Source organism: Ixodes scapularis, unplaced genomic scaffold (genome assembly GCF_016920785.2).
Source record: "Ixodes scapularis isolate PalLabHiFi unplaced genomic scaffold, ASM1692078v2 PGA_scaffold5__190_contigs__length_132052651, whole genome shotgun sequence".
NCBI lineage: Eukaryota > Metazoa > Arthropoda > Arachnida > Ixodida > Ixodidae > Ixodes > Ixodes scapularis.
Genome location: NW_024609880.1, coordinates 93,302,652 through 93,873,317, shown reverse-complemented (window position 1 = coordinate 93,873,317; position 570,666 = coordinate 93,302,652). Strand labels below are relative to the sequence as shown.

The 570,666-nt window shown below is 46.4% G+C and overlaps 12 protein-coding genes, 1 long non-coding RNA gene and 1 pseudogene across 24 annotated transcripts; 8 read left to right on the top strand and 6 right to left on the bottom strand.

Moving 5' to 3' along the window:
- The first annotated feature begins 18,673 nt into the window (after window positions 1-18,673).
- Window positions 18,674-29,923, top strand: LOC120837941 (annotated as a pseudogene). The gene is made up of 2 exons (XR_005715014.3): window positions 18,674-20,216; window positions 28,026-29,923. The product of XR_005715014.3 is annotated as a fibrinogen C domain-containing protein 1-like (transcript).
- A 237-nt stretch (window positions 29,924-30,160) lies between these two features.
- On the top strand, window positions 30,161-36,478 carry LOC120837947. Its single transcript, XM_040207598.3, has 3 exons — window positions 30,161-30,242; window positions 35,164-35,362; window positions 36,100-36,478. Exons 1-3 carry the CDS (start codon window positions 30,185-30,187, stop codon window positions 36,476-36,478), a joined length of 636 nt encoding a protein of 211 aa, XP_040063532.1. The 5' UTR covers window positions 30,161-30,184.
- A 5,119-nt stretch (window positions 36,479-41,597) lies between these two features.
- On the bottom strand, window positions 41,598-49,799 carry LOC121046129. The gene is made up of 3 exons (XM_040499945.2): window positions 49,506-49,799; window positions 43,531-43,791; window positions 41,598-41,753 (listed from the first exon to the last, which is right to left on the bottom strand). The coding sequence occupies exons 1-3, from the start codon at window positions 49,797-49,799 to the stop codon at window positions 41,598-41,600; spliced, it is 711 nt and encodes a 236-aa protein (XP_040355879.1).
- A 2,866-nt stretch (window positions 49,800-52,665) lies between these two features.
- On the bottom strand, window positions 52,666-62,167 carry LOC120837948. Its single transcript, XM_042294277.1, has 4 exons — window positions 62,159-62,167; window positions 61,961-62,016; window positions 61,573-61,745; window positions 52,666-53,387 (listed from the first exon to the last, which is right to left on the bottom strand). Exons 1-4 carry the CDS (start codon window positions 62,165-62,167, stop codon window positions 52,666-52,668), a joined length of 960 nt encoding a protein of 319 aa, XP_042150211.1.
- Window positions 62,168-88,627: 26,460 nt separating this feature from the next.
- On the bottom strand, window positions 88,628-91,623 carry LOC120837951. Its single transcript, XM_040207602.3, has 2 exons — window positions 91,555-91,623; window positions 88,628-89,404 (listed from the first exon to the last, which is right to left on the bottom strand). The coding sequence occupies exon 2, from the start codon at window positions 89,352-89,354 to the stop codon at window positions 88,785-88,787; it is 570 nt and encodes a 189-aa protein (XP_040063536.2). The 5' UTR covers window positions 89,355-89,404; window positions 91,555-91,623; the 3' UTR covers window positions 88,628-88,784.
- Window positions 91,624-92,046: 423 nt separating this feature from the next.
- LOC120837950 (CXXC-type zinc finger protein 1) lies at window positions 92,047-94,232 on the bottom strand. Its single transcript, XM_040207601.3, has one exon. The coding sequence runs from the start codon at window positions 93,987-93,989 to the stop codon at window positions 92,148-92,150; it is 1,842 nt and encodes a 613-aa protein (XP_040063535.1). The 5' UTR covers window positions 93,990-94,232; the 3' UTR covers window positions 92,047-92,147.
- A 215-nt stretch (window positions 94,233-94,447) lies between these two features.
- On the top strand, window positions 94,448-98,178 carry LOC8033601 (transmembrane protein 177). Its single transcript, XM_040207603.3, has 4 exons — window positions 94,448-94,508; window positions 95,027-95,201; window positions 95,312-95,363; window positions 97,344-98,178. The coding sequence occupies exons 2-4, from the start codon at window positions 95,047-95,049 to the stop codon at window positions 98,100-98,102; spliced, it is 966 nt and encodes a 321-aa protein (XP_040063537.1). The 5' UTR covers window positions 94,448-94,508; window positions 95,027-95,046; the 3' UTR covers window positions 98,103-98,178.
- A 5,072-nt stretch (window positions 98,179-103,250) lies between these two features.
- LOC8033606 (tyrosine-protein phosphatase non-receptor type 4) lies at window positions 103,251-348,607 on the bottom strand. 7 transcript variants are annotated; one of them, XM_042293877.1, is made up of 27 exons: window positions 348,444-348,576; window positions 266,087-266,169; window positions 247,025-247,181; window positions 242,609-242,722; window positions 242,428-242,470; window positions 238,329-238,407; window positions 238,011-238,108; window positions 233,870-233,990; window positions 232,446-232,539; window positions 229,917-230,005; window positions 225,497-225,560; window positions 224,670-224,833; window positions 223,841-223,909; window positions 222,584-222,604; window positions 215,995-216,189; window positions 212,998-213,082; window positions 122,221-122,475; window positions 119,363-119,426; window positions 117,718-117,869; window positions 115,962-116,052; window positions 113,764-113,831; window positions 113,583-113,666; window positions 112,793-112,984; window positions 111,110-111,394; window positions 108,837-108,882; window positions 108,706-108,739; window positions 103,251-104,810 (listed from the first exon to the last, which is right to left on the bottom strand). In XM_042293877.1, exons 3-27 carry the CDS (start codon window positions 247,163-247,165, stop codon window positions 104,789-104,791), a joined length of 2,670 nt encoding a protein of 889 aa, XP_042149811.1. In that variant the 5' UTR covers window positions 247,166-247,181; window positions 266,087-266,169; window positions 348,444-348,576; the 3' UTR covers window positions 103,251-104,788. The 7 variants fall into 7 exon arrangements, with proteins under 7 accessions (XP_042149811.1, XP_042149812.1, XP_040063544.2 ...); XM_042293878.1 differs by having other exon boundaries at window positions 232,452-232,539; XM_040207610.3 differs by lacking the exon at window positions 348,444-348,576 and adding an exon at window positions 340,056-340,444.
- Window positions 348,608-349,002: 395 nt separating this feature from the next.
- LOC8033608 (probable ubiquitin carboxyl-terminal hydrolase MINDY-4) lies at window positions 349,003-376,570 on the top strand. 2 transcript variants are annotated; one of them, XM_029977563.4, is made up of 16 exons: window positions 349,003-349,205; window positions 349,360-349,479; window positions 351,813-352,250; window positions 353,843-354,142; window positions 357,343-357,624; window positions 358,920-359,036; window positions 359,980-360,068; window positions 360,241-360,339; window positions 360,426-360,489; window positions 360,573-360,638; window positions 360,749-360,819; window positions 360,885-360,948; window positions 366,669-366,824; window positions 374,385-374,559; window positions 375,390-375,459; window positions 376,020-376,570. In XM_029977563.4, exons 1-16 carry the CDS (start codon window positions 349,107-349,109, stop codon window positions 376,066-376,068), a joined length of 2,259 nt encoding a protein of 752 aa, XP_029833423.2. In that variant the 5' UTR covers window positions 349,003-349,106; the 3' UTR covers window positions 376,069-376,570. The 2 variants fall into 2 exon arrangements, with proteins under 2 accessions (XP_029833423.2, XP_029833422.2); XM_029977562.4 differs by having other exon boundaries at window positions 360,238-360,339.
- On the bottom strand, window positions 376,498-456,989 carry LOC8033610 (phosphatidylinositol 5-phosphate 4-kinase type-2 alpha). 4 transcript variants are annotated; one of them, XM_029977564.4, is made up of 11 exons: window positions 456,714-456,976; window positions 399,518-399,615; window positions 398,755-398,775; window positions 397,153-397,249; window positions 396,033-396,185; window positions 394,105-394,251; window positions 390,282-390,347; window positions 388,830-388,868; window positions 388,613-388,726; window positions 380,332-380,638; window positions 376,498-379,456 (listed from the first exon to the last, which is right to left on the bottom strand). In XM_029977564.4, the coding sequence occupies exons 1-11, from the start codon at window positions 456,855-456,857 to the stop codon at window positions 379,272-379,274; spliced, it is 1,371 nt and encodes a 456-aa protein (XP_029833424.2). In that variant the 5' UTR covers window positions 456,858-456,976; the 3' UTR covers window positions 376,498-379,271. The 4 variants fall into 4 exon arrangements, with proteins under 4 accessions (XP_029833424.2, XP_029833426.2, XP_029833425.2 ...); XM_029977566.4 differs by lacking the exon at window positions 390,282-390,347 and having other exon boundaries at window positions 456,714-456,986; XM_029977565.4 differs by lacking the exon at window positions 398,755-398,775.
- On the top strand, window positions 426,371-427,495 carry LOC120850639. Its single transcript, XR_005718197.3, has 3 exons — window positions 426,371-426,463; window positions 426,530-426,738; window positions 426,994-427,495. It is a non-coding gene; the product is annotated as an uncharacterized LOC120850639 (long non-coding RNA).
- Window positions 456,990-497,101: 40,112 nt separating the features above from the next.
- Window positions 497,102-555,947, top strand: LOC120849588 (twist-related protein 2). Its single transcript, XM_042293806.1, has 2 exons — window positions 497,102-497,854; window positions 555,163-555,947. Exon 1 carries the CDS (start codon window positions 497,210-497,212, stop codon window positions 497,828-497,830), a length of 621 nt encoding a protein of 206 aa, XP_042149740.1. The 5' UTR covers window positions 497,102-497,209; the 3' UTR covers window positions 497,831-497,854; window positions 555,163-555,947.
- LOC121838189 lies at window positions 529,958-536,446 on the top strand. Its single transcript, XM_042294276.1, has 5 exons — window positions 529,958-530,141; window positions 532,728-532,831; window positions 533,196-533,430; window positions 536,198-536,269; window positions 536,340-536,446. The coding sequence occupies exons 1-5, from the start codon at window positions 529,958-529,960 to the stop codon at window positions 536,444-536,446; spliced, it is 702 nt and encodes a 233-aa protein (XP_042150210.1).
- Window positions 536,482-546,482, top strand: LOC120838338 (BEN domain-containing protein 5-like). Its single transcript, XM_040208200.3, has 7 exons — window positions 536,482-536,516; window positions 536,589-536,651; window positions 537,786-537,833; window positions 540,686-540,759; window positions 542,000-542,222; window positions 545,443-545,565; window positions 545,948-546,482. Exons 4-6 carry the CDS (start codon window positions 540,757-540,759, stop codon window positions 545,559-545,561), a joined length of 345 nt encoding a protein of 114 aa, XP_040064134.1. The 5' UTR covers window positions 536,482-536,516; window positions 536,589-536,651; window positions 537,786-537,833; window positions 540,686-540,756; the 3' UTR covers window positions 545,562-545,565; window positions 545,948-546,482.
- Window positions 555,948-570,666: the final 14,719 nt, after the last annotated feature.

Genomic DNA, 570,666 nt, shown 5'->3' with positions numbered 1-570,666 from the left:
GGAAGAGGTAAAAGGTTCCACAGCAGTTGAGAACGTGCTCCAACATGCTCACAACAATTTACTTGAGCCCCCTTTCTATAACGCTGGCCTTCACTCTGGTGCTGGCAGCGTTCGCCTATCCACACTTGCTCCTCAAACTCATGGCCCCCAAAATGAGCAAGTTATGGATCTCGAGGATCCTGAACGACGTGATCAGCGTTTCTGTGGGCATGGGCCTGACTAACTGGTACGTTCGAATGGTTCCTTACTCCGGAAAGCTAGTCTACCGATCTGGCCTCGCCTTCGGACAGCCGATGGGCGACGCCATCATAGCATCGGGAGTCCTTTTGGCGTACGTGGTGACTACCGCTTCGTCACTCTTCAACGTGGAACTCTGGCGGCCGCCTTCGGGCCACGCCAACACCGTCGAAAGATTTGTCATCGGGAACAAAGGACACTCGTACAACGTAAGACCTTTGTCGAGCGTAATTTACACGAAACTCGTCTTGCTATCGAGCATCCATTTCCTCGTCGAAGGCTTCAGCATCGGCAGTTCTCAGTACGGTTCTCTGAAGCTCTACTTTTCGACGCTGGTGCACCAGTTGATCATGGCTTGCGTGATGGGCGTCCTCGCTCTTCAAACAGGGTGCGGTGCCATGAAGGTGGCAAAGATCGCTTTGCTCTTCGTGTCAGCGCTTCCGCTTGGCATCATGGGCGGCCTGGCGACCGGCAAGGAGATCTTGCACTGGATCACTTACATGGTCCTCGGAACGGTTATGTCCCTTGTGTCGGGGTACTACCTCCACGTGATGTTCGACTCGGTTGTTCTGCCCGAGCTGGCGATGTTGAACACGGGCGCGACAAGCCTTCGTCTCTTTCTAGCAGGACCTGCCATCTTCGTGGCATGCGTATATATATTTTACGACATGTGATTTATGCGGTTTTGTCCGTGAGTGCACGTGGCGCATGTTTGTTCGTGGGAACAAGGACAACTTTCAGGCTTCAGCTCAGTGTCTCCGAAGGTCGCATATCACCGAGAAACTACAATTTACAGACTGACACTGGATGTTTCGATAAAACTAGCGTATACAATTAAACAAGCGAACAACCATCTTAACAATCTATTGCAAGAGTGTGTTAATTAAAGAGCAGAGATTTTGAATCGGATATTTGCGATTGCATGTTATTAAGGTTAGATATTATTTACATACACCGCAGCTAATTTAAGTATGTTCAATGGTATGGGTGGTAATAGCAGGGCCATCGCTTGAAAAGGTGGGCTCAAATCCGAGCTCGGAACGCCCTAACGACATCGATGTCCCGCAAGGCTCGGTATTGTTGCCAGACCTCTTCAACCTAGCGGTGACCTCACTCCTACGGAAGTTACAAGACACCGAAGGCCTTCAATTTACAGTATATGCAGACGATATCTCCCTGGGCCCCTTGGCATGCAGCAAATCACCCTCCAAAAATAATTAAAATTGGCCAAAGTTCATCACAGGAAGAGACGAAATTCATGCCACTGGGCAGAGGTCAAAACGAAGCCGCACAAGTCACTTTCTATGAAAAACCAGTCGAGAAGCCCAACGAACACAGGATCTTTTGAATCTACATCGGGAGCAACCCAACTTGGCACAATGACTGCGAACATTTACGAACTTGTGGTAACAAGGAGTTCAACTCATCCGACGCACTGCTGGAGCATGCGAACACGTCACTTCACTCAATCCGTCGTAATCTCCAAGGTAATGTAAGGTGACTTATCAGACGACTCTGAAACAAGCTAGAAGCCTTGCAGGATTGTGCAAAAAGAGCTCTCTGCCCTAGTAAAAATATCTTATATATATAAGAAATCTCTTGGTCAAATATACGTATATGATTAAATAAGGTTATAAAAGAGCATACACGAACCTTATAAGAACACATAAGAACAATATAATATTATATAAGCAGTTATAAGAAACTGATAAGAAGTTCCTTATAACTTCGTATATAATCTTATATTGTTCTTATATGTTCTTTTAAAGGGGGTGCGGAAGCGAAAATTGAAGTATATAAATTTCGTACGGAAAGGAGTCAAGCGATAAGAACCGTAAATGATAATCGTACGTTTGTATTTTGAACGACTGGCTATATTTTTCGTTCCAAACGGTGCACTCGAGCAAGCGCTCGAAGAGAAGCAAACGGAGAGCGCGATGCGTCATGGGATATCCGGCGCAAAGAAAAGATTCACAGCATTCGTGACGTAGAAAGGCGGGCATGGCTATGAGCTTTACCGTTTCTGGCGTTGTGGTGACGTAAACGCTAAGCTTTTAGTCAACGCGTTACAACCGAACTACCCGTAGGGCGACGAGCGTTGCGCGCGTCGTGTTCGTGTGACCCCCCGTCGTTCAAAACTCGGACAAAAATTGCTTCCCCCATCTCGTTCACCCGTAAGCTGACAGTGCGATGGAAGCATATACGTTGGCCGGACCAATCAGCCGCCCCCCTTCATCACCTGACTGCATTATATGCGCGTGGGTATGCGCGAGGGAGCGTGATCATGTGGCAAAAGTGTACCTGGCCCAACGAGCACGTAGCTTCCACAGCGCTGTCAGCTTAGGGGTGAACAGGGTGGGGAAAGCAACTTTTCTTTTTATTTTCTTTTATATTCGTCACTCACCCGTGAACAAGGGACCGGACTGGTCCCGAAACGTCGGGTGAATGTTTATTAATTTTTGGTTAGAGTCCCTATTTTTCGCTTCATGTCTATTCCTAACCAGGCAGAGGGCTGCCAAACGTTTACCTTCAAAGCAACTTTTGTCCGAGTTTTGAGTGACTGACGGGCTAATCTTCTAGGGGGAGAATGGCAGCGTCCGGGTACAGAAACGAGGGTCCGAGCAAGAAGGGGGTGCGCGATTTGTGAGTTGAGCAAAGCTAATAAGGAAAAAGTTTAAAAATCGTTTCATGATCGATTTAAAGGGGCCCTGCAATCCTATTTAAAGTAGCTGTGCAGCAATTTCATTGCTTTGCTTAATTAATTTGGGAGTTGGTGGCTCGACCTTTTTGAAGTAAAGAGGGGGAGAAACGCTTTTGCCTGCATGTCCTTGTTTTTATTTTAAAAATGGACAAAGATTGAGGTTCTCGGCACCTCTCTCTCAACTCCTTCACCATCTTCCGAGTCACGTGCGCTGTGACGTCAATGGGGGACGCGCGGGGTCCCGGTGAAGTTTCCTTTCTAGGGCCATCAGTGAGCAGCGAAAACTCACCCGCTCGCGACCACGTGACCACGTGCTTGGCGCAGCGGGATCAACATGGCGAAAGGAGGAAAGTCTCGTCCGGGTCCGGTCATCCCCATCCGGCTTTGCCCTCGTCCCCCTCCGGCTTCTGGCGGCTAGCTGTTCGCGGAAGCTGAGAGAGCTGACGGTTTTGTTGACCTCAGATAGATGGCGCCACTAAAACTCCGTATAATAAAAGTTTTGTAGATGATACTAGGTTTTTGACGGATTTATATTGATGCTGGAACGGCAAAATTTATAGAAAAATTACCTTTTATCGAGCAAGTATTTGCACAACTTCCTATATTTTTACAAGTCCCCCATTGACGTCATGCCGCGTGGTCCTTACGGCTGCCGCTCGCGGTTGCAGGTCGGCGAATAATATATTTTTTGCCTCGCGATTACGCGGCGGACTCGCAACATTTCGAAGGAAGGATATGTGTATTCTGTCCTTTGTGACAAGATAAACAATTTCATAAGTAGAAGTTGCAAATTCTTTCAACGTTAAAATTGTTGCACAGCTCCTTGAAGCGTCTACCTTTTTTGAGGTTTCCACGTCTCTTGTGGTTCGGGCAACCCAGCGGGCACGGAGAGAGCGACTAAATATCAGTGCGTCATATTTTGACCGGACGACGCGGAAACCTCCTCCTCCTACGGATACGCCCCGTGGTGTCCAACGCGCGCGGCATGTGACGAAATCGTGACGTTGTTGGTCCTGACGTCTGCCGAAAAGAGGGAGCTGACCCGTTCCCCGTTCCCGGGCAGTTCTCTCTCCTCGGCGTCACCTCCTTTCCCCGTCTTCCCCTCCCTCCCCAGATTTCTCAGCCCCCGCGGTCCGCGGGCGCGGGAAAAGGGGGGACAGAGGACCAAGAACGTCATGAAGAAGTAATTTTTTTCCTGTTTTTGTAATTTTAATATGCCTATAACTTTCAAGAGAAAGCGAATTGCGAGAAAAGAAAAAGTTAACTAAGTTACTACGTTCAGTGCGCTCAAATTCGGTCCAAATAAAAAAAGAAAAAAAAGGCGTTGCAGGATTTTTTAAACGGTGTGCGTCACTGATCTCTATAGAGATCAGTGGTTGTGCGTATATCCGAAGAGCGGCGCTGCTTCGATGTTTAGTGAGGCTACGTAACGGATCTTGCTACGTCATGATATGATCTTATTTAATCATATGCGTTTATTGAACCAAGACATTTCTTGTATGTATAAGATTTTTTACTATAGTCCGTTGCAACTCAAGAAGGTAGGGAGAGGGTAATTCAGGCCGGGGAGGAGGAAGCAGACGGTTGCTTGGATACTATGTCCTCGATTCGCTTAGATATCTCCTGTAATTGTTTATCATTTAAGTTATTCCTACCCTCTTGTTTTTCATTTTTCATTTCTGGTTTTACTCTGCCAAATCTGATCTTGATTCTCTTATGGTCGCTCCCTAGACTTTTTGTGCCTTCCTCATCTATTTCCATACCTCCTAATCTGTTCTGTATCTCGCGTAACATTAAACAGTAGTCAATAGTCGAGTGCGCGTTCTTTCTTTCCCATGTTATTTTTCCATCAGTATTTTATCTGAGTGTTAACCAATACCAGATCAAGAGCTTCACATAACTCCTCTAACATCCTCCCTTTTGTATCCGTATGTCCATCAAAGTCTTCCAAATGCGCATTCATGTCCCCCAAGATAATTATTTCCTTGTTAGTGCCGATTTCCCTAACGCCTCCTGATATGTTCTGCGTTTTCCTCCCCTGCACCACTCCCTGTCTTTAGATACACAAAACCCAGGATTGTGTCTAAACCCCCAATATAGGTTTTGATCCACATGAGTTCCCTGCAGCCCTCTCGTTCCCTTTCCCATTCCTGACCCTTCGCTAACACCCCTAATCCGCCTCCCTTGCGTTCCCCATTGGCCCGGTTGCATCCCATCCAATAATATCCCGGTATGTATGGTGGTTTTCCCATATCCCTTAGATGTGTTTGTGTTAATACATACACTGCAAAGTTTTCGCTTTCTAATTGCTCCTCGATCTTCTACCACTTTATTTTGTTCTTGTCCCCCTGTATGTATGAAAGCTATGTTAAGTAGCTTCTTTGTCCTGTTTCTGCGTGGCTTCCTTTCACCCTCCCTGGGCACCTCCCCCAAACGCACATCCCTGCTCTCATCTACCCCTTTGCTTTCCAATGTCCCACCGATGTGCTCACCCCGTCTCCCCTCTCCTACAGGCCTTTCGCCTCGTTCCTGACACGATTCCTCTCCTTGAGAGCTTTGGGGTCTCCTAAAAAAGCCACCGTTTTCCCTGCCATCCGCCACCCAACGGCCCTCCCCACGTAGGGGATGGTACAAATACCGCTTTCTTCAAAAGCCTGCTCTCTGTTGTTACGCACCTCCCAATTCATGTCAATCATGTTGAAACACATCTCCCTTCCCAGTCTCCAGATGTCCTGGTTTCCGGCTATCACAGCTCTCTCAATGTGAACGCCCTGACCCCTCACCCCTGGCACTGTGCAGACATGAATCTGTACGCTGTCCGATGTCGCCCTCAAGTCCCTCACCCCTCTGCGCAACTGTTTCCCCACCCCTCCCCCATTCCCTTGTAGTAGATCACTCGGTCTTTCCGGTATCATCACGAGGTTTTGGCCTTCTTTCGTCCCCCATAGTTTCATGGTTTCTTTTTTACCCTCTCGATCACCGCCTCACTGTCTGTCCAGCCAACACCCCAATCTGGACCCTGGCGTCCCCCTTCACCCTCTCAGTTATTGCCACCCTGCACCTTTCCATGTTGAAGTCCCCAGCTATGATCCATGTCCTCCCTACTCTTCGTTAAAGCAGGGGCTTTGTCCTTTGGCTTTTCCTCCCCTTTTCCCTTCTCTTCACCTCCCTGCTTCTGTGCTTTTTTGTACGTCCTCTCTCCATCCCTTTCTACGACCGTGTCATTCGCTGTGATGTCCGATGGCAAAAGGACCACCTCCATCTGCCAACTTCTCGTCCGCTGCCTGTCTTTCACTTCTTTCCTTTTCCAGTTCCAGTTCCGCGTCTAGTTTCACAATCATTGCCATCAGCTCTGTGCCCTCTGCTTCCAGCCTGTCCTGTCGTGCGTTTAGGACGCACATTCTACACATGAACTCTGTCATCTCTGCCTCCTCTACGCTATGAAACTTTGTGTGTTCTATGTCTACTGACTTTTCACTGTAAGTGTGTTCCCTTCCTCTGCCCGCCAAGTTCTCCCCCGTCCACCCCTTTGTTTTCGCCCTTCTCGTCCCTCAGCCCCTCCCTGGCCTCTATCATCTTCACCTCCATCCTCTTTCGTGCCTCGCGCTCTTTCCCGAGTTCCCCCCTAATCATCTCCAACATCCCTTCCATCTCACCAGCATTCACGCAGATTCGGCACTGGTACTCTTTGTCCGCTGCTTCCTCTACGCTCGTGAACGGGGTTTCCGTGAGGAAGCATCATCGTTCACAACTACCGCATGCCACGTTGGGCACATCCGGTTTGGCCTTGTCCGGCTTGGCGGGCTTGGCCATGTCCTGTTGTTTTTTCTGGATTTTGTGGACAGTGTAGCCAGACCTTGATACAAATATGTCTAGGTTTGGAGAAACCTTTTTTACGCAAAGGGTTATTTTAATTTTATGAACAGGTGCAATTAAAAGAGACTAATTCTAATCACTAAAATAGTAAATAACTTATTTTTTTTTCACTTTATTAACTGAAATAATTAAGGGCAGTCAGTGCTGCCCTTAATTCATCCCTTAGCCATCACCATCCAATCCGAAGCCAACTGGCCAGCCTGTCGCGCATGCGCATAGCAGTCGAACCTTTGTCGAACTTTTCACAAGGTCGAAAAAGTCGAACCAGGTCGAACTCGAACCTCGACCGGTTCGCGACATCCCTAGTTGCAACGGACCAACGTTACTAGATCCCCTCAGTTGGGAAGCTGCCATAGAGCCTGTTTTAAAAAAAGTGGCTCCGATCTGTACTCGAAAACCGAGCTAATGGCGATCGCAATGCCGCCATTTCTCCCGCAGCGTCCACTCCGGGAACTGCACGACTGCACGTCGAGTCGGGCAAGAGCTGGTGACGCCATCTCGCAGGGCCATCTCGCAGTAGCTATGTGAAGCAGCTTTCATGTTTCAATTCGTCGCTAAAGGGTGGCGCTGTTATCGTATTTAGCTCGGTCTCGGTGGACGCCAGCGTTTCCCAACTGAGGCTTTTTGTAAGGTTGCAACGGACTATAAGGGGCCCGCCGCCATTTTGTGACTTGAGCCTGCTCAGGACGCTTACCCTTTCCATGTTATCTTCCCCTGTGTGAACCAGGGAATACCAGGGCTCGTAGCGTGCTCGGCCTTCGCAGGAAACGAACGAAGAAGGCCAGCGCCAAGACATCGGCGCGGAACCGTTCGTAATCTCCGAAAAGCATTCCCGGACATGTTCCCGAAAAAAAAAAAAGTTTTTTGTTTCTTTAATATAATGCAAAAAAAAAAAAAAAAACAGTTTCTAGAAACGTGTTTCAAAACAAGCCCGATTCCGCCCGATCGTCGTGAAGTGTCTATCGATTCGAGACATTTCTCAAATCCCGTTCAGATGACGCGGCACCGTGGGGTATTTACAATATATGTTGTGCGATTGATGAGACTCGTTGAATTTCATGTTGGGAGTGGGGAATACCCATGCATTTCGGCTCTCCTGTGTGCTTGATGCCGTAAAATAATCAGCATAAAATGAAACAAACATTCCAGTTGCATTTGTTCTGTAGCGCACGGGCTCATCAAAAATAGCCTTCATTTGTTTGTTTTTATTCCTAAAAATAGTACAATGCTTTCTTAAAAACCTCGGGAATATCTCTTCGCCATAGAACAAAATATATATATATATAAAGCGTGGCAATTTAGCCGCAATCAGCGTCCGAAATTGCGCCTACGCAGACTCCACAACCCAATGAAGAGAAAACGGATGCACAGCCCAGCGCAGTCGGGCAACACTGACGTGCACTCTCAAAACCAGGGACGCGCGCTGTAAATCGTTTCGGTCGAGGCTGCCACCGGAAAGGTCTATATATATATATATATATATAGCGGTCGCGCCGCGACGTGGCTCGAAAGGATTTTCTCTGGCGGGAGGGCGTCACGTTCGGTCAGCTTGGGTATATATATATATATATATATATATATATATATATATATATATATATATGGGTGATTTCATCTCAACTCAGGCACGGATTAGGGTCGAATTTTTAATTTTGACAAACAAATATATGTTTTGGGGAAATTCCTATAATAAAAGAAGACGCAAACGGTTATTTCGTCGGATTTTTTGTTCTCAAGTTTTGGACCGTTGAAGCGGTCAAGGTGGAAATTGATGTTTTTCCAGCCTATCGGAGGTGCCATATTTCACTCTATCCCTTTCCCCTACTTTTTACGTTACATCAATATAACTTTTTGGGAACACTCTAGACATAGGCTTTTTCATGCTAATTAAGCGTCTAGGTCATAACATTCTTAATGATTTTTTGTTTATTTGTCAAACCGCCTCTCTGTGACGATATTTGACGAAGTTCAGCAAGCTGTGCTGTGTGATCTAATCAACATATTTTTATTATCTTTATATCACCGTAAAGCACCAATATTGCTCTTTCTTTTGAGTATAATATCAGTATTATGCCACAAGTATACAATGCGCTACATGTGCCTGAAAAACGAATATTTCGAAAAACTAGCAAGTTTGGAGTCGATTTTCTAAAAAACCCCACTTTTTATTTTTTTTTTCATTTTTTATTCACAGTTAGTTAATATAGTAGTCTATCAGGAACTACCAACAGAAATTGTAATATATTGTTTGTATGGCCGCTATTAAGACTCGAATCTCGTACTATGAGCGTTTTGAACGGGACTTCGCACAGGCGCTTTGCTGAGCAGAATTTTGGCCTATATAAGGTTTTCTATTTATCGTTAGCACTTACCTAATATCCAACCATAAACATTAAAAAAAATTTTGAGTAGTGCTCTTAAAGAAAAGTTACTTAGAAGTCCGTATTCACAAGTGCGAGCGCATCTTTTTCTCCCAATACGGGGGAATGCAGATCGTTAGGGAAGTCCTCTGAGGCCTTTTGCTTTCGGCTCCGAAATTTTACAGATGGCAGCCCAGTCAGGCGGCGTGTATAGAATACTTTATCTTGAACATCATGGGGCTACCGCCTCTATCTTCGTCGGGGTCCTGGAGCCTCTAAGTATTATGCCTTTGGATGCGACGGACACGGAAACCCTGATTGTCGGGAGAACAGGCGTTTCGAGGTTAGAGTTTACGTCGCAAGCCACCCCTCTGTCTCTCCAAGCTCCCCTCCTCGTCCTTCTAACACAACCGTGCCACTAATCCGCGGGCACTAAAAGACACGCCGCTGCTGCGTGGCACTCAGATTACGCGCGAGGTGGAGAGCAAATGTTTAAGTATGGATCGACGGGAAGATTGGGGACCCAAAGGAAGCCGAATCTTCACACGTCGTCTAACTGATAATAGCCTTCTCGGTCCCTTTCTGGCTCTTTACTTGAATTCCTAAGCCACGGCGGAAAGCTGGTACTCATTCTACCTCCGTGCTGTCTGAGCTGGATGAACTTAAAACTGCTCCTGTTTTCAGAAAGCCAGAAGTGTTCGTTACTGCCATGGCTAAAACATTATTCAGTTCAGACCGGAAAGTGTGCGCCGACTATTCAAGGAGACACAAGAGAAGAGTGTTTTACGGACGCCATTTTCGTCAAGTCTCGGAGCTAAACCTAAGTTTTCTTAAGCAAGTTCTACCGGCTGAGGACGCCCAGCGCGTAAGCCCTGGAGATGTTCTGTGCAATAACTGCTACACAATGTTCTTGGGTCAGATTGAAGTACATAAGCAAAGACAGGAAATGTTGTCATCAAGCTCATCGTCATCATCCTGAAACCAGCGGACAGATCATTCGTTGACGAGGAAGTCCTGGTCAAGGAGTGTCTGAAGCAATTCATGCTGCCGAAGTAAGTGTGACACCACTTAAACTCCCCTCTAGCGTGACTCCACGAAGTCGTACCGGCTATGTTAAGCGAAAAAAATCCAAGATAACCGCGGAATTCAAAAAGGAAATTGGTCGTAAACTAAGTGACGTGTACGGAGAACCTACGTCAGGTTCCATGCTCCTCGTGCTCCGACCATGCTCCTCGTGCTCCATCCATGCTCCTCATGCTCCGACTGGGTCAGCAATTTACGAGCAGCCTACGTCAAGAGCGCGTCGCGGCTAGAACGCTACCGCCTCTTAACTCTCTTTCTATCTAACCTCAAAAAGAAAGATATCCTGAAAGCAATTCCTGAAGTGACGAAGCATGCTTTGGACCAATCAAGAAAACTGAAAAACAAAATGGGGGTCTGGGCGTCACCTGACCCATACCAAGGACATGCTCTCAACGAAAACGATGTCGCTCTTGCGTTGACTTACTACACATCAGATGCAAAAGACTGCTCAAGACAAAGCCCGAACAAGAAGGATGTCGTAAGGCTTTTTATTGATGGTCAGGAAGTCTTCGTCACGAAGCGATTTGTGACGAGATCTATTAGGGAAATCTACAAAGAATTCAAGGCGGCCAATCCCGAGTCAAAAATGGGCCTAACAAAATTTTATTCTCTTCGGCCCAAGTGGGTTAAGAAACACCCTGCCTGTACATGAAGAGTGTGCGTGTGTATATGCTGCGCCAACTTCATACTCTGTCTGACATCACTGTCAAATGCGGCGGGGAAGACCATGACCTTTGAAGACGTAGAGAAAATTTTTCTTTGTGAAAATCCTTCCAAAAACGGCTTCTTGCTGAGGTGTGAAGCCTGTTCGAACCGGAAGGACATATCCCTCGAGATGCTAGGGATGAGCGCTGAAGATGAACTGGAGTTGGCACTGTGAGAATCTGGTGGCGAAATGGTGAAAAAAGATTTGGAGGCCACTGCTTTTCTTAACGAACTCAACAAGTGGACGAAGAAATACATACCCCACTATTATATTCGGCGCGCACAACAGAGAGCAATATGGCTTGAAAAAGCAAATGTGAAGCCACGTGTCGTAGTCCTCCACTTTGATTTCGCCAAAAACTGTATTGTGCTCCAACGTGCAGTGCAGGGATACCACTGGAAAACCAAGATGGTGGCAATCTTCACCTGCGTTGCGACGACCACGAAGGGAACACTAAGTTTCGGCGTCGTGAGTGACGATACCTGTCATGATTCTGCACACGCGCTCTTTGCGCTCACAATGATTGAAGACAGGCTCGAGGAACTCTTGCCCGTTTTTTTGGAGCTAATCTATGTTTCGGACGGCGCTCCAAGCCATTTCAAAAATCGGCACCAATTACACGAATTTCAGAAGAAGTTTGTTGTCAGCAGGTGGATATACTCGGCGTCAGGGCACGGCAAAAGCGCGTGCGATGGAGTGGGTGGTGTGCTGAAGCATCATGCGTCACTGCATAACTTGACAACAACTGAGCTGAGCTCCATAACTATATAAGGCGCGTACGTTCGTTGAAGCTCTCGGCCAGAAAATCAAGGGGATAACGCTTCTCTTCAGCGACCAAGAGGAGCTGTCCCGTTATCGGGAGCTTAAAAGGAAGGGGTGGGAGAAGGTAACCCCATCGAAAGGCATCCAATCTTCTCATGTGTGGAGCAAAGCAATGGGGGAAGGGGGAGGTGATGTGGTCTTAGAAAGAGCTTACCAAACCCCAGAATAGACAGAGCTAAATGCATGGTGGGACCGTGAAAAGGCCGGACCGTTTCAACAGTGAGTTCATCCTGTGAGTGCGCGCTGTGTGATCAGACGACGCGCCATAGACTTTGACACTGAACTGACTGCAATTTGGACAAAGTGAAAACTGGCTCAGAATCGCATCAACCTATTTTCTCGAAATGCGCTACGTCGAAAGATGACTATCCCTATCCCAGGTGTTTATCGCTGTTTTTGTGTTAGCAGCGCCGTGTAGTATTGAAAAGGTACTGCGTCGTCTATCCGTAAACCAGACGGAATTGGGCGGTGTTCAATTCGTTTTAAAGTTTATATTTGTATTAACTTTGAGTGTATTTTATGTTAATTAGGAGTATATGAGACATTTGGTCAACACATGTTGATATATTTTATGAAATTAACATGTTTAGGCTACAACATGAAATATTACTTCCCTTCTCTGGTTACGTGTCGCATCTTGAGTTTAAAATTCCGACCTTTATATGTAATTGTCATATTTTCTTATGTCAAACAGATATGCAGTGCATATACATATGTGCGATTTAGTATCTGACGCTTAGGAAGTACGGTGTATTTTGTGCACATACGGGCTCTTCCGTAAAATAACGAGCATGTCGTGGCGTGTAAGGACGAGCATTTCGTGGCGTGTAAGGCTTCAAATGCGTTAGTCATGTGTTTAGGTTTCATTTCTATTTGCAGTGATTGATGCCAGGTTACTTAGACTTTTCTCTCGTGACTTAAGTTTGACCGTGAGTTTACATGTTACGTACTTCTCCGTCAATACATAAGGCGAAGCTCACACACCTTTCAAATCACCCCAGTGCCAAGTAAATAAATATTGTAAGGATAAATATTACTACTTCACTTGCTTTTACACTCAGATATTGTGGTAAGTACTAACATTAAATAGAAATCTTTACATTGGCCACAATTCTGCTCAGCAAAGCGCCTGTGCGAAGTCCCGTTCAAAACGCTCATGGCACGAGATTCGAGTCTTACTAGCGGACATACGAACAATATATTACAATTTCTGATGGTACTTCCTGATAGACTACTATTTTAACTAACTGTGAATAAAAAATGAAAAAAATGAAAAGTGGGGTTTTTTAGAAAATCGACTCCAAACTTGCTAGTTTTTCGAAATATTCGTTTTTCGGGCACACATAGCGCATTATATACTTGCGGCACAATATCGAAATTATACTCAAAAGAAAGAGCATAATTCGTGCTTTACGGTGATATAAAGGTCATAAAAATATGTTGATTAGGTCACACAGCACAGCTTGCTGAACTTCGTCAAATATCGTCACAGAGAGGCGGTTTGACAAATAAAAAAAAAAATCATTAAGAATGTTATGATCTAGACGCTTAATTAGCATGAAAAAGCCGATGTCTAGAGTGTTCTCAAAAAGTTATATTGATGTAGCGTAAAAAGTAGGGGAAAGGGATGGAGTGAAATATGGCACCTCCGATAGGCTGAAAAAACATCAATTTCCTCCATGACCGCTTCAATGGTCCATAACTTGAGAACAAAAAATCCGACGAAATAACCGTTTGCGTCTTCTTTTATCATAGGAATTGCCCCAAAACATATATTTTTTTCGTCAAAATTAAAAATTCGACCCTAAATCCGTGCCTGAGTTGAGATGAAATCACCCATATATATATATATATATATATATAGTATATATACCGGGTGTTTCTGCGAAGACTTTCAAAAATCCTAAAAATTAAAGCGTCAAAAAAAAAAAAACTTTCTTCGGGAACAAGCTACCAGCCACGGCGGACGTCAGGAATTGCCAAAAACATAGTAATTAGCCAGCTAATTAATTAAAATTTGTTAATTAACTTTTTAATTAGTGGAAATAGACATATGGTTCCAATTAGAAAGTTGCTGAGCGTTATTGAAAACCACTAAATCAGTCATTTTCAAAAAGACTTTCGGCGCGTGAGAAGCGTAGTATTGTACTAAAGTTACCACTCGTGGAGCAGGTACAAGCTTGGGGCTAGATAAGAGACGGAAAAATCGCGCGGGCGCCTTATCGCAACCGTTAGCTTTGTACCTGCTCAAAGAGCGGTAACTTTAGTGCGCTACTACGCTTCTCACGCGCTCAAAGTCTTTCTGAAAACGAGTGATTTAGTGGTTTTCAATAACGCTCAGCAACTTTCTAATTGGAACCATATGTCTATTTCCCCTAATTAAAAAGTTAATTAACAAATTTTAATTAATTAGCTGGCTAATTAGTATGTTTTTTGGCAATCCCTGACGTCCGCCGTGTCTTTTAGTTTGTTCCCGAAGACAGTTTCTTCTTTTTTCAAACGCCCTAATTTTTAGGATTTTTGAAAGTCTTCGCAGAAACACCCGGTATATATATACCGGGTGTTTGTGCGAAGACTTTCAAAAATCCTAAAACTTAAAGCGTAAAAAAAAAGAAAAAACTTTCTTCGGGAACAAACTACCAGCCACGGCGGACGTCAGGAATTGCCAAAAACATAGTAATTAGCCAGCTAATTAATTAAAATTTGTTAATTAACTTTTTAATTAGTGGAAATAGACATATGGTTCCAATTAGAAAGTTGCTGAGCGTTATTGAAAACCACTAAATCAGTCATTTTCAAAAAGACTTTCGGCGCGTGAGAAGCGTAGTATTGTACTAAAGTTACCACTCGTGGAGCAGGTACAAGCTTGGGGCTAGATAAGAGACGGAAAAATCGCGCGGGCGCCTTATCGCAACCGTTAGCTTTGTACCTGCTCAAAGAGCGGTAACTTTAGTGCGCTACTACGCTTCTCACGCGCTCAAAGTCTTTCTGAAAACGAGTGATTTAGTGGTTTTCAATAACGCTCAGCAACTTTCTAATTGGAACCATATGTCTATTTCCCCTAATTAAAAAGTTAATTAACAAATTTTAATTAATTAGCTGGCTAATTAGTATGTTTTTTGGCAATCCCTGACGTCCGCCGTGTCTTTTAGTTTGTTCCCGAAGACAGTTTCTTCTTTTTTCAAACGCCCTAATTTTTAGGATTTTTGAAAGTCTTCGCAGAAACACCCGGTATATATTCACCACATTCGGTGGGAGTTGATACCGCGAGGGCGCCACAGTATTTGGTGCCCCAGTAAACTTCCGGTAGTGTATTTATTTATTCTTCAGCAACGCACAGCGGTCGGGTAAGAAGAGTTTCCTTCAGAGAAGTTTCTGTAGTGTGTTTGTAAGAACATTAGTGAATTGTACAAAGTAGTGCAAGTAACAAAAGAAGGAGAGACAAATGGAAAAGAAGAGGAAAACCGGAAGCGCGCAGGGGTCCGCCGATAGGGGGTGGTAGTGAGCTTGTTTGCAAACAAACATCGGTGAATATACCGGGTGTTTGTGCGAAGACTTTCAAAAATCCTAAAACTTAAAGCGTAAAAAAAAAAGAAAAAACTTTCTTCGGGAACAAACTACCAGCCACGGCGGACGTCAGGAATTGCCAAAAACATAGTAATTAGCCAAATAATTAATTAAAATTTGTTAATTAACTTTTTAATTAGTGGAAATAGACATATGGTTCTAATTAGAAAGTTGCTGAGCGTTATCTAAAACCACTAAATCAGTCACTTTCAAAAAGAATTTCGGCGCGTGAGAAGCGTAGTAGTGCACTAAAGTTACCGCTCTTTGAGCAGGTACAAAGCTAGCGGTTGCGATAAGGCGCCCGCGCGATTTTTCCGTCTCTTATCTAGCCCCAGCCTTGTACCTGCTCAAAGAGCGGTAACTTTAGTGCACTACTACGCTTCTCACGCGCCGAAATTCTTTTTGAAAGTGACTGATTTAGTGGTTTTAGATAACGCTCAGCAACTTTCTAATTAGAACCATATGTCTATTTCCACTAATTAAAAAGTTAATTAACAAATTTTAATTAATTATTTGGCTAATTACTATGTTTTTGGCAATTCCTGACGTCCGCCGTGGCTGGTAGTTTGTTCCCGAAGAAAGTTTTTTCTTTTTTTTTTACGCTTTAAGTTTTAGGATTTTTGAAAGTCTTCGCACAAACACCCGGTATATATACCTCAAGCTGACCGATTTTCGGCTGACCGTCACGTTCGGTCAGCTTGGGTATATATATATATATATATATATATATATATATATATATATTATATATATATATATATATATATATATATATATATATATATATATATATATATATATATATATATATATATATATATATATATATATATATATATATATATATATATATATATACACACCTCAAGCTGACCGAACGTGACGCCCGCCTGCCAGAGAAAATCCTTTCGAGCCACGTCGCGGCGCGACCGCTTGCTCAGGGCATCAATAATAATAGCTTTACTCACCATACAAGTATGCTGAGGGTTGAGGAAAAGAGCGTGTGCGTGTAAGCGAAATCATACAAAAGAATTTATTTAATACAAAGTACTTAACAACAAGAAACAAAACAAACCAAAGCAATAATCTGCTAGCTCATCAACAGCAGTAACAATTGCTTAATTTAAAAGGAAATAGGCGCACGTGTGTTGCAAGATTCAATATCAAATTTGGAGCCCATAAACGTTCCTCCAATCCAGTCCAATGCAATTATTTCCGATTGCATGTTGTGTAATTGAAGTTACCTGTTTACATACACTATAGCTCATTTGTCCTAGGTCGCTGGGTTAAACCGGTTGGTGTCACTTGACTTTGCCGGAGGTGTAAAACGACCAACACATGGTGCTAAATGATAAACACAACACCTATACAAACCATTTAAATGTTTGTTTCTCCTCGTATTTATAATGTTTGCTGCGTTGAAATGGCAGCACTAACTTATAATATTAGTTGAAATTATTATCAGTGAAACATAGCGGGGAGCTTCAGAGTATAGTTGACCGCGATGCTTTTGCGTCCCCCCGGGGAGCTTGGGGCGTCGCATTGCGCAGGCGCACAAGTTCCACGCATTTGCAGTGCGATGCCGGCCAAGCTCCTCGGGGGTCCCGATGCACTGGACTTGGGACCTCCTATTCTAAAACTACCTATTGTAAAAGCTCATAGATAGTATCTGCTTTATTTAACGTATATGGAATGCACTGATGTTTTTCCAGACTCGGCACAAAACGTTATGCTAAAGGAAAACACCTGAATAACATCATTTCACTAAATTTGAAATAAAACTTAAAGGACCCCTGAAAAAAAAAAAAAATTAAAACAGTCTTGTTGGGACACGGGTGTCAAAAAATAAATTTTAAGCAAAAAAATATATTTTAGAGATTTATTTGAAATTCTGCGCGCGAAGTCTATGACGTCACTGGTCATTCCGGAATGACCATCTCGGTCACGAAGGGGAAGCCGCTCCACCTCTCCTCCACGCGCCCGAAAAGCCTAGAGAGAAAACAAGCGGAAAGGAGGTGATCACTGCCACGCGTCTCGTGCCGTCAATATTGCATCTATTTTTTTTTTTTTTCACGTAAAATTTATATTTTGACACGCGTGTCCCAATTAAATGTAAAAAAAAAACATTCTTTTTAAGACACACGTACAGCCCACACCGCGCACGCACGTGCACACACACGCAAAATCAACTCTGTTGTATTGGCGCGCTATGTATGTATTTTTTTCCACTCCTGCAATGACCTTCTTTAACGTGCAGTATTAAAAAAAAAAAAAAAGAACAAAAGAACTACACAAAAGATAACATACTTATCAAGTTTTTTTTGAATCCTGCAACAGTGGAAGCACCAATAGAAACACTATGAGTCTAGTTATTCCAGCTGCTTCGATGGTTTCCGCAAGAAAATGTTCTTTACAGATATCAACATTCATGGGTAAACGAACTAAAAATATCGCTGTTTAAACGCCGGATTTCAAAGGGTTCTAAACGTAGTTTTGCAGGTGATCGCGTTCAACTGTTTAAAATACGGCAGATAAAAGTTTAAAAAAGTATACTTGTTCATGTTTTTTTTTAAATATTTGTGTTACTGTTGAGAATTTAAATAGTGAAAGAAAAATAAATATCCCAAACATTGCTCTGCGACGCCATGTTATTCAAATGTAAGGATAAAAAAAGACGGCATGATCCCCTTCACTAAATATTCACCATATAATTATAATTTGGGGGGAAACCAAGACATTACAGCATGATAAACGGCGAACGTACCCCTTGCCTCCTCCTCATATCACTCACATGTGGCATGGCATATACACGGATATACAAAAAAACATTCAAGCTAGTCCTTTTTTTTAATTTTTTTTTTAAGGACCCCGGGGGGCGGGGGGGGGGGGGGGGGGGGGGGGGTCGCTTGCGTAGTCAAGTTTTCGGAAGCATGGCGACCGATATAAAGACGTACTTTCCGACCCCACACCCAGAAACGTTGTCACTCCATTCTTAGAATGTTGCATGCTTGAATTAAAGAAGTTCCCGCCCCCCCCCCCCCCCCAACCCTTTTTTTTTTTTTTGTCTTATTTTTGATTTGCGGTGGTTATGTTTCGTTTTACATGCGGGCTGCCGTTGGAACCCCGCCATCGGCGCACTGAAGGCTCAAAAACCGTTGCTGCGTCATATTTTTTTTTTTTTTTTTTTGGCACAGCTTCGAGGAAGGCCCAAAGTGTCACCCGACCCTCGGCTGTCGCTCCCCTTAGGAGACGCGGACGCGAGGGTGTGCGCTCGTCTTCACTTTGGGCAATTGAGCCCGCGCCGGCCCCCCTCTCTTCTCAGAACGCCTCAGCAGCCAGAAGCTCACGAGGGACCGCTGTAAACACGTTGATTTCTTCGCCGACGAAGCCGCTCAGTTCTTGCTTATCTGTTGCGTGGACCGGAAAGACCGTCTTGGCCAAGTCTGCCCCCGCTCCGAGGGTATACGCCACTCTTCGTCACCGGGGGCTCCTCCAGATTTGTCATCGCGTCGTTTATCGGTTCTTGTGGACAGTTCAACGTCTTGGCCTTCCTCTCCTTCTTGCGCATTCGTCTCGAGTGCCTGACAAGATAAAACCTGGTCGAAGGTGCTCTCGTTTCCCCAGTAAGATTGGAGGCACGGACATGGCAGAACTCATCTGGATGCGTTTGCTCGTCACAGTGGCCCTGCTGGCGCTGTGCAATGGCCAGCACAGGCTCTACACTCGGCTCGACGAAGTCGAGAAACTGATCACCGATGTGAAGGACCAGCTTCAAGTCGAGAACAACCTGAGGACCACGCAGACTGTCCATTTCCAGATGTCCCTGGAAAAAGTAGAGAAGCAGCTCCAAGATGTCTCTTCCAAGATCTCAACGCTGTCCTCGGGTGGCGAGAGCGGTCAAGGCTCGGTTGAGTTTAGCAGCAGGTTGAGGAGCCTGGAGTCTGCATTCAACACGCTCCAGGGCGACGTCAGCGAGAAGGTGGACACCAGCATCGCGAAGCTGGGCGAAGTCGACACTAAGACGACAAAGATGAAGGACGACATGGACAGCAAGTTGAAGAAGGTGATGAACGGGATCAACACCATCTATGACATGAATAAGGAGATGAAGTCTTCGATGGCCTCAGCAAGGGGTCTCCCAGAGGCAGGGTCTAGAAGGGACTCTCCACCCGGAGGCGGAGACACGTCCATGTCCTTCCTTCTGGACACCATCGATGACACTCAACGAAAGATGCACGAGCAACTGGATCTTCTCAAGAACCAGATGGGTCGCAAGTTGGAAGGTTTGGAGGTTCTCACCAACAGCCTCATAGAGCAGAACGACGCTCTTCTAACGGAGATCGAGAAGATCCAAGAGCAGTGTCCAACTGGAAAAGAACGCCCAGCCGAGAGCACACAGCAGCCCAAGGGACCCCGGAGAACTATGGTCGGCCAAAACGGAACATCCGAGCTGTCTAACCGAGTCCTCATGGAGATCAAGATGGGGCAACTCGAGATGAAGAACGATATCAGCAAGATGATGAGGGAAGTCGAAAGCAGCATGGTAGATATCAGGCAGTGTCGTAGCGCAGAACAGGCTCCTCGCCCAACTGTCAGTCGTTTTCCACCTGTTGCTGTTAGAGACACCGACTTGAAACCTTCAGAGAGTGTGGTGAGCAGTGCTCGGCGAGACGCACCCTCGGGCACACCACAGCAGTCTGTTGGCGAAAAATGCGTGACGACAACGCACGTGATGAGTCCCCGAAACTGCGCAGACCTTAGGACTGGAGGGGCAACCTGCGACGGAGTGTACATTGTCTACACACAGGGTGTTCGCGCTGTCAGAGTATTCTGCGACATGAGCAACGATGGTGGAGGATGGACGGTAAGTGGTCGTCGGATACGCCTGCATGACACTTCTGTACTATAAAAGGGCACCCACTATTACAGCTTTACTTTGTGTCCCAAAATAACACACGGTTGCAAGGAGTCGGAACATCTTGAAAAGGGTCTTAATCCATCCAAGAGGCGTTCTGTGTTTTGATGGGAAAGGGGGGGGGGGGCATGTTTAGTTTATTAACTTTTCGATATGAGGCAATCGCGCTTCTAGCTTCGGTCGTTCGGTTTCAGTCACACGTGGGCACGTGGCCATTGTTGGTAGATCAGAAAGACGGCCGTGATCTGTGCTTATTTAAGTATGGCAGAACAATAGACCAATCTCACAGCCAGTTTCACTACGTCGGCGCTGCCGCCATGAATCGTGGGAACTGTACTGACTGTACTCTTTCTGCACGAGCGATAACCCCGCTGAGGGTCGGCGCGAGCAGAGCACCAAAACGGCACGAGCTGTCTCACGAATCGGCGCCTGCCTCCAACGGTACTCCAACGCAGGCTCTGCTCCAACGTTACTTTGCCCGCCTCCTATGAACTATGGTCGCTAAACTCGTCAAACACAAAGATTCTTTGTGTATGACATGGTGGGGGGAGGAACCGAAAGATTGCCGCGAAGTTTTCTTTTCTCAAAAACCAGCAGATTTGTTTATCTTTGTAACGTTTTTCATTGAAGGCGCTAAAAATCTTTACCACTCCATAGGCGCGGAACAAGAGCACCACGTTAGACAGCGCATAGAGATGACAGTTGTTCATACGTGTGATGTCACGACAAAGATTATCAGCTGCGACCAACATGTTTGATGGTCTCTAAAAAGCACGGCGGAGGATTGGGGTAATTGCATTCTACAATCAACACCGCCGAAGGTGACAGTCTAATATCGTTTTTATCTCTCCGCTTTGGCCGAATTTACTGAAAAACGTCCCTGCCGTTCCTTTAATTTTTGGCGGCCTTTTAGATATTATTGAAGTGTAGCCCGACGTGGCTAGGTCAGAACCAGCCGAGTAGCGTTGTTCGTTTTCGGGCGGATTTCGCCTCCGGGCAGCTGTTCCCTCATCGGTGGGATCAAATAATTTTACGGACTTTTTTCTAAGTAGTGACTACTGGCCACGTAGGCTACCAAAAGCGTCGGTGTGGTCGGCTTGCCAAGGTTAGCCAAACTGGTATTAGTTCTGCTGTTTTCATCAACGAAAATAACAGTAATGTCAGGTTGTCGATATTGACGGCGATGTTTTAAGAACGCGATGACTCCAAGCTTCCATCGTACACAATCAAACTTATCCCCATAGATTCGAACACGCACCATCGAATTCGACGTTCACAATTGATAACCCTGACACTGACGTCAAGGATAGGAGGCATTCACTGGACGCCATATTTGAGGGCGATGTTTAGGGCGCGTGCTCAGAACGAGCTTACATTAATAGCCTGCTAAGACCGGCAATCTTGATGGTGTGGAATGCACGTTGCAAAAGAACCGTGGAAGCTCGCCGTCAGCACGCGCTCAGCAACCACGCACACAGATATCGCCGGCAGTGGAGGTATTCACTGGACGCCATATTTGAGGGCGTCATTTAGAGCGCATGCTCAGAACGAGCTCACATTAATAGCCATGCTAAGACCGGCAACCTTGATGGTGCTAAATGCACGCTCCAAAAGGACTGCGGAAGCTCGCCGTCAGCACGCGCTCAGCAGCAGCGCACACGGATATGGCCGTCCAGTGAATACTCCTATAGGAAGTATTCACTGGCGGCCATAGATGTGTGCGCGAATGCTGAGCGCGTGCTAAAGGCGAGCATCCACAGTTCTTTTGTAACGTGCATTCCGCACCATCAAAAGTGCCGGTCTTTACAGCCTATTGATGTGAGCCCGTTCTGAGCATGCGCTCTAAACAGCACCAACAAATATGGCGTTCAGTGAATACTCCCTATACTCCGTTTCACCTTATGTTGTACCGCGCAGCGAAGGCTATAGGAGCGCGAGCTCATAGCGTTGGCAACTGCCCTTGGTGCACGAGAGCTTGTGCCGCCGAGATGTGCCCTAGAGCAGGGAGTTCGCGGTTGTAGCCATTCCTGCGGTACAACACAAGGTGAAACAGAGTATAGTTCACTCTATTTTAAGCAAAGCGCACATAAAGGCATCCTAAGTGGCGTCACGCGTACGTGGAACGCTTATTCAGCAACGCTTAGTGAGATCGGTCTATTCCGACGCCGTGGAATTTGAAGGTCTATAAAGTAACGATGAGAATGAAATGGACATCCGAACAGTCGTAATTATTGTGATATCTTGAGGCTCTCAATAGAGGGTTCAAATTGAGTTTTGGCGTGATAATTCCGAGTACAAACTCCGAGTGTGCGACCAGTGAGTCTCCTCTCTGCTCCGCATCCCTGGTTACCAATAAAGGCTATAGCCACGTCTCCTTCTGGTAAGGGACACCAATCGTGCGAATCCTCATCGCTGTGCTACGCTTGTGGTGCGACGAATAGGGATCCTGGCTCTTGTCCAAAATAACAAACCGGATATGCTTTGATGGCCCGAGGGTCGATCGGGCGGCAAGCCTTGATGAACGTGGCTGCGCCATTTGGATAAACAGATAGATAACGCGGTGGCGCAGATACGCAACTTTCAAGTACCGCATTTTCTAGGGTGCCCTTGGTAGTCAAGAGCACCACGACCGGCTGTCTCGAGAAGATGTGCACTCTCCTTTTCGATCGTGCAGTTCATCTCAAAACAGACACTGAACCGTCCTGCAGAGTGTGCATACACTTTTTTGCCCCCGTGTGCTGCGTGTTGCCGACGCAACTGCCGAGGTCTCCCCTTCCGTCGAACGTCAACAAGCTGTGTCATGGATTCCGTCATATCTGTTTGTTCCCTTTGAAGAGGTCCAGGGCGTGTGATAGGGCATCGCTTTTTTTTTCTTTGTGTGTATGTTTTTGTTCTTTTACTTATCGTAAATTTTAGCCTCAAGAAAAGCATCAGTTCAGTTTTTTTGTTTTTTTTTTGACTGCTCGTGGTTTTGTTGATTTATTTTGTTTGTATAGATATGAGTTGTTTACCACCACTTAGCAAGTATCTGTAAAGTATTTTACGCTCTAATTAATTATAACTTAAACGAAAAAAAAAGCTTGCCTTATAGAAATATCGTTTAAGGGACAGTGCGCCGCGGTTTTTTTTCTCGCAAAAACAAATAATATGATTCCAACATTAGAAAGGGGAAAACACGAACGAACGGATACTCAGCACTAAGAAAAATCTTAGCCCTCCGACCAGTATTTACGTTACTAAAAAAGTTAAATATTATGAATGGTAACTGGTGGTTTTGCGGTGGCTTTGGCGACAAATCTTTTATCGTGCGTTGTTTTTGACATTTTGTGTTTCTTGAATTTGGTCGAATAATGGGCGTTTGTTCGTGAGAAAAAAAGAGAAAGAAAGAAAAGGGCCGCTACTTTGTCTCTTTTATGAGACGCCGCAAGCATATCACGCTGTTGACGAATTTGAAGTATAAAAATCGATTTAATACAATTCGCTAAACACAGCGTGATGCCTAATCAAGATCAACAAGCACAACATTAAAAATCCCCCCCCCCCCACACACACACACGCGCACTTCTTCTCCCTTCCCCACACTTATTTTTTTTTTCATTCCCAGTTATTTGTCATCAAATGACACTGTTTTTCTTTTATATTGTAACTGATCTGTGGTATACTGTAATACCCCGAGAGATAGCCCACCTAAAATCAAAAGCAAATCGTGTGCGATAGAAAAAACGTTGAAAAAATGCTAGTCTTAGATTTTGTGACCTGCAAACCTTGTAATCGCGGGGAAAGGCGTTGAACTAAAGACGACCGTCCTTTCCAGACAGCAACGTTCGTTTTTCTCCCGCCGTGGCTAAGTAACACCATTTCTGCTGAGGCTCCCATTGGCCAAGGCTCTGCAATTTTTACAAGTGGGCTATCTTTCGGTGCTTCTAAAGAAATAGAAAATTGTGCCAAAAATAGGGCTGTGTTATCTTTCGGGGGTGAGGCATCTCTCGAAATTTTATTGTAGTTATAATTAGAGTTCCGTCTTTTGTGGCAGTTTATTTTTCTTCAAATTCGAAAATGTTTTTTCAGATTTCTTTTTTTTTTTTTTTTTCAAAAGATTCGGTGTTTTTTAGTGCTATTTTTTTATGTCGGCCAAAACTTTTGTGTTTGCCGGGGCTTGTGTTGAAAGAAAACAGAACGGGTCTAGGAGGTCACAGGTGAAGACGTTCGGTAGGCCAACTCGTCACAGGGCTTCTCTTACAAGGAATTTTTGTTTGGCGGGAATACCGTATTTTCCGGGCTATAGTCCGCGGACTATACATGTTTAAAAGTTGAAATTTCTGGCTGTGCGGACTATCTACGCGTGCGGACTATAAAGGAATTATGTTTTTCAAGATCGTTTATTATAACGAGACGTGACGAATTTTGTGCACGAAAGTGTATGTTAATGATGATTTATGCACATTCTAGGCTTTATTGTGAGCTAAAAAGCAGACTTTTGTAAACGTGTGCCGTCTATGAGAAGATTTTCGTGTCCACTAAGCACCAGGTGCGGACTATGCACCGGGTGCGGGCTATCTAAGCAAAATCTTTTATTTTTGACCCCAAATTTCCCCCTGCGGACTATACACCGGGTGCGGACTATAGTACGGAAAATACGGTACTCGTGTTAGGTCTTGATTTTTTTATACAACCTGACGAGTACTTATTTTTTTCTCGCGAAAGAAAAATCAATTTATTTTGGTTTCGTCATAGGAATAGTTAATATCCGAAAGAGTGATAACCACAATTTGAGTTGCTAGCAAAATAATTTTATCTACATACATTCCAGGAAATCTTATAGCGACTTCAAATAAAGCAGAGAATAAACGTATGCACACGTGATAATTCAATAATTTATGTACTGTGAAACACAAACTACAGACTAGGGTGTGTGTAATACTTTACAAAATGCCAATTCCTCGAAATGTATATATATATATATATATATCAGGGTGTCGAACCGGAACCGAACCGAACCGAAAACCGGAACCGAACCGGTATTTTTTCCGGAACTGAGCCCGAACCCGAACCGTTATATTGTTATCGCGATGAACCCGAACCGGAACTGAACCGGAAAAAAAAATAACGGTTACCGGCTCATGTCAAAACGGTTCGGCCACGCGCTGTTGACAATGAATGTGCTATCAATGCCATTTGTTTTTTAAGTGCCGTCAACTGACGCACACCTCGCTTACATATTTTTCTTCTCCACTCAGTCTTAGGAATATAAACGCTGCATCCATGAATCTTGACAAACGCTGCATCCATGAATCTTGACATAGGAACCAGTATTGCGCTGGTCGCGGCTTGCACGGAAAAAAGAAAATTGGAAGGCTGTGCAAAAAAAAAAAAAAAAAAAAAATCGCGTCACGGGATTTCATTTTCCTACAACCTCCTAAATGCTAAATGCTGCTGTGTGCTCATTTCATAACACGTTTCTAAAACGCGCGAGTTCTTGAAGCTTGCTTCCATCGGAATGAGAAAAGGCTGTGGAGTTTGATAATAATGTATCCGGTTTCGTATAGGCACTTAGAAGCTAACATATTTGTGAGACAGCGAAGTCTTCTATTTTAATATTTATCCTATCACGTCCTTCTGGCGTTGCATTCGGTGAAGTGTTTTTCATATTCCGTATCTTATTTAATGAAAACTTCTTTAAGGGTCTAATTTGAGTTACCGAAGGCTAGTTCAAATAAAGAAAGCTGTATTTCCTCCCCACTGTTCCTTATTGCTTACACGCCGAGGTGGCGGCATAGTTAGCGAGTTCTACTTGTAAGTGGGTTTGTAAGGAGGTCGCGGATTTTACAGCTACTGCGTCGGACCCAATTAGATGAAGTCCGAATGCGTAAACGTCGGTGAGGTAACCTTTGAGTGCACATAAAGAAACCATTCCTGGTATAAATCCCTGAGCCTTACACTACGATGTATCCCGTTTCGTATGTGCTGATTTCAGATGTTTTATTTGTAATTTATTTTGATGTTGCAATTTGTCATTCATAACTTCCGAACCGGTTCGCGAACCGGTTCGCGGATCGAATTAATCGAACCGGAACTGAACCGGAACAAAATAAATTTACCTGAACCTGAACCGTAACCGAACCCGTATTTTTTTCGGTTCGACACACTGATATATATATATATATATATATATATATATATATATATATATATATATATATATATATATATATATATATATATATATATATATATATATATATATATATATATATATATATATTTATATATATATATGAACAAAAGATAATAGTGACTTATCATGAGAATAAGTAGAGCTGAAAGTGAAATAAATATAACAGGCATATTGTAAACGGCCTGTAGAACCTCCCTCATTTTCCCACGTCGTTAGGCGGCAAGCTCTGCCTCTCGAGTGGGAGGCCTGGTCCCCTGCACTTTGCTTTATATATTAAAAATAATCGTGGTATTTATGTTTTCCTAAATAAAATATATAATTAGCTCAAAAATTAACGACGTCTACAAATCTCTGTAATGCGAAACTAAAGTGCAGCTCCCGAGGAGGAGGATTAGGGGAGGGTACGGAAGGGAGGGTATGCCCCTCCTCCTCCTCTCCCCCTCTCCTCTTACCCACCTCATCACCTTCCCCCTTATCCTCCCCTCCTCTTCTTCCCCCTCCTTCTCTTCTCCTTCTTTCCTCCTCCTCTCCTCCTGCCGCTGAATTTGTTTATGGGTGACGCGACACGAAGCCGCGGCGTCATTTTCCCTGAATGGGTGCTGAGGTCACGTGACGTCAATTTGCTTGCCAAATTTAGCAGGAAAATTTCCCCGCTAACTCTAGCGAGGAAACGTCCCATAATAGGGAGTTTTCGTGGACCGTTTTCGCCGTTCCGCAAGGCCCTCCGCAAGCCGCTACGATAGCGGGAACTCCACAGTCAAGGCTATCGGCGCGCAAGCGCAGTAGCAACTTCTTCGTTGCGGAACGCTTAGCGGAGGGGGCAACGCGGTCTACGAAAACTTCCTAATAGGGAGTTTTCGTAGACCGCGTTCCCACTCTGCTAAGCCCTCCGCAACGAAGAAGCCGCTAATGCGCCTGCGCGCCAATGGCCTTCACTAGAGTTCCGGGTAGCGTCGAGTGTTGCGGAGAGCTTCGCGGGACTTCGAAAGCGATCTACGAAAACTCCCTGAGCTTCGAAAACTCCCTAATGCAACGCGCGGTTACGGAGGAGGGGGGGAACACCCCCTCCTCCTCTGCTCCTCGTCTTTTTATTTCACAATACTCAGAGGGGAGTATTTCACAATACTCCCCTCTTTTTCTCATTTCCTCGTCGTCCTCTCTCCTCCTACCCTTCTCCTCCTCTGTACCTTTCCCTCCTCCTCCTCCTCCTCCACACGTGACGTCAATTTTCCCGCTAAATCTAGCAGAGAAAGTGAATTTGTCCATAGGTTTCGTGACACCAAGTCATATGTGACGTCATTTTCCCCGCTAAATTCAGCAGGGAAACTGAGTTGGTGTTGAGGTCACGTGACATCAATTTTCCCGCTAAATTGAGCGGGGAATTGAATTGCTGTCGAGGTCACGTGACGTTAATTTTACCCTGGAGAAACTGAATTTGTTCATAGGTGACGTGACACCAAGTTATGTGACGTCATTTTTCCCGCTAAATTAAGCAGAGAGTTGAATTGGTGTTGACATCATATGACAAGAAATATGTGTACGAAACGGGCCGTCAAACGAACTCCGTCCTTGTTCCTGCGCAGGTGCTGATGCGCAGGGGAAAATACGCCCAGTGGCCTCTCAGCTTCGAACACGACTGGAACGGCTACAAGCACGGCTTCGGAGACATCGAGAAAGAGTTCTGGCTCGGCAACGACTTCATCCATATGCTGTCCACGGAGAAAGACATGATGCTTAGGGTCACCCTGGAGACCTTCGAGGGCGAGAAGATTGACCTGGACTACGAAGCGTTCGTCGTGGGTTCTGAGAACGAGAACTACCGTCTCAGGGTCGGAGATTACCTGGGCTCCGACCCCAGGGTGGGAAACAGTCTGAGGAGACACAGCGAGCAGCTCTTCAGCACTGACGACAGGAACCCGGCGAGGAGGTACAACAACTGCGCCAAGACCCACAAGGCCGGATGGTGGTTCCACAGCTGCTACAGCGTCCTGCTCACGGGAGAGTATTCGCAGGACAGGAACACTCCATCGACCAAAGGTATCCGTTGGCCCTCCTGGAAGACTGTGCCCCTGAAGGCGGTGGAGATGAAGATCAGGCCCAAGAACTTCCGACAACCTTAGGAAGCTTGGCATCCCGAATTTCGTGAATCTTGGGTATCACACATGGAGACGCCATCGCTGCGCCATTTTTGGCGGTCATTACTACTTGTTCTTCCCGAGCAAAAAGAAATTCGGTGAAATGAAATGTACGCTGCAGAAGGGTACACGCTCGGCAGAAAGGCTACTGATATGTCGTTAATGCGAGCCATGTAGATGCATTCTTTTTCTCTTTATAAAAGACGACAAAAGGAGTTCACACGATATCGGGCTGCCATGACTATGTGGACAGGTTAGCTTACTGACCAGTCATATTGAATGTGTTGTGACGCGCAATCTTTATTGAGAATATCCCGGTTGTTTTTGTGCTACAAAGTTTGATAGCTTCAGTTTATATTACCGATAGGAAATGATAAAAAGGAGGGAAAGAAGAGAAAGTCGGGATTAATGAAATGTTGATTCAGAACTGTACTTTCAAGTCGAAAAGAAAATTTAAGATAAATTAATGCGCCATATTTAAACCCATCTCAGTCTTGCAAAATTTGTTCTTTTTTTTTCAATAATTGTGCCTGGCTTAAGTTTTCAAGGGAATGAGACATATCACCGCAAGCATAATACCAAACTTGTGCCGCATAACTTGCACCTGGGCAACACCGAGTGACGCAGCCTGTTTTCTCTCCGAGTAGCTATCAATACTTTCCACATAAAAACGCTGGTTATAATCGCAGGGTTTATCATCTGGTGATAAAAATTTAGAGATGCATTCTTCGCGTACACGAAAGAGTTCATTCCGACGAGGACAGCAGAAAACAAGCAAGATTATCTAAAAGAGGGATCTGTTTGGCAATCACTATTTTAAAACGTTTTATGTTTCAGTTCTTCTTCACATCTTTTCCAACGTGCCTTCGATTCACAAATAAAATAAGCATAATTGAGATGTTTTAGAGGACGTATATATAGTCATCTTATCCCGGTTGAGGTTCGAGCTTCATCAAACTGACCAGGTTTCGAGAGCAACAAATAACGAGTCTTCAAATTATATTTTAGTGGTTTTTTACCGATATAAAGAACCCGTAAAACAGCGTCTAAGACACTAATTCATTGATATTCTAGGGAACGAGTAATATATCCCTTCTTTTTTTTTAATGTGTGTACACTGAACCGTTTTACCGTCAAGTCCATGCTGTTGCTAGTACTTTACAATAAAAATCAGTGAAGCGTGTATAGCATGCCGCGAAATTGCGGCCATACTGTCGGTCCTTGCATGTAATTAGATTTTTATTGTTCGCGCTTTTGTCTTTGTTTGTTTGTTAAGTTATTAAGTGTACACTGCGTGCCGGTGGCCACGAGGAGATTTACGTGTTGAATAAAGGCAGCTGCTTCCACGTACCGTTCGTTCTCAGTTAATTTGCACGAATGAGCAAATGAGGCTGAAATTGTTGCTTTCTAAATGATGCATATATATATACAGGCGCTCGGGCCTTTTACGAGTGCACGTGTCTCTCAATCCACTCGCATTTATCGCCTATTCCGTCTTGGTCAAAGTGTTTGGCGAGTATCACGTTGACGCGCTTGAAAGCCGCAGGTACCGCTATCTGCGTCTCCTTAGAGAGTGCCGCCGAGTCGCGTCCTCGCGGCCACACGCCATGTTTGCCCTCTTGATATCTTTTGGTGTCTTTCACAAACAATTCTTCACTACTCGTGGTGAGTGGGTGCGCTTCCTCTTGCTTCCATTTATTTATTTTTTTTCTCTCGAGAATCCGGTTTAAGCCAGATGGACTCTCGATGAAAGCTCGAAGCCAATCCAGCATCACCAAAAGCGCATCGTCATGGCGCTCGTCCTCTTTGTTCGTTATGAAACCGGGTATAGACCACGGCTGGAGCTGGAAATCTACTTTGCCAGCCGAATTCCAGGCTGTTTCCACCCAGAAATGGAGAAATTTCTTGCTATACTCTGTTTCACCTTGTGTTGTACCGCAGGAAAGGCTAAACGCGCGAGCTCCTTGCTCTATGGCACATCTCGGCGGCACAAGCTCTCGTGCACCAAGGGCAGCTGCCAATGCTATGAGCTCGTGCTTCTATAGCCTTCGCTGCGGTACAACATAAGATGAAACGGAGTATAGAAATGACATGTACTTCCAAGCTGGAATTTTTTATTTTTAGCATGTGCAGCATCCATTTCCAGCTGTAAAGAGGATTTCCAGCTGCTGCTGTTTAATTTAGCCGAAAATGCGACTAGAAATCTTCATTTCCAGCTGGAAGCTGCAGCTTATTTTCATGTGGGTTGTCACGCAGCCCAGATTGTAGAAGCACTATCAAGGGCGAGCTACAGGTGAAGGGGAACATCCGGCCTTTATAGACCCCTTTCGACTGCCCTCTGTTGGCAGCTGTGGAATACCCGCATAACGACGGGCTAAAACCGCAACGTCACGGCACACCTTATGCGTTTGGTTGGGTTAGAAGGCAAAAATAGTCACAAAAAAAGGTGATGAGTTCAGTGACGTTGCACTTTCGATGCTGTTTGATTGGCTCGTCGGCTCCTAGCGTTGGCCGCACTCCGAAGTTCGCCATCTTATGGAATGACTTGCACGTTCCAGGATGCCAGTTGTTCCGCCATTAAGCAGTATCTCCGACCCTCTAATAATCGGCATGCAAATTTCGAAAGGGGTCTCTATTAAACCTCCTAAACTAATAAAATTCCGGAGTAAAAAACAAAACAAAATAAAAACAAACAAAAACGTACGCTTTGTTCTTTGGGCAGTGAGACACACTAACACTACTGTTCTCGTAATGCCTCGCTCATCGCTAAACACACCACTCGTCTATGACTGGTGCGTTTAATGTCCCTCTATTTGGTCACCTCGAAGCTCCCAGTGGCGGCGTCAAATATACCATATCGGTAATGCAGCGGCGTTTTCCGGCGTTCTTTTCGGTTAATACCGAAATCTTATTGTGTACGGCACTCGCACTCGCCCAACACCACCTATACCCATTTTCACCTCAAGAACCGTAGTAAAAAAAGTCCGGCTCCTCGCGGAGCATTACTGATTTTCCCATTTATGTGGACAATTAAAATATATGTACGTGCATTTTAGATTAGATATGTGTTAGCTATCATGACGTATGCGTTTCGAACACAAAAAGCATCGCTTTTTCCTCCGACAACCAAATCTCGTAAGAACTACTTCGCCCGGCGTATGAACAATACGCAGAGCGTCCTTTTTTCTTGAGATGAAAACGAGAGTAGACCAATGATTATAATGCAATTAAATGCAAAGGTGCAAGCGAGCTGGACATTAATGATGAAAATATTCCCTGGAGAAGGGGAACAAGAGGGACAGATGACAAACACAAATCTCCAAACACAGCTACGTGACTGGTGCGCGACCGAAAAAATCCGCCTGGTCCGCGTATCGAACCCGGGACCTCTCCATCACAGGTGGAGCGCTCTACCAACTGAGCTAACCAGGGGTTAGACGTTGGAAGTGCAAACGGGTTTTATCAGCTGCCACCAGTCTAACACCAACGAAGGTGAAGCTTGCAATTTAAGGTTATGGTTATAATGCAATTAAATGCAAAGGTGCAAGCGAGCTGGACATTAATGATGAAAATATTCCCTGGAGGAGGGGAACAAAAGGGACAGATTACAAACACAAATCTCTAAACACAGCTACGTGACTGCTATGTTTGGAGATTTGTGTTTGTCATCTGTCCCTCTTGTTCCCCTTCTTCAGGGAATATTTTCATCATTGACCAATGAAGGCCTCCAAACGTCCCCCTGTTCCTCCATAGTCCATACAGACCGTTATCTCAGTCGGATGGGCCGACTCGGTAAATGGACCCCAGCCCGACGCCGAGCGTCCTTCGACGACGCGTTGATTGGACACGAGGCCCAGCCGAGCACTGACGCAACACTCGTATCCAATCGGTGTCTTCGTTCCATCTCACTGTAATGACGTCAAACTTATAGTGCACAGGCTTCGATTGTTTACTCGCCATGCCTTGCCGTTTTAGCAACGTTACTAGAACAACCAAGTTGGAGAACTGAAATAAATCTTGCTTTGAAAAAGCGGCTTTGATCCTTTCTCGAGAACCGAACTAAGGCGATCGCAACGGCGCCATTTCTACCGCAGCGGCCACCCCGGGAACTGCACGGCTGCACGTATTGGTTTAGATCGAGTCGCGCAAGGGCCGGTGGCGCCATCTCGCAGTGTCATTTAGCAGTAGCAATATAAATGATATTTTATGTTTTGACTCGTCGCTAAAGAGCGGCGCTGTCTGAGTTTCGAGGGTGAGTTTCAAAGCCGAGTATTGTAGTAACGTTATCTATTAGTGGCTATAGCCTCCTCTGCAGCCGGTTAGTCATAAAAAAATACCAGATGCAACACTCTGTACCACCTGTACCCACGGTTAACAGACTCGAATCGTTGTAATGAATGGATGGCGAGTGCTTCGTTTGAATTAGACGCTGGCTTGCGCTACCTAGCCAGATATCTGTAATATTATTCCGTGGTACTCCGCCTAACGTTATTTAATCAAACTCAACCAAAGTCGCTTTCTGTCCTTCCCCTGATTTTAACCGTAAAGTTTAAAATTCCGCTGTATCCCCTGTCCTCACCAAATTCCACGGCTCCATGGCGAACGCCAAACGCTGGACGCCGGTTTCCGCCTTCTAACGCGTCCGACGAGTGCAGTGCAGACAAAGGCAGCTATAGCTTTAGGTCTACACACTGATCCTTCCAACCAAAGCTTGGCGTTCTGACGTCTCCTCCTCTCCCTCAGTTTCTTGTCGCATAGCTTGAAATAATAACGAACTTCCCCCTCTCTGGAATGATCGAACTTACCCTCCTTTCTAATTTTGGGAGTTCTAGTCTTGCACATTCATAAAGCTACTGCAATCTTCCTTCCCAAGCTGTAAAAAAAAAAAAAAAAAAGTTTTGGAAGGTTTTTTTTGACGCCTCAAGACCTCTTTCAGCTCATGAAGAAGGCTTTCGCCTTAAGGCCTTATTTCGCCTCAACCACTATCGCCCCCTGGCGCACTAGAAAGGCAACTGGGCGATGAAGAACTCTTTCAAATCGACGCGTATTGGTTTTTAACGAAGAATTCTTGTATTGGGGGTGCTTAAAATAACCTTTTTCGGGCGCAAAATATGAACAAGCCTAAAAATCTTTAAAAATTCTTTTACAACTTTTTTTTCTTTTTAGCAGTCAGGTCCGTTATTTAAGGAAAGACATGGTATCGAGCGAGGAAACAACAGGGGGACGGACAGCTACACACGAAGCTCCGATTTCGGAGCTTCGTGTCTGTCTGTCCCCCTTTTGTACCCTCGCTGTATGGAATATGTCCTTTTCCACGTTCCTTTCTCTGTTTTCTTTACAGCAGTATTCACTGATCTGGTTTGTAGGTCCTCCCCAGTGTTACCACATGACGAGGGTCTTCGGGTTCGTTTCCTCAATCTTGTGTCCACGTTGCTCATGTATAGGTACCTAAACACTCTTCCTGCCCGTCTTCCTTCGTTCACCTATATCAACTTAGTTAAACATATACAGGGTGTCACAAAAGAAAATTTACGCGGTCTTTTTTACCGCAAAAATAAACTAGGCATCGCCGAACGCTCATTCTCCACCCAAAGGTAGAGCTAGAGGTCTCAACCAGGTGGCAAAGTTTCAGCCCGATTCGATAACTTAATCAAAAGTTATAAGTGATTTTCTGAAAAGTTCAATGGGAAAATGGAGCCCATTTTTGCCTGTTTTCGGTTTCTGGTGCCATAGAGCCCCATGTGTTTGAAAACTCCGTCGGCCGCCATTTTCCCATTGAAAGTTTCAGAAAATAATTTATAACTTCTGATTGAGTTATCGGATCGGGCTGAAACTTTGGCATCTGGTTGTGACCTCTAGAGCTACCTTTGGGCGGAGAATGAGCGTTCGGCGATGCCAAGTTTATTTTTGCGGTAAAGAAGACCGTGTAAATTTTCTTTTGTGACACTCTGTATAAGATAGCGCAGAAAAGACAAGGACAAGAAGTATACAGGACAAGCACTTCTTGTCCTTGTTTATTTTTGCGCTATTTTATATGCTTAACTAAGATGAACCAGCTAGCCCAACAACGTACCCTACTAATCTCCATCAACCGTGCCATCAACCATCAACCGACGCTATAGTGGCAGGAGCGGCGCGCCTGCATCCACTCGTTTCCTTCGCCGATGCTTCTACAACCAACTGCCAGAATTGCAAGAAGGCGACGGCTCACGCAAAGTATTTAGTTGTCCCTTACAGAAACAATTTAATCCGGCGACCCGTTTGAAGCAAGTTGATTGACGTCACATCAGCTGCCATTACGGTGGTCTTGCTGATGAGCCTTCTACAGTATATGTCTGCTTCTAACACCACAGTTTTTTTTTTTTTTTTTTGAAAGGACAAGTAGGAATGGTTATCAGCATAGTGGGATGACGCCAAGTGGAAGTTATGTAAGGACACGGGTTCACATTTTTGACGCCAAAACGACCATGCATCGCTTTGGCGTGACGTCAAAAACGGGTCGTGTGCAGGTGCTTCGCTTCAGGGAAGTTTATAGTGCGTATGTATATCTCTATCCTGCCATGCTCATTCACCCGTGTTATTCCAGCACAGTCGAACATCATCTGTTTGGGTTCGGACGCATTCAGCAGCGTATTCGGCAGCATTCTAGACGGCTATCGGCCCGTCCTGACGGAGACTGCTCCTTTGTTCATCGGAGACGGGGACCCGCTGGGACTGTTCGACCTACGTCGGGGCAGAGTGCACAACGTGAACGAGACCTACTTCAGGGGGAAACTATCTGTGGAGTATGTCTTTGACTCTCTCGGTTCCTACACTACACCGACGTTCCTGAGCACGAACTAAAGTCGGCTTGCCGCTGCTGAGCTTGCGTTCCTCAGCCAATCCAAGATTCATTGGCTGAGGAAAGCAGACAATTTCGTTGAAAATTACGACCTAAGCTACAAAAATACCTTTAATTTTAAGTGGACTAACTGGGAGACTGACTTTTAGAAAAAAACGATTCCTAAAAAAAAAAGGATAATTGTTGGTCTTTAATAACTGAAGCGGCGACCAGAAGAACAACACTGAACTTATTGAGTCGACCTTTATTGATAATTAGCGAAATCACCCCGTTGCTTTTTGGTGCCTTATTCAGGTGATTGGTTCCTCCTTAGCGTCACCAACATGTCAATTATTCAACATTTTAGAAGAAAAAAAAAAAACGAAAAAACTAGCTCATATATTTTTAAGAAAAAACAAAGAAACGTGATCGGTTGACTGATTGATTCACCCTAATTCGCAAGTTTCTAAACCTCATTGTCTAACATATGTTTGAAAAAAAAAAGCGATTAACTGTACCTTATCGGCTCCACAACCCACCCCTCAAATCGGAGATCAACAAAAAAATGTAATTAGAGCAACAAATGCACACCGACGGCCAGAAGCAACATAAAGGTAGAGAAATGTTGGAAATAACTCGATATTCCAATAGCATTTATAACGAGCACTGGGAACCGTGCAGTGACGATCGCTGCCCACCCAGGTGCAACGATACCCACATGGACTTGCAGATTCCGCTCAAAGTAAAGCGTCCACGCATCGTGTACGACGTCCGGCAGTCGCTGCGAGAGGTCCCGTTGACGGGAGAGCTCCACATCACCATGGACCTGATCGACTTCGACGTGAGACTGCTCGCGACGCGCAAGAAGAGGTCCGCTCCTCCCCTGGTGTCTTCCATGGACATCTTGAAGCTGGTGCGGTTCAAGATGACCTTCCACGACATGGGACTCCTGGGCTCTCTCTTCAACTTGGCACTTCACACGACGCATGCGATGTACGGACAACCGCAGGAAGAGCTCTTCCGGATACTACTCCACAGGGCGCTGCAACGCTACGCCGACAACTATCCACTCCCAATTTAAAAAAAAAAAAAAGAAAGAAAGAAACAAGTTATATTTTAATAAAGTGAAAAAGCATATCCCTGCGTCATTTCCTCCTTTTATTTATTCGTGTAAGTACAACGAACGACACATGTGTGAAGGGACGTACTGTTTCTTCGCAACGCCATGCTTGCCTGGAAGCACCTGATTATCGAATGCCCATTCACGCCTAGAAATAGAAGTTCGCCCAGATTGAGGGGTGTGGTTTTTCTCCGAGTTCACCGCAGCTTCCCACGAAAAGCGGTCAACGTGCTTTTTTTCCTCCATAAATATACTTGTTTGGCAAAAACAAAAGTGCAGAACATGGGAGGCGTGCGCGTGCGCCGTAAACAAACGTTCGCAGGCAGTGTTGATTACAGGCCCTCACCCCGCGGTACAACCACGGTGGAAAGAGTACATTTAGGTGGTGACTCTGGCCGCTCTTCCCGGGGGGAGCGAGCGATCAGATCGTGTTCGGAACTAGGAGTATACTCTGTTTCACCTTATCATGTACCGCAGGAAAGGCTACAAGTGCGAGCTCCTTACTCTGGGGCACATCCCGGCGGCACAAGCTCTCATGACTTAAGAAGAGCTGCCAACGCTATGAGCTCGCGCTTCTAGCCTTCGCCGCGGTACAACGTAGGGTGAAACGAAGTGTAGTTGTTCCGTGCCGGCGCGGAGGGCGCTGAGGTGTGAGCACCGTGGGTATGAGGTCTCTCTTCGGCGGCCACGGAGTAGGGGGCGTAGCTTGCTCGCCTTTTCGCTGTGTGGTGGTGGTATGCGGTCAGTGGCTGACCTCATGTTTTGCTTTGGTGCTGTGTCAATCACCGGTGCCACCATCTTGCACGAAGATGAGCATTAACCCGAAAAAGAAGTTATGCTATAAGGATGGGAAAGACGTGCTTCGTTCCCAACTGCAATTCGGGGTACCGGAACTGCGCAGAGCGAGTGTCCTTGTTTAAAGCTCCATCGAATGACGCTCGCCTGGAGCAGTGGCGTCGTGCAATCCCGAGGGCCGATCGCCAAGTTACTCATCTCGTTGACCAAGTGAAGACCGAGCTTGACAGTCTAATTTCTGTCGTAGACTGGGAATGCGAAGATGTCTGGACAGAAAGGGCTTATGAAACCAAGGCTGTGGACTGCATGCTATATTATGTAACTAAGTTTTTAAACGTAAAAAAAAAAAGAATTACACGCTGCTTTGCATGCCGATCCGCTTTCAGCGTCGACAAGAACACTTCTACTGAAGCAGCACTGACAAACGTGAAGAACAGAGGAGGCCTTACACACCCCAACAAGAGCCTTTTCCAGCTACTGAAGAAAGCGGAACAGTTCTTCGTGCAAAATAAAAGCCACAAGATTGTCTACTGGGACACAATCGACAGTGTTCTTGACACATGCACAATAAAGTTTCCATGCGCTGAACACAAAGAAGAAACAATCGCCCAGTTGCTCCACTACTACTTCAGCATGCGAATGCGACAACACTGTAAGCATATTACAATGAGCAGGAAAAAAACAAGTTTAAGAGATATAGAAATCAGCAAAGCAGCGCTAGTCTTAGATTAAGGGCATGGGCGAGAAACAGTGTGTATGAGATGGCGTTCTTTGGTAGTATGTAGTGAATTCAGCTTTTATGTACATTTTAAAGCAAAAATATTTGTCAGGTATTGTTTTACCTGTAAGACGGGATGACACCATATTGTGCGAGTATAGATGAAAAGTGATTTATGTCTTATAACCGCTACAATTGTTTGACGTTCAGTCACTGTGTCATCATGTCAGTCAGTACGTCATCATACTGTGTCATCGTTTCAGTCACTATGTCATCATAAATAGGATTTTTTTTCTGCTCACAAGGTTTGTATGTTCCACAGTACAAGTTGACATTGTATGTATAAACCATTTGTAATGCTTAAACCTTTATGCGCATTTAAAGAATTATTTAGGCCCCACTATGTAACATTATTAGAATTTTTTTTTTGTCAATAAGAAGGCAGGAGCAGGGTGGAAAAAATCACCCGACCTCATATAAAGCCACGCAATTGTGTAAACGATTTATGGAACTGTTACCAAACATGTTGTTGGACAAAACATTCGAGCATGACCCAGGTGTTTACTCTAAATTATTGAAGGCCCAGTAGATTATGCCGGGAAGTTTTATATTTATACGAGTATTTTTGCCACGTTGAGTCATCATCAAAATGTTCTCGTTTAAAAAAAAAAAAACAAAAAAAACCGCACGGTGGAAAAGGCGATCAGTGCCAGTGCGCCAACATAAATCCATCATTTCACAACACAGTACACAGGGACCGAGTAAAGAATGCATAATTTCCTTCACAAGCCCTATAAACAAGCCTTCACAAGCCCCTCTATACTTGCGCGCCATCTATCCCCGTGCGAGTGAAGCGCGCTCGGTGCGCCGAACATAATGTGGTCGCCGCGCGTGACAGAGAGTCATCACCTAAATCATGGAGAATAGAAGGGTAGGAGAGGGCATGACGTCGGCCGCGTAGCCTCCACAAGCCATGCTCCCTTGACGCCTCGCCTCTTTCTCATTTTCCTCCTTACTCTCCTCACTTACCACGCCAACGTGACCACATCACATGACCGTAGCTAGACTTCGTCTTGCTGTGGGGTACTAGAATACACCACAGTCTAGACTTCGACCTGATAAAACCTACCGGACGAAGCGCGCGCAAGCCTGCAAGGAATCCTTCTACAATCAACCATCCACCTCCCACGTGACATGTCACGCGCACCAATCGCCAGAGAGATCTGCGGTCACGCTGGGCACAAAATCGTTTAAACTTTTTATGACTAGGCTTCACCAATATTGCAACGTGCCCCCTCCTAGTACTTCTAACCTCCTTGACCTAAATGTACTTCTTCCACCGTGGGTACAACACACCTTCGCATACCGATATAAGGCCGCGCCAGGGGCGGGAATCGAAGTTAGAACCCAGGATGTCTCTCAAGGTTTTCCAGTGCTCTGCCCGCAATGAGCTGCGATAAACGTACGTTTCCACGGTGCAGCCGGAATCTCTTCTGTTCTGCACTCTGTGGGAACCATGGGGTTCCCTCTATCCCTATATAGGCCTAGTTTCAAGCAGGCCGTGGGAGTCGTCGTCACCAATGGCGTCGACCTCCCGGATACAAGGAACCACGAGGCCGAATTCCCCGAAAGGGCCGGCTCTCCCTTGCCCATTTTGGGTGAACGCGCCATCGGCACACCCTTGGGAGTGATTATGGACGCGTCCCGTTTTCGAGTGACCTTCTACCTTCCTCCCCGGGCGCGTCTATTTCCCGCAGGCTACATAAGCCGGCCACCCACCTGTGGCCGGGGCTCTTGGTTAGGGGGGGCTACGCTCGACGGAGCATTCATCGTTATTTTACTGATCCCCCTTTTCCGTGATCCTGCCAGTTAAGGCAGCGCGGACGTTTCTCCTGGTGATCCTGTCAATTAAGGCAGCGCCAACCTCGTTTCTCTTTTGTTCCACCTACGGGCGCAAAGCGTGTGGCGTAAGCCTAATAAACACGTTTCTACGATATCCCAGTGTTTCGTGTGGTCTCCCGTCCATCGGAGCCTAACGGCAGGCAACGGACGCACCCGGCCGTAGCCGCCATAGCAGCGACCTACGGAGTGGGTGTTGCCTCACAGCGATCAGCAAGGTAAGTCGAAACCCGCTTTATTGCAACCGACGAGTTACGTAGTGGGTATTTGCCTCACTGTGGACTTCGGGGTAAACTAGAATCCCACAACTGGCTCCCCACGTTGGGCGCCAAATGTGGGAATTCCCCTTTGGGGGGTTACCACTTAGAAACAAAGAGTTCCTTGGGTCCGCATAAAGACGTGTTTATTGACTGCAATGTCAGCACGCTTCGCTCTTAGACAATGAAAAGTCTGGGCGCTGGCTCAATTGCCAGTATCACCCGGTCGGTTTCCCGCGCTGCCGCATTAGACAGATTCACGGGAAGTCGGAGGCCCACAAAGAAAAACCGAGCTCCGTAGAGCCAGGGCCTCCGCCGACGAGAGCCCCTGGCCCACCTTCGGGGCCAGCTTATGTAGCCTCGGAGAATGGACGCGCCCGGGGAGGCCACTAGCAGTCGCGTTCATTGTAACTCTCAAGGGTGTGCCGAAGGCGCGTTCACCCAAAATGTCCAAGGGAGAGCCGGCCCCTTCGGGGAATTCGGCCTCGTGGTTCCTTGTATCCGGGAGGCCGACGCCATTGGTGACAACGGCTCCCACGGCCTGCTCGAAGCTAGGCGTGGATAGGGATAGAGGGAACCCCATGGTTCCCACAACTCTTATCATTAGGGAGCTTTAGCAGTTCGTTAGGCCACCTCCGATAACGGTGCCCGACCAACGATACGATGTGCGTAAAGGCATCGGCAGAGTATCGGGTGTCGTACGTTATCGGAGGTATTGGAACGATCTATAGACCTTTGCAAAAATCGCTTTCTGTGCGCTGCTATCTTCGTCTGCTGGGCTGTGGAACGCCTTCATAGGCTGTTTGTCACCAGTGCGGTATATCAGACGCTGTGCATGCGTCCACAGCTCAGTGACTCAGCATTTTTCATTCGGGTGATAAGCGATGCAAAAGTCTATACGAAAGCAGCAATCACGCTGCTCGCACATCATAAAAAATAATAATAAAAAAAAAGTGTTCGCCACAGAGTCAGACACGGTGACAGAACTAAATGCTGACAGGCCTCACGCACGTTGCAAGCACGTTTGCTTCATACATATACGCACACTTCGGTGAAATTTTTTAGTTTTTGTTGCCCGATCAACCAAAGGTCATCCTGATGATATCCCAGACTGAGTGGTGATAGTTAGGGGGAGAAAATTGGCCTATGTTTGTCTTTTTAAACTTAGGGTAGGTGGCGCAAGCTACCGCCGGTTACAAAGGGTATAGCCATTAAAATCCATCCATCCATTCGTCATGACCATGGAACAGTCAAACATGGAAGGATTACGCCTCAGACCTTCTCAGACAGTGTTTGCAGTCTGTCTTTTGTATGACTTATTAGAAGTCTGACCGCGATATCCGTTTACACTGTGCGGTCTCCGTTTATTTATTATTTATTTTTTGTATTGCTTTATTATAGACGGTGTGAGCTAGAAAGGCAGCGGCGTGACTTCTAGGAACTGCTGCAGCACCCTGATCATGAGGACGCGGAAGAACTCCATGAGCGGCATCGGCGCCAGCGTGTAGACGAGGCCCAAGCCCGTCGACAGGGCACCGGTCACGGGGCCCAGGCCGGTCAGGGACAGCTGCGCACACAGACAAACGCCGTTCACACACAACTTCCCACTCGGCGTTTCTGGCTCCAGAGATCCGGTGTGCACGCACTCGCAAATAATGTCAAGGCCCACGTATATATATATACGGAGAGTTTTTTTTTTTTTTTTTTTTTTTTTTAATTCTTTCAAATTTGTTTTGAAAAAGCCGTGAAAACTGCACTTATGCGGTTTGTGCAGGTGTGAAATACGGCCAGGGGGACAGAGTATAGGGAGATAGTCGCAACTATCAGTCGGCTATTTAAGTAGGATTTGTTAATTAACTTTTTATTTAGTGCAAATAGACATATAGTTCCAGTTATAAACTCGCTCAGCGTCATCGGAAACCACTAAATCAACTCTTTTTAAAAGGGTATAACGCCGGGGAAGCATTTTACGGCGTTCTGTAAAAACTCTTCATTTGGACGCGTTTCTAGATTTCGGTTTCTTATCGGAGCGCATCTCCGCGCCCGCAGTCCTGCTCGATCCCCAGTGGCTCGCGCAACACACGTGCGCCCTACTTCTTTCCATCCTACGAGGGAGGCGAGGGGGTGGCTTCGCAACGCGACCACTGGGGAGCAGGACACCGGGCGACACGTTTCATAAAGTAATGGCTCAAAACTACTATAGGTTATCAGCCCAAAAATTTTACCCAGTTATTTTTCTTTTTTTTTTCTTTTTTACCGCAAAAATAAACTACGCGTTGTCGACGTGCAGGTGTAAAATATATAACGCTATAATTGAAGGTCCTTGAAATAAAGGCAAAAAAAAATTACTATCATAAAAAAAACTTTACATAAAGTGTGCAGTGTTTCTTTTTTTTTTTTTTTGTGCATATAGCAGGTTTTTTTAAGGTGGAAGGGATTTGGTCTTTCCCCCTTGAAAGAGCCCTTTCAGACAATTTTTATCCGAAAGCTCGCGAACTACCCATTGTCTACTACTGATGCGAGCAGGTACGTAAGCAAGATGACGTGCATACTGAGCATACTTACACAGGAGACACGAGTCAGGTTGTCATGTTTGCAACACCGTTCCACGTGTAATATGGCAGCTGCCACCTTGGATGATGATGCGTACATGCCACCAAGACGGTTATAAAAGCTTTTTAAGCTGGAAATAGCGCTCTGCAAATGAAGACGGATTTACCCGTAGCAAGATGGCGGCGAGCCAGACAAATACGGCGAGTAAGTGTTCCAAAATGCGTCTGCGGCACATCAGAACGCAATGAGGAGCACGCCAATAAAAGGGAAACAGAGAACGCATATTGTGGACGTATATGGCGAATAAATAAACGCACCAGGTGAGCAAGGAGCAGACGAACTTGCACGCGACACGCCGCCATCTTGGCAGAGCCAGAAGGCACGACTGACGCCTATTTTGCGCGGCTGACGGTGGTTCGCCCAGTTCAGGAGGATGCCTGGGGGGCGTAATAACGATATAGAACACGAATACAAGCACGACTGACATCTGCGTTGCATACGAATGTAAAAAGAGAGTACCAGTCAAACTTCGCTCTCTACCACTGGTACAGGCGTCTTCCACTCCAGAAAATATGCGTAAAACAATCTACTCGTTTGGTACGCGCTTGCCACATTGGCACAGCGACAAGTTTCATCTACTTAGACTCTAATTGTATTCTTTTGGTGGTACTCAAGAAAGTTTGAAGAAAAAGATTCTGCATTTGTAAGGCATTTGTAAAAAGAGAGTAATGGTACTCTCTTTTTTAAACAGCGCAGTGCTTTGGAGCGAAAATGTTTAAACAAACCTATACCTTAAAGCCCTCCGTGGACCAGAAGTTGACGTCCATGATGTACGGCTTGGCGGAGACGTTCCTCACCTTGGGCGTCCTCATGACCACGTTGGCCCCGAACAGAGCAAACTTGGCCCTCATCTCCCCGGACACGAGTCCTCCGGGAACCATGTAGTCGAAGATGACGTCCGGGTTGCGGATGCCTACCGGGAAGGTGAGCGTGATCCAGAAGCTGTCCTTGCAGTCCACGTTCACATCGCCATTGAAGAACGCCGTGTGGACCTGCCGATCGTTGGTGGTCGTCTCTTGGTAAGTGCGAGGTGAAGTTGCTCGAACAAAGGACTAGCTGTTGCAGCGAGAGTCAGGTAGAATGGTACGAGGAAAACGTTCATGGAAACCTCAGGGTTGAGTGAGTGGCATTGCGCTCGAATGTGAGAGTCTGCTGAAACGAGTGCTTCAGGTCACACCGACCGCGCGGGAGGGAGAGGGAAGGCCCTTTGAGGGTTGAACCCCCCCCCCCCCCCCCTCTTTTTCCAAAGTTCGTTTTTTATCCCACCGCGTCCCGTCCAGTTCTCCCTTCGTTTTCGTCCGTGTTGTCTTGGCGTATTACACCATGACCCTTTTTTGTTGTTGTTGTTTTTTATTTGACGCCCAAGGTTGGTAGGATGAGAGAAAAAAAGACATTTTTGCCTGACGGGTTGGAACGTTTCCGAAATTCAGTCTGCTCACGTTACTCGCTATCATCACCGAAGTATTCGACATCTGCGAAAACATGCTATACCCATTTAAAGAGGGTACTCACGAGCAACGTTACTGGAGCAAGCTCAGTTTCACAGCTCCGCATGCGTCAGGGGGGTAAAGGTGGGTGAGGAGGAGTGGCAAATCCCGTGCGCCGACACCCGGGGTCCCGAGTGAACGATCGCAAAAGAGAGCGACAGAACACGAGAGAAAGAAAGCAACGTTGCCATGGTAAACGCGAAGAGTGAAAACTCTCAGCAATATAAACAGTGATAATTTAACGTTGTAAACTAAATTCGGAGCTATTCTAACGCTTATAAAAAGCAATAAAGTCATTACGCTGCATTGACTTCCCTTCTGTCGAAATCTCGGAAATCTGGTGGTTGCGCAGTTTCGTATTTTTCAACCGCGCTCACCCGCCCCCCACCGGCGAAGCCGGGTATATGGTTTAGATTAGCGTTAACGCGAGGCCGTACATCTGCGCGCTATGCAAAAAGAAAGCTTCGAAAGGAACGCGAATATCTTTCCACCGGTAAGTTCGTGGATTGCTGAAGTTCACGAAACTGCTCTGATGATGTAAAAGTGTTTGGGACCCCGAGGGTCTGCCTGCATGATCCGCCGCTTGCGGCAGCCAGAGTGTATGGGAAAATGGCGGACCTTTTCCTCTAGAGTTAGTACAGGGTGTCACAAAAGAAAATTTACACGGTCGTTTTTACCGCAAAAATAAACTAGGCATCGCCGAACGCTCATTCTCTGCCCAAAGGTAGAGCTAGAGGTCACAACCAGGTGCCAAAGTTTCATCCCGATCCGATAACTTAATCAAAAGTTATAAGTGATTTTCTGAAAATTTCAATGGGAAAATGGAGCCCATTTTTGCCCGTTTTCGGTTTCTGGTGCCATAGAGCCCCATGTGTTCGAAAACTCCGTCGGCCGCCATTTTCCCATTGAAATTTTCAGAAAATCACTTATAACTTTTTATTAAGTTATCGGATCGGGCTGAAACTTTGGCATATGGTTGTGACCTCTAGCTCTACCTTTGGGCGGAGAATGAGCGTTCGGCGATGCCTAGTTTATTTTTGCGGTAAAAAAGACCGTGTAAATCTTCTTTTGTGACACCCTGTATGTATGATCTCTATGGCATGCGACGTGGGCTCAGTGGCGGTCACGAGAACTAGCAGCGCTGCAGTCGAGCCTCTTGCTTCCGGATTGTCTAGACCGCCAAGTTTGAATAGCAATACTTGAGCTAGGGCGAATTGTTGATTCATAATCTACTCCGTTTCACCTTATGTTGTACCGCAGACAAGGCTAGAAGCGCGAGCTCATAACGTTGGGAGCTACTCTTATTAGACGAGAGCTTGTGCTGCCGAGGTGTGCCCTAGAGCAAGGAGCTCGCGCTTGTAGCCTTTCCTGCGGTGCATCATAAGGTGAAACAAAATATAACACTTCACAGCGCAAAAAAAAAAAACAGCAAAAAAAACAGACGCACACAAAAGTAAATTTTAAACACTCAAGGAAGAACACTCACATTGCGCTGACTCTGATCACTGTGGTGTATCACACTATAACTTCATCATCTCTTTTTTTTTTTTTTTTGCAATTATGCACATGGAAGTAAAAAAAGGAAGAAAAGAAAAAGAAAAGTAAGCTCTCAACGCAGTGGTAGACAACGCGCGAGACAGGGAAGCAGGATCCGACTGCAGCGCTGCTAGTTCTTGTGACCACCACCTGGGCCACTCGCCTCTGCAGGCGAGGATAGGGAGCTGCGAAACTGAGCAGTAATGTTGCTAACGACATATATATACTGTGACCAAGAAGGCGACGACGCTGGGGCAGTGGCGTGCCTGACCATCACGCGCCAAGCTCCGCGCGCAGGAGCCCGGCTTCCACAAAATCCTTTCCATCTCATTGAGTGGACGCGTCATGGTCATTTGCTACCGGCCGCACATCTTCGTAACATTTGGTGGAGGTGCGGGGTACATCATCTTTCGTTCTTCGTCATCATCGCTCCGGACATAGGTTGCGGCAGTCCTCCGCCGCAGCCGATTGAGCTCCAGACCATAGCCCCGCCGAACAGCAACCTCTCCCCCCCTCCCCCGCGAGCTCCCTGAAATGCCGAAGTGACGGTGAGAGAGAGGTTCAACGACTGTGAGCTACGAGGATTTTTAGGAAGAGCGCCGTGAACAAGATGAACTATGGACGAAATCGAGATACAGGCGCGAGTTTATGGCCCCTGTCCCTGCAGCCCCGTCTGTGTTGATAGCGGTCGAATGAATTCCCCAGCCTGGATCGTGACGTCGTGGGGCTGTGGCTGGCACAGAGAGAGAGAGAGAGAATGACGTTTTAATAGTAAGCGGTTAGCCTAACATTGATGTGTTGGCTTTGTTGCTCACATATAACCTCACTCATACCTTTTCACATTCACACATATTGTCTTAAAGCAACACTTATGTGCGCTCCAAAGTACGCAATTACATCGGGAGCATCTTCGGTTAAGGAGATATGGTCACAAACGTGTGAGCAGAGTTGTCGATTTTAAGAAGTCGAGTAGAAAGCGCTGCGTCTTTTCACGGTGGGATCGTGAACCGATAGGAAAAGTCAGGTCATCTGCAGTCACGTGCCACGCCGATCGCCCGGTGACGCTGGAAAAGCGTATCTCTTTGTGATTGAAAGTTTGGGCACTCCAGAAGCAGGTGGTTTTGGTCGCAGTGGACGGCACATGTTGAGCAAAGCGGAGACTGCGTGGCTCCAATCTTGATAACCACGCGGATGTCCTAGCACTTCTTGCACGTAATCGAAACAGGGTTGTAGCTTAATTGGCAATGCCGTTGAGAGAGGCTGAAGGTTCTAGAACATTTTCATTCTACGCGGCTGGTAGCAGTCATTCGCCCATTCATATGTCTCCTGCCTTGTTTTCTGTCTATGTGTGTGTGTGTGTTTTCAGTTCACCCTCGTGGTTACTTCATTCATAAGCCGGGTCGTCCTCTTTAAAGGTAGGGGAAATGTGACGAAGAAGGCGACGACGCTGGGGCAGTGGTGTGCCTGACCGTCACGCGCCGAACTCCGCGCGCACGGTCCGGCTTCCCTAAAATCTTTTCTATCTCATTCAGTGGACGCGTCATTGTCATTTGCTGCCGGCCGCACATCTTCGTAACAATATATATACATATATATATTGTCACGAATAAAAACATAAGCTTGATTCATAAAACTTGAAATGAATGTTTAGTGCAGCGAAATTTTGCCGAGAAACATAACGTAACGAATACCGTCTTTGATGGCGACGGAAGGAGGACTGCCTCAAACAGCCATGAGAAGCTCCTTTTGTAAGCGCGTGGGTATCCAGAAGTTTCCGAGCTCGAAGAAACAACAAGATTCTCGAGCCATCCAAAATATTACAATCATGCAAAACAAGAAAAAAATATAAAAAGGACAAGCGCCATGACGTGTTTCCCGGGCCCCTCCTGCCCCGGAACGGAAAACATTTGGGACGTCTCCGGAAAGAGACGTCCCAAACGTGTGTAATCACCTGGATGACGTAGGATAAGCATGCTGACGGCATGATACCTAAACAAATGTTTGCTTTTGTGACCTTACTATAGCTGTCATTGTAGTTGTGATCAGTGAATTCCGCGGTTCATGCGCACTGATCGTAATGAATTGTTTCAACGTTTCGGAAAACATAATGGAGCTCAGAAAACGTATTATGTCGTCTACTTCCGTAGGCTGCAGGTCCGCTAGAGGTGCCACTGTCGCCATTCGCAATTACTTCCAATGGCTTTCGAAAGAATTTCCTGCATTCCTTTATCGTCTTCGCTGATAGTATACGTACAGTTTTCAAACAAGACTGCGCGAATAGTCATAAACATTTATCCACTCACCAGCTCTGGTCGCTTAGTGACTAGAACTGGTGAGTGGATCAATTTTTATTTATCCACTGGGCACCAGCTATCGATATGTGCGGGCACCAGGGCGCACAGATGACATTAATAAGGTGCACCCAGAGGTTCCGAAGACGATGGTACTTGTTTTTCCGAAGCGCTCGGGAGAGCCCCCCCCCCCCCCCCCCTCCCCCCTCCCCCCTCTCTTTAAATAATTTCGGGGAGGGGGGGGGGGGGGGGAGGCTTCCGAGCTCCTCGTAGTTGGCGCGTATGGTCACGTATGGTCACTACATAAGCTCCAGAATGTTTCTCTAATGGCGATGATAGAAGCACAAAATCGCCACCCACAATTTTACGAAATGAAGGCGACGTACACCGCGCGACACTCTTAACGCACACATGACATTGACATTTTTTTTTTTTTTTTATTCGAAGAGGGTTTTGACGAGCACCTAAATTTACCGTGTGGATTGGTGCCACAGGTGAGCCCTTTCCACCCCGCTATAGTAATTTTTGTTATAGGCTTTCGATTCTAAAAGCAAATGAACCAGCAGAAACGGCGATCGCTTGCTTGTGCTAACTGCGTCGCACTATTGTGGCAACCAATCTTCGAATGCATGCTGTATGGACGCCCCCCCCCCCCCCCCCCCCCCCACCCCCCTCCCCCCCCGTCCCGTACACACTTTTATTTGCTGCATGCAGTGCGGCGAGGCTGTGTGACGCCACCACTGGAATATGGGGTTCGTATGTGGGCAAGGTTGATAGAGTGACGTGCTGGGAAGAGATTTGTGCAGCGACCGCATAACTTTGATGGCGCTGGATGAACGCAGAGCGTAGCCAGGGAGGGGGGGCGAGGCAAGGGAGGTGGGGAGATTCAATGGTCAGTGGCCCCCCCCCCCCCCCCCCCCCCTTTTAATGCTAAAGCTATAGTGAAAGCGTTTTTTTTTTTGTTTTGTTTTGTTTGTCTACGCATTCTATATTTGTTTGATCAAGTTGTCCCATGATCGGAGCCGTTGTTTCAAACATCCCAACCGCACATGGATTAGCCTGTTGACCTCAAGGACGTTTTTCATACTCATTAGGAGAGTAGTTAAATAAAACCTAAGTAGTGAACTCACGCCGTTGTCCGCTCTGTACTCCCCGGTGCAACAGTGTACCTTTTTGCATGCATGAAAAATGGCGTTCCTATTTTCTTCTATGCGTATATGTGCGAGTCACATGTAAAACAGATCCAGATTCAGCAGTCAGATATATGTTCTTTTTTGTAAGCGTGGTTCTCCTCTCCTTGTTATACCCTCAGCAAACAAAAACGCCCCCTCGAAAAAGATGTCATGGCTACGTCACGGTAGCGCAGTGATATGTGTTTAATTACGTACTCACATTGACAGCCCTGCCGTTCTTGAGTTTCAGTAGTCCGAGGTTTTGTGTTCCGCCGATGTAGATCGGTTCGCTGGCTTTGATGCGTTCGCGGTTCGCTTTGAGGAGCTCGTTTACCAGCGACGTCACCAGCTCGTTGCCCAGGCACAGCAGCCTGCTTTGCCGTCGCACGCGTCCGGTCCGCTCTGTGTTTTCATCGAGGACTTGCGTGGACTGCCCAACCGTCAAACTTCGAGTGGCGGTAGCAACGAAGAGTAGTGCAGGAATCAACGGTTGAAGCGTGCAGAGAACTTTCATCGGTACAAAACGCTTCCAACCTGTTGACAAGTCGAGGAGAGGTTCTACGTGTAAATGACAACATTTTGGAAAATCATGCGTCCAGGTTATCTTGCACACGTACATCAAAATGACCTGAAACACCCGATCTGGCATTTCTTCTGCGTCGGCGGTCCCCACAAGCTCTATTATTTCTCTATATGTACCCTTTCCAAAATGCAGGGCCATCTGGTCCATGGCTCAGAAACCAGTTTCACGTTCATTGGCGCTCAGGAAACTGTATTTCATCCGGCACCGTCACTTTCGCACGTTTATGGCAGATAAGAATTGGTTCTTCGATTTCATAATCCTTTCCTAGCTCATTCGTTTCAGTTTCGATAGTTTGAACGTAAGAACTGACCAGTACAAGGCGGGCGATCCATGAGCCCCTCGATTAAATTTCCACAATTAAAAGGGTTTGGAGCCAAACTTGTGCCAAGGAATTGATTGGACCATACTCCGAAAGAAACGCATATGCAGCCGTTGTATCTAATTCGTGCGTTGTGTGGTACTGAAGGCTGGAAGGTACAGGCCTCATCGCCTTCGTGGGCCTCAAGAAAGCCGCTATTAGTTTGGCACATATGCCATACACTGAAATCATCATAGCAATCAAAGTTGCCAGACTGAATTTCTAAAAGGGTCTGCTCTGTTACCTCACCTTCGCTCCTATAGTTCGAACCAGAGCTCTTTCAAATACCGGCAGGTATTCGCCAAAGAAGACTCTTTCAGCTCATATGGAGTGCGATGGTATGTTCAAAAATTTATCGCGCTCTGCTTTTCATTACGAAGTTACGCTTTCTTCGCATCCAGATTTTTTTTTTCTTGAGTTGAAATTATGTTGATCGCTAAACGTATATTTGCAAGAATCACGAGCTGGCGTCTTTAAAAAGAAAATGTTCAAAATTTCTGAAATAGTATACTTACGGGCCGGAAAGAAGGCTCAATACTGCGTTCGAAATAGACTATTGTCACCTTAACGATCGTAAGCTCCGGACATGCCACCAGTTCAGCCTCTATAAGCCTGAATCCTGATAGTCAATATTTAGTAAAAACGACTATAAAAAAACCTCACTTGCCCGCGCCGCTAAACTGGAAGTACGTCTGTGCTTATGAAGGCCATCAGAATTGCATATCGATTCCGCTCACTTGATCAAGATCCCAAAGGCATTAATGTGTGTGTGCACAGGCGGTTCTCAGAATTAAAGTTTAGCAGTCCATTAAGTCAAGCCGCGCCGCGAATACAGCACAAAAAAAAAAATAACAATTGGAAATGGGTCTGGTTCATTCTTTCCTCAAGCGCAGACATTGATTGATTGAGGTTTATTGACTCACGAGTAACTTAGGCGAACCTCCTAGATGCTGACATTTGGGATCCATTCTACCTATCGGTATGGTGAAAATATAAATAAAATACGTAACATGTTTATGAACAATAAAAACTGCAGGAATATATTACAGGTGTCTTAGGAGCATGGGACTCTTTTTATATAAAATTGGAGTGTGGCGAAATTTTTTTTTTATCTGATATTCTTGAAAGACTTAGAAACTGGCTCAAGTTCGTGTTTTTTTTTTCTTGATGTCTTTCTTTTGTATTTTGTTCAAAATGCTTCATAGAAAAACATTTTACACTTTTCTTACAAGTAAGATAAAAATCACTTGTATAAGCGGTGCACACGAACTCTCCCCCCAGATTAGTATATTCTCTCGCCAGGTTTATGAGATGCTAGCCGTTAACGTTATGAGACGTCAGAAAAAAAAAGGAAACTAGCTTATATGATACTATAAGTTAGACATATGCGAAATAATAATTAAAATTAAATAACACTGCGTCAGATGGCCGGAGTCAACGCGGCCGCGTATTTCCTTGCATGATGGAAAGTGCGCAGCACTACTCCCTGTTGGAAATATTGTTCAGAAACCTCTAACAAAACAGAAAACAACTGGTATATAGAATTTACACAGTTTATTAACTAATCACAACTGCATGTGATCATTGCGGCTGGTCTTGTTTATGTCTTGAAACGTGAAGAGGGGATCTCACCAGCTCCACAAAAGTTTCAATGGCGACTCCCAAAGCTCTTTTATTTTATCTCAAGAAACGCAAAAAAAAAAAAAAAAAAAAAAAACTACTAACAGAGCGAATTTTATTCTACTTTACTTTGGCAAAATTGGGTTTGAACGAGCGTTTATGAAGAGAGCCACCGCAGTCAAAGCGAAAAGCCATGTTCAAGCCAGTCGTCCTAAATTCATATCATATAATTTGTACGACTATTGAATGACCTCTCTATCTCTTTTGGCCAACTCCGGTTTGTGCATTCCCTGGACGGTTAGCGACTCGTCCCTCACTGAAAGCCCGCATCCCTCCTGGCTGTTTCCTTTTCTCTGGAGATGGTACCCTTGCCAGAGCGACGCTGTTACAGGCGCGAGTACTGGCTCCTCTTTCGTTGGTATATATATATATATATACCGTATATAACATAATGGCTGAATCCTTCCTTGATACCTACTGGACATTTTCTGTATAGTTTGCTACAAGAGTACTCAAACTGCTAATGCGTGGTCGCAGTGTTTCTACCGTGGTCACGCGACTGTGGCCAACATGTAGCTCGCCACTGTAAAATAACGATACGGGAGGCATCTCATTTATACACCAGCGCGCCGTTTACACACAAGCCAGCGAGTGCCCACACCTAATGCGGGCACTGCGCGTGCGCAAAAACCAAATTTGCGTAAGATAACGCGTCTGCACATGCTCTGTGCCGACAGAAACGCCACAGCAGTGTTGTGAGGTCAGAGAGTTGAGTTGATGTACTATAAAGGAATATCTGCGCACGTGCCTCGTCATGCTTCACACGCAAACCACAAACTGTCTCTTATAGTCACAGGTAGGCTGTTCTCGGCGGTACAGAATCTTCACGCAAGGGATGCCCTCGATAGACATCTTGATGTCCAGCCCGGTCGCGTCCCCAGCTTCCGCCAAAAGCAGGCCAGTCAACCCCTTCTCCACAAAGGGCGCGAACCCATTGAGGAGAGAGTGCACAAGACACTCCGCAATACCCACGTCGTCCGCGTACACTATCCTCAGGAGGGCCATCCCACTGATATCCGTACTCACGATGCCGTACCCTACCACAGAGTGTCCGTGCACTGCGACCTTGAAGACGTTCCCGGGTTCCTTCAGGATGAGGTCCAGCAGCCTCTCCCGTCTGAACCCAGACACCACTTGATCATAGTCGATGACCTTGGATGTCAGGGTTGACGTAGCCGAGTCCACGATGTCGACGCCTGGTACTTCGGTCCTCAATGTCGAAATGTCGGCGGGTCCCGGTCGGATGTAGTGGATCGAAACGGGAGAAACGTAGTCGAAACCGAACCTGTTGTGGTACATGCACACATCGAATCCGCCGCAGATGAGAAACGCGTTGCGGTCCGGACCGAGGTGGGCTTCTACGGCTTGCCAGAGGCGCTTTCCCAGGCCCTTCTTTCGTAGTTCGGGGTACACGGCGTGCATCGTGACGTAGGAGATGCTGTCGCTCATTCTCAGGACGGCGACGCTTCCTAACACTTTTCCTGCAATTAGAAACGAAAGTGGGAAATGTGATATCCTTATATTCTCATGGATATGCCACAGATGACATTGAAACTTTCGTCTGTGGTACCCACCGCCTTATCTCTGTCATACGAGGAAAAACAATGAAAGGCGTTTACAATTCCCTGTATACAATGCCGAATTAGAGCGCAGCTCTTGAAGAGGAAGGGAGGGTACGGAGGGGAGGGTATGCCCCTCCAACCCCTCCGTAAGCTCCCCTCATCCTCTCCTGCTCCCATCCCATTTAGCGGGAAATTTTCGCCAAATTTCCCTCTAAATTTAGCGGAAAATATTCCCCGCTAACTTTGGCGGGGAAACGACCCATAATGCAACGCGCGGTTACGCCGACGCCGACGCCGACAGCGACCAGGGTTGGGCAGAAATACTCAAAAATGTATTTGGAAATACAAATACTGGGATACATTAATATAGTAGATAAAATACTGATACTAAGATACATCTGTAAAAATGTATCGCGATACGTATCGGAAATATATCTTAAAAAGAGGCCAAAAGTATTTGGAAATACAAATACAGGAACACATCTTAGGGAGGGCAGAAATACAAATACAGAAATACTGATAGTGCAATACATTTTCAAAATTTTTTTGAGAAGCCAACTGAGATGAAGCTTGAAGTTTGAAGTTGATGTTTTCGATCCCGAAATTACTTTCCTGTAGGCTTGGCACTTTGCCTTGAAGGTAGTGGTTTCGGACGACAAGAAGTCTTCCATGGGCCCAAAAAAACGTCCCATCAAGGGCTGACCACGGTCCCTTCCATGACATCCTGTCTGTCTGACGAGGGAATCCTGTCAGCATTGATCACATGATGTCACGGTGGAATGAACTAGTATTCTTTATCTGTAGGTGTGGCCTTGAACATGAAAATTTACCACGCTGCTGTATGAAAGGACAATACGTACGTCCGTTGTAGGTTACCTAGTTGAAGATCATGCATGCAGTATCATTTGGAATTTTTGAGAATAGTGGACCACCTGAAGCATCTTGGAATACATGTCTTATCTTCTGTTACGGTTGAATAAACGATACGGTAGCACCCCTGTTCTGAAGGTCCTTACTACCGACCCTCTGCCACCGACGCACGCATTGCAGTCCTAAATTTTTGCCTAGCATTATCCAAACAGAGACCTCGTGGATTGCGAGCTGATATTACCGGCACAGGTGCGAGCTGTCCGAGAAACAGCGGTCTCGAGACGAGTCGCGGGAGTACGTAGTATGGGATGGCACAGCGAGGCCACTTCTAGCCTCCTTCTGGGTTTCGGATCACCAGAGCAGGGGGTCACGTTCACGTCGGCTGATGACGTACCCTTGAGCCGTACAATGTTACGGGCGCAGCCGCAGATGCATTCGAATATGTGTTGAACTTCACAGCGTGAGTCTTCCTACTATTTCAAGTGAACCACCGCCAGGCTCGTGCTGCAACGGAATGTGACTCAGCTTTGCCGGCTGGGTGTTCTCTGAACGCTAAGGCGAGAGAGACGGTTAGCAGTGGGCATTGGATGCCAGCGAACAATGACTCAAGAAATCCCTACCTAAGGACCTGCGGCAGAAGATGCTCTGACTCCACTCCTGGCTCGCCACCTACGCAACACTTCTCAGAAGAGAGAAGAGGTCGCATAGGAAAATAGTTTGCAGAATCAAAAGGAACCTTGGTCAGCATAGTAACACTGCCCCAGCATCTCCTCGACTCTGGTGCCCTCAAAAGTAACAAAAAAAAAAAAAAAACGTTTGTACCTGTTTGTTTTTTTTTTTTCGGGGGGGGGGGGGGGGGGGAGTATTTCTCAAGAAATGTAACGAAATACATTACATCCTGATTGTATCGCGATACAAAGAAACATTCCAAATGTATTTCGATACACGAATACAGATACTGGTGAAAAAAATGTATCGCGATACAGAAATACAGATACGAGATGTGTTTCTGAAATACTATCGCGATACATTTGTATCCCGACGTCGCTCAACCCGGAAACGGGCGCCTAAGAGCTGCGTTCTAAAAAAAGAGCGCGAACTTTATGCTATACCGTGCGACTTTAGTCGGTAATACGAAGATCGCTTTGTCGGTCTCAAGATGAGTGTGCTCATAACCTAAGATGGCTTTGTCCACCATTCTTTTTAGAGCGCAGCTCTTAGGCACCTGTTTCCGGGTTGAGCGGCGTCGGCGTCGGCGTAACTGCGCGCGTTGCATTGTGGGACGTTTCCCCGCTAAAGTTTGTGGGCACCCTGGCGGCTCCCCAGCCCAGTTGCCCGACTGCAAGACAGGAGTGCCGAACTTTTCCCGCGTGGCGGCGACGTCACGCCAGCCACGCGCACATCGCGTGCGCCGCCTTGATAAGGCGCATCAGACGTGGCGCACGGGGAGTCGCTGCCTGAACTCCGGCAGCGCCAGTAGCAATGTTAATCGTCTTGTCCTGTCCAATTAAATGTAGTTTCTTGTTGTTGAAACCGTCGGCTCCGTGTTATTCCTTCGGGTCGGGTATGCAGCAAGGCAAACCGACCACAAGTTAACGAGGAAATTTTTCCGCTAAGTTTAGCGGGGAAACTAACGTCATGTGACCTCGATATCACTTCAGTTTCTCAGCTAAATTTAGTGGGGAAAATGACGTCACGACATCGTGTCACGTGACCGATGAACAAATTCAGCGGCAGGAGGAGGGGAGGGGAGGGAGGAGGAGGAGGTCATACCCTCCACTCCGTACCTTCCCCTCCTCCTCCTCAAGAGCTGCGCTCTAGTTTCGCATTACAGAGATTTGTAAACGTCCTTCATTTTTAGAGCCTAACTTATAAAGCTCTCCAATCCTAGGACTTCTCTCGAATCGCCTAATAATTTAAACCCAAGAGGACATCGGGCCCACATTGTTTTGTTGACTGTTTTATGAAATAACACGTGCACACGCACGCACAGACAAGCAAACATACACACACACATACATAGACACAAATATATTACAATGCCATGGCTTTGTCCTTCTCACCAATAGAAGTCGTATTCTGTGCACCACTATCTTTATCTGATATCACGCCCTGGCTAAAGTCCTGTCCGCGGTGAACAGTCACACTTGAGCGCAGGTTACGAACACTGCTCCACGCCGATACCATACGGATGAGCGTTGTGGGTTTGCTCGCGCGCGCCGAGATTGGGCACGTCGCACGCGAGTTTGCTTTTCCTCTTTTTATTGGTATCGCAGATACCCTCTGTAGATAGCCGCGAGAACAATAGGTAGTTTGGCCGCTGTAAGGTAGCGAGAGAAAGTAAATGGAAAAGGGAGGGGGGGGGGGGGGGGGCGGACGCAGCCGACGCTACGAGGTAAGGGAACCAGAGAGCATATATTGAAGAGACGGTCTATCTCAAATCATGGGGAGCGTTTACTATTTAATGGCGGACCCCTCCCGCGGAGACTGGTCACAGGTGCGCATGCGCTGCGTTCTTGCGTGGCGAGGGGGAAAGCAGGTGGAAAAGCGGAGACGTTTGCAGACGATCAAAACTGTCGGCTTTCTATGCAGGCTCTCTATCAAGAACCTCTGATGTGAGCGCCACGCCACTGCAGTGGCCAACCTTGGAAACACCCTTCGCAGTCGCGAGATGTGTTTCATTATGAGGCTAGGAGATGGTGCGAAAATCGGAGGTTCGCGTCGGCATCCTGCAAACGCGCTAATAAACCACGTGACCCCAAACAAACAGTTGGAAATTTTCTGTAATACAGGCTCTCTATCAAGAATCTCCGATGTGAGCGCCACGCCACTGCAGTGGCCAACTTTGGAAACACCCTTCGCCGTCGCGAGATGTGTTTCAATATGAGGCTATATGAGAGTTGCAGCTGCCTTGGCAGGGCGCGAAAATCGGAGGTTCGCGTCTCTCTCTTTTTACGGTCGCGACCTCTTTTTGCCCACCTGCAATTATTTACAGTATAGAACATTCCATTTAGCACTCTCAGGGCGGCGCCCTTTTGTTCGACCGCAGCGCCCTGTCCACACATTCGGGAAATTTAGCAGGTTCGGCCAACACCTCCAAGAAATAAGGCCGTAGAGCTCCCAGTGGTTACGTCACAATGTCGGACAAGGAAGGCCATAGCGCAACTACGTGACAAAATATCCGGTATCGGAGTAAAAAAAATGTTTCCTGTCGCGCGGCGCGGTGGTGTTCGTGCAAGTTTATACGACATTAATTTACGTTTTAAAAGCGCAGACCTGTACAAATTATATATATATATATATATATATATATATATATATATAAAACGTAATATACAACGCGTTACTATAGGCTGAAATTACTAAATTTATATTTACGATTATCCCCGTAACCGCGGGACTACGCGCAGTCCCGCAGCTCCCCACACTTTTCGAATGAACCGGCTGCGATCCGATATCCTCCCTCATACGGGCTCCGATTCTGGTAAATTTACGTTTTATGTGAGCTGCTGACTGTCTGAAAAGGAACGCTGAGACATCTCAGAAGGGAAGAGAACCGACAAAAAATCCAGCCATCGCCGCAGGGAGCGCACACGAGCAGAGATGAGTCGACAACGTTAATCGTCACCGCTGCTCTCGTGTGTGGTTCTTTTGCGACTTGTTTCCTTCTTCCCGTTGTTTTTCTGTCATCACCGCAGTCTCGGATAGATTTTTTTTTTTTCGCTTGATACTGTGGAATTTACGTGGAGTCGCGGGACAAGTCCTGCTACGGTTTGGGTGACATGTGTGGCAACTGTCGGCGATGACACTGGCCGATTATCGATAGACCTCTCTCTCGACAGAGACACTTCTTGGAGTTCGTGTTCAAATGTCTTCGTCGCGGATATTGTGGGACGTATGGATACGATCGACAGGTGAGAAACAACTTATTTACGGACTTTCTTGGTCAAGTAGGTCTCGAGCAAAGTGCTGCAGTAGATTTCTTTCTTAAATCTCGTGATAGAATGGAATTTTGTTCTTCGTTGTTATCCGCGTGCTGTTGCGTCGACATTTGTACATATGCGTGGTAATATTCTAGTTTTTACTGTAAGGTGAATAACAATTTTCTGTGATCATTGAAAGTGCGTTGTTTGTGCTTACGTGTTTATTTATACCAATGTTATTTTATTGTCTTTACCGCGTTTATACTAGAATCTTAACTGTATTAAGGTAATATTATTATTGTATACAAAATAAGGTATATTTTGTTCTAACACAGCTTGAGCCCATAGAGAGAAGTAAATTATTTTACTCTAAATAGTAAGTTTAGTACCCCCCTGCCACACGAAAAAGTTGATATATTTTCATTAAATGATAGGGCATTTCATCAGCTCGCGGTCTTGAGTTATACGAGCGTCGCAAGCTGATTTGTCGACCCCATAGTGTCATTCGATCGAAACTACAATTAATTTTGCTGTGTGGCCGGGGTATAATGCAAGCATTCAGTGACTGCACGCGATAACATCGCTTACATGATCGTAAGTTACGCTTGTCTAGCCGTGTCCGCATTGACTACGTCTACCAGATTTTTAACTGTGATCTGTATTGCTGTGTCCAATCACTGCGTGTCTCGCCAGTTTGTCGAAGTATTTCTGCATAAAATATGCATTCATACAAAAAAAAAAAAATTGCGGTGGCTTAGCTCGGCAATGCCAGGATATACGTAGCGTGAGCTTATGCGCACAAAATGAGAGGTGCTATCAAGCAGCTCCGGTGCAGCGTCAGACTTGGCTACTGCGCAACGGAGGCACACAGCTGGGCACACGGCGGCGCCAGTGCGTCTACCGCGGCTATGACGTCATTCCTCTGGAATGCAAAGACCGGCGAGGCGCGCGCGGTGGCGGCGGCTCCGGCACGCCAGCTGTGCGCCGTGTGACGTCACTGCTCCTCGCGCTTGCTCAGACCGGTGAGGCACGCGCGGTGGTGGTGGAGCCTGCGGCGACGGGGACTCCGCCACGCCAGCTGTGCGCCGTGTGACGTCACTGCTCCTCGCGTTTGCGCAGCACGGAGCACGGCTCATTAGGCGAGCCACGCGAAATTGCTCAACCTCGGCCAGTGTAGCTCACGCTTCAATAATTACGTGAATATGCTTTCGACTTAAAACAATCACATTTTTCTATAGACGTCTTTACGCATACCTGGTGCCATCTCGTACTGATTATTTAGCGGTGTAATGTTTTGCCCGTGTAATAGAATGTTTTGTAGACCCTTTTCTATGTGCAGCTTTCATTTTAGTTAATAAGATACGCGTATGCGACTAAAAGCGCGATACGACGATCGATCCACGCGCGTTGCCTTCGCTTCGACACGCGCCCCCGATGGCCTTCCTTTGCTACGTCACGAGAAGAGCGCTACGGCCTTAGTTTCTAGGAGGTGTTGGACCTGCTCTCCGCCCTCTTCCTCATACAGCGTTTTGTCATGGGCGCCCCCCGAATCAAAATCCTGGCTACGTGCCTGCCTCTTTCCTAGATGAGTGTCCTTTACTTAAAGAAAAAAAAAACAGTAAATGTGCAGGCGAGCTGGTGGTAATTAATCATGTAACATTTGAAATTGTGGTGCGAAAAAAAAAAAAAAAATTAAGGAACTTTCAAGTTGAACGAAAAGACCACAGAGTAGAACATCTCAAAACATTGTGACGTTCTCATCTGTTGTCTTTTTCTTCGACTTGAAACTTTGATTTCTCCGCACCACAGTCTCAGGTGCTACGTTACGGTTAATTTTGCTCCCCTAACATTTTCACGCTCCTCGTTAATTCTGGCCGATCGAGAAGTAGCGAGAGTTCGAAAATCTACGAAAAAGCCGCCCCCCGAAAAAAAAAAAAACGAAGCAATGTGCGTCGTCTGCTCGCTTTTCTGGTGAGAGTAGAATATCCCTCCCAGTATTTCTTCAGAGCTGATAAAGCCTAATTTTGTGATATAAATTTAACAAAACCAAATTTAGAGAATGTACTTTGAAGTCGGGAGTTGCACTTTCCTCGAAAAGTACCAGGAAAAAAAAATAATTACAAGTACATACTCAGTGAATGTACAGGGTGTCACAAAAGAAAATTTACACGGTCTTTTTTATCGCAAAAATAAACTAGGCATCGCCGAACGCTCATTCTCCGCCCAAAGGTAGAGCTAGAGGTCACAACTAGATGCCAAAGTTTCAGCCCGATCCGATAACTTAATCAAAAGTTATAAGTGATTTTCTGAAAATTTCAATGGGAAGATGGCGGCCGACGGAGTTTTCAAACACATGGCGCTCTATGGCACCAGAAACCGAAAACGGGCAAAAAACTCCATTTTCCCATTGAACTTTTCAGAAAATCACTTATAACTTTTGATTGAGTTATCGGATCGGGCTGAAACTTTGGCATCTGGTTGTGACCTCTAGCTCTACCTTTGGGCGGAGAATGAGCGTTCGGCGATGCCTAGTTTATTTTTGCGGTAAAAAAGACAGTGTAAATTTTCTTTTGTGACACCCTGTACTTCATGTAAAGTAGAGGTTTTCTAAACCTACTTGAAGTAGTACTTTAAGTCCAATGTATACTTAAAGTACTTTCCAACACTGCAAGAACGTGATCATATGGCTATAGTAGCGCCTTATTGCAGGCATAGATCCACAGACCAGTCTTTAGACTATTAATCCCCCATCACGGACCATTCGTACTGTCGAGAGTTCACTTTCTGTTTATTTTAGCATCACGTGAGAAGAAGAGAAAAAAACGAGGCGAATGCGATTTACAGTCCGACACTGGGAACAAGGCTGACACTTTTTCACGCTAATGACCAGCATACGAGAAAACGTAAAGGTATATTGATTAAGTTGTATTTTGGAACGACACCTAAGTTATCACGTCAAATATTGTCCGCCTAAGATGGGCTTAAGATACTAGGGACTTCCAGCAGCTAAAACCAAACTGGATATTGAGGTATTTAGCGCACAAGGTAGAAAGAAGAAGGACAAGACAGAAAAGAGCGCTCTTTTTTCTTCTTTCTACCTTGTGCGCTAAATACCTCAATATGCTAGACTACCGACTAGCCCAAATGTCAACTTTACTGCACCAAACTGGAATATGTTACATTATATAACTCTGACTGTAACTATACGAGAATGAGAGTGTTTCTTTTTAGGCCCAGCGCTATGGTAACAAAAGTTAGAGCTCGCGAAATAATTAAGCTCAGAAACACAGGACACGAACAGCACAGCTCACCGTCGTCCGTGACAGCCACAAAGATGCCTTCGGGGTCCAAATTCCAGAACGTGTCCATGGTTCCTACGCCCAACTGCTGCCCGTACAAGGCACGCAAAGCAGCAACTCGATCGAGTTCATCCGGTCGGGCGCGCCGAATTTCGCAGCACTCTAAATCCTTCTCCATGACGCACCTGAAACCGCGTGCCAGCTCACCCGCACTCCAACGGGGTAGCAACAACGCCGCAGTTGCAGCTTGAGGGTGAGACAAGGAAAAGCGCACAGGAGGGTAGAGGAGCAGCTGATATAGATCGCAGGCTGGATGGATCACACGCGTCGACAACGTATCTTTATGTGAGCTGATTTGGCTCACTGTTTACAGATCCCATCAGTCGCGGAGCGCGCTTACCCCGTATACAGTGGCAATCTCAGAATCGAGCTGTTTCCACGCGTATCGCAAATGCACTGTAAAAAAAAAAAGAAGTGTATACAGAATATATATATATATATATAATTGCGCGCACAGTTTACTCTCAACGCCCTTTCGCGTATTGTGTCGACTGTGACTTATCGTATAAAAAAAAAAAGAAGGCAGATAAGAACTTACCGTAATCATGTAAACAGTAGAAAGGGTCACTGTACTTTAAAGTTTAGCATATTTTCGAGCGAATTTATATGGCAGGCGCGCCAACCATCGTTTGTGAGACTTTACTTCGGAAACCCTCTCAAAGCCGCGATCACACAGTCATATATTATGCCAAAAACAGTCTGCGGACAGTCTTGGGCGTGCTTCTTCCTCGTAGGACAGTCGCACTGGCCTATGCAAAACAACCGTCTTTAGACATGTTCGAAGCAGACAAATACATGCATGAAGCAAACGCGCTTCCAGACATACGCTTGGGACGTGTCCGCAGACATTTCTGGCACCGTTTCTGCATGTCTTTTAGAGCCTCTAAATGAGCTGCTCTGAGAGTATCGGCACTAGGTTCCCCGACGTTGTTGTGGGTGCCGCCATGTTAGCTCGTATGCAGAACAGACGCAACTGCCGATCGTCATGATACAAAAGTGCGACTTCCTCAGTATTAGACTCGCTGTTAGGAAGGTCATGTATTATTGCTTTACTCTGTCGCGAACTGCTCAAACATTTGTGGAGGACGGAAAAGCGTATCCTGTGATTTCAGATAGCTGGCAGCCATGATTTGATGACACAATTTGGCCAAGTGTCGTTACTCTGAAGCGTAGCTTATTTAGTGGAACTAGGAGTGCTACTTTAACGCCGCCTCGCAAAACACGTTCACTTGAGTTTTTTACGCCATCTACCGTCGATGGAGCGCTGGGCACAGAGTAGACACCATCTGATGCGTCGGCGCTCGACTGCGACTCGTCGTGCTCAATCGGGGATAATTTGTTCAATAATTTCGGTAGAATTATACATGCTCGATTCATAAGCTGAAAAAGCTTTGTGCCAGAGACGATGGGGAAGTGAAAATCACAGTTTTTGATTAACCTGCAGGTAACTAAAGCTTCGATGAATACATGAAAAAAAAAATAATTAAAAAATTTATGGTTTCATTTTTTATTAATAATGTAAAAAACAGAACACGTACTTTCAGGAATAATCTTACGATGAGAATGTCCATAACAAATGCACGCAGCTCAGTTTCCGCTTGGGAACAATATCGCTTGTTTATGTTCAGTCATCAGGTATGATATTTCATAGATCTTTTTTTATGCAGTAGCCATTAAACAAAGCCAATACAAGGAGGCTGAGTAAACTCCATTACTATACAAAAGAAAAAATCTACTTTTTTTTTTGTACGTAGGCTGTGGCCTGCATACAAAAAGCTCTGGTCATTAAAACAAAAATGTGAAAAAAAGCATAATTATGCCGTCAATTCTTTGCGGAAGCAGTGTGCGCCGGTCGGCATCAAATGGTCGACGTTCACCACCAAACGCAAAATTTTTAACAGAAAACAAAGTATAATCTATGTTTTCTCAACCTCTAGTTTAAATATTTTCTCGATGTCCATCAACTTGTAGACGTGAGGATGATTCCAGTGTTATGCATCGCGGCCTTAGCTCTTGTTCGCTCAACAATGGCGGCTGGAAACCCTCGACCCCGCCGACAGACTGGCTTCCTGTGCAGTGGCAACGTCTTCGCGACCAAGCTGCTCACGACCGTGATCGAGGTGAACAGGGAAGGCATCAAGAGAGCCGAACCCATCGACCTGGGCGACAGCGAGAACCTCGGACTTATATCTCTGAAGCGAGGACGTGCCTCTAATCTCCACACCCTCTACATTCTCGGCGAAGTGGATGCCAACTGCGACAGCGAGCGATGGATTAGAGCGGTGCTCCCTATCGCAGTGAAGTCCATCTTCCTCGAGTTTGAGTGGGTGCTTCCAGGGCGGATGGCCAAAGGACCTTTCATGCTGTCTTTCGAGTTCGTGGCGGCCAACATCTCCCTGGAATTGCCCAAGCTGAAAGACACCGGGGACAAGGCCAGCCTGGCGGGTGTCAAGATCTTCGCGGCTCAGGGCCTGAGATTTGGCCAGCCTGGCGTCACGACAGGGCTTTCCGGTGTGCTCGCGACGCTGTTCACGGGACTGAACCTTGCGGCGCCGAATTTGGTGATAGATCTTCTCGAGGCTCTCGTGTCTCGGCTCTTGCAGAGATACCTGCTCAACTCGACGCTGCCAATATGATTAGCCTTTGCGCGAGTGTTAGTGCGTTGCATTCTACCGGTTTGGTTAATTGGTTTGTTTCTATCTCGAGTTAAAAATGAGAGCGTAGAAGGTATTAACTACTTTTGCCTACAAATACGTGGCAGGAGTCCAGGCGTGCTCAGTGGGACGGTGCCGCTACTGTGGGCCTCAATGGCCAGCTTAGTGAACGTCAATGTTCGCTTTCTGTGGTGGTGTAATCTCTGTATACTACCGAACACCGACAACACGCAATCACAGGAAAAATAGAAGCATGAGGTGTGAACCAAAATGGTGTCATAGCACAGGTCAAAGCTCGAGACAAGAAACTTCTCTAAACGCTTCAAGAAAAAAAAAAAAGAGAGAGAGACGCATTGTGTTTTGCGACATGACCTGATGTCTCAACTCTAAGACAAACGCGTGCACACTAAAGCCGGGGTGAGACTGCTCACACATGTCTGCTAACACGAGTCACCGTATATACGTGGTTCGAATACCGCCTGCCAAGTTTTCTCCCTGAACTCATGTCCGTCAGGCATTCGAAGCACGGATCTCGCGATGACTCGCTTTCGAATCTGCATGCAGACTGTCATTTGTATGATGTATAAGCAGTGTGACACCGGCTTTAGGCACCCTAGACCACACTCGTGTCACTTGAGCTTGTGAACTCTACAAGGGGCTCTGAGTCTGACTCTGCGCAGAAAGCCCTTGGACCAGCCAGCGCACGAACCTCAAAGCCCAATAAGGCATACACGCGTGAGTATGAAGAGAGCAAACCAGGGACTGCGAACATCCTTCATTCGAACGGGGCGTAGCAAACGGCCAGCAACACAATGTAATATTTACAGGCTGCTTTTATGGGGTAAGGTTTTTATTGTGTAGATAAACGTCTATTAACAAAATAAATTATGTTTATTTCTTTAACGGCGTGTTGAACTTGTACGAAGTACTTTTAATTCTTCAGAACTTATACTTCTAATTATAAAGAAACCATGAAACAACGTAAAAGGTATATCGTTTAGAAGGCAAAAACGCGTGTTGTGCAGGGTATCAATTTAAATGTAATACTTCAAAAGCTCTAAAAAAAAAAAAAAAAAGCAACAACAGAATTTTAGGACAGAATTGTCTGCAGAGGCCTGTTTCGGAATTACAGTAGAATCTCGTTAATTCTAACTCGAGGGGGACCGAAAGTTTGTTTGAATAAAGCAAAGTTTAAATTATTTACCGGAAGCTTCCTCTTATAGAAACACATATGATGAGACCTGCATGCTAGTTTGAATTATCCGCAAGTTCGAATTAAAAGAGTTTGAATTAACAAGATTTGGCTGTATTTTAAAGCAATATTTGAGGCTAACAAATTTTAACATAATTTAAAAGGCTGTCTGACTAGAGTGTATATAGACTACGCAAAAAAGAAAAAAGAAAAAAAATCGAGGATTTGTCGCAAATAGTTTGGGATCAAGCGCGATTCAAAGATGTTACAGATGACATTCATCGAAACCCCGTCGTCCTTCCCTGCTGTTTTGGGATTTTATGTTGTTAAAAATAAATACGACTTAATTTTCGCCTGATTATACTTCGCGTTTCGTGGAGTGCACGTCACATACACAAGCCTGAATAAAAAAAAAATGCGAATATACCTCAATTTATAAATGTTAGTCAGGTTGCCCGGGTCTGGTACAGGTTGATCTAATTGTCAATGAAAATTGAGCTCTACGTCTACCCAGCCATCAATCATTTTTCCTTAAAAAAAAAAGGATACTTTAAAGAACTGCCATTTTGGACTGCAGAAGTAACTAAAGCGGCAGTGCCGTCTTAGCCACGTAGTTTCGAACTGTTCGAAACAGAATAATTTCGAAAAGCTTGTTCTGCACCGACGGCACAAACGCATGCGTCAACCCAAGGGCAAAAGTGGCAAACGTCGTGGCGGGTCCCATGCCCCTAAAATCCAGTTTGAGATTAACGATCCTCTTGACCTCAAGGAACGACACTTCCGTCCTCCCTCCCAATTTCTTCTTCTTCTTCGGAGTGACAAGTCCAATGTCCAGGTCCAGGACGTCCATGGTCACCCAGAGCTGTCCGCCCACGGAAGCGGCGCCGTTGAGCGGGCCCCACCAGTCGAACTGGACCCGCGGTTTGTCCAGGTTGAGTTTGAAGACCAGGTTCATGGTCGTCTCGTTGCATTCACCCTCCAAGACCTCGCGGACCTTGACGGTGTGCAGGTTGTAGACGCGACCATTTCGCAGCCAGATGGGCCCTAGTCTCTCGCTGTCACCCACGGTGAGTGGTTCGGATTGGCGAATCACTTCCCGGTTTGCATCGATGAGGGAGGTGATGAGGCTTGTGAAACTGTCCGGTCCGTTGCAGATGACGCGCCATTGCCGGCGGACGCGCTTCAGCGACCTCGTGTTATTGACTAAGGGCTCTGCAATGGGAGAATAAAGACCTGATGATGATGAAGAAGGGTAATTGTGTACGCAATGAGGCGTGAGACTCATTAACATTCTGAGCGATTGTGTACTTTAAGGAATCTTTCAGGCAGCGTTCGATAATTTGTTTGCGTGCGTATGGTACATGCACGCACTCCCGGGCTCAGCAATTATTTTTTTTTATGGCGACGCAAGTAGTCCTTAGGAGATACCCCACATCTGCAGAAACAGAGACCAAAGAAACAGTGCTTCAAGCCGGCAGAGCGACATGATTGCACAAAGCCTTCCTCTTTTCATGCGGCTAAAAAACCAGAAACTAACATTAGTCACATCTTTTTTTAACCACAAATAAAATTAGGCGTGGTTTACAGATTACACTATTTTTTATTGAGAAATTAATAAGTGGCATATTGCAGTAAACTGTGAAAAAAATAAAAACAACAAGTACAACGATCGCTCTCGTGTGGTGCAGCACACTGCCAGTTATCTGAAATGGCTTCAGCCAACGTTGCATAGCATTATCTAATTATGAATCAATTTTATACTAAGTTTTGTAACGACGCTGCGATCTGATACCTGGGTTTATTTCGGAAGACCGAACTAAGCAACGCCCATTGCTTTCTGTTGAAGAGTCGCCATTTTGAGCTAAGACATCACTTTTTTCCCAGGACATCGAGGCGATAAATACAGTGTTTCAAAATAGGGTATTCACTCAGCTTGAAGCGACGGGGAAAGAAGTCACCTTCGACCACCATCTGTGGTTCTGCGGGGTCAAGGCCGCAATTCGCGGGTGGTGTTCGGTTACCTGCAGCTAACCCAGCACCACCTGTGAATTGCGGCCTTGACTGCCGACTACGGCGGCATGCCGCCAGTCGGTAGGAAAAGAAGCAGATATGAATGCAATAGCTCGCGTAAGCGCGCAAATATGCGTTTAGTTCGTCCCGATACGTCCCACAAGGCTCTGCGTCTCACGTAACAAACGAAGCAAATAAAAAAAAAAAAAAATATTGACCGGTCGTTTTCCCGAGTGGCTCTAGCGAATCCGCTGAGTGGCATAGGCGGAAGCGAAGCACCCGGTCTTCCTTAGCGACCAGTTTCTGACAAATTGCCCGTGCAGTATCTTCGTCAATGTCCTTTTACTAAGATAAATCACAAAATTGTCATTGAAACGAGAAGACGTTTCGCAATGTATACACCTGTTTGAAATTGCAGCGCATTTTATAAAGCCAGAGCATAACATTCCGGGCTGAAATTTCATTTTTATCGTTCACAGTTATACCATCGTTTACGAGGGAAGGTACCCAAGTTTAAAATTTCTAATCTGCCACAGATCACGCAAACGCAGATGATGCGATCACTGACGACAACGGCCGCCAGAGCTGTCGCATGGTATACTGCATGCATACATGCAAGTGCGTCCGGTCTGACTGCAAATTTTCCCGAGATTGCGCGTCTCTGAAGAGCCTTTCTAGTTCACGGTCACGCTCGCTCACTCTAGCACATGAACGCTAAAAGAACAAAGCAAAACAAAGAACACGATGATCGGCGAGGACACCACACGCCACGCGCTGAACGGCAGGCAGAAATGTGCCTCCGTATACGCTTCGCAGCGCACATCGTGACCACATCGGTAAGACCGCACCGAACAGGGACGTCATCTGAATAGGCTCTACAAATTTCTGCGTTCGGGCTCGGGGTGCCCGTGTGATGTTTTACGTGATAACCGGTATAGTGCTGTAATGCTATACGAAAGGGGGAGGGCCTTCATATTTTGCACAGAGTTAGTTTGTTCCTTCCGGTTTGAAAAAAAAAATAAATAAATAAAGGTTACGGAAAACCCGGATAGTGTACAACAACCTTTTTTTTTTTTTTAATAGTTCTAATAACGATAGGTTTCAGTTTGAGTTGCACGAGCAAGCTCCAAGACAGAAGCCATTCCATTGATCGCCTTCTGCGCTGCCATTTTTCTCTATGGGACTTCTGTGGAACGCGCTCTGGGCATGCGTAGTACAGAGCTCTCTTTTGCGAAATATTAGACGCCACCCTCGCGTCCACGGTCCAATGACTCAGCATTGTTTTCCCCGGGTAATAACAGCTGTAAAGGTTTATTTATAGAAGCTGTGCATATTGACATGTAACCGCAAACACGGCATAAATAATCATGAGAGACACATAAATCGTACTGACGCGTGCTAACTTTGACACCATATACATGTAGTGCTGAAGCTTGTCAAATTTAGTCGCTTTCATGTGAGAGCTTAGCACTAAAATGCATATGCATGTGTCTGTTAAAAAAAATTACAATGTCAACCGACCTGGAGGAGAGCACTGGGACGATAGAAAGAAGTAGGACCAAAAGAGCTGGAACGCACACTGCATCTTTGGCTGCATTTTGTCTGTTGGTCGTGAGAGATAAAGTCGAAGCGCACTGTAATTGTATCTTAGCTACACAAGGAATTAATATACAAAGGAGACAACGAAAGCCAAATGGTGTTTCAAATCACTTGCCTCGATGCCGCGGGCCCGCGTCGAGGAAGCACTGATATCAGTTCGTGACCTTCGCAGGACTTCCCGTCGATTTTAATTAATTCCTATTTATAAAATCAGTTGGTGTTTCCTTAAATTAATGATCTATGGTGTATCCGGAGACCGAAACGGTAATAAATTTTAATTATATATATATATATATATATATATATTTCTACCTTTTTAGGCGTATACCTTGAGCACAGTCACAGCAATTGAGGTTTGCTTTCTACCGTCGTCTATCATTCTCGGTTTTGGCAATAATACAAATTTCTCTGTTTCTTACGACTACTTGTTCTTATTTCTTTTATCTCAAAATATCACAATCCTTAGAGCTGTATGAACAGAATTAAGAATTCAAGTATTTCATCCTGATTTTATTTTTGGAACCGAATCACGGTTAGATGAAACAATACTGAATGCAGAATTTTTTCCTGTGGAATTTGACAGGTACCGAACGGACAGAACTGGGCACGGAGGTGGGGTGTTCCTCTTAGTTAACAGTTATCTGAACAGTGTGATGATTGATGCGGGAACAGAATGGTTGATACGGTAGGGCGTCGAATACAAACGCCTAATAAAGGAGATATGGCTATCGGAGTATTTTACCGCCCCCCTGTGGTGTCTAGGCTTTGAAAGATATTGTTTCTGGCTTACCTGACGAGGAGATATTCCAATTGCTAGAGAGTTTGATCTTCCAGTGCTAAAATAGCATAGTGATGACACCTTTGTGCCAACTGGGGCTGTTTATGCTGAATTTGATGATATTTTGACAACTTTTGGTTTCGAGCAATTTGTTCAGGTCCCAACTAGAGGCGAAAATGTACTGGAGCTACTGTTGTGTAACAGTGAAATTGTTCATGATGTAGCCGCCTCCCAGGAATTAGCGACCACAAGGTAGTAACTGCTAGCTTGACGTTCGCTCAGCTTTTCCTTACCCAGAATACTGACAGGAAAGCTTATATGTACGATAAAGGTAATTTTGAAGCTATAGAAAAAGGGCTGTCTGAATCTTTCGAGGATTTCGAGCGTTTCGCTTTAGAAAACGGTGTTATGGGAATTTTTTTTTTCAAAAATAATTTTTTGAAATTAATAAACAAATATGTTCCCGTTAAACTGATACGTGCAAAAGCAATGAATTATCAGCCTTGGATGACAGTTCCTGTAAAAAAAAGGTGATAAAGAAGCATAGACGTGGTTATCAAAATTATAAACTACACCCATGCATATCGGCAGCCGCAGAGCTCGAGAAACTCAATGTAACCTATAAGGAAGCTAATTTAATAGCAAAGAATCCTGGAAATACCTCAGAAAGACGCGAAAGGAAAATATGTGAATTCCAAATATATTATATATTGGGGAAGCAATTGAAGAAAGTTACAAAAAGTCAAGCTGTTTTAATAATACTTCCAGTCTATTTTTGTCTCTAACGTCAGAACTCATTCTTACCCTCATCTCAATGAGAAAAAAAAATGTGAATCAAATGGCTCCTGTGTAGAGGGGATAAAGAAGTGCCTATAGATGAGCTTGATATTAAAAAGGCTGTAGGTCTTGGTGGCTTGTCGTCCAGAGTTTTAAAATCGTGCTCATTTGTTGTGTCGCGCTACTCAGAGATATATATATATATTTTTTTTTTGTAAATCCCCACAGGAAAGTGTGCTCCGGGGTCAGTGGAGAGTGACGTGCGTTACGCCAATCCGTAAGCAGGGATCAAAACACAAAGTGGAGAATTATCGCCCTATCTCACTGCGCTGCATACGTCGGAAACGTTTAGAGCATATTATTGATAGCAATTTTGTGAGGCTTTTCAATGCAAATAGTTATTTCTCTTCTACCCAACATGGTTTTAGAAAGGGCCTCTCATGCGCCATACAGCTCGTAGAACTTTATCATGACTTAGTTTCAACGGCTGAGGGGGGAAAAGAAACGGGCGCCATCTTTCTTGATTTGAGCGAGGCTTTCGATAAAGTGTCTCACCCTTTGCTGCTACACAAACTGTGCTCCCTTAGCCTTGATGGAGACGTATAGCGTTGGATAGAAAATTACCTCTCTGAGAGAAAGCAGTGTGTCGTCGTAAACGGTGCAAGCTCAGACTTTGTTGATGTGACTTCTGGCGTGCCGCAGGGGTCAGTGCTTGGACCACTTTTATTTCTTGTGTTTATTAATGATATATCATCGACCATTAACTCGTCCATAAAGCTGTTTGCGGACAATTGTGTTTTGTGTAGCAGGGTTGACAGTGTTAGTGATTCGGCTTTTTTACGGTTGGACTTGGATAGAATATCGGATTGGTGCAGGATTTGCGAGTTAGGCTTGAATGTAGATAAGTGTGTGCAAATCATTTTTCGGAGAAAACTTAACCGTGTCCCATCATGTTATATTATTGATCATCACAAATTAAGTAATAACACTGAAGTTTCTCTAACTTATGTGCAAGGTACTTTTGGTGCGGATAATTTAGGAATTACCTTGCCAAGCACACTTTTTTTTTAATGTTCATGTCATCTGAAACTGCTAAAAAAAGGCCAGCCGAACTTTAAATTTTCTTATTCGAAATTTACGCGGTGCTCCACAGAAACTAAGGGAAACAGCCTACTGCTGGTTATACCAACATTGGAGTACGGATGTGTTTTGTGGGATCCGCACCAGAAGTACCTTGCAGATAAGTTAGAGAAACTTCAAAACCGTGCGGCGAGATATGTAACAGGAAATTATAGCAGAAACAAGAGCGTTACAGAGATTAAAAATGTAATTGGTTGGGAAACTTTATTATTAAGACGCGAAGCTTTTCAATTCAGGTTCCTGCTTGAAATTTTTAACGATTTGGCAGGTATTGATAAAAGCAAATACACAGAATTACCTAACTGTATATCAAATCGTGTGGATCACTCCAGAAAGATAAGGGAAATTTTCTGTAGAGCAGATTATAAGAAGTTTTCATTTTTTCCACACACAATCGCTCAGTGGAACCTGAAACCCGAGTCTTTTTATTATCATTATTATTATTATTGGTGACGTGGGACCATTTACCTTAGGAGATGGTCTTGATTTTTAATGTTGTTATTTATTTTTATCGTTTACGTATTCTCTTTCTTGACAGCCGAGGCTGTATATTCAAGTGTTCTGTAGTTTTTTTATTGAGCGTCCATGGGCTGTACCTGCTATAATGCCGAAGCTTCGGCGCTGCAGGTTTTCTTTTGTAAAAAATAAAAACATCAACCGTGTCAACCTCTCGTGAGGCGGCAGGTGACGGTTGCTCACAAACACACACAAATTAAAAAAAAAAAAGGCAATCGAACATATATTTCTTTCAATTATAGCTTTATCATTTCCTCCTTTCAGTGGTACTGGTTACGGGAACACTCTGGTTGGCTCAAGCAAACACGCCGAGCTGAAATTTTTTTGGTTGAAAACACTTTCAGAACGTCCGCTGTATGCACACACCTTGCACACATCTCCGAAGCGTTCACAAAATACTTTTCGGGCATATGTCAACCGCACACCGTGGGCCGAAACATTCACCTTGTGAGCGCACTCAAAATTTGAGACCGCCCTTGTCCAGGAACCTCTGAATTCCGCGATGCAACACGGTCCTCAGGATCGCCACCTCGGTGGGCAGAGCTCCGCGACTTCGGCGCCAGATGGCCGGCCTCCTAAACAAGGGCGTCAGGGTCTCTAGCTGCACTTCCAGTCCTTCCAGATTGGCAATCTCCAACGAGCTAACCAGAATCCGACGCACGGGCTCCTCCCTGGAAATGGTCAGTCCCAGATCCATGTCCAGATCGTTCAGGGACGCCGTCAGACGTCCTCCCGAAACAGGTCTGTTTAGCAGAAGACTCGGCCTGGTACTCCAGTCAATGGACACTGTGACGTTCCCCAGCTTGGCCGGAATCGTCACTTCGGCGACGGAGGCGTCACAGTAGGTCTCGGGCACTTCTCGAAGGGACAGGGTTTCCAGGCCGCGTAGAGTGGCGTTTTCGACTAGGATGATCCCCAGGTTCCCGCCAAAATCCAGCTTCCTGGGTTTCTCGAGGGACTCACGACCGAACGTCAGCAGCAAGCTCAGCGTATTAGTGAATTCCTGCGTGCCTTGACAGATGAGGTCTTCGAGTCCGGATTTGCGGGTCGCTGGAGTCACTGGCTTGGGACCCTTCGAGCGAACTTCTTTACCGGGGCTGGGCTCTTGCGCGGAGGCCAAGGTCGCTGCCAGCAGCCACAGAAAGGTCCGGTGCGAGGAAAACGTCATGGTGCGTGAAATACCTGGAGTACACTGAAGGCGTTTTGTTACTTACAGGCCGCCTCCAAGGGCGCAGCTGCGCAAACAGGACTGGGTGTTGGACTGCCCTTCCCATTTGAATCTGAATGAAGCGAAGCTGCTTCGTACAACAAGGACAATGGGAAGGTCTCGCACCGTTCAATGAGAAAGTTAAAGTCACGTGACAACAGGAACTACCACGTAAGAAAACGAAAACATTTCCATAAATAACCTATTGACACACCATTTCCCAGCAGAAGTCGCTCTTGACCTTTCCTTGTTGGCGCTTAGTTTTATTGCCAAGGTCAGTGATTCGCGCGTGCTTGACCAAGCTTATAAAAACTTATGCGACTTGCATTGCATAGTAGAAAAAAATATTCGACACGTGTGTATTTTATATCACTGTTTACTCACACAAATAATATGTCGCTCTGCGTTACGTGTTCTCTTCCAGTCTTTGTAAAATTTTGCTGCTTCTTTCACATGTAAAAGGGTGTGACGGTCTTCTTTCGAAAGAGAATCGAAACTGCATCGTGCCAGCTATCTTACCTATACACATACTAAACTAAAAATTTATTTCTTTGATAACTTGATCAATCGGAGATATATCTGTCGCCAGCTTAGTTTACATTGTGACCTTGCGCACTTCAGCCAGCAACACGAACAAGGCCATCTTTATAATAGTAACATTTATAGTGATCGCGACCGTAAGCTACTTGTTGATTGACCGATCTCACCAAGCGTTCAATGCATGAGTGGCGCCACCATAGTTTTCATCCACAGAAGGCAGAAGGCAGCGGACGAGATGGCTCGTGCCGTCTCATGCTGTGCACGCGCAGAGCTGAGTGAGGTTGTCGCAAGTACAGAAAGACTAAAGTTCCCCATATGTACCACGGTGGCGATGGCGTAGCCAAAATATCTGGAATATTTGTCTATATATACATTAAAAAAAAACTTGCGACAGCATACATAATTTAAAATTTTACAAAAATAATTTCATAAACACCATATCGAGAGCGATAAGACAGTGAGGTTTACCTTACCAGATTGTGGCGTCGGCCAGGGACGAAGAAATGTGTTTGCGCCTTGGCGAGACTTCCTCGAGGCTTTATAAAGTGCCCCCGGCAACCTTCCTAAAGGAAACCTGCCCAAGCATCCAATAAAGCGTTCCAGCAGAGAAGCAATCATGAAAGATTGCTCGACCGACGACTGATGGGGAGACAGTTACGCCTCCGTCTTTGTCAAATGACATTTTGACCAATTAAGGTGTATAGAAATGAGGCTTCCTTTATGATCATAAACAATTCCTTGCATATCGAAGTATTCAGAAGCGTTGCCAACGTTACTAATAAAGGAGTTTAGGAATTTACGCGTACCAAATGCAAAAAAAAAAAAAAAAATAATAATAAAGATTAAGGTCGTGAAACCGACACCTCGAAAGTTGCGTTCACTATATAAAATTGGCAAACAGGTAATCTATTGGTTCTTATTTTTTCTTTTGCATTCGAATAACGTAGTAATTATAACAATAATTCCATTAATACGAGCAACACGAATCAAAACTACTACGCCAGTCGTCTTGCGAGATATCATCTATAGGGAAAAATGGCGCATGAGTATAGCGTACATACGTATAGACGCTTTCACTTTGTGTGTGAGTAGCCATAACTGACCTTCATTATTTGTTTTATTTTATTCTGCTCGCTTCATTTCATCACTGTAGTTGTACCTCAGGCTATTGAACTCTTGGACACCTCGCGCAGTGTTTTTGATCGCAACTCACGCTTTGTATAAATTCGCCATTGCCCATTTAAGTAATTGGCAATCTCAATGTGGCAACAGCCCGAAACCATGGCAACGTATAACTACATCTCCCATGCGCGAACTGGCACTAACGCTGTTGTTGTTGTTGCTGCAATTGATGTTATTGTAGTTGTTGTTGTTTTTTCACATTAACTGAAGTCATTTCTACATAGTATTTTTCTATTTATACTGGAGAAGTGGAACCTTTTTTTAAAGAGTCCCCCCTAATAGCGCGCCGAGATGTTTCGGCGTCGCCCTCTTACGGATTCCGTTCGTGACGTCACGATAAGAATTTTCCTCTTCGTGGCGTCACGAGTTGTAATCTTCGACTACTTATCATCAGTTGCGAACCACAAGTTCGATGGTATGCGTAAAAGTAACAATGAAAGCTCGGAGTCATGGAATACTCTTAAACAAACATTGTCACAGTTGACCACTCTGACATTGCACCCCTTTCTGTAACTGAGGGAATTATTATTCCAGAAAGAGACGTCACAGTGAGCGTCTGACCAATCGCAAATTGTGACCATAGCGACGCTCCTGGTCGCGCACGTCGCTAGTGACGGCAACCCAAGTAGAAATACACTTAAAAGAGCGCACGCGCGGGATGATATATATGTCTATCGCGCAAAGAAAAAAATAGAAACTAAGTATATAAAAGTGGCTTATCTTCGTATTTTACTCAAACAAGGGATTGGGAAGCATAAATATGTACCCCTTATATTGTGGTGGTAACAATTAGCACTTTCCATCAGACTGTAATCAGTGTCAGCCTAACAAGCGCAGGGCGTGGCAAGGTTACCGATCCGCGCAGCCAGTTGCGGGACTAAGCCGATAAGAATGTAGAAGAACGAATCCCGAAGCGTAACTTAACGTAACGCAAGTTTGTCTTTGCAGGGGGTTGTGGTGACGTCAGAAAGACGCCGAGCTCTGATTGGCTCTGAATGAAGGGCAGTGGGTAGACCTCAAAGCAAGCTGCCTTGAGGTCTACCCACTATCCTTCCAATCAGAGCCAATCAGAGCTCGGCGTCTTTCTGACGTCACCACTTACCCCTGCAAAAGAAGCAGACGAACTTGCGCGCCGCATAAGCCACGTCCAGCGTTTTACAACGTGCAAGTCCGTTTGCTCCTTGCTCACCTCGTGCGTTCGTTTAAGCCCTCAAATGCGGCCACGTGCGTTTGTTTCTTTCCCGGCCTCAGCCAATGATGCCGCGAGCTTGGCTGCCTCGTCATCGCACGTTCTCTATGCTGCCCTTTGATTGGATTTCGCCTCTTTGCTTTTTCTTCGCGTCAAAAGACGCATTTTAGAACACTTGCTCGCCGTATAGTTGCTCGTTTGCGCATGTAATTATCCTCATTCGATTGTTGTTCAGTTGATAACACCTGCCGCAAATCGCTGCTTTGACCACGCCGACGGAGGTCTTAGGAAATTTTTCTTCCGCGCCATGCTTCACATCGGCCCACAGTTCTGCCGGCTATCCCTTCTTAGGTTAAATCTGGACTAAAAACAAACAAACAACTGACATTATCGATTTGTCGGAGGAAGGCGCTCTGGTACCTGGTGATATGAAAATTGTGGGTTCGGGAGCTTTTGGTGTACTTCTCATGGGGCGTAACGTTTACCCTCGATTGTAATATGAGCTCTGTTTATGGGAACAGGGCGAGCACAATCGATCTACTTAATGAGTTCACAGATTGGCGAAACACCGATGATGTTTCCAGTCAAACTATTAGGGAGTTTTAGTAGATCGTTTTCAAAGGCCCGCTGTCGCTACGGGCGCGCGCTACAGAGCGTGCATCAAAGTGGAAGCGCGAGCTCCCTCAACAAATGTCGTGGACTGAACCAAGGCCACTCGATTTAGGGGGGGGGGGGGGGGGGGGAGGGGGGGGGGGATTGAGTGGCCGTGACTGAACACACAATCTACTAAAACTCTCTAATATCTGTCTCGCACCATACATGCGTTGCGACGCTGATACGCTAATACTTGTCGCAATCGTCTAGACAAAGAACTAAACAAAGCAAGACGCGATTACTTCGCAAATCAATTCATTTCTGCGGCAGGCTGCTCTGAACTAATAAGGAAAATATTAAATTCCGTCTTAAAGCATAATGTCTCTCCGACAAAGTCAACAAGATAAGCACAAATAATGGTGAATTATTTAGAAAAGAACTTGCAGATGATTTTAACAAATATTTCGTGAATATTGTCAATAAAACCGTAACGAACTGTAGCCTTGTGAACATTCCGTCCAACCCGAATTCTATTTTTCTTAATCCTGTAAATAAACAAGAAGTTATTACTACAATTATAAATTTAAGCAACAGTAAGGCTAAAGACGCTGATGGATTTCTTGCACCTTACATAACGCATATATTTAACCTTTGCCTTAATCAGACTGTTTTTCCTCGAAGAATGCAAGTTGCCCATATAAACGTGTTGTATAAGAAAAGTGATAAGAATGACACGGGAAATTACCGTCCCGTGTCAATACTTCCAATTTTTTCAAAGGCATTAGAAAGAATAATTTTAAACCGTTTTATTGACTTTGAGCAGAAACATAAACCTCCTAAATTAATCTCAATCTGGTTTCCGTAAAGGACTCGGTACAGAGTCCGCATTGCTCCCGCAAAAAGAACTAATCTTGACTGCACTTGAGGAAGGAAAATTGGTTCTTGGTATCTTTGTCGATTTAACTGAAACATTTGATCACGTAAATCATACACTGCTTGTCCAAACACTTCAACGTTATGGTTTCAGAGGGAAGGCTGCATCCTTAATCATATCTTATCTACATCATCGCGTACAAACGGTCCGTATAGACGCGATCATTTCTCCGATCCACTTCCTGTTTCTTGCGGCGTACCACAGGGGAGTATTCTGGGTCCTTTTCTTTTCAATATGTATATAAATGACATCGTCTCTGTTGGATACGATGTTAATATGATTATTTACGCTGACGACACCCGCATATCTATAACCGGAAATATATCTAATGAGATAGTCAATAAAGCCAATTTAACGTTACGAAAATCAGACGAATTGACGTGCCAAAATAGCTCAAAAATAAATATAAGCAAAACTAAAGCCGTCTTATTTCGTAGTAAAAATTTAAAAAAAAATGTCGTGTTAAATCAACCAATAATGATAAATCGAATCCCATTGCAGTTGTATCTAGTTTTAAGGTACTAGGGGTTGTTTTTCAAGAAACTTTGTCTTGGGATACATATATTGATTCCGTAGCCGCTAAGTTGTCCCAAATAGTCAGACTTCTATATCGTAATCGACATATTCTGCCACGAAATATTGCGATTTTAATTTATAATAGTTTGTTTTCATCTATAGGCTTAACTACTGTCAATTAGTCTGGGCATCCACAACTCAAGCAAATATACATAAAATACATATCTCACTAAAACGGTTTCTAAGAGTTGTTGAAAATATTCCGTCCTACTTTCACACACATGAGTTGTTCGTAAAATATAATGTATTACCGATCCATAAAATGTACGATTATCGGGTTTCTGAAACTTTTAAACAAGAGGTAAAAAAATGAAAGCCGTTTACAACTCCCTGTAACGCCGGATTAGAGCGCAGCTCTTGGGGAGGAGGAGGGGAAGGGTACTGAGGAGAAGGTATAACTTTCCTCCCTCCTCACCTCCTCTTCATCCTGTCTGCTACTCCTCACTCCGAGCGGCGTCGCCGTCGTCTCACGAGGGTCACGTGACCCCTATGAGGTCACGTTACAATGCCGTCATCAGTGACGTCACTGATGACGTCATCAGTGACGATGCCGATGCGGATGCCGATGACGTTATCAGTGACGTCACTGATGACGCAATCAGGGACGATGATGAAGACAATGCGGATGCCCATGACATCATCAGTGACGTCACTGATGACGTCATCAGCGACGATGAGGATGACGATGCGGATGCCGATGAGGATGCCGCCACTGATGACGTCATCAGTGACGTCACGCGTCCGATAATGCACCGCGCGGTTACGCCGACGGCGACGCCGACGCTGCTCAAACCGGAAACGGGCGCCTTGGTACGTTTACACCTGAGAAGAAATCCGCTCCCGCGGGAGCGGATCCGCTCCCGGCGGCAGCGGCGACGAGCGGGTTGCGTTTACATCTATTTCCTTCGAGCGGCGGCAGCGGCGCCGGCTGCGGCATCTGGGTCGGCTTGCTAGAAGCAGCGCCTCGAATAAGACTGTCTTATCTTAGACGAAGAAAGCACTGCCAAGCCTGGGGCGTGCCAGCGTTTGAGACTAGACTTCACGTGCCACTCCGCTCGTGCGTTAGCTTTAGCAGCGCTTTTTTTTTTTTTTTTGTCTCAGATAAGGCAGCCTTATATTGCCGCGCGCAAGGCTGAGAAAGCAACGCTCGGTCACGGTCCTCCAGAAAGTTCCCGTTTATTCATGTACCGCACGTTACTTCTATCATTTATCCCTGCTTTTGTTTTCTAGAAAGTGCGTGTTCATTCTCGCCCCGATCACGCGACGCTCGAACCGCTTTCGCCGAATCTTCGAGATAGCGGCGCACTCTAGATAAGAGGCCGCCCGCGACCTTGTCGAGTCAGTCTCGCCCTAGCGCTCGATTCTGCTGACACGCCGACTTCGACGCCCGCGACGCTCTGCTTTCTTCTGTTTCCTTCTTTATTTTCGGCACAAGTTCGCCACATTAAACGTTTATTTCTCCCTATTTATTTCCTGTTTTCTTTTGGTCACCAACCGTGACATTTTGGTGGAGGTGCTGGGTACCGCATGCCCGTACAGCGTTCCCCTCCCGGGGCCCGCAGTGCAAGTCCGATTCCAAGCCCTGTGACAAGACCACTCAACGCGGAACCTGAAACTCGGACCAGTCGCCGAACCCAAGGTCTACACCCGGAATACGGACTTCTGCCACCCAGGACCAGGCAGCCTACGAGGCAGACGATGGACGACCAGCAATCGCAGTCCCCGACCGCCACCGCCGTCGTCTACCTGCCTGTTGCCCAGCGAACCCCGACGACCTTCCATGGCGAGACCCACGAAGACGTAGAGGACTGGCTCCTGCACTACGAACGTGTAGCACGCCATAATGGATGGACCACTGAGCAGCGCCTCCAAAACCTCTACTTCTCCTTGGAGGGTACCGCGAGGCAGTGGTTCGAGAACCACGAGGCGTCGCTTACGTCGTGGGACACCTGTACCGCTGGCCTGAAGGAGACATTCACGAACCAGACACGACGACAGCGAGCGGAAGACCTCCTTCAAGTACGAACTCAAGGGCCCAACGAAACGGTAACCAGCTTCGTTGAAGACGTCCTCCGCCTGAGCAGCCGCGCCGACCCTCAGTCCACCGAGGAAAAGAAGCTGCGTATCCTGATGCGCGGCGTGAAGGACGACATTTTCGGTGGCCTCGTACGCAACCCACCGACGACGATTCAAGAATTTGTAACCGAGGCGACGAACATTGAGCGTGCACTGCAATCCCGAGCCAGCCACTACCAGAGGCTACCCGGCGTCAGCGCGGTTCCGCCGTCCGCTTGCGACCTTGGCTCCAGCATCTCCAGCATGCGCCAGATCATCCGGGACGTCGTCCGGGAGGAAATTAAGAAGCTCCTGCCTGCTACCCACCAGCCGGCTTCGGTGTCAATAGCCGAAGTTGTCCGCGACGAGGTTCAGCGGGCAATTCAACTGGAGGCTCCTGCCAACGTAGCTGCACCCGAGGAGCCCACCGTGACCTACGCCGCAGTGGCCCGACGGCCACCGCCTCCTCCTCGCGCCTATGTCGCGCCGCCCCGACGCCAGTCTCCTGCGCCGCAGCACGACCGACGCCGCGACGACCAGCCCCAGTACGCCAGCCAGGAGCCCCGTGTACCCCGGAAGACCGATGTGTGGCGAACGGCCGACCGACGCCCGCTCTGCTACCACTGCGGGGAAGCCGACCATGTGTACCGCCGATGCCCATACCGACGACTCGGGCTGCGCGGATTCCACCCAAACGACCCGCGCCCCCGGTATGGTGAACGCCCTCGGGAGATCGACGAGTACCTGCGACGACCCCAGTCCCCCGAGCCTGCGTCCCGCCGAGAGTTCCGGTCGCCATCGCCCCGACGTCCAGCTTCGCCGATGCACCGACCCCGACGTGAAAGCCTGTCACCCCTCGCTCCTCACCGGGGAAACTAGGCGCGGCAACCCCTGGAGGTGGAGTTGCCGAAGACAACCGACGTAAAGAGCCTCCAAGAACGACGGAGCGCTCCCACTCTCCCGACCCCAAGCATCACAACGACGCTCCTGCATCGGTGTCTAACAACCTGAACGTTGTGATCGACGGCCTCGACGCATCGGCACTCGTGGACACCGGAGCAGACTACTCAGTCTTGAGTGGGAGGCTCTCCCGCCGCCTTCGAAAAGTCATGACGCCGTGGGAAGGACCCCAAATACGAACCGCCGGAGGACATCTCATCACACCAGTCGGGAGATGCACTGCTCGCGTCGACATCCACGGTGAAACGTGCCCTGTCAAGTTCGTCGTTCTGCAAGACTGTTCGAGGGACGTTATCCTCGGAATGGACTTTCTCTGCGAGTATGGCGCCGTCATCGATCTCGGAACAAACCGGCTGACGCTACGAAAACCTGCTCCACCAGCGGAGGGCCCCCAAGCGACGTCACCCACGGTCCGAGTCCTCGCAAACCACGTACACCTACCACCGCGGTCGAGTGTTTTCGTACTTGTCGGGATCGATGAAGCTTCCTGTGGCGAAGTTCTTCTCGAGGGAAGCCTCCAATTGCTCCTGGGAAGAGGCATAGGCGTCGCAAGGGGAGTAGCTGAACTTCAGGACGGGCGGACTGTGGCCCTCGTGACGAACTTCCGAAACGAAACGCAACACCTCACAAAAGGTGCAGCCGTGGGCCACATCGAGAAACTCCGAAACCCCGCCGAAATCACCGCGATTACTGACGAATCCTCGCCGCCCCAGCAAGACAGTACGTCGCCAGCGCAGCTCGACATTGACCCTAAGCTCCCGGACCCTAAACGGCGTCAGCTGGCTAACCTCCTCGCCGAATACCGCGACTGCTTTGCGACGTCGTCGAAGATGCGCCAGACCGCGGTTGCCAAGCACCGCATCGTTACCGAGGACGACGCGCGCCCTGTGCATCGATCGCCGTACAGAGTCTCCGCTAAGGAAAGGGAGGTGATCCATCAGCAAGTTCAAGAGATGCTGAATGACGACATAATCCAACCTTCAAGCAGTCCATGGGCCTCTCCAGTCGTGCTGGTTAAGAAGAAGGACGGAACTCTTCGGTTCTGCGTGGACTACCGGCAGCTCAACACGGTTACAAAGAAAGACGTCTACCCACTTCCCCGCATCGACGACACTCTAGACCGGCTGCGCCACTCTCGATACTTTTCATCGATGGATCTGAAGAGCGGCTACTGGCAAATCGAGGTCGACGAACGGGACCGAGAGAAGACAGCCTTCGTCACGCCGGATGGACTGTACGAGTTCAAGGTGATGCCCTTCGGACTATGCACGGCGCCAGCAACTTTCCAGCGTGTCATGGACACCGTGCTGGCAGGGCTGAAGTGGCAGAGTTGTCTCGTCTACCTTGACGACGTCGTAGTATTTTCAGCTGACTTCGACGAGCACTTGAGACGACTCCGAGCTGTTCTTCAAGCCATTCAGACCGCCGGACTCACACTCAAGCCGTCAAAGTGCCGGTTCGCCTATGACGAACTGAAGTTCCTTGGCCACGTGATTAGTAACGAAGGCGTCCGCCCAGACCCCGAGAAAACTCGCGCCGTCGCGGCATTTCCAGCGCCGACAGACAAGAAGGCCGTGCGAAGATTCCTTGGACTTTGTGCCTATTATCGACGCTTCGTTCGGGATTTCGCAAGGATTTCCGCACCACTTACGAATCTCACGAAGGACGCCGAGAAGTTCGAATGGGCCGAGGAGCAACAGCAGGCATTCGACGAACTGAAACAACGACTCCAGACTCCTCCTGTGCTTGGACATTTCGACCAGGATGCGGAAACAGAAATTCACACGGACGCAAGTAACGCGGGACTGGGCGCAGTACTAGTCCAAGTGCAAGAAGGCATCGAGCGAGTCATCGCCTACGCAAGTCGGACATTGTCCAAGGCGGAGAAAAATTACTCCACGACTGAGAAAGAATGCCTTGCGGTCGTCTGGGCAATAACGAAGTTTCGTCCCTACTTGTACGGGAGCCCGTTTCGTGTGGTCACGGACCACCACTCGCTCTGCTGGCTTGCGAACCTGAAGGACCCGTCAGGACGCCTCGCTCGATGGAGTCTTCGACTACAAGAGTTCAACATGACAGTGGTCTATAAGTCAGGCCGCAAGCACAGCGACGCCGACTGCCTGTCCAGAGCCCCCGTCGAAACCCCTTCCGGCTGCAGCGACGACAATGACGACGAGTGCTTCCTAGGAGCAGTGAACACCGACGATATGGCACGACGTCAACGGGACGATCCTGAGCTGCGCGCATTAATCGAGCACCTGGAAGGGGGCAGGAGTACCGTGCCACGTGTCTTCTCACGAGTACTGCCGACCTTCGCCATCCGACAAGGTGTACTCTACAAAGAGAACTTCGGGAACAACAACTCGCCGTGGCTGCTGGTAATCCCGACCGACCTTCGAGGGGAGATCTTTCAAGCATGTCACGACGACCCGACGTCCGGACACCTTGGATACAGCCGGACACTGGCCCGTATTCGTGAAAAGTATTACTGGCCCAAGCTCCCCAAGACCGTCCACCTGTACACACGATCATGCCACGAGTGCCAGCGACGCAAGAAACCTCCGACGAGGCCGGCCGGACTCCTGCAGCCTATTTCTCCTCCAACTGCACCCTTCCAGCAGATCGGAATGGATCTACTTGGTCCTTTTCCGCCTTCGACGTCGGGAAACCGCTGGATCATCGTCGCCACAGATTATCTCACGCGGTACGCCGAAACGAAAGCTCTTCCTTCGGGGACTGCTGTGGAAGTTGCCAAGTTTTTCATTGAGTCCATCGTCCTCCGGCACGGCGCTCCAGAAGTTCTGATTACAGATCGCGGATCATCGTTCATGGCACAACTGACCCAAGAAATCTTCCGACTCAGTCACACCAGCCATCGTCGTACAACTGCGTACCACCCGCAGACCAACGGGCTGACGGAGCGACTCAACAAGACAATCGCCGATATGATCTCTATGTACGTCGACGTAGAGCACAAGACGTGGGACGAGGTGCTGCCCTACGTCACGTTCGCCTACAATACGGCGGTTCAAGAGACCACTGGATTCACCCCTTTCCAGCTGGTACATGGTCGGAAGGTAACGACCATGCTGGACGCCATGCTGCCCCATGAGCCATCTGACAACGAGAGCGACGACGCCCAGGCGGTTGCTCAACGCGCCGAAGAAGTTCGCCAGCTCGCCCGACTCCTGATTCAAGACCAGCAACGCGTCGACGCCGGCCGCTACAACCTTCTTCGCAGGGACGTCCACTTCCAGCCCGGAGATAGGGTGTGGGTATGGACGCCCATCCGTCGCCGCGGCCTCAGTGAGAAACTGCTGAAACGGTACTTTGGACCATACAAGGTACTTCGTCGCCTCGGCGAGCTGAACTACGAGGTGATGCCCGACGGAACACGAACATCGTCACGCCGCCCACCACGACCTGAGGTCGTCCACGTCGTGCGCCTGAAGCCGTACTACGCTCGATAGGACTGTGGACCTTTTGTGCTCCAAAAGACTCTTTAGTTTATCGTTCTTTTTTTATTTTGATTTGTTTTACACTGCATCGGGGCGATGCACTTTTAAAGGGGGGAGTAATGCCGCGCGCAAGGCTGAGAAAGCAACGCTCGGTCACGGTCCTCCAGAAAGTTCCCGTTTATTCATGTACCGCACGTTACTTCTATCATTTATCCCTGCTTTTGTTTTCTAGAAAGTGCGTGTTCATTCTCGCCCCGATCACGCGACGCTCGAACCGCTTTCGCCGAATCTTCGAGATAGCGGCGCACTCTAGATAAGAGGCCGCCCGCGACCTTGTCGAGTCAGTCTCGCCCTAGCGCTCGATTCTGCTGACACGCCGACTTCGACGCCCGCGACGCTCTGCTTTCTTCTGTTTCCTTCTTTATTTTCGGCACAAGTTCGCCACATTAAACGTTTATTTCTCCCTATTTTTTGGTCACCAACCGTGACAATATGAGACGCTGGTTCTAGCAAGCCGGCCCTGTTCTCGTAGCATCCCGTCAAATATGACGAGAAGGCGCGAGAGTTCCCACCTCGGCTGTCTCTTTCCCGGGCGTTGCTGCTCCCGGAAGAACGCATACTCGTGACGTAGGCAGCGTCGCGCTGCGCAAGAGTGTCACACCCGGTCAGCCAAACGCCTCGTTCGGCGGCAGAAATAGGTCCCGAACCTATAAGGCTCGCCGCGGCGTTTTCCGCCCAGCGTTTCGTCCCAGCGGCAAAGGCTGGGCGGATTCGCTAGCGGATCCGCAAGTGTAAACGTAGTATACGTACCATAAGAGCTGTGTTCTAAAACTAAATCATCGTTTTTTGAAACGACTACCTAACTTACAAAGTAATACTGCAGCCTACACAACGCGCCATGGTGAGCCTTGGAATGTTAGCGCTTATAGAACAATCTATGGGCAAGATACGTTGAAAAACAAACTACCAGGGTTACTAAATAGATTAGCTGCCGAACATGTCGAGCTTTCAGATATTACGTTTAAAGCGTTGTCATTTCAGCTCCCAGTCGACTTGTCTTATGTGAAAAATGTTGTGTAATATTATTCAACTTTGAGAGTTTTTGTGCATGTAGGTGGTCTTGTTTTTTCTTGATAATGCCTTCCAAGATATCCTACGAATGCGTGGTTGTGACGTAATTTGACTCTGTCCATTGTTGTTTATCTTTATTTTCTTTATTCTTTTAATGCTGTAAACTGTATGGTATGTTGATTATTTTCTTTTAGTGCTGCATAAATGCCAATGTGGGAAGCTGTGACTTTGTCAAGCTGGTCTTGTGACCGCTTCCTTCACTATAGCCTCCAGTATCCGGTACGCTGTACTTGACGCAAATAAAAAATAAACAACAAACAACAACAACTTACTCGGAGTCTAAAGGCCTGACCACACTAGCGGCAACGGCGCTGCCGGTCGGTGCCGCTGGGCGGCACCGCCGTCCGGCGTCCCAGCTCGAGGGGGCGCCATTGGCGCTCCTCCGCCGGATTTCTCTCTTACGACGTCTGCTCTTCGCTAGATTCTTCCATTTCGGCTCCCACCTTCCGCATAAACCAGCGTCGAAACTGCACTCGCTGCCTACATAGCGAGTGTCGATGATGATCTGGTGATCAGCGTGAATGTGATCATCCTATAGCCTGCTCGTTGATCTTGCTATGTCGCCGCTCTCTAAAGGCAATGAGACGCAGGTTCTGGTTCCGGCCGATTTGGCGTTACCGAATCACCGAGGGACAGGCCAGTGCTTTGCTGCCCCGGTTGCGCGCCTGAAAGGAAGGTTATTCTCGAGAATGAGTGATAGAATCGGTTGCGACAAGTGTCCAACATTAACGTTGCACAGTTTCGAAGCCAGCGGCGTAGAATTGGGGGTGCTGAGCGTTACCTTTTCGCCAGAACTGGACATTGAAGCTAACGAAAGAATGCCATGGGATTCTATTTCCCATATATCTTGTCAATAAAGGCAATGTGGGCGTTATTTTGTTTAGATGCCACTACTAGAAGGTCGTTACATAGCACGTAAACAGCGTCTCAGTAAGCATCATGGCCCGGGCCCGGGGAGGGGGGGGGGGGGGGTGCTCTGCCCCCCTCCCCGGATCTCACCAGGGGGGGGGGGGGGGGGGGCACGAACCCGGATGCCTCCCCGAAGTCTACGCCTATGTTCGAAGCACCGCTCCGTTGGGAAAGGCGCATTGGGGGAAATGGGGGGCAGCAAACCAAATCAAGCTACGCTCCTTTGCAACGTGAAAGACGCACGGCGAATAGGAGCCTGCGCGTTGTGTGTGTGTCCGAACGTCACTATCTACGCCACCTCCCATTGGCTCCTTCCTTCTGCGGCAAGAAACGGCGAGCCCTCAACCGCGCGCGGTCCGGTTTGTTGTTGTTCGGACGGCGCTGGCCGGCAAGCCGCTGAGGGCGAAAACTGGTTTTGGACGGCAGCCCGCGGCAGCCGACGGCGCGCAGCAAGTTTCCGGGACGCTAGCGTGGCCGAGCCTTAACAAGAATTAAAGTTTTTTGTTTCTTCTAGGAACCCATACCTGATATAGCCGAGACAGCTTGCCATCTAAATGTCTTCTTATCTCGTTTATTAATCCATTCATGTCTTTGAGATTAGGCTCCAAGGTGCACATGAAACCGATCATATTAGTGAACAAAAAACAAGTCGCAGGTGTTTTATGTGCATTTTGACAAGTAATAATGTCAATTAATGAGACAGATCCATCGCGAACCTCAAAACCTTATAGTTGGATGAGCTGCGCGAGTTTATCAAACTATATTTTTGTTATAAATTTAGAAATAAAACCGAGATGTGTACACACAAGGAACGGGAAATAATTGGTACGGCCCCAATCAACCTGTGCATATGCCTCCACGTATCTTTAAAGGTTACCGCCGTGCTTTATTAACGTGCAGACAGTTAATTGTCAGTTCGGTCCCGGCAAAGGCCAAGCAAAGGATTCGCCAGAACGATGCGACTGATGGTAAATTGGGTCAGTCGAATAATATCCTGACCATATAACAGAAAAGCGCGTATGTGTCACCTGGTCATCGTCACCCGACTTTGAACCATCGACTGCTACATTTAGATAATATAGTAAGGGTGCAGGCCAGCTGGTGAATGTTAACCACGTTGAATAAACCTAAGACTGGGGCAGAAATAAACATATCAGTTGAAGGAACAGAAAAGGACAGAACGACGTCGTCCTGTCCTTTTTTGTTTCTTCGACTTATATGCTCATTTCTGCCCCAGTCTCAGGTTTATTCAACATGCTACATTTAGGTGGGCCTCTCACTCATGAGCGGTGCTCTTTAACTTTTCTTTTATCGGCGTGCTTCCACAGTATGGGCGAGCAGGCCACCACTCGATTTCTCCTTGTGCCGTGATAAACTGGTTTTACCGTTAACCCGTTCGTGTTTGTTTCTCCACCCCGCAACTTCAAAGAAAAATAATAAAAATAGGTGAACACGTTGACAGCGTCAAAGCCATACCAATAAGATACTGATCACGCAAACCTCTGGTGATTTCTATAAGCAGAAGTGTACAGTGTACGTGAATTCTCTAGAGTCTAGAATACTTGCGTTGCACCAAAGTTCACGCGTCACTGAAAAGCGCAATCGATATGAGCACAGATTAATTGGAGGACAAAATCTAACCACTACCCACCTCAAGTTCGAAGGAATTTGTTACCACTTCTCTAGAATATTCTGACGAGTTTTAAGAGGGCCACATACCACCTATCATGCTTCCGCACCAGAGGATGAAACAGTATGCTCCTTTATATCGGCAATTCCATCCGGTCCAGCACTTTCTGGACCATGGTCTGAATGAAAACTTCCAGAAATCTATAGAGGGTTTGCCGGTTCGTGTCTGACCAGCCGCGGATCAGTTCGATGATCATGTTGGCGTTCACCAGGCCTGACCAGGGGCCAGTAATGTCGGCGCGCAGGTCTTCCAGCTCAACGATCCGCAGCGATTCTAGCACGATCCCCGAGCCCTTCTCGGCGGGCAGAAGGGACACCACGTCGATTTCGAATCTGCCGATCTCGATGTCCGCGTGGCCCCGGAGGATCGTCCCGTGGGCGACCTTCCAGTCGAACACCAGGTGAGCGTCTTTCACACCCAGGTTGAGCCGACACTCCATGAAGCTATCGTTGCAAGTGAGCTTGGAGCCCTCCCGGAAGTACGCCTTTTGCAGCCCGTGCAGGTAACCGTTGCTAACGGTCAGATGGGGTATTCCCATGAGCTGGCTGTCCAGTGGGTAAGGCTTGCTGAGGAAGGCCTGATTTTGGTGCACGAGGGAATTCAATAAGGGACCCAGGCCCGCACCAACGCCGCAGAAGGCCATGACTGGGCGTGGGGGCTTCTTTGCGGATGGACCTTCTTTCTCCACAGTGGCTAAGGAAAAGACAGACGGTAATTAAAAGAAAATCGCCTGACTCAGACATTTCGTTAAATGCAGTGAAGCTTTGTAACAAGCCGCAGACTGTCGGAATTTAGCGAAAATAATTCACCGCTAAACTTAGCGGACAAATTGTGACGCCATGACGTGACATCTGTCAACCATTACGTCACGCGACATGACGACATCATGTGACGCTGACGTATGAGACAACACGACATCACGTGACATTAACATTATGCGGGTCAGGCAAATACGAGCAAGAAACGAAATGAAGCACCCTTAAACAATGCTGCTTTTGGCCAATAAGCGTAGCGCATATCGAACAACATTATAGAGATGAAAAGAATGTGTTCGGTCTGACTTTCCTTATTTTGATCCTCGATACCTATATTGTTCCGGAAAACACGAACTCGTTTTGCTTTCCCGCAGCAGCTACATGATAAATAATTATGCTGAGCGTTGTGATGCTGTCCGTCAGGGTTGACCAATTGACGTAGACGTACATAGAGTTTTGATGTCTTGCATAATATTTTTAATGATATGTCATGACCGAGCAATAGCAAAATATATATTAAAAAAAAACAAAAAAAAAAACGAAGCACTAGCAGCCACATTCCAGCCTCTCACCTTGTCCTGATTAACACCCAAAAGCAGGATTTAAGATAGTCACCGATAATTTTTTCCCTTGGATTCAAGTGATGTTACATGAATGCTTCATTGTAACACCCACCCTTTGCCATAATGCCTCATGGCGATGCAAGTTTCTTTGTCAATAAATATTAGTAATAATAATAAACAAATCAATCGCGGTAGTTCGGCTTTCGTTCAATGCACGCCTACGGCGCCGCGAAGTCAACCTGGGCCTAGGCTACGAAGTCAGTGCTTTGGATTTGCGCCATAATGGCCACATATTTTCCTTGTTTGTTTATGAACACTTGCGCAAGGTTATTCCTCATCACACGCACCTCAGCAAAATGAGCCTCTCTTGTGATTTCGATGAGTAAGAGACAGAAATTAAAGAAATAATATTAATTTCGTGGGAGGTTGTAAAATTTTATCAAACATAGATTCTGGGTTGTCACGCACCCCCCCCCCCCCCCCCCCCCCCCCTTTCTCTTAAAAACAAACAAAAGCAAACTGAGAAAGCGCAAAACTGAATGAAATAGCTATGGTCTCGGTCTGTTCTATTCATGGTATTAAAAACATTGCGCATTTGTCCTCTATATTTAGCAGTGTAACAAACTAATGTACAGAAACACGAAATTTTCGGCTGGGAAGTAGGCTCGAGAAAACTTGCGAGTGGCCTCACCTGTTTTCAAAAGAGATGATTTTGCAGCCACCACATATATGGTAAAGATAAATACCCCAAAGCAACTACGAAGTGGATTATGCATTTGTGCGTCTGATGCAGGGCCTCACTTTTCTGTGACGAGGAGTCGGTCCCCGTGCGCGCATTCCGTGTGTCCATTAGGATCCGTCACGGCGTATATGACTGATGGCTACCACTTAGTCTACTTGGACCAGATTTCTGAGAGCAGCTGTGTCAACAAGCAACCAGGAACCCCGAGAGGAAAAGTACCTCTGTAGCGAATGTATGCTTTTCTTTTAATTTATTTATTTTTTATTGAGGACTTGTTTTATTTTTTGCGTGTCCTTCCTGAAGGTGTCAATTCCTCCCTTGTCCGGTTTCGGAAAAAGGCGATAAAAATGTGAGAACTGATAGATGAATACAATCACAGAACCCGCTGCCCATTCCCAAATTGTTTAAATTAGTTCAGCCTCTTATAATGACTGCCTTTAAAGCTGACTAAATGATTCTATAATCACATTTAAATAAAAAAGTTAATGAACAAATTTTTTTGTGAATCACTAAATAATACCCCTACCCAGTGGCGTCACTAGGGTCAGCGGCACCCGAAGCAATAAGCTGCCGCCCACCCCCCTTTTGTGACGCCACTGCCCATATACCCAATGTTTATTGAGCTCAATGAGCACACAATGAAGATAGTACCTAAAAATAAATGATCCCCATTAAAAAAACAAAAAAAACAGTTCAATCTAGAATTTTAATTTTTGTATAATTTTATAGATGCAGAATGACACCCAATACAGAGGGAATTTTCATAGAGAAGAGACATCATACTGTACACCCTGATGGCACCTGTAAAAACAAATAAGGTCCTCTGCTACGAGGAAAGATATCATTTTTTTGGTGGGCAAGCATTCAGCTTCTCTTGAAAAGGCTCCAGGTCCCCTGAAAAAGAACAGAAATAATGTGAGCATTTTGATGAATCCATGAGGGTTGCCATAAAACGTAGCAAGCTCGATGCACTCAACTCTTCAAGTCAGCCTTGACTTCTGCCAAAGTTGATCTGAAGAATAAGTTGCTGTTTGGTTGCTGCTTGTAAACTGCCTGCAAAAGAGGGAGAAAGCCGCTTTATGTTTTTGACGCCTGGTGAGCACAAGCTCGTAAGACTCAACAGGAACCTAAACACTTACAGCATCTTGCCTCAAAGAGCCGAGTTCATGCTCCAACACTTTAAGTTCCTGCAACTGAAACAAAGTTACAAAGGATTTGAGCAATGTTACACAGCTAGCACTACACCCTTATTAATGAATAAACAAGTGAGAGCCCTGTCTTGGTGTTGTATTGTATTGTGAACCAGAAATAGAACTGCACAGAGTAAACGGAACCAGAGCTTGCAGTAGTTTAGCAATATCAGCCACTGCCACGGGTCACGCCTGGATGGGTTGAGGCATTTCGTAGATGTTGTCATGCGACACAGTCTGATGAAGCATGAGCCCTAGGACGCCACCTCGACTGGTCATCGAGGTGCACGTGCTGCGTTCCTGCTCGTACAACTCATCCAGCCTGAGCCACTGCCGCACTATCTCCATGTCGATCTCTGCCCTGCGGAACTTGTCCCAGCAATAGTGCTTGGAACACCTCTTCTTCGGCAGGTTGCAGAAGTCTCCCGAGTGGTCGAAGACATTGGAGACGAGTGGAAAGCCGCAGACCTCGTCGTCGTTCACTTTGGGCTCCTTGGAGTGCTCGGGGCAGAGGATGCGCAGACGTTTGCAGTAGGTCTTCTGGTGTGGGTTGTAAAAGTCACAGAACACATTGTCGCCCTCGATGCGCGTCTTGTAGATGGACCCGTACGAGCTCTGGCTCTCATACTTGTTGAAGCACTTCTCCATGTGGCGCATGGCAGACCGTGCACTGACCTCGTGCCCGCACGTGACACAATAGGTGCTCAGCTCGCTCTCTTCGTAGTCATCCGCTGTCTCTTCGTCTTCGATGAGCGGTGTCTGCTTGGCTCGCTCGATGAGCGCCTCGAGCTGGGTTCGCCTGGCCTCGAGAAGTTGAAGAGTGTTACGTGCGTCGAGCTGCTGTTTTCGTATCTGCTCGAGCTGCCTGCGACTCGTCTCATCCGCGTGGCACGAACTCGATTGCCACTGCTGAATGCGGTGCGGCACTAGTTCATAGATACGGTTAGTGGCCAGCTTGAGGCCACAGTCATCGCTGCAGTACTTGGATCCCGAGCGAGCGGCAGCCGTGCAGCCCGGGCCGTAACACTGCCTCGGAATGTCGTCGTCCTTGCGACTTTTTTCTTTCTCGCCTCGGTGTTCCCGCTTGTGTTCTTCTTTGCGCGCGCGCTTCGATTGGGTTTTGAGCTCGCCGCCTTTGGTTGGACTGCGCTTGTGGCGTGGTTTCTTCGGTAAGCGCTGGAACAGCTCAGGCTCGTAGTCGTCGTCTACGTAGTCATTTGGCAGGTCCGAAGCATCGTTGGCGAAGTCCGGGTCCGGGTCGTAGTCGTCGTCGTCGTAGAGAGACTTGGAGCGTTTCGGGGACATGATGGGCTTCTTGCCCAGAATGAGGCCGAAGTTGAGGCACTGTCTTTTACGGCACTTTTGGCGGATCTTGTTTGGACCGCCGAACTTGCGCATGTCCTTGCAGAAATCGCAGCGGCCGCAGTCTTCGGTCATGTAACAGGCGGTACACTCACCGCACTGCCGCGTCGACTTGCGGCGCTTATTTTTCTTGGACCGATGCGACTTGTCCTTGTGCCTCGTCGGGGAGTAGCAGTAGTCGTCGTCCCTGCTCTTGCTGCGATTCTTGTGCTCGCTGTGAGAGTGCGACTTCTCCTTGCGCTCCTTAAACTTGATTTCGAGTGATGGATCGCGGTCCCGACATATGAGGCAGAAGAACTTGAGGATGTTCTTGGCGTACGACTCGGTAATGCTGATGCAGTCGCCATGGTACCACTCGTTGCAGTTGTCGCAGCCAATCATAAAGCGGCTCGTGTCGTTGGTTCGACAGATGCAGTAAACCAACTCGTCTTCTTCGGAGTTGTGCGCTGCGCCTGGATCTTCCTCGCCAGTGTCGGTCTCGCTGTCGGAACGCACCGTTGGCGGCGGCTTTAGTTCGTCTATGTCTGGCTGGGAGGACGGCGGCGCCTTGCAGTAACTGTGCATGTCCTGGCCGCAGTGAAGCGTCGTTTCGATGTCACCGGCACTGTAGTCGGTGCCATCGCTGCTCAAGCTTTGGTAAATGGTTTCAGTTTGAACACTACACATTTTGAACGAGTCACAGGCGTCAACGCGAGGATATAAATCAGGCTCGCGATACCGCTTTACGAAGTGGCAGCATCCGCATTTAAAGCAAACGAGTACAAGACGCTGTATTTCAGAAGAAACGGAAAAGAAACGGTGCTTACGCGTCTGCCGTCGCAAGATGTTGTGCTTCGAGCAGCCATTTTGACTGAGAGAAAACTGAGAAAACAGATGCACACACACTGAATAAATAAATTACATAACATATCGAAATAGGCGGTTATACGCGCCCTCTAGCTAATGTTTTAAAATAAATACTTTATAGGTGCTTTATTCTTCTACGTCTGAACCGCCTAACTTCTTGTATATATATATATAAAAAAAGGTGTGATCATTTATTTTTTAGTTTCCTCTTTGTTTTGATATTTAACACAGCCGCGTTAAGAAAGCCCAGAACCAGAAAGCTTACGAATCCAATCCGATCCAAAGGCGACACATGTGGTGCCAATCGTGGCGATCGCGAAACTTCTGGGACCTCGAGCGGTGTGTTGCGTTTATTATGACGCCTTAAAATATATTTACTTTTTATGACAATGGGCACCCCTAGCTATGGGCACTTCTGCGCACTATTGAAATGCATAAAAATTTCGTTATCAAAGCTGATCACGCGCTTCAACTACACTGCCGAGCCGATCGTTCACTCGTTGGCTTGTGTGTAGAAGAGCCATTAATGTTTATTCATATATCTTTAGTTACTGGTTACCTGCATGTGGTGAGTCCGTTTCACTTTAAGCGCGAGCTTTGTCAAAGCTATAGTTTCACGAGCACCTTGAGCGCCGATGAGAGCTGTGGACGCGCACTTTTCACTACTACTGAAATGCCACAAAACGTTGTCCACAAGGATGCGAGAGCGACTCCGGGCTTTGAGCGTTTCTGTCAAGCACGCGCGCTCGTCCAGTGCAAGCATCGTTCAACACAACATGCTTCGACTTCGCTTGCCCATGAAGTGAAACTATAGTTGCACTCTTACACCACCTCCAAGCGTGTTTCTTTCTTTTCAGTGTTTCTTTTTCAAACAAGGATGACGACGCCGTTCGCGAGATTCATCCTGAGCGAAACTGGACGGCAGACCTGCGGATTCCTGGGTCTAACGGCTAGCTTCGCCGCGTTTCTCGGCTCATCACTTCCCCATACATACCTTCTGTACAAGTACAAGGAAATTGTACAGTTTTACGAGTAAGTTTATACTTGTGATGAAATCTCCTTTGACATCTTTCAAACAGTGAAGGTTAGAAGCTCGCAGTTCACAGGTTTGACGTTTCTTTTGTCACATTTCCTTTTTTTAGGGATGCCGTGCCGATTGATTTGAACCCAGAGGTTGCAGACAGAGCAAACAAAGTAAGATAATATTTACCCTTCCAGTTTCTGTATTTTTCGATAGAACGCATAGCTTCCAAAATGCTTTGTTGACCCCGGCATCGTGCCACTTTTCTTGCCACTCCAGTGACAAATTAAATTCTAATCGGCAATATTTCCACATGTCGCTTAGATCGCCATATTGCTGTTCATGCTGAAAATTGTCCTTTTCATCACATATACATAGTTTGCAGGCCTCGCCATAGCTGGGTACTGACGGTTATTTCTACTCACTGGTTTCTAGTCATGGGCCGAATCTGCCGAACTTCAGATTCGGCAAAGTTCGGCATATGTTGAACTTTTGAAGGAAAGTTTGGCAAAGATTCGGCAAAAATTCGGCAAATGTCTGCACACGTGCGAAAACGCTACGGGGCCATGGATTGCAAATGGACGCCGTGCGGTCATGTAATTACCATTGTAAAGTGTAGAACAACCAGCGGTTATGGCGAGGTATGAGAATAGGCAACACGGTAACTTTGTTTGTGAGCTTTTGCAAGTGTTGTTCTTTTCAATATTTTCTGCCTCAAGTACAGAAGATCGACCAGTAATTTACGCAGCTCACTGCACAAGTGACAGATGATGCGGTACATTCTGGATGACGCATGTTTCATTTGACCTTTTTAGTGATGCAACGAGGTAGTTGAAGCATTGACTCACAATTACTTCAAAGCACTCCTTGCAATTATAACAATCTTGTTTTCAGCTCACGAGAAGTTTGTGCCAAAACAAAATAATATTGCTTTTTAATTAGCATTATTTCATGGTTTTCATGTATCTACATAAAACTTACCACAGAGCTATTGTGCTCGATGTTACACATCCGACATTCCTAACTCTTCCCATCTTCCTAAACGTCCGTGTGTGTCCTAACACCAGAAACCGGCATTTTAAAGGTTAAAAACGAGACGTTGCGAATATGGGACGCACACTTTCATGCAAAGCTGACGTCAAGTGACTCAAATCGAAAAACATGCATATTGACAATAATATTGTTATCTTTTCTGGTGAAGGCTCAGTTACCGTTGCATTCATTTTCGCACACGAAACGGTGACTCCCAGAGAAAGTAAAAACGTGGTGTTATTGCGTTTGTATCTACACCAGACACACTTGCAAGCTTGCGCTGATGAGGCCTCTAAACCGAAACTCTGGTAGCGTGATTTGACTGCGGCCGCTATTACCCAACTAACCTTGTAGTCGCACCACCTCTGCAAGCAGTCACTAAAATTGCCAGTAAACACAAAAACGACACCGATACAATTATCTTGTAGAATATAACCTTATTTAGTAATAACTGTGTCAATGTGCATTACATATCGCATTTAAGTTAAGAAAAATACAACAAAACTTTTTTTTCGCCAGAAAAAACAAAATATCAACGTAAGTGTGGTAACAATGTATCTTTGCCGAATCTTTAGAAAAGTTTGGCTTTGCCAAATCCCAAGATTCGGTAATAGTTTGGCCCATCACTACTGGTTTCTTTAAACTACAACATCTGTGGTGTGAAACCAACACGGCGAACCAAATGCTCGCGGCGCATAAAATACTGGCATAACCGCAAATGATGTTGCATGCAAGCTATGTATAGTGGAATCTTGCCCATATCTCAAATAGCCGCCTCGGTGGCTCCAAGGCGAGAGTGCTGGCCTACGGATCCCCATGTGGCGGGTTCGAATCCCGGCCGAGGTGCCCGCAATTTGACGGAGGCTTATTGCGGAGGAGGCGCCGTGTAACCAAGCTTACGGTTGCACGTCACAAGATCCCCAGGTGGTCCAAATTAATCCTCAGTCCTCCGCTGGGGCGTGCCAGATGCCCGTCATTGGTTTGGCACGTAAAACCCCCCCCCAAATTTGACTTTTGCCTGTATCTCAAATAGCCATCTCCTGGCATCAGAACAACTTATGCCCTGTACCGGCTGCCCGAAAAAGGTGCCTCTGAGAAGAACCTTTCTCATTGCTTGACAGGTTTTGGAAGCCACCACCCTCTCTCCAAGCCGCAAGGCGAACGTAAGGTTCTTCCCGGTCGCTATGCTGGACACCTTCTTTGCGGGAAGCACCGTTGCCATTTGTGGCGCCGAGATTGGCTTGCCCGTTACCTTCGGCTACAAAAAAGTGGAAGACATTAAGACTAGCAATCTGTCTATCCGCAACGTAATGCAGCCCATGTGGAACACCAGGGAGGCACAGCAACTCAAGGACTCTCTCATCCTCAGCGAGAAAGCTCAGAAGTTTGCCATAGCGCGCGAGATCTACTGGTGCAACACCTACTATGTCCACCTACACTCCCTTATGCTGTCTTTCTCGGTGGCCAACTGCTACGTCCTGAGCCGCCTGCTCAATGACCGCTTTCAGCTTTTGCAAAGAGTACCGCGGAAAGCGAGAGTGCTCATGTACGGTCTCGTGGCCGCATTCAATGCAACCGCCTACATCTGCGTCAAGGATGCATCCAGTCAGTACTGGGACAAGAAGGCGGACGAGAGTGCGGCTGCCCTCGGACGAGAGTATGCGGAAGGAGGCGTCGAGTATTACCAGAAGACACTGCAGAAGAACAGGGCGCTGCGAGAGCTGATGGGGAAGGCGGGCGAGAAGACATACACGTCCAAAGGAAACATCAACAGGATCTTCCGAACTGACCACCTCCCACTCACCTATAGGTTGGATTGCCTCATGAACCAAGTGAAGTTGTGGGGTAACGAAGAGACGAAAAACCAAGTACTTGCATAGCTGGACTCCTATTGTGTACAGTTAACATATAGAAGTGTGCGTTGTAGAATTAAAATAAATGTTAAATACAAAAATAGCCCTCACTGGGTGTGAAATACCCTGCGTGCAAGTGATCACCAGTGGTGTTGATGCTTAGAAGTGTGGCCGTATGAAGCGTTCCTATGTTTGTTTCTAGCTCAACAATCATAACTGCCTTCACTATCTTGATGAGTTGCAGTGTTACATAATTCCTATGTAGACAGATAGTTTTACATATCGGACGCTACCTGCATCAGTTTACCGGAATTCTCTAAACATTGGTAGGCATAAAACCTACCCTCTGAGACTGGACAAGTGGCAAATCTTTCTAAAAAGTTTTAAATCTGCCCGAAGGGAGCAACCTCCTAACATTTTGAACAAGTCTACCTTTAGAGAAAGTAAAATCTGCAAGTGAGGCCTTTCTAGGACCTTGTTTTATATGGTCAAAGCAATTACGAGATAAAAAGGCAAGTGCAATGATGAAACTGCTCTGCCAAGATTTGCCATGAACGCATGTCTGCTACATGCTGCACCAAAATGTCATTTTTGCCTAACACTGTGCCACGATTGTGATAGGATAAGCTTAAGCAAAAAATAATTTAATATTGGTTGAAAATAATACTGAAAGTAGAAGTGAAGAAAAATGGTAAAAACACGTATTTCAGAATATTTTTAGTCACCGTAGCTAAAATTCCCTCGTCTACCGTGCTGGCCACATCGTCGTTTGAACTTCCAGACGATTATGTCGGCAATGTCAAGGAGCTAAAATTTCAAGAAAATAAGAGTAAAATGATGGTATGGCAGTTACTGTGATAAGACAGAACCAGGGTCTGTATCAGACCCTTGTTCTGATACAGACCCTGATGAGATCACTAGATTTTCCAGTGTTGGGTAAAGTACTTAAAATACAAAGTAAATGATAGGTTATGTACTACTTCAAGTAAACTAGTAAGTACATTGGGCACAATGTACTTGAAATAAAGTACTCTAAATACAATGCACTTCCAAAGTAAAGTACAAGTCCTTTTTAACAATCTTTCAATTTGGTAATTGGGGATTTTCGTGAAGGGCGGCGAATATTGGATAAAGTCAGGTGGCCACAGAGTATAGTTGTTTTACTCTCGCTGACAAACTATTTTAACACAATCAACTTATAAGGCACTTATTGGTATCCGTCTTATAGCCGCCATTACTTCATTTAGAGAAATGACCAGATAAGCGATGCATCATCTGCTCGGGTTTCTGGTGAGAGTAGAATATCCCTCTCAGTATAGCTTCAGAGTTGACATAGCAACGTTTTAGCAATTCAGATTTAACAAGGTTAAATTTGGAGAATCTACTTTGAAGCTGGGAGCTGTACTTTTCTTGGAAAGTACCAGAAAAAAAAAAAGAAATACTTGAAGTGAAGTACAATTACACTCGGTACTTCCAAACACTGTGATTTTCATCTCGGCCACATGCCTCCAAGTTGTGGCACTGTCGCCGCTCGTGTCAACCTTCACCCCCTCACTGGCGCGCATGCGTCGAGCTTCAACGCGTGGCATCAGTGTGTTGGGAGAAGTGGCTTATGAGGGGGAACACCCATGGATTAGTGCAATGGGCCAGGAAATTATGCCGGTGTATTACGGGTCAAACTTTTTTGGTCTTGACTGTAGGTCGACCTCTAATTTAACAGAGTGGTGCGGAGAAAAGAAAAAGAAACAAAAAACTCTGAACTATTTGAATAAGTAGTTAAGGTAGCTCCCGTAAGGTAGCTTGTAATATTTGGGAGGGGTTGCTGTCTGATATTAGATACTTCAGTTTTGTATGTACATGAATCTTGGTGGAACATATTTTATTTATCGACATGATAGCAGATGTGCTAGTTTTATCAGGAATATTACATAAACGATATTGACAGGCGACACAAAGCTACTACCTTCCTATTCTACATGGCACATGCTAAACCAACATTAAAGGTCTCAAAGCAGTTCAGGCACATGGTTTTCGTGGCTGTATAGGCCTGCCAGCTTGTACATCAGCTGTGGGCACAGTTTCCGAGGCACGTGCCAGGCCTGTAGAAGTGCTATGATGCAGGAAACATTAAAAACTCATCTAAGACACGTTACCAAACATAGACGTCACTTACTTGCACACCTTACTACCAAACGCTCAACTTGGAGTATTCTAAGGCATTGTTAAAATGAAGTAATGCATCCCTGTTCAACATGCAGATTTCCCCATGGACTCTCCCTTTCTTCGTTGTAGCACTTGAAATTGACAGCATTCGAAAGAAACCAAACATTAGCCTATATTTATGTGTCGAAAACTCGCATATATACAGACAAACCTTGTGTCGAAAATTGTTCCACTGCATTGAGATTCCATCATACGTCACAACGGAAAACGTCAAGCGGTCACAAGACATCCTCGACAGCGACCAAACAAGTAGGACTTCAAGAAGCTCTTAAATTTATATTGGCAAAGCCGGCTCAAACTAGGACAGTGTTTTCAGACACTAAACCGGCACTTTAAACTATATCCAGCATGTATACATACAACCAAGTGAAAATAAACAAAGTGTTCCTACACTTTTATGAGGTTTTCAGAAATAAGAGAAACTTCGTTGAGTTTCAATGGATTCCTGGACTCTGCAAGATAGCTGGAAATTAGGCAGCAGATGGTGCTGCGACTTCAACTAATCCCATTTTCCCCCAATGTGGAAACACCCTAGACTAGAGGCAACGTTACTTAGCTCATAAATATCTATGTCCAAACTGCAACAAAGCGTCTCTGAAAGAGTGCTGCACGCCATTACTCTCCTTTATATTTTTTGGATCCAGATCTCACCTAACGTGTCACGTAACCTACTCAAGCGAATTGAAGCTCACTGATTACGCCTGGGTATTTAATAAAACTCGCAAGAATTCCTGCACCGCATTCGGGAGATACAGAATCCGAAGTGCCCAGAGTGTGATTGTGTATAAACTGTACCCCATATAGTATGTGAATGTACTTTTTACGATGCAGAAAAGAAACTTCTAAAGAACACCCTGTCACATCTAGACGAGACGACCGACCATTGGCAATGTCTAAAATACTAGGGGCCTGGGACTCTCCACAAAGTGAAAACCGCAAACGCTCTCCTCCATCTTTTATCCGTAACTCGCCTGCAGTTGTTTGTAAAAAGAGTTATATTAGACACTATCTGTGTTTGCATACAGGACTAATAGTTCTATAATTTCGCCAAGGGTACAATGCTCAGTTGAACTTCACACTTTGGACAAACATTTGTGCCATGCAAAAAAGAAAAGAAAAAGTTCTTTTTATGCTCGTGTCCCACTAGAGCGACAGACAAACAAACGACAGCGACAAGCTACAAACCAGAGTCTTTCGCGATTTGAGAGGCTTTGTAGAATAAAGGAGGCTATGCTCAAACACGAGCATCATGCACGCAATGGTATCTTTGGCAGGCAATCGCTCGTGCTTACTTCACGAGCACCGAACGACTAAATGCCTGCCAAAGGTACCATTGTGAGCATGCTGCATGGGTTTGAGGCTTGTCGCTGTCTTTTGTTTCTGTCTGTCGCTCTGGTGGGACACGGGCATTAAACAGTCAGGTTGAGACACGAGCGTCAAAAACTAAATTTTACAAAAAAAAAAAAAAATCTTTTTTAAAGCGATATTGTCGGCGATAGATTTATTTAAAATGTATATTGCCGTGTGCGTGGCCGAATGGTTACTGTGCTTGGCTGTCATGCAGAGGATCCAGGTTCGATTGCAGTGTGTGGAATGTTCTTTTATCTATTCTTTCAGCTTGGCGTAAGTTCGAGAACCTTCTCGTCTCATCCGGTTACGAATGTTCTACGCGCGAAATGTTCCTGAAATCCACGTGTCTACAAAAGGTGCTCCGCGTGGCAAGCCAGAGTCAGTCTCGGCCCAGAGCTCGATTCTGCTGTTTCGCCAACATTGACGCCTGCAATGCTAGCCTTTCTCTGTTTTGTTTTGGGCACAAGTTGGCCCACTAAACGTTTAGTTTCTTTAGTTATTTGCCACCTCATCATTCGTCGTTCGTAACAATATTGTATTTGTATTACAATGGCTGCAAGATGGTCCGTTAATCATCCCACATCTAGGATATGGAAGAGACCTTTCCCCAAAATACTACATAGCACCATGTGATCCTTACCTTATACTCCATTTCGCAAACATCTGCAGTGAAGACAAAAGCCTGGGCATCAGTGCGTGGCTTTAGAAAGAGCCTCTTAAGCACAAGTGCTTGCACAAACAAAAGCGTGCTGCTGAGCTAGGCTTGCATGCCCTATACCTGTCTTCATTGCATGTATTTGAGAGGTTATAGTATGCTGAGGTCAGCTTGGGCACTATCCATGCCATAGGTGGAAGTGTTTCAGTCAGTCCTCTCTTATCATTGAGAGTTCAGGACACAAATTCCAAGTCGACACGGACCTTTTTACAATCGCCCCCCTTTTGCCTTTTGAACCCACCAAAGTGTTAAGCCATTATGCATTTCTTTCACAAGTACTATTCCAAATGCAGTAATCGCCCATAGCGCATCAGAAGACTGCGAGACTGCCACATATTTCCGGAATGGTCTATTGGATGGCAAGCTAGCACGACTACCGAAAAAGCATTCCTGGCAGGACGACCCAACCTAAACTGTCATGAAATAGGGAAAAGCAGTGCCGTGTTCCCAGGAACTGGAGTATCTACCTGCAGAAGAGATCCCAATTTCCTTGATTGTTTCTACCACGAAGAAAAGTGACTCGACTGTTTACGAATTTCGAATAGCTGAGCCAAGCATCAGTGTTCACTCGCAGTTTTTCAGGCACCCGTTTTTGTCTTTTTTTCTCTTAGGATCAAAGAGCTGTCATCGAGGCTACTGGTGTGTTGCCAAGTGCTAATTTGGGGCACTAACTCTAGTGATAAAATTTGATGCCCAGCAATACCTTCTCACAGTAATGTGGGAAAATGCAAAAATGTTGTGTTCGTGCTAACAGTGTTGTGCACTGTACATAGCTGTAAAATTTTCTTGCTGCTCCTTGTGCATCGGTCCCATTCATAATCCACTTCACAGAAACATGCTTTGCATGCCAATGTCATTGCAGTACGGTACACATTAAAACACTCGCATTTCATTCAACTTTTTTAATTGCATTTGCTTCTGTCCAAACACAGTATCTCTTTATATCTGTCAGGAGCAGACATTTCTCTTAAACAGTCAGACACATTGAAAGCAGGCAAAGTTCATTCAAAAACATAGTAGAGGATATTGTACAACAGTGTCCCCCGCAAAAATCTGGCACGCACAGGTAGATAGATACATTTGCACAGGGCTTTAGGTTAGACACACCAATGGCAAGAGCCAGCTGTACACCGTTCCCATCCAAAAGAAACTTTGGATGCACATTTTTAAAAACTTTTGGCTTGAAGCGGCATTCACCAGTCCACATTCCTCTGAACAGCCTCGGTATCCAGCCTACAGGGCACTGGTGTACGCTAAGTACAAAAGGGGGAGGACCTTGGCAGTGGGACAGATATGTGGCTGTGGATATGTCCAAACCAAGGAGAAATGCTTTGCACTAACAGCAATGGCAGTCTATAGTACTTCAAGGATCATCCTTGCAAGACACTTAAATTTTGTATACTTTGTTAACTTCATTTGAGATGCTTCGCAGATTGACGACACGCTCTGCAGCTCCTGGGAAGGACACTCTGCGTTCTGCAAGTTCAAAATGTGGGCTTCACTAAAACGTTCTCTGCCTCTGCTTGTTTTCAAACTCCCCGACACATTTGATGGTTGAAACCGATAGCTTCTATACAGCTTCGTTCCAACTCTGTTCTGGCAACGCCCATTCTTTCCCTTTACGTTGGCTTCATAATTTGTGTGCCAGGCAACGACACAAAGTATCATTCTGCACTGTGCCTGCTCGTACACGAGCACACTCTACGCCACCGCACGACACAGCACAAAAACCGCCAAATATGCCATGCCAGATGGAGAAGGAAATTTTTTTTGTAAGAAGGTCGGCATTCTCGCTATCACATGACGCATGCCAAACACACCGGTACACAGCTTATCTACAACGACAAACTCCACCTTTATGTACAAAAAGTTCTAGAAAGAACCAACCAACCTCGGGAAGGTCAAGAGGGGGCGGGGATGGGCGCACTATAAAAATACACCGGCACAGTTTTTTTTTTTTTTTTTTGAGGGGTGTTCAAAGTATAAACTTGGCAGAGAAGCTCGCACAACACGCCAGTCTCCACGAAAACATGAACACGCCACTTGCCTAGCCAACGTATGCGCAACACTGCTGCTTCCATTCCGGAGGTGCGAGGCATTTTCCACAACTCTTCGTGACGAAAGGCGGTGCAGTGAATGGCCTCCCTTCCAGGGGGGGGGGCTAGTGTGCCGCGATGAAGGAGAGCGATATTCTCCAACAATGTTTGCGCCTGAAGTCGGGATATCATACTTTTTTCTCTTGTTTCTTTTTTCCAGTCGAACAAGCTTCATACTTGTGTAAGTAAGGTGCAGGTGGTTTCAAATGGGCCGAGCGAGGAGAGGGTTATGCCGTCGGTAACACACGGGAACACGGTAAAGAGGAAAAGGAGAGCACGAAGCACAGTTCTCGCTTTTGGCTGCAGGCTCGATCTGATGTGGGCTTCCCTCAGACTGTGGTTGTTAGACATCTGCAACAGAAAAAGAACAGGACAGATACCCACATGTCAGCTTGCCTTATAATTAACTACCATTACAGTAGACTCATTATTCCAAACTCTAGGGAGCCACAAATTTTGTTTTAATTATCAGAAATTAATCTAAATATGATGAAAGACAAAATTGTGATTTGCCATATGAATGGCTACACATACAAAGCAGATATTTGATAATTTCCTCTACATAGGCCTGCTGATCATAAGCGGGTATGTCACACATGAAACAGTGAAATGTCTGACAAGTTTATTTATCCCTCAAAAAAGTTGTTTATCGTGGACTGTTTAGACAGCATGTGACAACTCTCAACAAGATTAAGTTTGTTCATCAGGCCAAGAAGTTGTCTAATGTTGACTATTCAGCAGGGTACATGAGACATAAAAATGGGCACTGCATGACAGTTTTCATAACAACTCGCGTGGATGCTGCGACATGCAGAGGTTGGCATTTTAGCCCACCCTCACAACCACACTTGCCTCAGACCCTCACAGTTATTCACCCTCAGCCCCTCACTCACCCTCACAGTCACAATCACGTTCAGCCCTTCACTCACCCTCACACTTATGATTTTTCGGGGTTCAGAAACTCACTCACCCTCACCTCACCTGTGAAAATGAGGGTGAGCAAGGGTAAGTGAGGACACTCATGGGTGAGGTTTGCCGAGGTATGCTGCCAACCAGCAAAACGCCGCCCGTTCAGCGGTGCCTTGCTGTCTGAATCGGCAAGCTTCCTCCCTCCCTCCCGACCATTCCGACCCAGCTCCTTTTATCTCACAAACGTAACGAAGAAAACGGCCAACCTAACGCTAGTTGCACAAACCACACTATCAAATAGCGCCAAGCAGTGAGCCTTAGCTCACACTAACTCCTCCTTTCTCATTTGTTACCCAATAATCAAACTGCACCATGCATCTGCGCAGCGAAATTGTTGCGAGGCGAGCGTCGACCCCATTTCCCGGGAGATGCCGTGAGAGGTCACAACACCCACTGCGACCCATCACAAAGTTTCTACGCCTTCAAGCATAATCGAGAGAACCCATCGTCTTGCACAAGCCTCGCACGCAAACGCAAGTGCTTCATCTTCACACACTCACTAGCCTCACACCCTCCACGCACCCATACCCCTGACGATCCTCACACCCTCCACACACCCATACCCCTCACAGTCCTCACACCCCTCATGCACTCATGCCCCTCACACTCTCACCGCCCTCACGCACCCACGATCCTCAACAGCCCTCACGCCCTCACAATCCTCACTCACTTTCCCACTCATGAACTTTCCTGGCTCAGAAACTCACTCACCCTCACCGCACCTGTGAAGATGAGGGTGAATGAGGGTGAGTGAGGGTCTTTATGAGTGAGGTTTGCCGAGGTATGGTGATGTGTACCTATGCCATGCTGTCACGTCATAGTGTTCGCGCAAGTTGCTACAAAAATTTTTTGGTGTCCGTTTTCATAGCTCATGTGTGCACGCTTGCGCTCTGTCGAATGCACTCATCATCTAGCACCGGTGCACTGCGGAGAAGCAATACCCACAAAAGCAAGCTCCGCGGGTGCTGCCCTTCAAAAGTGCACAGGTGCTCGGAAAGAAGCGCACTCAATGGGGGCCACGAAAACAAAATGTATGAATTACACGAAAACAATGTTCGAATTAAATGGTTCTAAATATATTAAAACAATGGGAAAACCAAAATTTTGAAATTTGTCCGATTTAGACGAAAGACTGAAATATCCTTATTTGAATTATTGCGAGCCTACTGTAATCACTCTGTGACCGTATTTTCCAGGCACTGACTTCGTCTTATGACGAAATGTTTGTAATTATGTCAAGTCATTTATCTGACTAACCAACCTTTGTGAAAATTGTTTAGGGAAATGTATGGGTTCTTTTAAACCAAACAAAGTTACCGAAGGCCTGCTAAAGAAACCTTTTTTTTATAGGTCGAAAATTAAACTTGTGTAGATTTGCAAAGGCATCGAAACATCATTAACCACCAGTGCTGTGAATTTTGTATGAAACTACTATTATGTCAACGTAAATATGAAATTCTTTCAAGAAAAAAAAAAAAAAGGCCAATTCATGCTTTTGGGTTATGTGCCTCATTAAAATCGCTACCCAGTAAGAGGAAATCTCATCTGTTTCTACCAGGTTTTTTACAATACTATACACCTTTCCAAAAAACGCTCCTAGGCCGCCGCCATGTTGCTGATGCTGATGTGGCTGGTGCGACTCTCGCGCCCTCTATCAGCTAAAAATTTTCTGCCACTCTCTTGGACTGTGAAGACCCGCTCAGCGCGGTTCTCTACCTACGTTTCTGCGGCTTTGCATTCAACGTTTTCTCGCCCCTCTTAAAAGCTCCCACTTAATTTTTTTTTCTGCGTGCTGCGTACCCTTTTTGTGTTATCTTCCATTCTGAGAAATGAGGCTGATAAGTGCCTGCCATTCAAGTTTTTCTGCTTTACATTCACGGGAAACGAAGGAAGTGAAGGACGTCGAACGACCCTCGACGCGATTTTGCGAACATTGTTCTCCCCCTCTTACAAATAATCCGCGTAGAATCCTCAGTCCCCTCCAAAAATAGTTGTCCGGGTAGGGGTGGGAAACGGGTCAGTCGCGTTCGTTCCTTTGTCTTGGTGCGGTTGTGAAAAAAGGAAGTTCTCGCCAAAACAAAGTCATCTCGGATTCCGTCCGATCGCCAAGATGTGGCTGTCGTCGACTGTGACAGCGTTATTTGAGATCTTTCTCAAATAAATTATTTTCGGATAACGCTGCATTGTGTGGTACGTACGATATATTGTTCGAATGTTAACACTTCCTCAATTGTATGTCCGTGTCCTGTCCATCGGTAAAAATGTTATTTGTGAGCGTGAAAAATGCATGCCTTTCGGCCCTCTTCCGTAGCAATTTATTTTTGACAGCAAAGCTCTTTGTCGTTTCACATGCGGCGAATCCCGCGGCGCCGTCAAAACTTATCATAAGAAAAAAACACAAATAACTAAAACTATACATTCCAGTCGCATTTGTTCTGTCGCGCGCATACCCAACAAAAATAGTTTACAGTTTTTGTTTTGCTTTTTTTGTTTTTTCAAATGTGGTACAATGTTTTCTCAATGTCCTCGGGAAAATACATGTACCATGAAACACAAAATATATGCGGAAAAGACGAGAATTTAGCCACCGGCAGCGTTTGAAACTGCGCCTACGCAGGCTGCGCCTACGCAGGCTGCGCCTACGCAGGCTGCGCCTATTGAAATCACAGTCCACTCGGTTAGGGTTAGGAGGGTCGCCGGTGAGAGTCTAGCCTCAAACTCAGTGACTGGGCTCGAAAACAGTTTGTTGCCACTGGGGTTGAGTGTATTTTGGAAAGGTGTATTGGAAGAGGAGAACAGTAGCTATCCTACAGAGGCAAAACCTCAAATTGAAGTAGATTGCAACTCTCTCTACAGTGCAGAACATGAATCGCCAGTGTGTTACAACTTGCCTCGGCTAAAGCTAGGGTGCCTTCTTCTTAGGGCTGCGCCTCTCTTTGTAGTACCTGGTGCTGACAGCATGGAGTTGCAGAGGAAGTATAAGGATATAACGAGAAACAAAACGCCGCCATAGCACAGGTCAAAGCTAAGGGCTCGAGTGGGGGGGATGCTTTTCCACATGATCCAGAGCAAAAAAAAAAACTAAACTTCATGTCACCACCCTAAGGTAGACACATAAAGATTGAAAACCTTGCATTCACAATCTACTTTAGATAGTTATGTTTTTTTTTGGAAAATTTGCAAGTTTTCTATAATGTTTGGTGCTCTCTTTCTAGAAGAGTGGCTATGAAGAGGGGGGGGGGGAGGGTAATGAAAGTGAGCAGTTCCGTATTCTCACCTCTGGTATTCGGGCAGCGGCTTCACTATGCCCTCTGGAAAGAGATTAGAAACGACACAGTTGTGAACAGTGAACAGAATGGTATCACTTTCTACACTGCAAGGAGAGGGTGAATGAAAGTCACTGCTTACCATTGTATACTTTAAGGATAGCTTCACACACGAATTTGTACTGACTCTGAAAAAAAAAGTAGAAGAAAAAACAACTTTAAAATGACATTTAACACTTGGAGCATACAGAATGGTGACCATTCTAAACTCTGAAAACACTCAATGTCTTGAGGCTATTGCAAAACGTGACTAACAGGTGGGGTGCAGGGACCCAGCAAACAAAACCTTATTGTTGCAGTTGCAAGCAGGAGCAGCCTTCCCCCTCTTCTGAAAGAAGGCTCTGATAACTTTGTTGAAATTTCTTACAACCTCTGCATACCAGCACACTTTCTCCCATCCTGCCTATTTGAAAGGCAAGCACTGGAACCACCTAAATATCTGCGGACATGTTGAGGTGGCAACAATGAAATCGAACTTTTATGGTTATGGTAGGATTGTGCAAATATTTTAAATTTTCCAATAGTAGTTTTAAATAATACACCACTTGATAATCCCTTCGGGATTAATTGCGACATTCATACCCCTCGAACTGTTGATTGTGGCAAATTAGCCCCGTTGAGTGCACTTCTTACCGAGCACCAGTGCACTGCGGAGAAGCAACACCTGTGAAGATTGCTTTGCTTTGCACGCAGCCACGTGCCAAAGAGAAGCACACCTTCAAAAAGGGATGGTGCTCATGCGCGACTATAGTATTAAAAAAAAGAAAAAAAGGAAACCGGAAACTTTGTGAATGTTGACATCCACATTTTAGTAAACCTTGAAACATAAAACTGTGGCTATTATGTAACTGTATATGTTAGGCGAAGGTGTCCTGACAAAATGTGTTCATCATTATTTTTTTTTATTTGAAATTGAAGAAAGGATATTTGCATATAGAAAGAAGATTTATAAATCCCTTCCACCAGGTCCACCAGGCATGGCTGGGGATTTTGTATAGGTTTAATTTTATGTCAGGTCGTTCCTTTACTTGCTGCCCCAATGTAGGCAAAAGATTTTTTGAAGACACAGATCGTAAATATAGTTGCATTAGAACTAACTTAGTTCAGAGAATTGGACAGGTAAAAACTTGGGAACAACCTTCACCAGTGCGGCTGGATTTTTGTTTAGGCATGATGCAGCAGTAGTAAAAGGCTTGGAAAATGGCACAGCAATTATTCAATATTCAATTAAAAATTCTTCGGCTAAACCCCACTACTATTCGCTCCAAACTAAAACTCCACTATTCGCACATGCCTATTTTATGGGAGTATTACTTCTGTTTATACTTTCTCAGTGTATTAGCAATAAAACCCTCTGCATTCCTCCCACATCCCGCCCCTTTTTCGCTTTGGTCATCCTTGGTGTCTTCTTCGGGCAACTAGATTGCGTTTATAGCACCAAGGACCTCTTTCAAAGAGAACACTTTATATTTCCCTCAAAAGGATAAAGCAACCCGACTATGTCATGCCCCTATTTCATTGTGTCCTCACTGTCAGAAAGCATAAAGCCATTATTTTGCGCGGGTGAAAAGGCGAATTTGGGGGTTTTACGTGCCAAATGTGACAAAGATTCAAAATCATTTTTGGCCACCCAGGGTCCATCAGTTAAAATTGCCTTTATATGGGAAACGCCAACACAATAGAAGCTGAATTTAAAGCGCTGAACCTTCGGCGTCGCAAAAAAGATGACAAAATTGGACACGAGTACAGCAGCACAAACGCCGATGTAGCGCTCCTGCTTAGTGTGTGCTGCACATTGGTCTTCTCCTCTCCTTCAAGCGACACCGAAAACTTGGCATTACGGCCTTGCCATCTCATGGTGAATTCCACTGGTCGTTCTGGAGCGCGCCGCGAATGACCTTTCTGGAGTGCACCTGTTTCACTGGGTGATTGGGATCAAGACGGACGTGTTCCACACATTGTTTTGGATCAGTTCCCACTCCAGAGCTCGATCTGGATCTGAGAAAAGTGGCTCTACTGATTTCGGCGGCTTCGACCGGAAGCCAGCCTGGCCAGTACCTAGCGTGCACATGTGACTTCTTTTCTTGCTGGGCACCTCGCCAGGACCGTGGGAGAGGGATTCTCGGGAAGGTGAATGACGGCAAGGCATCTACCGATCCCGGAGGAGTGGTCAGGTTCCACTGCGGATCCGGAGGCGGAACGGATCAGTTCAAATCGCGTGGTTCATCTTGGATCCAGTCTGTGAATTCCGGCACGCTCCAAAACAACCAGTGGAATTTGCCACATGTGTTGACGATCTGCCGAACCTCCCATAAAAAATGAATACGCATCGGGAAGGTGGAAGAGGGTGCTCACAGGGGTCTGCACGAGCATGGCCCGCTGGTCACGCATGTCCCGGGTGAGGTCAAGCGGGTAGACCGGCTCGTGGGCCTCCACCAGGCACATGGCTGTTTCCATGAGTACCAGCACTCCGGTGCGGCCGATGCCCGCGCTGCAGTGCACCACCGTGGGCTCCACCATGCCGTCCCGGCTGCGCCGCACCCGCTGCACAAAGGTCAGGAAGTCCGACGCATCGTCGGGCACCCCGTGGTCCGGCCAGGCCAGGTACTGCATGTGAGAGATGTGGCGCTCCTCCCGGTTCTGAAACGAGCGCAAATGCAAGTGGCATTTAGGATGAGGTCTGAAACATGAACGGGAGAATGAGACAAAAACTCGTTTGTCATATCCGCCATTTCACCGTTCCTGGGTTCGTGATACATGGGTTCGACTGTACTCGTGCCCCGGATTTGCTCCGTCAAAATGTGAATTCGAGTAATTTCTCTCCAAAAACCAATCTTCTGGACTATTTCGAGTCGTAAGAAAGAGAGCCTTGGCACCAGAATGTATGGAAGTGTCACAAAAGTATTAGTGCAATTCCAGCCCAGAACAACTAGTTGAGATCATCTTGAGTCTGGAAGGCCGTTGTGTGCATTCGGGGTCCTTCGCGTTTGGGTAAGGTTTATTCATTTGTGCCCCGAACTATAGTCAGTGACAGGCTCCCGTCGATGCTCCGCCTCCAGCAGGTACTTGTGGCCTTTCGTCGGGCTCTGGCTGCATTTGCAGCAAAGTTTTATGGAAGGCAGAATGCTTGTGCTCGAGGTAGAGCATCTACTCGGTTGTTAACCTGTCATCGACTATAGACGCTTTGCAGCGGCTCTGCATGGGCGCCGCCATAGCCGACCTTCAGAGTTTGCTTCCTCTTATTACGTTTACTTTGCTTCATCATTAGTGCAGTGGGGCTGATCATGACCATTCTAGATTCTACTGTGTCTTTCTACCCAGCATTGCCCTTTGTGGAGGCTCATCAACGCCCACTTCAGTGGTTCGGCCTCTGGGTGAGACGAGAGAAGGTCGGCAATGGCGTCTGTAACCTGGCACGTGTGCGAAGCGTCTATGGGTCCATCGAGGTTTGATTACGCATAATTTTCTTCAGGAGCAGATCATTAATGCACGCTCACATGCCAAGGGGGCACCAAACGAAGATGCAGGCTTGTGCAGGTAGCTTTGACAGCATTGGAGAACTGCTGAAGAAATGCTAACCTTGACAAGGCGGCACAGGAAAGTTGACGCAGAGCATAGGCTCACGCCATAACCTGTCATGATCCGCTTCTTTTGGAAGAACCGGTGCCCCGTGTAAGAAACTCGGTTTCTTCGAGTTTCATACTCGGGAGCTCACGGTCAATGAAGCCAGCAGGACCTATAGTCAGTGACAGGTAAAGTGTTCAGGAGAAACTCCTCCAATCGCATTCCACTTAGCAGGGTGACCGCTGGAGCAGAAGTAGCCTCCTCTCCAACGTTTGCTCTGCTGAAATGCAAAGGATGGGAGGAGTTTCCCCTTAATTCTCAACTTGTAACCGACCATAGCATTATCACTCAAAGAAACGTTTGTGCTCGCTCCTGCCATGCTTACAGTGCTTCGTGCCAGAGAAGTCTCACTCTGGGGGTTTGGAAAATGGTGTCCCTGTAGAAGTGCCAGGCGTACGGACTACACCTTCCTACCTGTGTGTTGATGAGGGTGAACTCCCGGAAGGCGAAGGAGGGGGTCTCCTTCTGCCGCACGCACGACACCTGCAGGTGCCCGTAGGTGTCCGTCTCGTACAGGTCCGGCCAGTACTTGTGACACTTGATTCGACCCCGCTCCACCAGCGTTGTCAGCATCACCACCAGGGTGCACTGCTGTTCCCACACCATCTGAAAGGCGGGAGAGATCAGTTTCCCACATGTCACCACGGGCAACATATCTGACACAAGTCGCGCTCGTGATGAATCGAACTGGCTTTGAATGCTTGGAAGTTTCTCATGTGCCCTCCAGTGAGCTAGAGCTCCCAGGTGAGTCATTCAGCTGGCTGCTATGTCGGCTCTTTACGTGATATATGTTTTGTTTACAAACAGATGCCAGTTTCCTGAAAAGCTTGGTTCCCAATATCTGACAACTAAAAAGATTTAAATGTTAGTCTGAATTTAGTTGACTATTATCATATTTGGTTCAAACTACTTTTCCTCCATTCGCAAGTGTTTCCTCGATGTGAGCTTAAAAGGGCTAGCTAAAAGGAGATTTAAGAAAGCTTTCCAGTATGATATGTTAACCAGAAGAACACCATTATTGTACCAGAAGTTTATTAGCAGGTCAAGCTACCTATGGCAGCATGAACATTGAAAGTCCCAAGGCAGCGGCTACTGGCCTTTTTGTCTGAAATTTCTTTTTCATAGTACACTCCAACAAAAAAGTGTGTTTAAAGCAACAGAGCAACTTGCTATCTGAGTGACACAGCATCTTTTTTATACTCACCTCCCAGAAGTCTATCGTTGTGTTGGGCAATGGACCTTGTGTGGCAATATATCTATTTACAATGCCCGATGTAGGGATGTTCATCTGAAAAAACATGTAAAAAAAGAAATGCACAACATGGTAAAATTTCATTTTGCCTTGTGCAAAACAATGCAAAGTAAAAAAAGTGTCATCAACTTACATTTACATAGCTAGCATTAACATAATCTCCCGATGTCCCCTCCTGCAGAATGACCCTTGTGGCATCATCTGAGAACAGAAAGAAAGAAAAAAAAGTATGTTAGAAAGAGTCATTTTCAGTGAACCATTCAGTGTAGAGCACTCCATGGGCTCGGACCGGGTAGGACATATTTTCTCGGGCCCAACCCAGGCTTGGGCTTGAACAAAAAAAATTTCTGGGCCGTGGCTGGACAAACGTGTGCTGCAAATTCTAAACTGTTGGTAACAAAAGCTGTGCTCATTGATCGTTTAGGTTCAATGAAAACAAACAAGTGAAATGCAAAATCACTACGGCAACTTTAAAAAAAAAAAAAAAAAAAAAAAAGACGTTTTTTATCTGGAAAGTTATCACGTGGTGAGAAAGCAACGTATATATGATTCCACCAGCATAGTGGCAATGTGCAGTCAAGAAAACGAGGGCACTCCAGTCGCAGAGCATGGGTGTCTTTTTCCTCCGCTTCTCAAGCTAAAAAGAAAGGGGCCCTACTATGACACCAAAGATAAGCTAACTACCATAAATAATGTGATGCTTATACAGCCTTTTGAAGATGCACTAGCATGATTGTAAATTTGCGATTGTTTCTTCACAAAAACATGTAGAGGAAAAGTTCTCCGTGAAACGAATTAAACAAAAAGTCCAATATCTCTCCAAGCAATGCATAAATAAAATATTGCCCACTTTTCTTTCTTCTCAAGATCACTTAGGAAGCACATATTTCGCCCATATTCTCAAAAATACATTGTCTAAATCAAATCATTTAATGAATAAAAAAAAAAAAAAAAAAAGAAACTTCGTCCAAGTTTAGAACAAATTTAAATTAAATATGCTTGCTTTATGCTTAGAAAGTTTTTAGGTTAAAGCCTGCAAACTTTTTCGAGCTTGTCTATATAATCTGTTGGGCCCGGGCTGGGCTCAGGCATATAATTATAAAATTTTATCAGGCTTCGGCCAGGCTCAAGCTTCCGTGTAAAAATTCGGCCGGGCCCGGGCAGTGCCTCTTCCAGACTGGGAAGGGCCGGGCCTAGAAATTAAATATTCTGTCGGGCTCGGGCCAGGCCGGGGGCGTTCCTCTACCGGGCTGGGTCGGGCCGGGCCTAGAAATTCTGGCCCGTGCAGTGCTCCAATTCAGTGTACAGAAAGAAAATTATAAAAAAAAAAGTATGTTTGCAGAAGCCACTTGCAATTGCAGTCAGTCAGCGACAAATGTACTACTACGGTAAGTGCATTTTGTTCACCAAGTTATGAGCAGAGTAATGAAAGGCAAGCGAGCAAGCCTGCAGTTTTGAAGGCATCTCAACTGCGTAAGTACCTCAACAGTCAGAGCCAACGTTCTTAGATTTATCAGTTGACAAGCTTCACGGAAGAGCGGCATCTGAAAATGGTTCTACTCTCTTGTTGGCACGCGAGCAGGTTCGGGTGGACAGTGTCGCCCTCCACGGGCAATGGAGAACAACATTTTCTGAACGACGTTTTTTTTTGCCTCAAGTATTGTGCAAACATTATGTTTACCATAAAAACCACAATAAAATTACTTTCCACCGGAGGTAAAGCACAACTAACGTTCCATCAGTTACGCCGCGTCTGTCCATAGGACGGGTTGATAGTGTAGCAAGCGCCACTGAGCGGACATGCCGCAGAAAGGCGTCGGGCGTTTTCCGAAGCTTGTCAACTGACCTAGATCTATGAACGTTGGACAGAGCACTTGCAGACAACCCAAGATATGCCTTCAAGCCTGCAATTTTAAGAATGTTCTTCATGTGGTTCAAAAAGGGTCAGTGTAAATCATAGTTGCCCCCATGCACAACCAACTGAAGTTTTAATATGCCCAGTTAAGTGCCAAGGGCACCACATAGAAGTGCAACTCTTTATCTGCTATTAAAGGGAATGAAATATCACACACCCCTCCCTTTCTGATATCGTTCACAAGCAGGGTCACCATCTTATACTTGCAAATCCCAGTCATAGCAGAATTCAAGTTTAATTTGGCTTCTGCCTGAATTTAGGAATCGGGCATACACAGCAAAAAAATGTCCGTTCAGAGCTCACTGCATTTTATGATTGTAGCTTTTAGTAAGAAAAAAAAAAAAAAAAAAACCAAGACAAAAAAGAACCTCGGAGGGAAGAACTCATGGCCCTGCATGAGGCACCCTGCCACTCACATGGAGAGATGTCTCTGTATCTGTTTTTGGACAGGTTACAAGGCAGCCTGGCACACTTCATCGTCATGTCCGGCTTCTTGCGGTAGAGTTGCTGCAGAAAAGCCGCACCGGTTGAACATGTGAAACTCTACTCGAGAGATCATAGTTTTTTTCTCATAGATTATAATTTCATAGAATAATGTCACTATGGTTGGGTACAACTTACTGTGGCATTTTTCCAATAGAGGAAGACTGAGTGTGCTTAGATTCGATTGGTGCTTGAGCGCGCGCGCTCCCAATCCTTTGACTTTACTGCCACAAAAAGGTGTCCCCGTGTACAGGGTGTTTCCCCAAAAAGATTTACGTTTTTTTTCACCGCAAAAATAAACTATGCATTGCTCTTTGCTCATTCTCCACCCTAATGTAGCGCTAGAGTTCCAAACCACATGCCGAAGTTTCACAACTAAACAGTCATCATACTCAAAAGTTATAAGTGATTTTTTGAAAATTTCGATGGGAAAATGGCGCCCAACGGAGAGCCGGAAACAGGCGAAAATGGGCCCCATTTTCGCATTGAAATTTTCACCCTTATAACTTTAAAATAGGATATCAGTTTCTGGAGAAACTTTGGTATCTGGTTTGGACCTCTAGCGCTACCGTTGGGCAGAGAATGAGCGTTCGGCGATGCATGTTTCATTTTTGCGGTTAAAAAAACACTAAATATTTTTTTTGGGACACACTATATTTGTAGCACTTGAAGCTAGACCTAGAATGCAGCTCCAATTCTCATATAACTCTACAGACTACACCCAAAGACAACTTCATAGTTTTCAAAACATTCACCAACTAGCAAACTTTCTTGGACAGAGCAACGACTAGAGAAATGACACAGCAGTGTTGTACATGGGCCAATAGACAATGGGAGCTGTGAAATGGCCACAAATGAAAACAACTGGTACCGTGGCTTCTGACACAATGAAGAATTTGTTTAGTATCAATTACATTCCCAAAAATTCCAGGAGGAAATGCAAATAGCTGAAATCCTTTTAGTTGGGAGCAACCAGTTTGAGCTTCAAGATCAACATGCTTTGTACTAAAAACCTTGAGTACTTCAATCAGTTTTCAACACATCTTTGGCCCGAAACAGTTTTCAAACGTTAGGCTACTTTCTCAAGTCACCCAAATCTTTCTTATACATTCTGTACAGGTCATGTTGTATGCCTCCCATCAGCCCCATTCACTGCACTACGCGGCACAGCAACATGTTGCATAAAGCAGACATAAACTTAACGCCACCACGAGATGGTTTGTTTTTGGCACTTTTTGTGCTATTTGTTCGCCTACAACACTAACTATGTGGTGAAGTCTTGGCTCAAAAATCACAAGCCAGCCCGGGGAAAACATTGTAGCTACTGCGGTGACCAATTTCGTGCTGTATGGCTTTGAATAAGAAAGAAGACGACGAAGCATCACAAATAAACATGTTGTTAGACAAGAAGCTATCCGGAGCATTCCGAGTCAACAACAACCAACACAAATTTAGGTTTGAATAGCTGGCAATAGATGAATATTTGGGTAACCGAGTGGTGGCGTTAGGCTTGAGGAGCACTGTACAATATCCTCTCATTCGTACGGAAGTTGCGTGCATAAAACTGTCCAGCACTCAACACAAAAGTGGAAGAACAGATTTATTTTTTTTTTGGCCATTGATTTTACGATGTTGAGCCTGGTTGCCGATAGTGTACACCCGGTTGTTTGAGACAGAAGTGGAGGTTACCTCAAACTGGGCGATGGTGGCTCCGCTCTCCAGACCCTCGGCAAGGAGGAGCATAGACTCCGCGAGTGCTCCGCTCCGTGCTCCCCTGGCAGGCACCGTAGAGTCCGGAATGTACTGGAAGTCTGGCTCCTCTATCTGCTCGCCGGCATAAACTGAACAGAACAAACAAAGATTGCAAGCTCACACGTGTGTCACTGCAGCCCAACTTAAGTTGCTTTAGAACCAAATCTAGCTGGCTCATGCTTGTCATGTGAATTCATACCAAAATTACATTTAAAATTGAGCAATCAAAAAAAAAAAAAAAAGAAAGGGATCTTGTTAAAGATTTTGATTTGTTAAGATCATCAATCTACACAACGGGACCGAGCGGGACTGGGAAATCGCCGCCTACTGTGATTTGCCAGCAGTGCGGAGCTGGCCAACCGCAGCAGGCGGAAATGTACAGGTCCCTTAATCCCGCTTGATCCTGCCATGTAAAGTAGGGCCCCAGGTGTCATTTACTAATTCCCGCCTGCCGGCGTAGCCATACACTTCATCTCCAGAGCTTTGTGCAGCATTGTGAAAGGGACGGGGACAAACGCGGGTTTTAAGAAAGCGCTTGCCGCGCTTAAATGCTTACGAAAACCATGTCTTTTTAAAAAAACGAAACTCTCTCACCTCTGTCTTTCAGAATGCTGCACGCAACTTTGATGGATTACAGTAAGAGCAATCCCCACAACTCCAATTCTCAAACCTCGAAAACTTAGCAACGCAACTGCGGACGAGACGCCTTGACCGACGAGACATGAAGCAGTTGTGGAATTTGAGGGCTGCGAAACTTCTCAACACATCACTCGTGCAAACTTAAACTACAAGCTTAAAAACAAGACAAAAAAAAAAAAATAAAATGTGAATTTACGGAGAATTTACAAAAACAGAGCTTTCACATTTGACTGGCGCGAGCCGCTCGAATACGGCCGCGCGACAGCAGTGAGTGAGTCTGAGCTGCCTAGACATTTTCATCCATGTCAAAGGTGCGCAGAGAACCTCCCTTCAATCAGGAAACCGGTTCCTTTCCGAAAACGAGGCGCGCGCGGGTCCGTGCGCCGCTTTTCGGTTGCCAAGCAAATTTTAAAGAAAGTCAAACGAAACAAACGGTTGCATAATTGAGAGAATCACGGTAACCCACTTCGACAAAAAGGGGGCGAGCGAGTGAGCCGAAAGAGGAGGAAGCCGGAAGCGACCGTAAAGCGCGCTACCCCGCACACACACGAGCGATGCGACAGAGCCAAACGCCAAGGCCGCGCCTCTACGCCGCGACAAATCGCAAGCGCAGCGCACGTTCGACGGAGGTCAACAACAACACTGACATCGCGAAGACATCCGATCTTTTATAATTCGGCTGTACTAACTGTCGATTGCGAACTTCACCCATCTTTCTTTTAATATTTCGCTGCAAAATCTGCCCCTTAGAACTATGTAAATCGTGGTTTTCGTTTTATTTAAATAAGTTCCGTTGCGTCGCGAGGTGCTTTTTAATATTCGCGGAGCGGCTATACCCCAAAAGATCGTTCCAGATCACCAGTCCTCCAAATCTTAGGGAGGCCGCTGACACCAACGACAAACCCAGACAAGCGAGGGCCCGATCGTTTCTGCCTGTACTCACCTTGGGGCTTGACCGTGAGCACGAGTTCCCCGTTGTCCTTGGGCGCCCGGATGAGCTTGACCACCTGGGAAAGCCAGAGTGCCACGCCGGGCCTCAGTCGCACGTACAGCACGCACAGCCAGCGGGGCAGGCAGCAATCCGCCGCCGCCGAACACACTTCGCAGGCCGTGCCGCCGCCGCCGCGGCCGCCCGTCGCCCGACGACCCCAAGCCGCCAGCACCGAAGCACCCACGCGACCGCAGTTCATTTTTTCCCCTTCTGTCGTTTTCTTTTACTGCAGGGAAGCCTCCAAACGCCGTAATCCAGACGCCATGGTCCTAGACACAGGGCCGCGGCACCGTCGACAACGCGCTACCTCAGGTAAACAAATGCGCCGCACCGCCCACTCGGACTGAGGTCGCTGTTGTGGTGGTCCGTTGCGAAGCGGCGAGCCCTCGCGGGTGGCTCGCTCCGCGACGCAGATCAGAGACGCGGACGACACTGACCGCGGCGAAAGCAAGCGGGGGGACTTTCGACGCCCCCCGCGTCCCTATTTTGTCCCCTCCCGTTAATCGGGGAAAAGAGGAATCGGCGGGAAAACGGCGGACGACGCGCGGCGGCAGAAAACCAGGAAGAGAGCTTGGACGGGCGCAGCTGATGACCGCGATGGAGTGCGACGGGAAGGTAGGGAGAGGAGGGAGGGAGGGCTCCTCGAGAAGGCAAAGCAGACGACAGACGGTCGCCCATGGTAACGCAAAGCGCAGCTCGAAACGGGAGGGAATAACAGCGGAGCTGAGAAGCCTGCTAGGTGCATCGCAGCGGGGGCACCGAGGGAAATGGGAGACCTGCAACGGTGCTTGCCGCTCAATTCAAACGGACTTTCTCACGAGTCCACTCCTCAGAAAGTTACGCAGCTCGTTCTTGACGTAGGAAACGCGGTGTTCCGAGGTTAGCAAATGAAATCTGGCATTACACACGACAAATCTCGGAATTCGTTCCTGTCTGTTTTCGGACGAATACTTTGATACGCGTTGACATGCGTAACTCACAGTAAACACATTGGATAGGTTTACGTTTACGCTCTTCTGGATCGACCCGTCTGGGAGTGTCAATGTATTACAAAAATAAACTCGCTTGCTTTCTCACCATTACTTCTTTTATTTTTATTTCAAAATTTTTCTTTTGTTGTTGTAACGTCGTCTCTTAACATGGTAATCGCAAAATGGGAATCAACGTGATCAAAACCACCACGCTCAAGCGCAAAAAAAAAAAAGAAAAAAAAAAAAGAAAAAAGAAAAACCAAGATGAGCTTGATTTATTTGCGAGCAATGCCAGCTTTCGCTGTGGGATGGTGCCCTACCGACTGCAGCGCCGCCACAAACACTAACGGTTTTCTTTATCCCAACAACCACAAACCTCGGAGCGCTCGATTTCGCTAGCCCAGACGGGCCCAGGTTACCTCGAGAGGCGCCGCGGTCGCCTAGACGCCAGGGCGCCGCGAAGCTCGGCCGCGGCATTGAGAATCGATGCCGAAGGACGCAATCGATAGGAGGTCAGGTGATTCACCTGGCCGCACGCACTGCCGTGTTTGGCGACTCGGGAAGCGCGTGCTTCCCACGTCGTCGCCGGTCAACGGACACCGAGCACGGTCATTGTCGCTGTTGAGTCGGAGGAGTGAAATAGCAGGTGCAGTGACCGCCACGAGTGTGCGGTCTCTGTTCAACGACACTGGTTATAAAACAAAAGAGAACATGGTTTCCATGGTTGCTTGTAACTAAACCTCAAAAGAAAAAAGAAAAAAAAAAAAAAAAAACGATAGTCGCACGTGCAGAGTAATTTGATTAAAGTTGGAAAAAGACGGTTCGGGCATATTTGGATGTCAACATCTCTGAAGTGACTAAAATTAGGAATTTAACTGAGTTGACACAAAGGATACGAATAATCTGCTTTAATCAACGAATGAGAACTATCTAAGAGGTATCCCCGAGACAAAGTCAAGCGTCCATTTACGGGGTCAAGATAAAAGCATCTTATGGATGTCATTCAAAGAGGAAAATGAGTTCGACACACCAGTACATCGTGGAAATTTGTAGTGTCGTTGTTTCTTAGTTGTTTTCTTTTTTTCTGCCGCTCCATAGGCATGCGACTTTCCAAACTGTAACGCCACAATTAATATTGTTAAAAGAGCCTCCCAAACGCGGAGTCTTACGCGATTTCTCTAGCAAGACTCCGCGCTTTTCTGGGCGGGCATTCTCTTGCGAGGCCTTACAAGAGGCCATCCACCAAGAAAAGCTGGAGACACTCCACCAGGCCACATTCCAGTCATACAAGAGGATGTTCTCGGATAGCGTGTGAGACCATGCGAGAGGATGCCCCTGCGTCGAGGAAAAAGCTGGAAACACTGCCAGGCTATACAAAAGGATGGCCATCAGATACCATGTAGGACCCTACGAGGGAATGCCCATTGAGACAAGCTGGAGACACTGCCAGGCCATACACCTGTCCTACAAGAGGATGCCCAGTAGATAAGGGCCTCGCACAAGGATGTCCATCGGATAGCTGTAGAGCCCTCCAAGAGGATGTTCACCGAGACAAGCTGGAGACAGTTAGCCAGGCCAAGCGTCGACCACATCGTCCATCACATATTCTACAAGAGGGTGTCCGCCAGACCAAGCATCAGTCGTACCGGATGCTGTCCACAATAAAAATCCGTCCGATCTCTACAAGATCGGACGGAAGAGATACCATTATATCTCTACAAGAAATCTAATTTGTACAGCCTTCTCCCGAAGAATATTACGCCCTGGTGCGTTGAAACCGTACGAGCGACCGCGGGCCTGCCCGTGCGTCAAGCCTTGCCAGAGAAGTCGTCTCCTCACCTGGTCGTGAGAGAGTCCCGCGACGTCCTTGCCGTTGATGAGGAGCACCTGATCACCCTCGTTGAGCCTGGGCAGGCAGGTGTCCGCCGGCGTGTTGGGCACAACCCGAGACACCAGGATGGGAAGGCTCTGGTCGGCGCCGCCCTTCACGTTGAAGCCGAACCGACCCTCGGCGTCCGCCCGCATCCTCACCCGCACCTGACCCCCACCGCCCGAGCAGGGCTCGTCCAAGGCCGGCCCCGCCGAACCGTTAGCCTGTACGAGGGACAGAACAACAGAGGATGCGCTCGTCAGTACACCATCAACTTCTCCAGCAGGACGGAAGATTCCAGACGGCACACACACACACACATGTCAAAGTCAAATAAAATCGGGTGGTTTTACGTGCCAGGCCAACGAAGGGCATCTGGCACATTTCAGCGAAGGATTGACGATTAATATCGACCATCTGGAGAGCTTTTCACGTACAACCGAAATTTCGGCTACATGGCGGGCACCTTTTTCGTCAGGCTGCGAACACTTCGGCTGGGATTCGAGCTCGCCAACTGGGAATACGTATGTCGGCGTTTTGCCCCGGAGCCCCCGAGGCGGCTGGCACACAAAGACGTCGAAACATTTGTCGATGAAATCATTGACCACGTTGAAAATTAAACGTTACGTCCCTTTGACGTAAAAAATAAAAATAAAAGTCAATATAAAGTTGGCATAACGTGTCATGTAACGTTCGTAAAATGTCAAGTATACGCCTGAATTATATCGACGTTACATCGACGTTTCAGAAAAGCATAAATATCACTTCACGTCCTAAAAGGGAAATCCGTATACAACGTCAAGTTCACGCTCCATTCTTATGCCTGGCCCCACGTATATAAGACACTACAAAACGTCTGAAATGGACATTGCGCTCACTGGAGACATTTTACTGGAAACGCATAACTATGAGCATATACGCAGGGGGAAACCGGCGGATCTTCGACCACGCCGAAAGCTAGGACAAAAACAAGCAACGGGTAGAGAGGGTGGTATGAGATCATTGGTGCAACACCCTGCACGATATGTGTACGTATGCAGCCTCGCGTTAATCGGCGTTACTGATATATATATATATATATATATATATATATATATATATATATATATATATATATATATTAACTCAGTATTCTCTTATGAAAAGTTGGGAGTTTTATTGTAGCCTCGCATTCAGCTATCCGCTCTTCATTGTGCTTGGAGACTACAGGGCGGGATCGGTACACTCGCGAGTGCCAAGGGCGACATCGAAGATTGAAACGGGCCAACATATAGGGACAATCAATTGCTTCTAACCGGACCTCAACTTTCAGGTGCGATTCACCTACATCCAATGTCTGTGAGAACATACCAGAGCCTGTTTGTAAAAGAGGACGAAGTGTTCGCGAACCCAACAAACTATAGGCAGCCACCTGGAAACTTGCAGAACCACGCCATCTCCGCACAACGAGCGCCGATATTCTGGGCTGCGTTCAACGACTCTGCCAGGGAAACATGTATACAATCGCCGTACGAACCTGGCCGTCGAGTGGCAGAATACGGCAGTCATCTCAAGATGTCCCGAACCGTCCATAAATTTCAATCGACGTTCCTTTGCATCCGTAAAACTATCGGAAGTCGTAGATGTCCTTTAGACGCCATACCCATATTATGTACGCAGGCTGGATGCTGGGCGCGCTGTGGAACGCACACAGCTTCCCACGCCGCGTACGAGAAAGAACACGCACGCGTTCAACGCACAGAAACGTTCTCCGTTTCCTCCACCACACTGGCACAAAATATGAAAGAAAAAAAGACTTTCCACTTCATTTTCTACAAAAGAAATACATAAGCGCACAGCGTACATGCAGATTCCAGCTACCAGAAGCCATATATACCACCAAGGGCAACGACGTCCCTTTTATTTATCTATAATACACAACGTTGTTAAAGAAGAAAAAAAAAAAAAAAAAAAAGGAAAGCGCAGGCTTGCAGTTAACAACAACGCAAGAAAGTAGCGAGCAGCAAGGCATTCATCGGAGCACTAGATATCACCCTCGGCATATTTTTACAGCGAACCAACCGGCGGCCCCTTCATTCATCCATTCGCGGAACCCACAGTAGGAGAGCGGCGGGGCAGCATCGGAGGCGACGGCCGGCTGAGGGCACAAAGACCAGGGCAACAACCAAATGCGAAAACCGTTGTTCCCTCCAAGAAAAACGGAAAGGATAGTTTTTCTTTCCTTCTTTTTCACGAATTGTCATAAGCCCCCTTATTCGACCGAAGCGTTTCTTGACAAGCGAGCGACACCGCGCCCACACCAGAGGTGGACGGGTTGCACGCAGATTCCACGAGCGACTGGAGGAAGGGGAAAAAACTGACGAATCGAAAGGCCGGGCGCGTCTTCCCAGATGGCTTGTCCTCGGAAATTTTGTATACGTTTTTCTTCGCGCAGACAGCGACCGAACAGCCGAGCGTGAGGATGGAATCCGACACCCGACTAAGCGCAAGCTCCGTGACAGCCCTTCTAGTATACTACCGATGACCTCGAGCTTCTCCGCTCAATTACCGCTCGAAATCACGCAAAGAAAGGAAACATGAAGACCTCAAACACTCCACTGTAGGCTAGAGCATTGAGCGAGAAAAAAGAAAAACCAAACAATTGCCCGTTTCATTTTTATGCCCCAAGGCAGTTCCTCTGAGACGTCGCGGTGTAACGATCGTCACGTCCGACCATGGCGTCGTGGAGGCTACATCCCAGGCGCCAGTGGGCACAAAAACGCCTAACGCGACAAATTCTAAGCATTTAAAACATTTCACACGATCCGTGCAGCGCTATACTAAAAACACATCTCCACTAAACCAACGAGCATTTGCGTAAGGAGGACACTTTCTAAAATCATGCGCTCGCACACGTACCTCGCACAACGGCCAGCGGAGACCTTCCCTTCGTAACACCGCTTGCCCAAGATGATATTCCAGACACCGAATGAACGCTAAAACGGGAAAACGATTCGACTCATCGGCTCTTCCGCCGAGCCAACACGCGGAACCGCAGACGCGCCTGTAGGGCATTCCAGTCGATCGCGGACTTGGCCGATTGCCGCCCTCGCGTCGCATCTTGCCAACGACGACGCGCGACTACATCCGCGTCCCCCGGGTGTGAGACAGCACCGCCGTACACGCGTCAGAAGGCGGCCGCAACGTCAACGGGGCACCCCCCCACGCCTGGGCAGACCGCGCCGGAAACGGGGGAGATATTGCGCGTCGTTCAAGGTGGTTGCCGCCAAAGCCAGACTTTCTTGCGCGGCGCACGGGCAAGCCTCCCCCTGGCAGAAAGGGGACGCTCGGACCACATCAGAGGCAGGCGTTGGAGGTACTCTAGGTCCGCACACGTATCAATTGTCATCACCGTGAATCATCGACGCCTTGTTCGTCGTTTGAGCTCTCACGGAAACCGTGCGCTACAGCCAAAGCTCAGCCAAAGCTACAGGGGAGAGCGCATCCCAACCTGTTCAAGAGGAGCAACAGGAGACAAAGGCTAGGGACTCTTCCTTTCCCTCCTCCTGAAAAGGTTAAGAAACGCTCTCTCCCCTGTGGCTTTGGCTGCATTGCACGGTTTTATTGAGACGGGGTATATAGTCGGCAAAGGTAACCCCTTTCCAGGCTTGAAGAGGCCTTTACAGTTTAGTTAGCGCGTCTAAACAACACTAAAGCTTTGCCGTTTTCCGTGTTTCCGAATAAAAAATCAGAAAAAAAAAATTACTTGCCTGTCAATTTTTTAATTCGGATTTATCTGCAAAACTCAAAATTTCGAAATCATAACAAAATAAAAAGCAGAAAGAAAGAAAGTCTGTTTTCGAGACAAACTTTATAAGAGCACCAGGTCAGTGGTCCTGAGAAGATGCAACTGTCCAGCGGTCACGCTAGACAGCGTGAACGCTGTCCGCGTCTTACGCGTTTTTGTGTGTCCCTTTTCTTCTTTTGCGTTCGCATACCAAAATGTTTCACCAACACGCTCTCCAAATTTCACCTATGGGTTTATTTTGTTTTTGAATTTTCAGAAATCTGGAACACAGTAAAATAAACTTCGAAGTTCAGAGAATTGGCAGTCTCACAAAAATAAACTCCGAAAAATCGAGATTTTTCAGCGAATAAATAAATTCCGAAAGACACCCCCCGAAATTCGGGAGAAACAAACTCCGAAAACACGAAACCCTACATGTGTTGATGTGGTAGAAAAATTACTTTGGTTCTTTACGATTACCTCCCTACCAGGCTCTTTTACCCCGGATAGGCCAAAGTGGCATCCTCTTCCAAAATAAACTTTAATTCATTCGTTCCTTTTTACTATTCGGATTTCTCCTAGAGAGCTTCATTTTATAAATTCCAGATTGTGACACAAAAACATGTATAGCTTGCCTTAAATTTTGAGCCGTGTATTTAAAAATCCCGAAGAGCCGAACTTCCAAGGGATCGCGAAAGGGTCAAGTTTTCGTCGCCAACACTTACCTACTCGGAGGTAATATTGAAATTGCGTCGGTGTAACACCTATAAAGTCCGGACATATATCAAGTGACCGTCTGTCCATAACACACGTATCACGTTGTGGCGAGAAAACACGAAACAACGCCCCATAACCCTTAAACGGCGCTTTTTACCTCAAAACGAAACAGAGTATATCGTGCCACAAATTCGAGTACAATGGAATTTCTCGAATAATAATAATAAAAAAATATATATACAATAGCCTTTTTTTTTTCTTTCTTGAAAGTCACTCGCTTCGTGGCCTAGCGCTACGCAAAGGCACGAATTAAACGATGAAAAATAGAAATCTATAGAAAATAAAATTACGACCGACCACACAAAGTGTGGTGAGATTGACAGCGGTTGCTGTTGAGTTGTTGATAAATGTGTTTTCAGATACCTGCTTTTAGTCAATGTGGTTTTATGACATTCGTTTTAGGAGACTCGCTTTTAGCTGAACAGTTGTAGCAGATGTGTTTCAGGAAACGTGAGAAAGAGGGATCAATAACCCGATAGCGCGTCTTGCCATAGATGACGCGGTTGTGCGCGGAGAAAATGAGAGCGCGGCGGTTGGTCCCTCGATACTGCTTTTTACGAGGAACGGCAACCAAGAAAAATGACAAAGCACATTCCGCTAGGAAAATATGGCGTCATTCAGTTCAGCTGTGCGCCCCTTATTCGCTTACTAAAACCTGCACCGTCACGCAGTCTACGCTTCAAAGAATGTCGCTACTTGCAGGAAGCTCTCATCTAGGAACTTTACTATCCCTCTCTTCCAGACCGAGTCCGCCGCACAAACAGCGAAGGAACGAGCGAGCAGTCCGCGAAAAAATAAACAAAACAAGCGCTTCTTTTTTTTTTCGTTGAACATTGCCGTTTTTTGCCGGAAAGGGTCACTAAAGCAGCAACTACCACTACAAAAGACAAGGGATTAACGACGATAAAACTACCCGCTGTTCCACTTCAACCAGAGTAGAACTTCGATGCAAGTGCACTATACCAAAACGACGACCAAACACTGTCCGGCAGCTCATCAATAGCGCCTCAAACTTTTTTTTTTTTTTTTCCAGACATATGGTTGCGGTATATGTCGTAAAATCTATGGATTGCCTTCGGGCAAATCCACAGCTTCTATACGAGCTACGCATTGGCCCGAATTATCGAATCGGCTCCGGTGCCGCTCGCATTTCGCGTTCCTAGAGGAGCCAATCCATCTCGAAGCGTGTCCCACGTGACCTGGACAAGGCACGCGTGGAGCGCAGGACTGGCGAACACGGCTCGTAATTGGGTCCGCTGCACTTGCAATAGTCAAACGCCCGCGCAGGAGAACCTCTGACGTCATCAAAAGAGAGGTGGAGCGAAGACGCCGATTGGACACGAGTGCCGCGTCAGCGTTCGGCTGGGGCCTCGTGTCCAATGAACGCGTCGAAGGACGCTCGGGTCCGATTGCCGAGTAAGCGGCATCCGACCGCGATGAGGTTCCATGAAGAGAGAGAGGAGCATGTGTCGGCGGGCTTGGTACGGAACTCATTACGAGCAATCAAATTTCTTGTCGTCAATCACATTTTTTTCGAGTAATTTTGTAATCCTTTGATTGCCTTTTTTAGGAAGTAATCGCGAGAGTAATTCGATTACTTTTCTGTATTAAAATTTCTCGTTACACCTCCCCCTCCCCTTTGTAACGGAGCGCCTTGCTTGTACAGGTTTCCTTGCAAGGAATCCTCGAATTGAGTCTCTGAAAAGCAGGAGCGTTTTTTTACAAAATTGGTAGATTCAGAAGCACTTTATAGTTCGCCGATTCTAATCCACTGTTAGGGAACCGTTGCTGCGCAACCGATACGGTACGCTGGGCTTTCCGATACGAACTGCATACACGTGTGCGAGTCTAGTGCGCTAGCGCATGCGCAGTTCGTACCGGAGGGCCCATTGTACCGTACCGGATGCGCAGAAACGGTTCCCTAAAAGTCTCCAATGAACAGTCCCAAGGAAGCGCCGTTTTCAAAACGGAAAAAAAAAAAAATCGTTTCGAAAATCCGAAGTAATCAGAAAAGTAGCTTTTACTTTTTCGAGCAACGGCTAATTAATTTTTCTTCTCGAGTGATCGAATCATCTAGTTGAATACTTTTTTTTTCTTTTTTTAACAGAGAGTAATTGTAGTTGTACTCGAGTATTTCTTTCGAGTAACGCGTGTACAAGACTGCTTCTCAGGTCTCGATTATCCTAGGTGGCGTTAATCTAGAGGCCGCCAATCGCTATATTGCCAAATAAATAGGAATGAATATACCTCACATCACCGATACCCTCGATGTGGCCACATCAAGGGGATTGGTGGCTTGTTGCAGGCTTCTTTCTTTTCAACACTTCTCTCTCTTTCTCAAGGAGATTGGTGGCAGAGGATGTTGGAGCACAGGAGCGCGAAACGTGTTGGATGAGCATCGTACCGGCGTGCGGTCGTGTATCACTACTGCGTGGTGCACGTTAAAGACCCCAGGCTAGCGGTTGTACTGCACAGGCTAAATTGCTCATCTACAGTGTAAACCAGTGTCGCCCCTACTGGCAGACCAACCTTACGCTGTATAAATCACTCAACGTCCAATTTGACTTTTTTTTTGTGTGTGGAGCGAAAGTTCGCGCTGCAGGAACCAGAGATTTTAATCCCCCCCCCCTACCCTACCCTACCCTACCCTACCCTACCCTACCCTACCCTACCCTACCCCCCCCCCCCCCCCCCCCCCCCCCGTTTTGAACAAAGACTTCATTGGGACCAAAAAAAGATGGATTCCGAAGGGACCAGCATGGTATACGGCCGTGCGGGGTTCGTGCATCAACGCTGGGCACGTTTCTCATCTAGAGCGTAAGCTAGTGTCATCCGCACCTCAAAGGCAAACCGACCTCACGTATACATGAACGCCAAATTCGGTTTTGTTATATTACCACATCAAGAATGAGGTAAGTAAGGCCACATATATATCCCTTTATATACGTGGCTATATATGGCCTTATTTGCCGGATTCGTAATGTGACCACATCTGGCACTTCGATACGGCCGACGTGTCGCCACTTTACAGGAAACCAAAGAACGCGCGTTAAGAAACAACCCAAAGACAAAGAAGCAAAACACTCACGGGCAAATGGAAGTTCGACGGAAAGGGGCAGCAGACGTTTGACGGTGGGGCGTGGTGCGAGGACGAGAGAGGGCGGCAATGAGACGATTTTCCGAGAAAACGAAACGGTTGCGCCTCTGCTGCCCACGCCGGATAACGGGGGATGACGAGAGATACGGTTCCGGCGACGGCTCCGAGAAAAAAAAAAAAAGGAATTATCCTTCGGGAGCCCACGGAACGCCGGCCTCCGCGATCGGGTCACAACGCAAACGGAGGCCAACGCCGTCGCCGTCCATCAAATTGCCCGGGCGTCTGCTTTGCCGGAAAAGCGTTTCCGCGGATCACAGACGCGGAACGAATAGCGGACGCGTATATCACGTTCACCCCTAAGCAGACAGCGCGGTGGTGGGTGCCACGCGCTCCTCAGCGGCCCAATCAACCCTTTCATCGCCCGATCCCGTTCTCTGCGCGTGGGGGTATGCGGGCGGAAGCGTGAGCACGTGGCGCAAAAGACAGCTGCGTATGATTGGTCCAGCGGGCACGTAGCTTTCCCCGCGCTGTCAGGTGGAACGAAGAGACTGCGGCCCTGCTGCGGGAAACTATCGCCAGCGTTCTTGGACGGCACTTGGTTCGATCGAACTGCCAAATAACTTCTATCAACGAACACAACAGATCTCCGCGAACGCGCGCGTGTTGTGGGGATTATATACGTCTCCCTTTGCGACCAAAAGTGAATGTCGGCGGTACACGCAATTTCTCTTCTAACCATTGGTTTCGTGCGCGGGGATGGAAGGGTCGATGGGTTGTAGTGACAAAGGGGGCGTTGTATAGGTTACCATGAAATGGATAAAGTCAATGGAAGGCTGTGGTGCTTCCAGGGTAGAACGATGTGGATCAGCGGCTTTAAACGTTGTAGGGTATGTGGTGTAAGCCAGCTTACTTTTATCTAGACTCTAGAGTAATGCAACTACAACCCCAGCTATGACACTACCAAATACCCCACCCGCTTGACTCCTGAGCGCCGCCGGATTTCAGGAAGGAAAAACAAAAGTATTTCTATTATATTCATTACTTTGAAGGAAACTTACGGGGACACGGATTGCACACGCTCGTTTCAAAATCTTATTATTATTATTTTTTTTTTTCATTTTGAATAAGGCGAGTTTTACGTACTACAAAGACAAAACGACCGGGCAGTGCAATCCAAACCTGCCGACAAAGGCAATCCGGGGTAGGGGATGGGGGACAGTTGAAAGGGCTTTGACAAACGACGTGTTTGTAATGTATTGATTAGCAGCCCGATTCGTTTAGTCCAACATGGAGTGTGATATGGCTGCTAGAAGCTTACCGAGTCGCCAACTTTTGCGGCTATACAGTCCGATCGTCCGGTGCCATCCTGAGTCGACAAAAAAGTGTATATCTCGGCATATCCAACACTTTGACGGCACTTCAAAAAAAAAAGCTAACACTTTTAGTAAAAAAAAAAAAAAGTTTGAGCGTTGAAATTGCAGTTGCTTTTCTTCACCCAAAGAGACAGGATAAGCCAACTGGATGCGAGACTAACTGCAACAAGACGAAACGAGCGACGTTTACCGCTTCAAATGTTTGCACCCCCTTCCCCTTCCTTTTCCCCCTCTCTCTCTCTCTGTCTCTCTCTCTCTTTCTCTCTCTCTCTCCCCCCCCCCCCCCGCCCCGCACACAAACACGACATTTGTCGCATATTCCTTAATTCGACTCCAACGACAACGATCCATTTATGAACTTGATTCGTAGGATTCAAAAATCGCAGTGCGCGTCGAAGTGAAACGGGCCTGCACGCATGCCAGCCATCATTCTAGCTATACGAGGAAAAAAAAAAAAAAAAAAAGACATCGAAATAACGGTTTTCTTTCTTTCTCTCTATTCGTTTCCCTTTCTCTATGCTCCGCAAAGTACGTTTTCCATCCGGGTCGTCCGAGATACGGCGCCAAGATGGCGACTGTCCGCTACAGCGCGCTGCCAAAAACAACAACAAAACGCAGCGGCGACTGCGTGCAGCGGCATTAAAAATGACCTCAAACGTGGAGAGACGAGATCGTGCCTACAATGCCCGTACTCCGCCAGAAAACGAGTGCAATAAAACCACAAGCCCCCCATTTTTTTTTCTCTTTTTCCACAGCATTGAAGCGGGAGTGACACCCAGGTAGGGGCACTTTCACTCACGGAAAGTCTGCCGCACCAGGCGTCGTTAGTACCATGGTTAATACAAGCTTCGCACTCCCAGGCACCTGTATAAAACTAAAAAAAAAAAAAAGAAAAAAAAAAGGACTGGACGGGTTTTGCAGATGAGCGGAGGCTGGTTTCGAACAAAGGGGCAGGCGATCCCTCCCAAAACGCGATCAATGCGATGCACTGATCGCACTGTGCCAGTGGTTACGGGCTTTGCACTCGACATACGAACGAAGTGTTCCCATAGCCGAAATGTACCGCGGGTGTTTGGGAGAGAAAAAGAAACCCGATTTTCTCATTCCAAAATTCAACTACGCGTTGCCCAGCGCACAGGACTCCGTCTGAACGCAGTGGTGGCCGGTGGCACCAGATGCCAAAGTTTCAAAACGACTCGTTACCTTAGAACAAAAAGTCTTAGGCGATTTTGAAAAAAAAAAAAAAAAAAATAATAATAAGAAAATTGGGACCCGTGCCCGGAAGCAGGCGACATTCATCTCCATATAATCGCACCCCCCCCCCCCCCCCCCCCCCGCACCCCGCACTTTTTTCTCTTTTTTTTTTTTTGTTGCCTTGACGTTTTGAGTGGTCGCTGACTTCGTGGGTAACCATCTTTCACACTAAAGATTCCCCCTAAAATCGTTTTAACTTAACCTAACCGCCATCACTGCATTTGGGCAGAGACTAAGCGATTGGTGACGTGTACGTTTTTTTTTTTTCTGCCGTAAGAAAACCGAGCTTCTCTTTTCCCTCAAACACTCGGTATACTGCAACTATAGACAGCCGGCAACGGCCAGGCGGCGCCAGCAGGGTTGACAGCGCACGGTTATACCCTGTCTCGTTATAACTTGGCAAAGGGTGAACGATAAGCCCCACATTGCACGCTTCGAAATGCGCGACGTATAGGAGCGCAACGCACACATATTGGAGCATGACGCAGCGAAAAGCCTGATAATTCTTCGGAGTTGAGGCGCGCTCCGGTGATACGCAGTCACGTTCTGAATGGCCCGCCAGGGCCGTAGCTTCCGCTCTACTGGCGCGTTACGCGATCACGGCTTCCTGGGATACCCAGTATTTCTCGCTTCAGACACTAGGCTAAGCGGCGCCACCAGAGCAAAAGCTCACGTATGAACAATGCAGCCGCCACTCCCAGGGGTACCCGATATTTCTAGCTTCAGTCGCTAGATGGCGCCAAACCAAACAACATTGCAGGTTCCCTCAGCATCCACGAACCTACCCTTGGACGAGACATTTGGGCCGAGTGCGACGAAGCACGCATTTGATCGGAGCTGCAGCGGCCGCAGACGAGGGGCTCGGGAGGTGCAGCGACTCGTCGGCGTGTCGGTCGGGAAGGCGTGGAGGCGCTTTCGGTGTTGCCCATAAGACGGGACGGTATCGGCCCATGTTCTTCCTCCTCGTCTTCGTCGTGTCCCCTCCGACATATCGGTCACAAACTGCGCGACACGAGCTAAAGGCCTCGCTATGCCTCGTCAGATGAAACGAACAGCGCACAAACAAAGCGTTCTTTTTTTCTTCCCCTCTGACCACTTAGTAGTGCCGCTTTTTCGTCGAACACGTTTCGTCGTCTATTTGAAAGAAAGGTGTACTGGATGGATCAATGCCTATTGAAACCACATAAAGGAAGAAGGGCGGTCGCACAATGGCACTGCCATTTTTTTTAAAAGGTAAAAATACAGAAATATACGTTTTACGTTATGTTTAGACAGTTGGAAGTTGGCCGCGGTCACTGTCTCCTACAGATCTAAAGGTAAACTGTCGATATTAAAAGAAATACACTGCACGAGGTAGCGCAAGTCAACACCCCATTTAAAGGGTTCAGCCGCGCTCATGCGTTCATTTATGTATCTATCCGAAGCGAATGCACTTTTCGATCAAAAACGTTAAGAGGGCCTCCTATTCGGACGCGGATGTCGCATCAGGAGAGCTCGCAAAGCAAACAGAGAAACAACAAAGTAACAAAAGCCCTTGGCCGAGCGAACGACCTGAAAAGCCTATCATCGACACGGCAAGCAACCGCGCAAAAAAAGCCGCGCGCGGCACCGCCACCACTCGGTAGGTGGCACGGGCCGCCGCCTAATTTAAAGGCTTCAACCGTATGCATTCATCCTTCCATTATCTCGTCGTGCGTATGTATAAAAAAAAAAAAAAAAGCGTTTTTACGCCGTTAGGCGGTCAAGGATCGGCATTCCTTTCTTTGTGCGTGGCCTCCCATCTTCCGTCCTGCAACATCCTTATCTGGTCGGGGATCGACGGCGCCGTCCCCCGAGTCCGCCAGCTCCTTTCCGCATCTCCGTCGGCAGGGCAGACAAAAGCGACCCAACGCCTGGGATGGCGACAACGGACGACGAGGCCAAAGACCCACGCATCCAACCTTCAAAAACGAGGACGTGGGCCTCAACGAGTCTGCCTTTCGTCAACACCATTCCAAGGACTAACGGATACCGAGGAACTTCATTTTCCCTTTCTTCTTTAGTTCAGATTCTGCAAAAGAGGCGTTTCCCAAAGCCAAAGTGGACTGCATTCCAACACTAGCTCTGTGCGTGCTACCCTTCCAAGGATGCGGATTAGATATTATCTGGCAACCGCATAATTGACCTGGGTGATGAGCACTCGAAAGAGCCATATAGACACAGTGGACCGATATTAATGCGTTTCCCAATACGTGCGGGCCAAGGATCAAATGCTTCCGAAATTTTAAGAAATTCTTCACTTCACACGCACAAACAACCTCACGTAAGAGCACTTTACGTAAACATAGTTTTGCAAAAAAACGATCAACGATCTTCTTCATCTGTGTTTCAGTACTCTCTCCAAATATGCAATTTACGTAGTCGACGTCGTCAAATGCCAAGCTGTATACATTCGGTCGGACTCGTTAATCTAGTAGCTTCATGTTGCGGCAAATAATATGGTGTCGATACGTCCGCCATCTAGTCGTACTGCCACAGGATAAATGTGTCATCTACGGCGGAGACTCGATCCAGACGTCCATTGGGGCTGACTAACCTCTCTCTTGCTGTTTTAACGGGAGAACAGGTCCACTCGTCACAGCCAACTTGTCATATAGGTGAACCGGTCAAAGACGGCATCTCGTCCTCGGTGATCCCGCAGTAGGGAGAGTGGTCGCATATTGACCTTTTCGTCAGAGGAAAAGTGGTCAAATGTTTTCAGTTCGTTCGTCACACTTTTTTTTTTTTAATCTTGTTCGCTAAACATTGTCATCCCACGAGGGAGTATTGTCTTTCGCTGTGACCCCTCTTTTCCACTGTAAGCCCTCTTTTAGAGTTCCTCTTAGAGGGCAGGGGAATGCTAAAGTTCAAAAGAAGAAATGAGTTTGCTGAACTGATTAATGCCAGCGTGCTGAAATGTAGATACTTAACAATTGAAAGAATAAAAACACGAAGGACAAGGACGAGACAACATTTCATTTAGCAACGACGTCCGATTACGTCAACAAAACTTCGCGCTGTGCCCGAGATCACCTTGATGAGGAGGTGTTGGAAAGGCAGAAGGGGTGAACGAGGGGAAAGGGGGGGAGCAGGGCGGAAAATTTATCATTGTCCAATTTCTACGGGGATCCATGACTGCCCAATTGCTACGGGGAGTTGCACATTCTTTCCAGTTCCGACCTGAAAAATATGCCGTCAGCCATGCAGTCCCTATTTGCTTTAACAGGGACAGGGAGCCCCAAGTCCAATACCACCTATTCGTCTTTCTACTCGTTATAATTTGTAACAAGTAGAAAAACAAATATGACATATGATAAACTACGCTAATGAAGCCTTGGAAACGCTTCCTGCAAAAGAAAAAAAAAATTAACGATATTGAAAAAAGTTTAGTCTTCTGCCGTTACGGGTTCCCCGCCGTTACGAGTACACCTAGACCCTGTTTGAACATACACAGAGACCAAAACGTCGGAGCTAAATTCCACGTTTTGGCGTTTGGGTAAACGATGTAAACTAAGCCAGCCAGCCCCCCCCCCCCCCCCCCCCCCCCCCCCCCTCAAACAGACAGGCAGCAACTAATCATATATTTAAATATAAAAAAAGAGGAAAGTCAAGGACCGAGACCGCAAACATCCTCCGCGAAATCTCAAGAATCCAGGAAGGAGCACAAACATACACATACATATATACTCCTTTTGCTTTTAAAAGTACAACAGATTCCTTTCGCACTAAACGCAGCTACCTCGCTTCCTCGCTCACCACGCCGTCAAAAAACATTAAAACACACACACACACAAATACCCACCGGGTTCACGTCTTTCTTCGCAACTGAACTCTACACAAACTTCCGCGGAGAAGCCTCTCTAAAACAAGGATCCATGCTCCTCCCTCCCCTCCCCCCCTCCCCCCCCCCCCCCCCAAAAAAAAAAAAAAAAGAGGGAAAAGAAAGAACAAAATAGAAGACGAAGCTCGTCAACCTTCGGTTGCTTTAAAGCGCCGCGTATGACGCCAATGAACAAGCAACCACCGAATCCGTCCCAGGCCATCTTTAGGACTCCTTTTTTCACGTTTTTCGTTTTCCACCTCCTGTCTTTCTCTAGCAGCAAGCAGCACGGATGAACAGCGAAGAGGCCACCGGCACCAAGCCGTGCGTAGACATGGAAGACTTCGGCCACAACGGCTTCCTCCTATCAGCGGCGTTTTCTAAACAACAACAACAACGAAAGGCAGAGTTCATTTTCTACGGTCCCCCGACGACGACGACTGCAATTCATGTAGCGAGGCAACAACGGCGAAGGCAAGCGAGACCGACTTGCATGCAAGCAGCGCCGCGTCCTTACTTGCGTCACGCTCGGCAACCTTCCTGGCTTTTATAATCGGTCGCCTTTGTTCTGCGGGACTCTTCTTGTTGTTGTCTTTTTTCCCGCAGTCTGTACGAAACGAAGCCTGAGGGAGACCGTCGGAGGCCGCGCTTCCGACTCGAGAAACTACGTTCTTTTTTGGTTTTGGCTTTCTAACAAGCTCAGAAGATGTGCCCCAAGAAAGCGAGGAGAAGCGCCGTTTACTAAGAAACAGTTGCTAATCTTCAAGGCGTCTCCACTGGTCCGCAATAAAGACCTAAGTGCGCCTGAAAACACAAGGTGTACAAAGGCGAAAGGCGCGAGCACATCCATAGACATAAAAGTATACTGGAAACATAATCTATCACGAAACGTACACGCCGAAAAGTTCTCCGAGAAAGCCATACACAAGCATTGCGGAAAGATCGATGCCGTACTCGCCACAGCCAAAGGACGCGCACAGCGCTCGCAATAATTGAGTGATAATTGGTTTTGCACAATCTAAATAATGCCTTTCATTTGACAAGGTAAACGCATGGCTTTCACATTCAGGTATACGTTTCAAGTGAGTGGGGCGCTGTACGAGACTTTCTGCCAACATGCCGCCCCCACAATCACGGCGACCCGTTCACACTAAACGTTCGTTCAAACTCCGATTTTATTTTTTTACATGCAGGGAGAAAGTAGAGCAAGGAGAATACCTTGAACACATCTGCGTACACGCGGAGAATCTCGTTACAATGCACGCAGTCAATTGCTGCGCATGTAACTGAGTTGGAGTGAGGTTTTCAGTGCACCCGAGGTTACATGCACATGTTACGCTGCGCAGACGAGACAGCAAGACACTCTGCTCTTACGTCCACAATTTGAAATTAAGGCATGATGATTCTACCCGCGCCGAGATGTGTTGGTGGCGCCCTCCCGTGGCTCCTATTCGCGACGTCACAAGGAGGATTTGCCCCGCCGTGACGTCACGAGTTCTCATTATGCTGCTTGTCATCGCTTGCGAACAAAAACTTCCATGGTGCGTGCAAAGGGCTCGGCAGAAGCCTGGAATAATCGCATTCTTAAACCAACACCGTCAAAGTTGACAGTCTGAATTTACCCTTATAGTTTTGCCCATGAAAAGAATTAATCACACTAAAGACGTCGTGGTCAGCGTCAGGCCAATCTTGGAAAGCCGACAAAAGAAACGCGTTTGGTCCCGCACGTCGCCAAAAATACGGCTGAGAAGAAGAATAGCGTACATACACGTGAGACAACTAGAAAGCGACCAGTACGGTTAAGGCTATGGGTACAGAGTTGATTACCCGGAGAAAAAGCTCGCCCAAATTAAAACTTCCGCTTTAGCCGAGGCAACACCCAAGCCGACTCGATATGAATGTAACGACGAACAGAGACTCATTTGTAGTCTGGAATCGTTCCCGACTTACTCAAACGGGAACCAAGCGCGCGTGCACACAAGGAAAGTACGCGACTCATTGCCGCAGCAAACGCACACCTTGCGATCCACGGGCAAAAGGCGCGCCCGGAACCGGCTAACTGCTTACTACTACTATACGCTCGCTCAATTCGCTCTCGAAAGCTTTAATCGATGCAGCGCGTGCATTTCGCGTGGTCAACTCGACTCGTTTAAGGGGTGGCGGTCCGGAAGTTGCCTATCTATATGCCACCGCAACGAATCGAAGTGTGCGTATACAGAGCTCAGTGAAAGCTTTCCTCGTCGCTGTTGCTGCGCGCGCTTCCCAATCTCGATTCCGGATTGCTCGTTCCAGCGGTAACGTTGATTGAAGCCGCGGTATTGGAGAGTGACCGAGAATGTCATCGATAATAAACCTTCCGCTCAATGATTGGAAAAACAAGAAGAACGCAGAGTCTGTATATAGGCACACGTGTTGCCGTCTGCAATAGCAACTTTTAAAGTGAAAACAGTCTATAAAAACAGCACTTCGACACGTGTATTCGACATCGTCTTACTCGGGGCATTTATGTACTTCGAGTGTCACAAATAGGGCAAGCAAGTTGCAGCCTGCGTGCCTACAAACCCATGGCACACGCACGGCGCAAAAAGAGGCGCGCGAATATGTACACCTTTCCAGCACGTATCCCCCTCACCGTGTGGAATAGCCCACGCACTTTATTCTTTACGTCTTGAATGTTTAACCGCTCGGTAAAGATGCAAGACGACGTCATTTTCATATTGCAACAGGACTGGCATAGTAGCAATATATAAATGTCACTGGAATGCTGGCGAGCCTCGAACACACCCTATATTCATTTCGATTATCCACTTTTCGCTTCAATGGCTGACTTCTTTCTGAAGACGTCGACACGAATAAATTTGACGATTGTTGTTGTTATTACAAACAACAATCGTCAAATTTATTCGTGTCGACGTCTTCAGAAAGACGTCAGCCATTGAAGCGAAAAGTGGATATATTTTTTTGGAATCACCCATACAACATACAGCACAGCATTCGTGCAAGAACAAGCACCCAAAACAAGCATTCAAACCATATAATTGATGATAAGGCGTTCCTGCTATTAATGCGAAGCACGTAGCGCATACCGCATACGTTTCCCGGTAAAGATTACTGCTGCGCAAGCTGCCGTGGCGACGGCAGCTTGCGACGTGGGGAGTGACGTCACTAGCCTGTCATATATAAAAAGGGTACAGTGCAAATACTTTTCTTTCGTAAATCATTTGGTATAGCGCGGTGAGCAATCGATGCAGGTGATACCGCAGCTTCGCTGGCCAATTACCTTCAGAGCGTGGATTGGAGTCCCGACGTTGTTTGCTTAGAATCGTCGCTTGTTTTTACACATCTGCTGGGGAACCGAGGTTTGGGCCTGAGATATAGCGAAGTTAAACGTTGTTCTCTGATGAAAAGAAATGCACTAGCTAAATCAATTACACTTTTACAGTGTTAATCAAGGTAATTGTTATTCGGTACGACCCAAATAACAAAAGAGTTCCACGTTATTTTCCGGCGAAGAGACAAAATGCACGTACGTTTTCCCATAGAAATGCCCAGGAGCACCGCAAAAGTGGACTGGTTGCTGTCTGCTTCAATTGGCTTCCCGGAAGTCGCACAGACACTAACTATAGCGCCATTTGAACCTCTAGCGTACGGCTGCAGTTTATATTTGGAAACGATCAGTTTGAGGCAGAGTTGTCGCATTTTGCTTCACAATATTGGCAGCCGACAGTATTAACCTCGTTTGTACGGTATCCCCGATGCAGTGACCGCCAGTGGTTAATGCGACCTTACCTGGTCCGGCTGTGTACACGTCATGTGTGACGAGACTTTTCCCACGAGTCCCGTCGGCGATTTCGACGAGCTAACCCGGAGCAAGGAGGCCCAGACTTACACACAGCGCACACACTTCTGTCCTCTTGACTGGATGAGTAACCTTCCCGCGTCACAAACTAAAGCGCATCGTTGACTTCCGTCATGCTGGGGCTGCGTGTGCCCGCTTAAGGCTCACGAGATAACGATGTGCTATCGAAGTTAGAAAGCACCCGCTAAGGGCGCGCTCTAAAACAATAAAAACAAAAAAATGTTCTTGGAAGGTTTTTCGACGCCCCAAGAACTCTTTCAACTCGTGAAGAACGGTTTCACCTCAAGCACTATCGCCCCATGGCGCACTAGAAAGGTAACTGGCGATGGAGAACTCTGTCGCCTTAAAAATGAGCCTAAAATAACCTTTAATGGGTTTTTCACGAAGAGCCCCTTTAGGGGGTGCTTAAAATAACTTTTTAGCGCGCAAAATATGGACAAGCTAAAGAACCCCCAAAAATTCTTTTACAACCATTTTTTTTTAGAGTGCGGGACGGTTAAAAGATTTTCCCTGTCCATTTGATAACAAGGTTAATTCAACATTTTCGAGATAAGTTTGTTCTCTTTCGCTTTGGTGATTTCGGTAGCAAAGAAATTCGAACCAGGTCGAGCTGAGAGACAAAATCGAAGCCCTAAAACCTGTCTAAATTGGGGCACGAAAGCCTACTGAATGAGCCCCACGAAATCGAGAAAGACTCACGTTTGTCCCTCAAAGCAAGACCCACAATAAACGTGGTACCACACGTGTAAATAGTGTCCTGTAAGGGCAATGCAATGAATAACAGATTCACGCGACAAAGATGCGAGCAGCAAAACGAGGGTAAACCAAAAAATAATTATATTTCATAACCCACCGTCTCGGACAATGTCTTACCAGTTCGGCCGCGCCCTTACTCTTCTAGCATGCGATAACGCAAAACAAAAAGAAAACAATACAAATATATATTATTTTAAAAAAGGAACTCAATGCTCACCTCTCCGAATATACGTAGATACACGATATTCGACTAGACGTACCACGACTCGATCGCAAGCTCAATGTTCTGGAAAAACAGCGTACTTGCGAATGTTTTCCCGAAACATTCGAAAGCTCATTTCTGGGGGGCCACCCATTTCGCCGGAGCTCAAGCCGCGAGGAAAAACAACAGGCCTGTGCCCAGACACTCTCGGGGTAACCCCCAGAAAGAAGAGAAACACGCCGCAGGAAGTATATCACTCACCATTTTCGTCATCGAGGTCGTGCCGACCCATCCGAGGTGAAAACTGAACGGAATCCGTCACACTCGCCATTTCGATAACTCTACCGCTGCCTCCCGTGCCAGATAACTTGGAATCAGCCCCGCTATATCAGTGTTCCCCGATCAGCGCACGAAGAGCTCACTCGGACAGATCAAGGGTTGCCCCGCAAGAGCGTGAATTTCGATTTCGTCGACTGCCGACGGTCGTTGTCCACTTAAGGGACAGTATGCTCGTCACGGGGCTGAGGACTCTGAATCCAAGTGACGCCGTGCCACGAGGGTGAAGCTTGCTGGATCCAAGTTGTCATCCCCCGCTACTGCGTTCGCGCACTCTATCCCCGGGCCGGCCGTGCTACCCGCTGCCGCCAGTTTCGGAGAACACTTCCCGCACGAACAGCCTCGACAACACCTATATTTTTGCGCGCATTTCGTCTTTTTTCGACGAGTCTCTTACAAGTGTCGGCAGCACGGGGCACGTAACGCTATGAAAACCGACACGAGGGCACGACGCCAATGTGTATGACAGGCACGTTGAGCTGCCCCTTCGTTTTCAGTTGGCAGACAACGTCCCGGACGGTTCTAGTATACCTCGAAAAAGGTCAAATTTAAAGGGCACCTCCGCGGTCAATATTTTTGAATTTAGAATTACGACTGTTTTCAGCTCGGGTAGTGTCCCCCGAATAACGATGTATAATTCTTTTTTTCGATATTCTGCGTAGTTTTATAAATATCATGGCTCAAAGTTTGGTTTCGGGCGTTTACGGCAAAACCGCAACTATCTGTTGGAGGGATGGCACCACTGATCATCAGCCGTAGGGCTGATGATCAGTTTTTTGCTGCTTGAGGCGATAAGGGGAGTTTTGAGGACGAGGAAGTATAGGGCTAAATTTCAGGAGACAGACACATTATGTGCCGCCTCTCCTAATGAGAGCGAGACACTTGAGCGCTTGGTTTTAAAATGCACGGAGCTTCGTCCTGCCCTCCCTGAAGGGGTAACGGATTTGGCCGGGGCCCTGGGTTTCGCTGGCAACGATGGAAGGACGGAAGAGAAAAGGATTACAGCCACAAAGAGTCGATTAGAAGATGGGTGGAAATTATCGAGGGAAAACTGAATGAGTCACAACTGTGGAGTACGCGGCTTCACTTCGACGTTATTGTTCGGCTGGATCATATTTCGTGCCGCTGCTAGTCATTTATTTTGGTTTCATTTTCGACCGGAGTTGCCCTTCAAGCGATCCACACTTAAAAAAAAAGGTATATACAAGTTTACTTTCTTGGAAAACACGGACATAGCCAATCACGGCAAACAATAGAAACATCCCAGCAAATGACGAAAGTCAAAATACAAGCAATAGATCATAAAAAAAAAAAAAGTAAACTGCAGAAAATGGGGGGATGAGCGAGTGAAACGCCATGTTCACTGCCCCCACGCATTTCTTGGTTCAATCTTGTTCCGAGCTTCTTCGTTCGATGGAATGCCAATTATTCGCTATGATCGGTTGTCTCCATGTACCATGTACTACGTTAAAGTAACCTCAGACACTTTTTTTCTTTCTCTTTTTGGTACACTTCTATTAAGGAGGCAACGCGCGACTCGAACAACCAATCAAAAGCAAGCGTGAAAGAGCAAGAGTTGAGTAACTCACGCCCAAGACAGCGCGGCGCTTGAGCAGAACAGGAGACTCAACTGCTCTCACCAGCCGCTTCACCCAGGCGCGTAGTACCGGCATGCGCACGGCCAAAGAATTCGCCCACACCTCAACGTCGCCAACAAAATACGCAACAAAGCCAGACAATAACAATAAAAAAATGTATGCCCAAAGATAAGATAGCACGGAAGCGACGAAAGCCGCCGCGTAGAGCGTACTCTCGCCATCAGGGTATTCCCTCGTCACAGCCTCCACCTCTCTTATCGGCAGTCTCTGGGGTCTTTTTCTTCGAAGGATTCGGCTGTCACGGTCCATTTTCGCCCTCCGCAAGTACTACGTGCGTGCGTGCCTTCTCACTGAAGAGAGATAGGATAAGATAGGGTGGGCAGTGTAAAGTGTAGCGTGAAGATGGCGTCATCGGGTCTGGTCGTAGCCGGAGCAGGGTGTAGTCTACGAAGATGAAACGGGAGATACGCGAAATCGTTCCTACCCGGATGTCAAGCCCGGCACCGTCTCGAGGGGCCACGCTAGGGTAGTTCGTACTTTCAGAACGACAATCGCAGACATTTCGCCCCGACTGTGCGAAGGTGAGCCGGGAACATCGGTGCAGGTCGCACGATGTGGAGGATGACATGACGTTTCGGCCTATTCACACGACGGATTGATCGCGTGATGACATCGCGTGACGACATGTTCGCGGTCCGTCCGTCTCCCAAGCGCATCCACACGGAGCGAGCAGACGCCAGCGAGGACGGACCGAGCCTGTTCGCCACCCGACAGTGCCGCGAGACTCCAAAATCGTACAGTGGCACCGTTGTCCTAGAGAGAAATCGACGTTTGCAACCGCGATAAAGTATCGTACCCAGCTGCTAAGTGCAGAGCGAGACAAAATATCCTGACGGGCTTCGCGCGAAACGCCACTAGCTTCAATATTAATAACCCAAGGAGTGACAGTGACACAGGCATGATCCTGGTCGAGAAGGCTTCGACGTAGAGGCGACGAAGCCCTGGGCTCGCGGAAGGGGCGTTCGGAGATGCCTTTAAGTACACCACAGCCACAGGAAAGGTATTGCACGGTGAAAGGCTGACTGGACGTGCAAGAATCATCGCAGCGTGCCAGACGAGTTTTGAAGGAAGCTTCTTGACACGGACCCGAAGTGCTTCGGAACCTGCGTCGCATCAGCCGGGCAAAGTTTCTGCAGTTTGTTTCACGCGTGGAACCAAGAATCGCGCAACAGAATGAACCAGCAAACACACAAAACACAACGACGCGCCATTTTCGCCCTAACCGTAAAAAAAAAAAAAAAAAAAAAAAAAAAAAAAAAAAAAAAATTTTAGATTATACGTTTTTCAGGTCAATCCCGCCAAAAATTCGCGAGTGAAAAAAGCGCTCGACTTTATTAGTCCGCGGACGAGGCGCGGATCGCAGGAATCGTTGACGTGACGATTACGCGGTCCGCTGACGAAAATCCCGATTCGGTCCGTCCAGTGAATCGGCTAATGTTGTAGCAGACCGTTTTTCTCCTCCGCTACGGTATCCTTAAAGAAAACGCCGCAGCTGCGCATGCGCGCCGCCAGCCTTCTCTGCATAGTTCAAGGTCTTGTGGCGGATTACGGAGCGCTATCCGGGTGCTTAGCGGGCTGCGGAAACGCTCTTCGGCGGAGCGCACTGTCCTTCCGTTGGTACCGCATCCAATGCTTCGGCGTCTCGTGATCCTCGAAAGTGAACGCGCAACCGAAGCACGACGGAAGTCAACGCAAGTGCGTGCTGGAGGCCGTGTATCCGAAAGAGACGTCCTGCCCTTCTCATTCGGGCTTTGAATATAATAACTTCAAACCACAAAGACCCCTTTTTGTGGCCGGATGCATTCCCAAGATCGTTTAGCGGGTACTGACCGACTTAGGTTGGTTAGCCCTTAAAAAAATACCGCCTTAAAAAAAAAAAAAAAGTTTTAGCGAGGTTGCCTGTTACTGGAAGTTGGTAAAACACGGGCACACGATAAGGAACCACGCGACATACCACGTACCTTAATAATGCATCAGATGAAAGCAGTGCGTTTTAGATAAACCTTTCGATTTGTTCTCCATTGACAAAAAAAGAAGAAAAAAAAGACACTTTACGTGAAAACACTGGTGCACTTGTTGGCATGGCCGGGTGACCGGCTGAGAGCAAAGGCCGGAAAGAAAAACGAATTCACAAATGTCTGCCGTCCTTGTCAGTTTGCGAGCAAGCGTGTCACCGGCATCGACTAAAATAGCCAAGATAGCAAAACAATGCATACGTTACAATCCCGGTAAGCCATATTGCACTCAATACAAAGATAAAAAAGGACGAGCGTTGTGGGTAGATAAATAAATTCTCGCTTATTCTGAGAATTTATGCAGCCCGTGCAAAAATAGGCTCGGTGAAGGGGCCTCTCCGTGTACAATGACTGGACCTTCAGCGTATAAAACGCGCGTCAATGCAAATAAAAAAAAAAAAAAAACACACAGACACCATATTTTAACATCGCTAAACACCATACACTCAGCTCCAAGATCGAAAAGCACCATAACTTAAAAGGCACAACATATTCCCCCTAATTTCTAAGGAAAAAAAGAAATCGATATAAAAAATATTTATAAAGAAAAACGCTAAAACCACGAAAATAACTAAGGACAAGGTAAGATTGAGGACCGGTTTCGAGCAACTCGAAAGAAAAGAAGAAAAAAAGAAAATTGCCAGTCAACGATTCTGCTGCATCCACTTCGCGCCGTGCACGGAGAAAATGAACCCGAACTCGGGCGAATAAGATCGGACGAAATATAGGTCCCAGGTGATTACTGCGCGGGTGCCGCCTCCCCTTTCCTCTCTTACCAAACAACAAAAGCGGACGGGATTCAGAGAGGGGCACTCCCCGTCCGGCTTTCTCCCCTTCATTACCCCCTTCAGTGGGCGCAATTTTCTTTCGTTACGCTACATCTGCCCGCGGCAATGGACTGCCGGCCGTTACAATTCAAGCACCGACCGCGACCAGCGACACGCAAAAAGAAAAAAAAAAAAAAAAAATCACGCAGTCAGCAGTCTTAAAAAGAAAAAAAAAAAAAAAAATGCAGTGAAATGCCTTTCGAAGAACAGAAAGAAGGAATCGAACAGATGGTGGTATGTAGGCCGGTGAATAGTTCCGTTAGGTTATGTAGTCCGACTCCGAATTACGCATCAAAAATCTTGAAAATATTATAAGTTCTCTCTCAGCCAAGGAGTCCCATGGCAAATACACCTCAAACTCAATTAAAAAAAAAAAAAAATACAAAAAACAAACTTACTCATAAAAAGATAGTGACACGGGTAAGGTGACTTTTGTATATCCCGCGCCATTCAATAAATTTCGACGTCCGACACAGCACATCGAAATCACGCACGACAAAATACCTTTTACGTACATAGAACGACACGCTTAAAGGTAAGAACAGAGATGGCCCCACACCACGTGGCCCACACTAATATCTGTTTTTATCGCTGTACCAATAACCAAACGTGACTCTTGGATTCCCTTAGACGTTATATCTAAGTCAATTTAGGGGTTTTTTACGTGCCAAACCAACGACGGGTATCTAGCACGCACCAGCGGAGGACTGAGGATTAATTTGGACCACCTGGGGATCTTGTGACGTGCAACCGTAAGCTCGGTTACCACGGCGCCTTCTCCGCAATAAGCCTTCGTCAGATTGCGGGCACCTCGGCCGGGATTCGAACCCGCCACATTGGGATCCCCAGGCCGGCGCTCTCGCCTCGGAGCCACCGAGAGACGTTATATCTGATGATAATTTTTATTTTCGTTCGCTCTCATGCATAGAGCGTTTCTTCCTCCCTCGAAGTATGTTTTTGTTTGTATCCTGCATATTTTCCCCGCGTTTTGTGTTTCTATATTACGTCATCATTGCATGTACCTACCTACCAAGAGGCGCACCCTTTCGTACGCCCAATGCCTGTTCACAGACACCGCAAAAGTTAAATAATAATAAATATAAAAAAAAAAATTCTTCCGAAAGACGTTTTAAAGGCACTGCCCCGCACCGTCACAACGCTTCGCTTCTAAGCGAAACGAGAGCGCAAGAAATATCGACGGAGCGTGGATTACGGTTTCCTCCCGGCGAAATAAGCTCCGTGCACGCCGACTCGGTTCAGGTCTTCGGAAGTCCAACCTCAATCGGAACGGAGCGTGGGAAAAGTGCTCACCAAACACGCTATATGGTCCCTGCTTCGCCGAGTACGGCAGGAAGTGCGCTACGACTGCGCCGAAGGCAAGTCAACGACGCTATATTGCAACGTGGCTTCGTTATGCGTGACATGCATACACTCATTCCGAAGTTCAAGCCGTGCCCCATACTGAGCGTCCCTCCCTATTCAGGCGCGGTTAGATCGCACAGAAAAGCTCGACATACTAGTGAAGAGATGGAAGATTCGTTTAGTGCTTTAGCAACGCATTCTCTAGACAACAAAAGCGCTATCAATGTTGCAAAAAAAAAAAAAAAAAAAAAACGCTAAAGGTATTTTGAAAAATTCCTCCGCTAAATTTGACGGAAAAATTTCCCCGCTAAATTTAGCGGAAACATTTTCCAGCTAAATTTAGCGGGGGAAACGTCCCATAATGCAACGCGCGGTTACGCCGACGCCGCTCAACCCGTAAACGGGCGCCTAAGAGCTGCGCTCTAAAACCGCTAAGTTTAAGGCGCAGGCCAAAACTTGCAGTGGTTTCAAAGGGAAACTGAAGCGGTTCTGTATTTGAGTAAAAACAAATAAATCGTCTTCATTTGGCCTCCAGTGTAAGGAATATCGAGATTATTTTTCAATTTGGTGCACGAAGGCTGCAGAAATTAATTTTAAAAGTGCCGCTGAAACCCTTCTTTCCCAGGGCGCGACGTCATATTAGGAGTTTTCATAATCTCCCATCTCGCGCATCTTCAGCGCCTGTCAAAGCTATGCACGCGCACTCTCGCTATTTTCAAAAAGGTCAGAAAGATACGTCACGGCTTGTGTCAGTGCGGGGGAATGTACGATGCAAGCTTGCACTTGCACGCAAAGATCCAAGCATGACATCACGACCTGTCGGAGGGTTTTCGTGTTTTCTCGCGTCTAGTCACATCTTCGGACAAAACGAACGTGATATTCAGATTAAGGGCTCATTCACAGTGGAAGCGGATCCGCGTTCGCAAAGCGGTTGCGAAGGCGGTTGTATAAGGATTCAGTACAATTGCACGCGCATTTGATGACATCAAATGCGCGTGCATTTGTACTGGATCTTTATACAACCGCGTTCCCAACCGCTTCGCGAACGCGGATCCGCTTCCAGTGTGAATGGGGGGTAACAGTGTTTTAGCGAGCTTCCCTTTAGCGCTACCCTTGAATAGGAAGTTTTCGTAGACCGAGTTTCCCCTTCCGCTAAGCCCTCCGGAACGAAGAAGCCGCTACTGCGCCTGCGCGCCGATGGCCTTCGCTGTAGATTTCAGGCCCTTTGGGGAATCGCAGCGGGTTGCGGGACGCCGAAAACGATCTTCGAAAACTCCCTCGTATCTCTGGTGTAGCACGATTGCCCCGCCTGCAGAATCCCCGCCGCAAAGGCCCGGCCTCATTAGTTCCACGTTTCGAAAACCCCGCGTTCAATTACTCCGTCCCATAATCGCGCCCCCCCCCCCCCCCCTTCCCCCCCCCCCCCCCCCCCCCCTCCCGGTGCCAAAAGCCCCGTCCCTACTGCGCCCTCTTCGCACTTCAACCAGCATTGTTCTGTGTCTTTATCTGATCCGCTGAGGGTCTACAAAGGCTCTTTTAAGTGATAGAAACAACAAGATAAGGGCATTTTGAACCAGGGAAAAACTTAAAATGACGTACAAGTGGCCAATTGCATAAATCTGCATAACCAGCGATGCACCCCGCTGCCATAGAGGTATACTACGACGTAGAATTTATTGATATAACCTACCTAGATGGATACAAATATATTTAGAACGACGCAATAATGGTGTTTGATGCTGTATACGTCATAAGTACGGCGCCAAGAGCTGCGCGTCAGCAGTTTTGACAGAACCGTCGGAACTGTGAATCCGCGCGTTCTTCGGGGTCGACGAATGCCTTGGTTCAGTGTTTATTCGTAAAAAACTAACTTTAAATGGTTTGCCAGTGACAGATATTTTCCGTTTGTTCTCACTTCTATACGTCACAAGACGTGAATGTGTATACCGAACGCCGGAAGAACGGGAAGCTTTACCACATTATTTCCTACTTGAAAGTTGAATCCCGGGTACGGCAGGACATGTTACACAAGCTCGCATGCATGCTTACTGTCTCTTAGTCAAAAGCAGAATGCTCCGCCCTCGCGCTGGGGACCCGGATACCCGACATCCGGGATTCGCGTCACCGGTTTCTGAAACTGGGGCTTTTGAAAGCGGGGCGAAAAGGTCGGGGCACTTGACGCGGGGCATTTGACACGGGGTTTTTGACATCGGGTGCTTTCGTGCGCAATATCTCAATGGCGTCGCAAGCGTTATTAGGGAGTTTTCGTAGACCGCGCTGCCCCCTCCGCTAAGCGTTCCGCAACGAAGAAGTCGCTACTGCGCCTGCGCGCCGATAGCCTTGACTGTGGAGTTTCCGCTATCGCAGCGGGTTGCGGAGGGCCTTGCGGGACGGCGAAAACGATCTACGAAAACTCCCTATTAAGGACTTTTCGTAGATCGTTTTCGGCGTCCCGCAACGCTCTCCACAACCCGCTACGATATCCGGAACTTTACAGCCAAGGGCATCGGCGCGCAGGCGCAGTAGCGGTTCCTTCGTTGCGGAAAGTTTAACGGAAGAGGAAACGCGGTCTACGAAAACTCCCTATTCTCACTGACAACGACTTTGTTGAAAGTAAGCAAAAATAACGATACCGTGACTCTACGGCTTACGAGGGAAATTAAGTTATGTACGATCGATAAATGCAAACTGGAGAACATTTCAGACCGCCCAAAAACACGCTAATGTAACCCGAAAACCGCTAAAAAAAAAGGGGGGGGGGGGAATATCTTGCCAACTGCAAAAAGGCAATTTCTGCAGCTATAGACAACTCAGACAACCACTAAATTTAGAGAGAAACCGCTAAATTGGCCACGCTGGTCAGAGTAACGAAACTCGGGCAATCTTGGTGACTACCTTGCGTTGCTGCAGTTATCCGAAGCTTCAACCGAAATCGCAGTAAACGGCTTTTTCGTTTCTCCAGAAACGCGAAAAACAGTTCACGATCGAGCACAGCGATAAATCGCCCAAGTTTCGTCACGCCGCGTGTTAAATTTATGCATAAAACTCAGAAAGTAGAATTTTTAGAACCATATAAGGATATCGCCATTTGCGCCCACTACGTCTGCACTAAGCCTAAACCCAAGCCCCCTCCCCCCCCCCCCCTCAAATAAATAAATAAATAAATAAATAAATGGCGGCGCCCTTTGGGGTGTGCCGATATGCTCGCGAGTTGCTGCTTATTTGGCAAAGACAGGTGCGCGAAAAAAAAAAAAAAAAAAAAAAAAGACAGAAATGGGCTGCGCGCGTTCAAAAGTTAGTGACCTGGAAAGCCGCGCGGCGACGAACGGGGCCGAGACTTCACGCACGCCTTGACGCGTCACGCATTCCCAAAAACCTGCAGCTCGAAAAGCTCCGAGGGAAGTGACAGGCGGCTGTGACAGACAGCTGGGTGTCTATAGGCCACAGAGGGTAGTATAGGCTGCACCGTTTCACTTTTCAGTCCGACGGTGCCGACGGCATGTACGGTATACACAATCCAACGGAGTCCATAGGGAGTTTTAGGGAATCGTTTGTGCACATCCGATACGGTACGATAGGCCTCCGGTACGCACTGCGCATGCGCTACAGGACTCGCGCATGCGCAGTTCGTACCGGAGGGCGGTTTCCTAAAACGCCCTAATAAAGCAGTGCCAAAAATCGTCACGGTGCTCATCACCTTCGTGCGTATCGCTATCGCCGACTAAACCAATCGCGCACAGAAAATGATTATGCAACAATCACGCGCTTCTTTTTTGTGTAACGTTGCTTTTTTGACGTTGTTTTGACTCACTCCATGGTAGCGGCGGCTGCTGTCTGAAAAAGTAAAACGGAGTGTATAGACCTTTGCAAAAATGGGCTTCTGCGTGCTGCCATCTTTGTCTGCTGGGCTGTGGAACGCCTCCTGAGCATGCGCTGTTGCTCTGTGTGCGGCATATCAGACGCTGCGCATGCGTCCACAGCTCAGTGACTCAGCGTTCTTGGCCCGGGTGATAAGCGATGGAAACGTCTATAGGAACGTAAACATATACATACAATAATACTATTGCTATCTAGATCTATGGTCGGTGACAGGTTGAACATTCAGCAGATCCAGCACGAGATTTCTGCCTTTGATAGCAACACTTCGCCGTCCGCGCAGCCGCCAAAGCCCGCGGCGAAAGGCAAGCAGCGCGTGCTGCGAGACGGAACAAATTCTACCGAAATGCTTGCCTTTCCAGCGCTTATCACTCGGACGAAAAATGCTGAGTCACTGAGCTGTGGACGCATGCGCCGTGTCTGATATGCCGCACAACAGAGCAACAGCGCAAGCTCAGAAGGCGTTCCACAGCCCAGCAGACAAAGATGGCAGCGCGCAGAGGGCGATTTTTGGAAAGGTCTATATTGTTGTACACCGTTCGAATGTCTCGGCTTACATACCTGCCCGTACGGCAGAAGAAGACCGGTGCGATGGGCTAGTCTACAGACCGGGACGCAGTAAGCACGAAAATAGGCGAGAACGGATTGAAGGGCTGCCGTCGAAATCCAGGTGCGTGGGGAAAGTGTATTCTTGTGGCGCATCGACACATGCCGAAAAATAGTCCGTGTTTTCGACACCAGCCTGAGCTGCTAAACTGCGAAAAGCTGACCCAATTCGGGCTTTCTCTGCGTCTGCAATCCCCACAACTTTCCAATATTGTCGGAACGAACTTCAAAGAGTGCGACCTTTCCATCGCGTTTTATCGAACAGTTCCGAGTGCGCCAAAAGAGGAACGAAACACCTGTTGCAGCTCGTCCGCGATAGTACATTAAATGATAAGTATCAAGTAAAACTCCCACGTAAGAGTTCACGGCTGCCCTACGTATATCTAGCCTAGAACAATTACGGGTAATGCCAGTCGAACCCTAACTATCCTATTTTTACCCACAACAGGTGATTGAAAGGAGAGGACAGAAACCGTTTGTGTATAGTTATCGCCATCGACTTACGTATTCCGCTGGCTGAACGCCAACTAGGCGAAACCAGAAAAGGAAGAGAACCCAACCCTAAGGAGTCAGTGAAAGCGGCATAACACTATACGCTTACGCGCGAGCAAGAAAAAAAGAAATTAGGAATACGAAGTGGACGAGGAAATGGCAGACAATATATCAGCCGTCGCTCGCGCGTCAGCCTGCTCAAGTGTTCTCTCCATAGACATGCAGATTAGGAAGAAAACTAAAAGAAGGCGACCCCAGCCCAGCAGCAACGGCTTAAAAGCTGTATACCAGAGCGATCGGGGAACGCAACCGTCCTTCGGGCGCACCTAGCACACACAGCCAACGGCGGCGACGCAGCCCAGCCTACAACAAGATCGCTCCCCACCCTTGGGGAACGCGCCCCGCCGACGAAAATAATTTAATCCAAAGCCAGACCAGAGACACAAAAAAGGACAAAAATCCATGGGCGGCGGGCAGCGACCTTCTTAACCAGTCAAGCTGGAGGGGGGGGGGGGGGGACCGGCAGAGCGAGAGAGCCTTATGCAACCTCGCCCCGCAGGTGTGTGTACCTCGGTCGCTCCCCCGGTCGATTAAGAAGCGAGTTTGACAACAGCCCCGGCTCTGTCGAGAGCCTGCGCGCAGCTCTTGGAGGTAGGAAAGGGAAGGGGCTCGGGTATTGGCCACGCAGGGAGTGTTCACCGGGCATTCTTCGGAATCGGGAACAAACATCCATTTGCGTTAAAAGAAAACGAGCTTAAACAAGAAGAACCCAACACAATTTCCTTTTCCGGGGAGTTAAACGACGTTGCGTCATTCAGATACCGAGTGCAAAGTGGTCGGGCAACCCTAACGACGTTTCCACCTACTCCTCACCAGCTGTGAGCATCTGCTCAGGCGCGAGTCTTGGCCCGATGTTAGCATATTGGGAGCATATGGTAACGTCGTGAGTGTTACCGTTCGAGGCATTATACCGACGTTACCGTATATACGCCGAATAGAGCTCCAACCTACTCGGGAAGCAGCAGCGACGGTTTCATCAACAGACTCGGCCATAAGCCCAAACAGCTCATTACACGAGACATCATCGGCTACCGGGCGTATAACTCAATCAGAAAGCCCTTCGCAATTGCGTACGGTGAGCCTGCTAAAGATGTAGCAGCGGATTCACTAAAGCGCACGTCGCCTTCCCCATCCCCCTATCGCCCCCCCCCCCCCCCCCCCCCCTTTACACCCAAGGAGGCAGCGGCGTCACAAAACAGCTGACTCCTCAACCACCTAGAATAATCAAAGCCCGTACGTTTTATCGTCGTCGCAATAAGGGGGACTTGAAGGAAACCGTTACCGTGTTCCTTGTACCGTGCTGCCGGAGTCTTTGAAGCATTTTCTTAAACACGCGCCCCGCGGTCACGGTATCGCCGGGCGGGCGCTTAAAAAAACATGTTTCAAAGGCTCCGGTACTGCGGTACGCGGAACACGGTAACGATTTGCTAAAAGTACTTAAGATCGAGCGAACGCACAGAACGAATACGAGCGCTGCTGCGTCACTGTTCGGCTCGGCCTCGCGTCCAGAAGCGTCGAAAGCCGCTTGACGTCGGGCCCCGGATGGGTGGACTCCACCCTAGTGTGCATGACGACGCTTCGTAGAGACTGGCGAAGCTGTTCGAAGGATTCGATCATTCTATGTGCGCTCGCCGCGTGCAGTAACGGAAGAGGATGGTTTCTGTCACGCGTTCAAAATGGGCCCATCAGGAACACAACTGAGGCGAGGAAAGTAAAATATTAAAATATGAGGTGCCCCAGTCTGATTTGGAGTCGACATTGCAGACTTAATTCAATTTAAAATAAATAAAAACTAAAAACAAGACAATTTTTTTTTAAAGAATTCAGTCGGCCAATTAAGGAGTCGGAATTGTCTCCATCAATTTACTCCACAGGGTTTTCCGACGCACTGCAGCGCAGCGAGGTGGCCAGCAGGCAGTCCGCCTTCGGCCGAGCCACCTTGCCCACTGGCCCCATCTCGCATGGTGCCGTGCCCCGACCCAACGCAGCTGCACGCGGCCGAGCTCCGGGGTACCGCAGGAACACGACGCCGGGGCGGGTCGCGAACCAACCAGCTCGGCCGGTCATTAGCGGCGCCGCGCCGCCAGAAGAGAAGACCCGCCCAAGTGGGCCATCATCACCCGCGGGAGGACCGCGGGTCAGCGGACCCTGCAACGCGTCCCTTGCACCATGCTGCGGTCAAACCTCTACCAAAGGGGCAGAACTCCTTTTAAAACGGACGCTTTCGGTTACAATAAAAACCAGCGTCCTATCATCCATCATACAAAAGTTCGTTGCAGAAACGATGAGAAAATAGACCCCTTTCAGAAGTCGGCGTCAACGCCTGTCCGCCATTGCTCGCTCACGTACTCCGAACATGTTATCGGACACGAGTGCTGACGTCAGCGTTCGGCGAGGACTCGGATCGAATCACGGGCTTCGTGTCCAAGCAATATGGCGACGAAAGAAACGTGCCGATGAAAGAAACGTGCCTCAGTCTGCAGATGGTGCGATGTGTGAAGCCAAATGACCGCGGTCTGGAACAGCGTTCACGAGAGCGTTCACAGACATGGCGGCAGCCGGTGCCTTCCGCACGACCACCTCTTCGGGCGTCGGAAGAGGAATTTCGGGAAAATTGGCATGCCACAACACGTCCTTATTTTTCAGTGTACCTTCCATATCGAGGCGTAACGCGCGTCAAAAGGGACAAAAAGGAGCTCTGAATGATAAACGGTCGTCAGGGTGAGTGCACCGATCGCGCATAGTTTATATAGTCACCGGACGGACACTCGTCACAACAGGGACATCTATACCGTGTTTATCCGTGCCCGTCACTATAGCTTCGCTAATATATCCTGGAAAATTTGGTGGAACCAAAATGTCTACAGTCATCAATGGCGTCACCAATGCAACACCTTGCACATTTTCGCGGATTATCTATTTATTTATTCAAAATTCAGCCTACACAGTCTCGTAGGACACCACATTTTTAAATCCACATCAAGAGCTTAAAAGAGTCTTAGGCTCCTGTTTATTGATAGCACTATACAAGCTAGCGATCGTCACGGTTTCAGGAATCTTTCGAATTCCTCTAATTTATACCAAAACAATTAATCGCCGTTGATTAGCTTTTTTTTCTTTTTCAACGGGGTTGAAGTTATTTTTTTCCAAATATTTCGGGAGTTTAATTATGTTTGTCCTACATCAGTGATATAGCTCAGACCAAATCACGCAAACTTCTGCCACACATTTAGGCTTTATTGTGTCATTAAATGTCTAGCCATAAAAAAAAATACTGGAAAAGGAAGATACGGAGTCATTGTGAATGGCATTCGTATAATGACCGGACGTACTCTATTATCGTTTCGCAGAAGAAAAAGAAAAGAAGGAAAAAAAGGTGTTTCACGGAAAACTCGTCAAACGTTCAGCAGGTGGCCACAGTGACCTTCCGTGAACACCCATTTCAGATGTCTGAATGATTGACGGTTGACAATCCTGTTGAGGGTGCACCAAGTGCGTCCACACTCGCGCAATCAGCTGATGCTCTTTCGGAAATAAACAATTTTGTAACGAAATTTGGAAAAATCGCAAAACTTTGATAGTTTTTGGTTTTTAGATTTAAGAAAGGGGGGGAAGGGGGGGGGGGGGGGGTCTGATTTTGGTTACCGGAAGAGCGAGATCTCATTTACCTCTCACGAAGCGAGCCAGAATATCGTTTTTGCAGACGCAGCGCCTGCATGCTGACGCGAGTGAAGAACGCGTACTTTGTCTACTGCGGAGCGTCAAACGCAGTAAAAAATAAAAAATAAAAAAAAGAAAAAAAAAGAAAGAGGACAAAAATAAGAGCGGGTTTTGCCACGAATTGAATGCCGCGGCGAAGTGAGATCGAACGCAGGCTGAAATTGTGATCGCCTGCTATTTCACGCTTGAAGCCACTGAAAAACCCGCACTTTCTTTGCGAATCCCAAGTTGTTTCGTGGCCGTACACGGGTAGATGAAGGGGCATCGAGGATATTATCAGAAGCCGCGAGACCTCTCGCCATTTGTGTGTTGGCGAGTTCTCACCAAATAGCCTGTCCGATCGTAGACTCGGGAACGGGTCAAATATTTCTTATGCGCCGATAACGCACGACCGGCAGGAAGTTGGGACGTCCCATCTAATCAGCAGGCGCCGAAGCTCTCGCTCTCATACTGAACGAAAATATTGACGAAACACGCGACGTTTTTCAGGTTATTAGGAGGAGGCGGGTTCCTTCTCTTGCAACCGACTTCTAGCGTTCACGTTACTTGTCGTTTCTCTCTGTCGATGCGCGTGGATGAGAGATTGGAGAGTTGACAAATAGCGCGACCCGAAACACCGCAGGTCGACGAAAAGCTAGTTCAAACATTTGCGCTTGAATATGGTCGACTTCATTACGACGGCGTGTAACTGCATACAACGAAAAGATTGCCATTGCAACCGAGGTCCGCGCAACGCGTCATAGTGAAACGCGTGTGAACCACGTCGACGTCAGATGACTTACTCAGCCCAAAACTGGCCTGTGAGCTGTGTTCAATCAAGGTCAGTTGACATGGCCTTCCCGGATCGATAGCTCACGCTGCTTCCGAGGAAGAAAACCACGAGAGAAACAAGCGACCACGTAAGCTCCGTTTGTCGACGAAGACGGGGCCTCGCAGCATACGTGAAAGCGGGAGGGAAGACCGTCGGGGCATTACCTCTGCGGGGGCGTCGTCGTCGTGCGTCGCCGCGGCCGGCTTGCGCGAGGCCAGGCTGAACACGAACAGCTTCAGGAAATCCAGGAGACCGCATTTCTCGGCGAACACCCGCAGGTAGACGAGGAACATGTCCGAGGCCGGCTCCAGCTTGCCACCCTCGCGGGCGGCGTCGTGATTCGTCGCCACGGCCTGTCCCGCCACGTCCGCCTCACGACCCGAGCAGCACAGGCAGCAACACAGGGCACGCAGAGACGTCCACCGAAACTCCTCGCCGTCCGCCCGCTTTTCGCAGACCCACGTCCGATCGTCGGCGTCGCTCACCGCGGGGCCGAACAGTTCCGGTGTCTTCTTGATCCGCTGTTGCACCTCGGGGTGTCTCGCGAGCCCTGGCATACACCCGGGCCGGTGAGTTTTGGGGGGAGGCACGAATCTCCAGAGGTGCGCACGACCTCGCCAACAACAGTGACGGTGTCGTCACCTCATTGACCAGCAGGAGGAGTGGAGGTAGCTTCCCGATTCGACGGGCAGATAAACGGGAGAAGCCAACTTCGACGAGGGTTGACCACCAGAATCCACCTCTCGAATCCGGTACCGAAGGTCGCTAGCTTCGCCACACGGGACGGGGGGGTTGGAGAGCCCGACTCCGAACGGGACGACGTCCGTCGGAGGTCCGGACGTCTCGCGAGTCGACACCAACCGGCGGCCGGGAAGGGGGGCTCCGCGGCGGCGGTCTCTCAGTCCGGAAGCGGGAAGTAGAGCCAAGCTCAATTCGGCGCATCCGGCGGATATCCTGCCAGGTTTGCCCCCCACACAGCGTGGCCGTACTCGGGGCGGCAAAACCGTTACGCTCCGGGCGGAACCCTCTCGAACACCGCGCAAACACAACACACACACGCGCGCACACCCAGGGTGACGCCGTCAAAGGAGCAGCCCCCGTCTACGCCGACCGGCGATCTGGGACGCAATGGGACTGCCTTTGGTCGGCCGCGAGAGCCTGCGGGCCTCGGCGGCTCTCTCCCTCGCTGCTCGTGCAGAAGGGGAAGGGAGGGAGCCGACCTTGCGACCGCGCCTGGTTGGATGGCCGTCGCTGCTTACAGCCCCTTCCTCCTCTCTGCCCCGTCCGCCCGAGCGAGCAAGCAAGACGGCAAAGACTCGGCCCGAGGAAGCAAGCGCGTTCGGTGATGCAGGGGCGAAGCCGCCGCGTACGTTGACTCGGCCCCGGCGCCGTTCCTTCCCTCAGCTGTCGACGGACCGACGAACGAACCGGGAAGGACGCTCGCTGCCGCCGACGTGAACCAGACCCACTGGCACCGCCGCCGACCGTCCACGCCGAGTCCCTCCGTCCGCCGGGGAACCCAAACACCCCTATCTTCTCTCCCACTCCTCCGCCGATGCGAGTGGTTCAATCACACACACAGAGTGGTGTTCAGGCCGTTTTCGTGTTTTTAACGCGACAGCGTTAATGAGCTCGTGTCGCGGAAAAGCCGGCGTCGGTGGCGTGACGCAAATATCCTGATTGATCGATAGGGTCATGACGTCGCAGTGACATGCCCTCACGCGGGAATTTAAAAAAAAAAAAACCCACGTCGCTCACGAGACGTCACGCGTCGATTAAATGTGATTAAAACGTGACATGGACAGCGCATTAAAGGTCGGTGTGTCCGCCGCACTTCCTGCTCACTGGCAGAGAAGAGCATAAGAGGCGAATGAGAAGCTGACGCGAACGGGGCCCGATAACGCTATCGCGTTCCCCTCTTATAAAGCCCCTAAAAAGAAAGTTTTCTTTAAACAGTTTGGTTTAAAAGGGACATGTGTGTCAAAAAAATTAATTTTAAGCGAAAAAATGTTAGAGCAATATTGACGGCGCAAGACGCGATTTAGTCGGTAGTCACCTCCTTTCCACTTGTTTTCTCTCTTGGCATTCCGGGGGCGTCGAGGAGAGGTGGATCGGTTTCGCCTTCACGTTGAGGTGGAAAGAGCGAATCACCATCTCGTTGAGTTAATGACCATTCCGCGACGTCATGGACTTTGCGCGCAGAATTTTAAATTATTCACACCCTGTGAATATTACCCTACATTTTTTTTTTTTTTTTACACTCTTTATCAGACTGTTTAAAAGAAAAAAGATTTTCTTTTTCTCTTCGGGGGCCCTTTAAAGGCGAAGCTTCAGCGTCCTCACACTTTTACCCCGAAGCTCGCAACTACAGAAGCAACCCGTTTTGTTTCTTAATCATGTTAAACTCGATTTTCATCACAGTCAGTGATAGAATCAACCAGCACCATTTATATTCGCCATCTAGCAAAAATATTAATAAAAAGGCTACGTAAAAAAAAAAAAAAAATAACAATCCTGCCCCTGAAGGGCTTCACAGGTCGACGGTCCCCATTAACATTAGTATTAACATCATAACTTTAAACAGACCATGAAACGATTTTTCAAGTTCTTCCTCCTTGGCTTTGCTCAACTCAAGAGCTAAATGAGAAATCACCTGGTCGTGACGTAGTATTTCAGCGGATGCGACGACTCCAAGCTCCCAGCGTGCTTTTTAAGCAAACACCGCGGAACTTGTCATTCGCAGGTGGTAAGTGCCGCCACGGCACTCGCTGGCCAAGAAGAAAGCGAACCCAAACATACGTCGACGGATGGGTTGTCGACGAGGGCACACACACGTCAGAGTGACGCGAGGCTCGTGTCCCATTCGTAAGCCATGGGTTCGGCTCACGTGCGTGTGCACCGCGGATGCATCACAGCGAAAAGGGGCAGAGAGAGCTTTCCAAGGAAAGGGAGAAATAGTCCGCTATAGACCTATTTCGTCTACTCTCGTCCCCAGTCACCTGGTAGCCATATGGGCGACGAAAAAATAACGAAACACCCCTTTCTGTAAATAGTATTATAACGAGCGAGGGGAGGCAAAACGAGAATGGGTGACGGACACGCCCATACTGGAAGTGACGACGTTTCAAGATGGCGGCGCCCCCTCCTGTCGGGTTAAGAGAAGTTTTCGAGGGAAAGCAGGGCTGGGAAGGAGGTAGCAAACGAAATGCAGCAGAGGAGGAAACCTCCTCCTCTCTCCAGCGTTCCGTCTGCTTCCTTCTCCCCAGCCTTCCTTTCCATCGAAACGTTTCTTAACCTGTAACTGACTATAGTTTTCTCTTGACCCTCTAAACGATATGCGATTTCATGTATCCCAGCCAAAAATTATTTTCATGGTCCAGCATCGATAGGTTCCAGCGTCGACAGGTTCGTCTAAACAAGGCACGGGGGGGGGGGGAGGCTTATGCCCCCCCCCCAATCTTCCATTTTGCTGGGACCTCCCTTGCCCCCTCCATCTCATGCAGCATTTTGTCACGCTGTATGAATCCGTTAGCATGACTCTCTCTCTCCCTCTCTCTCTCTCTCCTCCTCCTCCTCCTCCTCCTCCTCCTCCTCCTCCTCCTCCTCCTCCTCCTCCTCCTCCTCCTCCTCCTCCCCCCCCCCCGCCCCGCCCCGCCCCCGAAACAAAATCCTGGCTACGTGCCTGGTCTAAACCACAATCTTACCGTACACTCATTACAAACTATCAAGTTACTTGTATTCGATTACTTCTTGGGGTAATTTTGTAATAATTTGAATACATTTATTGGGAAGTAATCGCAAAAGTAATTTGATTACCTTTGCAAGTACTAAAATTACTTGGAACCGCGTTACTCTTTCTACTCCCTTCCTTAACGGCGCCCTTTTTCTTCTTTTTTTACAATTTGTTTAACTAAGAAATCTTCGAACCAAGTCTTTGAGAGGAGGAGGATTTACCAAAATTGGTGAATTAAAAAGATAAATCTAATACCTTATATATGTATTAATCGGTGCATTTATTGAGATTCACGGATTTATAGCTTCTTAACAAATTAAGAAGCTTATAAATTGGTTACTTTAGTCGAATATTGGACAGCACGAAAAACCCGTCTTCAAACCTGCAAAACAGTCTTGTCGTTTTAAAAATTAGAAGTAACCGGAGAAGGAAGTTCAAGGAACGTTAATTTTTCAAGAACTGGCCAATCACTTTTCTTCCCGAGTAGTAAAAGTAATCGAATTGAATATTTTTTAACCTAAAGTAGTATTTGTGGTCGATTACTTTTTTTTTTTTTAGTAACGTGTAGAATACGGGTCTAAGCACCACTGCGTGACGCGAGTAAAGAGGGCCCGGTCAGGTCACAAGTCATCCTGCGATTACACAAATTACTTCTCTACAATGAAGACACAGGACGCCACCTCGGAGAATGATAACCCTGCGCAGACAAAACCTCCGGCAAAAAACAAAAACAAAAAAAAAAAAAAACAAAAAAAAAAAAAACAAAAGAAAACGCGATTTTTAATTTTATGAATATAAACTTTTGCAACATTAAGCGTTGATGTTGCGGCTGTTGCAGCGCGGTACGACTTCGACGCAAGAAGCCCTTGACACGAACATGCACGCGCAAGGAAACGAGCCACGTCAATGAAACGTCCCACTCAAAAATAAAAACAATAATATATATATATATATATATATATATATATATATATATATATATATATGGGTGGTTTCATCTCAAATCGTGCAGGCAAAAAGGGTCGAATTTTTAATTTCGATGAAAAAAATATATGTTATGGCGTCGTTTCTAAAACCGCAGTCGACACAAACTGCAAGTTCGTCGGATTTTTAGTTCTCGACTTATGAATTTTTAAAGAGGCCGCGGCGAAAAGCAGTGTTTTTCACACCCCTCGTGGGTCGGATGTTTCGCTTGATCTCCCGCCATGGATTTTCAGTCCACATTATATTATCTTTTTTGAAGCACTCTGTGGACACATTTAAAAGGCTCCAATACCATGAAATAATTTTAGGCCTTTTGCTTTTTTTCTGTAAAAATGTCAAAAACGCCTCCTCGGTCAATTGTTGACGAACTTTGACAATTAATTACTGGCAATCTACTTGGGTTACACCGATATTTTTTATGTCCACGGAGAGCCCAAAACACGCTCTTTATATTTATTATAAAATGTCTTGCGTGTATAAAATATCCTTTGAGGTATGTTTACGTTAATATTATGCAAAAACCAAAAAGTACCATTTTTGAAATTGATTTTCTCAAAAAACCCATTTTTTATTTTTTTTATTTTTTGTTCAAATGTAGATATGATAGTTGTCTACACGAAAATCAAGCCTAGAAAGTGTATATTTTGTTTGTATGTTCTACATTTAAGCATCAATATCGTACAAAAACGTGTTTTTACGGCTCGAAATGGACTTGCGAATTGCGCGTCTTCACAAGCTTGGAAAGAGTTTTTTCTTTTTTTCAACGTTCCCACATAAAAATGAAATACAGTATTTCCACCCTGATATATTTATTGATTATTTAAATTTTATTATAGGCGGCAAGCTACATCGGAGGAGTTCCAAAAAGAGAAAGCAACACTTCTTAACAGACCAGCAGGTGTCGCAAATTTTTAACGTGTAGGAGTCGGCAGACGTCTTATTGATTCGGGGCCCTCATTGGCCTGCATGTACGTCCCGCCCTTTCAGAGCCAGCAGATGACCACGACCTTTCGCGCTCGTTGTGTTAGATGGGACGGCCCGTGACAGTAAAGCGAGCAGCGCACCCTGTGTCACGAGGAGTGAAATGGTACGATTGTGGCGTTGACGCGGCGAACAGTGACAGCCACCCAGGAGGAGTCTGTCAGAGTATTGCACAAGGGAAAGCAAAGGAATCGTTGCCTGAAAGGATGAGGACACCACGGCCTTACAATGTCGACAATCAACAACTGTTCTGCCAGCCAAAACAACGCCGCGTGCGCGCTAAAACCGGCGGCGCGGGACAGAAATCCCGCAGACGCACACACGAAGATGGGCCGGTTTCGTTAGGGATGCGGGGAAATTTGATACCAGCCATCCGTGCATGCGTGAAACGATACCGCATGTTTGCCCTAGCTTTGAGCGCCATATCCTTACCTTGAAACGGCCGTGCTCTCTATCTCTCTCCGGGGAGATCCGATAGCACCGAAGGGTTATCTATTAAACTTGAGGAAGAAAACGAGAAGGGAGTGTTTAAGTTTAATTATCCCCACCAACCCGCTCGTTCTGTCCTTATAAAGGGTTACCTCTTTTGGAAACAGCAAAGCCCAGAGACTGACATTAAAACGAGCGTGTTGGTAAATATACTTGTGTTTGTATTCTGCCCGGAGACTAGTTGGGTCGAAGTCAGCCTCCTTGTCAACTATAACCGTTTTTGAAGAGTGGGCTTCTCCCGAGATGAAACGTTAGCGCCGGCTGACGTGTTCTTTTGAAAAAGGGAAGAAGAAAGAGAAAGTTTGAGTAACTGCAGAAACTACCTCGAAAGCTCCTCTCCCGATATGAAGCTTGAAGCATAGTCTCGGCTACCTTCTCGCGCATCGCCTGCTCGAATCTATTCTTCACTTCCTTTCATACAGCCACTGTTCCGCACAGCCGTCGTGGATGTGCGTAATAGAGAGAGGAAAAGATTCGAGCATCATCTGGACGCCGTCATCCTGCCAGACTTCAATGTCGTGGGGCCGACTCGTGTGTGTTTCTTCGCCCCGCTGAACTTTGTCTCTCGGGTGCGGTTTTTTCTGAACGTTTTTTTTTTTAATGTTTTCTTACTAACTGTTTGTTAGCACTGTTCAGTTGTTGGGTTTATTTCGCCATGGCGTAGCGGCCTGGCGGTGATGTAGAGAGCGTGTTCGCACGCATTTGGTTGCGTCCCGTTTAGGGAATGCCTGCGGGAGTTGGTTTTTGTTCTTGCCATGTGCGGCTGAGTTTTCCCGTCTTTATTAAATTATTGATTTTTTTTTTGTTTTACCTTTACGTGCCGTCGACTTCTTTGTCTGACTCTCCACCAGGCGTGGACCTATCGCCTTGCCACCGCTCGAGCCTAAATACTTATTTTTTTTTTTTTAACGCAATTTTCGTTGAGATCGGAGTTGGGCAATTTAATTCCTATTTATTTAATTTTATTTCCTACCCCTCTCCTTGACACACTCTCCGTGTGTTTCGGACCGTTTCTGTGTCACCACTTTTGTGTATTACGGAAGTGGAAGGACATTCCCTGGTGACCTGTGCGATGTGCGGTGAACAAGCCCCAGTGTTTGGTTTCGTAAAGAATTGTATATAATATATCGACGATGTGGTGACTTTCTTTGTCTTAGTAATATGACAGCTAATATCTAGTCGTGCTAGTTTACTTTGAAAGGTTTATAAATCGAAACAATACAACGTCTGTGCCTTTTGGTTATTGAAAGTCTACTAGGCCTGCTGATTTGGTTAGATATGTATCTCATGGTTTCCGCTCTTATCAAAACATACATAAATATTCAATACCACAAAATCCGTTTATAATTGATTACAAAATGCAGAAGAAAAATCAAGAAAACTTTTTCACAATTCATAGAGTCGCATGGGTCGCTATGTCTGACTTAGGTCTTGCAAAACAAAGACGTCTTTTTCCGATATTGAGGCCTAAATATAAAACATGCAAACAAAATATACACTTTCTAGGCTTCATTTTCGTGTAGACAACTGTCATATCTACATTTGAACAAAAAATGAAAGAAATAAAAAATGGGTTTTTTGAAAAAATCGATTTCAAAAATGGTGCTTTTTGGTTTTTGCATAATATTAACGTAAACGTACCGCAAAGGATAAATTATACAGCCAAAGAATTTTATAATAAATATAAAGAGCGTGTTTTGGGCTCTCTGTGGACATAAAAAATATCAGTGTAACCCAAGTAGATCGCCAGTAATTAATTGTCAAAGTTCGTCAACAATTGACCGAGGAGGCGTTTTTGACATTTTTACAGAAAAAAAGCAAAAGGCCTAAAATTATTTCATGGTATTGGAGCCTTTTAAATGTGTCCACAGAGTGCTTCAAAAAAGATAATATAATGTGGACGGAAAATCCATGGCGGGAGGTCAAGCGAAACATCCGACCCACGACGGGTGTGAAAAACACTGCTTTTCGCCGCGGCCTCTTTAAAAATTCATAAGTCGAAAACAAAAAATCCGACGAACTTGCGGTTTGTGCCGACTGCGGTTTTAGAAACGGCACCATAACATATATTTTTTTCATCGAAATTAAAAATTCGACCCTTTTTGCCTGCACGATTTGAGATGAAACCACCCATATATATATATATATAAAGGTAACGTACTCCTTCATTCACACTTTTTTTTCTTTCTTTGCGCGAAAGATGCGGTCGATGGCGCGAAGGGTATGATCCTCCGGTCCTGCCAAGGTGTTGTCAGGATATTTCCGGCTCCCCGATCCCGCTTCGACTTCCGGGTATCTACACCAGATGCAAAAAACGAGGGTTGTACACGTCGCTTCCAATCGCGGGAGGCCAGAGAAACATAACCTACACACAAGATTGCACGCCATAACAACCGTGATAGCAACCCACATAGTCGAACAGAAGAAATAGCCGCCCCCGCCAACAAAACTTAAAAAAAAAAGAAAAAAAAATATTTTTCTTTTTTTTTGAAAGCTAATCATATAGTTCTAACTTTCGCCGCGTAATGTCCACCTCACGTAAATATATATATATATATATAAGTAGAAGCCACCAAGGGTCAAACAAACTTGGAAGCTTCCAAGTTTGTTTGACCCTCGGTGGCTTCTACTTTTATAAAAATACGCCTACAGCCTACTTAGCCCCAAGATGCCATCTATATATATATATATATATATATATATATATATATATATATATATATATATATATATATATATATATATATATATATATGCTATTTTTAAAAATCTTTTAATTGTAGCCGGATGAAACTCGACCTTCAAATACCCTCAATCTTATTGCACTTAAACATTGACAGGACGGGTTAGAGTATACAAATGTATAAAACCAAGAGAGAATCTGCATTTCTCTTCGTTCCGTTAAAAAAGCAAAGTAAAAAAAAAATATATATATATATATAGAAATAATTAACGGTGGTTTGAAGAAGCACAACGTTTTATTCATTTATTAATTTTTTTTTTCTTCCTCAAGACACTCCACATATTTTTATGGTAGTTTTCCATCGTTCGGGTTAACGACCCTGAGGAGAACCGACTCGTCACGAACCCACGACGACTTCACGCGCCGCGATTCAAGAAGAGACGCACGTCGCACGCGTCGAGCAAAAAAGCGTCAAGCGCCAGGGTGTCGGCGTCACGCGTCACTCGCGGCCGCACACGCCTTCAAGCGACACGAAGGAGCACACAAACACACACCACCGTATACGCACACCGACAGTCGCAGCTTTTCGCGTCGACCAAAATGACCAGCGTGAAACAGCGTCATCTCGAGAACATCGTAACGGGCCACGACAGCATTATTAGAGAGTTTTAGTAAATCGTTCCCATGACTCCGATAACGATATCCCGATACTCCGCCACCGCCTCCCTTGCGCATGCATAGTATCGTTATCGGGGCTATCGGAGGTATCGGAACGATCTACTAAAACTCTCTACTATTAGAGAGTTTTAGTAGATCGTTCCCATGACTCCGATAACGATATCCCGATACTCCGCCACCGCCTCCCTTGCGCATGCATAGTATCGTTATCGGGGCTATCGGAGGTATCGGAACGATCTACTAAAACTCTCTACTATTAGAGAGTTTTAGTAGATCGTTCCCATGACTCCGATAACGATATCCCGATACTCCGCCACCGCCTCCCTTGCGCATGCATAGTATCGTTATCGGGGCTATCGGAGGTATCGGAACGATCTACTAAAACTCTCTATTGAAGGGAACCGGAACCAAAACGATCGATACCTTGAATTGGGTGTGGGGACCGATCGTGTGCCTTGAAACCGCTTTGAGGGAACCGTATTTCCAGAGTAGTGAGTTTTAGGGAACCGTTTTTGCCCATCAGATACCGTACGATATGGGCTTCCGGTACGAACTGCGCATGCGTATACCACAGAAGACTCGCATATACGCAATCCGTACCATCGTATCATATCGGACGTGCGAAAACGGTTCCCTAAAACTCTATTAACATCAAACGATATCGAGAAAAATGGGCTAGTGTGACGCGCGCGCAGCGTCTGGAGTTCCGCAGAAAGCTAGTGCGCATGCTCAGAACGCGTTCCCCAGTCCAATAAAAGAAGATGGCAGTGAGCAGAAGGCGATCGCATTCCTGTCTTGTTCACACGGACACCCGCTATAGTATGTATAGACAACACTTTCGGGGACTAACCGGGAAAATACGTGCAATTCGATCTCGTTATTATACAGAAAACTCGCATTAAGGAAGCTTATTTCGGGGGAACGGAGGTGTCCGCATTAATGAGACATTACTACATTAAAAATGAGTATATTCCGCACCTTCGGATAGTTCGCACAATGTAGAATATATCACCTTTTAAACACGCATTTACTCGATAGACGCCTTTCGAAAGTCATGTGCCGAATATTGGAAGGTCGGAGCCAGTGCACAATGGCAGAACGACTGACATCGTGAAATGCGCAAGTAATTGCCTCCTAATCCGACTAAACGCATCAAGTGTGCCGTGACGTGGCAGATTTAGTCCGCCATTGTGCCGGGAATTCCATAGCTGCCAGCAGAGGGCAGTCTTTCAAAAGGGGTCCCTCGCGGACTATGGTCCAGAAAGTTCGGTACTCAAAACTAGGTGAAAAAAAATTCTAGCAAAGCTTCAAACTGTAAAGTAAAACAACGTGACAGGCAGAACGGCTGTAGCCTCTCATAAGCTTTAAAAAAAAAGACAAAAGTGTCAAGTTAAAAACGAAACAAATGCGACAAGACCAATTATAGTGCTCGCAGACAATCGACCGACCCTCTCGACCATCGAAAAATCAAACTAGCACACGAGAAAGACACTGACAGGTCTGTGCTCGTTGAACAGGGAACAAAGGGGGTCCTTTGACAACTCCGTCGGCTCTATCCGCTCCTCCATGCAGAGGAGGGCTTCTCAGTCGCGCTCTCCCCGCTCTCCGGGGTCGAGCAGACATCTGGAATAGATGTCTACCCTTGTTTCCTTCCTTCTTTTCCTTTGTGCGTGAAGGACTCGACGGCAAAGAGAGTTCGGACACCGCGTTCGCGGAACAAAGGGGAGTCAGTGTGCAAACATCAGAGCTGCCACACGTCGCACCGCCCACGTCAAGACGATTTACGCTACCCATATGCCTTGCGTTTAGCCGCTTCGTCATGCCTTCTTTTTTTTTTTTGGACAGCGTTTATTCAATGGCAAGCGAAACCCATCGAATAAACGTGCCGACACAGGCGAAAAAAAAAAAGAAAAAAAAATCACAGAAAGATTTATTGGTGGATTCTTAAGGAATCCGTTAACATGACCTTTGGAAACGCCACACACGTCCTCATGTGCCAAACGCTGAAGCTGAACCTTTAACTTTTCTCTTTTGGGCTTCCTTTTCGATTCCTTTAGTTTTTGCTTACTCTTTTTGGCCTCATTGCGGAGTCAGTGTTTACGTTTTCCCAAAGGTGGACGTCTGTGGCGTTTCCCAAGGGTCATGCTAACGGATTCCCTAAGAATCCACCAATGGATCTTCATGTAATTTTTTTTCGCCCCCCTTTCTGCACTCTGCCTGTCAGGGTACGTCGACGCCCTCGGATACGGTCATCCATATCACTCGTGGAGAGAGCCACATCCATACCATTCGTGGAAGAAACCGCCTCTATATCACTCCGGGAGCGAACCGCATCCATCGTTTTAACTACACACTTACACACACGTCACAGCCCACGCACCGCTACTACGGAAACCCACAGCGAAGAACAACCGGCGACGGCACACCGGCAACTGATCACGCCAGCATTTCACCGCGCCGTGGCGCGACACCTACTAGATAAAGCCGTAGTGCTGAATGAGATGGCGTCGTCAAATAAGACCAACGCTGGGCACGCATTGGACACGACGATCGCGTTACCGTTCGGCTCAAATTTGACTGGAAGCCGAGTGTTGACGCAGCACTCGTTTAAACTGTGTCCAGCGTTGGCCTTCTCCGATAACGCCATCTCATTCAGCACCACGGCTTTGTTATCAAGGAGGTGTTGCGCGGCGCCTCCTCCTCTCTTGCTCCGCGCCAGCTGTGCGCGTGATTTCGACGAAAATGAAAGTGCTTATTTTGACGAAAACCCGGCGGTGTCTGTCAGTTTGTCAGCGCCGGGGAGGGAGAAGTTGACACGTGTTGACGTCAGCGCTTCGGACCAATGGGAGCGTCGCACGCGTCACCTTCTCCCTCTCTTCCCGGGGAGAGAGGGACGAAAAACACCGCCTGGTTTTCGTCACAACGATCGTTCTAATGCTAACGCATTAAACAGTCTGAAGGGCGACGCGGCCACGCCTATGCTCATACACCGCCTGTCGGTAAACACGCTTGTTTGTTGTCGGTTGGTGACAAGGAAGCGCTGTAATGACCTAGCGCGATAGAACAATTTCTTTTAAGGATTCTCCAAGAACCCGTAAGAATGCTTTAAGGAACAATAACGTGACTGTTCGTCCACGGCGACTGGCGAAAACACCTCCCGAGCATCTCATTATCGCTCCCCAGCCAATCAGAATGCGGCATTGGCCGATGAGAAAGGCAGAGAACCAATCAGGGAGCAAGAAACGTGTCTCTTAATTGCCGCCAGTGACTGCAAAAGGACATATGCAAACGAGACAATGTGACGATTCCGTACTATACTTCACTCTGAACCGAAAACGCCTTTCTAAGAAACCGTCTAACTCACTGACCTCGCAGCGTTGATCTGATGGCACAAATAAAAAAAAATAAATAAATAAATAAATAAATAAAAAATAAATAAATAAAAAAAAAAGAGAGAAGAGAAAGACGTTTTAACTGGAAATGGGAAAAAAATTCCCAAAGGAGTCGACAACACCGGCCGAATGCAATACTTGCAAGGCCGTATCGTAAAAGAGAGGGCGGCACCTGAAAAGAGCACTCCCGTCCAGAAAGTATGGGCTTTTCGATCGGCACCCTCTTCTGAAAGGCCAAAAACCCATCGATCAATTCGGCTTCTTTTCCCACACTTGAGTTCCTCTTCCTCACACGCGCGTTTTGAGACAGCTGGAATCGAAGAGCTGCAACGCAATCATGCAACAACGAAGTTCCTTCACGGTTCGTTGGGGGACATAAAACAAAATTCGATACGGGCTTTTTCTTTACCCTTTTGCACCCCCAAATTCATAAATGGAGAGATGCCGGTTATAGTAAGATATTTATCCGAATCGCCTGTTTCAGACACGCACGTTTCCAGCGGGGGGCGACCTAACGAACGAAGCGCTAGCGGCATTAAAGATGTCGTAAGTGCTGCCTGGAACCTACCAATACTCCGTTCAGCCTTAAGCTGAGACTAGAAGCTCCGCCTTCAGCGCGAGCTCGCTGGCTTCCGCAGTGCTTTAGTTGCGCGTGCCTGCGCTTTCACACTTGTGTTAGCAAGGGCAGAAAGGTCGCGCTGAAGGCGGAGCTTCTAGTCTCAGCTTAAGGGTAAAGGGGGCGTAGTGACGGTTGATTAATTCCGCAAGAGCGATGTAGAATTATACGAAAATAAATGCACACCGAACCGATATACGAACGGGGGTACGGCGAACGGGGATGCAAGAGGCACGTGCAGCCCTTGGGAACATCATGGCGGCAGAGCGCAGCACTGAGCTACATTTCAGACGCCATGTTCTTCCCAGAAGCGGCCCGCGGCACGTGTCTCGAGCAATTCCATAACAATAAATTGCGCAACATTTACCAGGATAGAGGGGTTTTAACGGCTTTCAGCGCGTGCTGTATAGACGCCTGGCATCTTAAAGAGAAACGGGGATCGGAAGGTGTGCCTCATAAAGTTATTACACTAAACGCTAGAGGCTCAGCCGGTGCTAATGTCTACGGGACTTCCGGTTGCGAATTGAAGCAGACAGCAAACAGACTACTTTTGCAAACTTCCTGTGCATTCCTATGGGAAAACGTACGTGATATTTTTCTCTTAGCAGGGAATAATAGATATCAGCGTAGTTTCTTTGCTCGTGACGGGTACTATGTAGCTTTATTCACATTATAAAAGTGTTAAAGTTTTTTTTTAAATTATTATTGAGCGATATTTAAGTCAGCAAAAAATGAGGCCCAGGTTTATGCTGTACAGCATGATATGTCAATACAAGCTACCGATTCAAACAAAAAGAAAAATTAAAAGAAAAAAAACAAAACAAAAAAAAAAACACTCGGTTACTCCTTATTTTTGATTATTCATGCACAGTTTGTTACTAATCCAGTACGTGTTCTTTGTTTCATAACTCCATGCTTCATTCTCGTAGTCTGTTTCGATTGTTTGATTTGGCATATATTAGCATCCTTTTGGTGTTTTGTCAAGCTGATTCACTTAGTGGGCTTTACAGCATTAAGTCAAATTTGGGGGGTTTTACGTGCCGAACCAACGACGGGCATCTGGCACGCCCCAGCGGAGGACTGAGGATTAAGCTTTACAGCATTGACTACACGCGTAAATACGTGCGTTATAAGAGCAGTCTGCAACGTCAACAGCAACAGCTATACATCTGTATTGGGCTATTTTAGCGCAGTGTTCGATGCCGTGAATTCTAAAGAAAAACTCTCGAACTGACGCATATTTTTGTACATCCGATTGTAAAACGTTCCAAACTTCTTATTCTGTCACAACACTAAGCCATATTTCCTCTCATAATCGAGCGCGAAGAGAAAACGCATTTGCGTTTTCCCATAGGACTGCACTACCGGAAGTAAAATTTAGACTGGTTGCTGTCTGCTTCAAAATGCAACAGCACACTAGCGCCCCCTGAGCCTCTAGCGTTTATTGTAGTAACTCTATGGTGTGCCTACGTCAGCGATGAGCAAAACGCCCGCGCCCCGTGCATGCAAACGGCCCGGAATAAATCACTTTTTACTTTTTCTCCTTTTCGACGCGTAACGAAATCCAACGAGAAACAAGGCGCGTTTTCGTCGCCAGCTGTACACGTTCCGCGTCTTTCCTTTGGCCGTCTTCGAATCGGAAAAGTCGGCGAGGCAAGCGGGGCGCAACGTCACGGCTGGGCGGGCCGCCCGCGCTGCTCCAGCGCCCACCTCCGTTGCCGTACCGCTCCCCGAAAAGATGTAACAAGCCGTTGGCAGCGCCTCCCGTCTTTCCAATATAGAGCGCGCACGCGGCTGTAAAAACGAGATAGTGCCAGGCATTTCCAACGGAAAGTACACACGGTGTGGGAAACAAACGGGACGATTTTATAACGCTGGTGTACGTAACCATCTTCTTAAAACGATGGGTTTATATCGTATTCCATAATGATAAAACCAAATAATAGGTAAAAAAAAACAAAAAACGGACAACCATACGAAACGTCTTAAACAGAGCTACAGCTTTACTTCACGAAGTCAACCGTCTCCGAAGGTCGCCAAAACCTCCTGGCAAAAAGGGTAAGAAAAAAAGCGAACACACAAAACTGCCCTGGTTGAACCCAAGCCAAAAAGCATGACCAACAATTCTACACGTATACTTGCTCGTGTTGGTGTAAGTCGCTCCGCAGGACAAGGTCATAGGAGAGTGTCATCGACGGAGAGCAGGCAAAGTATTTGGTTTAAAGGCACGCTTCTAAATGTATTCTATTGGCGTGGCGACGGCAAAACAATGTTTTCGCCCATACTGGAAGTGACGATATTTCAAGATGGCGGCGAACTTGGGAAATAGATCAATAATTGTAAGAGATTGGTGGAAAGGGGGAGTTTCAACGTGCTAAGCGGATTCACTGAGCCAGGAAAGGTGACAGTGGCGAGAAGAATTTCGGGAAACATGAGGCGACACTGGGAATCTGGGGTGCGCGTTCGGGGTTTAGGTCAAAACTCGCACGGAGCCGAATCCGCAGTTTTCACAGCCCACCCCGTCGTGGCCGCCGCCGCCGCGAGTGCGGTCAAAAGAAAGTTTAAGTGCGTTCTGAATGTCGCCGCGACGACTACGTCACGTGCGTTGCTCTTAAAAGTTACGAAGAGTCGCAGATTTCAACTCCAGCGTGCCGAAATGAAATATCTGACTACATCCTTATCTAGAGATTGTGACTGGAGGGCATTTGTTAAGCTCATTGCCTCCGCTAGGGGAAAATTTGAGGCTAGTAATTGGTCACAAGAGCTGTACGTCAAGCATCCCGTCCAATGTAATTAAAAAAAAAAAAGTTCTGTTAATGACGGGACCTTATTTTCGCCCTATTCTTACCAACTAACGGCCAAACTCCCTACATATACGACTCTGGACGAGAGGACACCCTTGCGCCACATACCGGGTAACCGAGGAACACTTTTAGAGTGTATCTCAAAACGTCCCATTCGCATTTGAACCTTGCACATTTCAACCCATTCGCATTTGGTCCTCGTTTGAACTTTCTCATAAGATCCGAATCGTGTTTTTCGCAACTGGACCCATTTTCATTTCTCCCGTTCGCGCTACGACCGAATTGCACTAGTTCGGCATGCTTCTAACGTCGCTATGCCTTCGCGGCTTTGTTGATGAGCCTTACCTTGCTTGGGCCCCCAACATACCATCAGATATATTTCATGTGTAGAGGTACGCACTGATAATAGTACATTGACGCCTGCGTCCCTTCCTCTAAGCAAATAAGAAAAAAAAGGGATGAACATTTAATTTCGAAACTTTCTTTGAACAGAAATAGCTTACATAATAGCAGTGGTTCTCAACCATTGATATTTCGCTGACACCTTGTAGAAAAGCGGAGATGATGGAGGACCCGTTCGGGGTGAGGGGAATAGAGAGGTATAGGTTATCATGATAATGATTTAATAAATGGATATAACTAAGTGCTAGTGGGAAGTAGACTTATCGCGTTGGCATACACACGAGAGTACTCTCCCGAAAATTCGAACGTTTCTTCTCAACGCGAAGAAAGACGACTAATATTGCCGTGCCTGACTGATGAGACAGGGCTTCGAAGACCTCTAGGATGCCTTCGCAGACCCCCTTTTGAGAACCACTGCATCATAGAAGTGGTGGCATTGTCACAAGTCGAGAGACCTCAAAAAAACGTGACATATCGGAATATGATCTGGCTGCGATAAATAGTTGGTCTGTTTTATTGTCAGCTAGTAGCTTTTCGTGACGACCTCGACGCACTGCTAAAATCCTTAGCAGAGAGAGTGTGCATGTAGCGTGGCATACACACACACACACACAAACACACACACACACACACACACACAAACATACACACACAAATTATATCAATGCATTTATTAATATACCCTAAAAAAACGATTTCGGTATTGAAAGAGTCAAGTGCGACGGGTCAAAGCTAGATATTTTTGAGAATGGCTGTTTTGAAAGGGCCAGGTGAGAAGGGCGAAACGAGAACGGGCCCAAATGAGGAGGGTTGGAATGCGAAAGACGAAACGGGAAAGGACCAAGTGCGACAGGTCCAAGAGAGAAGATCTTTTTGAGAATGGTTGTTTTGAGGAGGGCCAAGTGAGAAGGTCGAAACGAGAACGGGCTCAAATGATAACCACCCCACTTGTAAGTCTATTTTTTTTAAACATAATTTCTTTATTATTTTTTGTGTCTTAAAAAAAAAAAAAAAAAAGTTTTTGCCAATGTTATTAACGACCATTTCTCGTATAGGTATAGTACGCATACATTTGACCATACAAATACCGACAAACCTTCGCTCTAGTGAAATGACGTTTCCAGGGTCACCGCGTAGATGACGCCAGGGTGTTGTTCTCTCGTTCGTCTGGGAGTTGCGTTCAGCGTTGGCCTTCTGAGTCCGACACCGAAACTTCGGCACTATACGGCCTTGCCATCTACACCTCGCTTCATTTTCGTCCAAGTCCAACCGAAGGCCGCCACACTGCGATCCGATGGAACCAATCAACGTCACGGCGCTCCTTGTCTTTATAAAATTTGCTAATACCGGCCTTTTTTTTCCGGGGGGGGGGGGGGGGGGGGGGGTTTGTTGTGCGTATTAATTACGACACAATCACCACCACAAAAAAAAAAAAGAAAGTGCACGCACTTTTGCGCAGTTTGTTTGTATGCATACGTGGATATTAACCACATACAGGTCTTTCGTTCCGAATGCGCGCGATTAAAAGGTCGTTAGCACTCATGTCTAGTCAACGCGTTCCAACGAAGGTTGGCGGCGTGACCCTCGAACGAGTTGCTCGCCTTTTTTCCGGCGCTGCGTTTCCCGTGCTCGATCATCGGGCCTGTGTGCATATCCTCGACAAATCCGCACGGAACGTTGTAGCCACCTGACAGTGCTCGGGTGTTTCGACAGCGCTAACTCGTTCAACTTAGTTCGCTCGTGCGCATCCGCTTCCGATGGCGTGCGTCAACAGACCCCGAGCAATGTAAAAAATGGCCAACCTTGGGCGTGTTTCCGAGAAGTAGACACACCTTCCACAAGGGCGCAGCCACCTTGAATGTCGTCGTCACTTGTGGTACCCGTTAAAACATAATTTTGGTCTCACTACGCCGCTGGAAGGTGTTCACGAAAAATGCGTCATTGTCACGCATTCTTGTTTTGCCTCAGCTATATTTTTTTCCCCCATATTCCACGTTGAAATGTCTTTTTATATTTTTGTCCCGCATACCAGACAGGAAACCCACGTTACTAAGAACGTAAGGAAACGGAAAACGCCTATACTGAAGGGTAAAGAAAAACGTAAAGAAAAAAACAGAAAAAAAAACAGGCTGCATTGCTAACGATGTTTATATTGAACATTGTCATCAAAAATGTTATACAATGTTCAAAAAAAAAAAAAAAAGATTCCTCGAAAACTGAAATTATTCGACGTCCGCGGGAGTTATTTGAAATGTCGAGGATATATCTAGTCCCTGCAGGGACGAACTTCAGTTGTCCGGCCCCCAGCACCTCCAACAACACTCGAGCGCGCGCGCTCGAAGATGTAGGCCGCGGGCGTCCCAAAAAAACACTCCCTGCCGTTGGCATTCCGGCCAGCAACTATAGTCGAACATTTACACGAGTCACGGCCGCCTACCGAGAAGACCGTGCACCAAAAAGAGTTATATTTCGCGGCGAACGTGTCTTGTCAGTAGACGCTCAGCACGGGCTCGTTGCCTTTTACCGGGCTTGGACGTGTGACGAGGGGTGTTACCTAAGCAGAAAGCTCGCGCTGGAGGCGGAGCATCCACTCAACGCCTAGCCTGTCACTGACCTACAACAATAATTAACACAAAAAACAACGCACGAATGCATTTATTTAGCATACACGAACACGCGAGGCGGTATATGAACTTATCTACAACTTATATAACTGGTATAGTTCTGGTATGCTCATTTGACAGATCCCAAACTTCTCCGTTCTCAATGGTGTCGTCTAGTACTACACTTAAGTATGGGCCAGTGCCACGACGGCCTCAACACGGAAGGCAAGCGATTCTAGCTTTCTCAAGGCTAATTCAAACGCTTGCGTTTGACTGCGAGCGAGTGATCTCTCGTAATCGCTTATACGATGGCGGGAAAGCACCACAGACCAGCGAACAGACTGAAATCTGGCGCCATCTGTCCAGCAGCCTTGAAACTGCATATTACTGGAGGCTTGTTTGCAGGTTGGCGTGACTCTGCTCTCGTCGTAAGCGCTCGCAAAAGATCACAACGCACTCCGTCCGCGCGAAACGAAAATGTGTGAACCAACCTTTACACGAGATGCGAATGGCCGCGCGAGCAAGGCACACAATGGATACTCCAGTTTTGCTAGAGAGATAGAGAGAGAGGCTACGATCAATTACTTTTCCCACGGCGGCGGATGGTGCTGCGGCCGTTTGGCGTTCTTCCTAGCGGAAGCGCATAACAAAAGGCCATCGGAAACCGCGACTCGTTCGAGGGATACCGTTATCGGAAGGCGCCACGGGGACCTCCATTCCCAATTGCAGCACCGACATCAGGACGTCGCGCTTCCGGATAAACAAAGGAAGCAGCAGGATCGCCGAGAAAATAGAGCTCGCCGTGTTTTACACCATCAGTACGCTACGAGGTGCCTCAGTGCTCAAAGTGTGCACCACGCACATATTAATCGAGCGCGTATCCCGCGGGAAGCCATTCAGCCTCAGTGGCCGTCTGGTGTCGCAGCTAGATAGATGAGCAACGTAGCCAGTGCAGTACCGCTGTATGCCCGGGCCGTATACTGATACACGACTGCGTGCCGGTACGATGTTCATCCAGATCGAAGCGGGCAGGGGCGGGAATTGAGCCCAGAATCTCCATGATCTGCAGCGCGAGCTTATGCTCCCCGTGCTCCGAACCGCGGTACGCTCTCCCTTGCAGCGCGCACAAGAACAGAGTAGAGATATTCGAGAATCTATAGCGGAGCGCCCGCGGCTCCGAGTAGATATGTTGCCTGGGCTTCCACCTTGTTCCCTTATATTGTTCGATCGGTGCAACACAGCGGCAGCTCAACGTGAAATTGCGGGAAGAACAAAACGACGGCGCGAGCAAATCAATTAGCTGAGCAGCGGAAAACCTCTCGCTACCTAGGGATTCCGGGTGTACCACGGCCGACCTGCATCCGCCTTTTCTGCTTATCATGACCAGAACGAAGTAAAGAAAAGTCGCCTCCGCGACTTCTAAGGCTAGAGCGTGCAGTTTTTAGCCACTCACGATTGGCACCGAAACGCAGATCATCGAACAATTCCTTTTTCGCTTCGTGGAATTCTATCAGCAGGGTTCAGGAAAAACGGAAGGCAGCCTTCCAAAACATCTCAATCCAACTCCCCCCCCCCCCCCCCCCTTTTCAAAAAAAAAAAAAAAAAGAAGAAAAAAGGCCTTTTTTATTGTTCCGACGTCCCTCTCGTGAGAGCTAACAGCCGATTCCCACACGTCCCTTCGAAGAAATGAGCGCGCATGCCCGATCCTGCACGAGCAGACCTGTCTGCTGCCCACTTCCGAGAAAGAAACAGAATGCTACAAGGCGGCCATCGACGACGCACGCGTTGTGCCCGCTCAACAACACCGAGGAAAACTGACAGACACAGAGGCGTCTGCCCCGCCAGAATCGACGTAATCTTGCGCGCTCTCCCCTCTCCCCCCTTTTCCAACTCTCTCCGCACAAAAAGAAGACGCCAAACAAGCGTGATGGCCGCCTTCCAAGGGAACCACCACCACCTCCTCACATCCCGACTCGATATGGTCCATGCGGGCGTCTGGTGGTCCTCCCGCGAAAACCGAAACACACACAGACACCAGGCAGCACCGTTTTACTCCAGCAGGCGGCATCACCCTCTCGCTCACACATCCATTCGGGGAATCCTCCGACTCCTAATATACACCCTTCGCCACGCACGCAGGCACGCACGCACGCACCCCCCGTTCCACAATCCACACACGCACAACTACGCTCCACCCCAGGCTGAGAGTGCGGTGGAAGCTACGCGTTCGCAGACCAATCAAACGCCTCCCTTTTATCCCCTGGTGCAGCTCTTCGAGCCTGGGTATGAGCGGGAGTCTGGCCACGTGGAGAAAGATAAACGTGCGAGACAAATGTACGAGGGGTCCAACGAGCGCTCAGCTTCCACCGCACTGTAGACTTACGGGTGAATGGAAACTACCCGTCTACCTCGAATCAAAAAAAAAGAAAAGAAACGAAAACACGAAACGATGAAAAGAAATCTCGCCCCCGGGCTATTTGCTTTTTCCCTTCTTTCGCTCGGACGAAGCACGGTTTAAATTTTTTGGGGGTGAAGCAGTCGTTTCCAAGAAGCACAACATTGACGATCGCGAGCGCTTTCGAGAAAGAGCCAAGCAAAACAAGAAGCCCTCCAGAGAGAAAGATATTATGGCACATGTTCAGCGAAGACGAGGGACAGAGTCAGCCGGCCAGCTTGCAGCGAGGGGGAGAGGCACTTTCGCTGGAACTCAGAGTGGAGTTCCTTCGCGGAACCAAACTCGCGTCACAGGGGAAGCAGAGGAGCCGCTGCCATGCGCGGTAGATGGTGGTGGCGGCACGCGACGACAACGAGACGTTTCGGGGTCGGACTCACTCTCTCTCCGCCGCGGGCAAGGTCCCGGAAGCGGAAAACCGAAGAAAGCGTGGTGGCGGCGAGGCGGGGGCCATTTTTCAGCGAACCGAGCAAAGGGAGGACAATGACAGCGTTGACGTCGATGCGACCCTAGCACGTCGAATCGACAGGGAACCATTACCACGCCAACGCCTCCAATATTCCATTTCGTCTCAAGTCCGAGCGGGTCAAAGGCCAAAAAGCTAGTATCAATTTTATCAACCCTAGCACAAACACACGTTCTTCGGACTAGGTTGGATCAGCTGGCGGTAATACGTACGTAGGCACGTGCGCGCGCGCGCGCGCGCACGCACACGCACACACGCACGCACACGCACACACACACACACACGGCCGTGATCTAGCGCTTTCCGAGAAGCTTGATTGGACCCATCGGCTTGTAACGGCGGTGAATTTTCGGCGTCACACCCAACGAAGGCCAAGGCGGGCCAGAGATATTGGGCACGAATGTTTAGCGTGGGCGTTTGGCACGCAGCACGGGACCTCGTGTTCTCACTGATGCAGTCGTGATCAATCTGTGTCCCGCGTTGGACCTGTTGGCCTGACGCTGACACTTCAATACTACCGCTCTGTTGTGCATCTAGTAAAGGGACAGCCGAAGAAAAGCGGGGCCCGACTCGAGCATCCTATCTCTCCGCAGCCAATCGGACGGCGGCACTTGTCGATAGGGAGACCGAAGCACCAATCGAGACCGTTACAAGCCACGCCCCTCGTTTCTTCAGCTGTCCCTGGGACTAGAGGAGCTGTTTACCCGTCTCCCTTCTTCCCAATCATAATCATCGAATATCTCGATTCGATGCACTACAACAACATGTAAGTAAAAAAAAAAATGCTCCCTATTTATTATTATTTTTTCGGCGGACAAGCAAGGCGGCGCCAATTAACGTGTTCGGTAAATTCAATAACGATTTATGCTACCGAATACATCGATAACACAACTGGCGGCTTTCTTATCGTTTCGAACCGAGTGACCAGGAGCGCGTTGACTATGCTAGCCTATTGCAGAATGAAAGAAAAGCACAGTTAAAAGAACCAGGTACGAAATGCCCGGACGTAAAAGGTCGTGCTACGACATTACTCGAGGTAATGGCTGGCCGCGGTGTAGGCACGTGGTTAAGATAAAGGCTTTATCTGACGCCGTAGTAGTGGGCAATACCGCTAGTGTTGCGGGTAAGAACAAGAAAGAAAAAAAAAGGGGGGGGGGGGCGCATTTTTGCTTCTAGGAGCTTAGTTTTAGGACAGATTTCGCACTGCCATATTCGATGATGAAGCTGTAGTGCCATGATCAGCAACAGTTACACGTTACGTCCACTGGCAACATTTCCTACTCTGCCAACAATTAAGCTTTCCCAGACTCTACAAGCATATCTTCCGTGGCACTTTTGCCGTTTAAATATTCTTGGGGGGGAAACGTGGCCGGCCTTATTTTCGTAAAAAAAAAAAAAAAAAAGACAACTGTCAATAATTAGTCCATACATCGCAAAAGCGTGAAGCTACAACACGGTTTTATTACCAAAATGATTACTTTCAAACTAAATCGATGCTGCGCCTTTCAGCACCCATTTAATGACTGTCTATCCCCCTTTTCTTTTTTTCAGCCAACGAGCAATATGTTTACAATGCAAGTAATGCAAAGGTGTAAGCGAGCTGGACAAGAATGACAACAATAATCCCTGGAAAAGGGGAACAAAGGGGAACAAAGGACAAACACAAATCTTCAAACACAACTCTGGTGCGCGACCGAACACATCCGCCTGGTCCTGGTATCCAACCAGGGACGTCTTCATTTATGTTACATGTGTCACACAACATACACATGTTACGGCAAAATGGTACAAGCAATAGCGTTCATAAGTGGCAACTTTCTGCATTTTTGTATTTCTTTTCCGTTCGACAGCGCACCCGAGCAAAAGACAGAAAGGAACCACGACAAGTTTCCTGCAACGAGCTAATCTCGCGATTCCTCGTCGGACGCGCAACGCAACGCGAAAACACTCCGCGTCACAATCGCGCCGCCCCGATTTCCCGGCTTCTCTCGCCGACCGATTGTCGCAGGAGATAAGGAAGGCCCTCGAACCCCAAAAGAGACAACGTCGCGGCCGTTCCAATCTCCGCTGCGTAGTCGTAGTAGTCGTCCGTCCTCCCGAGAAGATCCTCCTTCCTCGTCGAAAAAATAAATACATAAAACAAACAAACCGTAGTGCACGCACACAAAGATAAACAAGACAGAGCCAACAAGAAAGAATGAAGGCCACTATTGAGGCAACCGGGCGGCGTGCTCTCCGCTGCGCGACATTTTGCGACATGCGAAGACGACGACGTCCGCGCGCTCAACAATTTTCGTCCTTTTTTTTTATTTTTCTCATCTCGTCAGGGCCGTTCTCATCGCTTCGAGAAGTCGCTGTCGTCAGGAGACTCCTTCCACGAAAAGAAGTCGCGTGACGGCCGGCGGACCGAGTGAGCGTAATCAGGATGCAAGGATATGTAGGCGCGCGCGACGTTGGGAATCGGGGTAATTACGACCAGTCAGCCACCAGCCGTCGCCACTTGAGACGGTTGCTCCATTTTCCTACCTTACGGATTTCGTAAAACACGTTCAGAAGAAAAAAAAAAAAAAGGGTTAAAGAAGGTACAGACAACAGAAGGAAACCACCGACGCAACGGGGGCAGCCCTGCCACTATCACGGACAACCAAAGGAGGAAAAAAAGGCCACTACTATTATTACTACCGAACATACAGGATTTCACCGAGTGAAAGCAAGGATACGGGCCGAACTGGGGCCTCAGACTCGTCAAATGCGAAGTTGGGGGCCGAATTTTTACAGAGCGCGCCGGTGGTACTCTCGCCACGATGACGCCGCACTTTTGACCCCGATTCATTCATTTGTATCGATACCCTGTTCACAAAGTACAGAGAATGAAAAAAAAAAAAAAAAGAACATGATAGCAAGGATCTTTAATCAGGAACCACTCACTACTCAACGCAGACGATGGGAAATGGTTCGGTGCACTAGGCTTCTCCGCATCACAAGGAACCCGAGAAGGAAGCACGCTTTACAGGCGGACGCTTTCGGGCTCGTGTTACATTTTTCGACTATGCGGACAGGAAGTGAGGCAGAGGAGGGGACAAGAGGGCGCGGGGACTGTTCGAACGCGATGGGACACGAACGCCGAACGCGGGACGGCGCCGCTCGGTGTACGAGGCGCGTTCAGAAAGCGAGTAGAAACAAAGGCAGCCACATCTAGGCGTCTACCCACGAATCACTCCAGTCAGAGGTCGGCGTTCGGACGTCACCGCGCTCTCTTACCTCTCCCTCAACTGGTCACCAAAGGGCCAAAAGTGCCGAGTCACGGAGCTGTGGACACATGCTCGGATTCTGGTATTCGGCGCAACTACCGCGTGTATACTCAGAACGCCTTCCAGAGCCCACTGGGCAAAGATGGCAGCGCACAGAAAGCAATTATGGGAACGGTCTATAGAATGGTCTATATTTCGCGTGGTATGCGACTTTGTTAATCTCCCATTTCGAAGCATCTGTCACCGCTGTTGCCCACTGAACACTCAACTGTCTCATCACATACACACAAACGCACACACACACAGGCGCGCGCGCGCGCGGAGCGTTCTGCGCGAGTCAACACGACTCGACAAACGCGAAACGAACCAATTCGCAAACTCATCGTAAAATAGAGAAACGTTTCCGTCACGACGTTTGACAAACGGTTGTCGCGGACGGACGACATTGACGATACGCACGTACCGCGTCCGTCTTCCGCCCCCCTCTATTCCGGTCCCAAACGCTCTCCAGGACCTCGGAAAGCGGCCGACGACGACGCAAGGCGCCGAGTCCGCGTCGCTTCCCCGACTTCGAGGCCCGAAGGAGACGTCACACACGCCCGCCGCGATTACACGCTCGAGAGACTCCGTCCCCCAGCGAGGATACGTTGCACACGCGCAGCAACGCGTCGCCGACGAACGCGAATCGCGTCACACACGACATCCCTCCCTCCCTCCCATCCGAGTGACGACAGCGCCTGCTGCATACTCCGTTTCACTTCACGGTGGACCACAGCGCCTTCGAAAGCAATTCAATCAATCGAAGACCGTCAAAAGCGCAACGTCATGGTGTTCGTCGTGTTTCTAAACCCGTGTTTATCGACGCTAGACTAATCATGTACATGGAAGGCTCAGGGACTTGCGCGTGTGTGTTCGTGGTTGTAAACATGTCCGTGTCTTCGACGACACCACGCTGAGGTCGAGCGGAGACACCGATTGGACACAGGAACCGCACCGGCGTTCGGCCGGCCTTCGGGACCAATCCACGCGTCGAAAGACGCCGCGTCCGGCTCGGGTTTAACTCCAGAGTTGGCGCCATCCGGGTCTGATATGGCGCTGCGCGGAGATAGGGGAGGCTGAATTCCCGCGGGCTTCTATTATTTTAGGCAGTGTTGGCTGAGCGTCCAGTCACGTGACACGTTCGAAGCGCTCCGGTTGGCTGGGGCGGTTCGTAGCCTTCCGCTCCGGTCCATCGTAAGTTGAAACGGAGGACGTCGCCCGTGCGAAGGAGACGGTTCATTTCACGCGCGCGTCGAGCGTGCCAAGGTTAATGGAGGACTTTCCCCTCACAGCTTCGCACTGCGCCAGCGAGCGTCTCCGGCTAACGAACCGAAGCAGCAAGCCCTCCGCAAAAAATATTAAAAAAAAAGGTTACATGGATCAAATTTTGTCCGAAGTGTCCGTGACGGCGCAATGAGACGAGGACTTCCGAGACTGAGCCTGCGGCCCGTTTGTCATAATGACGGCTCGAAGGAGCCTGATTCTAAGTCAGGGTCCGGACACTGTCCAGCTACTTCGTCGCTCTGGCAGCAGACGACGGCCAAGTGTGCTGCTACAACCCCTCTCGCTCCCCCCCCCCCCCCCCCCAAAAAAAAAGTATATATATCTATATATATATAAAGTATCCCTTTTTTCATTTCTTCCCTGGGCGCCATCGCCTTCATCAATGACGTTCCCCAGACCCGCGACTGTCTGTGCGTGCGCGTGTAGGTGCGCTTGTGTGCGCAAATAAGTAACCCCCCCCCCCCCCCCCCCCCTTATGAGCCAGCCCCGACACTCGATCTGGATTTTTTCTATAGGACTGCGGTCGCCACGATCCCCATTTCTCGCTCAATTTGTCAAATAAACGGGAGAGTGGGACTCGAACTTCCGAGTTGTAGACCCTACGCGCCGAGAGACCAAGGGAGAGGAGACGGGAGAGCGCAGAGACATCAGAACGCCGAGCTCTGCTTCCAAGGATCAGTGGAGAGACGTAAGGTTCCACCTGCCTTTGTCTGCACCGCTCTCGTCGAACGCCTTCGAAGGAAGAACGCCGGCGTTCGCATTCGAAGGCGTTCGACGAGGGCAGTGGAGACAAAGGCAGCTAGCTTCAGGTCTACCCACTAACCCTTCCAACCAGAGCTCATCGTTTCTCCGGCGCACAGAATGAACCAGAGCGTGTCTGTAGACCGGCAGGCGCGTCAAATCAAATAAGCATGCCAGTCCCCTCAGGCTGATTTTTTTTTAATGGAGAGCTCGCTGATCACGGGAAAACGTCTTGTCCGTACCCTTTTTTTGTCTTCTTTTATTTCTAAAAATACTTATATTGTTCGCGACAGCACGTGTGAGCGATAGCGTACGTTGTCAAGCAGTGGCGTACGCAGGATTTCATTTCGGAGGGGGCCGGACCAACGGGGGACGAGATAAGGGGGTAAAGGGAGTAAAGGGGGTAAATGGGTAAAGAGGGACAAGATAAAAAGAGAAAAGAAAGTCCAAGAGGAAATAAAAGCATCTTGATTTTTTAAGGAACTATGCATTGTTCTATTAAATAATTAAATTAAAGTTGTCATATTGGTTTTGGGATGATTATGATACATAAAAATGGTGCCCCGGAAATTCCTCACCAGGGAGGCATTTCCACTTTACTTTTTTTATTTACAAGTCACGTCAACAGAAGGCAGCAGAGTTAGCAGAAAAAAAGAATCATAAAAACAAATATTATATAAAGCACGACTCCAATGCACGAAGCCGCCAGTCATCGGGGCTGATAAAGCAATGATGCATGAATAGGAACGCGGAACACTTTGATGGATTGACGATAAACACTGGAAAGGTGCTCCCCCATAAATTACTTCCCATCTTAACATGATCGAACCAACAAAAATCTCACGTGATTTGTTCGTTGGTGTCGATTTTTAAGGTTTTCGAAGTCCGTTCACAAAAGAAAGTCAACGAAGTCACACGACGCAACAAAGGAACGATGGAAAAGGGTTTGTACACTCACATATTGCACTTGGCTCTCGTCCTGAGGCAGCAGGTCAACCACTCGCGCCCCTATCTCGCGCGGTTCTCAAACTGCCGATGACAACTTCCGTACTCGAAGCTTGAACCGCAAATCCCGCGCCTCTAGGCGCCTATATTCACTTTGTTAAGAGTTATCCCGCCACCCAAGGAGCCAATCAGATATCTCTCTTTTTAGACCAATGGGAGCCACCGTGGTTCAAAACAAACATATATAATACAAAATAAAATTAAGAAAGTACATGTACACATACCCCCGAAAACTCCCAAAAACCTTCGCCCTAACTGTCGACCGTCAGCCGGACACCGCTTCCAGGAAAAAAACCTCGTCGGGGTGCAAGAGCAGTACCGACGCTTCTTCTCAAAATAAAAAAAAAAAGGTTACAAAATATCGAGGGGCCCCGCTGCGCTCGAGCGGGGCACAGCGCATGGTACGCACCCAGAGCGGGGGTTCTCGAGGAACAATTAGGAAGGGGAACAAGGGGGCCGCTCCGTGGCGACGACAAACCAGCCCCGGCGACTCCGCGCAATTGTGGCACTCGCGAAGCAGTAAAAGTAGAAGTAAACGAATATATTTTCTTTCCTGAGTAACGCTAGCAGTGCAGCCTACCTCACAATATATTTAACAAATGAGATATGCGGCCGATTATAGTACATATATATATATATATATGTAAAGTAAGGTAAATATAAAAACAATGGACCGGGAAAAGTTAATAAGTGAAAGATGCGTACTGTCGGAGTTACTAATTCGAAGTTTATTACGACGTTTCGAGCGGGGACCGCTCCTGATGAAGAGCTGATGAAGAGCGGTCCCCGCTCGAAACGTCGTAATAAACTTCGAATTAGTAACTCCGACAGTATAACTCCGACAGTACGCATCTTTCACTTATATATATATATATATATATATATATATACAATGTGTGTGTGTGTGTGCGTGCGTGCGTGCGTGAATCCCGCAGTGCCGGCTACTTCGCGACGACCGTTATATAAAACGATATTGGAACAGAAGAAAACGCAAAAGCAACAACACACATACACAAAAAGCAAATTGCGGAGGCCGCGACTTACACGCCCAATCGCGCAACCCGCAGCCCTTGGTTACGTTTGTCGCGATCTGTGGGGTCCCCACAAGCAGGACCGTTCTTATTAAATGTTTGATGTTTTTGTCGATTTTTCTTCTTACTAAAGGTTGTGTTGTATCGGTTCACAGGCGTGAAAATTCAGCAAAGCGTTAAATATTAAGTCCATAATCGTAGTGCTGTGGTTTGTAGAACCTTTGGTCCTACATATTTTTGTTATATCGCACAATCCATGACTTTCATAAAGCGTTGAATCTTGATTGGAGATAGGAAAAAATTCGTTAATTAAATATTCCTCACTCAGATTACACGAAAGACGTTAAAACTACACATTATTTTATTATTTGTACTATGTCATAAATGACATATTACATTCCCTTCCTTTCTTATTTCTTTTTTTTACAGCTTCTCCACAAACTTTGCTCTGCTGTTAAAAAAAAAAACAAAAAAAAAAACACCGCATTGATATTGATGAACCCGAGAGTCAGTGACCTTGACCACTCCCCCCCCCCCCCCCACCCCCCCGCTCAAAAGTTTCGGGGGGGGGGGGGGGCCGCGGCCCCTTCGGCCCCCCCTTGTGTACGCCACTGTTGTCAAGTAATGCACATGAGACGTTCCTTGCTTGTCTGGGCATGTCCGCGAGTACCTGCGTTGGTGCCTACCCTAAAAGTATACTACGTGTTCAAGAAATAATGTACGCATACAAAAACGCACTACTCCAAAGGGGCATCTGGAGAAATTACGTGCCTACTGCGTGTTTCACACAATTCTCCCTGCCCAATAAGGTTAACATGTTTCTTTTTTTTTTTTCTGTGGTCATCTTTATTGAGGGAAACAGAGAAACCGAAGAAACGAGGAAAGTGAGCACAGCGCCCCGTCGCTAAGCCCGAAAATACCGCCGCATGCCAGGGGAGCGAAGTCCGAAGAGCTCGCGAACTTCGCTGCGAGCAAGCACTCTTTGGAAGTTCGACTCGTAAAGGCCGTTCGTTTCGTCACTCCTATACCCGCTCCCGCAACCCGGCTTCCGAGCTATTCCTGTGCATTCGTATTACCCGTCCTTCAACGGAAAGCGCCGCGATGTTACGCCGACCTGAAAGTTGAAACAGAAGCCTCAGTTCGGCCTCCCCGACGGAACATTTCCGTTGGACGGGTACATGCAGCGAAAGGTCCAAACTAACCGCGCAAAACACACACACACACACACACACACACACGCACACGCACGCACGCACAAAAAAGAAAAGAAAAAAAGGCTATTTAGTCGATAAGTTACTTCCAATCCTTTGTTTTTTTTAGAAAAGGATAGGAGCTGTTTACGTGAGCTGTCGCGAGAAGTAATTTTTCCGTGGCTTCATTAACCTTCAAGCATTTATCCGACCAAAGCTGGTCGTGCCATGTGAATGTGTTCCTTTGGCGGAAAACGAGTGCGGCACATTCGTGCATTCAAACTGCCGTTTCTCATTCACATGCCTACACTCAGACACACTCACTGCCTCGTACACGATACAGACACATACCCAAAATACATGGGAACGTTCACGTTAACTGTATCGTTTATTACGCCACCAGAACGTAATTGTCGCACAGCAGGAGACAAGCACGAAATCTATAGTGGCATTCGTCCATGGTGGCTGTGCTCATAACACATTGCCTACGTACCACAAGATCGAACGAAGTCAAACCAATATGTTTAGAACATCGAGAGGACCGGGTTCCACATCCATGTGATGACCCTGACCGTTGCAGATTATAGTCTTCACATTTTCGCTAAATTTCCATAGCCTTCGTGACTTTAAAATGTAATATCTGGGAGGAAAAAAAAAAAAAAACTGTAGGGATGTTTGCTTACGCCTGTGTACACCGCGAAAAGAAAAAAAAAAAAAAAAAAAAAAAAAAAAAAAAAAAAAAACTCAAAGGAAAAAAGTTTTAATTTTCGGCAGAGATGAGCCGGGTCACTCCAAAGGCTGTAAGCGAAAATTATAGCGCGTGAACTCATGATCATTTCATCGAAAGCCTCCGAAATATTTACGCTTATTTATTCTTTTCCCCCAGCTAACCTCGAGAAAACCGGCCAAAGTGGCTCTTGGATATTTTCAAAAAAGAACTGCGAACTCAGCTATCACTAGATCAGACATAACACAGTAAGCTGAAACCTAACTTCTAGGAAGACTCATACCGAAATCAGAAGTCACAGGTTATACCAGCTAGAGGACGTACTTTTCGCCCCGCAGGTCGATAAAAAGAAGTCGAAATTCAGAACGTCGAATTACAACTCCCAACAACGACCGCAAAACAATTGAGTCACAAGTATACGACCGGCAAACTACGTAATGTTGAAACGCAAAAGTAAAAAGACGTTTTTTATTAAAAAACAAAAAACAAAAACACATGTAGGACTTTTGCGTTCCGCTCAATTAGTGCGCCGTTCCGATCTTCCGGCAGTTTGATTTGCCATCACTGCAATTTTCCGACACTTTGGTCCGTCGGGATTTGAGTATGTGGCGGCCATTCGATTAGACGGCAACCTCAGCGTCGTCCGGAATGCCGCTCGCCTCTTCCCAACACGACGCCACCTCCAACAAAACGAGGAAGGAGGTAATTTTCGCGGGAGACGCGCGGCATCCGAGAGAACGAGCCGTGCTGACCTCGTAACGCTTTTACGCCAAGTCGGCAAAATGAAGAGGACAAAAGTCCCCCGCGGTCCGTCGCCCATGCAGGAAACGACGCGACAAAGAGAGAAAAAAAAAGAAAAAAACGCAAAGCACTGCAACGTTAAGAAGGTCGCCCCTTCACGCGGTCTATAGGCAAATCTCTCACGCTCGGAATTTTCTACGCATTTTTAACATTGTGTCTACCTATACCACGTACCCCTCTCATGGCTTTCGGTGGAGAGCGGCGCATTATCGCTAAATAAATAAACAATTAAGCGCGGACTTCACGACCGGGAAATATGGAAACACAGCGTGCATGTCGGGAAACTTCCCCTCCAACGAAAACATTTTTTTTTTAATCTACAAAACTGCCTTTTGCAATTATCGCTAAAAAAAAAAGAAGAGTGCAGCGCTTTGATTTGACAAATGTATCGTGTGCATATGGTCCCTCAGAGACGAAGCAATTTCGCCGGGTCTGGGGCCAAGTGCCGTGAAGCTCTTTATCGCCCCGGAGCCTTTGAAATTCAAGGCTTTGCCATAAAAAAAAAAGACAACACCACGTTCTGCGGTTTTTAAGCTGTCGGAGACTGTTAGCAATGTGCGTGACCAAACTCGTCGCTGCGGGCGTGTTTGCTCGAAGGCCCTCTGTGCCGTCTCTATAGTGAGTAATTTTTTTCTTCATCGACGGAAATCAGCGCAACGTCAGACTGCGACCATGTTGGTTTAAGAATGCCACGACTCCGAGCTTCCCTTGTTGTCCTTGCATACGTCATCGAACTTGTAGTTTGCGATTGACGATAAGCGATCGAAGGCTACAACTCGCGTGACGTCACGGCGAGTCAAATTCTGGTCGTAACCTCACGAACGGACATCATAAGAGAGAGGGCGCTATCGAAGCATCTCGGTGCTAATAGAATACGTACGACGGTCACGACGAGGAGGAGGAGGAGAAAAAAGATGCGAACGGAAAATGCCGATGTTCTATCATATAATTAGACCTTAAAACTTCCCCGTCTTTACAAACAACAACAACGATGGACATCCATTCGTGTTAAACCTTCAAAAGCGGTTAATACCGAAAACACCGACCTCAGGAAAGTTTTCTGTACCTAGGACTGTTTGTTTTAATCTAAACCCTAAACTCTTAATTCTCTTAGATTTTTTAACAATTTCAAACACCGTTTTTACTGTAAGCGTCCGTTAAAAAAAATACACCGTTATTAGAAGAAAACCAGCGAAAACCACACGTCGATTTCTCCATATAAATAAACACCTACGGCCTTAATAGAATGCTCACGGAACGTGGAAGCTCTCGACGAGAGCGCCGCATCTAAGCCCATTGCGCGCACGAACGGTATAACTCCGAAGAACAGCAAAATCGGTTATTGTTCTCCTTCTCCTCCTCGCACCATCCACCAGACGGCCGTCGTGACCGCCGTACACAGCACGTACACACGCGACCGTCCCAAAACCCAAAGCCCATTAGAGCTTCTTCGTACCGCACGTGTACAACACACATACCTCCTATACGCCCGACAAACACGAAGCCGGGCCGCAACGGAGCGTGAAACCCAGAGCCCCGATCTGCGCGCCGGAAGAATAAAATGCAGATATGGAGCGCCCCTTGTGAGCAGCAACCCCAACATTTGAACTAGCATAGCATTTCCTCGATCGCCCTCGAACACGCAAGTTCTTTTTTAATTATTATTATTTTTTTTTCTCGGAAACATTCAGAAATCTAACGAAAACAAAAATCAATTACGATTCCGCGTTCTAAAAATACTGCGCTCCAAATCGAAACGAGGGATCGCTCCAAGTGGAGCGTGACTCTCTGGTGGGCAAGCAAAGTTCCACGATTTAAAAAGAAAAACAAAAAAAAAAAAGTTTTTTTAGATGCGATATATTTGGCCGTTTCGTGGTCGCTGTATAGCCTGCTCGTGCATTTCGTACGAGCACCAGTGTATTATTCTATGTCCGCCTTACCAGCGCCTCTCCTCCATGCAAACCCCCCCCCCCCCCCCCCCCCAAAAAAAAAACAGCTGTGTCATTGGGCGGTGAACGCTTGGCGTCTGACATTCGGCGGCAGAGACCCACTGCTCCTGCGCACAACGCCCGCAGACAGTATAGACAAAGATGGGAGTGCGCAGAAGACAATTACTGGAACGGTCTATACATACCCCAAACTGTCGTCCATTATAGTTTAAGGGAATGTAATTCCCCGCTTCGTTTCACAAAGATATCGCTCGAAGGCCGCGTTCACCTTCAGAAAACGCAACGCGAGATACTTAGCGTGCCCCAATCAGAGAGAGAGAAAAAAACAAGTTAGAAAAGAAATTAATAGCGCCGTTATTACGACCACCGGACCATTAAAAGCCTACGCGCGCTGGTCGATGAAGAAACGCCAGGCCGCACCTTAATTCTCGTACAAAACAGATTCACCGCAGCTGCCGAAGCGCGCGATACTCCCACACAGAAACGCCGCAGAAACACGCGAAGAGAGGGTTGCAAGTGCGCGCTGCAGCACCGCACCGACCAGATACTCATCAGCACACTCTAGGACTTTAAGTGGTGTCTAAAAAGAGTTGTCGGGCTTTCAGCTTCGTGCAACTAAAGCGCCCGATCTTTCGGGATCGAGCGCTCCGACCCGTAGAATGATCAGATAAATTCGCGCTAATGGATCAATCGGTTAAATGAATGGAATCCGACAATCACCTGGGTGCCAATCGAAAAAGCACACAGAAAGTATAATGCGATTTGGAAATTATGTTGATCAGTAGCATGTTTGGAGACTTACGCCCCTTCGAGGTCTCGTAAATAGAACGATCGAATGCCACCCTTGAAATCGGCACGCGACTTGGCCTGCACTTACAAAGCGAATGACTGTTCCGCTCTCCGCAGCTTCTCGAAAGGTCGTTCATTTGACGAGGAGACGCCAACCAGGCGACAAAGTTGTCGATACCTGTCGTGACAACCGGGGAGCATGGCTGGCCGAAATATCTCACCGGTTGGCACTACAACCTTCTGTTACAACCGCACACCCGACACTCGGAAATATCCTAACAGATTTCAAGAGTAACTAAAAAAAAGAAAAAAAGAACACGTGACAATCGGCAGAAATGAACGAAACAAAGGTATCAATCAATTCCTTCAAAGAAAACAATTCATTCGATTTCACGGAAGCACGTGCGCGCAATAGGCCACTTGCCAAAATCCCGAAAGGCCGCGCGAGGGACGTGCAACGAATTATGGGAACGTCCTGTATATGTTTCTCTTTGCTCCCTCAGCATGCACCACGTGACACTGAAGAGAATGAGAGAGGAAAAGAGATTACAACGCAGTTTTGCGGAGTTGTTCGCCTGCCATCGCTCGCGTCTTTTCCGCCGACTGTATAATGCCACAGACGATCCTAAACAGGCAGTTCCCAGCATTTCTTTCGGCGCCGCGGAGAGCGCTGCTAAGTCAGAACACCGCTCCGCGCTGGCCACATTAACGCAACTAACCACCAAAAAAGGCTTACCCCTGCCATTTTGTACACTCAATAGAGGTTACCTGTCGCCATTGAAAAAACACACCGGTAGATGGCGCAAGCCGCCACCCGATTTAGATAGCTCAGCCGTACCCATCCACCTATCCATCCGTCCCACAGAGCCAGCAGGGCAGACTACGTACCTCACTGCGGAGAAAGAGGTCCCAGGGGATGACATCCTTGGCCCAGTCGGCGCGGCTGACCACTAGGTCCCAGTAAGGGTCCAGGAAGCCGGCCAGGGGCGACGAGCCCCGCCGCGTCCGACGCCAGCGGGCCAGGGCGTCCGAACAGGAGACGCGGCCCTGACGGACCGCTCGAAACGACCGGGGCAGGGTAGCCGCCAGCGGGAACCGAGACGTGCGACCACCCCTTGGAAGTCCCAGGCAGTCCGTACGGTCTAGGGTCACACCAATGTTCGGAACCGATCGGTTTCCACACCCCGATTTATCTGGTGGATTTATCTGGTGTGGCAAGTGAGGCGCTCTTCGAAATCGGCACCGCGACCAATCAAAGTGTAAGCGAGCACGTAAACTCGGACAACTTTCCCACGCTTCAAACTAAGTTCGGGAGGATTTCGAGCCGTCAGTTAAGGGTGATTTCTCGTTTCGGATTCCTCGGAGGAATTTTGCGTCCTGGGAGGTTCGTGGCCAGCGTCGAAGACTTCGAAGAGTATTCTTCGAACGACCCCGTCTAAGTATAGATACTGTTTCGAAGAAAATCTGGCATCACTTCGAGGACGTCACTTTTGTCGTTTTAGGGCCGTGCTTCTTTGATGGATAGGGCAACGCACGCTTCGCGCAAAGGTAGACTGCGACTCTTTTCAACGATCCTCGAAGGTAACGCGCGTTACTTGATGCGACACAATACGAATTCTTGAACTTGCGTCTTCAGACGCGTGTTGTTCAGTTCTTTCAGTGAGAGCGGCTACCGCGTGCTTGCACAAAACACGCGTTTGGACGGAGCGCCGCACCAGTGCACTACACCTCTCGACGATGTATAGTTTTTTTTTCGAGCGAATTCGCTTTGTCAAACACGCTCCCCCGAAGTTGCAGCTCCAAGCACGCAGAAACGTTCCAAGTCTTCAGCCAGAGAACTATCGCACTTCGAAGGGTTTAAATCAACAAAGGAGCTCTTTGGAGAGTGACGTTCTTCCTTTCCAATTTCGATCCTCTGGCACCGAGATAATTCAGAGAGGGAGAATTAATATTTTCTCCGAGAGACAACGCCACGATGTCGCAGTTTGGAGTTCGCCATACTCCACCTAAGACTTCTAAAGAAAGATTCCCTCGGAACAGAAAACCGCACACGCTGTCCGACGACACAGACACACGAAATGGCGTCACACCCCAAGAAGCTTCCACCAACCGGGCGGAAGTCGATACGCGAAACCAATCCTTCGTTGTCGATCGCTCAGCACCAGAAAGAGCCACCCACCGACTTACAGGGGAATCTCCACCACACACGCGCACACCTCGTCGTTCCCAAACCGGTCGGTCGGCTTCAACGCACAAACGGTCATCCCGCGAGTGTAAACACAGTGTTCTAGTAAGACGGAACGAAAGTCTCCGAACCGCGCGGGCATCCGTCACGCGCGCGCTCTTGGCACGCACTTTCCGAGGGCTGTCGTTGTCGCTAAAGCGGCACACGCGGGCGACGTGGGCGAAGCACTCTCGGGCCGCAAGGGGTTGCGCGGCCGGCTAAAAACGGCCGCCGTCGCTGACCTTGAACACGGCTCTCCAACCCGGCCCCGCTCGCCCAACCAGAGGGCCCGCCGACAACAGCGGAGATCTCGCGAGCAGGAATCCCCGTCAACGACGTCGCCGCCGCCGCTGCCGAGGACGCCCGAAGCCTCCCACGGACACGTGCGAGCAAGCCGGGAATACCACCCACGGCTCGAACAAGTGGCCACCGGATCGGGGACCACGCACGGCTGGCTTCGGCGTCACGACGCGGCTATAAGCCGTTCAGTGATGACGTCAGGACGCCTACGCGTATGTGTCACGCGGTACACGTCGCGTAGCCGCTCTTCCAGTGACACAGTCGGTCGAACGTTGGGTCAAGAAACATCGATCGGGGCAAGGGAGAGAGATGACCCGTCACGGTCGAGTCCCATCACGACCACGGTCCGCGCTCGCCACTGGTTCGAAGGGAGACGGGCACCACGACGGTTCCCTGGCGGTCACACCACAGCACGTATACCGTAACATCCCATTCTATCCGAGCTCGCAAAGCACGCAACAAGAGAGGACGAGATGACGCCGTCGTCTCGTGGAGGGGAGATAAGGACGCCGCCGCATTCCGACGACGGGTGTTCGAACGCCACGGCGTCTTTTTGAAACTTGTCGGTCGAGTTATTTCTTGGCGCTCCCGCCGCCACCTTTCACGGACGCAGCAGAGTATCCCCGGCGCCAGAATCGGCGGCAATCACCGACCGGGTCCAGGTATAGAAAACACTCCGAGCTTGCAGGAGGGGAGAGAGCCCTCGACTGCGCAAGATCTCCAGCCGGTTCGGCAGGCCGCCAGCCAGTCTCGTCACTTCACCAAAACACGACGACGACGACGACCGTGAACTCCAGCAATCGGGCTTTCACTTCCCAAAACAGCAACTCGGAAAGCATGAAGACCAAAAAAAGAAAGAGCCGCAGCCGACAATACCGTCCCCGAATCAGACACGCGCAACGTCGCCCAAGCCCGCAACGCGCCGACTGAGCCGAACAACAAGAATAAAATGCAGCCCGCCGCGTGGCCACGCCGAGAGGAAGGAACAGCGGGATCGACAGCGAGACGACGAGCAACGCCGGAAGGGGTTCACCTGTTACGCGGATTAATAAAGCAGACACAAGCACGGCCGAACCGGGCAGGGCACGGCAGCCGGCCGGACGACCACACGACCTGAGCGAACTTGAAAAGCGGATTCGACGCCGAAACCTGAACCGCTCCAGGCGAGAAAAAAAGAAGAAATCGGTCGACCCCCGGATTAGAAGTTCGCTGTTACACCGCGCAATTTGGCTGTCCCGCCGCTTCCTGCATCTTCCAACGGAGGTCGACCACAGCGCCAATTCAGGAGTCCGTACTCCGTTTCTCCTTACGATGGAGCGCGGCGGACGCTGCAAGCCATCCCGGCCAATTCGGTGCTGTAAACGTACCACGTGACTACGCATACTCTAACGGCACTGGGATCCGTTAGAGTGTGCGTAGGTTACGCGAAGTTTTAGTAGATCGTATACCGACGACTCCGATAACGATGCCCGATAACCCGCCTTTGCGCACGCATCGGATCGTTATCGGGGGCCATACCGGAACGGTTTACTAAAACTCTCAAACGGCATTGGATTCGGTTCGATGGTTGGTAGCGTTCTCTGCGGCCGGGCCGGCGCTAAGCTAACCTTCGCTTGGTTAGCTTAGCTCCAGTGGAACGCGGAGCACGCCACGAACCAGCCAAGCTGATTCGTTCACGTGCAAGCGTGACACGTCCGCAGATCGGGATTGGCTGGGATGGCTGGTACCGTCCGCTAAGGTTCACCATAACTTGAAGCGGCTGAAACGGAGACTGCCAAGAGAGGTGGGCGTTGCGGAGAGCTGCAAGAACGTGACCGCCCGTCCGCGTGTCACACACGGGACTCGTGAGGGATGGCCACGCGACCGGCGAGGCACGACTGAGCGTGATCTCTGCCCAGCTACTCCTGGCGCACGCGTGCTCGCTCTTGCGTGTACTGCGCGCCTGGAGAAAAAAAGAAAATCGCTCCGAACGCGCGGAATAGAAACGGAGTAAAAAGATTCGCCGGGGGCTGAGGATGGTGGTGGGACTGCAGCTGCCGAACTTCCTTTTCCCTTCTCCCGGCCAATCGATCGAAGGATCAGAAACGTCTCAATCTCTTTCCGTCATTCCGCGTGTTCTCTATGTGTATACCTGTGCCACAGTCACGCATCAACGTGAAAGAGGCACACCGAGAGAAAAAATAAAGGACGCATTGGTGGGACAAGCAACTGGAAGCTCCGAAAGGGAACGGCTCTGCGTATAGTTTCGGTGGGACTGGTATGCTAAAACAATATGCTCCGCATCACTTTACTTTCTGTCTCTCGTGGCTGTTGTCTCCGAAAGGTATTGGCACCTACCCAAAGAGGGGATTGGCCAAGAGTCTTGATGGTTAGGTCGCGCGTTACTTTTGTTAATGAAAATTCCATCCAAACAGCACGTAATCTCGTTTGCTCGTTGCCCCTTGATCGATCAGAACCCGTTGGAACCTTAACGTTGCTCAGTTGAAGTTTCATAATCCCCCGCAGCTTTTCTAGCTAATCCATATATGAGAGCAAAGACCGGTCCGCTGTCAGAGCGATTTCTCGACTGCCTCCTCAAGACTCCGGTACGCGCCTTGTACACCTCAACTGTGTAAGCGGTGATGTGCGTACACGCCTTCCAGCTTAATAGGTCCACGACCGCACGCGAATTATAAAGACGTGCGTGGAGCAGGATCGGGTAGCTGTGTTTGTAAATAGACGAGAAAAAGAATATAAAAACTGCTAATCTTAAGATGAGTTTGGCAAATTTTCGGGAACGTGTATAATATGTCACGAATTCGTTTGACACTCATTTTAAAGGCGCAGGATATTCCACCGTCGTCATCGAGACTGCTAAAACGAACGAAAAAAAAAACATATAGAAAACAAGTATAGCCGCAACGAACGAACATAGATCTCCCAGCCCTCCCATGCCCCCTCCCCCAACCTTCTCCCTCCCTCTTTTTTTCTTTTTTTTTTCCCCTGCTGAATAACATTATTTAAAAAGACGAACAAAACAGCAACAGGACATCGGAGGAGTCCCACGATTAAACTACGGTCTCTAGAACTTTTCCCCTACTGCAATCAAAGCGGTTATATCTAGGATTCTGCGTTTTCGGAGTTGGGAGGGTATTTTTCGGAGTTTATTTCTTTTTCTTTTTTGCTGGAAATTCGGGATCTATCGGAGCTTCTTTTATATTCTCACCTCTCCGATAATTCCGGGTGTAATTTCACTCTTTTCTTATCTTTTTTTTTTTTTTTAATATAAATAAATCATATCTGGACATAAGTGTACCCTAAATTTACGAAAAAAATCACCGGTACCGAATTGCTTTCCGCTGCATTTGGCATTGGCGCCCTTCCGATTGGCAGTACTATGTATCTGTCCCGCTACAAAAATTCTTAAAAACAATGTTACTCCAAAAAACGTCGGTACTTCGAAGTAGCCAAACTCCCGGACGCATAAAATCTTCAGCTTCCTTTCCCATTCTATATCTACACGTTCCCATCCTTCACCTTTACCAAAACACAACCCCTCCTCCCTCTAAGAAGCACAAACGGTATGGTTCAAACTGGAACTAGGAACAGGGACTTATGTCGTGGTTCAGAAGTGTACTGGCCCGTTGTAATCAACGAACCTTGACAAAACAAACAAAAAAACTCGCTCTTGTCATAAAAGAAAATTAATAGTAATTTTTTAAGGTTTACTAACCTCCGTGTTCTAATAAACTTCGTAAAAGACAGTTTTTTTTTTCTTTGCCATTGTTATTTGGAAATTCGGAGGTTTTCGGATAAATCCGAATTGTCGAAACTTTTACCGGCGACTGTTTTTCCGAGTTAACTGAACTTTTCCGAAAACACGGAACCCTAGTCCTACCCTAGAGACATTAGTCATACCCTAGAGATATGACGAACGACTAAAACCGGAGATAAGGACGTTTTAGTAGATCATTTCGATGATTCCGATAACGATACCTGATACTCCGCCGGCGCCTTTGCGCATGCATCGTATCCAACGAGCTTGAGTAAACCTAGAGCGGTACACCGGCGGCCAAAAAATGGCACCCTCCCGGTTGCCGCCATCTTGCCTGTTTGTCAGATTAGTGAACACGTGACGTTAAGATGGCTGCGCCCATAGGTGGGCCAGATCAGATTGGCCAGATCACGGTCATCAGATGGGCCATCTGGGGTTGTGTTCCAATCTCATTCGAATGGATCCGAGTTACTCTGGCGGATCAAGTCACGTGACAAGAGAGATACAGCAATGCTGGACGCGGGTAGGTTTTTCAACGTGACGAGTACGAGACCTTCACCCAGGAGTGAGATGGAAGCTGCGTTCGATTTACAGTAAAGCGAACGCAGCTTCCATCTCACCCCTGGGTGAAGGTCTCGTACTCGTCCCGTTGGAAAACCTACCCGCGTCCAGCATTGCTGTATCTCTCGTCACGTGACTTGATCCGCCTGAGAAACACGGATCCATTCAGTGTTGTACGGAACGGCGTTCCTGGAACGCGTTCCTTTTAGGCGGAACGAAGGAACGCCGCCGTTCCATTTTGCATCCATGGAACTGGAACGGGAACGCGTTACATTTTTACTGGAACGAAAAAAGGAACGGCGTTCCTTTTTTCGTTTAGTGGGGTAATTTTTATTTTGTTTCTAACAGGGAAAGTATGAAAGTACAAAAACAATATATTTACGAAGTGCAGGATCTCTAACTTTTTGGCTACTAATCTTATGGATTATTCTGTGTGGTCCTCGCTTGCTGACAGTTTCGGGTGCAGGAAAGCTGGTGGGCGTTGATATTTTTTTGAGTGCCTGAAACTGCGGTACAAAAAGCAAAACTTTTAGTAGTAGGAAAAAACAAAGAAAGAGGGTTGTTTCAAACTCAGCTACTTTCTTTGATTCCACGAATCCTCATACACCCAGAAATCTTATTCCGACTACAGCCATTTTTGAACTTCAATAACGAGACCTACAATTACAACAAGATCACAGATTGCCAGATATCGGACTCACCCTTGTATCCCGAACATTATTCACTTCAAAGATACACAAAAAATACCCTTTATTCCTTCTCTTGTCCCCCACCTTCAAACTGAACAACAAATCCAACCTTCACAACGAAGTATTTGTAGCTTTCAAGACTGACTTTCCAAAAGCCCTACCCTCTCCTTCACTTGCTTATCTTGCGGAGAGCAACATCGAGAAGCAACTGTTGTTAACTTCTAACACGGGACTCTGTTAAATTGAAGCGTGTGAGGTTGTTGTAAAACGCTCGTGTAATCTTGGGTAAAAGTACATTTGGCTCGTCTGAATTGCCCACTACAAACATGGACATGGTTAATAGCTGAGATTTTTAACATGAATATATCAACAAATGAAACCCTACTTCAGCGTGTTTTCTACTCCTGGTGCCCTTCCATCACGACATACAAACTCGTATGTTGACTACTAATGGGATAGATAAAAAAAAAAAAAAAAAAAACTCTTCTTGATTTAACTAAATATGGTAATTAGCAAAAAATACAAATGTAAGGTATATGTAACGATAAGTTCCATATTTTAAACTGTAACGGGAATGAGTTCCTTTTTCAGATATGGAACTTGTAACAGGAACGCGTTCCAAAAATCAGAAGGAACGAGGAACGAGCTTTCGTTCCTTTTCTTGAGGAACGTATACAACGCTGGATCCATTCGAGTAAGATTGGAACACAACCATGGCCCATCTGATCACCGTGATCTGGCCAATCATGATCTGGCCCACCCCTGGGCGCGGCCATCTTAACGTGACGTGATCATGTGGCGAATAGGCAAGATGGCGGCAATCGGGGAGGGGGGGGGGGGGGGGGGGAGGGGGGTTGGGCGGGGGGCGTGCCATTTTTGCTGCAAGCCGTGGGTTCCGGTTTACCGCTCTTAGGTAATACTCAAGCTCGTTGATCGTATAGTTTTCGGGGGTATCAGAACGATCTACTAACTCTCGATAGATTAGTTAGTTTGTTTAAATAGGTAGATAGTTTGGATAGATCGTTTAGGTAGATATATAGTTTGGATAGACTGTTTAGGTCGATATAAAGTTTGGATAGAGAGTTATTTTAGATATACATATAATTATTTTAGATAGAAAGATAGAGAAGAGAGAGAGAGAGCGATCGACGCCCAATTTCGTTCGCCCCCCTTCTGGGAAACACTCCGATTCGATTAAATTTGGCACCTGAAACCGCGGCCACACAGATTGAGTGATACCGCGAACTCCCGGCATAGAGTTTCCTCGCTTCTGGGAATCGGCAGACCCGGGGATATTAGGGTGGGAGGGGAGGACAGGGTGGGAGGCATCGACGGACGGGCGCTCACGCCTGCCCCTCGCCAAAAATAGAGCGGCGCGGTCCGGCGAATGCACCCGACGAGCTTCAAACTAATTCGGCACAATGCTTTTCTTTTTACACAAAATGCGTTTAAAACCAAAACGTAAAAAAAAGTCAGAGCGTAACGAAAAGTGAGTGTATCGCGTAATTTCCCCGCAAAAATTTTGCGCGAAAACCTGAATTGGTGTATAATTACATACCTATTCAATTTTGCCGCTAAAATGTATAACGTAGACAGAAATTCCAAAACACATTCTGTGCGCATCAACCTCATTAAAAAAAAACAAAAAAAACAAGCAAGCAATTTTTTTTCGTTTCTTTTTTTTTTCAAAATACCATTGACATTACATTTCGACTGGAGTGATGCATATGGTGCAGGGCACGGGTCTAAGCAGCCACGCCGCGCGATTTGGGCGCAGCGCCTTGAAACTTTAGGACCACAAAAATTTGCATCCTTTTTTTTATTTTTATTTTTTTGAAGGTGTCACGCCCAATTTCTTATCATTTTCAAAACTCAAAACTTAAGGCAAAATAATACAAAAAAAAGTAAAGCCAACCCGTCTCTTCCGGCAACGTGAAACCTCCAGCACTCTTCAGAAAATGTCATGTTTTTTTTCCTTTGCAAAACTATTATTATTATTATTATTTTTTATGTTTGCAGTTCGGGTGGGGCACGGTGGTTTAGAAACTCGTAGACACTTGAGACTGAGTTCCTCCGAGATGATAATAGCAACTGTAATTCTTTCAAGAGCATTCAATTAACCTGCTTTCTTTATTCCCTATAATTCAAATTGTGAACAACAATACACGACGCGCGGCTAAAGTGACATCGGTGAAAACGGACGTACGTGCTCCGCGCTTAGCCTCTTAAACGAATGAAATTACTTTGCAGCACCTTCAAACAGCACTCAGACATGCAAAAGGTGAAGCGGGAATATGGCGCTATAAGCATACAATCCATACCTAAACTAACTAAACCGAGAACAGTTGAGTCAGCATCACTAAGACAACTTCTCTTCCACCAAGACAGAAAAAAAAAAGGGGAAGGGGTAAACATTCTCCAGAATATGGCTGCTTGCGTAAAGCCCGCGACGAGACGGAGCAAGCGGCACGTACTGCCGCTTCGCCGCAGTGCACCCGCGCGCAGGGAGAAGAGCCCTCGCGGAGCAGGCTTGAGCGAGCGTGGTGTTTGATTTGCGCGCGCAGCTACAGCGCGAAAATACGACATGCCGCAATTCTAATCGTCACTTAAAGGGACACTGACAGGGTATTTATGCTCGCCGAGGTTTTTAGTTGTACGTGACATATGAGAGCCCAACTACCCAGAGCACAATTGGCGGCTCGAAATTTGGTTTCTTTCCGCCCGAAAACCGCCGATTGAGAACCGGCCGGTTTGAGTCGTGCTCACACTCTTTTCCGTGGTCACGGGCCGTTTTCTATGGCTTAGACACAACCACCAAATTTAATCGAAGTCGTGGGTCATTTCACGCATACACTCAACATTAAAAAAAAAAAAAAAATATATATAAAACCCATTTTTTTTTTTTTTTGGTGGCTTTAAAAAACTACAAATACGCCGATTGAAAAAAAAAAAGTTGCACAAAGAATTGGAAGCATTCTGTGCGTGGCGCCCGTATCGCGTATCGTGGGACTCGCGGGCTGGACGGCGATGGCGGCGGGCGTGGGACCTCTACTTCAAAACTGCCCTTCGCGAATTCTGTCTTTCTTTGAAAGAGAAATTTCGGACCGATCAAAAGAATTAGGATTCATCCCGTACGACACGCCCGACCACCAACCCGATTCGCACGAAGACGTCGCCGAGTCGTCGCCCCTTCCCGTGGCTGAAGGCATCGCTCGTTTTACGAACACAAATTAGTAAAAGCTTGGAAAAACCCGCGAACGTCAAGTACGAAGTGCGTGCTTCGAGTTGAATATGCATGCGTACGATTTCTTCACTAGGTGCGAATGTGGCCAATACGTGGTGCTGCTCGACTTCGAGCCTGGGGTCTGCCTTTGCTGCGGGGAAATTGGCAGCAAACTTTCCGACCTACAGTCGACCGGCTGCATTACTACGAACGAGGAGTTCCTCTTTGTCTGCCTGAACATTACGATGTTGAAACTATCGTACTTCGGGCTCTACGATAGGAAGCTGCCTACGCCCTAGGGCATCCACAAGTTTATGTTGTTAGGAAGTGGATATTATGCCGCCACAACCCGGGAAAAAAATTGCCGGCAGTTGTCCCTTATTGGGTCAGTACAAAAACGAATTGTCGAAACGACTATTTAAAGCTGTAGGCCAGCTCAGTGGAAAAGTGTCCGCTTCACACGGAGCGGACCCAGGTTTGACCCAAAAAGTGAGCATACTGTTGTTGTTTTTTTCTTGTCAAACATTTTACGATATTTACACATTTCTTTTTTCAAATTGCCACTGAAAGAAAAAACGACAACAAATGTGGACGAAACGTCGCTGAACTATATGGTATGAGACTCCCTTTTTGACACCTGCAAACTCAATGCAGTCACTTTCCACAAAATGCAAGGAGCATATAAATCGGGTGGCGTCCGCTTTCCGAGGTACATATAACTGTTCTGCAATAATTGCAGTCAGCCATTGGTCCCAATCCCATTTATATTTCGGAAACTTGTGCAGACTCTGCTGCACAATGCCCCTTTTGGACCTGTGAGGCAGCTCTGATCACGCAACATCTTGGGGGCGTTCTTTTCGGGGCCTATCACGGGCACTCACTACTCATTTTCCAACTCTTCAACGTACAAAAAAACTCATCTTAAAGTGCAGAACAGCGAGGGAAACAAACATAACTGTAAAGCAATCGCACAGCAAACGGTACCTGCAACGATGTCAGCAATGTTGTCTGCTGCGCGCGACCAAAAAAAAAAAAAAAACTTGGTAGGGTGTAGCCAGGTGATTTTTGGCGCTCGCTCCTCTATATTTCTCCCACATCCGTGCGCAGGTTTCGGTTTCGAGCAGTTGCGTTTCTTGGCTTTATTAAAAAATATACGTGACTCTGTAGCAAAATATTATTTGGGTAGCAATGAATGAAAAACATTTTTGTTTTGGGGGGTGTCAGTGTCCTTTTAATAAACACCGGGAAAAAAACATTCTTTTAACAATATAGCAACGGGAAGTGCCAACAGTCCCTAGCAAGACAAGATACCCATAATAAATTATATTTTTTCTAAGTCGTTTGTAATCATTTGACTACTTCGGTTCTGCACTAATCACAGAGGAGACCCGGGTACATTTTGAAGTCTAAAGTAGTAATTTAATGACTAGTAACTGTTACAATTTCACCCGCTCCCTTATTTTTTGTTGCCATTGCAAGCTTGTCGTTGCCAAGTTGACGACTGAAAAACGAAAGTGATCGTCTAACGCAGATAAAGGTATGTAACCAGAACAGAGATGAAAATGAGGTGCAGATTAGGAACTTCACATAGTCCAAGCAATGCGGGGCTATTTAGCACCATGTAGCCAGCAAGGATCTTCACAGAGTTCAAAAGTTGCTTTCGTTTGCCACATATGGTCTGCTTGTCACAAGCAGAGCTTAGCTTTGGCAACACTAGCGGGTCGGTGATCCTAAAGTGGGCCCCCGAGGTTAAGGACAAAGCAAGGTTCCTTCAACTCCCTCCTAAAATCTCTTCAACGTCCAAATGGACACTGAATGGGGTCTACCCGATCCGTCGCAGTGGGAATGAAATGTTGGGAAACATTGCAAAGGGGAACTTAAAATGCTGCCTGCCACATGAAACGAGGGCTAACCCAGCCCTACTGGATCGGGTGTAGGAACCAATGGTACCGGAACTAATGGTGCCGGAGCTAAGGGTCCCAGAATAAATGGTCCCGGAACAAATGGTCGGGGAACTAATGGTCCCAAGTCCAAGGTAGGAAAAAATGGTCCCGTAAGAATATCGTTTAGAAACTAAGATACACCATGCAATATACTTAGGGTTCGGAGTTGTCGGTTTAAACCGATAAAAACCGATAAAAGTACGCCGAATTCATTTTTGGAAATTCGGTTTTAACCGAAAAAGGTCAGTTTGTAGGTTCGGCGTTTTAGGTTTAAACCGATAAAAGTACGTCTAATCCGTTTCATAAAATTCGGTAATAACCGAAAAAGGTTAGTTTCTTAGGGCCGCGTCGAGGTGGGTGGGGGAGGGGGGAGGGGAGAGAGGGCTTTGCAAGGTTCGACATTGTTTGACGCCTTCGTGATTGCCCTCTCCCAAGGTTCAACATGCAACAAAAAAGGTCTTGGATTGGCCTTCGCGGGACATCTGTGTCCTTTCTGTGATCGGGCCTAGTTTGTCAAGTTCCTGTTCCTAAAAAAAGTTCGGGAGTCATGCACTTAAGAAGACATCGAGGAAACCCGTTGATACCTTCTTATCACCCTCTCTCAAACTTCCATGTGATTAAAAACATAAATACAATGGATTTTGTTTTGCCATTTCACCGGTTTCTGTACGGTCATCACCTCAGACGGTCACGCCGTCAGAATGGGAAGGAAAAAGAAGCGTGCTGAATATTATGCCCGCGAATTCCGCGATTTTGAGGTGTCTCCTGACGGAAGTTGAAGCGAAGACCAGGTATATATATGTGCCGTTATTCTTTGAGTGTTCATCTGATCCAGTGTGCGATGGTGTTTCTTTCATTTTCACCGAAAATAACCGGTAACATTTTTTGAGAATACATATACACCGAAAAAAACCGAAAATTGAATTTTAAAATAAACACCGAAAAAAGTACGCCGAATTTTGAAAAAATAAAAACCGAAAACGCGGAACCCTAAATATACTTCATCCGTTATGCAATCAGTGATTTCCTGGTGGAATGAAGGATCTCGTCTATATTTTGAGGCCAGTTACTTCGAAGAAAGCGGTCGGGTATTGAACTTAATTTTCTTCAAAATCGTCACAATATCTTCGAAATGAATACTGTCCAACAATTATCTCCTAACTGTTAATTTAGTGACCTTATGCGATATTATAGGAGTTATCAAAATTTTCATATAAGGGGCTTTATGATATTTATAGTATCAATAGGCTCCTTTGAAACAAAAAAAAAATGAGTACCCTCATTCTGTTGAAGCCATGAAACTCGAATTACTTCCATCTCGCCATGACGCGTGATGGTAGCACACAGAACGAGCGGAGCTCAATGCCTTTATATGTGCATTAGGTTTCCATGCATATTTTATGTTCCTCCATATCTCTTTAACCAGATCAGCAACTGCACTAGCTAGGTTAAACTATATTTTACGACAAGATGTTCAGAAATTACACAATTTATTGATAACACATATATGGACGTGCCTTAACATCTTACACCTGGTGTTCAAAACTGAACAGTGCGACTGACACCTCGAAGGAATTCCTCCATCGTCTTTGCTCCCTGCTCCAACTGGGCGGAGAGTCTGCATGCAGTCGGCGCTGCATCTGGACCAGCGCTGTTTTAGAGCGCAGCTCTTAGGGGCCCGTTTCCGCCGCCGTCGCCGTCGGCGTAACCGCGCGGTGCATCATGGGAAATGTCCCATAATGCACCGCGCGAGCCCCCCACCGGGGTCACGTGACCTCGTGGGGGGTAACGTGACCCCCCCGAGGTCACGTGACTCCCCTGAGGTCACGTGACCCCCTCCTCAAGGTCACGTGACCCCCGCCGATGTCGCGTGACCCCCCGATGACGTCATCGTCACTGATGACGTCACCGGCATCCACATCGTCATCATCACTGATGACGTCACCAGCATCCACATCGTCATCATCACTGATGACGTCACCGGCATCCACATCGTCATCGTCATCATCACCGATGACGTCACCGGCATCCACATCGTCATCGTCATCATCACTGATGACGTCACCGGCATCCGCATCGTCATCATTACTGATGACGTCACCGGCATCCACATCGTCATCGTCATCATCACTGATGACGTCACCGGCATCCCCATCGTCATCGTCATCATCACTGATGACGTCACCGTCATCCACATCGTCATCGTCATCATCACTGATGACGTCACCGGCATCCACATCGTCATCATCACTGATGACGTCACCGGCATCCGCATTGTCATCGTCATCATCACTGATGACGTCACCGGCATCCCCATCGTCATCGTCATCATCACTGATGTCACCGGCATCCACATCGTCATCGTCATCATCACTGATGACGTCACCGGCATCCACATTGTCATCGTCATCATCACTGATGACGTCACCGGCATCCACATCGTCATCATCACTCACGACGTCACCGGCATCCGCACCGTCATCATCACTGATGACGTCATCAGTGACGTCACTGATGTCGTCACCGGCATCCGCATCGTCATCGTCATCATCACTGATGACGTCATCAGCGACGTCACTGATGACGTCACCGACATTCGCATCGTCATCGTCACTGGTGAAGCCATCAGTGACGTCACTAATGACGTCATCGGTACCCGCATCGTCATCGTCACGGATGATGTCATCAGTGACGTCAGTGATGACATCATCGGCATTGGGGGTCACGTGACCCCCCCCCCCCCTGGTTAGTTTACCCCCCCCCCCCCCCCGTGCCCTTCCCTCCTCCTCCTCAAGAGCTGCGCTCTAATTCGGCGTTACAGGGAGTTGTAAGCGGCTTTCATTTTTTGTTTCCTTCTCCGTAAAAACTCCTGAGCAGTTTTTATAGGGACAGATAAAGCTTCTGCCCGTAGAGCGTCGATCGCCTTTTATACAGTTGGATGGCTATGCACGACTATGCTGCTGAATCCCCTGTTACATGCCTCACAGTTGTTCTTGAGCATCATTTTTATATAGCAGTGTTTTTGAGCAATATATTTATATAAGCGAGCCCCATTCGATTATTGTCGTAGAGACGCTACCTAACTTTTTTTTAGATGGGCTGAAACTTTATTATTTTATGACGCTTGTAGCACAAAAGTTTAAATAAAAAAAAAAAAAGAAAATCAGCGCAAAACATTTTTGAGCTTCCCAGAAAACTATAAAAACCGGACGAGTTCGTGCAACCGGCAGCATCGAAATTCGGAGCTTTTCGTATAAATTGGAAACCGTAAAATGTTTTACCGGCGAGTGTTATTGGATTTTATCGGATTTATTCGAAAAAGCGGAACCCATATTGGCAATATTTATCTGGGACCATCTTTTCCTGTTTGTGCATGGGACCATTAGTTCCGGGACCATTTGTTCTGGGACCATTTGTTCCGTTTCCCAACTGGATCAGCTCATTATCTCTACAAGAGCGACTTTGTTAGAAACCGATAACAGAATTTACAAACATGTTGTTCTGTCTGCAGCATCTTCAAGTCGTATGGAGGTTCTTTTCTCCTCCTGCTTCCTCCCCACAGCAGGAGGATTTTACTTTGGTCCTCCGACAGAAGAGCGGTTAGACATGTCTGCCCCCGATCCGACAGACCAGCGAAAAGTACTTTGGGTACACAGAAGGAGCTCACACAAAAAAAAAAGAGCACAAAGGGCACACAGGATTCCGGGGGTCTGGGTGTACGATTCGGCAGTTCTGGTGGTTCTTTCCTCCACAACATTGGCTCCTTTGTATCTGATTGCTGAGCGTTGGACAGCTCCAGTTCGACAGGCGGTTCTCAGTGTACAAAATGGTGGTTGCTTGTACGAGGTAAATATGCTTGTTACTTTTGCAGCTGTGTGGCTGGCATTTCATTGCACACTCGGAGCCTAGCACACAGCTGCTATGGTGAACTGTCTGCATCGGTAGAACCACAATGCCTGGAACAAGTCCTTAATGGGTATGTGTTAAACATTCTATACCATCCACGCATCCGAGTGTACCGTAAACAGCAACAAAATGTTGCGGGAGCCGCTGTCAAATGCTACAAATTGCCGCAATCCTTGCGGTTGGTTGTAGAAGCGGCAACATCGGAGACAAATGGGCACCACTGTCGCAAACGCCATGAAATCCAAACCTGTGACTGCGGAATTTTTGTCGACTGGCTCGTTACAAAACGAGGTACAGCAGAACGCGCAACTGCTGCCTCCACCTCTATTGCTATGATGATATAATAATAATAATAATAATAATAATAATAATAATAATAATAATTATAATAATAATTATAATAATACTTTATTTACTGAAAAGAAAAAAACACACAAGATAGCGTAGTGCTGGCGAAAGCAGAAATGCTTGCGTGTGGATCCAGGCAGCCAACAAAACACTGCATGCATCATTATAAAAGGTTAAGAAAGAAACTGTGCACTAAGCAAACCATTACGTTTTATCCACAGGTAGTATCAGTGAGCATTTGACACCATTCTCTAACGCTTAGTTTTACCGTGCGAATGGATGTTAAATTACCTAAAGTTTCAGGCAACGCATTAAATAGGTAATGCACAGATCTAATATTTCCTTTCATTTTGGTTAGAACTTTCGTCAATATAAATCTCTCTGTACGCCTTAGATTTCTTTTATTTACCTCGTATTTGAAATTATTTTTATAGTAATTACTTGTTATTGCTAGATATTCATAAGATTGATAGAATGAGAGTATGTCTAATGCTTTCATTTTTTTTTCCAGTTCTAAGTCATGATGAACTGAACCATATGAAACATTATATGCAATATGCCTTATGACCCTATCAACTCCCTTTCTTTTGTACCCTGAACAATTCCCGTATATCGTTATTCCATACCACAAGATGGACTCTCCCAGAGCTCTGAAAATAGACTGCCATAATTTTGATGGAATGAGAGTATGTCTAATGCTTTCATTTTTTCTTCCAGTTCGAAGTCATGAAGAACTGCATGCACTTTTTGGTTTGTATATATATGCGGATACTAAACGGAGCTTTCTAGTGAAATGTTCTGATGGTTCCGCTAAAAAAAAATATACCTAAATATTTGACTGAAGACTTGTACGGTAATGGCTTACATCTGCAGATGGACTGATCTTGCTCATGAAGGTGGAGATATATGTTTGGCTTAAGTTAAATGCACTTGGGGGTTACGGAAACGAACTAGCTTTGTTTTATTGGTATTTAGAGAAATTTCATTGCTCGAGAACCAATCTATTAAAAAGTTTATCTCACACTGAGAAAGAGAAACTGCTAGCTCGTAGTCATAATGCAGTAATAATAAAACGGTTATCGTCAGCATACTGAAACAGTCTAGACTGCAACGGGATTGATCCTTGGTCGTTCACATAAATATATTAAAAACCAGTAAAGTGCTGCCCTGCGGCACACCACATTCAACTCTTACTTTTTCACTGGTGTTGCGACTAATTTTTACCATTTGAAATCGGTCTGTAAAGTAGTTTGCAAGAAATCGGTTAAAAGGACCTCTGAAACCGCGCTTATCAAGTTTATGTAACAGAAGTTTATGGCCTAATGTGTCGAATGCCTTAGATCAGTAGTTCTCAACCACTGATGTTTCGCGGACCCCCTATAGATTGGCGGAGATGATGGAGGACCCTGTTTGTGGTGAGGGGAAGGTAGAGGTATAGGCTAATTATGATAATGATTTATTAAATAGATATGACTATGGGCTAGTGTGAAGTAGACTTCTCTAATTGACATACACATGAGAAAACCCTGCGGAAAGTTGGAACGTTTCTTCTCAATCTGAAAAAACCCCACCTTTATTGCCGGGCTTGACTGATGAGGCAGGGCTTCGCAGACCCCTAGAATGCCTTCACAAAGTCCAAAGGGTCCGCAGACCCCCATTTGAGAACCACTGCCTTAGATAAATCCACGAACAAGGCAAGTGCTATCTTGTTATTTTCAAGTGTTTCATTTACAAACTGGAGAAACCTTCAAGTAGTGAAATTGTACTTCTTTGTCTTCGGATTTAATAACAGAAATTTGTCGCAAAATCCATTTATACATTGTTCAACCCATTTCTCTAGGATGTAAGCAATCACGAGAAATATAGACATGGGTCTATAATTTCCAACTTCTTTCTTATTACCATTTTTATAAAGCAGCCTTATTATTGATACTTTTGGTCCTTCTGGTATTTCACCCGTTGTCAAACAGCCGTTGATGATTTTAAGTAGGATCAGTTTTAACTTTGCATAGTTATACTTTAAATCCCGTACATGAATTTCATCTATCCCAGGTACCTTTGTAATTGACATTGAGTTGATAATATCGAACATTTCTTGTTCGTGTAGCTGTGCTACGTGTGCCGAATTAAGCAGCTGATCTGTTCAGCTGGCTTTTTTTTTTCACATGTCACATTATGTTTTGTTTTAAGGCTTTTACAGTACTAATAAAACTCTTATTGAAGAACAGGGCCAGTTCCGTGTAGTTGACTGTACAGGGGAAATTATTTCTTATTGTATCGTTAATGTTATTTTTCCTTTCTCTACCAATTAACTCATTTAGGAGATCACATGTTTTCCTTGAATTCCCTGCTGAAGAGAATTCATCTAAGTAATGCTTCTTTTTCGATAATCACATTTTAGCTGTTACTTTGTTTCGGAGTGCCCGAAATTCACTTTTAGATTTTTATTGCCAGGATTTTGTTTGCATCGTTGCCATAATTTATCTTTCTGATGACATAGTTCTAAAATATTGTCATTAATCCACACATTTTCCGTTTTTCTTTTTTTTAGCTTTGTAATCATGGAAGAGGTTTATCAGCCTCTTTAAATTTACTTACGAGCAAACTGTAAGTGGTGATGTGATCATACATTCCCAATGAATTCCAATCATATGTGCTAATCAGACGGCTAATCAGACAGGCTATCTTTTTATTATCTAAGACTGTTTTAAGCACTGTACGGTTGGACGTGCAATTGGTTGGGATTTCCCCCTAATACTGCAAGAGCAATGAAATAATAATCCGCGACTTTTTGTTTAATCACTGCAGGAACTAATATCACATTACCAAGTCTAGTTATTATATGATCAATACATGACTTCGTTATTTTACAACCGTAAGATTCTTTTCTCGTGCAATCTATATTACATTCTCTAGACCAAAAGAAGAAAGAACATCTAAGTAATCAGAAACTACGCATTTTGAATCGTCTGAAATATCTATATTAAAATCGCCGGCCAGTAGAACATGCTGACTGTTATCAACTTGGCGAAGCAGGACAGAAAATTCCTCACAAAACACGTTTATGTATAAAATAGGCGGTCCATAAATGGGGAACACAATATATGAAACTGAAGATTTATGAATCGAGACTGTGCAAACTCCTGCGTGAATCATGGATACGTTTTTCCTCTCTAACAAAAAATAATTTTTTACAAACATCAATAAACCACTTCCCCTTTTTTCTTCACAACACAGACAATATGAGTGGAAATCTCCTGGCGTAAATTCCAAACACAATTTTTCGTCCACGCTGATTTCGCTCAATATCAATACATCCAGCGATGCCAGGCTTCCAGATAATATAACTAAAAGTTTCTTCCAATGCCTGCGCAAGCTTCGGACATTTACGTCTAGAAGGCAAAGCTCTACGTTACTGCAGCTACTTTCCATCTGCACACGTGACCTATAAAGGCCCCACTAGCGTATTGAGTCGAAAGTGCTCTCCATTGCTACGTTAGTTTAGTTAAATCTCTTTCACATTCGGTGCGGACTGCGCCAGCACCTTCTTTCTGCTGTGAAAAAATCTTGCTGTTTCTCATTCACACAAACTTGTATGCCTTTGCTCTTGCACATTCCCTAGTTTGCCAAGGTAAACCTTTCAGTGTTTAGGTTAGATTCTCGTTAATGTAAATCTCTTCATTTCTTGGTGTCACTCGCTTCGTCATCCACAGGCCCCTCGTTCTTTTTTCGGCAAACCTGATAAGAACCGGCGCTATTTTCCCTTTTCACGCCCGGAGTCGGTGGGCCGCCTCAATGTCCTCTGCACCTCGGAACTACTGCCAAGACCGCTACAATCCGCATAATGTTTCTAACGTGACATCCCCAGGCAGGAATCGAAAGGAAAGAGATAGCGATTCGGTACACACACCAGACAGAGGTGCGTTCCGGGCACCTTAGTAAAACGTCGAAGGGGCACGGTGAGACACCCCAGGTCTAGGTTCCCTACGAGAAACTCGGAATATGTACGCAAAAGAGACTCACCAAGATGAGCTCAGGAAGGGAGTCGTCATCGGCGTATCTTATCATCTTTGGGGGAATGGCAGGTGTGAAGGCTTGGACTTCGCTCCTGCAGAGTAGTGCGAGAGAGAGAGAGAGAAAAAAATATGCCCCAGCATTTTCAGATAGCGAGGGTTGTGCAAAGACACTTCAAACCGATAAGAACGGCTGAAGGCATGCCAAAATTAGCGTGATAAGATTTGTTTTTTATGCATGTTGCTATTCACATTTAAATCGAGACATTTGACTGCTATAAATATGTGGAAAAATAGAACAGGGTGTCACACAGTTCCTTGAACTGAGATTTGAATAGTTAAAACACAAAAAATTAAAATATAATTTTTTATTTTTTTTATTTTTAGATGTTCTAGGGGTTTAGGATTCTCTTAAAAAATATTTGTGGAAACTCATAATCCTTTCAGTACATCCTCGAGTTTGTGTCAAAAAGGCAGTCAGTTAAGCTATTTTACTTTTCTGGAGAAGTAAAATTAACTGAGCAAAATAGATCCCAACTCGCATAGCTCTTAGAGAATGAAATGCAGTCATGCTCATTAATGAGACAATTATTAATCCAACACTCCCACCTTCTTGCCACTTAATAAACTGTCCTTTCACACGATACATTCACCTTTGGAAGAACAAGGAACGGAGATATTAATGGGAACCCACTGCATGTTAAACTCCCACTTCACCTCACAGAGTCGAACTTTTCAGAGGGTCTGTGCAAACACCATTTCTATTATAAACTATGTGACACTGATATAGTACTATAAAAGCTAACCATTAAAAATACAATACAACTTCTTTACAATAAAGGATGATATAGGAAAGACAGGGATATAGTGAACAAAGTTGAAGTAGAGTTGCAATACCATTACTATACACTCTGTGCAGGAACTATAGGGGACGCTTTGAAAAACGCGCGTTGCACCACGAGTGGAGGAGCTGATGTTCGACAATGAGATGCATTCAGCAGCACGCGGCGCCTTTTTGCGTGCAAAACCGTGGCGGTGGAAGCGTGCACGGACGAAACCTTGGTTCTTCAAGCCGATGCATTGAGAGTGTCATTGCATTAGGGCTGGGGCAAACCTAAGCAGAGCATTTAGCTGTTCTCCACTTCTTACATATCCCAGGAAATCAATTTAACATCTTGTAGCAATCACACTGCGGGCTGGCTTTTGATGAGAAACATTCCCGGCATCTAGACAGTGCAATCACTGAACTTTTCCGCAAAATCAAAGAGGCATTGTTATCCTGAAATTAATCTACGGCGAAATGATCGAGCTCAGGGTGGAGAATTAAAATCAAGATGTTTTAAATTGTGATTTAAGCAACACCAATTTCATTGTGATGACTTCCCACAAGAACACCCTTTACACAAATAATTTCCTGCAAAGTTAATACAATAAATAAGTTTTCACTATTTATTTTCTTTTTAATTAAGAAAACATCAAGCAAATAAAAATAAAAAGAATAAAAAGAAAAATCAATCTTTTTGTTTTAGTATGCCATAGTTTATATATAAAAAAAAACAGTTTTGAATTGATCTGCACCTTATGATGTAATTAAATTTACAGTGGATCTTTTTTTTACATTGTAAAAACGACTTTTCTGGCAAAGTGATTTAAATAGTATGTATAAACATCTGAGTTATATTTGATTTAAACAATAAAACTGATTTATTTAATGTTTTAAAAGTATAATTTTTTTTTTTTTTTTGTTGAGACATAATTAGTTATTTTGCATTAATGTAATCAAAGAAGTTTTTGGCATTTTGTTTAGCAGTCATTTACAACCTACCCACAACCCCATATGTGAAGAACGGCAATTTTCACGTTCGAAACTAGGTTGATCAAAAAAAACTTTCAGCCTTTCCGCACCGATGAAGAAGGAAAAGCAGTGGAGCTGTACAACGTGCTGCCATCTATGAGCGACGGCGGCAACCAGACAACCGGCCGCCCTCGCTTATAGCTGGCGGTAGCTGTTTAGAGGGTCGTGTCAAGATTTATTTTCCCACAGACACGAAACTGGGGAAACTAGCCCTTAATAGCTCTGCTGTAAAAAAGAAAGCACACCACCTAAACTGCCATACTGAAGTGTCGATTGTACAGTAATTCCAAGCATCAATGCAGTTTTCTTTAGATTCACACTTGACACTTTTTGTACCGTCCGAATCTTTCTTCATGAAGTACAATCTGCAGCCATACTGCTCCGGAAAGATCATCGACATGTACGATCGGAACGAAATGTCTTTGGAGGGCATCCCTCCAACGAAATGGGCGCTGCATGCCTATGAGCGTGGAATGGCTTTTCAGTTTGTTCCATCGGCGCCGACATATGTAGGCGTTACTGGGACAAAAACAAACACAGTGTGCAAAGCTGCAGTGTACGATATGTCAGCCAAGCTGACCCATGGCAGACATGAACGAAATACCAAATTTTTTGCATCGTACGGCACAGATCCACCAATGTCGCTGCCCCACAAAACAACGGTGAGTTGAAAAACTATGAAATTTCTTCCCCACGAGACACGACGTATAACTACTGGAGCACTTAATGACGCAGCAGCTCATGTTGTCAACCCAGGACAACCTCACTGCTTCGACTTCAATGCGTACCAATGTACGCAGAGTGGTTTCGTTTCGCTGAGGTTCTCACTGCCTACCTTTGGTAACGGCTGCACGGCGGCATGCTGGCTGCGTGTATAGGCATTGAATGTAATCGTGTAGGTACACTGTACCCTCAACTGCAATTAAAGGTCAGAACTGGTTTCTCCGTCCGCACAGTGCTTCCTCAGCTGGCATAATGGCTCCCTACTTGGCATTCAATGACTGACATCACAGTCAGAATTTAATGACCGGCATTTAATCTACGCAGCGCTTTCCCAGCTCTATTCAATGGTTGCTCAATGGCATTAAAGCCAGCATTCAACGACAGGGGTGGCAGCGAAAACTCTGGGCAGACAAACACGACGGCACTCACAGGGGAGTCTCTGCCCAGGCCTTGCGAGGCAGGTACTCCGGCCCGGATATTTGTACTTTGTGGCTGAAGCTGTCGTAGGGACGGACGTGGGAGTTGGACGTTCCGTTCATTCGGGGAATGCTCTTGGACGGCTTCTTTTCCCGAGGCTCCGTGGGCGTCGGGACGGTCTGGCGCACGCACCGCTTGCTCGGGGACCTGGGGGCACCGGAGAAGGGAAACGGCACGCTGAGTCACCCGTTGCACGCACTATTTCCGATTGAACCCCCATGTGCAGGAGTGGATAAGCACGGCCTATCCACTCCTTGCAGGTTTCCGCACAAGACAACGTATGTGTGTTTCATCATGAGTACATGGGGACGCACGGCAAGCGTCCTAGATTGATCGAGTTAATGTGGTTGCCTTTAGCACTTGTAGAAATGGCAGATAACCCTTCCTGGAGAGATGCAAAGTGCTACTATTGTACACCAACACTCTGAGAAGCACTATTCCCTCGCAACTTAAGTGGTAAGACCCTAGGCTCGATCGTCGTGCAATGAACAAACAGTCAAAACAGCACAAGTTTTGAAAATTTTGAATCTACAAGTGCCACACACCCACAGCTATTACTTCTGAAAGTCAGTGTATTGTAACCGACGTCTATTTTCGGTTCGGTGAAAACTACATGTATCATGTGTGCTTTTCAAGGAAGGAATGCTTATGTTGGTGAAACACAGAGAGTATACCTAACATCCCCAGCAGAATGCTTTCTTTGTGTTCTACCTTGGTTTTACTATAGCACTGGTTGCAGTTCCTTCATATTTATCATTTCTGTCCTCCTTGTTGGTAACATAAAACATGCAGGCCGACTCAGGACAGCATCGGAAATATAGTGATGCTTACCGATAACAGTCTGTTAAGTGACGCCTAAAGCATCATTTCAAAGTATCCCTAGAGCTCTTGGTCTAAAACATATGCCACAATACAGTTGAATTATGCAAATAATACTCGCTTTCTTACGAAGACAGATGCAAGCAGTTAGCCATGTTAGACAAGTGCAACCACCGTTCCCAAGACTATTTTTGACAGCCCACCAGCTTGTGATAAAGCTCAAACCTACGTTAAAACTGAAACTACAATTCTTCGGCTATCCACGAGATTGCGCAACATAATTCTTCGCACTAAATGTAGTTTCTTGACGGCGCTTAGCAACCATAGATTAGCCTAGTGGTTCTCAAATGGGGGTCCGCGGATCCTTCGGGGTTCGTGAAGGCATTCTAGGGGTCCGCGAAGCCCTGCCTCGCCAGTCAAGCCCGGCAATAAAAGTTGTCTTTTATCCAATGGAGAAGAAGCGTTCGAATTTTCGGGTGAATTTTCTCGTGTATATGTCAATGAGAGAAATCTACTTCACATCATCCCTTAGTAATATCCACTTTGTAAATTATTACCATAATTAACATATAACTTTCCCTTTTCCTCACCACGAACGGGATCCTCCATCATCTCCGCCAATTAACAAGGGGGTCCACCAATCAATGGTTGAGAACCACTGGATTAGCCTTAGCCTATAAGCATAGCCAGGAAAGAGATTAAAAAAAAAATTTTTTTACGCGTTTCAATTATATTTTTTTTTAAAGGGAACAATTTAGTGCGATAAGCAATAATTGACGTCCTCCTTGCCGCCTGCATCCACAGAAAAAAAAAAAAAAGGCCACGGGGCTTTATACACCAACTCAACTCTATGACGTCACGGCGCGGTGGTGGCGCGTCGGGCGCACTTCCGGTCTGGGGCTGTGGGCAGAAGTCCCCATGCCAGACGTGTATTCCTGATTAAAAGGATAAAAGTCGCGAACAACCAGGACGAAAAAAGAGACACGTACGACACGGACAGGCGCCAACTTCCAACTGATTTATTGAAACACGAATCATCGTCAAACTCGATCCCAATTGCCTAAACACATGCAACTGATAAAAATTCCTATCGCTCATTACACATATCCTTCAAGAAGCCCAATTTCTTTGGTTAACAGAAAAAGAGATGGCATGCTTACGCATCTGTCAGCTGTTTTGTGTATACAGAAAGCTTCGATTAGTTCTCTTTCCATTTTTTTCATTCCCTTTCTTGATAAACCTTGTGCGCTCAAACAAAGGTTCGCACCCACATCGTTGGCAGTACTCTGCCTGCCCGTGTTGTATGTGTCTCTTTTTTCGTCCTGTTTGTTGGCGTTTTTTAACCTTTTAATCGATATGAATGATATACGAAAGTTTTAGTGTATTCTTGCATTGGTTTAAAAGGAACCGGACAAAAACCTGCCCTCTCGTCAAAACGCTGGTAATGGGGCCATACCAAAAGAGTCGAGAAAGGTTTGAAGGTCAGTTTTCACGTGCTCGGTTCGTCCGAGAATCTGGATATGTGCCGTGAAAATAGAAAAGCAGACGCCGTAGGACAACCATTGCTTGGGCAAGAAGCACTTTAAGTTGAATTCACGAATGATTGTGGTCATAAGCTTTATTTGTTTTGTTCCAACATGAACGCCAGAAAACCATCAAGTTGTGCGGACCACCTGTGGACTATGTTCAGTGCGTCTTCAAGTTCAAACGGCCGCCTGATCGTTCGAACTGTCGTCTGCTCTTTCAAACGTTTCCGCTTGTCGTCTGCTCTCTTAGACGATGCCGGCCCGTAGACCAAATGTTGGCCCGGTACTTGCGATAAGAAGTAAGTGCAGGCCTCAAAAGACTCAAATTTGAAGGTTGGTAAGCAGGCCCGATGTAAACAGTAGATAGTACAAGGAGATGTTGATCATTGTTACCAGTGACTATCACCGACTTGCTATGCCTAACTGACTTGGTCCGATTATGCTTGCGATTTTCAGTATCGACGTCGACCCATCTCAGCTACGGTTCACACTTTTGCCGCCCGAGCGGCGTCGCGACTGAAAATTGCGACTGAAATCTCATCATGCGAATCAGGTTTTAGCGTCCAAACTGCGGCGTCTACGCGGAATGAATCACCACATGTCACATTATTCACACAAAGTTTCCTGGTGTAACGAGTCTCGGTAATTTCGCTGAGGCCGCTCAAGTAGTCGGACATCGCCAGGAAGACGTAGAATCAACAATTCGAAAGCGAAAAAGGGCAAGGGGACTCACACCCACGCCGACAACATCGCATTCCAATGGTTTGTTTATGGGCGACAGCGAGCTTCTTGCCCACAACCTCATCATTCATGCGCGGCGCCGGTGGCATCCGCTAGGGGCGCTCCGGTTTGTTTGTAAACATGAGTTGGTGTATAGAGACGTAAAAAAAATATTATGCAGATCTGCTTCTGCAGATATATACTCATAATATTTTTTTTTATTTCCTTTAAAGATAACGAACTGTTAAACAAAATGTGCATGTGCTGATAAAAAAAAATCGAATTGCTCTTTAAAATTACCCTTTTTGTTTTTCAGACACAACAGTCGGCAGCCCCCACCAAAGTACTACATCGCCAGGAAACAAAAACTTACAGTATCAATTAAGAGCGTGCTATTGCAGATGTAAATCCCTCCAAAACTGTCAATATTTATAATGCGATAGGCACGACAAAAGATATTGTTTAAAGGGCCCCTGAAAAGAAAAAAAATGTTTTTTTTAAACAGTCAGCTTGGGACCCGCGTCTCAAAAAATAAAATTTACGGGGGAAAAAAAAATAGTTTTAGAGCAATATTTACGGCGAGAAATTTATTTGAAATTCTGCGCACAAAGTCCACGACGTCACGGGTCATTCTAGAATGACCATCACAGTCATGAAGGCGAAGCCAATTTACCACTCCTCCACGTGCCCAAAATGCCGAGAGAAAACAAGTGGAAAGGAGGTGACCGCCAACTAAATTGCGTCTCGCGCCGTCAATATCGCTCTAAAAATTTTTTTTTTTCTTTTCGCATAAAATTATTTTTTTGACACGCGTGTCCCAACCAAACTGCTAAAAAAACTTTTTTTTTTTAGAGGTTCCAAGATAGTTATTATTCATTGTGAGTGGTATACATTCTACATTATATTGAATAATAATAAAAAAAAGGAGCGTCTGGGAGCTTGGCCATGATTTTGATCAAGATTCACCAATAATCAACAAAATATGAAAAACTGATATCGATGTCTCAAAATAATATTTTTTTGGGTCCAAAGAATAAGCTTTCAGGAGAATAACCCTAATACTAATTGCAATGCATAAAAAAAAAAAAAAAGATAGCACAAGTTGGAAAGGAAGAATGCAAGAAGGAATACCCAGAAAGCCAGGGAAGGCCAGTCAATGTTTAGCTAAGAGATTACACTTCTCTGAAATTGGAAAAAAGGCCAAGTTGCCTAGCAAAGCATTGGCTCCCTTTCTAAAGTCGATGTAGAAATTTCAACTTCTGTGAGCAAGAATAACATTTTGAATGCATGATGCAGAACCACTAATTAATACAGAACGTATCTACAAGACAATAAAGCACCTGTTCTTTTTAACCACATTTATACACCTTTCCAAAAAACGCTCCTAGGCCGCCGCCATGTTGCTGATGCGGCTGGTGCTGCTCTCGCGCCCTCTATCAGCTAGAAATTTTCTGCCACTCTCTGGGACTGTGAAGACTTGCTCAGTGCGGTTCTCTACCTACGTTTTTGCGGTTTTGCATTCAACGTTTTCTCGCCCCTCTTAAAAGTTTCCACTGAATTTTTTTTTATGCGTGCTGCGTACCCTTCTTGTGTTATCTTCCATTGTGAGAAATAAGGCTGGTAAGTGCCTGCCATTCAAGCTTTTCTACTCGACATTCACGGGAAACGAAGGAGGTGAAGGACGTCGAACGACCCCCGACGCGATTTTGCGAACATTGTTCTCCCCCCTCCCAGACATAATCCGCGATCCTCAGTCATCTCCAAAAATGGCTATCCAGGTTGGGGCGAGAAACGGGTCAGTCGCGTTTGTTTCTTTGCCTTGGTGCGGTTGTGAAAAAAGGAAGCTCTCCCCAAGACGCGCCCCAAAACGAAGTCATCTCTGATTCTGTCCGATCGTCAAGGTGTGACTGCCGTCGACTGTGACTGAGTTATTTGAGATCTTTCTCAAATAAATTCTTTTTTGATAACGCTGCATCGTGTGGTACGTACGATATATTGTTCGAATGTTAACACTTCCTCAATTGTTTGTCCATGTCCTGTCCATCGGTAAACACATTATTTGTGAGCGTGAAAAATGCATGCCTTTCGGCCGTCTTCTGTTGCAATTTATTTTTGACGGCAAAGTCTTCTGTCGTTTAATATGTGGCGAATCCCGCGGCGCCGTCAAAACTTGCCGTAAGAAAAAAAAAACCACAAGTAACTACTAGAACTATACATTCCAGTTGCATTCGGTCTGTCGCGCGCGTACCCAACAAAAATAGTTTACAGTTTTCTTTTTGTTTTTTCAAATGTGGCACAATGCTTTCTCAATGTCCTCGGGAAGGTACATGTACCACGAAAGACGAAATACAGCGGGAAAAGACGAGAATTTAGCCGCCAGCAGCGTTTGAAACTGCGCCTACGCAGGCTGCGCCTATTGAAATCACAGTCCACTCGGTTAGGGTTAGGAGGGACGCCGGTGAAAGTCTAGCCTCAAACTCAGTGAATGGGCTCGAAAACGGTTTGTTGCTCCTGGGGTCGAGTGTTTTTTGGAAAGGTGTATAGAAAAGGTGCTGTATACAACATTACCCTTTGAAAAAAAAAAAAAAATTTAAATTATATGCATTGACATGCTGAAAAGCCCTAAATGCTGTACAGAGGTTTTGCACTTCAAGGAACATTGCACCTCTTTTTTTTTCTTTTTTTCCTGGAGTTTGTGACATGATAAACAAATGTGTTGCTTGGGGCTGCTGCAGCAAGAAACACTAGTTCCTGAAATCACTTTTCAGACTGCATAACTGGTAAGAATGTAAGACAGCCATTCAAAATGTTAATCTGTTAGTTTTCTTATTGTATTTTAATGATAAGGCCAGTATGGGGGTGCAAGCAACAACATATTATGGGTTTTGTTCTCCCCCTCTCATTGCCAATAAAGTAGTGTCGTACAGCACATGCACTAATGTTTCAATCCCACTTTGGGTGGCCTGCAAAGATCGGTTTCTCGACATATCGCGCTAAGATTTACTACAGAGGTGCAGCAAAAAAGAAACGCCTGTTTTGGGCTATCTACCACGGCATTCGCAGTTGACGCCATGACCGGGGTTGCTAGTTAAATCTGCCACCGACAGATGTCCGAAGCGTTAAACGCACCAGCGGAAATGCGCGCCGGTATAGTGAAAAGTTTCTAAAGATTGCCTGCCAAGCTCAGCGCCGGTGCACTCGACGCTTCTGACATTTGTCGACGGCAGGTTTAACTAAACGAGCCCGGTCGTGACGTCGTCTGCGAATGCCGCGGCAGCATAAACCGAAACTGGTTTTTCCTTTCTAAACGAGGTAAGCCTATCCCATGACATTTTAACTTTATGTGTGCACCACCTAGCCACACTTCCGTAGTAAATCCCAGCACGATACATTGAGAAACTTATTTTTTGTGGACTGCCCAAAGTGGGATCTAAACATTAGTGTACATGCTCTAGTTGAAAAGCAAAAATCATTACTTTTCATCCTCTGTGAAAATGCTGCAGGCCAATCCCCAGGCTCAAGTTGAGGTGTTGAACATAGAAGGGAAAACAAGGCCACTGTGCCACAGCATTGTAACGAAAAACTAAGTAAACGGCCGATTGATCAAAAAAAAAAAAAAAGAAAAAAAAAAAGAAAGTAACAAAACCAATACTGGTATTTTTCACGGAGTCAAAGAATGTTACAGCCTAAATAAAAAACATGCCTGTAAAACTAAACTAACACCACTAGCTCAAATGTAACACCACCAGCATCCCTAATTCAGATTCACTTGAAATCTTCCTCCACTGTCTGGCCACCTCATAGCAAGTGACTTACATTATTATGTCAAAATGTACTCATTTACACATTTTGTAACCCTCTCCTACAATACCCCTGTACCAAAAAACTACTATTGTAAAAAAAAGTAAAAAAAAAAAATTTTTTTTTACTTGTTTTTTTTTTTTATTTAATATTAGTTGTTTTACCTCTGTGCATGCTTTAGTAACACTCAAATCTCATTAATAACTGTTAAAGACTACCCTATTACCACTGATAAAAATGCAGTATGTCTAACATTTCAAATCACAAATATGATTTGAAATTGTTATTGAACGAAATTGTGCCAGTGTCAGGAAACTACATCTACCTAATTAGTAGGATCCAAAAGAACAAACAGTTTGTTCATCTGTCTACTCACCCTAGGAGTAAGCAATACTTAACTGATGAATCAATTTAAATTTTCCACTGATCCTCCTCAGAAAAGGAGGAGCTTGCACAAGTTTTTCTAACTGGTGTTATCGTGCACAGAAGTTGGAACTAAAGGGTATCGCGCACGGAAAGCGAACAGCCTCAGCAATATTCAGTCTGCACCCCAATGTAAGGCCAGCAGTTGGAATAACATACCAAAATTCAAAATCTAACATTGTCCTCCTCAAAAAAAAAAAAATTAGAAGCAATTTTTTTTTTAACTTTTTAGTAAGAAAAAGGCAGCCAGCAGATTCCGTGAATACATGAAGACAAATCACGTGTGCTGCAAATTTGGCCACCATTCTCTCATTGAAATTTCTCGAAAAACGAATCGAGAAACTTTAAAGCTGAGAACTTTTTGAATTTTACCCTGCTAGCGATAAATTCTGCTGGAGTCTGAGCTTTTGGCATTGCAATAGGCCCGTTTTGCAATGAGAAAGTCGTGGTTCGCTTTTCTCGTTCCATACCCTGCAGTCTGCCACGTACGAAAAGAGAGTGGTGTCTACCTGAGGAAGGGCCGGTCATCCAGTCCCCGCTTCTTCATGTCTTCCAGCGTCTGGTATTCCGTTCTGCCACTGGACAGGAGAAAAAATAACATTCTGCATCGGCTGCCAGAAAATAGTCAGAAACTTGCTTAAAGACAATTAAGCAGCAGTGTGCCTAAATGACAAACAGTCGAGAGTGCTGTCCCGAATGGTTTTAAAGGGTATATAAGAGCAAAATCATGATAAAATGGTTAATTATTACACAAAGTTACGATGCCAACAAAAATTAAGGACGAGGAAGGACACCATAAGTGGCATCACGACTCTTGATTGAGCTATTGGTTCATAGTAAAAACGAATTAAACAGTGCAAACAAGAGAAGGACAAGAAAAGGCACAGTTACGATAATGCCAGTTCTTGTTCTACCTCCCCCTTCTTTCGTCCTTGTCTTGTCTGCGCTATTTAATTATTTTTCCCAAGTAGGATCAGACTTCTCCTTAGCACAAGCATAGCTGTGTGTAGCACCGCATAAGCATGCAGCAGAGCAGCACCATCTGGAAAGTATGTTATATATTCCAAACTGAGGTATGCTCAACAAGAAAAAAGAAGGAGCACAGTCATGACGATGCTGAGTGATACAAAACCAAATAAACGGGCATGTTTTATCCGTATGAAATCCCTACAAAATTTCAGGAAGAAAAGCCAGTCTACCGGTATACATGGCGGGATGAGCTGCACATCGGCAGTATCCATTTAGGCTTTAAAAAAGTGGACCACGGAACAATACTTAAAAGATAAACTGGCGAACGTGTAAACGAGCCGACCAGAGAAGGAGTAGTTCCCGACTTGCCTGTATCTGAACTTGGATCCGAGGCTGAAGAGGAACCGCTTGGTGGTTGGACGGGGGGTGTTGAGGCGGAAGAAGGTGTGGTGCTCCACGCACGACTTCCACAGGTTCTTGCAGGACCGGTAGCTCAGCATGTTGAAGCCCAGCAGATTGTCGTAGCTCTCCGTCTGGAAAAGAGAGGTGGCCTCAATAGCTGCCTTAACATCTCTGAACACTAAAGTTCCAGACCGAGAACGGTCTACACAAAGAAGATTCTACGTTATATAATAAGAATGTCCAGAATCTGAACGCTCATTCACCAAGACGAAACACCATAAGCAAACCATGCGAATCATTTGCCGTAAAACAAACCACGAAGAATTGTTAAGAGAGCAAAAATTATGCCACAGTTGTTTAAAAGTGAGAGAAACAAGTCAAGACTAAAGTGGAAGAGAGAATAGTCTCCTTGGGATGCACTTCTTTTCATTACCAATGAGTAATGTATGCTCGTTCGGAAATATGCGATGCTAGCCTCATTGGACATGCTCGAAATTTGCAACTTCGTCTGTATTAGCAAAATAAAAAAAATGTAGTAATTTCAATGGTAGTTAGTATTTTGAGATGTATGCACCAATTCCCCTAGCTCTTCATACGTGGTTGCAAGTTAAAACATTGTGCTGTCAGTTAGGTCTTAGTTTGGAGCGCCTGCATCATTCTATTTACATAACTCCATGTCCCACTGTTTAACTAAGCTAACCTATCCACAACACGACAGGCTTTGCATCCGAGCTAGTCAAAGTGTGAAAACACGGGACAACCATACATAGGAACGAAACCGAAGGCCTACTCACTCCTTCTCTTCTCAACTGTATAAAGAACTGCTTCCTTTTGAAGGAAATCTTCACAATCTTTGCCCTGCAAATAAAAATGAGCTCCAGATTATTGACGAACTCCGTCGGGAAGAAAAATGAAGCAGGATGCGGGTTGCAATGACAGAAAAAATAACACCAATTTACAAATGCACACCACGAGACACTATTCCACAAACACGCAATTGCCAGTTAGTTTTTCGTATAAATTTCAACAGCTGCCAAAAAAACTGCTTGCAGAGTGACAAAAAGTCTTCATTTAGGGCATTAACCTAAGCGGTGAAATTAAGTGTCCGTCAATACTGCATAAAAGTGCCGATTCTTTGTTCATGCCAACAGTGTAGCGCAGTGAACAGCCTGTTGCAGAAAGTACATAGAGAAGTAAACTATCAATGTACTGTAAGGAACAACTTCTAGCAGAAAGTAGAAAAGCCAGCCTGGTCTTAGATAGTAGTACAGCCTGTGCCTGTGCCCCTCCCCCTCCACACATGCACACACACACACTCAAAGAATTTACAAGGTTTTTTTTCACAGCAAAAATAATTTATGCATCGCAGAACGCTCAGCTTCCGCCCAAATGCAGCACTAGAGGTCCGAACGAGATGCTGAAGTTTTAGAGCTAACCGTTATCTTACTCAGAAGTTACAAGTGATTTTCTGAAAATTTCAATGGGGAAATGGGGCCCGTTTCTGGTAACTGGTGTCATTCGGCTCCATGTACTCCAAGGCTACGTCGGCCGCCATTCTCCCACTGATAATTTCAGAAAATCCCGTAGAACTTTTTAACAAGATTACGGTCAGTTCTGAAGCTTTAACATCTCGTTCGGGCCGCTAGAATTATATATGGGCAGACGCTGAGCATTCCGCAATACATAGTTACGTTTTGCGATAAAAAAACAAAAACCTGTACATTGTCCTGCCACTCATTCCGGGCTACTGATCAATATAAAGAGAGTCATTATCTTATCACTCACTAGATGCACCCTTCTTAATGAATTTCACGAAAAGCAGTAGGCTGTGAAAATGTCTCTCACAAACATTTTTTTGAAGAAGCAGAGGCCACCTGTCCATTATTGCTTTCTCACAAATGGTGGCATATACGAGATTCACATTAATTTGATATTCATGTTTTGCGCTTATTACAGCGAAGCTGTTTATAGCTAGAGCTCCGTACATTTTTCGTGTGCAGCGACAAAAAATTCTACGCTCGCACCACTTGGGTAATTTAACAATAGGTCTATTCAGTAGATTAGTTATCAACAGGCCCCATTTTCAAGATCAGTAGACTCTCGAGTAGATAATAAAGTTTTCTTAAGGATTTGCCGCTGTGCGACCAGCGTCGGCCATGTCTACAATTGCACCGCCCTCTCTTTGTTGTCGTTCCAAGTGCTCGCATGCCCAGTTTCCTTTCCTTCCACTCTACCGGGGTAACGGTCCCGTCGTGGATCTAGTTTCCTCTGGCTCCTCGGGACTGGTTTGTGTTGTACACTAAACAGCTTCGCTGGTCATTCACCTTCACGGAGTGGAATGGCTCATGATATTTTTTTTTAAAGAAAATTCTAAAATACTCTTTTTGAAATTACACTAAAAAACCTAACACTTCTACAGATTTTCAAATCCAAAACCCACTGCAATGAAAACAGGACACTAAACACCTTATATATATATATACGGTTCAATGTTTCCAACTTAAACCGGAGAGACATACCATAAAATATGGCAGAAGCACCCACTTCGTAAAACCACCCACAATTAACATTTCCCAAACTTGGGAATTTTCCAAAGCACCGGCATCAGCCAAAAATATTCAACCCGTTGCAGCGGCCACGAGACCGCCAGTGGCCATGACATGAAAAGAAATGTGCTTCTTCCGATTCCATTCACCCTGCCCACAATGCTCTTTATTGGCTGCCATCTTTGTTTTTTCCAATTTGACCAGAGAAGCACACATGCCTAGATTAAGTCAGTTTTTGGTGAAAGGGGGGTGGGCACTTCCCCAGTATTTTACAACAAATATGTTGAATTAATTTTTTTTTTTTTTTTAAATTTTAGATAAGGCCAGCATATGAGAGCCACGTGGCACAGCTGACGGGAGCACCCAAAAAGCGAGAGAGAAGGCTCATCATCGCTTCACCTTGCGATGTGTTTCTTTATAGATTTATTAGCTCATCCTTGGGATCACCCATTGTTATGTAGCAAAGGGTTCAAAATCAACATGCTATATTTTGGGGTGAGTGTTTGGGCTTGTCTTACGAGACAAATCTGTGTTCTTTTTTAAGATTGGGTTTGCGTGTGTCAAGCTCACTTTCCTTCAAAGATGGAGTTTGAATTAGTTTCACTATCCGACATGTCGCCGAACATCTTAGAAATGTCCCGCAACTTTTCCCCATATGATGGCATTTTCAAACTTGCAGTCAAAGCCAGAAATTTAGATTCCATCATCGTAACCTGGGTTTGGCAAACACGTGGAGTATGGTGCGTTTCTAAACGTGGCAGTGACTTCCTTTTGGAACTTGCATCGCATTGAATGAACAGCTCTAGCTACTGTGACACCTCCCCTCATCAGTTTGCAAGTTACAAGTGTGAGTGATTAGATGGCATTTTCAAAGCTGATAAAAACAAAAAAGAATGGAAGAGCGTTAAATCAACAAAGTCTGGAAAATTATATGTTTTTTTTTATATCAGAAAAGGTGAGTGCAATTTTGATGACCATGAGAAATTCTAGCTTCTTTGTTACGTTGTATTAAGGTAGATAAAACCTGCCAATACCTGCCTCATTTGTACTCACTCATGACCCTTTAATCATAACTTCTGTATGCTGCACACATTACTTGCCAAAAAAAAAAAAAAAACCTGCAATTTTTTGTGCATTTATCACTGCATTACACTTTAGGCCCAATCACTTAGGTGGTTCCTGGGAAGTAACCTTTTTATATGTCTGTTGCTTACTCGAAATAACACAGCCATCATAAAACAAAAACACGGTGTATTAATTGGCAACAACAGAATAAATCCCATGGTGCTTACAAGAAAAAAAAGAAAACAAAGAGCGTATGGCCTTGGAATGTCACAGAAAAAACTTAAAATTTCTTTTCTACATAAAATTTAAAGAGGATGATAAATAAGCTAGTAATTAAGTTGTTTCAACAATAGGAGAGTCATATCATCATAAATGCATAACACAACTTCTATTATTTTTGCCATTCTGATGTTAGCCTGAGACTGAGGCAGGAAAAGAGGAAGTTTCAAAGTAGAAGAAAAAGGAACAGTCGAGGATACGTCTCTATATAAGAACAGTCGAGGATACGTCTCTAATAGAGACGTATCCTCGACTGTTCCTTTTTCTTCTACTTTGAAACTTCCTCTTTTCCTGCCTGTCTCAGGCTAACATCAGAATGGTTAATTTCCACCAGCTCGCCTGTGCACTCACTACAATATCATTGATTATTTTTGCGTTTGGCATAATGATCAAAAGGACACAAAAGTGTAGGCAAGGGGTATCAAATACGTGGCCCGCAGGTTACATGCGGCTCCTGACTCGCTGGGACGTGGCCTGCTGGCAACCGGCTACAAGTCCAAGTTCCCATGTCTCGAGAGCTAGGAATGGCATGTGCCATAGTGATCTGATCTCGCTGACTCATTTTTGCTCAAAAGGTAGCTCAGCATTTAACGTGTTCACATAGTTTCTACTGTCTTCTTTCGCTTTTCAGCTTTTTGCAATGTACAACAATTGCGCTACTAGGCTGTAAGCGAGAGCTCTTTGTTGAAGAATGGATCTCGACTGCATAAACTCTCGACCAGCAAGAGCAACTCCCAAAGATAAAACTACAAGTTCAAAATTGTCGCCTTAAAAAAAATACCATCATTAGAAGACAAGTGTGGGTTCACAGTGTATTAATAAAAATCTCCAGGAAAGCAATAACTGCCAAATTAACTGACTGTCTTTTAGAGACATGTTGAGCTTAATTCATTCCTCGGTGAAGTGAGGAACAGGAACAACATATTACTAGCTCTCTTATATTAAAAATGGCAGATTCAGAGTCGAAAGTAGTCATGTAAACAAATCAAATCTAAAGATGTGACTGGCAAAACTGTGAGTTTACGAAAAGCATAGAACACGAGGTCTCTTCCCTTTAAAATCTTCCGAACCCCCCCCTCCCACCCCGTCTTACATTGGTCCTCGGCCTTTCCGGTATGGGCTATCTGGCCCCCGCACTCAAACGAGTTTGAGACCACTGGTGTAGGCCATCGTTACTACCATATTTGTGAAACGATTGATGATCGTACATCAGCACTAAACTGCACTCATCAGACTCATTTATGGCCTACAACCTTTTTTTTTTTTAAATTTGATAATCACAGGTCAGTAAATCGCACACAGGAGTAGGATGAAAGGGACGCACCAAGAAAAGGTGTTAATTCGTATACTGTTCTGAAAGACCACTAGACCGTAGGACGTCACACCCAGCTGTAGCTCAGCCTGCGTAGAGTCCTGAAAGAGGAAGTCACCACGGAACCTGTTAGGAAACTCCTCGTTGCATGGTGGCAGCGTGATCAAAGGCTGCCATCAGGCTATGAGCATCATCAAAAGCTGTAATCATGCATACGAGCATGACCAAAAGATCACAGAGGCATGCTGTGTGGAAACCAAGTACTACTATAAAAATAAGGAGTGAAGAGTAGAACTGAGAGCCCGTCAATAGAGCTGCTTTTCTGGTCAAAAGTGAGTCAGGGCAAACAAAATTTTCACCAAACTAGCATGTTTAGGTATTTTATGAAGACGTCACGTCATAAACCCATTATTGACTCTTACAATAATCCATCGCTACTAATGATGCAAGTTTATCACCACCAACATCTATTGCTTTGCCACTTAACCCTTTGACGGTCAAGTTGTTGTTTTTTCTCAAAAGATGTTTCCCAATGGTTGGGTTTTGTTTACAAATGAATACTGTAGTATAAAAAGAGGGTCAATGCACAGGCTTTTCCTAATTGGAGGTACTTTACAGATCATCTCTGTCGGATGATGGGGTCCATATCACATGAGCAAATGACGTTTTAGCGAACAGCAAGAGCGAATCAACGTTTGAGCGAATGACGGGGGCACGTGTAAGCCACCCCCCGCGCTGCGCTTACGCCACTTCGCGGTGACAGTCAGCAACGGCTCATTACAAAAATGTGAACCCACTTGGTCCACACGCAAACGCCGCTTCGCGGCGTCCGACTATTCGCTAAAGTGTCATTCGGTGAAACGTGGGCGTTCGCTAAAACGTCATTCGATCAGGTGAGTGCCTCTCCGGATGATGAGCTCCCATCCTTCGAATTTAATTCTGAAAAGCATTGAAAGTCTGATTCGGAAGAGCCGGTGCTCCTATTGGCACCGCTGCCGGAGCATCCAGTATGCAAAGTGAGCACCACGTGTGCGGAGCGTCTAATTTGAGGACAATAAATAGCCCAGCAAAGCGAAACATTGTGCAAATGGAACGTTTATAGTTTGCTGAAGAAGTAAAAAATAGCAACACCTCACGTGTTGCGCGCAGTTTCGCATTTAGGCAGGCACTTTCAAATGTGCATTTGCCGCCGTACACGTATGGCAACAACAGTCAAAGGGTTAGCATCTTCATTCAATAGGGGATCCAAGTGCATCACATTCAAATAGCTAGTCAAAAACCTTCACTGTGGCAGCTAGGAAATTCCCACCCTTCGCAGCAAAGATTTTCCCACATTCTGCGAAGGACATTCCGAGAAATTTTGTGCAAGCATTTGTGGAACCAGAGCTTCCCCAAAAAAGTGTGCATGCATATACTGCCGCTTGCAGAGAGCTATAGCAGGCTACTACAATACCAGTAGTGCATCTATGGTCACACTTTGCAATATAAGGTAATGCAGGAATAGGCTTTGAAGAACTTTTACTTCAGTCATTAGAGATTTTCAGTTTAATTAGTCTATACTCCATTTCACCGGGGTGGGTCACGCAGAATGCAATGAGTATTCGGGCGAATCAACGGCTGTGAGCAAGCCACGTGACTTTGCACTCTAAGCATATTTGCACATTTGCAAACCACTTGTAATGTTCATTGTGGTCGACCGTAAGATAAACCCGAGCACAGACTTGTCCTAAAACGCCACATATTCACTTTTACTCCCCTCATTCAAAGGTGAAAAGATCCAATTCGTGTGACAGAAAAGTATTAAAGTGCTCTTGGAGTTAGCAACCACCCTTCAGAAGATTGATCCAAGATGCACCGGAGATGAAAAGTAGCGAGTGGTTCAGCGACAAGCAGCCATTTGACAAATGATTGAAGAGAGGGTAAAAAAGAAAAGCAACTGTGTGGCAGAGGTACTTGATATTCCAGATAGGTGTCTGCAAAACATTTTTATGTGACTTCTAAAAGCCTGGCACAAGTGATGCCCACTGTCACCACCGGAGAAAGTCAAAGAATTATGATAAATCCTCATGTCCGCACTGATGCGAACAGTATCACATTATGTGCACGATTATTGTAGACCGAGGCAAAGCAAGTATGTGCAGAGAAAGGGTAGTGTACCAATGCTCAAGTTTTGGTCAGGGCTCATTTTGCTTCTAATGTACATTTTCTTTTAGAAAACATTCTAGGAAAAGAGGGTGAGGAGGCAAAGTACACATGATCCATTACCCCACTTTCTATTTTACAGAAATGGCACACTGCAATCTCAGGATGCCGTCAAGCACCTCACCACCCTCTTAGAGCACCCAAAGTTGAAAACAAAGGACATCAACGTGCACAGAATGAATATCAAACTTTATCCGAACAACATTCAAAGGGACAAGAAAAGGCACAGACCTCATAGGAGGGCATTGGGCAAATGAAACCCACCACAAGCCAAATGTAAGAAAGAAAGAGACACCAAACAAACCATGCAGCTAGACGACCATGCAAAATACCGCTTACCCTTACCCTCGCCTTGTGCAAGTCAACACCATACATGTCCAACCTTTTAGCATGTTCCAGAAAGTTAAACTCCGCGTCCGCCGAATTCTGGCCCCTGCAAAAGAGGATGTATTGACTCAAACACCCGATGAAATTTAGAGAATCATGATCGTATCTCACATATTAGAAGCACTCGTAACAGTGGCCCACCGTTTATGTGTGGACTGACTAAGCTCCGGCAATGAAACTAGAATTTGAATAACTTGAGTATTGTGCGAGGTGAAAGTTCACTCAGCAGGAGTCGAGGATCATAACTGCAAGGTAAAAATTCGACGATGTTGCAGAGACCTCCAAAAAACATAGACAGTCGCAGCAACAGTTAGAAGAATTTGTTTGTGTTTACAACCAACAATACGAGAGGCTGACGCTTGAAATACGGCATATATTGTCGAGCCTAAGAAAGCATGAGGCTGCTATGGTCACTGGCAGAACGAGAAGAGCATAGTGGCTCTTTTGGATGTCCAATCTCAGGTATGTGCTTGTTGCACTCCGTCTGTGCTCGGCTGTGCGCGCATGCAACAGGTTCACGAGATGTCGAGGTATTATCACTATAAAGGTCACTGAACCTCCAGGCATGCAGTGTTTTGTCCGTCCTTGGTACCTTCAAAGGGCAACTAACAGTAACTCCACGGGGCACAACTGTGCACCCAAACTAGGGACAACATCAGCCGAACTAAAATTATGTTTTGCAGGTTGTTGCAAGCTATCTTTTTTTTGTTTAGTCGCAGCTGGGCATCAAAGTATTCGAATATTTGACTTCTCATTAGGTTGCACTGTTGCATATTAATGTGACAGCGTTAGGAAGCTCGTGTCGCAGAAAAGTCGGCGTCAATGGCGTTGTCACGGGAAAATCCTGATAGGTCGATAGGATCGTGACACCAGAGCCACATGACCTCGAGCGGGAATTTTCGAACAACCAGCAACGCTCACATGAGACGTGACGTCACGCGTGAATTGAAGTTGATTATAACATGATGTGAAATGTAAATTAAAGGTCGCCGCATGTCTCAAATGATTTCACCCTATAAAGTAATTCGTTTGCCTTAAAGAAATATTTGAAGAATTTTAGGTGGGGTTCGAACCCACGACCCTTCGGTTGCAAGCCCGACGCGCTACTGACTAGGCCACATCCGCTGCACTTCCTGCTCACTGGCTAAAAGAGCGCGAGAAGTGAATGAGAAGGCGATGCGAACGGGGCCCGACAACGCTATTGCATTCCACTCTTAAAGGCGAAGCTTAAGCGTCCTCCAAGTTTTAAAAACTAATTTCACAACTTATAGATCCCAATGGCGCACGTTGCACAACAAACTGCACCGGGCATATGTAGTTGTTGCAGAACAATACAAGAATTTATAGGACACAGAAAAAAAAGAAGAAACTTTTACTTGTGCAATTTGTGGAGTTCAGCAATCTTCTCTTCGAGTTCTTCCGTCTGATGAGGCACTAGTCTCATGTCGGCTAGGTAGCCGTGCTTGTGGTCGTCAGGATTGTAGTCTCCCAGTTCGGCTGAAATACATAACACCGCAACATAAGAAGCTCGGCTGCATTTTTTTTTTTAATTGAGAAATATTTTGGGAATGATTTTAGCAGAGCTTTTTAATTTACTTCTAGTTTGAGCGTACTGCATCGTGTTGGTGAGGTGTCGCTGTCTTGCTGGCCTACTTCCGCGCCCCTTCACCCGCGTCCCCTTTAGGATCATCACCGTCGAGCCTTGAGGCCGCGCTGTTATCCAGGCTTCGCGAAGTGCCGAGCACATAGTCAAAGAATGTTTCACGTTAAATGCAACTGCATCGCTCAGCAGGTTCGTCTTCAATACTGACTGAGGGCTCCCCCTTGATACCGGAGCATATTGCTTATTATATCTTGTGATGAGAATAGAAAGGGTGAAAGAGAAACAGAGATTTCTTTTTAGAAATAAGGCTCTTCTCAGAGTAGATTCCCATTATTATGGGTGAAAAATGAATTGTAGTGCAACACTTCATTTGAGACAAAGCCTCACTCCCCTCTCCCTTCTTCACTTGATCGTTTATTTAGCCTGCAAATTTAATTTCTGTAAAATGCCAGCAAAAACCAGCATATTCACTAACACTCATCAATAAAAAGGCGTACCCCAAGTTTTATTAACCAACCAAACTTAAGACTTTAATATCATAAAATGCAAAAACAACCACACACAAAAATTATGAAAGCCTGAGCTTGTGCTTTAAATGTGACACTGATCTTTAGCGGCGTTGGTACCAGAGTTGAGTCAAAGTTCGATGCTCTTTCGATTGACAGCTGCAGTAGACTCTCATTAATTCAAACTCCAGGAAGCCACAAATTTTGTTCGAATTATCGGAGATAACATTATGATTTGCCAAATGAATGGCTGCACATACAAAGCAGATATTTGAGGATTTCCTGTACATAGGTCTCCACATCATAAGCAGGTATGCCACAAAAAAAAGATTTGTGAAATGTATAATATAAGTTTATTTATACCTAAAAGATGTTGTGTATTGTGGACTGTTTAGACAGTGAAATGATACTTAAAACAAAATTAAGTTTGTTCATCAAGCCAAGAAGTCGTCCAATGTGGACTATTAAGCAGGAAACCTATCAGCAATGAAAACGAGCACCGTGCGGCAGTTTTCGTAGAAACTTGCGCGGGCGCTGTGACGAGGGCCTATGTCATGCCGCCACGCCACAGCGTGCGAGCAAGTTGCTATGGTGACATCTGCGTGGTGCCCGTTATCATAGCCCATGTGTCACCCTGCTTGAGCCTCGTTGAGTGCGCTTCTCAATGAGCATCGGTGCACTGCGGAGAAGCAACACCCGCGAAAGCAAGCTCCATTGGTGTTGATTCACTGCAGTGCACCGGAGCTCGAAAAGAAGCGCACTCAAGGGGGCCGCGAGAACAAAAAGCATGAATTACACGAAAACGCCGTTCGAATTAAGCGGCTTATGAATACATTAAAAACATAGCAAGACAAACAACATTTGGAAATTTTTTTGAATTAACCATTAGTACAAAATATCCGAGCTTGAATTATCGCAAGCCTACTGTACCTTGACTACCGGATTTCTTCAAATATAGACCCGCGTTTTTTTCGTGTTTTTCTTTCTCTTTCTCGGCACGTCTTTTTAAATTCAGAAGTCAACCTAAAATCAAAGCCAAAGAAGAAGGTAGACCTGAAATAGTCATGAGCATAATTTCCGAGACTATCGCGCTAACTCAGGCTGTCCCCCGTGTCGGCCACTGGCCCTAGCACTCCGGTGCAAGGCGGTGAAGCTCGACGCGTATGCTCTGGTGCAGAGCCACGTATACAGAAAGTTTGGTCAATGGGAGGCACGGGCAGAGCCCGGGCGAGCACCAGATGCAGAAAGAGGGCTTGGCATATTCTCTTTCCAAACCAGAAGCCGAAAAGAATTCCCTAGCGATGTTTCGATCATGCAGAAAGATGTAAGAAACGACTGTGCCGCTCGAACAGGGTGTGAGCGCTCAGATTGCAGATTCCCCGCCCTCGGCGCCTGGTGTACGAATTATGTCGATTGTTCCGCTAGTCGTGCCCTTCCACCATGATTTTGGATGACCATGGTTGAAACATCACGTGCACCTCATTTTCAGTCCCCGAGAATTACTCTGACGCACTTATCAAGTTTGTTTCTCGCAACCACCGCCAGGGTATTATTTTCGGCTTTCGGATGGCCAATTTGTGAAGATGCCCTCGAACACGCCCAGCCTGCTTTCGGCCAATGGCAACCCCTCATTTCTCTCCTATACTTCCGAATGAATGGCCAAACTCTCTACATATACGGCTCTGCTCTGGCGCAGAGCCGTATATAGACAGAGCTTGGCCATTCATAGGGAAGTATAGGAGACAAATGAGGGGGTGCCATTGGCCAAATCAAAATTTTTTACTTTTTTGAGACACCACTGGCCGAAAGTGAGTGGGCGTGTTCCAGGGCGTCTTCAGAAATTCGAAATTGGACAACCAGCAACCGGATATCAATACCCTGACGGTAGTCGCGAGAAGCTCTCGGTGATTGAAAACAAAACTCTCAATGATTGAAAATATGGTGCATGTGATGTTTCAATCACGGTCATCCATAATCATGGTGGAAGAGTGCGACTAGCGGCACAATTGACATAACCTGTACGCCAGGTGCCAAGGGCCGGGAATTTGCCGTCCGAGTGGTCAAACTCTGTCCGAGCAAAACAGAGTTGAGCGGCACGTTCGTTTCTTACATCTTTGTGAATAATCATGATCGAAACATCGCGTGCACCCTGTTTTCAACCATGAAGGGTTACGACATTTAACTCTTATGCGCTTATTAAAACCATATACCTATGACTAAAACTCTTTCTCGCTACCACCGCTAGGGGATTCTCTTCGGCTTCTGGTTGGCCAAGAGAGCACGTCAAGCCGTAGTTCTGCGTCAGGTGCACACCCTGACTCTGCCCACACCTCCCATTGACCAAACTCTCTCTATACACGGCTCTGCTCTGGAGAGAGGTTGTGAAGGTTGAAGCGAGCGACACAAGTTCCACGGTTCTCTGCAGCCACGGCAAGGAGGCACGCTTGTGCATTCCCAGTCGCTTCCAACATTCACGCTGTTGCAATAAAATTGTTTTCAAGATGTTCAAACTAGCAAACATTAGCCCATATCTTAAAAAAAGCTGCCTGGGTGGCACACGTGGTACCTCATCCCTCCCACTGATGCAATATCTCGGTGACTCTGGTAGTAAAAAAGCTGGCAATGGCCACGTGAGGTATGTCAAGCTTTAAAAGCTCCTGATCCACAGATAGCAATGCAATGCGAAATCCCTTCTTTGTGCCCCAAATCGTGGTCAAATCTGCAGAACCAGATGTTAAAAAATATACTTATATGCATCCCCTCAAAAATAAAACTTTTGTGTTGCTAAACACCGCAAATGCCTTACACATTCATGAATTTGCAACAGTGCTGCGGCGTTTAATTTATTTACGCTTTAAATTCTTGTTATAATTAAATGCCCTCTTTTGTCTTGGCTGTTGGATGGTAGCTGGTAGAGTGTAAATCAGTATATAAACAAACAAACAAGTTAACGAGGCTACAAGGTCACTCGCTTTAGAAAAAGAGTCCCTAGTTCAGCAAGAAACCAGGCCCTGCAGCGTGCACCCACAGTGGAGCCTCTCTAAACATAGATCACACACCATGGACCTGACCATCCAGTCATGGGCTGATTGGATGGCCAGCTCTGACGAGGCTGTTCTGGTGGTCTCTACAGGTGCCCCGGAACAGGGGGTGCCGAATAAATAATGTTTTCTTCTTCACTTCTATGTCTTCATTTTAGTTTGACCTTCGTTCACCTCCACAATGTGCGGGTTAGGGAAGCCCGTTCTTCTTCAATTTAATATTCATTTATCTGCCTCATATTCAGGACTTTACCTTTCCTTTAAATCCAGAGACATCTCCAATCGGCCAAAAATTCATGCTACTGTAGGCCCTCAGGAGGAGTTTGCACCCTTTTCAGCGGGCAGAGGAGCGAGAATCACGACTCACACTGGACGGCATAGCTGGCCAGGAGTGCTGCAGTGGCTGGAGGAATGACAAGCCTGCCTTCGAGGATGTCTTTTTTCAACTGGAGAAAAAAGTAGTACCTGCAAACACAGTGCAATTGTTTCTGCCTTACGCACAGGACACAGACGTTCGGTTCGTACCAAAAAAAAGAAATTGCCTGGTACGGACTTCTGCCGACAAAGCGGTAGGTACGAAGTCAAGGTGAGCGGGACATGTCGATAACCTGACACTTGCAACGTGAACATAGAAAGGTGCAGCCGATTGTTGTCTGTAACCTGTTGAATGGATGCACTTTCTTACCTTGTCCACTCCTCTTGCAGCTTGCTTGGATCGGAAACGTAGAACTTGACGCGAAAGTACAACAAGTATGGAGGGCCAACTGCGCGGAAGAAAGAGAGAGCAGAAATCAGTCCTTAAGAAACAGAAACTTAGCCAACTGCATTCAATGAGGCTAAGTTTTCCAGTTGCGACAGATCAACACCTGTGGGAGGACGCCCAACAACAGATTCTATAGGGAAGCCATTTTAAAAATATGTAGTGAACAGTTTTCAGGTCAACTGCAGCAGTCCCATCAGCGTGAATGCTGTAAATGACACTGAATCCCTTTCACCCAAATCGGGAAGTATCTACAATGCAAACTACAGTAAAACCTCGTTATAACAAAGTTGAAAGAGTGGTCGTAATTATTTCGTCATAACCATTAGTTTGTTATAGCTAATGTCCATTTCTTCCCACTATTATCAAGCAAGAGGAATTATGATTGCTTTGTTATATCCCAGTTTGTTATAACAAGGTTTTACTGCATAAGGTCTAAACTCAAGGAACAGGAATTCCATATGAAAGGCAGAGGCTGCATAATAAAGGGACATTATTGCACCTCAAACAGCATCAGGTGCAACTCCCAGCTTGCGTGAAGCACTACTTTCATTTATAAAAGGACCAGGCACTTTCATAATCTCTTTTGGCTTGGCTAATAAACACCAGCAGTAAAGAGTCCCTTTTTCCACTCAGGAGATAGAATGGCTGCAAAGCTAGCTGTTACACATGATTATCTCTACCACAATACAAGAGCAGGGTAAATACAATATAAACTCATTATGACAAATATTGACAGTAATGAAGATTTTGGTGTGTTGTTAAAGGGGTATGCAGAGTGCAGATACTTTTACGACAGACTTTGAGATGGATTATGGCGGCTGAGGTCTGCTCTAACCAGTGAGACTGACAATATGTGAATGGATAGTAGAACAGTGCTTGTTTATGGAATCTTAAAAGCTTTTAAAAGGTAGCGATTTTTTATTGAGCTGTACTGATCATCGTCATTGCTCCATCCTTTGGGTCCTACAAGGCTCGGGAGGCACCGAGCGTGACGACACCAGTTTGCAAAATGAATGCCACTGCTACCAAACCAAAGCAACGTAATGTATGAAATAATAACTGCTGTTGAGTCTGCTATAATGGAATGGTGAACTACTTAAAAACTTCCTAATATAGTTCATTTTATTCAAATGTTTGTTATAACAAAATCTGTAATAAACGAAGTTGGCTCAATGGCATAGATAAGAAGACCAACCATTCACAAAACAGTAGGTCAAAACCAAATGTCTGCTGTAACTAAATCTGTTGTTAACAAAGTTATACTGCGATATACCGTCATCACAGTTTTTTTTCCTTTCCAAAAAAGGTGCGCAGGAACATGCATTCATCAGATGTGCCTCTGCACAACATTATGAAAAGCATGAGCACTAAGCCCAGAAAGCAGAGGTCGGCATTTTAGGTCGCCCTCACTCACCCTCACCCTCACAGCCACACTCACCTAAGCCCCTCACTCACCCTCACCCTCACAGCTACACTAACCTTCAGCCCCTCACTCACCCTCACCCTCACAGTCACACTCACCTTCAGCCCTTCACTCACGCTCACTGAACCTCACGGCCCTCATGCACTCACCGCCCTCATGGCCCTCACGCCCCTCACGGCCCTCACCGCCCTCACCGCCTGCACGCCCCTCACTCACTCATGGCCCTCACGCCACTCACCGCCCTCACGGCCCTCACCGCCCTCACGGCGCTCACGCGCTCATAGCCCTCACGCCACTCACGGCCCTCACCGCCCTCACGGCCCTCACCGCCCTCACGGCCCTCACGCCACTCACCGCCTTCACGCCACTCACCGCCCTCACGCCACTCACCGCCCTCACGCCACTCACCGCCCTCACGCGCCTCAACGCCCTTGCGGCCCTCACACCCCTCACGCCCCTCACGCACTGATGGCCCTCACGCCGCTCAGGCCAGCTTCAAATGGGGCAATTTCTCCCAGAAACTTTACGTCGCAACACCAGGAACACGGGCCGTCCGCGATCACACGCAGCAACCAATTGCTGCAATTTGCCATTGTCATCATAAAATTTTATTTTTCTTGCACTATTTAGACACAATTACGCGTTATGAACATGTTTTTATGCATTTAAATCTCGTTAACAATACTAATGCACCTTTCTGAAACAGTTTATTTCCAAAAAAACGATGGATTTCAAACCAGAAGCAAGTCTTTCGGTGTCATCATCGCCGGCACGAGGTATCACGTGAAAATTTTGCGTCCCTGATTGGATGCAGCCGCTTCAAACGCATTCGAATTGCCCCGAGTTGCTTGCTTATTTCGAGCCGGACCCGATCTCAGCAATTCGTGTCGATCTAGGGAAAGCTAGAGAACAACCCGCCATTAACACCACAATTGCTGTGAAAGATGCTCGATCTGAAGGGGGCCTCACGCACTCACCGCCCTCACGCACTCATGGCCCTCACACCACCTCATGTACTCACCGCCCTCACGCCTCTCATGCCACTCACTGCCCTCACGCACTCATGGCCCTCACACCCCTCACGCACTCACCGCCCTCACACCACTCACGCACTCATGGCCCTCACGCCACTCACCGCCCTCACGCACTCATACCCCTCACCGCCCTCAACGCCCTCATGGCCCTCACGGCCTTCACGGCCCCCCCCCACCCTCACGGCCCTCACCGCCCTCACAGCCCTCACGGCCCTCACGGCCCTCACTCACCCTCACACTCATGAATTTTCCTGGTTCAGAAACTCACTCACCCTCACCTCACCTGTGAAGATGAGGGTGAGTGAGGGTGAGTGAGGGCCCTCATGAGTGAGGTTTGCCGAGGTATGCCAGAAAGGCAGCTTAATTTAGGTTAATGCATATCCGTTCACTTCAAACCACGCACTCAAACCGAAAAGTATAACAGTTCGGTTACGGTTACCGTTTCCTGTTGATATCGGTTTCATTTTGTTTTTTTATGGTTTTGGTTACCAATTACATGTTCCTAAAAATATCTTTTTTCTGTTTCTCCATATAATTTGTTTTATTGAAACGCTAGACAGCCATTTTATAATTACTGGTTTAAAGTAGTCCCAGATATATAAAAACCGGACATTCACAATAACAAGAAGTCAAAAAAGTCTTAGTAATTTCAAAAGGTCAAAAGTTGCACATGTTTCTATGTCCCACATTTGTTCACTACATTTATTGGCATTAGTATTTCGATACCCAAGCATACATCTTACCCCTGCTACTTGGGGATCATCACTCTCTAATAAAAATAAAAATAAACATTGCTACTTTGTTGTTTGGCAGCATTTGTAAACAACCCTCAAAAAGTTCCCACTGGGTGCTGGAAGAACCATTCGCACCTTCTCTGAGGGTCAGGACCATAGGTGGTTTTGAAGGAAACAAGTTGGATGGATAGCTCAGATTTCTAATTTGTTAGCTTATACCCTGAAGGCAACAGATACTGAACACATGTAGCGAATGTATGAGTCTGGCAGATTTAGAAAGAGAGACTTTTATTAGCTAGACCAGTGATTCCAACTAAGGATTCTTAATCCTGAATTTAGATTGAACGGAAATATATTACCAGATGCACCACTCGCTGACAGTAACTCCGTCAAATGACCACAACATTTCAAGATTTCTCCTCAAGGCCATTCTTGAGAAGAACTAATATTTTTATTTTTCGGTTAATATCGGTTACCGGGAAATAATTCACGGTTACGGTTACAGTTTTCATCAATTCCAAATAACAGTTTCGTTCCGTTAAAATTACTGAAAAAATTTTGTTCCTAATAGGTTTTCGGTTTCAGTTACAGTTTCAGTCCCTGCTTCAAACTAATTTCTAGAACTATGTGCATGCACTTGCTTCAACCTTTCCTGGCACACCCTTGACGAAGAAATAAACAAGTATGTGCGCTGCTTTTCATTGCTTTCGATGAGACGAAAAAGGAATAAGGTGGTTATGCTTCACGATGCTGAAAAGCACACTTTCAGATTAGGCATGAAAACGTTCGATTCTAGCTAAAGGGGGTTATGCATTTTACACGGTGCTTACCCTTGATCTGCTTCTTAATGCACTTGACAGGATCGAGCCACCTCTGAAACCACGATTAAAGAGTATAAGTGCAAAGAAAGGCACAATTCCAAGAGCAAAAATATATGACATGTCTATGTTGCAGAACACAGGTAATATCCTTGAACTGTTTTAGAAAAACCAAAAAGCAAGTGCCACTGACCATGCCATCAACAGCAGAGGCCTTCTCCGAAAACTGCAGCCCAAAGTAATCCTTCTCCACCAATTCGGACTGCCGGAAGACAAGGTCGAAGAGAACTTGGCCCTTGGAGCGCTTCTGTTATAGAGTGAAGAGCACAATACAAAAGCAGTTTAATGACGCATCCCAGTTCAGTGACTAGCGCGACTGTGAAATTTCGTAAGGACGCCTTCCCCGAGATATCGCCCATTCCGTTTTTCTGGCTAAATATTCGTAAAATAAAAATTCCGAAACATCGCCCACCCCCCGATCCCGCCGGACGTCACGTGACGTCCGACGGAAATCGCATCAACCGCGCGATCTGCGGCACCGGTACATATGACAAGCGAGTTTCTAGTGGGGTTTCCGCGTTTTTGTCCGCGATCTGCAAGCGCGATGTCGATTCCCGTAACACGCGAGTTGCTCCCGCGTGTATATTGCGTCGTGAAATGCCGATTCTGCTGTGTCCGCCGTCTGCGGTACTTGTTCCCGTAACATGCGAGTTTCTAGCGGATTACCGCGTTTTTGTCCGCAATCTGCGCGCGAAATATCGGTTCCAGTGACAGGAAAGTTTGTGGCTGGTTCGCGCATGTTTGTTACGCCATGAAACTTGAATCTGCTGCATCCGCGATCTGCGGTGTCCGTTCCCGTGAGATGCGAGTTCTCGGCGGGTTTCCGCGGGTCCTTCGTACCATGAAACACTAATGTGCTGCGTCCGCAACCTGCGGTATCCTATCGCGTGACACAGGGGTTCGTAGCGAATCTCCCGCATGTTTGTCGCATCGTGAAACGCGAATTTGCCGTGTCCGCGATCTGACGTATCGGTTCCCGCGTCACGTGGTTTGTAGCGGGTATCCTGGTGTTTATCATTAATGTTGATAAAGTTTTGCTGTGGCATTCCCAAAGATAGCCCACCCAATGTTTTTTTACCATTTATCTCTTCATTTTGGGGGGGAGGGGGGGGGGGGCCTTCTTACGGAATTATACTACAGTAGTGTTACGCTGGTAATGAAGCATATTATGTCATGTCACAAAAGAACAGGGCACGGAGGGGCAGGGGAGGGGGCACTTGCTCCTCAAATACGCTTTGCTCCGAGACAAGCTGTGATCCTAGGTTCACTCACTTGCTCCTACAAGGAGTGAATAAGTGATAAAGTTACTTAATGAACACACAATTCACCTGGAAAGCAATACCTGCTATGTCACACGAAGACGGCTAATAGAAAAGTAATGAAGGACCATATCCCAGATTAGTTCGATTTTATTAATCTCCCCCTCTATTTCCTTTCCCTCACGGCACACATCACATCGTGGATCCACCACCTTTATAGCACCCAGTAATGGGTGCAACCAAGCAATCAGATTGTGTACAACTGATAAGAGGTGTTAAGAAAGACCGCATAACTTGATACACATAACTTGATAAAAAAAAATAAAAGCTATGTGTAGACATTTGAAAAAGAAATACGAGTTAACAAACTACTGTGTTGAAAAGGAAGGCCCCAAAGCAAGAGAACCTTCAGAACTAGATACAGTACAGTGATATGATCGACCCGGGCCATTTTGGAGCACCAATCGTACTTACTTACTTCTCATTCATTTTACCACAAACATTATGTTAAAATTGCCATGTTCGGCTACACAACTAAAACACCATGCATCCTTTGCTTTTCTACACCTCTGCAGCCACTCGTCAGCGTCCACTGCAAACAAGAAAGTTGATTCCCTTAAACGCTCAACTACCTGTTTAGTTCTGCAAGCACCAGACACGACAGCAAGGATGTTGTAACGAGGCAAAAGACATTCTTTTGCTTAAAAAGGTCCGTTGCAGCAGTGTATTTTGAAACGCGTGCTAACTGATAAAGTACATGGCATGGATACCTGTGAATGGCTGTTTTAGGCATAGAGTGAAGGCCAATCAGACAGTATTCCACTGCAATAGAATAAAAATAAAATAATTCCGAGTACAAACTTGGATGTCTTGTCTTGTATCAGTTTTACACACACAAAAATTTTACAATCTTTAACTCAGCTAGTAAAAGAAATCTTTTGCTATGAAATTACACATTAAGTGATTTTTATGTCTAAATATGTATGACGATCTAAAAATCAGCACGTGAGTGATAAATATGGGTTTATCATAAATCAAACTGAACTTGTTAAAAGTTCTCCCCAAGCTTCCCACTGTGAGAAATCATTTGATGCACGCGCGTGCGCCATTTCGTTCTGAAGGAGTGCTTTTCTCCAGAACATGCGGCTGTGCTGCGGCAAAGCGAGATACGTAGGATCGCGATGTCTACTCCATGGGTGGCATTTTTCCGGAACGCACCATTGGCCGGTGAGAAGCACACTCCAGAGAGAACTAACCCACCCAAAAAGACGCACAGATTGGAAATATTGCAAAATTTCAAACACCCTCAGTGCTTTATATGAAGATAAAATCGAATACTACGTTATTCGAAACGATAACCGAAAGTTTCGAAAAAATTGCAGTAGCCACCCGGGACGAACCCGGTGTATATCAGTTCCACCAACTGAGAAAGGGAAATTACACTTTGGCACGATGTCGGCATGAAATGTAGCAGGAGGTAGCAGGGTAAGCCTTTTTGGCGCCGTTCGGCGCAGCAATTACATCACTGGGTCTAGGTGGTCTACGGCAAAATGTGTCGGTGCAGAAAGATAAAAGAGGGAAATAACATAAATAAGGTCAGCTACATTATTGCCGGCACGCCCTGATCCCCCCATTTTCCCCCTCTCCTTTGTAATGCGCTAGTTTAAAGGCCGACGACCGTTTCGCGCTTTCCACTTTGCCTTCGCTTCATCCTCTCCCTCCTATTCTTTCCACTGTTGGCTGTCTCCTCCCCCCTTCCTCCCTCTCTCTTTCTTTCTTTCTCTCTCTCTCTCTCTCTCTCTCTCTCCCCCCCCCCCCCGCCTTTTCGTCCCCTACCCCTGCCCCGCTAAGCCCACGGCAACTAAGCCACATAGACTCCAACTAGAAAAAAAAAAAGGATTACGATACAAACGCGCCACGCCAACGTGATAGACAAGCGGCCTTGAGTCCGTGAGTTACAATGTCGGCGTTAGTGCCCTGCACTGGTATTTCTTTATTAGTTCCCCAAGGAGATTTTCTTTCTTTTTTTTTTCTGGGGGGGGGGGGGGTGGAAAAAAAAAGGGGGGGAGGGGCGACGTTGCTAAGTACGATTGAAAGCCTTTCTTTGTTTTTTTGGTGCTTCATTTCGTTGTATCGAGGAGATATCCACGATTTTGGAAAATATCGTCTTACAGGTTAAGAAACGTTTTCGAGGGAAAGGAGGGCAAAGGGAGGGGGAAGCAAACGGAATGCCGCGGAGGAGGTAACCTCCTCTATTCAGTATTTCGTCTGCTTCGTCCTCCCCAGTCAAAAAAACCTTTCTTAACCTGTCACTGATTATAGCTGGAAAGTTGCGAGTATGAAAACACGTGATTGTGTGTTCGAACGAAATAAGCTACTGCCTCTCGAGAAGGGAAATTAGATCCTGCTTCCTAGATGAAGTGGCCTGTGAGTGAACAGAGTATGTAACTTGCTTATCTGCAATTTATCGTTCGCTATGAAGTTCGCACAAAGAAGCCTCTTAATTAACTCTTTATTCCTTGTGACCCTCAGATTTTCATGTCAATGCATTCCAATCTAGGCTTCCTACAAAAGCATTAGTTATAAAAAAAAAAAAAGACGTCAATGGACCTCTTGGCGAATATGTGCTGCCACCTAGACACGCGACTGGGTTCGAGGCTAAGTGGCGAGAAAACAACGTGCGCGCAAGGCCTTTCCCACCTGTTCCACACCCAAAGCGTCAGCTACGTCCCGTTCACCCATTGAGGCGCTGTGACCTAGATATGGCTCCCCCAAACTCGACTTATCTTCCCTCTCTGCTCGGCCTGAAGGAAGAGAGAGAGGGTACTGGAACCATTTACTCCCGAACCGATGTTTCTACAAAAGGTCCATTGACGTTGAATAAAAATTGCGCTGATCAAAAAAAAAAAAAAAAAAAAAAAAAAAACACCCAGCGAAGACGTACCGCGCAGTACGAAAAACAAACTTGGTTCTCGTCTCCTGGGCCTGGACTTGAGTCCTGGAAGGTTCCATCGCTAATCCACCGGCGCACAGATTGTGACATGACCATTGTGGGGGCACCCTGGCTCATCTCCATTCACGTGGCCGCACAATGAACCAACCCATCATCCAAAGCGGCGCGCGCGCGGACTCATGCCCGACATTTTTTTTAGTTTCCTCTCTCCATCCTTCGCTTCCCTCGCTCGAAGACGTGAGAGGAGAAAAGGCTGCCAGAATATCGGGCTTGTGGTCGTCGGGCTTTAATCCGCGATTGAAGGCTGCCGGTCTTGGAGAATGTTTGGCGGACCCACCTCGAGGTCGAAGGTGTGCTGCGTGTCGTCCAGAAAGAAGACGATGCAGCGGAGAGACTTGACGCTCTTGACGTCGCGGGCAAGTTCGGACGCTCGCACGTGGTAGGTGCCGCTGGAGCTGCCCAATGCTCTCCTGGACATGATCTTTGGCCAGCCACTGCATTTCCCGAAAAGAGCATCACAGCCACTCAGGCAACGATCTTGTGCATGTTGAACGCAAAGTGAGTTGGACAAATTAGAGCCGGCGCAAAAACTCGGATGATAAGATTATCATACGCGTTTCTGCACCGCCGGCTTCGCACTTCTTGGAAAAGTGGTAGCTTTAGCGCACCACACCGCGCATCTCGCACGCTTGAAGTCTTTCTAAAATTGACTAATTCGGCGTTTTTCTTTTATGACGCCCAGCGGGTTTATGGTTGGAACTACCCTATAAGTTTGATTTCACAAACCAAAAAGTCAAATAACACATTTGAGATAAATACCCTACTTATTAGGACGATTAGCCCACTCTATTACGCCCTTTTGACCGTATAGATCACCTACACATACCAAGTAGGAATACCTTTCACTATTTTTTTTTAATACACCTGTTAAAATTAAAATTAAACCACTAAAAAATCGCGCAAGGACGACGGAAGGAAGAACGTCGTCCTTGCGCTATTTTTTGGTGATGTATACTTAACTACCCCACCAGATGATTTTAATAAAATTAAACACCCCATGTACTAAAAAAAGAAAACACTGACAGATGTATATCAAACACTACTATGGCAGACTATTAGAAGCAAGGAAATTTTGAAAAGCTCATCAACTACTCTAATGTTTTTTTACTTCTATTTTACTAAAACAATTTTGCGCACAAATCCCACAAAGTTGATATTAATCGAGGAACCTGTCGCGGTCACCTTTCCAATTCTATGTAATTAAAAACACTCAAGCGACCGAACAAATGAGAAAAATTGTTTTACTTCGCTCATTTTCTTTTTAGAGAACCTTTTTTTTTTTTAATTCGCTAATTTCACCACCTTCGTGGACAGGAGTCCAGCCTGTGTCCAATGTAGACACCGATAAATGTCAATTTAATATTCTCAGTGAAATAAATACCAGTTAATTACTCCCCCGTCAGAAATGCAAGCAGACAATGGGGGAGTCTCCACATTAATGCACCATTCCAGTCGCCTAAAACTTGCTGTTGTGGAATTTTGGAAGCTCACTCGGATAATCCTGCGATGCTTGTCAATGTAAGCACCTGGCTAAAGACTGATGGGTTTATCGTGTCTTCCATCGGCGCAAGCAATGAAACTGCCAGGGCGACGGAACAATAACGCCCTCTATGGCAGAAACGTCAGATCCTACTGATTAACCCTCTGTGTGCAGGGCTATCAAGAAGAGCTAGAACAGTTTAACGTATCTATAGGTAACGGTATGATGCGGGGCAACGCTGTCAGAGAGCCATGGCATTGACACTGCACTCACAAAAACGCAGCTTTGAGTTGTCACTTTGTGACCGACGTGTGGATGGCCATGCGAAAACAATGGTGACTGACAGCGAAAGTGGAGGATTCATGTGTAAATGTGTGACAGCACACAGCTACCTAAAAACAATGATCATTCTGTCAGTCTGTTGTTCATCGTGTGTGTTGGCAATGGTATGGTACACACATTACAAACAATCAAATCAATTACTTATGGCACCAGTTCTGCAATCTTTTTAGTATTATACACATTGCGTGTACTAATCCTAGAAGCAATAATATCAATTGTGCGGTAATAAAAGTGCTAAAAATGTAATCTTCGTTATCTCTGTACATTCAGTCTCCTCTTCCAGACTTGTACGGTCACGCTTAGCTAAATGAATCTCCACCCGTACACTAACACACGTAAAAAGAACCTTGCCATTATTAAAAACATTTGTTATCTAGATCTCGACTGCACGTGCTGGATTAATTACTGCCATGAAACAAAATACATTCGCAAATTACAACGACCTCGTGCATGCAACAAGGCGACCAGAAAAGCAAAAATTACTTCTGCAGACAGGCCACTGCTTATTATGCTTCTCTTCTACCTACGCACTGCTCACCTCTGTGAAGTAAGCCACGGGAATGCATCACGAGGGAAGAGGCCAACTAGCGCAGGCAAATTTGAAAAAGAAATAGATAAGAGTCCAAAACAACACAAATAGACAGAGAAACAATTCGTAAAACACCGAGCACGGGCCCAGGGTCACAATCAGCGCCTAACCGCTACTCTTGAAACGTTTGAAAACTAAGCAAAAGACACGTCAAGAGCCCACCCAGACTTCCGGGCCCACAGCAAGCCGAGATTCTCCTTCTCGTCAGCCGCTTCTCCGAGCACCGCGGTGCAAAGTGGTGAACCCCACCCTATCAGTGCCCGCTCTGCGTTTCGCTAAAAAACGCCAATCCCCCAAATTATTATTATTTTTTTTTTTCAGATTATATTTAAATTTTGGGTGGGGACATGTGCGAGAGTGCATGTTTCGCGCAACAAAGCATTGCGCAACAAATGCATTGCGCAGCAAAGTTCCATGCAACGAAATTTCGCGCAACAAATATTACGCAATAAGGCGTCTCATTCCTGCCGACTGGCACCTGATTTGAATAGAAAATAAGGTCAAAGCCCGTCTGCCTCTGAAGTATGGGCGACAGGCCACAAACCGGCGATAGCTACGGGCCATATCGCCCACCGGCTGCCTCGCGCAAATGCTAACTGGGAGAGGCCGGAGGCGTCGTGAGTGGCACCACGTTGTCGACATCTGCTCCAGTGTATGAATAGCCAGACGAGTGGATAAAAGGCCGCGAAAGGCCGACCGCAGGCTTTCGACAGTGTACGTTTTGTAACCTTCGTGCACTTGTTTTGCTTCTGTGTCATTTGAGTCAATGTAGCTTTTAAACTTGCGTACGAGGACTGTTCTAAGCTAAACGAAACAATTTTCCTCCGTGCGAATCGCAATACCCTGCGGTTGAGAAGCTACGGGAGTCACGCCACTTCAAAATCCTGCATTTCTTTTGCCCCATAAAATGCCGCCAAATAAATAGTAATAATAATCATCATCATTACACGTGTGATGCGGAAAGAAGACACTTCTTACAGGGTCCATAATTTTATTCATTCCTTTTTATGAAGCATGCGTTCTGAAGCTTAGTTTTCCCCTTAAAAATATGTCGTGTACGTATAAAACAAAAAAATCAACAAAACAAAACAAAAGCTTTTTTTTTTTCTTCTTCAACGACGCAACCCCCAACCAGTCACCTCAATGACACACACATAGTTGCCCAAATACACGACAAAAACTTTAAACAAAAAACGTTCACAAAAAAAAAAAAAAAAAAAAAAGCGCCTGCAAATAATCGAGTTCATCACGAATTCCCATCCTCCTCAGGGTCTCAAGACTCCGTCTCCATTCCTGACGAACTCGTTCCCTCAACTACATAAAAAAAAAAGCAGAGGTACATGCTTACTACTATTCAAAAAAAAAAAAAAAAAAAAAAAAAGAAAAAAAGAGTATATATATATATCTGCGGAGAGGAAGAGAAAGATAGGGAAGGGTGACGAGCAGCAAGCATCCCTTCCAGGCGACAGCACCTAACGTCATCTGGGACTGCCGCAGCCGGCCGAGAGTACTCCCCGAGCGGTTACATCATCACACGCGCGGGCGGACCGAGGCCCAGGGGCGCCGTCGGGCAAGCCCGCGGTCGATACTCGACCTCGGGACACGGCAGCACGCGCTGGAACCGCAGCGGCGTGTCAACGACTTCGCCGGTCCCGACCTGGTCGTCAGGGAGACGCCGGAAGAGCTCCCCGAAGCTGCCGTTACTCCCCCAGCCCCCAAGCTGAGCACCACACCCTTACTTCGAGTCAACGTTAGGGGCCGGGATACATCCCGAAATATCCCAAAACCAACTAAGGGAGACATGACCTCTACCGCTAGTTGGGATGGATGGATGAATGGATACGGCTGAACCCTTATAATCGGGCGGCCGCTCGCGCCACCTAGCCAAAGTTCTTAATTTCGCCAGTTGCCTGATCCCTGTTATACCAAGTAATAGTATATTTCTTTAAAAAAAAAAAAGTACAATTTGTGTGACGGAAGTGTTTCTTCGCAACCTGGTGGCAAGCCGGCTCCTGTGCGACTTTTCTGCCTTCCATAACATCACTGATGCCTTACGGCAAGAGTGAGTCGTAAAGGCAAAATAAAGACGTTCTATCAATCAATCAGTCTTTAGACAACGCATCGGCGTCTCGAGAGTCTCCAGCTTGCACGTGCAGCCAAAGCACGGCGGAAGGCAGGCTTGTGGCGTTGCATTGTGCCCGACATAATCGCACAATAACTACATCTTCATTATTATTCTTTTTTTTTTTTTTTTTTGAGGTCAAAACGAGGAAGGTAACGTCAAGTCAGACACTGAATTTTTCGTCGACACCCGTTCAGCTAACGAAGACAGAAACATCTGTAGAATCACAATATCCAACAACGCGTATACTGTCTACCAAAAAAAAAAAAGGCCGCAATAGCTGCTGCCGCCACGCTGATTCTCGAAGAAATGGGTTAGCATTTCGCGCAGCGGTTATATAAAACAGAGCATGTTGAATGCAGCCTCTCAGTACTTCTGAAAGCGCCGACAGAAGGCGGCGGGGTGCGTATATCGAAGCACTTCGGAGGCCGCACGGGACGGCGTGACGTAACATCTAGCAACCGAGGTCCGGATGGGGGACAGCGAGGTTAGGGCGTACTTGGGCCGCCGGCGCCGTCCCCCACCGCGCGGCGCCGAAATTGGCGAAGGAGGACGCCACCGGCGATCTTTGGTAGCTAGGTGTTACGTCACGGCGTCACTCCGTATAGCCAGCCAATCCAGTGCGGCCTCCGTTGCTATGCGTCTTATCGCCAAGCCTCTCGAAATAGGCAACTTGCCGCCATTTGTCGGCGCTTGTAGAAGGTGTTTCCTAGCCAGATTCTACAGCCGGGCCATCCCGTGGCGACGTTGCGATCTTTACATATGTGCGCTCCAAACCAGTCCAAGGCAGCTCATGCACCAGGGCACTAATGCTAACGCATTCAAAAACGGTGCGAAATATCAAATTGAAAACCTTTTTTTTTTTTTTTTTTTTTTTATTTCTAGACATATTTTTTCCCAACATTGAAACATTTTTCCCATCTCTTTACCAATGCCCTAACAACTGCTGCGTAATATGTTTTGGGCTGCACTCTCAGCTACGTGCGCTCCTCACGTTCGACGGTTTCATCTGTAGCGAAACGCTTGCCGCCGAGGTGAGTTTTTAACGGACCAAACAGGTGATAGTCGCCTGGAGCAAAGTCAGGGTTGTGAGGCGGATTCTTTACTGTCCCCGATTTGCCTGAAAATTGCCTAAAAACACCAACGAACATTGCTAAATAGTATCCTAAATATTAGGTCAATATATATATATATATATTTTTTTTTTTTTTTGCGAGGTTATTGGATTTTTAATTTTGGTCCTCGCGGTCTTTTTTAAACCGAAAATCTCCACTGGCAACAACGAAAAACTGACGCCAGTGGAAGGGATGGGTTCACTCTTTGGACTGTAGATTTCATTCTTAACTGGTTACAATCCGTTTCATGGAGTCAAATGAATGCTTTGGAAGCTCGCTCCAGTACCCGCGCACCAGCACGGAACAAATGCTTGGCATAGTCTATTTTTTAGACTGCTTGCTCGACTGGCAAGCCTGCCTTCCAGTGACGGTGAAAAGTGCGGGTATATTTGAATGTTGGTTTTTGCAACATTTTCGTCTGCCAATTTCACAACAACTGTTATGAATTTCGCGATACTGAATGACATACTGGAAAGGGTAAACGCCGGAGATTCTGAAGAAAAAAAAAATACTTAGTTGGGGTACCTCGAAAAATCGCCGGAGTGCCCCTTTCAGAAGTTGCCACCCAAATTTATCAATTGTCTCCTGGGATAATTGAGCTGCATGAGGCCTGGCGTTGCCGAGATGGAGCAAGATTCCTGCAGTCAAGAGGCGTCGGGCGCTGGCGAAAAAGTCGGCGATAAATCTGGCGGCTATGATTGGCCGGCGGCAAGGTAAAGTGCGGCGTTGGCCAATCACGACCGCCAGATTTCTCACCAAGTGTCCAGATAAGGGACCCTGAACGTTTTCTGCGAATAGCTGCCTGAAGCTCCAGCACAACTCCGCAGTACGATTCAGCATTCACAGTTGCACATCGCTTCGGAAAATGACCTAGCAACACTCCGCGAGAATCCCAGAGCTCTGTGAGCATAACCCTGCCAGCTGAGGGTGCGACTGTTGTGACCTCGAATTTCTCGGTGGAAGGCGAAGAAGGATGCTTCCATCACATGGAAGCACACTTGGTATCGGGTTGGTCGTGATGAACCCGGGATTCCTCACCAGTAACAGCCTCGTTAAGCATCTCTTCTCCTTCGGCGTACCGAAATAGATGTTGCATAGACAAGCACATTCGATTCTTTTTGCGTTCCTCGGTCAGCTGTCTGGGCACCCATCGGGAGTGTACTCTTCTAAAGTTCATTAGGGTGTAGGCCAAACCATGAAAACAGCCCACTTCAGTTGCTATGGTTACTCTCCGGTCGACTCGAATCATTTCTTCCAGCCGCCGCACTGTGGAGCTTCTGTCACAATCTCAGCAGGACGATCAGTTCGTTCCTCATCAACAACATTCGACCGCGATTGGGAGAATTTCGCAGCCCAGTTCTGCAGCGCTGTACGCGATAATCATTTCTCACCGTAAACACTTACTCGTCAATCCCTTTTGCAAGATGCCCTTTTGCCTTCCCCCCTCCCCCCTCCAAAAAAGAAAGCAAAGAAACGCACAAGAGCACGTTGCTTTTCTAGTGTACACTCCGCGAGCACAGTCGCCATTTTTAAACTGAGCTGCGCATGCGTGCTACTGTCACCTAGTTACTGCGCAGTGAACGCATGAAGCTGGATTGTGTTGCGTCCCTACCGAGCTATTTCGAAACTCGTCCCTATACTTATATCAGATATTTTATATCAGTTTGTGACTGACTTACTGACTTTCCCTCGTACACCAGCGAACCGATAACCCGCCAAAGAAGATGGTCCAACCAGTTTTAACGACGCGACAACCGGCTGTTCGCGGGCCAAATAGGAACCCGCATTACAACCCCAGCAATGCGCGTCAGATATCTCGGCTCGCGCCCAACCAACCGCCGAATAATAAAGCGCGTCGCAACGCCACAACGCCTCCCCCCTCCCCCCCCCCCCCCCCCCCCCCCCCCAAAAAAAAAAAAAAAAGAAATGGCGCACGGCGAACGAGAATGCGTGGAACAACCACTGCACGCCAAAGTGTGCGTGTGTGTGTTTGTGTGTGTCCGGGGAGGGGGGGGGGGGGGTTCACCACGAACAATTCTAGCGCCGCTGCTTTCCACAAATGACTAACGACCGCTAAAAATAAAAAGGGGAAAAAAAGGAACAACACCAAGACAGATAGAGCTTCTCCCTTTTAAAATTTCCGCTTTGTGCATTGTACGTCCGGGTGTGTCTACATGAAGATATGTGTACGTGCGCGTAAAACGGAGGAGTCGGCTATCGCTGTCTGTCCATCTTTTCATTTCCTGCTTGATTCTTCTTTTCTGGAACCACAATCTGCATAATGCATCACAACCACGCGAGCGTAGAGCACTCCGGGGGAGAAGTCGGCTACACCACTTTTTCGGGGTGCGCATTTATATGTGCTGCAACTTTTTCGTAAATCAGATAAACGAAAAGAGAAAAAAAGATAGATACGCCAAATTCGACGAAAGGGTTAACAAAATCAAGATTCGGAACAAAACATTAATAGAAACGAGCGCTGGGAATAGCATTTAAATGACGAACGAGAAAAGAAAAAACCTACAATGTTAAAAAAAAAAAAAAAAAAAAAAAAACGTTTTCGCGAAGACGCGCGATGCTGAAAGGCGAAAGCGCGTGACGCGATCCTAAAAAGAAAAGGATAATACATTATAATTGAATAAATACCTCGACTTCGTGTTCGTCGTTTCGACGCTTTCCATAGACCTCCCCGAAAAATTCGACCGGCGTGTACGATACGCACGTGCAAGATAGGAAGGTGCGTCGCCCTCCCAAAGTCCAGCTGCGAAGTCGCATTAGGATGCCGATTTCGTCGCCATTTTCATGGCACGGTCCGTTGCAACGTGAGAACTGCGTGAGGGGCTCTGAATTCTCAAAAACGAAACAGCGCCACTGAGCCAACCAGTAGGATCGCAGCATTTTTCTGACGTCACGAAATGGGAGGAGCTTCTGTCAGCGCTATTTCTTCATGATCGACGGACACAAACAGCAAAGCTCCGCCAAATGCCAAATGAGCCGCCGTACTTTTTTTTTTTAACTTTTATTTCGTGTTTGCGTATCGAAATTCGCATGTGGGAACGTAAGAATTGCACGAGATGCTCCATCTCATGATGTTGGTGAAGCATGTTTTCAAGAAATCCAAGTAAAGAACGCAGCTTTTTTTTTTTTTTTTTTTTCTAGTGAATTTAGCAGTAAACGTAAACCGCGTTTACTTTGACAAAAAATACACGCAGCGAATGCCGCAAGGCATGCGATGAGCCTCTCTGCCACCCGCTATCTGTCCAAAGCGTCACGACGTCATCGTCGGCACCCCCAATGACGTCATTTTAGCTAGTTTTCCCCTCACTGCTCCAGCATCTTCCCCCGCGCTCGGGACGACGCAACGGACGGGGCTACGGCTACGGCTACGGCTACGTCCAAGTTTTAATTGGAGATTACGAAGCTCCTACTAATACGATCGGAAGGAAATTTAAGCCACATCACTTTTAAGATGCCTAAATTAAATCTTTCACAGTTTTTTTTTTTTTTTTTTAGCTTCTCATTAAGGAACGCAAGGGTGTAGCTTATCACTTTCACGCTTTGGGACAAATTGTTTGGTGCTCGTATCGGCGAATGCTGAAATACGGACAAGCAGAAGCCATACACGCTCTCTTCTACTTAACATTACGGACACCTTGTGCGCCGTTTTATTTTTTCTCGCATCGTGTAACGACTCGCCCGACTTCAAATGTTGTAATCCTCGGTTTATCGCATTTCCGACATCTTTCCTGGTGCGTCATCCAGCACGAGATGCGTTCTACACTATATAAGGTTTCGTGCACCGAGAAGGCGAAGGAACGAAGTCCACCGATCAAACTTGGGACGGACGGAGAGCTTCTACGCATTTTTCGCAGCACTGCAAAGTATTCGGCGCAGTTACGCGACATCACTACGCGGCTACGACAAAGGGCATATAGCGGTGATTCGGACCGACATCCCCGCGAGCGAGTTTCCCGTCGCGTGGCAGGATGTATATACGGAGCACGCTTTCTACACTGCCCTTCCGTCAAAGCTCATTTGCCTACAAACGAGCGGAGTAGTGGCCTTTGCCGACACCCATTCACAAACAGCGGACGGAGGAACTGCACCCCATAATCACTGGCAGGATGAGGACGGCGGGGCGTCTCCCTCCGATGGCCGGCCTGGAGACAGCACGCGCGGGTGGCCAACGAGCCATCGCAGGGTGACTCGGGTTTTTCTCTCGGCATTGAAGTCGTTACCAAGTCGTGTTGGCGCTAACATTGTCGAGCTGTGTGCATGTCCACACACTCCGGAGGCTCATGCGAGCTTCCCCTAGCTTGTCGAAGCTAGGGGAAGCTCGCGCTCGACTCTTTCGATTACTTTGAGCCAATATTTAACTAAATAATTTATATTAAGCCTAGTTGACTATATTTGATTACTCTTATGATTCCTTTAAGTAACTAATGATCCAGTTGACTTTTATTACCCCTAAATGGCATGGTGATGACCGTTTCGCTTACTTTGAGATAATATTCAACTAACTCTTTTATTATGAGCCCAATAGATTTTATTTCGCCCAAATTGACATCTTGATGACTCGATTACTTTAAGCTAATATTCAACTAATTGATTTGTAATAAGCTTAATTGATGTTGTGATTAGTAGTTTGATTACTTCGAGTTACTATTTACTCAATAGACTGTGTCAGCTAATTGACATAATGCCTCTGTTGATTACTTCGAGTTACTGTATCACCAATTGATCTATTATGAGCTGGAATCACTTTAATATTACTCTCGATTACTTCGAGATGCTTTTACACAACGGACTTCAATTCGGCTACATTACATTTTGACCTCTCTTTCGATTACCTCCAGCTACTATTCAACCAATTGATTTATTATAAGCTTACTTGACGTTATCATTACTCTTTTGATTACTTCGAGTTATTATTGACCCAATGAACTTTAATTTGGCGCAGTATACATCTTGATGACTATTTTGATTACTTCGAGTTATACAACCAAATAATACATTAAGAGCGGAATTCGTAGTAATATTACTCTTTAGATTACTTCGTGTAATCTAAAGAGTAAAGACACGTTACATTATGTTGACTCCTCTGATTACTTTGTTCTAATATTTAACCAACTGATTTATTGTGATGCTAGTTGACATTATAATTACTTTTTATTACTCTGAGTTGCTGATGACCCAGTAACTTTAATTCGGCATAATTTTATCGATTATCTTGATTACTTCAAGTTATTATATTACCAACTGATTTATTATGAGCTCAAATCACATTCTTATTACTTCTTTATTACTTCGACTTGCTCTCAGCTTAATTGACAGTGTAATCACTTTTTGATTACTTTCAACTAATATTCAACCAAATGATTATTATGATCTACTATTGGCCCAAAGTAATCAAGAGTCATTGAAAAGTGAATTAGGCTGAATTTAGTGGGTCAAAAATAACTTGGAAGTAATTAAAAGTGAAATAATAATGTGAACCGAGTTCATAATAGATCAATTGGTTATATAACTAAATAATCAGGAGAGCCACCAAAATGTCAATTGGGCCAAATTAAAGTATATTAGGTCAAAAGTAACTCAAAGTAATCGAAAGGGTAATCATAATGTCAACTAGGCCTATAAGTCAATTGGTTGAATATTAGCTCAAAGTAATGAACAGAGTCATCAAAATGTCATGTAGGTCGAATTAAAGTATATTTGGTAAAAAGTAACTCGAAGTAATAAAAAGAGTAATCATGCCTATTGGGTTCATAATAATTAAATTGGCAGAATATTAGCTCAAAGTATTCAAAACGGTCATCACAATGTCAATTAGGCCGAATTAAAGCCAACTGGGTCAATAGTAACTCAAAGTAATCAAAATAGTAATCATAATGACAACTGGGCTTATAATAAACCAATTAGTTGAACATTACCTCAAAGTAATCAAAACGGTCATCACAATGTTAATTCGGCCGAATTAAAGTAAACTGGATCAAAAGTAACTCGAAATAATCAAGAGTAATAATTATGTGGACTAGCTTGTAATAGATGAACTGGTGGCATAGTAACTTGAAGTAAGCAAAACAGTCCACAAAATGTCAATTAGGTCGAAATAAAGTTTATTGGGTCAATAGTACCTCAGAGTAATAAAAATAGTAATTATAATGTAAATTGAGCTCATTATAAATAATTTGATTGAATATTACATCAGAGTAATCAAGAGTCATCATAATGTCAATTATGCCGTATTAAAATGTATGAATCAAAAGTAACTCGATTTAGCCGAAGAGTAATAATATTGTGAATTGAACTAATAATAGACCAACTATTTGTATAACTTGAAGTAATCATATAGACACAACAATGTCAATTATCTGACATAAAGTCTATTGAGTAAATATTAACTCGAAGTATTCAAACTACTACTCGTCACATCAATTAAGCGTATAACAAATCAATAGATTGAATATTAGCACGAAGCAATCAAGTCATCAACTAGGGCTAATTGAAGTCTATTGGGTCAATAGCACCTCCAAGTAATCAAAAGAGCAATTATAATGTGACTCGTGGTCATAATAAATCGGTTAGCCTATAATTTGCTCGAAGTAATGTCAATTAGTCCGTAATTGTGATGTCAATTAGTCCGAATCAAACTTCACTGGGTTCATAGTAAGTCGAAGTAATTAAAAGAGTGATCAAACTGGTAACTGAGCCGAGAATAAATCACTCTGTTGTATAAAAGTTCAAAGTAATAATGAGAGTGAAGATTATGTCAATTAGACCAATATGAAAATCAAATAGGCCACTAGTTATTCAAAGTAATCAAGGTGTCAATAATGCTGATATAAACTCAGTTGTGTGACTAATATCGGGGAAAGATAAAAAAAGTAACCACTAAGTTAATTTAAAGTCATTTGGGTGACTTTTAACACGGAGAAATCCAAATCTTAACTGAACTTTTATATAGTCGCATTTGTCAATTATATTTCAAAGTAATCCGCTGAGTAATGACAATCGTGCTTCTAAAAGTTATTTGTGTCAATGACACCTGTATAACCAAAAAGTAATCAGAAGGTCAAATGAGCTTCTTTCTACCAAGTTATATTTTGTTAATGATCCCTCGAAGTAATTAAGAATGTTTGTGGAACTTTTATCTTGTAATTCGCATAACCACTAAGTTAATTTAAGTATATATAGAACTGCCAACCATACATCCATTAAGCTTTATATAGTCAGAAGTGTCAATAATAGCGCCTAGTAATCACAAAATGCAATAGCACTTTTATTATCTGAATTGTATCAATAATAAGTCGAACTAATAAGAGTAAACAAAACATCAATTCAGCTTAAAGTAGAACGCTATTAAAAACTCGAAGTTACCAAAAGAGTAATCAAGACATCAATTAAGCTACGTCAATCAGGCGACTAGTAACTGCAAGTAATTGAAATTATGATCAAAATTTCGGTAGTCCAAAACAAAATCTAATTGGTAAGTGAAACACGACAACTAAAAGAATGGCCCTTGAATTAAATTGAACGGCACTCTGATTAAACCGCTCGTCGTTTGGAATAAAATGAGCGGGAAAACCTGTAGTTCAACCAACTGCGATCATAAGCAAAATACCAATTTCACCCGGGGCCAAGTTAATTTCATGATCACTTTACCCAACTAATCACGCAGATGGAATAGTATAGTCTTTTTTTGAATTCTTTCCGAGGGCCGCAGTGTGCAGCCCCACTAGAGAAATGTGTATCGGAGACGTGTTTCGGTGAACACCATCTCCCGTGTCTCGACGCAGACCACGCAAGCTATCAAGCGTCTATAGAAACGTGTAGCGTGATATATCCGGTGACTGGATGTTTGGTGTGTCGTACACGCAGACCACTGCAATTCCTGGATTTCTTCGACTAAGAGATATGTGTAGAAGGAACCTGTGTTTCGAAAAAATCGATTCCATAATGCAATACTGTCATAAATCAAAAACTGTCTTAGAAAAACGTGAATGGTCCAGTCTGGTTTTGTGGTTAACACTTTATGCTCACAGCCCAGATCGGTACCGAACAAGCGCAGAAATGCGAGATGGATCGAAATACATTCGTATGTCCTCCACTCCGTCCGTGCATTTGCCTCCTAGATTTAGCGGGGAAATTGACGTCGCGTGACGTCAGGATATCACGTGACACCACGTAATACCGTGATCCAGCAAAAAAACCTCAGGTGACGTGACGTCTATTTACTCGCTAAACTCAGCGGAAAAATTAACGAATAAGATATTCCTCTCCACACCCCGAAATAAACGCTTAATGGCCTCTAAGCAAGTCTAAAGATCGCTCCTTAAAAAAAAAAAAGGGGGGGGGGGGGGGGTGCAACGATTTTAAGATTAAGAGAATTTGTATCTCGTGCTTTTTACGTTGTTTATCGTATCTCGGAGGATAGAGAAAACATCCCCTTCAGGAAAAGTTGTAGTGATTCCGCTGCATAATTGCAAAGCAAAAGTTGAGCTTCCTCCCCCCCCTACCCCAGTACTAGCTCAAGTCATAGCTGCGGCAGCGGAGTCGAGCCTCCGCGCTGATCATTTGGTTGCGAATTGACTTCCAGATTGTTTTTGAACAAGTGCAAAGCTCTTCAGTCGGAAATTAATTAAGCTGCGTTTCGACACCAAACTGTAATCCATGTGTGTGTGTGCATGGGGGGGGGGGGGGGGGGGGGGGTAGAGGTTCTCTCATTAGAACTAGAGCAACCAACAATAAGCACTGCTCAAACTCACCTTCACGAGATTCTTTTTTTTTTCATCGGAACGTTTTAAAACCATACTCTGTTCCAACATAACTTGGCGAATGGCCAAGGCTATTATGACTCTAACGAGCAAATCGGAGCGTAGGAGCGAGGTACGTCACATTGTACCGTCGGCATGCACTCCAGGCTGTCACTACAAGGTGCTCTGGAACGGAGTACAGTGAGAAATGAAAATGGTATTCCGCGGAAGATTGCGGTTTATAAATCCAATTTCGCTGTTGATGTTAATGTTGATTTTTATTTATTTTTTTATTTCAGCAGCTAATATTTATTAAAAAAAAAAAAAAGATTGTACATTTAAAACTTCATATTCGTGGGACGGAAGTACCTGCCGCAACCAGATGACTGCAGTTTCTGGCCATCGCCAGGAAGAAAATCCGCAACCCCTTCCCTCCAGTCAGATCATCTCGTTTTGTCATCTCCACCTCCCGTGTGCCTGCTTTTTTGCCTCGCTGTCCTTAAACCACAGCGCATCTACTAAATCAGTCCGGCCTAACTCGGCACCTGCAAAACCAAAATGCCAAATTACTAAGAAAAAATATCCGTTTTTGAAAGAGACTTCGATGCCTCAAGAACTCATTCAGCTCGTGAAGAACGGTTTCGCCTCAAGCCCCTGGCGCACAAAGCAACTAAGCGATGAACTCTTTCGCATCACAAAATGACCCTAAAATGACCCCTTATAGGTTTTTCACGAAGAACTCTTTTAGGGGATGCTTAAAATAACTTTTTAGGGACAAGCCGAAGAACCCCTAAGGGTTCTTTTACCACCAGACGTTTTGGAGCGTACAGCGCGTTTTGCCGCTTCAGCGCATCCATTGGTGATCGTGCCTTGCGTGACCTGTAAGTTCCCCGAGACTGATTGAGTTTGCCTCCCCAGCTTCCCCCGTGTCCCTCTCGTTTTCCTTAGCCCTCTTCTTCCAATTCGTGGACTGCGCCCAATCAGTTTTCTGGTATGTTTTCTTCATTTTATGTCGACATTGGTATAGAAACAGTCGAAAACTCTTTGTACCCATTGAATCTCATCCGGATGAATGGATAGACGAATCTAGGGTGGTTGTTCCCTTTGGGTCGGGCGGTGCCTCGCGCCACCTAACCAAATATTACCCCTAACATTACACCGGGTATTCTCTACGTCACTTTAATCGTGGTTGATCTGGATGAGCATCGTACCGGCGTGCGGTCGTGTATCACTACTGCGTGAGCACGTTAAAGACCCCAGGTTAGTCGTACTGCACTGGCAAAATTGCTCATCTACAGTGTAAACCAGTGTCGCCTCATCCTGGCAGACCAACCTTACACTGTATAAACACTAAACGTACAATTTGACTTTTTTGCTGCCTACTCTTCCCTCGATTTCAAACACCTTCTTTAACGCTCTCTTACTCCGACCTAACCTCTGCTGAACATCCTTCGTACCGTGGCCCTCACCGAATCCCAGTGCTCTGCGCAAGACGGGCTCGGCATTGGGTTACCAAACCCTTTACATTCAATATTCACGCGCTCTGGCGCTTCAAATTTCTATCCACGCATATAATGTGTTCTCAAAAGAAAAACAAAAAGAAAAAAGCTTTAAAGGCCGCTGTACAAACGGGACGTTCTGCAGGGAAGAACCTTCTCTCCCGAAGCTGGAGACGGGGAGGGAAAGGGCCAGCGTTGGGTGAAAAGGGTGTCTAGAGAAGGGGATTAGCCTCGGGGCGAGGCCATCCTCTCGAGAGGGAGTGGGGACGGAACATAGCTGCCGTTGGGGTTCCGGCTACCAGGTGGAAGATAAGCTTGTCAAACGGCGACCTCGGATGCGAGGACGGGCACGTCAGAGAATTTGAAAATAGCTGCTTGATTAGCTGGACGACCCAGTGCGGTCTACTGGCTCTAGAAGGTGACTCGAATGAAGAAAACTCGTTTTGCTCCAAAACTCTAATGGTGAATTCAGCTCGCAGATCTCGAGCGCTCCAAAAGCGCTCCATTTGGAGCGCGCATATTCCGCTCGCAGATCTGGCTCAAGTTGGTCATCTTCCGCTCGTAGATCTCTGGCAGCGCCCGCTCCACGGAGCGCCCCAAACTCCGCCGAACTTGCTCTGCGGGGTTTCACAGATCTCTCCGGAAGTTGACAGAGCGACCCACGTGATTTCCGTCTAAATCGACGATGCGCATGCGCGGCGAGGTACGAGAGATCGGCGGGCCGGTCGGGTCGTGGAGTTGGATCTGTTCGGGTGCGTCGGTTGTTTACTCTGGATTGCGACGGCTCCAACGCTTTTACTTCGCGTAAATCAGGGATAAAAAGCCGGGAATGTGGAACGTGGCCAATCCTAAGCGCTGACTCTGTGATCGCGAGAGGAAGAACGAGAAAAGGAACGACAGAAAAGCCGGAGGCAGACGCAAGGTTAGGCCTATGCATTCTGCAGCCAGTGATTGTTTACCTTTTTGCACTGCACTCCGTCGGCGTTTTCCCGTGAAATAAAGCAAGAAGTGGTTAGGCAACGACCGCGCAAGTGATGGTTTGTTACCTCTGTGTTTATTAAAGTCGTACTACAAATCTGAACTCCACCGCTGGCAATCGCTGTCCGTGCCCCGCCGCTTCGAGGCGGCCGAAAGGTATGTGACGGTGCCGAACGCGGACGTCTTCGTTATTTGTGACATGGGCGCCGTGGTACGTATAGTTTCGCCCGGTCTGTGTCGCGTGTTACTTCTGCAGCTAAGCAGTGACAGTCGTCACTGGTCGTCGGAAAGAGAGAAGGGGTGGGAAGGGGTGTGGGGGAGGTCGCTCCAAAAATGCAAGTTTATCTTCCCCTCGTCGATTCGGAGCGGGTCCCACGGAGCGGAATTTTGCCTCCCTCGCGGATTTTGGAAAGCGCTCCAGATCTACGAGCGGAATTCACCATAAAAACATTCTGGAACGTGAACTCTTGCCACAAATAAAAATAACACATACATGAAAAACTACGAAGGCACCTAAGCTTTCTCCTATGATGTGAAAATGCGCGAGCATTACAGGCAGAGTTATGTTGGCGCAACTTGCAATAAAGAAAGAAAACAAAAAGTTATGTCGGCGCAACTAGGCGCAACGAATAGCGCGCTAGTTTCACGATCAAGAGGGCCTAGCTTTGAAACCGGGCAGGGGATGATTTTTTCTCGTGTTCTTTTTTTTATTTCGTCTATTTTTTTTGTTCGGTCACGTGACAATAAAAATCACATGAACAGAATTTTTTTTGGACACGTCGCCAGAGATTTTTTTTATTATTATTACTTCTTCTTTTCTTCTCTTTTTTTTTTTTTTCCTTTTTTTCGGTTTACGCTCCCTTTTGCAAAACTCCTTGCACCTATTTCGCGTTACATTAGCGTTAGCCAAATCATTTTATATATGGCAGGGAATTCTGCCGTACGTATCTTATGTTACTATTACCAACCCTGGCTTACAATACGCATAGAGAATTTCGTCCGGCAACCAGTTTGGGAATGACGAGGCCAAATTTGTGTTATAATTTTTTTGAGGTATAAGCATAATTTCGGCCTCGTTATCCGTCGGTCTCTATGATTGGCTCTTCAAGTATCTTTTGGGAAGGCAAACGACTGGCATTTTTAGTGTGCACGTGTGTCGACCAGAGTGAACATTGCTGAAGCGCCTCCAGTGTGATTTTGGCCGTAAATAACTGGAGGCCCCGGGCAAACCCACCCAAAGTAGAAAAGTATCTGCCTTTCTCGTTTCATAGAGAGCTATGAAAGGGACGAATCCCAGCCGAGTCAAACTAGAGGCTTGCAAACGCAATCGTGTTGACAATAGCTCCAAGGAGTTTGTATGACTCTCTCTGGCAGTGTGCAGAGGGTAAAGGCACGGAGGTAATATATGCTTTCGCCTAGTCACCTCGCAAACGGTTGGGTATTGGCTGCAGAGATCCATTTCGCTTTGTTTTATTACCGGGATTATAGCTTGATTTCTGTGTTCCTAATTTCACAGACAGAACGAAATCGCTTTTCTCGTGTGGCGTCACGGCGGTGAGACAGAAATGAATCAGTGTACCGGAATTCGACGCTTGTGCTCGTTCTATAGCGCTTCTAAAAACCGTGTGATCACGGCTGTCCAATTAACGTCAACAATGCATAAACTGCAGTTACTTGTACTCGTATTGCATCGTGAGGGAACGACTATGACTGGGTAAACAGGAATAGGAAGAATGGGTGCGTGTGATTTGTTGAAGTTTGAATCAACAAATCAAGCTTCAACGAATGCGATAGTATTGCATTCACTGAACCAGCTATATGAGTTTTCAGACGGTATATACCTTCCAAGTATGCGATTCGTGTTCTGCCAGTGGTGCCTCACCTAAATTAAAAAAGTAAAATCCACGTTGAAAAAAAAAAAAAAAAATGTTTACGGTGACTCGAGCCGCTCCTGCGCCGAATCATGTTTCACGTAAGCGTAACGGGTAAAAAAAAAGTGCTGCGGGAGTCACCAAGTTATAACAGTTTCTTACATATATATAATGTGTCCAATAAACATACCGGAACTTACAAAAACCATATAGTAGGTCGCAAGTTATAAATTATAAGTTATAATTTCTCATACCATCTCATATGTCTTGTTGTATGTTGAATAAACACTTTCATGGATTATTTTTTTTTTTTCCTTCGTTTCATAGTACGATAAAACGCAGCGGACCCTACGAGCGACCAGAGGCAATCGATAGCTGGGTGTATGTCAGGTGCCCTCCCGGTTGGGCGGAGCAACGCGGGGAGCGCGAACCCACGTGACACGATCCGAACGATGGATTGGCTCCGTTAGCTCGAAGTATTCGCCGAGGTTTATCCTCGCTCGGTTGAAACACGGCATATAGGACAACGGTGTAGTGGCACGCAGCAATGTGGTAATCCAAGGCGGCCCAGCGTAGGTGGCACGCACCCAAGGAAGCCGGGTGCCGGGCGGGGGCAGTCATCCACGGGCAGGCGGGTGCCTCCTCCGCCAGCAGCTGCAGCCTACCGCACCTGCAAGGACCGGGAAAGAGCAACGTGTCGATTATACACGAGTATTCGAGACAGGTCGGCCCACGCTGGTAAAACCCGCTGCTGGTGCTATACGGAGACAAAAAGTTCCAAAAAAGCGTCTTTGGCGCACGCCTCATTCCTTAAAATCGGCCGGAACAAAGGCGGGAGGATGCATCTGAAGGATAAACATATAGGAGCGAGATGCGCGAAGAGTGGACGAACTTGCACGACGTGTACACCAACCGCAGGGCTTTGGGTCCATGCGCGGCTTCTGATATTCGGCAGAGGAGAGCCAGTGCGTTTGCTCAGAATCTGTTCCACAGTCCCGAAGAATAGGTGGCAGAGTACAGAGGGCGACTATAGAAACAGTCACCTTTTCACCGCTTATCACCCGAGAGAAAAAATGTTCAGTCACTATAGACTGTGACCACATGTCCGGTGTCCGTTATTCCGCAGAATAGAGGTATTGCGCGTGCTCAGATCGCGTTCAACAGCCCAGTAGCGCGCAAAAAACGACTACTATACATCGCTATACTATACTGGAATGTAGAAACGTGTAGTAGGTCGTTCCAATAACTCCCGTAACGATACCGGAGCGCAAACACAATCCCGAAAGTTCCTAAAAGCAGTAATCAGTCGTGGGCGTGTCCACGCAGTATCGCCTGCCGATTCGTGTTCCTACGACTCAGTGTGTTTCGCGCGACGTCTCGCACGCAAGGTTCGACAACTTCCGGGGAAGGAGGCTGGATGCCTCAAACTCCGCCTCAGTACACATATACAACTGAAAAGAGAGAGCAGGAGTAACCCTTCAAGTGGGCGCCATCTGGCAGCTATTGCGACAATTCTTCGAGTCTGCGGCAACTTGGGCATGAAACCTACGCATATATGGAAAGATATAACATTTTATATCGTCCATTACGAGGAGAAGCCTGACTGAAAGCTCGCGCTAGAAGCTAAAGGTCCTGGGTTCGATCCCCGCCCCTATCGCTTTGATCTGGGTGAGCATCGTACCGGCATAATCACTACTGCGTCACGCACGTTAAAGAGGCTAATAGTCACACACCTCCGGCAAAGTTTCTCATCTACAGCGTGAACCAGTGTCGCCATGGGATATCTCAAAGGCAGAAGGACCGACCTCACACTGTGAAAACACTCACGCCTTTTTTTCTTTTTTGTTTGCGTGCTGTTGCGTTAGCGTTCAGCGTGAACTCGGTTGCAATCACACGCGCTCCGCACTGGAAGCGATGCTCAAAATACCTCAAAATCAGGGGACCGCGAAAGCGGACTTATGGGGTCTTTGTAAAGGGACTGCTATTAGCCTCCCACGAAAATAACTCAATAAGTGCGCAGTGGCGAAAGCAAATGCTAACGGGGTAATTTAGCTTCCTTTCGAGACACCGCACAAGTAAGTTACTATGCAAGCACGTGCCTCCCACATTAAAAACAAAAGAAAAAACACGTCATAATGTTTTACGTTCATTCGGAGAAGAAAACTAAAAACTAACCTGCAAATCTAAACCAGGGAGAAATAAAAAAAACGGGCCGATGTTTTCTAACCAGCTCGCCTTGCCGCATACTTTGCCTCCTCGTAACTTCGAGCGAGCGCCGACGGACGCTGCAAGGACTGCGTCAGCTCCGTAGTTTCCGGTGCTACGGGGATTTCAAGGATGGAGCGCGCGACGTCTTTCGCCGAAAGCCGACGGGTTGCTCTCGCAACCGCCTTCTCCCCGGGTGGGCGTAGCAAGTTATCTCCACCAGTCACGTCTCGAAGGAATAAAAACAAAAAAACGGTTCAAGTTGCCTCCACAAACCTGAGTAACAACAGCAACAAAATTCAGGAGAGAAAGAAAAAAAGTTGGTGTATGTATATGTGACTCACTGTACACACGGGGTCTGCGTCCTTTGAGGGTGGTTATCGGTACCGAAGAATGAAGTGGCGAAGTACGGAGTAGGCCAATAAAACGCGCCGCGTAGACGAATAATTCGCGGAACGCTAAAACTGCACCGGAAGGTGGGTTGCCCTCGCAGTGATGTCAGCATGCGAAAGTTCCAGCCCAACATAATTACCCCTGTCAAAGGTTAAAGGTCTTTTTTCTAAGAAAGTGTCACGAAAAAGGGCATTGTTTCATGTCAGTATTCTCGAAAAAAAAATGTTGGGTGCTCTTAAATGCCCGTCACACAACAAAATTGTTTTGCAAAACCAAAAAAAAAAAGTTAATAAATTGAATATTAGTTTTTTTTTAGCACTGGGGCCAAGTTGGTCGCCATGACGGCAACTTCAGAAGAGGCGAAATTGGTTAATTAAATTGCTAATTAACTAAAAAAAAATCGCAAGCAGTTTTTTTTTTTTTTTAGGGAAAAAGGGGGGGGGGGGGGGCTAATGTATTTGCAGAGCTTATGCCCGATCTCAATTCGGTCTAACCGCAACGTGAAATTTGGCTTAAAAAATTGTAGAGGGCATTACGGGGCGAGAAATGTAACGTTTCTCGCCCCGTAATGCCCTCTACAAATTTTTGTACAAGTGCCTGAAACCGAAACTAAGCTGACAACGAGCAGCGATGGCAGCCGGCTTCGCTTGCGGAGCCGGCAGAGGATGGACGGATCGACATCACTGACGCTCTTCCGCCTTGGGGGCGGAGGCGGGGGCGGGGGGTAACTTGGCCAGTGCAGTATCGACTGCTAACCTGGGAACTTTTAGCAGATTTTAACGAGCATCACACAACGATAGTCATAATAAAAAAAAAAAATAAAAAAAACAGTCAAAGATGACGGAAACAAAAATTAGGAACTCGGAGAAAGGGGACGGCGTTATTTCTGGCGATTGATTTCCGATTAGCGGACTTGGAACGGGATGACGGCGGGCTCCACAACGTCAAGCAGGCCGCTGGTCGATTCTCCATCGGAAGACCGCGGAGCCGGGCTCCAGTTTCAGGCTGGACTCGGGATCTTTCTCGGCGGTGAAGACCCGGTCTCAGTTGTGTCCAGCGGTGGGTTCAAAAACACCATTCACGGCTGTTCCAAAAAAAAAAAAATAAAAAAATAAAGATTCTGAAATTGTTGATTCTCGCCTAAATGCGGTAGCATTTAGCGCGGGTGTTCGTAGTCTTCGGAGAGCCAGATCCGCTCTCCCCACTTCTCCCGGGCATCGACGGTTTCGGATGCAGCCAACGACAACGGCGGCGCGTCGTTGAAAGAGTGCGGGAGAACCCTTTCCCTCTTACGTAAGGGGGAACGCGGACGTACGAACGGAGCGAAAGAGTACAGCGCGAGACACATGCGCGTCAAAACTGTCCGATCCGGCGTGCGAACTGTCGGGAAGATGGCTGCTCCGAATCGCCGCACCGGACGGTTCGCGACACATGGTTTCCGACGCGTCGTTGCGTCGCTCCGTTCAGCTCCGCCCAGTTTCGGGTGTACCTCTACCAAATGGATGGATGGATGCTAATGGCTATATTTATAACGGGCGGTAACTCGCGCCACCTAGCCTAGAAAACTAAAATACTTCCCTCGCCCTTCTTCGTTTTTTTGACTTTGAAACAAACGTAATATTTTTATTACATTCTATCAAAGTGTGCGTGTGTGAAGATTTTCTGTGAGGCTATTTTTGTGCTCAACATCACTTAATCGCGAAGGACCGCAGCGGACCTTAGAGCCATCCCAGCGAAACGAGCACTGCGTACAAATCACGTGACTACGTACCGCCCGCATTGCTGCGTCTCTCCCGAAACTCACATGACACATGACATTGGAATGGCTCGTAGCGTCCGCTGCTGTCCATCCTAAGGTGAAACGGAGTATATTCGGGTTTCGACGGGCTTGATCGGTCCCAGAAGGCAGGCTTGCTTTGGCGCTCGAAATCAGCAGCTCGTTTTGTGCGCGCGGGAAAACTCGATGGCGTCCGTTTCCTTCACAACCACGACCCGCCGCGCGTGACGCACAGCGCACCGCCACATCCGCTTCCCCGAACCACATGGCGCCTCCTCGCCCGATCGGTCCGAAAGTCACTTGGCAACATGACCTTCGCCATCCGTGCTCATTGGCTGCGGCCACTGCGGCCTTCCGAAAATCGGACCGTGCGTGCGGCGATATCTGGCAAGTTGGACGCACGCGGGCGCCGGACGGAGCTCCCGTCCGACGCTCCGGTGCGACGAAAACCCTCGCCCTCGGACGTCGTTCCGGCGGTTCGCACGTCGGATCGCATGGCTTTTTCGCGCATGTGTCTCGCGCTTACGGCGGGAGCGGTCCGAAACACGACGTCTACACCAAAGACGGCTGCACGAACCAGGGCAACACTAAGCACCAAGATGGCGGCGCTCACAAGAAAACCGGGGAACGGAGTGGCGATACCCTAAACCAGGGGTCGGCAAACCACGGCCCGGATGCGGCCCCCGGCACGACATCAAAAAGCACCCCCCCCCCCCCCCCCCATCCCCCTCTGTACCGCTTCCTCACACAGACTCAAGGACCACACGGCAGTTTTGACAAATGTTGTCGGCGTTAGCGAAAAAAAGCGACGAAGTAGGTTACTCGCTACTTGCGAATAAAAGGGACGCGATACCGACCTACCTCATCTCAATATAAGAAGGAACGCGTTACCCTTCCCGTTACCGATAAAAAGTAACGCACGTAACTCTTGCGTTACTTCTTATAACTATGAATGGACAATTTAAGTTTTATTGTTTTGAAAGCACAGGTATGCATCAGCGGCATATTTCAAGAAACATTACTCTCATGCAGAAATTGAACATAATGAATTTATCTATTTTACGGTCTCACCTTAATACCCACAAAATGAAAAAAAAAAACGTATATAAAAGAGCAAAAACTAAAAGATTCGCGTAGTTTCGCGCCTAAAAACACAAAAAAAAATTTAAGTGTAATATTTTTTTAAACTTTTGGTAAGAAGTATTGAGTAACGTTACCCGTTACTGTTTTGAAAAAGTAACGAGTCCGTTCCTACGCTACCGAACACAATAAAGCGTTACCAGTAACGCGTTACCGCCAAAACTGGTTTTGACCTCAAATGGGGATTGACCAACACCCCATCCTTGGGAAGAGAACATATTCACTTCCTTTTTCCCTCGTCTACACCTACACCTACAACCTCCCCCTCCCCCCCCCCCCCCCCCCCCCCCCCTCGTCGACTTGTCGTCCGGCCCCTTCCTTGTCGGCTCCGTTGCGACTCGGCCCGCCGCTGAAAAGGGTTGCCGACCCCTGCTCTAAACGCGGCTAATTTAGTGGCTCCCAAAACAAAAACAAAATGTGTATGGAAAATTGCGTAAGGATTTGCCATAAATTTGTGATCACGGTTGTGAGGCTAGAACGTGAAACATTTTAGCATCACAAACGTTTAGCGACTGAGTTTCCAGACGCCAGACAGTTCACAGCGCTCTTCATTATATAGTTAAACGCGTACCACGCGTACACTGCATAGTTGTTCCTGGGATGAAGCGATGCTAGCGCTAGTCGGACTGATAAACCTGGCGATCCTTCCAGAGCCTTCCATACTCTCGAGCTCCCTCAGTGCGCACAGGTGGTCGAGCTCCTCCTCGCCTCTCTGGTCACATGACCTCCCCGTTGGGTAAGTTACCTTTAAAAAATAATTCGTTACAGTTACTTCCAGAAAAAAAGTAGCGAAGTTACCGTTACAGTTACCGCAACAAAAGAGTAACTCGTTACAGTTACTTTAAAAAAAAGTAACGACGTTACTTTTCAGTTACTTTTCTTTAACACAAATATTTAGGAAAAACTAGAAAACGCCTTTCACAAAGTTTTACTGCATAAAATTAAAACGTATATTCTTCTTTGTTCTCATCATCATCCCTCTCCTTGGTAGCACTATACTCCGCGACAACTTTTCTTGGCAATGCAGTGGAAGGTAGAGGCCCGCGTCCCCTCTCCCATTTTGAGTGTGCGCGGGCTCTCCTCCTCTCCCCGGAAATGGGGGAGGAGGAGAGCCCGCGTACACTCAGAATGGGAGAGGGGACGCGGGCCTCTACCTTCCACTGCATTGCCAAGAAACGTTGTCGCGAAGTATAGACCTTTTCCGTGTACTCTCGTCCTCAGCCACCTAATAGGCGTATCCGGTATGGGCGACGAAAAAATAATCCGACTTTTCAACCTGCAGGTAGTAAAAAAATGAAGGGGAGGCAAAACGAGAAAGTGTGACGGTTACGCTTATATCCTTAATGCCTTCTACTGGCGTGGCAAAGGCAAAACAATGTTTTTGCCCATACTGGAAGTGACGTCAATTCAAGATGGCGGCGCACTTGCAGAAAAGGTCTATAGCACATTGCTGGCTCGTTGACGGTTGCGCTGGGTTCATAGAGTCCCTGGACATATTTCAGTTCGTACTCGGCAAGCCAGAAACAAACGCCGCGCAAACAGCAGTAAATTTTGTCTCGACTGTTGACACCACGCCGGAGTAGTTGCACAAATCAAATACATGCGCAGTGGCCTCCGCGTGTATCGTTGTTTCATGGTTGATTCCCCCGATCAAAAAGCGTTTGCGCAGAAAAAAGAAAAACCGCAGCGCAAAGAAGAAGAGCGTGCGTAAAGATAACTCGATTTTGTTTTTCTTCATTAAATCTACATGTGGCTATATTCGGGTTGTGACTCGCGAAAAAGAACGTATTCAAAAGTTTGTGCAAGGAGGCCAACTGGACACTCGAAATGTCGGAACAGACAGTTTGAAAAGTGCAAGGAATAGCTAGATTGTACTCGCTCAATGATATATTTTTCATAAAGAAATCTGGAAAGTAACGACAAAAGTAACTTTGTTACTTTCATCGTTACCTCAAAAAAAGTGATAGAACTACTGTTACAAGTTACATTTGTAGAAAGTAACTCGTTACAGTTACAAGTTATCAAAAAGTAACAAAGTTACAGTAACGCGTTACTACCCAAGACTGCCATTAACCAATCAGCGTCGAGCACCTGACTCGTCCTTTCCCAATCCGTCGACCAATCTGTGTCGAGCCACGTTTCTATTTGGGCTTCACGAAATGCCGAACACCCAGCCAAAGAACGCTTCACGTTTAAAAAACGTTTTCTTTTTTTTTTTTTTTTTTCTGGCTGTTGCCGAAGATAGATTGCAATAGCGCTTGGGATCCTTCGCAACTCTTCGGATGTCTGCGGAGGTTGGCGCTTTCTGCCTGCCTCCTCGTGGCGCCATTTTCATGTCAATTCTTCGTAAGTTGAATTGGTGGACAATTATACGCCGATTCGGGTCTTGGCAGTAAATTTAGCGGGGACATGGAATTGGCGTGTAGATATATTCATGAATTCATGTTTTCACGCTACATTTACCAGAGAAAAAAAAAGTCCCAGAGATGGAGACGACTTAAGCGAGACTAAACTAACTTAAACAAGTAGAAATTGGGTTACGGTATAAAATGCTGAGCTAAATTTAATATATATATATATATATATATATATATATATATATATATATATAGAAATTGCATAGTGAGGGGCGCTTACGCGTATTCGCAGCTTCGACGAAGGCAACGCCACCAAGCGGAGAGAAGACGCGAAGGAGAGGAACGGGGAGCTGGGGTATTCAAATACGCAGAGAGCCTAGATTGTAAGAGAGGCAACATACACTCGAAGCATCTAGAGCGTTTGCAAATTGAAGGGAAGACACCTGCACCTTTAGGCTGCTCGGGCGCATTCGTGCGTTGCCTCGTGGCGATGGGGATAACGAGCGGGAGGCTGACCAAAGCTCGGAGGAGACGCTCGCACACAATCTACGTTTTCGCCTCTTCCCAAACCAAGTGACTCGGATCGAGCAGCTTGAAACACTCACAAATCTAGGCACACCACAAAATATGCAGCAAAGACAGATGCTACCAGGCGATCAAATTACGAGACAGGGGATAAAACGGGACCGAAACGTACGAGGCAGGCCATGGAATCGCGACTGCACAAACCGGTGACTGAGGTGTTCCGGCAAAGGCAGCCTCCCGCACCGCCAGTTCGCATTAATCGCTTCCTAGCCACCGGGGAGGCGCGAGGGCGGATGTCCAACGAGTTTTAAAGTGCACGACCAAGTCGGCGGAAGGGAGAGAGGGGGGCCACCGGCACGGGCTTCGAGTGGGCGGCTGTCGAAAACGGCACATCCGTCACGGACTCCTTCGGCATCTCCCGGTGTTCGCGCCCGTTGCGGCCCTGGCTCGCTGCCAAGGCATGCCTTACGTCAGCCGACCTCCCCGATGGGAATAGCTGCAGAGAGGGGTACGGGGCTCTCGAACGCGGGACGCTCGAACGCTAGATTGAAGGCCGCTCCAGTACTGCAGTAAGCCCCGCAGAGACACGTAGACCAGCGTCTGCTCTGTTCCATGGGCATCGCCACGACACAGTAAGGGGCTGCGCTCTTTGCGAACCTCCGTTTTTTGTTTTTTTGTTTTTAGAAACTTTTGTACATATTGTAGCGCAAGAAGGACCAGAATGCAGTCACGAAGCTCCAAGAACACCGATGCCAAGAGTGCCGTAAAAAAGCGGTAAAAAGCACGCACGCGCACGCACGCACGCGCACACACACACACACACAGACAAATCGCTTTATACACAGCCCTTTTCTTCACAAGAGCCTGCGTTTGAGATTATCATTTCCCATATGTATCGCTTGGGACAAGGATTTCGGACGAAAGTACGGCGCCACCATCTTGCCGCTGGTGTGGGTAGATCGCGTTCGACAGTTAAGCATTGGTGAGGCGTACCCTGGGCCTCGGCAATGCTCGACTATCACACGATCTACCCCCCCCCTTCGCGGAGATCTGCCAGGCTTTGTCAGTATATAGGAGGCTACGGCGCGGGACATACCGTACACGAGTGCCGCGCAGACATGTACTACGTAACACGTAACTTCTACCTAGTTACTATTTTCGGTAACGAGTAACGTATTTAGTTACTTTTCTTAAAAAAAGGTACGGGTAACGTACTTAGTTACTTTTAGGACCAAGTAACGAGTAAAGGTATGTCGTTACTTTTGAGGAGTAACGTGTACAACATTGCTTAAATGGCCTCGTTTTTATTCTAATCCGAGTATGCGTCTATTCCGACAAAGGCAGATAGGCAGCCAGAAAAACAAGTAAACTGTATGACAGAATAGCCACGTTTATCGCTGGACACGTCAGTCGAAAAGTTCGACTGACGTGTCCAGCGACAAACGCCGCTGAACTCTACAGCCGGGGATGTCCTTCACCCAGCGAACACAATAAGGTTCGTTGGTTGAACCTCCTCGAACCGAGTACGGACCGCATGTAAACCCGGAGGTTGCGAACACGGGAAGGCACAGAACCCGTTGCCCGCTGCCCTCAATGAAGGCGCAGTTCCCGAAAATTCACCAGCTCTTCCTGATAACAGTGCCGTTCCTTCGAGCGCGTCGGTAGAACGACTCTTCAGCGTCGCCGGAGATGCATTCTCAAGGAAGCGGGGAAACAGAACTGATGAAAACTTCCGAGAGGCAGCTATAGCACTGCTGAAGTGCAACGACTACTGAAAAGAAAACAATAAACCATGAAACAAAAGCAGTTGTGTATTTGATCGTCAAAGTAATGAGACAAATAACGCATTACGTTTGAGGTAACTCATGCGTTCCTTTTGAAAATCGGTAACGAGTAACGTATTCAGTTACTTTTTGAGCGAATAATGAGTAACGGTACTTAGCTGTTGTTTTTTTGTTTTTTTTTCGGTAACGTGTACATGTCTGGTGCCGCGTCATCATTCAGCACTCGTTTTCGATCGGCAAGAACACAAGTGCCACGACATCGTTCTGCTCACACTCGTGTTCAATCAGTGATGACCCGAGTGCAGCGTCAGTGTCCTGGGTAACGCAGCACCACCTGAGCTCGTACCAGCAGGAACACAGATTGGACACGAGTGCTAAGTCAGCGTCCTGCTGGACTCGTATTCAATCAGTGAGGAGACCCGTTCCTGACGAACACTGATCCGCGGCACTCGTGTTCCATCTGTGCTCCTAATGATACAACCTATCGTGCTATCTATCAGGAGGTGTTGCGTCACCAGCTCCTGACGAATTCACTGACGCAGCATCTGTGTCGTCGCTGATTGAACACGAGTCCCAGCAGAATCAACACCTCCTAGACAGCTTTCAAAGCCTGCGCGTCACGTGACATGACGTCACGCCCCGGAAGCGTGCACGGGCGCCGATTGGATGCGAGTGCCACGTCAGCGTTCGCGTAAGGCTCTTTTCATATCATCCCACGCGAAGGCTGACGCGGCACTCGAATCCAATCAGCGCCCATGCAGGCGTCCGGGACGTGACGTCACGTCACGTGACGCGCACGCTTGAAAGCTGTCTCGGAGGTGTTGGCAGAACGCTGACTCCGCACTAGAGCCCAATCTGGGCTCGTGCTGCTCATACGGCCCATGTGCCGTCAGGAGGTGTTGCGTCAACGCGCTCAGACCTCCAGCACAATGTCAAATTTGCGCGCGCTTAGAGAGAAAGTCACCTTGACTGTATACGTGCGTGCGTGCACAAAGCGCTCACCGGATTCTCTCGCTCAGAAGAATATCTCAGATATGCAATAGCACCCTCGTAGGAGGGTGCCGACAGCAACATCCGCCCAAAGCAAAAAAAAAAAAAAAAAAAGAACGAAAGATTGTTACGGTGGTTTGTCATCGCCGTCAACGAGGCTGTCACGGAGATTCGGTCCACCGATCAAGAAATTTCCGTTTGAGTGTGATCGACTGCGTCACCACGGCCTGTAAGCGCTTGCGACGATATTAGAGTTCCTGTATACATACTCCGTTCAACCTTAAGCTGAGACTAGAAGCTCCGCCTTCAGTGCGAGCTTTCTGCGCTTGCTAACACAAGTGTAAACGCACAGGCACGCGCAACCAAAGCACGAGCGACGGCGATATAACGACGAAAGTCATCGACGAAGATTTCCCACTGTCGCTCGTAGCGTCGCTCGGTTTTTGGATTTCTAGAAAACGTCGCTCATCGCCCCTGTCGCTCGCTCCCGTGGCTTTCGTGCGGTTTGCCTCGTCGCGCGACTGACCGAGTGACAGCGAAGCGGGTCGCCGTCGCTTGTCAGTCACTCGCCAAATCGCTCACATGCGGTTCGTACTTAAAGGGACACTGACAGGGTATTTATGCTCGCCGAGGTTTTTAGTTGTACGTGACATATGAGAGCCCAACTACCCAGAACAGAATTTGCGGCTCGAAATTTGGCTTCTTTCCGCCCAAAAACTGCCGATCGAGAACTGGCCGGTTTGAGTCGCGCTCACTTTCTTCAACATAGTCAAGTGCCGTTTTCTAAGGTTTAGACATAACCACCAAATTTAATCAAAGTCGTAAGTCATTGAAGGCACACCCCCATATAAGAAAAAGAAAAAAATATAAAACCCATTTTTTGTGCCTTCTAAAAAGCTGCAAATACGTTGATTGAAAAAAAAAAAAAAGTTTCACAGGGAACCGGGAGGGGTCTATGCGTTCGCTGCGCAATTCTCAACATGGCGTCGTTTCGCGTATCGTGGGACTCGCTGGCTGAAGGGCGATGCAGCGGACAACGGGCGGGGGACTTCTATATACCTCGGAACTGTCGTTCGCGGTACCGGCGAATTCTGTATTCCTTTGAAAGAGAAATTTTGGATCGATCAAAAGAATCGGTATTCATCCCGTACGTACTCCTAAAAAAAAAAAAAAAAAAAAAAAAAGGAGTAGTATTTCGTCCTTTTTGGGGACTAAATCGATGTCACTGAGAGTGATCAGCAAGCAGATTTGCACGAAAACGTCGCCGAACCGTCGCCCCCTTCTCGTGGCTGAAGATATCGCTAGCGCAAACGCCAAGCACGAAATGTGCACTTCGAGCTGAATATGCGCGCGTACGATTTCCTTACTAAGTGCGAATGTGGCCAATGCCTGGTGCTGTCCGACTTCGAGCCGAGTTAATAAACTGGGAACAGCGCGCAAAATAGACGAGGACAACGAGAGTAGAGCACAGGACAAGCGCTGACTATCAACTGAAGTTTTATTAAAAACGGCTCAAACAAGAAAACAGCACAAAGCCCAACCAACGCCGAAACAACCAACGGCGTGTCGCTCACCATGCATATATATAAAATCTATCGCGCTGTTCCCAGTTTCTTAAGTCACGAACCAACTCGCCTGCATCGCCACCTTCATTCGAGCCGAGAGTGCCTTTGCTGGAGGGAAATCGGCAGCACTTTTCAACCTACAGTCGACCGGCTGCATTGCTACAAGGAGTTCCCCCAGTAGCTCAGCGGAAGTATGTCCGCTTCACACGCAGCGGACCTAGGCTCAATTTCAATGTGGGAAAACCGTTTTTTTTTTTTTTCCCACAGATCTTGCAATTTTTTTTTTTTAATTATTATGTGAAAAGCAAATGTTGAGGGCGAAACGTCGCTGAACTAAATGGTACGGGATTCCCTTTTTGACACCAGCGAACTGAATGTATAGTCACTTTCTACAAAATGCAAGGAGCATATAAATCGGGTAGCTTGTCCGCTTTCCGAGATGCCCGTAAGTGTTCTGCAGGAATCGTAGCCCACTGGTCCCAATCCCGTTGATCTTTAGGAAGCTTGCGCAGACTGCCGCACAATCCCACTTTCGGCTGCAGGACATATGAGGCAGCCCTTCACGCAACATCGCGGGGGTATTCTTTTCGGAGCCGATTACGGGAATTCACCACGGGCACTCACTACTCATTTCCAGCGTTTTAATGGACAAAAGTCATCTTGAAGTGCAGAAGAGCGAGCGGAACAAACATAACTGCAAAGGAATCGCACGGCAAAGGGTTTCCGCAATACATGTGGCTTTTTGACTTGCTCTCTGCTTGATACACCAAAAAAGTACAGAGTAAAAAAAAAAAAAAAGTACAAAAGGGCAAGTTAAAAAAAAAAAAAAAAGAAGAAAAGGTTATTTCCAGTTGTTAGCGATGACATTTTTATTTTCTCGTCCGGGCCGTCTTTCTGATTTGCTAAAGTCGTTACATCTGCAGACCCTTGCGGATATCGCCTTCTGAGCACTGCCATCTTTGATCTGCTGGGCTGTGGAACGCCTTCTGAGCATGCGCTGTTGATCTGATGTGGGCTATATGGGACGCTGCGCATGCGTCCACAGTGCAGTGACGCAGCATTTTTCGCCCGGGTGATATGCGATGCAAAGGTGGGCTCCTCGAAGTCACAAAAAACTACACAGCTGCTTTTTTTTTTTTTTTTTTATAGACCGCATTTTGTTTGCAACTCGCCCAGGAAGAACGAAAAAAAAAAAAAAAGACTTGTGGTTTTTTGGCGCTGTGTCAGCAAGAGCAGAGGCAACTTCGGCAAATGCGGGCAACGATGTACACCCAAGGTCAGAAGTGGGGGACACCCACGTGGGATACAAGCAAGGAGGTCAAAGACACGGAGAGCCCATTTCGTGAGCCCCGTAGCGCCGGCAAGCCAAGCCTCCGAGTTGTAGACCACGTGACTCTGCACCGAGAGCGCTCCTCGCGCCGCCTCGAGGCTTTGTCTGAAAAAAGTTAACATACCAAGAAAAAACCGCTCCCCAAACTCTATAGACGTGACCAAAACGGAAAAACAGCGTTGGCCGCGCCGCACGTCAATCGCCGAATTAGCGGGTTTTTTTTTTTTTTTTTAATCTTTGTTTACTCTGAGCTACCTAGACTTTGTTGGCCAATTTAATAAACAGGTAGGTGGTATTAAGTTATAATATTCGACGTACGGTCGTTCTAGATGATACTAAAGAGAACGCCATTGTTATCTCACTACCGAAAATGATGCCCTTTAAGAGGTTTAACGATTGATTGATTGTTTTGTATTTTGGCAAGCAACACTGAATACCCGAAATTTTTCCGAGAAGGGGCTCGAGCAATCGTTATCTGTTGCTAAATCGAGAGAACATTTTTGCACATACGTTTAAGCATTTGACAGTCTATTGTTTATACCCCCCCCCCCCCCCCCCCCCCCGGTTAACCCCTCTTTACAATCTCTCTTTCTCCGTCCGGCCCACCCCGCCTCCGCTTTGCGGCAATTTGGCCAGATTCAGCAGAGCGGTTGACGATCCCCGAGACTACCCAAGCAGAACGACGCACGGAAAGCGGACGGCCCGAAGAACGTACGCCGCCGAACCTCGTACCCCAACAATTTACATTTCTCACACGTCCTCCCGACGAAGAGTGCACGCGTGCAACAAAACCCGGAGACGAAAAGACGAAACTCGGCGCAGCACCGATTCATCTCCCACAGACGGTGCACCCCTCCCACGCCGGTATACCCGAGCCCACGTGGGACGCCTCGAACCCCCGAGTTGGCCTTCTTTGCGCTACCGCACATTATTGCCGACTCGCACCTCGCGCATTTAATCCCCTTTATTCCGCTTCACGAATCGGCCGCCAGGCCACGCAAGTTGTCCTCTCAGGCTTGCAGGCCACTCTCATGTCATCTGACTCACCTAATACATCGCTCGGATGTTCTTGAGAGTGCTCGAGCTCTATCCTTCAATACCCTAAACACCCATTCATCCATCGGGCCTAGCAGATACTTGTCAAAGAGCCGTATGACAGACGCACCCTTTCACGCTAATTAAACGTTCAGTGACCGATTGATAAGCGGTAGCTCATCTCCACTCCCCTTTACGTCGTACTCCGCTCGGTGGTGTCGGCTCCTATGGAGGTTCGAAGAGCGATTCCGTGTCACGGGCTACACACAATTCAAACTTACTTTTGTTACGTTTATTACTTTTCTGAATCACATAAATGACCACTCCGTGGGCGATGTTACGTTTATTATTATCTTTCGTATTTATATAAATGATCACTCTCTGCACGATACATAGTACGCGTAAAAAGGGTGATCCCGCGGTGCAGACCGACGGTCCAACGTGCACGCAGCATCCACAGCCAGTCTGTTCGGACCCCATATCGCCCTCCACATCGTGAGCCGCGCACCGCCTCGTACAACGAATCGCGACACTCCTCGCCCGCTTTGGCACGGCGGCGCACGGACTACAACCGGGCGAGCAAAGGTATACAGTACGTGTCGGTAGCTTCCGGTCGGAGCATATCAAAGTAAGACGAGTTCTCCCGCCGACTTCCGACCGCCGACGGCGGCGAACGGCGACGTGCACGGAAAAAGAGGCTGCGGCGCTTCCCACGGGGCAACGGACACGCAACGCTACAGATGCGGGTCGTGAACCGAGCAGCCACAGCCCCCCACAAAAGCGGCAAGAGAACGTAAGCAGCGTGGGCGGCTCGAAATAGCCGCAGCACTGCGTTGCCCAGCCGCCACCAGTCCAAGGCGCACGTCCGGCATGCAGGCAGCTCGGGAGATGACCGCACGCAGAGTGCGTTCATTATCTTCGCTTATTATTATTCGTCGGTGTCGGTAGACACTTATAGCTCGCACCGAGCCGCCGAAACGGGACGCGACGACCCTCGGCGTCCAGTATTTTGTGGTATACGTTGTCCGAGGTGGTGCAACCTCGCACTGCTGGTGCAAATACCCCGCACTGCTACGAGAGCACCTGAAGCTTTGTCTGCCTCATTCGCGCGCGGTCGTGCGAAGGAGCTTTGACAGAGTTGGAAGACTGTGGAAGCTACCCTCGCAGTCTCGACAACGTAGCACAATGTATAGATGACGCCAGGCACGGAGAAAAGCCCGCGTCACACGCTGGTGCGTGGAGGTAGCGTGACCGGGTTAATGGCCCCCATACAAAAACTGAATGTCGCGAGGTAGCCCCGGGATACATTCAGCTGAACTTCGGATGCCAAGACAACGCACGGACGACGACGATCCGGACGGACGGAGTAGGATAGAAGGACCTCAAGACGCAACTCCCAATAAAGGAGTACCTTTTGTTCGAGCCTCGATTACGCCATAAGATGGAACGTCGTTTCCCAATTCGTTCAAAATCCGTTATATTAGTTACAAATTAAATACAACATCCCGCCCACTCTACGTCGATTAGAAACCGTCATTTTCGCTAAAACGGCTGTTTAGCAAACCTCCCGGGAAGTGGGGTCTCTCGCAAAGCTCTATGCTTGTCATGACTGGCGACTTCATCCTCTCCACTCCAGCGGTCGCTCTCCCAAGTGAGAAGAGGGCTTTGTGAATGGAGCTTTTATCACTTGATTATGAGGACCAGATAGCCCACACTAAAGGCCCACACCAGAAATTTCGAGGGCCAACCTAAAATTCGAAGGGGGGGGGGGGGGGGGGGGGGATTCTTTTAAAGAGAAGATACCTTGTGCCCTATCCTTTTTGTAAGCTCACAGTTTTTCTAGTGGCACGGTTAGATTTGATTTGTTTATATGATTACTCTGGGCCCTGACCCGATGTGATAACAATAATTACGCGACACCGCCCCCGCCGACGTGCTGACATTTTTAATAGAACAAGAAAACAAGTACAATGTTCGTTATCGTTGTCCATTCACTCAAAAATTAAAGAAGCTCTCGGTTACTTTGACAGTTCCTGCTTTCCTGATGATTTTTATTACAACCACTATGAACAATAACCCGTCTTTTTTTCTTTTTTTAACGCGAGATTACTAAGCTTTTAGCTTTATTTTTGGCAGTTGCTTCTGGTGGTCGAGAGTTCGCGCAGTCGAGATGCATCCTTCAACAAAGAGCTCGCGGAATTGTTGTACGTTACAAAAACTGGAAAGCGAAACATAAAGTCAAACAAAGGAAAAATGAACACAGTACAAACTAAGAGCTACTTTGCGAGCCAAAACGAGTCGGCGAGATGAGATCACTAGTGCGCATGCCATTTCTAGCGCTCGAGACATGGGAACCGGGACTCGGAGCCGGTCGCTTGCGGGCCGCGTGTTTGAGACCCCGTCGCTGCGGTACGTCGTTAGCCGCTACGCGGCGCTCCCTTCCCCGGTCACACCAAACCACCTCCGAGTGTGTTCTTATACGGTCTGCAGCCCTATACCGAAAACACTGGCTGCGCCAGTCCATAAAAACCGGGGAAGACACATGGCGCTGCACTTCGTCCTCTACGTAAATTTCCTAATAAAAGAAAAAGAAACTACACGGGGTGACGCGTGCGCACCGGGCGGGGCCGTTGGCTTTTACGACCGACCCCGAAGAGACTGCTCACGCGATCGTCTGCTGCCGCTAGGCGCTAGTCGACGACGGCACAAATTGCCTCGGCCGGACAAAGCAACATCGCGTCGGCCAACACTAAAATAAAAAAAAAAATAAAAAAAAAATAAAAGCGGAAGTCAAAAGGACAAGGCCGGCGGGTCGACGGTGCGGTTTGCCCACGCGCCGAGCTCGTCTCGTTCAAAAGGGCTCGGCGAGCAAGTGGCCGCGTTTTCTATTCAGATTTTTTTTTCTCTCTCTCTCTCGGTTATATTTGTCTTCAGTAGTTCACGAATAATAATAATAATAATAATAGTAGTAATAATAATAATAGTAATAATAATAATAATAAACTCTTACTTTAGCGATTAGTTTTAGCGTAGCGCGTGACTTTAGAAAGTGCCTTCCTCGAACAGCACTCCCGCGAACGCGCCAAGGTGCAGTCAGTCGCAGCAGACGCTGTTTCTCGCCGAGGACGTTGCGAAACGTCATGAAGCTTTAGTAAATCTACTTTTTTTCTTCTTTTAATTCCCACAACGATACCCTATACGATGCGACCCGAGCTTGAAGCCATTGGCTGAGCAGGGAGTTCTAGGCCCGCTTCATGACGGGGCAACCCTCCCAGCAACGGACATTTCTAGAATATATTTCTGGCACCCCCACCGTATGCTTGACGCATTGCGACGTCCTGATGTACGGCACCCGAGATGAACCAAGAGGCGAGGACAAAGCTTACGTTGGTTTAACATTTTGGGGTTGTACAGGGAAGGCAGAAGGAAATCAGAACGGAGTGTCTGATGAACTCCTTTTGTATTCGCTTTATTTTTTTGAGCGTTCAGAGCTTCTGATGATAAGAAACAGTGAGCCGCGTCGCTACCAGATTATACGGAGCGGCGTACAGCGGAGCAGCCCCACAATTCCCATTCGCCGCGAGGTCCCCGGAGATTTTCCGGAAAGGTCCATTTTGGTGTTGGTGACGAGTTGCTCCCCAGCTTTCCCTGGTGCGACACGAACTGCTCGGATCGAGTCCGGCTCGAAACGGACGAGCAACTCGGACACCTCGAAGGCGTTTCAAGCGGCAGCAGCCAGTCAGGGACGCGATATTTTCACGTCACGCCCCGTGCCGGTGATGATGATAAGTGACGACTTGGGTCTAGTTTGAAATTGATCGTTTGACCAAAACTCCCTAGTAAAGTGTTTTGGTAGCAGATCACAGCAGATTAAATGCTCGATGAATACACGGCATATGCCGTACTATGGTCCGCTTTTGCACGTTTTTCTTGCCATAAGTTTTATTTTTCGCTTTTTCTTTCCCCGCTTATGTTCTGAGCCACAGACTTGGGGAGTGTGCTCATCAGGTTGGTCTGTTCAGCTACTCGCACGCTCTGCTGGCTGTCGTCAAGGCCTCCGCTGTTGTTGTCGGTCCCCAATCTTCTCCCGAAAACAAAAGCAAAAAAAGGGAGGAAGAGGCGACAGCGACGAGGAAAGCCGCGCTGTTTTGCGCGGTTGATGACCAAGCTGAAAACGGACGCGCGCGCACATCAACTTCCACGGCCTATTGTCACGAACGACGAGTGACGAGGCGGCGAATAACTGGCCAAACGCGCGTGGCAATATGCCGATGCGGTGTCGCGGCACGCCATCTGCTGTGCCCTGTTTGGTGGACAGCCATTTACGCAGTTTGCCAAGTGACAATGAAACGGAGTACTACACACGCAGCCGAGGGTAACGACAGTTTTCGCAACTTTCATGGCCTCTATAAGGGGGGCGCACTAATTCCTCTCAAAATGGCCGTCATCGGGATGAACGTCGTACAACAGCAGCACGAGGTTGGGTCCGTGCCGCGTAATTCTAATTTTTGAAATCTGAGCTATAATGGAGACTTACCTTATACTCCCATGTCAGGAACGTGTAAGCGAGCACTTTCATTCGGAAGCCGATCGGAAAGCAGATTACCCTTCTTTAAAAGTTTAAACGCCAGATAAAAAAAAAAAAAAAATGATGAAGTTTTAACGATCTGTGGCGAAACACCTTTATCTGCAGAGCCCACACAACCTGCGCCTATACACGTGCGAGCACTGCTTTGTTCTATCCGCACACAAAGAACACTGTGATTACGTGAATGGCTCACGTCACCACTTGCTTTTCGAGAAGCTACGTTAACGACCAGCGCGCACGATGGTCTCGGAGAAAGCTCCGGCGAAAAGTACACTCTTCGACACAAAAAGGAACTTTCCACACCTTCGCAAAAGTTGCCGTCCCGTTGGCGATCAAGTCGCTTCAACGTGGGAAAGTCTCTCTATAAACTGTCCATGTGAGTAATGAAAGATATTGTTAACATATTCGTGAAATGAGCACAGCGCAGAACAAAAGGAAGACGAAATAGAAAGGTGTACACAAGACAAGCGCTACTTCGCCTTCGTTTTTTGAGCGCTGTGTTAATTTTCCTAAGTATAAACAAACTAGGGTGCCGTCATGTCCCGCTTAGCGAACATGAAGGCACTCTGAAACAAAGTAGATAAGGTTGCTTTTTTTTTTTTTTTTTTAGGTTTACGAATTTTGTTTAAAAAGAGGCGTGAAAGCTACACTTCTGCGGTTTGTTCAGGTGAGTTATACGGCCAGGGGGACATAATATAGGGGGCTAATCTTAACGACCAGTCGGCTAATTAAGTAAAACCTGTTAATTAACTTTTTAATTAATGAAAAGAAAAAACATATAGTTTTAATTAGAAACTTGCTGAGCGCCATCAAAAACCACTAAATCAACTTCGTTAATTTAATGGTTTTCTGAAAAAAAAAAAAAAATTTTACTGCATCTCCACGTGGTGAATGATGTTCATTGGGGCGAAGCTCTGGTGGTGCTTGTCTGCGTAGACGCCGAGCCGCAGCATGCCGCGCCTTTCGTTCGTTTCCATCCATGTCAGAAAGATAAATGTGTGGTATGAAACGTGGTTATATACGCATTTGAGCATTTGACCGCAGCGCCCTCTCGTCCATAAACGTTGAGCCGATGCATGCAAAGTTTAACGCGATTATATACGCATTTGACCGCAGCGCCCTCTCCTGTATAGACGCTGAGCGGCTACATGCAACGTTTCATCCATGACATCCCCAGCTCTTGAGTTACTACCACATCTCAGAGCCCCCTACTCGTCCCGCAGTCGTGGCCGAGTGGTTAAGGCGATAGCCCAGAAATCCATTGGGGTCTCCCGCACAGATTCGAATTCTGTCGACTGCGCGAACATTTTTTTTTTGCTTTACACGAGCACGTGAGCTCACGAGCACGAGCACCAGCAAGATCGATGTGAGCACGGACGCCGGACGGACAAGGCTAAACCCTAAAAAACTTCGCCTCAAAAAAAAAAAAAAAAAAAAAAAAAAAAAAAAAAAAAAAAAAACGCGCAGTTATGACGCGTTTTTTAGGTTTCGGTTTCTTATCCGAACGCATCTTTGAAATAGCGGACCGCGGCCTTGCTCCCCGGTGGTCACTGCGCGAAGTCCCCGCCTTGCCTCCCTCGTAGGACGGAGGGAAGCACTGATCCGGATGACGATCGCTGGATCGCGCTTCTCCGCTTGGTCGCTGCAGCGCGAGTGAGGCCACCGGACGGCCATCTTGCACGAAAACATTTAGCGGCTTTGCTAGCATTGCAGAGCCTGGCGACAGCATGCTGAAGAAGTTTTTTAAGCCCCTGTGTAAGTGCTGAGACTTGCCGTTGTGAAAGCGTGAGAAAATGTTACGAAAGCGCAGTTCTGCAGGAAAAAGGCACAACTCGTCGAAAGCAAGTGCGAAGGCACAGAGACGCAGCACTTCGGCGTGCCAAGGAAGCTTTGATCACGCCGCGAGACCGGCGAAACTTGCTTTCGACGAGTTGTGCCCTTTTCCTGCTGCACTGCGCTTTCGTAATCATGCCCACGTATTCTCAACGGTAAGTCTTAACGCTTACACAGGGCCTTAAAAATCTTCTTCGGCAAATGACAACGAACGAGAAGAAAACGTGCCTTCAGCACGCGGCCGCCCGCCTCTGTAACGCTAGCAAAACCGCAGTTTGTCTACGAGCAAGATCGCCGTCCGGTGGCTTCACTCGCGGCCCGCGGGGGCGTGAAGCACGATCCAGCAATTGCCATAGAGATCTGTGAAGGGAAGTATTGCGCAGCTATGCACGAGCAATGTTGCTATTCTTAAAAAGATAAAAACAAAAGAAAAAAGACGTCACGACAGGTGCCAGTGCGGGCGAATATACCTGGAATGGTTGGAATAGACCATTTGCTATATTCCCAGGCGCCCCGGCCCGCACTGGAGGAATCATGGGAATGGTGTTCTTTGAGCTCACTAGTGATCGCTCATTTTCGACCAACTCCATGGTTACACAGTTCTTGAGCGTAATTGACCTTTTTCGGAGAATTTTGTGCGCATGCCTGAACTTGAGGAGAGAGTAGGAAAAGGAAAGGCGCCATCTTTGCGGGCTCTCGTCGTACGCTGCCTGGCTTCGCTCGCATTACTAGGCGCGTCTGTCCGGCACTGTCGCGATGCCTCACCGCTGATCGGCTGTTGAATGTACAAACAGTAAGAAAAACACGCCGAACGTGAGCTTCTTTAGATTCCCGAAAGCTACCGCGCACCTCAAGAAGAGAGAAAAATGGATTCAAGCGCTGCGACGCCAGAACTCTGACGGGACGCCTTGGCAACCATCTGCGAACTCGCGTGTTTGCAGCTTACACTTCATTGGAGGATAGTTCATTCAAATTTGTTTGAACTCAGAAGATACACGTCATACTTTGTGCAGGCTAGTCATTCATAGCAAGGTTTTGTTCCTGATTTTTACGACGCAGGGGTATCTTCACGAGGCGAGAATCACCCGGACTTCGCTCCCTCCTTGTTTACATAGAAGCCGACACCTGCCTCCGCACCGAGTTTGCCTGCACGGTACAGCACGGCAGCGAAGAGGCGGGACGCCAAGCCATTATCACGGAGAACAGATCTTTACAATGTTGCATAGTGTAAAGAGCAGGCCAGCTATGTGCTGGCATGTTTTGCTGAACCTGCAAAGTTTATATTTACGCTTGAAACTCATTAAAATATTGAATAAAAAAATGTCCTACTACAGAATTTTATATCAACACGCCATCTAGTTTGATAAGTAGATCGATGGCATAGCTTGGCCCTTTTTAGTTGCATGCTGAAGTACCACAAAAAAAAAAAAAGACGATAAATCTTTTTTTTAGATAACTTATCGCGTCACGGCATAAAATACGATAAAAGGACTCGCAGACACAGATCTTGATACAAATCTGCCGAAAGGATAGCGACTATGGGGCTCACGCCTTACAAATATTGACACACCTTGTAATCCTTAAGACACATTATTACATCGCCACGGGTTTTACTGAAGAAATAAACTCACACTACAACGCAGTCGCAAGACGCTTGAACGATATCGGCGCTCTTGGAAAGCGATACCAGTTGCCTGTAATGTCCCGGTGAACGGTGTGGTCGGGATCAAAGTTTTTTATGACCTTCTTGACGTAGGCTTCTTTGAAGGCCCATCCTTTCCGGAGTTGTCTGCAGTCCTTCGCCAAGTACCGATCGACACACGCTGTGTTGACGACCGGCACTCCGTCCGTCTTGAAAAGCGTACAGACGGATAAAGTCCGAAGTGTCAAAGACAGTTGCTTTACTCGATCCTCCGGGATCGTCATCAGCCATTTGCAGAGAACGACAGCCGGAAAACAGCGAGAAAAACTTCCACAACGAACGCACCAAAACGATCGCGTCGAGGAAGCGAACGGGGTGACGGGAGGACGGACTGAGCCCGCAAACGTTTTGAATTATCTCCACGAGGGTGCGCCACGGTCGCTTCAACGAACTCTGAAAAAGGTCAATTCGGGGTCCCCCTAAACAAGTGCCTGATATGCCCCCAAGGACCTTCCATAACACTCTTAAAATTGCTCGTCAATGTCAGCATTTTTTATACTGAGCATGCGATCCACCTTTCAAACTGGCTGAGCTGCAGAAATCTCTTACAATATTATCATTCTCGTGATTGTTGTTTGAGCAGGAATCGCTTAAAAAGCCGATAATTCGCAACAACAAAAACCAGGATTTAGCTCGGAGTCTGCGGGGCTGTTTATAGCATTTTTAGCGTTTCTAACTTAATATCAGCATGATAATAATAAAAGAGATTTCCGCAGCCCACCCGGGTTGAAGGGTGGACAGCATGCACAGTATCAAAAACGCTGACATTGAGGAGAAATTTTAAAAGCGATATGACAGGTTATCGGGGTGACCTTTTCCGCTTACTCTGGCCTCCGACCGCCAAGTGGGCATATCCGGTATGGGCGACGAAAAAATATCAGAACGCTTCAACCTGCAAATAGTAAAAAAATAGTGGGGAGGCAAAACGAGAACGCGTGACGGTTACGTTCATGTCCTAAATGCCTTCTCTTGGTGTGGCGACGGCAAAACAATGGTTTCGCCCATACTGGAAGTGACAATTCAAGATGGTGGCGCCCTAGGGAAAAAAGGTCTATATCAGGCGCTTGTTCAGAGTGACTCCGAATTACGTTCCAAAGCTGCGTAACCAAGGGTAGGGTCAAAATTACCGATCACTAAGAAGCTGAAGGAACACGTTCCCGTGATTCTTTTAGAGCGGGCCGGGGCACTTGGGGGAAATAGATAAAACCCGTTTGCTCTACTGACGTCTAACCCCTGGTTAGCTCAGTTGGTAGAGCGCTCCACTTGTAATGGAGAGGTCCCGGGTTCGATACCCGGACCAGGCGGATTTTTTCGGTCGCTCACCAGTCACCTAGCTGTGTTTGGAGATTCATGTCTGTCCTTTGTCCCTCTTGTTCCCCTTCTCCAGGGTTCATTTTCGTCATTCTTGTCCAGCTCGCTTGCACCTTTGCATTTAATTGCATTATAATTCTAACAGGAAATGGTCTATTGTAGGCTCTTCCCTGCCCACACGGGCGACACGTGCTTAGCGGCCGAAAGATCTGGGTATGACGTAACGACTGGTCGAAGCTTGTTCGTATTTTCTCGCGTTTAGTTAATCTTCGGGGAAAACGAACGTGATATCCTGATTCACGGGATAAAAATACTCTGAAATTCACCTCTGACTTGATTCTTTTTCAGGAGATTTGTCTGGACGATCAGTTTATGCACAAAACGGCATTTGGAGAAGTCAGGCTAGGAAAGTTAACTCCTTTCGAGATCTCCCTCACCACCTCATACATGTTCTACAGTGCTCTATTATAGCTCTGTAGTGGGCGCAAAGATTCCGTTACAAAAAAAAAAAAAAAAAAAAAACATGAGACAGAGCGACGACGGCGAGACAGCTCGAGAAACGAGCCCCGTCGAGAGGCGACATGGGCCCACAAAGGACCTTACGAGATCCGATACCGCATGTGCCCAAAGAAAACAAAGAGCGGCCGCTGACCCGACCGCACGATCCGTCCTGCTGACACTGCTGCGATCCTCTTGACCCACACACACACCGCAGAGGATCATCCCTCTCCCGCCTCTCTCTCTCTCACCCACTGCGTTGGGGAACTGCTCGTTGTTCCGCGCGGCTTGAATGTCGACATAAGAGAGAGGTCGGGCGCCGACAAAGCGTCGTTATGGTCGGCGCAGGCCGTTCTTCATCATAGCGGAGCGCAAACAAGACAACCGAGCAAACAAAGCGGGACATTTGCTTCGCGTCCACGGGAAAATCGGTGCAGGGAGAGGGAGAATCTAGCCTGGTCGCCCTGGGCGAAAAGCTCCTAGTTCGGTAGTACCCTATACCTCGTTTCACCGCGGCGCCACCAGCTGACGGGATCCATCGGACAGCGTCGAAAGCCCACCACCGTGGTGTCCGACATGTTTCTGTACGGGTTCTACCATCGCTGAACTAATCAGGAACAGAAAAAGGCTTTTGGACATTGCATCATCGGCCCCATTATCTCGTAGCGTCGGCTGCGTCTGGGCAGAGTGGAAACCAAGTACATTTCGGGTGCGCTGCCTGGATGGCGTCTCCGAACGATCTGTTTCACCTTACCACGTCCTCAAAACTGGCGCCTATTCGCGACTCCAGCGACCTATTCGCGTCTCCAGCTCGACGCTCGCCCTCCCGCGGCGGAAACGGGAAGCGCTCCAGTGAGGGTCTCCCGATTCTCCTGCTCAGCGGGCATGGCGGAACTGCTCGCGATCATGGCTCGCGAAGTGTCGTTTCCGAATGCAAACAACACTCTTCACTGTCCCAACGTAGTGCTGCAGCCGGTATGGGATTGTACCTTACTGGAGAGTTTTAGTATTGCGCATAGAAGCAAATGCAAGCGGTGTGCGTTTGCGTTAGAGTTGCGTGCCCCACGTTGGTGCGTGCGCCTCATCGCCATGCGCCATCCAAGACCGTAATTTCGGGCTCCGCGCACGCGCTGTGTGGAACGCGCAAAGCTAACGCAAACACACAGGGCTTGAGTTCGCTCGTATATGCAATATTAAAACTCACTACTGTTTCACCGGCTTTCAACGCCAACGAAACGTGCTGCAGTGAGCAGACGTGCAAGCAGGTAGGCGTTCCTTCGAACTGGAAAGGCTGAGATTGGCAAAACGACGGTGAGCAAAATGAAAAGTAAATAAATGTTACGAAAAACTAGTAATTAAAAAAAGGCTTTTTTTAACTTTTGGGCATTTGGTCTGGAAGTATATTGGCGGCGACTTTGGACGTTTCGCCGATTGTCAAAAGTCACGACTTTGATAGCACAATATACTTTACCCACAATTAATGTAATTTTACATGGATTTCTCCCATTAGCTAGAATGTTTTCATTAATTTTAGACTATTTTTGTATTTTATTTGTAATTAAAATGCAGCAACTGGAACCAGTGATGATAATTAGCACAGTTTTCACTGTCATATTTCTTCGCGCGTTTAAAATTAGATCATAAGAAACAAATTATATTAGAGCTTGAAGAATTACTTCAAATATGTAAATTTTAATATTATTATTATTAATACAAACCGCGGCAATGTATGGCTCTAATTAACGCCAAGATCACGAGAATACTCTTTTTAACCATAATAGTCTTTCCAGAAAGGTATAATTCTGTTTTCTTTTTAGCATATGAAAAACTCTGACATAGTTATCAAGATAGATAAACAGATAAACGCTGGATGTAATATGAAGTCCTACGCGCACACACACACTTAAGCTGTCCGACTCGGATTCCGTCTTGGGTTGTTCCAGTGAGAGCAGCGTTTATTAGCTTAAGCGTTTCGTGGACATATTGTAAAAATTTGAATTATTCTCTTTTTCTTGTGCTGGGATAATCGTCATTATTTCCCATGACAATTATGTGAGCGAAAAAAAGCCAGCGAGAACGCACAGATATCAGCCCCCACTGATTTTTTTTTCAACTACGAATATCAACCTGGATCGAACAGTATGTAACCAAATTAAGTTTCCGCGAACAACTTTCCTAAGTAAATAATTACGATGTGAGACACATCTTAAGCCATGAAAAAATCCGAAATTAAGACCTCTGTCGAGAAATTAAATCCAAAATAGAGGTAAGTTTCGGGTTCGCTCCAGAATTAAAACGCGCATACTTCCGTAATTAATACACTAAACACCGTTCTTGTTTCCAGGTTAAAGAGGTGACCAACGCTCATAAAACATTAGCTTCGTCGTATTACCAGAAATAATTTATGTCGCTCAGTGAAGCCATCACACTAGACAGGCTCAACAGCGGCATGCATCTCTGACCCTCACTAAACCCGCCATCTTGGAAAATGAGTGGCGCCGCCTATAGTTAGTTGGAGTCGCGAATAGGGGGCGCCACCACCAAACAAACATGGCGGCTGAGTCCAGGTCGCGTCGGCTCGGCCGGGCCGCCTGAACAGGTGGCACGTTCAATTTAACAGATTTTCTTTTGTTTAATGCCCAATTTTATAACTATTTGAACTGAGACGGTTAAGTGTAGCCGGTGCACATAAACTTGCAGAACATAGTTTTGTTTTCCAACTGTGTTTTTTGTTCTTTTCATGTCAAACTTTCGTTTCGGAGATTTCGTTCGAAACCGAAACTATGGGCTCTGGAGAGACGGTAATATACTAATCAGTTTTGATCATCTAAAGAAAGCGGCAATGACTGCAGAATTCTCCTACCGATAGTAATTTTCAGCCAAGTTGCATGCCTCGACCATGCGACTTATCTGTCCGCGAAATCGGGCTTTTGTGCGTATCCGCGTTTAAGAAACAGCTTCAGTCTTGTGCTCGGTCAACAACACAGGCTGCAGGAAAATTAAGAAAATTAAGCAAGCGCTTCTTGAGCCAAGGACCATGTTAACCCGCCGGCGCCCCACTTAGCAGCTGATACTCGTATTTCAATTCAGGTTTTAGTAGCAATCGAGAAGTCATTTTGACGAGCGGGTTATGTATTATATTACGTACTGTGTCCCACTAAAGCGATATTGGTATATCCTTCGGTTTGAAATATGAGCTTAGTTAATTAGCTAGTAGGTGAACTGCTCAATAAAAGTATATTTGACAGACAGAGAGATACTAAGTTAAACTTAGCGAAATGGTTCTGGCCGGTAGCACGGAGACGAATACGGACAAACTTATTCATTGGAGGTTCACGCAGAACCTCTCAGCATTGAACTTGACTTCGAATCCTGAACGGAAAAAATGAGTGTTTTTGTGGCCGGTCAACCCGAGAAATGTAGACGTACATTGCTGCTGGCTTAATTCGACGGGGGTATAATATAAATATTGGAGGCGCGATAGATCATAATGCCGTGACAGCTTCTAACGTTGCGAGACGCGTCCCCCACCTTTTGAAAAACAGATAATTTCCCTCATTCATCATTTGCAGCGAGCAGGCTTTCCTGAATCAAATAATTGCGAAATCAGCCCAACTCCTTCAGAGTGGTCCAGAGGATTTTATAGCCAACGCACTGACCGGCGTGGGTGGCTCAAACTTGAAGCTAATCGAACACAACCAAGCTCAAGAAAAGCAGCTATCGAACCTTCCCATTCACTTGAAGGAGGTGGCATTGGTGTTCCCTCCAGTGAAATTCCTCGTCTGTCGTCCTCCCACTTTTCTACATCCTTATAAAGAAACCCCTTATCAGTTACCAACCAAGCAGTCGTCACTTTGAATCTGATTCGAGACAGACAAGAAATCAAAACGTTTTTCCGCGATTCCTCCCCATCCAAAAAATCGAAAACACGTGGTGGAAGGAAAAAATCTACTGAGGCTTCACCGCACTAATGAACACTCAGGCAAACTTAAGAATTTTTCGGACCTTCGTGAAATTACACTTTTCGCCATCGCGCCGACAACACGTGTCCGCGAAAGCCACCTGAGACGCGGAGGGGCGCGGAGCGACCTGGACCAGCTGGTTCCCGGTTTTCCCGCTTGGTGGCGTCCGTTTTGCTGGAGTCGCGAATAGATTTCCGTCCGCCCAATTTCATCATCAAAGAAGTGTCACGCTGTTGCCTACCGCGATCCTGGCGACGGCACGGCGGCGGAGAAGGCAGATGCGGCAAACGCACCTTCTGCTATTCAGGCCGCTCCAGCTCGACGTTCCACAGAGGCTTCGGTATAGTCAAAAGAGTTGGAAGGTAGCGACGACCGCGACACCCGCAGTATTCGCTCGTGCTTCTTGCCGGAACATTTATGACCAACCACCAGGATCGCGACATACGACAGCGCGACACTCCGGCTTCTGTGACGTCAGTTGTCGCCACCTCGGGACAGCTTTTGAAGTATGGGCGAGATATATATAGGACGCTGGACACACCGGTCGGAGACGGATTCCAGACAGTATAGTTCAGTGATCTGGCTGGCCCGTGTCATGTTAAAGCAGCTTTTGGAGCAGCCAACAAATGCACGTCGTAATAATAAAAAAAAAGAACTCAGGGAACATCAAGAGTATACGCATTGTTTTCACTCATCCCATAGCAAGTACTACGTTATGAGTTGACCTGTCCAACTAATTAATAGGCAATGTCCGCTCTGCTTTCCCATTCGAATAGACAACCAGTCGTTAGCATAAGTTGCGAAATAGATCGTTGGATTCCCTCAAACACTCAACTACACACCTTAGGTGTGCTTCAGAGCATCAGACATACCAACAAGAATTGTGCCACTGCAATATACAGCCGCATTCGACAGCGTGCCGACTGATGAAGGACATAGCATGACGCAATCGCGTATGCTTATTTCAGCATACGATGAAAGCTAAGCCAAATAGTATACACCACTCAACCAATCTTAGATAGAGTATACCTACAATAATTCTGAATACAAAATGGGTCGTTTTGATCACGTTCTGAAGGTCGCAATAAAACCGAGTATTCTTAAAAGACAAGCTAAAGCCGGTTATGTATTTGAATAAAAATCCCTTAAATCGCCTTCATTTGGCTCCCAGGATCACAAATATCGAGATTATATTTCAGTTCGGTGCACGGAGGTTGCAGCAAACAATTTCCAAAGTATCGCCGAAGCCCCTCCCCTTCCCAGAGCGTTACGGAGTTTCCGATATCTCCGCTCTCGCGCATTTTCAGCACCTATCAAAGCTATGCACGCGCACTCTAGATACCATAAAAAAACGTCAGAAAAAAAACGTCACGACTAGTGTCAGTACGGGGGAATAGACCTGGCAAGCCTGCAACTGCACGCGCTGCCCACATGAGCCATACGAGCTTGGGGGGCCGAAAGATCCTTCTACGACATATACGACTGGTCGGAGGTTTTCTCTTGTTTTCTCACGTTTAGTTACATCTCCGGGGAAAACGGGCGAGATATTGAGAATCAAGGGATAAAAATACTCTCAAGGATTTACCTCTAACTCATTGTTTTTTTTTCAAGAACCTCTTCAGCTTACCTTTAATTGAGTTAAAAGACGAGGCGTTTGTTATTTAATGAGGCACACCATGTGTCCTTTCACGTGTAAAGATTTATGACGATGTAAAACCCAGTATTTGGGATGTAAACATGGCAATAAAAATCCAGCAAATCAGTAAATAAATTATAAATATGCCACACAAAAAACACACAAAAAAAAAAGAGCTGAGCTAGTTGAAGTGATTCTCAATCTTTCATTCGTCAACCGCTAAAGATAGATCAGGTGTAGCTGCAACTTATTAACGGTGCCCTCAGCCAGTTGGATGCCAATAAAAGAGAAAATAACCAATCGAGGAGTTTAAAATAAAAATTAGATCAATATGCGCAACCCAGCTTCAGCTAACCAGGGTCATTTAAATATCCTCTCACTATATATACCCAAATATAAATCCCTAAATGTAAAATTTAAAAAAAAAAAGCTCACAAGCTGCATATTATTCGAGAGGAAATCTCAAACTTTTCATATACTATACGCTAGTATACCAACCGCGGTTCTGCTATTCACATCATTGTTGATGTTGAATAGCAGTAAACATTGCTGCTATTCAACCTCAACCACGACGCCAAGAAGCGCGCGTCTGCCGAGGCGGGTCGGAGATCCACTGATGACGACGTCACGCACGCGCCTCGCCTTCTATACTCCGCGTCAACTTTTCTTGGCAATGCAGTGGAAGGTACAGGCCCTTGTTCCCTCTCCCGTTTTGAGTGTACGCGGGCTCTCCTCCTCTCCCCATTTCCGGGGAGAGGAGCAGAGCCTGCGTACACTCAAAACGGGAGAGGGGACGCGGCCTCTACCTTCCACTGCATTGCCAAGGAAAGTTGTCCGTGCACCATCCCTCTCTGGAAGGACGCGTTCACGCAAAGACTGCGGATAAAGGTCCTTTGGGGCGCTCGAGGCGAAGCGAGATGCGCGTAGATGGCGAGTGGCGACTCCACGGGTGTCGCTTCTCCACAGCGCGCAGATGCGCGGCGGAGAAGCGCACTCAACGCGGGGCTAACCGGCCCGCCCCGAACAGACCGGGAACCATCGGAAATGTCGAAGAACTTCCGAGTGAAGATCAAATAGAACGGAGCGTTATTGGAAGCTATCATCGAAAGTTCTAAAAATGTTGCGCAAGTCAAGCACGACGATCCGGCAGCGTGCAGCGTGGCACGAGCTATTAGGTAGTTTAATACATAAATAAATAATAAAAAAAAAAGTTAAACTACCTTTCGGCGCAATGTTGGCGAAACTTCCCGACATATCTTTCCTATCGATACACATTCGCAACTTTCACCGATGGCGGTAGCCCGGTGTGAGAATCGCGCTTCCTAGCTCCTGGATGATCTGCTTCGGAATAAATGTGCTCGCTTCCAGAAGCGGAAGTATGGCGTAAGGCTCTCGTATCGCTCGTATTTCAGGAAATTCGAATTACTTACGCGTCGCAGACCGAACCCTCTGTTTTAAGATGATCATCCAGATGAGAACCATTTTTGATGGGAACTAGAGCTGCACCTCTAGGCCGTGGAAGTTGCGAAGAGACGGAGATATCCATTCCTACAACGCGTCGTCACATATACGTTCACCTATTTCAATATAAATCTACGATAATCTGGGGAAGTATAGTTAAGTTTTGTTCATTTCGGTCAAACAAAACGTAAAAAAAAAATATTTTTGATGTAAAAAAATAAAGAAAGATATAAGAATCTTTTGTAACCTAGAAAACACGACGTCACGTTGTGCGATAACAAAATCTCTAGAAGAAATATATAAAAAGTCAAATTTGAAGGTTTTACGTGCCAAACCTACGACGGGCATCTGGCACGCCCCAGCGGAGGACTGAGGATTAATTTTGACCACCTGGGGATATTTTGACGTGCAACCGAAAGCTCGGTTACACGGCGCCTTCTCCGCAATAAGCCTCCGTCATATTGCGGGCACCTCGGTCGGGATTCGAAAAGAAATATATAAAAGGTAAATCTCAAGAAACGACAAAATTTAGGTTCTCGAAGAGACGCGCGTCCTCACGAGATCATCCGTTAATAAATAAAACGCGCTGCCAAAATTAAAAAAAAAAGAAAAGAAAAAGCATCTAGCCAAAACGCAGAATCGACCAACATCTCTCGGCAACCTCAAATCCAAAAAAACGAGAGCTGTATATGCTACCACTGCTTTTGTCCGAAAGCTACCAAAGGCGCGCTCAGGCCTCTAATGCATCGTACAAAAGAGAGCCCCCGGACATGAGAGCCCTTTGACATTAGTCACACATGGAACCAACCGTATGGAGCCACGTTCGAGGCACGCGCGATGCAAGCACGCTTCGAATATGACTGAGGCGTCTGCGCAGATACTTTACGCCATCGCGTCCGCAACGGACACCTTCGTCTTCTGTACGATATATGGGCAGCGCTACTGCAGCTTAGAGCGAATGTTCGAGCCGGCACGTAATTAAAAAAGTCGTTACCGTAAATGTAAAACTACCGACTCCGCGCCCCCTCCGCGATCCATTTGTTTTGCCCCTGACCGCGACGACTCGGCGATTTCTTCGAATCCCTGCAGCGCGGCTCGTGTAGGAGAAAAAGACGGACACCCACGGGCTTATTGACCCCCGGGAGAAAGAAATCATCCGTCCGTCGGTGACGACGAATTGCGCCATACGCGCCAACGACCGCTGGACAATAGAGCTCCCCCCGACCGGTGCCTCTATTTGCATAAAGAAAGCAGCCAGCATTGAACGCCGCCGACAGGAGAGGGCACCGAACAGCAGCAGCAGTAGCCGCAGCTCGCTCAAAATAAGCGCCGGTATAGAGGCATGTCGCGAACCCGCAGTGATTCAAATTAAACCCCGTCCAATGTTTTTTTTTTTTTTTTTTTTTTTTTTTTTTTAATTTGCAACGCAAACTATGAGAAACGTTCCGCGGAAGTTCGGTTGAAATTCGCCTAGGGTTTGCCTGAAGTTCGACTTTTGCGCGCATGCGCCAAAAGAATTTAAAACGAGCTGACGCCACCAGGCACAGGAAAAAGTGCAATATTTATCGGATATAACGTTTTATTGTTCAAGATTACTAAACCAGCTAAAGCGTTAAAAGTATGTAGGTTTGCTTTTATATTGCAAAAACATGGGTTCTAACCAGTGTGTCGAACCGAAAAAAATACGGGTTCGGTTACGGTTCAGGTAAATTTATTTTGTTCCGGTTCAGTTCCGGTTCGATTAATTCGATCCGCGAACCGGTTCGCGAACCGGTTCGGAAATTATAAATGATAAATTGCAACATCAAAATAAATTACAAATAAAACATCTGAAATCAGCACAAACGAAACGGGATACATCGTAGTGTAAGGCTCAGGAATTTATACCAGGAATGGTTTCTTTATGTGCACTCAAAGGTTACCTCACCGACGTTTACGCGTTCAACCTTCATCTAATTGGGTCCCACGCAGTAGCTGTAAAATCCGCGACCTCCTTACAAACCCACTTACAAGTAGAACTCGCTAACTATCCCGCCACCTCGGCGTGTAAGCAATTGAAGGAACAGTGGGGAGGGCATACAGCTTTCTTTATTTGAACTAGCCTTCGGTAGCTCAAATTAGACCCTTAAAGAAGTTTTCATGAAACAAGATACGGAATATGAAAAACACTTCACCGAACGCAACGCCAGAAGGACGTAATAGGATAAATATGAAAATAGAAGAGTTCGCTGTCTCACAAATATGTTTGTTAGCTTCTAAGTGCCTATACGAAACCGGATGCATTATTATCAAACTCCACAGCCTTTTCTTTTCTCATTCCTATGGAAGCAAGCTTCAAGAACTCGCGCGTTCTAGAAACATGTTATGAAATGAGCACACTGCGGCATTTAGGATTTACGAGATTGTAGGAAAATGAAATCCCGTGACGCGATTTTCTTTTTTGCAGAGCCTTCCAATTCTCTTACTTCCGTGCAAGCCGCGACCAGCGCAATACTGGTTCCTATGTCAAGATTCATGGATGCAGCGTTTGTCAAGATTCATGGATGCAGCGTTTATATTCCCAAGACTGAGTGGAGAAGAAAAATATGAAAGCGAGGTGTGTGTCAGTTGACGGCACTTAAAAAAACAAATGGCATTGATAACACATTCATTGTCAACAGCGCGTGGCCGAACCGTTTTGACATGAGCCGGTAACCGTTATTTTTTTTCCGGTTCAGTTCCGGTTCGGGTTCATCGCGATAACAATATAACGGTTCGGGTTCGGGTTCAGTTCCGGAAAAAATACCGGTTCGGTTCCGGTTTTCGGTTCGGTTCCGACACCCTGGTTCTAACATATTGATTTATTTGATTAAATATTTTTGGTAGAGGCCGCTGTGCAAAGTTGTTCACCAGTCGAACATCAGAACTCAACAAATGTTTTATCTTTTTTTTTTTTTTTTTTAGAAGTTACCAGGCGCGCACACGTTCGATCCCTTTTTCGTTTCTCACATCCCTTGAGGCGTGTTCGTCCTCGTAGCCTCCATGTACCCCTAAGCTGACATTGCAGTGGAAGCTAGGCGCTCGTTGAACCAGTCCTACGCCGATCTTTCGCCACCTGATCACATCCCCGCGCAGAGAGAGAGAGAGAGCGGGGGGCCAGGTGATGAAAGGGAGGTCTGGTCCGGCAAGCGCGTAGCTTCCACCGCACTGCCAGCTTATAGGAGACCCGACACATTGGCAGGACAGCAAAATGCTGTCAGGGTTTATGCGCAAGCACTCCAAATACACAACGTATATACAGAAAAAAAAAAAAAAAAACTGTTGGAGTTTTACCAATACTGGGGACAATTACAGCTGCTAGGACACGAAGTGGCTTTAAAAGCATTTCTAAATTTCCCAGCCGGCTCCGTAGCGGACGGCTGGAGACGAAGGTTGTCATTGAGCAACGGAAGCCTCGCACGTGGCATCCTTGCATTGTGCTGCAGATCCCTTCCACTTGTTCTTGCCGAGGCTCAAAATGCACGCTGCGCAAGGTACACGCTAAGTAGCAAGGCCATTAAAAGTAGCCGCTGATGTTACGTCACTGCAAGCCATGTATATCTGTCGCCGTGGCATTTACTGAATAGAGGGACGGAAAAAGCGCAAAGAGGGAGGACACATGCGTAAAACAAACGAGGAAAGAATACCGCGCATCAAATACAACAGACCATATCAGCTAATTGATACGAGCCCTGCAAACGAGCAATAGGAGCGAAACAAACCGCATGAGCAGAACCATATGAGCAAAACTAGAGTCACCGAACGTTCCCAGAGTACCGAAACCGCCCAGCTTCGTTTCAAAACTGAGTCGAGGCGCAGCAGCGCAACATGGCGCTGCCCCGTGCGGTCGAGGCGAAGCGACTATCAGTGTAGCCTTTGCTCTCGTGTGAGCTCTTCAATCCACGTCTCTGGCCTGTATCGACACGCGATGCAGGGACGTCCGGGTACCAGCCGTCCCAGTCACGTGGGGTGGGGGGGGGGGGGGGGGGGGTGCCACCTCTGGCAACACACGGGCGCCCCTGTGTCTTACCATAAGAGCCTCGGGTGCAGGATGACCTAGCTACGCCACTGCTCGCATTACATGTCATGCTGTAATCACTTCCATTACACGCATGACGTCACGTTTCACGTGAGCGTTGTAGGTTGCTCGAAATTCCCGCGCAAGGTCATGTGCCTGTGACGTCATGACCCTATAAACCAATCAGGATATTCTCGTCACGACGCCGCCGACGCCGGCTTTACTACGACACGAGCTCCTTAGCGGTATCACGTTGAAATTAGTTTTCTTGACTTCTCTGCCTGCAGTACAAAAACACTAGACTAGGCTACTGTTTCTGGGCTGCCGGCACAACATAGACCACATCTAAACAAAGAAATAAGTGCAAACATTTCGTCTCCGTACACCCCTTTTAGACATAAAGGGGAAAATTAGTTTTGCTTCGAAAGGAGTCTGACTTTTTTTATTTTTTTTTTACATGGGCTTTTGAAGTGCAAACGAGTATAGATTTGAGTGAGTCATCGGGGTCACGAGGTTTATCGGCCACGTTTGCAATACAAGGCGCGAGGAAGTGTCATCTGACGCAGCACTCGGCTTACTACGGTGGCCCTCTTTAGTGACGCAGGGAAAAGTAAGCGCTAATGATTTTCTTTCTAGGGGGCGTCGTCAGAGGATGAACACCAAAAAGGTACCACAAGAAAGGCAGAAGAGTGATTGTATCCCCGAGTTTGTTTATGGGACTATCTATAACCTTTCCTCTTTCGTCGGGCCGTTCGGAGAACTCCGGAAGCGGAGCACGTGTACGCGAACAGCGTGCCAGACCGCCGAAACCGACTCGGTGGGGAGCAGGGGGAGGTTGCTCACTCATGGGGGCGCACATTCACCACGCAAGGGGAAGGGCAGAAAATAAACCGCCAGACTTCCCGTTTACATTCGCCCCACCGCGAAAACAAGGCCGGAGGAGATGGCGCTCATCTTGTTTGGGGCAGATAAACTTAACACGCATGCGCAATAAAAAAAAAAAAAAAAAAAAAAAAAAAAAAAAGAAACGCGGGCTTATGGTTGTTTTTTGTTTGTGTATTACTTTTATATTGTATAAAATATAGAACTTCCTAGTTTATAAATTAAATTTTCCGACTATCTGAACATTGTATGTTCGCAAGGCGAACATCTGTTACTCGTTCTTCGTTAAAATGTGCCAAAGGTTCGAGGGTAGGCTGAACCAGTCGAGCTTCAGGTTGGACAAATATCCGCACAATGCCTAGCTCTGTCAGACCCCCAACAGCGTACTCACTCCGATCAAAAATCGTCCGAATTCAGGTTCACGAAAGAAGATTAGCACTCCACCAAAATTATTAACCAATGAATCGCTCGTAAACTGAGAGTGTGCAGTTTACAAATCAAACAGCGTCATCTACTTTCTAGATAAAAAAAAAAAAAATACACTTCAGTTTTCCTTTGCATATTGAAAACATACCGCACATCTTAACATTATAATGCTTCGAAAATTGCAACACCAACGGGGGCGACACCGATTTAAGCGATTACATCGACGGCACTTTAAACCCGCAAAAATGACTCGTACGCCGCGCTATCACAACGGGTGGTTCAGCATGAAATGTCAAGAAGGAAACATGTTACTAAGAGCATAAACATAAAGAGAGCGAGTTCGTATAACAAAAACATCCGAAGACGTCAGCCGGCGCAAAAGCTGGTAAAACGCTACCTGATCCTATATAGTGTGTTATTAAAAGCTGGAAGCCTCGTTTCTCTGCTGCAACCTCTCCCACGCGTGCATCTGCGACGGCACAGTCGAGGCACGCGCGATTTGATTTCTTTCGTTCACTTTCCCCTTAGACATTAATTCATTCGTTTCCACTTCACCGCCCACAAGCTTCGCCAGACGTTCAGTCCCACCATGCGCCGCGCATTTCGTAACCGCGAGCTGCCACGAGCAGACGAGAGGAAGAAAGACGAGCAAACAAACAAAAACAAGCAGACGGCGAAGCCTATCAAAATAGATTAATCACGACCCAGAAACCCGTCTAAAAAAGACCTTCCATCTCGGTGGGCCACACGAGGCGCACACGCAATCCCACCCCCGCATCGGCGACGACGGACTCGCACTGCACGCTGAATTAAGCGCTGTAATCTCCGCCGGTCGGCGCAAGCGCGCGCAATTGAACGCCGTCTCCTCTTCTGTGGCAGCAATGCAGCAATGTAACACGTAGTTACGCGAGTCTTGCCAAGCGGAAAGATAACTTTCTCGAACCGCGAAAGGCTGCTGCGCTCGCAGCATGCGGTACTCCATCACACTTCGGTGTGAACTATAACCGACATTCTCTATATATATTCTTTAGTCACCCCTCTCTCTTTCTCTCGCTCTATACGTTTCTATCAAAGTATTTTTATGTATCCGCATTTTATGTCACTTCAGCGGGCAGGGATGTCGAAGAAAGAATATCGGTCACGTGGGAAGAAAAGACGGATGAGCAAGATAGAGAGAGAGAACACAAGATGGCAAAACAATTTTAAGGAAAACTAAAAAAAAAAAAAAAAATCGACGAACGGACGACAGCAGGATGACAGCGCCACGGGGAAGCCCAGGAATCCATGGCCAACGGCTCGGCGTCCCTCAAGAAGATGCTCGACAGACCACGATCTGATGCCAACACGGGCGTTTGGCGAACGGACATCCGTTCGGGCCATCACTCGGTATTGAGCAACGCGCACTGAAACAAAAGGGTTGGCAGTCGTGTACTGCACTGGTCAAATCGCCGCTAAATATAAAGAAAAAAAAATAACTTGGTTTGTAAGCAGTGAGAGAGTGCAGGCGAGCTGGTAATCAATCGACATCTTGTAAACCCTGAGATGGGTTTTTTATCGCTTTTATCGTTCCCCATCTCAGGGTTTACAAGATGATAATTTGGTTATTCGTTTTCCTTGCCGACCAAAAGGTGACAGTCAGTACAACCCAATGACGCGGTCTTGAAAAATTCATTCGCGCTTCTCTATTGTTTGTCGTTCACTCGTGCTAGCGCCTCGATAGCCCCTGCGCTCGTAACTCAAGCCACTAATCATCCGTCTAGAAACGCGGCACTTAACGGATAAATGCAGGGTGAGAGGAAAGGGGGAGGGGGGGGGGGGGGGGGCGAGGAAACCAAAATGACTAAAACCACGCCGCAAAATAATAAAACTATCGAACAACCCAGGCAACCGTGAGAAGCGCGAAAAAGACGACGCAACCAATCGATACGAAAAAGAACAAGGCCCGGAGAACAAGAAGACGAGCCCTTCCACACACACGAACAACAACAACAGGAGCGCCTGCCAACAAACGTTCGGAAACACCACCAACAAGAACGAAGAGCCGGGTCGGCCGCCCAACACGACGACGCCAATGGCCGCGTCTTGTTCCCACGCCACCGTCCTGTCGCCGCCGGAGGCTGATTTATTTATTCCGCTCCCGCCGCGGTTGACCTCGCCTTCCGTTGCCCCGCCGTCGGACCGTCTCTCCCTTCGTAACCCTCCCCCATAATCCACAGCCTGCATCAATAACCGGGCCTCGTATCACCCCCAAGCCCGTGGCCTTTTCCGTAGTTCAAGTGGTGCCTGTTGTACAGGCGCCAACACCTGCCTGCGATCTTCACTTATGGAACGAGAGTTCGAGCTTGTCGCACACGCGAGAAAACAAAACAAAGAAAAACGTAGCAAGAAAGAATGCACGAAGAGAAAAGTGTTGGCGAACAACTCTATTGTACCTTGGGAGATCCCCGTAATATATTACGTTGTCAAGCCGCCGAGACACGTTTGATCAAGTGTGTCATACGAGTTCGCGATAAAATCCTTTGGTCTTGTCACCTTGGCCTCGGCGGACTGGAGAAATGAGAGGCTTTCGATGCACGGCATAAGCGAGACAACGGAGAGATTTAGTAGAGCGTTTTTGTTTTATTACGGCCACGAGATTTCGGGGGCCCGAGCAAACACCGTGAAGCATGCATCGAGACCTGCTGAGTGCGCAAAAATAGTCTAAAGCCCACTAATGAATAGGGGCTTTTGTTGTCAGCAGGTCGTATTTGAAGCGAAACCAGCTAAGGCTTATTAGAGGTAGGTAGACACAAATAATCCCCAAAGACCCATAAAAAAAAATATATATATATATATATATGGGCGTTTTCATCACAAATCGGGCAGGCTAAAAGGGTCTAATTTTTATTTTTCACGAAAAAAAATATATGTTTCGGGGGCATTTCTCAAATGAAGGAGGGCGCAAACTGCATGTTCCCCAGATTTTTTCTCGTCGAGTTTCGAGCCGTAGAAGCCGCAGTGGCAGAAACTAGTGTTTTTGCCTGCCGCCGCAGGTCGCGTGTTTGACACCCTCTGCTGGCGCTAGCGTTTTTTCCACACCCTTTTAACTTTTTCCCCTCATTTAATAGGTATTATAAAGATACCTTGACGTATTCAAATATTTTTAGGAATTTGATTGTTTTCTAAAATACATGTAAAACTCGTCACTCCGGTCACTTTTTGGTCAAATTTGACAGGTCATTACTTTGTCTGTACTTAAGGTAAATTTTCTTTCTTTGGCTCTACAGAAAGCCCAAAGGAAGCCCATTATAGATATAATAATATCATTATGATCTGTCGACTAGCCGCTCCGCTACTTTCACGTAAACGTTGTAAGAAATAACAAATGTTGAATGTTTGAGGTCGTTTTTCTCAAAAACCCCAATTTTGTAAATTTTTATTTTTTTACATTCTTTTAGACATTTTAGTCGACTACAAGAAAAAACAGTCGAGAAATGTAATATTTTGGTTGTATGTCCTCTATTTGAGCCGCAATCACGTGATATGTGTGAACATTTGTTATTTTTCACAACGTTTACGTGAAGGTAGCGGAGCGGCTACTCAGCAGACCATAACGATATTACTATATCTTTACTAGGCATGCTTACGGCTTTCTATAGAGCTCAAGAAATAAAATCTACCTTAAGTACAGACAAAGTAATGACCTGCCAAATTTGACCAAAACTCGACCTGAGTGACGACTTTGACATTTTGTTTAGAAAACAATCAAACTATTAGAGATATTTGAACACGTGAAGGTATCTTTATAGTATTTATTAAACGAAGGGAAAAAGTTAAAAAGGTATAGGGAAAAGACTAGCGCCAGCAGAGGGTGTCAAACACGCGACCTGCGACGGCAAGCAAAAACACCAGTTTCTGCCACTGCGGCTTCTACGCTTCGTAACTGAAAAACAAAAAATCTGGGGAACATGCGGTTTGCGCTCTCATTCATTTGAGAAATACCCCTAAAACATTTTTTTTTCCTGAAAATTAAAAACTGGGGGACCCTTTCGGCCTCTCCGATATGGGAGGTTTCATCTCAAATCGGGCAAACTAAAAGGGTCTAATTTTTAATTTTTACGAACAAAATATGTGTTCTGGGGGCATTTCTCAAATTAAGGGGGACGCAAACCGCATGTTCCCCAGATTTTTAGTTCTTCAGTTACAAAGCGTAGAAGCCGCAGTGGCAGAAACTAGTGTTTTTGCCTGCCGTCGCAGGTCGCGTGTTTGACACCCTCTTCTGGCGCTAGTCTTTTTCCTACACCTTTTTTAACTTTTCCCCCTCATTTAATAAATACTATAAAAACACCTTGGCGTATTCAAATATTTTTAATAATTTGATTGTTTTCTATAAGAAATGTCAAACTCGCCACTCAGGTCATTTTTGGTCAACTTTGACAGATCATTACTTTGTCTGTACGTAAGTTACACTTTATTTCTATAGCTCTATAGAAAGCCCTAATCACGCCTAGTATAGATATAGTCATATCATTTTTATGTGCCGAGTTGCCGCTCTGCTACCTTCATGTAAACGTTGTGAAAAATAACAAATGTTCACACATTTCACGCGATTGCGGCTCAAACAGAGGACATACAACTAAAATATTACATTTCTAGACTGTTTTTTCTTGTAGTCGACTAAAATGTCTAAAAGAATTTAAAAAATAAAAATTTACAAAAATGGGTTTTTTGAGAAAATCGACCTCAAACTTTCAACATTTGTTATTTCTTACAACGTTTACGTGAAGGTAGCGGAGCGGCTAGTCGACAGATCATAATGATATTATTATATCTATAATGGGCTTGCTTTGGGCTTTCTGTAGAGCCAAAGAAATAAAACCTACCTTAAGTACAGACAAAGTAATGACCTGTCAAAGTTGACCAAAAAGCGACCGGAGTGACGAGTTTTCCATGTATATTAGAAAACAATCGAATTCCTAAAAATATTTGAATACGTCAAGGTGTCTTAATAATACCTATTAAATGAGGGAAAAAAGTTAAAAGGGTGTAGAAAAAACACTAGCGCCAGCAGAGGGTGTCAAACACGCGACCTGTGACGGCAGGCAAAAACACTAGTTTCTGCCACTGCGGCTCGTAACTCGAGAACAAAAAATCTGGGGAACATGCAGTTTGCGCCCGCCTCCATTTGAGAAATGCCCCCAAAACATATATTTTTTTCGTGAAAATTAAAAATTAGACCCTGTTAGCCTGCCCGATTTGAGATGAAAACACCCATATATATATATATATATATATCATGTCGAGTTCTCGCGTGGATGGTTTGCGCCTATCGGTTTCAAAGAAGCACACAATTTTGACGGGGTATGTAGATCACTGAAACCGGATTTGCTGACTCAAAAATGACAATTTTGAGAGGCATGACGAAAGTACTGTTTTTATACTTACTTTTTTTTTTCCCCCGTCGGTATGATAATAATTTGTGCAGTCCCCACATTTCTTCTAGTGCAAGAAATAAGACGAAACAATCTTCACCGGGGTCGAGAGTTCAGCGACCACGCCACATCGGCAGACTCCGGCAGAGACTGTGCAATGCCCCGAGATCGACAAAGCTTCTCGATCGAATTCAACGCACGCACCGCCGCCACCGTAATCGGAAATTGAGCGTAGTGGGAGCGGACGCGGGCGCAGAGGACCGAGGAGGTACGCACATAACGGGTGGCGTGCGCGTCGCGCGTGTGCTGCACCGTGCGCGACACACGCACACGACCGCACGCACAGCCAATCTCCAGCGTGATGCATGGCGACTGACTCCGATGCGCGCGGGCGTCGTCGTTTTCCATCCACTTCGGGGCGTGGTGTCCGTCCCCCTCCGGGATTCAGCGAGATGATATTCCGGGTCGGGACACAGTGGTGTGCCGCGGACTTCCGGAAACGAGCCGGGGCACGCCCCCCTCGACCCAACATGCGCGTCGCGTTCGCGGCGGACCGGAACACGCGTCTGCGCTGTCTCCTGTTTTGCCTCGGCGGCGTCGCCAGGAAGCGCACAACGATGGACCGCAGCGCGCATCCCAGCCAATCCAACTCCGCGAACGCTTATCACGTAAGTGTCACATGACCGAAGCTCATGTGACACTTACGCGACACTGAACGGAAAAGACTTTTTGCTAAATTACCCAAACTCAAGGAGGGTGCGGGAGTGTTGTTACACGCGCTGCGCGTACTGCCTTCTGCAGTGGTGACTGTTCTAAAGTAAAACTTCAAAACAGGTGGCACCTTGCACGCGCGTTCATTAACGCGTTCATTCACTTCAAATAGTCGATACAGATCAGCTGAACGCGTGCAGCGCGTGTACCTACGTTCCCAGCACTCTTCGTGATGCCTGGGTAGTTTTAGCAAAAGGTCTACTGGATACGATAGCTTTTTGGCGACAGAAAGGGGATCGCGCGAGGGCGTCGGCGGTGTACCGCTGTGCTGCGATGCGCTGCGGAATACTTCGGCGGTGGCGAGGAAGGAAGTGCCGCCCAATAGCGTACGCGGAATGTAGAATACGGGAAGGGACGGAGGAACTGCGAGCAAAGGCCATACGTCTTCCACGGTACACGAGCGTGCTGTGGAACCGGACTATACCGAAAAATTCAATCCTCTCGGAGCGTGGTTCGTTGGGGAGAGTTACGACACTGCCTCCCCCCTCCCCCCCCCCCCCCCCCCCCTCTTCCCCGCCTTTTCGGTGCGTCTGTTTTAGGTTCGAAGGCTACTTAAGTTATGCCCAGAGATGTCAGTGCATGGACAGATATAATCCGATTTTCAGTATTTACCGGAAAACACAGATTTCTTACTTCGAACACACACAAATAAAGCAGGAAACCACAAATCCACGTTACGACAAATGCTGGGTGGCAGCATGAAAAACATTATCGCCGCAATGCAGTATTCGGCCTAACCCCTACTCCCCCGTCAGATTTTAACGATATTTGAGATCTCAATACTGTTTACGCGACGCCCTACAGAACGCAGAAGGACAGGAAGTGAAGTTACCTACAAAAAGAATCAAAATGAATCAGTCATATAACAATTGACCCGGTAAGTGTGACGTCACGGCTGCAAACAAACCGTTGCTAGGGGCGTTGCTATGGACGAGCACATGAGACTGGATTTCATTCCGAAGGAACCATCGTTAAAAATTTTACGTGGATATAGGAAACCTTCCGGTCCTCGAGACGTCTTGAGATACCTACTGTAGACGACGAACACGAAGGGAACAACTGAAGTATGCTGTCTGCAACAGTTTGAATCGTTTGCATAATTATTAATTATACGATTTTGATCTTGTATCTATTGAGAACATGGCAGGTCTAAGAAAACTCATCAGATTTATAAAACGAATTGTACTTGCGTGCGATACGGGACACCGTCTGACGAAAATCATCACACGGATGGAGATCTACTAAAGAAATACAGAGATAAGCATATCTGCTTAGAACACGCTATAAAAGCAGCGTCAGATCCTCTTTTTTTTTCTTCAAATTTTGTAGTTGACGCGCGTTGTAATGAAGGAGGTTCGAGACTCAAAAATTCGTTTTGGAGGCTCGCAATATGGGGCGTGTGTTTCGTTCCTGCTTGTAACCCTCACACCGAGAAAAAATCCTGCGGATTCTTCCGCTTTCAGTAAGACCCGAAATAGCGAAAGAGCTGGATAAAAGAATCATGTAAGTTACGGACAGTTCGAACCTGTTACGGACAGTTCGTTAGAACGCACAAATGTGCACTGAACCAACTTGCGTGCCGTCACAACACCTTGTCAAGTGTGCTGGCCCGCACTTCAACGTTGATACGCTTCACGACGTCGTACGTAATTCAATTTCATAATGTTTATTTTTTTTTTTTTAATTTCGCGTTTGCGCATTTCGAGCGTCGCATCAAAGCTGTGCACGGGCGCTCTTCGCTTCCAAAATCCCACAGGATCTTCACCACGAGAATAAAAGTTTCTTCGCATGACATCAACTTAATTTAACGCAGTTGCGTACTCCCTCGGAAAGAATGACTGAAATATAAACAAGTGAAGAACATAAAGGACGAGGACGGACAAGACGTCTTCTCCGTCCTCGTCCTTTATGTTCTTCCCTTCTTTATAGTTTTCCCCTACCAGCGCACTATTCATTTCAAATTATCGAACCTCTACCTCGTTTCACTGAGCCCGCAAAGCAATCGTGTCGCCTGCTATAGCAAGGCAGAACCCGCTGTGAAAGTTTATACGCTTTTTTATCGTCGCTGTTTGACACTGAGACGATAGAGAGAGAAAAAAAGTCTTAATGATTAGATATTGATGAGATACACTGCTTACAAAAAAAAAATTATTTACCTTTTTATCGGACAAATTTTAACCTCACGTCGATTCCTCACGCATTTGTCCATAACAACACCCCTAGCAACGGTTTGTTTTGGAGCACAGTGCCATGCTGTGACGTAATCAAATACGAAGAACCTAAGGGTGGAATGCGCGGACAAGAGCGTCGATGTGGTCGAGCCTCGGATTGACCAAAAGCCCGCTACGACGTCTTCAGCGGGGTGAACTCTGCACTCATTAATGGAAATAGGAGTAACGTCGGACTGTCAACAATGACGGCGTGGACTTACGGATCCGTCAACTGCCCGAGCTTCGATCGAACATATCGTTTGAAACAGAAAATCCTTCCCATGACGTCACAGGGAAGAAGTGCGAGAGGGCACCACAAAAACACCCCTTCGCGGAAAGAGTAGTTTCCTTAGTTTCGCCACGCGCCCGCCGATATCTCTACCGCCCCTGATGCCCGCAAGACAGCGATTCGTCATCGTTCATCAAGAGCCGTCCTCCACCCATCCGCCATTCAAGAAACCGGTCATATACACACATCAGGAGTAGACTCCGTCGGCGCACAGCACAGGGCAGTCGCGCTCTTTCCCGACGCACGTGAGCCTGGCTCGGCCTTCCTCGGCAAAGGGGGCTTCGTTCGCCCACTTTCCGGGAAGCGGCGCCCACGCATTGCCAGCGCGCGTCGTATGCAACGCAGGCAAAGGTGAAGAAAGACGAGGTTTCGAAACGCTTGAACTTCCCCGTGGGTATACCGACGAAAAAGCGGCAACAACGACACGCCGTCCAAGAAAGAGACCGACCGAACGTTCCAAAGGGCAGCGCCGAAACTCCCAGACTTCGTTTAAGAACCAGGTCGAGTCACTTGAATCGACGGCTATAGGTGGCGCAAGCAGCCGCCCGATTTAATCGGTTGAGCAGTACGCATGCATGCACCCATTCATCTATTCACCACATGGCGGCTCTAGAGCACCTACCAGAGCTACCATACCAGAGCCATATGTTGCCGAATCGTGGGATATTACATCGGAGCTGATAAGGGCTAGTTTCCTCATGGATCGTGTCCCCCGCAAAGAAATGTCGACACAACACTCTGGACACGTACTTCCATCTATGAGAGACGGCGGCAAGCCGCGTATCTGGTTGCCGCCATCACTCATAGATGGCGGCAGCCTTTCCACCCTGGCTTGCCGACTTGCGGCCGGCCATTATACTTTCCATTGTACAGCTCCGCTGGTCTTCCTTCTTCACCAGAATGTAAATGCTGAAAGTTTTTCTTATAAACATAGCTCCAATTGGATCAAAGTGGAACCTGAATTTGAACGCACGTAAAATAAGGAGTATATGTATTTCTTTCCCTTATTTTACGCGCATTCAAACTAAGTTTACTATAACTGGCAACAATGATTTGAAGCACCAAGATGGCTGAAAAGCCGTTATAAACAATTGCGCGCATGGCGCCTCAGTGCCCTATGTGTGGAAGCATGTGCAGCGTGCGTGTAAACGTAGCTTTGACAAGCCAGTAATTGCACGCATTTTGCACGCATTTGGCCGCATGAGCAGAGATATGGGGGCGGTCAGACGCCCTGCTCGCTATCGTCTATTTTATAAAGTCACCAGTCGTTACTTTGAAGCGCAACTAATTGGCGTAGCGATAAACAACCCGCCAGTTACACGCTGATCATGACTTCTGATGAGCCTTGAGGACAACCTGTACACTGATGAGAAAGACTGATGTAAGTACACACGTTTCACGTAATCTTTTTTTTTTTTTTTTTCTTTTCGAGCCGTCAACATGATTGACGTTAGCCAATTAGCACGCTCCATTTCCTCGTGTATTCAGTCCGAGCGGGGGCTTTAAACGGGGCCTAATTGGCGCACAGGACCGACCGTTGAATTGTGTTCCAGAATTGCGAACAAACCGCGTGCCCTCTGAACCATCAGAGGAACAATGGAAAGAAAGACAGCCGTCAGAACCGACGTCGACCACGTCTTTTGCGAAATGTCAGGACGATAAAACGAGATTAAGTTTCACACTAAAAGAGAAAAAAAAAAAGGAAAATAAACGAATGCTGATAAGCTTTGTTTTCTTCATTTCACTCGCCTACTGCTCAGTGAATCTGTCGTATTCGGAGCCGTTGACTCGTAGATTTTCCGGTGTTCAACTCGAGGCAATGCGCTTCCGACTTGGTTGAGTTGGCGCTTTCCGTTTTGACGTCCGCAACGTTAACGTTCGAAGGTTACTAGGATAAGAACGGCAGGGAGGTCTTTCAGTTGTCCCGTCTCCAGCGGAAGCACCTTCAGTAACGCTCTGCTGTTTCGTAAGGTTCGAGCGTGCACGCGACGTGGGATATTACATCAAAGACACGCACGGCGGAAGGCAGCTAGACCGTGCTGGGCACAGTGAATAAGCATACAGTGGTCCCACTCAACGCCCCTTCCGGTAATTGGGCGTTAGGCAGCGCAGCGCCCCTCACCACATATCGCGAACTAAACAATTTTTATGTTTCTGATTTCTTGTTACAGAACGCCGTGTAAAAGTAATCGTTATAAAACAAAGGAATTACACCAGTAATGCTAATTTTTAAAAATATAAGAGACCCGATTTTTTTCGGGAAGGAATAAAAGAATAAAATAGTCAGAGTGCAGGCGAGCTGGTGTAAGTTGAACATGATTGTAAACCTGAGACTGGGGCAGGAAGAGAACACAACAAAAGGTAGTAAAAGAGGAGGCAACGTCTCAATATTGAGACGTTGCCTCCTCTTTTACTACCTTCTGTTGTGTTCTCTTCTTGCCCCAGTCTCACGTTGCCTCCTCTTTTACTACCTTCTGTTGTGTTCTCTTCCTGCCCCAGTCTCAGGTTTACAATCATGTTCAATAAAAGAATGTTTGACCGAAGACCGTCACACGGTTACCCAGGGTTACGACCAATGAGAGGAGCCGAGGCGCCGGGCGAATGGGGTTGCTGCTGCGGAGACTGCGGAGTACACTCTGGTACACTTGCGTTTCTGGCGTTTAAATTGGAAGCATTCGAAGCTGATAATAAAGCACCCGCTGAGAAGCTGCTAAGTTGTCTATTCCAACTTTTGTTAATGCAAATAGCATTGTGTTATATATTATACTTCGCTTCCCTGAAAATCGTCGTTTCCGTGGCAAATATCGCTGAGGAACTCGCCGTTACAAAGACTCGTATAGTGGTGAATTATAAACATGCGTATATTAAGTTTTGTGAGGTGCTGATTTTCCTCCTTGCATCAATGAAGCTAGTGCCGAATCGTCTTTCTCTAGGCTCCTTGCACATGACGTCATTTCCGATGCCCTCCAGAGAAAAGGGGAAGAAGGAGCTCCCCTCTTATCAGGATCCTCCTTTGTGCATCCCGGATTAGCACAGGCGTCGCTATTCTCCTCCCAGAAGATTGTAGAAGATTAGCCTGTCACTCAAAATTCTTACAAAAGCAGTTTCCCTCTCCTCCTTTTACTTGGTGTTCAAAAGTATGCGATGTGACGTCAGTGCAAGGAGCCTATTCGGAATCATGAACAACAAAGTAACCGCGGCTTTGCACACGTATAGACCGTTTTACTGAAAGAGGGCGAGAGAGAAAAGGGGAAAGGGCTACCGGCACTTTCCCCCTTTCTAATTGTGTAGAAAGAGTGAAAGTCCCGGATGAGAGGCTTGGCCGGTGTTGGGTGTCTGCTCTGCCCCAACTTCTTTCGCGCTTTCTTTTCTGTTTTGAACTCGCAAACTTAATTAGAGTAACGGGCTTTGAAGGAAACAGTCCCCCGGTCATCGGGACACCATTGCTCGGTCATAGGGTGCACGAATAACGACAGAAAGCGTCGAATACCGTCCGAGGACCTATGTAGATTGCAATCTTCTCGACTGTGCTCGGAACAGCTTGTGAACGGAGCGCGCACCGAACGCTGTACCGCCGATGAACATGGGGTACGCTCGCAAGGTGCGTGCCAGTTTTCTCGTGATAATTGCTGTTTCAGCTTGTAAAATTTTGTAACTGAATTTATCTTAATATTGATAATTTGCAGTTGTGACTGACTCGATTTCATCATTTAGTTGAAGGCTTATTTCCGCCGCCGGGTCAGCTAGAAATCGTTCGAAAGGTAGTTCTATCGGTTTTCCTGAATAGCGATCCCCTGTGCGATACCAGAGAGCCGACAAAAGCGCTCCTTGGAGTGCCGCTGGTGGGTTGTTCCCGTTGATTGGGCGCTTTGAAAAGTCGCTCCAGGGTACGACTCGTGTGTTGCGATCTGCGTCTTCGAGCCCAGTGTGTACGTTTCTTTGTTCGAGTCATGGCATCCGCCAGTGCGGCAACGGGGGGACGGCGGCAGCGAACGTGTCAGTGATAGAAATTGGAGGTGAGTACTCAAAATATTGCATCAAATAGTATAATAATTCGTGGCTGCTTTGACGCTTTCTGCGGTTCGATATAAGCGCATCTAGAACGTCTTCGTTGTTCATCCACAATGAAATATGAGAACACGGACACGCAAGATAAAAGCAGCGCAGCAAAACGATATGTAGCAGCTCCGTGTGTTTACAAAAGTTAATTGAGGTTCCCGTTTCGTGTATCGCCTGTTTATTACTAAAAACGGCTGCGTTGAAATGGGCCTATTGCAAGCGAAAATGTATGAATGGTTCATCATTTCCAGTCACGCGGAAAGCGGTGGAGCTTCAAAACATTGCAGCCGCACATGCCTTGCCGAATTCCATGCAAGCTACGAGGTCCTTCGGCGGTATTCGACGCTTTCTGTCGTTATTCGTGCACCCTATAACCGAGCAATGGTGTCCCGATGACCGGGGGACTGTTGCCTTCAAAGCCCGTGGCTCTAATTAAGTTTGCGAGTTCAAAACAGAAAAGAAAGCGCGAACGAAGTTGAAGCACAGCAGACACCCAACACCAGCCAAGCCTTTCATCCGGGCTTTTACTCTTTCTACACAATCAGAAAGGGGGAAAGCGCCGGTAGCCCTTTCCCCTTTTCTCTCTCGCTCTCAAAATGGCGCTGCCCACGATAAAACGGTCTATAGAGACAGGCTCGAAACTGAAGCAGCCCAAACGATACTGAAGAAATCCCTGAGCGTAATCCGGCGTCGCAAGTTTCGATTTAGAATTTACTGATCGCGTTCATTTTAATGTGTTCTCAAGTAGCGCCCTTGAAGAAAGGGCACCTAACTAGTGCAAACATTTGTGATCGCTCTGGTAGGTACAAACCCTAACTCAGATCGTGTTAGAAAAAAAAAATCTTTGGTGAATTGCTGCGCTGAAACGGCACTACGTCTCCTTGTCTATCGGTGTTCGGGAAAAATTAATGTTCACATCAGCTAAAAAAAATAAAAAAATATGGGGATGTTGCTGCTCAAACTTTCTCACATGGTATGTTCTGCTCATGGTATTAGTCCGCACAAAACTAAAAGAGAGAATTTTATCATTTAAGAAACCTTGTACGACTCGTGATGTGCGCCATTCCCTTGATCAGTAAAAGAGCTCCGAGCACTCTAAAAGCCTGTGCTAGAATTTAAACGGAGAAGAGTTTCTTAATTGCTGTCGATAATGCTGTGTGCATGCAGTTTCGAGTTTTTGTTGTATTGTTTACTTGTGCAGTACATATATGATTTGATGTGCTCTATTTTTCGTGCCTCTTGATGTCCTTGTGACCTGTCAAAATGTGTTGCACTAAGCTGTGTGTTCGATCATCGCGTTTACACTTGCCCTAAAAGCTGCCATCCACAATATTTCTGTCATAACATGAAAACACTCCGAGAAAAAAAGAAAAAAAAAAAAGGAAAACTGTCATCGGCCCTTTTTCATGTTTGTAAATTGACCGGCATCCGTGCAAACTTTGTTCTATGGCTGTATTATGTGCTATGTTTGTGACTCGTTTTGATTGAATAATACCATGCAGAGATCCAATAAACGGTCCCATACGTGAAAAAAATGCTTTCTTGTCTGAATGTGATCGCCTAAAATCGGTGTCCTGTGACGGGCACTTCAAATAAAGCAATATGCAACGCGAGAACGCGAAGAACAAGGAAACCAAAACACCATGGGGGCCGCCATCTTTGAAAGCAAAACAGCCAAACCGAAGCATAAAAAATGGTTTAGTTCGCGATATGTGGTGAGGGGCACTGCATGCAAAAATACTCTCAACACCATGTCTCCCGATTACCACAGGCTTATTCTACAGTGGGTAAACTGTATATGATAAACTGTGGTGCTGGGTCTCTACAGTCTGGGCACTTGACGAAAACGCCGGCTAGGAATTCGGCGGCCGTGCCTGGCCGGCGCCGCGCTTCACCTTGGCGCCGGCCAATCACGGTGGTAGAAATTCCTCGCCGACTTTTTCGCCGAGTGTGCAGATTCGAGCCGTTGGAGGCCGCGGGAACCCGAAAGAGACGCCCCGCCGTTCTCGCCCTGCCAGTGACCGTAAGTTTGTACCGTTACGGCTGAGACGTCATATTTCATTCTTATGGTCCAGGCTAAAGGACACTGGTTCCACCCTTAGCGAAGATTTCTCACTTAAAGGGAAGATGGGGCACTTCTACATTTGAGAAAAAACGCTTGAATCGCGTTCATTTGGCCTTTAGATTAAGAGGTATCAAAATTCTATTTCAATGCGACGTGCCGGAGAGCCATACGAGCAATTTCAAAATAGGACTGAAGCCCCGCCTCCCTAGCCTTGGGCAGCCAAAAGAGCCGTCGATGACGTCACGGACAGCGACTGTCTTTCGCGTTTTTCTCGCGTTTAACAATACTTAGGCAGCAACTGGTTTGGGTATTCGGGTTCACGGGGTAAAAACACACTAGAATTCACTTCTAACTCATTTTTTCCAAGAAGCTCCGTAGCTTCCCTTTAAGATCCGCAATGAACGTAAAATTCTTCAAGAATTTGCAAAGCCCACAAATGTCAAGTTACGCGTTAGGTACAATCGTCTACATGTTGATGACCAGACCTATTATCAGGCACGTAGCCAAAGGGGGCCCATGGGGCCCGCCCCCCCCCCCCCCTCCCTCCCTCCCTCCCTCCCTCCCTCCCTCCCTCCCTCCCTCCCTCCCTCCCTCCCCCCCCCCCCCCCCCCCCCCGAAACAAATTCCTGGCTACGCGCCTGCCTATTATGCTAATGCAATCGCTCAGTCCGTTAAAAATAATGAGTAAAAAGGGAGGCCTGAACTTTACTCTTCTTTACCTTTTAATAATCTTGTAATTCTAAATGTTAATTGTACAACCGTTCGAAACAAAGCAGACGACCTTGCTGCTCTAATCTCTATCACTAACGCTAGTATCGTTATTGGGACTGAATCTTGGCTTGAAGAATATCTCCGATCTGGAAGTTTTTCCACCGTATTCCACTGTATATCGTAAATATAGGAATGGGTCCGGTGGTGCTGTCTTTTTCCTCATTCGTGAAAGTTTAAAAAGCTGCAATATATATTTCAGTGGCTTATCTTGTGAAACTGACTCGTGTCGCGTCCATCTTGAAAAAGGCGATTATCTTGCTATATGCGGCTTTTCTAGACTTCCGGCTAATAACGCTAACGCACTTTTTTTTTCTTTTTTTTTTTTTTTTTGTATGATGTTTTATTTGTTGTCGGTGAGGGTTTTGTTGTGGTTGGAGTTTGGAGGTGACTAATTTGCCCGATGTTCGATGGGTGGATCGTCATCCCTTGACTGTTAACTCTTCGGGTGTATACTCAGCATTTCTTAATCTTATGAACGACTCCGGTCTGAAGCAGTTTGTTAGGGACCCCACAATGATTTGTGCCAGCCGACCGAGGATCCTTGACCTTTTTAGCAATCTTGAATCAGTGATCTCTGCTGTAATAGTCATCCCCGGTATAAGTGACCATAAGGCCGTGGTTGCGAATTTGACTTGTTCATTCGAACGCAGTATATTTGATTTCGTCCAAAGAAAGTGTCTTTTTTTCGATAGAGGTGATTGTGCTGGCTTATCTGATAACCTCAGTTCATTCCTTTCGGTTTTTGAGAAAGTCAGTATATCGGGTGACGTTGATATATTGTGGAACGTTTAGAATATCCACTCTTATATAAATTTTTGTTCCATCGAGAAGGCTTACGTCCAAGCCACGTCGTGACAAACCATGATTTAATTCGGAGCTACGCAAGCTTACAAATAAAAAAAGAAACGTGCATAGTAACAATACCGCGTACGCAATGACTCTACGTCATATAATAAACTAATACAAATAAGAGCTCTCCTCAAACGTGCAATCACTTCGTCCCGAGCAAATTATTTCGCGACGCTGAATACAAAGCTAAAAAGAACCCCAAGGAGTTGTGGAAGTTCATTCGGTCCAATGGCAAGGATACTGTAGGTGTTCCGTCTCTGATCGTATAGATAGATGATAACTTTGTATCTGAGGGCAACTTAGGCTGTCACCTTCAATGATGACCTTTGGTCCGTATTTTCGGACGTCCATTACGAGCAACTACATTTACTCGGATGTTGCGGCTAATCTTATGGTTTGCATGACCGAAATTCAATGTAATGTGCAAAGTATTTTTAAACTGCGAACCAAAATAAAACAGCGTTCAGCGATGGTCCCGATGATATTCCAAACACTGTTTTAAAGTCTTGCACTGATATCATTTCTTGTTACTTAATCATTATATTTACTTTTTAAACTCCGGTTCTTTACCACTTGGCTGGAAGTGTGCGAATGTTTTCCCGATCAATAAGTCTGGTCCCCAAAATCTGGTTGAGAATTATACGCCTATTTCCCTCCCGAATCAATCCAGGGAAACAACGGAGCACATAATTTACGCCAATCTTATAAAAAAATCTTGCCCTAATTAATTTTTTTTTTTCCTCCAACTCAGCATGGTTTCCGCTCCGGGTCATCCTGCACCACGCAATTAACGTAATTCTATCATGATAGAGCACAATCATTCGATAAAAGTAAGCAGGCCGATTGCATTTTTCTGGACTTTAAAAAAGCGTTCGATATGGTTTCTCATGCTCCGCTCATACTTAAACTTCAGAGACTTAACATTCATCCTCACATTTTTTTTTTTTTTTTTTTTGATAGGTGATTACTTGATTTTTCGGAAACAGCCCGTGGTAATTCATGGAATTCGGTCCCCGTATTTTTACGTAAAAGTTACTCCGGTGTCCAGCAGGGATCGGTGCTAGGACCACTCCTGTGTTTTGTTTTGTTTTATTTATAGTTGAAAACGTTTTTTTCTAGCACAAGGTTATATGCCGATGACTGTGTTTTATACAGTGACGTCTCTCGTAACACTGATATGTTTGCTCTCTAAGGCGACAGATAAGATAGAGGCTCGGTGTTTTCAATGGAGAATGTTTCTATATCTATCGAAATGTGTTCACATCAGGTTCACCAGAAAATCTTTCCCCTCATCATGCACTACTGGTGGGTCGCCGGTTGAACGTTTAAAAGAGGCTAAATATTTAGGAGTTTTTTGTTGATCAAATTTAACTTGGAACGAACATGTTTGACTATATAACTGCAAAGGTTAGTCGGTCACTAGGTTTCATTAAACGTAATTATAGATAGGCTGGCCTCAATGTCGCTAAAAGAAACCTAGTATTTCTCACATGTACGATCCATTCTTGATTATGCATGCACAACGTGGGGACCTGTGTAGACTTAATTTGGAAGATAAGATTGAAAAAAAAAATACAGAATCGTGCTGCCAGGTTTGTTACGAGAAATTATGACTTCAGAGTAAGTGTACTTAGTCGTCTCTGGGCTGGAGACCTCTGTTAGAGGCGTCAATACCTCCGTTTGAAACTTTAACTTAGCATTCTTCATCACAGTGCTTGTGTCTGTAAATCAACATATCTCCTGCAGCCCGCTTACGCGTCTCTCAGAATAGATAATTCAAGAAAAGTTCGTCCATATAAGTGTAGAACTGATGTTTTTAAATACTATTTTTTTTCCACGGACTATTGATATCGAATAAATTACCCAATGACGTTGTAGAAATTACAATGCCGGAGCTGTTCTTTGACAAAATCCAGTTCTTTGTTTAAATCCATTACATTCTTATGCCACTGAGTCCTGAACTGTGTTTTTATCTGAGTATAACGACGTTTCGTATTTGTTTTGTTTTAATTTTTTCATCGCGTGTACTTTCTTTGTGTGCGTGCCCTCCCTACTGTAATGCCTTTTTAGGCGATGTAGGTATCCAAATAAATAAAAATACGCATAATGCAAAGAACGCGGGTCGGTAGGGCACCATTAAGAAGCGTGAAAAGGCCACACCAAGAAGCGAGAAACTGATGCTATTTTACATAACTTAGGGCTCACAACGCCCACCCACTCGCTTTTATTTATTTTATTTTTCTTCCGGGACCCTCCCTGTCAAGAGTATACGCGTCCTCTAGTAGCTTGCTCCGAAGCCGCCATATTTTGAGCACGTACCTTGAGCTTGCATTGTAACACCTGTGCTGCGTTAGCGCTCAGATCCAATCACACGCCTCGCGAAGAAACGAGGCCCAAAATATGGCGGCCTCCAGCAATGCTCGATGTACTTTTTAAAACGTCTATACACGCTTTGCTTTCATCAGCCCGGATTCTCCTTCGAAGAAATCGGCGGGATCCCAAAGCGAGCGTTCGAGACAAGTAGGCGGGCGGTCAGGTTCGTTGAGCAACTTTTCAGTCTGCGGACGATGCCCATGTACAATCCCCCGCCGACACTTATGATTCACTGGCATTGTGTTGCACAAAAGGAGAACGCGATTCCCAGAGGTTCCCTTTCTTTCCGTTCGCTCGTCTGGTTGTTCGAGCTCCCCTTCTGGCCGTTCGTAGAAGCGCGTTGATCAGACACGTCTGCTCGCCTAACAATAGACTCGAGTCGGCCAGGAAGCAGCTCCAGTGACATGCGGCCGGGATGCGACGCTGACAACTCTCTAGTCCGTCTCCACTACGAAACCTGATCAACTCTTTCTTTACCCGATACGCGGCCCGTCCCTGCGCCCCTCTCCCCAAGGTCACGTGACACTCACGCGACACTGGATTGGCTTAGGCGGTTCACGGCGTCCCGTTTCAAGATCGGCCGAAGCCCGGATGCAGCCGGAGTCCAAAGTGAAATCTGTCGCGCGGGTGCTGAGGCGGCCGGATGCTATACATACAGTCTGCTCCAATCAGAAAGGCTCAGCTATGGGAACAACACGGACTCGTGACGATGCGTAACGACGCGTGTTCCAAACACGAAGGAGGGAGGGAGGACGTTTTCGTGGCAGCGCAATGCGACGAGGAGCATTGGTCATTGGAGGCGGAGCTTCGTTTTTCGCGCTTCGTTGCTCCGTTTCTTTCTTTTTTTCTTTTTGTCTTTTTTTGCAGCGTTTATTATTTAGGCAGAAAATGCCGAGTCGCTGAGCTATGATGGACGCAGGCGCCGCGTCTGATATTCCGCAGAAGAGAGCTATACTGCGCCTGCTCGGACGGTGTTCGACGCAGTTGACAAAAGGTGACAGCACACCAGGAGGATATCATTGGAGTGATCTAGAATACCAGAGCAGGACGCGATGACGGCATGCGCGGGTTTGAGCGCTCGACCGGCACTTGGGGTTCGCGGAAGAAGCGCCCAGAGAGCGCGTGCTCCAGCGGCGAGCCAGAAGTCCACAGACACAAGAGCACCGCATACACGAGTGCGCAGTCGAGAAGGTCACGATCGTCAGTGTATACGACGGCGTCGGCAGGCCGCATTTGGTGGGAGAGGCGGCGTCCCGGGGCCAAATCGGCCCGGCACGAGTTGTGCCCATACGACGAAAACAAGGCTCCGAAACGAGCGAGCCGCTCGTCCTCCTCTCGGGACTAATTCAGAGACGCTCATCAGGAGGGCCTATTCTTTTGTCTCTCGACCGGACGACTTGGCAACGGACGCGAACCAGTTTGAAAAAGACGCGGTGCATGGCTCAGCAGCCCCTGGCCAACACCGCCTCGAATAATCGAGGGCTGCAAACAGCCTCCCCTCCTCCGCGTAACGTCTTCACGCTCATCGCACTCGGACGGCGCCGACTCGGCAATTGGTCCCGAGCCCAACGTGGAGCGTACTTCGGCGCACTGACTGGACAGGAGGCAGATATCCGAACGCTGACGCGACACTCACGTCCAATCTCTGTTTGCGCTCGATATCAACGTGATAACGTCAGAATGTTAGCGCACGGGCTCTTGTTCACAAACATGAACCGCCGCTTGCGTCCCAAGCGACTTCCGGACGCTCCGTCTGTGCGAGCCTCGTCGAGCTTGCTTATGTCACCGGCAGAGGTCGGCATCTTAGGTTGCTGTTATTCATCTTCACCCTCACAACCACACTCACCTCACCCTCACAGCTACCCTAACCTTCAGCCCCTCCCTCATCCTCATCCTCAGTCACACTCACGTTCAGCCCTTCACTCACCCTCACTGAAGCTCATGGCCCTCACGCCTATCACCACCCTAACGCCCCACTCATAGCCCTCACGCCCATCACGCACTCATATGGCCCTCACGCCACTCACCGCCCTCACGCACTCAGTGATGTGATCGACCTAAGCCATTTTGGAGCACCTTTCGGAGCAGCCAAAAGAGTGTTTTGGAGCAGCAAAAGTGGCTTTTGGAGCAGATATTCTTACAAGAATATAGATTTTCGTTTTAAGTGCTGTACAAAGAAAGGGCACTTCGTGCTGTACTGTGCTCTGATGTGACTCATTGTGGCAAAACTCGCTGCTTGCGGTTTTACTGCTGAGACATCCCACAAATGTGCAGCGCACTACTGTAAGCATTGCCGAGCCATTCCGAAAAACCGCTGGGCACCGTCATAGTTCCCGACGTGCCAGATTTTCGTCAAAAGTAAGCAACCGTGAAACAATGGATTGCAAGCATCAAGCTGGTGCCTCTGTTGTGCAATAATGTTTGCATGCACGTGAGGGAAACTTTGGCAGGTTTGCAGTTGCGCGTGCTTTGTCGCGCGAGCGGAGACAACGGCTGTCTGATCGAAACCGAAACCGTGCCATTCCGCTCCGTCGCCAACTGATTCCCAAACTTGTGTGCAAAATGTGACTGCCGAGCATACGACAAACAATGTGCGGCGGCGCGTGCTTGCCAGACTGGCAAACAAAGTACAAAAAAAAAAAAAAAAAGAACTTGAGCGCACTGATGCAGACATCACGAGCCAGGGTCAAAACGTTGTTGGGGCGCTTTGTGCAACGACTGAACTTGACATAAACAAGCCCGCTGTGCTATATACATTGCCGTTTTTGTTTTAGCTCACTTCACCAACTTTCTTTCGCGGCATATTTTTCACATACCGAGTGCAAAAGAAAGCCCACCGAGCGAAACCTAGGTAATCAATACTTGGACACAGCAATCTTTGAATTAAATAAGGATTTTTACAGTAACGTGCTATTTAAACAAGAACAGGAATGTTAATGAACTTGCGGCAGTCCTTAGTTTCATTTTAAAAAGCGCTATATCTACAGCGACGTGTGGACAGCAAAACCCGACGACGTCGCGCGACCACGGTGACTGGAAAGAAGGGAACAAATATCGTTTTCCCACGGCCGTTGCTTTCAAGAGCGAATGCTTAAGGTCACGAAGAAACTCCCGCCGCGCAAAACCGTGGTTTCGTTTCACAGCATGGCGGCTACCTGGCACAGTAGCGTCGGAGCGTCCAGACACACCCGCGTCTATCGTTGAAAATATCTTTAAAAAAGAAGCGAGACGCGAACCACGAGACGACGAGAGCACAAAACGAAAAAAAAAACAAAAAAAAACATGCAAGAACATAAAATGCACATGCTCATTTACGGTACTCAGTTTACTTTCGGTTTTGAAAGGCAACCGAAATTGGTGTTTTGGCGCAGGCTTGGCGCAGATCGCCCATATTTTGGCAAAATGTAGCAGGATGTAGCAGGGTTAGCCACTTGGCGCAATTGGCGCAGCAATCACATCACTGCGCACTCATGGTCCTCAGGCCCCTCACGCACTCATACATCTCACGCCCCTCATTCACTCATGGCCCTCACGCCGATCACCGCCCTAACGCCACTCATAGCCCTCACGCCCATCACGCACTCGTGGCCCTCACGCCCACTCACCGCCCTCACACCCCTCACGCACTCACGGTCCTCAGGCCCCTCACGCACTCATACATCTTACGCCCCTCATTCACTCATGGCCCTCACGCCGATCACCGCCCTAACGCCCCTCACGCCACTCATAGCCCTCACGCCACACACCGCTCTCATGGTCCTCAGGCCCCTCACGCTCACTCATACATCTCACGACCCCTCATTCACTCATGGACATGGTCCTCACGCCGACCACAGCCCTAACGCCCCTCACCCACTCATAGCCCTCACGCCCATCACGCACTTATGGCCCTCACGCACTCACGGCCCTCACGTAACTCACCGCCCTCACGGTCCTCAGGCCCCTCACGCACTAATACATCTCACGACCCTCATTCACTCATGGTCCTCACGCCGATCACCGCACTAACGCCCCTCATAGCCCTCACGCCCATCACGCACTCATGGCCCTCACGGCACTCACCGCCCTCATGGCTTTCATACCCCTCACCGCCCTCACGCACTCATGGCCCGCACCGCCCTCACGCACTTACCGCCCTCGCGGCCCTCACGCACTCATGGCCCTCACGCCACTCACACAGTCATCGCCCTCACACCCTTCACGCACTCACGGCCCTCACGGTCCACACGGCCCTCACTCACCCTCACACTCACGAATTTTCCTGATTCAGAAACTCACTCACCCTCACCTCCCCTGTAAAGATGAGGGTGAGTGAGGGTGAGCGAGGGCCCTCATGAGTGAGGTTTGCCGAGGTATGCTTGGAGGAGACAAGTTGGTTTACAAGTATTTTCGAAAAATTTGAACGGATCTCGCACTTCTTGGTTCTTCTGGCGTTAACCTGGAGAACTGGTAGTTAAAGGGGCACTGAAGTCATTTTTGAAAAAGGTAATTTTTTGACCTTATATTGTTTAAAATGTGTTAGTTCCCACATATACCCAGTCCTATATTACAAAACCGCATATTCATCTCAGGACAATAAAAAAACACGTGGATCCTTTTTTCTCGCGGACTACATTGTGTGGACATATCAAAGCCCTACAATACGCGCAGATTCCAAATGCTTTTATTATAACTCGTCTCGAAGATAGTTTGATAGGTACACATTCGGATAAGACTCCTCTTTTTCTTCGCGGGCGAAGTCATCGCTTGCAACTCGCCAACAAGCGCCCTTCGTCGACCACTTCACTCGAAAGAAAATTCTTCCCGAAAAGGGCGTGTCGCTATCTTTGAACACGCTTTTAACAAGGAAATAAGCTACGCACGATTGTGATTTTGGGGTCTGCTAAGATGCTTAGAGCGTCTAGATTGAATTTTCACCACAAAAGAACGACCTCAAAATTGACTTCAGTGCCCCTTCAATAAACGTTTCATCGACATCTCAAGCAGTGCTGTTAAGGTGGCCTTTGTTCGTTATTTTGATGAACCGGAAGTTCTCTGGGACGTGAACGATTGGAGCAGTGTCTGGAGGCGTTTGCCATTCCCCCTGTGATTAACTTGCGAAGTAAGAATGCGCTGGGATGAGCTCTAAGAATTCGCGTAGTGCGCGGCGCAGGTATTTTTTTGTTTCTGGATGAGGCTGAAAGCATATGAGTGTATAATTGGAAGAGATTAATGTAAAAGGGGAGCTTCAAGGTTCTGAGTGCGTTTACTGAGCCAGGAAAGGTGACATTGACGAGAAAAATTTCTTGAAACATGAGGCGACACTGCGAATGTGGGGTGCGCGTTCGGGGTTTGGGTCGAAACTGCCAAGGGGCCGAATCTGCACTTTTTGCTGCCCACTCCGTCGTAACCGCAGAGACGAGTGCAGTCAACTGTCAAAAGGAAGTTTGAAGTCGCCATGACGACAACGTCACGTACGTCGCCCTTTCGGTTACGAAGAGTCGATAATTTCAACTCTAGCGTGCTGAAATAAAAGACTTGAATACATCATTTACCTAAGAATTGTGAATGGAGGGATTTGTTAAACTGACTGCTTCCGCCACGGGGATATTTGAGGCTAGCGGACTGTAAGGACGTCTCGAACCTGCCCAGGTTCGAGGTCGACCAAGTTCGACTTTTTCGAACTTTCAACGTGATGTTCGACAACGGTTGCGGAGGAAAAGTGCAATATTTGCTAACCATGTTGAATATACCTGAGACTGGGGTAGAAAGGAACATAAAAGTCGAAGAAACAGAAAGGGACAGGACGAGGACGAAACAGAAAGGGAGGACAGGACATATTTGTGTCTGTCCTACGCCCCTTCTTTTCCTCGGCTCCAGGGTTACCATGTCAGTATTAAAACAGCTCGCCTGCTTTTATATGGTGGAAACATTGGTAACCATTTTAGAAAATATAAAATAAACTACTTTCTAAATTTTGCTTCCCAAAATTCGTAATATTCGTCTAAATGCCGGGTAGCACTGTCCATAAGGCGAACTTCTTCGAACTTTTAGTGAAAAGTCGAAGGTTCGGCGAACCAGTCGAACCTTGAAATTGAACAAAAGTTCGCGACACCCCTAATAATCGGCCACAAGAGCCGACAAGGCAACGGCCAAGGTCATTGTGTTTGTCCTCCTTTTTCCCCTTCTCCAGGGATTATTTTCGCCATTGCAACAATTTCGACTAATGACGTGCCCTTATTTTCGCCCTATTCTTACCAAACAACTACCAAACCCTACATACGTACACGGCTCTGAGTAGGAGCCAGAGTCTGGACATCTGTTGTCCTCAGTGACCTGTTGCCGTACCTTCGCTCCTCCCAGATTCCTCCCGTAGAGCTGATGATAGCAATCACCTAGCAACGAAAAACGCCGGGGGAACGGTGCGGGCCTGTCCACCAGTACCGATCCCAGGCCAACGCGCGCACACGCAGGGCCGCACGGTATTCTGCGTAAAGACCCTTATTTCTATATTTTCCGGTGAGAAAATGGTTGGTTATTATGCGGGTGGATGTTCCAATTACAGCCGTCACAGTTTTCGTTTATCTTAAATTTAAAAAGTCGCAAAATATGGTTGAATAAAATCAAGCACGACCATTCTGGACGACCACAGAAGAATCCCATCTTTGTGAAGTAAGAATGCTTCTTTCATCTTGATTTCTTTTTTCTTTTTTTAATGGAGTTTTCGTTGCAGTAGCGACGAAAGCTATTGAACTAGTTGCTACACAAAGTTTACATGAGGGACGTCCCATCTGCGAAGCGGTTTCGACCGCCTTCTTCTCTAAACCGCGAAGTGAATAAATTTACAATTTGATGCCTTCTAATAAATGTTGTTTTTTGTATGAAAAGGCTAGTCTTGTTATCTTTCTATCTTCCATTAATTTTTATGTAATGACACGACGATAAATGCCGGGATTTCAGCAATCGTTAGGAACGGCCAATCACGTAAGTTAAATCCATTAAAACGAGCAAGCTTATCATTCGCGAACAGCCGCCTGACGCTGAGTCGCTCAATGTTTATTTCGTAACGTCCCATTACGAAATATACCGCTGTAACGTTACGACAAGCGTTAGTGCCGGCGCCGTTTTTAATGCCATCAAACTTGCACAACTTTCATTTATTATTTTTCTCTCTTTGTAACCTTCGGCTTCCTAGATGTTCGGAGAACAAGAGCACCGTTTCATTGCTGAAAGCGTCCCATTTCAGAAGTGCCGATCGCTTCGATCAAGCCACCTCGTTTGACATGCTGACACATAATCGAGAGGAAATTGCAATTAGGAACAAACCAAACTGCGGGAAACTCTCGGACGAAGCGCTTTAGCTCACTTTACAATCTAACAGACAATTTTCTTCGAAAATGCCGGCAACAATAGCATTCTCGTATACGCTCACTTGTCAGAACGCTCTAGGGAAAGCCTCTCAGCTGCGATTTAGAAGTTGCTATTGTTCCGCATCGCTAAAATAACAGGAGGCGTCAACTAGAACATAAAATTGCGAAATTTAAGCGAGCGTCATTTGCGCGACGCACCGACCGTCCGCGAAGCGTCTGAACGGGCATGGTGACGCGGCGCACACGGACGGAGAATGGACAAGGTGACCGGGAACTAGCTTAACATGACTCCTGGTCCCGTGATGCAAGGACGAAAGTTGAAACTTGACAGGCCCTTTAGCAACACCACCAAGCCTTAGTGCTCAATTCTCTACGTCACATACTGAGGAACAGCGGGGGGTCACTAATTGGGTACGAGTTACGTCGGCGGTCGGATGGAACTCGCGTTCCATCAGTCAGAACACGGGCGCCGCCCTGGTCCGTGTTCTGACACGGCGGTGCATGCCCAATAGGTGACCCGCGCTGGCCCTCTCTAGGGTGACGTAGAGAATACATAGGGCGTCTACCGAAACGACGTTTTTAAATTCCCCCACTTTTTCCAGGTATATACTTTATCGAAATTCCCAGACCGACTCCTAAAGGTGGATCCACACGACGGACCGGGCCGCGGACCGATTGATCGCGTGATGCGCGGCCCGCGGCTGCAATGAGCATCCACACGGCGGACCAAAAGAGCAGAGGACAGAGCGAACGGGCCGGTCTAACCCTCGACCTCACAGCTCCGCAAAACGCATGCAGCGAGCTGCTTTGAGGCTATTTGTAAGCAGCCAAGATGGAGAATGGACTTCTTCCAAAACCGACGCGCCCCATCGCGGCGAAATACCACGCAGTGCACTCTGGGAACTAGTTGGCCACTCAGTTTCGGTTTCGACTGAGCAGATTCATCTCATGCTATCACGCCGCGAACGAACGCGCTGCTTGCGTTTTCGATTATCTGACTTTTTTACGAATGTGCAATACGCTCATTCTCGAGCGGTACAAAACGAAGGCTGGGGCACTTTCCTTGGTTCCCGAAACACCGGATATTATGAGTGCGTATGCAAACGTAGTAAGACGTGGCTTAGTCACTTCACCTTTTTGTTCAATTTCAATAATCCAGTCTGGTACCAGTGAACTACAAGTGAAATTCGGTCACCCGGAGCACCTGGAGCATTACACGTATTTTGTTTGCCAAACGTCCGCTTCTTGTTACATCATTGGGCAAAAAGCAAGCCGCATCCTCACAGGAGTATCAAAGTTGAGCCCAGCGTTGACGCATGAACGTTTAAGGAAACGCAATAAATTCGACCGCACTACTGTACCAAAGTTACTATGATGTCAACCTCGTGTCATCATATATCTCCCACTCCAATGTTATGCTGATAGAAGATTAAGTTTTCGCAAACGCTGAGATCGGCTAGCTACGACGGAGGCCCTAACAAGCACCCTACTCCTCGCTAAGCCTTTTTGGACGAGCTTTTACTGACGCCCAAGATCTGTGCCTGAACGGTGTGTCTGAAATTATCTCGGCATACTCAGGCAGGAAGAAAGCAAACGCATAACAAATATTAGGGCCATTAGCAACCGTCAAATGCACTTTGAATAATTTCGTTCGCTTGGCGCATGCCGCATAGGAGTTCATGCCCGTCCGGCGTACTTCTGACGAATGGTGCAACATTTTTCGCACAAGTGCTCGACTTTTGCTTTCTTAAAACGGTTTGTATGTGCGAATGTGCCTATACGATTGCAGGATAAGTTTACGCGCATACGCGATGTTGAATATTAGTAAAATGCAAGTGGGTGGAGACTTCGCTTCGTGCAGTGCTGCGGGTCAGTACAGGTAAGAGATAAGAAGTGTGTTATAATTGAGCATTTCAATGGCGCCTCCGAGTTTTACCTCGCGTACTCGGGCGTATTAAGAAAACAGTAATTGCAAAAAGTAATATTTCGTCTATGGACGCACGAAACAAACAAAGCTCCTGATTAACAACACTAATGTAAAGGCGCGATCTCGATGTATGCATACTTATTGGTTGCTACACCTTGTTGATTCGTAAATAAGCAAGATCCCCAAGCTTCGCAGCGTCGACATTACCAGCACTGGCTCGTCCACATACCTCGAAACGCTAACAGAAATGCTCAAGTACAAAAATACAACAAACATGTGTTAAGACAAGCTATACGTCTCGGGCTTGCGCTAAAGCTTCGAGGTCTGGCCATTTAGGTTAGTTTAGAGACCACAAATGACGCTCTCGGGACCAGAAAACAATCTCTTGTCGACGTGTCGATCGAAACCGAAACCATGCCACCCTCCTCCCTGGCCAACTAGTTCCCAGAGTGCAACGCGCGCCGTGTTGCATGCAGGGCTTTATGGAAGTAGTCTATTGCTCCACGAGCGCGATGAAGTAAAAAGTTACATCGTCGCAAAACAAAAGGTGCGTCTCCTTCGTCTTCAACATTTGGCGCCAAAAGAAAACGACTTTGGATTTGGCTTCCAATCCAAACAACAAAAGTCAGCTTGTTGCTAGACTTAGCGCTTCAATTCTACTAAAAACGCCGTGCTCTGCAGCCAAGGTCCGGGCGAGAAAAGTCGCTCGGCATTTCTCAGAAGCGCAGGCCGCGGACCGCCGGCGGACCTCAAAGAACGGTCACGTAAGATCACGTGATGCGCGGCCCGCGGACCAAAACAGCAATTTGGTCCGTCGTGTGGATACACCTTTACGGGGGCATTGTCTGAAGGACAGTATTTAGGTTAAAGCACCGATAAATCTGACTGCCGACAGGGCAACGGCCAAGCACTGGATCACCTACCTCATCGGTCTATTCTTCGACACTTTGTGTTAAATAAAAGTCTTCCTTGGAATAAACAATTTGGCAAACTTATGTTCTCGGAGGAGTTTATAAAAAGCGATATATATGGCAGTTCCTTCGCAGCATGCCCCATAATCCCACGTGCTCTGTTTTCTTCGGTTTGTTATCACTTATTGTCGTTGACCGATCGTCGTGCATAAAGTAGAATGTTCTCGAAGGTTCCGGGCATACACTAACAATTCTCGATTGTACGATAACTTTGCACACATAGAACCAGGCCGCACACAGCGGCATTCGATGCGCCGAGCGCCGACTGCGCTTGTCAGCCTTGCTGCTTCAGGTTACTTTTCTTCGTAGGCACAAGTCTGCCAAGTAAACAGTTTCTTCGTCGAGTACTTCGCGCCTGCCGTTACCCCGCGTGACAATATACAACTTTCCGTGGAAATGCACGAGTGCCGATAAAAGCAGTGTGCGCGCTCTCTTCGCCTACTCGGAAATGCCACAGAATGTTGCCCCCGAGGAGACAATACTGATCATATGAAAATAACCATCCGTTAACATTTGACCGGTTTAAAGGTGCAAACAAAGGTGAAAGACTGTTACGATGGCTAGATGAAAGCTAGCGCCACCTTTGCCCGTATGGCACGGAAAAATAAAAGACGCGCTTTGCGCGGGCACCCGCGGCGACGAGGATGGGATACCAACACACCCGGGCACACGTTACACGTCAAACTAAAGTGCCCACGTGTGGACATTCGTGACAAAATTAAAGTATGAAGTCGTACTATTGTTCGAAGCTAATAAACGTCAGTGAGGTTCCACCTGCCTCGACCATTTTCGTTTTGTCTAACTGCTTCGGAGAGTTTATCGAATTTTAAGTAGACGCGTGAGACTCCGCCTCATCTGGAAGTCGCCGTTTGCTATCTTGAACTACACACGCGTCCTTTTACTGTAGCTCAGAGAAAGGAAAACTCAATTCCCCTGACCGACGCTGATTGGGATGGAAAATCCCCGACTTCAATAGACTCACGAAATTCCCTGAGAATTTCCGGTTTTCCAGGTTGGTGGACACGCTGAATATAGCACTACGGCGTTCTATCAAGGTGGTGTCACCTGTGGACCTGCTCTCCACCGTTAGCTGAGGGCAGAGGAAAGCAGCCCGCTCGGAGCGAGTTTTAGCGTTTCTTCTAGATTTTTTATTGTTTGTTTTCATAAAGTATTTCTACTTTTGCCAGCCCCCCCCCCCCCCCCCCCCCCTTACGCAATAACCTTAAAAAAGGGCCCTTAGGGAAGGGAAATGAAATAAATACACATATACATAAAATACATAAACAAAATATATTGCGCAAAAAAAAAAGCTTGTCAAGGATGCTTTTTTTTTTTACTTAGGTAGCAAATGAATTTACAAAAATTCGCTTAGTTTCCTGAACATTCACGTTATCCGGCACATCACAATTAGAGATTGAAGTGATGCATTTTCGCGAGTGCGTAGAATTGTGCGAACAAGTTGGATATATGGGGCACTCTCTACTCGTGGACGACAGAGCTAGGAATGCACATTTTTAACGCCCCATCGTTTAAAAAGCTCGTGTCCCAGAAACGCCAGCGTCGGTGGCGTGACGAGAAAATCCTGATTGGTCGATAGGATCGTGACGTCACAGCCAGTGATTTAAAAAAAAAAAAAGCGTGACATGTAATGCGAATTGAAGGTCGCCGCATGTCTCAAATGATTTCACCTTATAAAGCAATTTTAGGTGGTATTCGAACCCACGCCCCTTCGGTTGTGCGCCAGACACGCTATTGACCAGTGTTGCGGAGTTGCTACTCCGGAGTTGGAATGATTCCGGAATCATTCCGAATTTTCGCGACCCCGGAATGGAATGGGAATGGAATGGCGGAAACGTTGAGGGGAATGGAATGGGAATGGAATTAGATGCCTTTAGCCCGGAATGGAATGGGAATGGAATAAACACAATTCTTCTATTTTTTTTTTTTTTTTTGTGTTTACGGTGAGTGAATTTGAGCCAGTCAGCGAGCCAGTTTCTTAGAAATAAAATGAGCGGGCGGAAAACAGCAAACCCGCTTGGAGCTCTAACAGACGTATACGCAAAAAAATGCAAAAAAAAAAAAAAAGCGTCAAAGCAAAGAGCAGAGGAAGAGGGAAGGGGGTGGGCCTGGCGGTGGCGCTTTTTGAGCAGGCCACGGGCTTTACTGGCGTTACACGAGAGCGAGCGAAACAAGAAAGCAAGCACCAAGCAAAAGAAACGAAGGCATGGAGAATACACCCGCGCACAGACTGAGATCTGGGAGTGGGGGACGACTCATACCTCGCAGAGCTCTGATAACTCGTTGGCTCGCGCGCCGCCGGAAGATGATCAGTTATTGTTTTTTTATAGATCGAGGCGCGTTGTTTAGCAGGCGGCCTGTTGCCTTCCACGTTCATTCGCGCGCACCCCTTTGAAGTGCGAAATCTGGGTTTGCCTCGGCATTAAAACAAAGCGAGATTCACTTTTCTCTTCTCCTCTTGCACTTTGCTCCGACGCTTGTCGTTTTATACTGCATTTTTACGTGTAGGTCCGCCTTTTACTTGGTCTTTGTTCCGATGCTTGTTTTCTGTGTTATATGTTTTACATTCAGGTGGGTTAGGGTTACAAGCAAGCTAGCGGATTTCTGCTCATTTCCTTTCACTTTAGTTTCTGCCCACTGTGTTTCACCTTGTGATGGACCGCTGCGGACGCTACGAGTCACCCCAGGCAATCCAGCACCGTGATGGGGACTACACGCACGGCGCGTTGCTGCGCCCCAGGGTCATGTGACACAGAAGTCATGCACTAGATTGGTTTCGATGGCTCTCTTGCTGTCTGCTGCGGTCCATCGTGAGGTGAAGTAGATTGTCGCCACCGCTCTTGTCGCGTGACCGAACTGACTAGACCTGCAGAAAGACAGTTTCGTGACATGGTATATACTGTCTCTCGTGCTGCGCCGTAGAGGTTTCACTTTGTCAGAGGATGTGTTCTTGCCACTGTACATGGAGTCGCCTCCAGCAGCGTACTAGCCGTATTGCTGTGCGGGTATTTGAAGAATACAGTAATCTAGCTTATTTCTGCGCCACGCACAAACTGGACATTTTTATGGTCTTATCAAACAAACACGCTCGCCGCGTCCCAAGCAGCACATAAACGTGAAGAAAACGTCGAAAGAACGTCGAAGACGTCTGTAACGTGACGTCGTAAAACGTCGAAGGTCCGGACGTTACCTTCCTTCGACGTCGATGAAACCTTTAAATGTCCGCGAGAAAAGGTGCACAGGAGGTCGAGGGGACGTTCCAAATGACGTTTGTTGCACGTCACATGCACGTCTCAGTGGGCCGTTGCGTCCTCCCTCGACGTTTATGATACGTGTGTTTACGACATCTGGACTACCAACGACGTTCACAGAACGTCGAGAAACCTTTCCAAATTACGTTCCCTAGCCGTCGTGGGAAAACGTTGTGTCCCCCCCCCCCAAAAAAAAAAGTATTTTTTTTAGTATTATTGCGAAGGCAAGCTGCTATCATGCAAGTACGAAGGAAGTAACTAAAACACAGGTTTGGTACGAACTGTTTATTTGAGCATGTTCAGACACGAGATGCAATACGGAGCGCCTCCAAAAGACGTACCTGGATGTGCCAGCCTCAAAGGTATAAAAAAAAAAAAATTCACGTAAATAAATGAGCAGGAGACGATGTCACGCGGCGCGGAATGTTCCACCTCTTACCTCGTTCTGCTTCTGATTGATGCTCTGATACGCGTGCTTTAGCCGTCCCATTGCGCGTAGTTGGTACTCTCGCTGCGTGCACTGGAACGGTTTCAGAAGGGGGATCCCGTCCGCTGGGCCTTCTTGATTGGGATCGTCGGCGGCGTCTGAAGGGTCTTGATCGGAGACTGGACTTGACGCGCCGTTATGTGCACTGCCACTTTTTTTCTGGGGGGCGTCATTCATATCCTCACAGGCACCTTGATCCGAGCAGTAGTACGATTCAACGTGTGTAGCGTTATGGCCTTGAAAAAGATCCTCGAGCCGTGACTGAATACGACGGCGTTTATGGCGATCACCGACTTCTTCATGGGGGCGTCTTGAACGACTCATCCAACCGCAGCACTTATACTGTATGCAGACTCGAAAAAAAAAAAAAATCACGGCGACATAGCAGCCTGCCTCAGAGACCCGTAGACGTGACGGCCGGTGCTAGTGACTGGCTTTTGGAAAAAGCTGGACCGGGTCCCAGAGCTGTTCTCTCTGGGCCGATTCGAAGAACAGAACATTCAGTGAAATATTTTGGGAACGACTGAGAAAATACGTGCACCCGGAACTTAGGCTTGTCAATTGTTCGTCGTCGCTATCTTCCCCCATTTTTCTCTCTCGCCCTCTTCTTGCCGAGTTTCCCGACGCATCGCATGAGGCTCTATGGAGTTGCCACTGGCATCTCCTCTGCCTGCCTTTCCCCCTCTCTCTCGCGCCGTGCCGGCTGTTTTCTTTTTTTGTTTTTTTTTCTTTTTTTGTGTTTTTTTTTTCGGCACGTAAGTGCGGACTGGGCTTGAACGCTTTTTGGACCGTCATCTGGGCCATTCAGTGGTTGGCATCATGAATGTCAATTTCCACAAACCGTTGACAGTATCTACCGGATTTCGTCATTGCCGGGCATTTTTTTGAGTCAACTCCAAAAATGCGCAAGTGTGCGGTGAAGTTCTGCTCTGATATAGTGTGTGCTCGCATGCGATTTTCGTTTGGTATACGTCACCAGTGGCAACGAAAGCCAGATCTGTACTGACTGTCACGTGACAAGACTTTGCGTCCCGATCTACCGAAGGCGCTAAGGCGCTGGAAGTTGGTGTTATCGATGAACTGTGATGTTGATGCGAATTTTTTGGTTGTGCGCAGGTGAGCATGGGTTACACAATACGAAGAGAAATTGACGAACCTTAAAACAATCTCGTGTGGTCGCGGAGCAGTATGGATGCTCCTAGAAAAGGATGCAGGCCTGAAATCACCTGGAGAGGGGATAGTGTAGCGGCGCCCCTGAGGCGCGTGCCAGGGCCCAGGACCCATGGAAGACGACAACGCGCGTGCAAAATTCAAGAATAGCACAATTCGATCCGTTCTAGACGCCATGGGCTTCGCAAATTAAAACCGTAACAATCTTTTAAAGGAGCTACGCAACAATTTTTGTACTCTGCGCAAATACCGCTTAAAACGTATCCCTAACGTTAATGACCTATGAAACACGCGTTCGTTTTTCACCCCACGCAATAGAAGTCCCAGAAAAAAATTAAAGAAAAACGAGCAGCGTTCACCCCCTCAACTCGCAGCCAGAACAAGCGGCCACGTGATCTGGAGCCGATTATATGCCGCCAGTGTTGATCATAGCCACGCGCTGGGGTTGGCAAAGCGCAGGACACGCGCTGAGTTCCAGACATTGTTATGGCTCGGCTGTTGTCGTCGTTGCAGCGATTGGACACGGGTCACAACCCGAATGCTTCTCGAGCTAGCAATTGTCACGAGCCCAAGTCGAGTGCCCACGCAATGCTCGGGTCCAATCTATGAACCGCATTCAAATATCGTCACTTGGGTGTACTGCGATCCCCGAGTTACGTCATCAAATTTTGCAAAGGAGAGATTGAATGAAAATGATCGCTTTTGTCCTTGAAATTACACCGCAACAAAGGAGTTTCTTGGCCAATGGCGTTGCGTGTGAGTATCCTTGAGTCCCAGGTGTGCCAGTAAGCTCGTGTAGAGAGAAAAACATTCCAATTGAATATCGTTGCACAGCTCCTTTAAACAAACCAAAATTATAACAAGCACATCTAAAAGGAATGATATTCCCAACATGCTTTCATATTATTTTTTTCTTCCGTGTACATTGAGTGTTGTAAGTGCCCTCTTTAGCGTCATCGATGTGCAATTAATAGCATTTTAAAATACGCAAATTAATGTATCAATAATTAAACTTCTCAACCTCTCAAAAATTCAGTTTTGTTTGCGGCTCTTGAGCACTATCAGCTTGACCACAGTGATTCTGCGGCTGGAGATTGACCTGGAAAATCTAAAAACGTCGAGCAAAACGAGAGTGGTCGACGTTGCCAGCATGTCTTGTATAACGTTTACGACATTTAGGTGTGAACGCGACGTCGCTGAAACGTCATTGACGGGCAATAATGTAACGTCACGCTGGACTTCATTTTAACTTTGAAGACACGTGAGTGTTCGACGTTGCTAAAACATCTTGTCTTGACGTCGTGGCGACGATGACGACGTTAAAGTTGAAACATGACGTCGCCAGCACGTCACTGACTGGACGATAATGGGACGTCATTTATGAACTTCAGTTCAACGTCAAAGAAACGTGAGCGTTGGACGTTGTGTGAACGTCGTGCATCGACGTCGTGGGAACGTTGACGACGTTTGAGTTGAAATACAACGTCGTCACAACGTCACTGATTGGACTCTAATGGAACGTTATATAAGGACGTCACCTCAACATAGAAAAAACGTGATCGAAGTCATGCGGGACGTCACGGACGTCCGGGACTTTTTCTCGACGTTTCCACGACGTTCTGTGCTGCCTGGGGTATGTCCAAAAGACAAATGCAAAAAATTTTGCCAAAAATATTTGTGGATTTAAGTTTTGCTGTTTGTTGCGAGCCACATGGTCGAAAGACCGACGTTTTAAACAAGCATCGACATATCAAGGGGCTTCCTCGATGTTTGTATAGAATGTAAACAAACAGTTTGTGCCACCAGCGCTCCGCTTTGTAAAATCAGTGCTTTTTTGAGGCATTTTGCATTTTATTGCAATTGTCTGCGTTTGATAATGTCAGCTTTACGGTGCTTATGCCGGCAACACAATGTAGCTGTCAGGTGCCAACTTTTACGTTTAGGAATTAGAGGAATGGAATGGAACGATTCAGCCATTCCAGGAGTGGGAATGGGCCATTCCCATTCCTAGGAGTTGAAAGGAATGGAATTATAGCAAATTCTAATTCCCCGGAATGGAATGGGAATGGAATGGGGGTGCCCATTCCGCAACACTGCTATTGACTAGGTCCGCCGCACATCCTGCTCACTGGCAGGAAAAGCATGAGAAGTGAATGAGAAGGCGATGCGAACGGGACCCGATAACGCTATCGCGTTTCACCCTTAAAGGCGAAGCTTAAGCGCCCTCCAAGTTTTTGAGTCAACAAATACCACCCAGAGGTTCGGAGTTTGAATCCAAAGGTCTGGAAAGGTGCAATGGGCATTTGCTCGCACAAAAAGTTCCATCAACGTTGCACGAAACTTTCTAAGGTGATGTATTTATTGTTCGGAGTTTCAAAGTTTGAGGACTTACTGAAAACAAAAGCAAACCATAACCGAACACAGTCGGTAGAAAAGCTACAACTCCACGCCACTATAGGGACTTCGGAAATAAAGGTTGCTGCCAATGTTTCATACTACCGCACTTCCGCTCGCGTTTGTGCATCGTACACAGATGCTCGTTTACTTGCGATTTTTTTGTTTACGAGTAACTGGGTTGAAGCCACAACCACAAAGAATAAACTAAACGTCGTTTCTTTTTTTTTAATAAATAAACTCCGATTTATAGCGCCGCAACTTGCCACGAATAAGCGCCGAAAAGCGCAACATTTACCATGCATGCTGAACGAGCATTCCCACATCATCCCCACCTCTCAGAGCACAGTACAGAAACACCTCAAGACCTATACGAAACGTTACCTGTATAAGGAATACCGAATGCGCCTTGTGACGTGACTGCTTGCTGCGAGCAGTCACGCCACAATTTGCGCAGTCACAATCTATCTTCCTTTCGAGGAGGCGAAGCACCGGGCACCTCGAGAGTCGAGGCCCCGTGGCTAGCGACGCTGAACGTGAGACCAAATATTGGGCGCTCCTATCAGCCAGTGACATCCTTCCCACCTTTCGTCCGCAACAGAAGCCCGCACCGATAACCCGCGACTGGCAGGCTCTGTTGACACACGGCACACGTCGAAGCGAGGGGCGCAAGAGAAACACGTCGGTGCCAACAGCTTGCCTTCCTTCGAAGCGATGGGCACAAGAGAAGCTCCAGCGAGCGTGCATGCACTCACCGAAAGTCAGTTAGCTCCTCCGAAGAACCCCTGTAGCCGCATCGCTCGTCCCAGGGGAATGAAGCGCGCAACACCTGACCGCGGTCATGGTTACTGGCCTTTCTTTGGCAGAAAACAGTCGCTCACAAACAGACGCCGCACGACGACCTCCACAAACTGTCGGTAACACGAGGATTATCCGGCAACACGCGACACCCAAGTAGCATCGCTGATCCGATTTCTCCAAAAGACAATTACGCAAAAACGAAAAAGAAAAGACAGCACGTCGACGCAACGACTCGGAATGGCAAAGACCTCCAAGTACCGCCAGTAACGCCGAGGCGAACAGCAAACCCACAAAGCGTAGCAGACACCAGTGCGCGACGCCGGCGTCGTCTGCTCTCGTCGACTCTCCCTCCGCCGGGCCGTTGCTCGGATGGCCCGGTCGCGATCGTCCGCTCTCCGCGCAGGCGCAGTGACGTAACTTCCGCACCTATCGTGCATATGCGATATGGCGGCTCCCTTTGACCAACGCTGCCTTTGACAACCGTTCGGTCGGTGGGTCGTTTTCTTTTTTTCTTTTTTCCTTTGGCGGAGGAGAAAGAGGTAACCTGGCGGCCCCCCACCTGTTGCTTCCTTATCTCTTTTTAATAAAATAAAAATAATGTGGCAAAAAAAAAAAAAAAAGTGTGTGTGTGTGTGTGTGTGCGGGGGGGGGGGGGGGGGGTCAGCGATATTGCGGTCTTTATTTCGGCATCGGTGCCGAGGGACCGTAAGGCACCGCCAAGAAAAGCACGACCTAAACCCACGCAAATCTAGCACAAGGGCGTTTTTTTTTTTTTTCTTTTCTTTTTAACAAAATTTACTTGGATATAGGTAAAAATATAGGAAGGAGAAGAGCTTTAGAAATCAATGCTCGTGGCGCAAGTCTCGGAGAAAAGGCAGCGCGGCACGAACAAATGGAGGATCCCGCACTGCGAGTGTCTTCTGCAAAGCCGCCGTTCGATCAAGTAGAGTCACGCGCGCGGCGTCAGGGTTCAAGTAGAAGCAGGGCAGCGTGTTGGTCTGGCACTCCTGGAGGTTACGAACGCGGACAGACACAACCTACACAACGCGAAGCCAAAGAACGTGAAATATAACTCAATTGCATAATTTGTTCTCAGATAACATTACATGAGAGTGTTATTCAGGTTCTCAGTGCGGCACATTGTGTGCACCTGTTTGTAGCTTCGCCTCTTGATGTTTCCTCATCTCCCCCCCCCCCCCCCCCCCCCCAAAAAAAAAAATAATAATAATAAAACAGATATAACACCACAAGCTTTGACTTCCCTACCACCACTGTTCCTGAAGCTGAAACTTACCCACACATGTTATAAATCGGTAAAATAAAAAAGATCTTGTTTTCAAACTATATTAAAAAAAAAAGAAGGTTAGCAGAACTTTGACTGAAGTCATTGTTTAACCGACAGAAACTACAGAAATGCAAGAGATTTTCGTATTTCACACGGAACATTTCTGGACTGGAATCGCTTCCTCGCAGCAGCTATCGTCTACTCAGCTGAGATGAGGTAGCGTCGATCTCTAAAATCATGTTGGCTCTGCTAATTTAGTGATTTGCCATAATCTCGTTTTGTATTACTTGCCTGATGGCTCCTAACAGGTTGTTGTTTTTTATTCGAAACTTTTTAAAGGCGCCTTTACTGCAACGTGAATACCGTCTTCGCTATTTGCTTCTTGGGCTCGGCGGACATTCGAGGAGCGCACAGCCGCAGTCTGGTGAAATAAATGTCGCGCGATTTGAACGAGAAGAGACCTCGTGCTCTATGCTTTTTGTAAACTCAGTGTTGCCAGTAGCATTTTTAGATTTGATTTGTTTATATGACTACTTTGGGCCCTGACCTGATGTGATAACATTAATTAAAATGACACCGCCCCGCCAACGTGCTCGAATTTTTAATAGAACAAGAGAGCAAGTACACTGCCGTTCCCGTTGCTCAGTTCACTCAGGTATTAACCGAGCTCAACATGTCTCTAAAGAACAATCAGTCAATTTGACAGTTCTAGATTTCCTGACCATTTCTTTACGACCCCCATACTTGTCTTTTTGAGTTGGTAGCTTTATCTTCGGCAGGTGCTCCTGGTGATAGAGAGTTCACGCAGTCGAGATGCATCCTTCAAAAAAGAGCTCGCGCTTGCAGCCTAGTAGCGGAATTGTCGTACATTACAAAAAGCTGGAAAGATAAACATAAAGCGCAACAAAGGGCAAAGGAACACAGATCAGTAAAAACTATGTGAATACGTTAAAAGTGCTGAGGGACGTTTCGAGCGAAAATGAATCGGCAAGATGAAATCACGATGACGCATGCCATTTCTAGCGCTCGAGAGTCGAGACATGGGAACCGGGACCCGTAGCCGGTTGCCTGCAGGCCGCATCTCAGCGAGTCGCGGGCCGCGTGTTTGAGACCCCTGGTCTAATCGGTTAAGGCGCTGCCCCCGGATAGGCGGAGGTTGCGGGTTCGATCCCCGCTCATGGCCCAATTTTTCGCCAGCTCTTTCTCTTTCCCCGACTTTAATGCAATAAATTCAATAACCGCCCTCTCCGTTTACAATATTACTACGGCTGCACATGCCAATCTTCACTCATTACCACTATATATACGGTCCTTCTTACCTTTATTACTATCCTTCGTTACCACTATATATATATATATATATATATACAGTCCTCATGTCCTTCCTCTTCAACCAAGTTTCCCGGCTTTTACCACAGTCTCGGGTTTTCTACATCATGATATATAAGGTGCAGCCTGTCCCTATGGGGAGGACTGGTTCCCTAGATACCTTGGAAGACGGGCCCTTCCCGACATTTGCAAGTTGAGATGACGTGCCACGTCGCTTCCGGAATTCGGAGCTAGCATGGGCTTTAAATCAGCAACGGCTGTCGCCTACCCAGTTAAGAGAATTCGAAACTTAGAAACTAACAGTACACACAGAGCTGGTCAAAAATTGAGACCGCCGCAACCAGTGGCCGGAATGGCCTAATTGGTTAAGGCGTTAAGAAAAAGTGAACAGCATCCTAGAATCAGGAAACCGCCAGCTTTTAGAACGCACCCTCGGCTCGGGTAGCTCGAAATTCGGGGGGTAGTTTTGTGCCTTCGTCTTTTGGTGCTCTTCAAATTAGAGTAGTATATTACAGGTGGTTTTCGAGCGTCTCGTAAACACGTGGTAACGTTCACGAATCCCGGAGAAAAGCTCACCGGAGAAAAGCTCACCGGAGAAAAGCTCACCGGAGATAAGCTCACCGGAGAAAAGCTCACCGCAAAACCGGCGGATGCGGAGAAAAGCTCACCGTTTTTTTTCTTTTTCTTTTTTTTTTTATATGGAAGCTGTTGGATCATGCGTAACATGTATCAATTTATTATCATTAAAGTTCGTCACCTTTGTCAAAAAGAAAATGTCATTTTTTGTATTATTTGCCAAGCTTATTAAGTATATTGCTCCCAAATTAATAATGGCGGGCGAGTGTTTTCTGCGGCTTACTCTCGAGGCAACTAAAGCTTAACAGAAAATTTTATGAACTTGAATAAGTTCGAAAACTTATGTCTCCCTAAAACCTAAAAATCAAAACTGTAAACACCGAAAATCCTAAAGTGCATGCGCAACAACGCGGTGCCTGAAATTCTCTTTGAAGCTTGTATTAACCTTTGAAAACAGGATAAAACAGTCAGTAGGATACCGAGGCTTCTTTCTTCCACGGACATGCACGTTTTCTAGCCGTTCGTGCTGGTGTTTCCGCAGGTTGCCATCGTGTGATAGTGCCCTTCTAAGGTGAGTCACTCATGACTTTTAGAGCTGCACACTGGCGCCGTTGTTACTCGTGATCTATATGAGAACTAGTCTTCTGTAAAGTAGCGAATAGGGTGAGTTTGAGTTTGTAAACGTTATGCATTATGAAAACCGCTCAAACGACGACGATGGAGTGAAGACAACAAACACGACAGGAGGAAGCTATTCTCGCAATTAAAGTTTTCTTAGTGAAATTAACAGAAAGTAAACAGCGTAGCCGACACTTATTGCATCAACAAATACTTACTTAACTATTAGGCACTACAGAATATTTGGAGCTGAAATGGTTCACACACCGCTATTCATATTAGCTCACAAAGAACAAACCTCTTTATTTGACAGAGCTACCGACGGCGCACCCTCAGTTGTGAATAAATTGTTGTCTTTTTTACCGCGGTGTACGATGTCCTGATATCATTTTTGCGGTTTCATTAATATGCAGAATGGGTGATTACTAATATCTGAGGAATTAGTAAATATGCCCAATGACCTTCAAGAATATTACGAGAAAGAGGACAGTTTTTTTTTTTGTTTTTTTTTTTAATTAAGTGGCGAATGCGAATTATTTTAAATTGCCACGTTTGACGCAGAATCCGCTAAGTTAAAAAAAAAAATAATAAAATCGGTGAGCTTTTCTCCGCATCTGCCGGTTTCGCGGTGAGCTTTTCTCCGGTGAGCTTATCTCCGGTGAGCTTTTCTCCGGTGAGCTTTTCTCCGGTGAGCTTTTCTCCGCCGCCCAACGTTCACAGTGGCGGCAACGACCACACAGACGTCTGTGACAACACCGTTAATGGTGCCCATAGAAAGGCAATTACATCACTTGTGGCCATGAGGACAAGGTAAAACAACCAAGCATAAAGACAAAAAGAAAGAAAGAAAAAAAAAAAAGCAGAAAGCGAAGGGCAGTTATGAGGGCATACGTCCAAACGCAGGTGCTTATGTTTCAAGAGTCCCCCCTCAAACTAAGTTATCGTCCCTCTCGTTGCTACCACCATTAAATTGCGCAGCCAGTAGACTAACAATTGCGTCGTGGTGCGTTAATTTAGACAGCGGGGTGGATAGTCAGCCCCAATGGCCATCCGCGGGTCTCTCCCCCGTAGACGAGAAATGTAGCCAGTACAGTACGACTGCAACTATGTTTCACTTTCAGGCCCAGCGAAGGCCGACGGGATACGACCCGACGGAGGTAGAGGGGCATTAGACGGAGGCAGTCAGCAGCGTCAAAAAAAGTGCACCGTCACGGCTCTCATCGCCTTCGTGCATTTTCGATCACTGACGAAGCCAATAGCGCACTTACCGCAGTCATGCAGCAGTGATACACGACCGCACGCCGGTACGATGCCCATCCAAATCGAAGCGGGCCGCAGGGGTGGGGATTGAATGGGGAGCCATTAGCCAACAAACGTTCCCCGTTGGCGCAATATATATATATATATATTCCCCTTTTGTTCACAGTTTTGGTCAGAAGCCTTCCTAAAATGGCGGCCGCCAAAGTTTGAACCTGGACGCCACGAGTTGACAGGCCGAATCGTGAACCTCGGAATAGGAGAGGAATCGGATTCGTATGCATGGGGGGGGATCCAGTGTCGTGCACCAACGACCCCTGTCATGAGCGAATGGATCGCTTCGGTCACAGTCTTCTTTATCCGCAGGCGAGGGATCCTGCAGGTTCGATCCCCACCCCTGCACGTTTCGATCTGGAAGATCGTCGTTCCGCGGCGTGCGGTCGTGTATCACTACTGCGTGGTGTTAAAGATCCCGGGCTAGTGGTGATACTGCTGCACACGCTAAATTGCTCATCGTCAGCCGAGACGCCAGACGCCTACTGAGGTTAAGAAACTTTCCGCTGTCTAACACATACACCCACACGACACAACGCAAAACAAGCAGGGGACAGCGTAGTGTACAGTCGACTTCCTTGTTCAAAAAAATTCGAAAATTCGAGAGAAGAAAAAAGGTGCTGCTAGTAACGTGCTACTCTGTTTTTGTTTCCTTTTTTTATGCATGACAGAGGCAAGGAGTGAAGCTCAGTGGTGTGCAAAATCACTCGGTCGGACAGAGACAAAACTTTAAAACCAAATGAAGGGCATGTTAATCACTTTTTTAATTAAAACAGCGCAAAAGCCGCCTACGTCAGTACTCATTTCGTTCTTCTCGCAGTGTTTGGAAAGAATGGTAGGTAAGGAAACTTTTGCAGCTATGAAAGCATCTCCGGACAAATATAGTTTATCCACAGTTTTAAGAATAACTTTCTACGTAGCTTTATTGTCAACGAAGAGGGGAGAAGGTGATTATTGGATTTATTACATTAAAGTTCAAATGCAATCCGCGCTTCTGGCCCAATTTTTCGCCAGCTCTCTTTCCCCTTCCCTAACTTTAATGCAATAAATACATTCTCCCCTCTTCGTTCACAATTATACTACGGCTGCACTTGTCAATCTTCACTCATCATATATATATATATATATATATATATAACAGATGGTGTGCTTTTAGGGATCGCCACTTCGTATCTCGACATCCATGTATCGGCCTCTGTGTTCTGCCGCCTGTTGAGTAATTCGCTTTTTACTCGGTAATTTTATTTTTGTGTTTTGTATCATTTTTATGTCAGTATGTCTTAAGTGTGATCTGGTATATCTTTGTTTCTTACTTGTAGTCTTCTTCCAGAGGTGCACCAACCCAAAGACAATAGTAATTGCTTTGGGTGCACTTAAAAAAAAAAAAAAGATTATTAGCGTAAGTTACTTGTAATACAAACCAATATTAACGTAATACTACTAACAATATTATTAAATATAGCGAGACCAATATAAGGCGGTTTCACGAAACGCCGTGAAACATCGCCAAGCGAGGCGTCCATATCGCTCGAGATAATTAAGTGGCTAATTATTTCTGGATGATTGACGGTTTGATTAATTAAACACCCAATTATCTCCGAAGCTATGCATCCCCACCCCTTAGCAAAACCGGTAAAGCAATTTTATATATATATTTTTTCTTCTTTTTTTTTTTTTTGTTATGCGCGTTGCATAGTTTTTTCTAGGCCGGAAGAGCGCGTCACCCGACTGCCACGGCGAGAGCTTCCGACATTTGGGCCCGTGTCGATGCATAGAGAGCAGAGAGGCCTTGACACCGAGGGGAGGATTCTTTTTTTTTATTTTCTTCGCGACGAGGACGACTTAGCGCGCCGGATCAAATCAACGTCACCCCAAATGACACACCACGCAATTTTCTCCGCGGAGGCCGTGAAAAACAAACAACCAACAGCGCAATTAAAAAAAAGAAAAAAAAAGAAGATGGAATGCGTACAAACGCATTTTATTTAAACTATTTACCAGCTGGGTTCTTTTTTTTTTTTTTTTTCCTAAGGTAAATTGTATTTTTATTATCACACCGGGGTGACACGCTCCTAAAAGTAGATGCCAAGAGTCACCGTACTGGCGCGCGTTCGTTTACTTTTAAAGAGTCGACGAGTCGTTAGCTAAATTTCCATCACAAAAGTGCTTAAAAGAATTAAGTCAATCCGTACGAGTACGACGTTTGGAGATCACAGTTAGGTCAAGTCACCTGATGGGAGTTACCGTAGAATGATTCACTGTTGAGGATTGAGGGTGATAAAATGTCATCTACTGTTCTCAGAACGCTGCAAACAGTAGACACGCAAATGAACTCCGGTACATGTGGACGCCCACGTACACATATACCGATCTCACTCCAATAACGTTCGCGCCAATTTTATTCACTCGTATTTTATTCACCTTTTCTTTGACAAACGTTCAATTAGCCTGTTGTGTAACCAGCCATGCGGAGCGAGATTCCCAAAACGAGAAAACCAAAACATAATCGTAAGGAGCGAAAACGTTTGTATGCAAAACAGGTGCTCCCTCGTTGGCTGAACGAGAGGTCAGGTGCCTGGCGTTCCGGTAAAGGAGAAGAGCTCAGGATTTTCCCAAAGCCTCACGCAATTTTCGCTTACCCCCGCCACACCACCGCACACGTGGAACAATAACGCTTTTGGCAAGACCTTCTCCACGATAATTTGTGGTATAAAACCGCTACTCGACCGAACGAACGCGTTCATGGCTACCGCGTTACTAGGCACGGCGGCGTCTCACTCCGTGCAGCATTTGGCAATTAAACGACTCGCCTTCTAAACCCAAGAGAAGTGCGATGATTACGCTAAGATCACGAAATGCGTGGATAGTTCTTAAAAGGCGCAAGTGTTTCGGAGTAGCGGTCTTTACCTATATGCATCAATGCGCAAGAGCGTGGGAAATTTGCCGCGTCCGCTAAGCTCTTCGACCGGCGTGGACTCGATGCGCGCTCGGGGTCAATTGAGAAAGAGGCCCCTTTGAAACGAGAACATAAAGACAGTTCTAACGGCGTGTCATACGCGCTACGGTCATTGTTGAAACGGCGTTGCGAGGGCTTTATATCGATCTCTCAGGCGTCGCGCAAACTTCCGACAGACCGAAACGTTCTTGGCGTTCCTTTTTTTTTTTTTTTTTCGTTTTCTTGTGTGGGGGCTTTCGTCGGGTAGTATCGTGAGAGAAAACTGACCTTTCAGACTGAAAGTGTGGCGTAATCCTTTCACATGACACTGCTGGCGACGGGGACGAGTTCACGATGAAACGATGCTCCAAGAAGCAGCACGCACTCGCGGGTACAGGACGCAACACAAAACTTTGCCCCAAATGGCGGCTGTCACGTGACCGGAAGCGGGCTAAGAGTGTGACTCGCCGTGGGGGGCACAAACCTACCGCTTATTTAAAATAAAATATATATTCATGGCTTTTAACTACTTTTAGGTTTTCTGAGGGATTATTATGCTAAAATTTTGTAATCAACGCATTATTCACTGATTTGTTTTCTATTGGTGGATAAATAAATATAACAAACTTATTTGAATCAGGCGGAGACTTGCGCTACCTAGCCAATTTCACTGGTCGCCAACTAGTGAAAGTGTCCCAAAAGTGGGAAAAGCTAAAACAAAACAAGAACTAAATCTTTTACCTGTGTCGGCAATCTGAAGTTTTGCCGACGCCCCTGTCTCAAAAGGGGTTAGGTACCGCCAACTAACTAACTAACTCCCTTCGTTGTTCGTGCGGTTTGTGCCGCCAGAGGCCGCGAGTACGTGTGTAAACAAAATATGGCAGCGCAAGTTTGAAGTTGTCGCGACCGTTCGAACCGCTTCTTCGCGGCACTATTCAACAATTTCGAGACATGTTCGATGATCGCGCCGAGCACGAGGCTTCCAGCACGTCAGCAAAATGCGTGGAAGACATCTCCTGCTGCATTGTGCGAGAATACCTGTCCAGAAAGGTAGCGCCGTCCTGCTGTTTGTTTACGTCGCCTAGCTACGGGATGGTTGCCGTTCCAACACACGGTGCCTGTAGTTCAGGGCGATAGATTGTGCGACGTATCGTAGCTGGGGTCGTCGCCTTTGTGTTTTACTTGCTCTGTCCAACTTTCGCAGGGCCTCAGAAACACGCTGTCCAAAATGGACCAGGAATTGCCGAGGGGCGAAGGCTGCTTCTCTGCGAGAGATCAGCTAATCAGAGCGGCCTTCATGGAGCGTCTAGTCCGGGATAACAAGGTAGGAAGAAAATTTCTGCTAGGAGCCTTATTTTGATTCTTCAGCCTCTCTTGGCATGTTGCAGACTCTCAGAAAAAGAAGAAAGATCAAGTAATTCTAAAACTAGAATTAAAGTGCCCGAGTTCGAAGGGTATGAGATGCCTTTTCGTATTCTAAACGCGGTAGCATTTTTTTTTTTTTTATGTACAGGGTGCGGCCGTAAAAACTTTCACATTTGGCACGCCTAGCAAAAATCGAATTTCAAACATACATACCTGAAATTGGGCGCACGAACGTCGTTTATTCCAAAGTTTTTTGCCTATTTTTTTCAGACGTCAACTCTGGAGTAGCGAATTATTAGAAAGATGACAGAAATGGCAAACGTGCATTTCCTATGGCCTATACCCGCCCGTTCGCCGTCTGCTATCTGGTTCGCGACGCCGCTCCCAGGTGGCGCACTGAACGCAAAAACTAGGGAAACCCGCTCGAAAGGCTGGTGTCGGGCGAGATAATCGCGATAAAAAGTGATTTGAACCAAATATATGAACAATTGTTGAAATTACCTGTTTCAAGTCAAGTTCTGACAGATCGTCATGCAAGCAAGAAGACACCATGATGCGACGAGATCATTTATTTACAGCTGCTCGTCTTGTTGACAATTGCGGGTCGCTCTCGAAGACAGCAAGCACCGCTTCAATGAGCTCCTCATTTTTCAGTAGGCTCTTACGTTCACTGACTGGATTCTTCTTTTTACAGTCTTCTCCACTCACAAAACGATCCGCCCAACTCAAAACAGTCGGACGTGAAGGCGGGCGTTTATGAAATGCAGTGTGAAATTTTCGTTGTGCTGTGGCCACCGAGTTCCGCTCCACATACCACTTGACTGCCTGGGCACACTCACTTGCCGAGTATTGCGGCATCGCAGGGCGGCGCGGAAAATATTTTGATAATAACTGCAGAAGACAGTGCAACAAAAGCAATAAATAGGAACAATCAAGATGCCTCAGCAGCGGCACTCTTGATTCCAAAGTTGAGCTTTCACCGGGAACGGACCCGTCAACAGATAAGCAGACGACAAATGAAGACACACGTTCCTCTGCTTTAGAACATATTTTTATTAAACGAGGGCTTCCGTCAGTTTCTAAATTTCAAGTAAAAGGGCGTAATCGTTCTCATATTTCGGTAAAATCAATTTTATCGCGATTATCTCGCCCGACACCAGCCTTTTGTGCGGCGTTTCCCGCGTTTTTGCGTTCAGTACGCCATCTGGGAGCGGCGTCGCGAATTAGATAGCAGACGGCGAACGGGCGGGTATAGGCCATAGGAAATGCACGTCTGCCATTTTTGTTATCTTTCTAATAATTCGCTACTCCAGAGTTGACGCTTGAAAAAAATAGGCAAAAAACTTTGGAATAAATGACGTTCGTGTGCCCAATTTCAGGTATGTATGTTTGAAATTCAATTTTTTTGCTAGGCGTGCCAAATGTGAAAGTTTTTACGGCCGCACCCTGTAGTTCTCTGAAAACGTTTGGTCGTCACATCGAAACGTATGCGCGGAAGAATGAGGCACGCCTGCAGTCCTCCTCTTCTTATCGCGCGCATGCGTGGGATGGGGCGCTCACTGGATGTGCCGCAGTTGTCACTACCTGGCGAGAGGAAGGAGCAGACGAAAAGGAGATAGCTAAACCATAACCTCCTCTATACTCACAAAACCTGGCGGTTCGATGACGGAGCCATAGAGTGTCCGGTGGCAGATTTGGAGCGCGAGGATCTGGTAGCACAGAGCATTAAAGGGCCATTTCTCAGGGAACCTGAACGCCAGTGCACAGCTTTTGCAGTGGCGAGGACCCGAAACACACTTGTTCGCTGGAGAGAAGTGTGTTTCGGCGTCTCGCCGCAGCGGGGCGCCAGCCATGTGGCTCTCCCCTCATTTGTTGTCTGCCGCTCCACCTTTTCCATTTAGGCGGCCGCTTCTTGTGGCAATCTGCTAGGCTTTGTCATTATATAGGAGGCTATGGCTGAACAGAAGCAGCGACATGCCGAGTATGAATGTGCTCGACGGGCCAAAGAGACACCGAAGGAGAGAGAATGACGTTTGGCTAGGGACAGACAAGCAAGCCTTCGTAGAAGACAAACATTTTAGTTGCATTTTGACGTAATCCTTCGTAGCAAAGCACCGCAGAAACACAGCCCCAGTTTTGTTTGTGAACAAACACTAATTACTGAAAGTGCAGAAAAAAAACATTGTTTTATGTACGGCTTGTTCATTTTTCCTGCATCTATCCATCTATCTTCTATCGCCCGACTGCTTTTGCGGGAAAATGTATGCACCCTGTCTGCTCCTTTTCTTCCAGGCAAGGGACTCGCCCTTCCGTGCACTGCTCGAGATGCTCGTCTGCGAGAGGCTGCAGAAGAAAGGCGTTAAGCCCAAGCGGGCGCAGACCGCCACCCAAGAGCGGAACGGGGCCACCAGCCCCACACGTGCAGAGGTGAACAATAACACCGCATCGTCAAACTACCTGTCCCTGCCACCCAAACGGGATGTCTACCAGTCAGAGAGCAGCAGCTCCTTGGACTCCCTGGATGCCACGCTCCCGCCCAACAGGACCCCCGCCGACACCGACCGTCCGCAGTCTGCGAGGGGGAGGCGGCAGCCAGGGGGCTTTGTCATCCGCCGACCGTCCAGAAGCGACATCGAGTCTGTCCACAAGCTCATCTCCAAATCGCAGCAGTACCGCGAGCCGCACCGCAACGCCAGTGCAGCCATGCAGCGGATGGAGGAGGCCCTCAAGGTAAAGAGACCATTTTTCTCGCACCCCAGGGCAGTACGCTTGTTGGGACATAAGAGGTGTTCGACACTCAACATTTTTTTTTTTTTTTAACAAGTCACACTTTTTTTTGTTGATAAAATGACGATGGCGCAGGTGAGCTGGTTTAGATTCATCGTCTTCTTAAAACCTCCCGAGACAAGGCGGAGAATAAGAAGAATCCAAAGGCCTCCACTTTGGATTCTTCTCATTCTCCACCCAGTCTTAAGAGGTTTAAAAAATAGGCACACTTTTTTTATTATTTCGGGTGCGCCGCTTGGCGTTTTTCTTTTCCTCGCTGCGCATACTATCCTCTGTACACATCTAATACTCTTGGCTAGAATATTTCATTACTGTCACTAACAAGGTGAGAACGGTAAGGAGGATTTTCAGTCATCCTGCCTCCAATCGCGAGCCTCGTACCTTCGATAACACTTTGGCATCTCGCGAGCCTCGAATGTGCATGCGCAGCCGAAGCATAAAGGAAGGCAACGAGTGCATGCTGGAAGCAGGGTATTTAAAAGAGACACCTTGTCATTCTCATTCTGCAGTGACTATAGTACTCTTTTATTTTTGGAGGTGCACCCATAGTACTGTTTACATGTCACGCTTCAAGTGTAGTCCCTTACAACTGCGTCTTCTCCGTAGTGCACATCTTGTTCATCAATCAGAAAAGAAACATCCTCTCTACTGGTCTGTCTTTCCATATTACCGCATCTTTCGCCTATTCGGGGTCCTGGGGCACCGAAGCAGAACAAAACGTCGTACCAGACGCAGGCTGGTGGGGCAGCGGGGAACAGACGCAAAAGTGGGACGTGTCCCGCCTAAAGTCGCTAGATCCTGGGAGTGTAGTGTCATTGCCTTCTGTGCCTGCTAGCGGGATACAGACAAATGCTAACATAGAGACAGCCAAAACCTTGCAAAGGGATCGGTTGAGCAGTCTCCATTGCCATGGCAATCACCATTTTGGCCTCTTGAATAGATCGAAGCTTTGTGGGGGTCATTTTGAACCAGCCGCACCAAGATCCCGATGACGTGTCTTTGTACTAAATGCGTTCGTTAATATCAGTGTCTTTGACACTGTATATGCAATCAACTTATCTGTCTGGGTAATCTCCACTGATCTCCTAAAATGATATTGTCTTTCATGAGAATTTCATGACAGGAAAATTATTTTTCAATGTTGCCAAGCGCCGACGCTGCATGTAGTGGCGGTACGAAGCTGTGCATACCACCGAGATTCGAAACCAATGGACACAAGTTTGCGACTTAATTTGTGTGGTAAGAGATAATTACAAAATGACAATGGTGTGGGTAACATAATCAATTTCAATTTTAACCAAATCTTGGGTAAGAAGAAATGTCTTTATGAAGCAGTCTGTCTCTGTGATTTTGGATCAGTATCATGTATGGGCACCTTGCTGATAATAAATTAATTGAATTGAATGGAGGACTGGAGAAAACAAGAGTAACTGCTCATTCCATGGACACTAGCTGGTGACCGTAAGGGACCTTGATACTACTTTCCTATTCTTTAGTCCTGCCTAACTCGGGATGTCTGGTCACTTTATATCAAGGGTGACCGGTTCCACGATGGCGAGGGAGACAAGTTGGATGTGGACAAGATGCTTGGGAAGTATGCCAGCTCCGTCGTCATGCCGGGAGGGCCGCAGCTCCTGGCCAGGTCCTCTCTGCACAACAGCCTGTCGGCGAGGAACGGCGAACGTGGAAGGACTGCCCTCAGGCCTGACAGCGTCTCTGCTGGCAAACCTCCTCCGCTGCATGTGCCCCGAGTCGCGGCGTTTCCCAGTCTGAAGCAGGAGCCTTGGACGGGTTCGGAGGACGATCCGTTGGGAGAGAAGCTGCGCGGCAGTCAGGTACTCTTTGAAGCCTCGTTTCGGTTGTGAATACCCCATGTGTGTTCGATGGCCCAGTCTAACTGGGTCAACTAGTTTTGTTGGTTATAGCTAGGGTCCCGAATTTTCGGAGTTTAGTTCTCGTGAAATTCGGATGGCGGTTTTCGGAGTTTATTTCTTGCCGGAAATTCAAAGTTTTGTCGAAGTTTATTTACAATAGATTTCCCATTCTCCAACTTTCTGAGTTTAACTTTGCTGTGTTCCTTTTTTTCAAAATTAAATATAGAAACAAATTTATCTGGATGCAAGCCTGCCCTAGATTCGTAAGGACCGACCTGTATCGAATAATGTTCCTTCGGCTGGATTGGACATTTATGTCCTTGCCATTGGAATAATACTAACTGTACCACAACAGATCTTGCAGACAAGTGTTGCTTTAATAAATGTTAAGACTTCAAAGCACTGATATCCTTGACGTCGTTTCTAGAAACCTCATTTTCATCCCATTCCACCGCTCCAGCCATGCAGCTGCACAGGGAGGAGTGGCGAGATGGAACCTTTAGCTGCCACCCTCCCTCGAGTGGTCATAGCTTTCACAGTTATAAAAACACAACCCCGCCTTCCTCTAAAATGTCCAAACTAAGAACTAGAACAATGGCCTTTTATCGTGATACCAAATTGCAGTGATTGAATGTCCTGAGCAAAACTTGGTCAGACATACGCTGAACCCCCTTTTGTCAATACGAGATTTCAAAAGAAGCCAGAGAGCCCTCTTTTCAGGACCACTGAGCATGTGCTCTGACCAAACTTATTTTTAGAATATCAAATTACCATTTTTTTGTTTTTTGCAATTTTGAAATTTAGAGGTTTTTGTTTATAAATCCAAATTGACAAAAAAGTTACCGCCGAGTGTTTTTGCAATTTTATCTCGGAAACACGGAATCCTGGTTATAGCGTTACGGTCGTGTGACTGTTCATGGGGGGGGGTTTTGCAGGATAAAGACAGGTTGAGTCACCTATGAGTTGATGCAAGACATTTTAAACTAGCGTGATATTTTGAAAGATGCCCCACATCCGACGAGGGCCAGATAGGGTGTAAAAGGGGGGTAGGCTGGTTGTATGTATGACAACCCCCCCCCCCGAAGAACGGGAACATAGTTGCCTTGGCTTCTGGTACAATTGTGTTTACATCAGCCCTCCTATACAACATCATGAGTATCATGTCCCTTGAGACTTTGTTTATTCATTTGCCTTTAAAATCGCCAGAAGAACTGTTGCTATTGTTGTCAAAACTCGTATTGCCTACCCTGCTGCAGAAATCGCTTGAACACGGGTCACATAATTTCTAGGGGTGGTCTAGCTTTCAGTTTTTTCACAAAGAAAAAGTTGGACAGAAAACAGTGGTGGGCTATGTTTCATACTTGACAGTGCTAGAGACCTACCTCCCTTTGGTTTTTATTACAGGAACGACCAGCCCAGCAACTGGCGTTGCTTGCACCCCACTATAATTGAACTATAGTCAACTCCATATATTGCGATGCTAGTTGTGGTAGCTACGTTTCATTTTAACTCATTCTTTGGCCATCAGACTGTAGAACAATGAAGTTTCTGCTGCAGTTGCTCTCACTCTGATTCACATTTTATTCAAGTACTATTCTAGTTACGGTGAATCCGGGCGGGGCACTCTACAAGTAATGCGAAAGAGGAACAGTTGCAGTGATGTGATTGCTGCGCCAATTGCGCCGAACTGCACCAAGGGGCTAACCCTGCTACATCCTGCTACATCCTGCTACATTTTTCCAAGATATGGGTAATCTGTGCCAAGCCTGCACCAAAGGACCAATTTTGGTCGCCTGTCAAAACCGAAACCTGACTGAGTACTGTAATTGAGCATGCGAAAACTAGGTGGCGCAAGCGGCCGCCCAACACAAAGCACCCTGCATCAATCGTTCATCCGGTCTTGCATGGTTTTTCCCGCCGTCTCTCGTTTCGCACTCTCGCTTGTCTCGTGTCTTTAAAAAAAAAAAAATCGGCGATAGACGCGGGCGTGTGCGGACGCTCCGATGCTAGCGTGCTGGGTACCAGCCATGCCGTCATGCTGTGAAACGAAACCATGTTTTTGTGCGGCGCTTCTTAAACTGAAACGTAAAGACCGCCTCATGTTTATCAACATTCCTGTTCTTGTTTAATGCGCTACTACAAAAATACCTCTGGCTCAAAGACTGCTGTGTCGAAGAATTGATTGCCTAGGTTTCTCTTGGTAGGCTTTAGTTCAAGAGGGACCCTGGTACGGAAAAATCTGCCCCGAAAGAAAGTTGGTGAAGAGAAGTGAGCTAAAGCAAAGAAGGCGATGTCTGCACGCTGAACCCGCACATGTTTGTCTCGAGTTCAGTCGTTGCACAAAGCACTCCGAGAACTTTTTGACCCTGGCTCGCGATGTCTGGCATCAATGTGCTCAGGTTTTTTTTTTTTTTTTTCTGTGTGTTTAACCTGTACCTTCCACTTGAACCTGCCAGCCTGGCAAGCACGTGCTGCTGGACTGTTTTTTGTTGTATGCTGGACAGTTACATTGTGCATGCAATTTTGAGAACCAGTTGGCGACGGAGCGGAGTGCATGGTTTAGATCGAACAGCCATCTCCGCTCGAGCGACAATTTTGCGTTGTACTGCAATAGTTACGTGTTTCATCAGTTGGAGACAGCTTCCATTTATTATAGAACTAGTCAACCTAATGCTGTCGTATTTACTACTTAACTGGTCCTTTTCAAATAAATTTGAATATGTGCAGCTTGCTTCTTATTCACCTATAGCGGGTACATGTATATGCATTATTTAACTGAAGCATTGCAAAATGTGTCATGTCATTAGCATTTCAGTTACATGTTGAAAGATTGCCAGGTGGTCTAACGACTATAATTTGTTTATTGTGGCAAGCAAAGTGTCCTTCGTTTGTCCAGCACTTTAAACAAACATTTAAATTTTTCTAAGAATATTTGTTCCAGAAGCTACTTTTGCTGCTCCGAAACACTATTTTAGCTGCCCCAAAAGCCACTTTTTCTGCTTCAAAACACTTTTTTGGCTGCTCCATAGGCCACTTTTGCTGCTCCAAAACATTGTTTTGGCTGCTCCGAAAGCTGCTTTAAAATGGCTTAGGCCAATCACATCACTGCAATTGCAGATTTCTTTATGAGGCACTTGACTTTGGACGAAACACTGTTTCAGGTTAAAGGCTCGCCAACGTTGTCGAGGAAGACTTTTCTCTTGAGAAGTCAGAGTGCTCCTCGGTTAGATTCCAATCGGAGGATACTGAGAACTGCCGGACCCGAACCCTGCTCCGAAGAAGGCCCTGGTCACGGTGAAGTGGAGTCTGCAGCGCTGAGGTTCAAAGCAGGGACAGACGACATTGAGATCAGCGATGTCACCGATCAGGAGACCTGCATAGACCGTTTCGTTGTTTCCCACAAGCTGGTCAACTTCCGGCCAATCACCGTCGAGGAAGCGACTGTAAGTTCCAATTTGCCTTCTCTTTTTTGAAGATGAGGAGAAAATATTTTCATTGGTCTATGCACTGTGTACAGACAAGCCCACATTTGCCCGCTTAAGGTGGGTGCACCCTACGGGCGCAGAAACCAAATTTGCATAGAGTGAAGCTTTTGTGCGTGCGCTGCGCCAACAGCAGTGCCACTACAGCAGTGCGACGTCAGCGCTTTGCGTTGGTCTATAAACCCCAAGTTGAAACAGATTAATGTAAGGTTTATAGGTTGTGCTTAAAGGGGGTGGTACTAAAGTGGATTTTGAAATCGTCTTTTTATGGCTCCACCTTAAATATGTGCTTTGAGCATCCCAGAAAACCTATAATAACACTCATGCATGGCTTGTTTTTCCTATTAAAAGTGCAAGCAAACATGGCAACATGCCCTTTTTTCTGAGTTACATCTCAGAAAAGGGAATAACACGTTTTGTCGCATTTTTGATAGGCAAAAGGGCCACACATGTTGATAATTTAAGGTTTTCCAAGATGCTTATGGGGCACGTAAATCGAGCTTGCATCGTAAGAAGACAGTCTAAAAATCAGCTTAGTGCCCTTTTAAGGTTTATAGGTTGTGTCATTGTTATTGCTTGAATGAAGTCCATTAAACTAAATGTATTATATACCTAAAAGCTGCTAGTGCACATTTAAAGTACACAAACACGCCATTCTTGACTTTGTTTGCAAAAGCTACTTCACACTCCTTTGACCTAGTATGTGCATAAACACATGCAAGCCATAAATTATGCCAGTACATAAAATGGCTGGGTAACTTTTAGTGCAAATAACTACTATTGGATGACGATAATAATCCCTGGAGAAAGAGAACAAGGGGGACAAAGGACAAACACAAATCCCCAAACACAGCTAGGTGACTGTTGAGCGACCGAAAAAAATCTGCCTGGTCCTGGTATCGAACCAAGGACCTCTCAATTTCCAGTAAAACGATCTACCAACTGAGGTAACGAGGAGTTAGACGTCAGTAGAGCAAACGGGGTTTATCAGCTGTCACCTGCCTTACACCACCAAGGGTAAACAACCTCCATTTTTAAGGTTATGATGATAATACAATTATTGCAAAGGTGCAAGCGAGCTGAACAAGAATGCTGATAAAAATCCCTGGATTATTATCGTTATTCTTGTCCAGGTGGCTTGCACCTTTGCAATAATTGTATTATCATACTATTGGATGTATGTTTGTAGTCATCGTAATAAAAGAAGCTGTCATGTGTGCTGATATGTGCCATCTAAAATTGCATGCACCCCTCAGGAACTGAAGCAGCTCCTCTTCGGGTCACCAGATGGGAAATTTGGTGAAGAATGGGCCTCACAGGGTTTCACTTTCACAAAGTCAAATGCTGTTCCATATGGCCTTCTGCAGAAAAAGGCAAGCAAATGTTTTTGGTTACTCAGCTGTGCCTTCCATTTGCATTACAGCTAAGATAAAAAGGCAATAGCGTATCATGCGAATATTCGAGTAGTAGTTTCCAATAATGCGCTATTCGATATTCGCTTAGATTGGAACTGCAATATTCATAATTTTCAAAGTATTGATTGCAGCAGGTGAGCCCCATTGGGCATGTTTCTTACCGAGCACCGGTGCACTGCAGAGAAGCAACACCCACAAAGCTCGCTTCCGCGGGTATTGCTTCCACCAATGCATTGGTGCTCGGTAAGAAACACACTCAATGGGGCTAAAATGTAGAGATCAGCACTTTGAAAGGTACAAATATTGCAGCCGCATGCTTAGGAGGAAAGCACACTTTAAAGCTAGGATAGTGCACGCACGTATTTGGTGTATTTAAAAAAGGAACTTTGTGAATGTCAATATTTACATTGCAGCAAAATTTTCAAAATTCAGCTGACTATTATGCGCGAGTATATGTTAGGCACAGATACCCCTACAACCTGCACTCATGACCCTACATTTCTGACTTGAGGTGTAATTTCATGTCATATGCATCATTTACTTACCAACCCAGTGTATACATTGAACTTTCCGAGGCCACAGTCAATAAAGATAGTTAAATTAAAATTCATTTAGCATAGAAATCGACAAGTGAAAGCTTCGGAACAACCTTCTTGAATTCAGCTGGATTTTCGTTTAAGCTCGGTGCAGTAGCGAAAGCTTTATAGAAAATCTATTTGATACTAGATTAGAAAATGTTCGGCCAAAACAACTATTCGCATCAAACTCGAAATCTACTATTCGTGCGTGACTAAAAAGACAAATAAATGCCTAGAATTATCTTAAACTACTAATGACTGAGCTTGTTTGTAAGTAAAAGTCAGTGTAAAAAATTCTCACAGCTGATTCTGCTCGGTGACAGGGAGGACCGTGTGGAGTTCTGGCAGCGGTGCAAGCATACATGTTGAAAGAACTTCTGTGGCCGGGCACGAGCGAACACAAGGATAATAAGTAAGAGCTCCGCACATTGCATGGTAGCAACCTTCCTGGTTACTGCTCTTTATACTGCCGAATAAGCTTAAAACTGGTCATGAAACCGTTGTGCTCTCTCGTTCTAACTCTATAGCCCTCTAAGAAACTTGCTAGGGGATATCCATAGGAAAACACTTTTCTGTTACAGCAGCTTTGAGGTGGACGTCCCCAGAAGGAACGCTGCGCTTGCGAGGGCTCTGGCATATATTTTGTGGCAAGCTGGAGACTTCGAGAAGGCTGTGGTGGTCAAGTGAGGCATATTCTTTCATTTTCGAGCCAGTTTTCTGCAGGACAATGCGGTCCGAGAGATATGACATGCCCACACCATTCTTGCAGCCCGTCTGGTGTGAGGGTACTAAGTGTAGCGGGGCCACTGACGGCCGATGGAATCACCGAAACCGTACGTACGAGATCGAGCTTCCGGTCAAAACTGAAAAATTTTATAATCTCCGAATGCATTCGTTTTTTATTTTGCCTTTGCAGTTAACCGTGTCTACATTTACGTCGAAGACGGCTCTTCAAGATTTTTACAGTTCGTGCGTCTTCAAAGTAAGTCTGTGCTAACATGAGATTACTTGGGAGAATGGTGGCAAAGTATTGGTGTACAACTTGCCGTTTGTGTGTGATACGGTGACGACATGGAAATTTTTTGTCCACAGCTTCAGGAGGAGAATTGCTCGAGCTGCGTTTCTTTTCTGATATCTGTTGTGATCACCCACGGGTTTGAGAGGTAAGTGATTAATTTGTGGCTCGTTATGTTAGTGAGAGGACACTAACCCTTCATTGAATTTACAGGATAAGAGGTGAAATGGACGAACAAAACAGCTGTCTCATCGGAAAGCATAGTCACTGCAATCAGGTATATGCTCTAAACGTCTCCCTCGAATCTGCCTCATAGCAAACAGAAAACTGTCCAGCAATTAACCTTTCTTCGATCTATTCCCAAATCCATAAAAGTACACCGCTCTGCCGTTATTCGCTCTACTCATGCTCAAGGAGGGTACTGGGCAGGCATAGGCAAATCACCCCATTGCTAAAGGCGGTACTAGCGAATTAGGAAAGAAAATAAACGAAGGCAAAGAGCGGCTGTGGCCTAGGACGAGCCTGCTTTCGTATTGTATTTGTTTAATGTTGAAGTTCGGGCAAGTGGGTATTCGGACATAATAAAAACAAAAATGGCTCGAAAACGAGGACAAAGTAAAAGGAAACATACAGGACACAGCGCTGTGTTTGTCGGTTTCCTTTTACTTTGTCCTCGTCGCACACTTTTTTTGTTTTCACCTTATTGGACGTTTACTCAAGCAACTGACCCTGGAAGTGCTAAAGGTTTGTGGACCTTCAAAGGCCCATCCGCAGAACATAATTAGGGTCCAGAGTTTCATTTTTCTTCGTATTCGGGAACGTTTTTGCGGGGTTTCATTTTTTTTTGCAGATTCTATGTCTCTTTTTGGTATCGAATAAAAAAATTATCAAAGTGGACTTTTGTTGAAGAAACCAGGACACAGGCATAGGATTCCTCAGCCTCCAGGGGGACACAGACATTATTCAGACACTTCAAAAACACTCGAGGACCAATAAGAGAAGGAAACGCGACGACAGGTGTGGTTCCCAAAGAAAGAAATCAGCCCCGTGCACATTGCTGTGCATGCTGGCTCAGCACAAAATAGAGTTGTCAATAAAGATTTCCTTTTGTGAAGCTTAGATCCTGCTTGTTCAAGACCAGCTTTTTCAATTCTTTGTCCTTTTTTCCTCGATTTTAATAACAGCCGGCTTGGGTGTTTGTTACTTTTTGGAGTTTATTGGTATAAAAAAGCATGAATCTCTAAACAGTATATGCACTATCTTTTACCTTGGGCTCACTGCATATCAAGTGGAAGGTGTTCTAAAGGATCTGAAACTCGAGGTATACGTGGCCGAGGACATTGCTCGCAGAGATAGTACTATCATGTATATGCGTGTGCAGTCGGCCTTTTGGGCTGCACATTGTTGAAGCTTCAGAAGTAGTGGGAGTTGCCAAAACAAATGCGTGACCTAAATTTAAAGAACCCCCAGTTATACTTTAAAGGGGCACTAAAGAGGATTCTGCAATCATCTGTTCTTAGTCATAACTGTTTCAACGGGCCCTAAGCATCTTAAAAATAGAAAAATTACGATCGCGCAACGCCGATTTCTTATTAAAAACGTGATGAAAGGTCGGGACAGACCCCTTTGTACCTTTGTGAGCGGATTTTTCCTCTCAAGCCACCTCTCCGAGAGAGGCAGCTGGTGATTGGCCGACAAGTGCCCATCATCCCCGCGCTGGCACCGCTGCTGGGGTATGCCCCGCCTTTCCTGAGCTTAAACATCTGCTTACAAGGGGTGTGTCCCAACCTTTCATCATGTTTTTAATAAGGAGATCGGCGTTGCACGATTGCAATTCTTGAATTTTTAGGATGTTTAGGGCCAGTAGAATTAGTTATGACCAAGAAGAGACAATCACAGTATCCTCTTTAGTGCCCCTTTAATTTCAAATTTTTTTCGTGTGCGTGTGTGTGTTTTTAGAGCGCAGCTCTTAGGCGCCCGTTCCCGGCTAGAGCGGCGTCGCCGTCGCCGTCGGCGTAACCGCAACCCTCGTAACCCTCGTGAGGGTTACGAGGGTTAATCTCATGAGGGTTACCCTCACGAGGATCACGAGGGTTACTTACCCTCGTAACCCTCACGAGGGTTACGAGGGTTAGTTACCCTCAAAAGGGTTACCTTCACGAGGGTTACCCTCACGAGGGTTACTTACCCTCGTAACCCTCACGAGGGTTACGAGGGTTAGTTACCCTCAAAAGGGTTACCTTCACGAGGGTCACGAGAGTTACCCTCACGAGGGTAACGAGAGTTGCCCTCACGAGGGTTACTAGGGTTACCCTCACGAGGGTCACGATGGTTACCCAGGTCACGTGACCCCCCGTTGACGTCATCAGCGACGTCACTGATGGCGTCACCGGCATCCGCATCGTCATCGTCATCGTCACTGATGACGTCATCAGTGACGTCACCGGCATCCGCATCGTCATCATCATCATCACTGATGGCGTCATCAGTGACGTCACTGATGACGTCATCGGCATCGTCACGTGACCCCCCCTTGATGTCACGTGACACCCCAAGGTCACGTGACTCCCACAAGGTCACATGACTCCCACAAGGTCACGTGACTCCCCCGCCCCCCGAGGTCACTTACCCACCCCCCAGTACCCTTCCCTCCTCCTCCTCAAGAGCTGCGCTCTAATTCGGCGTTAGAGGGAGTTGTAAACGGCTTTCTTTTTTTTTTAATTATTTAAAGCCGTTGAAGTTACACAAGTGCAGTCTGTGCAGGTAATTTATAAGGCCAGCGAGACATAGTATAGGGGGCTAATCAGCATAAGTCGGTTAATTAAATAAAAGTTGTTAATGATGTTTTTTTAATTACTGAAGATAAACATTGTTCCAATTTCAAACTTCTGGATAGTCATCAAAAACTACTATAAATGAGTCTATTTTAGAACTTTAGTACGTAGGAAGTGCGGTGGAGCACTAAGGTCATTACTTGTGCAACAGGTGCAAGCATGCAGGTGCGAAAATGTACTTTGAGAATTAACCGTCTTATATCATCCGTGTTTTTGCACCGCCAGCTTTGCGCCCGTTACGCGAGTGGTAGCTTCAGCTTGCAGTAGTGCTTCCCACGCGCTTCAGATATTTCTAAAGTTTGATGATTTACTGTTTTTTGCTCATGCTTAGCAACTTTCTAATTGGAACCAACTAAAAAGTTAATTAAGACATTTTAGTTAATTATCTTACTTGTTACGATTATTAGCCACCTACTGTAAAATACCGGGGCAGCACTCACCCCACTTTCACTGAAAACTAAGTTAATCTAGACATGAATAAAATTTTCTTAGTTTTTCTTTCCAGGCAATGGCAGTTGGCAAAAAAATTAAAGAAATGTGAGCTTCGTTCATCCATTCAACTCGGAGCCAGAACCAGCGGCCATTTGGCCAGGTGCCTATCCTGTGCCACCAGTGTTAATCATAGCCACGCGCTAGTGTCGCCAAAGTAGAAAATCTGTGCTGAGCTCCAGGCATTGTCAGAGTTTGGCTATTCTCATCACTGCAGTGGTCGGACACGAGCCACTATCCGAGTGTCCAATCCATGATCCGCACTCAACTGTCGACAAGGGGGTGGTTTCGATCCCACAATTACGTCATCAAGCTTTGCGAAGGCAAGACTGAAAGAAATAGTCCCCTCTCATCCCCGCAATTTCACCACGACAAAGAAGCTTCTGAAGCGGTGGCGGCCTGTGCGAGTATAGTTGGGCCAGACTAGGACCAGTATGCCTCTGCAAAGTCATGAACATTCCAACCCGATATCGTTTCATGACCCCTTTTGTTAGTGGGCACTTGAATGAAGTGGGCGTTTTCGGGGTATTTTACGGTATATTATGTCCATTCGTATAACTCACCTGCAGCCTTAATCTGGATACTTGGCGAAAAAGTCGGCGAGAAATCTGGTGGCTGTGATTGGTCAACGCCGCACTTGACCTTGGCACCAGTCAATCATAGCCGCTAGATTTCTCGCCGTCTTTCTCGCAAAGTGTCCAGATTAGGGGCCCTGCATAGACATCATTTGTGTGGCTTTTACGGCTTGTCTAAAATAAATTTGTAAACCCTAAAAAAATGCCTTGTGTGCATTTGCAGGGTTCTAAGCAGTGTTGGACAAAATACTCGATAAAAGTATTTAAGTTACTAAATACCTGCTTCCTAAAGTATTTAAAATACTACTCAAGTTACTTTCACTGTAAAGTATCTTAAGTAGAATACAAATAATTGGAAATGTAATTCAATTACTTTTGAAGATACCTCCACATTGCGTACTTTGTATCGACGTCAGTGACAACGACAATTATACAGCTGCTCAAATCTGGATTACCAGAATGGTTTATTAGCACGCAACAACACAAAACGGGAAAAAAAAAATATTGCAGGGCTTTTTTATGCAGTCCAGCTATAAGCAGCATAATATTGTCACGAATGGCAAATAATGAGGCGGCAAATAACTGAAGAAACTAAAAGTCTAAGGGGGCGAACTTGTGCCTGAAACAAAATAGAGAAAGGCTAGAGTCGCAGGGGTCGAAGTCGGCGAAACAGCAGGATCGAGCGCTGGGGCAAGACTGACTCCAGGCCGCCACTCGGAGCACCTTTTGTACCCGCTTGTGTTTCTGGAACATTCGGCGTAGAAAGTTTGGCGCGTAGAACATTCGGAGCTCGATCAGACGACAAGGTTCTCGAACTTACGAGAATATCAAGTTGAAAGAATAAATAAAAGAGGAGTCCGCTCCCTGGTAGCGAACCTGGAGCCACCGCGCGAGAGCCACGCACGGTAACCATTTGGCCACGTGCTCGCTTAGTAATGCGCATGGCAATATCGCTGATAGATGTTACAAAACATTTCTGGGAAGACAAGAGGTCGCTTTAGCTACTGGGGAGGAGATCAAACCGTGGCGCCCCAAGCGGTTAACTTTAAAACTAGATGGATAGGGACAACAAATGCAATGGCTCAGCGCTCGGCTGTTTTAACCGAACGCGAAGTCGGCGTTCGGCTGGAGTTTGTGTTCTTCGGTGAGGGGGGAGGAGGGACTCTTGTTACCACTCTGGCCTGCATGAACAATGCAGCATGCGCGGTATTCAGCTCAGCACAAAAGCCCAAGTGGGTCAAGCTCGCATCCTCCGACGACTGCTTTTGGGAGAGATCCGGCACTTAACGTCACTTCACTAATTGTTGGTATTTTTTCATTACACTGTGCCCGGCGCTCTATTAAAAAAAGATGACATAAACATGCCCACAAGGCCTGTGGGCATGTGCACAGGCCTTGTGTTGGGTAAACGCCGAGGTGGGGGGGTGACAAACGGGTCAGAGCGCATTGCCAATAGTGACATCGCTGAATATCACGTCGTACGGCGCACCTTAGACGCATTGTTTAAATACAATCCATATTCCCTATATGGGGAGTTCACTATAAACAAACTCTGGATACGGACACGAGTGAATGGATAACAAAGAGAACCCATATAATAGCCGAGGCAGTGGTCGCACCTTCTTGAAATAGGTTGCGTTCAGAAAGGCACTCAGCGTTCGTTTCCTGTACTGTTCTCTGCTTATGAATGTTCGCGAGAGCAATAAGTGCCGGACTGACGACACAAAAGAAGAAGAAAAAAAACCTCAACGTTTTGCTTTAGCGGGGTCAAATATAAAAAAAGCAAAACAAAAATGTCTTCTTTTTTTTTCTGTGTGTCCATTTTTCATTTTCTTCTATTTGTTATTTTCTTGACACACAGGCTAGAAGACGATTGTTTGCGCGTTTTTGGAAGCCTTCCCGGGGGGAAAAAGTTTGATATAGCCAATATATATTGCTTGTTATAAAAAGTAATTTTTACATGCATTTTTATTTCAATTTTCCGCGAGTTCGATATCGACAATAATTCGCTGTATGTTGGTTTGTTCTAAACGGGTTTCACTGTAGTTCAAATCTCCGTTGACAGCATGTGTTGAAGCAGACTGCTTGCTCCATTGCAGGAGGTGGTGAACCTGCTGCTTGTTGGCCGGGCCGTAACCAACGTCTTCAACGATGAAGTGTCCCTCGGAAAAGAGGAGAAGACTGTGCTCAGGGGCATCACCTCGGTCTCAAACATTGGCCTGCTCTCGCTTTACGAGCACTACAACTCCTGCCAGGTGAGGAATCTGCACTCTGGAACAGCCGATGTGCCCAAAATGAAAGGTGTTCCTTTTGTTCCATTTGTGCCCCCGACATCGTAGTTGTCCCTTTCTTGTACTTCGTTTCACCTTACGATGGGCCGCAGCGAATGCTACGAGACATCCCAGCGCTGCGAACGTGTCACGTGACTAGTACATGCACCCGACGCATCGATGTCCCTCCCAAAGGTCACCCGATGCTGGATTGGCTTCGATGCCTCGTAGCAATCTCTATGGTTTGTCATAATGTGCAATAGAGTGTAGCAGGGGTTCTCAAACTTTTTGGTGTCATGAAACCCCAGGAAGCCTCAAAACCTGCTGCGGAACCCCCCTCTATATTTGCCGACTGAGAGGCAACAGATGCACAATTGTAGGCAATTTTGCTTGTGTTGCTTCCCATATATCCCCACCATATCAATCGCGATGTCAGTACAAAGTGAGATGAAGGCGCTTTGCATGGTCCTGCCACGCAGCCTGCGGCGGGGGAAGGGGGGGGGGGGAGGTTGAAATTGGGGTGTTCGCAAAACCCATGAGACCAGCTCGTGTGGAACCCCTGTGTTCCCCGGAACCCAGTTTGAGAACCTCTGGAGTATAGTTACAAACGTGTTGCTTGGACTCTCTCGGCTTTGTTTGTGTACTCCTGGCTCTTTAGTACGAGAGGAGTGAGGGAGTGCATAAGCAATAAGGCATGGAACATTTTTTTTTTTTTTTTTTTTTATGAATGAGAATAATTTTACAACTTTTAGCTGCACTACCCAATCTAGAAAATTTGGGGGGCGCTCGGGATTTGGGTATGTGAAAAGTGTTCATCCATCTTGTTTTTGCCAGTCGTTATTTTTGTGCAGCGAGACTATGTATTATTATGCAAGGACAACTCAACTGGCAAGCCCACCCAAAGAAGTAACTGCCTATTTGGGACAATCAGATGACAGGACACTAGGACTGCTCGGGACAAAATAATTTTAACAAGTCCAATTATCTATAAGGCTTTTTGCAACAGTGAAGTGGTCCGTTTAGAGGAAAATGTGACTACTGTGTCCACTGTTAATGCATTTACTAGTCAATTTCAGTGATAGATTTCAAGTATTTTGATCAGGTCATGCAAGAGTGGGCTCCAGTCAGCTGGACTGACCACTCTGGACCACCTGGTGTAGTCCAGAGCTTTCTGCGAGACTGGTTGTTTACCATGAGCAGGTTGTACAGTGCAACTACCTACATCAAAACCTACCTTGAGAAGCACTGTAACCAGCCCATGGTTATCGCTTTATCTCCCCTATTAAGCTTGCTCCTATCTACCAAGCCTTCAAGATAGCAAGCCACACAAATAGGTTATCAAGCTCTGCAAAGCTTGGCTCTTATTCGAGCCACATAAATAGCAGCACGACACGTTTTGTAGCACAGTGGAGTTTTGAGGCCTTTACCTTTTTCTTCGAGCCTATGCACATGTATTACACTTCCATAAATCCCTGCATGCAACACTGCGTGCGTTGCACTCTGAGAACTAGTTGGCCAGGAAGGAGTGGCATGGTTTCGGTTTCGATCAACACGTTGGCAAGAGATCATGCACAGAGCGTGGACTATAAACAGCCGTTACCTTATGTTTCCTTGTCCCGAGCACATAGTTTTTGGTCTCTAAACTAACCTAAATGGCCAGACCTCGAAGCTTCACCACGAGCCCGAACCGCTACGTAAAGTTTGTCTTGACACATGCTTGTTGTATTTTTGTACTCGAGCCTTCCTGTTAGCGTTTCAAGGTATGTGGACGAGCCAGTGCTGGGAATCTTGACGCTGTGAACCTCGGGGGTCTTGTTTGTGTATGATTCAACATGCTGTAACAACCAATTAGTGTGCGTACACCGAGCTCGCACCTTTACATATTAGTGTTGCTGGTCAGCACGTTTGTTACTGGCGTACATCCATTGACGGAATTACCTTCTTACAATAACGCTTTTTTTTTCTCATTACGCCCGAGTATGCGAGGTAAAACTTGGAGATGCCATTGAAAAACTGAACACACTTCTTATCTCTTATAGCTGTACTGCTGACCCGCAGCACCGAAGTTATCCTGCAATCATATAGGCGCGCTCTTACATACAAACAGTTTTTAAGAAAGCAACAGTCCAGCACTTACGTGAAGAATGTCGCACCGTTCAACGGTTGCTAGTGGACATAAGATTTGTTATGCGTTTGCTTTCTTCCCAATTTAGTATGCCGGGATAATTTCGGATTCACTGTTCAGACACAGATCTTGGGCTCTGTCATAGCTAGCCCATCTCGGCATTTGCGAAAACTTAATCTCCAATCAGCATGAAATTTGAGTGCGAGATATATGATGACACGAGGAAGACTCCATAGTAACTTTTGTTCCTTGCGAGGGCGAATTTATTGCGTTTCTTAAAAAGTTTATGTGCCAACGTTGGGCTCAACTGTGAGTATCCTGAGGATGCGGCTGGTTTTTCGATCAATGAAGTAGCAAGAAGCGGACGCCTGGCAAACAAAATATGTGTAAAACTCAAAGTGACTAAATTTAAATTGTGGTTCACCGGTGCTAGACAGGATTATTAAAATTTAGCTCAAAGATGAACTCGTGGGGGGGAGGTGACTAAGCCACGTGCTACTGCGTTTACATGTGCATGCATGCACAATATTCGGCATGTCAAGAACCAAAACAAGTGCCCTGATCTTCATTCTACATTGCTTGAGAGTGCTTAAAGTATTGTACATCCGTGGGAAGTCGGATAATTGAAGACGCAAGCAGCGCATTCGGTCATGGCGTGATAGCATGAGCTGAAGCTGCTCAATTGAACCGAAACTGAGTGGCCAACTACAGTCGGTGACAGGTCAAGAAAGAAGTGGAAGCACCTCCCACCTCTTTCCACTTTAGCGGAGCGAACGCTGGAGAGGAGGTGAGCTCCTCTCCACCGTTTGCCCCGCTGAAGTGGAAAGGGGTGGGAAAAGGTTTCACTTCGTTCTTGACCTGTCACCGACTATAGATATGTTTATAGCCAAGTCATTCTGAACTGATCTTTACCCCATATTTGCTGTCGCTTGTGGCCAATGAAGTGTCATGACGAATTAGTGTTTAATCGCGCATCAAATGTAATCCGAGCCGCCCTGGCTGCCCTCTTCATTCAGCCTATCCAGAACATGCGTTAGTGGCGCCCTCTCGGGCCGTCGACATGGAGTGCGGCAGCGGTGAGCGCTCACCGAGCTCGCTACCCCTCCTCTAGTTCACGGCCACTCAAGTGACCAAGGACGTCATGAAGGAGGTTATTTTTTGCTTGATTTTGTAATTCTAATTTGCCTGTAACTTCTAAAATAAAGCGAAATTCGAGAAAAGTTTCATAAAGGTACTACGTTCAGTGCAAATTAAAAACCAGTAAAAAAAGTCCTTGCAGGGCATCTTTAAGATGCCTCTCAAGGTTTTCAGATGGATTCTTTTTATACTTGGTATGCAAACATGAGCGTTTAACTTTTTTTTTTTTTTTTAATTTACAATTTATGTGGGGTTTATCGGGTTTTGGCTTGTCCTTTACATGTTTACAAGGAATGTGCTTATCAACAAGTTTTGAGAGCGTATTTCTAAAGTCAGTTCACAGTGAGCCGGCATCATAAGTCAGTGACTCAGCTATAAACATATCTATAGTGGTGACAGGTCAAGAACGAAGTGGAAATTCCTCCCACCTCTTTCCACTTCAGCAGAGCGAACGCTGGACAGGAGACAACCTCCTTTCCAGCATTCGCTCTGCTGAAGTGGAAAGAGGTGGGAGGAGCGTCCACTTCGTTCTTGACCTGTCATCGACTACAGTTCGACCTCTAGTCCGTTTATCATTTCAATGTAATCGGCCTACTGTACCTGGGCACTTTTTTAACATCAACGTTGGCAGGTATTAATTGAAGCAGAATGAATCTGGCAGTAACTACCTTATGATCGCTTATTCCCGGTAGAACGCTCACAGATTGAACTGTACAAAATATTGGCTCCTCTTGTGGCAGGCAAAACGTACTGCCCACGGCCATACATACTAGTTACATCAAGAAATGCTGAAGAAACACCACTAGGTAGTCTACTTCCGTCCAATCTTAAATCTGGCAAATTAAAATCCCCAGCTAAAATAAAACAATCATCAGGAAGAGTGGACAAGATAGAATCTAATGACCTGATAGCATCAACACTGGCCCCAGGAGGACGATAAAAAGGACCTAATGCCATGGTGCCCATTTCTGTAGTACTTAATCTGCACCATACAGATTCTGCGTCGTTACATTGAACATCAATTTCTGTACTATGCAAGATTCTTTGACCATAATACCCGTTCCCCCACGTGAACTCCTATCTTTTCTATAGACGCGATAATCGCACAAATATTTTGGCGTTTTTAATTGAAGTGTTCAACTAAGACAGTTGCAAAGATCAGATGGGGGTTAAAAATATGCAGGAGCCCATTGGAATCATCAATTTTATTTTTTATGCTTCGATAGTGAGGACGCTACATTCTGTCACGGTTTTCAATACACAAACAGGTTGTCATTGCTTATTCAGTCTTTTTTTAGATTCTGTGATGTCATCCCATTCATTGCAACACCATTTATGAATAGCTTATGCACCAGCGAAACCTTGTCCTGGCTGTTTTGTTTCCATGCCTTGCAAAGCGTCCATAGCCGACGTCGTATTTCCCCGACACGAGTTGAAAAATCCCTCGAGACGCCGTAATTACTGCCTTTCAGTTTCCTACCATAGCTAAGCATTTTTTCTGCGTTCTTGTAAGGTGCAAAATTTACTATTAGAGGACAATTGTGGTTAGGCAGATACTTCCCGATCCTGTGGGCTCTCTGAATTTCCCTGCAGTTACCTGCAATCTCTCCTGGCAAAGGCCCCTTATGAGGTTTTCAGACGATTCCAAGCTCTAGCGGGGCTCCTGATCTCCGATACCATAAAAAACAAGGTTTAAAGGAGTCATGAAACGCTTTTCCAACTTTTTCCTGTTTAGCTATCCTCCTCAACTCATGAATCGCGCATTCTACCAAACAGTTGAAGAAGACGGAAAGGGGGGTGTCCCCTCTTGCTCGGACTCTCGTTTGTGTAATCCGGACACATCCATTCTCCCCCTAGAAGGTTAGCCCTTCGCCTAAAATTCAGACAAGAGTTGCTTTCCCCACCCTGTTCACCCCGAAGCTGACAGTGCTCTGGAAGCTATGTGCTCGTTGGGCCAGCCACACTTTTGCCACGGGATCACGCTCTCTCTCGAGCAGAGAATGAGGTCAGGTGATGGAAGGGACGTGGCTGATTGGTCCAGCAAGTGCGTAGCTTCCACCACAATGTCAGCTTAGGGGTGAAGGGAATAAGTAAGGTCCAGTTTCGTGTGACGTGCGTTTAGGCCCGGCGCCGCGCTGCGGGGGCCTGGTGACGCGCTGCGGGGACCGCAGATGTATCACAGTGAAAAGGCAGAGAGCTTACGAAGGGAAGGAGGTACGAAATGGTTCGCTGTGTTCTCAAATTTTCGTACCTAAAGTCGGGCTTCCGACTTCCTACCTTTTTTTCTTTTGGCCCACTGAACGATATGCTATTAGTAAAATCCTAATATAAATTGATTTATTCAAGCCCAAAATTTGTTTCATGGGCCCTTTATCTTCTATCACAGTCTTCCAAGTCTTCTCGTTCCTTAACCACATAATCTGCATTTCCTGACAAGATCTAGACCTAGTTAGATACTTGTGCCATGTCACGCTCTGCATTTTTAAAAGTTTGCATTCTAGATTCCAGTGATTCAGGTCTAGCTCCAAAGTCACTCATCAGGCTGTCCAACTTCGTTTGTCTTTTTTCAATGTCATATAGCTTACCGAAGATAGCAATTCGACCCTTCAGTAGTTGCTGTAGAATGACAGCCCTGTCAGTGTCAGGACCAGGGATTTCTTCGACGTCGCCCGCTAGTTTTAAGAAGCTTATGAATAACACTTTCATAGACAGAAGGAAGTTGCATTCTCTTTGTGTGAAAGGCAGCAGCAATAAAAATCTATCGTCACTACGGTAGCAGGGTGTATTGGCCCTTTGCGCTCCCCGTACAGGATGTCAGCTGACACTCCCAAACAGATGTGATGTAGATTGGCATCCCAGAAATGCTGAGCAGTCCAACGATGACCGGTGTCAGAGATTTCCCAGCGATCACCAAGCTTGTGCCGGAGCGCGATCGTTTCGTGACGGTGTCATTTCTGAGGTAGCCGCTCCCAAAAAGCAGCAGCTGTAGAGGACAGAAGTGTTGGCGCGGAGACATTCATCGTCTCTAGGCCAGATTAGCCGGCACGCTTCGCGAAAGCAGCTAAACTTACCCTCAGTTTTTGGTCGACCCGTTCTGAAGTTCCCGTCGCCGGTGCCTCTTCACGCAGCGACATCAGTGGTACCAACAGAAACGAGGTGGCACCATTATTGCCGGCTTTTTTTTTTACCACTGTTAGGAAACAGATCGGTCTGACGGACAGTTTCTCATGCCGCAAAGGTCGAGATGAGATTAGAACACAGTTCAGTTCGCACATATGCATTTCGGGGCGACGCCTGATAGACGACACCCAACAGATGGTGTCAGTTTGCCGGTGCACTCTTTCGTCAAAAGCGGTTGCACCTGGTAATCGGCCTTTAAAGTCTTCCCAACCAGCCCACACAAAGCTACTGCAATGTGTAGGGTTGTGCGAATATTCGAAATTTCGAATAGTAGTTCCGAATAATACACTATTCGATATTCGCTTCGAAAAGAACTGCACTATTCGCGTTTTTCGAAGTGTTGATTACGGCGGGTTGGCCCCGTTGAGTGCGCTTCTTACCAAGCACCGGTGCGTTGCGGAGAAGCAAAACCCGCGGATGTGAGCTCCGCGGGTGTTGCTTCTCCGCATTACATCGGTGCTCGCTAAGAAGCGCACTTAACGGGGTAACCCGCCGCGATAAACAATATCGTAATTGCGTGCTCAAAAAAGCATACATTCAAAGCGGGATGGTGCACCCGTGCCGACTGTATTTGAAAATAAATGGAAACTTTGTGAATGTGTATATCTACATTGTAGTAAAAGTTTCAAAATTAAACTTTTATGGAAGAGTATACTATGTTAGATAGAGATGATTTTACAACCTGTGTTCATCATGCGCGACTCATTCTTTTTTAACTTGAGATTAAAGAAAAAATATTTTATATATCAAGATTCGTAAAGTCACTCAATTGCTATAGTTGGCCATCTATATAGGATTCGTTTTATGTCAAATCCGTCGTTTACTTGCCATCCCAAGACACCAGACCTTCTGAGAACACAGTTCATAAATATAGATAGATTAAGCTTAGCTTATGAATGAAAAAGTGGAATAACCTTTACAGGTTTAGCTGGGTTTTCGTCTAAGCATTATGCAATGGTAGTGAAAGGCGTTAAAAAACTATTCGATATTCGAATCGAAAATATTCGGCCAAAACCACTATTCGCTTCGAATTCGCTTCGGACTCAAAATCCACTATTCGCACAAGACTAGCAATGTGACTGCCACTCTGTCCACGCCTGCAGGTTGGCTCCTACTACAAGGACCCCAGGTTCCCCATCTGGATTGTGCTGAGCGAGAGCCACTTCTCGGTGCTCTTCTCCAAGTGCCGCCTGGCGCTGGACCCCGGAGAGCGGCAGTTTGAGCTCTACTACTACGACGGCCTCAACAAGCAGGACGACGAAATTAGGCTGACCGTCGGTAAAAAAGCAAAGCGCCGCGTCTTGCTGCACAAGACGTCGATCCTCAATAGAACGCCGCTGTTCAGCCGTGGCGACAGTGTTTTGTTCGATACAGCTTTTGGTTATTGCAACTTCACCTATGACTACCAGAGTTTCCTTTGGTTCAACAACTGACCTCGCTAACTCCTGGTTGTTCCAATTAGGCTTACACTCACAATACACTCACAATAACTATCTGCAGTGAACAGACAACACAATCAAAAGCAAATATGTTCTCACTCACCTTACGGGAGATGGTGCCAGAGCTTAAAGGCTGAACCCCATGCAAGCGATTTAGCGAGCGACGAGACGAGCAACAGTGACAGAGATTTCTCACCGTCGCTTGTCGCATCGCTCGGTTTTTGGATTTCGAGAAAACGTCACTCATCGCCTTGGTCGCTTGCTCCTGTTGTTTTCATGCGGTTTGCTTCGTCACGCGAGTGACTGAGCGACAGCGAAGCGGATCGCCGTTGCTTGTCTCGTTGCTCGCTTAATCTCTTACATGCAGTTTATATTTAATTCTCGCTTACTCAGTTGTCTGCATCGAGATCCCCCATTGACCCTGGCAAGTTTATTAGTCTTTCTTCCAGGAAGGAAGCCACACCTCGAAATTGCATGAGGTAAAATGCACCACTAGAATATAGCTTTGGTGAAAAGTTGAGACTGCTATGAGACATTACACACGGTGATGATTAATATTTGCCATTTGCTAGAGTAAATGCTACTGTATGCCGCAGTCGTCTGGCTGTCGTAAATGTATGAAATCAATAGTGGTGGGAAGACTTGCCAACGTTCTGTACACCGTTTCAGATCCAAATGCTGGTGTGACGGACGACAACATTGTGATGACGCCACCCTTGGAGTTGTGCATCAGGACGAGGTAAGATGGCGCATGCAACTACACCTCTCAGACTCTGGAATTTCCGCTGGCAGTGGTGCCGTCTTTGGGAAATGTGGTACTGTTGAGGCAATCTTGAGACCTTGTAGACCAAATAATTATGTAGTAATGAAGTACCCTACTCAAAGAAGTACACTTTGTTGTATGTGCTCCGGTGGTCACACATACAGAGAGACATTAAAAAATTGGAGCGACTCCTGGAAAAAGCGACCGTATGTCGAGGGGCACCATATTGTTTTTGTCTGCACGTCCTGTTTGGTCTTGCTGCTCCGTGGTTTGGACTTTTGAAGTAAAAATACATGTTGTGCTAGTCCTCCGGAAAAATATTCATTTATAAAGTCCAACAGGTTTTTCAAAGTGTTTTTAGTTCCTTGGGAATTGATAGAGATTTCAAAGGTCCATGGGCTTGGGGTTTCTCGCTTCATTTGTGTTCTTGGCAATGAACTGTTTCTCACTACTTCGAGTAGGGCCTCAGTATTTGGTGCTCAAATGTTTCCAGATTTTCTTTTACACTCATCAAAAGCAATTTTCTTTTGTTTCAGATGGAAAGGTGCTTCTGTCTCCTGGAACAATGTAGAACCCTTGCTGTGATAATGCTTGGCAACTAATCAACCTACCCACCATAAATCTCTAGTCCAAGAAAATTTTTTTTTAAAAGAGGCTGCCTAGTGAACTTGCTGTACATATATGTTTTAATCTCCAGGTTCCTAGTTGCCACAGACCTTCTAGTGCTTTAATAAATTTGTTAATTTGCACTACATAGGAGAGGTTTACAAATCATTTTTATCCTGCATATTCTTATTTACAATGTTCTTCACACATTGTTTTGCTCACTATTGATACTTGGTGGTTCGTGTGCCGTCAGATAGTCATATCTACTGTGTATGGGGCATCTGGTACTAGCATGTATTGGATCAAAGCACTCCAAGCACTGGTATTCAATTTGAAAATTTTGATCAGGATCTGGGCATTGTTTAGAGTTGTGTGCCATTTGAAAGCAATATTTTTGTTTACACAACATTTGTAGGTGACAGCTCTGCTCAGTGTGTTTATTTAATACCATCATTCTTGTCAATAAAACAAATGAAATCAACAATGGCATCAGTTATTTTTGCATGTTACATGTCTAAAAATTTATTTTGAGTGTCATATAGAAATGAACATATTTACACCAGAAATAATACATATACACTGCTGAGTTGTGCAAGTGCCCTTTGGATGGGGCAAAGGAGATGGTGATTTCTCGCCTGGAACGATACATACTAATGCCACAAAATGTCTCCTGTTCCCAAATTCCAAAGCTACAAACACAAAAGAGGTCCCACGCTCGTATGTAGCTAATATGCGACATGTAAATACATTTCTATGTGCGGTGAAAGTACATAGAATCCTTCCCCACAGCAAGAGCTCAATAGTAGCCTGTTCTATGATGCATCACAGAACAAGTAAAACTATACTTTGTCCATGTGCTCATAAGCAATGGCAATTCCTTAATATCACAACAGTAGCATACCCAATTTGCAGCTTGAACATTTAATCTAAGTTCTGCAAGCCCTGCCACTATGCTGCTTTTTTTATTTTTTTATTATCGAAGCCCTAATGACTTAATATGAAAACTCTAATATGAAACACATCACCTGAATGACGCCAACAAGTTTGCGCTGCAGGTATCACAACCTCCACGATATTTGGGCTGCCAGCACCACTAGGCAAGTCGGAAAAAAAAAGAACTGCGCTGCATTGTAAGCAGGCATTTAACGGGGTAATCGTCCACATTACAAATCTGACATTTAGAACGGCAGAATTTCTAGGCCTCCAAGAATAGCAAACCCTGAAACTTGCAACCTGCGTTGCACCGCAGGAAATCTAAACTCCCGGAAGCAATCGATTATGGAATAAAACAACACTAACCAAGCTTGTGCTTAATAAGGATTCAGCTAGGACTACCAACGGAGTTCTGAAAGAAATCACTAGAGGACTATCTAGAATGGCCAAAGACTGCTCTGCCCAGAGTGGAAATACTATAGTTTTTTTTTTTTTTTTCTTTTTTCATCCTCTAGTTTATTGAAAGCTTGGATGGGTGACTGGTAGGTAGATAGCAATGAGTATTGTTGGGTCGTCTGCACTTGTTCACCACAGCCCACTCCCTTGTGGAACACTGCCCATTTCCCCATGGAACAAACGAGAATCCAGAAATGACGGCTAACACTGCTTGCACGAACGTCCAGCAAAGAGACAAACGTGACGAGAGGTGAAGGGGGCGAGAGACGAAAATTGCGAGGAGCGAGAGTGGCACGAGAGCCTGCACAAACAAGCGAGATGCTCGACCAGACGCTTCCCATCAACAGGGCTACGGGAACCTTGCAGACGTCGCGGTGCGTGGTAGCACTGTTTGTGTAAAAGCCAGAAGGGCATAGGAGGCAGTGGCACAGAAACGAACCGGGCGCGAAAGCGAGACGACACGTTGAGACACGACATCCAAACTGGAGACTAGCAAAACGAGGGGGAGAGATACATGGATGTCATTAGAAGACCTCGCTTCATTCACAGATTCGCCGAGGAGGTCGCCGCATTCCGGCGGCGACCCGAGCACAAAAACACTCGCCACATGCACACACAAAAACACTGTATACCGACCACAGAAATTTAACAAACCACTGAGCAATACTGGAAGAGAAACTATGTGGACACGTTTTGTTTTTTCAAACAGCGATTTCGCTTCCCACGTTGCACGGGGGTCGCCAGGCTCACGAAAATATGTCCGAATCTCCATCCTGTTCTCACCGTACTCTACCATTCAGCACGATAGCATGCCAGTATTGAGCGACGATTTGCGACGTCGGCCACCGTGCATTCTAAAAGACAGACGAAGAATTACATTACTACATAAACGACCCAGAGCTTTTGTGTCGCCACTTTCGACAAAAAAGAAACCATGCAGCACACCTTGCAGAATGTAAAACGGGGTAGATTTGGAAGCATTAAAATGGTGGTGAGCATCAAACAAAGCCACCTTTCACAAAAAAAAAAAAAAGAAACTTTTTGACATTGTGTATTAAATCAAACATGCATTATAAAGAAAGAAAAAGAGGTGGGAGTGTTCACAAACAGCTTGCATATCCACTCAGAATTTTTCGACAATCGATTCCATTCCTTCGTGCAACCACAAACCGATGCAGGAAACATCCCTCCCGTGCCTGCAACCTGAAATTGTGGGGCAGCTTGCCAGGACAGACGCAATATGGCATGTTCGACACTCGCAGAGCATGAAAGCTAGCGACACTATACAGACAACATTTACAGCCTCACCACTTTCCAGTGCCTGGCTTTTTTGTCAAAGCATGGTCGGCCAGAGGGCGTAAACCACGCAACCTTAAACGCTGCACACCGTAGAGTCGATCTCCAAACCAGTGTGAAGGGCAAAAATCGCAAAGACTGTCGACTTTTGTGTCGTACGCCAGCATACGCCAAGTTGCCTGCCAAGCCTGAGCATCCGAACAGCAACTTGGAGCATTGCTGAAGCGGACCGGAGGTGCTCAGCCACGCCTTGCTGGAGCAGATCTTGCTTCCAAGATCCTCTCAAAAAGCAGTAACACAAAGCTTCTATTAAAAAAAAAAAAAAAAGAAGAAAAGGTGCACGACGGCAGGGGCGGAGGAAAGACAAAGTGGAGAAAGGAAATTGTTCCTCAAAATAAAATAAGGAACGCGAAAGCAAAAGGGACCCCCCTCTCCCCCCGGCTCACAAGCACTCGCTGACTCTTTCACTCCCCTGCACAGCAGAAGCACACGCTCGTTCAGTCTATGGCTTTGGAGATGAAGTCAAGAAAGCGCTTGGCATACTGCTCCGGGTGCACCGTGGAGATCTCGGCGCCCGCCCCGTGCTTCATCGTCTTGGCCGCCTGGGCCGTACGCTTCTTCACGCCGTAGTGCGTCAGCACGTCCACCAGGGCCATGAAGTACACCTCCTTCTTCGGAGCCCCTGAAACAAGAAGACGAAGGTCCATGGACTTTGTCAGTCCATCCAGCCAACATTTCCCGGATAACAAGGCCAAGGTGTTGGATTTTCATTGTCACCTTCCGGAAGCCAGTGTGGGGAATAGACTGGACACCGCTACTGCATTGGCCTTCGGCTGCAAGTACCGTTAAATCGGAGAGGGAGGGTATTCCTCGCCGATTGAATGATGTCGCGGCACTCGTGTTCAATCTGCACCCCACACCGGTTTCCTGTTTGCCGACGTGTGAAAGCCAGCCCTTTGGCCTTGCTGTCTAGGAAGTGTTAATCTAGACCAGGGGTTCCAAAACTTTTTAGTCTCGAGAAATGCCCATTTGCCTTGGATAGCAGCTGAGGGACCCCTCCCAGTCTTGGCACTGCCCCATTAAAGGAGCAGTGCAAGGATTTTAACGTTGAAAGAATCTGCATCTTCTACTTTTTACATTGTTTATCTTGTCACAAAGGACAGAAAACACATCTAATTCCTTCAAAATGTTGCGATTCCGCTGCATAATCGCAAGGCGAAAATTAAAATATTTCCCGACTTGCAGCCACAAACGGCGGCCATGAGAACCAAATAGCGTGACGTCAATGGGGGGCATGCCAATGGGACAACGGAGGTTCTGTACTCCGTGATGCGGAGATACGGGCTCGGAAGGATTAGCAAACACTTGTCGCACGGCACGCCGTAACCTCGTAACTCAAAAATATCCAATCCCTCTTCAGAGAAAAAAAAAAGTTTAGAACAAAACTATTACTAGGTGAAAGACTTGAAGAAATTCGGGAGCCCAGGGAGCCCAGGAGGGTACTCTGGGGAACATTTGAAACCATTTAGGAAACCCCCGACCCCTCCATCCGCTCACCCTCGAGGCTGCTGATGGCGTAGATGTCCCTGGCCGGGTTGAACATGCCATTGGAGATCCGGCCCAGCTCATTGCGGCGTCCACCGGGCGAGTCCGGCGGCGTGGGCACGGCGTCCCCGAGGCCAGAGCCCGCTGAGTCCTCGTCCTCTTCCGACGGGGGCATGGCATCGCTGCCGCCTGTGCAGTTGTCGGCCTCCTCCATGAGCGCCTCCTGCCGCTCCCGCTCTATGGCCTCCTGCTCCGCCCGCTCCACGTCGTGGATGCCCAGGCACAGCGAGTAGTCCATCACATTCATCTGGGCCAGGAACTGGGCACCCACAGGCACGCTTAATGAATCTGCCTCAAACTGGGCCGATTCGGTACCACCCACCGTAAAATACAGAGAAAGCACCCACTTGAAAGTTGACATAACAAAAAATGGAGCAGTCGCAGCAAGGTCATTGGGCATGAGCGAAGTCTATGGGCATGCATCGTGGGATGCGTGAACGAAAGTGTTTGAAACAAAATAGACATCTGACCATTTTGTTCCATGGCTTTTGTTTTTTTCTTGCTCCAAAACACGTGAAAGCCCGTCTCCCAGTACAAGCTCTTGGCTTTCACGGTGCTACAACAAGTTTGTTATCGTAGATTTCTTTTTTTCCAGAGAGCACATGCAGTGGTTGTTGCATACTTTAAAAACCCCAAGTATAAAGCAGGTTGTTAACGCTGTGGCGTAGCTCTGTGGTAACGGCTCCGCCTGGCACGCAGCAGACCCAGGTTTTATTCCAGTGGGTGGCGGGCAATTTTTTTTAATTCTTATTTGCCAGCATTGACGACCTATCTTACACTACTCCAACTACGACGACAACAGACGTCATTTCCAGTGGTGGGAAGAACCCATAGCAGCTATCGCAGTAAAAGATGGGGATGGGCATTTATCTCATCCAACAGCAGACAAGAAAAAGTGACATATGATAGGGTAAGCCCTTGTTTGATAGAAAAAAAAAATTAAAGCCGTTTACAACTCCCTGTAACACAGAATTAGAGCGCAGCTCTTGAGGAGGAGGAGGGAAGGGCACTGGGGGGTGGGTCAAGTGACCTCGGGTGGCGGGGGGTCACGTGACCTTGGGGGGTCACGTGACAATGCTGATGACGTCATCAGTGACGTCACTGGTGACGTCATCAGCGATGATGACGATGACGATGCGGATGCCGGTGACGTCACTAATGACGTCATCAGTGATGATGACGATGACGATGTGGATGCCCGTGACGTCACTGATGACGTCATCAGTGGCGATGACGTCAACGGGGGTCACGTGACCTCGGGGGGGGGGGGGGGGGGGGGGGGGGGGGTCACGTGATTTGGGTAACCATCGTGACTCTCGTGAGGGTAACCCTAGTAACCCTCGCGAGGGTAACTCTCGTGACCCTCGTGAGGGTAACTCTCGTGACCCTCGTGAGGGTAACTCTCGTAACCCTCGTGAGGGTAACTCTCATAACCCTCGTGACCCTCGTGAGGGTAACCCTTTTGAGGGTAACTAACCCTCTTAACCCTCGTGAGGGTTACGAGGGTTACCCTCGTGAGAGTAACCCTTGTAACCCTCGTAACCCTTACGAGGGTTACGAGGGTAACTCGCAATTACGCCGACGGCGACGCCGCTCAAGCCGGGAACAAGCGCCTAAGAGCTGCGCTCTAAAAAAAAAGAATGGAATAAGAGCAGTATAAGGGTCCAACAGAAACCCTCACCTCTAAAGTAGCCGCACCAATCTTGTTAAGCCTGCTTTGCACTGGCGCTCTCTCATCAATCCTCATTGTTTCACACCAATGCACGCACACGAAACTTCACTGTTTCGCACTGGCACACGCACATAAAGCTTCCCTGTTTCGCAACAGCGCACACGCATGAAGCATCGTTGCCTTGCACCGGCTTTTGGGGGAGCCGCCGACGCTGAGGAACAGCTCGGTTAGCTCGGGTGGGCGCCTGATATGTTTAAAAATTAAGGGAGTAGATGCTTATTGTGAAACCAAAGCTGTGCTCGGCATCTTGTGGTAGAAGACCAGACCAGCACCTTTCCTCCTCCACAGCCATCGCCAGGGGATCCATATAGCATTGCTCGGCTAGTGCCCATGTTGGCCCATGCATGCCTTCCAGCGTCTCACGAGTATAGTCGCAGCGTACTATGCATTCTGCTGCATGTACTTGTGCCAAGCATGAGCGTGTTAATCACTTGCAGCGAATCGGGAATCCACTACGTAATCCGCAGGCCTCGACTTCTAGGTGGTACTGGCCGAGTCGCATCTTATTGGAGGTTTGCACGAAGGATTTCTAAAATGGTGACGCTGGAGCCAGTTAAAGAGACGACTGCAGCTTAAATTTCTCCACAGAAGTCACAAAATCCGAACGACGTTCATAAAAGGTTACTGCCAATTTTGGAACTAACCTATATAATGCGTTTTCCAGGAACAGATATTGAATGCTAGCCTTCTGCATGCAGAAGACGGGGCTTGAAGCTCAGCTAGCAGACTGATGAATGGCAATGAAGGAGCCAGCCCAACTAGCCTTTTAAAGAGCTTGCCAGGAGTTGGTTGCACCTTTACAGCATAGATAGGGTTGTTCGTTTTCAGGAAAAACCCGATTTTACCAGATTTTTACACCCCAAATATGTTTCAGGAGAATTGGGTTAAACCCGATTTCTCCCCGAATTCCAAAACCACATAACCAATCTATTTATTTTTACTCCGCACGGAGTTTGGGTTGCACACACGCTATCTACCCTACCTTGGGGCAACAGTGAGCTATAGTTCATTTTGCGAGCTGCGTGCAGCACTCTGGACGCTACCTAGCTCTATACCAACCGCCCAATGAGCACGCCTAACTCACCGTGACATTCTACAGAGGCCGACCGAAGAAAAGCGACAATAGGCGTTGGGGCCTCAGAGGAACATTTCCGTCCCCCCGTTGTGCAGTTAAAACCGCCTCGGCACGACACATAGCTTCAGCCCTGCTGCACGCAGCTTGTGAAATTCACTATCAATCCCCCTTCGACCGCTGTTAGGTGTCAAAGCCCAGCAGGGTCTCTTGGGTAGCATGGCCATCTCGCTGGCGGTCTACCCTTCTCACGAACAACGTCCGAGCCAGTCAGTCGCGTAAACAGATAGGGAAAACTTAACAGGTTTATTCCATATTGAAATATCTGATCGAAGAAGACCGTCCATCGAACGGTCTGGGTTCTTGTTGACATCTCAGGAGAGGAGGATTCCATGGGCGGTGCTTCCCTTGAAGCGACCGATGGCAATCGGAGCTGGAAAACCCTGATGACCCCCCATTACCAGCTTGAAACATACCCCCAATTTGAACGCGTTAGCATTAAAGAGCTCGTGATTCCCTCCAATAATAATTTAAAAAAACAAATGTTTTGCTGAGTACATTTGTAAATTCAACCCAAAAAAACCCGAATTTCGAAATGTTTCCACAAAAAAACCCAATTTCTTCCCGATTTTCAGCTTGAAAAATAGCTCCAGATTTTTACCCCCCGAATGTCAAAAAATATAAAACCCGAAAACGAACAACCCTATGTACAGACTACTTATAACTAGAGTTCCGCGTTTTCGGTTTCTATTATTTCAAAATTCGGCGTACTTTTTTCGGTGTTTATTTTAAAATTCAATTTTCGGTTTTTTTCGGTGTATATTTATGCCTAAAAAAGTTTATCGGCTTCTTTCGGTGAATTAAAATAAACACTAACGGACACCGGATCAGACGATCCTTGTAGCTTTGATATTTGTGATCACTCAAAGAATAACTGCACAGATACATTGATAAAGAAATTGACACTTTATTTGGCAAATGTTTGCAACTGTAAAAGAAACAACAAAAAAAGACGGAAGTACAAACAAGTCAGATATGAACCTTATGCCCCCAAAGCATGGAACTTTACCTTCTGTACATCGGGATTACGTGATCTTATTATAATACACACACATGTACTTTCCCAAAATTTCTTTGTTGATCCGCACTTTTTTTTTTTTTTTTTTTTTTTGTTAATATGACTCTCAGCTTCGAGAATGCCCTCTTAACGCTAATACTGGACACTGGCGGGCTGAGGAGATGAAGCGCTGCCTGAGCGAAAATCTGCCATTTAACCAGTTGTGACCGCCAAAAGAGACACGGTGCGTCGTTTTGAAGCACAACACAACATGCAGAGCTTGCGTCCAGTCTTCCTTACAACGAGTTTGAAAACTGGCTCGTACACGGGGAAGTCATGGGGCATTTCAGACTTTAAGTTCAGATCGATGATGCGCACATTAAACCATAACGTCATGATGGCATCCGTGTATCCCATACATTCAGACAGGTTTCGGTCGGCACTCTCGTTCCACTTTTTCGCCACGACGCTGCGGTACGACTGGAAGGTCAAAGTGACCTTTTCCGGTTAAAGGGAAGATGGGGCACTTCTAAATTCGAGAAAAAACGCTTGAATTGCGTTCATTTGACCTTCAGAATAACAGATATCACAATTATATCTCAATGGGACGCACCGGAGAGCCATATGAGCAATTTGAAAATAGGGCTGAAGCCCCGCCTCCCTAGCCTTGGCAAGCCAAAAGATCCGTCGATGACGTCACGGACACCGACGGTCTTTCGCGTTTTTCTCGCGTTTAACAATACTTGCCCGCCAAATGGTTTTGGTATTCGGGTGCAAGAGGTAAAAATACACTAGAATTCACTTCTAACTCATTTTTTTCAAGAAGCTCCGTAGCTTCCCTTTAAAGGGATACTGAACCAAAATTTCGACCTCACTAAACAGGGCCGGGCGGATAGGCGGGAAGCTGCAAAACCAAAAAATATCACTCATACGGCGATATCTCTAACGGATCGCCGTATTTTTCGGAAAAGAAGTGCGCGATTGAACCCGGCCGACGAGGCCGACGAGACAAGGCACGTCACGATTCCCATTCTCTCTCCTCCTCGCTACGTCCCTTCAAGTATGTGAACCGAAGCGAGGAGGAGAGAAGCGAGGCCGCTTCTTCTCATTCTCAAATTCTCCCGGAGGGCAGTGATGTCAAAGAACTCGCTTGATCGCGCCCTTTTTCAAAAGTACGGCCATCCGTTTGAGATATCGATGTACGAGTGGTGTTTTGGAGTTCGTAGCGTCCCGTTCAACAGTTCTGCAGCCTTACTTTGCGAAATCCATATTTCGGTTCAGTATCCCTTTACATCTGAATTTTAGAAAATGAATTCGACGTACTTTTATCGGTTTTTATTGATTTAAGTCGAGAATGGCGAACCTACAAACTGACCTTTTTCGGTTAAAACCGAATTTCTGAAAATGGATTCGGCGTACTTTTATCGGTTTTTATCGGTTTAAACCGAAAACTCCGAACCCTACTTATAACGTAACCACTTATAGTGCATGACCGGATATAGAGACTTTTTCAACCACCGGTCCGCCTCCCATACAACTCCATGTAATTACATACCGCTTAAAATGCAGGCGCACGAAGGGAAATACCGGTTATAGTGCGGTTTCTGGAACAGCCCGCCGACCGACCGGTGCAACAAGCACGCCTTCCCTGTGCGACACCGGATAACCGTGCAAGCGGCACTAGCAGGGGCAAGGATGGCAAGGACGTTGCACGGAAGAAGCGAGGAGAAGCAAAGAGAGAGGCGAGAAACGAATGACAACAAATTGAGTTACAACGCAGCGAGGTAGCGAGGTGCGACACACGCAAGGGCCTCCTCAACTCCGAAAGCCCTAAAAAGCCACCAGCCCTTTCGATTTCGTCCCCTCGCTCAAGTGACGCAAAACCAACCTCCTTTCTTACACCGCGTGCAAAACAAAGGCTGGATAGCTGGATAGTTTCTTATTTCGCTTCTTGCAGCTTGCTAGCTTGCTCCACGTCTGTATGAACCGCACGTGGACCACGTGAACCATATCGTGCGGAAATCGACCGTCCATCCCGATCTGTCCCTGTCTCCCAAGCCCAAGATGGACAAGAAACGACAAGCCCTGTCTCTCGAAACTAAACAAAGCATCGTCAAAGATGTCGAAAAAGGCATGAAAAAAGCTTCCGTAGCGGCCAAGTACAATGTCGATGACAGAACGGTTTCTATTGTCTGGAAGAACCGGGAGCAGGTACGGAAGCAGCTACAGCAAGATTCTGCGTCGCTCTCAAGAAACAGGATTTGTACGTCAAAGTATAAAGACATTGACGAAGCCTTGTTTAGGTGGTTTCGCAAAGAACAAGCCAAGAACGTCTCAGTGAGTGGCCCAATGCTGAAAGCGAAGGCTAGGTCCTTTGGACATTTGCTCGAACAAAAAGGCTCCAACCTCCTGAAAGGATGGATCGAGCAGTTTAAAAGACTGCCACGGGATTAGGCAAAGTTATCTCGGGAAAAAGTGGGGAAGTCGACGACGCCAGCACCCAGACGTGGTTTCACATTCCTTTCGAGATTATACTTTCTGCATATATGGACAAAAACATCTATAATGCCGATGAAGCTGGTCTGTGCTACAACATGCTTCCCGACCGTACTCTGGCGATGAGAAGTGAACCCTGTTCCGGCCGTAAAGTCTCAAAGGAATGTGTCACGGTTTTGTTTTGTGAAAGCATGGACAGCTCCGACAAACGGCGCTTGTTTATCATCGGGAAATCAAAACGACCCCGTTGCTTCAAGAAGCGAGAATGTCTGCCTGAGGTGCACACAGCAAATGGAAAGGCCTGGATGACCCAATAGTTTTTTGATAGTTGGCTGAAAAGTTTCGATGAGGCCATGGTCGCACAAAAACGGTGCGTCGTTCTTATCCTGGACAACTGCAGCACTCACAGTGTGCAGCCGCAATTAAGCGCAGTCAGTTTGAAGCTCCTGCTGGCAAACACCACTGCTAAAAGTCAGCCTCTCAATCAGAGCGTCATCGCAACAGCCAACGCGCTCTACAAGATGCGCACGTGCGAGATATGTCTTGAAATTGCAACGAGAGGAACCCATCAGGGTGGACTTGAGGGGCGCACCATTGACATGATCACTGCGCCGTGGTGGCAAGTAAAAGCGACAACCATCAAGAAGTGTTTTTGCATTGCAGGGTTTGTGCATAATGCAGCGAATTCTGAGGACGACGATCGGTGCAGTGATGCGATTGACAAGGCGATCGGTACGGACGACGTGTGGAAAACCACTGCAAACGACACATTTCAAAAATACGATGTAGAAGAGGATGACTGTTATCCGTGAGGAAGCAACCACCGATGAAGCTATTGTTGCAGCCGTGCAAGGTTTTGGGGTGAGTCCACCTGGATATGAGTCGGACGATGACGAAGAGAGCACGCTGGAAGTTTCAAGTAAAGATGCACTAAAATTCTTACAGAAACTGAAAGTTCACTGTGAGCAGAACTCCTTCAGTGATGAGGTGTTTAAATGCCTTAGCGTTATCAAAGGCCAAGTCATCCGCAACGCTGTTAAAAGGCAAGTCCCAGGCAAAAATCACTAATTTCTTTCAAAATGCTTGACATGCTTGAGAGAAAAATGGACTAGTCTAGTGAAATAAAAGCTTTCCTGAGACTGAGCCTACTTTTACATTGAATATAAAATAAATCGTTTCACAAAGGTAAGTTGTCTCATGGCCCGTATTGTGACCTGAAAAATTGGTGTTTTGGTTATAGCGTGGTACCGCTAGTGTGAATTTTTGCGACTCCTGTGACATACGTTATGCGAGTCTACACTATCGCCATTTTCTTATAAAAGTACCCAAGGCTGCAGCGTACAAACTCTAAGCAGTCCTCATGCTAACTGAAAGCAAGGTGTAGCTGATTAGGATTTCCTTCGTTCAAAACACCGACTCGGCCTTATCCACTTGAAATGAAAGTGCACTGCTTCCCATGTTCCTACACCTGTATTAACTTCAAGTTAAAATCTTGGGCCACGAAAGTCCAGGCCAGCAAGATACTTTGCTACTTCTCAATAAACTACCCTCCGTTACGGGCAGTATAAGATTCATGGAACAATGCATAGTGCTACAGGGTGAGTAGGGCACTATATGATGTTCACTCCCCCTCGTCTCCTTTTCTATGGTAGTTGGTCTGTAAACCACCGGACTCTGTTGAGTCTCCCCACAAGTTGAATTTGAGCTTGTTATGAATTATCTTGTCGCTTGAATTTTTCTGTAAAATGTGCTTCCTTCCTCAATCACAAATTCTGCTGAAGAAGATTTTGGATGCCAGCCCCCTCCTTTGGGATTAACTCGCGTGGGAAGCTGAATGCTTTAGGCGTATACGAGCTGAAATGCCAACGTTGCTTACATTTACATCGGCAGTGAGCATTTCCAGGAACCGCTCCTTGGCATCGGTCCCGACGTGCACTTTAGTTCCGTCCTTGACAAGGTCATTGTCTTTCAACGTGGGGATGTTCTTTTCCTGTAGGGGCCAAGAGATGAGAAATATAGCCACGTGTCACTAGAGGGCGAAAGATCAGCCTCGCTTTCAAGCACGCCGTTTCAGAAGTCGAAGCTGTTCTCACCCGTTCTTTCTCGCTGGCTTCCCTGTCGACCGTAGATCCCTGAAAAGTGATGGTTACGGAAAAGTGGTCAGCAAATGCCTCGATGTGCGGAGGGTTTGTTAGAACTCGGCGGTCTTGCAACATATGAGAATGCATGAGAGGTATTAGTCGAAATCATTGTGTAGTATATTACCCATCACATCTGCCAGATAAATAGTACAAAATCGCCACATGCTGCCTAACAAATGGATTTCCCACCCCATAAATTTATATGGTTCGACCGAAAGAAGGAGAAAATGATTGATATGTAGAGCTTTGCTTGAAATCTACGCCATGGTAAATACTAAAGCTTTTGTATGAATCGGCTTCCGCAGGTTTTTTTGCCACATCCCAGACACTTGAGTGGTTTGGATTTGGCTTTACCATCTGAGACTGCCAAAGTCAAGACAGTTCCTAGGTAGTCCCCCTTACAGTCCCATTAAGTTAGAAATGAAAAATTAGTGCACACACATACTAGTCTTCTTAGTCTGTGGGAAACCACAAACACACAATTGACACACACACTAACCGTGCAAACAAAAAAAAAAGACTAAAATTAGTTGATTGCCATATGTGATGTGTTGCCTCAAAGCATTTCAACACGAAACTTCGAGAGTTTATTGGCAACAAGATAGAACTATAGGCAGCGCATCGGCCAGCTCGGCCGAGATTCCAGCTCAATAGGGGCTTCAATGATTAAACATGATCCTCAGTTGGACGCTGATGCAGCGTTCGGCTATGTCAGCCGAGGGCTGCATTATAAATACAAACAAATAAATATTGTCATTGTTTTTCATATTGGTTTAGTTCTCAACCTGCCTGCTAGGGGCAGGACAAGTGAATTTCCTCCCAAATACACCATGCACCAGCAAAGAGCTCGCAACTAATTCAGAAATTGTAAAGATTGTTAAAGGCGTTGCCTGTTGCAAATATATCGAGCTATGCGTGCTCTGGGCCGAAATGAGAATGTGGCAGCTCAAGATATGAGGCTGGGTCCCAACATGTCGGCTCAATGGGACGAGTCGCCGACGGGTCACGCCAATGTCGAGTTCTTTGCCACTCCAAAAACGTTTAATAAAAGCAACATCAGGAGGCATGGCTTGAAACTTTACCAACTCATTAAAGCGTCATCTGAAAGGGTGTAGATCATACCCTCGACTACACCTCCAAACCAGCTGCTTATCGCTAGATTTTCCATTCCATTCATTGTACCCAGCTAAATAAATGAGCTTTCAGATAACTTGAATAAAATATTTGTAGAGGCTAAGCAGAAAACAGGGATTTTCAAGGTGTACGCTCCTCGTCCTTGTTCGACATTGCTAGATATGCCCTCTACTCACACGTGCATGTTTAATAGTCAAACAGTACCCATGCAAAATGCAGACGCAGTGACTGTTAGAGAAGAAGACCTTGCTTTATTTTAAACACCCTTACCTGGATTAAAAATCCGGAAGAGGATCCCTGCTTTAATACTGAACGAGGCTTAGTGCTCTTGTATCCCTTCACATTGAAAGTGCACGTTTGTCAAGACCCTGCCATGGATTGATTACAAACTCCAAACAATTTACGTTAATCAGTAAAGAAAGAACTATAAGAATGTTCTGCATAATGACCATCACAAACTCTATCACATCTACTGTGCAATGCCCAGAAATTCCAATTTCTTTGCAAGTACTTAGCATATAATGTCATCATGAAAAAAAGAAACCTCAGCTATCTTATGCATAGTGCATTGTAGAGTATAACCTCGTTACAACAGATCCTGTTACAATAGACATTTGGTTACAACATACCAATTTGTGAAGTTTGGCTGGTCTTTCTGCTATGCCACTGAGCAAACTTCGCTTCTTAAAGATTCTGTTATACATTTGAATAAAATGGACTGTAGTAGAATACCGCGCATCTGCCCATTCCACATTAAGCGCCCACTCCCAAATTGTAAGATCTGAGAAAATATGCACAGTACATTGATATGTAAAATTGATGACCGGACAAGCACCCATCCCCCATTTTTTCGCGATTATCTCTAAATTTTGAGAGGGTGCCTGCCCGGTATTTTATGGTACATTAGAAGGTTTGTAATTCACCATTTCATTAGGGAGGACTCTTCCACAGCAGTCATAGTTTGGGACATTATGCAACTTTAATTCGGTAGTGGCGGCATCATTTTACAAACTGCTGTCATTGCATTCATAGCTTTGCAAGCCCGTATGATGCAAAGTGCACAGTGATGATGATTATCAGTACAGCTCAATAAAAAATCAGTACCTTTCAACGTTTAAAAAATTTAAATAAAGCATTTTTTTTTTTAAATTTTGCCAGTGTCACAGATTAGAACAGACTCCAGTCATAATCCACCTCAGAGTATCTAGCAAGAGTATCTGCACTCTGCATACTCCTTTTACAACAGACTAAAATCTTCATCACTATAACAGTCTGTTATGACAAGCTTATACTGTACTGTGGTAAGAACTTGAGAAATCGTGAAAAACTCCCTTGTTCTGATGGCCCAGGAATACGTAACAAGTCTTTGCAAGTCGCGGAAAATAAAAGAGTAAACTCAATATCGGTATGCAATTGTGAAAATACAGTAAAACCTCACTACATTGACCCCCATTAATTCAGAAATTTTACTACCTGGAACTTCCACCATGGCCTCGGCACACATGCCTGTGGTGCCAAACATTCGTTCCTTAGAAAAGAAGTTTAGCGCACCCTGGTTAAAGGGACACTGACACCCCCCAAAAAATTTTGTTTTATTTTTTGCCAGGGAATTTATTATGGTGTCAAAAAACTACCCTATCATTATTTTGCTACAGCGTATGTATATTTTTAATAAAATCGAAAAACGCAGCTGCTCCAAACCGAAACCGGAGTGGGCAGGAAAATGAAATATGGAGTAGGAGAGAGTTGGCGGAAGTCGCGTGGCTGTGAACTTTTTTTCCTTTAATCAACGTACTCGTGGCTTTTTAGAACCCACAAAAAAATGGGTATAATATTCCTTTCCTATTTTTAATACTGAATCTGTGCCTTCAATGATCAACGACTGATTATCTTTGGTGGCAGTGTCTAAACCATAGAAAACGGCACGTGACCACGGAGAAGAGAGTGAGCGAGACTCAAACCAGCCAGTTCTCGATCGGCGGTTTTCGGGCGGAAAGAAAACGAATTTCGAGCCGCCAATTCGGTTCTGGGTAGTTGGGCTGTCATGTGTCATGTACAAATAAAAACGAAAGCCGTTTACAATTCCCTGTAACGCCGGTTAGAGCGCAGCTCTTGAGGAGGAAGATGGAAGCGTACTAAGGGATAGGTGACTCCTTGAGGTCACGTGACCTCAGGGGGTTACATGACCTCGGGGGGTCACGTGACCTCGCGGTTACGCCAACGGCGATGCCGCTCAAGCCGGAAATGGGCCCCTAAGAGCTGTGCTCTAAAAACCTTAGCGAGCATAAATACACTGTCAGTGTCCCCTTAATTCCATGTAAAAGTCCTGAAGGCATCACATGATTTGGCAGAGCGAAAATGACCTGAAACGCACCTGAAGAGCCAGTGCAACGCTGCAAGCAGACATTGGCTACGCTTCACCACAGCAAACGCTCCGGCACAAAGCGGAAATATAGAGTTACAAAACCTTACGAAGCGCAGCGAGCGCTGTGCTTCATACTGACGATAGCAATGGTGTATTCGCACGACGGAGTTTCTCAGGAGAGTATTAAACGTCGTCGAGTTTTGAGGTCACGTGCTACACATCACGAATGTTTCCTAATCCTCCAAGCTCGAGGGGTGTCGAGGAGAATCTGTCACCAGCCTACAGAATATCCGCCGCTCCGTCAGAGCAACCCGGACCGTTCCTCTGTCCCCCTGTTTTTGAGGCAGCATAATGATGAACAACTTTTAAGTAGGGGGCGACTTTCCCTTATTATTTTTTCCCTGCCTTCTGTACGATGAGGTCCCGAAAGTCGCCAGCAGGTTTGCGAAAAGGAAGACTCGGGTGACAACTATATGTGACCCTGTCATGTGAATGCTTGCTTGGATTTTCTGCACTGCCTCCTCCTTCTCGTGTTGTTTCCTTCTCACAGCTCTATGAAGTACTCAGTTTCCTCCAAAGATAAAGCTCTTGTGCGAATACACCATAAATGAACAAGCTAAAGGCAACCCTAAAAAATGCCGGAGTGTACATCGGTACGGTCATCAACTGCCAAGTGGTTCTTCTGTTCGTTCCTTTCACCTGCATTTTGCTCTTTGTGTGGTACACTTCATCAACAAGCAATTGATATGGTGCTGCTGTTGCCAGTCAGCTGATTAATGATAAGACCATCAGAAATGTTCTGCGAGGAGCCGTTGCCATTATACTTTAAGAGCAGTCGCAAAGGCTCTTGCCATGTTAGAGTAATTTTGCTACGACAGCTTCGGCAGTGTGCGAGCATCCGAATACTTCAGTGGGCTTAGAAACCTTGTCCTCATAGCAGAAATATTATCTAAGAAGCATGCAACCAGTTCCTCATGAAATCAACACAGATAACAGATGGAATACTTTCACATTGTTTTCTTCGTCCACTTGTTATTTTGGCTTTCGCGTGCGATTCTGACATTTTTGTCAGACCTGTGAGATTTGAATCAATGCGGTGAAAATTTGCGGTCATCTTATTTCACGGCATATGTGGTCCATCACAGCATTCTTCGTAACACTGTAATTGTGCATTGAATATGCTTGTGCTACACTGCATAATTTGTTTCATGTACAAATGCTGCTTCAGTATATAAGGCTTCTTATGTAGAGCCATATAAATAGCACAATGAAGCTTCAAAGAAAACCTGGAGCGAATAAATGCAGACCAACCTCTGAATACTAAATGCTATAAGATTTAAAAAAAAAGCATATTTTGTTATATTGCTAGAAATTTCTATGATTCCCACATTCTGAGCTACAAGTTTCCAGAAACTTGAATTTATATTATCACTGAACAGAAATTGTACCAATACCATATGTGCCAATAAACTCATAAATGTTCATATAGGAGACACATACTAGTATTATGCAGCTTTACATTGGGTGAATAGTGCATCAATTGAGAGAGATTGAACATGCCCCCCTAATATTGTCTCTAACTACCCCATTACCAAACACAAAATTAAAATCAAAATATAAAAAAAAGTGAGCAACACACTCACAAGTTTTAATTGCACAACCCACTAATCAAAACTACAAAAGGCACAAAGGAAAAAGTTTCACGCTTTTCCAGTGGGAGAGCCTTACCTTGAGGTCATACTTGACATGGACGTTCAAGTAGCTACTGAAGATGTTTCGAATCACAACGAGGTATGTCTCCGCACCTTCCACGGTGAGCCGGTACATGGCCAGGTATTGGGGCAGCAGCGTCTTGCCGTGACGCTCAACAACATACTAGGGGGGAAAAAAATAAAAAATCTTCATGCTCGGGGTATTTATTACCAAAATATCCCATCGGATAACTCTTCCCCGACACATAATCCACCCCTAGAAATCATGTGACCTGGGTTTGGACAACTCGAACGATGAGTTGGGAAACTTGAGCTTGGAGAACTGTAGCGATTTCTCCCTCAAAACTTTTATAAGATGAGCAAATAAACCAAGTCCTTTCCTTTGACTCTGTTGACTCACTCCATGATGTCGACCACATCGCTGACCGACTGTGACTGACCTGGTCTACAACAGCTGACACCAACAGCCGATATGGATGAAGGTTTAAGAATGAGAGTTTTAGCCAGGCAAGCAATTCTTTCAAATTTCTTACCTTGGTGGAGGATTGGCTCTCTTTTCTGAGATTACAACTGTGGGGCTTCTTAACCACAGAACAATTTATTTCAAGATAAGTCATCCCAGCAAACAGCGAGCAACACAGCAACTGATAGTACAGTCAAACCCGTTTATAATGAACAGCAGGAAACGCTACGATTAGTTTGATATGGCAAGTAGTTTGATATAGCAAAAGCCATTTACAACAAACTTCCACGATGAGTTTGTTGTAAGGCGTGAGCCCCTTCTCTTTCTTTCTCCTCTCTTCACTTCCGTGTTGTGACAACGCGCTATATAAAAATGACTTTTTTCATGCGTGCGGAAACTTTGTTTTTGTCCGCTTATTTTTTTGTTTTTCAGTCGCTGGTCTTCGTGAACAAACGTTTTGGGATGAGAAGTTTTTTCTGTGCGTGCTTGCAGAGTATTTTTTAGCTTTCTCCCTTTTCTAAATCGCTTCTCTGCGCTCAATTTTGTTCGCAATTTAAGCTTTTGGAATTTTCTTTCTTTCCTACTTTTTTGGGGGAAGGGACAGGCTAGAAGACGATTGTTTGCACATTTTCGGAAGCCTTCCTGGGAGGAAAAGTTCAATATAGCCAATATATTGTTCGTTATAAAAAGTACTTTTTACGTGCATTTTTATTTTAATTTTCCGCGAGTTCGATATCGATAATAGTTTGCTATACGTGGGTTTGTTCTAAACGGGAATCACTGTACTCCCTTGAGCGTATCTGCAGCAGCACCAAAGGATCCAGAGAGGCTGGTGCCAGCCTGGTGCCAGTTGTGGCAGGCTAAACATGGACCCCTAAAGAAGACTAACAGCCTGGGACAACCCACTCCAGTACCTTTTGCACTTAACTATAAGGCATTTATGTACACAGTGTGAGAACTGTGCAGTTTCTACTATTCTTATGCTAAAACTGAATGACTGTCACAGAAACTGCTTGTGTATGGCAGAGAGTTCTCATGCAGGACAGTAACCTAAGCACTAAACTTGGTGCTGATCAATATGAAGAGCAAGTTGTCTGCTTCTTGCGCAGGAGTTGCGGTGACGTTAGAATGATGCCGAGCTCTGATTGGCTTTGATTCAAAGGTTAGGGGGTAGACCTCAATGCTAGATGCCTTAAGGTTCACCCACTATATTTTTTGTAATCGGCGAATAAGAACGCGGCATTCTGACATCATTGCAACCCTTGTGCAAGAAGCAGACAAACTTGCACTCCACATACTCTGTCTGAGTAAACTGCAAAGAAGCACTGATGTCGTATTTGTGCTAACAATGTTGCAGAGCTTACAAAAAACCGAAAGTAATAGGAGAAGAAAAAAAAGAGGAAGCATTTCTTTTAGGCACTCTCAATGAAACAGCCTGAGCAGAAAGCCTGCAACCAGCCTAAAGCCTGGCTTCCACTCACAGGGTGGTACTCCTTGAGGAGAACGTGCATCTGTTCCACTTCCTCGCTGAGCAGTGTCTTGATGATGAAGAGGCGGTCGTACGACTGGTAGAACTTGGCACCGCTGCGCCCAGGGGAGTCCACCGCAATGGCCTGGGACTTGGTCAGCGAATTCTGCAGAGACACACGGGTGGGTGTCTAATTGTGACTCAACCTTTTGTATCAGGCAGTAGATTGCGCCACCCAGCCTAGGTCCATGAAACTTCCAATGTTGCGTGCATGGCAGATGTCTGGACACAGCCCGAACAGCCTTGTTTAGTCAAGCTTTGAAGTGTCTATGGAGTGCAGCAGCCCGAATTAATGAAAGGCCTTGTCTTCAAGATTGTGCTACATGTTTGATCATGGCTCCTGCTCAGTGATCAGAAATAAATGTTGAGTGGCAAAAGGAACAGCCACACGGTGGCTCGCAAGTCTCTTTTCATGTCAATGTATTGCTGTCGGAACTTTGGGACTCTGAAAACAATATGATTAAGGCCAACTGGAAACAATTCCTTGACAGCTTGACATATGAGCAATGCACTGAAAATACTGCAAAGAAAAATTCTAGTTCTAAATCTCTAATCTGCGTTGTGCCAAGCAGAATTTGAGCGAAAACTTTACACCAGTAAACCTGCTTGATTGATGAAGTATCAAGAGTATTGAGCCACCACTACACAAAGTGAAAAGAAATGTGAACAACAAGCCTTGTTTTAGATGATGCAGATGCGTCAGAACATGCTCCAAAATAACAATGCTATATCATATTTTCATATACAAAACAACCACCACAGGATAACATAATATCCATAAGCTAAAAAACTGCTATTAAATGCCTCATATTAAAATCAGGCCCACATTAGTTTGAAACAAGAACAGGCACTATCAGTTTGAGACCTCCAATCAAGATATTGGAATTGACATGAGATGAAGCAGCAACATTGTTACAGTTGTTGGTACATTGTTATTACCTTACACCTTCTAATAAGGCACCTCATTCTAGCTGTACGCAGCTAACTAGCGGTATATCACAATCAGCCCAGCGAGCGAGTGTGATAAGGAGCACAGAAACAAGTGGATCAGGGCAAACAGACAATGCACCTACCATGTAATCTACATCGTCGATGCCAAATCTTTCCCTGAGGTTCCGAAAAACAAGGGGGCAATACTCTTTCACTTTAAAGTGGCTTGGCATGTTCTCCCTGGATAGACAAGGCACAGGAGCACAGTTAGAAAGCAGATCTTGAAAGCAAGGTAGCAAAAATAAAACTCAGGCACCACAAACACTGGAAATAGGATCCGTTTAGTTAATATCTCATTACACATTGCCGCAAGTTATAAAAAAAAAATACCAGTTGGATATACTACCATAGTCTGCATGCTAGTAACAGCATGCTCTAGTTTGCAAACAGCATACAACGTCAAGATGAAATTTTAGAATGGGTTAGTCTAGTCTCAGTTCAGCTGGCTTAATTAATAATGCATGCAATAGGCCAGACAAAAACACTTCCAAAAAAAAGACTCCCTTTTTTTTTTTAAGAGCTGTTTCAGCAAACCCCCTAAACCAATTCAGTATAAGGTGCAAACATATTCTTGAAAAAGCTTCACTAAAGAGTTCAATGCAGGGGCATGACATTTAGTCCCACTTTAATGGCATAGAAGTACTTAAAAAGCCCCTGAAAAGAAAAAAAATTTTTTTTAAAACAATCTAACAATCAAACACGCAACTCAAAAAAAAAAAAAATTTACGCAAAAAAAAAAAGAATATTTTAGAGCAATATTGACGGAGAGAGATTTATTTGAAATTCTGTGCAAAGTCCATTAAGTCAGGGGTCATTCCGCAATGACCATCTCAATCGTATAGGCGAAGCCGATTCACCTCTCCTCCACGCGCTCGAAATGCCGAGAGAAAACAAGTGGAAAGGAGGTGACTGCCAACTAAACAGCGTCTTGCGCCGTCAATATTGCTCTAAAAACTCTTCTTTTTGTGCGTACAATTTATTTTTTTGACATGCGTGTCCCAGCTAGACTGTTAAAAATAACTTTTTTTTTTTCTTTTCAGGAGCCTTTAACATCTAAAACCATATATTTGTGGAGCATGCAAAAACACGAACGGCTTCTATGTAATATCCATACAAAAAGAATATAATCAATGTCATCAAATGTCCTAACTTCTTGGGCAAATAAATGCCTCTGACAGGGCTGGGCAAGGCACCTCAGAATTGTATCTTCGATACCGATACCCAATACTGTCAAAAATTGTTTTTGGCTACCAGCAGAAGATACAGATGCAAGATTTGTTTCCCGTACAGATACTCAATACTGTAAGAACCTACTTCGATACAGCGCCGAAACCACATCTCGATTATTTTGAAAGGCAAGCTATAGGATAGCTTTAATAGGTTAGCATATTTATTATCCAGATTTAGTTTTTTCTATACTGCATGTATTTACTTTTCGGAAATGCTGCAGCATATATACCATGAGAATTATTTAAACCTCACTCTCACCACAGCAGTTTTCATTGGAACAATAGTATTGCACACACTTGCAGCTTAGAATGGCGTATAACTGCCACTTCCACAAGCAGCCTGGTGAAATAGGGTTTTAGAGACATTTCTACAAATATTTCTGCTGCTGCATCAACTTTTTCCTAATTATTAGTCAGGCTACAGTTTTCTACAAAATAGAATAGTCTTCTGCTCACCAGTTTATTTCACTTGCTCTCCTTTTCCAGCAAAAAAAGAAAGAGAGAAAAAATAATGTTTAGAAGTCCAGTCTTTCAGGAAAGTGACAACTGATACAAGATACTCAACTTTATCAGAAGATAGTACCAAAGATACATGCATCTTCGATGCTGCCCAGCCCTGGCCCGATCTAACCCCGGAATCCCCCATAGGTTCCACAGCAAACCTGAGCTTTCCACGCAATATTCTGATTGTCGTTGCTAGGACAACTCGCAGACATGAATGCAACTGTGATACTTGAACATACACATAAAGGTAAATGAATTAACACATTTTTATAGTATGCAAACAGGCAGCAAACTAAAGGTGGTTTTGCTTGCATGTAGCTTGTGACGTCTGAAAAAAAAGGACAAACTATGATGAAATGATCTGTCAGTTGTCCTAAACTACTCTGCTCTTGAGGTCAATTGTTAGGTATGTAATAAGCACTAATATGGTCCCTTCCTTGTGGCCCACCCCCTTTGAACTCACTAAGAAACACCTCACCGGAATTTTGGAATATCAAAGAAAGTGCCCCTTGTCAATTTGCTGAACAGTCACACTTTGTATAATCTTTCTAGATTCTGAGTTTTGGAAAAAGCGCCTGACCCCTGCTTCTATTTATTTCAATAGACATATTCCACGACAAAGACACCGAAACAGAGCTCTATAAGCGCAACTGAAAGAGGGCTAGCGGATAAATTGTGAATGGGATTTTTGTTCTTTCCAAAGAAGCATGCTCACTTATTGAAGTGGTGGTTATCCACCTTGATCTTGGTGTAGGATTTAAAGTCATCAGGCATCAGCATCACAGGTATGTTGACGTGCGTGAGGCCATTGATCTGCACAGACGTAAGAGCAAAGGCACTTGCATGAAATCACCTACCTCAACCATAATCTGCTCATCAGGTTCCAGCGTACAAAGAGAAAAAACTATGCAAGAAACCCCTGGAGGCACTGCTACACAACTCAAAGATGCAGTGAGACAAAGGACAACACCACTAACCACAACTCAAGCGATCCGAGATTAAACAAGGTGAACAGTTCGCTAACAAACTCAATGCACGCATCACTGTTTAGCAAGTTGGTGAATAAGCTGACACAGACACATTAGTATTTGCCATGTTCTTAGAGTGTAAAGAATTCAATATTAAATGTTTAATAATCTAAAACAGTGGTTCTCAACCATTGATGTTTCGCGGACCCTTGTGGATCGGCAGAGATGATCGAGGACCTTGGAGGGGGCAAGGAAAAGGTATAGTTACGATAATGATTTAATAAATAGATATAACGATTGGATGCATGAAGTAGGCTTATCTTATTGACATACAGACGAGAAAACTGACCCAAAAAATTTGAATGTTTCTCCCCAATCTAAAAAAAAGAAAAAAGACATTTCCAGTGGCGTACCAACTTGTTTTTGAGTGGGAAGGGGGACCAGAACCCCCCCCCCCCTCCAAGCCAGGGGCCAGTGCCCTTGGTATCCCTTAGGCGCCACCGGCCAGTGTTTGCCCAGCCCAGTGGCGGCTGTTTTAGGGGGAGGGGCAAAACACATGCCTTGCCCCCTACTCAGAACTGGGGGGGCAAGCGCCCCCCTTGCCCCTCCGGTTGGTACGCCCATGCTTATTTTGGTTTTGACTGATGAGAAAGGCAGGGCTTTGCGGACCCTTACGGACCACCATTTGAGAAACACTGATCTAAAACATGTGGCCAAAAATTAACATACTTTTAGAATTAATAGTTTAACAAGAGGATGTTACCAGAGTATCTTTATGCTCAAAGACACCAAGGGATGTGAACTATTATACATTAAGCAACTCCATTTGCATTAATTCCATAAACCATAAAAATTCACAAAACATTAATGTTGTGAATTGAAGCCATAATGGTTACGCTGGTTTATTTCATGCAAATTTAGTGCCCATAAAATATTGGAAGACTCTTAACTGAGTACAAAGAAGTTTTGAGCTCCAAAAATATCTTGATAAAAATATATTGTAAACGACTTAATTTTTCCGAATTTAGTGAATCGCCTACAATCCGCAAAAAATAAGACCCACGAACAATCCCGGTAAAATATAAACACATTGGAATCTATATTGAGATCACACCGCGCCGCGAAAAGTACAACCCGCAAATTAGTCCAAAACTTCAGCTTTGACCTAAATCGCGAAATATTGAGCCCGCGGAAAATAATTAAAAAAAAAAAAAAAAAAAAAAAATTAATCCCAGTTTGTTTTTTTATTTGGGAAAAAGAAAAAAACAAAAAAAAAAAAAAACAGATGGAAAGCATGCAATTTTGTCGACTAAACAGAAATACTTTAAAAACCCTAGCATGCAACACACATAAGCCACAACCACGCAGCCACAACCGTAATTACCTCGAACCAATCCTGCCGTCAAAGCAAGAACTCTGCACAAAAAGGGACAAAACGCCACCCAAAAGTCTTTCGGAAGCAGTAATCCCCCAACAAGCTCCGAACAAGTACCGTCCCAATCGTCTTAAGCCAACTCGCGAAACTAAGAGCAGGCAGTTCCTCCCTAGAAGCAAGCACGACAGTCTCTTCCCTGCCGGTCTCCATCAAATCAAACAAGGATCTCTGTCGCTCTCAGAACTCGTCCCGGCCCCAACGACGACGCTGGGTCATCAAAACCACGTCTCCCCTTCCATCCCTCTACAACCAGAGCCAACGAGACGGACCCCTCCACCCCGTTCACTCCTAAGCTGAAAGTACGGTAAAAGCTATGTGCTAGTTGAACCAATCATGCATCTGCCCTTTACCACGTGACCACGCTCTCACCCATACATATGCGCAGAGAATGCAGGGTCAGGTGGCGAAAGGGAGACAGTTGGTTGGCAAGGCGAGAGCGTAGCTTTCACTGCATTGTCGATTTCAGCACTGCAATCTGCGCGCGGGCCTGAAATGAAACCCTCGTACATTCCTGCCCCCCTCCTCCTCTCCCACCCTCCATCCTTCTGGGCAGGCGGCAGTCGCGCTGTCCACTTCAGCAGACCGTGCTGCTGCACCGGCGATTTTCTTTGTTGCGCGCCCTTCAGCCAGCTCATTCATTCTGGCTGGATGTTCACCGTCCGCGCGTGTCGCGTCTCTCCCCCTTTATCTCTCTTTATTTTTGTTGTTTTTTTTTGCACCCGGAGCTGCGAGTTTTTTGTTTGTTTTTTGTTATTTGTTGGCAATCGTTTTTGCGGCAGGGCGACCGGCGACGGCGAGTCGGGACCATCCGTTGCACGGGAAAGGAGGGGGAGAGAACAAAAATCGATGGGGCCTTTTGAGAGCAGCGCGTACCTCCCTGCTAACTCCGAAAACATGTAAAACGAAAAACCAAAAAACAAAAAAAAAAATAGAAATAAAGAAACTGGTGGCGGCAAACGTGAAAATGGAAAGTTAAGCTGTTTTTGAAAAGGCAACTACACGAAAGGGTCGTAACTTCTCTCTGCCAATCTCCCCAGAACCTACTCCGTATAGCGGCAGTCAAAAACGGGGCAAGGGAAGGAAGGCTCCACCGCACAACACCGCTGCACGCGGAGAAGCCGACTTTCCGGATTACCGAGCTCGGGAATGCGGAGGGTCGGTTCCAACACCCAGATAAGAAACAACGGCTTAAAAATCGCTCGATTTTCACTCAGAGGGCGAGAACGACAAAGAGATTTTACACTTGTCCCGCCTCCAGCGCGAGCTTCCCAGCTTCGATAACGCTTCGACGTCTCGTGAGCCTCAAGCGTGCACGGGCAGCCAAAGCACGGCGGAAGGCAACGTAGCAGAGACGCCGTGCCGGTCGGTGAGCTACGACACGGTTAAAACGAACAAGCGATAGCGCCGTCTCTGCCTGCCTTCGTTTCGCACGACTCTCGCGGTGGGCCACGCAATGCAGTAGCGCAAGAGACATTTGAGCAGTCGTGCGCGAAGGCACTAATTCATGCACGGATACACGCACCAGCTCCCACATAATCACGCGCCCAGGCGCGCACAACACGCACGTGCAGAGAGGGAATGCACACGCGTGCATAAAGTGACATGAGAATGAGTCGGCCCGGTTCAAAACGGGAGGTCAAGTTTTGCCGTGGAAACGATTATACGACGTGAGACCGGTCGGCCTTGAGATCTGGCGCTTGAAGTCGATCACCAGTGCTACTGATGACAATGCTTCCTTCGAGCAAGAGCAGCAATGGGCAGAAAATGCTGGGCTAATGGGGCAAGACTACCGACCACTACGACCTCCCCGTTTAAATTAAGGCCGTCTCAAGATTCGTTCCAAAACCGATACACCAAAGCGCGAAAACTTTGGAACGCGTACCACATAGACGAGACAAGCTTTCCATCAAAAGGACCTAGTGCTTAGAACCCCAAACGTTCAACGTTTCGAGCAGAAGATTCGAGCGGCCCACCTTACCACGACGACACGTCATCCCGACGCGCATAAAGACGTTCCGACAAAGTTATTACAGCGCAAAATCTCCATCGAGTTTCTTTTTCTTAACAGCGCTAACCCTCGGACCCAGAGCCATCCGAAACAATCTCACGAATCAACGCACACGCTATTTCTTCGCCTTCGTACGTATAAATAAAAACCGAAACAAGGCAGCTTGCTTTTGAGCAAAAGAGCCCATAGCTCGTTCCTTTCCCCATGCCAGGTGGTCCACACGCACGCACGCCGAGAAGAGAGGAAGGACCAGGCCAGACCACGCCACGACCGACGTCATACTTCAAGGTTCGCCGCTCTCCGCGACAGGTCTTCCGTTTTCCTCGACCAGCCTCATTTGCAAACAGACGACGCTTTTTTTTCGAGCTCGATGACGTCTTTTGGGCGGACGGTACAGCCTCCTGGTAAAAAGGTCCTGTTGTCGCGGTTGTGCCGACCCGCTTCAAAGCTTTGTGCCCTCCCCATGTGCGTACGAAGCTTGCGCTAAAGCTCTCTCACCCGCCCATCCTCCCTCCCCTCCCCTCCCCTCCCCTTCCTCTCCTCCCCTCCCCCCCGCTTTAGATGAGTTTCCGTTCAACCACGATAACTGACCAATGTAACCGCAACCCGGCTCAACTGCTTACCCGCGGACCAAAAGGGGTTCGAGATTTAACGCCCGTGCATTGAAAGACACAAGGTAGAGATTCAGAATAGGGCCCCCCGACGCTTTGGTTGCCCCAAGTAGCTTGAAGCGTCTGCGTATGCTCTGTGCGACGTCCCAAGCTGCTCGGAGGGCCCTTTCCTGATACCCTAGGTGCACGGGTCAGTTAAGGGTCTATTACACTGCGCATTTTGTTGGCAAAAATAGGGTCGCGAAACTAGGTTTCGAGAAACAGATGCTCCCTATGAACGCGACCGAACGCCTCCGAGAAAGGTTGCGCGCGATTCTCGCTTCTCTCGGAGCGAGGTTTTCCTGACACCTGACCGAGGCCTGTCAATCACCCGAAGGGAAAACGGAAAAGCCACCAATGGCCGCTCGACATCGCTATGACGTTGGACCTTCGAGGCGGAGCGAGCTTTTGGAGGAGCCTGATTTCTGGACGATCCCGTATCCGAGCCGAAGTGGCCAAAGCCGAAAAGAGAAAGAAAAAAACATGGCGGCGAAAGACAGACGGAGAAGCGGCGCGTGCGGGCGATACCGGCCCGTAACGCGGAGAAGATTCCTCAACAGTCGCCGACGAGCGAAAACACCGCATATAAACACGGTGACTGGGTATAACGGATCTTCTAGCGGCGCAAAAATGTCCGAAATCCTTCGACATCATCTGCCTGCTCCTTGACGGTCGCGGTCTGTCACCAGCTTGGCACGTCTAGCGAAGCGAGTGAGCCGAATCCGACCAAGTTTATCGCGTTGTATTAACAAAGTAGGCTGTCCCTTCACACTGTGCGTAGTTCATATAATTTTGATGCGGAGCGCTCCATGTCCCCCGCGCTGACAACTAGGGTTGGCGAAATTCTCGCGAGTACGTCACAGGTATCGCGCATCAAACTACATGTGAACAGGCCCGACGAGCATCCTAAACCTAAACTTACGCTTACGTATGGTTAGCAGTTACTGCCAACTATACCCTTTAACCGCATTTAACTCTGACCTCGTCACACTTAACTGCAATTAAGGGTTCTCGGGGTGTTAAGCTCCAGAAATCCGTTTCGTTACAAACGAGAGTGGAGACGAAGGTACACAAACGCGTGCCCGTCGCCTCGAAAGAAGTTTCAGAGTGCACGAGTGTGAGTGCAAGACGCCAACGCTGAAAGTATGGTCCCTAGAAAGACTGGCTAGTCTTCCGCCCACTGGCCCCGTCGGCGACTGCTGCGAAACGAAAGCGCTTGGGGGCGCGGCGAGCAATCGGCGTGCTAAAATTTGGCAGTTGTCAAGCCAGGAAAGAAATCTGTAGAAGATACGACCGAAACAAGCAAATGACCACGTTGCGGATGAATTATTAACACCTCCTGGCCTTCAGAATCCTTAGCCGTTCTCGCTTTGCTGCCCTCTCGTTGTTCGTTGATTTGGCGTAAAGAGGGAAAAAGAGGAGGATGACGAACTGGGGTATGCTCGTTGTTATCCTACCTCCTAAGTCTTTCTAGGGACCATACTGAATCCTGAAAGCATATAAACCGCTTTGGAAAGTCAAGTGCCGAATGTTAATAGATCCGATCCACTGCTCAATGGTGGAACAACCGACACCGCGAAACGAGCAAATAGTGCGGGTAGCTTCGACTCGTACTCCCGCCGCACGGGGGCTCCTGCAGCCGAAGGAATATCGAACGCAAGGAGCTCGCACTTGTGTCCACCACTGTGCAGAGATTCCGCAGCTTCCAAGAAACTGCACTACCAGAGAGGGCCTATTCTGAGCACCGCGTACTCTCTCGTCTCTCACACACACACATACATAATAATTTTTTTTTTTTTTTTTTTTTTTTTTTATGGATGGTTTTGGAAGCTATAAAATCCATAACAAGCGCAAAAGCGTCAATAAGAGGAATTGAAGGGACAAAGTGTCTCCCTCCCGCGAGGTCCATTCGGACGGGCCAAGAAGCGTTGAGAAACCGGTTGGTCCGCCCGGAGACAGCGGCGCTATGTCAACATGCGCCTTCCAAGACGCTTGGCGGTTGTAGACTATTTGCTCCCACGTCCACGCGCGACTATTTGCACAAGCTAAGCGCGAGCGCACACACATACGCACCCTAGGAAAGGGGCGAGGGAAGGGAAGAGAGAGGGAGGGTCAGTCCGAAAACCGGCAGTCGCCATTATGCTAACGACCCGGGCCCGTGTAAACGAAACGCCGACGGAGCACGGGTAGTAACGTAGCACTCTGGGCGAATAAAAGTGCACGATACCGGAGCTCGCTGTGCAAATGTGCCCGTTCGGTGTGTCACAACAGCGCCCTGTGTAACAACAGCACCCTGTGTCACAACAGTGCCTGATCGTCACCGTCCAACGTCCACTTGCCGAATAACTCTGCTCCTCGGGAGCTTGTCTTCGGGGCTGTTTGCCCGTGAATTTCGGTCAGGGTCGCTATGGCGGACAGTACGGATTGAGATGAGAGGAGGGGGAGAGAGCGCGCGGGCACGTCTGAGCGTCCAACTCTGATTGGTAGGATTAGTGGGTAGAGGAGTAGACAGCTGCCTCGGTCTCTACACGCTGTACGAACGCCGAAAGCCCGTGTCCGGCGTTCGCGTTTCGTCTACCAACTAATGATTCCAGGCAGAGCTCGGGCGCCGACATTTCCGCGCCATCCCATCTCCTCCTCTCCCCGAGCGTCTATCCGTAACACCCCGGCGAGTGGCCTGCTATTATGTTTTTTTTTTTTTTTTTTTAATGCGCTCTCTAGGGGCCCTAATTCGCACAGCGGGCACCGGGCATCGCCGCCTGCTACGATTGGTCAGCGGCGCCGACCTGGCCAATCGCAGCAGGCGGCCATGTCCCGGTCCCTTGGTCCCGCCGTGTAGATTGGGGCCTCGGGTATCTTAAAAACTTCTGTTGGCAATTTTATCGGCGCTTTTCGTACGAGGTCGCTGTCTCTCCAGTCACTGCTGCATGTACAGGTTTGAACGTGTAACTAGTAACCGCTCATTCACACTGGAAGCGGATCCGCGTTCGCAAAGCGGTTGCGAACGCGGTTGTATAGAGATCCAGTGCAATTGCACGCGCACTCGATGACATCAGGTGCGCGCGCAATTGTACTGAATCTTTATACAATCGCGTTCGCAACCGCTTTGCGAACGCGGATCCGCTTCCAGTGTGAATGAGCGGTAACTGCGGTGCGAGAAACGCTGTCTGTCCCACCTGCTATTTGCAAAAAAAAAAAAAAAAGGTTGTTTTTTTTTTTTAGAGAGAGAGAGAGAGAGACGGTGGTGTTTGGCGCCGATGATTAACGAAAATGGTGCCCGGTACAGCCAGTCTTTTGTCGCGAAGAACTCTATTTGAATAGATACAGAAGTTCAACACATACAAGTGCATGTCACGAAGGAGCAGGCCCACCCACGTTCGCGCCAGACGACAACATTGAGGTGATAAAAATAATCCCTGGGGAACTGGAACAAGAGGGACAAAGGACAAACAAATCTCCAAACACAGCCAGGTGACTGGTGCACGACCGCAAAACTCCGGTACGGGTATCGAACCAGGGACCTCTCCTTGTCCGGCTCGCTTGCACTTTTGCATTTAACTGCATTATAAACATCAGGTGCACGTGAACTAGCTGATTCTTTCGGATAGACGAGGGACAGTTTATAATATGACAAATCATTTTGCAAATCAGTAAAGGGTCTACCTGCGTAGTGATAAGAGCTTAATACGATAAGCCCTACGAGGATTAAAGTTCACCTCCGACAATGAGGTAGAGAGAGCGATGTATCTTCCTGGCATGTACGAAAGCTGGTTAACAGACGGACAAAGTGTTCTGAAAAGCTGGGCGTTTATGTCCAAAAATTATCCATTTGTTTTTTCTGGAAGTTCATTAAAATAAATTCTACAGCCAGGGTGCGTGTAAAATTTTAACCCTTGTATCTTTGTACGCGCTTCTGCAACACGTCATTGGACAAGTTGAGTGCCGTTAGCCCTCGTTCAAACGGTATGACCAAGCTGCCGTGCCCCAAATCGGCTCCAAGGACATCGCGGACCATCGAAGCTTCTTCACACCAACTACGCACTTAACCGCCCCCATCTAAACAAAAAAAAAAGTGGAGTTCGCATGCGCTTTGTTGACGCATCGCCATGGTACGAAAAAATAAAAAAATAGAAGACACGACGCGACTTCTCTTACTTCTTATCGCGCGATTATTAATATAATTCTGTTTATACGGTGTTGACCTTGGAGAGTTCCATCACGATCCGGACTTGGCCTGGGTCCCACTCGCCCCCGCAACACACACACACACACACACACACACACAAAAAAAAAAAAAAAAAAAAAGAAGGTAAGAATGAACTAGTTCCCGGACCATCGCGCACATGCTGATGGGTACAAACACGTACAACGTGTACGCAATGATGTGCCAACTAAACTCGAATCACCTTATGATGGACCGCATTGGACGCTACAAGCCACATCGAGGGGCTTTAGTGCCAGCCAATCCAGCGGGGTGAACTTTTCTCACGTGACCGGTGCTACCAACTAAAAGCAAAAATTATAACCGCAATATGAATGTCGAAAGAAAAAGAAAACGCTAAATTTCAAGACCAGGACAAGAATAACTTTAACGAAATTCACCGCTATAAATAGTTTAAAAACAGTACGATACATAAAACAACCCTTAGAGGGGAGCTATGTTGTTCGACGCAGATCGCTTCCATGCACAGAACCATGTGAACCGCATAATCTTACTGTTACCAGACGTTACAAGGCACGCGTCATCTTGCCATACTTGCCGACCCACAGCTTCAACGTTGCGATCTTCAGCGCAAAAGATGGTGGCAGCTTCAGCGACTAAATTCACATGCTCCGCAAAAGGTTACATTTTCCGGGGCATCTGGCTCGTTTAACGTACCGTTTGCAACTTCCACTAATTAGACTCGTAGCTTAGAAAACTACAGCACCCCCCCCCCCCCCCCCCAATCTATGTTTTCTGCCCTTTTTTTTTTTTTTTTGTGCGTAGTTTTCCGGGCTTATTCCATCTGGCAAACTGGGAAAAGCAAATTCATATGTAACATGGACCCTTGAAAGCACGTTGCGAGGTTTGCCACTAAAAGATCTCAATGGCGTCGAAAGCGTTACTCTCATTGACGACAATTTTGCTGACAAAAAGCAAAGATGACGACCCTATGACTAACTTGCCACATAAGTTAGGCTAATTATTCGTAAATGTAAACTCCCCAAAAATTCTAGACCGTCGGTAAAAATGCTAACATCACTCGAAAACCGCTAACCCAGACGCCCGCCAAACGACCGCCATTTCTCCCCGTAGACAACCCAGAAAACCGCTAAATTTAGCGGGAAAACCACTACATGGGCAACACTGCACGCGACGCTGTCTCTCTCCCGAAGGTCGCTCGACACTCGCGCGGCATTGGGTTGGCTCCGATGGCTGCTAGCCTCCTCTGCGGTCCATCATGAGCTGAAGCTGAGTCAACTGGGGAGTTGCGTCATAAAAGGGGTTTGTCATACACGAAGCGGCGGGCGGACCGCGGGTTCCGATGACAGCGCCAGACAGCGCCAAGAAATGAAAGAGGTGAAATTCGTTGGCTGTTCCCCGTGACGCCTTTGAAGAATGGAAAATAATAAAAAAATAAAGCTACGTTTCTTTCTCGACGATCGTTCTATTGGCGACGTGCGCGACCGAAAGCGTCGCTGTGGTCGGCCTTCCATGATTGGCCCAAAAGCTGACTATGACGTCGGAAAAGGTATGCCATCGACGGAAATAAGAGGAATGAAAGAACTTTAATTTCGACGGTGTTAGCAGTGTTCCTTTGAGAGCGCAATGATTTCAAGCTTCCACCATGCTATTCACAAACACCATTGAACTTGTTGTTCGCAAGCTAATGACGTCACAAAGAGGAACCATAGGAGGGCGCCACCAAAACATCTCGCCGCTAATAGGGAGAATTCACTGGCGCTCATACTTGTCTGCGCGAACGCTGAGCCCGTGCTGATCGCGATCTTCCACAGTTATTTTGCAACGTGCATTCCACACCATCATGATAGTCGGTCTTAGCAGTATAGTAATGCAAGCTCGCTCTCAGCATGCGCTCTAAACAGCTCTCTCATATATGGCGTCCAATGACTGGAATACCCCTTAAGGCCGGTTCTCACATGCAGCGAAGCGCTGATGTAACGCTCCTCACGTGCCATCAGTTACTTATCGTGTGCCATGAGCAACAGTTTTGACGGTGCGATAAAAAGCTGGTGAACGCTGACGTCAGCACGCGCTTAGCGCGAGGTTAGCGCTATGCTTGTAGCGCTCCGCTGCATGTGTGAACGGGCCCTTATATACTCCGTTCACCCTTAAGATTGCAGCCAAAACTACAAACGCGAGCTAGCCCGCGCTCCTAACTTTGAGACATGAATTTCTAGCGCGAGTGCTCGTCCTGCTGAAGAATGCTTCAAGAAGCACGAACATCGAGCTCTCGTGCCTCCAGTGATGTGATTGGCCTCGCCCATTTTGGAGCACTTTTCGGAGCAGCCAAAACAGTGTTTTGGAGCAGCAAGAGTGGCCTTTGGAGCAACCAAAACAGTGTTTTGGAGCAGCAAAAGTGAGTTCTGGAGTATCCAAGACAGTGTTTTTTAGCGGCAAAAGTAGCTTTTGGAGCAGAAATTCTTAGAAAAATAAAAATATATATTTTTAAGTGCTGTACAAACGAAGGAAACTTTGTGTTATGTTGTGTTCTGATGTGACATGTTGTAACGGAGCTCGCTGCTTGTGTTTTTACTGCTGAGACATCCCACAAGTGTACAGTGCTCTACGCATTGCCGTGCAATTCTGAAAAACCGCTTGCCACCGTTTTACTGATTCCCGACATGCCAGATTTTCGTAAAAAGTAAGCAAACTAAAAATGAATTGCAAACGTCCCGGCTGGTGCCTCTTTCATGCAATCATGTTTGCGTGCACGTGAGGGCAACCTCGGCAGGCTTGAAGTTGCGCGTGCTTCGTCGCGCGAGCGGAGACATCGGCCGTTCGATTGAAACCGAAACCACGCCACTCCGCTCCGTCCCCAACTGATTCCCAAAACTGTCTGCAAAATGTAACTGTCGAGCATACAATACACTGAATTCGCACTCGCGTTCGTTGCCTTCCACCGTGCTTTGGCTGCCCGTGCACGCTCGAGGCAGACGAGGACACGCCCACGTGCTGGAGCGGAACAACCGAAGCTCCTCCCTGCCGATCTCACTGTCAGTGACTACAGTGATCTTCAATTGGACTAACAGTTTCGTCCGAAGAATGTCGCTCGATACCTATAAGCCAGTTCGCACAGTACAATTCGCTTACGTTGCGTTAAGTTACGGGAACTCATGTCTGCTTACGACCGCTAGTCACCGGGGCATCCATGCTTGGCGCGAAACGCGGCAACCAGCTTTGCACGCGACATACAAAGCACGGATGGGCCGGCGACTCGGGGCATAGTCAAAACATAACGTAAAAAATAAAAAAAAAGGAGAAAAAAAAAAAAAGAAACACACCGAAGCGGACGCTCGTGTGTGAATGGTCTTTACTATATCTAAAGATTATGCTAGCAAAATTAGCAAAAAAAAAAAAAAAAAAAAAAGCAAACACAAATGTAACGTCAAACTGACGATCAGTTACACCCTTGGAACTGTAACGGTAATGTCTTTTCCTTCGAACCAGTATAATATGTAACAGAAACCCGGTTCAAAAGAGAGGCAAACCTCCTGGTTTTGGAAGACCGCGTGTACGGTATAAGTATCACCTATCTTTTCCACAAGAAGAGGAAAATATGCGGGGCGAGCTGGCTGCGAGACAACATAGATGAAACACCGCGAGTCGGTTTCCGGCTTTTACCTGGTGCACCTGTCCAAGGTCACTTCGACCGCGTAATGTCTGCGTCATGTCCACGCTAGGGATTAAGCACTCTCAAGTAGGAAACAACCGTTCAGAAATAGAAACAAAACAAAAAATAAACGAACAAAAGGGAAGCGAAAGTCAACGAGAGATATAGCGCAGTTGCGCGCGTCAATTCCGCGCGTTGTCGCAAGGGGGCGCCTAAGCGTCCGCCGTGGGCAGAAAATGATCGAAATTCGTGCCCGCTGGACATCGGAGGGAGTCGTGTTCCGCGTGGACAACCCTTTAGCTGAGCGTTACGACGTGATCACCCGAAATCACATTATGGAAGTAATCTCGACCTTCCACAAATAGCGGGAAATGTACCGCATCGTACGAACCGGAGAACTGGTCTAATCGGGTCGAGGAAATATATGGTACTTTGTTTTATGGCTCGCCTACCCACACTCGACCGACGGCATATAGCTTGATCCGCTAGACGACGAAGTATCTGGACGCAGGGAGCGATATCGCGAAACCTCCAGCAGAGAGCTTCGCATTTCGGACACCTGGTGTCGCTTTCGTTCATTCCCGTCCCCAGCCGCGTGGCTAACGTTCAGGGTACGAACGATGTATAATAATGATAAAATTAGCAATATCAGCACTAATAATAATAATAATAAATAAATCATTTTATTTGGCGCCCAGGAACAACCATAAGGTCTAGGTGGTGGCACGTGGACATATTTAAACACTTAAACTGAAATGAAACATACATATGTTGCACACACACACACATTAAGACGAGTAAAACATAAAAACATTACAGCTAGACAAGAACACATTAGCAATACATTTAATCACGCATAGAAAGAGAGAAGATTAGCGCGTTGGCACTTCATTGCAGCTAAATGTTATCGCCTCTCAAATTTAAAGCAACGCGGCGTTACTCGCTTGACAAGAAAAAATACTTTTCAGGACAGCATGAGCTCGACCATACTTTCAACCGAATGACCGAACTTGTTTGAGCTAGAATCAAAAATATCAAGTTGTTCCGCGTACCCATTGTAACTTTCCAATAGCCTGGAGATAATAATAATAATAACATGTTTAAGCTTAAATCTTCAACACCATCGGAACCACGTGGAGACAGCAAACCGACATTCTCCTCAATACTGGGAGTTCCGCCACTCAAGATGGCGACGGCCGCGTAGAAAATGTATGCACACTGACAAGGTGGCAGAAGTCGTGATCCAATTCAAAAGGTCTAACCGTATCCCTACATCTATCGTTCATCCGGACGCCGTGCGTGTTCCGTCTTTGTTGCCATAGACCAAGGCAGTGAACAGGAAGCGGCACTGTCGAATGCCGCTATGGGCCTCCTGCGCTGCCCAGAGGGTGCTGCGTATGGGACTTGTTAGGACTTGTTTTGGGTAGTACAAATTTTAGCGTCTCAAACTGTCACGCATGCAGAAGCGTGCCTGCTTTGGTGCGGAGCGCGAGATCACGATGAAAATACAAAGACAGAACAAAAATTCGAACGCCGTCAATGCTAAGACGCTGAGAGCGTGAGCCAAGAGATGCCGTTTCACGCGTTCCAAAATAGACATCAAAAAGAAAGAAAAAAAAAATTCAAGCATCGCGACACAGGTGTTGTGACGTCACCACCCAGAGATAAGAGACGCGTGCCCTTGCGGTGGTGTCAGGAATTTGGCACTTTCGATTCTATCGCAACGCAACGTGCCATAAGTAGTGCTATGCTCAATCAGGTGAGCTTGTACTACCCAAAATGAGGGCGTTACAGTTTGTTCAAAGCTTCAGCGCAGGAGGCCTATAGAGCAGAAGAGTGTAATGCGGCAGCACTTTCCATTCACAAGTGGTGCCAACGAGATTGTCACAGCCTCGGCGCAATGAACGCGGGAGGCGTGGGCCACGGTCAACTAAAGGTGCATACGCACATTCGCGTTTGAACGCGTTTGAGTGCGTTGCGGAGTCCTTGCGGCCAGGCGCGGTCGCTTGCAGAGCGACGCGCGCCTCCCCGCAACGCTCGGTAGCGCGACGCAAGCGAGTAGAGACTTGTTCAACTTTCCGAAGCGTTGCGGTGCGTTCGGGTGCGTTCGACCAATCAGAAGCCGAAAGAGGAGAGGGGGTGACGTGTTCGCTCGCCCCACCCGGCCGACTCGGCGAGACGTCTGGAGACGTATCCGGTTCGCCGGTCGCAGAGCTTGCTTTTTCGTTTTGGGGAGCGGTGGGGACTGTATTTTCCAAGGCTGCGATGGTTCAAGCTTGACAAAACATCGGGGAAGCCGGCGAGATTGTCCCAAGATCGAACACTTCGACGCTGTCGCTGTGCGCCGCCATGTTGCCTTGGATTTCGCTTACTATTGGTGAGCCACTAGCGACGATAGCGCGTTCTTATTGGCTCTTGACTGCGGTTGACTGCGTGTCAACGCAACTGTGCGTACAAGTTTGGCGCAAGCGGTCTTCGCAACGCAACGCGTCCGCTTGTCGCTACGGAACGCACCGCGCTCAAACGCGAATGTGCGTATGGGGCCAGGGTTGCCAGGTAGGTTTAGCTCAAACCGCCAAAATGCCAAACGGTGTAGCCCAAAAGTAGCCAAATGCAAAAAATTTCTATAGCCAAAAAGTAGCCAAAATCCAGCTGAGTGTCAGGGTCCACAAAATTCAAAATTATGCTCTCGCAAGTAGGAACTGGAGCCGGAACTGCATCTGCATATATTGTGTAGAAGAAGCTTCCAAGAACAGCAACATCTTGAAATGTATATATATAAAACATTTTATTGGAAAAACACACACAAAAAAGTATCGGCATTTTTATGTATTGACACACGTTTGTACAGTCACATAGAGTTAACAATCGCTCGTGCAGGGCTGGCTGACCTCATTACATCAGTTACGAGTTGAAGCGCACAAAAAATTCTTCTGTGGGCTTGAAGTCCTTGCAGCACTCTTTCTTCCCAAGGAATGCGAACTTCACAAACAGGATGCTTTCCAGGGTCGAATGGGACAATCTGTTTCTGAGGTCCGACTTCGTGAGGGACACCTAACTAAGCACCCTCTCAACGGCGGCATTTGACATGGGTAGTGTCAAAAGCGCGGTGCCAAGCGCAGAGCAACGGGAACATGGCTGCCCCGGAGCTGTTTCTTGCCTCCCTTACATTTTTCCAAAATAGCTCTAAACAATCATCAGACAGATCTCTGATATTCGTCTGGAGAAGCCTGTACTCGGACTCCATGGCCGAGATCACCGAAGTCTGTATAAAAGGCGAAAACGCTTTGTAAAAACTGTCAAAAGAAAACTGTGTGATGCTGCCATGCTTGAGAAACAACAAATCGTTGAGAAGCTGCATGTTCGCAGGGAGGCGTTTCATCACACTTTTGATACACGCAATCACAAACCCCCGACATACTTCCAAGAGCGCAATTCTGTCCTTCTCGCAAAGCGAGGACTGTTCAAGAGTATTCAGAAAAACACTTCCGAAGCCACATGCACGTACATGAAGCACATTCGTTTCCCAGTCCGCGCATTCGGGTGATGGGTAATTCGGCATGAGTACTCGTTTCATCAATATCGAAGAGTTGCCCTTGCACGGCTTTGACCTAGATGTAGCCTCCCAATCCACCTTTTTCCTAGGAAATGGTAGGGTGATGAAAAGAAAGGTCAGGGAGGAGGATGCAGGGGCAAGGTCCTTCTTTGTGTGAACTTGGAGGCATAAGATAAGCGACAATGAATACAGAAGCGATGCCATTAGAACTGAATCTAGGTCAAAGCCGCGGTCCTGACGTCATGCCTACGCATCTTCACAGAAAACCTTGACAGCAGGAATCCGTAAAAAATGGACTGTTGATTTGTGTCCATCCTAAAGTGTCTTTTATCTTTCTACCCTAAAGCAAGCACAAGAAAAATAAATAATAGAGACCTCTGTGTCTTCGTATTCCCTTATATTGCCCGCAGTCTCAATGTTTGTCATGTTGAATTATTTTTCTCCGTCATGATTTGAAATAGCCCAAAAATAGCCACATAGCCAACCGCCACATTTTGACGCCAAATAAAAAAAGAAGTAGCCCAATTTGGCTATTAATAGCCCAATCTTGTAACCCTGGCTATGGGCCTTAACTACTAGCCAGCGCGGCCGGTGGCCGAAACAGGGCAACTCTGAGCGAGTGCAGCGTCCTCTTCCGCCAAGCACCCGTACACCCGACGTTGGGTCCCGGCTATGACGTGACGCCGCTGCGGTGGCGCTGCTGCGATTGGCTCCGAGTTCTCACCGAACGATGACGTAACAGGCTCCTTCCCGATGCGAGCCGAGTCGACTCTGGTAATTGGGGTAGCAGCCGCAAGATGGCGCGCCCTTCTGATAAAAGGGGCGACACGAGATAGCAACTACGCGTGCACCAAACTAAGACGCCGCGTCTGTTTCGACCGTATTGCGAGCCAGGTTAATTGCGCTCTCTCTCTCTCCGGGCTCCGTCGGGCAAAAATACATTTAAAGCCTCTAATTTTAATGTAATTGACTGCGAGTTCAAAAAGAGCAAAACTGTCGCGTGCGTCAAACGCCGCTGCGTCGACGACTTTTCATAAGGACTAAAAAGCCCTCGCCACGCTCGCGGAATGACGTCATCTCCAGGAAGCCGCGCCACCGACTCGCCGCAAATATCGCAAGAACTTCGTTCGCGTGAACGCAAACAAATCGGATCAGGCAACCGAAGGAATCTTGCGTTCAGGGCGAAACTTTCTACGCACTCTAGTCCCGAGAGCCGCAAACAAGCGAAGCTAACAAGTGTGTGTGTGCGTGTGCGTGTGCGTGCGTGCGTGCGTGGAACTGAGACTTCAGCTGCACGTCAACAAAAATCATGGAATGGTCAGAATCAGTCCTTCACTGCTGCATGCCAGAAGCCTTCCGTTCGTTCCGCACGTAAACTCGCGTATATTTATTTAATCTCTACCTCGTGCTTCTGGCTGCTGTTTGTACTCGCAACTATTCTATAGTAATGCCATAGTCGGTGTCAGTTTTGAAAGGCAAGCCATGGCGCGTCCCGCTTACTATATCCCGGCCAATTAGAACGGGCGATTGCACAATAAGAACGCAGAAGAGCGAATTCCGAAGCAAAAGGCCTGAGCTCCGGGAACGCAAACACAGGAATGCTCGCGAAGCGGATAAAAGGCGGACTCTCTTTTGTGCGACGCGAGTGTCGCACAAAAGAGAGTCTTTACTTTGAGCTTGGACTCTGCATTTAGTACGCTTTCTTTCGCTGGCCTTTTCGTTCGGATTTCGGGTGTTTTCAATTGCCGACGTTTAAATTAATTTTCAATCGACCGACAATAACGAAGGAACACAACACCTGGCATCACGCTCGCACACCACACGATTCCCAGGCGCGGCTGAAAGAGGCCCCAGCATTGTGGCAGAGTTCGGAAAATGATAATTATTTCGTCCGCAGAGGCCGCCTCTTTAGAACAATCGAACGGCCATGACTCATCCTCGAACAATCAAAAGCGTCTTGGATCAGAAGGCCCCGGAAAGCCCCGACCCTCTGTGCCTGCCGCCGTAATGTTCGCCGCCGATCTCGGATAAACACTCGCCTCGCACAAAAGAGAGTCCGCCTTTTGTCCGCTTCGCGAGCATTCCTGTGTTTGCGTTCCCGGAACGAACAACCGCGAGCGAGTCAAAGGCCGCCGGAGTTTTTGCGCGTGACTGGAACGAAACAGCAGACGACACCGAAAGCACGGGCGAGCTTCGCTGTAAGCCTTGCGACATCGCGAAAATCGCGAGAACAAACGAAATACAAAAGTCGAACATGCACCCCATGTGTTCATATACTCACTTTCCAGCGTTTCCCTAGCCTCGTAGTTTTCTTTCTTGTTTTTTTACGTTTTAGATAGGGTTTTCTAATTTCGGCTAAATCCAAAAACACTCGAAAATCCTCGCCGGCAACAAATTTATGTTTATAAAAAAGAAAAAGAAAGCTTCAAAGTTTGAGGACCAAACAAAAAAAAAAAAAAAAAAGCAAGAAAGACGACTTTTTATTACTATTTATTTTTTTTTTTTTAGTAACCTTTTGAAGAGCGCGGGGTCAGAGGTCCTGAGGAGATGCCACTTCAGTTTCGTCTGAAAGCTCCAACTACTGACGAAAAGGGGTTGCCTTATAGCTCGTCAAGGTCCTCCCTCGGGATAACGGCTTGCGGTTCCCGGACTTTATATTTTTGTTTTTGAATTTTTTATAATTGGGAACACAGTATTTTAGAGAATGGGGAATCTAACAAAAAAAATAAGCTCCGATAAACCCCGACTTTTCAGCAAAAAATAAGATCCGAAAAACAGCCTGTTGCGGCCGAGCGGTTGTCCGGGGCTTGATGTGCGGCAGGGAGAGCCGAGCTGCAGGGCAGGACCTCATCGGGACGCCCGAATCGTGAAAGACCAGGGTGCAAGAGCGGTGTCTCGCGTAACTCTTACATACGAACAGGTTCAACATCAAATGGAGAGCGCTTGAGAACGCTCGAGAACAAACACCAGCAGCCGCCTGCTGCTCCTTTTAAACACTGACGACCAGTCCGCGCTTTCCACCTTTCCCTCGCTCTCTCCCCTTTCCCCCGTCGCCTGTTTCCTCATCTCCCATGGTGAGGAGGATGTTCTGCCTTGCAGAATCTCGAGTCTGGTCGTCGATCTTTAAGCGTCGCATTTCCCCATATCCCTAGCCAGGCACGTAGACAGGATCTTGATTTGGAGGGGAAAACGGGGGGGGGGGGGGGGGGGGGGGGGGCATGACAAAATAATGCTGTATGAGGGGGAGAGGAGGCCCCACAGCACGACAGGAGGGCGTCGACGCGCAGAGCGCGAATCCATACAGAGTCACCGCCAGGATGGGAACGGCAGGGCGCCCCTCTGAAATGCCCGGCTTCCTGCACGCGCTCGTTCCCCTCTCTGATATAACTGAGCGTGCACCACCGAGGTTCACGAGACGCCATAGAGTAATATAGCGAAGACGCCGAAGCGCTATCGAAGGTAGCAAGCTCGCGCTGGACAGCGGCCATCACTGACACCGGGGGAGAGCCACCTTTTTTTAGAAAGTGCACCGGAGAATCACTAGCTTCGTCCGATTTCCCTGACCCTCCTGCACCGGCGCAGAAAACTGTACGGCAGTGTACTTCCGGAATGTGTATTGCGCTTCTACCGAAGCATACACCGCCCTACACTCTTCTGCACCGGTGCAGGAGCTACGAGTAAATCGAACGAAGCTGACATTAGCGTGGCCAGACGAGATACCTAACTCGCAGAGCGTTCGGCGCATGCGTGACGCCGCCGTAACTTTAGTCTCCTTCAGTGCACGGGAGACAGAAGGCAATCCACTAGAAGGCACGTATACCGTCTTGTTGTCCCCACAGCCCGGTGTTTACTAACACAACATAACAAAGAAATGGGACCTCGCCTAGCACGGCCTGGCCACGAGCGCTTCGCTCTGTCCAGTGCTTTAGTCGCACGAGGAGCGGCCTTCGAACCGTCACGTTCGATTTCTCGGATCAAAAACAAACAAGGAAATACGGTTTGTTGTCCCCACAGCTGAAGCGCATACCGCTAGAGGCGTCACTGTGGGATCTCCTCCCCAGTAGACAAACCGATTCGTAAGATCGGTCGTTTTCCGTTTTGTTCCACGCTTCCTGCGTCACGAGAGAAGAAATTATTCTTGCAGGCACGCGGTCGAACCCCTTTCCCTCATTGGCCCGTGTGATGGAAGAACGTGTGCCGGTACCCCATAAACTCACGCACGTCCGTCAGTTTATCCGCGCTGCAATCGGGGGGCTGCGCCCGGGTGGAATCGCCGCTTTTCCAGCCTGTTCCGCCCCTAGAGAAGACGAGACACACCCCACGGGCAATTTCGTTGGCTATAAAAAGAGCGCCGGCCTCGCGCCCTGGTTCAGATGTCACGCTTGGCGAAAACTTCGGCTCCTCCGCCCATCCCTATTTTTGTTTGTATCCCTGGGATTCCCCGCTGTCCGCTTTCGCGCAGGGACTTATCTCTAGGGCCTTTTTTAAGCCGGGGCCACACTGCTTATACATCAGGACAGTCTGCATGCAGATCCGAACGGGAGTCACCGCGAGATCCGTGCTTCGAATGCCGCGTGGCAACGAGTTCAAGGAGAAACTTGGCACGCTGCATTCGAACCACGGATATCGCGGTGGCTGTTGTTTGCAGACTGTCTTTTGTATGAGGGATCGTTATTTCTCTCTTTGCGAAGGCCAACATTCTGGGCTTCGAGGTCATATAAGGCTTCTCGACTGCCAACGTAAACAATCTTTAAAGTATTCGTTCACCGAATTCTGCGTCGCACCAATTGAACGCGAGTACCACTCGAACGCTCACGCAATATTCGGGTCCGCGCGCCCCGCGCTCGATCGAGGAAGATGTTGTTATGAACCCAAGGGTCTTGCTGGCTAAACACCTAGCTCTGTCGAAAACAGGTTGCACCGAGCGTCCCCTGCATTTCGATCTGCTCGCCACTGGGTCGTTAGAGAGCGCAGACGGCCAACGCGACGGACGACCGAGGCCGAGTCCCGCCGAGGCGACAGACAGCGCAGCTGACGGATACACACCGGCGCACGCCACGCGGCCGAGCCGCCCGATATCGATTGCCGCAGCTCGCAGTTATTAAATGTTGATCGATGCGCTTCCACGTCGAGCAAAGTCGCGGTGATGGACACGCGGAACGACGCGCGGATTTTATATATCTCAAGACGGTTCCTGCCAGCCCGGCCCTCGCTTCAACGGGAAGCAAACCAACAAAAACAAAAAAGAAAAAGTGTTTTGGGCCGTGACAAGTTTTCGCGGGGCTCGCTTGGCAACCTCCGTCCTCTCTGTCATGCTATAGAGGGAAGACCCAAATAAAAACGAAGTCAGCTTTCTTTATATCGCCTCCATGTTCGTGAACACACGTTCTTTTGTAGCAAGTGGGTGAGTGAGGAGTGACAAAGATGGCTAACAGTATGTACGTGAAGAGCGCGTGGGAAAGAAGTGATGCTTTCTAGTTTTTTCGCCCGATCCCCCAAAGGTCATTCGGCTAATATACCACACTGCCAGGTGATAGTTGGGGGAGAAAATTGGCTGAAGACGGCGGGAGGAATCATATGTTTGTCTTTTTAGACTTAGGCTAGGTGGCGCTAACTACCGCCCGTTGAGCCATTAACATCCATCTATCCATCAGTCTGTAAAGTGTGCTTTTGTTAAGCATTGTCAATTTCGTCGAAACACACTCGTCTCCTTGAAGAAGGAGACAAGTGTTGTTTTTTTTTGTTTTTTTCCGCTGAATATTCAAGAGCTTTTATCTAATGAGTTGTCGATGTCGATGCGTTAAGAAAGTTGCACACGTGACGAGTCCGCGAGCATGTGTCGCGTCTGTCGGTCTACCTCATGACTGTTTCTGCATGGATCCGTCATAGCAATTTCCAGAGTAAACGCAAATTTCAACGTACACACAAAAAAAAATCAGATAGCTTGTCCGTAGGGATATTCCTATAGCATCAGGATAGGAGGTATCAAATATCGTCATCAGCACGGGCCGTGCAGTAAAGCAAATTGTCGTCTTCCACGAACGGCAGTTTGGTATACCTTTGCATCGCTTAACGCCGAGTCACTGCATGAGCTGTGGACGTATGCATAGCGTCCGATATACCGAGCAGCGGATCGACAGCGCATGCTCAGAGGGCGTTCCACAGCCCAGCAGACAAAGATGGCAGCGCGCAGACGGCGACCATTGCTAAGGTCTAGGGCGAACCGCTCGCTGTCAGCATCGCACTCAACCTCAAAGCACGCGGCTTACGGCTTCCAGTTGCGGTGGCGCTGCTATCGGCAGGGGGCGCCCCACTTCACGCGAATATGGTTTCTGCGCGCGCGCAGTGCTCTCCCCTCGTGTGAAAACTGCACGTTTGTCCACACCTCGAGGGGGCCTGCTCGTAAACAGCGCGTTGCAAGAGCGCGTCCGCAAGACGCGACCATGCAATGCTTGCATCGAGAGTAAGCACCACCACCTAGAAGACCAGACCCTCTTTCCGCAAACGTCGATCGACGCAGCGTCGTCTCGATCGAGTCAACGTCGTGCGCCGCCAGCACGTCTTGAGCCGTCTCACAATGCGAACTCCGCAAAAGGGCAGACGTGCACGTCGACCTTCGGTGTGTTGGCCGCTCGGGGCGGGTCGGGCGATCCACTAACGATGACGTCATGAGCAGGAGGTGGTATATTCGCATAAAACGGCCGCAAAATTCTATCGCGCAAGAGTCACAGTCGTTTACAAGTCATACGCGCAATAACAACGCGCCCGAAAGAAAAAAAAAAGTTTGAAAGAAACAAAAGAATATGATACAGCTCGCACTTTTAGTGGCCTATAAAATCGATAGCAATGCTTTCCTTGTAGCCTTTTTGTCCTCGTTATTCTCCTTCGCCCAAAGTTATACCCACCAATAAAAATTCTGCCAACCTAACATTCCGCAAGCAAAAAAAAAAAAAAAAAAAAAAAAAAAAAAAAAAAAAAAGGAAAAACGAAAAAAGAAACGTAATTACGCGCGACCGAAACGCCACCGAGATATCTTCGATGTCGCTCGCCAGCGTCGCTTCCCAAACTTGAGAGCTACAGGTATGGACAGGGGCAACTCTTTCGACGGTGCGAAACGAATCAGGCAAACGCTCGCTGTTGGCACGCGATCGACCGCAGAGTACCAATGAGAAATGATAGTCCCGAAATAAGCTGCGTCAAGGTATAGGAAGTATTCACTGGACGCCATATTTGTGGGTGCTGCTTAGAGCGCATGCTCAGAACGAGATCACATCAATAGGCTGCTAAGACCGGCACTCTTGACGGTGCGAAATGCATGTTGCAAAAGAGCTGTGGAGACTGTCCATCAGCACGCGCTCAGCATTCGCGCACACAGCTGTGGCCGCTAGTGAATACTCCTTATAGTTTCCACACGTTCAGGACCAGAAAGATGTGGAAGGGAATGTTGCCTTTAGGTATACGTTAATTTTCTAGTTAGTGCGGCACACCTAACAACGATCAATTTTTTTTTTTTGTAATTCTATATTCCGTTTTATTACACTATGGACTAAAGCCCAACGCTACAAGCCGCCGGGTCAAGTCACGAGACTGTTAGAAACCACGTGGTATATTTATTTACTCCGTCCTACGTATCAGTGCGCCAAGACGCGACATGCGGAGGCGAGTTTTTCGTCCGCTTATTATCAAAGCTTCGCGGCGGCTCCGAGCGCTCGCTACTACTGGAGACTACCGAAGGGATTAAAGACAGTTTGAAAGCGATGTGGCGAAAAGAAATCGGGATCAGAACCAGCGGCCTATGAGTCAAATCGAGTGTTCGACAAAATACCATGCATTTTTACTTCTCCAATATAGAATAGCGCACAAGAGAGAACCATGTGCGTGAGATTAGAGCTCTTCGAACATTGGGTAACGGAATTTCTCTCGCGCACTCTTTCGCAATGCGGATGCGAGCTTTTCTGAGGAAGTGCTCCGCCCGCCAGCCTTCGGGCTCCATTGTGCGTTGAAACGAGTTGGATGGAGGACTTGCACCCTCTCCGTACCCATACAAATACAAATTGCGTAAAAAAAATTAAAAAAAATCGGTGCAAATAATGGGTACGTAATATCGTATTCCTACCGCGTTTTACTCCGTGTCATGCAGCTAAACTCAACGCACACTATACACCAACTCATGTTTACAAACAAACCGGAGCGCCCCTAGCGGACGCCACCGGCGCCGCGCATGCACGATGGAGTGTGGGCAAGAAGCTCGCCGTCGCCCATAAACAAACCATTGAAATGCGATGTTGTTGGCGTCGGTGTGAGTCCCCCTGCCCTTTTTCGCGTTCGAATCGTTGATTCTACGTCTTCTTGGCAATGTCTGACTACTTGAGCGGGCTCAACGAAATTACCGAGGCTCGTTACACCGCAAAACTTTGCGTGAATAATGCGACATGCAGCGATTCCTTCCCCGCGATCGCCGCAGAGTGCATGCTTAAGCCTGATTCGCATGATAAGATTTTGCTCGCAATTTTCAGTTGCAACGTCGCTGGGGCTGCAAAAGCATGAACCATAACTGAAATGGTCGACGTCGATACTGAAAATCGCGAGCAGAATCGTTACAAGTGAATCAGGCCTAACAAGTCGGTGATGGCCACTGGTAACAATGATCAACATCTCCTTTTACATCGAGCCTGCTTACCAACCTTCAAACTTGTGTCTTTTGAGGCCTGCACTTAATTCTTATCGCAAGTACCGGGCCCACGTTTGGTCTACGGGCCGGCGTCGTCTAAGAGAGCAGACGACAAGCTGAAACGTTTGAAAGAGCAGACGACAGTTCGAACGATCAGGCGACCGTTTGAACTTGAAGGCGCACTGAACGTAGTCCGCAGGTGGTCCGTACAACTTGACGGTTTTCCAGCGTTCCGTTTAGAACAAAGCAAATAAATTTGATGGCCAGTAGTATCCCTGAATTTAACCCAAAATGCTTCCCACCCAAGCAATCGTGGTGCGACGGCGTCTGGTTTTTCTTTTTCAGGGCACATATCCACGTTCTCGGACGAACCAAGCGCATGAAAACTGACCTTCAAACCTTTCTCGACTCTCTTGGTACAGCCCCAGTCGCAGCATTTTGACGAGAAGGCAGGTTTTTGTCTGGTTCCTTTCAAAACAACACAGGAATACACGTCTCAGATAGGCACTTCCGCCCACAGCCCCGGACCGGAAGTGCGTCCGACGCGCCACCACCGCGCCGTGACGTAACAGAGATGAGTTCGTGTATACGCTGCAAATATGCGAAACTCAAAACGCTCGTCCGTGTACTTCTGGGCAAACAATATGCGGCTCCACAACATCATTTCTCGTGGTGACGGAGTTCCCTCCCAATTCATCAGAAACCCCGCGTTCGCCCATATTTGTTTTTGTCTCACCGAGTTTGTAAGGCTTTTCTTTTTTTCGGAGACAAAGTTATAAATATTCCAGCCTGGAACCAGCCCACTTTAATAGCTACGAAGGAACGCTTCGGAAATCCACGACGAGAGAAACGTCAGGGCCAGCCCTATGAATCGTGGTGCACTCGCCGACTGCCGGTCGATACGCCCACTCGAGGAAATGCTCCGATTTCCAGCCAGACGGGGGAAGCGAGGGCCATTAGTCGACTCTAGTGATGCATGCGATCACCCGACTCCTCATGAAATGAAATAAAAGCGAGCTGTAGAATATCGTACGCAATTTCAGCGCAGGCTGGCACTAAATTTAGTGCTTGCGTTAGCGCATGGTAAGAGAATTTTAGAATAGCGTTTCTCTGCCGCGACGAAAATGGCCATTTCGCGCTTGCAGCGCCAGATAAAGTAACCATTTTTATTTCCCATACGGAATGCTGCAACTTGAGAAGAAAAAAATGAAAGACGTTTACAACCCCCTGTATAATGCCAAATTAGAGCGCACCTCTTGAGGTGGAAGAGGGAAGGGTATGCCCCTCCTCCTCATCTGTACCCTCTCCTCCAGTCCTGCTCTCTCCCTCCTCCTTTCTTGAAGTATTTGTGGCGGCACACGATTTACTAACTTCATCCGACGTGCCAGAGATCGATTGGTCTCTGGTCAATCGATCACAGACCACAGACCCGTACCTAGGTAGATGGCCACTTGGATACACCACGTTTTCATACGTGCCTCCCTGTGATTTATGAATGGTGATATCACTTGCCCGCACAACGGGTAGCCGGCATCTTCCCTCCTCTCCTCCTCTTCCTTCCTCCTCCCCCTCTCATGCTCCCGTGACGTAACACATGATGTCATTATGGGAAACGTCCCATAATGTAACACTCGAGACAGATGTGACGGCACGTGTGACGTCATTATGGGAAACGTCTCACAATGCAACGCGGAAGCCACACGTGACGCCACGTGTGACGTCATAATGCGAGACGCACCCTAATGCAACGCGCGGTTACGCCGACGCCACTCAAGCTGGAAACGGGCGCCTAAAGGCTGCAGCGCTCTAAAAGAAATATTAACAAATGAACATGAAGACGACTTTATTACATTTCTGTTGCACTGCTCATCCTAGCGAGAAACAGCTGGGACTGGGTATCATTGCAGCCGTTTGTTGCGTCGGCAAAAACTCCTTGTGGAAGTGCGGGGAGAGAAGGGCGGATCTGGTTTTTCTGTCAATCGTACAACCGTACAAATTGTTCAAAATTGGGGAATCTCTCGGGTGATACGGGAGACTTGGCAGATATGCACCATCCTTTCGCCGAGGAACGTTCGCGCGTCGCAAGTCAAAGTGGGCGCAGCCGCGATCATGCATCACTCTAAATCAGGTTACTCATGTTGTTACTGATGCGCACACTGTTACTCATGGTAATGAGTAACAAAATCAAACCTCTTTTTGTGATTTATTTCCGAAGCACTGGCATAGATAGCTGCCTCATGAGTAACACGTGAAAAACGAGAGCTTCATGGGTAACGAAGCGCTTCACTCGCGAATCGTTACCCATGCTTTCGCATTGTTCCTCATGCGGACCACGAAGACCTGCAAAATGTAATGCCGCTAAATCTAGCTTTTCCCGAAAAGTCGTCTACGAACAAAGAGCAGCCATGGAAGCAAAAAATAAAATAAAGAAAATAACACGGGTGCCGGGAAGCGAAACTCTCCGAGAAGGGGACGTTTGTTTGCTATAATTTTTGGAGACCGGGGACCGCTGCGGCGGGCATAACTTTTTCAAGAAAGGTGAGTACGAAGCGGCATAATCCTTGGATTCGCTTTTGTTATTCTGACCTCGGTATATCCATACAGACACTCCTCTGACAAGGCAGCCTGTACAATGTCAGTCAGGCCAGGCCTAACGAACACCGACCTCGGCGGCACCACTCGCGGCTCCTGCGCGTCCCTGGACTGCTCGTGTGGGGCTTTTGTGACCCGTGAGGACGCATTTGGATATGCGGACTGTCCGGCCGGTTGGTGCTTGATTTGTGGCCATCCACCAGCACAGCACGGGACTTTAGGTGAGTCAGTTTGTGGAAACAGGGCTGGTCTTGACCGCGTCTCACGTTGCTGCGCTCAGACTCTGTCCCGGAGCGCGCGCGTTCGGCCGGCGCACGATTCACTGAGCGGACAGGAGCACCTTCGGCGACCGAAACCCGAGTGCGCTCCCGAATAATTAAATTTAAGCCCACATTGACGCTGAGCGCAGCTATAGAGTGAGAGCGTGAAGATGGGTAGCACCTATTTTATTAGAGCTTTGGGCACTTTGTTTCCAGGAAGATGTTCCGACAGTTGAGAGAGGATGCCCAGGACCGAAAGCCTTTCTGGGGTCTAAAACAAAGGGTATTCTCTGTCCCGGAAGCAGTCCCCAGGTGGTCAACTTACCAAGCACCTGCTCCGACCTCAAGGCGTCTGTCCTTCTGCTGGGTGTTTATTATATTTTGAACTTGAGCTATCCATCTTCCTATGGGCAGCTTTTAGGGTTTTTGCAAACATTCATTGTAAAACGAGGGTCAAGGTTCGACAGAGGTTACCAATCTGCTCGCCTCTGCTTCCTGATAAGTGCTTGCAAACAGTATTTGAAGTAGCTTAACAAATTGAGCGCTATTCTGGTTCTTGACAAGAGTACAGATCTTCCTCCTTTGCGAAATTTTATAGTACTTTTATTTCAAAGTTCGTTTCAGTAAAATAGGGTGTAGTTCTAAGTTAGAAATTGCGACAAGCATATCATCCCGAGATGTGATAAAATTTGTTTGGAATAAAGTTCTTTCAAGTTGAGTATTGCTTCTCTCATGCCAAACAGTTATTTTTGCCCTTCCAGCAAGCCCGTCTGGCACCTGGGAGGTTGTTGGCGAATAGATTTCATCCCGCTTCTCTGCATTCACTATAAAGTTGCCATCGAACCGCCAGGCAACTTGCTGCGTCCCCATTTCCACTTGATTTGGAGAGCAAGCTATAAGAATTTCGTCATCATTGCTTTTGAGGATCACGCGTCATCTTTAAATGATAGGTATATTAATTCCCAGGTCCGGTGGGCAAATTGACAGCATGCCGGACCCAGTAGCACCCTCACAAGAGCTCGGGGATCAGCGCTGCTCTTAAATCCAGGCCTGCAAGAAACATTCAAAGGCGGGAAAATTTTCTCGCCACTCTTTCACTGGTCCCCCTCGCACGTAGGGGGGGGGGGGGGGGGGGGGGGAGTGGTGAGGAGGTTTTAAACATGGGAAACCGTTTTTGCTCATGGGATGGGTAACGTCCTGCTACTCATGGGATGAGTAACGTTCGCATGAGTAACATAATTACGCATAAATCAAGCGGCACAAAAGATGCACTTTTGTGCCGCATGTCATGAGTAATCACATTTAGAGTGATGGGAACCGCCATTTTCTGACTGCGTTTGTCTTGGCTTGTCTTTATCCAACTTCTGGCGTATCACGAATCCTCCATCCACGGAGGAATGCAGTAACTCTTTGCGTACGCACATAATTTCCGAAAAATAACGCAAAGTGCAAGACTCTATTAGAACGTCGGAAATACGGCAAAGAAGGTGTTAGAGGGCTGGCTGATAGCGGGCAGCCCACCGACTACCCGACACAACCATCAAAAGCGACTTCTCGCAGAGCGCTTCCGCCGCCTCGGAACGCTCTCTCCCTCCGCAACCCGCTACGAGATCCGCGGAGCCCGGCGACGCCGGTCTCCGTTGCCGAGAGCGCAGCGGAGGTGGAGAAACGGTCCACGAAAAGTCCCTAATGAAACCCGAAGAAAGCGCGGACAGCGAAATGGCGAAAGAAACTACTCCCGAGTACGTAAAAAGGGACTCGGCGGACAGGACCATTACACCACGCGCGGCTGCCCGCTCTATGATTTCTCATCCCGCCCCGACCTTGAGCGCGGAGATGAGATGAGCCGCGGCAGCTGCCAGGCAGTACACGTTATTACACTTCCTGCGCGGCGGCGATCGCCAAGAGAAGGACGCTCCATTTTGGCTCATCCCAGCGGAGGAGGATGCGACGCACCAACGAGCAGAGAGCCGTACGTCCGTCCGTCGGGGCGAACAACGGGAAGAGGCGGGCGGCACACGCACGTGCCGACGACAGGTTGCTTCGCCGCGGTCGAGTTCGAACGACGCGACCCTGCCGGGAAGAGCGGCGAAGAGGTGCCGCAGCCGAGCGGAAATTAAAGATCGCGAAATGCAAGAACAGAAAAGCCTCGCACCCCGAAAAAAAGATTACCGATCAAAATTGGGCTGGAGTCGCTTTGCGTGCGTGCGAGCGCAGGACGCTTAAATCCCCACGAGACTGCGCGTGTGTGCCATGTTTCTGTCTGTCTGTTCGACACCTGTCGTAAAAAGCGGGCAACGATACGAGGTTGGAGGTTCTCCAAATAATGCCGATTATCGCTATCTCACTTAGGCAACCCGCGGAACACACAGGTTGGTGCTCAGTGTCACTTGCAAACAGCCGTTAATTCGTGACACCGCCACACAAATCCCAGCCGTTCGAGTTCCTGGCAACTAAAGCGCGGTCCAAACGAAGCCGCAAAACGGGAGAAAACGGGTCCCGAGGGAAAGCGGGTCCCGAAGAAATCCGGGGGGGGGGGGGGGGGGGGGGGGGGGGGGGGGGGGGGGGAGTGACGTCAACGTGAACGTGACGTTTTGCTTCTCGTGCCTAGAGGGGGCAAGTCACCCGACTCTTGTTCTCGCATTCATGGGGGAATAGTTCCTAAAACTCGGGGACATGTAATATCCTCACATCTGGTCGTGACACCGTGACGACGGGTCCTCACGTGACATTACGTCCCTTTTGAAACCACCCCACTGGCAAAAAAGAAAAAGAAGATTTACGGTTAAAGTTTGTTGCCGTTTATTTGGATCGTGTTGGCGCTCCCGGTAACGATACCAGATAACGACACAAGGCACTCACATAGGACGATGATGGTACATACACGATATCGTTATCGTTGAGCAGCGGCTGCAGGCTTCTTCCGATACAGACGCACAGGTTCGCAAAACACACACCGAAACACGCACAAGTTATGCGCACAACCCCAAGGTTCGTTTACAAACGAAGTAGACAGCATATCGTTATACGCTACGCCGAAAAGTGTGGCGTCTTTTTTTTTCCTTTCATTTCCTGCTTTTGCAATTTGCAGACAGCAGCTATACTTCGTTCACTCCTAAGCCGACAGTGGAGTCAAAAGAGCTACGCACTCGCCGGCCCAATCCACCGCCACCCTTTCACCACCCGACCCCACCTTCTGTCACATGGGTATGGGCAGGACTGCGATCACGTGGCGAAAGACAGGTAGGCGTATTTGACCGGTCCAACCAGTACATAGCTCCCATCGCACTGCCGGCCTATGGGGGTCAACTACGGTGCCCAGAATGCGCCTCCGACTGGCGCGCTTAGCGTCGCATTCCACCCGTGCATCCAAAGTGGTCCCGGAGACCTCATCGGGTGCAAACCGAGGGACCGTTTGTTACGACGCGTTAAACATACACGACCCAGCGGTGACACAACCTGTAGGCGTGTGGATCCACGCAATGATGCGTGCGTAACACGGATGCTAACCAAGTCCAAGGTCGACGCGTGCGCCAGGAGGAATTATAAATGAAAACGGTGATTTTCTTTCTTGTCGTTCCTCTCCGAAATAACTGCGGCCTACGACGTGGCACGATCTGGAAAACGAGCGAAGAAAGCAAACGTCTTCCGCAAGATTACCGCACACGACGGTTGGTTGGTTGCACCGATGATCAACCCACCCTCTTGTCATCCGATCGAGGGAAAATTGCGACGATCGGAATACGGCACGTGCTCACACTCGGAAACAAAATAATCGAAGTATTAGCTCCAGAAAAGAAAATATACGGGCACAAGAAGAAACGCGCACTTCCACCCAATTTCACATTAAAAAGAGTCAACAAGTTATTAGCGGCGAGAAGTTATGGTGGCGCATTCCTACGCTTCCCCTTTGTGACGTCATTACCTTGCAAACAACAAGTTCGATGGTGTTTGTAAATAGCATGGTGGAAGCTTGAAATCATTGCGCTCTCAAAGGAACACTGCCAACACCGTCAAAATTAAAGTTCTTTCATTCCTCTTATTTCCGTCGATGATAAATCCTTTTCCGACGTCATAGTCAGCGTTTGGCCAATCGTAGAAGGCCGACCACAGCGACGCTTTCGGTCGCGCTCGTCGCCAATTGGCGACGTGCGCGACCGAAAGCGTCGCTGTGGTCGGCCTTCCACGATTGGCCCAAAAGCTGACTATGACGTCGGAAAGGGTATACCATCGACGGAAACAAGAGGAATGAAAGAACTTTAATTTCGACGGTGTTGGCAGTGTTGCTTTGAGAGCGCAATGATTTCAGGCTTCCACCATGCTATTTACAAACACCATCGAACTTGTTGTTCGCAAGGTAATGACGTCACAAGGGGGAACCATAGGAGGGCGCCACCAAAACATCTCGCCGCTAATACCTCCCGGCACGTTATTAGGAAAAAATCCATTAAAAAAAAAAGAAAAAACGAACGCTTCGAGTTATTCTATCTTCAATAGTGATCTTTTTTGTTTCGCATTTGCTTTTTACAACACAAATGTCACCCACTCCTCGAGCATTTGCTTAACCGGCAATGCACATCAGTGCAGGGCGAAAATCGATGAAAGAGGGAGATCAAGAAAACAAGTCATATGCCACTAACTAGAAAAAAAAAAAAAAAAAAAAAAAAAACGATTCATCAATGTTGGAGGGAAAAGAGCAAAGTTTAGACAAACGCAAAAACAAAACGCACGCCAGAAATGCGAGACCACCACCACGAAATGACAACTGTCACCCTGGATTACAACCAGGGGTATATCACGAAGAAAACACCCACGGGCTATGACGAAACCCCCTGGAAAGAAATCCTGCAAATCCCGGGCACGCTTTGCTCGACTACATCCCCACCTTTAGACTCGGCGACAAAGCTGACGTTTATCTCCCCCGTCACGTCACTTGATGATTTAGCGCCGCCGTATGTTAGTCCTATTAAACCTATCTTATTTCTACGCTACCCCCTGCGACGCACAGTAAACAGTCTCCTGTACCATAACAACAAGAACGGCTAATAAATTTGTTTCAAAACCTACGGAGGTCTAGGTCTGTACACATACGAGCATTCGACCTCCGGTAGCCCGCATCGGCGGCTAATGAAAAGATGAGGATATCGCGACTCCGGCAAAACGGACGCCGCCAAGCGGGAAAACCGGGAACCAGCCGGACCAGGTCGCTCCGTGCCCCTCCGCGTCTCTGGTGGCTTTCGCGGGCACGTGTTGTCGGCGCGGTGGCGAACGATGTAATTTGACGAAGGTCCGAAAATTTCTCAAGTTTGAGTGTTCATTAGTGTGGTGAAGCCTCGGGAGATTGTTTCCTTCCATCACGTGTTTGAAAGCCCGTTTACTCCGCAACACACGGTCACGTGCCTTCGATTCTTGCATGGAGAGGAATCACGGAAAAACGTTTCGATTTCTTATCTGTCTCGAATCACATTCAAAGTGACGACTACTTGGTAACTGATAAGTGGTTTCTTTATAAGGATGTAGAACAGTGGACTAAGGACGACAGACGAGGTGTTTCACTGGAGGGAACACCAATGTTGCAGTCAAGTGAATGGGAAGGTTCGATAGCTGCTTTTCTTGAGTTTGGGTGTGTTCGATTAGCTTCAAGTTTGAGCCACCCACGCCGGCCGGTGCGTTGGCTATTCATCTTGGCTGCTTTTCGCCGAAAAAGCCTCTGGACCACACTGAAGGAGTTGGGCTGATTTCGCAATTACTTGAATCAAGAAAACCTGCTCGCTGCATACAATTAATCAGGGAAATTATCTGCTTTTAAAAGGTGGGGGACGCGTCTCGGAAAGTTAGAAGCTGTCACGGCATATTGCTCAGGTTGACCGGTCACAAAAAATACTGATTTTATCCCTTCAGGATACAAAGTCAAGTTCAATGCAGAGAGGTTATGAGTGAATCTTTGATGAAGACTCTTCTCAGTTTGTCCGCATTCGTCTCCGTTCTACCGGCTAGAACCATTTGGCTAAGTTTAAGTAGTATCTCTCTGTCTGACAAATATACTTTTATTCAGCAGTTCACCTAATAGCTAGTCAACTAAGTTCATATTTCAACCCCAAGAACATGCTAATATCGCTTTAGTGAGACGTAGTACGTAATATAATACATAGCCCGCTCGTCAAAATGGCCTCTCGATTGCTACTAAAACCTGAATTGAAATATGAGTATCAGCTGCTTAGTGAAGCGCCAGCAGGTTAACATGCTCCTTGGCTCAAGAAGCGCTTGCTTAATTTTCGTAATTTTCCTGCAGCCTGTGTTGTTGACCGAGCAGACGACCGGAGCTGTTTCTTAAAGGCGGATACATATAAAAGCTCGATTTCTCGAACAGATAAGTCGCATGGTTGAGGCATGCGAGTTAGTTCAAAATTACTCTCGGTGGAACAATTCTGTAGCAATCGCCGCTTTCCTTAGATCAGTGGCTCTCCGAATGGGGGTCCGCGGACTTTATGGGGTCCGCGAAGGCATTCTATGGGTCCGCGGAGTTAGTCAACCCGGCAATAAAAATTGTATTTTTTTTTTAGGTCTAGACGAAATGTTTCAGATTTCGGGCAATTTTTTCTGCGAGTATGTCAATAAGAGAGGTCTACTTCACACTAGCCCTTAGTTATATCTATTTATTAAATCACTATTTTATTTAAGCCATAACTTTCACCTCCCCTCACCACGAACGGGGTCCTCCACCATCTGCGCCGATCCACCAGGGGTCCGCGAAACATCGATGGCTGAAAACCACTGCCTTAGATGATTAATTAGAGTCTATTACCGTTTCTCCGGAGCCCATAGTTTCGGTTTTGAACGAAGTCTCCGAAACGAAAGTTTGACATGAAAAGAACCGGCAAAACAAATCTATGCTTGGCAAGTTTATGCGCACCGACTACATTTAACCATCTCAGTGCAAATACCTATAAAATTCGGAATTATAACAAAAGAAAATCTGTTAAATTGAATGCGCCACCCGTTCAGACGGCCCGGCCGAGCCGACGCGACCTGGAACCAGCCGCCATGTTTGTTTGGCGGTGGCGCCCCTATAGGTCGCTGGAGTCGCGAATAAAAACACAAGCAAACAAGGTAACGCGGACAAGCCAGGAAAATACAGAGCCGAGCGGATATTTTCAAATTCTCCGCTTCTCAACAAATGCAAAATCAGAAGAAAAAAAAAAAAGCGGCAATGATGTTTGTTTTTGTCGTCGATAGACAGAATGCTCGTTTATTACAGCGAGAGTGCGCTTTAAAATATTGCGAGACACGGTTCAAAGCCTCGAAAAATTCGCAATCACGCGCGCACGCGCCAGCCGCAGACGGCATGGCATACCTCAAAGGACAGGTGGCAGATAACACCCGTAACAGGGAGGGCAGGGGGGGGGGGGGGGGGGGGGGGGGAGGTATTTGAAAATAAAATTGGTAATCTAGCCTTATCGACGCTTTCTCTAGCGCAAAAATTGAGAGAAGCTCTCTTCTGTCGATTTCAGCAGCGCCCTCCCCGATTCCCAATGCGATTGCTTGGTGCCTCAGCTGAGAATTCGGCCCGGCGATTGGCTCAACCGTGCCGGGTCGGTAGTTCTTCGAAGCGCAATCGACCATGCAGGAGTCAAGCAATCCGTTCTGCGGGGAAAAAGAAAACGCGAAAAACGCCGATGTGGAGCCCATTATCGCGCCCGGTAAGGGACCATGAAATGGTTTTCTATCTGCGAATAAATGAGGCCAGAAGTAAAACTTAAGAGAAAAACGTATAAATCTTTTTTTTATGTTTAGTTTTGTTTTTATTAGGTCGCTGAAAATCGAAAAGAGCTTTATTTTTCGAGAACCCATATAACATTCCAGAAATCGCCTTCTGCGAGCGGCTGTCTATTTAGCGGTGGAATGCGTTCTGAGCATGCGCATTAGCTCTCTTCTGCGGAATCTCAGACGCGGCGCATGTTTCCCCATGCTCAGTGGCTCGCCTGCTCGGTAAGTGCTGGAATAGCGTGTAGCCAATACCCCCTAGAAGACAACTGGCCCGCGCCTTTGCCCCCAAAACGCCATCACCGGTGGATACTAGAATCCCCACCAACGAAGTCTCGCAGCGTCTCACAGCGAGCGCGACGCCAGCACGCGACGACGCCAAGACGGACGCGTGTGTTGCATGCATTGTGGCGGCTCTCGTCCCACTTCGACGTGTTTGCCAATCGTGGGAACGGTCGAGGGTCCACTAACAATGACGTCATGCGGCAGGCCTTGTCTTCTATAGTTGGTATGCGAAGCGCAAGTTCGTCGGCCTCTTTCGCAGGGTTGGACGTAACGTCAGAGCATAGGTCTGATTGAAGGATATACTTAGTGGGTAGACCTCGAGGCAGCTTGCTTTGGGGGTCTATATAATCAGAGCTCGGTGTTCCGACGTCACCACAACCCCAGCAAAAACAAGCAGACGAAATTGCGATCCGCGCACCGTCTGGAGCAGAAGCCTCGTCGGGGTGCCCGCCGACGTTCTCTGACACTGCCATCACGTTTGAGGAGTCTTAGTAGGGTCGTTTCTGTGCTCCGATATCCGGGATTCCATCGGCGCCTTTCCGCATGCATCATGTTGTTATCGGGTACGGGTACCGTCATCAGAACGCGAAACCTACATTGCGCGCACGCGTCCGTTCCTCTCCCGAAGCTGTACGAGACGGTGAGCGCACCTATGTGGAACATTCCAACTCGCGCTCTACTAACTAACCGATCTCCGCGGTCCAATGAATCGACGGCCCAATCAAACGAAACAGGCCGGGCCGAGCGCTAACAACCAAGAGAAACAAATAAGGTTCGAGACATTTAACCAGTTAATCGCGTCATCTTAACGAGGCTCGGGAGCGTGGTACAACTGCGCAACAAGAACGGGTCTTTCTAGTTTAAGCGGAAGCAAAGCAAACAAATAAAATACCGGACAAAAAAAAAAGGATTTGGGGGAGGGGGGGGGGGATAGGAACCGTGGAGACAGGAAAAAGATCAAATTTGGCGGTCATAGAGGCAAAGCAGATCCCGCTTTAACCTTATCTAGCCACTGTTGATCTTGTAATTAGCCAAAGTCTTCCATTCCATCCCCGCATACAAGGCGAAAAGTATAACGAGCCCGAGTTCGGCTTGGGTGGCAGAGTCGACCAACGTAGCCCATGTATTAAACTCGCGTGTTTGTACGCAACACTGAGCTGCGACATAAATATCTCTGAACGCCGAACTCGCGCTCGTATAGAAAACCGGCTGAAAACTCACTGACATACGAGTTCTGAATTCTCCCGGCCGAGTCGGCGGCTCCGACGCACACCGCTGGCCTACAGATCCCCGGTTGGCGGGTTTAAATCCCAGCCCAATTGCCCGCAACCTGACGGAGGCTAATTGCGGAGAAAGCAGCGTGGATCCGAGATTTCAGTGGCACGTCCAAATCTCCCCGGGTGGCCTATGTTAATCCCCGGCCCACCGCTGGAGCGTGCTATAGTGCCCTTCGTCGGTTCGTCCCTTCTTCAACTATTACCACAGAATGTGTTCCATGGGCTTCGCTTTACGAGAAAAACGACACACTGGACTGAAACACACGTCACGTGACCTCATGACGCCATGTGACCAAATGACGTCGCGTGAGGTCACAGTCATGCGACGTCAGAGTTACATGACGTCCAGCCCAAACACTTGACAGGCGGCTAGAGTGTGCGCTTACTCTTTGCTTACTTCGATGAGCACACCCTCGCCCAGCTCCCCCCTCTCCTCTACACAGTTTTATCAGCCTCGAGGTAGCGTTCCCAGTACCTCGAGCTGCTTCGTGTAAGATAGGGAGCGTGTTTGCCGCGGAACGGCGAGGCTGATAGCACGCAAGTCCCTCGAGCTCTTTTCCTCCCAAAACACACACACACACACGCAGGGGAGTTGAGTCAACAACGTTTGAAAACCAGTATATCGATCGAGATGCAGCGTCGCTTTGGCACACGCTTCGAAACGCCGGGCCAAGGTCGCCGCGGCTGAGCCGGCCAAAGCGAAGAAGCGAAGGTGAATTTGTCAATAAATGAAGCGCCAGTACAGAACTGCTCCCAGAACCCCAAAGACACTTGCCGCGAGCAAATAGAGTCGAAGACTACCCGAAATCGGCAAAGTTAAGTTACACTAAACACTGCCAACTTCCTTTTTTTTTAAGACTCGTTTTGAGGTTTACGCACAATAGGTCGATTTTACCGAACGTTCCAGGCACGCGCGACGCCGCCATCATTGTAGTTCACAGGAGGTAGGCGACAATGAACGGGTCAGATCGTGCCGTCTCGTGCTCCGCTCGTGCCGACCCCCCCGCAACGGAGTTGGTCGCGCGTGCACAAAGACTACAGTTCCCACGATGCATGCCGGAAGCGGCGGCGCGGCGAAACCGGCTGGTGAGATACGTCTATTGCCATTGCGATACCGTTACCATGGGGTGCACGCTCAAAGGCGTGCTTCAAAGACTCCGGTTGTGCGGTATATGCGGACCACGGGAACGGCCGTCTGCTAAAAAATCCCCAATGTCATTTTAGAAACGGTGGGTCCACAGGAAATGCTACGTGTCTCGTACACCGTCTAGACGGGGGGCAAATAAGAGAGAAAATTGAAGGTAAAGAAGAGAACGGAGAGCCGTAAAGGGTCAGCAATAAAGAGGTCAGAGACACCGTGCGCGATTCTTGAGCAATTCAAAATCGGAACACCAGAGTCTTTTATCTAGGTTAGTGCAAAAGCACAAAAGTCGCTTGTCGAAATATACGGGCTTACAGAGCATACCCTAGGTTTGGTATTTTTATAGCACAAACAAGACAACAACAAATATGATGGCGGAGCTTCTCTTCCAGGCAAGTGCTCTCTCTGGTCGGTACACAATGAAAGTCTCCATGTTGACAAACATTAAACGTCCAAACAAAACTTTACCAAAAAAAGACAAAGCGTGTTTTTTTTTGTTTTTTTTTTTTTATTTATGTCATTACTACACGGTGGGCCGGGAATTAAAAACGCTCAAACGAAGACAGCGAGAGATAATGCTCGCAGAAAATGGAAATGTACGTCGCGGATAATCTGGGGGTGTGGTCTAAACATGTCCATTATTATAGAGTATATTTATGCGCTCTATTACAAAGATTTCTAGACCAAGTTCCGCGTGTAGCCACACCTGATACAGCTTTTCCGTCTCTTGCGCAAAACAAAAACAAACACAAAATCAAGACTCCCGCCAAATTCCTGTGAAGCGAGAACCCGTTCAGAGAAGTGTCGTAGTTACGCTGGCGAGGTGACCACAGCTCAAAGCTAGATTACACGGCTTCCTCGTTTACGTTGGAGACGACGGTCACGGCTACCGATACTAATATGGCGAACAATCTCGCGTGAAAACGTGCGCTCACTTCCGGTAGCAACCTTGGCATGGCGCAAAATTCATTTAAAATAAACAGAAAACGATGGAAAAAGAATCATTAGCTACTTTCCTCTTTTTTTTTTTTTTAATCTAATAACACACGGAATGCAATATTCAAGAAGCGATCGTAACATCTGCTCAGAAGACGCACTGAACCGTCTCTTCGGAGAGTAAACAAGAACATGTTGGTTAATAATTTTCCCACTAAATTTAACGGGAAAACCACGTCACGTGTCGTGCTGCTATCATGTGACACCGCCTGATACCCAACGTCGGGTTACGGAGCGTCCTTTTCCCCGCTAAATTTAATAGAACATTGACGTCACGTGACGTGAATCCGTGATGTCACGCGATACAATTACGTCAAGCGAATTTAGTTTCCTCGCTAAAGCTGGCGGGGAAGTGTACGGATGGACGGGGAGATTTCTGTAACTATAGAAGTTCCGTTCACAAGAGTTTCACGCTTTAAAAGAGGAAGAAGTGTAGTCACTACTGACAGAGCGAGAACGGTAGGGAGGAGAAGCACGGCGGAAGGCACGTGCTGGAGGCCGCGTGTTCTAAAGACACGTAATGCCGTTCTCGCCCTATCAGTGACTGTTGGCGACGTCGCTGTGGTTGGCCTTCCACGACTGGCCAAGACCCTGCTATGACGTCTTGTGTGCGACAAATTCTACTACTACGAGGAATCTGGAGACTGTCAACATTGACGGTGTTGGTTCAATGACGCGATGACACCACCAAGCTTCCACCGTGCTTTTAGACACATCATTCACATCGTCGTTGGCAACCGATACTCCTGGACGTGACGTCACAGACAGAAACCGTGAGAGGGAGCCACCGATACATCTCGTCGCCAGTAGCAAGAACAGCTCGTCCAAACGTGCGGCACAAACCGAACTACGCCAGGGAGACTGGCCCGGCGAGCACGAGTGTCACTCCCAAGCAGGCGGCTCTCGATCGCGCCTCGCGGGCTCCGCCAGCGCGTGCTCCGAATGTACGACGAGGCCTAATGTGACGACGAACAAGGGACCGCAGGTGCACGCTGCATGCTACGCTTTTCCGGCCCGAGCGGCGACATCCCCCGCAAGGCGAAGCGGCGGCATGCGGAACCAAGTATCGGCGAACACGTTCAGGAATCCAGGAACGATGAAAGTTTAGTCGGAAAACTATACCCGTTTTTCACCGCAAGAACTGAAGTAAAAAAAAAGTCCGGCTCCTCGAGTAGCATTACTACTTCCCCCTTTGTGTAGATAATTAAGATATATGCGGGTGAATTTTAGATTATATACACGTTATTTTATCGAGACATACAAGTTCCAAACGCCAAAAGCATCGCTTTTTCCTTCGATAACCAAATCTCGTAAGAACTACCTCGCGCCGCGTATGAACAATACGCAAAAATTGCTTTTTTTCTTGAGGTGAAAACGGGTATAGTAAGAGAATGAAGTCGATTAACGTTGAAGTTTGGGCTAGTTGGTATACAAACATAAGAGCCAAAACAACGCAAAAATAAGGACAAACAAGAAATGGCGTGTGTACTTTTATACAACCTGAAGTAAGTCTGCCTTTGTGGGCGTCTGGTGTCAATGTTGGGGTTTTTAACGCATACACCACGCATGCACTAGTGATACACGACCGCACGCCGGGATGATACTCATCCAGATCGAAACGGGCAGAGCTAGGGGTTGAACCCAGGATTCCTGGGTTCTGCAGCGCGAGCTTTCGCTCCGCTGGCGTGTGCCAGCCCCCTAACACCGCCGATCCCCCCGCCCCCCGAGGACAAAGTAAAAGGTAACCGACAGGACACAGCGCTGCCAACTACCTTTCACTTTGTCCTCGTCCTCGCGCTCTTTTTGTTCTTAATAAAAAAAAAAAAAGATGTGTTTATTTTTTTTTTTACGACAGTTTTTTTTTAGGACGGAACGTTTATCGCACGGAAGCTCGTACAGTGGATGTCGTACAGTGCGAGACGCTGTGAGCCCGAACATAACATCGACACTGTTAAGGCATTCGAATTCTCAAAGGTATTGGCGGTCACTGCGGCCATGGCGAGGCGGCGCCGTTCAGAGTAAAGTCCAGACACCTCTCTGCTTCCACAGTGATCCGGGCGAAGCCACGCGGGGAACTCTCAAAGGGCACGTCCGCCAGAGCGGAACGGTGCGACGCCGCTTCAAAGAGCGTCGCAGGGCATCTCCCAGACGCTTCATTAATAACGTCCAAAGCGGGGTCGCGCTCAGAAAGAGCGACGTTGATCAAAGGAACGGCGAGTCTGGGTTGGGGAGGGAGCAGCGATGCACCAACATTCCCCTGGGCGACCGAAGACCCCCTGATTTAGACCTCTGGATGATGGAACTCGTGGCAAGACGTACTATATCCTTGTATTCGCTCACAATCGGTGTTCTATACTTCCTGAACGGCGTTCCTTTTGGAAAGAATGAAAGCCGCATACGTCTTGCGTTCGTCGAACGCAATAAAAAATCGTTACATTAATAGTATACAGAATAAGAAATAAAACGACGTTCCGTTTGTTTGCTTGTTGCTTTCTTTGTTTTCATTTACGAGTCAAAATAACTACGAGTACACAATTTGAACTTGCCCGATCCGGAGTAGTACACAGAAACAAATACGATATAAATTTTAAATAAAAACATAGCCTTCTTTTTTTACCTTTTTTACTTGGCACGAAAGGCGTTTTACTTCCTTAGCTTTTTTCGTGCAGTGAGTGAGGACCCTAGCATGCTTTAAGATTAAAAAAAAAAACTTACTCGAAATAAATATAAGTGTACGTTACATTCCTTGAAGCGTAACGGTAGCACGTTGCCAGATTAAGAAAGAGCAGATCATTTCGTTCAGTCACACGCCCCCCCGGCCAAGCGGCACAAAAAAAGAAAAGAAGCTGTAAATAAGGAAAGATGGTGGGCTGGCCGGGGCAGCGCGCCGACTCCACTTTGTCCACTCAAGCAGGCAGGCATGCAGAGAGGGACGACGTCTCGCTCGTTACGGAACAGTCGTCTTTAGCGGTCTCTAATGGCCTGCGGTAAACAGCGAAACACCAACCCCCTACCCCGTCCCGCCCCGCTAAACTTAAAAGTAAAAAAAGAAAACACGCGGAATAAGAGTTCACTCAGGAAGCGTCAAAAAACCTCTAATTATCTTCGTTTTTTTTTTTTTTTTTTTTTTTTTTTTTTTTTATGCGTTGCAATTTTTTATGATTGCCTCGAACTGTCAAATGGAAGCGCGGGATGCTTCGAAAAAGTGTTGCCCAAATCGCTGCGCAGATTGCCGCTCAAACGCGACAACATTTTGCTGTCGCATTTCCACGATAAACTGCCTAGAAACTGCTATATCGTTCGAAATGCTGTCGCAGTTCAATGACAAACCGCAAATAAACTGCGTAGGACCTGTTAAGGAAATTCTAGGAATATTTTGCGTCGACGTCCATGAGGTTTACTATCACATATAAAGCCAGTTTACCTAACCTAACTGGATACTACGCCAAAATACATGTACAACACGAAGAAAGATCTGGACAGGACGCAGCGTTAAAAAAACAAACAAAAAAACAAAAAAAAACAATATATATATATTTGATTCGTGATGTCAGAACACCAAGATAAGTGTTCTGCCAACACGTGTCGGTTTTTATTTGCATGTTCTGGGTGTTTCAGCACAGATTGAGAGAAATTTCGAAAATAAGTCTATTGAAGACAATCATTTTCTCGCGGCCGCATTACTCGTGGTGGCGAACGTCAGAAAATGCGCGATGCTCATTAATTAGCTCGCTAATAATTAAAAATAACTCAACTTTTTCACTAGTGAAATTATACATATGGTTCCAATTAGAAGCTCGCTAAGCGTCATCGAAAATCACTAAATCAGTAATTTCCGGAAAGACTTTGAACGCGCGAAAGGCCTAGTAGTGCGCTGAAGTTACCGTTCGTGGAGCAGGTACAAGGTTGGGGCTCCGATAAGAGGCGGAAAAACCGCACACGGGCGCCTTTTCGCAACCGCTAGCCTTGTACCTGTCCCACGAGTGGCAACTTTAGCGCACTACTACGCTTCTCACGAGCTCAGTTTTTCCGAAAATGACTGATTTAGAGGTTTTCGATGACGCTCGGCAATTTTCTGGTGGAACCATATGTCTTATGTTCAGTAATTAAGTCTTTTTTAATTAATTTGAGGATTACAGGGTGTCTAGCAAATTAATATTTTGAAATTCCCCGACTTTTCCAGGTTTTCCCTGACAATTTCAGGTGAGATTCCCTGACCACAATAGAGGCGGCTGAATATATAAGACTATTACAACACAAGGCATTGAGCATTGAGCACTGTGAGAATCATTTTGCACGTGCTAAATCCAACTTGCATATTCCGAAATACTCGAATTCGTCCAGTCCGGATTAAACGAGCACTTTCTTGCCGCCGACATCGTCAGTGAAGAGGCCACTTCCAGAAACACAATGAATCACAGCGCTCAACCACACACGTCAATAACCGAATGGCAGCTGCATGGCGCATGGCCATGGCCGCCAGATGCACACTTTCGGATGCTTTCGGCTTAAGGCTTGGATTGGGGTCTGCGGCTTTCCCATGCGTTACTAAATCTAGTAGCTCTAACTGAATCAAGCGTAGTGTCGTCCCCTCACTTCGATCCAATCCAATGTAAGGCTTGGACTAGATTTGTCAGCTGTTCCCTTTGCGTAGGGTGGCACACTCTACATCGGGTGAGCAGAGCCCGCGCTCCGCTCTAAGCAAAATTTATTGCTTTTTTTTTTTTTTTCGCCCTTTAAATTCTTAAGTCTTTGCTCAGAGCACTCGACGGCGTTTCCGGCTCATTTTCCCTGACTGGGCTCGCTTTTTGACAATTTCCTTGACAATTCCCCGATTTTTCCCGATAATTAAAATTTCCCTGACAATTCCCGGTTTTCCCGGTTTTCCCGGTCGCTAGACACCCTGAATTAGTAAGCATCACGCCTTTTCTGACGTTCGCAACTACGAGTAAAGCTGCCCGAGAAAATAATCCTTTTATTATTATTATCAAGTAAGTTCCTTCGTGTTGCCAGATTTTTTTTTTTTTTTGCATATCTTTTATTAATGAGTAACCAACTAGCCCAACTTGCCATCTTAATTCACGTAACTTTCTGATTAGCTGTCCGCTCCCCGTGGACAAGCCTCTAAGACCAACCAACGACTTCTGGTGTGGCATTACTGCACTTCAGATGCTTGTCTCTTGCTAGCAAGATCTGTCCGGTACACTGAGTAGCGGACGCAATATTGAAGGCTGCTCCCCCGTTTGTTTACATAGCGCTAGGCTCTAGCACGAGTTTCGTGGTGTAGTGAGGAGGGTATGGATGAAGTACAACTGCCTTCTTTTTTTATCATCTGCTGTTTTTTTCTTTCTTTTTTTTTTTTTTTTTGTTTTCGGCTGGGTAAGAACAAGCTACTGGGTGGTACCACGAATATATAAAAGGCGAGAGCGGATTAATTCCTTGAAAGTTGTTTCTACGTTTCGGCGATGCGTTCGTCTGTTGCGAAAGATGAGTGCCCCTAGCTACACGTGTTGAAATGTTTTGCGGTTGCATCATCCTATTATTCAGAGGGTCTATTTCCGATCAATCGCGAGCTGATGTAACACACGCAGTGCGCTGCGCTCACACGTCCACTGACTACCAAACTCGTGAGCAGGTTGCAGACAGCGCGCGAAACGGGTAGGTTTCATGCCTGGAAGCAGTTTTGCGAAAACGGTGACCTTTTGCGTTTCCTTGGATGGCGCTAGCGCATCATCTGTGTAGACTGGTTATGTGAAATCCAAATGTGATTCTATCGCTATTCTTAGTGGGCTGTTTTTAGGTTCCGTCACAGGACCTAACATCCGCAAAAACACGCTCACACAAACACACGCGTACGACCCAATAGAATCGATACTAAGTTTCTTATGATCAAACTAAGACGTTGAGTTTCTATTGAGTTTCAATTAATTCTATACGAATACTTACTCATTTTTTGTATTGGTCTTCTCCTGCTCTCGTTCAGTTGCTACCCGTATAGCCGCTACTTTTTATGAAAAATAATAGTAACTATTTGTAGTTTATCACCTCACTCGCAAACGTCCGCGTCGAACGGGCCTCACCGCATCGAACGGACAGCCGCCGACCCGATCGCCTTTCAGTCCGGACATCAAGGTAGAACAAGACATATACAGTTTCTTCGCTAATTCGGGCAACCAAATCACTCTCCCTCTGACACCACGAAATGCAGGAGTATTGCGATTAGTAGTGCAATACTGAAACATGCACGAACTTGCATGAGCGTCGCGGTATTCTTCAACGTGGCGTCGGGGCCTAGTTGCCTTTCAGTTCGACAGATGGCGCTCTTTTATCTGAGGGGTCTGTAAACACAGTATGTGTATAAACGTAATAAAACTCTCGCTAACTATATTTCCCGTTCAGACACGTTCAGAACCGGGGTAGGTTCACTTTCTGTTCTAGAAATCATACTGTTTGGGTTTTAAGCTATGACGCGGTCCGTAGCCCCTGCGACACGTCAGTTAGGTGTCACTACCATAAAACCATATTCAAAAATAACACCAGTGTACCCTTTCAGAGAACACAAAGAGAATCGTGTAATTTTCGGCTGGAATTATCCGTTTATCTACATATATGTCAAACTACCTTTTGGCTGTTTTCCAGCAGAAACCAGGCTCCCTTTCTGTTCTTTCTGCAGGAAAGGTCGCATTGTGCATATCATCAGGAAAAAAAAGAGCAGAGGGGAACTGTGTATACAAAGAAGTTGCGAAGCTAAGGAAAGATACGCCGCGCCAGGACCTCCCACCGACCGCAGAACAATGACCCCCGATAAGCGAGGAAAATCCCGGTGCGGAGACGAAAATAAAAACTAAAACAATCTCACGGCAATAGCAACCAGACTTCAAACACTAGTCTGGCCACCGAGTGTGGAAAACACTTTTTGTTGGGGCGCCAGTCTGACAACGGTGGGCACGCTTTAACAATGCTCTGCTGTCAGACGTACACACAAAAGCGGCAAGATGACAGTGCCAGCGGCCGTACAAACAAACACGTACAGACCGCCTCCCAAACAGCTGTCTGCCTAAAGGGTACACCGTCGGCGGGCATAAGGAAACGAAGAAATAAAGGAAATGAATAACCCGGCGCCCAATGCAAAGTTCTGACAAGTCGACACAGGAAGTGTTCGTAACAGGTTCCGGCGTTTACGACCGAACGAAGAAAGCGACTTGACACTGACCTAGGTTAGAGGCGAACGCAATTCAGATTTGTTACAGCGGAACAGGGATGGGCAGTATTTCAAATACAAGTATTTGAAATACTTTGTGTATTTTGCATTTGTATTTAATTACAAATTGGGTAATGTATTTGACGTGTGTATTTAAATACCAAAACGTGGGCATTTCAAATACAATTGTAATTAAATACAATTTTGTGGGCGAAAATACATCCCTCAAGTCTATTGTCACTGTCCAGAGCAGGAAGAAAACTACGTTCTGCACCGAATGCAGTGTCTCTCAATCAAGCACAAGCGTTTAGTGACTTTGTGATCACGGTGCTAGTCCTGGCAAGAATAGTGACGAAATCGACGTTCACAGGCAGACTGGCTAAATAAGTGCCTGTGACAACTTGCGATGCTTTCCAGCCTGATTTCCCTCCATATCTTTGCCTGGAACATTCTAAATGCCTGGGTCGTCCAGATTTTCGTAACTGGTGCGAGTTGCAACAATAAAAAAATTCTCCATCTAGTGGTGCGCGTCTTGGTCGTCTTGGTTCTTTGTTGGTCTATACCAAAATGTAATTGACAACAAAAACAAAAAAGCAGCTTGAAGCTCTGTACTTTTTTCACCTATTACGTCCAAGCTGATTACATTTTGTTTTGTGGTTGTATTTCTCTTACGTTACTAGAGCCTCGCACACTAACTCCCGAGTGTGCAATGCAAAATTAAAGTGCGATACCCAGAAACCCGTTGCAGGTGCCCTGAAGTCGCTGACGCAAATTTTGAGGAATGTATTTGGAAAAGTATTTGGAGGAGACCAAATACATTTGGTTGTATTTGTATCTTGTACTTAAATGCTTTTTTGGAAATGTAATTAGATTTGTAATTAAATACATTTTTGACAAAGTATTTTGTATTTGTACTTCGATACATATTTGCATGTATTTTGCCCATCCCTGCAGCGGAATCACCTTTGCTTAGAAACTGCGGCGAACAGGCGCGCCCAAACAGCAATAAAAAAAAAGAGGAAATTAATTGAAAGTTTCGCGTGAGAAGTCATATGTGAGTATGAGCATGTGTGAGTGTGAACACATGAATGGGTATAACTATTAGTGAGCTTAACTGAGTATGAGTACGCGCATGAGTGAGCATGAGTATTAGGGATTGTGAGTGAGCGTGAACGTGTATATGAGTGAGTATGCATACAGCGAGCCCGAATGAAGCAGTAATGGGCATATAATGCTTAGCTTCTCTTTACTTGACGTGACAGTGTGGTATCCATACGCCTCCTTCTGTCTCAACGCGACTGTGTTCCTAGGCCTCTCGACTGTGTGGGATGTTTTGTCTTATGAAAAAAAGATAAGCATTTGATCTGACGGCGAAAAATCTTTGCCGTCAGATCAAATCAAAAATCACTTTCATGATTCGTTGGATAGTGACAGTATTTAAACTAAACTACTTCTACTAAAAGCGTTTTGATACACTAAACACACAACATTCTTCATGCATCTGGTCTCATAGAAAACTGTTCCACCACGTCAGATATTAGGATATAAATGCAGCAGTTAGTATAAAAGGTAGCTTGGGTGACAAAGCTATTTCTGAGATTTCTCCATACATCGTTTTATAAGATCTCGAATCAAGACTTAGTTCCAAAAGAAAAGACAGGTTCCTAATATCCTCAGGATAACCACAGCCGCATCAGCATTGACAGCATAAATTTTTCTTCCAAAATGCGCATGGCCGAAGCAATGAAAACGATGACGCTCAGCAAGTTTATAATTAGAACCATATGTCTATTTTCATTCATTAAAAGTTAATTGATTAGCCGACTGACCGTTACGATTAACCCCTACGCTATGCCCCCTGGCCGTATAGCTCACCTGCACAAACCGCGTAAGTGTAACTTTCACTTTTTTTTTTTTTTTAACATATCTGTAAAGCTTAAAAAAAGAACTGTATATTACAGAAATATTAAAAAAAAATATGTCCCAGACTATCATTGTATGAACTGCCATGGAAAAACCCAACAACATATCCCCTGTAGTTATCAACTTCTATCTGTATTCCATTGTTCAGCACGTATCGATACTTAGAAATTATGAGCTGGTTAGTTTGCCGTCCCACAATGTTGAACCGATACCGACTTTCAAGATACTACTTTCCTGGCCTTGCTTTCGCGGCGACAGATCTTCCTCGTGTGCGGACTTTGCCTTTTACTCCAATGGACTGTGCATTTAAGGTTCTCAACTGCAGGCAGCAGTGGCGTCCACCCAGAGGCCTAAGCCCCAGGGATGGAGATGAGGAAGGTGCAGGAGGGGTCTAGGCGGCAACGCAAAGGAACACAAATATAAAGCTAAGCTAGGGACAGTACGACTCTCACCAACAACCTACGATAGAGCAGCACCGTCGGTTCTAGAAAATGTCTCGTTGGAGCCGACGTCGTGCGGAAAATCCCCTTTAACAAGGACAAGCTAGCTGAATTTGAGGGAAGGTTGGTTGTCGTTTTCTCTTTTAGGGCTCATATGTTACTCAATGTTTTGCCATCCTAAGTTACTTCAAGACACTTCAGACGATTAAGGAGAGTTTAAAAGAAATAAAAGATGAACTCTGGTTTAATAATGACGAGCAAATTGTCACGTTTAGATAAATCAGTTGCGTTTCTGCATTAATAACAAACTACAATAATGGTTAAGCGCATCTTTTTCTTTATATATTCGTAAAAAGTATTTAAAAATCTCCGCTTGATATATTTTGCGCCATTTTAGATGAAGTTGTTCCTTGGTAAATAATTTGTGAATGTGTCTTAAAACGCGATTATTCGACGTGTTTCGTAGCTTTTCTGGCTTAGAAAAATTTCATGCAATTTTTATACGATATGTACATGTCGTAAAACTTTCATAAAATAAGTAGAATGTAGTTTAAATATTTTTCATCGAGAAATAAAAGACGTGAAGAGAAATGTGAATAACGATCGACTTAAATTCACAGACATTCATGGTTCGGTGTAAAATTGACATGCGCTGAGTACCATATCTCCGCGGAAGAAAATTAGCAACGGCGTTCACGCTTTCGCAGATACTTATTTTAGGTAAATATAATAAAAATATGTCCAGGACAATCGTTGTACTTTCTGACGCGGGAACACCAAAGAGCACTTTCGCGTTAAACCTCGAGGAAGAGCAGCTTTCCATCGTGACAAACATATAAATTAAACCTAGCCTGCTCGCACGCCCTGGGTGTGCACGCTGCGTCCAGCGGTCAATTCTAGATCAATTCAAACCGTACAATCTCACTTTTTGCCATTTCCAGGGACATACCATCAAAATAAGATGGCGGCGGATTCGAATTTATCGGAAAAACTACGAATTTCAACGTCGTAACGGCAAAATAAAAAGCAAAAAAAAAAAAAAAAAGACTACTTTTGTGAGTGAGTGAGTTTGAGCAAGTGAGTGTGCGTATGCGCGAGTAGGCGTATGAGCGTACATATGAGTATGCATGGGTGAATATGAGTAAAATTTTAGTATAAGCGTGCATATGAGTACGAGTGAATATGAGCGAGTATGTGCAATGAGTGCGAGCGCGCACACTTTGAGTGTATTAAGCGTCTGAATATGAATGTGAGTGCGCGCAATGAGTACGGTGCGAGCGCGCACACGTGTACGTTTGTTCCGTTTGCTCTTGACTGTGTTGAGCGTCTGCTGCAGCAGATAGGCCATTTGGCTCGTGCCGCCCAAAACGCTACCTCACAACACTCGGAGCAATTAGTGGCGAGCAGAGACCCGCCTGCAGCAGCCGGCTGGCAGTGCGGACGCGCCGTCGCAACCGGCAGACAGCCGTAACAAACACGATTAGCGAGAGGGGACGTTCGTGAGAAAGTCGCTGAGGCGTCCATGACGGGCCGCGCACACAACAAGGGCACGACCGCTACGATGAGCAAACCGCAGCACCCAGGCCACGAGCGCAGGAAATGGACCGGCAAGCGACGTCGGCACGACAGCGCGTGACCCGCCGAACGTCACAGCTTGTCGCACGGAAGGATCAAAGTACACGGTACAAGTTAGACAGTAAGGCGATCACTATTAATGTTTTTGAGGTAATGTTTCTAATTGTTTCATCACTGTGCCCCACGAAAATCGGTAACTTGGCTACACCGCCCCCCATAATGATGTATTAGCGGCGAGATGTTTTGGTGGCGCCCTCCTACGGTTCCCTTTCGTGATGTCACTACCTTGCGAACAGCAAGTTCGATGGTGTTTGTAATTAGCATGGTGAAAGCTTAAAACGACTGCGCTTTCAAAGCAACACTGTCAGCACAGACAAAATTGGAGGTCTTCAATTACTCTTATTTCCATCGAAGAGAAGTCCTTTGCTGACGCCGTAGTCAGCATTCGGCCAATCGTAGAAGGCGGATCACAGCGACGTTTTCGAGCGCTCACATCGCCAATAGGCCGTTCGGTTAGTTCCCAAAAATTAATTTCGAAGAAAAAGAAATGCTATAAACACAAATACTGTAAAGAAATAAAAAAAAAAACACCGAAAATGAGTAATTATGCAACTAATACAGATAAAATACCGCGCAATATTTACAAAAAAATTGTCAACAGTGTAGCGATTGTATTTGGTGCGCGTGTCTTTTTGGTCCTTATATTTTACGTAGTGTTACTTTTAGCTACTAGTAGTAAATATGTTTCGGAGTCATTCAATTTTTTTTTTCACCAATTGTTATTGAAAATTGAGTACTATCCAATGAACTTTTTGCAATCATCTATACTCCGTTTCATACTTAGCGTGCAACGGTGTCTAAACTACTGGCGCAAGCGCGTGACTTCATGCATGGTTTTGCTAGCGCGAGAACTCGTGCAAATGATCAACGGGATCAAGCCCCACGCTCGCACCAGTAGCTTCGACAGCGTTGCACACTAAGTATGAAACAGAGTATAGAAATGTTACGAAAAAGGATCGCGTAAACAACAAACATTCCGTAACAAAAGCGCGAAACACATGTACGACGAAACCGTCCGATCCGACGTCCGACCACGCAATACGACGGTCGGAGGCCAGGGTTTTCAACGCTCTCCGATGCTACGAAAACCATCGCCCCCCAAGGTCATTCCGGCAGTCCGCACGTCGGATCGGAAGGTTTCGTCGTACATATCTTTTCTTTAACGGCGCCGCCATCTTGAGAATTGCGGCGCCGACGACGCCGTCTAGCGGCTTAGAAAAAAAAAATACCGACTAGTTCTGGCAGCACAGCTATCTGGGTAGCCAACGGTGTGGGTATGGGGGAAACTTGGCTAGACTTGGCTATGGTAGGCTGCAATTAACCTGGTTGGAGCTTGTCCGGTTGAATCCAGCTGGCTATTCCCAAGCCATCACCTTGCCTCCTCGAGAGAACGAGGACGAAGACGGTGGGGTGTTTTGATTGAGTTTCCACAGCGAAGTACAGGGTGTCACAAAAGAAAATTTACACGGTCTTTTTTACCGCAAAAATAAACTAGACATCGCCGAACGCTCATTCTCCGCCCAAAGCTAGAGCTAGAGGTCACAACCAGATGGCAAAGTTTCAGCCCGATCTGATAACTTAATCAAAAGTTATATGTGATTTTCTGAAAACTTCAATGGGAAAATGAAGCCCATTTTTGATAGTTTTCGGTTTCTGGTGCCATAGAGCCCCATGTGTTTGAAAACTCCGTCGGCCGCCATTTTCCCATTTAAATTTTCAGAAAATCACTTATAACTTTTAATTAAGTTATTGGACCGGGCTGAAACTTTGGCATCTGGTTGTGACCTCTAGCTCTACCTTTGGGCGGAGAATGAGCGTTCGGCGGTGCCTAGTTTATTTTTGCGGCAAAAAAGATCGTATAAATTTTCTTTTCCGACACCCTGTATATATGAGCAGTTTAATGTAGTCTATGGAGGTAAGCTCTCTACATTTGATAGCTCCATCTTGAGTGGTGGCATGTAGGACCTTGGGGGGAGAGGGTGTTCGTAGCATCGGAGAGCGTTGAAAACCCTCGCCTCCGACCGTCGTATTGCGCGGTCGGACGTCGGATCGGACGGTTTCGTCGTACATGTGTTTCGCGCTTTAACACAGTCGCGACCCGATTCAGTAAATTATAAGGGTAGGGTCACCTTGGAAGCAAATATTGATTTACTGTTGGCGTGTCTCGCAATAAAATTCAATACTTCAAACTGTAATTAAATTTGTGTAATTGCCATCAATGGGAAAGCTAGAAGATGGATGAAATTCTCGATTCTCTAAATTCTCCCTGTTCCTTTCCGCAAACCTTTCCGGTACGAACTGGTTCGTCACAAGAACGATCACCTTTCCCATTTTTGTTTAGGTAACACGGGAAACGATATACCCCGTTCCCCATCGAACCGCCGTCGTGCCGCAAATGGCCCAGAAACGATGAATCAATCGACAGCCGGTCACGGTCAACGAAAAGTCGGCGAAGATAGATGAGACATGGCAAAAGAACGCGTCTAGAATTTTTTTTTTTTTTTTTACAACGCATTTTGGATTAGCAAAGTGACAGTTAATTGAGGGCCTGATCAACCCGGCGGATCTTCACACTGAGCAGAGTATATATTTCGCGTCATCCACAATGGATACTCGTGAATGCGAAGAAACTGTACGTACACTGAACGACCTCGATGGCGTGAACGAGACAACTTCGGTGCGTCTTCGCAGTTTACTTTGAAATGGTACTGGCAGGCACCACAAGTTACCACTTAGGTTAGTATCCCGACTGAGCACTTTTTACCACACGTCATTCTGATGCTCAGAGAAAAACATAAAAAAGACCGGCGATGACCTGTTCGCGCTACCTGTGTCGCGAAGAGCACACAGCGACCCAATTTAATTTTTCTGAATGTGCTGAACTATGAAGGAGCGTGTCGTGACATTTCGGTATCTTTTTCCGTTTTCTTGTACGAGAAGCTGATTTTAGCTTATCATAACCAGCAAAACAAGAAAATATACAAAATGCTCACTTCGTAGTTGAGCACATATTCACAGCATGGCCTTCCCAAGACTTCCAGGGTGTTCATTAAAAAAAGAGAATGCGTTTGCAATGTTATTTTGTGACCTTCTCCAGTAACTCCAAACACACCAAATATATTTTTTTTTCATTGCGGTGTTTTGTTAGATAAATTTTCATTGGATTAGAAAAAAAATATTAATTTCGAAACGATTGAGGCAGTTCGAAATTGAAATAATTCTGTCGAAGAGTACAAGCAAAAATAAGGGCATAAAGTTTAGTGCACTTGGCTGAAGGGTTTGAGTTCAACATTTTAACGTTCATTTCAATTTGATCAGTATGGTTCAACAATTTGCGTATCTGAACTATAAGCATATAAATTACGCAGTCTTAAGCCTTGAAATCTGCATCTTAATATACAAGGATACTCAAGGACAAGTGAGAACCCTGCCCACCAACTGCGAAGTTATGCCATGATTCCGGATCCCACCTAAGCACTTCCTTCAGGATTGAAGTATGCACTATATAGTACTCTTCAATTCCTAATCCCTAAATCCCCCCCCCCCCCCCAAAAAAAAAAAAAAAGCTTGAACCGTTATTTTTTTTTTACAACAGCATACCATTTTCATCAAACGGGTTTCTTTCAAAAACACAATTAAATAAATAAAAAGTAAAGACTTCGGTTAAATTACACGAGGCCGTTAATCAGGCAGCCAATCGATAGCGTCGTGCGGCAGCAGCCTAGCAAACGTGACCAAAAATCAACTAATGATAAAAAAAAGTTAATTTTTTTCCAATTATGCTACTTTTGCGAATGATGATATGCACGATAACAACTAGGCTGAAAGCGTGAACTGTGAGCGAAGTAGCCAATGCTCATATAAACAGCGGTGGGTAAGCGAATCACAATTTTCCTTTAAAGTAGAGGATGTTAATTTGACCCACCAAGCAGAAGAAGCAGGAAGTACACCTTTATGGCTCCCATAGACACAGGAGATCCCCACATCAACACTGGAATCAAAGCCTGTGCTGGGAAATGCTTTAACAACAAATGTCTAGGAATTATAACTTTTGGCATGTAAAACTGACGCTGGCCATCTGCACAGTTTCAGCACGTGTTCACAGGCTCAATGTGTGCAAAGTGCAAACGAGTGCAAATTCATTCTCAAGGTGCAACAAATGTTTATATTTTCATTTACTCGTAACCATCGATGAGAAATCATCAAAATGCCGTGGTGAAAGTCTTTCTGAATGCCACTTGAGTGCCGCTCAATTGGAAAATCGTGAATGACCCGGCCACCATGTCAAACTCGACGTTTCCTGAAAGTACAGTTGACGACCCCTTTATTAAAAGTAGACTCCCTAATGTCAATGTACCCACAGCTGTTTCACGTGAGCTTTTCACCATTTCTTTTCAGCCCCAAAAAAACTTGACAGCATGTGTGAAAAGGTAAATTCGACTTTAAATAACACCGTAAGTTGCACCAAGAAGCACAGAACAGACTTTGTTCCCTGTGTACAAGGTGTAATTAATTCCTTCCCACTTTCTTGTGGGGGAATGTACATAGGACAAACTGGTCAGTGTCTGAATGACCACCTTCGTGAGCATGCCAACAACATAATCGACGCCAACTCCGGACAGACTGTTGGGACTGTGGGTGTTCGGCACTTTTGAGCAACTGCAATGTGCTGGAAAGATCAGCTCACCAGGGAGATTATTGAGGCAGCAAGTATCGAAGTACAAACAAGTGTGTCAGCAGGCCATCTGAGCTTGAGTATTTGACCAAAAAGTCTCTCAGGCTCCAGCAGTGAGAATTCTTTATTAATCTTTACTTTTTGTTACGTTTTTTATTTTTAATATATTTTTTTTAAATTTTATTGGGACTTATTTCTGTAACTGCATTCGATGTTGTCATCTCGTTCTTAGAACATAGAAAAAGATGAGGTTGTTCTATGTTCATAGAAGAAGACACTCAAACATGAGTTGTGAGTTAGCACCAAGTGACTGTACTTTTTGTTTTAGTGTGTCTGTGTTCGTGAGTGTTTCTTTTGTGGTGTGCTGTAACATTAATCAGCTTTTTAGCATGTTTGACATGTTACGGCGAGTTCACAAGTACACGAACCTGCCGTAACACATAGTTGTCCTGCACGTCCCCATGCATACTGTCATATGCCGCAAGTCCTCCGGATATGAAAATATAAGTGCTCCATTTGGTCAAGGGGGGAATCGGTAACCAAGTGGCCTAGTGCACACCAGCTCGGAACATCTGGAGGGAAAGCTCGCGCTGCAGAGCCCAGGATCCTGGGTACAATCCCTGCCCCTGCCAGTTTTGATCTGGACGAGCATCATACTGGCGTGCAATCATGTATCACTACTACGTGGTGCACGTTAAAGACCCCAGGCTAATGGTTGTACCGCACTGGCTAAATTGCACATCTACAGCTGAGACACCAGACGCCTACTGAGGCAGAGTAACTTACAGCTGTATAAACATACACGCAACAATTTTTTGTTTGGTCAACACGAATCGCCACACACTGCAGGCACAAAGGTTGCAACTTCAGGCCGGTTCACACATCTGGGTTCGAGTCTGACCTGAGTGCCTCGTGCTTGCTTAAGACGAAGGTACACAGTGGCATCCATTGGCAGCCCTGGAACTGCCCTGATCCGCATGTAACTCGATCAAAACTGTTGCAAGATCAAATCTATGCACACACGAAAACACATATGTGTGAATAAGCCTACAAATAGCGTGAATAAATCACAGAAGCCCAGGCATTGAAAGGCCTCTGCCCCAAAAATGCTTCCAGGTGACTCTCTACAGGAACAGTTGTGACGATGCCGACAAATGGCGTCTCTAAACGTCGACGCGCGGGTTTACAACGCTTTGTTTGTTCGGAGCAGGTGGTCACAGCCTGCTCTTCCTGCCATGTGCCGGAAAGTCGTTCCCGCCGAGTGGGTTCACGGGCATTGTTATTCCGGTTTTAACCTGCCTCTTGCGTGATACTTTTGACAGAAGAATCCGTGACAATTTTCGTGTTTACAAACCTGGGTGTGATTTGCTTCATTAAGGATGATGAATTGCTCCAATTATCCCTCCCCCCCTTTATGTTTTTTTTTTTGCTTAGAAAGCACAAGTTATCAGCAAAAGTAAAGACTAAGCTAAAGGGCAGTGTAACTGGGTGCACTCAGAGACATAGCGAGTGAGTAAGCAGATGTTTTGTACAATTGAATAAGGACTTCAAGCTTATTAGATATTTTGTACAAGATCAAGCCCTTCAAACTCTAATCTCTTCGTATTCATGGACTTCGTTTCAGGAGGTAGTTAGTTTCCTTTCAGAAGATTCTGCCTGCGCACCTGGATACGATTTGGTTATGGACGATCAGTGCTTTATGAAATAGCAAAAAAGGCACGGTTACCAAACTCGAATCTAAAGATTACTGAAGCGAACAAGCGACCTCTAGAGAAAGGTACCACGACACTACGATTAACATGATGTTTCTGGAGTCACTGGCAGAATGCGACAGAACGACCGTTCTGTCGTGTGCTAGGAGCAGTTAACGTTCTGCCTCTAGAACACACTCGTTACCTTCCACCGTGTTTTTGTTTTGTATGAAGCCTCAAAGATCACGAGACGGCGAATCATTACCGAAGGTGTAAGGCTCGCGCTGGAGGCGAAATAACTAAATCACCTCCCAGTACTAGAGGGCGATAAGCGACAGCAATTCCGTTCGGACGTTATCATATTCTTTATTCTTGATTTTTTCCTGTCAAGTACCGGTGTTCGCAGTATATAAAAACATTCGCCATTCTATGTTACCACGTAAAAAAAAAAAAGCATTTATCAGTTTTCCGTTACCAGTAGATAGCCCATATTTCCATCTCCGATTAATACGAACGACCCGTCGTCGCCGGAGACAGGCACGAAAACCGGTCGCAGTATTCAGTCGGAGTGGGGACGTCAAAATCTCCGCACGTTTTTCGCAGCCTCAAAACGACGACTCTAAGTGACAAATACGAAGAGCGAGGTCTACGATTGTCACAGCCGTTCGTGCGCGCACACGGATACAAGAGGAGGGGAAAAAATAAAAAAATAAGTTCATTCAGACAGGCGAATCTTCTCCGTTCTAGGCCTAAAGCGCAGGTTGTCGGACGGCGAACTAAAAGTTGGGAACGGTCAACGCTTGCACGAAAAAAACTTTCGGACGTTCGAAGCAACCCAAGAAGGAAGCGGGCCCAAGTTCGCGCAGTTGCTAGCGAGGCGGTGAAGGGCAAAGGCGGCGTGTACTCACGGTGTGGTTGACACCCCACATGAAAACACTCAGCAGTGGCTCGTTGGCTCGGAAGAGTTTCGCCTTTTGGTGCTTCGGCTTGAAGTGTTTCTTTTTCAGACGGCTGCTGCCCTTTGTGGTCAGTCCCGACACTATCCCGGACATCTTGGCTACGCTCGGAGTGATCGTCGATGGAGCACAGACGAAATCGCGGGGATTCTACACGAAAAGATCGACCAATACTACCGGGACATTCTGCGAGATGTTTTCAGACTAATGGCTTCTGCTGGCAATGACATTTCCCAGGGTGCATCGCAAAAGAGCATGTGACGAAAACGTTTAAATTCATCGACGAGAGATGGCGCCAGTCGTCAGTGCGGTGGAAGAGTGGTTTCGGTTTCGGTTTGGCGAAGCGGTTCGTTTTGTCGCAGTCACCGGTGTTCCGCTTATCACGATTTGTAATGCGAAGAAGACGCAAAAACGAAGTCTCGCGCCTTCGCAAGTAGTTCTGACGGCGTTGGCTCGCCGTGGAATCTGTGCTGGCATTGACAAGAAACGGGCAAACACAAACTTCTCGGACGCCATGCTCGGGACAACTTGCACTTTTACAAAGTCTCGTGTAGCTTGCCTCTTTACTTTAGATTCAATGTTTCGTTAATAGTTTTAATATTGTAGTTGAAAACTACATCTTCGAATCCGTCGTCGGGTTAACTGGACTAAACAGTCCTCCATAATACCCGTGTCCCACTAGAGCGACAGAAAGAGACAAAAGACAGCGACAAGCCTCCAACCCATGCAGCATGCTCGCGATGGTACCTTTGACAGGTGTTTAGTCGTTCGGTGCTCGTGAAGTAAGCACGAGCGATTGCAAGCCTGCCAAAAATACACTCGCGTGCATAATGCTCGTGTTTGAGCATAGCCTCCTTTATTCTACGAAACCTCTCAAATCGAAAAAGACTCTGGTTTGAGGCTTGTCGTTGTCTTTTGTTTCTGTATGTCGCTCTAGTGGGACACGGGCATAAGAGATAAGAGTATAAATCCGTACAGGTAGAGTCATTGTCGTTCCGGGTTCATTCTTCCCACAGGACGTGTGTGCGTGATGGCCTAGATTCAGAACAATTTATTTATTTATTTGTCCACTTATTTATGTATATTGTATTATGTATCGTTTCATTTATATATTTACAGTATGTGCCTATTGATGTGTTTATTTATTTATAACTTATTTGTTCGTTTATTTACAACTTTATTTGTTTATTTTAGTTCAAAGGCTCTATGAAGATCCTTCAATAATAGAAGGTGTTCACAACGTAACTATCAAGTTTAACTTTCCCGTACTGCTTGTCAATAGTCGGACAAAACCTAACCACTGAGTACCGCATTTTCCGGACAATAGTCCTCCGACTATGATCCGGAAAATATCCTTGTATAAATAACTATACAAAGAATTTGTTTTTTCTAGATGGTTCGGTATGGCAAAACGTGACGGATTTTCTGAATAACAGCATATTAATGTTGACTTATGTATGATACAAGTTTTTTTTTGTGGGATAATACAGCAATCACTTGCCGAGGTGTGCTGCGCATCATAATTTTTACGTTTGAATCAGGCGCGAAGTGCGGACTATGCACGACATCCGGACTACGCACCGGGTGTGGACTATCTACAAAAAGTTGGTTTTTTTTTCCTAAAATTTGCTCCTACGGACTATCAACCAAGTGAGGATTACAGTCCGGAAAGTATACAGCATGTGAGTGAGAATACTCTAATAAAAATAATGTTAACAATGTTAACTCGCGATTTGAAGCATAAAAAAGTGCGTAAAAAAACACGCCCCCCCCCCCCCCCCCCGGAAAAAAGGGAAAAAAGATGTGTGCATATATGTATATATATATATATAGAGAGAGAGAGAGTGTGGGGGTGATTAGATATGGTGACAGTGGTTCATAGCTTTTAATCTGCTTCCTAAGTCCCGCCTCTCTATCTGGGCAAGTTACACAGCTTTGATTTTTTTTTTCCTGACTCAGTGTGGTGAGATAAGTGTCTATCTCAAATCGAGCGTTTCCGTACCTCGCCGTGGCAGACCGCTGACCAATACAGCAAAAGCCAAATAAGTCTAAACGACTTTAAATATACCTCAAAAATTAGTTTAGCATACTCCAACACTCTAATTTTAAAACAATGGCGAAGCTGGGTGGTGCATTTTCGTTTAAATATCAAAGAAACCGTGCCTTATTCACGAGTTACAATGAAAAAAATTCAATTTTCGTACGAAGCGTGCAGTATTTCTGTGTCAATATGAAGGGGCGGGGGGAGGGGGGGGGGGGGGGGGGGGACCTTTGGGCATTTCGAACGTTTGATTTAATGAAAACAACATAGAGAGTGAGGTCAATGTTCCTGATTTGCTCGTCTTCCCTGGTTTCTTTAATAAAACAGCTCAATGGCCCACTTTTTCTTTTTTACTTTTAATTAAAGTATGTTTTTACTTCTATATTCTTACAATATAAGTTCACCACGTATACCTATGCCCCGTTTCACCTTACGTCCGGGCGCAGCGGATGCTACGAGCCATGGGAGCCAATCGGCGGCCGTGTGAGCGTCACGTGACCTTGGAGAGGGGGCACACGGGCTACGTCCACAGGGCGGGATAGGCTGGGATAGCTCGTAGCGTCCGCTGCGTCCGGACGTAAGATCAAACGGAGTATAGTCATACATTCGTGTTAAATTACAGTGTCGATCGAATCTTGTGGAAGAGGTTTTTGTTTTAGATTTATTTAAAGAAAGTTATACCCACTCACACGTTCGCATAAAGGTACATTTAAAAAAGAAGGCTGGGGTATGTGTATGTTTATTTAGCCTAGAACTTAGTCTGCCTGAACGGGCAGCTTGTCTCCCAGCTGTAGATGAGAAATTTAGCCTGTGCAGTACGATTGCTAGCCTGGGGTCTTTAACCTGCACCACCAGGGGCGGATTTAGAGGAGGGGAGGGGGGGGGGGGGGGGGGGGTCCGGATGTCCTGACCCCCCCCCCCCCCCCCTCTTGATTTCTGCATGTTTAAAATTTAGGGCGTAAAACAAAGGAGAGGGGAGGGGGTGCTTAAACATGTGGTACGCTGACCAACATCTGACCCCCCCCCCTTCAGGAAAATCCTGCATCCGCCCCTGTGCACCACGCAGTAGTGATCCACGACCACAAGCCGGTACGATGCTCATCCAGATCGAAAAGGGGCAGGGGGCGGGGGGGGGGGGGGGGGGGGGGGGGGATTAAACCTAGGATTCCTGGGTTCTGCAGCGCGAGTTTTCATTCCACGTGCTCCGAGCCACGCAAGGCACGCTTGCACGGCGAATGAGAAGACGATGCGAACGGGGTCCGATAACGCTATCGCGTTCCACTCTTAATGTACAGTGTACTTAGAAACAAAACTTAAACGTCGTCCAAGTGTTTTTTTTTTTTTTTTTTGTTAAGTAAGACGAAGTAGTGTTTTATGCTCTACTCGACATGGCAGCTGCTTAATTGGACACTTTCTGGCGGTTTGCGTGCGCAATCGTCATAGTTCCGCCGCGCGCCCCTTTATACTTTGTTTTTGTCCAGCCCACAGACACATAAAAGAGGCATTAACAGACTTCAATGTGTTTGAGAAGTTATATGAGTCAGGAACACATAGTGCTTTAAACTAGCTTCAAGAAGAAAAAAAAATTGAGTAAGACTTCCAAATCACTACTACGTGCCTGTCGGTGATAAAACTCCGGAAAAGATTTACAGAGCATCCTTCAGGATAATTTGGGGGTGAATTGCTTTAGGGTGATCGGCCCTTTATTCATGTTGCCAACTTTTCAGTCAGTAATTAAATATATTTTCACTATCATCAATAAATGTTACTTTATGAAGTTCTCAGAACCGCTTTTGAGACAGACACGGGAGGACGATACTCAAAACTACGACAGCTGTTGCGTCGGCGTAAACGTGCTTTTTCGTACGCTGATTGGCAGTGTGAAACATCGGGTGGCAGGGTATGCCGAAAAAGACTTTGTGCTCACATGATAGATCGGAAGGAAAATACAGGAAATGTGCATAAAGAGGGAGATAATAAATGGTATTTTTCTGAATAATCCCTTACAGAACGCCTTACTGCTAAAATAACGCATAAATATGCATGCAATGGAGGACAGACGAAGATTTTTAAAATACGAATATGAATAACATTTTATCAACTTGCATAAGCTCAAAACTTCGCGAAATACAGCCTAGGGAGGCTAATGTTATATTGGTTTTTGCGTGTACTTATTTTGGGCCCTCGCTTTACAGCTCTGTGCTTTATCAGTCATGCGCTCTACCATTTCTCTTGGTTGCCGTAAATCATTGGGAGACTGCTCAAAATATTCCACAACTTTACAATTTGATCATCTATTGCTATAGTGTTGCGAGCATCGCGTTTCCCCCCAGAGCTGAACTGTTTAACATGGTATGCGCGTGACGTCATCACACTCTATGCTGGTGGTCATTGGAGTTTGTTCTTGCTGAGAAAATCGAATTCGATGGTGCAAAATGCACGCTGCAGGAGGTTCGCGCTCAGGGAAAGCGAAGTACTGGAGAGGCACGAACTTGTACTCTTTGTGCATCGCCGTGAGGAACGGCGCGAGCGTCTGGAACGACGGAAACGCGCTTTCTGGCAAGTGTTTTTGCAAACAAAGTAGTATCACGCTTTCTGGTCTGCTTCGACGATGCGGGGCAGAGGAACCTTTATACGACACAGCATGTTGTAAAAACGACCTCCGGCCGGCCCCCCCCCCCCCCCCCCCCCTGCCCTTCTTTTTATACCGCCTCATATAGACGGTTCCATTAGGGTCATAGCAGAGAGGGTAAAAGAGAAAAAAATGCACTCCCCCTCTCACCCCTATGTCGTCCGCTCCGCCGAGTGGGCTGTAGCTATCGTCCGGCTGGCGTGCAAACTCTGTTTTAAATCGCGTCATTTTGGAAATTTCAAGCGCAGATGCGCAGATTTTGGTATGCCAGTTGTCGTGTAATATTATGCTAGATAAAAAGACTCACAGGGTCCTGTTGCGCAGTTACCTGTGTGCATTTAAAAAAAAAGATAGGGAAAACTGTGTCAGATTGGCCGGTCTCTTTGGCGAAAAGTACATCCGGTTGCTGTACCTTTTTAACTATACAAAGTTCGTACTTGTGTAGGCCTTTAGCGACCATGAGTGGAAGTCTGAAATAATAAAGAAAACGTGCTCTCCTGCCGCAATACACGCAGTAGTTGAGGGTAGTACTGCCGGCTGACTCAACCGCTATTTAAGTAACGGAAAAGAGATATGCTAGTTGATCATTTAGTAAAATAGAACAACAGAGAGCTATAGGCTGATTTTGGAGTCGCCACAACTATTCTAAGAACGCGAACTACTTCACAACGGCAACCACGAGCGAGAGTTCGATGTTCGGTAGAGCCCGCCGGTACAGCCCAAAGATGGAGAACGGCAACCTCCCGGTTTGTCGTCTGCTAGCGGAGCCGGGCGCGTGCCCTCTCTCTTTTTGTACCCCGCCGAACCCGCTGAACTTCCCGGATGTGTGGAGAGGGCGCTGCGGACGAACAAAATGGTGCCGCCCAGAGAGCGCTAAATGGAATGGTCTATCCCGCCCCATGTGCACTCAAGGGAGATAAATGATGATGATGATGTGAACCGCAGGGCCACAAGACAATCGCGACTCGATGCTGACATAACGCTCGGCAGAGGAAGATTGGAGCAGTATTGAGTAGCTCCCAAGAACTGCTTTAACTGTTTGCGTAGCGTCATGTCGGAATAAAGCGCGAAACACATGTACGGCGAAACCGTTCGATCCGACGTCCGACCAGGCAATACGACGGTCAGAGGCGAGGGTTTTCAAAGCTCTCCGATGCTACGAAAACCCTCGCCCCCCAAGGTCATTCCGGCAGTCCGCACGTCGGATCGGAAGGTTTCGTCGTACATGTGTTTCGCGCTTAAAAGTAACACGCTATAAAAAAAGACGTACCCATGCATGTTACGAAGAATATCCATATGGTCAACATTGTAAAACCCGAGACGTGGGACAAAAGGAGAAGAAAAAAGGGGACAACACAGACACAGGTCTTAAAGGGGTACGGAAACCAAATTCTAGAGCCAAACTCTTTGCTTGAACATAAAGAGAGTTAAAATAGGACTTCACCAATACCAATATTCCGTAGGATAACGCGAGAAAAATAATTTTAAACTGAATAAAACAATAACCAAAAACCACCTCGTGGATGTCTGTGAAGATTCGATGGAATGTCGTGACGACAACATGCCCGTAAGAGCAGCGCCACAACGGGAAGTACGGTTACTCATAGGCATTACTTAGGCCTGAACCACAGTGGCCTGAACGTAGTACCGAGGCGCTTTGGTGAAGAAAGCAACAGCGGAGTTGGTCACGGTTCGTTTTAGTACCGGGTGCTTCCGGCAACGCTTCTTTGGGGTGGTTTGGAGATTGTGTACGTGCGATGTACCTTCACGTTACGAAATGTGTTTAAACGGGCCCGCATGCCCACTTTCCCTGGTCACGAGATAGCCGCCTTCGTCAACCGCAACTGACAACAAACTCGATCGCTAAGAATTGTCAACACAACTACCATTGTCGCTAAAAGGAGACGGCCCGTACGGCTCTGCAAAGCGACGCGCATGTAAACAAATCCCCGTGGCGCCTTTCGGGAATGCGGGAGAGAGCTTAACGTCCAGGAAGATACATTTGAAGTAAAAGAGTGTCAGCAAGATCCACGTAAATACCTGTTCGCACTGGAAGCAGAACCTCACTAGCATTGCATTCTCAGTAAACGCTTCGGGAACGGTCTTTTACAACCGATCTTATGAACCGCTGGGCCCTAGTCTAGACAATCGCAACTCGATGCTGACGAGACGCTCGGCAAAGAAAGATTGCGCCGGCATTGAGTCGCTCCCAAAAACTGCTCTAACTCGACATGTGTTAGCGTATCATGTCGAAATAAAATGGACATCTAAAAAAAATGTACGTACCCAAGTTGCGAAGGCAATCCACACGGCGTTTAATTGAGCTCTATAACACACACACACCCAAAAAGGAGATTGAATCGAGGAGACTCAGGAGAGTGTCCCTTCTCGACGAGATCGTTCGTCACCGCTGCATCTGAAAACCAGCTATGGTACGACGAGGGGAAAGGCTGGCCTTCTGACCCCAATTAGAGGTCAGGGTTCAAACTATACATACGAGCAGGGTCCACAAAGGCCGCGTGAGCGTATTCCATTCATCAAGTCAGCCGATAGTGTGCAAATGGTCTTGCCCCGGATCGTCGAAGTGTTTTGCTAAGCCTCGCCTCTTCGGTCGTCGCTTGGTCGGTGGGTCCTTGTCGTTGTAGCTTTTTCAGGTATCCGTGGTTCTAGCCTTTGTCTCCGCCGCGGCGTTCAGTTTCAATTACTTTTTTTTTTTTCTTGTTTTCTCTCGCTGGGACGCGCACAGAGAGCACATAGAAATCCACGTTGGTCGTATGTTGCCGGCGATGTAAATTTGATCATAAAAAGTGCGTAAAGCTTTGTAGCTGTCGTATAGGCGTAAGATTTCATCGTAGCGTGCGGAAAACTTGCGATAATTTCGCTTCGTGAATACGGAACTGTTCTTCGGTTTTGCTGTAAGATCGTTTTGTGAATAAGCTCTGTTACCTGTTGCGGACGACGAAGACTAGACAGACGGGTCGTACAAATAGGACTCTAGGCAGAATCGCTTTTCGGCCATCATGACCTGGTGATGTAGCGGCGTGGCGGCATCTTCGTCCTTATTAATGTCATCTACCCACCGCTTTCGTCGCGTTGGTCGGCGACCATACACTCGAAGCCGCTCCGGCGGCTCCGCAATATGCTACAGCCCGACAGCCCTCGGGTACTTCGACTATGCGAGATTGTAACACGCTGATGCCACAGAGTGGCAAGACTCTTAACTACAGTACGCTTGGCCCTCCGAGGCATGATGACGTCAAGACCGCGCCGAATCTCCCGAGATGCATCGCGCTCTTCGACGGCTGACTTTGAAGCGCTCGCCGAAATCCAGGCATTTAGAACGAAAAATACAGCCATCCGCTTGAAATATGACTATGCGATTATCAACTACAGGTTCATCTGATTCCATTTGACTTATCTCTAGGTGTTTCCTGTATATTTTAAGTTTCGATTCAGTATCCCTTTAAACTCAGCTAAACATTTATTCCCCCAGCCTCGCTTATAAGGACAACAAACCACCATCCCTATGTCAAACACTCTACTCTCTCACCCACCCCTTCGACTCCTCCCTCCGCAGTTCGTAAACACGATCAACGAGCCAACTCAGACACAGACGGAATCACTTTCCCCAAACTTCAAACTTCGCGCCGACACCAGGCGGGAAGCAACAACCGCTCCGCAGACCTCTGGACCAAACTAAGCCGATAATTTTAACCTTGAGGACGTCGGTGAAACGCGACAAAGCGTGTGACCTCCAGCGGCAGTACTTTCTACCTCCCCCCTTTCCCCCCTTTCCCCCCCCCCCCCCCCCCCGCTCCTAATCCCCTATCTCTTCCTAAAAAAAAAAAGAAAAAAGTTTTAAAACAAAACGAAAACAAAACTAGAGAACCCTGGCTCACACAAACAAAACCAGGACCAACTTAAATAAGGGGGAGACCTGTCTACTGAACGGAGGCTCAGCCCCGGCTCAGTAGTACGCGCATTCCTCACGAACGCTCGTGGTGGCGCTCGGAGCCCCCCTACCTTCCCTCCCGGATCTAGTCCGGGACGCCTTGGGAAACACCGAAGCGGAGTGGCTACGCCGCTGGAATCTGTGTGTTACGATACGAAAATTTAAGTGTCGACTCGAACTGCGGGTAAATGGTGCACTGTTGCGTGCCGCTGTGTACCTCGCACAACAAAAAGGGCGAATGATTTCTATTTCACAAATTTCCATCACCAAGTATCCGCAGAATGGATTAAAAGAATCTCAAGAGCGGGTAAGTGTCGACTTTTTTTTCATCTCAGTCATTTGGAAAAATAAGAATAATAGCGTCATATTGTATTAGAAGAAAAAAAAGGCATTCAAGACATGTTTCAATGTTTTTTTTTTTTTTCGTTCTTTTCTTTTAAATGTGAAAAGAACTCCCAATGGCGCCCAAGTGATAGCGGGGGCACTCTCCTATGCTCTCAGAATTTTACAGAAGATGACGATAAGGAAAATGTGAATTCGGAAAAAACAAAAAAAAAAAAAACAAGGAAAAAACAGAGCGGTGCCAGCGATGTTCTGTGTTCGAGATTTATCCGATCGACAAACAGTGCAATTCAAAACAGACTTGAAAACACCCGGCGACGCCCGCACCACCACAGCAAAATAAAAAAGTATGCTTTTTGTTTTTGCCTGCAATTATTTTTTTAGGATAATTGTAAGACTTATACATGGCGATACAAGATTTTTATCTGCTACGGGCGGCGAGCCCAGTGAAAGAAGGAATACTGCCTCAGAGGGGCCAAGGCGGAGTCGATGGACCCCTCGATATTTTCGCTTGAAAACAGATTCTTCGAGTGCATGGACAACTGGAAGAGAACGGCACCGTCGTTCAGCGTATTTCTAACGTCCGAGACGCGCGAAGCCTTAGCAATCAAAACTTTGTCTACTGTATTGTGCGCACGCAATCTGTTGGACCAAGGAGTCAAGTACGTTTTAACGTCCAAGTTCTCTTCACACAGAGAAGAGTCGCCCTTTTCTGCGGTGGGGCTGAACGGATGCCTAAGGCGCCCTCTCCTCTCTGCACAAAATTCTTATCATCATCATCATCATCATTTATTATCCTTGTAGGTTCTTACGGGCATTCCACAAAGGAGCGGCACAGTTCGATATCGGTGCGCTGCTGCAAAAGCCAGGACTGCAGCCTTCTGCTCCGCCGCGAAATATGAAGAATATTTTGCAACCCTTCTTAAAGGAACTTCAGACGTTCCCAGATAAGGAACCATTTTATTGTTTATAACAAATTAAAGCTAGTAAAAAACGCAAAACAAAATTTTTTTTAGGTTTTCCAGCTCCAGGACTGCAAACCAGCGCGGAGGCACACATCGGAGGTTTCCTCGTGAGGGCGGCTGAAGACAACATTGCCAGCGACAGGTGCTTGCACCAGCTCAAGTCCCCTCTACACAACAGCATAACCGTTACGATAGCACACAACCTGGACCGTGGGGTACCGCGCAACCCCAGCCCCCGCTTCGTCAACTTTCTGATTACGTTTGAGAGCGCAGCCAATTCTGCCCAGACGGGGTTATTTGCACCAAGGAAGCCACTGCTGACGTTTACTAAAAGGGTTCTGCCGGCAATTGCGAGCAACCTGCTATTTGCCTGTGGAGTCAACGACTGACGAGATCACAGAACCGGCCCTGGCTGCAGTCGTCGTCAGGAAGTTCACGAGGCCTTTTCTGGCGATCATTGCATCAAACATGATGGAGGAGCACCAGGCAAAGTAGGTCATAAAAGGAAAAACCGACTTCCCGAATTGTGTTGAAGGTGTAGGACTTCTATGAAAAAGCACGCATAAAATTTGTTTTGTAATTAGTGAAAAAAGCTATATATATATATATTTTAGTTATTACTGTGTGAATCCAATAAAATGAAATATTTGCGCACATAAGCTGCACCAGTGCTAAATAATTTCACGCTTTAATAGACGCCTGTAAGAAAAAATCACCGGTTTCAGTATCGCACCGTGATTCGCGCAGCCTTCCCAGTTCAAATCGATGGGGGGGCTTTGCGCGCCGCCTCGTAGCCGCAACGCCAACTAGAGCTCCAGTAGCTCTCCCATAGGAGGGGCGCGCGATAGACAGGTCTCCCCCCTATTCAAGTTGGTCCTGAACAAAACACACTCAAAGGCTTAGAAATCTCTTTGTTGCCTCGTTTATAAAAGTTGACGGATTACTAATACAGTTGGCTGTGCTGTTTATTTCTCGATAAGGATTCTTTTAGGTGCATCTCTCTCCCTCGCCAACATCGTTGTCTTGTTCCACAGCGGCTGGCAATCGTCGCATTCACCTACGTGTTTCGCAATCTCCGAAATTTGCGAGTTAGATGCCGACTGCCCTCTTGCAGAGCTGGCAGTAATGTAATTACTGTAATGAAATTACAGTAATTTAATTACTTGTTCCAGTAATTAGTAATCTAATTCATTACTTTTTGTAGCAGGCAATTTAGTAATGTAATGAATTACTCCAGCGACGGTAATTGTAATTAAATTACCTAATTACTTTTTCGCACCAGGCATATTTTTTGTGTCCACAATACACAAGAGCGCTTTTCTTTTTATTTTCTTTTTCTTTTTCCTCTACACCTTTCCAAAAACGCTCTTGGCCGCCGCTATGTTGCTGATGCTAATGCGGCTGGTGCGACTCTCCCGCCCGCTATCAGCTAGACAGTTTCTTCCACTCTCTTGAACTGTAAAAACCCGCTCAGCGCGATTCTCTACCTATATTTTGCGGTTTTGCATTCGACGTTTTCTGGCCCCTCTTGAAAGTTTCCACTTACTTTTTCTGATGCATACTGCGTACCCTTTTTGTGTTATCTTCCATTGTGAGAAATAGGGCTGGTAAGTGCCTTCCATTCGAGCTTTTCTGCTCGACATTCTCGGGAAACGAAGGAGGGGAAGTAGGTCGAACCAAGGTCCCTGGTGGAACGGCCCTCGACGCGATTTTGCGAACAATGACAAGTGTTCTCCACCTCCCAGAGATAATCCGCGTAGGGTCCGCAGTCACTTCCAAAAATAGTTGTCCGGGTTGGAGTGGGAAACGAATCAGTCGCGTGCGTTCCTCTGTTTATCGGTAAACATGCAACAGAGAGTTCTAGCTGTGTGCCATGAACTGTGTAAATAATGTAAATAAAGTTATCTGTAAAAGGAAGTTATCAATAGCTCCTTTATATTTAAAAGTATTCAAAAGTAATGCAAAAGTAATGTCATTACTTTTAAAAGTAATTTGTAATGGTAATTAATTACTTTCTGGCTGTGGTAATTTGTAATGTAATTTAATTACATTTCAGAAATTTTCAAAAAAGGAATTAGTAATGTAATTTAATTACAAAATATGAGTAATTTGGCCAGCTCTGCCCTCTTGTGCTCAGCAATACGATCATTGATACACCGCTTTGTTTGGCCCACATACGCCCCTCCGCACTCGAGCGCAATATTGTACACGACTTCTGCCTCACAGTCCACCTCTCCTGCCCTGTGTTTCTTACACATCCCACATAAATCCTCGTAAAAGGCGTCAATTTACTTGGCTTAAAATCAGATTCAAATACTACCGAAACACCGAAACGATATGCCACCGCTTTCAAATTATGAGAAACCGCATGGTAAAAAGGTACAACGACAAAATTCTCCAGCTGTTTTTTTCTTTTGTTCCTTACCACTGATCCGATCTGTAACCCCAAACAAACTTTTGCAACCAGTTCTGATGGGTACCCTGCCAACTTTAATCTTAACTGCTGGCTCATCAGGGCTGATTGTAAACGATGTGCACAAGACTTCCTCAAGGCGTTGTGCAACACCGACATTACGACACCTCTTTTTACTGTTTTTGCGTGGCAGCTTGCAAAAGGCAACAACGGTTTCGGCTGGGCCTTCCCGTAATCCCAGCAGAGGCCACGCTTTTGAAATAATCTAAGATCTAGAAACTGTAAGCATCCATCGCTTGGCCCTTCCATTGAAAACTTTAACTCAGGCATTGAGTCTCTTATACACTTCACAATTCTTACTACCGAAAAGTCATCGAAAGTGCAAATCAAAATATCATCAACAAACCTTTTAACAATCGCGGTTCCTCTCTGCATCCCACTTAAAAACTTCTCAACCTCTCGATCGAGAGTCCTCAAATAAATTTCGAACAAAACCGGAGCACTCGCCGAACCGATGCACACACCCTCTTTTTGCACGTACTCGCATCCCTCATACCCCACCGTGGTCGAACTCAAGTACCTTTTCAACAATTCAACGAAACTTCCCACGTCAATGCCTGTCGCTGACTGAAATCTAACTAAGTTCTCCTCTAACCATTCCCTTACGCTAAGAAGCAGTCTTGACTGGTTTAATGAGTACTACAGGTCCTTTATGTCTAACGAGCACATTTTACACGGCCTGCCATGAAAGCCATTCAACACCTCTACCAACTCATCCGAATTCTTCAGTACCAATGGCTTCACTAATTCCACTGCTGTCAAACATTTTTTGCAAAAACTTAGCCAATGCACCTTGCCAAGTTCCCAACTCATTCACGACGATCCTTAGTGGAAAGCCTACCTTGTGATCCTTTAGGAAAACCTTCACTTTCGGTGTCCAGAGATCACTGAAAGCGAACTCTGGGCCCTCTCTCCGAGAGACTTCATTATGTCAAAAAATTAGCAGTCTTTCAGTATACTCATTACTTCTTTTTTCAAGTTTTTCACGTTGGGCTGATTGATTTTGGATAAACCATCAAACGCCTCTTGCACCTTTGATGGAAACACTCCTCTCGGCAATACCCCAAACTTCGCCGACTTATCTGTTTGCAACAAGGCCAGGTAATTGCCTCTTATTTCTTTTTTGAGTGCAACTACGCCACGGAAGTCTCTCTTATCAAACCTGTACGAGTCATCAACAACACGCGAGACTGTTTTCAGCGCCTGGTCCTGAAAACTTGACCTCTCAGCGGGTTCTCCGATACTCCGATACAATGACGATGGTCTAGCTAAAATTGAGTAAACATTCCGGAAGTATAAAGCCACTAAATAAATAGACACAACAATGGCGCGCGATTATAATGAGCCTTCGTACTATGACAGCGCATTATTCAATCGGTGCATTACTGATAAAGCTGTCACTGCAAAAACACTGAAATTGTTTCACCTAAACGCACGGAGTCTGCGGAATAAATCTGATGAAGTATGTCTTTTCCTAGATTCACTTTCTACTCCGTTTGATGTTCTTGCATTTACCGAAACGTGGTACTCAGGAGAATCGGACATTGTGCGATTCCAAGATTATAAATGTGAAGTTATCTGCCGCGAATCTCGTCGTGGGGGCGGTGTTGCCTTGTACATTCAAAACAAACTAAACTACTATGTACTGCATGATTTCACTTGTATGAATGATGATTTTGAATCTTTGGTTGTGGGTTACGGAGGTTGTATAATAGCTGCAGTTTACCGTCCACCCTCAGGTGCCTTAAATGTTTTTTTTCAATTTTCTTGAAGAATTACTTGAGTATGTTATGTCAATAAATCAGAAAATAGTTTTAGTTGGAGACATGAACATTGATCTGTTGACCAATGGACCTGCGAGTGTAGCATTATTAGAAATCGCTCAAGCAAGCGGATGTGAAAATATAATCAGCGTTCCCACTCGCATAACTGAAGGTACGGAATCACTAATCGATATTTGTTTAACGAATTACCAAAGAACTGATGTATTTTCTGGAGCTCTAACTGCAGATCTGAGCGATCACTTACCGTTTTTTTTGCTTCTTCCCCCAACACAATTCACAACACAAGCTCCTGCGCAATAACCCAGTATTTTCCAGACTCATAAACGCAACCACTTTGGAAGATTTCTATAATCTCGTTTCGACAGAAAACTGGGATGATGTTTTTAAGGAACCTAACCCGACAAAATCTTACGATATTTTTATATCAAAGCTTCAAGAATATTATAATAAAGCTTTCCCAAAAGCGGAGATTAAAAAACATAAAAAGTCAAGGAAGCCATGGGTAACGCTGGAACTTTACAACCGAATCAAAGTACGTGATCAGATGTTTGCAACGTTTATCAAAACTAAAGATAAGAGTTTACTTATGGAATATAAAAAATTCAGAAATAAACTTTCCCTTGACATTAAAAAGGCGAAGATAAACTTTTATAAATCTACGTTCTCTGAAATTTATAAAGACCCAGCTAAGCTGTGGAATACTATGAGAAAATTAATGTCAATAAATCCGGTTTTCATCCCTGAAGAACTTAAAATAGATGGTACTCTATATACGCAAGCTTTATTGGCAGATAAATTTAATACACATTTTCTGTCATCTGGTGCATATGAATCAGCGACCGTATATGATAACCATTACTCATCTATTCCGGTATTAAGCTCAATATTTTTAGAACCAACAGATAAAACAGAAGTTCGCAACATACTAATGTCCCTAAAAATAACTGCGCAAGTGGTGTTGATGATATCAAGGTTGCCGCTATTAAAGCAGTAACAGAGTTAGTGTTGCCCCCTCTTGTTGATCTTTGTAATAAAATATTGGTTTCTGGTATATTCCCAGAAAAAATGAAAATTGCTAAAGTCAGTGTTATCCACAAAGGAGGCGCATATGAGAACCTTAATAATTACAGGCCTATATCTGTACTACCACTTTTTTCCAAGGTTGTAGAAAAAATAATTAATTCAAGATTTTACAGGTTTTTTACTATTAATAATGTTATAACTGACAAACAGTTTGGTTTTCAGAAAGGGAAATCAACCGAATCAGCCCTAATATATATCAAAGATAAAATAATTACTAATATAGAAAATCATGCATATACCATTGGGATTTTCCTGGATTTCAGAAAAGCGTTTGATTCAATAAAACATGAAATTTTACTGGAGAAACTATCGGTGTACGGAATTAGAGGTAATGCACTAGATTTAATTCGCAGCTATTTATATTCGCGTTCTCAATATACGGTACTTAATGGATTTCAATCTAAACTCGCACCGATAATATATGGCGTTCCGCAAGGTTCTATACTGGGGCCTCTATTATTTCTAATTTATATAAACGATATTGTGAATATACCTGAATCGCGTGATATTATTTTATATGCTGACGATACCAATGTCTTTTTTTCTAGTGGAAATCTGGATCAGCTCGAGGAATTTGCAAATAGTTGGCTCAGTAAATTATTATTGTGGCTAAAGCGCAACCAGCTTAATCTTAACACTAGTAAAACAAAATATGTGTTGTTCAGATAAAAAAACAAACCTATTTCGCGTACATTGAACATCTTTTTTGACGGGGAAAAAATTGAAGGCGTTAAATATCACAAGTTTCTTGGTGTATGGTTTGAAGAAACACTCAGTTGGACTGTACACATAGAAAAAATGAGGGTTGATATTTCAAGAGCAATAGGAATATTAAACAAATTCCGAGAGTTACTACCAAAAAGGGTGAAACTGCAATTATATTATTCGCTGGTCTACTCACGCTTACAGTACTGTATGTTAGTATGGGGGACCACTACACAAACGAATAAGGAAAAACTATTTATTTTGCAAAAGAAGGCTGTTCGATTTATTGAGAACCTTAAAAGGTACGAACACTCATTCCCAGCATTTCAAAAGTATAAAATATTAAATATAGATCAAATCCTGCTTCTCAAATTATCTATATTTATTTTTAATAAAACTAGACAAAACGAAGCGCCCTTTCTTTATATCTTCAATCAAACCTCGGCAAATTACAGTCTTAGAAATGCACAGTATACGAAAACAAGGGTTCGAACTAATTACGATACACAGCACCTTACATATCTCGTACCAGATTTACTAAACAAACACCCAAACATAGCAGAAATGGCCCAAGCACATATTTCGTTTTTCTGTTTTAAAAAAAGGATTGTAGAATATGTACTAAATCACTCATGATCTGCAGTTAGGACGAAGTTGACAGTTGTGTGTGTTGTTATGTTTGTTGTGGATTTTAAAATTGCTGTATTTTTGTATATTTATTCTGTTTATTTTCCTGTGTCTCCTCCGAGTGCTGTAAAAAAGGGGCTGGAGCCTCGTCAGAAGACAACTCGTCTTCTTTTGCACCAGCCCCCAGACCCTTTTTTGTGTCTGAAATAAAAGATACATACATACATATCCTTGCGATGTTGTCAATAGTGGCGACAATGTCCAACCTTGATGGTTTCACATTTAGGCACACTTTTGGTCCAAGATCAAGCAGTTTCTCAGACCGACGAGACACCGACACATCAAACACTGCTCTCGGCAATACCCCAAACTTCGCCGACTTATCTGTTTGCAACAAAGCCAGGTAATTGTCTCTTATTTCTTTTTTGAGTGCAACTACGCCACGGAAGTCTCTCTTATCAAACCTGTACGAGTCATCAACAACACGCGAGACTGTTTTCAGCGCCTGGTCCTGAAAACTTGACCTCTCAGCGGGTTCTCCGATACTCCTTGCGATGTTGTCAATAGTGGCGACAATGTCCAACCTTGATGGTTTCACATTTAGGCACACTTTTGGTCCAAGATCAAGCAGTTTCTCAGACCGACGAGACACCGACACATCAAACACTGCTCTCGGCAATACCCCAAACTTCGCCGACTTATCTGTTTGCAACAAGGCCAGGTAATTGTCTCTTATTTCTTTTTTGAGTGCAACTACGCCACGGAAGTGTCTCTTATCAAACCTGTACGAGTCATCAGCAACACGCGAGACTGTTTTCAGCGCCTGGTCCTGAAAACTTGACCTTTCAGCGGGTTCTCCGATACTCCTTGCGATGTTGTCAATAGTGGTGACAATGTCCAACCTGGATGGTTTCACATTTAGGCACACTTTTGGTCCAAGATCAAGCAGTTTCTCAGACCGACGAGACACCGACACATGAAACACTGCTCTCGGCAATACCCCAAACTTCGCCGACTTATCTGTTTGCAACAAGGCCAGGTAATTGTCTCTTATTTCTTTTTTGAGTGCAACTACGCCACGTAAGCCTCTCTTATCAAACCTGTACGAGTCATCAACAACACGCGAGACTGTTTTCAGCGCCTGGTCCTGAAAACTTGACCTCTCAGCTGGTTCTCCGATCCTCCTTGCGATGATGTCATAAGTGGCGACAATGTCCAACCTTGATGGTTTCACATTTAGGCACACGTTTGGTCCAAGATCAAGCAGTTTCTCAGACCGACGAGACACCGACACATCACATGGGTTGACGAAGGTCGATTTCGCTTGGAAGCCAGGCGCGACGAGAGCTCCTTCATGTTACTGTACTGCCTGTTCCCCTTTGCGGCCGGTGTGGCATATTTTAAGTAGCTGGTTCCTCTTCACAGTCCATTCTTTTGGTAGTCGATAGTGTCATGAAAGTTGCTCCCTTTAAGGGATATTACAACGAAATTTCGGCGCTCATTTTTTGGTCTGTATGTGTTCAAAAAAGCACCATCAAATCGAACATTCAAATATCTCGTTAAAAAAGTCACGAAAAGGAATTTTAAAACGAATTAAACGATTAGCAAAGAGCACCTGGTGGATGTCGCTAACGCCTCGCTTGTAATGCCCGTCTAGAAACCTTGGCAGCTAGTGACGGAGGTTGTCTCGCCTTCGGCCACGACGAGAGAAGAGGGGCAGGAGGAACTCCCCTCTTCCCAAGAATGCCTTTTGTGTGTCACAGAAGTCGCTATTGTCCCCCTGCAAGATTATAGAAGATTAACCCGTCACTCAAAATTTGTACAAAAGCAGCCGCTTCGGTGGCTGGAAAGACTAGGCCATCCTCTCGACGTCAGCCTCGCCGTAGCTTTGCTCGTCTTGAGACGACCTACGTCACGATTGCGTTGGATGTCGCGTGGTCTCCGCTGGGCCTTCTCCGAGCGCTTGCCAAGGTGGGCCGTTTATAACGAAAAATACAGCCACCGGCTCAAAATACAAACGTGCGATTGTCATTTACGGATATTGTGGATCATATCCAACCTATTTTTGAACACGACGGGAATATTTCAAATTTCGTTGAAGGATACCTTTAAGTAAAGAACAAATAGCATCACAGATCTGTTCGATGTCCCTCGAGAGCTGAAGCACGCCATTCCTGTAGGACTTGAGGATCTTCTCCCTTGTTCTCCAAGGCGCATCCAGGTCCCGAAGAAACTTGCTGTGCGTGGGGTCGGTAACCCTCTTCCTCAGACACAGGGCGAAGAGGCAACTATCCGCTTTCAGTTGAGCCAGATGATGGCCGATCTTGCACAACACCAAAAATGTGTATGCTTCCAAAGAGGACGGAGGAAGGTCAGCCAAAAAGCTTGGCGGGGACGGACAAAAGCTTGCGTTTGGTAGAAGTATAGGAATTACAGAGAAGAGCGAGCTGGTGAACTTTCAACATTGTAAAACCCGAGACGTGAGACAAAAGGAGAAGAAAAAAGGGGACAACACAGACACAGGTTAGCGAGAACACGACATCGGCGCAATTTTCACATTTTACTTCTAAATAGTATTAGCGAGCACGAAATTTTATCGCTTACATTATAGAACTAAGTTAGCTTTTTCCGTAGCAATGATAACTTGGATGACATCCCTTGGTTTCAAAGAGAAAAACTGGAAACACCGGCGATCGCTTGCTCGCGCTAACAGTGTCGCGCTCTGTACCTTGCTATAAGCCTAACGTTTCTTGGCGATATCTTGGTCGGTGGGATGGTTGTCGTTGTAGCTGCTTCCAGGTATTTGTGGTTTCAGCGTTTGTCTTCACGGTGGCGCGGTGTTCAGTTGGTCGTGGTTTAGTTTCCAGTACTTTTCTCTTGCTGCTTGAAGCCCGGACGCGCGCGAAAAGCGTGTAAAAATGTCCGTTAGTCGCCGAGACGTCGTAAGCGAGCGATGCTGTCATGCGGATTATACAGATTTGTCCTTAGGTTTTATCGTACGTACGTACCTTTCTTGTAAGATCGTTTCGTGAATAAGGTCTAGCTTGTTGGGCACGACGACGACAAGGCAGACAGGTCATACAAATACCGCTGTCGAGCGACTTGCTTCTCAACCATCATTGCCACAGTGATGTCGCGGCGTCTACGTCCTCAATAATGTCATCATACACACCGCTCTCGACATGTTGGTCAGCCATCACACACACGAGACAGCTCCGCCGGCTCCGCAATGCTCCTGTAATATGCTACAGCCCTTGGGTAATTCAACTAAGCGAGGTTGCAACGTTGACGCCTCGAGGTGGCAAAGCTCGCAACTACGGTACGCTTAGGCCTGCATAGCACGATGACGTCAAGGGCCCCCGGATCTCCCGAGATGCATCGCGCTCTTCGATGGTTGATTTTGAACCGCTCGCTGAACTTGCGGCACTTAGAAGAAGAAACATATTCATCCACTCAAGAAGCAAGCATTCGATTATCATTTACAGGTTCAGCTGATCCTATTCGACTTAATTCTTTTGTTGTGTTTTCTGAAAATTTGAATTCTCTATCCCAAAATGCTTGTTTTGTATTGTCTCAAGTGCATCAGGATTATGTCAGACTTCATCAAGAAAAAAAAGCTGTAGACGCGCTAGGAATATTCTGAATGCGGCCACGCCTTTTTTTCTTTTTTTTTAATAATCCTCCATCGGGCACCTTTTTTTTTTTCTTTCTGCGTTTACAATGACGTGAGAAATAGCAAGATAAATTTATGTTATTGATGTCATTTATTGAACATAGTTTTTCAACTCTTGCGAATTCACAACGCCGCTTCTTTCGGAGTGTCGTGAGCATAGCCCGGAAGTGGCACTCCGCCCTCTTCTTGCTTCCTGGTTCCCAATATGGCGACTTTCGACGGCTGAATCAGCTATACAGTGAGTGACCGGGAAATCAGGGGTGGCTCTGTTTATCAGACTTTTTCTCTACCAAAAGACCTTCAGTTATCGTTTTGTTTCGTCGCACGGATTCACAGTCCCTTGGCAGACTATAAGAAATTCGAGACAACAAGGTTATGGTGATAATTAATGGCAGCTCACAGCGCGTGCTCGGGAGGAGTTTCCTGTCACCTCTCGGGCAATCACAAGAGACGAAGGGAAGGAGAAACTCTGTTCTCACCGGGACTTTCCTTTGTATGTCGCAGGCTTCCCCAGACGTCGCTATTCTCCCTCTAGAAGATTATAGAAGATTAACTTTCACTCAAAATTCGTACAGAAGCAGGTCTCACCTCTCTCTCCTCCCCGGTGGTTCGAAAGCAGCAGTGAATATTAAAAAAGTTATAACATTATTTTTTTATGCCACACTGTGCGATCAGTAACATTGTGATAATTTCTGACACGCGCTTGGAAACGTGAATTGCGGTGTTGCGCACGTGTGTTATACAACAAACGAAAGAAGTGTACAGAAGAACATCCGAGACAGCGCAGTTTTTGTCTTTCAACAGACAGCTGGAAACCGTTGAAAGCCGAACGCCGTGTCGTCTGCGTTCTTCTTCCGTGCAATTTTTTTTTATCACGCATAACCTCATAACCAACACACTCGACATTCCAAACGTGCGTCTGTGTCTTCACTTTTTTTTTTTCTTGCCTTTACCTATTCGTCCTCTTGTCCGAGTTTCCTCTTTCTTCGTCGTATAGTCCCAATTTTCGCTTCTTTATTGATTCGGGAACCACGATCCTAGAAAACGACCTGCCTGCCTCGATGACCGACCATCGCCAGACGGAAAACCAGAAAAGCCCCTCATAACGCGCAGGGTTCTTCGATCAGGGCCCCCCACCACCAGAACGCGTTTCACGATGTGGCTTACGGAGCACGGCGCTGCGGCCGGCAGACACGATAGAGTGTCGGTGTTTACCCTTGTTCCCGAGCGGTGTTCGTCATCGGCCCTGGAGCCGTAAAACGGCCGACGCAAGCCAGACACGCGCGTTCTTTTCCGTCTTGTACGCACGCCCGAAGCAGGGCCCCCTGGTAGGCGCTGACAACACCGCTGCGGGAGGTGTTAGGTGGGGCGATGCCTGGACCACCCGCGACCTGGTGTCGTGGGTAACGTCGTTCGCTGCTGTTTCCATGCGCTGTTATGGTGAGACCGACGCTCGTGTTTGCTATAGGGGACTATACGCCGCATCTACTCGCGCTGGATTTGAGATTCCTAGAGTCTCGGGCATGCCACCGACTGCCCCGGGGCATACAGTGCCGAGGGGTGGCCGGTTCCTCGGACAATATCAGCTTTCTGTAATCGTTTTCCATTCATATCGGCTGAGAGCTAGAAGAGAAGAAACAAAGAAACTAATAAATTGTGTCGTTCACCTCTCTTTGAAAGCTTCTACGAGGTGCCATATAGCTATCCCGCCCCCCTCCCCCCCCCCCCCCCCCCCCCCCCAAGTCTCCCATTTCTCCTCGTGGGACCGTCTGTTTGCAGCAAGTTGGAGAATAAAACTGCATATTATTTAATCAGACCAATTTTGCTATGATGGCTAAAATAAAATAAAAAAATTCCCGCAAAAAATAATCCTGAGAATATTTTTTTATGTATTGTACCTATCATGCGATGCTGTCGTATACTCGCAACTTTCGGCGATGGTGGTACCGCGGTGTGAGGATCGCGCTCCCTAGATCCTGGGGGATCGGCTTCGGAATAAAAGTGCTTGCTTACACCTTCCTGACGTGGAAGTATCGGGTAAGGCTTTCATATCGCTCGTAATTGAAAAAAAAAGAAAAAAAGATGAGAATTATTTAGGCGTCGCAGCCGCAAACTCGTTCTGCTGTTCCACGGCGATCATCCAGATTTAAGCCATTTTGATAGGAATTTAACTCAAAGCATCATCGAGCAAGAAAGATCTATATAAGCTTTAACACGACAAAAAAAAAAAAGAAGTGGTCTTGGGAAGAAATCGGGGTATTTAGTTCGACCTTTAATTTTGTTCGTCAGCAACAAAATCAAAACGCAAAAAACGAGAACTCGGAAAGGAGTATCTTATTGGAATCGAGCCAGAACGCAAAATAAAAATATAAAAACAGTAAATAATACTTAAAAAAATTGTTTAATTAACTAAACAGGCTGTCTTTGTACTTTGTATGGCAGAGATTACATCGATATAAAGTTTTAAAGTAAACAGTATCATACATTTACGGTAATTCTTTCCTTCGCATTTATATCAGTGATCAGACGAATTGATCGATCAATTTGCCATGTTGAGAAATATACGTCTAGTGGTAAAGAATCAGTATTTTCTAGCTTCGGCGATTTAAATCAAATACGCATTATTTAAAGCAAAAAAAACATTTAACTTAGTATATGTGAACAAAAAGTTGGGGCGCAAACGAGCTGGTGAAGGTTTAACATAACTTAAGACACTGTCCCACTGGGGAAAAGACGAAGGACCACACAACACACAGAGTCTCAATTGAGACTCTGTCGTCTTGTCCTTCGTCTTTTCCCGTCTCGGGGTTTGTCTTAAATTAATGTATATATATATATATATTAATTCATGATTTTTTTTTTCAATCCCTTCCGTCCTTGGTGGTCTCGTTGAAGCCTCCGTTAATTGGAAGGAAACAAAAAACTTGAAGGATAACTTTTTTTTGCCTTTCTAGAGAGTGTAAAGCTGTGTTCACACTGCTGAATACGTCATACAAAGAACAGTCTGAAGACACTGGGGAGTTTTAGGGAGCCGTCTTTGCACATCCCAGACAGTAGGATGGGCTCTCCGGTACGAACTGCGCATGCGCGAGTCTTCTGCGGTAGCGCATGCGCCGTTCTTCGTACCGGAGGGCCCATCGTATACCGTATCGGATGTGCAAAAAGCGGTTCCCTAAAACTTCCTAGTGCCTGAGGCGTGTCTCTTCCTCGTAGGACGGTTCCGTCACACTTGTCACCCAAGAAAGCCGTCCGCAGACATGTTCAAAGCACATTCATGTGTGAAGCAAACATGCTTCGATCATTTTTGAGGCGATTCCACATATACACCTCTGACATCGTGTGCGCAGCGAACAACGCGTGTCTTTTGGACGATGTATGAGCGGTGTGCACGTCGCGTATTTGAGCCGGGGTCACACTGTTCGTATGTGGAGGGCAAGTTCGTCTGCTTTGTCTGCAGGGGGTTGCGGTGACGTCAGAACAACGTCGAGCTATGATTGGCTCCGACTGAGAGATAGTGAGTAGACCTCAAAGCAAGCTGCCTTGAGGTCTGCCCACTATCCTTTGATCAGAGCCAATCAGAGCTCGGCGTCGTTCTGACGTCACCGCAACTCCAGCGCCAGGAGCAGACAACTTTCTCTTCGCATACATCGTACGAGGGACAGTCTGCAAACGCGGGTCGCCGCAACTTATCCGTGGTTCGAATGCCGCGCGTGCCAAGTTTTCCCTTGCACTTCGTTGCCATGCGGCATTCGAAGTACGCGGATCTCTCGCGGTGACTCGCGTTCGAATTTCTATGCGGAGTGTCTTTTGTGGGACGTGTGAGCAGTGTAACCCCGGCTTTACGGTCAGTGGCAGGCCGAAGAGCAGAAGGTGCGTTCCCGCCGAGGGCTCCACAGATTATTTTACTTTTAAAACTACTCGCTCTCGGTCCTTTATGGGGAATCGAACCGGGGACCCCACGATTTCCAGCCAGATGGGGTGACCTGCGAAGAGATGGTTATTATTTAATTATTTACCGTTCTCCTCTCCTTATCGGATATATGCATGCGCCGGCCGCGCGACGAGGCGCTCACTGGATGTACCGCTGCCTTCGTGATCCCTCGCAAGGGCTAAAAAGGAGTGATTTAAATAGCTAGACAGATTCGGCGACGCGCTAAGTTTGACCACCTACCGAATGAAAAAGTTACCCATTATGAAGTTCGTAGTAATTTAATTAGGCGAACATAGTCTTCATAGAAGAACCAATGATGTCGCGTTTCGACGTAGCCTGCAGCAAAACTACGCCAATACAAACCTGTTTTCTTTTTTTTTTTTTTTTTTTTTTTGAGGGGGGGGGGGGGGGTCAGAACTACTTCTTTACCTCCGCCGCCACAATCCAGATCCACCATCTGTTCAAAATTACTCTTGATAATCATCTGTTTCCTTGCGTCTCCTTGTGTCGTGATTCGCTTCTTCGGTGCTTTTATTATCGTGCTATCTTATCGGCTACAGAACGATTATGAGATGTTCGTTACTGGGCCACGCGCTGCGTTTAATAAGTTGCTCCCTAAATATTGCGTACACTTTTGAGATAAAACTCGCTGCCACCTTTTTTTTTTTTCTGTGTGTGTTTTTATGCTACGATTTTTATACTTTTATTTATGTTTTCTGCAACCAGGTCCCCCCCCCCCCCCCCCCCCCCCCCCCTTCCCGCCCCTGCGATTCCGCTGGCCCTGAAAAAACTGACGTAAAAGAAAGATAACCCAATACAGGACTTCGGCTCCGAATCATCCACGTGAGAAAGCCTTCGTGCGCTATATATGCCGTTTGTGCCGCCGGGCCAGAGCAGCATCGAGTTGATGTTTACGTCGCCTTCCACTTCCACGAAAACCTCGCTGAACTGCATCTGCAGCGGGGTTCTATTTCGTTCCCACTATACTTTGTTTGCACCTAAGCTGAGAGTGCGGTGGAAGCTACCTGCTCGCCGGACCAATCAACCCCCTCCCTCTGATCACGTGACTCCGCTCTCTGCATGTGGGCCATGGGCGGGAACGTGATCACATGGCGAAAGACTGAAAGAGCACGCAGGTTCCACCGCATTGTCAGCTCAGCGGTGAACGGAAGAGTTATGTCCTCGTCTCCCGTCTTCCCGTGCGGTATCTGTGCTTTCGTACGTCCTCATTTCCTTCGTTTCCTTCTCTTTCGCCCGCTTATTGTTTCCCCCGTCTTGTTTCTCTGGTGTTTGCGCCGTCTCGTGCTACTTTTGGCTACTCGCGTTTCCCATTACCTGGAGTGACGTACCAGGCGGGCGTCATTTGTTGTCTGGGAGAAATATCGAACGTACGCCGTACGGTCTACGGTTAGAGCGGGAGTACATCGGCAAATTATTATTTTCCTTCCGCTCCTCCATAAACAAACCGCCGTATCTTTGTAGCGTTCCAGATTAGTGGGGAAAATGTGTACTCATTACAAAGTCGCTTCCCAGTACCTGAAACATCTAGTATTATCTATAAGATATTTATTTTGCGCTAGAGCAGAATAAAGGTGAAAAAGCTATAGCGTACGCTATATGCCCAACATCTTCTGTTGCACTCTCTGTTTGTAAGAATAACGTGTAACAACAACAATGAAGTGCAGCAATAAATTGTAACAATTTAGTGTTGATTTGAATAACCTCAGTCGAGTCCCTAATCATTGACTGCAGCTATATATTAAACATTGAGTTTGACGGAACTCAATTAACCTCCGCTTCTCCATAAACAAACCGCCGTATCTTTGTAGCGTTCCAGATTAGTGGGCAAAATGTGTACTCATTACAAAGTCGCTTCCCAGTACCTGAAACATCTAGTATTTTCTATAACACTTATTTCGCGCTAGAGCAGATTAAAGGTGAAAAAGCTATAGCGTACGCTCTTTGTTCAAGACCTTCTGCTGCGCTTTTTGTTTGTAAGAATAACGTGTAACAACAACAATGAAGTGCAGCGATAAATTGTAACAATGCAGTGTTGATTTGAATAATCTCAGTCGCGTCCCTATGTATCGACTGCAGCTTCACACTCATTAAACATTGAGTTTGACTCAATAAACTTCAGAAGGGTAATTATCTCTGAATGTTATGTTAAAGAATAGACATTCAAATGTTAAAATACGTTCTAGGTACACACTGTTTCGAGAAAGTACTTCTCTTCAGTATGTTTTAATATCTGAATATCAAAACACGTCGTCGAACATATGTCAGTCTGTGGCATACCGTCGGGTCCGACCAGAGTGCCCAATGGGAAATTTTCTTACTACGTGGATGATATTTAGACTACGTAAAGCTCTTAGGTTGCGTGAACCGCCGCGAAGCATTGAATACGTAAAATAACGAGACTTCACGGCCCGTTGCAATATCAGCTCCCATGGATGTCCCCGATTGATCCCAAGCCCCGTTCTATCTGCAATGTAAATTATATTTTTAAGCTGAAAATATTTTATTTTCAGCTCATCTGAACATATGGTTCAGATGAGCGTTCAAACACTGTATACTTTTATTTTTATATGCTCATTAAAATTCACGAATGAGAGGGTTAACGTGCATCTGCAGGAGCTCGCCGTTAGCACGCGCTCGGCAGTAAACGAGCTCGGGTATACACCTTTCCAAAAAACGCTCCTAGGCCGCCGCCATGTTGCTGATGCTGATGCGACTGGTGCGACTCTCGCGCCCTCTATCAGCTAGAAATTTTCTGCCACTCTCTGGGAGAGTGAGTACAATCGATTGCGTCGTGCCCGTTCGTGACAGCAGCCGACGACAAGACATCACGGGCGCGCCATCTTTTTCCCTGCAGGGATAGCATTTGGTGTTCCCTGCCCCGCTGTTGAGACGGTGTCACGGCGCCGCCATCATGCCAGCACCAACTTGCTAGCCACTACTATAGACCCTTTCTTCAAGGGCGCCGCCATCTTGAATTGTCGTCACTTCCAGTATGAGCGAAAACATTGTTTTGCCGTCGCCACGACAGTAGAAGACACTTAGGATATAAGCGTAACCGTCACACATTATCGTTTTGCCTTCCCCTCATCTTTTTTTTACTAGTTACAGGTTGAAACATTTTAGTATTTTTTCGTCGCCCATACCGGATACGCCTATTAGGTGGCTAGGGTCGAGAGTACACAAAAAAGGTCTATAGAAAGAAAGCATTTTGGCGCTGGACACAGTGAGCAGACGATAACATTGGTTGAACGATTCATTGAGAGCCGAGGTGTTCATCTAGCACACGGCGACAGTGAGTCCGTCTTCATCGATTCATGCACGTCCTCATATAGATATATAAGAAAAGAAAAGAAATTCTCCGATGTAATCCAGTGTACAGTAATTTGCAGGAGGGAGTGTCTTTCAACAACCGCCACAACGAGGAACCTATAAAAGCAGCGTTCCCAGCAACGACCGCTGAGCTCTGCACGCAGAACGAGCGAAAACACCTCGTCTTTGGCACCCTCGTCTGCGCTGCGTAGAGAAAGCATTGAATGGCGGCACAGGCGCCCACGCCACAAAAGAGCGAGCTCGCCCGCAAAACAGGGCCGCCGCGGCTACCGAAAAGCAACGATTGCCAGGACCGGCCCCCCGTTGCGCCGCGGGTCTGTTTACGATAGAGTCGCGGAGCAGGGCCGGGATGTCGTGTTTGAACCCAGATCTGTCTTGTTTTATCTCTTTTTTTTTCCCCTTCTGTTTTCCTAGCACGTGCCTGCAAGTTAACCATTGTGTCTACCTGCAATCTTTCCTTGTGTGAGATAGTCGCATTCGCGTTTTGACTGCGTATATATATGAAGGCTTCCGACGCTTGATTCAAGCGCTCGAAATTGATGTTCCTTTGAAATTTCGTTTTGGTGTGATGTTTGCGGACTATATCTCGCCAAGGAACAGGGGAGACCGATACCATCATTTTAACGCGTTAAAAAGAAGTCCCCCCAAAATGAGAAGTTCGATATCTAGAGAATTTGTACGTGCCCGTCCTAAAGAATTTAACAGGTTCTTTTGTTTCTTTTTTTGTTTAGGCTGGATTTTGAAGGAAGTATTGTTAATTTCGTGTTGAGTGTGGACTTGCAGACAGATATATATGTAATGCGTTACTAGTTACTTCTACCTAGTTACTTTTTTCGATAACGAGTAACCTATTTAGTTACTCTTTTCTTTAAGGAATGAGTGACGTACTTAGGTGCTTTTAAAAAGAAACAAGTGGGGAAAAAGTGAAAGACGTTTAGAATTCTCTGTAATGCGAAATTAGAGCGCAGCTCTTTAGGAGGAGGAGGGGTGGGTATGCCCCTCCTCTTCCTCCGTACCCTCCCCTGCTTCTCCTCCTTCTTCCCTCCTCCTCTTTTCCTTTTCCCGTTAAATTTCCCCGCTAAATTTTCCTCTGAATTTAGGGGAAAATTTCCCCGCTAGGTTTAGCGGGGAAATTGACGTCACGTCACCTCAACAGCAATTTAGCTTCCCCGCTATATTTAGCCGGGCGGTTAATTACGCCGACGCCGACGGTGACGTCGCGAAACGCGGAAACGGGCGCTTAAGAGCTGCGCTCTAAAACAACTAAACAGTGTCCCAGTGTAACAACGTTTATCGCTGAACACGTGCGTCAGTCGAACACTGCAGCTGGGAATGTCCTTCACCCAGCGAACACAGTGAGGTTCGTCGGTTGAACACTTTAGAATCGTGTACAGACCGAATGTAAACCTGGTGGCTGCCAACACGGGAAGGCACAGAGCCCGTTGTCAACTTGGAACTTTAGAAGCGGATAAAACAAAAGAGAAAGGGGAATCCCAGATTCACCAGCCCTTTCTGAAGCACTACACTGCCGTTCCTTCGAGCGCGTCAGTAGAACGACTCTTTAGCGTTCCCGGAGATGTATTCTTTCTCAGGGACGCGGGGAAACATTACTGATGAAAACTTCAAAAGGCAGCCAACGCTAAAAGAAACACTGACTGCTCGTAGCAGAAGTCGAAACTAGACTGGGGAGGAAGAAGGGACATAGAGGTCGAAAGATTTGGCAAAAATCACGTGGCCGGGCAACTTCTTTTTTATTTCTTCTTTTAATCAACGTATTTGCAGCTTTCTAGAAGCCACAAGAAATGGGTGTCATTTTTTTTATTTTTATTATTGAGTGTGTGCTTTCGATGACCCACGGCTTTGATTATCTTTGGTGGTTGTGTCTAAATCATAGAAAACGGCACGTGACCACGGAGATGAGTTAGCGCGACTCAAACCGGCTGGTTCTCAATCGGCGGTTTTCCGGCAGAAAAAAAAAAAAAAAAGACGATTTTCAAACTGGAAGTTTTGTTCTGGGTAGTGGGACTCTCATAGGTCATGTACAAATAAATAAATGAAAGACAGTTACAACTCCCAGTAATGCCGAGTTAGAGCGCAGTTCTTGAGGTTGAGGAGGGGAGGGTACGGAGGGGAGGGCATGCCCCCCGCTCCTCTCCTGCTCCCCTCCCGGTAGCGAAAAATTTTCGTTAAATTTCCCTCTAAATTCAGTGAAAAAAATTCACCGCTAAATTTAGCGGGGATTTTTTTCTGATAAATTTGGCGGGTAAATTTTTCCGCTAAATTTAGTGGGGGAAATTTTTCCGATAAATTTAGGCGGACACTAAAATTAGAAAGAAATTTTTTCCGCTAAATTATTTCCGCTAAGATTAGCGGAAAAATATTTCTCCTCCTTCTCCTCCCTCGTGATCCTCGTGACGCCACTCGTGACCTTCGTGGCATCATTATGGAAAACGTCTCATAATGCAACGCGCGGTTACGCCGACGGCGACGCCGCTCAAGCCGGAAACGGGCGCCTAAGGGCTGCGCTCTAAAACCTTGGCGAGCATAAATACCCTGTCAGCGTCTCTTGTCCATTGACTGCTGAAAAGAGAGCCTTAAACCATGAAACAAAAGCAGGAGTGTATTAGGCGGTTGAAGTATCGAGAAAAGTAATTCGTTACTTTCGAGGTAGAGTAATGCGTTCCTTTTGAGAATCGGTAACGAGCAACATATTTCGTTACTTTTTGAGCAACAAACGAGTAACGGTATTTAGTTACTTTTATTGGGTGTAACGTGTACGTGTCTGCTTGTAGGTAATCAAAATATGCAACTTGTCGTTCATATAGTCCAATAAAACAGCTCAGAAAATAATGTTTATAGGTTTACGCTACCAAAAGTTAATTATTATAATGACAACTCAGGCACTTATACTCGCCCACAATAATCCATTGTCTTCAGTGCCTGCTTCGTACCTTACTCTAAAAATGAACTATCAAATTTACCATTAAAATCGTAACTTAGCGCATGCATTTCTCTCAATATGCGTTGACAAGTGCTGTTTATCTGTTTAATATATATTTGCTTCATATACCAATGTCAATGCCAATGTTTGCTCTGTAGATAGACTGCACAGCGCAATGCATCATGTCTCAAACTCAGAACACCTGTTTTTTCCCTTTTTAAATGAAATATTAAAGGAAGCTTCGAACTTACAAAACCTTTCTCATTACTGCGACGTATACCCCCGCGAACAATACGAGCTGAAACACCCAATTTTCTCGTTTTTGTCCGTATATGCGGCACCTAAAAGATCTGTCGAGCTATCCATTGGCAAATAGTCCGGAGTATAGGGACCTCGACTTCCTATTTCATTCCCAGTTGGGACCACAGCTCTGACAAAGTGGCAGGTACGCCAAAGGAGCACGAAGGACTGTTTTATATATGAAGCTCCATGTCAATATACTCATTGGTTGGACTACCCGAAGAATGAGAACACTCCTTTCTGAACTGCACAATGGTTTAGAATGTGTGTCTCTAATTAACTGCTTGGAGTCCCACGCATTATGATCTGCATCGCGCAAAACACGTCAAATGTATCTCCCGTGACATCGAATTTGTACATTCAGTAGATTCAGACACCAAAAAATAAATTACGAAAAGAAGAACTTTTTCTTTTGTAGTCTTTTTGATAGCAGCAGACTGTTAGAAGCTTTTATAGTTTAACCTTTTCTTCCTTCTTTAATCATTTCCCGCTGCAGAAACGGTTCCGTGATGCACATGACCCTGATATAATTTGCGACAAAAAAGTTCTTTGTTTGCAACGTCACCACGTGGAAACAGGTTCTTCTGTCTGGCGTTTCACGTTCTATTTAAGCTCCATTCAGCATACGATGTGGATTCGGTCTCGGGCTTCTTTTGTCCAGGTCTGCCCCAGAATTTGCCAGTATGAATCCCACGAAGAATCCATCGATTCGTTTCGTTCCACTATAGTCGACAAGTGTGTGTCAATGCCAAGGCGAAGAACAAAAATCAGGAAAATTTAAATCGTGATTTAAATCATCAGTTAAGTCGTAATTTAAATGATATCAGTTTTACTTTGATGATTTAGATTGAACCCTTCAATAAAAAATTACCCCCAAAATAGTTTTTTTTTTACTTACAGTGTGTCCTTCGTTTGAAAAAAATGTTCTGTTGAATTTTTTCGTATTTTAGTACTCAAATGATCATCAAGCAAGAAAGATTGTAGCAGGTTGAATATCAGCAAAAAGCAGTGCTTTTCTGAGCAAATCGGAACGTTGAGCTTAATTTCTACCTTGCAGTTCGCTCGTCAGTTAAGTGGTGCTTTATAACAAACAAATTATAACGCTAAAGAAAGAAATGAAAACAATATGCATAGTGCCATATTGCAAGCAAATTCAAAAGGAAAACATGCTATTTATTAGATGTTGAAAACATATCCCGCCAACTGTGGCTACGCGCCCGACCTCACGAGAAAGAGGACCAAGGAGCATCTGCTAAGGAGAGAAGAAAGGCGAGCAGCTCGAGCGGAGCCTTGCTAGAACCGTTGCTTGGTACGACATCCACCTTCAAAAGCGCCTCCCCATGTCTACACTGTAAATCCGTCGTATAGATCTTGTTTTGTAAACCGGAGTAACTTAAATTGTTGAACACTAGTAAAGCTTCTTCTACTGACTGAAAGAATAAAGCTGTATTTGTTCGAGTATGGCGGGATTTATACCGATAAATATTTGTTACTTGAAGTGTACTTTAAACGTTCAGTAATCTGCTCGTACGCATTGTTTTTAATATTCAGATGGATTGGCCGATCAATCTGACATTTAGTGATAACGAATTCTTTATACGCTGATTTATATTAAACTAATGTGATTTAAATCAAGTACATCTGATTTACTTGATTTTAAAAAAAAGTCATTATTTTTTTACCCTGCTCGAAGCACGAGGCTTGTTGTTATCCTTATAAGGGGCCAGGGACACCTCCGCGACAAAGATATTGAGGCGTATACTTGGGCACTTAAGTAATATGTATGACCGAAATCGCAGTGGAACCGCAATAAATCTTCGGCGTACAGCGGACACGGCGACCGCGAATTTGAGCCCCACAAGCTGGTCACTCCAACCTCAGACCTTGCTTCGTCCTCGGGGTGTTCATCAAGCCGACCTGGAGACTTGCACCTAGTATATTGCGGTCGTCGCATTGTAATTATCAACTATACTGCGGGGTTAAGGACTCCAGGTTATCAGGGGGGGTGCCGCGAACTTTTTTGTCCAACCTCGACGCTTGACTGGCTTGCCGAACGGACTTGAAACAAAATTTGACGAAGGTTGGATGGATAATGGTAACGGCTGTACCCTTTATAACGGGCGGTAGCTTGCGTCCCCTAGCTTAGAAACCACAAATGGGATTGTTCTTTCCCGCTAATTTCCTTACTTTCCGCCTTTTTTTAAAAAAAAAGTCATTATTTTTTTACCCTGCTCGAAGCACGAGGCTTGTTGTTATCCTTATAAGGGGCCAGGGACACCTCCGCGACAAAGATATTGAGGCGTATACTTGGGCACTTAAGTAATATGTATGACCGAAATCGCAGTAGAACCGCAATAAATCTTCGGCGTACAGCGGACACGGCGACCGCGAATTTGAGCCCCACAAGCTGGTCACTCCAACCTCAGACCTTGCTTCGTCCTCGGGGTGTTCATCAAGTCGACCTGGAGACTTGCACCTAGTATATTGCGGTCGTCGCATTGTAATTATCAACTATACTGCGGGGTTAAGGACTCCAGGTTATCAGGGGGGGTGCCGCGAACTTTTTTGTCCAACCTCGACGCTTGACTGGCTTGCCGAACGGACTTGAAACAAAATTTGACGAAGGTTGGATGGATAATGGTAACGGCTGTACCCTTTATAACGGGCGGTAGCTTGCGTCCCCTAGCTTAGAAACCACAAATGGGATTGTTCTTTCCCGCTAATTTCCTTACTTTCCGCCTTTTTTTAAAAAAAAAGTCATTATTTTTTTACCCTGCTCGAAGCACGAGGCTTGTTGTTATCCTTATAAGGGGCCAGGGACACCTCCGCGACAAAGATATTGAGGCGTATACTTGGGCACTTAAGTAATATGTATGACCGAAATCGCAGTAGAACCGCAATAAATCTTCGGCGTACAGCGGACACGGCGACCGCGGATTTGAGCCCCACAAGCTGGTCACTCCAACCTCAGACCTTGCTTCGTCCTCGGGGTGTTCATCAAGCCGACCTGGAGACTTGCACCTAGTATATTGCGGTCGTCGCATTGTAATTATCAACTATACTGCGGGGTTAAGGACTCCAGGTTATCAGGGGGGGTGCCGCGAACTTTTTTGTCCAACCTCGACGCTTGACTGGCTTGCCGAACGGACTTGAAACAAAATTTGACGAAGGTTGGATGGATAATGGTAACGGCTGTACCCTTTATAACGGGCGGTAGCTTGCGTCCCCTAGCTTAGAAACCACAAATGGGATTGTTCTTTCCCGCTAATTTCCTTACTTTCCGCCTTTTTTTAAAAAAAAAGTCATTATTTTTTTACCCTGCTCGAAGCACGAGGCTTGTTGTTATCCTTATAAGGGGCCAGGGACACCTCCGCGACAAAGATATTGAGGCGTATACTTGGGCACTTAAGTAATATGTATGACCGAAATCGCAGTGGAACCGCAATAAATCTTCGGCGTACAGCGGACACGGCGACCGCGAATTTGAGCCCCACAAGCTGGTCACTCCAACCTCAGACCTTGCTTCGTCCTCGGGGTGTTCATCAAGCCGACCTGGAGACTTGCACCTAGTATATTGCGGTCGTCGCATTGTGATTATCAACTATACTGCGGGGTTAAGGACTCCAGGTTATCAGGGGGGGTGCCGCGAACTTTTTTGTCCAACCTCGACGCTTGACTGGCTTGCCGAACGGACTTGAAACAAAATTTGACGAAGGTTGGATGGATAATGGTAACGGCTGTACCCTTTATAACGGGCGGTAGCTTGCGTCCCCTAGCTTAGAAACCACAAATGGGATTGTTCTTTCCCGCTAATTTCCTTACTTTCCGCCTTTTTTTAAAAAAAAAGTCATTATTTTTTTACCCTGCTCGAAGCACGAGGCTTGTTGTTATCCTTATAAGGGGCCAGGGACACCTCCGCGACAAAGATATTGAGGCGTATACTTGGGCACTTAAGTAATATGTATGACCGAAATCGCAGTAGAACCGCAATAAATCTTCGGCGTACAGCGGACACGGCGACCGCGAATTTGAGCCCCACAAGCTGGTCACTCCAACCTCAGACCTTGCTTCGTCCTCGGGGTGTTCATCAAGCCGACCTGGAGACTTGCACCTAGTATATTGCGGTCGTCGCATTGTAATTATCAACTATACTGCGGGGTTAAGGACTCCAGGTTATCAGGGGGGGTGCCGCGAACTTTTTTGTCCAACCTCGACGCTTGACTGGCTTGCCGAACGGACTTGAAACAAAATTTGACGAAGGTTGGATGGATAATGGTAACGGCTGTACCCTTTATAACGGGCGGTAGCTTGCGTCCCCTAGCTTAGAAACCACAAATGGGATTGTTCTTTCCCGCTAATTTCCTTACTTTCCGCCTTTTTTTAAAAAAAAAGTCATTATTTTTTTACCCTGCTCGAAGCACGAGGCTTGTTGTTATCCTTATAAGGGGCCAGGGACACCTCCGCGACAAAGATATTGAGGCGTATACTTGGGCACTTAAGTAATATGTATGACCGAAATCGCAGTAGAACCGCAATAAATCTTCGGCGTACAGCGGACACGGCGACCGCGAATTTGAGCCCCACAAGCTGGTCACTCCAACCTCAGACCTTGCTTCGTCCTCGGGGTGTTCATCAAGTCGACCTGGAGACTTGCACCTAGTATATTGCGGTCGTCGCATTGTAATTATCAACTATACTGCGGGGTTAAGGACTCCAGGTTATCAGGGGGGGTGCCGCGAACTTTTTTGTCCAACCTCGACGCTTGACTGGCTTGCCGAACGGACTTGAAACAAAATTTGACGAAGGTTGGATGGATAATGGTAACGGCTGTACCCTTTATAACGGGCGGTAGCTTGCGTCCCCTAGCTTAGAAACCACAAATGGGATTGTTCTTTCCCGCTAATTTCCTTACTTTCCGCCTTTTTTTAAAAAAAAAGTCATTATTTTTTTACCCTGCTCGAAGCACGAGGCTTGTTGTTATCCTTATAAGGGGCCAGGGACACCTCCGCGACAAAGATATTGAGGCGTATACTTGGGCACTTAAGTAATATGTATGACCGAAATCGCAGTAGAACCGCAATAAATCTTCGGCGTACAGCGGACACGGCGACCGCGGATTTGAGCCCCACAAGCTGGTCACTCCAACCTCAGACCTTGCTTCGTCCTCGGGGTGTTCATCAAGCCGACCTGGAGACTTGCACCTAGTATATTGCGGTCGTCGCATTGTAATTATCAACTATACTGCGGGGTTAAGGACTCCAGGTTATCAGGGGGGGTGCCGCGAACTTTTTTGTCCAACCTCGACGCTTGACTGGCTTGCCGAACGGACTTGAAACAAAATTTGACGAAGGTTGGATGGATAATGGTAACGGCTGTACCCTTTATAACGGGCGGTAGCTTGCGTCCCCTAGCTTAGAAACCACAAATGGGATTGTTCTTTCCCGCTAATTTCCTTACTTTCCGCCTTTTTTTAAAAAAAAAGTCATTATTTTTTTACCCTGCTCGAAGCACGAGGCTTGTTGTTATCCTTATAAGGGGCCAGGGACACCTCCGCGACAAAGATATTGAGGCGTATACTTGGGCACTTAAGTAATATGTATGACCGAAATCGCAGTAGAACCGCAATAAATCTTCGGCGTACAGCGGACACGGCGACCGCGGATTTGAGCCCCACAAGCTGGTCACTCCAACCTCAGACCTTGCTTCGTCCTCGGGGTGTTCATCAAGCCGACCTGGAGACTTGCACCTAGTATATTGCGGTCGTCGCATTGTAATTATCAACTATACTGCGGGGTTAAGGACTCCAGGTTATCAGGGGGGGTGCCGCGAACTTTTTTGTCCAACCTCGACGCTTGACTGGCTTGCCGAACGGACTTGAAACAAAATTTGACGAAGGTTGGATGGATAATGGTAACGGCTGTAACCTTTATAACGGGCGGTAGCTTGCGTCCCCTAGCTTAGAAACCACAAATGGGATTGTTCTTTCCCGCTAATTTCCTTACTTTCCGCCTTTTTGTAACTATCACCAGGTGCGTGTGAGATAGTGTCAAAATGACCTGTCAGAATCGGCAAAAAAAAAAAAAAGAAATCACCTCAGTCTTTTTTCTTTTATATTTTAGCAAGAGAGTGGTAATTTTGCTCTGGCTAAACTTTGTCGGCGCCACTCCTACACCCTGCCCACAGCAGATAGGGTTGAGACTTTGGGCCGGAGCCACGCGGGAGTGAGTTCCGATTTCCCTCCGTCCCGCCTGTTCGACTTTTAAACTGTGTTGTCCGACCTGGTACAAAAAGAAAAAAAGTTTCAGGACAACATTGTAGAAGTAGCTTTTTTTTCTAGATTGTAGAAAATTATTTAAAATGCTTCCCAATATATATATATATATATATATATATATATATATATATATATATATTGTTAGTATGTTATGCTCGTTTGCCAGGTGACGCCAGCTCGTCTCCAATTTCTATAAGTTAACTTGGCTAGACCTGAAGTTGGCAGTCGTCAGCGGAGACGCCAGTCACCATATTGTCACGAATGACAAGTGATGAGGCGATAATAACTGAAGAAACTGAACGTTGAATCGGGCGAACTTGTGCCCAAAAATAAAAAGGGAACAGAAGAAAGTAGAGCGTCGCGGGCGTCGAAGTCGGCGTGACAGCAGTGTCGAACGCTGGGGCGAAACTGACAGTGACTCGCCACGCGGAGCCCCTCGTGTACATGCGTGGGCTTCTGGAATAATCGGCGTAGAAAGTTCGATTCGTATAACATTCTAACCTCGAATCACCCCAAGACGCTTCTCGAATTTACCAGAATACTAGTCTGCAGGAATAAACAAAATGATGCGCCGCTCCTAGGAATCGAACCGTGGCTTTTCGCGTGGGAGGCAGGTACGATAACCGCCGCGAGGCCACGCGCGCGCTGCCTACTTGGCCAGCTGCGCGCGCGGCAATATTAACTTCGCACTGTCTAAACGACACGTTCAGTTTTTCTTCTTTTTTTTTTATCACTACACAGCAGGGATGGGCAGTATTTCAAATACAAGTATTTGAAATACGTATTTCAAATACTTTGTCTATTTTGCATTTGTATTTAATTACAAATTGGGTAATGTATTTGACGTGTGTATTTAAATACTAAAACGTGGGTATTTTAAATACAATTGTAATTAAATACAAATTTGTGGGCGAAAATACATCCCTCAAATTTATTGTCACTGTCCAGAGCAGGAAGAAAACTACGTTCTGAACCGAATGCAGTGTCTCTCAATCAAGCACAAGCCTTTAGTGACTTTGTGATTACGGTGCTAGTCCAGGGCAAGAATAGTGACGAAATCAACGTTCACAGGCAGACTGGCTTATTAAGTGCCTGTGAAAACTTGTGATTCTTTCCAGCCGGATTTCCATCCATACTTTTGCCTTGGACATTCTACATGCGCGGGTCATCCAGATTTTCGTAACTGGTGCGAGTTGCAACAATAAAAAAATCTCTAGCTAGTGCTGCGCGTCTTGGTCGTCTCGGTTCTTTGTGGGCCTATATCAAAACGTAATCGACAAAAAAAGCTGCTTGAAGCTCTGTACTTTTTTCCCCTATTGCGTCCAAGCTGATTACATTTTTTTTGTGATTATATTTTTATTACGTTACTAGAGCCTCGCTCACTAACTCCCGAGTGTGCGATTCAAAATGAAAATGAGATACCCAGAAACCCGTTGCAGGTGCCCTGAAGTCGCTGACGCAAATTTTGAGGAATGTATTTGGAAAAGTATTTGGAGGAGACCAAATACATTTGGTTGTATTTGTATCTTGTATTTAAATGCTTTTTTTGGAAATGTAATTAGCTTTGTAATTAAATACGTTTTTAACGAAGTATTTTGTATTTGTATTTCGATACATATTTGCATGTATCTTGCCCATCCCTGCTACACAGCATATAAAAGAAAGAAATAGAAAGAGAGATAGAGAAAAGATAGGATGGGGGGGGGGGGGGGGCGACAGAAAGTAAATCCGTAGGTCGCCATCCAGTCGACAACAACAGCAACAGTACAGCAAGTCGGCTTCTCAGGGTCAGCAGGTAATCAAAGGAGGCGAGCCCGGGGAGCCTCTCCCGCTTTTAGATGTGCAAAGGCTGCGCGGCGTGTCCCCTTTCGGGAAGGGACCAGCAGGTTTGCCCAAGGATACCCGTTGCTCCAGGGCCCTGCGGCACCGACACGGGCGGTGCCGCCGCTGCGTGACAGGTTACGACGGCGACGGCTTCGGCGGTGGTCGGCGCCACGTCTCCATCGAGGGTGGGCGCCCTTCGGGGCCTTCAAAGGATATGGCTTCGGCCCGACTTTGGTGCCAGTGTGGCCGCCTGCGATTACCTGTTCGCGGTGCCGCCGCTTTAATGGTGTCTTTTTGTGTGTGTGTGCGTGTGCGGTTTGCGTATGTTATTAAAGAAAAGCATGGAAGAAATCGACGTGGCGCTTCAATCATTTAAAAAAAGATGGCGGCGGTTAGCATTAAAATAACAAACAACAATGCGTTTAAGACTGAAAAAAAAAAACTCAGAAGAAAGAAAAAAGCTAGGTCGTGAGATGGGTGTTCAGTTTATCTATTGTTCTCTCATGACGCTCAAGCATTGCAGTAATTTAAATAAAGCTAACTGAAGCAAACGCCGAGATTCCTCTTGGCGTACTTTTGATGTATGTATCTGTGCTCATGCATGGTCCCTCGTTAACGTCGAGTTAGCTATCTTAAATAACAAAGAGAAATACAAGCGACGAAACTTACAAACGATTTGAACAAGAGTACCGCCAACCACATGAACACTCCAATGGGTATAAGGGTGATTGCGCAGGCTAGCTGGTGAAGAATCATACTGAGAAACCCGTGACGAGGAGCACAAACAAGGGTACAAAAACAACACCGTCTCAGTGTGTGAGTGCATTAAATACGCTCCATTTCATTTTAACATTTTTTTTACCAAAACATAAAAAAAAACTTTAATCTTTTTATTTTGTTTTACTATTAATAAACTACAGCAAAGAGTACGTGCAATCACCCACTCTACGACGTAAATCTCATTTTTTTTTCTGGCTTCAACTCTTACTCGTTTTCTAAATCTTGCCAACCACTGCGGCGCCGTGCGGACCAAGGGCACTCACTCGCGGGGTCATTAGTTGGAAGAGTCGGCAAGACGAACAGATGCCTTCCGTTGGCGTCGTCCGCCCGGTTTCCCTCCTGCGCCGCATCCCTCACAATGGGACACCAACGCCGCGCATTATCGCGGCAGCCACATCACTGAACCACGCCACCTCGACCGCCTCGGGAAGACGCCGACCACGGCAAGGCATCGGGTCCCCTAAAAAAAGCCGCCAAGAGGAGAAGGATAATGAGAGAGAGGGTGTTCATTCTGAAGTCCCGTAAAGCCCCGAGACAGGCCTTGCCCCCCTCCCCTCACCCAACCGCTCTCCGGAAGCCCCATTGGCTCGTCGGGGGAGGGTATACGGTGCCCGGCCCTCCAATCCCCACCCCTGGAGGGATTACTAAAACAAGAGTTCTGACTCCGCTTGCCATTTTTTGTCGATCCGTCACGTCGGCGAGCGACGCACCACCTCTCCGTGGGACACATCTTCACCGAGGGCTTCCCGCGACCGGCACGAGACTCCACGATGCCGCACACCGCCAGCATCTTTCCGATCCAGGAAGACAGCAGCCTGTCGCCCGTGGATGGACACACGATGCTCCCACTACCAGTTCCGTTCAGAGGCCTCCATCATAATCATCACCACGTGACGCACCACATCCACCATCCACGGGACCATATGAACGGCGAGATGACACAGCTGCCCCAGCAACCGCAGGGTACGGACAGCTCCTTGACGATACAGCTGGCGGCGAAGCGGCGACGGCACCACCAGAGAATCAAGAGGGACTCGGACGCCGAGTCGTCGGACGGTTCCGGCTCCCGGTCGCGGAAGAAGCCCTGCCAGAACTTTGAGGACCTCCAGCACCAGAGGATGCAGGCCAACGTGAGGGAGCGTCAGCGGACGCAGTCGCTGAACGAGGCGTTCACGTCCCTGCGGAAGATCATCCCTACGATGCCGTCGGACAAGTTGAGCAAGATCCAGACGCTCAAGCTGGCCTCCATGTACATTGCCTTCCTGTTCGAGGTGCTCAAGAGCGACGAGCACGAGAGCAAGCTGAGCAGCTCGTGCAATTTCATCGCCAACGAACACTTGAGCTACGCTTTCTCCGTCTGGAGGATGGAGGGAGAGTGGTCCGGACTCTGATGACACGCGCCGCGACAGTCTCTGGTGAGTGCCCCATTTCTCCGATTGATCTCATGCATTGTAGGGGCTCTCCAAGCCTGCCTGCAGGACCGCCCACATGTTGAAACATTGGGCATTTGCCGTTGCAGCATTGGTGAAAAGCCGTTTATGTATACGTAATTGCGTTGTATATATATATATTTCGAGAGCAGAAGTTTTAGTCAGCCCCAATAAACATCTGGTTTCTCCAACGTAGATGATAATTTAGCCAGTGCACCACGACAGCTAGTATGGTCTCAACATGCATCAAACATTATACACGACTGCAGGCCGATACGATACTCGATCGTCCGGATCGAAACGACTAGGTGTGGGAACTGAGCCTAGGATCGCTGGGTTCGGCAGCGCGACCTCTTGTTCCACGTACTCCGAGCTGCGATGAGCTAAGGCACTCTGCAATCAATCCTTCTCAATCCACACGCGCCAATACCAAGAAATCGAAAGTTGCTGACGAAAGTGGAATAGCGGTACGTCGGGCGTAGAGTTTTAATTTTCTTAAAAGGCACATCAAACGAATTTTTGGCTGGGATAAATGAATTTAGATTGGTATTTTACTAATAGCATATCGTTTAGTGGGCCAAAAGAAAGAAGGTAAAAAGTCAAAAGCCTGATTTTCGGTACGAAAATTTGAAAACAGCGGACTATTTCGTAACTCCTTCCCTTCGACAGACCTTTCCAGCGGCAGTCTCGAATGACGCGATTTACGGCGCACGTTCCTGGTGGATGGATGGATGGTAATGGCTATATATACCCTTTGTAACGGGCGGCAGCTTGCGCCACTTAGCCTAACATTTTCATCAACCCTTCTATTTTTTTTTTAAATTTGTATGAATTTTTTATAACAAACCCCCCTCTCTTTTAAATTGAATTTATTGCCTATTTTTATATGTATTTTTTTTATCCTTCCCTAGATCTCTTTCACCAATCTTCCAATCTCCTCTTAGTTACCGCAATTCTTTCCCTATCCATTCGTCTATCCATGTCCGGAAAACCCAGTGCCCCCTCCAAATCCGTAGTCATCCCCCCCCCCCCCCCCAAGAGGGTGGGACGAAGCCCCGTGCACCTTAAAATTACATGTTCTATAGTTTCCCTTTCACGGTTGCATACGTCGCACAGAGTGTCTACTGCCTGAAATTTAGCCCTATACGTTTTCGTTCGCAGCACCCCCGATCTAGCCTCAAACAACAAAGAGCTCCCCAGTGAATTATCATACCAGCAGTTCCTTCTTCATTTCTTGTTTTTGTGCCCTGCATATTGCTAAAGCTGATTTCCCCTGCATTCTCTCTTCCCACAATTTCCTCTCAGTTTCCTTTACTCCCTTTCCAAATACTGATACGCTCTGATCAGCTCCATCTCGTTGAATGTATTTAAATCTCAGCTTGCGGGTTCGGTTTGTCCACTTAGTGTTTCGACTTTTCATATATAGATACTGGTACACTTTCGCTGCCCACCGTGTATCCTCAATTTCAGCTAGTCGTTCAAATTTTACTTTACTGTTCGCTTCTCTACTCTCGAAAGATGCCCAAACCATATCCCCCTGTACTCCCTCATTTGGTGTATTCCCATGTGCCCCCAATGCCAACCTACCCACACTCCTTTGCTGTATCTCTAAACCTGCCTGAATTTCTGGCCTCATACACAATATAGCATTCCCAAATGACAGTCCTGGCACCTTGACCTCCCTTCCCTACACCCCTAACAACTTCATATCTATTAGTTCCATAGTGCCCTGTGTTTCATGATAGCCGGATCTCGTTTCCCCTTCTTTATTATAATATCTTCATGGTTTTTTAGACACCGTCTTCCTTCACTTAACCATACTCCCAGATATTTGCACTTTTCTACGTGTTCTATTAATGTGTCCTGTATCTCCAGGGGCTCCCCCTTCTCGTCGTTGAAAACTATTATACCAGACTGTCCCCACTAAATTTTAGTCCTAAATTGTCCCCTTCCCTGCTGCAAATTTTAATCAGTTCCTGTATTGTCTCACGACTTTCTGATACAAGTACAATGTCGTCTGCGTACATTAACCCTGGCAATACTTGATTTACTTTATGTCCTTCCTCCATGTAAGTCAGGTCAAAACCTAGGTTGCACCGTTCTAAACCTTTTTCCAAATCACTGAGGTATATCATAAAAAGCAGGGGAGACAACGGGCAACCCTGTCTAAGACCTCTTTTTATTGCTGCTGGTCTTGTAATTTCGGCTTTCCATGTTATAACCACCCTATTGTCCGTATAAACCCGTTCTAGAAACTTAACCATGGTTCCCTCTAGCCCATATCCCTTCAGTTGGTTCCTGAGTTTTTCCTGATTCACATTGTCATATGCCCCTTTGATGTCTAAAAATGCCCACCTTTGACTTGTCACTGCTATCTCTATGCACTGAGTGATTACGAATACATTATCATCTAGTCGTCTGTTTTTCCTGAAACCGTTTTGAAGCTCCCCTAGAATCTGCTTTCTCTCTGCCCATTCTTCCATTCTTCTTTTTTGCAATTTGCATAGCTAGCCTGTATATTACTGAAGTTACTGTGATTGGTCGGTATGATTTAATACTGTCTTTGTCTCCCCTGCCCTTATATAACAATCTCATCCTGCTCAATTTCCAGTCACTGGGTACCTCCCCTCTCATAAGTGTCTGGTCAATCACCTGCCTTAGTTTCAATTTGCTTGTTTTGCCTAGCATTTTTATCAATCACATTGGTATGCCGTCTGGACCTGTCGCAGTTCCAGCCGGAACCCTTCCTTCTGCTTTTTCCCACTTACCAGAGGTCATTTCTTGTTCTTCACTATGATCCTCTTCTTGTGTTGTGTAGACGCTACCATTCCCTACGGCCTGATCTGATTCTAACTCCGAAAATGCTGCTTCGATTGTATGTCTAATGCATTCTCTTGCCTCTTCCCCCTCTACCTTTGTCCCTTCCTGTGTGGTTAGTGTCCGCTGGTACCTTTCGGTCTTTTTTTCCCTGCGCACTGATGTGTTCCCAGAACCTTTTTGCCGCATTCCTATCCTTCTGGTTTATCTCTATTATCCACTGGACCACTGCCCTCCCAATTTTGGCCTGTATTAATGCTGATGCCTCCCGCTTTCTTTCCTGAAATTCCTCCCATTTCGATGCTACTTCGTCTAGTGTGGCCCCCTTTTTCTTTGCCCATCTGTGTTCTTTAGCTGCCGCCTGGCGTCTCGATATTGCTGCCTTACCCTCTTTATTCCACCAGCTTTTGAGCTTACATTTTAGTTTTCTTCCTTCTTGTTTGATTCGATATTTCTCTAATGGTGAATTCCACTCGTAGATCTGGAGCGCTTTCCAAAATCCGCGAGGGAGGCGAAATTCCGCTCCGTGGGACCCGCTCCGAATCGACGAGGGGAAGATAAACTTGCATTTTTGGAGCGACCTCCCCCAGACCCCTTCCCACCCCTTCTCCCTCCGCCGTACAAAACGGCCGCTGCTCGAACTTCACCAGTCCCCCCAACGCCTCAGCCGGCTCATCTTTCCGACGACCAGTGACGACTGTCACTGCTTAGCTGCAGAAGTAACACGCGACACAGGCCGGGCGAACTTATACGTACCACGGCGCCCATGTCACAAATAACGAAGACGTCCGCGTTCGGCACCGTCACATACCTTTCGGCCGCCTCGAAGCGGCGGGGCACGGACAGCGATTGCCAGCGGTGGAGTTCAGATTTCTAGTACGACTTTAATAAACACAGAGGTAATAAACCCTCAGTTGCGCAGTCGTAACCTAACCACTTCTTGCTTTATTTCACGGGAAAACGCCGACGGAATGCAGTGCAAAAAGGTAAACAATCACTGGCTGCAGAATGAATAGGCCTAACCTTGCGTCTGCCTCCGGCCTTTCTGTCGTTCCTTTTCTCGTTCTTCCTCTTGCGATCACAGAGTCAGCGCTTACGATTTGCCTCGCTCCACATTCCCTGCTTTTTATCCCTGATCTATGCGAAGTAGAAGCGCTGGAGTCGTCACAATCCAGAGTAAACAACCGACGCACCAGAACAGATCCAACTCCGACCCGACCGGTCCGCCGATCTCTCCAACCTCGCCGCGCATGCGCACCGCCGATTTAGACGGAAATCACGTGGGCCGCTCAGTCAACTTCCGGAGAGATCTGTGAAACCCCGCAGAGCAAGTTCGGCGGAGTTTGGGGCGCTCCGTGGAGTGGGCGCTGCCAGAGATCTACGAGCGGAAGATAACCAACTTGAGCCATGGATCTGCGAGCGGAATATGCGCGCTCCAAATGGAGCGCTTTTGGAGCGCTTGAGATCTGCGAGCGGAATTCACCATAACTCTCTTTTGAAAACACTAATTAAGTCTTCATATGTCCATTCTCTTACCAGTTGCTTGGATACTATGTTCTCGATTTGCTTAGATACCTCCTTTTTGTGCCTTCCTCATCTATTTCCATGCCTCCTATTCTGTTGTATATCTTACGCGACATTAAACAGTAGTCAATAGTCGAGTGAGAGTTCTTTCTTTCCCATGTTATTTTTCCATCACATTTTACCTGAGCATTAACCAATACCAGATCGAGAGCTTCGCAGAACTCCTCTAACATCCTCCCTGTTGTATCTGTATGTCCATCAAAGTCTCCCAAATGTGCATTCATGTCCCCCAAAATAATTATGTCCTTGTTAGTGCCGATTTCCCTAACGTCTCCTGATATACATGTCAAGTGTTCTGCACTTTCCTCGATCCCCTGCATCACTCCCTGTTTTTAGATAAACAAAACCCAAGATTGTGTCCAGACCCCCAATATTGCCTTTGACCCTGCAGTTCCCTGCAGCCCTCTTGTTCTTTTTCCCATTCCTGACCCTTAACTAACACCCCTAATCCCCCTCCTTTGCGTTCCCCATTGGCCCGGTTGCATCCCATCCAATGATATCCCGGTATGTACGGTGGTTCTTCCATATCCCTCAGATGTGTTTCTGCTAATCCATACACTGCAAAGTTTTCGGTCTCTAATTGCTCCTCAATCTCCTCCCACTTTATTCTGTTCCTGCCCCCCTGCATGTTTATGAACCCTATGTTAAGCTGTTCCTTTTTCCTAGTCCTGCGAGGCTTCCTCTCACCCTCCGAAACCCTCCCCTGTGTATCTGCATTTTGGCCCTCATTCACACCGGCACCCTCAGGGCTCTGGGACCCCCCAAAAAATGTACGATGTGACGTCCAATCCTATCACCTACCATGCTCCCAGTGATTCCACTGTAGTGGATGTCCCATGTAAAAGGGTCGGAGCGAGCCTCGTACACCACCATGTTGACATTACTCCGTACCCAAATCGTCGGCTCAACCCCCTTATCACCCGGTTTGCTTCCACTACCCGCTTCTTTATCTGCAAAGACTGTCCCCAGACCTCTGGGATGGTGCATATTAGCACATGCACAGTCTCAGAGACCTCCCTCAGCTTACGTAACCCCAACTCTGTCTGCCTGGCGAGGTTCTGGCTCCGTCCCTTCAACGCATCATTTAGTCCTGCGTGTATTACAACTAGGTTCTCTCCCTCCCTGTTTTCCCACACCTCATCCTTCGCTTTGGCCATAGCGTCTACCATGCACTTTCCTGACTGAGCCACTACATTTACCCTCCCATCCCCTTTCACCCTGTCCAGCAGCCCCTCCCTAACCCTTGTTATGTTCGAGTCTCCTACCACCAGCACCCTCTTAACCCCCGACTGCCTGTCTTCATCCCCTCCGGCTATCTGTGCTTTCTCTGCCTCAACTTCTGCTGCCTTCCTCGACCCCTGCTGTGTTGCAGCACTATACAGCTGTGCAGGCTCCTTTCCTACACAATTAAACACTCCGTCACACCTGTCTGCCGCCCCCACCGCCGTCTTCTCTGCCACCTCCCCCTTTTTCTTATTAACTACTCCTGTCAGTTGCTGCACCATCTCCTCACACTTCTTCTTGTGCTCATCCAACTCCACCTTCCACTACTCCACCTGTCGCTCAAGTTCGGCTCGCTGTTCCCGTTCTCGCCTCAGCTCTCCCGCCACGCTATCTACCTTACTTTCCCATTCCCTGGTCATCTCCTCTACATCCGCTTCGGCCCTCTGAATCAAATCTCCCAACTGCGCCTCGAGCTGTACCCGCTTCTCCCGCTCTACCCCTATCTCCCGCTTCAACTCCTGAACCGTATCCGCCCATTCCCTTCCTATTCTCCCAAAACCAAGTTCTATCTTCTCGCAACTCCGGCAGGTAAAGCTGCTCTCCTCGGCTTCTGCTACAGTTTTGAACTCCGTCTATATTATGCAGCACCAACGGCCACACTCCTCACACTCCACATTGGGTCCTTCTTTTACTTTAGGCTGCGCATCCTTCTTCTTTCATGTATTCACCATTGTCTACCTACACACAGCGCGACCCCATGACAAATATGGTAACCGGACAAAAGCTCACCCGTTTTTTCACAGACCCGGACAAAAGCTCACCTCATTTTTTTTTTCTTTTGCTACCCGGGCGAAACGCGGGCTGAAATAAAGTGCGGAAGCGATGGACATTTCAACATTTTTAGGTGAACATGTACCCCATTCCACGCAAAGGTATACGGCTGATCGAATGCCATTCCGTCGAAATACGTTTTAGAGAACGAGCATGTTTTATTGAAGCACGGTTTAGAGAAAACAGAGCTTCAGTTTAGAGAAATGCCGTTTATCGAAAATGGGACGCTATCTAAAAAAGGCTTTTCTACTTCGTGCGTGTATCACTGGTGCGCGTGATAACACAAGCCCCTGCTGCGCTACCGCCGCCTCGCGGCGGCAGTCTTCGGCGGCTCATTGCAAAAATGTTAACTCACCTGATTATCCATTCCGTACACGCCGCTTCGCGGCGGCCGAATTTGCTATAAGAAGTCTCATCGCCTTTTTCACTCAACTTGGTTTCTCTATAAGACCAACGTGAAATTTTCTCCTGGTGAGCTTTTGTCCGGGTCTGTTAAAAAATGGGTGAGCTTTTGTCCGGTGAGCTTTTGTCCGGGATCCGACAAATATCCCACCAAAACTCAAACCAAGAAAGCCTGTGTACGCCTCACAACCAACTAACCCGCCAAAAATTTCAAACGTGCAGGTGGTTCGGTCTCGTGACCCTACCTAAAACGCCTGCTGAACCCCGACTATCCTATCGCTACTTTAAACACTTTTTTTTTCTACTTATAAAACCACTAAAGCCGCTTATAAAACCACAATCCTTAAGCCTCGGAAAGCTTAAGAATTGTTGTGGTCATGAATGTGATCCGCGTATGTGAGGGGGACACAAGCAATCACTCCGTAAATCCATTTTTAACAAAAGTGAACAAATGCGGGTTTGTTTGTTTTATATTCGGGAGGAGATCGAACAGGTCACGCCTCTAGCGGTACGTTTCAACTGTGGGAACAACAAACCACATTTTTTTGTTTGTTTATGATCGGAGAAATCGAAGGTGACGATTCGAGGACCGATCATCGTGCGACCAAAGCACTGTTCAAAGCGAAGCGCTCGTGCCCGGACTGTGCTAAGCGATGTTATTTTTTTTATGCTGCGTTAGTAAGCACCGGGCTGTGGGTACAACAAGCTCGACAAAGCGCCTCCCGTAGTTCGATCTCATTCCCAATATATACGATCAAATTCACAGGCAGTTCGTGCTTCAACAATCTCGTTTAATACATCCGTCAACGAAAAAAACAAAAGATAGTGGATGTGCAGGCGAGTTGGTGATAATTAACCATCATGTCACGATCATAATTAATCGTAACGTTCCACTTTGTTGCTTTTTCTTCGACTTTATATTTTCTTCATTTTTCCACATCACGGTCTCAGGTTTACTTTATGAGATCTATCGAGAGATGAATACTGTACTGTTATTGGTGTTTCACAGTTATTGACCAAATTGATCGGTCAGTGACGACGGGCGCTTCGTCTGTAGTGAAAGCGCGTGTGCTTTATTATACTTCCGTTTTACACACGAAAGAGTTGTGTCAATCCTATCTCCAATCGTCTTTCATGTGGTGCCTTCTCTGCTGACATTTGGTAAACCAAAGCAAACGTAAACTGACTTCTCTGTCCTAAAGTAACTCTTAAAACGAGTATTATTTTTGTATCTAGATTGGGTAGTTTGAAAACAGTCAACAAGCTGACGAATTGGAATATACTGCGGGGGTTTCAGAAAGGGCTAAGAATTCCTACCAATAGCGTGGTTGAGAAAAATAAAACACAAAAGAGAAGAAACTCTCTTCGGGAAACAAGCTGCCAGTCACGGTAAACTGCACAAAAACAAAACAAAAAACAACAACATACTGAGCAGCTAATTAATGAACTAACAAATAGTAACATTTTTGATTAGTTGAAATAAACATATAGTTCAAATTAAAAACTTGCTGAGCGACGTAATTTTATTTATTTATTTATTTTATTCGTTAATTTATTTATTATTCATTGCAAAATAATTAGACTCATGCAACTATGATATATAGCAGTCGGCATACACACTTTCTGGGAACATACAAAAAAAAAAAACAACAAGCAACACACTATTGAACAAGAAATAAAGAATAAAACTTGATAACATAATTTTCTCAGCTGGGTGCCAACAAGGCTGGAGATACGAAAACGCCTCGACAAAACTATCATTCGCATTTTGTCATTGCCAGCAAGCTTGTGCCTACTTTTAGCGCACTCGCGCGCGCATGTTTGAACTCCTTCTAAAATTGACTTATTTAGCTCATCAAATCTCTATAATTGGAGCCATGTGGGTTTATTCTCACCAGTTAAAATGTTAATGAGTAGATTTTAACCGAGTTTTTGGCAAATTAGTAAACTTGTTTGTATTTTGGAATTCCTGGGGCGTGCGTAGCAGTTTGTTCCCCAAAAAAGTATCTTCTTTCTTTTATTTTTCCTCAACGATTTTATTGGTTGAAATGTTCGAGTTTACGCTGAAGCTCGCGGTATACTGTTTTTGTCAGCTCTATGCATATATTCACTTTTTATTTTTTGCAATCTTACTTTTTTTTTTCTTTTTTTTTTTTTTAGAGGGGGGGGGGAGAAATTTTGTTTCTTCGAAATGAAATCGTGCGGATTCGTCACTTGTAATACAGTTGACTTCAACTTCCTTCGTGTCAGGAGCCAATTATGCAAGGAGCAATCACGAGATCAATAAAGGTGCGTGTTCGTATTCTTTCCAATCTTTGCTGACCCAACTATCGACACGGACAACTTAAGAGTGCGTGTCTAATTATCTCCACGCTTTTTGATTGGTCCTTCGCCGTTCTTATGGGCTAATGCCGCAATCTGATTGGCTGCGGAGTAATAATAAGATGCAAGCCTCACCAAGCCCTGCCGCGTATTTTACACTGTCAGTGACAATACTTATTCGGCTGGTTACCGTGCGGCATCGGAAGTGCGCTTGTTTCGGGGACTCGATTGGCGTTGTCGTTGGGGCCACCGTAAGAGCCTCGCAGTATTAACAACGCGTGCGACCACAAGCGTCGCTGCGATCGGTTTCCCACGATTGGCCAAACCACGGGCATATAAGAGCACCGCCAGACCGTCAACTTCGACGTGGTTGGTTTGAAAATGCGATGGCTCCTGTAGCTTCCATTGCGCTTTTCAGACGCACCATCGAACTTGTCGTCGTAGCTGACAACAAGTAGCCAGGATCGTGATTCATGACGTCACGGTGAGGCAAATCCTGGTCGCGACGTCACGGATGGAAGCCCCAAGAGGGCTCCGCCGAAACAACTCGGAATCCTTCCATTCAAACAACGTGATTCGTTTGGAAGAGGCACGTGGAACGTCGCGCACACACATACACACACACACACACACACACACACGCACACGCAAGAGGAAAGAAGGGCGCGGCCCAAGGCCAGAAAGAATGGCGTGTAATTGTATACAGTCGTCCGAAGGCAGGCAAGAAACAGGAGGTAACATGGGAAACGTACGTCCGCACCCAGCAACCTGACAAGCCATGAATAAGAATCGGACACGCACGCAGCCATTCCACCGCCGAACCACAAGCATCGTGCCACAAGTACTTCCTCTCTTTGTCGTGTCCACTTACACGACTGCGCGTGCGCGGTAAGTCTCATCCGGGGCCCTCCTGGTCCAAACGCTGCAGTTCACTTGTCAGCGAAGCCATAACGGCCACGGGACGAGCCTCCGGGAGCTGGGGACGGCTTCCCCTGCGGGAACCCCGACGCGGAACCATAAAACAGGCGGTAACGGTGACGAGCGACCGCTAGTACCGACACTTTTACGTTGCGCTCGATGAGAGCTCGGAGTGCCCAGCGATGAGGCACCATCCGGGGGCGGTGTTTCGCGAGTCCTCTTGGGGGCTGCTCCTATTAGGAAAGTTGGCAGTCGGTCGACGTTCGGCAGTACCCGATCCTGTCGTCTAACGACGCTAGATAAGCTTATAGGCCTTTTTTTGTTTACTCTCGTCCCAGCGATCTGATAGGTATGGGCGACGAAAAAGTAATAAAACATTTCACCCTGCAGACAGTAAAAAAAGAGAGCGGAGGCAAAACGAGAACGTGTGACGGTTACGCTTATGTCCTAAATGTATTGGCGTGGTGACGGCAAAACAATGTTTTCGCCCAAATGGAAGTGACGAAAATTCAAGATGGCGGCTCCCTCGTGAAAAAGGTCATTCCACTTCCGCATTTTCTCGCGGACGCCGCCATTTGATGCTTCGAAAATGCTACTTTTTCAGCTTCGTATACCTTGTCAACAAGCTCGGACGATATCGGTTTGTTATGTCGTGAACTGGTTTAACATTTCTGGAGAACGGAAAAGAGGTTCCTGAGATTTCAGCCAACTGGCAACAATGATTTGGGGTTACGATGGCTGATGTATTCTTACTTTGAAGTGTATATGACCACCTTATCAGAAACAAGACAAAGATGCCCAGATTGGTGCATTTTCACGGATTGTTGGGTGTTTGTCGCAGTACCGGGCAATCAGAGGTTGTTCAAGGCGGCTGCAGAGAATGGGCAGCCCTATGAGCAGAGAAAGTGGGGGAGAGGACGAGACAAGAACGCGTGGGGACGTCAGAACAACGAGCTCTGGTTCGAATGATTAGTGGGAAGACCTAAAGCTAGGTGCCTTTGCCTTCACTGCACTCGTCGAATGTGCCAGAACGCGGAACACCGGTGTTTGGCTCGCGCATTCGAACGCGCTTTATGAGTGCAGTGGAGTCAAGGGCAGCCTTTGCCGGATCCATTGCCCTCGTCGAACGCGTTAGAATGGGAAACGCCGGAATCCGGCGTTCGGTTGGCTGATAGGGGTCACCCGAGTCGCAAAATGGCGGCGGCCAGAAAGCTATTTTTGCAAAGGTCTATACCGACACGAACATAGTCCTAGCTTTTTTCTGTTGGATCTTGTTTGTTTGTCACGCAATTAGGGGTGTAATACTGTAGAACGAAATTTGTGAAGCCCGTATTTTTGTCCTGGCACTTGCTTGTGCAATGAGCGTCGCTCACACATCTCGGAAGTTCTGTGTTAGAATCTTGTTGGAGTGTGTTGGAGCTTTGTGTTTGTCCATCCTCTTTAGCCTTTGCTCCAGCGTTACTATGATAGTGACGCTGATTGCTGAGTGCCAGTATTATGCGAGTTTTGTTTGGTCGAGAGTTAGTAATTTAAGTCACTATTTAACCAGCTTGCCTGCACTCTCGATTTAGCGTCGCTATGCCCGGCTCAGAAGCCTATATCAAGACAGCACACAGTTACATAGCCCCCCCCCCCCCCCCCCCCCCCCCGGGCCCGGGCTATCATCCTCTTACCGAGACGCTGTTTACGTGCTATGTAGCGAGCTTCTAGTAGTGGCATGTAAACAAAGTAACGCCCACGTTGCCTTTATTGATAAAATACATGGGAAATGGAATCCCAGCATGCTTTCGTTAGCTTCAATCTCCAGTTCTGGCAAAAAGACAGCGCGCACCCCCCCCCCCCCCCCCCCCTTCCCGGGAAAATGGAAAGTCTACGCCGCTGTACACTTATGCTCAGGCTTTAGTGTTACTTAATCCGTAGTTCGCAAACAGAAACGCAAATTTATTTTCCACGTAGAAAAAAAATAAATCGCACCAAAAAAAAAAACAGCGGGTACGATCAAATATAGCGGTACACTATCAAATAAACCTACAATTTGACACAACCGCCAGAAAAAAAAAGGTAAAAAAAAAAAAGGGGGAGGGGAAATGAAAGGTGCGGGAATTCCAAAGGCACCCTCTTTGAAAATGGACGATGTTCCAGACCGGATTCTAGGTCAAATAGCTCGGGATAGCAGACAACCATAGTTCACGAGAAGGACATACAAGAAACAACCCGCCCAACTATACTTCATATAAGACTTTTTTTTTCTCTCTTTCAGCCGCGCCGCCCTTTTGTCTTGCTTGCGACACACAGGCTGTATGGAGGGAGGAATCCCCGACACTCGAAATAGGCTCTCCCTGCTCCTCTTTTCCGACAACCGAACCATCTCCTCGCGCCGAATGCCTCATTTAACAAAAGAGCGTACGGCTGAGAAAACAAAAACAACGAGCAGACACGCATACATATATACTTACTGGAGGAGTGCGCATTCTCTTCGTTTGTTTTATGGTGGGCCGCCACCCTACTCCTGTAGATGCCCTCATTTGTCGTGTTTTCGCGGTCTGCGTGTTTCTTCTTGGTAAAGAATGTGACTGTGCTGCCGCGTGAATGGCGAGCTCCCGACGGTAGAGTTTTCGCGGTGATGCCTCGTTTCGGTGTAGCCGCGTTTCAAGGAGCCGTTGCACCACGCAGTGCATGAGGGCGTTGTCGTCTTGTATAGATTGCGCCTTCGTGCGCAACAGCAAGGGTCTGGGCGGGCTTGTAGCTGAGCCAAACTAAGCAAGGATTGCGCATGTGACAGATGAAAACAGCTTAATTCGATTAATGTTTAGGTAAAAAGCTGGACTGTCCTAGCATTGCGTCTGATATATCTCCCCAAATAAAGGGGAGATTCGGCAACTGATGGCACACGACTGCTTGCCTGGCGTTTCGAAATCCATCAGGCAGTAGTGGTTACAAGACCGCGCGCCGCTTCAAGAAGCGTCGATCTAGAAACACCGAGGAATAAGGATTACCACCAACGTCTGCGGCGCAAGCTTTCGATCACTCTGTATTAGGGCTAGGCGTCAAATAAAAATTTAACCCGATTAATCGCCACCCTTTAATCAATTATTTAATCGATTAGTCAGTTTCGTGCATTCCCACGCATACTAGTTTAAAAAGTCAAAATTTCAATATTCGCTTTCGCTGAATATGTAATAAACGACAAAATGTACAATCTAATATTTTTAATCAATCTTGATGGGTAGTTCAGAACAGTCAAGAGAAACCCTCACTCAGAATGTATTACTTCAGCCGCAGAGGCAAAAAAGTTCGTTGATTATCTCCGGCAGTAGCGAACTATACTTTGATTGTTCATAATAGTCTCCGCTGCGCTAAACGGACACTCGCACGGGGTTTAAGTGCATGCTGGGTCACGTATAACCTTCGTCACTTGTTTGGAGGTATAAATCTCGCCCCTACAGTTTACCCTAGGTCAAAACTTAACCTAAAGTTTGCCTTCATGCAAGTGTACTCGTCCAGGTCTGCGTGGGGAAAGCGTTGAGTTTTTACTTTTTTGTTTGTTAAGTTTTAACCAATTAAACAACTTAATCGATTAATTGGTAAGTTAATCGATCAAGTGTCCATCCTGACCCTATATATTATGTCTCTGAGCATTCAATGCGTTTAGATGAAATGTTTCGAAAAAAAAATAAACATGTAGATAGGTATGGCACGTCGAGCACCCCTACGACTCGAGAATGCAGCCTAAAGTACAATACAAATAGTCTGTAAAGAGCTCAATCCTTCGTATGGTCAGAATTATGCAATAAACTTTTGCTCAGCCTATTTTCTTTTTTACAACGAGGGAAGTATTCTGTCGTAATTGCTACTGTACAGTATTATTTACTTATAAATTAATTTATTTGCTCACTACTTTTATGTACCTGTAGACGGGGAAGGGGGGAAAGGGGGGTAGGGGAGGGAGAAGGCTGAGGACTAGTCAAGTTGTTTTAACACTTCGTTTCCCCAGCCCCTCCACCATGCTTGTACGTAAATGTTCGTATGTTTGTTCTGTCTTTTGCTGTTCTCACATACATATACAAACTAAACATTATACAATTTTGCGCACACAAATTTAGCGTTTGCCGTATTTTTTATTTTATTTATTTTTTTGTTTTATTTACAGTGCAGCTTTGGTCGAAAACGAAACCAAAATAAGTGACTTGTATAAGCGACACGAAATATGATTACAGCAGAAATATAACGTCGAAGTGAAGCCGCGGAGTCCACTAAAAAGCGATCATAAAGAGGCGACCAGCTGCTCATTGGCGGGCTGCAAGCGGGTTAGCTTCTAATCAAGTAACACTGGCGAAGCACCCTTGTGACGTCACGTCACGGCCGTACGGCTGATGATCAGTGTTGCCATCCTTCTTGCAGACAGTTTCGTTTTTCCCGTAGACGCCCGAAGCCAAAGTTTGAGCCGTGATATTTATAAAGCTACACACAATATCGAGAAAAAAAATTATACCTTGTAATGCAGGGACACCACTTTAGCTAAAAACCGTCGTAGTCCCAAATTCAAAAATATTGACGGGAGTGGCCTTGCAACGCTCAACAGACCAAAAGCAGCGTTATAAAGATTTAAAAAAGAATTAGTGTTGCGTTATCGCCACTTTAAAGGTTTTTATCGCTCTCTGGGGGTGGGGGTCGATAAGATTTTTGTTTTGCGGAGCGAAGTTGTGGGAACGACTGGGGAGTAAGAAACCAGTCACCTCTCTCGGAAGTTTCTCATGATCTCGGTGTTTGTCACTCCACGCGCGTCTCACTTCCCATCGAGTTCAAGCTCGCACCATAGAGTCCACAAATCACGATGCGCCTCAGAATGGTTCGATTTAGTTCTTTCCCCGCCGTCGTTCCCGTATTTCTTCCGCCCGTCGCCGGGACGGGGACCCCTCGCTGTCCCCGCACCCCGCTGTTTTACGGCGGGGGTGGAACCCGACACCGAAGTCGGGCTTGCGGTCGTCCCTCGATTCGGACGAGGGTGGGGACAGCCGAAGGCCGCCGCGCACAGCGTTCCGGGAACCTGCCCCGACTCCCGACTCCCGCGGAGTTCTCGGTAGCCGTGTACGCGATGGACGGATGGCTTCGAACCCGAGTGTGGAGTGTCAGAATGTTTCGAACCCGATCATTGGAGAGTTTCAATAGATCCTTCCGATACATCCAATAACGATACGATGCGTGCGCGAAGGCATCGGGCAGAATCAGATCCCACTATTAGAGTCATCGGAACAACCTACTAAAACACCTTTTCGTAAACCTATTCTCACAAGCTGAGTATGCACGGAGAGAAAACGAAAACGAGGATGGAAAGAGATCGTGCCGTGACGTCAGAACCTCGAGCTCTGATTGGAAGGATAGTTGGTATATATATATACGCAAAGGCTAGCTGTAGTGATTTCCCTACACACCCCCTAAGTACACACCCCCTTGTTTTTCTGAAGGCACCCCCTTGAATCGCAACGATTCCTCTATTCTCAATACCCCCCCCCCCCTCTAACCCCCCCCCCCCCCCTAAAAGTTTAGACACCCCCCTAATTTCCACTCTGGGGGAAAACCCCTGGCCAGCTCCCTTTGTCTTGACTCGCTCTCTCCATTCAGTCGGAGCGAGCAAGAGCCTCGTCTGCTCCTCGCGCGATGTCTGGCCATAGAGTTATTATAATGTACGCTAGAGGTTCAAGTGGCGCTAGCGTGCTGAAGCAAGTTGAAGCAGACAGCAACCAGACGAAAATTGACTTCCGGTAATGCTTTTCTATGAGAAAAAGTGAGTCCATTTTCTCCCTGCGCTCGATCATAAGAGGAAATATCCCGAATAATTCGTACGTACCAAGTAGCTGGAAACATTTCTCAGTCAGGCTGACTAAATAATTTGTCAGTTACGGCGTTTTTCTTTTAAATTCGTCGCTTTAAAACCGGTGCTGAAACGGCTTTGTACGTGTATTTAAGTGCACTGCAGGACACTGTTAGCGCGAACACGACAAGAACACGTGGAAATTAACGGAGACGGCAAGAACTACGCAGTAACACTGGATCAGTAACTACCCGCATGTACGATTAAAATTAATTGAAGGTCACGTAATATATTTCGATTTTAAATAAATAAGTACCGCTTTACTCTTTATGTTTTGTGCGTAGAGGTTTGTTCTACGTTCAAGATATCACACGCACGCTCGAAATCTTTGAGAACAACTACCCGTTAGAAGCTGCCCGGCAGAGACAACAACACGAAGAGACACCTTTCTTAGCCCACGTACTTTATTTTCTACGTTTTGAATGTTTTTATCCGCTCATGCGCAATGAGGTCAGTTTTATATAGTGACAGGACTGGCATATTAGCCATATATAAGCGTGACCGGAATGCTGGCGAGCCTTGAACACGCTGTATATTGCTTTCTATTGTAATTTTGCTTTGAATCGTCGCTTGTTTTTATACACCTGCTGCGGAACACACGTTTGGGACAAAAATGTAGCGAAGTTAAACATCGCTCACTGATGAAGAAAAATGCGCTAACTAAAGCAATTACACTTTTACAATGTTAATTAAGGCACGTACTATTCGGTACGACCGAATTAACCAAAGTGCTCCGTGTTATTTTCCGGCGAAGAGACAAAATGCACACGCGTTTTCCCATGGGAATGCACATTAGCACCGCAAAAGTAGACTGGTTGCTGTCTGCTTCAATTTGCGTCACGGAAGTCACATAGACACTAGCACCAGTTAAACCTCTAGCGTAGATTATAATAGCTCTATGGGTCCGGCGTTCGGCCAACTTTATTACATGGGCTCAGTTGCAGAACTGCTCATAGACGCCGCTTGCACGAGCACTACTCCCCCTCACTCACCACGACTCGCCTCCCGTCGGTCGACGCGCCGGACGGCTGCTTTGGGAACTGCAGTGTATTCTACGGGTTACGTACGTTTCGAAGCGCAGCGTCTAGATGGCGTTCCACCGTACTCTATATAGGACGCAGTTTATACACGAAAATCTAGATTGCGCTTCGAACGACGGGATGCGGACTGAACTGAGTGAAGGCAGGGGGTACCCCCTTCCGCGGGAGTTCCACAACTGAGGTAATCTAGTTATGTTGCGATCGGCGTTCGAATGGCAGATCCTGCGTGAAGGACAGACGACGCTCTTGCACACTCCTCGTCCTTGCTGCGCACAAGATGGCATAAGACGCTGATATAGGTTCGGGATTTACGCCACCGTGTGAAGTGTTTCTGTCCGGTTCTTTCTTTCATGCAACTCATATTTCTACTGTAAAATTGAGTTGGCACCGGCATTACCCCAAAGCGTCTTTTGTGGCATGACGTTGGGCAGAACTGACAGTGCTTCAAAACTGTGACACCGTCACAATTGGCTTTAATAAAAATCGGTGGAATAAATATTCCTCAACGCTGCCTAGCGCCGGCTTTGTGGTCGCTTCATTCCCCAAAACGTCCAGGGGAGTTTGAACCAATTTAGGTGCCTGGTAGCGGCTGCTTCCAAGTTCCACGCATCCACAAAAAGAGCTGTGGTTTTATTACTTCGATTTCTTAACCTGTTTTCCTTGATTATTTTTGTTATACCTCATATTTTATTTCACTAGCAGTGATGTGAACTGGTCTCTCGGCAGTTCTAATTTCAACACCAGTCTGAACGTCAACACCAGTCTGAACGTTGAGACTGTTTCTGTGACTATTTCGACAATCGCCTTTCGAATTCCGAAGTAAAAACATTAATCAAATTATTTTAGCTGCACGCCAAGCCTTTATTTGAGTAAGCACTTAAAAAAGACGTTGATAGGGAACTAGCTCTGCCATCGAAGCTATCTGTGTTGTGCTGCCGGCCCGAAATTCGCTCAGCCAGCGCGATCAGGGTAACACACGTTGTCCAACACAAAAAGTTGCTGCTGTTTTTTGTTTTTTTTTCCAAAAGCTGTCGTCCCAAGGCAACATTTTCGTTGTTGTACATGTTGTGCTGTTGTTGCCGCGATGTGACAGGTTTGTCGAACAACATGGGGAGCGACAACAAGTTGCGCGACTGTTGGACAACGTGTTGTGTTGCTGTTGCCGTCGTGTTGCCTCAGTGTGACAGGGCCTTCAGGAAGTGCTTGCATTTTATTTCACTTCGTATTTCTCATATTATGCGGTAAGTGGAAATTTAGGCTTTAAAAGCAACCGATCATTCTGTTGTTAGCCCTCGCGTAGGATGATCTGACAATCATACCTATATAAGTGGACTTGTATTATAAAATAGAAGTCAATGTGTTTAATATATATATATATGTATATAAAAAAAAATATGGAAAGCTGGCGAGCTTCCAGCGGTGCTTTAGTGCCGTCAAGCTGACAACCTGTTCGACGCAAGCGTGAACAAAAGATGTGTATGTCAACAAACAAATTTCACTCTCGCTTTTTCTTTAACTTTCTTTTTTTTTTCTTTTTTTTTTACGTAGCGATTTTAAAACGGCTTTCGCAAACACATTTCAGCGAACATTTCGAATCTCCCCTCGTCAATTTAGAATTGGGCACCCGAACGTAGCTGTCGCTGCATTGCCAGCTGGCAGTTATTTGCGAGTTATTTTCTTTTCTTTTACTAACACAGAAATACGCGTCCTCTTCTAATCCGCACCCAGACAGCGGGTCGTTTGCTATAATGAAGTGTCGGGAGCTGCGCCAGTGCATACACTGGCTGCGTCTCTTTGTGCTTGTTTGGGGGAGGTGGGAAGGGGGTGACGCTTAAAATTCATGTCGTTCTTTCATTTTCTTTTATCTCTTTGTCTCTTCCCGATCGAAAAGACCATCAGGCTTTCCTGATGGACCATCAGAGTTTCTTGATGGTCCATCAGACTTTTCTGATGGTCCATCAGGCTTCCTGATGGACCATCAAGAAAGTCTGATGGACCATCAGCCCATTCCTGACGGACCATTCGACTTTCCTGATGGACCATTAGACTTCTTTGATGGCCCATCAGGCTTCCTGATGGACCATCAAGAAAGTCTGATGGACCATCAGCCCATTCCTGACGGACCATTCGACTTTCCTGATGGACCATTAGACTTCTCTGATGGCCCATCAGGCTTCCTGATGGACCATCAAGAAAGTCTGATGGACCATCAGCCCATTCCTGACGGACCATTCGACTTTCCTGATGGACCGTCAGACTTCTTTGATGGCCCATCAGGCTTCCTGATGGACCATCAAGAAGGTCTAATGGACTATCAAAAAAGTCTGATGGACCGTCAGATGCGTTTAGGTGGTCCGTCAGAAGTTCCTGACGGCGCCTAATGGTCTGTTGGACATTCTTGGTGGGCCATCAGAGGTGGTCCGATAGTCCATCAGAAGTTTTATGTTTCACTTCGGGTCCATCGAAAGCGTCTTATTGCCCGGCCGTCGGGACTTTCTTTGCACACAATGTTTATCAGTTTGGTTAATTGTTGCTCGCGGTATTCTGACGGCGCCGTCAGAGGCGTTTAATATAGCATTTGATATAATATGGGTCGTGACATATTTGCCAGCATCTGATGAGTCGCGGGTTCGCGTGCTGACACAACTAATATGTCACGCGCGATTTCTCTTTACACACGTACGTGCCCCCGATTCACCGGCAACTGTACGTTCGTCTGCAATCAATCATACGCACCGTGGAAACCCGTACTTACGGCAGGGTTCATCGTTTCGCATATGCTTCATCACGCCTTTCATTACCAACGAAAAGTCGGTAGACTTTCCGCCGACACTTTGTTTTATCGACACCGCATCCCCGAGCCCCGCGACCGTTGTAGTGCGCATCGGACGGTCGCGGCGGCAATTAAGTTCGGCTTCCAAACAGACCGCGCGGCCATTGCTTTGCTTTACTTCGCTCGAAGGTTAAATAATCGGGGGAATGCGCCACCGCCTCGCTGAATAAGCAGCCCGAAGTCCAGGAGGCTGCGCATCTTGGCATATGCTACAAAATAGGCGATTTCAGGCTATGTCGCGAAAAAGAAGCTGTCGATGAATCTCGCGCCGACGAAACGGTAGGCCGATAAAGCGTGGAAGTGTCAGTCTATGAAGCGACGTTCGAACTTACTTCCGGGCTTAGGGCACTACTTTAAAATGTGACGAGCATGCCGTTTACGATGTGATATGTACATTTCGTCCTTGGGGTCTCTTTTATTTTTAACAACTCCACGCATGTTCACCAACATTTATCTTAATTCTCCGTTTGTGATATACGAGCCGTATGCATTAAAGCTATGGAAAAGAATCACTCGGAATTTAGTTAGCATACATATGAAATTAATTTGTTGTAATGCAAACTCGCAGGGAAATAAAGCACATGCAATCATATATATGTAATCGCGTTTAGTGTTTAAACCGAAAAAAAAAAGTGTTTTGTCCCCTTTTTTTTTTTTTCTCATGCCCCGTTTTGGGTTGAAAGAAGACGCGTCTAAGTATTTTCATAGAAGTATGCTGAAATCATTATTCAAAACTCAGCAGTAACCGGAAAAGGTGAGTGTTTTTTAGACCGGTGGGATCAGCACTTTGAGAACGGTGACTCGATTCGAGCTTTACAGCCGAGTTTAGCGAATACTCAAGATACACAGTGCTTGAAAATGTGGCGTCAGTTGTCTTTCAGCACTCCCATGAGATTGACTGGCCGATGTTAGCTACTGCAGCCCTGTGTCTCCTCAACTTACCAGCCTAAAGTATGAACATCGAGAGGGTGTCTTTTTCTTTAAAATCAGGGTGATAAACAGAGAATGAACGCACATTTCCGAAGGAAACTTGTGCAAGTATGTGTGTATCAATTATAATTAGACAAAGTGATTGCCCCATCAGTGAGACATAAGATGCTACCCGATAGGATATCTCACTCGTCTGGGCTTGTAGGTGCATTGTTTTTTCTACCATGTTTTGTAGAAAAAACATTCAAGAGTTTGTATGTGTTCTTTTATTTAACAGTATTTACAGTATTTTTGCCATTGTATTTATATTCGTGAGCATGTGTTTTATTTTGTGTTTCCCTGCTATAATGCTTCGATGCTGCAGGTTGTTTCTGCAAATAAAATAAATAAATAAAAAAAGTAAATAAATACTAGTAGACACATGTCTAACAAAAATATCTCATTTTTATTTACATCTGTTGTAATGTTTGAGCCCAATCAATTAGTAGTCACCCACAGCACACAAAAGAACAATCAAGATGAATACAATATAGTGTTGAAATAAATGGAGATAGCGACATATTCGAAGACAAAGCTATTAGGCAAGCAAGCTGGTTGTTCGGCAGACTAAAACCTTAGACGGGGCAAGAAAGGAGGACAACAGAATAACAAGATCTGTCAGTCCTCTTTTGCCTCCCTCTTGGGTTTTATGATGCCGGGCGACATTCACGAAAAACAAAATGATAAGCTTATATGTTCCCAAATGCTCACAAAAAAAAAAAAAAAGCAGACACGAAAACTTGTTTAGAACAGAAACTGAAAACGGTATGCCGACTTTGAAAAATATAAAAGTTGAAAGCAGCATGCTGAAAATTCAAACAACCCGACTTTGGGCAATCTAATAGTCATTTCATCATAAAGTGGCCTTCAGGTTTGCAGTCGTTTCCCTAGTTGAGCATCAACTATAGCAAAATCATGCAATAAAAAGTAATGAATAAAAAGATTGCCTGTATCATTGAAGCAGATAGGTACTCAATGTAAGCTAGATTACCAGTAGTATGGTAACAAGTCTATTCACATTTCTGGTGACAATTACAAGGCAGCATCTGTATGATCCAAAGTACTGCACAGTCCCTATGTGTAAATTGTGAGCATACATAATAAAATAAATGTCAAAACTATATTACCCGTCAATGCCGTTTCATTTACCACACTATGTACAAAAACAAAGTGCCATGACTCATTCATATAGCTAGAAAATTTGCAAATCAGTTATGAACAGACATTTTTAATTTTAAAAAAAAACTTAAACTTGTGGGCTTCACAGTTGAAAGCATGCTTAAATATATCAGAGCGACCCATAGTGCACAGCCAATGGCTTCATAGTTGAAAAGGAAAAACCAGATATGCAATGCCACATGATAAAAAGAATCAACAAAAATGAGAAAACAAACCACATGTCAGCATCAAGTGAAACCACCCTATCAAGATGCAAGCAAGTTAGGACAACTACAGAACTGAAATGTATCAGACACTATACTAATTTTCACCTCAAGAAGAATATTACAAGAAATTATGGCTTTATGTAGTGAATTAAGATACTCGTACAAAGGTGAATCGTAAAGACTTTGCCCGTTTTTTTTTTAGCCAAATTACGGCTATAAATGCGAAGTCAACATATTCATTCCCAGCGGTGGACCTTTCATGGACCGTCCCGGCCTTCCCTGTTGGTAGCTCTGCAGCACAGCGCTGCTGTCAGTTGTTGAAGATGGCAGTTGTGCTTCACACATCCACGGCGTACGAGCAACAAAGTGTGATTCGTTTTCTATGGAGCGAGGGATGAACACCCATCGAAATCCACAGGCAAATGCAGCCCACGTGTAGGAAAAGGTGTCGCTTTGAGAAGTGTGAGGTGGTGGTGGTGTGACTCCACAATAGGCCGTGAAGTCTTGTATGACAATGAGCATTCGGGGAGCCGGACGAATTCTACCACAGTGGCATCTCGAATTTAGTGCTGCGATGGGACAAATGTCTAGACCGGTGCGGGGACTTTGTGATAAAATAGTGTAAGGTATGTAGAATAGTATGTATATTTGTAATTACCTGTATGTACCTTATTTTGGCTAATAAAAATAGGGGCAGAGACTTTATAATTCGTCCTCGTATGTGCATTTAAGATCAGTCGTTATATCAATACATGCATCTTTGAAATTAAAATAACTGTCTCTTTGGCACAGGTATTTCGTTTCAGGCTCTTAAGCACAAGGGGTTCAAACCCTAGGTAATTCCTTCTCAAAGCCGCCGTTAGGATATTGCTCAAGGTCTTAGTTCCTTTGCAACATAAATAATCAATGCTTTCAAATTCAAAGCAGTATTTTTCTCTACAACCAAATATTCTACACACTTTTACTTGTTTTTTAGATAAACAGTATGAATGAAATCATAATGCAGAGCAAAACCATGTCAATTGCAGCATTCCCTACTTTATAAAAAAAACAATATTGCACTAGTCTTGATGTTATTGCCCTGCATTACAAAAAGGAATTCAGTCATTTTCCCTCTTAAAGGGCAACTCCGCTTCATTTTTTATATTTAGAAAACTATGTAGCCCTCTTCAGTATCATATAGGAAGACCCCATGTCAAATATTACGATCTAATTCCGTATATATATTTAATAAACTGGCCAGCAAACCTTCAAGCGAGCCAAGTCGCCGAAATCTGCCAACTCTAGCGTGCGGCGCGAGGCGCAATCACCAGCGCAGTCAATGCCACAAAGATGGAGCGGCCAACGTTGAGCCACTACGTCAGAGCCATGCATACGTCATTTTCACGTTTTGCTTGTTTTTACTTCTCAGAGCGAAATTGGACGACGACGTCATGAGTTTCTCCTCCCGGTGTTGGCTGACCGGGCGTTCACGTGATCACCGTAACACGGATGCGCCTGGGATGCGCTGCCCTGCGCGCTTATCGGTCTGTTTCTCTGCTCCTTTTCTCCTCTTTCGTCTTCTCCCCTTGCCCCTCGCCCCCGCGTCCAAAAAAAAAAAAAGACCTTGCTTGGTTTTTTGCTCCCTCCCGAACGTCACAAGACCACGTGGTTCGACGTGACGTGCCATGACTCTGACGACCCGAGACCAATGTTGCCTGACGCAACCGAAGTTTCGGTTTCGGTATCTGCTGATGTTTAAATTAGGATTACACAAATAATATTCCACATTTCGCGAATCCGAAGACGTAGAGTTGTTTAGTAGTGCTTTGTGAATGTGAATCACATGGAAGCCTAAATTTTTCGGAATTGAGCGGAGTTGCCCTTTAAAAGAAATTTGAATGTTCCTCCTAATCTTTTTTTGCTTCTTTCTGTTTAGTCTAGGCAATGTGGGTTCGGTCTACTGCACAAGTACATTTCACCATCCTGCTGGATGAAAACACACTGATCTACAATGTCAGCAGGATGGTAAGAACACAAATTTGTATCGGGGGGTGGGTGCTCACACTTTTGGGTGTACCTAACTTCCCCAAAACCACAATTTGACATGACTAATTCCTGACAGACTAGCACAATTCTCTTTACTGGAAAAGAAAACGAGAGGATACTTTCTAACACACAATAGTTACCATCCATCATCTTAAGGTATGCTGAACAAGTTTTTTGTGGGCGGGCATAGCTAGCTGTATGAAAAACAACCGTGTCTACAGAGAGGCGGTCATATGCAGATATCTGAGGTAGAGCCCCATACTTTTGGAACAACATTTGCTCCACAGACTCCCTCAACCTAGGTGCTCTGGGGGCACCTAGCAGATGCACACCAAGCTCGGGCTTGTGAAGAATCTGAGTCATTTTCTGGCACCTCTGAGTGAGGGAGTCTGAAAGATGCACCAGACGCTTCGCTACTGTCAAGAATGACTGCATGATGCAGCGCTCTGCAATCTGCTGAGGTACACCCTGCGCAGCAGTGACGTGCCCCAACAGATGTCCATTTCCGTTTTCAAAGGGGAATGTCGAAAATCCCCACAATGGGCCCAGCATCTCTACAGATTTGGAAAGATGAAGAAGCTGGTGTACATTAAATGTGGCTGCAGATTGGCCATACAGTCGAACAATCCGTTCTACAAACCTGAGAAGAAGTTTCTCTGCCTCTGCAACATGAGCATCCGTCACTCTAGTGCCAAGCAATAAAAACATTGCTTGGCACAGCAATGAATAATGATGGAGATACCGAGCTGGCAGGATGTTATTAAGGCAAGGCAGGGAGTAGAATAATAACCAGTATTGCCACTCATTGGCTTTCCAATGAGCTCTCTCACTTATAGGCCGGGGCAACCTACAGAATGAGATGGGAGGCCGTATCTGAAGGATGCGAGAGTTCAATGTATCTATTGCACCTCCAATGTAGTACGGAGCCCCAGTTGCACTCAGCCACAGTTCTGTTAACTGCTTTGTGACGCCCTCCAGGACGCAGTGCATGTAGTCCGGGGGCAGGCACCACACGAGGTCGAATCCCTTCAGAGGAAGGAGCACCGAGGGGCCCTTGATGCCATTGACTGGCTGGCCTTGACGGAAGGCTGCCTTGGTGTCCTTAACAACGCCCGTGTGGGTGCGGTCCTGTGCAGGGCTTCCATGAAGAATATATCGAAGTGTCCCTGAAACAAACAAATATGCATTATAAGACCTGTTATTAGAGTCTTCCATAAGATATATTGGGAAATTCTTTTCGTAGCGTTAGGTTTTGGCTGAGGCACTCGCATACAGCCAAGTTGCTCCACCTACCATAGTATGCCGTGCATCCGCCCATACCACACTAAGTGCCCATACCCAAATTTGTAAGATCTGAGAAAATATGCAAAGTACATTCATATGAAAAATTGATGACCGGACAGGCACCCATCCTCCATTTTTTTGCGATTATCTCTAAACTTTGAGTGGGTGCTCGCCCAGTATTTTATAGTAAGAACATAGGCTTAGGCAGAGCTCACCAATGGCTCTACATGACATTGGATACATCACAATCAAGTAGGCAAGCTACTTGAAGGAGAGCTTGCAAAACGGAGAAATTAGTGTGCCCAACTAATGCTTTCTGAATTATAAAGGTGCCATGTGATTGAATGAGTGAATGTGTGTTAATCTGGCCTGAGCATGCCTGATTCACATGTCATTCTTCTCAATGGCAACAAGACCGAGCTTGAAACGAATATGGCCAATCAGTGAGTGCTAAAGTACACCTCCAGTTGGTTCACACATTGACACTGACTGTGCTGCATTGTGCTCCAGACCACTATGTGTCATAGCGATCCACCCAGCATCTTGTCTTCGGCAATCATAATGCAGTCACTCACTCTCAAAGCACAAATGTGGGAATTAGCCTTTACAACCGTTACTTATATATTGCCGATGAAATGCAATTTCACTTGGGAGCCGTGAATATCACCCCGAAAGTGGAAATAAACCTGTTGCGAGTTGAACGCTGTCCATGTCTCACGTGTGCTTTTGTGAGTGTCCTTTGTGTTGCTTTGCATTTGCAAAACCAAGACAAAATAAATTAACTGTTTGTGGGAATCGAACCTGTAATCGCTATAAAAGATTGAAAATGATGTTAAGACGCTGTCACTTCAGGTACTACTACTCCACAAATTTTTCTTATTTTTTATCTTTTGAGGCACAGGAATCTTGTTGGCTGTTTATTGTGATGTATTTTTCGAGCCGAGTGTGGGGCTGCGTTTGAGCCACGCATAAAAGCTTTTGAGAGTTCCTTTACACAGTAAACCTATTCTAGAGGAGAGATAAAAATTATCAGAAAATGATCAGGAAACATTAAGTAAGACCTTCAAGGGACCATGAAGGCAGTTTCGAAGTTTTATTCGACGATTGAAATGGATGTCAGGCACGCCTCAGATACTGTTGACCAAGTTCTAGCCCGAACAGAAGTTTGGGTGCCGCACCAATCGAGCAAACAGGCGCGGTAATAATAGCGCCGGGAACGATGCCTGAGACCCCACCGAGGCGGCGGCAGAAAGGTGAACTAAAGTGTGCCGAAGCGTGACGACAACAAGCTCCTCGTCTGGCGATTGGTTCAAACGATAGACGCGCTCTTGGTTTCGATTTCGGTGGTCAGATGTGATGAAAAAAGTTTATTTGAACGTTGGATAATATTTTGAAGTTGTAGTTGGGAATTAATAGGTTTCATACCGTGTATAAAAGCATAACCTGAAGCGATCCCTCCGTTTGTCACTGGTTGAACGCATCCCGCACTGCTACCTCGGGCGCGTAACAAGCATCAAGCAACCATGGACAAAAAAAAAAAAAAAGGTACGAGCGCCGGGGGCGGCGGATTTTTGGTTTTGGTTTTGTGCGTCGTCTCGTGTTCGCTTTGCAAACTCTCACCAATCATGCCACGTTTATGTGCAGTAGTAGGTTGTGCGAAAGGTCGGCTAAAGACATGCGGTCGATCGGGCGACGTTAATTTGCATAAACTGCCGACCGATGCAGCAATGCGCAGCATTGCTGCATCGGTCGCCAATCCAGAGTTCTGCGTCCTTAGCAGCATCTCCCGTTCAGTCGGCGTGAGGTCGCTGATTGGAAGCTCAAACTCGTTTGCGAGCGCGGCGTTGTCGTCCATTTCTTCCAGGTTTTCTTCACAGACCGCCGTGCACTAGAGCGAACCACAGGAACCACACTGAGTGGGCACTAAATCCTACCGATGCCGACAGTGCTCCCTGACGTCACTTCTCTTTCCAGAGGCGAAAAAAGGAAGAAATCTGAATGTTTGTTTCGGTTTCGCAAATTTATTTTCAGGTCCAGAAATAAGAGTCACAACGTTCTAGAAAAAATTGTTTGGCATGCCAGGACCCCAATGCTTCCGAAAACACCTTATTTATTAAAAAAATTAAATTGCCTTCATGGTCCCTTTAAGATATGAAATCTGCACTTCACAAAGGATGTTCTTAAGTCATACCCATTAATGAGAAAAATAAAAGCTAACTCTATTCCAAAGAAATTTGTACATACCATTCACGAGTGTCCCCTCCTCCAGACACCAGGAGCAGCCGAAGTAACCATTGAACTGCTTCATGTTGAGCAGCACTGCTCGTGCAGGCGAGTCCACTGAGCAGCAAACTGCGAAGACTCTTGAAATAATGGGATCCCCAGCATGACTCCAGATGATGGATCCAATCTTGACAAACTCTTCTACAAACGTCCTCATGAAGAGATGTGCTGGTGGGTGTACCTTTGCAAACCACAGTCCGCCAACGATCACATTTCGAAACCGCAGATGTATTGGCAGCTCATTTAGTATGACCTGAATCGGCCACACCGATGATTTACTCGATTTGAAAACTGGCGAACCATCTGTGTTGAGCGTCACAGTTACGTCACTCCAAGCCATTTCCATTTGTCTCCTGATGCTCTGATACAATCTCCCATCGAAGATGTCAGTGTAGATGCCAGAGGCATCAGAAAAGGTCCTCTTCAAAGTGTGGCAGAGGGGTTCTGCCAGTGCTGAAAACATACTGTGGAGCTGCCTCTTGATGTCGAATGTCAGGAAGAAGTGGCCCTTTGCAATCAATGTCCGTGGTTGGTAACTCTCCTTGCATGACTCACATGTCACTTTCTCCTCAGGCTTGTTTGATGGCCGAATGCCAAGGTAGGAGAAGCAAATGTGGCAGTAGAAGTGAAACTTTATGGTGCTCATCTTTTGTCTCCACAGCTTCCTGAACATATACTTTGAGTCGGGAACAATGGTGGCTCCAAAGAGTGTGTTGATCAACTTCAGTATGCCGTCAACCTGCGTCCAAGAAAATCCTCCGCTCACTACAAGGCACAAGATTAGAAGCACAGCCTGTGCCTTCGTCATTGTCTGGTTTGGTAGAGCCTCCTTAGATGCCCGTTCAAAGTAGTCTCGAATCTCAGCATCTTCATCATTAGCACAAGCTTCTTGGTCCTCGATGCCATCTGGTGGTGCTGCATCGCTAGTTGGGCTTGCAACCGATTCCTGGCAGTCGAAAAATTCATCGCTGCAGGGCTCCTGGATGCAATCGTGTTCAGTATCAAAACAAACCGAGCTTTCAGCAGATGAGTCCTCCATTGTGCCACCTTGGCCTGACAGCTCGGATGCCATCGGCGTGCAGAGGTCATTCTGTCTGCTTGAACCACTTATCCTGAGAAGTTCTTCCCGCTCGGCCAATCCATTCAACGTCAGATCAGCATTGGTGGAGTCCGCTGAAGATTGATCGTGAATTGGACCACTGTCGTCAAATAGTGCACGGTCGTCGGCTGGGGCAAGTTCGTCAGTTGAACCGGCTGGGGCATGGTCGTCGGCTGGGGCAGGGTCGTCGGCTGGGGCAGGGTCGTCGGCTGGGGCAGGGCCGTCGGCTGGGGCAGGGCCGTCGGCTGGGGCAAGTTCGTCAGATGAACCACGGTCGTCGGCTGGGGCAAGTTCGTCAGTTGAACCACGGTCGTAAACAGAATCATGATCGCCATCTGACACTCTACTGTTTTTGCGGCGGTTGCACAGCGTTTGCCTTGGAATGGGCGATTGTTCCCCAGGTGCCATATAATCCCGATAGTGCCGTTTTCTCCCGGGAGGCATACCGAAGGGTGAAATAATATCGAGATATCACAAAGAGTAAACAACTGCCATTAAAGCTTAAAACAAAAAAGGCTTACGATGAGGAAGTCAGTAAGGAGACGAGGCGTCAGAGTACGGCGTGTAGAGCCAGAGCATCACGTTGCAGAGTACCAGCAATCCCAGCCAGAAACGAAAGCCTACGACCAGCAGCCCTAATTATGAGTTTTAGTGGCGACAAGTCTCGCACAGCATTCACAGCACCTCGAAAGTCTTGGCTTACCTAGAGCACTATATAGCTCCTACGGAGCAGAGTAGCGCAATCCTTTGAACCCCGTGTTTTGCCGACAACATGGCCGACAGAGCGGCTCGCCGCGAGTCACGTGGTACTCAGGGTTCCAGGAGGCGGCCCGCCTTATGGGAGAATACATGGAGATCGACATAACACGGCTGATTAAAAAACTAACGGCGAGTTCACATTTTTCAAAACTAGCCTGTCGTGAAGTTAGTAAAGCGCTAAACACTTTGTCAAAGTTTTAATAATATCGGATGCGTGTGCAAATTTTGAGAAGGCAATTTCCAAGGCAATGGCGTCTGAAGCAGACGATTTTTGCTCGCAGCGGAGATGGGCTTTTCGGGTTGGCCGGAGCGGGTCACGTGAATGGTGTGACGTCGCCGTGTCGTCTGCTGCATGATTCCGCTCAGGCAATTTTTAAAAAAAAGTTACGTCCTTGTATGGCAGAAAACTTATCGCATATTATTCTAAAATGTTTCATTATTATGTCAAAAATAATTTCCATTCCGCACATCCCCACAAAACTGAAGAAACAACGATTTTCTCACGTTCTCCATGCATTTCTGACCGCAGTTGGAACCTCCGGGCGTTCGCCGCTAGTCGCCGAGAGACGGCGTTCTAGATTGCGCTACTCTGCTCCGAAGGAGCTATATAGTGCTCTAGGCTTACCAACATCCAAATAGACGGTCGGCTCGGATTGGATTGGATTGAATTTTGGAATAGTTTGGAGACATGGCTTCAGCAATTAGAAATGAAGCAACGACTTGCAATTTCACCGCAAAACTATTATACACTTCAGATAAACATTTTAATTCATACATTTCACCTCGAGAACCACTTCAAATCCACGAGCGGAACTCACCCTTAGCTAATTGCTACCTCTAGGTCTGACGTGCGAATCGTTCAGAGTCTGACGATTGAACAACTCCAGGGACGACTATACGACTTATACGACTTATAGTACTATTACAAATGAGAAGCAGCAGCTTCACTTTGTTAATTGTCTTTTTCCGTTCACTTGCTCATCGACAAGGGTGACCGAGAACGGTAAAAGAGAGAACAATCTCCACAGAAGAAATAAAAGCTGCTGCTCCTTTCCTGTCATTCCGATCTTTTCACAACCACAAAGAACGATTTTGCGCGCTGACTGCCAATTCTCTCCTTCCCTTTCCCCCCCCCCCCCCAAAAAAAAAAAAAGAAAAAAAAAAAGAAAAACCTACTAGCAATTTTTTACAGAAAAAAATAAATTCACGGGCACAATACGCAGTTTAAGGTGCTGGCTTTCATGTTCACAAACAAACGCAAATTAAAAAAACAAAACAAAAACGAACCAATGCATATGTGGCCCTCAATAGACCTATTGCTAAATTACCCAAGCATCAAGGTGGATGCAGGGATTGGTGTTCCACGCGCCACACGCGCACGCCTTCCCCGTATAAAATATTTGAAGTAAATAACCAAAATAAAGCGTTGACGAACGCGTGTGCAAGAAGTCATTTGTTTTAGGGGTTTGCCTTAGAAAAGTTACTACTGCTGAGGCCAGCACGTGTGGCGGAGCGTGGAACACCAATCCCTGCATTCTCCTTGATGGTTGGGTAATTTATCAATACGTCTATTCATTCAGCTAATCATCCACAAACCAACTACCTCGTTGCCACAGACGTACACAGCCAACACAGCCGCGTACGCGTGTACTTAGGAAACCGATACGGTTTCGTACGCGCACACCCCTCCGGCCACTTCCACAAAGAATAAAAATATATACGTATAAAACAGCGTGGAAAGAAGGACTGCACTTTCGACGATGGATCTTTCTGGAAGGCATGTGATCTGCACTTGGCCTCTGGAAATTGCGAATTGGAAAAACATGCAGAAAGCAAAAAACAGGACTTTCTCGAACTTAGCTTTAATTTTGTTTCGGGAAAGGGGGGGGGGGGGGGGGGGGGGCGGGCTCGGCTTTACATTGTTCGGCATTGTCTCGGGCTTTGCCTTAAATGACGTTATACCTTTACCAGCTCGTTTGCACCCTTTAGATTTTTTGAAATATTTTGAAAAAAAGTTTGTTTCGGTTTCGGTCGCTTGACGGCATATAGGCTTGACGGCGTCACGGAAACGATGGAGATGCCACAAATAATTTATGTGTCTTGATTAGTGCAACATTTATTAAGTTATATTATCTATTAGAACGGTCGGGAATACAAAAATAATATTTTTCTCTAGTATCTCATCTACTGAATTCACTTTTTTTTCCCATCTGCCAACACTGCGTTGGCAAGATGCTAACCTCATATCCAAATCCAAATCCAAAAGCAAACACGCGATCCATCGCGGCCATTTTATTCGAGTTTCTTTTGTGTATCGGTTCCTAGTGTATTCCCTCGTATTCGCGTTTTCTACTGTAGTACTGTACCGCGTATTTCTGCATCTTTCCCGTGTGTTTTGTTTTTTGTACGTTTCATTCCTCGCGTCCCTCCCAGTGGGCATGTTCGCCAAAGTGAAATTTCTGCAAGATGGCAAAGTATCAATCGTCCAGACAGCTCTTGTGAAGAACTTTCATCCAGCCAACGTGGCTGACTTTGAAAGGAGGACGACTTACAAAGTATTTTGGGATGGGGACGAAAACACTCGAGGTGGATACTACGATGCAGAGATCATCAAGCTGGCGGGTGAGTGATATATCCACAATGGTGGTTCAACCCTCTAGACACTCGTTTGTATGGCAGTTATGCGAATTGTCACTGCACGTCTTGGGCGAATGCACACACGGCGGAGAGTACCGGGTCGGTCAAAAGGAGAGCAGAAAACAATATTAAGTGCATGTAATTAATTAGCGATACGTTATTTGACGTTTTAAGATGTGTTGAGCAAGTATGTTTATTGGAAGAATAAGGCTATACGCACGACGTCCTGCACCTCGACCAGAAAGGACTCGCGACGCGAAAAGTTTTGGTTCTCGTATAAAACCAGCTGTCAATACGAGATTAGCGAAGTTGCACGGAGAGACACCGTCCGTCTTTTCGCGGTGAGGGCCATTGCGCACTGGCGCTCACTGCCTACTAGCCTCACCCAGTGCTCGCCCACGTCGCGTGAAGAAATGGAACTCTTCGTCGAGAGGTGGCCAGTCATCTCCGCCACTCGCTGTCATAATCCTTGTTGTATATGTGCAGTCGGGGCGGGATGGGGCGGGGGTGGCCGGTCGACGGTTCTCGGGGCGCCGCCGGCGCTGCGCTGGAGCTTGGAGCGCGCCGGACTGGGGTCGAACACATTCGAGTAGGATGTGTTCAGCCCTAGCTCGGCGGGTCCCGGGCTTTGGCATGGCTCTGGGGGCCGTCCGCCTGCTGTTCGCGTTTCTTTCCGTTTCTGACTGTGCATAGTGTTGTTGTCATTAGTGTTTATTGTTTATCTACCCCCCTCCCCCTCTTTTGTTGTTGCTGTTATTTATCTCCCCCCCCCCCTCTTTGTTGTTCCTAGTGTTTATTGTTCATCTACCCCCCCCCTTTTTTTTAAATCTAGTTTGGGTTTTGCAGGCTGTCTGGCTGCCTTTGGCCTTTCTGCCGCACCCCCGTCTCTCCCGAGTAGAAATAAATAAAATGAAATGTAGCATAGCATAGAGGTAATGCGTCTCCCTCAGACACAGCGAACCCTGGTTCAATCCCCATTGTCAACTTACTTTTCTTTTAAATTTTTTTTTTTTTAACATTGTGTTTTGTCGAGGCATTTAGCAATTTCTTTTGTACGATTAACACTGAAAAAACCGAATGTTTTTGACGAAACTTCGCTCAGCTAATTGGTTTGGGACTCCCTTTCCAGAGGTGCATGGGGGACAGCGGGGCTTGGGTTGCCGGCTGGATGCTTCGAAGCGGGGTATACGGGGGGGTTTAATAGTTTTATATTTAGCAGCCAGCAGTTGCATACTGTCCTTGCGAGCGGCGTGGATGCAGGGGGGGAGGGGGGGGTTATCCCACCCCCCCCCCAGCATCCACACTGTTATCCCATCTACCTAAGTCCCTAACCACTCATGTTCATCTGTGCTGCTAAGCACAATTGAAATTGCTCCCGTGCTTGTCTAAGACACGCGCTGAAGTGCAATGAAAACTGATCTCAGCTGCTCCTAGCCTGCTCCAGAACGTAGTTTTAGCTACTCCCGACCTGCTCCAAAACAGCTGTTTCGGCTGCTCCCGTGGCTGCTCCCAAGTACATTTCATGAGTTCCACCCCTGTCTCCGTGTCGTGCGTAAAGCCACTTCCGATCAAGGTGCACGACGTTGTGCGTATAGCCTTAGTCTTATTGCAATTGTTTGTTAGTGTTCACTGAGCAGGGAGTGACGTAGATACAAGCGTTCGTCGGCATTTTTAGTACAGTTCCAATAGGTCAGTGGTCTCAAACTCGTTTGAGGGTGAGGGCCAGATAGCCCATACTGGAAAGTTGGAGGGCCTCCGTAAGACGGGGGGGGGGGGGGGGGGTAGGGGGGGGGGTGAACATTTTAATGAGAAGAGACCTCGTGCCCTATGCTTTTTGTAAACTCTCAGTTTTGCCAGTGACATTTTTAAATTTGATTTGTGTATATGACAACTTTGGGCACTGACCTGATGTGATAACAGAAATTAAAATTACACTGCCCCGCCAACGTGCTGGCATTTTTAGTAGAACAAGAGAGCAAGTAATCTATCGTTCCCAGCTCAACATGTCTTTAAAAAACAATAATTTAATTTGGCAGTTCTTGAATTCCTCACTATTTTTATTATAACACTCTGAACAAATACTCGTCTTTTATTGTGATGTTTTTTTGAAGGTGAGAATCCCGAGCTCATGGCTTTATCTTTAGCACTTGCTCCTGCTAAGCGAGAGTTTGCGCAGCCGAAATGTATCCTTCAACGAATAGCTCGAGGTTGTAGACAGGTAGCGGAATTTTCGTACATTACAGAAAAGCTGGGAAGCAAAGAATAAAGCGAAACAAAGGGCAAATTAACAGAGAAAAGTATAAACCATGTGAAGAGGTGAAAAGAGCGGAGCTACTTTCCGAGCGAAAATGAATCGACGAGATGAGATCACTATGACACATGTCATTTCTAGCGCTCGAGACATGAAAATCGCTGAGGAGCGGGCCTGCGGGCCGCTTCTCAGCGAGTCGCGGACCGCGTGTTTGAGACCCCTGCAATAGGCAGACTGCCAACTGTCAAAAATCAGCAGGAAAGTATATTTAAGATGGCATTTCGAATTTATTTGTTGACTTCTGATCACATGTCCACTAGATACCAAGGAGAAGCTGTCGGAGCCATCAGCCAGGCGGGAACGGGCATCAGAACCAGCAGCCAAGCGGTCCTCCAGCTTAGAAAAGTCAGGAACCCTGACGAAAGTGAGTCATGATACCTATTCAGGGGTCACACTGCGATTTCGAGACTTCAGACATATAGTTGTGGGAGAGTCTCAGTCGCTTCCAGAACGAACAACTATAACCTTTTTTCCTTTCTGCATTTTTTTTTTTTTTTCAACTTTTACTGTCCCGAGCAAGCCTTGCACTGGAGCAAGATTTCGTCCCACTGGTTCTTGAGAATTTTCTTTGTTTTAAGACGATCAATGGTTTTGCCTGAAAATACCTGACCCATTCCGGCAGTAAAATAGAGAATTTTTATTTCAGTGTCCCTTTAATGGAAATCTTGCAAAGGAAACAAAGTACTGCAAGTATGTGCTTGTTTAGTAAATCACCCTTTCCGTTTCAGAAAAAAAAAAAAAATCTGAGGTGCGGTGTAAAAAGCCAAGTTGAAAAGGAGCTGGTGGAGTATCTGGGTGACTCGGAGGAGGAAAAGGAGGAGGAGAACCCAGAGGTGCTGAGGTTGAGGGCCAAGCTCGACAAGCGGGCAGCAAAGATTCGCCGCCTGAAGGCCGAGAACGAGGGCCTGCTTAAACTAAACCACGAGCTGCAGCTTGCTCTTTGCGCAAAAGTGCTTGGAAAAGGTAAATGCTGTTTACTTAGTTCACAATATGTAGATAGTGATCCTGCATCCATTTCGATTGTACTGGTGTTTTGATGGAAAAGGTAAAAGGATACTCAAATCTAAAAGAAATGCATAAACATTGCCAGGTGTCGAAAGCGCGGCCACATTGGTTAAAAAGAGAAACATGAAAAATATGGAGTGGGCAAGCTCACAAGGCATGAAAGCTTAAAAAAAGAAAGATATGTGCAATCCCCACTTTAGGGGTGTGGTGAAACTTGCTACCATCTCATGCAGCAGATTGCCGACAACTCATGATCATCTTGTACAGTGCTTTTTCTTGACTTTAACACGGCTTTAAGAATGTTGTCAAGAACAATTCCAATTACACCAGCAGCCAGTGGGTGCGACAGCATTATTTGATTGAATGGGCGCGAATGAGCACCTTTGTATTTTAGACGGCAGCTTGTGCCGCCTGGTCGGTGGTAGCAAAATGCATGAGTGTCGACTACGTATGCAGCCATCTGCTATGTGGCACAAGCTGCTGTGTGGTACAGCTGTGTATACTATTGCAACAATACCGAATGGTTTGTAAAGTTTGTGTATGCTGTCCTTCTCGATGCCAAACTTCATATCATGCTTATTTGGTAATTCTCGAAATTTATGGACAATCAGGTCTAAACAATGTCTGGGACTCTAGGTTTATTCAGTGTTTGAGTTATACCGCTGTCACACGGGAAAAATAATGTCATTACCAGCAAATGACATTCGGCCTGAAGTGTCTTTCGTTTGCTGCCATACGGCAGTATTTAATGACATTTACTGGAAATGGCATTCACTACTGATTGAGTTATGCCGAACTCATTCGCAGTCACTTTCATGCAAACTGTGTTATCTCGACAGCAGAGACACTGTAGGGCGCAGTAATCTGAGATAATAATAACAAAAGCTTTTAGCCTTTCCACTTTGGTGAAGAAGGAAGACCAGCGGAGTTGTACTATGGTGGGAATGAAGTAATGGCCGGCCACAAGTCAGCAAGCCAGAGTGGAAAGGCTCGAAAGGTTGCATCAACTATGAGTGACGGCGGCAAGCAGACAACCGACAAACACAACACTCTGGACAGCTACGCCATCTATGAGTGACGGCGGCAACCAGAGTTTTGTGTTAACATTTCTTTTGCGGTGGACACGATCCTGGGGAAACTAGCCCTATAACAGCTCCGCTGTAAAAGGTACAAATTACGAGTTATTCAGACATATGTTAGTAGATATGCATTTCTTTTTTCTTTTTTTAACTAAAAGACAGTAGAGTGCAGAATGTAAAATAATTACTCGTGTTCTCATCCACCAAATTTGGCGCCTGATGGTCGGCCATGTTAGTTTTAAGTCGACAACGGCGGTTTCGGCGTTTTGATCACGTTTTGGCTATGGATCTCCCCGCTTCAATGTGAGCTGCTTCTGAGGCAGAAAAACCAAATCAGAAAGCCCACTGGTCTGCAGCTGAGACGTTTGCCCTCGTAAGAGCAGGGGAAGAACACTTGTAAGACTTGAGCCACCGCAAATGAGCACGCGAGCAAACAGTGCTGAACGTTTTGCAACATGTTTTGCAGCTCCCACTTTTAATTTGTGTCTCTGCAGTTCTGTGCGATCTTTCGCACGTAGACACATAAGTACGGTTGCCAGAAGTCAAGCACATGCAAAATCACCAGGTTCACGCTCTAATAACAGCCGTGGCACCACAGGGGCTATGTTGCTACATCGCAATGTAGCTTCGGCTTCGAATTGCTGCGTTGGTGTCCAATCCGGAACCTACAATAATGCTAATAATATAACAAAGTAATACCATCCAGCGTAAGATCTGCTTATTATTGTGTTTAAATAATCTAGGAGACAGTTCCAAGCTATAGACCAGGGGTTCTCAAACTGGGTTCCGAGAGCTAGTCTCATGGGTTTCGCAAACACCTAAATTTGACCTTCCTGCCCCTCCGTCCCCCACGCCGTGGTCTGCGCGGCAGGATCATGCAAAGCGCCTTCATCTCACTTTGTACTAACATTGCGAATGATATGGTGGCAATATATGAGAAGCAAGCGAAATTGCCTACGATTGTGCTTCTGTTGCTTCTTGGTCGGCAAAAATTTGAGGCAGTTTTTTTTGGTTTCCTGGGGTTCCGTGGGACCAAAAGGTTAGAGAACCCTGCTAAATGTTTAAGAACCCTGCTACAGGCAGTGCTTTTTTTCTAAAATATAATAATGTAATAGTTTGCTACAATGACTGGTGTTCAATCATCATCATGGAGTCTAATGACGTTAAACATGTATGTGCAGCACGGTCTGCAAGAATAATGACATTCGCTGAAAATGACATTGATTTCCCTGTGTGCCAGGGGTATTGTTGACATACCGAAAGGTTACAACAATTGTGAGGATGGCTGTTGTTGAAGAAACATGTACCTAGTGTCGTCATTTGTATTGTTTGCAGATGTACAGTTCATGCCCAGGTAGCCGTTATAATTAAGGGAAGTCAGCCTAATGGCTGACTTCCCTTAATTTGCCATCCACTGCTGGTTTATTGTATGTGGGACAGACCTCTTTTACTATTGATTCAGCTAGGTGACATTATTTGGTCCCAGAAACAGAGTGCATTTATTGAAGATGGGTGAAACTGTTTCGGCATAGCATTATATTGAGCCTTTTAAGCGGGAAGTTTGATCCATGAAAGAGGTCATTAGATGGAACTGATACATATTTCTAGTGTGCTAGGCATGATATTGGATGTTGGATTATTCTTAGCCCTTCCTGAACAAGTGCCAGGGGTCGCTGTAACAGCGGCTGTTCAAGCGGGGATCTCCGTGCCCATTGGAGGTAAGAAACATTTAGTAGTGCTTGTCACCAGCATTGTACTGAGCTTTATGAACAACTGGATTATTTTCAGCCTCACCTAGGCGAGTCCCAGCTCCACCTAGGCCAGTCCCAGTGGCAGACGCGGCCAAAGATGGTAAGAAACATTTAGTAGCGCTTATCACCAGCATTGTGCTGTGAGTTTTATGAACAACTGGATTATTTTCACCCCCACTTAGGTCAGCCCTAGTAGCAGCTGCGGCCAATGGAGGTAAGAAACATTTAGTAGCACTAATCACCAGCATTGTACTGCAAGTTTTATTAACAACTGGATTATTTTCAGCTCCACCTAGGCCAGTCCCAGCCCCACCTAGCCCAGCCCCAGTGGCAGCTGTGGCCAGTGGAGGTAAGAAACATTTAGCAGCTATTATTTTATCAGGATTGTGCCTTGTGTTTCTAAAAATGAGTTGTTCTCAGCTCTGTGAGTGACGCATGTGATCTTGCTGTTGGCGATCTTGCCTGACGCACGCATTACTTGGGTTTGGGTGCATCTGGCGGGAGCTTGCTACAGACTTGTAAATTTTTAGATAATTAGTCAAACTTTTGGACAAGTGGCAAAGTGAATCGTGTTGAATCAGCTTTATATGGTGACGAAATCACTATGAATATGCATCACAGTGTTCATGAAAAGTTCATGCAGTGATGGTTATCTGCATAGTGACGACAAAATTAAGCACATTTTGACATAAAGACTGACAATATCTTTGTGCTTGGTACTGCAGCTTTAGTATGAATGATTTAGTAAGAATCAAGGTTGCTTACTGCTTGAGACCATTTATCACTAAGACAAGCTTTGCGATCGTAGTGTTCATTTGGAAAGCCAGTCTTTAGGTAATTTCAGTCACACGGCCAAAGTTGTTTTCTACGACACAGATTGGCAGAAAGTTACGAACATAAACTTTTTTATTTTTTGCATATTGTTTCATGTCACGATTTGAAATGTGACCATGTGCTTATGCCAGATATGGCTAGCAGCGACCAAAACGAGTCGCAACTAACTGGTCCACCTGACGCAGAAAGAGAGCCGATTGTGCAGAAAATGCGAGTGTGGAAAGCAGCTTCCGAATGCCAACACTCAGCATAATGTCATGCTGAGTTCATAGCGTTTATTCTTCCTTGGGGTTGCTCTGTTTCACCATTCACGCAACGCTTTACGGTTTACCGAGCCTTCTCCATTTCACAAAGGCCACTAGAACAGTCGGGCGTTACAAGGAAGACAAAGAAAACTAAATCGCCTAAAAATAGCATGAGGACCCAAACTGGCGCCTGCGACAATATATCCTCATGATTTGTTGATGTGGAATGCCGCGCTTTCTGCCTACACCCCGATGCGCATGAGTAATGCTGCTAGGGGGCACACCGGATGGCTTGTAGAATTGTTGTATATGGTCCTTTCTAGTGCCAAAATTCATGACTTTATATGAAGTTACTAGCCAGGGCTGCTGGAAACACCTTTCTCTGACCCGACCTTTTTGATCAGTTGCAGGACTACCTGCGGGAGATGCTGGAGGGCCCGACTGCCCACCACGTAAGTTATTTATGGCCCGACCTTTGGGTACTCGGATGTTTATCGTACTAACAGAACCCATACTTTAGTCAACCGGCGGAATCTTCCTGTACCTCCCATTGGGACTCCAATTGCAGACGGCAGCGCCAAATCTCCCCTAACGGGCGTTGGGTTTCTCCAAAAGGAATAAGAAAAAGACAAAACAATACGCGTGCTGTCGTCATGGCAACCGCTTGGTTATGGGGGAGGGTGTGAGAAGTGTTGTCCCTCCTCTACCTCTCTTTCACCCTCGGCGACAAAAGGATGCAAGTTCGTTCGGAGTTCGAAGCAGCCTCCGAACTCCAAACGAATTTGCATCCTATCTTGTTCTTCTACAAAACAATGTAATCTTTTGTAGAAAAAAAAAAAAAAAGTGTGCGTTTTTTGCGAATGTCTAACGCTTCCGAAACGATTGCACTTGACTTTGCGTCGTTCGATTGAGATCGGCTTGGCAGCAGTGCATGTTCAGTGACAGCCACTTCTCATTAAATCGTCAATCAATGGATGCAGAGTGCGCCCAGCCGGTGCTGTTTCGCGGCTTAAGATGTGCGCACATCGCCATTCTGAGCACAAGTCCAAACTTCTTTTGCAAGTTCTTTTTTTATTAGGCACGCTTTTTATACAGAAAAAAATTTTTACTGCACGGCACAACAAAGTAACAAAATCTACACAAAACTACTATTCAAGTATTCACAGACTTGCAATCACCCATTTAACTTTGCAGTAGTTAGCGACTGTGATTCGATCGCCACGGTCTCTCGCAGGTTCCTTCTGCAGCGCCAGCTGCTCCACGCACATGCTAGCGAGCTGCGGTGCTCTAACACCGATATTGCCTACACCGCTCATTTTAAGATAAATGCCCTGTCCCTTCTGACCTTCTACAATAACTCTACCATAATGAAACATGCAGCAGCAAGTTTTCGGCAATCCGAAACTGTATAATCAAAAGTATAGCAGCCCGTCTTTACCTTTCGTCATTCGGGAACCCAAAGGACTTGGCAGAGCTGTTGCCACTGGAATTAGAGCACCACTGAGTCGAGCAATAGACAAGGTTCCGTTTGCTCGGTGTACTGGTAGAAGAAATAGACCGATAACCAACAGGTCTATTTTAGACCTGTTGTATGCCTTCACCATCCTCGCCTTGTTCTTAAGAATGGTTATAAAGCGTGTGCATCTCAAAACGGCCCAAACTACTGTGGCGCAACGACAAGAACCCCTCCTGATCAGTGACGCAGATCAGGAACTCTACGCGAGATGACAGTGGCGCCTTTGGTAAGCGTGCCAAAGCTAAAAAAACAAAGTGCACAGACTAGAAAAAAAGGAAACAAAACAACAGACGTGTGCCATGTTCGTTTTTGCTGCTGGATAAGGATGCCAACTTGTGCCGCCTAGCAACTAAAAAGTAAACCTGGAAGACCAAATCGGCCGGGCAGGCAAGCGCGAGCGCTCTTATTATCGGATTATATTTTACAGCGGCGCTGTTAAGGGCTTGGTTCCCGAGGATCGTGTCCGGTACAAAACACTTGTCGACAAAAACGCCTCTGGACAGCTACTGCCATCTATAAGCGACGGCGGCAAGCACACAACCAGTCTGGTGGCCGCCGTCGCTGGTAGATGGCGGCAACCTTTCCAGCTATCATAGAAGAATGGATTGTTGGGCGGCGCGTTGGTGGGAATTCATCGTAGAAAACAGTGCGAAAACAGACGACGACAAAGAAGAAGCACACGTAACGAGCGCAGCGCTCGTCACATGTGTTTCTTTGTCCTCGTCTGTTTAGCACACTGTTTCCTACGCTCTTGTCAGTTTCGGTTTGGACTTACGATGGGTCAGCCGCGTGCCCTTTTGGGGAAAGAAGACTGGCTGCGGAAAGAGCGGCGACGTACGCAGCAGTGCGAATGGGTCCGTAACCACCGCAAAGCCGCTGTCGCCTCGACTTCACTACGTCGAGCGCTTCAGATTCCCTTGCCAAAGAAGAGCACATCGCTTGCCTGGAAAGCCGCCGCCGAGAACAAAACCAGCGATGTAAAGGGCGTGGGCAGGCCAACACCACGGATGACGATCGTGCCACGGAGGCCAAACGCAAGTGCGAGGCCCGGCGACGACTGCACTCCACGCCGGCAAAACAGTTGCCGGGCGCGACGGTGATGTTCCAGAGGGAGTCCGTGGATTACCCGTCTGGCGTCTCGTGCACCGTGTGCGACCTAAAGCTCCTTCATGTTTCGAAAGTAGCGCAAGGTGCATCGATACACGAGGCACGTGCAGCCCTTGGGAAGATCATGGTGGCACAGCGCAGCACTGAGTTAGATTTCAAACGCCATGAATTTCTCAGAAGTGGGTGCGGCACATGCCTCGAGCATTTCTGCAACAATGAATGGCGCCACTTTTCCCAGGATAGACAGGCTTTAGTGCAATCGACTCTGGGTCAACGGAGACGTATCCACGATCGGCGGCGTGTCGGACAAGAAGAATCGGGAAACGGGCGCGTGCGCGTTGCAGCAGTGTATCGAGTGCAGCTCCGCTGGTCTTCCCTCTTCACAAGAATGGAAAGGCTGAACGTTTTTCATGAAAAGTTACGGAACCATGGAAATATTGCAAATTATACATATATATGTATATAATTATACAAATTTCAAACCAACCAAGATGAATTATCGGGGTTCTACTAGATGTTTTACTGCGTGTTCCACTAGTGAAGCTCTTGCAAAGAGTTTCTTCAAGCTCCTAGAGTATAGAAAAATCTGAATATTAACATGATCCTGTTTGCATTTGTATTAATGTAAATTCAAAAGCTTTACACTGTCATAACTTTAGTTAATGTGAAATTGTTTTTCAGTTGCTGAGGTGGACGGCCTTGCTAAGAACGAGATCGTGGATCACACCATCGGCCTCCAAAATGAGGATGAAATGGTAAAATAAAATTTTTTTCGCAGTTCCATGCAATGTATGGTATACCGTATAATCGCGTGTCAGGGCCGCACCCCCATATTTAGAACAAAGCATTGCAAAAAAAAAAAAAAATTACTGAAATTATTTGCGTATGCACCGCACCCCCTTGTTTTTGAGGCGTGCCGACTGTAATGCCACGTTTTCTATGAATTTGTATCGCTAGGTGGCACTAGCCTCTGCCGGAGCACATAGCAGCACGTGTCCGCATCTCTGATATCTGCTCTCCACTCATCCGTATCACCGTATGGCATAATGGCTGTCGACCTCGATCATGGTCGGCGGCACAAATGGGATGCGTTTGTGTTGCAGCAAGGCGTTGAGAAAAGATAAAGGATATGTCAGGTTCCGTGGCAAGCGCGAGGAATGGGGATTTAGCGGGCTCGGCTCGCGCGTGCACTAAGTTTTCGAACACCACTGTACGCTTTGCGGAGGTTTCCTTTTGTTTTTCGATTTGTGTCAAAGTGTCGCAATTTGTCTGCCTTTTCGCGCAATCTGAGAGCTATGGGCAAGTACCACTTCAACAGTCATACGGGATTGAAGTCAAAAGTTGCCGCGCATGCTATCAAGTACGGGAAAAAAAAAAAAAAAAAGATGCGTATTGCGCAGTATGTAAACTAATTAAATCCGACTGACGATTGAGTTTGAATTCCGGAGTGAAGGCGTTTCTGACCAGTGCAGCCGAGTGTGCTCATGTACGTTCATTTCGGAATGTGGATACAGATATTTTTTTTATTTTTTTTAATCCGTGTATGGGGCTGCACATAGAAAATTTGCCCTCAAACCGGGAAAAAATAGTGCGGCCCTTACACGAGTTAATGCGGTACATTAAAAGAACAGGGTGGTGTACGCACAGTAGATTGAATTGATTGCTACCATAAGCCTTTAAAACATTATTGTAGCCAGGCTCTTAATTGTAGTTATAGCCAGGGCCTGCAAATGTTTTATTGTCACGCTCACATGATGCAACTAGGGGTTACATACCTGTTTGATGCAAGTGACATGAAGCTTTGTGGGCTCATCAACTTTGCAGATGCCCATGTGGATGAGAATTTAAAGGTAGTACTGTTTTAAATTTAAAGGCCTAAATTTTATACCTGTAATTATTTAGTGCTTTTTAGATGCACCTTCTTGGAGAATACAGGACTACTTTGTGTCAACTCGACTGGTATGTGTAAAACTTTCTCGGTTTTGTTTATTGCAGATCCATGCTGGGCAAGGAGTCTACATCAATCAAGAATCCTGGATGGAGATGCAGAAAGCGGAGAGCGACTCTATGTTTTGTAAAATCACGGCCTCTTCCATTTGGCCAGTGGAAGTGCTTTTAGAGAAGTCAGTGACCGGCACCCTCTCAAACAAAGCAAAAGCAGCGGGGCAAGAAAAAGCATTTGCCCCACTTACTCCGCACAAGGTGCAGGCTCTCTCAGGTAAGCAAGCATTTTGTTTAAAATCTTGATACAATCCTCGCGGGGTCGCGTAAAATATTTCATGCTAAATTCGTATCAACAAAAGCGAAATGAAATTTATATTTTGAAGCACAAGGAATGCATTACCATGGATTTATTTATGGCAGAAAATATCTTGTATGTAATTTGCACGATTCTAACATGCCCCCGATAGTAACACACAGTTATATTCAACCCATGAATATTAAAAAAATTGGTGCCGATTCTACTGCGCAGATAAAATATGACGGCTGAACAACATACACCTCATAGAAAGCATGTTATCAAACTCACATACTCGAAAGTGCCCACACTGGGTGCTATTGAAGCCCTACATCGAACACTCTCGATATTCGGTTCCTTTGTCTTTCCAACCAAGCTCGCATGTCACCGTGGACCACACCGAAGACACGACCAACACCACTCGGTTTTCTCTTTTTGCCAGTGCGATCACTTTTTTTAAAGGTAACCTTAAAGTAAAATTGGTTTTGCTTTTCCAAGGTTGAACCACGATTCCACAAGATCGCAAAAACAAAACAGCGAATTTGGATTCAGATTGGATTTGATTTGAAGCATGTGTTGATGGTGATGGGGCTGGCCACTTTGCACAGTTCTTTTAGCATTTTGTTTAGTTTTAGTTTTTGTGTCCGATTGTAAAACGCATTTAATTTTGAGCTCACGTCTTTGAGTAAACAAAGTGCGGCTGATCCCTGGCAGCAGCCGGCAATCAGCTGCCCGGAGCCTTGGGAGCTTACAGTCACCGATTGTGGCCTCCTTACCATTATCAGATGCGGGGCATGCATTCATATCAGTGGTTGCAGCATGTCGAGGTATTTGGAATACCAGAAAATTTTCACGTTGTATGCATTGCGCTTTGACCGTGGAATTTGTGAATTCATTTCATTCTGAAATTCATACCAATTAGTATCACCGAGATTTTACTCTAGTAGGTTGTCCGCTAACACCCGGACGTGTGACCTGCCAAGAATGAAAGTCAAGCATAACAGATAATAACCGTAAATAATAATTGCACATTTTTATTTTGAAAAGATGGTTTTATTTTTCGTTCTAAGCCGCAAACTCGAGCAAGCGCTCGAAGAGAAGTCAACGGAGTGTGCGATGCGTCGTGGGTTATCCGGCAAAGTTGCGGTTCGGTTGCATGGTGGTGTAAACATGCTACAGCCTAGCCATTTGAAACACCTGTGGGCTTTGCATGGACCAACGTGGACTAAGCCAACTAAGCGCCCACGTGTGAGATAAGTCATGTCAAGGTCATCGTGTTCAGGGCGAGATTACTCCAACAGTTGAGTTACCTCCAAAGAGCGGCGCTGCTCCGATGTGTAGTGCAGCTACGTAGCGGTTTCTGTTATGTCACCACTATGTCACAAGATCTCTAACCTTGCTAGATTACTTCCCAACGAAGCTTTGGGGGCATCCACCAGGTGCACATTGAAAGACTGTTTAACTAGCTTTAAATTTAGTTTTCTCGTGCCTTTCAACGAAAGATTGTTGTTTTCGAGGTGATACTGCAACTTAGCCCATATCCAAGCTAGCAAATGAGCTCTGGAATTCCGTTTCCGTGCCCCTTTAAGATTTACTCTAAGCTACATTCTGGACTTTGTGTAACTTCTTGTGCAAGCACATTTTTTCGAAAAGCACCAATTAATTCCTAGAGGAATTTAACTTCGGCATTATGAAAACTTGTTTGTTTTGCTTTATCTACTTATTTTTCTTAGTGGGGACACATGCATCAGATTAAAATTCAAAGCAGCATGTTGAACTAAAAGAGAAATGTGCAAAAATGCAGGAACAAACATTCCCTTGTTTTTAATAGCCTACGCTACGAAAGGTATTCACTTATATTGGCTATTAGTTTCAGGGAAGAAAAGCAACATAAACTGTTCCTCTTAGCATTTGCATTTAATTTTCTTATGGTCATAATCGACTTGCTGACATGTATATTCGTGGTGTGAAATGCACTTTTTATGATGTATGCCAACTGTAGGGGGTAAATGTTCTGAACTCATTTAAACCATCAGTTTCTCTTTTTTGTTCAAGTGACTCCGAACCTAAGGATTGCTTTGTTATGGAGATCTCAGATTGTTATATTGGTTAAGTAAAGAAATAATGATTTGGAGTCTTTTAGAAGGTTAAGCAAAAACAAGCAGCTATAATATCCTGAGGGTAACCTAACTTAAAATTTAAAGTTAGGTGAACATATAAGGTAGACTACCTCATAGAGTGCTACCAAAAAGGGTTATAAATATTGTAGCCAGGCCATGAATGGACGATCTTTTAAGGAATGTGAAAGATTGTTTTTATATAGAACTGCACTGGTTGTTTCTGCTGTTCATAATTCTATTTTTAAATTCTGTGGCCTGTCTAAGCTGTTACCACAGCGAGAGATGAGGACCAAATGTAAGCAGTTTTCAGTGTTCATTGTCTACTTATCTCCAGTTGCAGCTCCTGTTTCTTACAAAGTCACTGGCCTAGCAGTGAGATTTATAGACATGGGTTACCTGTTTTGTGCTTAAAAGAATCTAACGAAAGCCAGGGTGGGAGTGGAACATGCATCAGGATGCTGCGGTACTTTTGCTTTTATGGTAATCTCTGAACTGTCTAAATTCTAAGGTGCCAGCTGCCAGTTAACTGCTTCCATTAAGACTAATTTACACTTGGTCTTCTTAAACTATGACCCTCCAGCCTGTGTGTATGGTGTTCTACAATGTTTTAAAGGGATGCTGAACAAAAATCTGGATTCCGCAAAACACGGCGGCAAAAGCGTGCAACAGGATGCTACGAACACCAAAACATCACTCAGACAGAGATATCTCGAATGGATGACCGTATTTAAAAAAAAAAAGAGGCGCATTTGACAGATATGTTTACGTCTTGTTTTTCCAAGAAAGAGAGGGAATGGCCTCGCGTCTTCTCCGCCTCGCCGCTTTGAGGGGGCAAAGCGAAGAAAGGAGGAAACGAGATATCTTCACATCACGTGCCTCGTCGGCCTCATTCAATCTCAACCTCTTTTTCTAAAAATACGGCCATCCATTCGAAATGTTGCCTTACTAGTAGTGTTGTAGGGATTGTAGCGTCCCGCCTACAGCTCCTGCTCTGTATTCTGAAGTCCAAATTTTGGTTCAAAATTCCTTTAGGTCTGAGCACTGCAAAGAATTATTACCCTGGATTTTCCATATTCCAGGCTGCTTTTGGCTATACCTAAGGGAGAGGGGGTACCGCCAGGCTGAAAGGGCAGCCCGGCACCAGAAGATGCGCCGGTACCTGTCCGAAAAGCTGTCGGATCTGAGGAGAAATCGCTAAAAAGGTATGTGCTTGTATAGTATAACTTTCTTAATTAAGTAACATACTATTTTGGGTCTCAAGTTTACAAGCAATTATTTTAAATTATGGTATAGATAAATTATTTAGAGGTTAATATATCTCTAAATATTTATGCAAACAACTTTAAAGTAGTGTGTTGATCAGCTGACCACTTGAAAAGGCTGTGGGTTGCTTGATTGCTATTGCTACTCCGTCAGGCTGTGCTCAATAAATCCCCAAAACGTTGCATGGTAACACAATTACAATGAAGCATGTCACTCTTACTGTCCCTCTGTCGTCTCTCGGCCCACTCTTTTGTTGACGTATGTCAATAATCTTCCTGTGTTTGGTCTCATTGGTCACTAAATTGCCCTTGATATGTCCAGGCTCATCCCTTTGCCCTGTCCTGCCCCAACGTATGGTCCCGCCACGGACTGCTCATGCTGCTGCAGGTCTGCCATCGCTTGCACTCGATGCAGCCTTTTCACCGTTTTTTTTATATTAATTTAGCTTAAGTTATATATTGGAAATACTGTTGAAATGGAACAAATGTATTATTGCAGCCAATACGAGCTGAAATGCCACTACGCGTGGCGCACGATACTATGAGAGTTGTCTCTCGGATTGTTCAGTAAACCTCAGCATGCGCTGAGGTGGAGACAAATCGCTTGCGCTCATTGCACCACTATGCCGTTCCGTGTCAAAATCTAGCTCATAGTGGTGCAATGAGTGCAATCAGCAATCTGCCTAAACCTCAGCAAACACTGAGGTTCGCTGAAAAATCTGACAGGTGGTGCTGATAGTACCCCATGCCACGCGTCATGACATTTCAACTCATATTAGTCACGATGTTACTTCCTCAAATGTTGTGGTTTTTCTGTACCATATGCTCCCAGCAAAGCAATGTATAATGTCATAATTTCATAATAAACATATCAAAGCAACGCAGCTTGTTTGACTTTATTCTTATTAGTAGCTGCATTTGCCGTACTCATACATCAGGCTGGTGATTACTAGTGTGCAGTGGACAATATAATTCAATTCTAAGTGGGACATGCATTTCGTCACGCTCCAAACATGGCGTAATTAAATTTCCACATTATGCATTCACATATTGTCGTGCTTTGCACTCAACCATTTGTTTAAGTGGTGGCCAACTCGAACTTCAATGTTTCAAATTAGCCATCAAACCACCATAATCCAATTATTAAAAATGGACGTCCCAAAATACGACAGGTTATTCGACCATCAGACCATCAGACCATCAAACCATCACACCATCAAACCATCAAACCATCAAACCATCAAACCATCACACCATCAAACCATCAAACCATCAAACCATCAAACCATCAGACCATCAGACCATCAAACCATCAAACCATCAGACCATTAGCCGTCCCAAAATACGACTCCATCAGACCATCAGACCATCAGGATTTTCCTGATGGTCTTTTCGATAGGGTTGCCAGTTTCTATTCGTGACACTGACATCAGCTATTGATTTTGACTACCCTTATACTCAATTACCTGGCTGTGCACAGACAAGGTTGAAGTCGAGTAATTCACGAGATGCTCGATGACTACATTATACAACCTTCAAGTAGTCCATCAATTCCTTTCGACTAGGATATCATCGGACGTAGGAGACAGTACTCAAGTTTTCCTTGGCAAAAAAGTAATACTTTTTTTTTGTTTGTACAAAGATGTAGCGTATTTGTTGAAAAATTAAAACAAAAATTAAAGATTATCCAGAAAAAAAAATTTCTGGATAATCTGAAGCTAAAAATAATTTTGGTTTCTTATCCCCTTCATTCTTTGTGCTGTGAGGTTCAAAGAATAATAGATAATGAGGCAGAAATTCAATGTGGGCCTCGTGCACTGAGAAAGTCGCTACCCTGCAGGGACGACTGTGGACGCCGTAGGTGACCCGAAGAGATTTGGTGGTAACTTTGAAATAATCCAGATTAATAAAGCAATAAACCTTTGCCAGAAAAAAAATGCGAGAAGAGCAAAAGCTGCGTATAATTTTTTTTTTTTTAAGGCAGGTTAAGTTTGGTTAATTTCCGAGTTAATTGATGTTCTGATCTATTCAAATATGCCAGCACTTTTGCGGGGTGGTGACTTTTGAAATCTTGTTCCTTCCTGTAGTCCTATGAAGTTCCAAGGAAGTCTATGCGGGCAGTAACTAATGGAAAGGGGGAGACGAGAATGCGCAGGGACGCCAAACGCCGAACTCTACACCCGTTTTCACCTCAAGAACCGTTGTAAAAAAAATCCGGCTCCTAGGGGAGCATTACTAATTTCCCCTTTCATGTTCATACATACAATATATGTAGGAGAATTTTAGATTACATATGCGTTATCTTATCAAAACGCACGCGTTCCAAACGCCAAAAGCATCGTTTTTTTCCCTCCGACAACCGAATCTCGTGAGAACTATTTCGCACCGCGTAGGAACAATGAGCGGGTAGACCTAAAGCCTTTGTCTCCGCTGCACTCGTCGTACGCGTCAGAACGCGAAACGGCGGCGCCCGGCGTTTGGTTCTCGCACTTGATCACGTGCGACGAGTGCAGTGGTGCCAAAAGCAGCTAGCTACCTTTAGGTGTACCCACAAATAAGAGCTAAAGATATTACTGGCGAAATGGCAAGCTTACAAAAAGCAGAGAGCTCGAAATCCGTTCTCTATTAAATCTCTTGTGTAGCGCAGAGAGGTTTGGCGTGCATTGCAACGTGAAGCACCATCGACGCTTTTATGAGCAGCTGCTAGCGTCTCACAAAAACGCGACGCTAGCACACCGGCCGTTCTCTCGTCAAGCTTCAGCGTGTTTGCCTCTTCAGGCTGGTCGGGAATCCATCAGGGATGACGTCGTGCGCACGCCTGGTCTGCTATACTTCGTTTCAGCTTCCGTCCGAGCGCAGCCAAAGGCTGAGGGACGGTTCGCAACTTCGAGAAGAGCATTCCTACGCACCACAAAGTAGGCCGCAAAAGTAATAATTTTTTTTTTTTAAATAAGTCTTTTGTACGTAAACATTGCACAATATTCCAGATTTGTACTGCAGAGAATGATTTCCAACTTAAAGAATTAAATATATGACGTTTATGTTTTTATTAATATATTTGAATGCATGAATGCAATATCTTGATAATCACAATATTCTTACCCCGTTCCAACATGGTTTTAGGAAATCATTATGGACGAGTACACAGCTAATTGAGCTAGTTCATGAACTTACAAATAGAATAAATGACAGGGGGCAGACTGACTTAATTTTTCTTGACCTCTCAAAGGCGTTCGATCGCGTATCGCATCCTAAACTTCTTCTGAAGCTATCGGCTATTTTTAAAAACGATCAGTTAATTACGTGGATGACCTCTTATCTCTCCAATAGATCGCAATGTGTATATCTTGAGGATGGGACTTCTTCACTTCTGCCAGTAACATCAGGGGTACCACAGGGTTCCGTGCTGGGGCCACTTTTATTTTTAATTTATATCAATGACACCGTTAAGGATGTTCAAGTTCCGGTTAAATTATTCGCGGATGATTGTGTCATTTACTCTGAAATAAAATAACCTCAAGATCAGGTAGCACTTAATGAGGCTTTATTAAAAATTAAGGAAGGGTCAGACAAATGGCAAATGAAAATAAACAACGATAAAACCGTTGCAATGACAATTACTTGGAAAAAGAATCCCTTGAAATATTGCTATTCAATAGATGCGATTCCCATTAAATTTGTTGACCGCCATAACTATCTTGGAGTGACAATAACCAGTAAACTTCTTTGGAACCAGCATATCGATGACATAACGAATAAGGCCAGGGCAAAATTATACACACTAAGACGCACCTTAAAATTTGCGGATAACGAAACAAAGAAGACTGCTTACCAATCAATTGTACGACCTATTCTAGAGTACGCGCACACAGTATGGTATCCGCACACGGCAGAAGGAATCAGTAAACTTGAAAGCGTACAAAGACTGGCTGGAAGGTTTATATTTAATAAGTTCAGATATAGTGTGTCTGCCTCGAGCTTACTAGAGCAAGCTAACATCCCGCCATTGGAGATTAGAGCTAAAATAGACAGACTGCGAAATTTATATTCTTTTATTAATGGAATTTTTAATGTCAGTAGAGATAGATACATACAATTTTCATCAAGCGGATCAGCTAGACTGAACCATACTAGGGCCATTAAAGGGGTAGTGAAACGAAATTTTAGCGCCGATCTTGTTGCATAAATATGGGCTAGGGACAGGCACCACCTCAGAAATATAAATATTGCGCTGTAAAACACAGGAGAACTAATTTTAAACATAATTAAACGATTTCAAATTCTCATCTGGTGGATGGGGGGAAGTTCTCGTGACATCACTTGTGCCAAAATAGCAGCGCCGTTCTGCGGCAATACGGCGTGCCGGCAGAATTCGCCTAGGCCTGAACGCGTTTGCAAAGCCTTGGCGGAGAAAGCCAAAGCGTAGTTGGCCACAGTGAGCTCGTTCTCGTTGCGGCTCTTTGCACGACACGGCCCGAGCATGCTTCTGGCACGGCCGGTATTAGTTGCTGCGAGTCGCGAGCTGCAAGCCGACGTTAAAAAGGATATGTTTGAACTACGAGGGTGTCAGCAAGAGCCACGCAAATGCCAAATACCTGTTCACACTCGGAGCGGACGCGCGCGTTTGATCGAAGTGCTGGATTCGCTCTGTTAGACCGCGTTTCGGTAAGCGCTTCTGGACCGATCTTTTACGATTGCAACTCGATACTGACATGACACTCGGCAAAGAAAGGTTAGACCGACATCGCGTAGCTCCCACGAACTGCTATAGCTCGACACTGACGTAGCGTTGAGTCAGAATAAAAATGGCATACTAATAACAGAGTGTACATACCGAGTTGCCAAGGTAATCCGTATGGCGTTTATTTGAGCTCTATATCACACAAAACAAGGAGATAGAATCAATGAGAGTCCCTTTTCGACGACGGCGTTCGTCACCGCTGTCTCGGAAAACAAGGAGATCGAGATGACAAGGGGAAAATATTGACCTCTGAAATTTAGTTCAGGGATCAAACTACTCATCCGGTAAGGGTCCACAAGGGTCGCGCGGGCATATTCCATTCAGCAGGCGAGCCGGTCATGGACAGACGGTCTTGGCCAAGGACCGCCGGAGCAACGGTGCGCCGAGTCGATGTTGCTGCTAGGCCTACTATATTCTGCCGAGCTCGCTCGGTCGGCAGAATCGTGGCTGTTGTAGCTCTTCTCGTGTGTTTGTGGATCCTGCGTTCTTGATCGTCGTGGTCTGTTTTCTTCCTTTTTTCTTGCTGCTTGAAGTCGGGACGCACGAGAAGAGCACGAAGAAAAATAAATGTCCGTTGGTGGCCGATACCAAGTAACTGAGCGACGCAGTCGGCCTTGTTGATTTGATCGTAAAAAGTGCGTAAGACAGCTTCGGAGCTGTCGTAGGATTCTGTCGTAACCTGCGCAAAGGTTACGACAATTTCGTTTCGAGAGCACGGGTTTTCTCTCAAATTTGTCGTACGCACTTTTTTCGTCGTGAATTCGCTTTGAGAATCCGGCCTCAGAGCTGGTTTTGTCAGTGCTGCCGTGGTTGCCGACTTGCCGTGGTCCCGTGGTGCAGCGTGCGTGCAGCCCTTGCACATCTCAAACGGCCACGTTGTCACAGGTCGTAAATCGTCGACGCGCCACCAAGTGGCAACGCTCGTAACCACAACATTCACGCCGTAGCCTTTCCCGACCGGCACAAGTGACGTCACGAATGCGCCCAATATCCCAAGACGCATCGCGCTCTCCGATGGCCGATTTTTGAGCGCGCGCCCAATCGGGCCCATCAGGGTGAAAAATATAGCCATCCGTTCAAAATACAAACGCGCGATTATGATTTATGAATATCATTGATCATATTGAACCTATTTCTGACCATAATAGGTGTATTTCAAGTTTCGCTTCAGTATCCCTTTAAACAATATCCTCTTAAGCACGATGTCTTCAAATATTCTTTTTTTCCTCGGGCAATCAGTGAATGGAATTCTTTGACGAATGAAATAGTCACCCTCACATCACTTGATATTTTTGTTGAAGCAATCGCTTCCGCCACGAGAAAGTGCTCATAAGTACATCACATCATGCCATTATGTAACCACCCCTGCTATGGCTCACAGATGTGAGCCGCAGTATTCTTTAAATTAAATAAATTAAATAAATAAATAATGTGGTTCGGTGAAAACACGCACATCCTCTGGCAACAGGGCTGCAGCGCTCGGTTTTTCTGTGTGATTTCGTTCCCGATGTTCGCGTAATGGCCGGATCATGGGCTTGACTGCTTTCCTCACCGGGTCGCTTCAAAACGTCCTTTCGCAAAGGCACATTTGGGCGTCAGGTGAGAGAGGTCGTGATGAATGTCTCCTTTCAAATTCGGCAGGAGACTCCGGCCGCGTCGTGCCGCGAATGCGTTGTAAACAAGAAAAGCGTCCGGGCCACTACAATCCACTGATACGCGGCGAAATCAGGGCACCCATTTACCTGCCGATCACATTGAACGCCGAGAAGCTGGGGGAAAGGACTGCGCCAATACAAGGGAACATCAACGGCTGGGTCATCGGGCACGTTGCAATGTGTACTTAGATGTCGAAACTATGCTGAAACTCCGAACAGGTGGACGGCTCGGACACAGACGATAGCGGCCGGCCTACGTACTGGCATCCCCTCTGACTAAATTTCAGAACGTGAAAGGACACTTTTTAAACCTGTAGTAGACGATACCGTTGATACACCCGTAGCAAATGAAATACTCGGCGAGCACGGGCGGCGCGGAAGACCAGCGGCGCAGCGGAGTGATACAAAAGTGCAGGCGAGATCGCGTGACCTATTGCCGGCGTGTGATTGGCTCCGGCCACACGTAGTATTGGCGTCGCTCGGACGGAAGCTGAAACGAAGTATAGGTAAATTCTGCGCACGAACATAATACCTGTCGAAATTCAGTCGGACTCATTTCGAACTTTACGTTAGAAGTTCGAAATAGTCGAACCTGCTTCGACGGGTTCGCGACGTCCCTTAGTCCATCCTATAAACAAAGCAGTACTGTCCTTCGATGTCAAACGAAAGGCTCAAACTGACAGCTCGTTCGAGGCCTAACCCGTACCGCGTTGAGGTCGGCGGGAGCGACAGGCGGAAGAGGAGGGAGTGTGCGTCTGAAAAAACAAACATGACGACCTCTATTTTGACAACGGACTTCGCAAACTGACCGGATTACGGGAGAAGGAAAAAAAAAAACAGAAAAAACGGTGGCTATGAATAGGTGGTCAAATCACACAAACCGCGTAAATAGAAGGAGTGAGAGGAGGCTCTCGATCTATTCGCGGGCAAACACCGCACCGTTGAACTTCGTTTCGCTGATAGTGTGGGGACATGATTCTGTATTATCGCACGCTGTTGGACCAAAACGAAGGGTTGTTTGAGCGCAGAATTATATGCCATCAGGGTCTCGAGCAGTGGATATACGCACCAAGCAAAAGCCTTCTATCCGAAAGTCAGAAAAATTAGCGGATTCAAAGCGGCAACTGCGCAGAAAGTATTTATTCTCGAAAAAACATACTCGCGAATTTGCAGAAAAATTTCTTTCTTTTTAGTATTAGTGAAAAAGCTGACTGTAAACGAACTAAAATACACGGCGGAGGAAAAACAAAAACAAAAGAACAGCAGGACCAACTCCCCTCGCTAGCAGCCTTAAGAGAACAAGGCAAAGAAAAGAGCAACACAAGCTACGCATGGAGGCGAGTTCTTCACGAGCAGTTGTCCCACGGACGTCCTAATGGAGGACTCCCCATGCAGATATCAGATGTCCGCGCTGTCGCGGTTCCCGCCTCCAGGGAATCAGCCACAGATTTGGCTCTCGTTCTTCGTCCCGAGGCATCCACCGCTCCTACCCCTAGGCCTAATGACACACGGGTTCGTGCTTGCTTCCGCCGTTCCCAGTTCCAAGAGTAGCTCCTGGAACTGGGACCGACGGTCCGCAACGGACCCTGCGAGCCATCCGAACCAATCCAGAGCTGGCAACTTTTATCACGTGACAACGCACCCCGCGAATCGCTGCGCCCCTTCCGGAGGTCATGTGACACCCGCACGTCATGGATTGGCTTCGACGGCTCGTAGAGTGCTCGGTGGTCCATCGCGATGCGAAATGAAATGTGGTAGCATCGGTTCGGGCGTTGCTCGGAAGCACCGATGACGACGACTGCGACGACGACATGGCATCGGCGTCCTTCCCGAGTGCTGTCGGTCCCGTGGCTTTAGCTTCGCGGGTTGCGGACGGTACCATCATCCATCTTAGTCGGTCGGTCTGGAGCACGCTCAAGGACTTCGTGTGATGGGCGCCGTGCCATCAATTCGGGGTTCCGTCCCCGGCCGCTGCGCAAGATCGAGCACGACGTGGGCGCGGGGGTGATGGTGATGGCGGTGTGGATGTTTGGGTCAGGGAAAACCATTGTCTTTGAGGAGGGCGACGCCGTGGCTTGAGGTCTGCGTGCGGGGTTTCATTGTCGACAATCCCGTCGAGCAGAGACGCATTTATAGAAAGTTTCAACTTGTTTATACAAAAAGAAAGCGCAAAAAAAAAAAAAAAAAGTCTGATGAACAATCGACCTGAGCTTCGTTTTATGTTCTACCCCTTGTAGGAGTCGTGTCCTTTTTTACTTTTTGTAGGTCAATGGTAACTTGTAGTTCTATGATTTCTTGGCTCAAGTTGACCTTAGAGTTCCTCCTTATAAAATTGGTTCAAGCGAGAAAAAGATCAAAAAGAGAAGATAGAAAAGCGGGTTTACTTTTCAGTGGAGCTCACTAACGTAAGCGTATATCAACTGTAAATAAGCCTGTCTTCCCATTTCACTGGAGGCAGGTTTGACACTCGGAAATATTACGTGTAGTTATTCAGACATAAAATATTATTTAGAAAAAAGCACATATAGATAAAGACGGCGCGCTAACACGCAGGCGTATTATAGTTGGAAACTATGAAACTAATAATAGTAGAGAGTTTTAGTAGATCGTTCCGATAGCTCTTATACCCCCGATAACGATACTATGCGTGCGCAAAGGCGGTGGCGAAGTATCGGATATTTTTATCGAAGTCATCGGAACGACCTGCTAAAACTCTCAAAGAAAGCGAAAAATCACGTGATTTTATCGTGGCATGGGGGGTACAGCAATCTGCATCAGATCCAATTAGATTGAAACATTTCATAATTCCATTAGTTCATTGCATTCCATTGCTAATGTGCTTTCTGTGGACAATGTGATAGTCCCAATCACTTTAAACATCAGACAACTAAAAATAAGTTATGACTTTCTGAATTGCGATCCTTAAGTACGAGAATTAAAAAGCAAACACTGAAACTTGTTGTTTCTGATGGACAACAAAATAATAAAACAGGAAAAAAAGAAAAGAAAACGTTAGCGTAATTTTAATGTTCTGGTGCCCCAATGGAGATTAGATACATCTGTATAAAATATAAGTTCGTTAGGGACCAACTAATATTGAGAAATTCTTCAAACTAATGTTTTTGTATTTTCTCGTTCCAGATGTTTGTGACTGGCCCACTGTCGACCTACAACCGGCACAAATCCTACATCCATGGAGACGAGCAGTCTGGATGTCTCCATTACGAAATTCCTCCACTGGGACAGCGAAGTTCCCGCGACTTGCAGCTCCAGTCCGTCACAGCGTAGTCAACACCTTGTCAGTGAACGCGAAGAACCGTGTTTATTTCAAAATAAGTGCCTCTGTTTTCACGCGAAAATGTATTTTACCAACAAAGGGCTCGTGCGTATGTTTTACAAATTCTGCCTTGAATAGCCATGACTGTGTGTGTGTTTATGACATCGTTGCGCGCTTAGGCAACTGCCCGCTTAGGGTGTGCCGGCTTATACAGGGCGAACTCGAGAAATGACCGTCGGGATCTTTAGACGTCTCAGAACAATGCTGGTTCATTATTGCCCTCGGTGCTTTTGACGACGTTTGCGCGCCATTATAGTTAAATGCCGTTGGCCTGCAACTGATTTTTTTTTGTCGGAACAAGTGCAATTATAAGTAGCGGCGTTCCAAAATGGGTTCTGTTAGTAATATTTTAATGAAACCGCCGCCATAAAAGCACCCAGCAAAGAAGGGTTGTTTCTCTAAATCGCTGCTTGGGGAAATCATCCAGACGACCGCTCTCGGATTCATTAATTTCATAGAACAAGATTATTGTATATGTATATTGAATTTTGTGTGCCTCACAAAACACAATTGGCCGAGGCCATATGAGAGATCCTGTCGCTCTTTCATTTTGTCTAGGGTAGACAATTACTTTCAAAAAGGTTATAGAGAAAAAAAAAAAAAACGAAGACTTCGTGATATGCCTGATTATGTATTTTACCATCAACGGAATACCAGTATATTCAACAAGTGCAATATTTTTCTGAACTCTTTGAAGGTTCGATGGGCCGGGTTTAGCAATCGTTAGATTCTCATTAGATATTGTGTGCCTGTATATACATATATATGTTGTATAAATGCTCACTGACGCGAACCTTGGCCTAGCAAGAGAGATTGTAGTTCATTTTCCTAAGCGTAATACGTTTTGTTCGTTTTCTTCGATATTTTGTTCATTCCTTTTGTTCTTGTGCTATTCAATACATTTCAAACGCACATCAGGAGGCCACACCCTCGTTGCTCAGTTTTGCCGATTTTCATTTTGTTTTACCGAGATCCACTTCCAGTCACGGTTGCCTGACATTTTGCCAGTTCCAAAACTTTGACGAAACATGGAGGGTTCAGCACTGAATGTGAGGGTGCCAATTATGACGTCACGATATTCGGTGCAGGGGCCTTGTGTCTCACGAAATGTTGCTTCTCGGCGAACGTTGCTGTTCTTGGTTGTTTTCTTTTTAGCGTTATCACTTCTGCGTAGAGTCTTCACCCACTCTTCATGCATCGCTAGTTCACCAAAGACAAACCGGGACAGCTGAAGGCTGAAACCTGTGCACATCGTATTGTTAACTCGTGTTATTTTAGTGTGTCTAAAACGTGTTATTGACGACCGGGACGGGACGCATTGCAATAAGAATGTATATATATATATAGTGGCGCGTATTGTTGTGCAATAAGAAGCAATGTATATATTCGAATATGTGAACGAAGGAGCAATAGTTTTAATAAAGAGTATTTTCAAAGCATTTTTTGGGTTTTACCGATTTTCTGCTTGTTTAATCAAGCACACGACGTCAATCAAACTTGGACTGTGTGCACAGCATCAACAGGAAGCGAAAGGTCGACCCAGAAACTCAGAATCTAGATGATTGTGCATGGTTGACTATACCAGGGGCCTCGATCAGACTCGCACAACACAAAGTTGGGGCCGAAGTTTAGGAAGCCCACCGATTTTACGCTCTCGACGATAGCACCGCACTTTTGTCGCCGAAATCCAATCGGTACGCTCCGCGAACTTTAGACTCCAACCTTGTGTTTCAGGAGTCTAGAGCCCCAAGTCAGTTATTGTTCATTCAACGATTTTGTTTCTTTGTGTTGCTGTGGAACCTGGAAATTGGTAATTAATACCGCGATGCTGTTGACTTCAGGTAAGTTTATGACAATAAGAAACAACTGCTTTAATTTATGGCCAATTATAATCTTAAAGAAATAGGAACGACGGATAGCGCTTGCCTTCCTGTGAACGCAGAACTATCCGGCGAAACTTGCTGGTTCTTCCCTCGCGAGATTATCATCGATGTCCACAGTCGTGGCATTTTTTCACTCTTGGCTATAGACCTTTCCATCGCTTATCGCCCAGGCGAAAAATGTCGAGTCACTGGACTGTTACGCAGGCGCGGCGTACGATTTTTTCGCAAGTGGCGCTATTGCGCGTGCTCAGAAGGCGTTTAACAGTCCAGTAAGAAAAGATGGCAGCTCGCAGAAGGCGTTTGTTGGAAAGGTTTATACATGGCACGGCACTCGCCGTTTCGGTGACATAGGCACGCCCTCGAATTGTTGCTCTTCCTAATCAAAGGGACGTCAAAACTGGCGTGAAATTGAGAGCACGCGAAATTGAGCACTGTCATCTGCAGTACAGAGTGATCTCACTGCTTGTTTTCAGTTTAAGTCGAGGAAGGTTGTCTTTTTTTGCGACATAATGATTGCAGTGACAGCGCACAAGCCACAGTGCGAGTGGATCACCATTGAAGAACAATGCCTCTTCTAAACGGATTTGCAAGGGAACTCAATCGACTGACTAGGCGGAATCTGTCAATGGCAGATTCCGCCTAGTCAGGCTGCATGATCAGTCGACGCGTGGTGCCATGAATTCCCACGAAGGACCGGCAACATTCTCAAAGCCGACCACTCAAGAGCACAGTGTAAGATAAAATTCATCGCGGTTAATCAAAAAATAAGAACCGGTCTCCCTTAAACCCTGCCCACATCCGCCTCTATGTGGAACTCTAGGTATCATTTGGTCGCCGCACTGTTGTTCGTATTTCTTTTTACCATTACTGCGATTGTGTTTGTAACTTAATGCGTGCATGATTAGTCTCAAAACAGTGGAATAAACAAAGAAACACTTAGAACGGAGCTCTCCTTTTTTCTTTTTTTTGGCTCGGGCCACTCTTTTTCACAGAAGGACGCTCACTACGTCATCTTGCTATTACAAGGTGTGCTGCCATACCTTCCCGATGTATACTTTCATCTTTCCGATTTTTATGGCACATTTGGCGGAAGTTCAGAAATTCACCGAAACAATTCACGTGCTTTGCGGAAACTTCTATATTGAGGTATAGGAAACTGACTCTTTTGATGTCGCTTGGAACTTCCAGTAACCATGTCCTCGAAATTTAGAACATAATACATGTACATTCCCAATATGAGTATTGACTCGTGCGTTGAAAAACCCTGGTTTTCGGCACGGTTAAAGACGCTACTGAATAAAAACTGCGCCTATACAGTACTGCAAAGCTTTCTTAGTCTGAAAATGCAAGGGAAAGATACAACCAATGTGAAAAAACGTCTAAACACAAAATGAAGAATGCAAAAAAAAACAAAAAGGATCTTAGTAAAATTAGGAGGACCTAACCCGCAAAGTTCTGGGCTACTGCTAATCCAATACAAAATAAAGAATCTTTCCCTTTCACTGAGGCTGCTGAGACATGTGAACAGTTCGGTCGGTATTTCAACGAAATCTTTTTTCTTTTTTTTTTTTTTTTTTAGAGAACCTATTTTCTCCTCCAAACTTTGAACTAGACCCTTATTTTTTTTTTTTTTACGAAAAAAATGGCCCCATTAACCTTATACGCATGATGTTATGAAACTGATTGACGACCTATACCCTCAAGCTCGGCACCAGGCCCTGACAAAATAACATCGAAGCTTCTCAAACTTTGTATAAATGAGTGCCCATCTCTTCTTTCTTTGATTTTTCAACAATCGCTAGACTCTGGTAGAAAACTCGACAACTGAAATCATGCAGAAGCAATTCCAATTTATAAAAGTGGTTCGAAGAATGAATTCTCTAGTTATAGAAGAATATATTTGACAAGTGTACCCAGTAAACTCATGGAACACATAATATTTGTAAACATAATGAACCACTTACGCACGTACAACTACTTCTTTGTAAACCAGCACGGCTTCCGAAGGTCCCGGCCAAGATTCCGAGACATTCGGGCTAGTTTCAAAACTTCCCACCACGCGGCGCTCAAAGACCAACCTGCATAGAGTTCCTGTATAGGCTCCCTACGGGAGCCAGAGTTGCGCATTTGTTTTCCCCGCGCCGCCACGCCGCTATTCGCCGAGATCCATCACGTGAGGAGCAAAGCATCCGTTGGCGTGCAAGGAAGCCACCTTTACGGTCGCTCCGCCGACGCTTCTCTTGCCCCGGCGTATGTTTCCCTGCTTTCCGCCTCCTTTTCCTCCTCTCCTGTTTTCCATGCGCGGCGGCGCGCGCGGCGCCGCTATTCGCCAAATTTAGTCACGTGAGGAGTAAAGCATCCAGCTCGTGCGGGAAAGCCCGCTCTACGGCCACCCTTCGAGGCTGAATGCGCAACTCTGCTACCGTAGGTAGCATATACAGGAACTCTAAACCTGCAGAATATTTTTCAACCAGATAAAAGTTCCCCTCGCCACACTTCCCATTTCCTCCTCTCCCACAGTTGACTTGACGGCGGGGAGACTCCTTTTGTTGCTGCATCTCGGGGCCAGATAAGCCAAGCTATGGTGTACTAGAACTGGGCAGTGTGCCGTCCGCGCCGAGAAGCAACGGAGGGAGGAGGTCGGCGCAGCGATGACGGCGCGCAAGGACGCCAGGGGGCGCTGCGGGTAAAGGCCCGTTCACACTCTTGCAACCGAGTGCGACCGAGAGAGACCAAACCGGTTTTTAAGCCTCTTGCGATCTCTTAGGACCAGCTCCGCTCAGTGCATCCGGTCCCAAGAAGTCTTTCTCGGTCGTACTCGGTTGCAAGAGTGTGAACGCGCCTTAACAGGCGTGCTCCTTCCCGCTTGGATTGCCGTGTGGTCGTACTGCTTGTGATCGGCGTGGTTCGCGTCGTCGCCTTGTTTTGCTGCAGTTTTTTTTTTTTAATGGTTGAGTGAAATGGATTGTGATCGGTGCCGTTCAGTGGGATGTAGACAACGCGTGCAATGACGGAAAAACGTCGGGACAAGAGAGACGGGACGTGTTTTGTGTCGGGGCAGTGACTTCCCTACACCCCTCTACGGGGGTGTACTTCCCCCTTGTTTTTCCGAAAGCACCCCTTTAATTCGCAACGACTCTTATAATCTCAATGCCCCCCCCCCCCCCCCCCCCCCCAAACCTCAATTCCTGGGGCCCGTGCCGGGACTTGCAACAGTGGCTACCGGTCCTGCAAAGAAGCCCGTTCCCTTTTTCGTGCCCCTCGCGAGTTCGATCGGCGTCAGTCGTCGTCCCGCAACATTAAAAGGAGTGACAGGGAGACTCTGCTTCATGTAATGCAGGCAGTCATGACAGTCGTCCTCTACATTTTTTTTCGGACTTTTTGCACTCTAAAGCTAAATCGGTTTTATAGACACTCGTTTGAACACACCGAAGGGTCCTGTGCACGCTGACTGCGTTAGAAAGGCTTGGAGAAGTGATTGGGAAAATGTGACGTTAAAGGTTATGGCCTCACATCAGCAAATCATTTTTTTTTTCCTAACAGCTTTAAAAAGATGAGGGTTGGCCCAGCACTCCGTCTCTTCAATGAGGAGATATGCTAAGAGGCCTCTTTTTTTTACCGCAAGAAAATTGAAGGGTTTTATGGCCCAGCGGAAGATACTGAATCATTTATCCTGAAGATGTCGAGGCTCATCAAGATCATGACCTCACGTTGGAGAATGTAGAGCTGCAAAACGCCACAGGCGCCGACTACGGGGGAGCTCGGGAGCCCCCCTCTCCCGAGCTCTTGGGAAAAGCAAGTACCGTCGCCTCCGGAATCCTTGGGTGGACCTAATTAATCTCATCAGTGCGCAAGTGGCTGGTGCCCAGTGTATAATTAAAATTTTATCTGTGCGCCCTGGTGCCCACACATATCAATATAGCTGGTGCTCAGTGGATAAATAAGAATTTATCCACTGTGGTTACTATCAGAGCTGGTGAGTGGATACATTTTTCTAACTATTCGCACAGTCCTGTTTGAAAACCCTACGTAGTAACAGCAAACACGATAAAAGCTAGTGCTGGAAATTCCTTCGAAAGCCCGTGGAGGTAGTTGCGAGAGTCGACAGTGGCACCTCCATCACACGCAGCCTACGGAAGTAGACGATATAATCCGTTTTGTAAGCCCCATTTTGTTTTCCCAAACGTTAATTCATTAGGGTAGTGCGCTTCAACCACGGAATTCATTGATCACAACTGCGAAGAGTCGGACGCCGCGAAGCGGCGTTTTCGGGTGGACCAAATGAATTCACATTTTTGTAATGAGCCGCCGCAGACTGTCGCCGGCGAAGTGGCGTAAAGCGCAGCGCGGCGGATAGGTCAACGCGCGCCCCCGTTATTCGCTAAAACGTCGATTCGCTCAAATGTCGCTGTTCGCTAAAATGTCATTCGCTCATGTGATATGGAGCCGATCACAACTACAGTGACAGCGAAATTATAGGTTCACAAAAGCACACATTTGTTTAGGTATCATGCCATCAGCATGCTTATCCTACGTTATCCAGGGGATTACACACGTTTGGGACGTCTCTTACAAGAGACTTCCCGAACGTTTCCCTGGGGGATGGATTTCCCGCCTATTCAGAACGCAACATTGTTAGCGCGAACAAGCGATCGCCGGTTTTTCTATGAGAAACCAAAGGATCTCAGCAAAGTTCGAATTGCTGGGGGAAAAGCTCATTCGGGTCTATAATGCAGGTGCTAAAAGTTCGTCCTCACTAATACTCTTTCGAAGTAAATCCGAGAAAGCGCCAATAGGGAGTTTTCGTAGATCGTTTTTGCCGTCCCGCAAGGCCCTCCGCAACTCGCTACGATAGCGGGAACTCCACAGTCGAGGCTATCGGCGCGCAGGCGCAGTATCAACTTCTTCGTTGCGGAACGCTTAGCGGAGGAGGCAGCGCGGTCTACGAAAACTCCCTAATGTCTTGTTCGCGCTAGCAGTGTCGGGATGTTTACTGTGGCGTCCTGCCCGAAGATGCACGTCTCGGGCAAAGCATTTGGCAACGAACTAGTGCGATAAATAATATGTGAAACAGCAGAAATAAAGAATACCGTAAAGAGTTAGCCAAACAATACGAAACAATCGAACTAGTGCGGAACGCCACGCCAGCCAAGCGCTACCGCTGCCTGCGCTCTGCACTCCGGCAGCACGCCTACTACACGTTGCGCCCTCTCGCGGCCACCGATCCGGTCATCGCTGAAAGAGCCACCCCTCCGCCGGCGCTCGCTACACTGCCCAGTCTTCTAGTACACCATAGCCAAGCTAAGCGCATAATGGGCGATTTGCGGCGGGAGGCACAGCGACCCCTTTCCTCCGGCGATACCAGAGAAGCGCCCGAAACCGAACTCTCCTTTCTGCAGCATTTCAGAGCCTAGCTTCTCGGTTTTGTTTCTGAATTTTTGTTTTGTTTTGCGATAAGCATGCTTGGCTACTCCGAGCATTTGACTGCTTCTGCCGTCCATGTAAAGTGACCCAAGGCCATGTGAGGATGGGCTTAGGCCAAGGGCCATCGTCCAAGAACCCTAGAGTTCGAAGGAACTACCGCATTTTCCGGACTATAGCCCGGACCCGGTGCATAGTCCGCAGGGAAATATTTTGCGTCAAAAATAAAAGTGCTTGCTTAGATAGTCCGCACCCGGTACACAAACGGCACCCAGTGCAAAGCCCGCACTTAGCACCTAGTCCGAACGTAAAAAGTATCATACTCAGCAGACCTTGACAAACGCCTACTGTCGCCTACTGTATTAGCTCACGATGAAGCTTTATCGTACGTAAATCAACATTAGTATAGTCCGTTACTCATAAAATCCTTCACGATTGTCATAGTGAAGGATCTAGAAAAATTAAATCATTGTATTGTCCGCACCTGTAGATAGTCAGCATCGGGTGAATTTTCAACTTTTAAACTTATATAGTCCGGAAAATACGGTACTACAGAGTGTATTGTGACCCTGGGTACTTGAAGAGGAAGCGGCGAGCCTTACAAAAAGTGCTTACGGGACGGGAACTCATGCCAGCGTGCGTACTTGAGCATGTCCGGTGCTTTTACCCCAACCCACCTGGTGTTGCCTATACAGGACACGCGTTGGAATAAACAGTGCTGGGGGCTGTCAAACTGTTGTTTTTGTTCTGAAATTTGACGGAAACTCCAAATATTGAGATCTGCAAAAATTCATAATACGAAGCAGAGCCTTTTTTTTTCCCGGTTCCTTGCATTTTTATATTGCGTTTTGAGATCCTACTAGTGACCAGTGCCGCGTTTAGACGTCATATTGCACGTGGCCACACCGGTGACTAGAACTCCACCTTTCCGTAAACAAAAGTTTGAAGTACAAGTTCACCCGTCAAATTTTGGGAGTGTAATTACAATATTGCGTTAATTTTTCTCAACTCATTATCTCTTCTCGAAATGGTTAATCACTTTAGTACAGTCGCCCTCTTGAGATTTCTAGGCAAGAGATGGCAAAAGCATTTTCCAAAACTAACTGTTTTACATTACCGATTCCTTTCTCAAAAATCACTAAAATTTAATTATATCACATTACAAATTACTGATTACTAAAACTATGGGCATTCTCTTCGTATTACATTTAAATTGCAGGTAGAGTTTGCTTGTCGATAATGAAATATCAGTCTGCTGTTGCAAACAGCGCAATGTAGGCGCAATATAATATATTACTGTCATGCCGCAACCTTGTTCAGGAAGCCGCCGATGACAACGAGGTTTTACGATGCGCTAGTAACTCCAAAGTATCTGAATCAGTGGTGTCGCCATGCTGTACTACAGCGCAACATATGAGATGAGAATATAACCGTGCTCTCGCAAGCTCGTTTTTAATAAAAAAAGAAGATAATATTTTTTTCTTTAATTCTCTACTTGTGCTTGTAAGTTGCAACACAGCAAGAGCTACTCAAGTCTATTGTAATGTATCACTGATATCCGATAAGCTGAGGTGGCGTAACCTGTGCAGCATAAAATGCTTTGACGGAATCGTTTGTTCTTAGGTTCACGCGTGAGGTGCGAGCTAACCTAACCTATACCTACAGCCAAGAATAAAGGCTCCGAGCATTAATTGGAATGCGACGGAAGCACTTCGACTTTCCGGACTGCCGTGACTATATCTGGAATAACTTCTCTAATCGAGGTGAACACACGCACACATATACCGAAGGCACTGTTGAAGTCTCAGGGGCTCGGGTTTGCGTATAGATTATCATTTGCGCCGATACCCGGTTTTCGCTTTGCTAAAATATTTCAACAACTGCCAGTCTTGAACGGGTCAACAAAAGAACCGATCGTTTTCACGTAGTTGGGTTAAAACTATGTGGTTAGGCTACTGTATGGGTGCACTACTAAAACCAATTATAATGACATCTAAAGCGACAATCACTTTCCTGTGTACTTTATCTTGTAAATAACACTTTTGCGATTGACATGTACTTTTGCGCGCGTGCACCGTCGGCAATAGTCGCACCATTAAATGATCTCCCTTCTTTTTCTTTTCTTTTTTTCTGAGCGAGAAAAAAAAGGGGGGGGGGGGGAGAGAAGGTTGTTGAGGGTAAAAAATGTTGGAGATATGTGCTCTGATTGTCATGATTGTGCATTTTTGATCACCTAACCTTTACAGCTCCCACATGAACGCGACGTCCGATGATGTCAACCGCAGAAGCAGTTTGATCACTACTCGTACATCAGCCACTGCATTCGGCTTTCAGGTTATTGTGTACCTTCGTGCGTGTGTGCGTGCGTGTAACTTTGATATTTGTATCTGATGTTTAGGAGTGAATATCTCGTAATATTTTCTAGATATAGCGTTGAAGTTTTTTTGTATATTCTTTCCGGAACGGTAAATCATCTAAAAATATTTTTTTTACTCGAGTTTTATAACTGAAAATATTTACAACGCTTCAAACGTGCTTCAATGTGAAAAGCTCCCCAACTTCAGCGTGCAATTAAAAAAAAAACTTTTTTTCTTTTTTTCTCGAGGAAAATATTTTACACTATATCGCGTGGTGTTCCATTAACATATTGCATTATCTTGTCTCCATGCAAAATGCAGCGCTTCGAAATACACGAACTAGGCAACTTTGACATTTTTGCCCAATATTTGTGAGTTGTTATCTGGCAATGTCTTCAAGATATAGCATTGAACTATATCTGATATGTTCTTCCCAAGAGGGCCTATCACCTACATAAAAATCATTACACTCACTAATAACTGGACAAATTTACAGTGCGGCAAACAGCTTCCAGGGCCGAACTCGGTCCCAAGCAATAACAAAAGTTACAAGTAAAAAAAGAAAAACGATACCGACATTTTCAGAAACTTTTATTTCTACGCCACATAGTTTTATTGTGTCCAGAGTTTGCGAGCTCAGGCTGAACTCAAGCAGGATTTACCAGTGAACCACTCTAAGCGATCCATTATTCGCAAACACAAAGCAGCGTACTCTGTTACGATCCGTTCTACCTTAAAATGGACCGCAGCGGACGCTACGAGCCATCGGAGGTAAATCAGTTCTGAGTGTGTGACACGTGACATGCGCTGAGTGTGGCACGAGGCCAAATGAAGCGCTCGCAGCGCTGCATTGGCTGGAACGACTTGCAGCGTCCGGTGTGGTCCATCCCTGGGTATACAGAACATAATCTTGTACCAAAGCGGTATGTCTGACTTCTCGGATTACCCCGAAGACATCTCCAAGCAGCTCACAAAAGTGTCATTGTATATTGTCAGAATGTCGAACCGGACAAAACCATTATCACGGAGTACCTTCCGCACAGGACAAGGCGAGGGGTTAAGTGCTCGTTCAAGCGTTGTGAGAGCCAGTCCTTTGAAGACAGGATATAAAGCTACGACCCTCGTGAGCCAATCGGGGCATCGGAGCAAAGCACTTGACGATGTGCCATAGAAACACGATCCTCCCACGGAGAGCTGTCTCGTGCGTCGCTCCCTTGCTCTGATTGGCCAACGGGGATCGTAGCTTTCGCCGTTTACCAAGTTATGGTGAAACGGAGATACACTCAGTCCGTGTAGCTTTCCTATCTGATCGTTTTTTCTGTTCCACGTATTTTTAAAGTTCAATGTCACGGTTTGAGCGGAGAACGTAACGTGGCTTTTCGGAGCTACTGGAGAATCCAGTGTATGTCTGTTATGGGTAGCGGACATTTCATCGAACGCCGTTTCATCGAACACCGTTTCATCGAATGAATGGACATTTCATCGAACGCCATTTCATCGAACGCCGTTTCATCGAATCGCTTAGAGCCGTTTCATCGAATTTCTCTGTATCGAGTTTTGAGGCATAACAGTGCTTTATAGATGTTTTACTTTACATTTGTTAAGACTAAGGTAGTCACTTAAACTGTCTTTAGGGTGGAGCCAATTTACTAGAAATAAAAACCATTGGTATAAAAACAAATGGGTATGCGACTTACTGAAAAGTTTTACTCATGTACCTGTCAGAAAACATGACACTGGAGGTAAAGGACCGCCACTTAAAACACTTTTGAATGTCTGTGTCGTTTTTATTTACCGGCTGTCCGGGGGTTTCGGTAATGTGCCATTCACACCAGCTCATTTGCACACTTACGCTTAGTTGAAGGTTTATTCACGAAAAGCATTTAACTGCCAGGGCAGCACGCTTATAATAAAACGATACTCTGCCAGGAGAGCACACGAAAGAAAATATAACGATACTCTGATTATCAGCTTTATGCTCAGATTAAACGTTTCTGCTTTCTTTTTTTTTTTTTTTTTTTTAAACTCTACAGAGTCAAAAGCTGCGCAAAGTGTCAGCCAACATGGTTTCGGGCTACACCTGGACTGGAACCACCTCCCCTTCACTGTCAATTTTATTACCGACCCTTTTGCCTATGAATCATCTTCAGGACGCTTTCTTAGGAAGGCCAACCCGCACCAGACAATAGTAAAGTCCTGGGTGTACTCTGTCACCCTTTCGGATCCTCACATAACCCAAGGTTACAGGTACACGCTGTCAAACAATAAAACACTACCCGCTTCCCAGAAAGCACATCGTGCTTTCTTTTTTTTTTGTCTCATTTTTAATTGTTTTATGTGACGTGAAGAGGGGTCATTGTTTCATGGAGGCTTTCTTCTCGAAGCAGGACATGTTCACAATGGAACTTATCTCGTCACTGCATACTGTGATTTAAAAAAAAATGGAGATATAGATGACGTTGTGTATAAAAATTAAAATAAATTGCAAAAATATTGCAGGCTGTAACAGCGTTCGATGAAAAGGCGTTCGATGAAACGGGTTCGATGAAACGGCGTTCGATGAAACGGTGTTCGATGAAACGGCTTCGATGAAACGGCGTTCGATGAAACGGCGTTCGACAAAATGTCCGGACCCGGTCTGTTATCTGTTTCAACGGTCGTTTACTTACAAAAGCAAGGCGGGTCTTCCTGACAGAATAAAGTGCTCCTCGCCGACATTTACAATTCTGCCCCATTCCAAGATTAGTTTAAGAAATAATCCAAATCCGAAAGCCCCGTTTCCATACCCCTGCCGCAAACCCCCGCGTTCTGTCACACATCTTCAAGATCCCGGGCTTTTAAAAACCAACGCCCGCTTAACAATTTTCCAAGCTTCTGCCCTTATATTGCTATGAACGCGTTTCTTCCTACGCATTGTATACATGATTAAGCAAGGGATGGAGTTGACAACGCGACCACAATTACTACTTTTGTGTACTTGTTTATCGAATGCGCTCTCGTGGCCCGAAGTCGTTATAGAGCGGAAGGTAAATACACTGCCAAAATAGTCTGTACATCTGTAACAAATAATTACTAATAATAAACAGAAACAAAGAAGCAGGTCACGGGCCACCGCAAAAACGTCACTGATGGCATTTATAATAAAGTTAGGTCATTGATATTAGCAACCAACCAGATGAGGTGGTTTTATCCGTGGACTGAGCAAGGTAGGAAAGATTAACTCGTATTTCAAATTAATGCTGCTGATTGGGTCCGGACACTTCATCGAACGCCGTCTCATCGAAGCCATTTAATCGAACGTTATTGAATCATACGCCATTTCATCAAAGCCGTTTAATTGAATGCTTTAAAATAGTATTTGGAGATCATTTCTCGTTTTCGGAAATATTTCCTTTTGCATCGAAGGACAACTATATTCTATGCCATATTTTCAATTAAATGTCAGGACCAAGAAAAGTACTGCTTTTCTCCGAAAATATAATGGTAGTCGCATGAGGACAAGCACGGGTACACTATGCAGTGCTGACTACCCCGCGACAACCAGAAAGTTTCTGGCTCAGTGACTTGGTGTGCGCCGCCTATTTGTGTCACACTTGTGCTACTAAGCTTGTCTAAAGTAGGGAAGACCCAAGATCACAATTGTTTTAAAGATGTCATTTACGCACGAGAAAACCAGAAAGTTTTAGATGAGGCGATGAAAGGGATAAAAAAAGGGTACAAATATTTTCGGACATTTCATTATGCACGTAGTTCGTAGCTCAGGCTCAAATCAATCACGATTTGCACAAGAAGCTGTCTGGTTTTCGAAGCTTTCTCCCAAGCCTCCCCGTTATTTACAGACTTTGGCTTGAAACATTGAACCCAAACACAAGAAAGAACGTAGTGGAGCCTCCTCTCCCCCCCTTCCCCCTCGAGCGCCTCGATACCAAGAGACATCGGAGGTGACTCAGTGCTGGGAAAAGTGACACGTAGCATTCGGACTTGGTGTAGCGATGCGCGCCAAGGAGCGAGAAGTCATATGAAACTCTCACAGCAGTGCATCGGCTGGAACAGCTTGTAGCGTCCGGATGTCCTACTTCCATCAAGCCCCACCTCAGCGACCCTAAGGAATTCCCCAAACAGGCTCTAAAGCGACCATTGTGCGTTTCGAAAACCTTGAACGAGGCAATAACGTTATCACAGAGTTCCTGGTATACTGAACAAAGAAGAATGATAAGTGCACACCCCCCCCCCCCCCCCCTTCCTCGCTTTCAGCATGAATCACACACACCCCGTTCCAGTATTGCTTCTTTCTTTTCTTTTTTTTTTAATTCAATATTTCCAAGCGCGGGAAGCATGGGGTAGTGCGAGAGCGCCCTGATTCAACGACTGCTCTTGTGAAAGATTGCTTAAGTTTTGTTTTTATAAATTATTATGAAGCCGCCAGTCGCTGCAGTTATGGGAACTTATGGCTTAAATCTCTGATGAACCCGGATACTTGGCGTTTTACAAATTTAGAAAAATACAAGGAGAGTCAAATGGCTCTGTTTTTATTTTCAAGGTTGTTGGATTCTTCAGACTGGGGATCTGAGGCCAGATTCACGAAGAGCTTCTTAGTTTACGACAACTTAGCTAAGAAGTTCGTAAGTTAAGAACATCGTAAGAAGAGGAGAAATCGGTATTCACGAACGCGTTCTTAAGTGAGAGGAGGAAAGCGACGTTGTCGTACGGAGAAACTAAAACTTACCGGTGCTGTTGCTATGGCGACGGCGTCTTCGGCAGCACGAACAACCAATCGGAGAGCTCGGCATTTGTTCGGAGCCGTTCGGAGCCGTTCGGAGCACGTGGATTTTTCATAACAAACACAGGCGGCCTTTCTGCCACCGCTGGTCTCGGGTTCGTGTCTGTGCAGTGATATGTCGACGCTAACCCGATTTAAACTCGCCGGAATGCCGAGGCCGGGATGCGTAACCATCCCCATTGACTGCTACGAACTCGATCGCTACCAAGTCAACACAACTGTCATCGTTGGTAAAAGACGGCCCGCAGTCGTTTGCAGAGCGACGTAGATGGGAACAAATTGCCGCGACGTTTTTTGCGGCCTCGGAGATGCAGGAGCGAGCCGACGTTAAAAAAGATACGTTTGAACTATGACAGTGTAAGCAAGAGCCACGTAAATGCCTGTTCACACTACGGAACGGACGCGCGCGTTTGATCGAAGTGCTGGATTTGCGCTGTTGGACCGCGAATTGATAAGCGCTTGGGGACCGATCCTTTACAATTGCAACTCGATGCTGACGTGACACCCGGCGAAGAAAGGTTGGACCGGCATTGCGACCCACGAACTGTTACAGCGATCGACTGTGAGGTGCAGTCGTGTCAGAATAAAATGGAATACTAATAACAAAATGTACATACTATGTTGCGAAGGTAATCCATACGGCGTTTATTTGAGCTTGATATCACACAAAACAGAGATAGAAGCGATGAGAGCCCCTTTTCGACGACAGCGTTCGTCACCGTTGCCTCGGAAAACAAGGAGATGACAAGAGGAAGAGATTGACCTCTTAATCTAGAATTGAGGTCAGCGATCAAACTATATACGGGAAGGGTTCACAAGGATCGCGCGGGCATATTCCATTCAGCGCGCCAGCCGGTCGTGGGCAGA

Excerpts from the sequence above, each read along its gene's own strand:
- LOC8033606 (XM_042293877.1), bottom strand. The coding sequence starts at position 247,165 with ATGTCCAGGAGAGCATTGGGCAGCTCCAGCGGCACCTACCACGTGCGA. Across the intron at positions 116,053-117,717 it reads CCACCATCGCCCAGTTTGAG|CAACTCTACCGCAAGAAGCC; the intron begins GTAACCTCCACT and ends GCTTTTCTGCAG. Across the intron at positions 113,667-113,763 it reads TTAATGCTAGCTATGTAAAT|ATGAACATCCCTACATCGGG; the intron begins GTAAGTTGATGA and ends ATGTTTTTTCAG.
- LOC120837950 (XM_040207601.3), bottom strand. The coding sequence starts at position 93,989 with ATGTGTAGTGTTCAAACTGAAACCATTTACCAAAGCTTGAGCAGCGAT.
- LOC120837951 (XM_040207602.3), bottom strand. The coding sequence starts at position 89,354 with ATGGCCTTCTGCGGCGTTGGTGCGGGCCTGGGTCCCTTATTGAATTCC.
- LOC120837948 (XM_042294277.1), bottom strand. Across the intron at positions 61,746-61,960 it reads AGATTGCCACTGTATACGGG|GTGCGTCATGGAGAAGGATT; the intron begins GTAAGCGCGCTC and ends ACGCGGTTTCAG. Across the intron at positions 53,388-61,572 it reads TGTGGCTGTCACGGACGACG|GAAAAGTGTTAGGAAGCGTC; the intron begins GTGAGCTGTGCT and ends TTCTAATTGCAG.
- LOC8033601 (XM_040207603.3), top strand. The coding sequence starts at position 95,047 with ATGACGACGCCGTTCGCGAGATTCATCCTGAGCGAAACTGGACGGCAG. Across the intron at positions 95,202-95,311 it reads GAAATTGTACAGTTTTACGA|GGATGCCGTGCCGATTGATT; the intron begins GTAAGTTTATAC and ends TCCTTTTTTTAG. Across the intron at positions 95,364-97,343 it reads TTGCAGACAGAGCAAACAAA|GTTTTGGAAGCCACCACCCT; the intron begins GTAAGATAATAT and ends ATTGCTTGACAG.
- LOC121838189 (XM_042294276.1), top strand. The coding sequence starts at position 529,958 with ATGTTCGCCAAAGTGAAATTTCTGCAAGATGGCAAAGTATCAATCGTC. Across the intron at positions 532,832-533,195 it reads AGTCAGGAACCCTGACGAAA|AAAAAAAAAAAAAATCTGAG; the intron begins GTGAGTCATGAT and ends TTTCCGTTTCAG. Across the intron at positions 533,431-536,197 it reads CGCAAAAGTGCTTGGAAAAG|CCCTTCCTGAACAAGTGCCA; the intron begins GTAAATGCTGTT and ends GATTATTCTTAG.
- LOC120837947 (XM_040207598.3), top strand. The coding sequence starts at position 30,185 with ATGTTTGCCCTCTTGATATCTTTTGGTGTCTTTCACAAACAATTCTTC. Across the intron at positions 30,243-35,163 it reads ACAATTCTTCACTACTCGTG|CACAGTCGAACATCATCTGT; the intron begins GTGAGTGGGTGC and ends GTGTTATTCCAG. Across the intron at positions 35,363-36,099 it reads AGGGGGAAACTATCTGTGGA|GTGCAACGATACCCACATGG; the intron begins GTATGTCTTTGA and ends CTGCCCACCCAG.
- LOC8033608 (XM_029977562.4), top strand. The coding sequence starts at position 349,107 with ATGTTCGATGATCGCGCCGAGCACGAGGCTTCCAGCACGTCAGCAAAA. Across the intron at positions 354,143-357,342 it reads AGAAGCTGCGCGGCAGTCAG|GTTAAAGGCTCGCCAACGTT; the intron begins GTACTCTTTGAA and ends ACACTGTTTCAG. Across the intron at positions 357,625-358,919 it reads TCACCGTCGAGGAAGCGACT|GAACTGAAGCAGCTCCTCTT; the intron begins GTAAGTTCCAAT and ends TGCACCCCTCAG.
- LOC8033610 (XM_029977564.4), bottom strand. The coding sequence starts at position 456,857 with ATGTCCGGGATAGTGTCGGGACTGACCACAAAGGGCAGCAGCCGTCTG. Across the intron at positions 399,616-456,713 it reads TGTGGGGTGTCAACCACACC|ATCAATGGCCTCACGCACGT; the intron begins GTGAGTACACGC and ends ACGTCTGTGCAG. Across the intron at positions 390,348-394,104 it reads ATGTCAAGTATGACCTCAAG|GGATACAAGAGCACTAAGCC; the intron begins GTAAGGCTCTCC and ends TTCAATGTGAAG.
- LOC121046129 (XM_040499945.2), bottom strand. The coding sequence starts at position 49,799 with ATGAAAGTTCTCTGCACGCTTCAACCGTTGATTCCTGCACTACTCTTC. Across the intron at positions 43,792-49,505 it reads AGAACGGCAGGGCTGTCAAT|GTCCACACGGCGTTCTTCAA; the intron begins GTGAGTACGTAA and ends AACGATCGGCAG. Across the intron at positions 41,754-43,530 it reads GGTCCACGGAGGGCTTTAAG|CTGTCCCTGACCGGCCTGGG; the intron begins GTATAGGTTTGT and ends CTGTGTGCGCAG.
- LOC120838338 (XM_040208200.3), top strand. Across the intron at positions 542,223-545,442 it reads CAAGGTGCAGGCTCTCTCAG|GCTGCTTTTGGCTATACCTA; the intron begins GTAAGCAAGCAT and ends TCCATATTCCAG.
- LOC120849588 (XM_042293806.1), top strand. The coding sequence starts at position 497,210 with ATGCCGCACACCGCCAGCATCTTTCCGATCCAGGAAGACAGCAGCCTG.